This window comes from Taudactylus pleione, unplaced genomic scaffold (genome assembly GCF_031769625.1).
Source record: "Taudactylus pleione unplaced genomic scaffold, aTauple2 ptg000092l, whole genome shotgun sequence".
Lineage (NCBI taxonomy): Eukaryota > Metazoa > Chordata > Amphibia > Anura > Myobatrachidae > Taudactylus > Taudactylus pleione.
The window spans coordinates 3,434,848-4,011,563 of NW_028284494.1; the positions used below are offsets into that span (position 1 = coordinate 3,434,848).

The 576,716-nt window shown below is 44.9% G+C and overlaps 1 protein-coding gene across 2 annotated transcripts; it reads right to left on the reverse strand.

Moving 5' to 3' along the window:
• Positions 1 to 109,606: 109,606 nt before the first annotated feature.
• On the reverse strand, positions 109,607 to 457,849 carry RAB3C (RAB3C, member RAS oncogene family). Of its 2 annotated transcripts, none has more exons than XM_088469460.1 (5): positions 457,684 to 457,849; positions 417,149 to 417,376; positions 190,929 to 191,047; positions 114,523 to 114,647; positions 109,607 to 109,994 (listed from the first exon to the last, which is right to left on the reverse strand). In XM_088469460.1, exons 1-5 carry the CDS (start codon positions 457,699 to 457,701, stop codon positions 109,807 to 109,809), a joined length of 678 nt encoding a protein of 225 aa, XP_088325586.1. In that variant the 5' UTR covers positions 457,702 to 457,849; the 3' UTR covers positions 109,607 to 109,806. The 2 variants fall into 2 exon arrangements, with proteins under 2 accessions (XP_088325586.1, XP_088325585.1); XM_088469459.1 differs by lacking the exon at positions 457,684 to 457,849 and adding an exon at positions 457,192 to 457,317.
• Between the last annotated feature and the right edge of the window lie 118,867 nt (positions 457,850 to 576,716).

Here is a 576,716-nt window from a genome sequence, read left to right on the forward strand (position 1 = left end):
TTTATTTTTGTGTGTATGTATATATCTATATATATCTATATATATATATATATATATATATATGCATACTGTACATACACGGGTAAAGTCTCCCATATCCAAAGTGCTTGGGACCAGGGGTATTTTGGATATTGGAATATTTGCATACCATAATGACATATCTTGGAAATGGGACCCAAATCTAAAAAACCCCCTGAATGCATTTATGTTTTATAAATAACTTATAGACTAGACACAGCCTGAAGGCAATTTTATACAATATTTTCAATAATTTTGTGGCTCAAAAATTAAATTTATTTTTGTTTCATAAAAACATTTTACACACAGCCTGAAGGCAATTTTATACAATACTTTTAATAATTGTGTGTTTTAAACAAAGTTTGTGTACATTGAACCATCAAAAAACAAAGGTTTTATTATTTCAGTCATGCTCAAAAAATTCCATAATTCGGAATATTTGGATCTGGGAGACTCAATCTGTATATGTTTTCTTTTTAGTTTTTATTGTAATACAATCGGTTCTGATGCAAAGTTCAACCTGCGTCTGTTTGTAGAGTGGCTCTTGTACCAATTCACACTGTGCATGCCAGGATCATGCGGGGCAAATCTGTGTCCTGTGCCAGCTCACACCGCCCCCAGGACATGTGATATATCACAAAGAGGGGGCCAGGTAGGGAGCAGCGAGGTAGCTGGGTGCAGGGTTGACCGAGCGCCTCTCCGGGCTGCTGTTGCACAAACCCTACAAGCTGGAGAAGGGTTCTACTGGGGCAGCGACGGTGCTGCCCCTTTGGCTTGGACATGAAGATGCACCTCGGGCAACAGACAGGAGAAATATAGAAGCATCTATATGAATGAAGGGAATGATCCTAAAGTATGAAGTATTAAGGGAGATGTACTCTCATATGGCACTGTCACTCGTTTTGCCATGTGTATTTCCAGTAGGACCTTCAATCTGGCAAATGTGGATGAAGATAGACAATCTTAAACTCCTCACCAGGGTATATGGTTGCGCTACTTTCACCTATTTGCATTTATCATCTGTGTCTGATACACTTGCTCTCTGTTGTGAGCCCTAGGCTTATTGTAGTACACTCCATGTATCTCACTGAGAGGGGCCTATTCATCATTACTTAAAAATCAATGGAGGTAATTAGGTTTAGAACTTGCATGGATTTCTACCTAATTACTGGAGGAATTCATCTTTCCTCCTCCCTATAACTATTCCGAAAAGCTGTCATTTTTGCGATTACAAAAGATAGATACTTTTCCCTCTCTACTCTACCTTACCGCAGCTGTAATCAGTGCTGTGCACGCCCCGTTACGTTGACAAAAGTGGCGCATGCGCAGCACTGATTATGGCTGCGGTAAATCTGTGTTCTTTTGCCACCCCCAAACCCCCCCCTCCACTCCTCTATCCCACCTGCCTGGCCACAGCCGCCGACCCCGACTTCCTGCCTGAAGATTTTTGTATTTTTTGTAAACTTTACTGTCTTCTGCCGGGAGAACACAGTCGGAGCCGGAGGAGGGACTAGGGAGCGACGGAGGGAGCCAAGGAGGACCTGCTCACGCTGACAGCAGGTAAGTGTAACCCGCTATATGCCACCTGAGAGTGCCGTATAGTAACACCATCAAATTCCGAAAATACATAATTTTTGGAATTTGATGAATACCTATAGCCTAATTTCTACATCCCCATATAAATGTACCGAATGGGGAGTGTGTAAATTAACGCAGACACACTTAACCAGGAGATATCAGTGATATCCTCTGTGTTAATGAATACTACAAAACCGGTAAATGTCCTTAAAACCTTTATTTTAGTGTTGATGAATAGGCCCCTGAATGTGGTTCCTACAGTGCTAACACAACCGTACCTCTCATTGCACGCTACACGCTGTCCCTACAGTCAGGGCCGGATTAAGGGCAGGGCGCAAGGGGCGGTCGTCCCGGGGCCCCCACACACTGTACCCGATCCCCGGGCGTTTCTAGTAACTACTACTGCTGCGGTCCTCGGCAGCTCAGCTGTTCCCTTACACAGTGGCTGCCGAGGAGAGAGACTCAATACAGTGACAGTCACAGTCTCGTGAGCTTATGATGTCAAATCTCGTGAGACTTTGACTGGTCTGAGAGAAGAGCCCAGGCTGCCTGCACTGTGTGCGGGGCTTAGCAGCTGCCTCAGTGTTTCCCTGGGTGGCTGCCGTGGAGCAGAAGAGCAGTCAGAGAGCTGGCGGAAAGGTAGCCCGCTGACCCACCACCACGCAATATCAGAAATATATGAGCATTCGCAAGTTTGTATGCTAGTACTGCATATATATATATATATATATATATATATACACACACAGTACAAGTGTATGCATGTGTATGTATATATATATATATATATATATATATAATAAAGTGTACACACACAAAAGGGCACCAACACCAAGGTTTATTAAACACACATATATATAAATATATATATATATATATATGTGGGTGTGTGTACATATATCTGCAGTATATATACTTATATACTGTGTATAATTTTATTGATTGGGGCCCCCACAAGTTTGTTGCCCAGGGGCCCCCACAGACCTTAATCCGGCCCTGCCTACAGTGCCAGCACAGTTGTGTATCTGGTTACATGCTTCATGCTGTCCAAACAGTGCCAAAACCTCTGTATAACCTAGTGCACGCTATGTTCTGTACAAACAGTGCCAACACCTCTGTATAACCTAGTGCATGCAATGTTCTGTACAAACAGTGCCAGCACCTCTGTATAACCTAGTGCACGCTATGTTCTGTACAAACAGTGCCAACACCTCTGTATAACCTAGTACACGCTATGCACTGTACAAACAGTGCCAAAACCTCTGTATAACCTAGTGCACGCTATGCGCTATACAAACAGTGCCAACACCTCTGTATAACCTAGTGTACGCTATTTTCTGTACAAACAGTGCCAACACCTCTGTATAACCTAGTGCACGCTATGCGCTGTACAAACAGTGCCAACACCTCTGTATAACCTAGTGCACACTATGTTCTGTACAAACAGTGCCAGCACCTCTGTATAACCTAGTGCGCACTATGCGCTGTACAAACAGTGCCAACACCTCTGTATAATCTAGTGCGCGCTATGCGCTGTACAAACAGTACCAACACCTCCGTATAACCTAGTGTGCGCTATGCGCTGTACAAACAGTGCCAACACCTCTGTATAACCTAGTACGCGCTATGTTCTGTACAAACAGTGCCAACACCTCTGTATAGCCTAGTGCACGCTATGTTCTGTACAAACAGTGCCAACACCTCTGTATAACCTAGTGCATGCTATGCGCTATACAAACAGTGCCAACACCTCTGTATACCTAGTACACGCTATGCACTGTACAAACAGTGCCAAAACCTCTGTATAACCTAGTGCACGCTATGCGCTATACAAACAGTGCCAACACCTCCGTATAACCTAGTGCACGCTATGTTCTGTACAAACAGTGCCAACACCTCTGTATAACCTAGTGCACGCTATGTTCTGTACAAACAGTGCCAACACCTCTGTATAACCTAGTGCACGCTATGAGCTGTACAAACAGTGCCAACACCTCCGTATAACCTAGTGCACGCTATGTTCTGTACAAACAGTGCCAACACCTCTGTATAATCTAGTGCACGCTATGTTCTGTACAAACAGTGCCAGCACCTCTGTATAACCTAGTGCGCACTATGCGCTGTACAAACAGTGCCAACACATCCATTCTTATTTATTACCAGTTATTTATATAGCGCACACATATTCCGCAGTGCTTTACAGAGAATATTTGGCCATTCACATCAGCACCCTGCCCCAGAAGAGCTTACAATCTATATTTTCTATTGCATGCACACACACATACGCACTAGGGTTATTTTTTTTCTCATAGGGAGCCAATTAACCTACCAGTATATTTTTGGAATATGGGAGGAAACCAGAGCACCCGGAGGAAACCCACACAAGCACAGGGAGAATATACAAACTCCACACAGTTAGAGCCGTAGTGGGAATCGAACCCATGACCTCAGTGCTGTGAGGCAGTAATGCTAACCATTACAACGTCTAGGCACCTTGTGTATGCTATGCACTGCTCAACCAGTACCAACACCTCCATATACTATTATGAATACCTAATGATCTATACACCCTAAATATCGCTATTTAGTGTTGTATGTCGCACAATAAATAATTGCTTTCCATACTTTGATTGTGGTTCCAAAGCACAAAAAGATATTATTCAACAACAAGCATTTAGTTACACGCTGTGATCTAAATACAATTAGCGCAAACAATTTATACAATCACAAGGTACAGTTGATACATACGCATGCGCTCTGGATCCAGGTTTCCCGGCATCAACTATGAAACCTCCGTCAACAGAAAAGAAAGATGACTAACTACCAGATCCAAGGTGCTTGCTTATAAACCCTTGCAGAGATAGGCAATACAATAGAACAAGTTGGCATAATCCCATTAGTTCTTCCTACTTGTTCTTCTGTTACTATGCAGTTCATATGTCAGTTTGTATTGTAATAGTTCAGCCTCCAACAACTGTTTGTGTCCATGTTCCCGCCAAAGAACGAGTCTAAACTGGCTAATAAACATTACATTACAGAGTACATTTCAATGCCTATCTCTCTATGATCCATAATTCACAGACGCATGTTGCTATTTCCTTGCCGATGGAACCGGAAGTCTGCAAATAAACAGTGGTTCAGAATAGCACCAAACACGGTCTGCTTATCATGTACTAAACATTAGGGGTCTCATTCAGACCCGGTCGCAAGCACCGATGTACTCACAACCGGGTCGATAGTTAGCCCTGCGCACGCGAAGCGGCCGCTCTGCGCCTGCGCAAGTCCCGGAGCGAGAGAGAACCTCTCTCGCTCCAGAGCTCTCTATCAAAGGGGCGGCTGTCGATGTTGATCTACAGCTCGCCCCGTTTTGTAGGCGGGCCAGGTGGGTGGTTCCCAAAATGGAGGCGTTCCTTAAGGAACGCCTACCGTTTTGTGGGCGGCCGCACTGACATAATCAGTGATGTCAGTGGGGAGCTTCCTGTTCGATCAGAGCAGAAAGCTCCCTGGGGCTTGCGGTTGCCGATAATGATAACATAATAATGAATATAACCTTGAATATTAACCTTAATGCTAGGGAACCTTTCTATGTATGCATTGTGTAAGTGTAGGGATATTAAGAAAAGATGCTAGTTAGCGTTGTGCGTCTACGCATTTGTGGAGTACACCATGGTACGTGCTTTGCAGGATTGTTCATATTATATGTTGTAATAATTGTATGTACTGTATTTATATAAAGAGGACTTTTAACAGTGTTCTATTGCGTGGGAATCACACAACACTAAATAATAACATCGCCGTATGTACTGATATTGCGAGATTCGATAAAATGGCGTTGGGCGGACATTCGCAAAATGGCGTCTTGTTGCCAGTCGCAAAATGGCGTTGTGCAGATTTTGATTTTAACAGATTCTATCTCAGCCAATCATCCACCTTCGACACTGTACCTTACTGCACACTACATTCTGTACAAACAGTGCCAACACATACATGCATCTTGTTGTATGCTATGCACTGCTCAACCAGTACCAACACCTCCATATACCTTACTACACACTACATGCTGTACAAACAGTGGGCCTGATTCAGAGCCGCTCGTAAGCGGCCGCTCGTTCGTAGTCAGTCGATGTTGTACAACAACGCATGCGTCGGTGTAACAGTGCGCATGTGCGTACGTCTGATTGCGGTCATTTTTCAGTCGAGCATAGACACAGCAAACAGGAAGTGACATGTCAAATGTGATTGACAGAATTGTCCATTTTGGGGTGGTGATGGGGGTGGAGATGGAAAAACGCAGGCGTGTCGAGGCGTTTTTTGGGCGCACATAAATTATCTTATGCGAGCGCCAAATGTGAACGGAACAAGTGATACGTCACTGTCTCATCCAATTTCCATTAAGACTGCTCGGTCAGCTTGTGGTCTGGTATAGTCTACCACAATGACGATGGTCTCTTCGTACTTCCCTGGGCTCATCGATGGTGTAGCGATTTATCAATTGAGGCCACAAAAACAATCATCTTTTAATTGCAAAACTGCTTGTAAGGTGCTCAGCAAATAGACCTTTTTTAGTAGCTAAAAACCAAACGCAGGTGAACTACTCAGCTGCTAATTTCTGGGTCATACAATCAATTAGCTAACAATTTTTTTGGGGGGGGGCTTTTAAAATATTTGTGTTTCTTTTTTAGGGAAACAATATTGTATGCATTTTTTTTATTTTTCTTAATTTTTGGGGGGACAAGAAAGCAATCATCCATTTGTTTTTGGCTAAGTTTAAATTAAAACTCATAAATTGTTTTAAACCCTTTTTTTATGTTTCTATTTCCGTTGTATTGTTTCTAAGTTTGTTTGAGGGATTACCTTTTATCCCATTTTGGAATAAATCAACAATAGAATTTTGCAGATTTTTTTCATAATTTTATTAAATGATTGTGTCCATTTTTTTTTTTTTTGCCATAAACATATTTTGAATAAGGTAAAAAAATGTAAAAATGATTTGGGCCACACACACACAAAATAAGTGGCATTTCAAATAAAAAATAAAAAAATAGTCACAAGAAAGGAGAGGGAGGTTGTTGCCATGAAGGAATATGGGGCAAACACAGAGATGGATTGTGGGGTAATTAGCCAGTGCTGTCATTGCCTTTTAGGCCTTTTGGCCGGGGGTTGGAGGGAGTCGGAACGGGCCCGGGAGCTCCTTCGGCTGGCCTGGCCAGAGGCAGATGTTGTGGCCTCTGGACTAGGCATAGGGCTAGGCACATTTGGAGGGATGGCTGTTGTTGTGCCAGAGGTGGAGGGTCCTGATGTTCCGGCAGGAAGGGAGGTCAGCTCCAACATGTGCTGGCGAACGAGCTGCTCCAGGGCATTTGCAATTCTCACGTTTGCCCCAGTATTTTCCGCCAGGGCATTTGCAATTCTCACGTTGGCCGCAGTATTTTCCTCCAGGGCGTCCGCCACCCGTAGCAGATTGGCGTCCATCCTCAGCAGAATCTCGGTGTGCTGATCCGTTTTAACATTGAGATCAGTGAAGAGGGCCACTGCCTGCGAGGGGGAATGGCCTGGACTGTTTGCCACAGGGTCCCCAGCTGGATCTACTGCTTCCTCCCCTGCAGAGCCAGAAGAAATTCTGCGGCCAAAGCTCACCTCTGGAGCAGACTCATCCGCCTGTGTCTCTGTGAGAAAAAAGAGAAAAGATTAAAATTCTAATCGAGATGTTTTACAAAACACATTTCTGAGTTGTTAACATTACAAAATTTACCTGGGGCAACATGAGGAGCCGCAAAGTCTGGCATGTCGGTATCCATGTTCGACACGGCAAACACCTCCTCATCCTGCACACACCCCTGGGCCAGCTCCTCCAAATCCGTGAGCTCAAGTGACACGGGTGGGACCCCCACCTGTTCCCCCTGCATGCCTAGCCCTATCAGACATTTTTTGTTTAAGCCGATATTTGAAGTCGCTCCATCTGTTTGTTAAAAAGTTGGCATTATTACTGCAGTATTTGGACCTGTAACCACTTTTTAGTCAAATGTAGTTTTTACGTACCGGCGTTTGACCTCCCGGGTTGAACGTTCAAACTCACCCACCCCATTGACAGCACTGGCTATGTCGTCCCACAGTTTCCATCTCTGGGTTGCACCCATATTCCTTGGTGCCTGTGCCAGGTTGTCGTTGCACATTTGCACCAAAACCTCCATCTCCTTCCTTGTGAATTGTGGCTGACTTTTTTTTTGTCCCTAGTTTGCCTACTAGGCCCAGCAGCCTCTTCCATGGCATCCTCCACACCTTTTTTTTAAATGGTATAAACATTTTTAAAGTTAAATGTTTCAAAATGTAATGTTAAACACAAGCATTTTCACATAATTTAACAAATAATTACATGGCGCCTCTTGGCTAGTACTTTGCTGCTCTGTACTCATTGTCTTTTCTCAATGTAACAGACCGATTTTGTCCTTCAGTGACGTTTTTATACATGCGTCAGCATTATTCGGCTGCATCATTCCTTGTGCGCTCCTATTGTCCGTCCTTAATTTGAGCGGGAAAATAAAGACTATTTATGGCTTGGTGTGACTCCATTCGAGGTGGCATTTTTGGATTGTTGGAGGTTTCTCGGTGTAGTGGTTGGTTCTTTGTTTGCTGGTCCATGAAGGAGTAGTTGGTATTTTTTTGAAGGAGCGTTTTTTTTTACTTTCTTTGTTTACGTTAGCATTTTTGCGTTTCATTATTTTTTTTATTTTTTTTTGAGTAAGTATTTCCAAAATTCCCATATATATTTATTATTAAATTGTTTGCAAATTTTTTTATTTTTTTTTATTTTTGTTTAACAGTTATTTTGGCTGTGACCAAGTGACCTTTTCAAACTTTGGGATATTTGTCTGTTTTTGGTTAGATTAATTAACAAATTAGATGTGTTGGTCTTAGCATATGTTTTGCTAAGTAATGTGTGCTTGTTCTGTGTAAAATCATGTCTTAACTCTAAATGTAGCGTACTATTTTGCGAACTAATGTGTGCTTGTTCTGTGTAAAATCATGTCTTAACTCTAAATGTAGCGTACTATTTTGCGAACTAATGTGTGCTCCCTTCTCTAAATTTTCGACAACTATATTTGGCTTAATTCCTAGTTTATTAAATTAATCCTTTAAATATTTTCTACTTTTGAAATGTAGGTGGAATTTCACATGACACGACCCAGGCCTGTAAGAATCTTTGGTTTTCTTTGAAAAGATAAGTATATTTTTCTTCACACATTTGTCTAAAACAATAACTACCTGGCTTAACATTTCAGGTTGATGTTGGTCGTATTATATTGGCCATGGTTCCAGAACCTGACCAACCTCAACTTCGTCCCAGGCATAGGCCTCGTAGGCGTGCAAGGCCCCAGATATATAGAACACGTGTCACCCTTTTTGGAATGCCAGATGATGAGGTGTTAAGGCGCTACCGTTTTCCGCCACAAATCATCATAGATGCTCTCTCATTAATAGAGAGTGATCTTGAACGGCAATACCACCACTTACGTAATTAATGTCGGTGTTACATTTTTGTGCCTCAGGATCCTTTCAAACCACCGTGGGAATAGTGGCAGGAATCTCCCAATCCTCCTTTTCAAGGATCCTGAGGGCAGTGATGAATGCACTTTTTAAATACCTCCATAATTTTATTAAAATGCCATTGGATAGCTCAAGCAAACATAATGGTGTTGCCATTCTAATTAATAATAAACTTCCTTTCACTCAACACTCTGTTTTCACAGACTCGGACGGTAGATTCATTATTCTAACTGGAAAACTGGGGCACTTAGAGGTGACAATAGCTAATGTTTATGCTCCCAACATGGGTCACATCTCGTTTTTTAACTCCTTTTTTTCGGTCTTAAATAAACGTAGAGCGGGATATCTCATAGTGGGTGGAGACTTCAACACTGTTCTTAATCCAGACCTAGATAAATCACATTTTTCAAATAGTACTCATGTAAATCGGCTCGCTAAATCCCTTAACAAACATATTCAGAACTCAGGGCTCTTTGACGCCTGGAGGGCACTCAATCCATCTTCTCGAGACTATACCTTCTTCTCCTCCCCCATCACACATATTCTAGGATCGACTTATTTCTCTGTTGTACTCAAGCTTCCAAACATCTCCTAGACTCAACTATAACACCTAATTCATGGTCGGACCATTCTATCCTCACAACCTCTTATGATCTTCTTGATACGCCTGCATCCAGACCATCTTGGCGATTAAATGAAACCCTCCTGAAGATCCCACAATTTCAGACTAGGATCAGATCCGCATTAGCTGACTATTTCTCTACTAATTTGGCGGAATCCCCTTGCTCACCTTTGGTTTGGGAGTCCCACAAAGCCGTAATCCGCGGACACATTATTAGCTATGCCTCTTTTAGGAATAAGGAGCGTAAACTTAAACTGTCTCTTCTGACTGACGAAGTCAAACAATTAGAAACCTCCCACAAACAAAACCCATCCCCCCATATCTATAAAAAACTCATATCTGCCAGAAATGACCTTAATGCCATTTTATCTGAAAAAACCGAACAATCTCTCCGCTGGCTCAATCAGCGCTTTTACGAAAAAAGTAATAAAGCAGACACATTATTCGCCAATAGATTAAAATCCCGGAAGGCTAGAACAGCCATACAGGCCATACAAGATAGGAATGACGTCCCTCAATATAACCCAGCTACCATAAATGGCATCTTTCAGACATACTATGATCAATTATATAATCTTGCAGATGCAACCAATGCGAATCCTAGCATTAACTCATGAACTACTGAGTACCTTTCCTCCTGTGGTCTTCCTAGTATTGATGCACAAATGGCAGAAAGGCTGGGACTTCCTATTACAGAGGAAGAAACACGCCTTGCTCTTAAAACCCAAAAGCCTTCAAAGGCACCTGGCCCTGATGGCTATCCCATATCCTATTATAAAACATTTCAAGACTCCTTAGTTCCGCACTTGACTATGATGTTTAATAAAATTTTAGACGGTGAAACCTTTCACCCATCTACTACTAAAGCTACCATCACAGTTATCCCCAAACCAAATAAAGATCCTCTCATTGCTTCTAATTACCGGCCCATATCACTACTTAACGCCGACTTAAAAATTTTTGCAAAAATACTAGCAACTAGGCTTAACCCCATATTACCTGACCTTATTCACCCTGATCAGGTGGGCTTTGTCCCGTCCAGGCAAGCACTTGACAATACCAGACGAACTGTGGATATTATTCACTATATTAATGCGCACCAACTTCCCTCTCTTGTGCTTGCCCTGGACGCGGAGAAAGCCTTTGATAGGGTCGCTTGGCCATTTATGATGCACACACTCTCCGCCTTTGGTTTTAGAGGTAAATTCTTACAAGCCATTAAAGCCCTATACTATAACCCTACTGCTTCTGTTCTAGCTGGGGGACTGCTTTCAGACCCATTCACCATAACCAATGGAACACGGCAAGGGTGCCCATTGTCGCCTCTTATTTTTGCACTGATCATAGAGCCACTTGCTAGAAGGATACGTATAAATCCCGATATTACTGGTGTGACTGTTGGGACTTCTCAATACACTCTTTCATTATTTGCGGACGATATCCTTCTTACCTTGACTAAACCACTTATCTCATTACCAAATTTGTTTCATGAACTATCTATTTATGGAGATTTATCAGGCTACAAAATTAACAATAGCAAATCGGAAGCTCTTCCTCTTCATCTCCCGGGAGATCTGAGGCAACTGCTGCAGCTGAATTTTGACTTCAATTGGAGAAAAGACTCCTTGTCATATCTTGGGGTTAATATTACCAAGACATATGATCGTTTGTATCAGGCTAACTATCCTCCACTGTTTAGGTCTATTGAACATGACTTACTACAGTGGAAGACCTACTTTTTATCATGGATTGGCCGTATAAACGCTATTAAAATGAACGTTTTACCTAAGTTGTTGTATTTGTTTCAGACGCTCCCGGTCGCAGTACCGACCAGAGTTCTTTCTCAGCTTCAATCTTTATATTGTAATTTTGCCTGGAAATATAAAAAACCTCGAATAAGAAGGGAAGTCTTAGCTAGACGATCATCGAATGGGGGACTAGGATTACCGATGCTCCTACGGTATTATAATGCCTCTCGTTTGAGCCAAATGGTGGCTTGGCATGCCCCTATTTCCACTAAACGATGGGTAGATCTAGAGGGAGCTCTGGTAGGGGTGGAATCAATTTCATATTTACCCTGGTTACCACGTACACACCGACCTAGGTCCGTACTTTCAACCCCGGCAGTAGCTTTAACACTCTCTACATGGGACACTCTTAATAAAAAATTTGCTCTTTCCAAGTACCCCTCTCTTCAGACCCCCCTGTGGCACAATCCTTAATTTACACCAGGCCTCTCATCTGCTGTGGCATCTATCTGGTCTGCAGCAGGTATCACACGCATCCGTCACATTATAGGACAATTTGCTCCACAAAACTTTGGTGATTTTCAGCAGACATACGACATCCCTGACTCCTCTCACTACCAGTATCTACAACTCCGACACTTTGCTATGTCAACACTTTCTACCCCCCAGTCTCATACACCGTCCCCAATAGATAAACTGTGTATATACCGACCCACTGATAGAGGCACTATATCCTTTCTCTATCATTCTGTTTTGGTATTGGAGTCCCCCTCACTTTCTATACATGAAATCGCATGGGAAGCAGACCTGGGACAACCACTGGGAGACGATACTTGGGAAATAATTCGTCTCGCTATCTCCAAATGCTCTCTTAGTGTAGCTATCAAAGAAAACTCATATAAAGTTTTTACCAGATGGTATCTAGTCCCTGAGCGCCTTCATCAAATGTTTCCTAACACTTCTGACCTATGTTGGAGACAATGCGGCCACATTGGCACATTTTATCATACTTGGTGGACATGTCCAAAAATTACTCCATTCTGGAACACGGTCCGTACCCTTATATCATCAGTAGTTAATGTGCCTTTCTCTCTATCACCTGCCAACCTGTTACTCTGTGCTCCAGTAGACCAGGTTTCTAAAAACTCGAACAAATTGATTGTTCACATCTCATGTGCGGCCAAATATCAGATAGCACGTAACTGGAAAAACCCTGATACTCCAACTCGTCAAGAACTTTTGAATAGGATTTGGTTTATATCTAAAATGGAGTACACTACCAGTCTTTTAAATAACTCAGTGGAGAGGTTTCACTCTATTTGGTCCTCCTGGTACTCCCTCCAAGCGGTTACCCTTCCTGGCATCACATGAAGTATGATTCATACTTTTGATTCGGTCTCATTCTTTTATTTATTTTATTTTCTTTTTCTTCTTTTTTTCTCTCTTTTCTTTTTTCGGTATTATTTTGTCCCCCCGGCTCGCTTATATTTATACTTATATCTATACTTATATATTTTCAACCTTCCCCATATTCTCCCTTTTTTTTCTGCTTCATCTCTTTACCTTTTTCTTTTACTATATCACGGTTATTATATTACAGTTTCATTGCAATTTATGAGGATGTTATCTTCAATTATTATAACATGGAAGATCTTTTCTTTCTGTTGTCTATTATATTTTTTGATATGCACAATTGTTACGTATTAGAGACCAATTGTTTACCTCTATATTCTATTGTCCATCGAGATGTAATACTGTTTTATATATCTAGTCCTATAAAACTAATAAACGATTTAAAAAAAAAAATGCCATTGGATATGGGTTCCCTTAATGTGGTGAAGGCTAATTTTTACCAAATTGCTGGCTTCCCACACATCATAGGGGTTGTGGATGGCACTCACATACCACTTGAGCCTCCAGCAAGTCTGGAGGCTATATTTAGGAACCGCAAGCACTTTCATTCGATGAATGTAATGGTGGTATGTGATGCATCCCTCCAGATCCTGTCCCTGAATGCCAAATTCCCAGGCAGTGCACATGATTCCTTCATCATCCGGCAATCAGGGATTTGGCACAAATTAAACAACCTACAAGCTGGTGATGCATGGCTTCTGGGTAAGTTGACACCTTCTGTTGAAACCAATGCAAAGCTTGGTACACAATGGTCCTGATGTTGTTTTTTATATTTTCACAGGAGACAGTGGTTACCCTTGCACGCCCTGGCTGCTCACTCCTTATTTGGTTCCCACACCAGGCAGGTGGTGGAGCGTTGTATCGGCCTTTTAAAAGGCCGATTCAGATGCCTCCACCACTCTGGTGGCGACCTCATGTATTTGCCGGCTATGGTTTCGAAAATTGTGGTCCTGTGTGGGATATTTCACAACATCGTCATAAGGAGTGGTGTCCCAATGCAGCCAGAGGATGCCTTGCCTGAGGACGGCCCCCCCGAGGTTGGTCGGAGGTCAGTATGTGGGGGGGGCCATACGCGATTAAGTTGTTGCAAGATTTTTTAGGTAAATATTTCCACAAATTAATTTAATTGACACAATGTAGACATGTCATATTTTAATGTACACTTTTAACTTTTTTTTTTTGTTGTTTTATTTTATTCCCTCAAATGAACATAAAAATCCATGCATACTACCTGATCAACACAAATGACTTTATGTGGACACATTGGATATAACTTCGGGAACAATGATTTCTTCTCATTTGTGGATTCATGTTGGCATGCTACTTCTTCAAACAGTTCCTGATTTTTTGTATTTTGGGTGGATTTTGGTGTTGTTTTGAATTTTGTGTGTGTTTTCAATGTGTGAATTTATTGTGTTAATTCACTTGGTGTTTATTATTTGTGCACATTAAATTTATTTTTTACGTTAACCAACCATTTACTTCGTAATTACAACCAAGTGTAACCTGTTCCAAAAAATGAAAACTTGCTTAATGCCTAATACTGTAATTTCTAAATTTGTAAACTTTTGTACCCTGCTTTGTTGCTAAAACCAAACAACAAAGGTATTATGGTGAATCAGTATGTTTTCAATTCTAGGCCTAAGCAGGTAGCTTTAATTTTTACATTACCCCCCACCCAAAAAAAAAAGATTTTTGAGATTAATTCTACAAACCTATTGGTATTGTTATGTGTTTAATGTGCAAGCTTACATACTTACTTGAGCTTTCTACAAACAAATTTACATTACTTAAAAACTCAGGGACAAATAGTAGACTTATGTAAGGTTCAACAATCTAAGATTTACAGACAAGGAATGAGACTTAAATAAATCTAAAGAAACTTTATTTTTGGGTTGGTTTTTTTTGCCTAGAAAAAAACCTAGTGGCGCAGGAGCGCCAAAAGGTGATCCAATGCCACCAGCATGGCAATAACATGTCCCCTGAGATCCAGCAATACGCCAGCAATTGCCTCGTTACGCCTCTGGTCCTCTGTGGGTGAAAAAAATTTGCGGATTACTAAAATGACACCTTCATTTAGATTTAAAAAACCAACAAAAAATTCAGACTAGCCTAAAAAAAAACATCAGTTAGCAAAACATGTCCAAAACAAAAGGAATGCAAAACGAAAAGATTTAAAACAAATAAGGGCCCAAAATGAAGAAATAAAAACGATAAAAAAAAAAAAAAAAAACTTAGCAAAACTACGACATTTGTTGGTACCGTAAACAAGAAAGACACAAGTGTGAGTGTTTGGACATGTGTCATATGTGTAAGGGGAAAACATCCTTGACATTGTTTCCCAAAGATATATATAAAAAACATTTGAACTACTTTACTATTTTGAACTGCACAGGCAAAAGGACAACATGAACCAAAATATAAAAAAAAACATAGTTTAAAATGTAATCATACCGGGCGCACTGCTGACTGGGCCTGGAGCCCCGAATTCCTCCTCATCGGACGTGGGCCAGTAGGTCATGGAAGGAGCAGGGGTCATGTGGGATGAAGTGGAGGGTGAGAAAAAGAGATTTGAGGGGAGGGGGAAGGGTTTGAGGGGAGGGGGAAGTTGGAGGGATGGTAATGTGAGGAGAGGGAGGGGACTGACGGTTGGCAAGGTCTGGGGTGGAGGGGAATTTGTGGAAGAGTGGGCAGAGGATGTTTGGGTGGGAGTGGGGGATAGGGGACGAGCCGCATGTCTGCGACGTCGGAGTCTCCGCTCTGCCCCTAAATGATGGTGAAAATCATTTTTAATTACCAATGACCTTTTTTTTTTATCTGAAATTAAAAAAAAACAACAGGGCTATACTGTAAACATGCACATGCAGGTATGTCCAAAATAAACCAACAGGGATATACTGTAAACATGCACACGCAGGTATGAGCCAAAATAAACCAAGAGGGATATACTGTAAACATGCACACGCAGGTATGTCCAAAATAAACCAACAGGGCTATACTGTAAACATGCACACGCAGGTATGTCCAAAATAAACCAACAGGGATATACTGTAAACATGCACACGCAGTTATGAGCCAAAATAAACTAACAGGGCTATACTGTAAACATGCACACGCAGGTATGTCCAAAATAAACCAACAGGGATATACTGTAAACATGCACACGCAGGTATGTCCAAAATAAACCAACAGGGATATACTGTAAACATGCACACGCAAGTATGAGCCAAAAAAAAAAAAGAAAATTAAAAACATACACAGAAAGACTTACTTTGGGCAATCCGGAGACGCAAAAGGGCCAGCAGGCGTGGTAATCTGCGCCGCAGATCCGACCACCTGCGTTCCAATTGGCCTATATTTCGGCGATAGCCGAGGGAACGCAGGCGGCGGCGCACCTCCGCGTAGGCCCTACTCTTTATGAGGTTGGTGATGGGGGGCGGATGGTCCGTTATTCTCTGGTCTATCACCTCAGTGAGGACCAGTAGCTCACGCCTACAAAAAGCGGTGGCTCTCATCAGTGGCGGACTGGGCCGGAGGGCAGGGTGCCATCTGCCCCCCGGGCCGGTACAATGTTTGCATTCCACGGCCGCCTGACTGTCAGGCAGGCAGTCGCAGTTGATGCTTCAGATCCAAGTCCGACAGTCTGCTGCCCAGCCACGCTGCTAGAGAGATCTGAGACTAGCTACAGAGGCTAATAAAAAATGGCTGCCCCCATACAAAGCTTCAAAGAAATGGCCGCTGTCGACCAATGGGGAGCCAGGTTTCCTTTCCCAGGAACCCTAGAGGCTGGAAAGTGGAAAAAAAGGGGGCGGGGCTTGTCGGGGAATCTGTCAGGGAAGAGGAGCTGAAAAAGAAGTTTGGTCGATGTCACCAAGGAAAGAGAGCGACAGAGAGGGCAGAGGTGAGTAGTGATCCAGAGTGCAGGAGATCCTGTGCTACCTGTCTTCTCTACACTTTTAAAAACCAGGTAAGTGGAGGGTGGAGCTTATATACAGTGTGTGCGTGTCTATCTATCTGTTTATCTATCTAATATCTATCTATCTCATATCTATTTCTCTCTCTCTCATATCTATTTATCTATCTATCTATTTATCTGTTTATCTATCTCTCTCATATCTATCTATCTATCTATCTATCTATCTATCTATCTATCTATCTATCTATCTATCTATCTATCTATCTATCTATCTATCTCATATCTATTTCTCTCTCTCTCTCTCTCATATCTATCTATCTAGGCTCCGGTAGCTATTCAAATCAGTTTGCTGTTAAGTCAGAGAATGCCGGTTCTCATGACTTAACCTGGGTGTTTAGTCGCCAGAACCGGTATTCTCCGACTAAACTGCTGGCCGCGCAGCTATTAGTGTTGCGCTAAGCCGGCAAACAGCCGCACGGGCAGCAATTTTGTTGGATTTCTCCTCGCATCCCCAGGGGGGTGCGAGAAAAAATCTCTTAGCACGACCAAACAGCACGGTGAATTAAATAGCTTTGGGAGCTCCCTCCCGAGGCTATTCAACATCGCTTTGAATTGAATTCCCCTGCATGTGTGTGGACTTAGGGCCTGATTCAGACCTGCTCACTAAATGCGATCGCTCGCTCCCAGCGTATGGAAATTTGGCTAAGTGACGTCGCTCGCAGGGCAAGTCATAAGCACACCCACTATGTATTGGCGAGCGATTACTTTTTGTTTGTAGACGCCCGCCAGCCTGTCTTAATACACCCACTTGCGCACGTCATCTCCAGGAAGTGCAAGAAACCATTGGTACATCGAGCACCATCGGATGCGATCGCAGCGCTTGACGTTGACTATACCCTGCCGCAAGCACTTCAATCACTTCAGTGTAGATTTCAAGCAAGTGACGTGTCCTATGACGCTGGCTGTTAATTATGCACGCCTCTGAAGCGGCGTTGAATTTCTCAGGCACGCCTGCGTTCGCACCTCCACTCCCCTGTTTCCAGTGGCTTGCCCCAGTTACCATCCACAAACAGCTTGACCTGTCACTCATTCAGCTGGGCTGTCTGTGGTTGGCGAGCGAGAGTTTCCCTATCGCTCATACCAGTTTGCGCACACGCAATTCGAAGCGTACGCATGCGCAAATTGAAAAACATTGCTCTCTCCGAGCGAGCAGCCGCTTGCGAGAGGGTCTGAATCAAGCCCTTACACCCGTATTCAATTAGAGGTGAAAAGTCGGAAAGTTCTCGACTGTCCGACTTTCTGCCTCATTCGCCTGTTTCAGAGGCAAATTAATTCCGTGCGCGCTCCCGTTTTTCGCCTAATTAATTTGCAAAACAGGCAATAATGGAAATAGGCGAATGCAGAACACTCTAAAAGTACTGTCAGGATTGGGGAAATCAGTCTGTACCCCAGAAAAAGATTCACTAACATAGGAAATCAATATAGATGTGTACTAATAGCCCTAATGTACTTAAAGTTGTGTAAATTGCTTGCTATTAGCGTCTTTGTAAAAGTGGTGAAGAATAGCATTAAGCAGTATTTTATGGTGAAAATAAGTAGTCCAGTCAAATTTGGGGTACTTGAAAATGGGTGCTAGCATATTTTTATGTCTCTAAAGTGAACCTTTTAAAAACGTGAAAAATCCACCTGCTGCATGCACCTGCAATCCCAGAAACACCTGACCCGTCCGTGCAGCTCCCAAGAAGCCTATTTCACTAGTTTTTATGCTTGTCCCCCCACTTTTTACATTTTCACTCCAAAAATGACATGTCTTTTTGGGGGTGTTCTTAGGTTTTGTTTTTTTTTGCAGATTTGTCCTTGGGGGGCTGTCCCAAGGGTTCTGGGTCCTTTCCCCACATTTGCACCCCAAAATAAAGATTTTGCAGTTCTTTCACCTGCTATTCATTGGAGAAACTTTTTTGCTTAATTCAATGCATCGGGTTTCTGCTTAGGCGAAATCGTCATGGAATTGAATTAGGCAAAATGTTTTTAGGCTATACTGTATTTTCCCCAAAAAACAGGCGAAAAAGGCTTTTTGCCTCTAATTGAATATGTCCCTTAATGTGTCTGTATGTATATACATATTAGTGTTCCCACTAGGTACTTTTAGCAGGGCACTATGGGCCTGATTCAGACCCGAAGGCAAGCGCTGTGCGCCTGCAACTGGGTCGATGGTGGGCCAGTGCGCATGTGCACATACGCGAGACCCAGATAGCGACGGGCACTCTGTCGCTCCGGGTCTCGCAACAAAGGGGGCGAGCTGTCGATGTTGAGTGACAGCTCGCCCCCTTTGGTGGGCGGGCCGGGGGAGTGGCTGCCCAAACTGAGGCGTTCCCATGTGAACGCCTCCGTTTGGGGGCGGCCCCACTGACATCACGAGTGATGTCAGTGGGAGAGATTTCGGCTCTCTTAGAGCCGAAATCTCTCTGGGGCTTGCGGCCACGAGACCCTACCACAAGGGTCTCGTCGCAAGCCCGATGGTCGCTATGGTCTTGACCATCGCGACCATCTTCCTGGCCGCTCGCTATAGCTGTGGGTGGTCACCCACAGCTATGCGAGCGGCCAGAAGGCCGTTCTAAAAAACCAGAAGGCCGGCCCTGATTCAGAGCGAGCGCTCTGTCAGAGCGTCCGGCTCTGAATCAGTGCCTATGTCCTGCCCATTTTGTTAACTGTGAAATGCATTCTGCCCATTTTGTGATTGATGAATTGCGCCCCGCCTTTTCAAAGTTAGACACACACACACACTGTGGGACGGAGCTTTAGGGGAAGGCGGAACAAAGGGCCGGGCGCAGCTACTCAACCCAGCCCCCAGTAGACGCACACAATAGATGGTATTTATTTATAGCTCTTTGTCATAACAATTTTACCCTCATATATTTCATTTGCTATTTAAACCACGCGCACATTACGGAAGCCATGCCAGCATTTTTGTCACGCCCATTTTTACATTGCATTCGCTAGTAGAAAAACTGGGCCACTTGCTTGTGTCTGCCCCCCAGGCTGAAAGTTGCCAGCCAGCCCCTGGCTCTCATGATGGCAATGATTTTTTTTACACAAAACAGTTTTAATAAAGGTCCTAGAATAAATTTGATTGGCTAATGTACTTTGTAAATTAACAGGAACAATTCTATTTGTTATTGTATAAGTCATGTGACCTACACCCTCACAAATATAATGTGAGTTATGATAGGCTTGATGCAGTGACATGCGTAAGCTAATTTAAATATAAAAATTAAAGTATTAAAAACTGCCTAGAAAAAAAAACGCAAAACAATAGTAGCATTCAAAACAAACTTTTAATTTAGAAAAACCTTCCCCTTGGTCAAACCGTACGTATTCTGCGGAACAAATGACACACACTAACAAGAATAAAGTTTATTGACATTGAAAAAAAAACAGGATTGCAAACATGTGAATAACAATTAAGGTAATTAATATAGTGATTGCCAGTAATCGATTCAAGTATGTTTGCAGAATGAAATACAGGCAATCGAAAACTGACAGGGCCACTTCCGGAATTGACTTGTGCGAGAGCTCCATGCAACCAAAGAGGAGACGGACGCTCGCTATTTTGAACGTTCGCTAGCTAGAGCAGGGGTTGGGAGAATATGGGGCGGAAGGTTAGCTACGAGCGAACATGCGAGAGCTTGAATTTAAATTTTTCCGCTCGTACGAATCAGGCCCAGTGCCAACACCTCTGTATAACATAGTGCGTGCTATGCGCTGTACAAACAGTACCAACACCTCTGTATATCTAGTGTGTGCTATGTTCTGTACAAACAGTGCCAACACCTCTGTATAACCTAGTGCATGTTATGCGCTATACAAACAATGCCAACGCATTCATGCAACTTGTTGTACACTACGTACTGCTCAACCGGTACCAACACCTCCATATACCTTTCTGCATACTACATGCTGTCCAAACAGTGCCAACACCTCTGTATAACCTAGTGCACGCTATGCGCTATACAAACAGTGCCAACACCTCTGTATAACCTAGTGCACGCTATGCGCTGTACAACAGTACCAACGCCTCTGTATAACCTAGTGCACGGTATGCACTGTACAAACAGTGCCAACACCTCTGTATAACCTAGTGCACGCTATGTGCTGTACAACAGTGCCAACACCTCTGTATAACCTAGTGCACGCTATGCGCTGTACAAACAGTACCAACACCTCTGTATAACCTAGTGCACGCTATGTGCTGTACAAACAGTGCCAACACCTCTGTATAACCTAGTGCACGCTATGCGCTGTACAAACAGTACCAACACCTCTGTATAACCTAGTGCACGCTATGTGCTGTACAAACAGTGCCAACACCTCCATATACCTAGTGCACGCTATGCACTGTACAAACAGTGCCAACACCTCTGTATAACCTAGTGCACGCTATGCGCTATACAAACAGTGCCAACGCCTCTGTATAACCTAGTGCACGGTATGCACTGTACAAACAGTGCCAACACCTCTGTATAACCTAGTGCACGCTATGTGCTGTACAACAGTACCAACGCCTCTGTATAACCTAGTGCACGGTATGCGCTGTACAACAGTACCAACGCCTCTGTATAACCTAGTGCACGGTATGCACTGTACAAACAGTGCCAACACCTCTGTATAACCTAGTGCACGCTATGGACCTCATTCAGAGGCGGTCGTTAGATGCAAGACGTCGCTCTGAATGAGGGCGGTCGCTTGCATCTTGTAGTGCTGCCTCTTGGTCGATGACTAAGCTGTGGGTTACCACCCACAGCTCTAGCGACCGACCAGGGTGATGGTCGCGATGGTCAAGACCATCGCGACCATCGGGGCTTGCGACGAGACCCTAAGGTTGGGTCTCGGCACTAGCAAGCCCCAGGGAGCTTCCTGCTCTGATCGAGCAGGAAGCTCCCCACTGATATCACTGCTGATGTCAGTGGGGCCGCCACCAAACGGCAGGCGTTCCTTTGGGAACGCCTCCGTTTGGCCGGCCACAGCCCCTGCCCGCATCCCAAACGGGGTGAGCTGTAACTCACCATCGACAGCTCACCCCCTTTGGTGCGAGACCCCTAGCGATGGAGCGCCCGTCGCTAGCCGGGTCTCGCGCATGCACACCTCGGAGCCGGGTCTCTGACGTGCGCATGCCCAGTGGGGGAACATCTACACGGTTGTGAGCTATCAACGCTTGTGACCGGGTCTGAATGACCCCCAGTGTTCTGTACACACAACGCCAATGCATCCATCTATGCACTTTGTTGTACGCTACGCACTGCTCACCAGTACCAACACCTCCATATACCTTACTGCACACTACATGCTGTACAAACAGTGCCAACACCTCTGTATAACCTAGTGCACGCTATGCGCTGTACAAACAGTGCCAACACCTCTGTATAACCTAGTGCACGCTATGCGTTGTACAAACAGTGCCAACACCTCTGTATTACCTAGTGCACGCTATGCGCTATGCAAACAGTACCAACACCTCTGTATAATCTAGTGCGCGCTATGCACTGTACAAACAGTGCCAACGCCTCCGTATAACCTAGTGCACACTATGCACTGTACAAACAGTGCCAACACCTCCATATACCTAGTGCGCGCTATGCGCTGTACAAACAGTGCCAACACCTCCATATACCTAGTGCGCGCTATGCGCTGTACAAACAGTGCCAACACCTCTGTATAACCTAGTGCACGCTATGCGCTGTACAAACAGTGCCAACACCTCTGTATACCTAGTGCCCGCTATGCGCTGTACAAACAGTGCCAACACCTCTGTATAACCTAGAGCACGCTATGCGCTGTACAAACAGTGCCAACACCTCTGTATACCTAGTACCCGCTATGCGCTGTACAAACAGTACCAACACCTCTGTATAACATAGTGCACGCTATGCACTGTACAAACAGTGCCAATACCTCTGTATAACCTAGTGCACGCTATGCGCTGTACAAACAGTGCCAACACCTCTGTATAACCTAGTGCACGGTATGCGCTGTACAACAGTACCAACGCCTCTGTATAACCTAGTGCACGGTATGCACTGTACAAACAGTGCCAACACCTCTGTATAACCTAGTGCACGCTATGGACCTCATTCAGAGGCGGTCGTTAGATGCAAGACGTCGCTCTGAATGAGGGCGGTCGCTTGCATCTTGTAGTGCTGCCTCTTGGTCGATCACTAAGCTGTGGGTTACCACCCACAGCTCTAGCGACCGACCAGGGTGATGGTCGCGATGGTCAAGACCATCGCGACCATCGGGGCTTGCGACGAGACCCTAAGGTTGGGTCTCGGCACTAGCAAGCCCCAGGGAGCTTCCTGCTCTGATCGAGCAGGAAGCTCCCCACTGATGTCACTGCTGATGTCAGCGGGGCCGCCACCAAACGGCAGGCGTTCCTTTGGGAACGCCTCCGTTTGGCCGGCCACAGCCCCTGCCCGCATCCCAAACGGGGTGAGCTGTAACTCACCATCGACAGCTCACCCCCTTTGGTGCGAGACCCCTAGCGATAGAGCGCCCGTCGCTAGCCGGGTCTCGCGCATGCACACCTCGGAGCCGGGTCTCTGACGTGCGCATGCCCAGTGGGGGAACATCGACACGGTTGTGAGCTATCAACGCTTGTGACCGGGTCTGAATGACCCCCAATGTTCTGTACACACAACGCCAATGCATCCATCCATGCACCTTGTTGTACGCTACGCACTGCTCACCAGTACCAACACCTCCATATACCTTACTGCACACTACATGCTGTACAAACAGTGCCAACACCTCTGTATAACCTAGTGCGCGCTATGCACTGTACAAACAGTGCCAACGCCTCCGTATAACCTAGTGCACACTATGCACTGTACAAACAGTGCCAACACCTCCATATACCTAGTGCGCGCTATGCGCTGTACAAACAGTGCCAACACCTCTGTATAACCTAGTGCACGCTATGCGCTGTACAAACAGTGCCAACACCTCTGTATACCTAGTGCCCGCTATGCGCTGTACAAATAGTGCCAACACCACTGTATAACCTATTGTGTGCTATGCGCAGTACAAACAGTGCCAACACCTCTGTATAACCTAGTGCACGCTATGCGCTGTACAAACAGTACCAACACCTCTGTATACCTAGTGCCCGCTATGCGCTGTACAAACAGTACCAACACCTCTGTATACCTAGTGCCCCGCTATGCGCTGTACAAACAGTGCCAACACCTCTGTATAACCTAGTGCACACTACATGCTGTACAAACAGTGCCAACACCTTTGTATAACCTAGTGCACGCTATGGACCTCATTCAGAGGCGGTCGTTAGATGCAAGACGTCGCTCTGAATGAGGGCGGTCGCTTGCATCTTGTAGTGCTGCCTCTTGGTCGATGACTAAGCTGTGGGTTACCACCCACAGCTCTAGCGACCGACCAGGGTGATGGTCGCGATGGTCAAGACCATCGCGACCATCGGGGCTTGCGACGAGACCCTAAGGTTGGGTCTCGGCACTAGCAAGCCCCAGGGAGCTTCCTGCTCTGATCGAGCAGGAAGCTCCCCACTGATATCACTGCTGAGGTCAGTGGGGCCGCCACCAAACGGCAGGCGTTCCTTTGGGAACGCCTCCGTTTGGCCGGCCACAGCCCCTGCCCGCATCCCAAACGGGGTGAGCTGTAACTCACCATCGACAGCTCACCCCCTTTGGTGCCAGACCCCTAGCGATGGAGCGCCCGTCGCTAGCCGGGTCTCGCGCATGCACACCTCGGAGCCGGGTCTCTGACGTGCGCATGCCCAGTGGGGGACCATCGACACGGTTGTGAGCTATCAACGCTTGTGACCGGGTCTGAATGACCCCCAATGTTCTGTACACACAACGCCAATGCATCCATCCATGCACCTTGTTGTACGCTACGCACTGCTCACCAGTACCAACACCTCCATATACCTTACTGCACACTACATGCTGTACAAACAGTGCCAACACCTCTGTATAACCTAGTGCACGCTATGCGCTGTACAAACAGTGCCAACACCTCTGTATAACCTAGTGCACGCTATGCGCTGTACAAACAGTGCCAACACCTCTGTATAACCTAGTGCACGCTATGCGCTGTACAAACAGTGCCAACACCTCTGTATAACCTAGTACACGCTATGCGCTATACAAACAGTGCCAACACCTCTGTATAATCTAGTGCGCGCTATGCGCTGTACAAACAGTGCCAACACCTCTGTATAACTTAGAGCACGCTATGCGCTGTACAAACAGTGCCAACACCTCTGTATACCTAGTACCCGCTATGCGCTGTACAAACAGTACCAACACCTCTGTATACCTAGTGTCCGCTATGCGCTGTACAAACAGTACCAACACCTCTGTATACCTAGTGCCCGCTATGCGCTGTACAAACAGTGCCAACACCTCTGTATAACCTAGTGCGCTATACGCTGTACAAACAGTGCCAACACCTCTGTATAACCTAGTGCCCGCTATGCGCTGTACAAACAGTGCCAACACCTCTGTATACCTAGTGCACGCTATGCGCTGTACAAACAGTGCCAACACCTCTGTATACCTAGTGCTCGCTATGCGCTGTACAAACATTGCCAACACCTCTGTATACCTAGTGCCCGCTATGCGCTGTTCCTTTGGGAACGCCTCCGTTTGGCCGGCCACAGCCCCTGCCCGCATCCCAAACGGGGTGAGCTGTAACTCACCATCGACAGCTCACCCCCTTTGGTGCCAGACCCCTAGCGATGGAGCGCCCGTCGCTAGCCGGGTCTCGCGCATGCACACCTCGGAGCCGGGTCTCTGACGTGCGCATGCCCAGTGGGGGACCATCGACACGGTTGTGAGCTATCAACGCTTGTGACCGGGTCTGAATGACCCCCAATGTTCTGTACACACAACGCCAATGCATCCATCCATGCACCTTGTTGTACGCTACGCACTGCTCACCAGTACCAACACCTCCATATACCTTACTGCACACTACATGCTGTACAAACAGTGCCAACACCTCTGTATAACCTAGTGCACGCTATGCGCTGTACAAACAGTGCCAACACCTCTGTATAACCTAGTGCACGCTATGCGCTGTACAAACAGTGCCAACACCTCTGTATAACCTAGTGCACGCTATGCGCTGTACAAACAGTGCCAACACCTCTGTATAACCTAGTACACCCTATGCGCTATACAAACAGTGCCAACACCTCTGTATAATCTAGTGCGCGCTATGCACTGTACAAACAGTGCCAACACCTCCGTATAACCTAGTGCACGCTATGCACTGTACAAACAGTGCCAACACCTCCATATACCTAGTGCGCGCTATGCGCTGTACAAACAGTGCCAACACCTCTGTATAACCTAGTGCACGCTATGCGCTGTACAAACAGTGCCAACACCTCTGTATACCTAGTGCCCGCTATGCGCTGTACAAACAGTGCCAACACCTCTGTATAACTTAGAGCACGCTATGCGCTGTACAAACAGTGCCAACACCTCTGTATACCTAGTACCCGCTATGCGCTGTACAAACAGTACCAACACCTCTGTATACCTAGTGTCCGCTATGCGCTGTACAAACAGTACCAACACCTCTGTATACCTAGTGCCCGCTATGCGCTGTACAAACAGTGCCAACACCTCTGTATAACCTAGTGCGCTATACGCTGTACAAACAGTGCCAACACCTCTGTATAACCTAGTGCCCGCTATGCGCTGTACAAACAGTGCCAACACCTCTGTATACCTAGTGCACGCTATGCGCTGTACAAACAGTGCCAACACCTCTGTATACCTAGTGCTCGCTATGCGCTGTACAAACATTGCCAACACCTCTGTATACCTAGTGCCCGCTATGCGCTGTACAAACAGTGCCAACACGTCTGTATAACCTATTGTATGCTATGCGCAGTACAAACAGTGCCAACACCTCTGTATAACCTAGTGCACGCTATGCGCTGTACAAACAGTGCCAACACCTCTGTATAACCTAGTGCACGCTATGCGCTGTACAAACAGTGCCAACACCTCTGTATAACCTAGTGCACGCTATGCGCTGTACAAACAGTACCAACACCTCTGTATACCTAGTGCCCGCTATGCGCTGTACAAACAGTGCCAACACCTCTGTATAACCTAGTGCGCGCTATACGCTGTACAAACAGTGCCAACACCTCTGTATAACCTAGTGCCCGCTTTGCGCTGTACAAACAGTGCCAACACCTCTGTATACCTAGTGCACGCTATGCGCTGTACAAACAGTGCCAACACCTCTGTATAACCTATTGCGTGCCATACGCTGCACAAACAGTGCCAAGGCCTTTGTATACCTAGTGCATGCTATGCGCTGTACAAACAGTGCCAACACATCCATGCACCTTGTTGTACGATATGCACTGCTCAACCAGTACCAACACCTCCATATACCTTTCTGCACACTACATGCTGTACAAACAGTGCCAACACATCCGTGTACCTTGTGGCACGCTATAAACATCCCACAGCTGTAACTTCAACATTTGTGCCTACTATGTTAAACTTCTCAGGGTATTCCATGGCTGCAACCTCTTGGAGTAAAAAAGAGGAAAACATGGTTTATGTCACTGATTTCTCTTTGTTTGTATATCAAATATTGTACATATCATTGTTATTATTACATATTTTGTTATTAATATATTTGGAAATCCAAATAATAACAATATAGAAAACAAACATATAGGTCTATTTAGTAAGCCTTGGGTGGAGATAAAGTACCAGCCAACCAGCTCCTGTCATTTTTCACACACAGCCTGTAACATGACAGGAGCTGATTGGCTGGTACTTTATCTCCGTTCACTTTGTCTCCATCCAAGGCTTAGTAAATAGACCCCATAGAAACAGAATTTGATGGCAGATAAGAACCACTTTGACCGTCTAGTCTGCCTATTTTTTTAACCGTATGGTAACCTCAACCCTATGTATCTTCAGTTCTTTGTAAGCATATCCTTATGTCTATCCCAAGCATGTTTAAATTGCTCTACTTTATTAGCCTCTACCACCTCTGATGTGAGGCTATTCCATTTATCTACTACCCTTTCCGTGAAGTCGTTTTTCCTCAAATGTCCCCTGAACTTTGTACGAGCGGCCTGGTGATGGTCGTGATTATCGTGACCATCGGCATTGCGAGGAGACCCTTGTGGTAGGGTCTCAGCACTCGCAATACCAAGTGGACTTCCAGCTCTAATAGAGCCGGAAGTACACTACTGACATCACGAGTGTCACACGTTCCTTCGGGAATGCCTCTGTTTGTCCAGCAACCCCCCCTACCTACCTACAAAATGGGGCGAGCTGCCGATCAACTTCGAAGTTCTCACTCGCTCCGGGGCTCGCGCATACGCGATGCGTGCTAAGGATTCTGTCTTTGAACCTTATAAATACCCTTGCCTATACCTTCTAATATCCTTCCTATAAACCTCTAAGGATGACGCTAATTTGCGTACGCAGTCATACAGTAAATAAAGACTCCAGACCTAGAACCTGTGGTTCCAAAGCACAAAGTATTATGCAAGTAAAAGTACAGCAGTTACATGCTATGATCTTTATATAATCTTAGCGCAAAGAGATTATACAGACCCAAGTACAATTATACATACGCAGCGCTCTCTGGTCCAGATGTAGGCATCAGCAAGAAACCCCTCGTCAATCAGCATTCAGCACGAAGACTAGGAACCCAGGGTCAGAGCACACATATTTATACCCCCCAGGAATAAACAACACAATAGAGAAGTTTCCAGTTCACGACCTGAATCTTTGAGGTGGCTATCCAAAATTAATGGGTGCTTCAAGTGTGGGAGTACACATTGTCTAACATGTGGACACATTAGACATAGAAGCACTTCATTCTCTTCATCACTATCGGCTATTGAATACCCTATTAGGTCTTTCATCAATTGCAAAAGCTCATGTCATTTATATGTTACAATGTCCGTGTAATCTTAGCTATGTAGGGAGGACAACCAGATCTCTTCAAATCAGGTTCCTGGAACATCGTAGGAATGTTTTGAATGGTTTCAGTAATCACAGAGTCTCTAGACACTTTGCATCACAACACTCCAAGGATCCCAGGGCCTTAACAGTAGTGGGTATTGAACATATTCCCCCCACAGTTAGGGGAGGAGATAGGTTCCGCAGGTTGTGTGTACGTGAGGCTTTTTGGATACACACTCAGCGGACGTTAGTCCCGGATGGACTGAATGAAATAGTTGATCTAGATTTCTAGTTATGTTTTATGGGTCATCCTTCCAGAATGTATAGATCACTATCTTTCATCTTTTTCCCTTCCCCTCTTGTATGAAACCTTGCTCTGTGACTGGATTATCGAGTGTGGTATTCATAAGTATGCTGCTTGGTTAACCTATCCCTTTATTGGTAAAGGGGTATTTTCTCCATGTCATTGATTTCTACTGCTCCTAGTAGAAATGTATTAGAAGTATTTTTGTCTTAATAGGTCAATATGTGTGAGTTTAGTTTTTTATTTTGTCTAATAATTTATAGTATGGGGATTCATTTAATCGTGGTCTCCTTTTATTAATTTATTCATTTATTATATTTATATATTTTTATATGTTTTTCTGTTTGTTCTGAATATCTGCTGCCATCAGAAATATATTTATTCATTTATTTTTTGTTTTAATATTATTAATATATTTTTTTAGTTTTTTGGTTTAAAAAACTTATTTATTACCTATAGTTTCATATTTTTTACATATATTCATTAATGCTTTTTATTCTGAGTACCCTTACTGAGTAATTGAACCATTGAACAAACAAACCAGAAAGTATTGATCTATATACTCTATGTTTAGAACATATAAAAAAGTTGTTAATTGATAAATTGTGTTCAGCTTGATTTGAAAGTCTGCTATTGGTTATTGTGCATTTATAATCTCCTCCCAAGAAGGAGAGATTTATCTTGCCTTTTGAAAAAACCTCAGTCAATGAGGAGAAACGCATCAAGGTGTTGACCTTTTATCCTGAATTGTTGCTACATATCCAGACGGACCTTTGCCGCTGTGGGAGATTGAACACACTGGAGTGTGCATCCCGGTCACAAACCATTGCGGACTACGCGGCTTCCATCCACCACCCTGCAGCTTCCCCTGCTGATACTACCTCTCACCTGTTTCAGCTGATCCCGGGTGCCAGACTTTACATCACCGCTCCTTGCCTCCTGTTGTCCGCAGGTGACAGGCATCACCCTCTTCACGGGATCCTTCTTCCGACACTGTGATAACCAGCCTTGAGTCTGGAGACTCTTGTTACGAGTAGGCTGAATTTTGCTGCCGACTGCTGCCCCTGTGGAATGTTCTGTTGGCCGGGCTCCCATTAATAATTATATATGTCCACCAGCTTATTTGGTTCATTCGGGACTTCAATACATCAGCGGTGAGTGGCCTCTCTTGCATAAGGAGATACGGATAATTCTGCCATTGGGTAAAAGTACTTGCTATTTATATTGAATTATTATACCCAGCCATCAGCATCCAGAGGAACTTTGTCATCCACTTAAGGAACTTATTTATTTTATCAGTTTCAATAGCTCTTTGATTCATTTTATTTATATTTAGGTGTAGGAGTGGTTTATTGTATCACTGCATTGTTACATACATTTTATGTCCTGAGGAGCTGCAGTTCTAACAGGTCTATTGATATTGTAATAAATATATTATATGTTACATTTCTGGTTTGTCTTTATGGTCAAGTGATTTTAGGCGCAGACACTAGAGTTTTCTTCATTGTGGTCTTTTTTGGGGGAATTCTAGGCAGATATCCCCTTGTGTCTGCTGCCAATAACTCACTGTTGAATTCCTGTCGTTTTATATCAGCGCTCCACTTTTTCTGAAACAATAGAGAAGTTTGTTGCTAATACCATTGGTCCTAAAGGAGAGGGCATATGTTACAAGGCATTTAACAGGTTGGTTCAAATAGACACAATCCAGCCTCTAACAACTGGTGGTCTCTGGTTTCCCGCCTCATGCAAATCCTAACAGTTGTTCATATAATGTACATTTTGTTGCTTGAAGTCTCTGCTGTCCATAAGTTGAGAATGCATGTTGCGATCTCTCCATCGATATTACCGGAATACTGTTGAGAGAGTACGCATCAGTACAATACCAAACATGGCTTACTTATCACGTATAAAACCTTAGTTACGAAATAACCTTTATTTCCTAGCAATGATAAAAAATGTGCATACTCGAATCTTATACCTTAAAGCTTATGGAACCTTGTATGTGAATATGTAATGTGTGAGTATGTGGGGTTTGATGTAAAGACGCTAGTTAACTTGGGGCAGATGCGGGTGCATGGAGCTAATATTCAGCGTTTTCATACAGGGTCTTATGCATTCGCTAATATGCGACTAGTTAACAGCGCAATTGTGCGTATTAATGTGTGTATGAGAAATGGTGCACTTAAATCTCACTTAAACTCACAGTGATTATGCAATTATAGCATGAGCCTCTACAGGCACGTGAATTCATTAGAGCACAGCGATAACGCTGTTCTGAACTCTTAGAGAATCTGTGTGGAGGGAAACCACCATAGACCAACATGGGGAGCACTTCTTCGCTCTCAGCTATCCCTAGAAGTGAACACCTAGCAGTGTGGAATGCTGAGCATTATAGTTCCATGACTTGCTCATGCCCCAGCAGCCCCCACCTTTTTCAGGCTCCAAAATACTGGTCTTTGTTCTCCCAGGGCCTGTGTAGATGCAAATTAGCACAGCTACAAGACGCAAACCTCAGATAACACTCTTGGCTTTGAAGGTATTTTATTGTAGGAAGCCTGCTAATGTAAGGTGCTACAAACGACCCTCTTGCTGTATTCGAGCAGGGCCACCTGGAGTGAGAACAGACGTTATGTCCATGAAGCTTGTCTTCACAGGCTAGTTGTCACGTGGAATTATAATAATACACACACTTTATCCAGAGCACCTAAACTACGTAAAGTCATAAAATGGGCTTTTGATGAATCGCCATAACTTATGGCGATGGTCACAGATGCAATCGCATGATGCTAATAGTAATATCGCCACATGTACTAAAGTGTGAGTTTATCTAAAATGGCGCTTAGGCGGCCATTCGCAAAATGGCATCTTGCGATCTCATTTCCAAGATGGCATCTTGCGGCCAGTCGGAAGATGGCGTCGCTGCGATCCAATTTTAAACTGATCTTGTCAGCCAATTATCCAGCTTCGACAGTAGGCAATGGCCCACCATCGACCCGCTTGCGAGCGCTGTGCACTCGCGAGGTGGTCTGAATCAGGCCCTCTGTCCTCTGAGTTGACATGGAATGACAAAGCCCTTTAAGTCATCTTATGAGAGGGAATGGCAGACCACATTAAGGATGCCCTAGCAACCAGAGACCTGCTGCAGTCACTAGCATGATTTCCGCTTGGATCAAGTGTGACATTGTATCAATGATGTAACCACAAGATTATTATTATCCTTTATTTATATGGCGCCACAAGTGTTCCGCAGCACCTTACATAGTACATAGAACTAATAGATGAACAAGAAACAAGTAACTTACAGTACATTACTGTGCAGGACAAGGACACCATTTATATACATTGCTGCAACAGCGATTAAAGCAGTCTCAATAAGCAGCAGGGAGTTATCAGTCACGTGTTAGGTGCCCTTATGGGGAGTAAAGAGTAGAAGAAAATGTAAAGAGAAGCACATGAGGGAAGAGGTCCCTGCTGGTGAGAGCTTACATTCCAAAGAGGAGGGGCAGACTCAATTAATCTTGTGGTTACGATGTAGCGGGACCCAGCATAGACTTCAATGGTGAATTGACCGCATTCAGCCAATCAGAGAGCTGCTCCGACGGAGATGCCCGCTGATTGGCTGGTGGCCCCGTTCAATGACGGGGCACACATGTGCCCTGGTCATTTACGTGGAGCAAAGGTATGTGTACACGCACATACCTTTGTTCAGTCCAGCATGGTACGTTTTTTTCCCGGTTTTTTATTTTAACCCCTTGGATGGGAACGAAGCGGACGTGAACTACACATAGGAGAGGTGAGTATGGATTTTTGGAGTGTGCAGGTATGTTTTATTAAAATTTTACTTTCACGGTGTGTGTTTTTTTTTTTTTACGTATTTCTTTAGTTGTGGCTAGCGGGCCCATAATGCCCCGCATGCTGGTATTTGTGGTTCTCCAAATACCTGTTACGACCCTGTGGTCGCCAGAAGAGACAGTCTTGCACAGCCTTGAAGGCTGGAATGCCTTGGCAAGATGCTGCCGGGTGGTTGCCTTGGTGGTTGAGGGAGCTAGCTCCAAATGTGGCTTATAGCCAATTAGTTGTGGTGGGGCCTTTGGGCCGGTAGCAGCCTGTGGGCTGGGTGAGGCCTGTGAGCCTATTAATGGAGATGCAGCCTTTCGGCCAGTAGCAGTCTGTGGGCTAGATGAGACCTGTGGGCCTATTAGTTGAGAAGCAGCCTTTGGGCCAGTAGCAGCCTCTGGGTTGAATGAGGCCTGTGGGCCTATTTGTTGTGATGCGGCCTTTGGGCTGGATGAGGCCTGTGGGCCTATTTGTTGTGATGCAGCCTTTGGGCCGGATGCAGCCTCTGGGCTGGATGCTGCCTTGAGGGCAGGAAACTTGGCAAGAAGACGCTGCGGTGTGCCAGTGCCGCCGGGATGACATCAGAGGTTAGTACGCAGGATTGCGTACTCCAAAACGCACAGGTGCGGTAAATGCTGCCGGGATGACAGAAGCGGTTGTACACAGGATTGCATACTCAGGACTCCGAGTGCGGCCCGTGCCTCCTGGATGACACAAACAGCACGTACTGTATACCCTCCAACATTTTACCAGGTGCATGGGGTGTGGTCACAGATAAAAGGGCGTGGTCACGGGGCTGGAGGCATCAGGCGCTGGCTGGTTTAAAACTTGCAGTATAAGTGTTATACTGCAAGTTCTATATACAGGTGCTAGCGATGGTCAGGGCAAGCTTTAGAGGAGAACGGAGGACTGAGAAGAGCCGGCTGTCACTCAGCAGCGCTGCGGGAGTCCTGTGTCCCAGCAATGCTGCTTAAGAAATCGGGTGATTGTACCAACCCGGTACAAAACGGTACAGCCCCTGTTGCCGGTACAGACCATTAAAAAATGGTACTGTACCAGCTAAAACGGTATAGTTGGAGGGTATGCGTAATGCAGGTGCAGACCGTGCCGCCTAGATGACACAAATGGCAGGTACTGCAGGTGCGGACTGTGCCGCTTGGATGACACAAACGGCAGGAACAATGGAGCTGGCTGGATACTGGAACTCGACTGAAACAGGAGACCAACACAAACCGGAAACACGTGATTCACTCCATGCTGTCACCAGCATGGAGTGAAGGGCTGGCTGGAATTTATCAGAAACAGGGCCCAAACAGAGCCAGCCTCCCTTGAAGACTGGCAAGTTTGCACCTGGGTTGTGAACACACAGGAGAATCAATTAGTGAAACCTGACATTGCACACAGAAAGGCAGTAATTAGTGCAGAGGCTCAGCAGCAACCAAGACTGGAACTTCAAACAATATGCTGCTAAGCACAGATCCAAACAGGAGGAAGGAGGAGATTTCAATGAACACTTGCCCTGCATTCACCCCACACAGCATTGGCAGTGCGGCGGCTTGTGACAATACCAGCATGTGGGGGAGGCTTGCTGGTACGTGTGGTTCTACAACTAAAGACAATATTTAACCCTTTAATTTACACAAAACACTAACACTATCAACCCGGCACCCACCGCCCTAGACTGATAGCACCGGGCTATCAGTCTAGGCCTGGGGTGCCCTGGAGAGGGGGACCCCTTTATTGGGGGGTCCCCAACTTCCCAGGGATCCCCGGCCTGGGCTGACTAGCGGTCAGGGGTAATGCTTTGGCCGGGGATCAAGTTGTATTTTCAAAACAGGAAACCCCTGGGTGAGAGTTTAAATCTTGAGAGTTTTTTGAGTCTGAAAAACATGCAAGTTTGTGTATGTTCTGTGACTTTATTACATTGGCTGAGTTTAAAAATGTGACAGTTTTCTCTCACATATTCTAAACTCTCACCCTATTACATTTGGCCCTATATGCTTGATAAATGACAGTGAGTAGCTGATTGGTTGCTATGCACAATTTTACACGCCTTATCTCTCTCCAAGGTTTGATACATCTCCTCCTTAGAAAAATAGGAGTAATAGCTTATCAAGTGTAGTTTCACTAAATGTTGAAGACCCTACATGTTGTTCTACCCCTGCTTTGGCCGCAGACATTGGTTAAAGGGGAACTTATTGCGGCTGCCTTTGTTGGTGGGGTGACTCTGCTGTCATAATTTGGCAACCATCACAGCCGATTTTTTTGGAACTTTAACATGAGCTGCCATTAATATTGAGCCACTGAGACAGTCAGATATTGGAGATCTAGTCGAGTACTCCAAGACACACCATGAATGGTTACTGTGTTGGCTTATTTTAATGATACTATGTTTCATGCACATGCCACTTTGTGATTTTGGAGGCTGGATTTCACTACAAAGCTGATTCAAAGCAATCATCACCTTATATCAGCTAGATTAGGTGATGGTTTCTTTCTTTTATATTTTTTACATATGTGAATTTGGAAACTTTTTTTCTGCATGCAGAATATGTCTTTTATGGAATTTTTATGATTAATATATTGATTGTAATATTGATACTGTGATACTACAATAAATACACTGTTATTCTTTCAATATTTTTTGTGTCTCACAGGTCCATTACAGGCGTTCTGGCGCTTTCATTTTCTATACTATAAATTCCCCTAATTAGACTGTTGGAAAACAGCTTGAGAAACTGAAGGAGGAGCTGAAACAAAGCAATTCTGCTAAGTATGTTGGACTTGTAGATCAAGTCCTTTATGTGCTTCGCCAGAATCCAAGGGTTGCCAGGATCTTACAATTGGATCAATACATTTTGGCGACAATGCTAGATCTTTGGTTTAAGTCAGGGATGGGGAATCACAGGCCCAGTGGCCGTATAAGGCCCGCAGAATCATTTGGTTTGGCCCTCTGAGCTTTTTTCTGCTTGCCTCATCTGGCTAGCAGGGTGCCTAGAATGGCCCAATCTATACAGCAGTGCTACCTGGAGCGTCCTTAGGACACTTCAGATGATCACACCGCTGCCCTTACAGCTCCCCGTAGCATCCTCAGGATACTCCGGCCATTGCTGTAATCACCATCAATTGTGGCACTGCCCCCATTTGACATCACATGGATGGGTGTGGCCTGCACCGGGCCAGCAAATAATGTTATATATATCAAAATGGCTCTCGGCAAGAAAAAGGTTCCCCACCCCTGATTTAAGTCATACGTCGTGTCTTTCTTCCCAATGGACACAGGTCTGAAGAGATGTAAAGAGCTGTTGGCAAGCAAATTGTCAGCTCAAGTGGCACGTGATGCGGTGATGGCTTCTTCAGTTTCTCTAGCAAGTGCATATGCCGAGAAAAAAATGAAACTTTCCCAAAAGACCCACTGGTGATGCAGATGAGTCAACACAACCAAGTTTTGACATTTGGTTGGGTCTAAAAGAATTGCTCACAATTAATGAGACCTCTACCGTGACTCTGATATGGTCACCATTCAAAGAATGGTTGAGGACTATTTTCAATTTTTGATGTGTCCAAATATGCATGTCAGACAGTCCGTTTGACTACTGGCAGGAAAAAAAAGCAATTTGGAGGCCCTTGAACAAACTGGCTTTGCTTTACTTGAGCTGCCCACCCTCCAGTGTGTACTCAGAAAGAGTTTTCAGCACAGCTGAGAACCTTGTCAGCGATTGGCGTAGGAGGCTACTTCCTCAGAATGTGGAAAAGATGATGTCCATCAAAACGAACTACAAATTCTACGGGGAAGTCCTTTACCGCCAATTAAGTCTAAAAATTACAGAGGCATCTGTAATGGTGGATTCCAGCAGGGACAAATTAGTATTGTGTGAATATGATGTACACACTGATGAGGGTGAGGAATCGGATGATAAAGCCAGTTTGTGCACATAGAGATCATTGACAGCAATGTCAGCTGCCCATTGGTAGCTTGTTTTGTGGCAAACATACCAATCGCTTCATGATTAAGGATGGTGGTGAAGAAGGCAGGTGCTTGGATCTAGCAGAGAGAAGGCAGCTAGCTGATGCTGGACTGCTTGTTACTTTTTTAGCCAAAGTTTCTGAATTTTGCAAAACCTTTTTTGATGAATGCGCTGCAGGTGACGTAACAGGGAGGAGGTTCCTAGATGGTTAAGGTCCCTATCTTTACTTACTCTGGTTTTACAAAGGGTACAGATTACTTGACAATTGTTGTCCGTATTTGGGTAGAAATAATTCCACACATAAAAAGTGGATGTTTTTAGTCTTATGCCTAGGCATGACAATGGGCTTTTCCTTATCATGGGCAACAACTGTTTTTTTTCTACTGGTGCCTGATTTACATAAACTACATCCTCATCAACAACATTCTCGTCATCAACATCCTTATTATTGTCAGCAACACAAATATCATCCTCATCCTGGTGCACTACCACAGAAGCATCCTCGATTTCTATGTCAGCATGTTTACTTGTGCTTACATAATCATAAGAGGAAGAACCACCAGTCATAAATAAAGGCCAAGACCTTAGCCTTTCCTTGACACTTCATGCTGTGAAAGGCATATTGTCAAATGTATGTTTTTCTGCAGTTAACTTTGCCTTTGATGTTTTTTTCTTTACCAATGTAAAGCATTGCTTCTTTGATTTTAGATGCCCTGACTTAAGGCCTGTATACCCTTGGGCATCGGCTTTAGTAGCTGACATAGACGGACTAGTATCGTCATATATGGTGGCACTGGCAGCAGCTCCAGCACTAGTATGTGATTCCTGCTCTCCTCTCAACTGATTGTTCTCCATATCAACAAACACGAACAAAGTAGGGTACAGCACACATGTCAATTTGTACCAATTTTCATAAGAGGAAGAACCACCAGTCATAAATAAAGGCCAAGACCTTAGCCTTTCCTTGACACTTCGTGCTGTGAAAGGCATATTGTCAAATGTATGTTTTTCTGCAGTTAACTTTGCCTTTGATGTTTTTTTCTTTACCAATGTAAAGCATTGCTTCTTTGATTTTAGATGCCCTGACTTAAGGCCTGTTTACCCTTGGGCATCGGCTTTAGTAGCTGACATAGACGGATTAGTATCGTCATATATGGTGGCACTGGCAGCAGCTCCAGCACTAGTATGTGATTCCTGCTCTCCTCTCAACTGATTGTTCTCCATATCAAAAAACACGAACAAAGTAGGGTACAGCACACATGTCAATTTGTACCAATTTTCAATATTACACTGCGGTATTAATGACCTACAGCATCACAATATTTTTAGGAATCTTATACTGAGTCAAAATACTTGAATTAATAATATTACACTGCGCTACCACTTACAGTGCGACAATATTTTTTATGAATTTTACACTGTGCTACCACACAGTGTCACAATACGTGTATAAATATTACACTGCGGTATCAATGACCTACAGCATCACAATATTTTTATGAATCTTACATTGCGGTATTACCAACAGTGTCACAATACTTGTATGAATAATATTACACTGCGCTACCACTTACAGTGTCACAATATTTTTTATGAATATTACACTGTGCTGCCACTTATAGTGTCACAATAAGTGTATGAATATTACGTTTCGGTTCCACTTACAGTGTCACAATATTTTTTATGACTCTTACACTGTGCTACCACTTACAGTGTCACAATACAGGTATGAATATTACACTGTAGTTCCACTTACAGTGTCACATTTTACAAAGGATCAACAGCAGTGCTGGATTACCAAATAGGCAGAGTAGACACCGGTCTATAGGCCCCACACCTTGTAGGGGTCCCGCGACAATGGATGAGAATAATATTGATTTGAGCTTGAAAGAAAATTACAATCAAGCTTTCTTAAATTGTTTCCGAAAGATAGATAAAATTAATCAACTCAAAGAAACGAAAACTTTACATTAGAGACTCTATAGAGAAAATACTGTATAAATGTAATGTACCCATTAACAACATAAAGCACATAAACCATAGACATCAGATTCACATTACAGGTTATCTCCTAAAAGCTCATCTTCTGTCAGCTTGTTAACATTTTTCAGTGTAACCTACATACGGTTTATTAAAATTGTTGGTTGATAAAATTAAAAATGTATTAGGAGATAATTTGAAGAGGGGGGCCTGAGATTTCGTCTGCCTGAGAGGCCACACCCCTTTTTCCCGACAAGCAGCTTTGCCACGTGCACTACAAACCTCTCCGTACCGGGTGTCATCACGAGGAGGGATACACTGGCTTAGGGGCCTCCACAGGGTTTAATATGGCACTGGTCAACAGGGTCAAAAAGGTTGACATGGGAATTATCGGCACAAAAAAATGGTTGACATCTTTTTTTCTAACACTATTCTTCACCTTAACCCTAACTCTCCCTTGGTGCCTAATCCTAACCGTCCCTCCTAGTGCTTATACCTAACCGTCGGGGTAAGTGCCTAACTCTAACCGTCCATCCTATTGCCTATCCCTAACTGTTGGGATAAGTTCCTAACCCTGCCTCTCCTAGTGCCAAATCCTAACCATAAGGGTAAGTGCCTAAGTCTAACCGTCCCTCCTAGTTCCTAACCCTAACTCTCTGGTAGGTGCCTAATGATAACCCTAAATAAACAAACAACCATTTTTTTCTGCCGACCATTCGCATGTCGACCTTTTTACACCTGTCAACCTATTCCCATGTCAAACTTTTTGAGTGTTGACCTTTTGTACCTGTCGACATATTGCCACACTCGACCCAATGTTTGTCGACTTTTTTAATGTCGACCTTTCATCTGGAACCCTTCCCAATATGCACACGTGTGAAATTTTTATTGCATTTTTATCTCATGGAACACAGGTTATTTTTTCTTTGAATGTAATTGAGATTAGCTGAGTTAACATTGCATCGTAATAACTGGTGTATTATGTAATTTTCATGAAGGACCCCAAGCATTGTTACATCCAAGACATCCTTCTAATGCTGGCCATACACTATACAATTATCTGTCAGATATCTGTCCAATCTGGCTGGTTGGAATGAAAACCTGGTAATGTATGGCAGCCAATGACAATCGTCCATTTGCTCACAAACACTGGAGAACAGACAAAAATGGTCGTTCAGACAAATTGGGTAAAACACACGAAATTAACCAATTTGAACAATTTTTTGGGTCCTTTTTTCAGTGTTTAAAACCTTATAATCGACTGTCATTGGCATCCATACATTACCAGGTTTTCATTCCAACCAGCCAGATTGGACAGATATCTGACAGATAATTGTATAGTGTATGGCCAGCATTAGAATCGTACAGTTTCCATGTCCAGGACATCCTCAGCTCCAAGGAAGCTCAGATACATGTGCAGTGCTGATTACATAGATAAATAGCACAGCAGCTCTCCAAGCAACTTTATTGATACATTTACACTAATCAGCGGCTTAAATTAAAGATCTCCCAGGTGTCATGATCTTAAGACATAAACATTTACGGTGCTGGCAGGGACAAGATTCTGGGGAACTGCGGGTTCTAGGACATTTGACAGGAGTATATTCTAAAATAGTATTTTCTAAAACAGCACGTACATTCTAGGAAAACATTTCAAGGCAATACAATGAGCTAAATGAAACAGGAACAGAGTATTAAACAATAACTTTCATTTCGTTAGTTACAAAATGTCTTATACTGTGTTATTTTTGGAAGGGGGTTTTGAGTTTGCTCTGAATATCTCATAGATTTCTCTCAGACAAATTATTTGAATTTACATAAAATAAGAAAAGTCTTCACAATATCTCATATATCAAAGATAATTTCGTACTAAAAGCTCTTGTGAAGAGGAGATGTCATGTATTAGTATTCATCACATCTTTTTCATCAGGGGGAAGTTATTTATAATATCCTTATTTTAGCTCAGTACATATGGGGAGGAAACTGTGTACGCAGACAAATCACTTTGTTTGTGAAAAATAAAATAAAACCGACATCTATAAAGGCATCTGCATATAGAGTCAGGCATAGGATATAGTTAATAGAAATTGTCTTAATGTGAAGAGGTTATTGGCACAATTAAAATAGATGTATTGTCAGGGCCTTAGCATTTCCTTGTTCCTATCATTCTTGACCAGCAGCTGATTATTGACCAGGAGCTGATTATTAGTACATAGACCAGGGGTCTATGTACTAATAATCGCGGCACTGCATATTATGTATCCATCTCATCGGGAATATATTCATTTTTAATGAAAATATCCCGGCTATGTACTACCGGGAACTCCCAGGGACATCGGTTGTGGTAAACGCTGTCCCCGCAAGTTATATCCCTGGTATTTCGGGAGGAAGCTGGGGGACACAGCGTCAGCTTCCGGGGCTGGCCATGGACTGCGGGGGAGACATCGAAAGATCTCTCTCCTGCCCCTCGAGCTCCCATAGGGAAACAGTACTTTGCACCATCTGAAGATGTAAACTCTTGGTACTAAACTCCGAAAAGCTTTGCTTTTTGTAGTTTAGTACATAGGGTTCAGATCATAGTCCCCAGTGATAATAATGGGGACAGCAATCTGAAGTGCTAATCTTTGAAATCTCCTGCATTGTGCTATTAGTACATAGGATTGATACAGAAAATTATGCACAAACTGCAGTTTCTGCATAATTTTATGTAAAAATTGCTTGATACATAGGCCCCTATGGCCTGGGGATAAACGGTGTGTTCGCTCGGCAGTGAGCTTTACGCCTCGCTGACATGTTGTGTTCCATTCTGCTAAATGAAAGTAGCAACTAACATGTAAGGAACAATATGTGGCTCCGAGAGGTTTTAGAAAATGGTTCTGCTCTGTGTGAATACTGCAAGAGCCATTCACATGGCCACAGGGCATCACAGGGGAGTATTATTATTGTAATACTGTACAGTATTGCCACATCTTGCACATATTCCATCTATGGTCCATTCAGCATTCTTTGCTGTGTGAATGGCCCTTGGAAGCAGCCCTAATATGGAGCATTGATGCTAAATAGCAACGGGATATTTACATACATACTTACTCTCCCGGAACGTCCAGAAGACTCTCCAGTGGATTGGCCGGTAACCTGAAAAGTAGCCTAGTATCCCACATCCTGCGTGCAGCTGTCGGGATGTAGTCGGCATCCCGGCGTGCGGGATGCCAAAGGTCGGTATCCTGGCACCAGTATCCCGACTGCTGGCATCCCGAAGGTAAGTATCGGGGTGTCAGGGGGATGTTAGGATTAGGTAGTGAGGTGAGGGTTAGGCATTAGGGGAGGGTAAGGGTAAGGCACTGGGTAGGGAGTGTTAGGATTAGGGTGTGGGGAGGGGGAGGTTAGATTTAGGCACTAGGGGGGGTTAGGGTTAGGCACCGGGTAGGGTGGGTTAGGGTAGTGGCTAGGGTATGGATTAGAATAATACTTACCATTACTTCCTATGGCTGTAGGTATTCAGACTAGCGGCATCCCGACAGCCGGGATTTCATACCAACCCGCAGCTGTCCACCGACGCTTATTTCCTGAGTGAATGAAGTGGGCGACTTGATGGAGCTATTTGTGCTGAATTGCATCATCTGGCACCACCACTTGCTTTGCAATACCGCGGCTTTGTATATCTGAGTGGGGCCACAATGACACATTACAGCACCACACACCCCCTGCGTCTCCTACCTGGCAACCAGAAAGTTAGCACGTAGGGATTTATGAGGTCTTTGATATAGTATCATAAAATATGGTTAATAATGACAATAGTAATTCATCAAGAGAGTAATTTAAAGGACATCAGAATGAATCCTCACATTGCATAAAAAGCATAACTCTGTCCCTGAAGCAAGGAGGACGTTTATCTTCTACAATTCAATCCCTCTCGATGTGCCCCTGACAGCACCACACTGTCTGACTGAGCACTCTACTGTTTATCATGATAGACAATCTTCTCTCTATATGGGGTGCAAGTAAAAATGATGCTGGATACACACTGAGATGACCAGGGGCGTATTAAGAGAGGAGGTGGCCCGTGTGCAGTCTCTGTCTGGCGGCCCCTCCTCTCTCTTCGGCGTCCGGCAGCACACTGAGGGCAGCGCCGCAGCAGTAGACTCTGGGCACTAGTCTGTGCCAAGAGTCTATTGCACATGCGCAGGTCAGCGATTTCCCTATTGCGCATGCGCAAAACGCTGGGTAAATGGCCACAGCAGCCATTATAGATATGCCCATGGAGACGACGTATTGGTCAGCAGACCATTCTGTCGTCAGAGCGGCCGCTTTGTAAGCTTAATACGCTTACCAATCAATATCTCTGGGCTGACATCACTACAGGATGGGCATTTAAATTTGCCCGGTCAATTTAGAAGTCAGTGCGGACGGTTCCTGTAGCCAGTGTACATTGGTCGGAGGGTCGCCCGTACACACATGCAGAAGCTCTAATATCTTTCAGATATATCAGCACTGGCTATGCTGGAGGGCTGACCTGATATGTCTGTGTACCCAGCATAACTGAAGGTACCAGTCAGGAAGTCCCTTTGCCTGATGGTTTTAGAAGAACTTTGTAGGTATAACACTGAATTGATTTTCCCCCTTATTGTTGATATTGTGCCCTGTCCTACTTTTAACACACAACTTTATTTGTCTTTTTCATGGATTTATTTATAAGCATTTATTTTATATAGCCCCAGCAGCAACACAAGACTGGGTATTATCACACAGACAAAGTTAAGAGGACCCTGCTCGCAAGCTTACAGGTTAAAATTTTCAACCCCATAGACCATGGTTTTGTTGTACTGTTTCCATATCCAACTCCTCAATATGACAGAGCTATGTGGCCCAACTACCCCATATACTGTAGATGTGAATACAATCAATGATTTTTTGTAAGTCATATATAAGGAAAAATGGAGACAAAACAAATGGTAACCTTTGTGGCCTGTCCACTTGTCTGGTCCTGTAACAGAGGTGCAGAGTCTAATAACCAGTGAACTCAACAAGCGTCATGCCCTCTGCATCGCTCCTTGTTGTGGCACGCCAGTGTAGGTACAGAATGGTCGTCATGCTGGGTCTGGTAGGGTACACAAGCGGAAGTTACTGAGCAGACAGAATTGGTGTAATTTCAAGCTGAATGTCACAAACAAGCAGGGTATCGGCTCTCTAACATGACTACAGATATTTTTTGGTTCCTTGCCTCTGACTGGTTGGCCACTCCTGCTGTAGAGTAACTGTCAGAATGCGGCCTGGGACCGGCCGCTACTCACCTCCGCGCCACGTCCTTGGGCTTAGCTGTTCAGTCGCTGGCAGTGGAGGTGAGTGGTGACTGAGTATTCTCCCCGGGGTCTGCTAGGGCTTCCGTGCATGCGTTCTGGTTCCCGTGGTAGTGGGCATGGGCGCAGCCATGTTGGTCCATTTCACATGACTAGTCTCTCCCAATGGTAGTCCTGCGGTCACTCAGCTGATCCCCTGATCCAATGACCAACTGCCTAGGGGTATTTAGGTCTGACTCCAGGAACAGGAAGTTGCATGATCAACTTAATTTCTTCATTTATTTCAAGTCTTCAGTGTTCCAGTGACTGAGTACTTTTACTTCACTCCAGGCTCCCTGGTGTTTTCAATTTCCAGGGAATTCCAGTGATTCTCTCTCCAGTGTGCAGTTCAGCTTTTCTTGCTGAATGCCTGTGTATTTGCTCTCATGCAGAATTCAGGTGTGCTGTCCAGCTCTCTCCCTGTGTTACTTGTTTCAGCTGTTAAGCTAGTTATCAGTATTCTGAGTTTCCCTTCTCATGCTGATTTTCTTGTGTTACATGTCCAGCTCTTTTCCTGTGTTTCTCAGAGCAAGTCAGCCTCTACATCTCTAGCAATTCTCAGTACACTCCTGTGTACGCATTTCTCTGTTTCTCAGTGCAAGTCAGCATCTGGATCTCTAGCAATTCTCAGTACACTCCTGTGTCCACAACTCTGTGTTTCATTACAACAAGTCAGTCTCAGGATCTCCCATATCTCCCAGAGTAAGCCTGCATCTGGTTCATTTCCAGTACCACTCCATTTCCAGTGTTTCCCAGTGCCATCCCATTTCTACTAAATCCCAGTTTTGTGTTATTGCTTGTAATATCCAGTGTTACAACAGCTTTTAGTAACTCCCAGTGTTATTCCATTTTCCAATAACTCTCAGTGTTATTTTCTAGTATTATATTCCTGTCTTCTGACACTCCCAGGTACCTGTCCAGAGGGCCCCAAGTAGTAGTGCCCATCTTGCAATGCCCACTGTAGTAGTGCCACTTATGCAATGTCCCCAGTAGCAGTGCCCCTTATGCAGTGCTCCCAGTAGTGTCCCTTATACAGTGCCATCAGTAGTGTACCCTCAGAGCCGGCCCTCGGCATAGGCATTGCATTCAAATGCCTAGGAGCATCCCAATTCCCAAGCCTAGGGCCAGCGTAGCACTGGGACAGCAGCAGCTACCATGATTGGAGCTGAGCTCAGCTCTGATCATGCAGCGGTCAGAATGAGCTTCTGCACATGCGCAGAAGATCATTCTATCCAGGGATGGATCAAGGGTGGGGTGATCGTCTTCCTTGAAATACAGTCACAGCCACGCCTACTTACTTATGCAGCAGTCCCCTGCCGGGCCAGCCAGCTGTCACTATGATTCATCTCCTCCTGCATGTGTCCCGGGAACAGGAAGTAAGTGGACAGCGATTGGCTGAAAGAGTGACATGATCTCCCAGCCAGTGTAAAACAGAGCATGCTGGGAGATGTAGTTTTAGTCTTAACAGCATCCAGTGAGACAAGTGTAGCTGAACTTAACCTGCAATTGTTACTTAGAGACATGCCAAGCATGTCCTAACAATATCCAAGATGGAGATCAGTGGAGTGAGACAGCATGGTCTGGATTGTGTTAGCTGTGCAACTTTTCCAACAAAGGTATAATAGATCTCTCTCCTTTTTTAATATCTATCTCCAAGGTCACAGATAACTTTTCAAATTGTAATGGTGGCTACACACTATACCATACCTCCAAACTTTCTAAGGCAGGGATGCGGGACTCTTTGCGCGCCCGAAAAGGGGTTGGGGCTTCCCAAAAAAGGGCGTGTCATCGAGAAAACAGGGCGGAGCCTCGCGGGAACCCCGTTTACGTCACAATAGGGCACGTGCCCAGCATTCTCAGAGATGCTGGGCAGCCCCCCAGGCTCTCCCTACACTAGTGAATAGATGCCGAGCGCATTGTGCAGACATATCTGTCCATCTACTGTGCAGCACAGCCAATGCGATATGTTGGTGAACGCCGGCGTTCACCGACATATCGCGGGTACACACTGCCCGATGGGCAGCAGATACATTGGCCAATCAATTATGTGCATTTGCGCTGCGCATATTAAGAGTAGTTATGGTAAGAAGTTCTACATTGATTTCTGCTCACACCTCCTTGGGCTGATCCATCCTGAGTATGTCTACAAGTAAAATGGCCGGGGGAGCGTTGCCATGCACGCCCAGCTGTAGCCGCTCCCAAACGCCGGAAAATGGACAAAAACTGTTGTTTGAACAAATTGTTTAGATCAAACATTTAACAAACTTGTCTGACGACCATTTTCATCTGTTTTCTGCCATTTAGGAGCAAATTGCTGATCATCATTTACTCCCATACGTTACCAGATTTTCATTCCAACCAATCAACTAGTTGGCTGCTTGGACAGAAAATCTTTATGTGTGTACCCAGCTTTACATTAGGTGGGAAGTCCAGGAGCAGAGCATTTTGTACCTGGTGGAAGCGGTCATGTTGGTGGGTGGGGGAATACTGTGCTGGATGAGGTGTTGTGCTGTGTTAGGGGTGCTAAACGAGGCCAGGGGTGCTATATTTTATAGGTCGGTAGTATTTATATTGCGGTTTGGTTCCTTTATATTTATACTGTAGTTGTATATTTTGTGAGTTTCACACGTGTTTCTTTAACAATAAAAAATAGGTCATAAACCAACGTGTTAATTTTGGAATCCGTGTATAAACACTAAACTTGGTGGTGGGATTATCTACTAGGGGGCACCAGCCAAATTCTTGCCTAGGGCACCAAATTGGTTAGGGCCGGCTCTGTGTACCCTTATACAGTGCCCCCAGTAGTGTACCCTTATACAGTGCCCCCAGTAGTGTACCCTTATACAGTGCTCCTTATATAGTGGCCCAGTAGTACCACTTATACAGTGCCCCCAGTAGTACCACTTAAACAGTGCCACTAGTAGTGGTCACCCTATGCAGTGCCCCTATACAGTGCCCCCAGTAGGGGTCTCCCTTATGCAGTGCTCCCAGTAGTGATTCCCCCCTATGCAGCACCCCTTATACAGTGCCCCAGTAGTAGTCCCCCCTATGCAGTGCCCCTTATGTAGTGCCCCCAGTAGTAGTCCTCCTTATGTAGTACCCAAAGTAGTGCCCCTTACATATATAAGGACAAAGACACCCCAAAAATACCCACACCTGAATCCCTGCTCCTGCGCCCGCCGCCGTCCACTCCTCTGTCCTCCCCGGCCAGCCAGCGCTGAACTATAGGAGAGACGTCATGATGTCTTTCCCATCAGCCACTGCTGGAGCTCCAGCCTAGCTCTGGCAGTGAGCGCAGCAGCCAATGAGAGTCTGTCTCTCATTGGCTGCCTGGCTGCCAAAAGAAACACACTGCCGCTGGGTAGTACGAGTGTAGTACCCGGCGCCGTCGTGTTTGTTACTATGTAGTATGGACCAAACTACACTGACCAGTGTCCTGGACCACGGCCAGCGACCCCCCCCCCCTCCCCGCGGCTGGCGGCATAGCACTGCCGCCCCACCACCATGCCACTATTACGATGGTGCCCAGGGCACGAGCCCTGCTTAACCCCCCCTTAAATATGCCACTACTCATAATATTTTAAGAAGGTATCAGAGATGTCCTGGGGTTGGGGATCTTTGAAATGTTCAGTTGGGAAAGTTTTAAGACATGCTGGGGCGGTCGGTGAGACCTGACAACATTAGCTAAGAGGGCACTACCTCACTTCTTGGTCCCTCTCTATCCAATAGACAACTTACCACTTTCTCTTTAGTGACGCAACTCACATAAACAGTTTGTACATTTCTGAGTGTTTCTAATCATTTAATGTTTCCTCCTCCTTAATTGGAATTGGATTGCAAATGCATTTCACAGAGCGCGTTTCCCCCTAATTGTGGTGAATCCAAAACTCCAGGGCATTAGCAGGTTGCAAACTAGTGTCACCTATGCTGCAGACCTCAGAGACTTTATTCGCTGACCTGCATAACGCCCACAAACAACCGGTCACATTTCTGTCTGGTTGTGGAGTGAATATTGGGCCTGATTCAGCAAGGAACGCCGATGCTAATACGCACGCAATCGCCCGATTGTTGTGTACTGTGCATGCGTATACATCACAAAGCGCATGCGCGAACTAGCTATCGGGACTGCAATTGCAGTGACTATGCAGACCCATCGCAGAGTGATTGATAGAAAGCACCGTTTGTGGGTGGTAAAGGGGGGGATGGTCAGCCGAACGCAGGTGTGCCAGTGCGTTTGAACACCGTTGCAGGGGAGTGCATAAATTAGCCAATGCGATGCTCTACGCAGCCTGAGGACTCAGAGTGTGTGTGGAAGTTACGAATTTCTGAGTAAGGTCAGGGCTTGATCAAGTGTGCATGAGGCTGCGATGGTACTCGATTGTACCGATGTTTTCCCAGCCTTGCTAAACATTACAGATGTGTGTAAGGTATAGTGGGTGTTCTTATGTAGTGCTGCTGTGTCATTGTGATCGCAATGGATTAGCATACTATCGTAGTTGAACTGCGTGTACTTTATCGCTATTGCATTCTCAGTTGCGTTCCGTAGTGAATCAGGCCCGTTATACAGTAGCTATGCATACCTCTCTGGAAACAGCTGAAGACATGATCTTCCCCTGCACATGGCCAAAAACAGTGAAACACCTTTTCTGGTTCTTGCATCGGCTTAAGGTAACAAGCAATGGCAACATAAAGGCTCAGTTATTTTATTACATGCCTATAACTAGTAATGGTCTTTAATGAATGCGTTTTAGTCACAGCAGATCCCTGCATTGTGAACGATGTAGGTAAAATCATGATTATTGCAGAATATAGTTAATTCACACTAAACCGCAATCAGTAATCAGACAAGTATTCTATCAGGAGTGATGTTCTCTGTATATGTCTGCATTACTGAGTGTGTCTAAAAAATACAATGTTAGCTGACAGAGTTTTAAATTCACAGCACTTAGCAGAGCTGCTAGGGGTGACCTACTTTATCCTTCTGGAGAAAATAAGTGGCAAAGATAGGCTTAGTCACTCAGCCATATTTCAAGCCCAAATGTCAGGTTTTTCAAACAGTAATATAACTTCAAAGTATCCACATACATCTTACCTCCGTGCACTACAAGTCGCGTTAAACATTACGTGTGAGTGCCATGCGAATCAGTAGAGCTATGCCGTCCCGGTACTCGGTTGCGCCAAACGTCTTTCATGTGACTTTTTACCTTCAAATGCGTCTTATTCACGAAGTGATGCGAATAGGAGGCACAAGCCGCTTCTGCTGATTAAAATGATATACGGCTGACGCAGGGCGAGTGATAGGTCCGTCTCCTAGCGCAGCAGATTACAGCTCCCGACGACCATTGGTGGGCTGACTGGTACGGTGGCGACGACCACTGCTGTTCAGTTAGCATCGATCAGCAGGATCACGGGAGCTCAATCCCCCGCACTGAGCCATGTACCGCAAGTGCAGTACGGTAATTGGCCTCAACACTACACTCCCAGCACCGGTAAATGATGGACTCAGGGACCTGTATCCATCATCAGTGAGGTTCAAGAGCAGGACCCGAGCAGGAATGGAAATTGGCCTCAGGATTTACTGTGGCTACTGCGGAGCCGTGAGTAGTCATTAACATTTAATACTGGTACTTTGAATAGGAACAGCAAGACAAAGAGAAGGATTTCATTACCAACTGGGACAGTCACATTGCTATTTTGACCCTGACCCTCTTCCCCCAATGTTGCACCTCTTTCCCTTCTGTGTCTATCCCTCCCCCTATCTTGTTCAGACAACACAAGATGGACGCTAATGCAACTTTCACGCAGATCGAGCGATTGTTTGCCTTTGTGCATGCATCGCACTGGGCGTGAGCAGCGAGCGCATTGCGATCGCACAGAATATCCCATCACAAAGTGACTGAAAGGTTGTCAGCGTTTACGGGTGGTAACGGGGAGTGGTCAGAAAAACGCAGATGTACCTGTCCGTTTAACACCGTTACATGGGCGTGCGTATATTAGCCACTGCGAGTGCATGCCCAGCTCTGCGTGTCAGAAGAGCTCCCTAGGCTGTGACAGGTCAGACCTGCCGCAAGGGTAAGATGGCCGCCAATGTCCTTCGATGTTACCGATATTTACGTGGCTATGTGTCATTGCACGCTGGTAAGAAGGCAGCAGTGGGCGTCTTTATACTCGAGTGATCTTTTCTAACATTAGCATATTTTCACTGCTGCGTCACGTACTGTATGAAATCGTGCCTGCGATCGCATTAGTGTCTGAGTCAGGCCCATAGACAACCGGACAAAGTGGACATTTACAAATGGTGGTATGGAGAATGCAAGCAGATGCAATTTGATAGTTTTACAATTAAAGCCATAGGAGCAGTGGGGGTACGTCACACCAGTGTATTCTCATGTTAATAATATTCCTATTAATACAGAGAACACAGAGAGAGCTGAATAGTAGACGGCGTATCTGAGCAGACTTTGCTAGAATGCCTATTATTAAATAACATGGCAGGACTTGTTCAACACAACTGGGATTCTGGGCTAAAGTATTTCCATCCAGAGGTGTTTTTACTGAGGGGCATCTCATCAAGCAAGTGACGTCTTACCGCTCACCGATAGCCGTGCTCCTCTATATAAATCCAGTCAGTGCCACCAGACTACATTAAAGATATATAGGCAGAAGCACTTGCTGCACTAGTTATATAGGACAATATTAAAAATATGTTCCAAAGGGGGGCGTGGCCTGACTATAGAGCAGAGTGGCAGCATTTTCTGGGAGCTCTGCTCACCCATTCCTATAACCCCCTGTTGTAAGTTATAATAGGGTATTGAAACCCCCTGAACTATACCTCCAGACACTGTGGACATAGCGATCCTGTCTACAGTGGCCGTCGCTATTCCAGGGACAGATCTGGAGACCCACAAACTTTGAGGCCCTCCCTGCATCCACAAGCCCCGGGCTCGATTTCGGTTGCAGCCTGCCGGCCGCATCTCACAGAGGGCCGCAGAGAGAACTGCCCGTGGCCGCTGACCGCTTCACACCGGGGGTTGAGCACTGCCACCGGGGGATTGAGGCCGGTGTCGTATTCAGCAGCCCCGCTCGCGAGTGCGGTGCGCGAACCAGAGCGGCCGCGATCACCGCTGGAGATTGTCGCACATCTCTGCTGCACCCTTTATGCCGGATCACACATTCGGGCTGGTTAGTCCAGGTAGCCCCAGCCTCCTGTAGTCCCCGGGTAAGGCCCGAATCAGAGCACTCGACAGCGGGAGGCCGCCATCTTAGCTCCTCTCTCTCCTCCCTGCTGCTTTACAAAAGCTCCTAACCAGCAGTGCGGTGGAGGATATCAGCAGCGATACCTCTCCCTGGTCTGCCCAGCCCCGCATCATTTCTCCCTGAATACTGCTGGTAGCTAAACAATAGGAGGGCTTGCCTCTGACCAGGACTCCCACTTATTATTAGTATCTGGCCTCTCCTTGCAGCTGTACATTGTTAGACATCACTGTCAGCCTCCAGCTTCACCTGCATCTTGTGAAGTGGGGGCCCTCAATTGCCCAGGAACATTGGCGCACTGCCAATAGCTGAACCAATATTGCCAGAGCCGTGTCTATGATACTGATAGGCCACCTTCCAAGTAATAAATACCACTGGTGCTACGAAGTGCTGGCTCATCTTCAGTAATCCCAATTTAACCCTCCGTCGCCCATCTATAATATTGAGTTACAGTACAGGCACTTGTATCTAATATATAACTGCGTGTCCCCAGTTCTTCAATAATGACGCCTAAATGCCCAAAGTCTTCATCGACTGTTCCACCAGTATCTTTCTTTAAAGCGTCTCCTTCCTCACAAATTGATAAAGCAGGCCTGTCTAATAATAAAAGCAATAAACACCTGTCTGCATTAAGTGCTCAATCTGACGGCCTCCCACAAACTACCTCCAGACAGCTGTAAGTTGCAGATGATGCCCCACTTACAATGGGCTCTATGAGGATGCTCTTGGCTTCCTTTAAAGACGATATTACTTCCGAATTTAAAGCAGCTCTGCAATCCTGCCAACATTCGGTTGACGAATTGGGGTCACGCACAGATCATCTAGAGAACAAGTTGGAAGAAGTAGTGAAATCACATAATGATCTGATCACTCTCCACGAAGAGCTACAGGCATGAGGTCACATCTCTGAGGATCAAGACCACAGACCTGGAAGATAGGTCTAGGCGAAATAATCTCAAGATCCGTGGAATTCCGGACACAATCCCGAATTCAGAGTTGACAGAACATGTTACGGGAATATTTACGAAACTTCTACCGACTACACAGATCTCGGACTTTCTACTGGACCGTGTGCATAGACTGCCTAAAGCCCGTAATGCTCCTACAGATGCTCCTAGGGATGTTCTGATGCGATTGCACTATTTCCATACTAAAGAGGCGATCCTTCGTTCAGCAAGGTCAGCAGACGCTACCATTCTGGGTAAAATCCAAATTTTTGGTGACCTCTCTGTTGCAACGTTAGCATCAAGAAGATCATTTCTGCCAGTGACCAGAGCCCTACAAAAAGCATCCACCAATTATAGATGGGGTCTCCCCACTAAACTGATAATCAATAGAAATGGCTCTACCACGGTAATTTCAGATCCAGCGGCCGGTATCCAGCTTCTTGTGTCTTGGAATTTAGAGGGCATCTTGCAGAAAATTCCAAGCAACCTTCATATAAACCAGGAATGGTCTTAACTGTTCTCAGATGTACCGTATCCTTTCTCACAACAATGTACACACCTAGTGTTATTAGATTTAACTGATTATCTAGTTATAAGATGTTCCTTCTCTGTGAACCTATATATTTAATGTGATTAGCATAGAGGTAGTAAATTATCGACTTACCTTTTAGATCTGCCTTTTCTGTTTAGGTCGCAGAACTGAACATCATGTTATTGTAGTGTTTATTTCACAATCTGGATTACTGGGTGTGTACCTATATATATACATTTGAGATTTTTTTTCGGTCTTTTCTCTTTATATGATAGTTATAGGTCGTTATATATGTTTCTTATTCTCTACAAAGAATACTCAAGTTTAAAGCAGTGTATTCTGACCCCGGACGACGGGGGTTAAATGTTCTTTTGGTCACCTACCCCAATGTATCACCTAAAATGGTGGTCCCTGATAATCCCTTTTAGGAACTATTTACTCTTTATTATTACCCCTTTTTTTCATTTTTTTTTTCATTTCACCAATTTAACAAGTTTTCAGGTACTATACATATCCGATAAACAGTTCTTACCTTCAGTACAATTAGGTTCAGAACAACTAATGCTAAGCAATGTTATACTATTTCCAAATGGTTAAGATACTATCTATTAACGATAAGGGACTCAACTCTCCCAATAAAAGAAGACTCACACTGAGACATTTTGCTAAATGTAAAGCTCACATCATCGCTATTCAAGAAACCCATTTCCAACAATCTGCCCCCCCTCAATTCTCTAACTTGAAATACCCTATCTGCTATACCTTCAACGGCCCTTGTAAAAAAGCAGGAGTGGCGATTTTATTTTCTAATACATGCAAGTTTATCTTGGATAAACAAATAAATGATAAGGAAGGCCGATACCTTATGCTTATCGGGAAGTTAGATAATGCTCCAGTGACCATTGCATCAATTGACAATTGCTCCAAACACGAAACAAGTATCCTTTATCAGGAAATTTTGCACGGCTCTTCAAACGTATAAAAAAGGAATTTTACTATTATTAGGGGATTTTAATATAGTCCCGGATCCGCTATGGGATAAATCCTCAACCAAATCCAAATCCAAAGTGAGTCCTCATCCCTCTCAAGTCCATTCTCAGAGCTTCAGACGAATTCTTAGTGAATATGAGCTTTATGATGTATTGAGGGCGGGGCATCCGGGGGAGAGGGACTACACCTTTTACTCCCAGGTGCACAAATCCTACTCATTGACCTAGCCTTAGCGGATAAATGGTCTTTACCGTATATTAAGCAATCATTAATTCTACCGGTTGCATGGTCAGACCATGCGGCACTGTCTATTGATTGGGATGTTATTAGATTGAGATCCCCCCCAGGCCCCTGGCGTTTGGGAGAATACCTCCTAGTTAATACGGAATCTAAACAACTAATATCAATTGCCCTATCCATGTATCTAGAAACCAACAAACCAGAAGATACTTCTTCATTTACTTTCTGGTGTTCGCTAAAAGCAGTTATTAGGGGTTCAGCTATTCAGGCAGCGGCTCGCCTACATAAGGTGTCTATCCACCAACAAGCAAATATCGAATATAGGCCCTCATTCAGAGCCGTACGCTCTGAGCAGAGCGCACGCTCTGAATGAGGGCCGGGCTCCATTTTCATGGAGCGTCCTCCTGGATGCTCGTATAGCTGTGGGTCACCACCCACAGGCTATACGAGCGTGCTTTTTGATGGCCGCGATGGTCGAGACCATCGCGACCATCGAAATTGCGAGCCGGAGCCTGCGGTTGAGGTTTTCAACCGCAAGCTCCGGAGTGATTTTGGCTCTATCAGAGCCAAAATCACTCCCACTGACATCACTAGTGATGTCAGTGGGCCGGCTTCTGACGGGAGGCGTTCCCGTGGGAACGCCCCCGTCAGGGAGGCACGCCCACCAAAGGGGGCGTGCTGTCAATCAACATTGACAGCACGCCCCCTTTGATCGGACACAACGAGCAAAGGACTTTCCTTCGCTCGTCGCGTCAGGTGCATGCGCACGACGGAGCTCCCTCCGTCGTGCGCATGCTCAGTGCATAACATCGACCCACTTGCGAGCGGACAGCCGCTCGCGAGTGGGTCTGAATCAGGCCCATAGTCTAGCAGACTTAGACGCTAAACATAAACTTAATCCGAATGATGATACAGTATATAGGGAATTACTCAGTGTCAGGGCAGAATGGAACACATTGGCACTTAAAAAAGTCCACCAGACAATGTTCAAACTACGCCAAAAGTTCTATACTCAAGGAGACAGAGCGGGTCGTTTACTAGCACGAAAGTTAAGGTGGAAAAGAGCAAAAGAAAGTATTAGAACAATTTCCAATTTTAAAGGTGTCAAAATTACAGACCCCTATGATATAGCAGAATCCTTTGCGCAGTATTATTCCTCCCTGTATAACTTGAAAGATGACCCCAACCTTCACTAATCCAGATTGATGATTTTCTTAGTACGGTTGATCTACCATCTCTGGACGCTGACGCTTTGGGTACGCTGGCTGATCCCTGGTCCGAGGAAGAAATTTTATCAGTAATCAAATCCCTTCCCTTAGTTAAGGCACCGGGACCAGACGACTATATAAATAAATTCTTTAAATGCTTCCAAGATACCTTGTCTCCTATATTAGCACAAATGTTTAATGATGTTTCGTCAGGGGGCTTATTCCAGGGAGAAATGCTGGAAGCAAGAATAGTAGCCTTTCCCAAACCAGGAAATAACTTGACATCGATGGATAATTATAGGCCAATTGCACTCCTTAATACAGATATAAAAATATTTGCCAAACTCCTAGCAAATAGACTTAATTTATTGCTACCAACTTTAATACATCAAGACCAGGTAGGATTTGTGACGGGGAGGCAGGGACCTGATAATACGAGGAAGGTGATTAATATTATCAAATCATTTTCCAGTTTTGACCAACCTCTGCTACTTCTATCATTAGACGCAGAAAAAGCATTCGATAGATTGAATTGGAAATACTTAAGAGCTGTTTTGGTTAAGTTTGGAATTAAGGGCAGTTTACTAACGTCAATACTTGCCTTATACTCCTCCCCTTCGGCCAGAGTCTTTGTCAATGGTATATTGTCCACCCCATTTCCGATCACATATGGCATGAGACAACACTGGTGTTTGCCCTGGCGATCGAACCATTAGCAGAAGCCATTAGAAAGGACCATAATATCACAGGCCCCATACTTTTTGGTAAAATGTACAAAACTAGCTTGTTTGCCGACGACATTCTGCTGACACTGACAGATCCGACTAATACCTTAGCAGCTCTACATAGTTTGTTAGTATAACTCCACCTCCACACATCATCCATGATCTCCCTAATCTTTTAGTTAATCAACTAAATAAAACTAATAGCAAAGCAGGTATTACATGGTGGTACTCTCAATTAATTACCCCCACAGAAATTAACAAATCTGTAACGATTTTGAAATGGGAAGCAGACCTCTCTTGTGTCTTCTCTGAAGAGGACTGCCGTCTAATATTTAAAACTAGTCATAAGGTATCAAAATGTATATCGCATATGGAACAATATTATCGATTACTTCACCGACAATACTTCACGCCTAAGTTAATGCATATTATCTCACCATCCTACTCCAATTTATGTTGGCGGAATTGTGGCCATGTGGGCTCTTTACTCCACATATTTTGGACTTGCCCCTTTATCATTACGCTATGGAAAAGGGTATTTATCCTAATTTAAAATTTTTTAAAGATTACTATCTTTCCACACCCTGTCATAGCTATCTTTCATATATACAAAGAAGACATGACTTCCGATGACCGTTATTTAATAATCCTATAATCATTATTTTAGTGACTATAATCCTTATAGTCACTAAAATAATGTTAGCCCAATTCTGGAGATCTTCTATAATCCTAACTTTGGAAGATATAGAGAAAAAAGTTAAAATCCACTGTGAGTTTGAAACAGGTGAAGTAAACTACTCCTTATCGTCATCAAATCTTCTGATTCAGTGGTCGAACTGGTCTGATTACTGGACCTCAAAATCCAAACCCTGAGATCCATATATTAAGTTGAGGATAAATAACTGAATTTAAGTAGACCAATAGATTATATAGGGAGAGTTGTTTTGTCCTATCTGGTCCTTTTTTTATTACCATGACCATTCGGAAGAATTTAGCTAGTAGTTCATATTTCTTCAGTTTAGATGTATGCGAATAGTGATTGCTAGATCAAAGTATTATAGTTATATACTGATTAACAAGAACAGCTGTTTGTTCTGGACGGTATTAATATTACCATGTTATATCTGTTATTTTCTAAACAAATAATGTACCTATTTCTTTATTTCTGTCCCCATGCACCCCTTTTCCTTTTTTTATTTCTGTATCCCAGATCCTACCCTTATAATTTTGAAACAATAAAAATCTAATGTTTAAAATATATATATGTTCCAACAACCAATTTATTTGATTAACTGACAACTACAGCAACATTCCAGGGGAGTGGGGAAGGGAGTCAAGACAAAAATTGTCACAAAAAAAACCACATCCCACATTTAAGAAAAGCTGCACCTTCAATAACAAGGGACTATTGGCCAATAAAAATCAGGACTTGCAGATACACTCAAAAATGATCTGCACACTCTAATAATTTATAATAGTTTTCCATGGTCATCTCTCCTGGAAGCAGCCTGCCACCTGCCTGCAGCCGCCCAATACCAGAGTGAAGAGGGCGGTCCGGGCTGCGATCACACAATTCTTGCTGATTTGCATCATCATGGGCTTGCCCCTCCTTCACAATGACTGTAATTGCACCATAACGCCCCCATGTGCTTCCTACATAGCCAATCTAGCTGCCTCCTCCCGAAGAGGGCAGACAGAAATTCAGCAAGTATGATTAGATGTAATGCTAACACTTTCTCCCACCTCTCCCTACTGTCACTCTCTATTACCACCCCTTCACTCTGGGGGAGATGTAAAAAGCTTGGAGAGATATAAAGTGGAGAGAGATAAAGCACAAACTAATCATCTTTTTGTCACTTTACAGGCTGTGTTTGAAAAATGACAGAAGCTGATTGGTTGGTACTTTCTCTGTCTCCAAGCGTTTCAAGTACCCACGCCCCCAGGCATCCTGCTGTGGCTCTATAGATCGTAAGTAAACAGACACATGATGATCTATGGATCTGCAGGAACACACCTGGGGGGAGCAGGTATGTGACAGTGGATTCCAGTTTGATTATATTTATTATGATGACTTTTTATTACGTACTAGCTGGAGCACCCGGCGTTGCCCAGGATTTTAAGAATGTTTGTTTACACATCATCCTCCAACAAACCTCTCCTTAGGCAGGCCTCATGAAAAGTGTGACAAACTTCCCCATCAACAGTCCTAAAGTCTTCGAAGGAAGTAGGACCTGTAACGGTGTGAAGCAAATTTCGGAGATAGAAGCATTCAAAATTTGTCGGATGTACAGTGTAAACACGGCCAAGAGCTTCTGTTGCTCTGATACCAGGATGACCATCTACAGTGACTCCCTGTTTTCTGCACATAAAAACTTTTCGAGAATCATTCCATGTGTAATATTTTGGCAGCTCACAGTACAGCAGGGTCCTTGCAAAGTCATCATTTTGACACAGTTGGAAGAAAGAAGTGAATGTTGTTGTGTAATTTGGTAGCGTAATTTGGTATTCTCAGACAGCTGAGAATGCTGGGAAAGCCTGCTAAAGCTCTCTTCGATAATAAACATTAAAATCATGACAAAACATGACAACACAAAACGCTTGCTCCAAGGCCCTACCCATATGCGTGAGGCCCCACACAAAAATGAACAGTAATTAATTTCCTTTTAATTTTTTTTTAGTTGCCTCCGCCGTGTTTTAATACGCTCGTATGTACAATGTCACGATCTTCGCTTGTAAACTGTGGATTTGTATAGAAAGACAAAAGTACAAAAGGACAAATTATTGCTTTTATATAGTAGAGAAGATAGAAAAGAAAAAATAGTAGATAAGCTAAATCCTTTTCGAATTCCGTACCTGACCTGTAGAGGGCAAATGCTATGCAAAACTTGTGTTTTTTAATTAATTAAAAATTAACAGAAATTTATTTTGATTTAGTAGAGAAGATACAAAAGACAAAAATAGTATATAAGCTAAATCCTTTTGTAATTCCGTACCTGACCTGTAGAGGGTGAATACTATGCAAAAATTGTGGTTTTTCATTATTTAAAAATTAACAGTAATTAATTTTGATTTGAAATTTTTTTAGTTGCCTCCACCGTGTTTTAATATGCTCGTATGTAAAATTTCACGATCATGTCTTGTAAACTGTGGATTTGTATTGAAAGACAGAAGGACCCAATTTTGCTTTTATATACAGGTTGAGTCTCCCATATCCAAAATGCTTGGGACCAAGGGTATTTTGGATATCGGATAATTCCATATTTTGGAATAATTGCATACCATATTGAAATGTCTTAGGAATAGGGCCCAAATCTAAGCATAGAATGCATTTATGAATCATATACACCTTATACACACAGCCTGAAGGTAATTTTATACAATATTTTCAATAATTTTGTGGCTCAAACAAAGTTTGTGTACATACATGAAATTCATTTATGTTTCATATACACCTTATACACACAGCCTATAGGTCATTTTATACTTTATTTTTAATAATTGTGTGCCTTAATAAAGTTTGTGTGCATTGAACCATCAAAAATCAAAAGTTTCACTATCTCAGTCATGCTATATGGTATTTCGGAATATTCCTTATTTTGGAATATTTGGATATGGGAGACTCAACCTGTAGTAGATTGTGTGGATATATTAGAAATTTGGACTTTTTACTAATTGGATAGACCTAGTATAAATACTGGGACATAGAGACACTCCCACATACCTTTGAGTTCGAAATGCGTTGGTGGGGAGTTGTTTGCAGCTTGTTGGTGACTTCCTATGAGGTGGCCTGGTTCCAGTGAATAATGTTTTGTTGTGCAGTTCACATAAACTTCTAGTATGAGTCCCATCTTTCTGTTATGGATTCTATATACGTTTGTGATATGTTTTATGTCCGGACCATTAAAGAAGATTTTACTCTATCAAGCTTTCCCTTATACTTTGGGGTGAATGGATATCGATCAATAACTATTTGATGGCATAATTTTCTTTCTGTGATAAGTGACCGATAAACCCGTGTATCATCAGTGAAGGCTTACCGGCACACTTTATTTACTGTATTTGCTTTAAGTGCTATTATTAGGGGGTGATCCGTACAATTCATCCGGATAAAGTGGCGGTTTATTGTGGCTTTGCTGTTGTCCTCGTTGTACATAAGCACTTCTATTGGGGGTTATTGTAATTACTTAATTACACTATTGTTTTTTTGAAGCATCGTATGCAGTAATAGGTAACAGCATGGCAATATAAACCAATAACAGAGAATAACAATGTAGTAGGACAGACATCAATGTACAAATACAATTATTGTTACATTTTTCTATTCTTTTGAGGTTGAAATTCCCTTGAAATTACCGACCTTGGACATATCCATATTTATCCAAAGAATGTGGTGGGGTATTTATTTATCCTGCTAATATATAAATATTACCGTACATTTTTTTTAAATCTGCAAATGTAAAGCTTTTTATCTTATTGGGAGAAAAAAGGTGTATAAATAACATTATTATCATTGAATAATTTTATATGTTCATATGCAACCAGACTGGCCAGTGATTCTGCAAGTCCAGCCTTACCACTGCTAGCCAGTATTTCCGTATCATACAGCTGTCCCAGCCACACTTTTTAAGTAAATACTAAATTATGGTGATAATCGATATTCTGAAAATCTTTGATACTGAAATGCAATGAAGAGGAGACCTGTATATGTGCATTGTGGTCCTTTTTCAGAGATGCACGCTAACCCGATGGTCAGCGCACATCTCCGATGGTGGGAGGAGTGCGCTTGTGCAGGAGGTGTACTGCGCATGTGCAGCCCTCCGTCTGCGAGTTCGTTTGCAGTGTCTTCCAGACGCAGCCTGATTGACAGGCTGCGTCGTTTGGGAGGCGGAGCCGGGGCCAACCCTGGCAGTGTTCACGGAAATGGGGGAAGGGTCGCCCCCATTTTTCGGGAGGGACGAGGGCAGGGTCTGCGTGGCTGCACGCAGACTTCCTGGCCTCGCCAGCTGCCAGGACCCGACCAGGCCGCAAGAAGCTTTAGTTCCCACAGCCTGGCTGAAGGGACAACAATCACGAGCGATGATAGCGATTGTTCCGATGGTGACCCCAGGCTGCGACCTGGGTCCCAGCGCTGGGATCACGCAGATGCAGCAAGGAGGTGTGTGACATCTCCTTCTGCATTTGCATTTTAAATGGACAGAATGTGCAATTCCGTCCATCTCTTAATCAGGCCCTATATCATCTAACAACTTATTGCAGTATCAGATTTATCAGGGACACAAATGTCCGGACAGTGTATTTCACATTTCCTTCTGAGTTATGACAGCTGTGAATGTAGCAAAGCACAAGAGCAGCATTTTAGTGGGAATTACAATAGCAGCGCTGACGTACGAGGGTAGCGGAAACAGCAAAGCCAGTTGTACTGAATAATTCCTGTTAATGTGACTGAGGTGCTTGTGTGACTGATTTCACACTTAGGTAAATTTTCTCAACTCACAGCCTAGATTATCCACAGCTGACATAAAAACAGCATTTTCTATGATTTGTTTTTATAAAGATTCATACGTAGCTTTACGGCATGTGTTTATTAGTGCTGTGTGTCAGAGGTAAAGGTACAAAACATCCTAGAATGTAATTGTGTACTTTTGTCTTGTCAAATTTTCTAAAGTGCTCAGTAATCCCATCAGCTGGAGAGGCAGAAAATGTAGGGAAACAGCCAGCTAGCCTCAGTACTGGGTGCTCCAGTTTGAAATGGCCAGTAAAGTTCTATCAATGGGATATGTTTGTTCAGAAGTTTCAATTGCCCAACATAATCATAAATACATTTTTAAATAACTCCCCAAACTCTCTAATCTATAATTTTTTTTATTTATTTTAAGTTCAGAATATTTTGCTGAATTTTAGAGCAAAAACACAGCTTTTCCTAATAATTTAAATAGGCAATGCATTTTTAGTGATCACAAAATGTCAATTGAAATGCATTGACCATTAGTAAAGAGAAACAGTTTACCCAATCACAAACAATGACTATACGCTGGCCATTTCTGATTGGCTGAGCTAGTATTAACCTCCAAAGTGTCACAAGCCGCCGCACTGCCAATGCTGTGCGGGGTGAACGCCGGACAAGAATTCGCTGAAGTCCTCCTTCCTCCTGTTAGGTTCATTAAGTCCTTCTCCTCGATTGTGTCACCCATTGTGGCGTTAACGAAGAAAGGAGAAGAGGTTGCGAATTGATCTCCTGAAGCTATTCGGGCCTTTAGTATCTTGAAAGAGGCTTTTTTGTCAGCTCCTGTCCTCCGGCATCCCAATCCTGAGTTTCCCTTCATTGTCGAGGTTGATGCATCAGAAGTTGGAGTAGGTGCTATCCTGTATCCAGTCAGACCTCCACCAGTACTCATCAATGGGCGCCAAGAGTTTGTGGTGGAGAAGATTCTGGACTCTAGATTTTCTCGTGGACATCTTCAGTTCCTGGTCCACTGTAAAGGGTATGGACCAGAGGAGCGTTCTTGGGTTCCAGAAAGAAATCTGCATGCTCCCACCTTGCAGAGAAGATTCTTTGAGAACTTTCCAAACAAACCAGGCTCTAGGGGTTCCTTAACCCCTCGTTAAGGGAGGGGGACTGTCACAAGCCGCTGCGCTGCCAATGCTGTGCGGGGTGAATGCCGGACAAGCATTCGCTGAAGTCCTCCTTCCTCCTGTTAGGATCTGTGGTTAGCAGCATATTGTTTGCAGTTCTAGTCTTGGTTGCTGCTGACACTGTGCACTAATTACTGCCTGCCTGTGTGCACTATCAAATGCACACTGATTGATTCTCCTGTTTTTGAGTCGAGTTCCAGAGCCAGTCTACTCTGTTTATCTACTGCCGTTTGTGCCATCCAGGCGGCGCAGTATGCATTCCACCTGCTCGTGCTGCTTGTGTCATTTAGGTGGCACGGTGCGCTTCCTCCACCTGAAGCGCCAGTCTGTGTCCAGCGCCAGTGTCAACCCAGCGACATTGGCCGCAACTCAGCAGTCCAAGTGCGCAATCCAGCGCACCATCGTCAGTGTCATCCCGGCGACACTGGTAGCAACTCAGCATCCTTCTGCCAAGTTGTTCTGCCCTCAAGGCAACAACCAGCCCAGAGGCTGCTACCGGCCCAAAGGCCGCATCTCAATGCATAGGCCCACAGGCCTCAACCAGCCCAGATGCTGCTACCGGCCAAAAGGCCGTATCACAACTCATAGGCCCACAGGCCCCAACCAGCCCAAAGGCTGCACCACCGATTACCGGCCCTCAAGCCCCAATCAGCCCAGAGGCTGCGACAGGCCCCAAAGGCCGCATCACAATTATACGGCCATATCTTTCCAAGATACTCCAGCCTTCAAGGCTGTGCAGGACTTTTCCCCACTAGTGACTCTGAGCCCTTAATACACAAAGTCATTTAAAATGAATGCATTAGTAGCAATGCAATACTATTATGGCACTATTGCAGCATGCCTTGCCCTTGACTGTCAGGGAATGGGGGTGCTTGCATTTCCAAAAATGCTACCAGTGGTAGTTCCAATACTGTATTCATATTTTTTTTTTTTGCTGTATTGATTTAATGGAGTATTTTAATATTCTGTTACATCGCCAAAGCATTTTGGGCTTTGTCACAAACTAGGGGTTAAGTCTCCACTTACCCCATTTGAACTCCTGCAGTGCTTCGGATGAGTCCCACTCATCCTTAGCAGCAAGACACCAATCTGATTTTTTCAGTATTCTGACCACAAATTTGCTGGATGTAATAAGCGCATAGTTCATAAGTTGCTGCCAACAGTGGCATCACTATAGGTAGTGGCACCCAGTGCGGCACATAGGAACTCCCACGAAGCCACGCCCCCTGATTCATGACATTTTGGGGGCATGAATGTGTGTCATGCCCCCATTCTTGTCAAGCTGGGTACTTGTCTGTAGCACCCAGCTTTTCCCAGGACAGTGGATAACGCTTGTGTAGATTCGTGTCATCTATCACCGCTCCAGCGCTGCTCGGTGCAACCACCCAAGGTGCAATGTGGTGCATAGCAGAGCAGCTCTATGGACCACATTGACACTATCTGTATCCTTGGCTTTATAGCCATCATCATTATCAGTGCCCTATCCTTTGTCCAACTCTGCATAAGCTGCACTGTCATAAAGATGAGGTTAAAGTTAGTAGCATGATGCGATGTGCCGCAAATAATTGTAGAAGAGCAGAACCCAGGTGGTTTATCTACTCTCCTGTGACCCTGGGAGACATGGGTCAGATTCATGGAAACCTGCAGAGGCACTTAGGCATGCTACCTGATGTCCGGGCCTACGCAGAGTCATATTATGTATTTTACTCTACACAAACTGGCGTAGGTCTCACACCGCATCAGCTCCAAAGTGCAGAATGTTTTTTTTACCACAAAGTAGAACAAATTGTAATTTCTTCTCATTTTTACATAAATGTACCGCTCGTTGCCATGAGTAGATTGTATGGGACATCGCTATACTATCCTACCCCCGCAGAATGCCCGGGGGATGCCTGCAAGGGAGGGGGCTTGATGATGCAAATCACGGTGAATCGCATTATGGCTCCCATGCTGCCCGCTGTACAATGCCATGATAACAGAATTGCAGCACCAAGCCCGGGCACCAATGTCATGATGACACAATCGCAGCACCAAGCCCCTGCACCAATGCCATGATAACACAATCGCAGCATCAAGCCCCTGCACCAATGCCATGATGACACAATCGCAGCACCAAGCCCCTGCACCAATGCCATGATAACACAATCGCAGCATCAAGCCCCTGCACCAATGCCATGATGACACAATCGCAGCACCAAGCCCCTGCACCAATGCCGTGATGACACAATCGCAGCACCAATCCCCTGCACCAATGCCATGATAACACAATCGCAGCATCAAGCCCCATGCACCAATGCCATGATGACACATTCACAGCACAATTGCAGCACCAAGCCTGTGCACCAATGCCATGTTGACACAATCGCAGCACCAAGCCTGTGCACCAATGCCATGATGACACAATCGCAGCACCAAGCCCCTGCACCAATGCCATGATGACACATTCGCAGCACAATCACAGCACCAAGCCCGTGCACCAATGCCAGGACACACTCGCAGCACCAAGCCCGTGCACCAATGCCATGATGACACAATCGCAGCACCAAGCCCCTGCACCAATGCCATGATGACACATTCGCAGCACAATCACAGCACCAAGCCCGTGCACCAATGCCATGATGACACAATTGCAGCACCAAGCCTGTGCACCAATGCCGTGATGACACAATCGCAGCACCAAGCCCGTGCACCAATGCCATGATGACACAATCACAGCACCAAACCCCTGCACCAATGCCATGATGACACAATCGCAGCACAATCACAGCACCAAGCCCGTGCACCAATGCCATGACACACTCGCTGTGAGGAGACAAGGGAAAAGGACTTCTAGGACTTGCCTGCATGTTGAAAAGAGTTATGACCCAGTTCTGTGTTCTTAAATTGAAACCCTCAGTCTGCATGTCTCATACAGGAAGTTTGCCAGCAGCAGACAGCAAAGGTGTGTTCCTGTTACAAAACCCTCCTCCTTCCTCTCTGCAAAGACTGACACCTGAGCCCACCAATGAGTGAGAGAGAGGGAAGTAGGGTGGTGCAGCAAGAGGAATTGTGGGATAGTGTGTGAGTACAGTGTGACTCTGGAGGTTGGGGTGTTGTCCCCTCTCAGTGTCTTAAGATATATAAAGCAGCTCTGTGTGCCCTGTTACAGCTGGCCAGGTAGGGAAGAGATATACAGCAGCTGGAAAAGACTTTGCTGAACTCTGAGTGGACTGTAATGATATAACCCTGCTTACTGTTTGCTGAATTTCTGTGTCTCCATGAATAAAGTTCATCATTCCTTCATTATAACCTGCTCCACTATGTGATCCCTGAACCCCAGGATACCCAGGACACCCGGTATCCTCACATTTGGCGGCAGCGGTGGGACGTCACACAGTTCCTGCAGTAATTCCAGGGGAGTGAGTAGAAGCCACGCTAATACCAGAGAATATCAGCATGGAGAGTCAGTCAGCAGTTGCAACCGGCGGCCAAATTGAAAACGTCATGAGAGAGCAGGAGAAGTTTTACCGGACAGCCCGGAAACCGCACCTGCAAGGATTTTGCAGGATGAAGGGAATTGCTTATAATGGGACTGACACCCGGGAGATTCTGGTACTACGGTTGTTGGAGTGGGATCGTGCACACCCAGAGGATCCCGACCACCTGAGTGATGATGAAGAAGGACCGACAGGCAGTGGAAGCACTTCCAGTCGGTTACCCGAGTCAACCACCGCTACTCCCGCCCTACTACAGAGCTGGCTGGGGGCGCTAGGTGAAAGTGCAACTACACAAGAGAGAGCTGGAGTGATCCAAGCAATATTAGGGGTACAAATCCCTACTAGCAGCGGAACTGTGCTGTCGCCCAGAGGGGCTGAACAAGAGAAGCGGCGCTTGGGATTTAAGGATGTTCCCACATTTCGAGAGAATGAAACTGACATTGACACTCACCTGCAGATCTTTGAGAATCTCATGGGAGTGCACGGGATAGAGCCAGCTGAATGGCCCAAGTACTTGGGGCCAAGTCTCACCGGTAGGGCTTTGGAAGCCTACAGGGCTCTAACTTCCCAGGAATGTGGAATCTACACCTGCATAAAGAAGGCATTGCTGGCTAAGTTTCAGATCACTGCAGAATGTTATCGTCTCAAATTCAGGACACTGAGCAAAAGTGGGACTGCTTCCCACCAAGAGTTTGCCAGTCAGCTACGGCAAGCTTGTGGAAAATGGCTCGAGAGTAGACAGGCCTCTACCGTGGAGCAGATCATCAACCTAATTGTGGCAGAACAACTAATGATTAAGATGGCACCAGAGATACGGGAGTGGGTCGCAGACCGGAAGCCCAGCACACCTGAACAAGCTGCAGAATGGGCTGATGAATATATAGCTAACCGTCCCCAATGGAGAGTCTTCAGTGCAACAGGTGGTACAAGAACCCCACGAGCGGAGAAGCTCCCTGACAGAGAACCACGCATAAATGATAGTAGTAAAGGAGGCCCTATCAAAAACATTTCTTATCAACCACCCAGATTCAAAGTGGCTAACCCAGAACCTCGGAAGTGCTACCGCTGCAATCAACCAGGACACTTGTTGAGGGACTGTCCACGCACGCGAGGGCCATTCCCTGGGGCTAGACCGGCCCCAGTCTCTGTGGTATGTTACCCCATGGAGGATTATTGCGAGGAGGTCATCCATTCAGATGCGACCGAGATGATGGATGGGGTGTATATTGTAGACCTGGTTCTGGGGGAGGAGCAGGCAACTCCTCAGAATATGCAGGGGCACTTACAGCCTGTGTTGGTAGAGGACCAGCGGGTACAGGGCCTACGAGATTCTGGGGCCTCACTCACATTGATTGAGCCAGACCTGATTCCCACCTCCCGGGTGATTCCTGGACAGTATGTACGAATTGCCACCGCCGGGGGACAACAGACCGATATCCCCGTCGCCAAGATACATCTCGACTGGGGAGCTGATCAAGGAATCGTGGAGGTCGGAGTACTCAAGGGGCTACCAGCCAAGGTCATCCTCGGGAATGATCTGGGACAGGGACTGGTGACACGCTTCGTTCAAGTGGTGACCCGGAGCCAAACCCAAAGAGCAGTGACCCAGGTGACAGATTCAGAACAGAACCAACCTACCCCGACCACAATGGTGAGTGATTCCAGTTTCTTGTCCAGTACTTCAGAGTTAGACTTGGGGGAGGTGGACCGGAGCGAGTTTCGACAGGCCCAACGGACAGACCCTTCCCTAAGTAAATTAAGGAGTGCAGCCGACCTGGGGTTGGAAACAGCTGATGGGAGCAAGATAGTTTGGGAAGAGGAATTGCTGTACCGAGTGGTCGTTCTTCAGTCTGGACAGGAAACAGTAATGCCTACTAAACAGTTGGTGGTACCTACACCGTACAGAGCACAATTACTAGCCCTTGCTCATGACATTCCAGCGGCCGGGCATTTTGGCACCCGTAAAACACTGGCACGATTGTTGCGGAATTTCTTCTGGCCACGAATCTCTAGAGACGTTAAGCAGTATCGAGACACCTGCAATACCTGCCAAAGGCTCGGGAAGCCCCAGCGAAAAGCTCCTTTGCACCCATTACCTATTATAGGGGAGCCCTTTGCCCGTGTTGCCATAGACCTAATTGGACCATTAGCTATTCCCAGTCATACGGGAAAGAAGTACATCCTAACACTGGTGGACTTTGCTACACGCTATCCTGAGGCTGTGGCCCTATCATCTATTGACACAGAACACGTTGCGCAAGCATTAACAGACATATTCAGTCGGCTTGGATACCCACAGGAAGTCATCACAGATCAAGGGCCCCAATTCCAAGGTGAACTAATGCAAACCCTGTGGGAAAAGTGGGGAGTTCGACCTCTTCGGACCACCTCTTACCATCCACAGACCAACGGACTCTGTGAACGTTTCAATGGAACGCTAAAAAGACTTCTACAAGCTTACGTGCTGTCCGAGGGGAGGGACTGGGAGAGAGCCCTTCAACAGCTTCTCTTCGCTTATCGGGAAGTCCCACAGGCGTCTACTGGATATTCCCCATTTGAACTTTTGTACGGCCGGAAAGTGCGGGGGCCTCTAGATCTGGTCAAAGAGAGCTGGGAGGGAACTTTCCAAGAACACCAGCAGCCCATTTTACAATATGTAGAGAATATGCGGAACCGCATGAGAAGATTGCTACAGTTAACCCAAGAGCATCTCAGGGAATCACAAGAGAGACAAAAGGAATGGTATGACGCCCATGCTCAAGACCGAGAGTTGCATCCAGGGCAAAAAGTAATGGTGCTTATCCCAGTGCGAAGAAACAAACTGCAGGCTACGTGGGAAGGACCGTATACCGTGGTAAGGCGCACCGGGCCGGTCAATTACGTGATTGCCCTGGATAAGGGAGGGAAGTACCTACGCACCTTCCATATAAATCGAATTAAGGCCTATCGTGATCGTCAAGTAGTAACAATGGCGGTATGTTGTCCTCCGATGGAGGCACCAGAAACTGATCCATTGCTTGACCTTTTGGGAGCTGCTAAAGAGAAGAAAGGAGTGGAATCAGTCCAGGTGGGACAACAGTTGAATGCAGCCCAGCAGCAAGAGATGTGGAGGATCTTAGAGGCTGAACAGGCCCAGTTTTCTTGTCTACCTGGTCGAACTCATCTGACCGCCCACCATGTGGACACTGGGAGTGCTAGGCCCATCCGACAAGTCGCTTACCGGATGACTCCAGGTGTTATGAGGCAGGTAAAGGCTGAGATCGAGGAGATGCTAGCTTTGGGGGTCATAGTGCCATCTAAAAGCCCATGGGCTGCTGGGGTTGTGTTGGTTCCCAAGAAAGATGGGACCACACGGTTTTGTGTGGACTATCGCAAATTGAACGAAGTCACCACCACTGATGCTTACCCTATGCCCCGTGTTGATGAGCTACTGGATCAGATTGGAGGGGCTGAGTTTGTCTCAACATTGGATTTGAGCAAAGGCTACTGGCAAATCCCACTTACCAAAGAGGCCCAGGAGCGTTCTGCCTTCATCACACCGGAAGGACTCTTTGAGTGGACTACAATGCCTTTCGGGATGAAGAACGCCCCTGCCACATTCCAGCGAATGGTTAATGACCTCTTGGAGGGGTGTCAAGACTTTTCCCAAGCCTACTTAGATGACATTGCCATCTTCAGCCATACCTGGGAGGAGCATTTAATTCAGGTGACAGAAGTGCTGAAGAGGATTAGACAGGCTGGACTCACCATACGCCCAGATAAGTGTCAAATGGGGATGGCTGAGGTTCAGTACCTAGGACATCGGGTCGGAGGAGGTGCTATCAGACCTGATCCGGCAAAGGTGGAGGCTATTTCCAATTGGCCCCAACCTGTCAACCAAAAACAAGTGCGGGCGTTCCTTGGAGTCGCTGGCTATTACAGGAAATTTATACCACATTACAGCACCGTGGCCAAGGCTCTGACAGACTTGACCAAAAAGAGATATGCTCGGAATATTGAATGGACTGTTGAATGTGAGCAAGCTTTCAACACCTTAAAAGACTTGCTGACTCGAGCCCCAGTGTTGGCTGCCCCTGACTACAACAGAAAGTTTATTGTGCAGACAGACGCATCAGGGGGTGGACTTGGGGCAGTGTTGAGTCAAGTGGGAGCAGATGGTAGGGAACATCCAATTGTGTATCTATCCCGTAAACTAGCTGACCGAGAGATAGCCTACGCCACTATTGAAAAAGAATGTCTAGCCATAGTCTGGGCCTTAAAGAAGCTACAACCATATCTTTATGGGAAAGAATTTACTGTTGTCACTGACCATAACCCGTTGTATTGGCTAAACAGAACCTCGGGGGAAAATGGGAGGTTGTTGAGGTGGAGTCTGGCGTTACAAAGTTTCAACTTTTCCATTTCTCACAAAAAGGGACGAGAACATCACAATGCTGACGGGCTATCCAGATGTGAGGAAACAAATATCAAGCTTCGCAGACCCTCGGGCCGAGTCGACAGTCAGGACTCCAACATTGGGACCATGTCTGTCTCCTCGATTTAAGAAGGGGGAGGTATGTGAGGAGACAAGGGAAAAGGACTTCTAGGACTTGCCTGCATGTTGAAAAGAGTTATGACCCAGTTCTGTGTTCTTAAATTGAAACCCTCAGTCTGCATGTCTCATACAGGAAGTTTGCCAGCAGCAGACAGCAAAGGTGTGTTCCTGTTACAAAACCCTCCTCCTTCCTCTCTGCAAAGACTGACACCTGAGCCCACCAATGAGTGAGAGAGAGGGAAGTAGGGTGGTGCAGCAAGAGGAATTGTGGGATAGTGTGTGAGTACAGTGTGACTCTGGAGGTTGGGGTGTTGTCCCCTCTCAGTGTCTTAAGATATATAAAGCAGCTCTGTGTGCCCTGTTACAGCTGGCCAGGTAGGGAAGAGATATACAGCAGCTGGAAAAGACTTTGCTGAACTCTGAGTGGACTGTAATGATATAACCCTGCTTACTGTTTGCTGAATTTCTGTGTCTCCATGAATAAAGTTCATCATTCCTTCATTATAACCTGCTCCACTGTGTGATCCCTGAACCCCAGGATACCCAGGACACCCGGTATCCTCACACTCGCAGCACCAAGCCCCTGCACCAATGCCATGATGACACATTCACAGCACAAACGCAGCATCAAGTCCGTGCACCAATGCCATGATGACACAATCGCAGCACCAAGCCTGTGCACCAATGCCATGATGACACAATCGCAGCACCAAGCCCGTGCACCAATGCCATGATGACACAATTGCAACACTTAGCTCCTGCACCAGTGCCATGATGACACAATCGCAGCACCAAGCCCCTGCACCAATGCCATGATGACACAATCGCAGCACCAAGTCTGTGCACCAATGCCATGATGACACAATCGCAGCACCAAGCCTGTGCACCAATGCCATGATGACACAATCGCAGCACCAAGCCTGTGCACCAATGCCATAATGACAGAATTCCAAAACTTAGCTCCTGCACCAATGTCATGATGACACATTCGCAGCACAATCGCAGCACCAAGCCTGTGCACCAATGCCATGATGACACAATCGCAGCACCAAGCCTGTGCACCAATGCCATAATGACAGAATTCCAAAACTTGGCTCCTGCACCAATGTCATGATGACACATTCGCAGCACAATCGCAGCACAAAGTCTGTGCACCAATGTCATGATGACACAATCGCAGCACCAAGCCCCTGCACCTCCCGTCTGGACACCCCTCCAGGACTGTCCCGAAGTGTAATGGTAGAATGTCGTCAGACAGAACAACTTTTTAAAACATCCCCAGTGAATGGAACTCCCTTTGGATTTCGTAGCAGATTGTTTTCATTATCATGGCATTTGTTTCATGATGAAAGTACAGTGGTTTGTATTTGATTCATTGTGCACCAATTACCACGTGATTGCATGGTTGCAGAAAAAAGTTTTATGTGAATAATAATAATAATAATTCTAAAAACAATAATGATTTCAGAAATCTTAAACCTTTTATTATTTCTGGGCTCCCTCTAGTGGCTAACTACCAAATTCGACAAAGATAGAACATCAAGAAAACTAATGCTGGCCATACACTAATACGACCAGCATAAGATGGGATTCATCATACGTTTTCCCTTGAACTCCCCGGCAGCTCCCTGGTAGTCCCGGCCATACGATTTGGTGTTTTTTGACACACGATGTACATACGATCTGATGTACGATCACTCGCCCCTATACGACTGGTCGTGATACGATCGATCGTGTGCCTCACCAATAACACGCGATCATAATAGATTTAAACGCTCGAACAGTCGGACGCACGATGCGCAAATACACGGCACAATCTGCATACGATTATGACGGATAATATGGGCTGCACATCTGATCATAAGATACGATAGAACAGTGGCGGGTGCGCGCATCGGATCGTATTCATACCTAAATACTACATGATCTCCATACAATGCATCGTACGATGCATCTAAAATCGTGCAATCGGCCCGAAATCGCGCTAGTGTATGGTCAGCATAAGTTTATATTTTTCTTGGTTCTGTGTTGAGAAGAACATTATGGAAGAGGAACTATCTTAATCTAGCTAAATGGGATGAGCAATAACCATGGTCAACACGTGTATTGTACAGGGGTAGTAAGTAGCACTTTTAGATACAGAAGTGTAGACGCGGATGGCAGTGCTGCTATCTGGAAGGTCCAAATAATTGGAAAAGTATTATTTATTCACAAGTGTCTCTTAATTGCTCCCTGATTTAGTCACTCAGTGATCCTGCAGACGAATCCTGTAGCATAAGCATCCCTACATGGCATGTTTTACCCAGTAGTCACTGCTCTGCGGCCATTTTCCACACACCTTTAGCTATGGATTTAACCTAGACTTAAATAAATTATAATAAAGGTGTTTTCTTTTACATTTATAAATTCAGCCCATGGTAGGTATGGAGTTAATGTTCATTATGTAGCTGTTTCAGCATCAGGGGTGGGCTGAGTAGGGGGAATATGCACCCAGGTCTACCATTCAGTGGTTTGGGCCAACAGGCATCCACCGTGGCTGTGATCCAGTAGGGATCACACTTACATATGCTATAGCCGGTGAGGAAAATGAACAGGCCCCACATGACGCGCTGCAGCAGCTACAGCCAATCACAGTTACAGCAGTGGCCAGCTTGCCAAATCAGAAGTACAGTATACTAGCAGCAGACAGCCTTTGGCACCAGCAGCATATCGACACTGAAGTGAACACATTGCGCTTGCTAGCATATCATGGACATGCATCTGTTTGACAGAGGCTGGTCCGCTCTGATCTTTCTTAATCATTACAATCTGACTTAAAATAGTCAGGATGTTTTTTGTACTGTGATACACATATGTAGTTGTTATTGGCAGATGCCAACAAGTTGGTAGTTGCGTAGTGGGTATGAAGGAGGTTAGTCCGCATGTTGATTCCAAGCCAGAGTAGGTTTTATTGAATATTAAAGGATACACGTGATAAAAGACAAACAGCAGTCAATATAATAAGTTATCAGTCTGTCTTGGGCTAAGTACTGTATAGCCATACAGCACTGTGAGGCTTCAATACACATGAGGACAGGCTTGGGCACATGAAAACCCTCTTATAGAGCCAAGCAAACAAGTATTGCACATGCAGTCTAATCAGCCTGACCTTTAAGTCTTGTGACTCATGCATGTAATGTTATTGTGGCTGATGAGTCATGCACAATAAGACTTAGTTAAGAGACAGCTTGTAGCGTTTAAACATTCTACTGTATGTCAACACTTGTGAGACAAACAAGAGGGAGAGATTTGATGGCTGGAGACACATTTGGGGGAGAGATTTGATGGGTGGTGACACTGACACCCTCTGCCTCCCCAGTCACCCACTGTCATGAGGCCACATCCCCTTTTTGGGTCCCACATTGGGGGGAGGGCAGGGGGCACAAGCCAGAATCTTACCTAGGGCATCTAATTGGTCAGGGCTGGCTCTGCACACTACAAAGGAAAAATTGTGTGCTTTGTGCTAAAGATGGTGGCTTTCATGAAAGCTGGTTATGTGCCATATAAACAATTTGACAACCAATCTCGTACATTCCTTTAAAATACAAGATTGGATAAGAGATGGAGATAGCGGGAAATTATAATAATGGAATTCTGTGCATTACACCATGGCTAGAAGGGGGCCCACTGTTTTCCTATTCAGACTATGAGGCATAATCACAATATAAATTTTTAATGTGCTAAATATTTTATGCCTTAATTTGCAACGTGAAAACGTACATTAAGGGGTCAATCCTATTAGATGCAAATTGCAAGTAGCGAGTTTGTTTCTTGAAACTCTCAGACTTCGCACTACTGTGCGCTCCTGAGAACTCTCCAATCCAATTAAAAATGCCTATTTGCGGTACCCGCAGCGGAGGGGTGCAAATTGACTGCAAAATGAGATGTGAGAGAAGTGCATAAAAAAAGTGGGTAGGCCATCCTGGATCCCTCAAAATTGATAATCTCATTAGCAGGACCATATAGAAAGCTGTTTGTGGGCATCAGAGCCGGCCCTAGGCAAAATTTTGACTGGTGCCCCCTAGCAGATAATCCCACCAGCAATCTAAGTGTTTTTACGATGTAGTTATATATTATATTGCTGTCGGACGGGATGCCGCCGGCCGTCCATATACTGATGCTGGAATCCCGCCGCCTGGCATAATGCTGACGCCGATATACCAAAGGAAATCAGGATACTGGCAACGGCATCCCAAACGCCGGACTCCCGAACGTCCAGACTCGGGTAAGAATGGTAGTTTCCCCGGGATGGGGGGGGGGGGGGGGCCTAGGTTTAGGCACTCCCGGGGGAAGATTAGGGATAGGCACCCCCCGGGGAGGATTAAGGTTAGGCTACGAGGAGGGGGGTTAGGGTTAGGCACCCCAGGGGGGAGGTTATGGTTCGGCACCACTGGGGGGAGGTTAGGGTAAGGCACCACTAAAAGAGGGTTGGGGGGGAGAGGGCGAGGGCTAGGGTAGTTACTAACCCTGTTGGGATCTTCAGTCATCGGGCTTCCGATGCCCCTAGGCATTTGCTTAGAATGCTTATGCCTAGGGCCGGCTCTGGTAGGCATTAGGAAGGTACTGTAGGTTTTTAAAGGGTGTCAAATTGCTGCTTTGTGCTTTTTTTTTTAAATACAAAAAAAATTATAAAAAGCAAACTTTTTTTATTTAATCTAAACGAAAAATGCAAGAAAAAAGGAAAAAAGGTGATTTTGGGGTACTTTGAGTGCACCTAAAAAAATTGTAAAAAAAAAATGATAAAAAACAATTATTGTAATTAAATTTGTGGTGCCTAAACTAATGAAAAAGTTGATTTGGGGTTAATTTGAGGTCATTTTTTTTTTTTTTTAACAAGAATAACATGTAATTATTGGACTAATTAAGCTAATTGGAAACTTCCAATTGCCTAATTAGTCATTAGGGGGGTGTCCAAGGAGTTCAGCACAGTGCTTTGACATTTTAACCTTAAAATAAAGAATTTCCTTTCCATCTCTCACCCTCAGGGAGGTGCGAGTGGAAAGTTGCAAATTCAGTCTGACTGATTCAATGCGAGTTGCTAATTGGATTGCAAAATGAATTCGCTATGCAAATTCGAAGAGAAAATAGCAACTCGCACCTTGCAATTCGCACCTAATAGGATTGACCCCTAAGTGTTCGTCCGTCGGCCACGGAAAAGTGTTGGAAGCAGAGTGATAGCTTACACTACCACTCTGCTTCCTGTTATGTGTTATTGGCACGTACTATGAATGCGCGCCCATTGGTCAGTGCATGTACCAGTGGGGGCTAAGGAAAGGGATACAGTAGCCTATAGACTTCCATAGGCTAACACCATCTTTAGATGGCATTAGCTATCAGGGCCAAGCAGCAGAATGCTTTGCATTCTGTAGCTTGGTATATATAACTGCATAGCAGTCCCAATTTACACACACATACACACAGAGCTGCCAAAAGTGTCCCTACTTAGAGCACTCTGGAGTGAGTACTTCAGAAGATGTGCTAGCTGTTTATTAAAAAATATATATATTTTAGTTACAAACTTTGGCCCTCATTCAGAGCCGTTCGCTATTTGCGTTCGTTCAAAAACAAGGGGTGGCTATTCAAATGATCCGTTCGCACATTGCAGTCTGTTCACACCTCTAAGTCTGAACGAGCGAGCAAAACATACGCTCGTTTATTTGATAAAAACGCCCCCTGGCCGCTCGCACCATACGTCATGTCCGCTATTTATTAGATTAATCGAGTACATCGAACAGGATAAGAACTGCTCGCTATTCTTGTGGTTGGTTTTTTCAACCGCTATTTTGCGAGCAGTTCTGAGTTAAAAAAAACCAAGTGACGTGGTCATTGACGCTGCTGTATTAATTATGCACACCCATAAAACGCCCGTTTTGACCTTTAAGCACGCCTACGAACGGATCTCCACTCCCCGTTTTCAAGCACCTTCCCCTGTTACCACCCACATACGCCTCATTCTGTCACTCAAAATAGCAGGCACTCGCTATATTGCGTACAAATGATTTTCGGCCGCACTGACCGGTTCGCGCATGCGTACTAAAAACCGTACGCATGCGCAGATGTGCGAACATCGCTCGGAACGAGCGTACTGCCACTAGCGAGTGGCTCTGAATGAGGGCCTTTGTCACTAGGCGATGTTGTTGCAATGAAAATCACTTGAGTAGGATTATAATTGTCTAATATGTCCTCCATTGTGGTCAACAACAGTTTTTTAAAGAACAGCATTCTCTATACCAGAATGCAACATGTCAGATGGAATAGCCAGCACATGACGTCTCATGCTGTCTCTCAGAACTGACAGGTTCCTCAAAAAAAAAAAAAAAAAAAATACACAACCAAAAGTCACATGGGATGAAAGTGATCAGGGTTGCCAACATTTCTGTAAGTGGGTCATCAGCTGCAACATTCACACATCTTGGCCACCCCAATCACCGGATGTTACATCGTGCAGCTTTGTTTTTTGTTTTTTTTCAAATAGCAGAGCTCAGATCTTAAAAACAGCATTACACGTCATTAATTCAGTGCAGTTTAATATCATATGGGAAAAAAGCAAGACAAACGGTAGCAGAATATTGTATATGATAAATAATATTATAGGGTACATACAGTAGGTCACAGAATGAATTGTGTAGTCACACAAACACACAGGAACTGCTACACAAACAATTGACTCGGTATTAGAAGGGGTAAAACTGGCAGCAGTTATAGTATTCAACTTGACAGATATTTCTCATTCATAACTCATTAGCTGGCTTAACTTAATTAGTATTCAACTTGACAGATATTTCTCATTCATAACTCATTAGCTGGCTTAACTTAATTTATTGCGGTGAAACCAGCTTGTAGCGCTTACTAGTGATACAGAGAAATCTATGTCAGTCTCAGCTTAACAACAACAACAACAAAATAATAAAACTTTTCTATCAGCTGGTGTATATGGTCATCATTCTTATAATGCTCACCAGTAGTAGGAAATGTAATCTCTTTCTCCCCCTAGTGGAAGTTTGTACATACTGCTCATTATTTTATCTGCTGATTTCTATGTAACAATACAGGATGGGACAGTTTGCAGCACATTGTATGAACTTCAGCCAGACTCGTTTCCTCTGTTGCAGCAGTTACCACTGACTTTCCGTCTGATGTGGGGTACACACTTGAAGGATAAATCATTACATTGGCTGCCTCGTCGACCAATTGGCCACCTTATATGCCTGGCCCGAAGAACCAGCTGTGAGGTCATTATCACTGGTTGCTGTGATCAGCATATGGGTTGGTCGTGTGTACACATAAGCAGATGTGATAGATATATCTTACAGATATTACGCTTCTGCCATGCAGCATGGCCAATGCAGTATATCTCTAAAAGGCGTCTCTCACAGATATATTGTGTGTACACACTGCCAGATGGACTGACCGTACAGCCGGCGAATTATATATCGCCCAGCATAAAGGAACCATATAAATTCATGTGCAGCAAATGAATGAATGAAACAAGCCAGACGTATATCCAATCAGAAGGTCATATTTGGTGGAAATAAGGGAAGGCAATACACAAATGTTTACTCCTTTATTAGTGTCACTTGTAACTTTATACCCCGGTGTCATCTTCAGACGGTGCGGAAGGAGATTTGGTTTGTGAAGAGAGATCCATTCAGATCCTTCCTCCACGCTGTGCTCATGCGTCACCTCAGGTCACACGTGCAGTAACACTTCTGGGTAGAATACGGTGGTGTAAACATTCGCTGTTACTAATTACCTGGAAAGGGGCAGTGCTATGGACTGTGAGACAGATGCTATTTGGAGCAGATATCCCTTCATTGCAGTAATGCTCAATTGCTCAAGTACATTTGCATCTACAAATCGCAAATCATGGCGAGTTAAGCTCGGTATGTATCATACGTTATATCGTTACGACATGGATCGGAACGATATATCATACACATTGTATAGTGTGTACATCCGATACGTCGTTCCCGGTCATCGTTCATCGCATCGTCCCATCTGCTGTGCTCCTGCCGGCTTCTGTGCGTGTGTGCGCCCAGCCCCCGCTCTGTCTGACCCTGCCTTCTGCTCTGTCTGCTGCACCTGTTTCTACCATTCTTCCATCACCACCGCCCCGTCCAGATCCACCCCCGTTCATCTCCGTCACCCCTGTCACCACACCCTAGATCCTATACTTCCCCCTTACTCTGTGTGTGTGTGTATATATATATATATATATATATATATATATATGGGTTCCTGGTGGGTGATGATTTCCGGTGATGGCACCTGACGACCACGCGCGCACAGACAGGTGAGTACAATGTTTATTGATTATCTGTGCTATATTAAGCCTTACCACATAGTGTATTACTAAGGCTGACCCTTGAAAAAGGCTATATGTGCCGAAACGGCCCGTCGGGATGGCCGGTTATTACCTTCAATACACTGTTTGAAGTCTCCAGTTATGGATGAGTACTAATTCCTGTTTACTCATGTTGGCTTTTTATGCTCTTTTTCTACGAAATTAAACATGTTCTATTGAAATATCTATCTATGGTGGTGTGCTGGTTCCTTAAGTTTATCCTGTTTGAAAAACATTTGGCTGTGTTGCTGTATATATATATATATATATATATCAGGGACGTGCAGTCAGGGGAGGCATACTCCCTCCCCTATCATACTCCCTGTCATGCTCCAGAGTTTTGATATATAAACTCCCCAGCCATTGACCTCACCGCACGTCACTGATACATATATGAGGGGCACTACTGGGGGCACTGCATAGGAGGGATGTTATGTTCTGGGTTGTTTGTGGACCTGGGGTGGTAGCAGGAGCGATCACAGAAGCAGATTTGAAAATAAAACTAGGATTTTTAATAAGTGCTTGAGTAGACATATAATGTGGCAGTAAATAAAAGTCCAGGAATATATAAATGTGCACAAGAGTTCTGTGGTGGGAGTAAAAGGGTTAATGTCCAAGTAAAAACAATTAGAGTTGTCCAGGTGTGCATGTAGTGGAACTGAAAATAATCAAACCAGGTATGCAGGTAGTGAACTGAAAATAATCAAGCCAGGTATGCAGGTAGTGAACTGAAGCGCAGGATGTCAGCAGGCTCAGGCACTCAGGTATGGGCAAGGGTGATGGAGGAAGCGGGGTAGTCCAGTGGGAGCTAGGAGCTGACAGGCAGACTGGCAGACAGCGAATTCACAGGAACAGGAAAGCACAGAGGACTCCCTCTCAGCTAGGCTGAGATACACGTTGCACTGGCAAAGAAGGAAGGCACTGACCCTTCCTAAATACCCCATGCCGTGCTGTTACTGGCCAGAGGGAACATGTGACTCACCAGGATTGGCCAGCCGCATCACATGGCCAGAAGGCGCCACCGCCCATGCCAAATGGAATGGAGATGCCGCCAGGCCTTACCAGCGCAGAGTGACAACAGGCCCGCACAACAACGCGCACAGCCAAAGCCCCCCATCAGACACCAGCTCCGCCACCAGACAGCCCGCGCCACAATGACCTCACAGGTAACACTCGCCTAGTGCCATGCTGAAATACCCTGGCCGTGACAAGGGACTACTACTGGGGGCACTATAATAAGCGGCACTGCATAGGGGGGACTACTACTGGGGGCACTTCTGGGGGCCCTGCCTAGGGGGGACTACTACTGGGGGCACAAAATAAGGGGCACAACTGGGGGCACTGCATAGGAGGGTCTATTACTGGGGGCACTATATAAGGGGCACTGCATAGAGGGGACTGCTACTGGTGGGATCAGCTCCCTCCAAGGGAAAGGAAAACAAGACCGGCACATTCTGCACCTACCATAGAAGTTTGGAATTCCGGGTTTTCTGGGCTGCACAGCTCATAGTGGAGATATGGAACTCCTTGTTTTCCAGGTCGCCCAGAGCCAGCAGGAAATCAGCAGCACAGGAAGGGATTAAAACTCTCACACAACTGTTGCTCATTTCTCCTGATGCTGGATAAGCTAGCCAGGCGATAGGCTGGGGCTGGTGGTTAGCATTAGGGTGCCTGTGTGTGTCCAGGCCTATGCTCACGTATGCTAAGGTGCAGTGTTTGCTGCTATTAAAAAGTCACTGCTTTACCAAGTACCTGCCTGTCTGGAGTCCTCATTTCTATACCCTGTGTTATAATTAATATCTATATATAGATACAGTATATATATATATACATATACATATATATATATACAGTTAAAAGCTTACAACAGCTTCATTGCTGTTCAAGTTAAGTTCGTCGGGAGTCAAGTAGCCAGTGAAGTCAAGCTACCGGCCAGAAACAAGTGAGAATCCAGCGTTTGGCAAGCAGAGGATTGGGGCTGTCCCCTGCAGGCTGGCGCAGAGAGTACCCATCTGTGCCTGCCAAGGTCGGCAGAGCAGCTACGGTCCCAGTAGGACAACCCTTCTTCATTACCACCCCAGATCAGGCCTTATTCCCTGGTAAAAGAGTCAGGTGTTAGACTCACGGGCATGGTAAGCGGGTGTTAGGTGGACACTAAGCCAATGGGCAATTAGAATGGACACTAGGCCCATGAGCACAATTAGGACTTTTAAGGAGCAGGAGAGTTCTTACTTCCTTGACTTGATTTTCAATTAGGGAGAGGAGTTGTAGATCTTTAGGTAAAGTTTCTTTATTTGTTTTTTTCAAATGTGCATATATTTGTAAATCAATATATGTATATATAGTACATATATACACACATTATATATATATATATATATATATATAGAAAATAAGAGATGAGCGGATTCGGATTAGTTCGGATTTCCATGCCAAGTTTGGATTTTAACCGGCAAAAAACGGGACTCAGAAAGATGATGTTTGTCCTTGAAAAATGATGTTTTGCCTCTTTCTGAGTCCCGTTTTTTGCCGGGAAAAATCCTAAATATTAAAGTCAATGTACAAGTGCCAGGACCACTTGCTTGCCCCACAGTCTGAAATTTGCCAGCTAGCCCCTGACTACCCCGGCTGGGTGAGTCACTTCTTTGGTATGAGGCCTTACACATACAGTCAGGTGCATAAATATTGGGACATTGACAGAATTTTCATATTTTGGCCTCTATTCACCACCACAATGGCTTTGAAATGAAACAAACAAGATGTGCTTTAACTGCAGACTTTCAGATTTAATTTGATGGTAATTACATCCAAATCAGGTGAACGGTGTAGGAATTACAACAGTTTCTATATGTGCCTCCCACTTTTTAAGGGGCCAAAAGTAATGGGACAAACTAAACAATCCTAAATCTAACTTTCACTTTTTAATACTTTGTTGCAAATCCTTTGCAGGCAATTACAGCCTGAAGTCTGGAATGGATAGATATCACCAGACGCTGGGTTTCATACCTGGTGATGCTCTGCCAGGCCTCTACTGCAAATGTCTTCAGTTCCTGCCTGTTCTTGGGGCATTTTCCCTTCAGATTTGTCTTTATCAAGTGAAATGCATGCTCAATCGGATTCAGGTCAGGGGATTAACTTGGCCATTGCATAACATCCCACTTTTTAGCCTTAAAAAACTCTTTGGTTGCTTTTGCAGTATGCTTCGGGTCATCGTCCATCTGCACTGTGAAGTGCCGTCCAATGAGTTCTGAAGCATTTGACTGATTATGAGCATATAATATTGCCCGAAACACTTCAGAATTCATTCTGCTGCTTTTGTCAGCAGTCACATCATCAATAAATACAAGGGAACCAGTTCCATTGGCAGGCATACATGCCACCACTATGCTTCACTGATGAGGTGTTATGTTTTGGATCATGAGCAGTTCCTTTCCTTCTCCATACTCTTCTCTTTCCATCACTCTGGTACAAATTGATCTTTGTCTCATCTGTCCATAGGATGTTGTTCCAGAACTGGAATGGCTTTTTTAGATGTTGTTTGGCAAACTCTAATCTGGTCTTCCTGTTTTTGTGGCTCACCAATGGTTTACATCTTGTGGTGAACCCTCTATATTCACTCTTGTGAAGTCTTCTCTTGATTGTTGACTTTGACACATATACACCTACCTCCTGGAGAGTGTTCTTGATTTGGCCAACTGTTGTGAAGGGGTTTTTCTTCACCAGGGAAATAATTCTTCCATCATCCACCACAGTTGTTTTCCGTGGTATTCCGGGTCTTTTGGTGTTGCTGAGCTTCTCTGGTGCGTTCTTTCTTTTTAAGAATGTTCCAAACAGTTGATTTGGCCACACCTAATGTTTTTGCTATCTCTCTGATGGGTTTGTTTTGATTTTTCAGCATAATGATGGCTTGCTTCACTGATAGTGACAGCTCTTTGGATCTTATATTGAGAGTCAACAGCAACTGATTCCAAATGCAAATGTCACACCTAGAATCAACTCCAGACCTTTTACCTGCTTAATTGATAATGACATAACGAGGGAATAGCCCACACCTGTCCATGAAATAGCTTTTGAGTTGATAGTCCCATTACTTTTGGCCCCTTAAAAAGTGGGAGGCACATATAGAAACCGTTGTAATTCCTACACCATTCACCTGATTTGGATGTAATTACCCTCAAATGAAATCTGAAAGTCTGCAGTTAAAGCACATCTTGTTTGTTTCATTTCAAAGCCATTGTGGTGGTGAAGAGAGGCCAAAATATGAAAATTCTGTAAATGTCCCAATATTTATGCACCTGACTGAATGTATTATATACACATGGTGACTTCTTACACTATTGGGTGCTACTAGTTATTTATATATTATATATATTCTGTTTTATAATCTCATAAAAATGTAGTTAAAATGATGAATCAAATTAGCACCTGTCTATGTTTAGTTTGCTAAAAATAAATTCACAGTCTTTGGGAGAACTGTTGAGCAAAATTCCTATCTAAGGTGATAACTCATGCTGCAGCCAATTAACAGGGATGGCACCATAATTATTCTATGCTACATGCACTATTTTAGAATATACCATGGATCTTGGCAACACTGTATAATCCCTATATATGGAGATGATTATACCCAGTGTTCGCAGTTCAACCTTCCCCTATTCAGTTACTGTATCCCTAGATCTACCTAAAAAATAGATTTTACGTAATGAATATATATATATATATATATATATATATATATACATACAGGGTAACAGAGGCATAACAGTCAAAGAAATGTGAGGAATGGTAAAATATATAATAATGATTGATAAATGCAGTTTCCTTTTGAAATTGTGCAGTTACTGCTGATGAACAATAGGGGGCTTCCTAAGTCAATATTAAACACAGCAAAACCTAAAATACATTTGTGATAAGTATTGTTCTACAGTACATAACCATGCTTTTTCATTTCTATGTTGTGTTTTTATTTATTTCTGAAAGGTTTGTGGCTTTATGTATTACTGTACAATTCTTTTGTTGCTTGGAATGTATAGAGATGAATGCTAATGCTCATTTTCATGCTGGAAAGGTGTATGAAATGATTGAATCGATTAGAAAAATCTGAAACTTGTCTCCAAATTGTCAACCATGGCCCTGATTCAGAGCCGGATGCTCTGACAGAGCGCTCGCTCTGAATCAGGGCCGTCCTTCTTGATTTTTAGAGCAGCCTCCTGGCCGCTCGTATAGCTGTGGGTGACCACCCACAGCTATAGCGAGTGGCCAGGAAGATGGTTGCGATGGTCAAGACCATCGTGACCATCAGGCTTGCGACGAGACCCTTGCGGTAGGGTTTCGTTGCCGCAAGCCCTAGAGCGCTTTCAGCTCAAACAGAGCCGAAAACACTCCCACTGACATCACTTGTGATGTCAGTGGGGCCTACCCCGAAAATAAGCCCTATGGTGTTTTTTTTAACAAAAAAATAAATAAGACAGTGGGCCTGATTCAGAGCCGCTCGTAAGCGGCCGCTCGTTCGTTCCGAGCGATGTTAGCCCAACTGCGCATGCGTACGGATCGTTATACGCATGCGCTAACCAGTCAGTGCGGCCCAAATTCATGTGCTTGCAAAATAGCGAATGCCTGCTATTTTGAGTGACAGAAAGAGGAGTATGTGGGTGGTAACAGGGGATGGTGCTTGAAAATGGGGAGTGGAAATCAGAACGCAGGCGTGCTTAAAGGTCAAAACGGGCGTTTTATGGGTGAGCATATTTAAAACAGCAGCGTCATTGACCACGTCACTGGGTTATTTTATAGTCAGAACTGCTCGCAAAATTGTGGTAGCAAACACCAACCCCAAGAATAGCGAGCAGTTCATACCCTTGTCGATGTACTCGATTAATTTAATAAATAGCGGACATGACGTAGGATGCGAGCGGCCAGGGGGCGTATTTTTCCAAAAAACGAACGCAAGTTTTGTTCGCTCGTTCAGACATAGAGGCGTGAACAGACCGCAAACAGCGAACGGTTCATTTGAATAGCCACCCCTTGTTTTAGAACGAACGACCGCAAATAGCGAGTGGCTCTGAATGAGGGCCAGTGTCTTATTATCGGGGAAACACGGTAGATCATGCTAAAACTGTGCAAGGCATACTGGAATCTGTAGTTCCAAGGCATCTGAAGTGCCGCAGGTTACCTAGCCCTGGTGCACCCCATTCAGAAGACAAATTTTGCAGTAATTGAGATGCATTGTGCTTACAAGAAATATATATATTTTTTTAATAGATACAGCATGCAACAAGAAAAGTAACCAGTATTCTGCCTCAGGGTAACGACTTAACAAGTTACACATTTGCAACATAATCAGCTACTTCCTATAAATGTATGGATAAATACTGGATACTACATGTGTACTTTATAGGAACTAGGGACTAGAAGCCAGGGCCAAATTTTGTTTCTTTTTCTCTCCCAATAGGCAAAATAGATCACCGCTATTGCACTAATAGCTCCAACGTAACTGTCCTCATAGCGATGCCACTGAATTGATTCTGTGAGCGCTGTGTGCTTTCACATTCAGGGATAAATGTAATAGATTGCGAATTGCAGGCATCGGCGACTGTCCAGCGAATCTGCCCGATGTTTTAAAGAGGCAGTCATTTAAAAAGCAAAACCAACCTGGTTTTGCCTTTTTGGATGCAAAACCTTCATGCAGACTAACCAACAAATCACTGATGTCTGCAATTCGCAAGCTGTTACATGTGTACCCCTCAGTTTGAACAAATAAACTGATCTTGTTTAAGCCCCTGTCAATGTTGGTGGATCACTGCGATAATGAAGGCAGTTAATATTCTCTATAGCTTGTTCAGCTATGATAAGGTGCGATGTCTGTGTTTAGGGCCAACAATAGGTGGAAAGCAGGTACTTAGGTAACTTCAACACACCCGCTGCTCCCAGGCCTGTTCCAGGCGGCACAGCCTGTAAAAAGGGCATTTACAACAGATCGTAGCCATGCCCTCACACCTTGGCCACGCTCACTAGTTGGGACCCGATAGATCACCTGTGTGGTTTCACCCACTGTGCATGCATAACACACTGAAACTTCAGCAGGTGTTATGGTTGTTCCCCCAGATGTTTATATTTCATCAAGTAAAGGCCTTTAGTGGCACTGTACTTATCACAGTAAGCGACATTAAGAAAAACTTGTTCCAAAGCAAATTATCTACCCAAAGTCTACCTTAAGGCACTGCTGTTACTTAGCTGGGTACACACTACACCAGTGTTAGCCAACTTTGGTCCTTAAGCAGGCCACACACTAGACCAGTGTTGGATAACCTTGACACTCCAGCTGTTATGGAACTACATAACCCAGCATGCACTGCTACAGTTTTGCTATTAGGGCATGCTAAAACTGTGGCAGGGCATGCTGGGATATATAGTTCCACAACAGCTGGAGTGTCAAGGTTAGCCAACACTGCACTAGACCAACTTACATTCAACCATCCAACTAGTTGATTGGTTGGAAGAAAATCTGGTAAGGAATGAAAGCAAATGACAATCAGCAACTTGCTCCCAAACACTGGAAAATGGACCAAAACTGTTGTTTGAACAAATTGTTTAGTTCAAACATTGAACAAACTTGCCTGACCGACCATTTTCATCTATTTTCTGCCATTTAGGAGCAAACTGCTGATCATCACTTACTCCCATACGCTACCAGATTTTCATTCCAACCAATCAACTAGTTGGCTGGTTAGATGCAAGTTGTTCTTGTGTGTGGCCAGCTTTAGGAGCTACTAACAGTTCATTTTTTCCAGACCACCTAGCTGGTGCACAGGTGTATTCATTACTCACTAACACATTTGAAAAGATCCACAGGTGGAGCTAAGTAATACACTTGTGATTCTGTGAGGAGACCTGGAAAACATGCACTGTTGGTAGCTTCCGAGGACCAGGGTTGGCTACCCCTGCACTACACAATGGGGTATTTAGAAGTGGCCCATAGCAACCAATCAGATTCTACTTAACACTAATCTAGCACCTTCTACAAGATAATATCTAGAATCTGATTGGTTGCCATGGGCAACATCTCCACTTCTAAAAACCTGCACTTTAGTAAATATACCCCAATGTGTATACTCAGTGACAATATGAGGCGACGCATGAAACATTGCACAGTCAGGGGCGCCGAGTGGGGGGGGGAGCGGGTACAGATTACCGGGTGACTTCCTGAGGGGCCCGGCGGGGGCCCGGGTCCGACGCCGCCCCCCCCTCCCTCACAGCAGCCCAGCACACAGCGTGTGCTGAGCTGCAGTTGGAGACTGCTCGTGTCTGCTGAGCAGCAGCCACAGCAGTCTCCTATGCCTGTGCGGGGGAGCAATCACACTGATCGCGCCCCCCTGGCTTTGCGCCGGGCTGAGGGGGCTCAGAGCGCCCCCCTCCCCGGCACATAGCGCCGCGAAGCAAATCATTTTTATTTCATTTTTTTCGGCAAGGGGGCGTGGCCACGCCTCCCGAGATTAGGTCACGCCCCTATTACCGGAGCCCGCCTTGGCTCTTGACGGCCCTGTGCACAGTGCGTACACATTGTACGATGCAGTGAACGACAGCGTGATGTATGGTTCCATGTTGCATTTAGCAGCATGGCGTCATTCATGGCATCATCCCAGCTGCTGTACTGCGCAGCAGATGGGACGATGTGATGAACCTGCGGGCATGCACGATTGAGCGTACACACTATGTGATCCGCACGATACCTCATTATGATACGCGTTGGAACAATATATCGTGCCATGGATCGCTTAGTGTGTACCCAGCTTTAGTGGGGCACTCTGGCTTTAATTACCGATGTGTCCACATACATCTATCCTCCATGCGTGTGCACGAGCGTAATCTGCACCCGCCGTGCATATTTGGTGTGCGACTTTTCCCATTCAAATGCATCTTATCCACAGCGATGTTACCAGAACACACAAGCATCTTATGGTGATTAAAATGATCTGCTGCATGCCTATGTTCTGTGGGTGACTGCGGGTGTAGCTGCATGCAAAATGCCACGTTACAGTGTCAGCGGCTAAGATTTATATTTTAGTTTGGAAACGCCTGTTGCAAATCTAAATCTCTGCACATTATATATATTTGTGTCCCACCTGCCAGGCAATATGGTTTCACCAAGATGCACGGTCACTTTCCTTTTTTGTTTTGCTCCCAACTCAATGTCGCTAGTCCCATCCTGCTACTCTGTGCTCTGCATTCAGAAGCTAATCAGCCCCTCTGCTGTACATATATCCTGCTCAGTAAGGGCAGGTCAGCCAGACATGGAACAGTGGGCCTGATTCAAGCGAGTCGATGGTGGGGTACCGCGCATGCGCGGTACGCACCGCCGCGGGCATATGTGCAAGCCCCGGAGCGAGAGAGAAATTCTCTCACTCCGGGACTCACTACAAAAGGGGTGGCTGTCGATGTTGATCGACAGCTCGCCCCCGTTTTGTAGGAGGGGAGAGGGGGGTGGCTACACAAACGGAGGTGTTCCTGAAGGAACGCCTGCAGTTTGTGGGAGACACCACTGACATCACCAGTGATGTCAGTGGAGAGCTTCCTGTTCTGTTAGAGCAGGAAGCTCTCTGGGGCTTGTGATGGAGGAGACCCTACCACAAGGGTCTCGTCACAAGCCCCGATGGTCGCAATGGTCGCGACCATCACCTGGCCGCTCGCAAAAGCTGTGGGTGGTCACCCACAGCTCAGCGAGTGGCCAGGAGGCCACAACAAATAAAAATAAAAAACGCCCTGATTCAGAGTGAGCGCTCTTAAAGAGCGTCCGGCTCTGAATCAGGCCCAGTATTTCCATGTGTTACTCTGTTGTGCTCTGTGTGTATGTGGGGGAATGGAGGAGGAGGTCGCTATGATTACAGTGGGCTATGATTAAATTGGTCCATTCCATACATGCTAACTCTCCCGGGAGGTTCCGGGAGAGACCTGAATGTGGGGGGGAGCTTGGGGCTACTGACAGAGTTAGCAAGTTTACCGGTGCCAGCCCATTTCCCGACTGAAGTTGGAGGTCGGGAGGTAAGTTGGATGGCGCAATTTGCATTGATTCACGTCATCCAAGCTCTGCCCCCCCTCCCCCCTGTAAAATACAAGCAGTCATGGTTTTGAACAGCAGGGGGATAGGCCAAAAATGATGTGTAGCCCTGCCCCCCACTGTAAAATGCCACCCAAATCCATGCCACCCACCCAGTGGATAGGGGGAAATAATATCTATGTTTGGGAAATGGGATGGTTATGTGAGGGGAGAGGGAGATAGAGATTGCCATATGTGAGACTAAACGCACAGATTAATATTTTCAGCTGTATAACAACAAGCTCCAATTCCACCTAAAGGGACATATTTACTAAGGCTTCAATAAAGCAGAAGTGGAGGTGTTGTCCATGGTAACCTAACCAATTAGATTCTATCAATTTATTGACTGTATGAGACATGTAATTGCTAGCATCTGAATGCTATGGGCAACATCTCCACTTTTCCTTTTTAGAAGCTTTAGTAAATCTACCCAGTGTTCAACATTAGCCTTCAACACTGGATGGACAATTAGATAAACCGACTCAAACACATCGCTGGGCGGTCGGATATTCTAGCGTATCCTTATAATTTATCTGCACCATGGTTGTGGCGGTCTCTGCTGGCCAGTGACAGCATATGCCCTGCACAACGCTCAGAGACAGCCTGGGCCCCATAGCAGCCCTATTCTCTGTCTGAGATCTGCTGTAAAGTTGGACAGCTGTGTAGGCATATATTGGGTGTTGAATCTGCGTCCAGATATCCAGTAGGATTGTGACAACAGTCTGGTCTGGAGTTGGATCCTCAGAGGATTGGACAAGTGTGTATCCATCTTAAATCATGCAATGTCATATCAGATGAATAATTAGCTTTAGCCATTGTTTCTAAATTAAAAACTGCAGATACAATGGAGGGAGGTGTCTGAAGGGCTAAGGGTAACAGGCCAACATTTGTTTTAAAGTCCTTACCTGAAGATGTTATTCAGATTATTTTTCTGAAGATATTGCTGTTCAGGACCTTATTGGAAGATGTCATCTAAAGTTCATATCAGTAGTCGTTATCCAAATAATATAAAGCAGGAACTACTCAGAGAGTATCCATGTAGGACAAAATGTCACCACAAAATGGCTGCCAGTAGCTGGGCATCATTTATATAGGGCTGTGACCTGCATTGTGACATCACAGTGCATGCAGGCAGCAGCTAGAGATGGCTGTAGCTTGGATCAGCTCTGGGTACAGATGCCCTGTAGCAGTGAGAATAGAAAAGCTGGGGCTCAGGAGATGACAGGGAGTGGATCGGGCCCCAGAGGAGGGTCGGGCCCCAGAGGTGGCCTGGGCCCTGTAGCAGCTGCACGCTCCTCACATGCTATAGCTATGCCCTTAACTGGGATGCTGTTTATGCTGTATGGCAGGCACAAAGATGCTTTCTGTATTGGATGGATGTCAAGTTGTTTGTTTGCTAGCCCCACTTCTATTTGTATAGAAAAAAAGGAAATCTGACTGCGCTACCCTGTATTTTTATTTTATATAGCCCCTCTTATGTTTGTGTTGGGGCACCTACAGTTTAAATTTGAATGAGGCCATTTTTTCCAGGGCCACTCCCAATCCGATACCTGGGGGTATGGGGGTATCCCATGATAGCTGACACACAGAGAAGACCCATTGCCCTGACAAATACCCCCAAACTGCAAGCTACATCAACTGGCATTGGACACCCAGGGCTAATTCAGTAGTAGACGGAATTGTAAAAAGCAAGCAGCTTTGCAATTCCGTCCTTGCAAATATGTATGACACCCCCTGCTGCATTTGTGATCCCAGCACTGCGACCAAGGTCACAGGCTGGGATAACTGGTGGATGATGCTGACCAGCTGAGTAAGCCTCAGCTACTCAAGCTGGCGGCTTGCGAGGCCAGGAAACTGCGTCCGTGGATGCCAGTGACATGCTGTGAGGTCAATGGTTAGGGAGGCACACATGGAGAGGTATGCAGTCGGGATACCGACGGTCTGAATGCCGACCGTTGGCATCCCGACTGTCTAATCCCGGCAAGGGTCTAATGACAGGCGTCGAAATCCCGACGCCTGGCATCCTGATCGAAGGTAAGCCAGGCGCGAACAGCCGCTGGGTGGGGGTGGGGGTTAGGGGCTCCCGGGGGGAACTTAGGGTTAGGCAGCCCCCCCGGGCGGGTTAGGCTAGGGGAAGGGGGGGTTAGGGACCCCCCTGGGATACTTATGGTTAGGCACCCCCGGGAGACTTAGGGTTAGGCTGCGGGGAAGGGGGGTTAGGTTAAGACACTTAGGCCCTCATTCAGAGCCGTTCGCTATTTGCGTTCGTTCATTCAAAAACAAGGGGTGGCTATGCAAATGATCCGTTCGCACATTGCAGTCTGTTCACACCTCTAAGTCTGAACGAGCGAGCAAAACATACGCTCTTTTATTTCTTAAAAACGCCCCCTGGCCGCTCGCACCATACGTCATGTCCGCTATTTATTAGATTAATCGAGTACATCGAACAGGATATGAACTGCTCGCTATTCTTGTGGTTGGTTTTTTCAACCGCTATTTTGCGAGCAGTTCTGAGTTAAAAAAAACCAAGTGACGTGGTCATTGACGCTGCTATATTAATTATGCACACCCATAAAACGCCCGTTTTGACCTTTAAGCACGCCTGCGAACGGATCTCCACTCCCCGTTTTCAAGCACCTTCCCCTGTTACCACCCACATACGCCTCATTCTGTCACTCAAAATAGCAGGCACTCGCTATATTGCGTACAAATGTTTTTCGGCCGCACTGACTGGTTCGCGCATGCGTACTAAAAACCGTACGCATGCGCAGATGTGCGAACATCGCTCGGAACGAGCGTACTGCCGCTAGCGAGTGGCTCTGAATGAGGGCCTTAGAGGGGAGTTAGGGTTAGTCCTTTGAGGGGAGCTTAGGTTTAGGCACTCCTAAGGGAGGGTTAGGGGGGAGGAAGGTTAGCAATACTTACCTTAATTAACGATCAGGATTTTCAACCTTGCCGGCTGCTGCTGTCGGGATTTGAACCGCCGACCATGCTCCGGCGGTAAATCATACTGATTCTCATGGAGATGGGTCTGAGTGCTGGGAGCCTGTCTCACCCCCTACTCACTGTAACTCTCCTCTTACTACACTCAGTGTCCATTGACTCTCCTTGCTGCATGACTATGTCTTCTCTTGCTGCTGCTGACTGAGGTCCTATCTCTAAACACTGCAGTACACTTCCTGGTCACATGACACATCTAAGGTGACCATTAATGCTCAAGGCACACTCCCCATACTCAGAGGCATGCCTCTATTAGCTCTCTTTCTGTGCATCATACTGCTCGTGGTGTTGCTTCGCCCCCAGCGCTGCGAGCAGTGTCTGACTATACATAAGTGATGCTGAGCTTTTGCTGCCTCATCTCTCATCTCTCTGCAGTCCTAGGGAGCTCCACAAAGCTAGTGTTAACTATAAACACAATTACAATAAATAAAGATGTTTATAAGTTGTAAATATCTTTTTTGTACTATTCTAATCATTTTTACATCAAATTTCAGGTCCCTTGTGGACGAAGGTTGTATAGATCCCCTTCAGTAGCTGTGACAACATGGAGTGAGGGCGGAAATGCGGTTCCATGTCCTGGCAGCGCTGTTATTTTGTCTCACCTGTAGTATCTGGCCACCTTAAGTAGAAATTTGTACCCTTGAAGCAGGGGGGTTTCTTCAGAGGAGGGTGCCAGTGTGCACTCTCTGTCCGGGCCCCCTCCTCTCTCTGTGGCGGCGGATGCGCTCTGCGCCACAGCACTTGTAAACTCTGGGCACTAGAGTGTGCCTGGAGTTTACAGCGCATGCGCAGGTCACACTAAGGTTATTTCCCTAGTGTGCATGCGCAAACACCGGAAAAATGGCGGCGGACATTTTTCAGGTGTTTTCTCCGGTGAGACAGCCCGCCATGGGACTTCGGAGGAGTAGTTAAAACATATGGGTGCAGGGTGTGCGGTGTGGGCCGTACCATACCCAGGGGCCCGTGTGCTCCACACACCCTGCACTCATTATAAATACGCCCTGCCTTGCGATGGTAACTGATGACCTCAGGGCACATCTACTTAAGGGGATCTATCCACAACCGTGGACGCAGCCCCTGCCTTGCCACTCCCGGAAAACAGGGCGGGCATACTACCATTTCCAGGAACGCTGCCCATCCCCTCCCCCGCGTCGCTTCCTTAAATGCCTTAGCCTCTCAATCAGGCAGAGGCATAGCAGGGGCTGTGTACGATCGCACAGGACATTCGCAGAACGGGTCCCGCGCACGTGCAGATTCCTGACAATTGGGAATATGTGTTCAGCACTTATGTGCATTGCTGAATCAGCCCCCCACAGTTCTGCTAATTTGGTGGGAAGGAGGAGTGGGGGGGGGGTTGATAAATAAAAATTTACTTTTTGGGTGGAACTATACCCACACATTACCCACACGTTACTTAGCTTTAAGTGCATTTTCCTTACAGTAACCACGAAAAGTGCAAAACAGTCAATATAATCTCTTTATTAGGTATTTCAGATCAAAAACAATTCACATTTTTTTTATATAGTTTTATTTTCTTTCCATAACTCACAAAAAAAAACAAAACAATAATATACAGTCTAATAGATGGCCTGTACAGAAATATGGTCCACAATACTTGTCTATCTGGAGCCAGACCTATAACCATCTGGATCCTGGCCAGAGCATGTAGAGCTGTATATGGGAGGGGGAGAATAGTCACAATTGTTACTTAGGAACATATAATAAAAAAAAACACAACAATGGTAAAAGTATACTGTAGTATTAGTAAAGTTTTCTTATTCATTGGTTCCACGGAAATGCTACAGGCAGGTACAGCACACTTCAATTACAGTTTGACCATCTGTGAGAAGTATCCAGCAGAGACATGTTTATAAAGATGGCATTTTGGTGTTAACAGCTTACTGTGTGCGCAGCATGCATAATGTAGTCTGCAGGGAGGTGACTCAGCCCTCACTAATGGACATAAACACTTAAGTACAATTTCTTGTTGGTATCCTAAAGTATATAATGTGAGCGGACTTGACCGGACCCAGCCCCCCCCCTCTCGGCGCCCCTGACAGGACCAGCTGACATCAAGTGTATTTTTGTTTTTATTTTGTATAGCACTTAAAAGAAATAACATCAGGAGAGTAGATACACATACACAATGTATACTGCGAATTAAAAAAAAAAAAGAAAAAAAAGCGGGTAGTCGAAAATTATATCTGAATTGTTCTCTGTAAACTAATTTACTGAATTGAGGAGCCATGGTGGCTGCTGCAAGTGGTGGAGTGGTTAATACCCAAGGGGGAGATGTATCAAACTTTCTACAGAAACAAGTTTAGAAGTTGCCCACAACAAACCAATCAGCTTCTACTGTAGTTATCATTAGACAAGTACATTCTATAAAATGATAGCTAAAAGCTGATTGATGATAGCTAAAAGCTGATTGGTTGCTATGGTCACCTGTCCTCTTCAGAAGGTTTGATACATCTCCCCCTAAGAGAGGTGATGGGGACAATAGCCGCCATATTCCATCCAACAGTGATAGTTCAGTAATTAGCTCAACTCTCTATTATCTCTGTGTTTGTGCATGGAGGCCAATCATGGCTTCAGGGCACATGCACAGGCCCTAAGCATGCTCAAGAGAGCAGAGAGAGGGCTGTAGGAGGAAGGACTGCATTGCCTCCGCATTTTGCGGTACGAGGCCTGGTAATGTTCTGCCATGCCTATAAACCATCAAGACAAAAAGACTATTGGGAAAGCTGCAGATAACACACTGTAACCAATAGACCATGATGGAGCCCATTTCTTCTACTGCCCATTCATTATACCCTTATATACACAATAGTTTTAGACTATTTTATGGCAAAATGAATATATCCAGACTGTAATGTTAATATGATTACATATATCATGTATAGCTTTCTGTTTCTGACATATGCATGCAATGCAATTGTAATTTCACAGATAACCTTGAAAGAAATGCACTCTAGTGTATGGTTAATGCAACATACAGTATCACTCCTTGGGTTTTATTAGATAAAAGCTTGATATGTACAAACCTTATGTAACATACAGTATAACAACCAATCAGAGACATGCTTTCAGTTTCCTTAAATATAAAAAAAAACAGATAGAATCTGATTGGTTGGTAGAGGTTACATGTGTGCACATATCACCATTTTCTTTCCATCTAAACACCTTTTATCATTTGTATTCAACCTTAACACTTGACATAAATGCTAAGTATCTAATTCTAAATGGTCATCCAACATGGAACCTCTCAGGATAAAAAATTGTCTAGTGGACTGCAGCATATAACCATATAATAATGGAGGATTCCCTGCCCATCTCCTTATTGTAATAGAATAATACAATAATAGAATGTGAAAAATACACTGTCTAGTCCCAAATGTTTTCACTTACAGTAGATACAACATGTACATAGTTATAATGTGCCTGCGGTTGTGCTACTGCACATGTGCAGTAGCACAACCGAAGGGGCAAAGCAGGATCATCTGAAAGCGATCACATTACTGAACAACCAGACATGCTCCTATCGGAGCCCTTGTCCCATTGACAAAGAAATGATACATCCTGATGAATAAAAATTCCTTACTTTTCGGGGGCTGGCTGCAAATGCTAAATATGCCCCTTAGTATCACAGAAAGTCACAAATACTACAGTCTACAATGAATAACCAAGAAATTAGAATTAACATTTTTTTACGCCCTGTGGTTATCATCTGTCATTAATTTGTTGGCACTGCAGGCATTTGGGCTTGCAGCTGTACACACAGGCCTGGCTATGGTGTTCACTGAAATATTAATGGGCACTAAAAAATACAAAGTACTGTAAAATCTTAGATGGTGCTGTCCCTGTAAGTCACCCTGTCCTTGTGGATATTTCCAAGAGAGGTATAGGTCTGTAGATATAATAATGTCTAAGCAGTATTTAAATTATTCTCATGACAAATCATTCTCTAGTAATGCATTAGTGTTGGCTTGCCGAGACGGACCAGGGATTGTCATCACATATAAACTTAAAACAAATATGTGCAAGTGTAGAGTTTTGCAACGGTACCGGGCTGACCCCAAAAATCACAGGCAGCCCTAAAAGCTCCTGTTTTCCCTGCATTCAATCAAAGAGGGAGCAGAATCAGGGAAACTCAGGGACACACAAATAGTAGTGTGTATTTATTGTACATGATATGGGTAGTTCATAAATTAAGTTTTAGGAACCATGTTTATGGGCGAGACCAGAATGCTCCAGTCTGACTCTACTTGATGATTTCATAATTCTACTTCATGAGATGGGTATTATAATGTTTTTATATAAGGAAAGCATCTGTAGGTGTCAGGAAGGTCAGGAATAACCACAAAGCCACATTTATACACACAGCTACGTTGATCAAAATGAAACTAAATGTTATCATTTAAGTGAATTGTGTATAAATGTCAACTCATCATTTCATCTGTTGTTGCAGAATGGACTTCAAGGGTTGGGTTGGATGGCTCAGCAAGGACATAGATAATAACTATCAGATGTCTTCCATTGTTGAGAATGTTTGTAGCTGTGATGTGCTGTGGCATTTTGTGTGCACTGACCTCTGCTCAATTGTATTTTATAATCATAAAAAAACATTACGACAATGATTATCATCAGTCATGTACAGTATCTAGGGGTCTCGGCACCCCTGTCAAAGTGAAGGACTTGCCCAGCTGTGTCGTGATGCCAAGACGTTGCACGCGCTACACTTTTGGACCACAACAACATGGAGGCTCCGTAACAGAGCACAGAGACAGCAGCTTGGTACCAAAATGCTGGACACATCCAGATATAAAGAAGCATATAGTAATGTGGCCCAAGCAAATCTACTTTTATTCAAGAATCCAGCCAATCTGTAAAGAAGGCTGAAAGGATACTTCCAGCCACTACCCCATTCACTATGAGGGGGGGTAAGTAAATTAGTGTGACAGCTGTGAGGTGCTGTCATTTCACTTATTTCAGATATATCTTTTATAAAATGAGGTACGTGATTTGAAATGTGGTAGACTATTATTAATTAATGAGTGTTTTTCATAGGGAAGTGTTACAAATAAATTATTAATGAAAATGGAAAGAGGCAGAAGGGCTCCCATTTTTTTAGTTGAGCAAAATAGGGGCTGTGGACATTCATGAAATAACATGTAGCATGATATGATAATATTTCAAGAAAACATTCAAGAAAAACATTTTGAGCTGACGACTATGAATTTAACCCACAACAACAATTAAAGCAGAGAAGAGGTGATATTTTTTCCATCACTCATTTCATTATCCTATATATTCATAGTTTTTACATTTTAGTTTTTTGAACGTTTAAAAAATAAAATAAAAATTACACGACTTCTTTTGATTATTTTATAAAGATAGGATGAGTGGGCATCAAGACCCTGGAGATCTAGGGCAGCAGGGAGTTTAAATCTAACAGAAAACAAATTTATGCTCATTGACTCATCGATAACTCCATTCCTCTCACATCAAATACTAAATTAAATCCCCCCTTGTAATTAATAAATATATCTTACTAGGAAATTACTAGGCACCTTTCCAAAATTTTACAGTGCTCATATTACTCCAATTTCTACACTCATATTATTGATTAAAAATATAAAAGCAAAAAAAAAACCCCACCACCACAAAAAAAACTATGGACATTATTTAACTAGATGTAGCTTATTAACATTTAATTTAAATAAGTCACCAGTATTGATATGAAGAATTACATTAAGAGAAAAAAAATCTGTAGGTATATGAAATATTTTTCACACATTACGTTTTATACATATAAGTACATTAAGGGGCACATTGTGGGTGTTTGAGGGTATCTACTATTGGAGCACTCAGCTCCCCACCTCCTCTCCACACACACTGATTTCTGCCCATCAGAATATATTCCTGTGAGGATGGTGTAATGTTGGTCATATTATTTCATATCACATGTAATTGGGGGCTCCTGCTACAGAAATGTTCTTGCTACAGTCAATGTGAATGCATCAATATACAAAAGGATTTACCGCTTGGTAAAAAAAAAAGCTAAATGAAAAAAAAAATGTCCAGATTTTTTTTTTTTGGCAAGCATAGACGCAGAATAATTATATTTCATTTGCAGATACTCAGACTTATATAATAAAGCATACATTATTATTATTATTATTATTATTATTATTATTATTATATGTTTTTAATATTCATAACATAGAAATATATTAATATATTTAAACATATTATTTTACATCAAAAACAGCACCTCGTTTCATAAAATACTTCAGCTTAGCCCAAGCAATCGTATGCTGCAAACATTTCTCTAAATGTGTAATATACTATCACTTATAAAGTTTAACAACACACAGCTATAACCACAGACACCTAATATTGCATACAGACAACTATTACACACACTTCCACGCTGACATTATATACACCACAGAGGTCATCAAATATTGCACTTCATGGCCCAAGGACTCTCAGTTGAGAGTTATTTTTCTCAAATAATAAAAAAATATATATGTATATATTTTATATATTTAAACCATTTACTCATGCAACATTAATACAGTGAAGCCCAAAACTTTTTTTTTTAACATACGATGCACACAAAAGTCACAGAGGCACAGATTTATACAGCACAATAAAGTCTTAGATTAGTAAGCACGGGGAAAGCGAATGCAACCACTATTTGGAAACAGTTCAGCCATACACAGTATATTCCTCTCCTATATGTGAACTTTGTCAATGCTACAAGTTAAAAAGCTACAAATTGCTGAATTGGTTAATTTACTTAGGCCAGGTACACACTGGATAATTATCTGTCAGATTAGCCAATAATTTTCTGATCAGCCAGATGATTGAGTTGTATGTACGTAGGAGAGTTAACGTTTCTCAGCTTCAAACGCTCCTGCAACAGTTAGATTGGGAGGACGATATAGCGTTTGCTGCTCCTGCTATATCGTTCCCGACCTCTCGATCCAATTATAGAGATCAAAAGAAGGTAGACTCTGAGCAAGAAATTGCTTAGTGTGTACGGGTGCGCACTGATCTGATAATCGCTTCGTAGGATCGGCGGCATTTCTCGGGTAGTGAATACACAGCTTTAGCTATTGTATGCTATGTCGGATTCAGTATCAACTCCAACTACTCACAAAATAAGAACTAAATTTGGGTGGAATACAAAGAGTTAATAAAAAAAACTTAAGTTGTACTTACCATGAATGCTTTGTCATTAGTGACGTGAGAAATGCACCGTGACTTGTTATAGCCATCGGAAAGCCAGCAGAACATTTTTTTCTTATAAACAAAGTTTTGTATATTATATTAGGGTCTAGGGCAGCCAATGGTAGCAGGGGTGCAGAGAATAATTTCAGGCCCAGGAGCAGCTGGCTCTTTGGTCCCTTGAAAATGAATGCAGAAAAGTCAGTGCGGAGCATAGGTGTGCAGCATAGGAATTGTGTGATGGGCAGAACAATATAAAGCTATTGGTTCATGCAGCCCCATTTTCCCAGCTTGTAATATGGAGTTCCAATCACCTCCGCAATGACTCTTGCCGCCAAGCCCCCAAGAGAGGTCCGCACTTGGGAGCTTTGTACCCTACTGTCCTCTTGTGCTCCTGCCTACAATTTTATAAAGATAACATATAGGCCTTTAATACTTACCTAAAGAAAGTCACTGAAGTTGCTCCTAATTGCACCATTAGGATTCATTACAGTTTAGAAATTTTGTAAATAGATCAGTCATTTTCTAGAAGTGACGTAGAATTTGATTTATCCAGAAAAACACACAGACCTAGACTGGAAATTTGGTGGAATTTGTATATTCCACCTTGTTTCTAAATAGTTGGCTAAACAAAGAGGTGGAATAGTGCATCACCAGGCCTCGTAGCAGAGTTTTGACAGTGGTGTGGTAAGACCATTCTTGAGAGCAGAATGGAGGCCCTCAGATGAGAGCCTCGGATGTGGGGAGATACCTGGCATTGCCTCATCTCTGGGCACTATAGTTGGGGATAGGCAGGTTCCTGTGGCCTGGTGCTCTTTGGTCTGGTGAAATGTGGGCTGCTGCTGACTCCCTTGAAAAAGCATTTTTTCATGGGGCTGCAGTGTACATGTCTGCAGCCCAAAGGCTTTACTGCTGGTGCAAAGCATTGACCAGCCTGATATACCTGCCACAGAGTACTGCAACACTGTATATCAATAGAAAACTCTTTGTGGCTTCTTATTGGTCCGTAGGTCAAAGCTTTACACAATCTTCCCCTGCTCTGAGATTTATGTACATCAGAAACATTAGCACTACAGTATTGGTGACTTCTTATCTTTGTAAACACAATTAATTTATTTTGCCTCTTAATTTACTATTAGTGCGACAACCTTTAAGATACAAGCTGGAAGAGAGCAGTATAATAAGCACTTGGAAAAAAAATTAAAAATAAAAACCCCATCTTCTACAGTATTAATAGTAACAAACAAGAAAACAAAAACTAATTAAAATGGCACTGCCACTGAATAATAAGTGTTACTAGTCTTCCCAGTAGTCTAGCTGGGCCCTGGTAGCACTTGCCATTTTGTCCAAAACTCCTCCGATTCTTCTCACAGCCCTTGCTGAAAACTAGGGGGTGTGAGCATGAGGACCAATCACAGGCCAAAATCACAAGATTGCGACTTGTGATTGGTCCTCTCATTCACACTCCCCTTTTTCTGACTATTTTAAAACGGGAATGAAAATAATTGTCAGTCCTGTGTTACAGAACTGGAGAAGCCAAGGGAAAACAGGCACTGGCTAGGGTAGCGAGTAGTTTAGTAAAACTGATCTATTAGGTGGTGCTGCACCATTAAATAGACACAAAATCAACACCTCAAACAACAAACACATATTTTCCACATGACTGTCTTCTAATATGTCAAGTGCTTCACACAGTTACAAACACATACGCCTATATGTTTACCATAATATATTTAAAATATAATACATTTAAAAAAATATTGTGTTGACTTATATTGATTCATACACTATAAGGATATACCTTGATTTATCCTGCTGCACATATTCAGTTTATACTTGTAAATAAAATTTAAAGTCCATGGGATAAAAAAGTACAAAACTATGTGAAAAAAGGAGTGATGACATTGATTCAATTAAACTCAACAATTAGTTTTGAGTGAAAAATGATTGTACAGCAGCAGTATTTATCTTTATGCATTGAAAAGCATCTTTCTTCATGGGCGAAGTGAAGGCCGACTGCATGGGAAGGCCATGACCCACGGAATATATTGGAAGGTGAGCACCAACCAGAAGCCGACAAATGTGTGGCCTTTGTGTAGAACTCTATGGGGTAAATTTACTAAAGTGAGAGTTTTTAGAAGTGAGTTTTAAAAGTGATGTTGCCCATAGCAACCAATCGGATTCTAGTTAACATTTAACTAGCACCTTCTAGAAGATAATAGCTAGAATCTGATTGGTTGCTATGGGCAACATCACTTTTAAAACTCACTTCTAAATACTCTCACGTTAGTAAATTTACCCCTATGAATTGACTGCAAGCCACACTGATATTATAGAGTGATTCACAATTTAAGGCTACAATCTCTTTCTGCTACATTTCAGTGAAAGTCATTTATGACGTGTGACCTCACATGCTGACAATACATTTACGCCTATACATGTGTGGATACATAGGATTGTATGTGGTACATAGAGAGTATCATTGTCAGGTGGGGGACACCAGAACTGGGCCCATAATTTACATACTCCATTTGTACCTTATTTTCAAAGCATATTTCTACCAATGTACTGTAATAAAGCATTTTAAATGTGTAACAGAAACAGACGCAATAAATTCAGTTCCAATGTCCTCTCACTGACGATTCATTTAAAACATACCTGAGGCTTAACTTAGAATTCATTCATTCTGTTTTTCTCAAAAAATATTTCTAAGTTAGAAATATTTTTGAGAAAGACAGAATGAATTAACGAATGAGCGGCCTGTAGTGATGGTAGTAGTGCAGAGTCATTTTTACATGGTCAGTTCCAAAATTCAGACTGTGCTGTTTATTATGAGCGAGACAGGCACTTACTGTAGGGCAGAGCTGTGCCCAAATAACTTAATATGCCATAAACTATGCTACAGTTGTGGTGAGAGGGGTCGTCTCTCACCTGAATTACCCACATTCTGGTGGAATCAGCTCCCTCCAAGGGAGGCTGGAGTGAAACCTGTCCATTCTGCATTAGCAGTGGAAGTGTGGAATTCCAGGTTTTCACTTTTACACAGACCCAGCTGGGATAATCACTGGAGCATAGGAAGGGTTTAAAACTCCCACACACCTGATGCTCCTGATACTGGATAAGCTAGCCAGGCGATAGGCTGGGGGTTGTGGTTAGCATTAGGGTGCCAGGACCTGGAGGGTCCACAGACATTAGCACAAGGAGTGCTGAGACATTTACTTTTATGTTGTTTGCTTCTTTTCTGTTATGTGCCTGTGTGTGTCCAGGCCTATGCTCACTTACAGTATGCTAAGGAGCAGTGTTTGCTTCTATTAAAAAAGACATTGCTTTACCAAGTACCTGCCTGTCTGGAGTCCTCATTTCTATACCCCATGTTACACAGTACATAAGGTGAAATACTGATTGACAGGGCCATAGCTAGGGTAGTGCAGCTGGTGCCATCGCACAGGGCACCACAGGTCAGGGGGCGCTGTTTGGGCCTGTCAAATTTCTGTTTATTATCATTCAAGCTTGTAGCTTCCTCTTATTTCATCCCCAGCATCTCCTGGCCTCTCCTATCTCTTCTCTGGCCCTTCCCCATGAAGCCATGGCCCTTTTTTGGGTGCATTATGTCCCTTTGAAAAATGAGGGGGGCGCCAATGCTCTTTCTGGCACAGGGCACCAAAAAGTCTAGTTACGGCTCTGCTGATTGATATGTCTCTCTGAAAATTAGCTTATTAGCAATACTGTAGCATTAGATGTAAGAGCCACAGTGGTTTTCTTACAGACTACATAAAACCATTCTTATCGTATGATCGCACGGTCATTATGGCGCCCAGCACCCTTTGCTAAGTTTTATGATTGGCTCTTTGGATTAGAGATCTGTCTCTTTATACGGCATATTGCCTTGCCTTATACTTTTACTAATACTAAATATCTTAATCTGTGCGTTCTACTTTGTTTCTGAGCTGTTACAACGTCTTGTCTGAGCGATCAGCTTCCTAAATTGTTCATGTGTTCCAAGAATCTCTTTAGACCAAGAAACGCACTGTTTATCAATTAATGCTCATTTTCTACATCCATCTTTCTTGGGGCTGCTAATGAGTGATTTCTTTCTCTATTTGTGCTCATTATGGGAGCTTAGCTACTGAATGACTTGGATCCTGTGGTTAAACAGTTCATCATAATACATTACACCCCCCGCACATTCAGCAACTGTGATGTAAATGGAAGAAGAGTCAAGGTCAAAACACTGTATGTTGTTATACAGGGTGGCAGGTATTGCTTTGTCTTACCTTTGTTGTCAGTACAAGTCTCATTGCTATTTTCACAATCATGTACAGTGTTACTCTACGTCACCTGCCTCTACCTGATATGTCACCAAATAGATTCTCATAGCCGATGTTACTCAGTATTAGATATATATAACTGTAACATTACATTTCATTGTTTTTATATTGCATATTACTGCATATGCTGATATTTTGAACTTTGATTCTTGAGCTACATACACACACAACGATTTTGTTACCAACTATTTTATGAACAATTTTCTGTCAGATTATCTGTCAAAGTTTTTGCATATTCCCTTACTGAAAATCGTTGAGTTGACAAGTCTGACTGAACTACAAACTACAAACGTGAACGCCCATGAACGATTATCGTTCATCGTTTGACTCAGAAAATGAACGATTTTTTTAAACGATATCGTTTAATGATAATCGTTCAAAAAATTGTTGTGTGTGTATGCAGCTTTAGGGGTAAATTTACTAAAGTGAGAGTTTTTAGAAGTGGAGATGTTGCCCATAGCAACCAATCAGATTCTACTTAACATTTAAATAGCATCTCCAAGAAGATAACAGCTAGAATCTGATTGGTTGCTATGGGCAACATCTCCACATCTAAAAATTCTCACTTTAGTAAATTTACCCCTTACTGTATACCTTGAAAGATTTTCCGTTTGCTAGCATACAGAAGTACTAACAACAGGCAAAGATATGTGGAAGGGGAACACGAATGCAATTAGGGCCTCATTTACAGATGTACGGTGTTACGATTTTTTATGCAGTTGAGCGATTATCGGTGAGCTGCGCATGCAATGAAATGAGCATGCATCACCAAGCCCCCTCTGCGATCCCGCACGCATATCTTCAAGGATTGCAGTGTGATTGACAGGAAGGCACCATTTGGGGGTGGAAACTGGGGAGTGGTCATCAAAACACAGGCATGTCAGTGCCTCAGCAGGCATCTGCGGTCCCTTACGTACGTACATATGATGGCTCTAGGATCTCAGGCCAGGCGCCCATGCTGTTTGACCATAGGGTTACTCACATGGGTGATTATTGGAGAACCTCTGTATGGGCTGCGAATGTGTACGCAGGTGCGGTGCTGTTTGCAATGGCTCCATTGAGGGTATGTCTCAGTACTGTTAGGGGAGGGGGCTACTTTACAAACAATTGCACCTTAGCAGCTTACGATTTAGCAGGTGCATTTGTAACACTGTACATCTTCGAATCAGTCCCTTATATAAAGCAGGGTAAAGAGTAGAGATTGGTCATGGTAACTCAGGGGAGGACTTAGGTTCCTACTGGGTCTATAGAGGGCAGAGGAGCTATGACCTCATACAGTTTGTAAGTGACACCATCTCCCTGTCTCTCCCCTGCTAAGCTGTGTACACACTATACAATGTGTCTACCTAACCACGGTGCAATGTGATGTAACGATACATTGCCCGCGCCGTACACAGTGCACGCAGTGTACCACAGCGCATTGTGGTGCTGTTACATGCTGCATATAACAGCACCACATAATTCATTGCATCGTCCCATGTACTGTGCAGAAAAGCTGATGGGATGATGCGATGAACGACCATCATTGTGTACGATCGTATAGTGTGGATCAGAGTCAGAACAATATATTGTATGATATACTGCATAGTGTGTACCCAGCTTAAGAGTTAGCTTGATTTATGCAGCTATATGTCACAGCAAGGTTTATGGGTGTCATGGAGCATCTTGGCTTATGGGGTAAACACAACCCCTTTGTTGGTAAGGGTGTTCAGTAGCCTGCAGAATGTACCTCCAAGGGGGAAGTGCATGGGGATAACTGTTAAGGAAAGCTACATCCAAGAGCAAGGTCTGGATGGTGGCGTGATTGACCTCTCGAGCAGACATATAGCAGCTGAGGTAGAGATGACGTTGGTGGTTTAAGACCTCTGTGGTTTTCACATACTGGAGTCAGTAGATGTAAGAGAGGAAAATATTTCACTCTGGTAAAATAGTATTAGTTATCTGTCAGGGAATACATATGGTGTGCCAGCACTCGGGATCCCGATGCTGGCATCCCGATAGGGTTAGAATACCGACACTTTGTTGGTTGGTATCCTAACCCTCCCCCTGTGCCTGAACCTAACCGCCCCCTCCCCGCACCCTAAAGCTAACCTACCCCCATTAGTGCCCAACCCTAACCCTCCCCCTGTCCCTACACTAACCCTCCCCTGTGCCTGTACCTAACTTTCCCCTCCCCGCTCCCTAAAGCTAACCCTCCCTCCTTAGTGCCTAACCCTAACCCTCCCCGTCCCTACACTAACCCTCCCCTGTGCCTGTACCTAACTTTCCCCTCCCCGCTCCATAAAGCTAACCCTCCCTCCTTAGTGCCTAACCCTAACCCTCCCCTTAGTGTCTAACCCCTAACCTTACCCCTAACCCCAGTACTTACCTTAGGGATCCCGGCGGTGGGGATGCCGGCACCGGTATTCTGACTAGTGCCGGGATTCCGGCGTCGGCATTCTGACCGCATCCCATCTGTCAGACCTGTTAGGATACCAGATACAAAATAACACAAAAATTTGTAAAGGAATTAGTTAAGTAAATGGTGACCACAGATTGAGAATGATTACTCTACCGCTATCATCTCAGCTCCCCATACTAAGAGCAGTAGCTCTGGGTTCTCTTGCAGCTGGTTTTGGTATCTTGCAGGGGGCTACCGTTTAAACTCTCATGTCCACTAAAAATCGCCTATTTTCTACAAGTACTCTGAAATACATATGGGCCTCTATAAGTTTAGGTTCACATGCAATCTATGTATATATTTGTGTTTAACTCCTCATAAATATATTTAAATAAAAAAAAGACATGACTTTAAAGATGGTTACAGTTACCAGATACATTAATGTATCCACAGTTCAAAATTACTGCTAGTGGCTTGTCCAGTCAGATGCAAAACATTGTCAATAAATTACAATTTTAGCTAAGGAGTAAGAGCTGCGATAGTTAATAAGTCCTCATGCAGCAAAATATATAACCTGAGACAATTCGGCCTAAGGCTTTATACCCACTGGTGTTTGTTTGCATTGAGATACCCAAGTGAAGTGACATGGACCATGGTGTGCCAAACACAAACATGTGATAGTTAAATTCAATTTTATGTGTGTTTAAGGGTTATTGGAGGTTGCCAGGAGCCCCCAATGTGGTCACTTACACCCAAATGAATGGAGTGTATTCACGCGCTAGTACAATGCACGAAACTGACAGCATCTAATACAGCCTAAGAAAACCTATAGCTCTACAGCTATATGTAAATTAGGTAGAGTTAGTGTTTTTCTGCTCCTTTATTACGTAACCATTATGCATATAGATGTCTTTTATACTGCCCATTACTTGTTATACACATTTAATGTTAACACATGTCCCTGTAGTGTCCTATAATACATAAACATATACTGTAAATAAATCTCCAGCTCACGAAGCAGAGCTTGGTAATTAGATGAAATAGAAAACCCTGTTTAAATGATGCCACTACCTTCAGTTCATTTCCTGTATAATTATGATGTATATTTATATTTTGTGTTTGAGCAACAGCTGGTTTCAACTGGGACTTGAAAACCAAAAGCATACTTGCCTACTTTTGGAAAAGCTTTTCAGGGAGATTGTGAAAGCAACACCTATGAGCGCTGCAGTAAAGTGGACGTGTACTGCTACATCTGAGAGGTGTGCCATAAAATTCATTTACACCATACTTGCCTACCCTCCCGGAAAGGCAGGCAAGCCTCCCGGCAGCCGCCGACCCCTCCTGCCCCCCCCCATGATTGTATGACAATCCCCTGCAACGGGAATCGCATCATTTTAGCCCCGCCCCCTTCTGCACAATACCAGAAATATCGGCATTGTGTAACGGGGGTGGGGCCACACAAACGCCGACCGTGCCCCCGATTTTGCCAATCTGGCTGCCCCCTCCCGGAAGGGGCAGTCAGCATGTCGGCATCTATGATTTACACCCAAATGTAAACAGGCCCCAAAGCAGTTAGTAAGATCTACTTGATGAAAACACACTGATAGGGATCATTGTGCTCTATAACCAATGCAGGTAAATGATACTAATGATCCCATTTGAATGTATATGTCTCTGTCTTTTTTTATATAACAGCTTCATAATGGGGGTAAGGTGCCATCAGGGAGATTGCAGGACTCTTCAGGGAGACAGGGAGATTGCTGCTATTTTAGGGAGTCTCCCTGACAATCAGGGAGAGTTGGCTAGTATGTAGTAGTAATAGTAGTCCTATTAAGCAGCACTGCCTCTAGAAATACAATTTCCTAATGTGCACCTCTCTGTGTTGGGAGCCCCAGAAGCTGCTCCATGATGCTTTTTTGTCCTGAGGCTTCTTTTTCTCACAGCCCTGGATGGAAACCAGGGAGGTACGGGATGGAGGACCAATCACCAGGGAGTTACGGGATGGAGGGACAATCACCAGGGAGGTACGGGATGGAGGGCCAATCACCAGGGAGGTACGGGATGGAGGACCAATCACAAGCTGCAATGAAATGACTAAATTGATTTAATGCTTCTGTAGTACAGCTAGACAGGGGGGTCACACTAGCCATATTTTTGTAGGTAATAGAGCACACAGCAAAATCTGTCCCTTTTGTGGTGAAAATCTCCTATGCGCCCATCCGAAATAACCATTAAAATAATCTTTTCCCACAACATGAAATCTCATTTTTTTTAAACTTTCCTGATAATCTAGGTGTAAAGCCATCAGGAAGCACAAACTCATGGGCATGAAGTCACAAACAGCATTTATCTTGTGGATTTGTCCTTTAGCACGGTGTTACATAAACCTGATAGGCAAGGCAAGGCAGAAAAGGCATTTATTTTGGGTGCTCTGCTAAAAATAAGGCGGTTCCTGTATAAATTTCATATAGAGAGGTGCGGTTTTGAATCTCCAGAAATCCGAATCCACCTGAATTTCATGAATCTGGTTAGATCTGAATCGCGGTTCTAATCTCCTGAGGAGATCCGGATAAATCCGAGTCGCGCTTCTGATCTTTCAGCGGTTTGGAGTTTGGATTTTAAATCTGAATTTCGGGTTTTGGATTGCAAAAGTTACACGATTTTAGCTGTTTTAAAAAACTTTATCATTTTTATTTTTAAAATCCAGATCCAAAACCAAAGCCAAAATGCTTCAGGGTGGTTTTGCAAAACCAAAACACGAAGATAAATCCAGATCCAAAACCAAAACAGCGCACGTCTCTAGTCTCATATTGCTACAAAAGTATATTTAACAGTGGAATAGTTTTATATTTTGCCAAGGTGAAAGTGGGGTAATGGCTGAGTGCCATACATTTTACACAACTGATTATTGATACTAGTATGAGGTGTGGTTTATGTCTGTGCCAATGTCAAATCTGATAGGGCGCCCATATTTTTGGAGGGACACCTATCTTCAACTAATTCATCTGCCAGGTCGGGTCTTGGGCATGGCGGGTCTTGTAGGGTCAGCTGATGAACACTAGGCAACTTTATTTGACCTTCCCCTAAGTTGGAACCACTAATCAGGGTGGGATAAAAGCCCGTGGAATAGAATCTGAATGGTGAATAAGCTTGGAGTTAAAGATACAGTATAGCCGTCCTGACTGCATGACAGGTAGACCTGCGCCCCGTAGGTACTAAGACATACTGACTCTTGAGGAAAAGGAGAAGACTCCAGAGGACAATCAGGAAAAGAAGTCACTCTGTGTAGAACATTCTTAGAAAAGCGCATATACCACATTGTATAAACAGAACAGGGGTAGTCAGGAACATACAAAGTATCAGAGCATACAAAGCCTTTTAACTTGCAAAGAGCGGGAACATTTATTATAAGGTCTCAGCCTCCAGGCCATCATTCCTCAGCTTACCATTACAAAACAGGCGCTATTTCTTTTCTTTTCGAATAGATATTTAGACAGTAGAAATGAAAAGCCTATGGACCATTTTCTGTTTTTTTTTTTTTTGTTTGTTTAAATACTTGTTGGCAACAGAACACATTGAAGATGCCTTAATGAGAACATTAACAGCCGCAGTTGGGCTGTTGGGGTGGGGGCTTGTCTGTCAGTCTTGTGCTCTGCTTTGCAGCTGTGACGGCTGGATCCGTTTCCAAGTTCTCCGACATTTTGTCACAGATGATATCCACCAGTCGCTCAAATGTCTGCTTGACATTGATGTTATCTTTAGCACTTGTTTCGAAAAACTCAAAACCTGAAAGGAGAGAGAGAAGTATTCAGCTCGGTGTCGCGGAGCAGGGCGGGGGGGCGTCTGCAATACTCCCATATATCCGACACACTGAGACGGCTGCAGGTAGAAAACTTGCTGACTCAAAACTCTGCTTCTGGTTGTAGCTGAGACCAAAAGAGTTTTGGATGGGACAGGATGGTAAACTGTGATCTGAGATGTCTGCAGACACTGTATGGCCATGCCTGGTGGACGAGAGGCAGCAGAGGTTGCACAGTGGCTGTACCGCTTCTGTTATATTATAGACACGATCTGAGTGACCAATGAGCATCCACATCCTGTTTCTCGACAGCCAGGCACTTGTGCAGTCGCATAGTTAGTATGTATTATGGATATTGTTTATTAAGATGCTCTCTGTATGGTATGTGGGTCATTAAGGAGCTCATCTTATGATATATTGTAAATTAGAATATTTTCTGAATTATATATTGATTATATATATTGATTATTAGGAGTCTAACTATATTGATCATAAAAACACTGTCAGCATTGCAGATCAGTCACTAGAACTAGAACTCTCTCTGTAATATATATACATTATTAGAATGTTCTCTGTATTGCATATTTATCACTAAAAAGCTATCTGTATTGTCTAGAGCCCACAAGAATGATCTGCGTGTGGTATGCAGGTCACTGTGTGTACTGTATAGAGGTCTTAAGAAAGTTTTAACTATCACAAGTAGGTCATAAGAATAATGTCTGTTATACAGTATAGAGATACATAGAATGCTCTGTGAATTGTATATGGTTTACTAAAACCTGTCAGTATAAATAAGAGATTCTCAAACTATATTGCTCTGGGATTCCCACTGACAATACTAATTCTTACACAACGCCTGATGGCTAGTCCCAGTGTACGTTATACGGTATGTGTACTATGAGGAATGGGGAGATCATTGTCCATAATGTCTGTGATTTAGGAGAGAGGAGCGGTTTGTGTGTCCTAATGTCTGTATTTTATAGGGAAACGGGTTCAGTGTGTCTTCATGACCGTGTATTTTATTGAGATTTTCAACAATTAGCAAGGGAAGTACATAAAGAAAAAGGTGGAAATAGGGGAAGGAATAACAGTTAGGTAACATACAACAATAAACAGTTATCATAGCAAAAAGGAAAACAGCAGGCACATAACAAAGCCAATGTCTGGAGACTAGGTTTACAACAAACACTGAGGGGTCTATGTACTAAGCCGTGGAGAGAGATACAATGGATGGAGATAAAGTACCAACCAATCAGCTCTTAAATGTCACTTTACAGGCTGTGTTTGTAAAAATTACATGAGCTAATTGGTTGGTACTTTATCTCCATCCACATTATCTCTCTCCTAGGTTTAGTACATAGACCCCTTAATCATATCCAAAGGGAGAAGAAAAGGAACAGGAGAAGAAATGGATCACATGGTAGGGAGATGTTAGTAAAGGAGAAGACCAAGGGGAAAACAGAAAGAGGGGATCGGATGAAATGTTGGGTGCACATTCTGGGCACTTGAATAAGAGGGCTGAAAAGTTATCCACATGTCTGGGTTAAAGGTGTCCCCCATGTCCACTTCCCATGGCAACTCATGTGGCTCTATCTAAGACTGATCATGAGCAAGTAATAAACTATATGGACCAAATCAGCCCCTTTGATTTGATCTCTGGAGGCAGAAGGACTCTTAGGTTGAAGACAATGAGACTTTACAGATAAAACCCACCAGAGAATAATAAAAGGTTTCGAATTTTTATTCATGGGGTCCAGGAATCAAAGGTGGCTGGGTCCATACCAGGGAGGAAAATCAGATTATTCAAGATAGGAGCCATGCATGGGTTCTTATTAGACTATAAACCCTGGCACAGGAGTCCCAGACAGGCAGATATATGGAAATATTCTAAGTGTGTCTAAAATTGATAGCTGCAGTGCTGCAGTGTATTTTATGACTATTATGACTTTTCATGTCTCAAAGTCTCCCCTCACATCGGAAAACATGACAAGTCATGCATTCAGTCCTAATTAGAAATTGCTGCAGACTCTACTGCTGGGAAGAAGGATCTGTGGCATTATCCTGTGTGAAAGAGCATTAGGATTCTGAGGAAAGGATATTGGACCTGATCCGCTACGGATCGCAACTGCGATCGCGGCTAGGATTACGCGCGCAGTCTCACTGCAATGATATGCTAATCCATTGCGATCGCTATGCCGTCGCAGCACTACACAGGAACACCCACTTTACCTTACACACATCCGTAATGTTTAGCAAGACTGCGAAATCATCAGTAACATCGAGTATAGCCTCGCGCACACTTGCACAAGCTCTGACCTTACTCAGGAATTGCTCACCTCGTCATACATTGTGAGTACACAAGCTGCATATGGCATTGCAGTGGATAATTTATGCACGCCCATGCAACGGCGTTCGAAGGCCCTGGAACGGCTGCATTTCTCCGACCACCTCCCCATCACCACCCACAAACGACACTTTGTCAATCACTCTGCGTAGTCACTGCGATCGCAGTCCCGATCGCAGTGGCTAGTTCGCGCACACACACTGGGAGGCATACGCAGATCGTAACAATCGGCTGATTGCGTGCGTAGTAGCAGTTGCGATCCTTGCTGAATCAGAACCCATTGTACTATATGAGCTCCTGGGCCAATCACTGGAAGCACAGGGATAGCAGTGAGTTAAAAAAAATCACATAGTGCTTGCAACCCACTTTGTGATCACAACCCACAGTTTGAGAACCACTGGTAGAGGCATTTAGAATGCTTTCTGTTTTGCACAGAGGTCACCAGTTTGTTTTCTGTACTGTGTAGAGGTCACTAGAATGTTGGAAGATTGTAAATCAGTTACTAGAATGCTATGAGTTTTGTGTATAGGTCATTAGAGTAGTCTCTGCATAGAATACACGTGTGCAGTATGAGGACACATCTGTAGGTGTTGCATTGGGACTCCTTGACATGAACAACTGTCATATATTTATTTGGCTATCTATAATCACACCCACATTAGATAAACCACACCTGTACAGTTTTCCACTGCAGGGTGCTGGTAGAAAAGATTAGGGGGTATATTTACTAAAGGCCGATTTTAATCGATTTTAAATCAATTTTAAATCGATCCACATCGATGTTGTGTTTCTGTGGCTAAAATACACATTTATAAACTTATTGATTTTTATTTTAAGTGTTATTAAATGTGTAATTTAGCCTCATGAATACAACATCAATGTTGATTGATTTTGATCTGTTTGAAATCGATTAAAATCGACCTTAAGTAAATTTACCCCATGGGTCAATCAATCTTTGTGTATGCTGTTGCCCAGGGGCGTCTTAAGAAAGGAGGGGGCCCGTGTGCATTCCCTGTGCGTCCGGCAGCTGACTGATGTGGCTGGCCGGCCGATGCAGAAGCAGTGTACTCTGGGCACTAGAGTGTGCCCAGAGTCTACTGCACATGCGCAGAACGCCGGAAAAATGGCTGCGGCGGCCATTTCCCAGTGTTCTCTACGGTGCTGACACCCGACGCGGGGCCACGGACAGGTGAGTTTTAAATAATTTGGGTGCAGGATGTGCGGTGCGGGGGCCGCACATCCTGACATCCACACCCAACGCGTTTCGCCCTGGGACTTCATCAAGGGGATTGAAGTCCCAGGACGAAACGTGTTGGGAGTGGTCGTCCATTACCTCATGAACTTTGCAGAGAAATACTATTTTCCATACATTCAGATAAGCTGCTATTTTTTGTAACATATATCTCTTTTTTTTTAAGTGTACTGTTGATTGCCTCTGGGTTTTCGCTATATGCTTTATTATCTTTTAAAATATATTTTAAAGGAAACCTGTTCATGTTTTAGATGCTTACCTATATACTTGTTTTATTTTTTGTTTCTGAATAAATAGTGAATTATTTATATATAATTCACTATATATATTTATTTATCGCACGTGCACTTTTTTACTCATATGGTTTATATATACCTCCTGACACATTTAGTAGTAAATGTTAATAGATTACACCTCCACTTAGCAAACTAGTCCTAGTCGCTATTTAGTTAATTCATTATATATATATATATATATATTAATATATGTATATATATATATATATATATATATATAAATTCCAGTGGATCGCACACAATACTCAAGCACAATATTGTGGGTGCCAGGCCATATATAAATTGTATATCCTCCATCCACAACTCGTTATGCACAAGGTAGACCAATAAGCCAGCACACCGTTTAGACAAAATAGAAAAATACAGTTTATATCAACAGCCCTGGTGCCACAGTCAACCATGGGTTAAATAAGTAGAAAATGACGCCTTGATAAAAGCATTAAGTTGCTGAAACGTTGACAGCATTTCTGGTTTGACCTAATTTATTTACATCTACTGCATAAGTCCCATTGAGTGCCCTCTCTCTGTTTTCTACATATATATATATATATATATATATATATATATATATACACATATTAGATGCTTAATATGCAACAGTCGTGAAGTATTCTGGGACTCACCCAGTTGCTCCGCTAGGTGTTTTCCTCTCTCGGCTGAGATCACGCGCTCATCTTCCATGTCACATTTGTTGCCGACCAATATAACTTGGGCATTGTCCCAGGAGTATGTTTTGATTTGCGTTGACCTGAAATAACAAATTCCATTTTGATTATTTTTGGTGTTTAATTGAAGTGATTGATAATGTAAAACTTGCCCATTAGACCTTGTTGAAATTGAAATAGATATATTAGAACTGATGCAGAGTTGAACATAGGCCCATTTACAGAGCAAATCTTGTGTGTATTGGCGCCGCCATGCCGCACATGCTCAGAAAACACACTGTATATGCGGCTATGCAGACCTGCATGCATTTCGTGTGTACCAAACCTTTCCATTGGAGAAGAGGGAGGCAGAGGGTATACTCACGTAGGCATAGTTCAGTAAGGGCTTGTTCATGCAATAAATGCCCAAGCAGACCAGCACATAAGTGTATACAGTCAGGTGCATAAATATTGGGACATTGACAGAATTTTCATATTGTGGCCTCTATTCACCACCACAATGGCTTTAAAATGAAACAAACAAGATGTGCTTTAACTGCAGACTTTCAGATTTAATTTGAGGGTAATTACATCCAAATCAGGTGAACGGTGTAGGAATTACAACGGTTTCTATATGTGCCTCCCACTTTTTAAAAACTCACTTCTAAAAACTCTCACTTTAGTAAATTTACCCCGTAGTCTTTTTCATTTTTTGTTTCTGTGCATATATTGATGCCCTCCTACTATGGAACGCAGTAAGATGAGGCAGCTCATGTATCACATTTAAAGTACTGATATAAAGTAGTGGTGTAAAAAGCTAGATGTTTTTGTGGAACCAAATAATTGCCATTTACTACCATAAACACATTAATGGCTATGAATATATCCAGTCAACACCTCTTTACATTCATTACAATATATTGTCCTCTATAATGAAATCTCACTTCTCATATCACACTGGATCTGGCCTTTGTGTGCATGGGTTGGGGTTGATATCCTGGCGGCTGAATAGCCGGGTGAAATACTGACGCCAGAAGCCTGACTCTTCAAGATCCCCTAACCCTCATCCTCTCCCCCCCTAATCCTAACCATCCCTTGGTGGTACCTAACCCTAACCTCCCTGGGGATTGCCTAACCCTAACCCCGGTGGTGCCAATACTGACGCCAGAAGCCTGACTCTTCAAGATCTTCTAACCCTCATCTTCTCCCCCCCAACCCTAACCATCCCTTGGTGGTACCTAACCCTACCCTCCCTGGGGGTTGCCTAACCTTAACCCTCCCTCCCTGCAGCCTAATCCTAACCCTCCCCTGGGGGTGACTAATGCTAAGTCCCCCTGGGGGTGCCTATAACTAACTCCCCCCCACGGTTAAGAGCTAAGACGGGCCAGCTTGTCTTCGTTCGCGGAAGCCATCTGTCGAGATTCCGGCGTCGGGATTTCGATGCCTATGTTTAGTCCCGAGTCGAGATTTTGACACCGGGATTTAGACAGACGGCTTTCCGGCCGTCGGTAATTCAACTACATCCCGTGTACATAAGGAGGTTCATTACTTCAGCGACCTCTTGTTTTGCGTGAATAACCTGGTTCCCTTGTTTATAGAGCAATCCTCCCCTCATAAGAAGCAAAACATGTTCTCCTGCAACTGGCACCAACTTGCAGCGCTGATCTGTGAGCTGGAAATAAAACTAATGTCCAAAAGACCTGCACAGTGTGCATAAAATAACTCCTGCACTTTATCCAACATTAATGTCTTGCTTTTCAATCTGACTTCAGAACTTTATTATTACTAGATGCAGTGAACTGTTTTTGTTTTGTCAACTTCAAGCCAATTCTTAAGAGAAAACAGGGAGGTCTCATTAAGTGAATCATTTCAGATTGCTTAATTATATGTTTGCACTGAATTTCTGCTTTGGCAATAGAGTTGGTGACAGAGGTACTGCAGTGTACAGATTTGTTGATGCTCCTGCAGGGGTTTGTGGAATTGATGTGGAGTTGGAAAATAGCGTAATAGAATATATAAATGCAGAGCCGCTCACTATGAAACAGATGGTGCCTACTGTATATTGCATTTAGTGCTCATTCCCCCCACATTGATTGCCAGCACCGCCCTCAGGGGGGCACGGGTAGGGGAGATGGGGGTACACTTATGTACAGGTCTCGGCTGGACAGGGGTCAACACTGGTTTTGAGCTGCTGCTGATTCACAGACTGTCTGATTCACGGGGTGGGGATTTGGTGGTGAGCAGTAAGTTAATCAGGGCTCAATGACTTGTACACAACAGGTAGGCAGGCAGATAGCATCAGAGCCTCTGGTGGGAGACAGTAGAACGAAGGTGGTCTGATAATAGGGAGGAAAGAGAACGAGGGAAGAGGTTTAGGGGAAATTTACTAAGCAAAGGGGTTTGAAATCCTGTAAATTTTGATGCGTTTTACGGGAGGGATTGCATCCCACAGATTTACTAAGCTCAAACCCGCCGCAAAACAGCACATAATCCACACTGAAGAATAGAATAGTACTATGACATACCATCAACGTTTTTCCAAATAGAAAAATAAAGCTCCCAGATTTACTAAGCTACAAACCTGCTGCTACAGCATTCTGTGTGTGCTATCTGGTCATTCAGAAGGAGAGAAATCACAATACATCTATAGGCCTGATTCAGAGGTGACGCAATTTGACATCAATGCTGTTTTATCAAAATCTATTGAACAGTGGTGTGGAGCTTCAATTTGGTAGCCGATGTGCTGACAACTTTTAGCCTGGGGGGCAAATGCATGCAGACGGCCCTGGCAGAGGAGTAGCGTGTAGCCAGGATCTCCGAAGAACGTTCGTGCTACAGCGCTTCCCCCCCTTAAGTGTTCCAGAGAGGAGGCGGGTCCATATGGGATTAATGTAAAGTAAAAATAAAGATTAGGGGCATCGCCATTTCTTCATGACTGCCTGCCAGTGTGCCAGCTGTAATCAGCTGGCGGGCCAGCGCCAAATCAACACCGCTGACACCCAGCCCCCCTCAGCAGCCTTGAATGTGTGCATGACTGGGTGCATGGGGAGCGGCGGGCCACAGAAGCAGCTCAGGCACCATAGCAGCCGTACCCCTTGCACCCAAGGTAGTTATAACACTGTATCCATGCATCTTAGCAAACAGTGGGGTCATTTTCAGGATCAATGGAATATATAAAGCATCACTGACCGCCATACACTACAGAAAGTATTTTTACTTTCCATACTGTATATTACCAATATCAATCCCTCATCAATAATGAATCCTTCTTCAAAAAGTATTAACTACTACTTCAGCATCATAGTAACAACCCCATTCAATTTAATTAATATAATTAACCCCTTTACCAAAATTACCTACATAATCCTCATTTTAATTAACCCCAACGTCATCAAATAATTCCTTTTATACATATTGTCCCCATAAATACCTCCCCCCGGGCCTAATTTGAGTCTAAACTTGCACCAGCCCCATGCTAAGTACAGACTCTCTGACTGAGTATGGCCTCCAATGTGAGAGATTATACCTCTGAGTTTGGACCACTTCAGTGGCACGCCCATGACACTCACATGACACTCCCATGACACTCACATGACACGCCCATGACACTCCCATAACACTCACATGACATGCCCGTAACACTGACCATGACACGCCCATGACCTGCCCATAACTCACATGACACTCCCATGACATGCCCATAACACTACCATAACACTCACATGACACTCCCATGACATGCCCATGACACTCCCATAACACTCACATGACACTCCCATGACAAGCACATGACATGCCCATAACACGCCCATGACACTCCCATAACACTCACATGACACTCCCATGACATGCCCATAATACTCACATGACACTCCCATGACACGCCCATAACACTCCCAAGACACGCCCATGACACTCCCATAACACTCCCATGACATGCCCATAACACTCCCATGACACGCCTATGACATGCCCATAACACTCCCATGACATGCCCATAACACGCCCATAACAATCCCATGACACTCCCATAACACTCACATGACACTCCCATGACATGCCCATAACACTCCCATGACATGCCCATAACACTCCAATGACACGCCCATGACACCCATAACACTCACATGACACGCCCACAAAACTCCCATAACACGCCCATGGCACTCCCATAACACTCCCACAAAACTCTCATAACACGCAGATGGCTCGCCCATAACAGCCATAACACTCACATGACACTCCCATAACACGCCCATGACACTCCCATGACACTCCCACAAAACTCTCATAACACGCACATGGCTCGCCCATGACACTCCCATGACACCCATAACACTCACATGACACTCCCATTCACGCCCACAAAACTCACATAACACGCAGATGGCTCGCCCATGACACCCATAACACTCACATGACACTCCCATTCACGCCCACAAAACTCACATAACACGCACATGGCTTGCCCATGACACTCCCATAACACTCCCATGACACCCATAACACTCACATGACACTCCCATGACACCCATAACACTCACATGACACTCCCACAAAACTCCCATAACACGTCCATAAGACACCCATGACACTCCCATAACACGTCCATGACACTCCCATAACACACCCATGACACTCCCATAACACGCCCATGACACTCCCATAACACACCAATGACACTCCCATAACACGCCCATGACACTCCCATAACACACCCATGACACTCCCATAACACGCCACTAACGATACTGGATCAGAACCTCTATATACACCTTCCTATACCTTCTAATGTCCTGCCTATACCTTCTAAGGATGATGCTAATTTGCCTACGCAGTCATACCGTAAATAAAGACTTAGGCGTGGAATCTGTGGTTCCAAAGCACAAGTGTTATTCAGGTAAAAGTTCAGACAATTACACGCAATTGATCCATACACAATTTAGGCGCAAAAGGAAATTATACAGACCGAAGTACAGTATACATACGCAGCGCTTCCGGACCCGGAGATAGGCATCAGCAAGAGACCCCTAGTCATACAGCATTCAGCACGAAGACTAAGAACCAGCGTTCGAGCACACATATTTATACCCCCCCAGAATAAACAGGACAATAGGGAAGTTTGTTGCTGATGTCATTGGTTCCCATGGGAGAAGCATCTGTTACAGCACATTTAACAGGTTGATTCAAATAGACTCTCCCTGCCTCTAACAGCTGGGGATCTTCCTCTTCACGCCCCCTGCAACATTCTAACAGTTGTTCATGAAATATACATTTTGTTGCTTGTAGGCTCTGCGATCCATAACTTGAGTTTGCATGATGCGACCTCCCCACCGATAACACCGGAATACTGTAAAAAGGGTACGCATCAGTACAAAACCAAACACGACTTGTTTAGCATGTATAATACCTTAGTTATCAAATACCTTTATTTCTCAGCATTTAAACTAACTGAACCAACTTAAATCATACACTTTAAAGCTTATTGAACCTTATGTGTGAATATGTAATGTGTGGGTATTCAGGGTTTGATATAAGGACGCTAGTTAACTTGGGGCAGATGCATGCGCATAAAGCAGTTTCATACAAAGTCCTATGCATTCACTAATATGCGACTAGTTAACAGTGCAATTGTGCGTATTAATGTGTGTATGAGAAATGGTAAAAAATGCAATCGCATGGTGCTTATAGTATCATCGCCACATGTACTAAGATGTGAGTTTATCTAAAATGGTGCTTAGGCGGCCATTCGCAAAATGGCATCTTGCGATCTCATTTCCAAGATGGCGTCTTGCGGCCAGTCGCAAGATGGCGTCGGCGCGATTAAATTTTAAACTGAACTTGTCTCAGTTTATTCAGCTTCGACAGTCCACCCTTTGATAGCAAACAACATGCTATCACAATCTGCTATTAGAATTTAATTTAGGCTTACATTTACATATTATTTGGTGTTATTATGGGATGGCACAAGGTGGTTCTTAATCCATCAATAATGTGTCTCTGGGTGGGGACATAAAACTACTATTGTACGCACACCGCGGATCTTGGAAGATCATGTGAAACGTGTGGGAATGCACCAGTCTTATAAAAGCAGTCTTGAAGGGGAATTGAGACTTTACATTATCTGTGGTGTTCTATAAATAACATTTCAATAATACATTCTATGCATATCTAAATATAATACATCAAACGATAGTATTTCCTAGTTCAGGGTTGTAATGCAGTTCTGTATTTACCTCGGTATTCATACTGGCCACCATCATGATTTCATTCTTTCGTTTTACTCTATTTTTACATTTTCCACACTTCAACACAATAGGAACACACCGGAAACATATGCCAATTATTATGATGACAATTAGCATAAGGATTAAGAATTTGCCTATGCTGGCGATCACTTCCTGGACCCATTCCCCTAGACCTGAGAACCATTTCACTGGATTCAGCCATGACACCCATCCTTCTATCTTTTCCCCTACTTCAGCCACTGAAGCATTATGGTTCTTACGAAATTCCCATTTTAGCTGCAGAAATTCATCCATCTTCCGGCCTATCACCTCCTTAGGGTCGCTGGTATCATTGGTGACATAGGTGCAACATTTTACTCCAAATTGGGTGGCCAATGTTACGCAATACCCTCCAGTAACAGCAGTTAAATAATTCAACACTAGCCTGTGTTGCACCAGTTCTTTCTTGTACGCTTGCAATTCTCTCCCTGTATACCTGAATGTGTCATCGTACATCTCAGTGATATTATCTATCAATCTGGTAAATTCCTGGATATATCTAAAATTTAATGTACCCCGAGCGATCCTGGTGGGGTCCAAAGCGACCAGAACTTGAAAGCCAGTTGTCTCACTGATTAACTGAGTGGCTTTATGTATATCACCAGGTACCATATTTCTTTTGCCTCTGTGTTCATATTGTGTGTGAAGATATGGTGACGGTGTGTTTTTATGTATACCCAGCATTTCAACATGTGTGAGGGTCATAACTTCTGGGACTATTCTTCCCAGGTAACACAAACCTTCGGAACTTGGGGAGAGCCATTTATACGCTTTTCTTCCACAGATGAAATATACATTATCAGGGAGAACATAAGGAATGGTATGCATCATTATCATTAAGCACATTTCTCTTGCAAACAATCCTATTTCTGGTTCCTCCATCTGGTACATGCAAGTTTCTGGCTGTATTATTTTAGCACAATAACCATTTGGCACCTTACCAATAATTTCTTTGGTGGAACTCAATGTATATCGATACCTAAAATGTTTCCCACCAGACTTAATGGAGCGCAGCAGATCATGGTTTATGGACTCATTATCAGCTCTTTGTGAGAACGTCATCGTCTGATTATTCCCCGTCACTTCCCAACTCCCGGGTTTATTGGGGTTGGTTATGTTTAGACACAAAAGTGATCTATCTACTTGGAATTGATGGAGTTTGAAATGAGGTGGTGTGGATGAGAGGAATTTTCCATCCAATGTTTTCCCTTTTTGCAATTCTAAAATTTCAGTGATATTCAGCGGAAATGGCACCAACCCTACATTATGCTGTCCCTGTGGCACATGTGAACACACCCAGCAATCAGTTTGATTTAACACTTTGCCTACCATGCTATGATAATCCTCTAGACGATACCCACCCCAGTACAGATTATATTTAGGTTGGCACCGTTGGATACAGTTCTCATCAACTAGGGACCCACAAAGCTCACAAATACAGGAATCTTCAGAAGATAAACCTCCACACCTTCCCCGAGTATCTGGAATGACAGCTCTCTTAACAATAACAGTACTAAGATTGGTCAGACACTCCCCTGATTAGCATTGCACTCCTCCTGATTCCACTCCATCAGCACTGCCATCAGCTCCCGTTTCCTCAATCGGTCCCCCATCACAGACACTGGATATCCCCGGACTGACCAGGATGGTGAACACTCTAAAAGAGAATATGAAAATGAACACAGCAGGCCCGTCCATTGTTACAACAAGACCTGCAAATTTCTCTCAGTTCAGGTATCTGAGTGGAATGGACCCAGGTATCTCTCTCGGCCACCTTCAAAGATGTAGTACTTGTCAGCAGCACCTGGTACGGACCTTCCCACCGATCAGTCAAACAACCTGAACGCAAGAAATTTCTGATCATTACATATTCTCCTGGTTCAACATCATGACAGTTCGTTCCAGGCATGGCATTAGACAACAATTTCAGTTTCTGCTGCTGTTGCTTTAACTGCTTACTCATTGATATAAGATACTTCACAGTTACCTCGTTGTTACCCTTTAGATCTTCCTGTGGACTTATAATCAAATGAGGTTGTCTACCGAACAATATTTCAAATGGGGACAGATTCAGAGGAGGTCTAGGAGTGGTCCTTATGCTATGTAGGACCAAAGGTAACGCTTCTGGCCATCCTAGTCCAGTCTCTGTCATGATTTTACTTAGCTTATTTTTAATAGTCCCGCTCATCCTCTCTACCTTGGCACTGGCTTGCGGTCGGTAGGGGGTGTGAAGTCGGCTATTAATACCCATCAGCTTACACATATTTTGAAAAACATCACCTGTGAAATGGGTACCCCTATCACTCTCGATGATTTTTGGGATACCGTACCTGCATACAAATTCCTGAACTATTTTCTTGGCAGTAAACGCAGCAGTATTAGTGGCCGCTGGGTAGGCCACAACCCAGCTAGAAAATACGTCTGTGCACACTAATACATACTTAAGGTTCCTGCAGGGTGGTAATTGGATGAAATCAATTTGTATCACCTGGAAAGGTCCATCAGTCGGTGGAATGTGGGACGGTTCGGTAGGGATCGCTTTCCCTATGTTCTTTCTCAAGCAGGTCAGACAGGACATTGCTATCTTCTCTGCTTGTGAAGAAAAACCTGGTGCGCACCAGTATGCCCTCACCAACTTGCACATACCCTGTTTACCCAGATGAGTCAGACCGTGTGCTGCCTCAGCCAGGCTGGGGTAATATGCCTTGGGGGCTACTGGCTTACCATGTCCGTCCCTCCAGAGCCCAGAGGACTCTTGCCCACATCCCTTGGGCTTCCAAATGGATTTTTCCTGAATTGAACACAAATTCTGCATCTCAATTAATTTCAGCATATCAATAGTTTGTAATGACATAATTGTTTCAGTTGGAGAAAACATTTTTAACCCTGCTGCCCATTTTGCAGCTTCATCAGCTCTGTTGTTGCCCAGTGACACCGGGTCATCCTCACATGTGTGGACTTTGCATTTAATTACTGCCACTGCTTTGGGCAGTTGGATTGCTTCTAAAAGATGCTTTCATAAAATTTCTCAGACGCCATAGAGCCCCAAAATCGTGCACCACCCCGAACGCATACCTCGAGTCAGTGTAAATGTTAGCAGATATGCCTGCTGCCAGTTCACACGCTCTAGTTAGTGCTACTAACTCTGCCACCTGGGCTGAGTGAGGAGGACCGAGAGGTTTAGCTTCTATGATGTCTGTGTCATTTACAACAGCATAACCTGTACATAATTCACCTGTGTCTGTTTGTCTATGACAACTCCCATCCATATAAAAAGTTACATCCACATTCTCTAAAGGTGTGTCATGTATGTCAGGTCTAGCAGTAAAGGTCTGATTCAGATATGTCATACCAACGTGCGTATCATTATGTCTACCAAACTCACCTCCCGCCAGCAACTCCTCTCCTTCCACCCTTTGTACATCATGTTGTACATATGGTAGGTATGTTGCTGGATTCAGCGTACTGCAACGTTTGACAGTAATATTTGCAGGAGCGATTAGAGCTAGTTCCCATTTGGTGAACCTAGCTGAGGAGACGTGTCTGGTTTGAGCTGAGTTCAACAGAGCAGATACAGCATGGGGAGTGTAGACAATCATATCATGGCCCAATACTACGTCCTCACTTTTACTCACCAATAGAGCGGTAGCTGCTACACTTCTCAAACAGGTGGGGAGTGATCTTGCTACCGTGCCCAATTGGGCACTGTAGTATGCTACGGGCCTACTGGCATCACCATGTTTTTGTGTAAGGACACCTGCAGTACAACCATCGGCTTCCGTACAATACAAATCAAAAGATTTTTTATAATCAGGTATTCCCAATGCAGGAGCTCTTGTCAGACTGTCTTTAAGATTAAGGAAAGCCTGTTCTGATTCCTCTGTGTGTATGACACGATCGGGCTTTGAGGAAGAGACTAATTCCTGTAAAGGTAAGGCCAAAATAGAAAAACCTGGTATCCACATTCGACAGTATCCACACATTCCCAAGAAGGTACGAATTTGCTGTTGATTCTGCGGCAGTGTCATATTTTGTATGGCCTGGATTCTATCTGTTGTAAGGTGTCGTAACCCCTGGGTTAGGCAGTGTCCCAAATATTTTACTCTGGATTGGCACGGCTGTAGTTTGTCCTTAGCCACCTTGTGTCCTGTTTGTGAGAGATGAAGTAACAAAAGTTTAGTATCATTCAAACATGACATAAACGAGTCAGAACATAGCAATAAATCATCCACATATTGAATTAGAACAGATCTATTGGCAGGTTGAAAAGATTGTAAACAGTCGTGCAATGCCTGGGAGAAGATACTGGGGCTGTCTATGAAACCTTGGGGTAATCGTGTCCATGTGTATTGTAAACCTCTGTATGTAAATGCGAATAGATACTGAGAGTCAGGATGGAGAAGCACAGAGAAGAAAGCAGAACAGAGGTCAATGACAGTGAAATGGGTTGCATTTGGTGGGATCTGCATCAAAATGACAGCTGGATTTGGCACTACAGGGAATTGGCTCTCTACTACCTTATTAACACCTCTAAGATCTTGTACCAGCCTATAACCCCTCCCACCACTCTTCTTTACCGGGAAGATGGGACTGTTGGCTATACTAGCTGTACAGACTAAAATTCCCTGTTGTAATAATCGCTCAATTATTGGAAAAACCCCTAATTCTACCTCCTGTTTTAGTGGTTACTGGGGAATTTTTGGAGCTTACCTTCCGTTTTTTAAATTTACCATTACTGGGCTTACGATTGCCATTAATCCAGTGTCCTGTCCATCTTTAGTCCAAAGGGAATCTGGAATTAGGGACAACATTTCATCTACCTGTGATGGAGTTTCTTTTAAAACTGTAGTGTGATACATTATCCTTTGAGGAGTGTCTAACATATCCCGCACCTCGTATACCATTCTCTCTGGGATATCTAAAAATACACCATCAGGGGTGCAATATATAACACATCCCATCTTACATAACAAGTCTCTGCTCAGTAGGTTAGTAGGAGCCGCAGCAGCCAGGAGAAAAGAATGCCTGGTATGCAACGGCCCAATAGTAACCTCTGTGGACTTTGTTAAAGGATAATGTTCCACTTTACCTGTTACACCCATTGTTGGTACTGTCTCGTTGGTCACCTGCAAATTAACGGGAGATTTTATCACCGACCTGGTCACCCCTGTGTCTACAAGAAAAGGATATTCAGTACCAGCTACATCAACCATCATGACCGGTTCTTCCCTAGTACTTCTCGTTAACCTGACCATCTGTAGACTACAGGTATGACCTGACCCCTAGCATTGGCTACCATTCTACAATAAAGCATTTACGGCTACAATTGGAGCTGGTGCCTGCTGAACATTTGCTGGCCTCTGTGCATATCCCTTATGGGGATATCTAGGTCTTCTCTGATGTGGGATCCCTACTCCTTTTACTGTAGAGTTTCTACTTAAGTGTCCTGTCTGTTTACAGTTAAAACATGTTTGTGTTTCGGGTGAAGATATGTGGTGTTGTGAGGTTTGCGCAGAGGGTAAAGGTGGTGGATATGGGTAAAGATAAGGAGGGTAAGGGTATTGTGGGGGATAAGAAGTTGGTGGATAGCCTGGGACCTGTGGTTGCATCGGGTTAGTGGAATAGAGTTGTGTTTGTTGTTGAGTGGGGTTAGTGAGAGCACATACTTGTTCAGACGTGAGTGTGTGTGCAAGTGCAAGTGTGTCTGTTGGCTGTGATGTTACCGTCATTCCCTCCAGAGCTTGTATACTGACAGCCATTAGTTTTTTGCTCTGGGCTTCTCTCTTTTTGGAGATGTTTTTTTCATGTTCAATGGCGGTTTCTATGAGGGTATCTATTGTGAGTCCCCGCCAGCCAGGCTGTGAGGTCTGAACCCGAGTTTTTAAACTCTCTCTCAGACCGTCCACAAGTACTGTAACTATCATTCCCCGGTGGTGAGTGCTATCTTTAATATCCTCTATCCCAGTGTACTGGGTGATAGCTTGCAGAGCCCGATCGCAATAATCTTCTGCAGTCTCACTCTCTGCTTGATGGTGAAAATTTTGTTCCAGTTAACAACTACTGGAAAATATATACCCAATTGAGTTACAATGCGGGAAATGTTACCTTGGTTTACTTGGTCTGTTAAGGGAACGTCACCATCCAATACACAATCCGTGATAAAATTTTGTCACGTTGGCAGACAGGCCATTAACACCACACGCCAATCTTTATTAGTGGGTTCATGTGAACTACCCAAATTTCTCAAAAATCTTTGACATTTGGCTAATTCCTTTTTGGGATCGGGGAAATCATTTATGATGGAATTTAGTTCTGCTCTTGTCCAAGGACAATGCATTACTACTTCCCTCGTGGGCACTATACCGTTTGTGTCTGCATTTCCATTTGGAACAGTTATTGTCCGAATGGGATGCAGACCGGTAGCACTGCTACCTTTGACCTGATTACCTGGCTGGGGTTTTAGTCTGCTGCTGCTACGTATGGTATGAACAACTTCCTCTATGGGTGCAGAGGGCATTAACACTTCCCTTGCTGTTACCGATGGAGATGGAGGCAACACTCGTGATTGTGATGATGCAGCATCTATCACCTGCACAGCATGGGAAATGGCAGACATTACAATACGCTCATCATCCGTATCATGAACATTTTCTTTATAGTTGCTTAAGAGAGGGTACAAGTTGCTTGTTACATTTTTATGGGTATTTTTGGTAACTGTATTTGCACCTCCATCCACATAAGGTGGGGGAGGTGAGCGTGAACTGCTGACAATACTCTCCACGACGCTACCTTGCCGCACGTGCGCGCCTTTTCGCGGCTCGCCCGTATTGCAATTCAGCGTCGCGGATGTATTTTCTGGCAATGTGCTCACGACGCTAGTTTGCGTCGTTTGCACATTTTTAAGCCACGCATACCCTTCATGCTGCCACAGTTTTAAATATTTAACCTTTTTCAATCGGGAGCGCATCAAACTGAAGTGATCCCAGACATTGTCTAACACATTTTTATCAAAACTACCAATTCTGGGAAACGGTCTAACACTCTTCCTCGTCATATTAAACCATAAATCACAATACCTTATTGCATAAGTACCGTACTTGGTATGCATGATACCACGGGCCGATCCGATCGGCGCCTCCATTAGCAGCACATCATTGCCTAACATCTCTACTGTTTGCGTGGCTCCCATTCTGAGACAACTCCTACGCTTTTCAATAAAGATTTAAACCGGTGAAAGACAATCAAGATACTTTCACTTACCTGTGGACGATTTAAGTCGGCGGCGCCCACACACCTGGATAAGATTTAGTAAGGCAACTTCCACACCTGGATAAGATTTGAAAAAGGCAACTTCCACACCCGGATAAGATTTAGTAAAGCAACTTCCACACCTATGAGAGTTTATATGTCGGCTACTCTCACGCACCTCTCTACAACAAAGACAACATGTACACCTGCTACTGTGTATAGAACGGTAAAGCTGCTTACCGAGCGGCTAGACTAACCCTTGCACCTAGCCCTTAAGGATCATACGATACCCTTAACTTTCCTCAACAAATATTCACTGTTACACACTTTTTTCCTGCGCAGAAAAGTACACGTTAACCCAGATATTGGTAATAGAAAAAAAATGTAAACCTCAATGGCTTTGTTCAAACACGTGGCAGCACAACCGGAAGTACGTATACGCTATTGTGCGACCAGTCGCATACACAATAATGCGACTACCACACAACCGTATAATGGCTATTTAACTGCGTACGCAAAAGTGCGTCTTTGCTATGCGCAAACCTGCGACTTAGCTGCGTACTCAGTACTGCGACACCCCTTTAAACGTAAGGTTCTATCAACAGATTCTGGATTCTAGTCAGCTTCCTTGATTCACACGGAGACGGATAGCGATCTTTCAGCACAAAGCGGTTGCAGGCAAACCCTGCATGTGGCCACTCCACCCTTTGCTGAAATATCGATAGACGTATGTACCGTGTGAGCAGGTAAGTGACTTCACTATGAGCCCCCAACTAACGATACTGGATCAGAACCTCTAAATAAAGACTTAGACATGGAACCTGTGGTTCCAAAGCACAAGTGTTATTCAGGTAAAAGTTCAGACAGTTACACGCAATTGATCCATACACAATTTAGGCACAAAAGGAAATTATACAGACCCAAGTACAGTATTCATACGCAGCGCTTCCGGACCCGGAGATAGGCATCAGCAAGAGATCCCTAGTCATACAGCATTCAGCACGAAGACTAAGAACCAGCGTTCGAGCACACATATTTATACCCCCCCAGAATAAACAGGACAATAGGGAAGTTTGTTGCTGATGTCATTGGTTCCCAGGGTAGAAGCATCTGTTACAGCACATTTAACAGGCTGGTTCAAATAGACTCTCCCTGCCTCTAACAGCTGGGGATCTTCCTCTTCACGCCCCCTGCAACATTCTAACAGTTGTTCATGAAATATACATTTTGTTGCTTGTAGACTCTGCGATCCATAACTTGAGTTTGCATGATGCGACCTCCCCACCGATAACACCGGAATACTGTAAAAAGAGTACGCATCAGTACAAAACCAAACACGACTTGTTTAGCATGTATAATACCTTAGTTATCAAATACCTTTATTTCTCAGCATTTAAACTAACTGAACCAACTTAAATCATACACTTTAAAGCTTATTGAACCTTATGTGTGAATATGTAATGTGTGGGTATTCAGGGTTTGATATAAGGACGCTAGTTAACTTGGGGCAGATGCGTGCGCATAAAGCTAATAAACCAGCGGTTTCATACAAAGCCCTATGCATTCGCTAATATGCGACTAGTTAACAGCGCAATTGTGCGTATTAATGTGTGTATGAGAAAAGGTGAAAAATGCAATTGCATGGTGCTAATAGTATCATTGCCACATGTACTAAAATGTGAGTTTATCTAAAATGGCGCATAGGCGGCCATTCGCAAAATGGCGTCTTGCGATCTCATTTCCAAGATGGCGTCTTGCGGCCAGTCGCAAGATGGCGTTGTCGCGATTAAATTTTAAACTGAACTTGTCTCAGCCAATTCTGAGACCGTGCCTCAATAACAAATCTGGACGAACGCATGCACATTAGAATAACATTCACTCAACTGCATCCATGTTGACAACATCCCTCAGAATGAAGCCCCGATTTTCATGAAGACAATAATAATCTTAATTAACCCAATGAAAGCAGTAACCCCTTCCCCTTATTCTTACTAGTACCTACCCCTATCTATACACTGCACACCCACCTATACCCTAAGTTTCCTGTTATAGATCTCTTCTATTGCCCACCTGTTGCAGTCACACAGTGTGCAGGCAGCACCATCATGCAGCAGCTGCCTGTCAGGCCGGTCCCGCCAAGGCTACTGCTGTTAGTGAGGAGGGGGCAGGGGCTGTGCAATATAACAATATGTCCATCTGCCTGATCATCACACTCTCCGGGTACCAGCTGGCACCCCCTCCCTTCGTCACCCGGGGCACATGCCTCGTCTGCCCTCCCCCTTACCTGCGCATGATTACACAAATATTAAAATATGTGCAACTCAAAATAAACACATAAATGTACTTTATTTTCGGCACATCTGTAAATATTTGTGCCCAGGGAGCACATAGCATGACATTAAAAACTCAGCTTACTGACATCTATCAGGCAGTAAAAATTACTTTTCTTAAGTTCAGAAAAAGCTCGTCCACCCTCACACAGGAAGCCAGCACCTCCAGCTTGTCAGCTCATTAAGTTCCATTGCTCACACTCCTATTCAATTATATGACTTCAGATTGGAACAGAATGGTCTGTATATTGTGAATGACTGTTTATCAGCAGGGACTTTCATGCAACTGTCTCTGAGGCACTTGCCTACTTTTGAAAAAGCATTTCAGGGAGATTGTGAAAGCAGCACCTATGAGCATGGCGGTAAAGCGGACATGTCCTGCTACATCTGAGTGGCGTGTCATAGACATGACTTACATCCACATGTAAACAAGCCTAAAAGCTGTTACTATGATCTACATGTTGACGAAAACACAGATACTTTTCAGAAAATGCATGTAGCCATAGGGATCATTGGGCCTGATCCAGAGCTGAACGCTCTGACCAGAGCGCTCACTCTGAATCAGGGCCCTCCTATAGCTGTGGGTTACCACCCACCGCTATAGCGAGCGTCCATGATGATGGTCACGATGGTCTTGACCATCGCGACCATCGGGCTTGCGACAGAGATCCTGCGGTAGGGTCTCGCTGCTGCAAGCCCTGGAGTGATTTTGGCTCTATCAGAGCCAAAATCACTCCCACTGACATCACTAGTGATGTCAGTGGGGCCGGCTTGAGACGGTAGAAGTTCCCATGGGAACGCCTCCGTCTGGCAGGCACGCCCCTGGCACGCCCACCAAAGTGGGCATGCTGTCAATCAACATCGACATCACGCCCCCTTTGGTGCGAGACCCGGAGCGATGGTGAGCCCGTCGCTCGCCGGGTCGTGCGCATGCGCAGTGGGGAACATCGACCCGCTTGCGAGCGTCCTGCCGCTCGCGAGCGGGTCTGAATGACCCCCATTGTGCCTTATAACCAATGCAGGGAAATTATACTAATGATCCCATTTGAATATATATATCTCTGTTTTTTTAAATATAACATCTTCATAATAGGGGTAAGGTGCAATCAGGGAGATTGCTGGACTCTTCAGGGAGACAGGGAGATTGCTACTATTTTAGGGAGTCTCCCTGACAATGAGGGAGAGTTGGCAAGTACTGTATGGAATAAAGTCCAGGATCAGTTAAGTTTATTCTCATTTAAATTAAATTCAATTTATGAAATGTGGGCAATCATTCCCCATGTACATTACAGTACCCGTTTGCTCGGGACTTTGTCTAGTTATTTGTTTGTATTTTACGTGATGCGGTGGCCTTGTTTTGGAGGTTTGAAATCTCGCAAATAAGTAGATTGAGTACTTGACAGCGATAACATTGAATTATATATGAGCTAGAAACAAGGTAGATTTTACACAGCAGGTTATTGTAAGAGTGCATTTTACTGTCAACCTATACATCAGCCATAAAATGTACAGCTGCATTTTTGGAGAAAAGTCCTATAAATGTTAATTATTTCCATATAATAGTAATTAAACAGTAGACTTTAACACTACTACTGTAGAATTGGACAATAAAAATGTTAGAATAAAGAAAATTGGTGTTTGTTACAGCTGGTATATTCATCCCCTTTGTGGTTTAATTGCAGGGACCATATGGCCAATGTTTTGCATCTAGTAAAGCCATATAAAGTATAAATGTTGAGCCGTTCCCTGTGTGTATTATATTACCATACAGTATAATAAGGACAATCAACCTAAGGTGTTGATTACTGAAGGGTAAGTGTATGGCACGCTTAGTTGGTTAACAGCAGTATCAATGTTTATTCAGACATAAAATACATTTATTTTAAAACCATACCTCCCGACATTGTATGTGAATGGCTCAGTGCAGGGGGCGTGGCCATTTCATGGAGGAAGCATGTCTGTATAATATAATTGATGGGGAGTGAAAAGCTCTAGGCTGTGCCCTAACTGTAGTCCCAGTCCTATCAACCTTTAACTGCCACCAGAACCAATGTCAGGTGCACAAGTCACCGGTTCACTGCTGCTCTGCTATGCAAACCAGCAGTGAACTGACATCTCACCAGAACTGCTCGGGACACAAAGTGGAAACTGCTGGCTTAAAGTGGGAAAATGGAACAGACATGGAAAATCCTGTGGAGTTCTTCTATAACTACTAGGTCACTAGTGCTTCACCTTTCATTCTGCCTAACAACCTGGGCCAGTAAATGTGTCACAGGGCATTTGAGTGTCTGACATGGTGCATACATTGATGAGTGTACCCATGTCCTACCAGATTGGAAGCTATGATGATTTGAAGAAGCATGAAGCAGTATGGAGGGTGCCTTGCTCCCAAAATGTGTGACCAAGGCTATTACCCAAGGGTGTGATTGTTTATTTAATATAGCTTCCAATTTTGAAAAACTGACACGTTTCAATGTAATAGAATGTGATTAGACAAAAAGAATAAATCAAATATATATATATATATATATAATTATATATATACACACACACACACCCCACCCCCCATACATGCCTACCCTCCTGGAATTAGCGGGAGGCTACCTATTTTTCGGGTAACCCCCGGTAGGCACTTCTCCCACATTCTACCCACTTCCTAGTGAAGTGGGCAGAATGGGGATAAGGTTAGCAGGAATCGACATTCCGAGCGTTGGGGGCGGGGCCTAATGACATGATTCTACGAGAATCACTTCATGTAGCCCCACCCCCTATTTTAAATATGCACAATGTGACTTCTCATGAGGGGCGGGGCTTAATTACGCTAACCGGTCACCCCGCCCCCAACTCCGCCCACCTGCTTCACCTCCCCGGGCTTCACACACTTATAATTAACTTTATAGGTCCTTCATTGAATATTAATTTGTGACAGTAAAACATATGTTTAAATGTTTAATGTGATTGTTTATTATGTTCTGCCAGGACAGACAGCTTTGTCCTTTCAAACCCACCACACAAAGGGGAAGATGTATTAAACCTTGGATAGATATAAAGCAGAAGGAGATAAAGTACCAACCAACAAGCTCCTAACTGTAGGTTACAGGCTGTGTTTGGAATTTACAGTTAAGAGCTGATTGGTTGGTACTTTATCGCTTTCCTCTGTGTCACTCTCCAAGGCTTAGTACATCTCCCCAAGAGTATCCTTGCAGCTGAGTGACTCGGACACCTTTACTTGAGAACCGCTCTAAGTAGAGCTGTTTAAAAATGCTGCCTTAGAGAATCATAGGCTCTTGTGTTGTTATATCTCTCTTACTTTGTATTCATATTTCTTTAACTTGAATGTATGTTATTGGTCTTGCTTGTGTCTTTAGTTTTACCTGAGTCTATGGGGCAGATGTATAAAAGCTTGGAGAGCAATAAAGTGGAGAGAGATAAAGTAGCAACCAATCAGCTCCTAACTGTCACTTTACAGGCTGTGTTTGAAAAATAACAGTTCAATGCTGATTGGTTGGTACTTTGGGCCTGATTCAGAGCCGGACGCTATTTGCGCTCGCTCGTTCTGAAAAAGGGGCCGGCTATTTAAATTGAGCGCTCGCTCTTTGCGGTCTGTTGACGCCTCTATGTCTGAGCGAGCGAACGAAACATGCGCTCGCTATTTTCTAAAGACGCCCCCTGGCTGCTCGAATCCTACGTCATCTCCGCTATTTATTTGATTAATCGAGTACATCGAAAGGCATCTGAACTGCTCGCAGTGCTTGTGGTAGGTTTATCCTACCGCAAACATGCGAACAGTTCAGGCTAAGAAACAACCAAGTGACGTAGTCGATGACGCTGCTTTGTTAATTATGCACACCCTTAAAACGCCCGTTTTGATCGTTTGGCACGCCTGCGTTCGGATTTCCACTCCCCGTTTTCAAGCACCTTCCCCTGTTACCACCCACAAACTCCTCATCCTGTCACTGAAATTAGCAGGCACTCGCTATTTTGCGAGCGCTCGATTTCCGACCACAATGACTGGTTGGCGCATGCGCATTACGACTCATACGCATGCGCAGATGTGCGAATAATCAGTCGGAGCGAACGAGCGGCCGCTTACCAGCGGCTCTGAATCAGGCCCTATATCTCTATCCATTTTATCTCTCTTTACTGACAAGCTGGAGAGCTTGTCAGTAAACCTCAAACTCACGGGTATTTAGAAGGACAGATAAATTGGAGAGAGATAAAGTACCAACCAATCGGCTTCTAACTGTCATATTACAGACACAGGGCTAGATGTTCTACTACTAAGCATTGAATAGAGATAAAGTGGAGAGAGATACACTACCAAGCCCTCAGTCCGATTTGTGGATAGTTATAACTCCCAGCCTAGTACATTGCAGTCATAGGGGGCGGGGGCATGTATTAATCAGTGTAAAGAGTGGACAAGTAGAGAGGTTGCCCATAGCAACCAATCAGCTTTGATGTAGCATTTATCAAGTTCATCTATAAAATAAGTAGAAGCTGATTGGTTTCCATGGGCAACTTCTCCACTCTTTACACTGCTTGATACATCTCCCTCATAGAGTTATGAGAATCTGTGATCCCAGGGAACCTAATTGAGTTACATGTGCCTTAAACTCCACATGGAAAACAAGTGAATGGACATCTCTGGGCACAGCCATGGGGTGGGGGAGTATCGCTGTGCAAATAGCGGTTATTTCTGTGCAAATGTGGGTGCTTATAGCAAAGTTACACCACAGGATATATGGTTTAAATGTGGACTTACAATTTGCAATTATTCTTTTGTGTACTAAGAATTCTGCTTTGCTTTTTGCTAGGTATTATATTTTCCTGTCTGGATTGATGCTCCTCTTTCCCTTTGTCATATGTATCCTTGTATTATATTGCTGTATATAGTACAGTTTTCGGGGTCCATTTTGTCTCCCTTTCCCCAAGGTAGGTGAAACACTCCAAAACAAAGCCGGAGATAGGATGCTGGGTTTGTCTTTAACCAAACATTCACGAAAATCAAATAATAATGGAAACCGCACCTTTCTCCTCTCCCCGTCCATCACCAACGTGTCACCATTACTGGTAATGTAAACAAGCAGAACATTCACATCACACAACGATGACGCCGCCAGGCAAACGTCTGTCATTTATCTGTGTATTGCACCATCCCACTAGGAGGAAACCTTTTTTGTAAGGCTACAGAACATAGTTGCCAAGTCCGTTTATAACAAGCGGAATTGGGCTTGTTTTTTTCCCCAGTTGCTTGTTTTTTTGGATGGTTGCTTGTTGCTTGTTTTTGGGCTTATTTTTTTTTAGGTAGCTTGTTTTTGGGCTTGATAGCCAGGTCCCACTACTAAGGCGAGCAAATGTTATATAGCTCCTTCACCAATCCATTTATGTTTAGCTGTCTGTCTGTATGTATATCTCTCTGTATATGTAGTTATATAGATTTGGTTAACTAGAATGACTCGTTAAAACGATCAATAGAAGTTACATTTTCCCATATGTCAGTTATTTTGTTTTGACGTGTTTGTTTAAATGACTCTTTTTGTCCTGTACTTTACCATGCACAGAGGGCCTGATTCAACAGTGCTCACTAGTTGTTTGGGAATCTGCGCAGGACCCATTCTGTGCATGTGCAGAAGGGGTCCTGCTATATCACACAGGCACCTGTATGCATTTACCTGATTGACAGGCAGAGGAGTTTGCGGGGCGGAGACGGCCTGCATTCCTGGAAACGGGGGCATGTTGCCCCTGTTTTCTGCATTCCTGGAAACGGGGGCATATAGCCCCCGTTTTCCGGGAGTGGCAAGGCTAGGATCTGCATCCATGGACGCAGACTTCCTGGCCTTGCATGATGACAGAACACGGCCAGCTTCAGCTACTGCAGCCTGACCAACGGTGCAACCATTGCGATCGATGGTTGCAATGGTGATCCCAGTCTGCAACCTCGGTCGCAGCCTGGGATCGCAGATGCAGCAAGGAGATTTCAGGCACCTTCTGCTGCATTTGCATTTTAGCAAGGACGGAATTACAAAGCTGCTTGTGTGCGGCTTTGCAATTCCGTCCTATGCCGAATGAGGCCCGAGTGCCCTGCCCTTTACTTCGCACAGTGGAGTCTATTCGTAGAGCAGGGAAAAGCCGTGCTTTGCAAATATTTATATGTATTTTAATAAAATGAACAATAAACAATAACGTTTGTGGTTTTAATTAAATTACCCCTACCCCCGTACAACCATATTACATTGGGCTTATGTTTTAGGCTTTATCGGATTGGGTTGGGCTTGTTTTGGGCTTGTTTTTCACACAAGAGTTGCTTGTTTCTCATTTCAGAGTTGGCAACAGTGCTACAGAAAGAGCGCATTTGTTTGTGATAATCGCAGGCTACAATGATGTGCAATGTGTGGATGACGCACTGGATTGAGTCCAATAAGCCCACCCTATTTATTTTAAGGAACTGACATACTGTGCAATAAGTGCTCCATTGCATCCTTTATGTAAAACACCTGTGCTCCATCTGTACATTGGTGACTTGTCATGTGTCACTGTCATATATTAAGCTATAGAGGAAGTTTTAAAGCTCATATGACCAGGTTAATTGTTGTTATTATTATAATAGCGCCTCCTGGTGGTGCCACCTGCGGCCAGTCCTGTCTGTCAAAAGTCTGTGCTGCTGCTGTCAGACGCATCACCACTGTACAGCCTCCGCGGTGTCCGTTTAGTAATTGCCAGCAGTGCCTGGATCTCATAGTCCAGCTTCAGATATGGGGGTGAGCTGCTCCTGTGGCCAGTCAGCAGCATACAATCAGGCAACGCCACAGCGGCCGGAGGCGGAGCTGGGGCTGGCGACACCCGTGATCACAGGCCAGCTCCGTCTCCCTGCCCGAATCCGGGCACTGATTTGTAGGAGCTGGAGGCCCCTGTACACTGCCCACTGGCGCTGTCACACTTTCAAGTGATTTTGTGGCCACACAGCACTCTGGGAAAAGAACTGGCCAATTGGAAGGAAGTGTCAGGAGAGTGGGAGGAGGAGTTCGGCCACAGAGGCATAGGCCAGGTAAGGGACAGGCACCACCAACTTGCAGTGGAACCAACAGTACTAGCATGTTGGAATATGCTGCATCTCATATAAATAGCAATTTCTATGGAGCTGGCACTAACCCAGCATCACTTCATACTGTGTCCTGAACAGTGTACAGCAGCTGGGATTAAGTGGCACGTGGCCCACACATCAGACTTCATATAGAGCTGTTACAGGGCATTCAGTGCTACAAAAACAGTGGGCGCCAGTCCCTAACTTTGCCAGGGGCGCTCGGACCCTTAGATACATCCCTGATAACAGTTACTTATATATCGCTAGCAAATTCTACTGCGGTTTACAATTGGTAACAAAATGGTAATTGAACAGTAATAACACAAGGGTAGGGATAATAAAAGACAGACAATAAGGTAAAAGGGCCCTCCTGCAAAGCTTACATTTTATAGGGATTACATACATGAGTATGTGCTAATTAAGTAACTGGTTATATTAGAGAACATATGACCAATACAACTGAGTTGCAGGCAGTTGTTATGTACGTTGCAGTACATTATGTTGACATCCACAATGTCGGCATTCATTTGGTCAACATGCGAATGTCAACATGGTTGTAATGTCAACATTGAACATGTCTCTAATTTCGACATTAGCCATGTCAACATTTATCATGTCAACACTGCTGCAGTCGCCATTGCTGAAATATCGACAATGTATTTTTTGTACAATTCTCTCTCTAACCCTACAGTAACCCTAATCTTATCCCTACAGTAACCCTAATCTTATCCCTACAGTGTGTTGTGTGTTTTTTTTAATACATTTCTTTACAGGTAAGCTACAGGTACAAGCAGGGCCTTAATGCCCCGCATGCTGGTACTTGTGGTTCTCCAAGTACCAGCATGCAGGGAAGGCTTGCTGGGACCTGTAGTTCCACTATAAAGACAATGTTGATATTTCTATTTTTTACACACTACATACACTATCAACCCGCCACCCACCACTCTAGGGTGGCGGGGATAGCATCGGGCTATCAGCCTAGGCCAGGGGTGCCCTGGAGAGGGGGACCCTTTTATTGGGGGGTCCCCAACTCCCCAGGGATGTCTGGGCTGACTAGCGGTCAGGACTGATGCTGCAGCTGGGGGGCCCGGTGAAAGGGCTCCCCTGGCTGTGGCATTAGCCCCCACTAGAAAGGGTCCGATGCTGGTTTTAATTATAGGGGGACCCCTACGCAATTTTTTACCCCCCTATAATTAAAACCAAGACTGGCCCTGCAGCCTGGTGCTGGTACCTAATTTACGGTGGAACCCTATACGTTTTGTTCCCCGTAATTTTAGGTACCAGGACAGGCTGGCAAGTCCGAGGCTGGTTAGCCTTTTGGGGGGGGGGGGGGGGGGGGACCTCACCTAATGTTTTTTTAAATGAACCCTTAGAACACACTTGCTATTCAGAAACATACACAAATCACGCTGATTTGTGTATGTTCTATAGCAACTTGCAGCTCTGGAGGTGGTGCATTTAAAACTTCTATTGAATCCCTGATTTGAGTGTAAAATGGGCGACTTTAGCAAAACGAATAATGGTAAATTCCCGATTTGTCTTAAAAAAGTGAAAAGTACTTCCGATTTGAGCCGATGGTGATATCATTTCTATTGTTCAAAATGGCCGAATTTGCGGCATTAAACCACCCGATTTCAACCTGAAAAAATGAAGAAATCACCCGACTTTATTGATATTTAATTCCCGATTTGCAAAAAAGTGATATTATCACCCGAAAATGCAAATCGGGACCAAGACAAATGTTAATAAATTTACCCCTAAGAGAATAGTTGTAGCACATATAACATAGCTAAAAAAACTAACACCAAACACTATTTTTTGTGCCAGACAGCGGCTCCGTCGTGCGCATGCGCACTGGGCCAACATCGACCCGCTTGCGAGCGCTCAGTGCTCGCGAACGGGTCTGAATCAGGCCCAGAGTCCTGGCTCGGATCACTTTGGGGTACTGAGTAGGGCTGAGTTATGACTCAGGTATTCCCGCAAGTTTTGAACTGGGGGGGTCATTCAGACCCACTCGCGAGCGGCAGTATGCTCGCAAGTGGGTCGATGGTTCTCACTGCGCATGCGCACGACGGAGGGAGCTCCGTCGTGCGCATGCGCGAGACCCGGCGAGCGAAGGACTTTCCAGCGCTCCGGGTCTCGCACCAAAGGGGGCGTGCTGTCGATGTTGATTGACAGCACGCCCCCTTTGGTGGGCGTGCCGGGGGCGTGCCTGCCAGACGGAGGCGTTCCCAAGGGAACGCCTACCGTCAGAAGCCGGCCCCACTGACATCACTAGTGATGTCAGTGGGAGTGATTTTGGCTCTGATAGAGCCAAAATCACTCCGGGCCTTGCGGTTGAGAAACTCAACCGCAGGCTTCTGCTCGCAGTGGCGATGGTCGCGATGGTCAAGACCATCGCGACCATCCTCCTGCACGCTCATATATGCTGTGGGTGGTGACCCACAGCTATACGAGCGTCCAGGGGGACGCTCCATATTTATGGAGGTGGGCCCTGATTCAGAGCGAGAATGGGAACGCCTACCGTCTGAAGTGATGTCAGTGGGAGTGATTTTGGCTCTGATAGAGCCAAAATCACTCCAGGGCTTGTGGTTGAGAAACCCGACCACAGGGTTTCACTCGCAAGTCCGATGGTCGCGATGGTCAAGACCATCGCGACCATCTTGTTGGACGCTTGTATATGCTGTGGGTGGTGACCCACAGCTATACGAGCGTCCAGGAGGACGCTCCATTTTAATGGAGGAGGGCCCTGATTCAGAGCGAGCGCTCTGGTCAGAGCGTCCGGCTCTGAATCAGGGCCTGGGATCTAAAATAATTTGGATTGCATGCAAGTCCCTCCCTCGTGATTTCAGGTGCTGTGTGGTGGTTAACTGAAAATGGCTGCAAATTAATGGTATTGACGTTAATAATACTATAGGAACAAAAATGTGTCCAAGTTACATTGGTTTAGCTGTTTTTATAATTTTTTAAAGAAATCCAAAATCAAAACTGAACCAAAACACGACGATGATTTAGAACCAAAACAAAAAAACACATCTCATAAAGTGCTATTATCTGTTCCCCTGACATCACCTTTCTGAAAATGCGCATTTATTATCAATAAAGGGACAGTTCCACTAAAACTATACTATACTATAGTTTCATAGGTGTCTATTCTTCCCTCCCACAAAAAAGCCAATCAGATGTTTGTTTTCATTTTCCAAAGTGTATTACAGAAATAATATGTTCTTATTGTAGTAACCGGTGGCACCTGGCTTATGCTCCACCATCCTCACTAGCTAGCACCTGCAGTCCAGTGCAAACAGGTTCTTGTGTATGTTTGTTAGAAGTGAACTAACCTGCACTTACATACCATTGTTTTTCATAGATACACTATATTCTATTACATTGCCATGTGTTTGTGCCGCTGCTCTGACCTAGTTTAGCCAGCCAGATCACTGCAGCCTTTTGCCAATATTGGAGAACACAATATTGTGAGCTGTGAGGTTGTCAAAAATGACTGTAAATGACTGGGAATTAATGTTATTGATGTTACTAATACAGGTTGAGTCTCCCATAACCAAAATGCTTGGGACCAGGGGTATTTTGGATAACGGAATATTCCGTATTTCGGAATATTTGCATATCATAAGGAAATATCTTGGGAATGGGACCCCAATATACACACAGAATGCATATATGTGTTATATACACCTTATACACACAGTTTGCAGGTAATTTTATACAATATTTTCAATAATTTTGTGGCTCAAGCAAAGTTTGTGTACAGAAATGAAATTCATTTATTTTTCATATACACCTTATACACACAGCCTGAAGGTAATTTTATACAATATTTTTATTAATTTGTACCTTAGACAAAGTTTGTGTACATTGAACTATCAAAAATCAAAGGTTTCATTATCTCAGTCATGCCAAAATTATTACGTATTTCGGAATATTCCGTATTTCTGAATATTTGGATATGGGAGACTCAACCTGTATGTAAGAAAAACGCCCACGTTATGATTTTACCTGTATTTATCAATTTTGAAAGCAATCCAGATCCGAAACCAAAACACTAGAGGGTGTTTTGCTAAAACCAAAATTAAAACACGACTATGATTTAGAACTAAAACACAGGGGTCTACAATACGCACATCTCTAGTTCCTATTGGTAACAGTGTATTTCCCTCTAGGCACGTGAGGCACTTGGGGTCGTACTGTAGGAGGAGCTGGTGGAACAGGTGATCAGGGTGCCGGCAGCTGGTGGTGGTGCCACAGATGGCCATCTGCACTTTCTGGTAACTGCTGTGTATGTGTGACAATGGGTGACTGCTGTGCAGGGCGGAGGACCCCGGGGCAGCACCAACACTGCCCCACGGCTCCTGTACCTGGCTAGCAGGGTGCCTGAAACAGCACCCTGCAGCCTGAAATGTTGCTACAGTGCCGCCCGGAGTCTGTACAGCCGCTCAGAACGCTGCATTTCCCAGTGCTGGCCACCTTGTTACGCTGCTGCTGTTGTTTCTGTGTTTGCGTGTGACAAAAGGTTACTGCTGTGTGTGTATGTGTGTGATAATGTGTGACAGCTGTGTGTATGTGCAGGGGCACCGAGGGGGTGGGGGGCGGGTACTAATTACCTGGGCCTGGGCCTGTTGGAGGAGCACGGTGGGGGCCCGGGCCCGATGCCGCCCCTTACCTGTCAGCAGCCCAGCACACGCTGCTGTGTGCTGGGCTGCAGTGGGATACTGCTCGCTGCAATCTCCTCTGCCTGTGGGGGGGGAGCAATCACACTGATTGCTCCCCCCCCACGATTTGCACTGGGCTGAGGGGTTCACAGCGCCTTCCTCGCCAGGGTGCAGTGTTGCTTTGTGGTGCAGCAAAAATGTTTTTCCCCCGCCCCACCGCAATTAGGCCATGCCCTTTTCCCCCAGGCTGTTGGGGCTTGGCGGTCGCCAGGTGGCGTGGCTAAGCTCCATCAAGAGTAGAAAAAAAAGTAATATTGGGTTCCACTTTGCCATCGATGGCATAACCATCGACAGTAAACCATCAATATATTTAAACTGTCGGTGGCCATCCCTACCTGTAAGTGTGTGACAATGAGTCAGTTGTCAGCTTACAGAATGTTTCTCATTGTCTCCATATCGCTGCTGAATTTATGGATCCGTGGAACAGCCTCTCTCTAATCTTTACATTTTGAGTAGGTGCAGTCAGTCACTTATTGTTACCCTACAGAGTGCTGGCGCCCAATTATTTCTTGAGCAGTAGTGACCCACTAACATCTATTAAAGAGAACACACTCCTTTGCTCACGTACAATTCTCTATCCATTAAGACACTAATGGACAATAAGGCAGAATAATTCCTGAAAGATCATTCTTAGCAGGCTCATTCTCCAGACACACATCTGTCGAACAGCTGATCTCAGTAATTATGAATGAAATCATACATTAGGACGTTGGAGGAGAATCAGGCTCTCTTCCTGAAAGTGTTTTTAGAAATGACAGCTATTTAAGTAGATGTTAGCATTACAAAATGATGGATTATTTGGCAAAAGCTGTTATGCAAATCATTCATTACTGCAGAAGGAAATATCACAGAAAGTAGATATGTTTTTAAATTGTGCCTTTATTTTCTTTCCTATTAGAGACACTTATCTTTTATCTCTGTTTGTCCAATCCCAAAAAGCTAGTCAAAATGCATGAAAAATTCTCCTTGTGCAAAACCGCCTCTATATCTCTCTGTATAATGACCTGACGGGGTTCATTTATCAGACTGCTTTGTCGTCTGTGATATATTGTCCTAGTTTAATCTCCTGTCATTGACTGACTGAATCTTTTCTATTTATTTTATATATACATTCTTTTCATATGCAGCCTACGGCTGAAAGCAGCTGCGAAGAAAGATCCCATTCAGAGATGTACGCAAACCCCATGTTATGGTTTACGTACGTCTCCGATGGTTAGAGATCCGCACATGCGCAGATCTCGTTCTGCTCGCAGTGCCCCTTAAAGCACAGTATTCATGACTGACATGCTGTGGTCTTTGGGCACAGGATGCAGGCGCCGACAGCCAGCCTTGTACAAAATGCATGTCGCCCACATTTTGTAGACGCGCTGAGGCCAGGGTTTGCATTTCCGATGCAGATTTCCTGGCCCCGTAACTGTGAACAGCATGGCCATCCTGAGTCATTTGAGGGTTTTTCAGATGACCGATGTTCATGCAGATGATTTGATGATGCATCCTCGGACGCAGCAGCGGATCACTGAAACCGGCAGGAGGGGTTTATTTACACTATGCATTAGCATATTTGCACTCAGCAGCTGCTGTGTCTCCTGCGACCAACTCTGAACCAGGCCCTTTGTAACTCAGATACAGTGCATCCGGAATGGGATACAGCCTTATTCCAAAATGGGAATTTTTGTCCTCAAAATTCTACACACAATACCCCATAATGACAACGTGTACAAAGTTTTTTTGAGATTTATGCAAATTTAATAAAAAAAAAAAAAACAAAGAAATCATATGTACATAAGTATTCACGGTCTTTGCCATGAAACTCAAAATTGAGCTCAGGTGCATCCTGTTTCCACTGATCATCCTACAGCTTAATTGGAGTCTACCTGTGGTAAATTCAGTTGTTTGGACATGATTTTGAAAGGCATACACCTGTCTATATATAAGGTCCCACACTTGACAGTGCATGTCGTAGCACAAACCAAGCATGAAGTCCAAGGAATTGTCTGTAGACCTCCGTGACAGGATTGTCTCGAGGCACAAATCTGAGGAAGAGTACAGAAAAATATCTGCTGCTTTGAAGGTCCCAATGAGCACAGTGGCCTCCATCATCCGTAAATGGAAGAAGTTCGGAACTACCAGGACTCTTCCTAGAGTTGGCCGGCCGTCTAAGCTGATCGATCAGGGGAGAAGAGCCCTAGCGAGGGAGGTGACCAAAAACCCAATGGTCACTCTGTCAGAGCTACAGCATTCCTCTGTGGAGAGAGGAGAACCTTCCAAAAGGACAACCATCTCTGCAGCAATTCACCAATCAGGCCTGTATGGTAGAGTGGCCAGACAGAAGCCACTCCTTAGTAAAAAGCACATGGCAGCCTGCCTGGAGTTTGCCAAAATGCACCTGAAGGACTCTCAGACCATGAGAAACAAAATTCTCTGGTCTGATGAGACAAAGATTGAACTCTTTGACGTCAATGCCAGGCGTTATGTTTGGAGGAACCCAGGCACCGCTCATCACCAGGCCAATACCATCCCTACAATGAAGTATGGTGGTGGCAGCATCATGCTATGGGGATGTTTTTCAGCAGCAGGAACTGGGAGACTAGTCAGGATAGAGGGAAAGATGAATGCAGCAATGTACAGAGACATCCTGGATGAAAACCTGCTCCAGAGCACTCTTGAACTCAGACTGGGGCGACGGTTCATCTTTCAGCAGGACAACGACCCTAAGCACACAGCCAAGATATCAAAGGAGTGCCTTCAGGACAACTCTGTGAATGTCCTTGAGTGGCCCAGCCAGAGCCCAGACTTGAATACGATTGAACATCTCTGGAGAGATCTGAAAATGGCTGTGCACCGACGCTTCCCATCCATCCTGATGGAACATGAGAGGTGCTGCACAGAGGAATGGGCGAAACTGCCCAAAGATAGGTGTGCCAAGCTTGTGGCATCATATTCAAAAAGACTTGAGGCTGTAATTGCTGCCAAAGGTGCATCAACAAATTATAGAGCAAAGGCTGTGAATACTTATGTACATGTGATTTCTTAAGTTTTTTTTTATAATTAAATTAGCAAAAATCTCAAAAAACCTTTTTACACGTTGTCATTATGGAGTATTGTGTGTAGAATTTTGAGGACAAAAATGAATCTATTCCATGGAATAAGGCTGTAACATAACAAAATGCTTTCCGGATGCACTGTATGTTAGTCTTTCTGGTAAAGTGCTATTTTATGTAGAGATGAGCGGTTTGCTTTTGCTGAAAACTGAACATTGGGATTCCGAGTAGAACCGAGTCCCAGCTTGGGTTTTCTCACAAAGTTCTAAAAATCGGATCTCGCACGTTTTAGGATGTGCTGTGAGGTTGTCAAAATTGTTATTGATGTTAATAACAATATAAGAACAAAAACCAAAGCCAAACGAAAACACTTGAGGATGGTTTTGCCAATACCAAAACAAAAGCACCCCAATGATTTAGAAACAAAACACGGGGCTCTGCGCTCAATATTATATCTGATATCTTATATTACGGTATATACACTGTAATGGGGAAGGTGGGTGAGTGGGTGCCCAGGTTGGGACCTATGCAGCATTACTGGCAGTTGGTTCCGGCAGTGCATGTTCTAGAGACGGGACATTTATTTATTTTTAACGAGTTATGGAAACGGGAAGAAATCAGTTAAATAATTTCAGAAATCAATAAAATAATAATTTTCACAGTTACAGAGTCTCACAGTTGAAACAGCTATAAATATGTTTTATTAACCTGTAACTTTAGGGGAAGACCGGATCTTCTTTTCTGAGTACCATTCATTTTTTTTCATAGAAAAAAATCACTTTGCCCAGGTGAAAGGATACATCTCTTAAGCACTCCACCCTGGACCCTTATTTAAATATTATTTCCAGACCTACCCAAACCCCTGACAAATGAGTGCAAATTCCCACCACATCCCATGTTGGTGCTGGTGTCTTGCACAATCCAGGCCCCAGGTTTGGAGTTCCTGAATCTACTTTACACCTGTTACAGGTAAGCCTTTATGAAAGAGATTCTTAGCTGTCCTGAGTGGCAATTACTTTTTATTTTGTCAAAATCAGTATACCGATGTATCCACATACATCTATCCTCCGTACGCTATAAGTTGCGTTACACATAATGCATGAGCGCCGTGTGACTCGCCAAGAGTTTATTTTTGTGTGACCTTTTACCTTTAAACATTGGGGGCTTACACCACCCATAGGGCTCTATTTACTACAATCCGCATATTGAATGCGGATTGTAGTGTGATATTACCGAGTGAATTCGCATTGCGAATTCAGGCAATATCACAGGGATTTACTATATCCCGTTATTATCACAGGGCTTCCCCCGGTATTTTTTTACAATTTATTTTTAGTAACTGTGGTCGGATCACATTTCCCATTACAATTATGGGAAATGCGATCTGCTTTACTAAAAATAAGTGATACTGGGGGTTGGAGTAGAATTTTACTAATTCTACTCCAATTGCCCTGTAATAACTACAGGTGATACTAAAATAATGTGAAAAGGGTGTGAAAACACCCTTTTTCACTTTATTTTAGTAAAAATAATGTTAATAAATAGAGCCCTTAGGCTCTATGTGAAATGTGATCCGACCAGAGTTACTAAAAATAAATTGTAAAAAAATACCGGGGGAAGCCCTGTGATAATAAAGCCACCTGGAGGTGGCGTTATCCAGGGTCTCCCCCGGTTACCGGGCTCCCACTCTGCTCTAACGGGGAGAGCAGAGGCGGGAGCCGGTACCAGTAATCAGCTATGTGGTCTAAGCAGACCGCAAGCTGATTGCTGTAAAAAAAAGTAAAAAAAAATTAAACATTTTTTTTTTTACTTACCTGAATCCAGGGACCGGTGATCGGGCCTCCGGTGATGGCTCCTCTCCGGTCAGCTGGTCTCCCACAGTGCACTGCTGCCCGGTCATCAGGTGATCGGGTCCCAGTGCAGTATGGGAGATCACCTGACCGGGAAGCCCGGAGAAGATCACCGGAGGCCAGGAGGATGCAGGTAAGTGTAATGAAGGGAGGGGGGGGAGGGGGGCCGCGATCGCGGGGGTGGGGCTTAGCACCGGGGCGGGGCTTAGCGTCGGTGGGGGGGTAGTAGCGGTGGTCGGTCGGCGCATTCGCGGGCTCTTAGTCGCGGGCTTTTAGTAACTGTATTTTTTCCGAAAATACCGCGACTAGAGTGCGGATGGGATCCGCAGGGACAGAGCTTTATCGCAAGCTCTGTCCCTGCAAGGGATTTATAGTAAATCCCTGTGATATTGCCTGAATTCGCAATGCGAATTCACTCGGTAATATCACACTACAATCCGCATTCAATATGCGGATTGTAGTAAACAGAGCCCTTTAAGAGATGAGCCAGCCGGCCCTTTACTTATGGGACACAGGCGCAAGCTTGGCGCTGCTCCTTTGTTGATGCACGTGCAGCCACAGTACACACAATTCACAAACACAGAAAATATATATTTTTTTTGTTTGGAGTGCACTTTGGGGGTTACAGCACCCTTTAAAGGTCAAGCCAGCCGGCCTTTCACTTATGACACAGACGCACGCTTGGCGTTACTTTGTTGACACACGTGCGGCTACTGCGCACACAATTCACAAATACAGAAACATTTATTTATTTTTTATTTTTTTGGATTGCACTTTGGGGGTTACAGCACCCTTTAACGGACAAGCCAGCCGGCCCTTTATTTATGACACAGGCGCACGCTTGGCGCTACTTTGTTGATGCACTTGCGGCTACTGCATACACAATTCACACACAGAAAAAAAAATGTAAAATTTTTTTTTGGAGTGCACTTTGGGGGAGCACCCCCTGGACAACACTACAGCAGCCCTTTAGGACTACAGCCTTTATGGGACACTGCACAACACAGTCCAGCCAGCCTCTATAGATTTTGTAGTGGACACTGGGCCTGATTCAGACCCGCTCGCGAGCGCTGAGCGCTCGCAAGTGGGTCAATGTTGGGCCAGTGCGAATGCACACAATGGACCCGGCTCCGTCGTGCGCATGTGCGAGACCTGGGTCTCGCTATAAAGGGGGAGTGCTGTTGATGGTGAGTGACAGCATGCTCCCTCTGGTGGGCGTGCCAGGGGCGTGGCTGGCCAGGCGGATAGCCAGGAGGCCGCTCTAAAAGTAGGAAGGCCTGTGGCCCTGATTCAGAGCCGGATGCTCTGACAGAGCTCTCGCTCTGAATCAGGGCCGTCCTTCCTAATTTTAGAGCGGGCTCCTGGCTATAGCAAGCGGCCAAAAAGATGGTCGCAATGGTCAAAACCATCGCGACCATCGGGCTTGCGATGAGACCCTTGTGGTAGGGTCTCGTTGCCACAAGCCCTGGTGTGCTTTCGGCTCTATCACTTGTGATGTCAGTGGGGCCGGCCCCAGACGGTAGGCGTTCCCATGGGAATGCCTCCGTCTGGGCTGTAACGCCCCCGCACGCCCACCAAAGGGGGCATGCTGTCACTCACCATCGACAGCACGCCCCCTTTGTAGCAAGACCCATAGCGGCGGCTTGGCCATCGCTATCCGGGTCTCGCACATACGCGCGACGGAGTCGGCTCCCTCGTGCGCATGCGCACTGGGCCGACATCGACCCGCTTGCGAGCGCCCAGCACTCGCGAGTGGGTCTGATTTAGGCCCACAGCTCCTATGGACAAATGACTGCACAACACAGCCCAGCCAGCCCCTATGACAGCACCACAACACAGCCCAGCCAGCCCCTATGGACAACAGCAGCACAACACAGCCCAGTCAGCCCCTATGGACTGAGTGGACACACCCCCTATAGACAACAGCAGCACAACACAGCCTAGCCAGCCCTAGTTCCCACCCTCCCTCTTCACTGTCCACAGCCGGAGTGAGAAATGGCGACAACGCGGGGACCTTTTATAGAATCCAAAACCCGCGAGATCCGGAAGGCGGGATGATGACATTTTGCCTCAATTTCAGTTCCGAGTCAGGCGGGAAAACCATAGCCGGACTCGGTTCTCGGCTTGGATCAGGGGGGGCTCGGGGGGGGGGGGTTCGGATTTCAGAAATCCAAACCCGCTCATCCCTACTTTATACTATGATTTATAACCAACTGTGTGGCCATCTAGGCAGGTGGTCATCATCATTCTGCCATGGTGGTTTGCTTATTTTTATGTGGAGTTCTGGAGCTGGAGCTCCAGCTATTCGCATTGTTCATCTGGCTCTGAGCAAGTGAACAGTCAGTTCTTGAAGTTTATGTATTGGAAGCAAAAAACATGGGCAAGCGTAAGTATCTGTGGTCCCCATTCACCAGCGAAGGCAAATACCAGCAGAATTTTTCGTTTAGTATCACTGTGATACTAACAAAAAATTCACTGGTATTTAGCAATACTTACCCCTCCAGCGAGGTCCCGTGAAGTCCACGTCCTCGGCGCGAAGTCCTCGTCCTCTATACAATTACGATAAACTCTACAATTAACATGCAGTATAAATAAGGTTCTTAGCACACATCTGGCCAAAAATGCCTGTACATCCACCATGCCAAAGTGAGCCCCATCAGATAGGTCCCCAACATCCCTAACATGGCCAAACGTGCTAACAACCTCATTTACACTCCATGTTAATTGTAGAGTTCATCTTAACTGTTTTGATTATCAGTATTCTTAGTGCTTAGAATATGCGCCTGCATTTTCTTTTCTCGAATGAAGAATATGAGGTAAACTAATTACAGTAGATACACAGAAAAAAAAGAATAAATAAAAAAGACACAACAGAAAAAAATCCCACCAGCTAAATTGATTAAATTACAAAGATAATTCTGTCTCTTGAAGCAGTTCATATAGAAAAGCGCCTGAAGTGGATGAAACTGAAATACTATGAAAGAAGTAATAAAGTGGAATATTGGGCTCTATGTAGCCTGGTATTACCTCTACAAACAAAGTATAAATCAAATATAGCTCTAAGCTGCCATCACCTCATAAATGAGCACAACAGTAAAACTCTATAAAATAAAGGTGGTCATGTAAAGTTATACGCAATTTAAGCAAATAACATCAGCTCTATGAAAAACCCACTGAAACCTTAAAACTCCTCGGATTCTCCACTCTTATTTCTAAGGATTTTTTCAAACCCACTAATGTCTCTACCGAAAAATATTTTTGCAGAAAGTCACATTTTCCACAAACACCCAGAAATCACAAGCCATGAGTATCGTGACCCCACTTTACACCCAAAAACATTTGACTACTAACATTTCTTTTTCAAGGACCACTGTGACCTCAAAATACTCGGATATAGTGGTCACTGCCCCTTTCGTACTCTTTATAAAGGTAATTCTTCTTCATTGGCCTGGGTCATCCATCACAAAAAAATACCCAATATCAAATGCTTAGACTTTAGCTGGGCAATCTTTATGGAGTGGATTAGCAGTCCCAAACTTCCTTAAATACTATCAGTTGCTTATATTAACACTTGAGTAACTTAATACTGAGTGATACGAGTTTGGATCTTAAAAACATAATATGGATCCTGAGATCTAAATGTGCTACTGACCTTTGACTTATTCAAATAATAACTCATGCATTTAAAATCTAGGACATTTATCAAAATAATTTACTTACAGTAGTTTCTCTCTGCCATTAGTCCATTACTCCAGCCCACCCAGTTCCAGGTTACTTTCAACAGAGGATCCTGAACAACTTGTTCAGCTCTAACCATGTTCTTATTTGGAATATTCTCCAGTCCAGCTATAACCTTCTAGCTAATGAACATTTCCACTAGCTTCAAACTCGCCACTTCATTCCTTTCTCTAGCAAACAGGGGCAAGCGGCACGGCACACTTTAGCCTGGGTAGCACGAACTTAGCACTGGCCCTTCGTTAGACCGTAGTTTTTGGCATAGTATAAAGGATTGGGGGGCCTATTCATCAACACTAAAGTAATGTTTTTAAGGCCATTTTCTTTAATTACTGTTATTTTCGTATTCATTAACACACTTAACGCAGGAGATATCACTGATATCTCCTGGTTAAGTCCATCTGCATTAATTTCCACACTCCCCATACATTAGTATGGGGATGTAGAAATTAGGCTATTCATCAAATTCTGAAAATAATTTATTTTCAGAATTTGATGGTGTTACTATATGCCACTCTCAGGTGGCGTATAGCGGGTTACACTTGCCTGCTTTCAGCTGGGCAGGTCCTCCTTCGGCTCTCTCCGTCGCTCTGGCTGCTGCGATGTGTGTTCTCCCCGCCGAAATGCTGCTGCTGCTGCCGGGTAGCATCTCCCCTCTATTCCCCGGTGACACTTGTAAGTGCTTCTTCAATTAACTGCACTTACAAGTGCCACCGGGAAAAAGAGGGGAGACGCTACCCGGCAGCAGCAGCAGCATTGCGGCGGGGAGAACATGTTATAGTTTTTTTTTTTAAAAACAAAAAACAATAAAGTTTAAAAAAAAAAAAAATTAAGTCAGTTTTTTTTATAAATCTTCAGACGGGAGGTCCGGGGTCCGCGGGCTGCAGCATGCGTACCAGGCGGCCAGGTAGGTAGGAGAGGGAAGCGGAGGGAGGACACACACACACACAGAATAACCGCAGCTGTAATCAGTGATGCGCATGTGCAGCACTGATTACAGCTGCGGTAAGGTAGGACTAGGCAGGGAAAAGTATCTTTTTTCTGAGAAGCTGTCATTGCAAAAATGACAGCTTTTCGGAATAGATAGTTATGGGGAGGAGGAATGATGAATTCCTCCGGTACTTAGGTAGAACTCCATGCAAGTTCTAAACCTAATTACCTCCATCAATTTTTTAGTAATGACGAATAGGCCCCAGAGGCACTTAAACTTATGACCAGAAAGAAATCCCTTACTGCCACAAAGTGCTAGGTTTAAGGCTATTTATTTACAGCTTTGCCCAGTACAAACAATTACACAAGCCAACAACAGAAAACAATTGTTTAATTGCCAAGGGTAGCTGAACGAATGTGGGGTATTCTGGGGTTGCTGAATTCAAAAATTAAGTATTATTTTTCTTCCGAATTGTCTCTAGTTCTTGAGATAATGGATATAAAGTATATCCTCAAGTAGTAGTGAACTTAGGGGCTGATTCAGACCCTCTCGCAAGCGGGTCGATGGTCCCCCAGCTTGCCCAGTTTTGTAGGCGGGTAGGGGGGGTTGCTGCACAAACGCAGGCATTCCCTTAGGAACGCCTGGCGTTTGTGGGCGGCCCTACTGACCTCACTTGTGATGTCAATAGTGGACTTCCTGCTGTTTTAGAGCAGGGAGTCCACTCAGGCTTGCGAGAGCTGAGAGTCTACTACAGGGTCGCCTCGCAAGCCCGATGGTCGTGATAATCGTGACCATCTCAAGCACGCTCGCACAAGCGCTTAGCGAGTGGGCAGGAGAAAAATAAAAAATCCCTGCCCTGATTCAGAGCGAGCGCCCGTATACAGCGAGCAGGCCTGATTCAGAGTTGGGCGGTAATGCCGCAGCTGCTGCATCTGTGTACGCAGCTGCTGTGCGAAAATATGTAAATGTCGCAGCCGCCGGTATATGTATTTGGACGCCCACCTGCGGCTTTGCCAATGCACGCGTCTGCGTACAAAGATGCAGCAACAGTCGCAGGTTATTCGATGTTAGCAGTCCTCAGTGACTCTATGGTTGCGCAGAATGGCCGCGGGAACCGAGACGCCGTAGCCATATTTTCTTGTGTATGTGTATTGGATCGCAGAAGCAGAATGTGACACTCCCCAGAACAGACGCAGAACAGCCGACACTCCCCATTACCACCCCCAAACGCTCCCTGACTGTCAATCACACTGTGAATAAATACTCGCTGCGTGTGACTCCAGTAATGTACCTTGACGCATGTGCAGTGTGGCTGAGACGCAGGCGCAGAGAGAACTATAATTGCGCAACTGTGAAAAAACATTGGCATACCGTACAACTCTAAATCAGGCCCTTAGCCATAATGCGCGCATGTGGGAATCTACCGGATCATTCTGGAAGGTGAGACAAGCGAATGTTTTAGATGTTCACTCCACGATCATTCTAGGATATTCTCCCTCAGTATATAAGTAAGCGGCCGCCCAATCGGCAGTCAGTGGACAGTAATCTATTGTGTTTTGCTTGTTTCTTACCCATGTATCTCAAATAATAGAGCCAATCTAGCAAAAACGATGTAGTTTTTGGTATCAGCACCACAAAGGTGCCTCAAAATATACATTAAAAAAATCATTTAAACTAGCAATATACGACCAGCAATATAAAATAGAAATATGGAACTGTGGGCCTGATTCAGACCCGCTCGCGAGCGCTGAGCGCTCGCAAGCGGGCCGATGGTGGCCTAGTGCGCATGCGCACGATGAAGGGAGCTCCGTCGTGCGCATGCGCGAGACCCAGATAGCAACAGCCAAGCTGTCGCTCCGGGTCTCGCACCAAAGGGGGCGTGCTGTCGATGTTGAGTGACAGCACGCCCCTTTTGGTGGGCGTGCTGGGGGCGTGGCTGCCAGACGGAGGTGTTCCCATGGGAACGCCTACCGTCTGGGTCCGGCCCCACTGACATCACTAGAGATGTCAGTGGGAGTGATTTTGGCTCTGATAGAGCCAAAATCACTCCAGGGCTTGCGGTCACAGAGACCCTACGGCAGGGTCTCGTCGCAAGCCCGATGGTCGCGATGGTCTTGACCATCGCGACCATCATCATGGACGCTCGCATAAGCTGTGGGTGGTAACCCACAGCTATGCGAGCGTCCAGGAGGACGCTCCAAAAAATTCCAAAATGCCCTGATTCAGAGCGGGCGCTCGTTCAGAGCGTCCGGCTCTGAATCAGGCCCTGTAATCACAGTGATCAGCTTATGGTAACAGAAGTGTTTTTCAAGCAGAAATTAAGGCGCGCAAGCCAGTGTTCCAATCAATACATGAACAGTCAATGAGGAATCCTAGGGATGGTATTATAATAATGTTCTGGACCTGGTGTGCTTATAGTCCAACACAACATTATGATCTCCTGTGCTGGCAATCCATATATAGCTCCAACTGTGATAACACATTTTGAAAACAGCTCTTACCACTCCTCCTCAGAAGTCTGCTATATAATGAGGATTTGTGCAGACACACGTGCAGCTGTAAGCAGACTTGCTACATGGATCATGTTATAGCTCAGTCCTGTATAAGATGCACAGCAACGGTTGGCATGTGTAGGAAGTGATGAATTTACCCGGCATGAGAGAAACAATCCCATAGTTGTAGTCCCGTAGAAGTCCGTCAATTGAAAGTAATTCTGTTTCATCGTGATGAAATTTTTTATTCAGAGGTTAATTTCTATTTTATATTGCTGGTCAGATATTGACAGTTTAATAGTTTTAATAGCTGAATTAACCCCTGAAATCACTCTGCAGACCAACATTGAAGACCATGTCTAACAGGGCTGCCATCAGGGGGGGGGGATGCCGGGACTGGGGTCCCATTCTTGGACAGAAAGGGACACTCCTGCAGTGGCACTGTGTGGCTGAAATCAATCTCCCCTCCATATGCTATGCTTTGCCAGGATCAAAGATTGTGGATTGATTATGCTGTCTGCCACAGTCTGAATGTATCGCGTTCTGAGCTGCTTCTGAACCTGCCAGGCACTCTGCTAAGACCCCTGGGGCGGCTGGTGTAAGCAGGGGTGTAGGGAGGGCCTTAGTTTGCCAGAGGGCACCCTGAAGTTGGACTCCAGAGGAGCTGTCAAGTAGCTGACAGCCTGCCAGGTCTGCAGCAGCTGCCTTCCTGCTGCTCTAGTGAGACTCCGTGGTCAGAGGAGCTTGTGCTGATCCCTGATTGGTGGAGCTCAGCACATGTTCATCTGACCCCAGCAGGGGGCGGGACTACAGCAGCATGTCAACGAGGAAGAAGTTGCAGGGTCCACATTAAGGTGAGAGAGGTACCCCAGTTATGTCTATCACTCTCCCTGCCTGTAAGTGTGTATGTGTAACCCTTCATGCCTGTATGTATGTATGTATGTGACCTTGCCTGTATGTGTGTGTGTGTGTTGTGATTCGGACGGGGTAGGGGTCCCTCTCCTGGGGTAGAAGGACTCCCTCTTTTCCGCACATAGCAGCCGGGAAACAGCACACCAGTCAGAGGTTCTCATGCAATCTGGTCGATACCAGTCTTCAAAGTAAATAAACAAAACATAAAACATAAGTCCTAGCCTGGCTGGGCACTAGCTACACAGCAGATTCCCTCTCTCTCATATTGGTAGGGCCTAATGCCCTCCCATCAACAAAACACGTGCACAATACTTACTAGGGTTAGAACTAAGTGTCTCTGAACAGACTAGTCTGCCTGCTCTCCCAGGTGTGAGACACTCAGCCACAAACAAACACAGCTTATATCAGCCAGTTCCAGGTGTAAGCCCTAATTAGCCTGCTACCAGGCTGAAAGGCCCAAAACCTGGACTGGCCTGTGGATGGAGCCCTCCCTCTCCTCACATCCACACCCCCAGGACCCAAACCGGCTTTTCCAAAAGCCAATATTCTGGTCTGCTTACAAAACAGACTTCTCCTGGTTTTTTTTTAGAACACGTAGGCCAAAAACCTAGAACACACGTACCTGCCATTGACCACTTTACCAGTGCTTCTATCACATATCCCCCCCTTTGTTTCGACCTGTGGGGCGGAACAACTGCAGCCCCCAAACAGTGAACACGTGACAAAGAGTTTGCATTGGCCAGCTGGCTTCCTGACCTATGTTCTCCCGTGAACTTAAAGGTTTGTAATGCCAAGAACCACCTCATTATTCTCGCATTACTGTCTTTGTTCTCTGACATCCACTTCAAAGGGGCATGGTCAGTGATCAACCTGAACTTCCTTCCCGCCAAATAGTACCTGAGAGTTTCTAAGGCCCATTTTATGGCCAACGCTTCCTTCTCAACTGCAGCATAGTTTCTCTCATGTACATTTAATTTCCTGCTTAGGTAAAAAATAGGGTGTTCCTCACCGTCCTTGCTCTGGGACAGGACCGCTCCTATATCTACTTCTGATGCATCAATTTACACCACAAACTCCCTGTCAAAATCAGGAGTCACCAGAATGGGTTGGGAATGGGAATGGGTTGGGTACACAACGCTGCTTTTAAGGCCTGAAAAACCCTCTCTGCTTCAGGACTCCATTCCACCATGACTTTCTGTTTGCCCTTGGCAAGGTCAGTCAGTGGGACTGCAATGGTGGCAAAATTGGGTATAAACCTCCTATAATACCCAGTAATCCCTAAGAAGGCCCTCATCTACTTCTTATTCAGGGGTCTTGCCAGTTTTTTATTGCTTCAATTTTATTAAGCTGTGGCTTTATCAGACCTCTGCCAATGGTGTATCCAAGATACTTTACTTCTTCCATCCCTAGACAACACTTTATTGGGTTGACTGTCAAACTTGCCCTATAAATGGAGTACAACACTGCTTGTACTCTAGGCAAGTGAGCCTGCCAATCAGGGCTATGAATGACTACATCATCCAGATAAGCTGCAGCATACTGTCTATGGGGCCTTAGAATCCTATCCATCATCTTTTGAAAGGTCGCAGGAGCCCCATGTAACCCAAAGGGTAACATCTTGTATTGAAACAACCCTTCTGGTGCTGAAAAAGCTGCCTTTTCTTTGGCATTCTCAGTTAACGGGACTTGCCAATACCCTTTGGTTAAGTCAAGAGTGGTTAAATATCTGGCTTACCCTAGCCTTTCAATTAGTTCATCCACCCTTGGCATTGGGTAGGCATCGAACTTAGACACACTGTTCAATTTTTGGAAGTCATTGCAGAAACGCACACTCCCGTCGGGCTTTGGAATAAGCACAATGGGACTTGACCACTCACTATGCGATTCTTCAAATCCAACTATAAATTTTTTTTAATTTCCTTCGATACTGATTCTCTTTGGGCTTCTGGTAACCTGTAGGGCTTTGGGTTGACCTTAACCCCTGGGTCAGTGATTGTCATGTTTAATGACCATGGTTTTTCCTGGTATGTCAGAAAACAGCACCCTATTTCTGATAAGAAGTTCCTTAACTTCCTGCTGTTGAACTGCTGACAGGGTTTTTGCCACTGTCACTTCAGGAACTAGGGGCCCAGACGGCTGACAGGGCTGCTCTATCCTTCCAGGGTTTTATAAGGTTGACATGGTATATCTGTTCTGGCTTTCTTTTCCCCGGCTGGAAAACTTTATAATTGACCTGCCCCACTTTTTCTAAGATTTCAAAGGGTCCTTGCCATTTAGCCAGAAGTTTACTTTCTACTGTGGGAACCAACACGATCACTCTGTCCCCAGGAGTAAAGTTGCGTAAGCGAGCATTGCGGTTGTACACTCTCTGCTGTGCCTGTTGGGCCTGTTCCAAGTGCTATCTTACTATCGGCACCACAGCAGCAATTCTTTCTTGCATTTGGGAAACATGCTCAATAACTGTTTTATACGGATTGAACTGCCCATCCCATGTCTGTTTGGCAATGTCCAGTAATCCCCTTGGATGTCTCACGTACAATAAATCAAAAGGGGAAAACCCTGTGGAGGATTGGGGAACATCTCTTATGGCCAACAGCAAATAAGGTAACAAGTAATCCCAATCTCTACCATTTCTGTCCACTACTTTCCTTAGCATGTGCTTTAAAGTTTTATTAAACCTCTCCACTAACCCATCGGTCTGGGGATAGTATACAGAGGTTCTTAATTGATCAATTTTAAACAGGCGGCACAACTCTTTCATGACTTTTGACATAAATGGGGTACCTTGGTCAGTCAGGATTTCCTTAGGTATTCCCAACCTGCTAAAGACATGGACTAATTCCCTAGTATTGGTCTTTGTTGACGTATTGTGCAATGGTATCGCTTCCAGGTACCGGGTAGCGTAATTCATTATCACTAGAATATATTGATGGCCCAGGGCAGACTTCATTAATGGTCCAACCAAGTCCATAGCTATTCTTTCGAAGGGGACCTCAATAATAGGCAACAGGACAAGTGGACTTTTAAAATGTGGCCTCGGAGCATGATATTAACATTCAGGACAGGACCCACAATAGTCAGACACCTCTTTATGGACCCCGGGCCAGAAAAACCTTTGCAAGATCCACTCAGTGTTTTTTCTACCCCGTTATATGACCATGAGCCAGGTCTAACATGGTTCTTCTGTATGCCTTGGGAACTATTAATTGTTCCACAATGTCTTTCCCTTTCTTAGTCACTTGATACAAAAATCCTGGCACACTACCATGTGAGGATACGAAAACGGACTATCAGGGTCTAGGGGTTTACCATCAATTACTTTTACATTCTCCCTAGCTTTTACTAGAGCAGGGTCATCCAACTGCTCCACGGCAAAGACCTCTCTCCTGACCTCAAGATCATGGGCTCAACAACACTCCCCACAACAGTGGGAGGCACACCACCTGGTGAGCCACCATCACTCTCAGGTTCGCCAACCATACTAGAAAATGGAAACATCACAGACTCTGAAGAAACTCCCCCTTCTACTGCAACAGTAACCTTCTCAAATGGGTCAGGGTTGTTTGCTTCTGGAACAAATCAGCTTTCCCACAACTTCCAGAAGTGAGCAAAGTCTCTCCCCAATATTGCATCATACATCAGACCATGCACCAAACCCACAGAGACTATCGGGGAACCACATTGTGTTACTATGTTCACTTCTGCAGTAACATAATACAGAGAATCCCCATGTATGCAGGTCACTCCAACAGTTTTTCCCTTATGCTTTAAGGGGTTCACTAGCTCCGCTTTCATAAGTGTAACCAGGCTACCAGAATCTAGCAGAGCCTCTACACGGTTGCCTTCTACAGTGAGTACACACATGTGCTTTTCAGTCTCAGCCTACCGGTCAGCAGTACAGCCTGGCTGTGCAAAGAAAGACCCCCTGCGGTAAACATGAGCAGTATCACATTGCATAGGTTCAGAGGTAAGTGAACAATTAGCTGCAATATGGCTGAAGCCACCACATCGGAAACACTGAATCACATTATAATTTAGTCTTTTACGGGGTATGAACCTTCCTGGCCTGGCGGGCCTATCTCCAGGTTCCAAACCCACAGTCTTAAGTAAATTCCACCGCCCAGCACCCTTCTCCCCGGGAACCGTCTTACCCGTGTCTATCGGAGTTCGCCGTTGTGCCACCGGGGCTCGGTAGGGCACACTCAACAGTTCCTCAGCCGCGACATACCTCTCCACTAATTCAACTAACTGGTCTGCTGTCTTAGGGTCCGCATGGCTCACCCACTTGCGCAGAGTTGCAGGTAGCGAACGCAGATACTGGTCCATGACGACCCTTTCCACAATCTGTGGTGCTGTTAGCATCTCGGGCTGCATTTTGTGGTAAGATGGACGAAGTCATGCATCTGTGAGCGTGGAGGCTTTTCCATTTGGAAGTCCCAAATGGAAAAGCGGTGAACTTGATGGGCGCAAATGAATATGGTAACTCCTAGACGAGTTAGGATCTCTCGTTTCAATTTTTCATAGTCTTTGGCATCAGCTAGGCACAAGTCGTAGTAGGCCTTTTGTGGCTCTCCAGACAGGAAAGGTGCCACCAGACTTGCCCATTGTTCCTTGGGCCAACTCTCCCTCTCTGCTGTTCTCTCAAATGCGGTGAGATACGCCTCCACATCATCGCCCGAAGTCATCTTCTGTAGGAAGTGACTGGCGCGTATGGAGTGAGTAGTGGTGGTGGGAGGACCAGTGGTAGCATCACCAGTCCGGGCTACCAAGTGTTGCACTACCTCTTTTAAGGTCTGGCGGGTTTCTGCGAGGGTGACTTGTTGTTGCCTCCGAGCTGTCTCCAAGGCCAACAGTTGCACATTGTTGGATTCCTGCTGAGCTCTGGTAGCTTCCTGCTGCAGTTTGTTTGTTTCCTGCTGAGCTGCTGTAGCTTGGAGCAAGGCTTTAATAATGCCCTCCATTTTGTCCTGGGGTGTAGGCTGGAAGCAGAATCTGGCTTCCCTAAGCATCTGCGGATGCCACCTATATGGACTTCAAAGGACACAATTTTATATCCACACTGACAAATTGGTTTCTGTCCCTTTAAATTTTAAACGAAAATTTTTCCTTGCTACAATTTTAGTGTGTGGTTGCCCGCATTCTCCACCAAATGCGATATGGTCGGGGTAGGGGTCCCTCTCCTGGGGTAGATGGACTCCCTCTTTTCCACACACAGCAGCCGGGAAACAGCACACCAGTCTGGGGTTCTCGTGCAATCTGGTCAGTACCAGTCTTTATTGTGCCAAAGTACATAAACAAAACATAAACATAAGTCCTCGCCCGACTGGGCACTAGCTACACAGCAGATTCCCTCTCTGGGGGTAATGGACGGACAGCCGGGCATGCATATGAATCATTCTATAATATAGAATGATTCATATGCCTGCCCGGCTGTGCCGCAGGGAGGCTCTAAGCCGGAAGCCTACTGAGATGTTATTACCAGCGGGTGCTCGGCTCCTTAACTGCAGCGCCGCGTTAACCGGAGGCTGGAGTTCTCTTCTGAACTCCAGCTTCCGCCTTTCTCCATGCGTACTATGGGAGAGATGTCATGACGTCTTTCCCATAGTTCCGAGGAGCAGCCGGGCGGACAGGACGGCGGCAGATGCAGGAGCGGGGATTAAGGTGTTTTTTTTGTAAAAGCGGCACTACTACAGGGGCATTATATGGGGGCACTACTACAGGGGCACTATATGGGGGCACTACTACAGGGGCAAAACTATGGGGGTACTACTACAGGGGCATTATATGGGGGCACTACTACAGGGGCACTACTACAGGAGCATTATATGAGGGCACTACTACAGGAGCATTATATGGGGGCACTACTACAGGGGCATAACGATGGGGGCACTACTACAGGGGCATTATATGGGGGCACTACTATATGATTTCCTTCCTTCAAATCAAGGGGGTTACGTCGGCATATCTAAATATATTTTGGGGTAAAAGGTAAAAAAGTTCCCTGACCCCTGCGCTAGTCAGTTAGATTATTTATTGTCAGCATTAAAAATGTTTACATATAAACCCTAAATATAAGGTCAAAACCAGATATAATGCAAATACAGTTGATAATAAATAAAAAAAATAGTAAAAGGTGGCACCTTTGAAAAAGAGTGCTCCCAATTAACACATATTGCTAAGCTCTAAATTTAATCAGACATTTGACTGGGCAGATGTGCTTAAACACTGTTAATAAGCAAAGCAGACAATAGACGCTGTTTTTTTGGGGTAGAAGCAATTGATCTTACAGTACAGTGGATCCTTAAACTTGTATTTCAGTCCTATGATTCTATTGTGTTCTTTTATCATCCATAGAACAGAATTGTATCCCCTCTCAATTGAGTTGCTATCCAAAGCCAAAAAACACATGTAGTTTTATATTGTTGCAAGTTAATTGCTTTTAGCACATTCCATCCAGTAAAGAAAAAAAGTCACAGTAGTGGGTCAATTGTATGCTAGTATTAGTAGGCTAGCATATAAACAATAGTATCTTTATAAAAAGACTTCAAAGGAATCATTTCTGTTGTAACGAGCAGGCTGTAAAGTATGCAGAAATAAGGTAGGAAAGAGGGAGTTTGGGTTTGTGCACCTGAGAATGGCTTATACTGGCTGTGCACGTGCACCTGAGGACAAAAGGGGTTACAGCTGACTTAATTAGCGGCATAACCATATATAAAGTGGTAACCGCTACTAGCAACCACACTTGCTGAGCTCATTTCCTGCTGAGCCGTCGATGCATCTCCAAATCTAGTTCCAGATACAGTTCCATTATACGTACAGTATATCGTCAGGCATATTAAACTAGTTGAAGTGGTAGAACTAATAACATTAAGAACTGCAGTATTTATATTGTCTGTTCTGACTACAGACACCACAGGGCCAGAAACAATATTTATAATTACATGCCATATTAGGGGTATATTTACTAAAGTGAGAGTTTTTTAAAATGGAGATGTTGCCCATAGCAACCAATCAGATTCTATTAACATTTAACTAGCACCTTTTAGAAGATACTTGCTAGAATCTTATTGGTTGCTATGGGCAACATCTCCACTTCTAAAAACTCTCACTTTGGTAAATATACCCCTTAAGGTGTATTACTGTAACAAACATGGCAAGGTGTTCAGCATACTCTGAGGCACTTGGTCTCCACTGGATATCTGGATCGCTCTGTAGATGTAGTGCCTAGGTTGCAGTCCCAGGCATATTGTTAGAAGGTCATGTCTGGTGAATAGGAAAAGGTTCTCAGAGCGATATAATGATGAGATTGTCTGTGTGCTTGATACTACTGCTATCATTTTTTATAATGTGAAAAAAGCCTTTTCTGCATCTCAAATGAATTCCTCCCGGCTGCAGCTAATCCCTTCCCTCCAACCCTGAAGCTTACTTACCTTAGGGGGGCAGATGTACTAAGCCTTGGAGAGTGATAAAGTGGGGAGAACTAAAGTACCAACCAAGTAATTGATCAAACAAGTCTCGTCATCTTTCGGTCCAATATGGCTTATAAAATTAAAAACCAAGGTTAATGAGTCCGCTCACTATTGAGCTTAGTGTAGATTCTTCTGATTTCACTTTTCCCTCTGGTCTAGGGTTATTTCGATATTCACCCAATTACTACATTAAGGACCAAAGACATAGAGTGAAGGAAACAAAAAGCTCCAGATAGTGATATAAAGTTTAATTAAACTTGAAGGTAAAAAAAATACACAGCACCAAAACATACATGTAAGTACAACACAGTATTAAACTAGGCGCTGGGAGGTAGTGATATCTCTGTACACCACCGAAAGCAGCTGCAAATGGGTAGCCAACCCAATATTAAAAAGACAAGGAAAATATAAGCAGCGCTATAGTGGTGTAAATTAATCACAGATACATATAAGTAAAATACCTAATTTATTAAAAAATATATAAAATATTCTATTAATCAACCTATAATCATAAGCATCCTGTACAAAAACGTATTTGTAAACATACAGTGTTCATAAGAATTACATCAACCAGTGTGTATAACATTCTGTGTGCAAATATGTAAAAAAATCTATTCATTGTTAGCTCAATGATTGCTAAGTTCAGTCCAGAGCAATGTAAGAAAAAAGCCATCCACCATATACAGTACAAGCAAGGCAGTGTGCCAGATATTAAGGGTGTAGATTCCACACACCCTAGATAGCATATGCAGTAAATCTACAAGGTCTCCCGGGAAGGACCGAAGGAACTGCTAGGTGATATGGAAATATTTATCCCAGGTGTCATAGTATCCAAACTCCTTGCTGTAATCCACCGACTCGTTTCAACTCACACAGGAGTCTTTCTCAAGGTCTCTTTTTGTTCAGTCTGCTTCTCGTCTCTGACAAGCAGCTACACAACATCATTACATCACTTTCATGGCGGCCAGAAGTTTGGCACTTGTTCAGGGACCTGGGGCACAGGTGGGCAGCCATGAAGGCGCCCCCTTGGTATTGGGCAGTAGTCCCACCACAGTACCCTTAGCTTACAGACCTGCCTTATATGTTGGTCAGTTAATCACATGGCCCGCAGATAGTAGGCCAGCGATTACTTGTGCTGCATCACCTATTGCACGGCCGGCTGTGGGCAGCCCCAAACCACTCAAGAGGGGGGGTACATGCCCTTATGCCCGTCCTTAACATGTGACTTTAGTTATAAAAGATGTATCTAAAAAAATATTTCTTACATACCAAACTTAAATAAACTTGTCACATGACCACTTAACATTCCCATTATGTAAATTATGAAAATGATGAAGAAAATAAAAGCAAGCACAAAAAAGGTTACATACAACAGCTTTATTTTGTGTACATAAATGGCCTACTACTAGTACAAGCCTCTTAGCAGTATGAAATAGGAAATAACATAATAAATAACTGCTTACAGTATCTACCTGTATTAGTCCTTAGTCCACCACCATTTCCATGTACTTACCTATTATACAAGAAGGGGCTCTGCACAGTGCAGCTGAGGGTGGCAGCCTCAGGGTTAATGACGTGAGGGTGGGTGGGTTCCAGGGGCAGGGGTGGATCTTACCCCCCCGTCACCATTTGCTACCAGCAGGAGGGAGCAGCACAAGTACAGAGACACACAGGAGCACACAGTGCAGCCTGTGTAAATGGCAGCGTGCTTCCTCTCTGATGCTATAGGCAGTGTGCAGCCAGACCTGGCTCCCTAGACTACCCTCTTCGCCTCTTGGCGCACCCACTGAAGTCCGGAGACAAACGCAACCATTGCCTCCAGGAGTGACGCCTCTTGCTTTGGGTGACAACTCTCTGTGGGGAAGATCTATCAAAGCTTCTAAAGAGTAGAAAACTGCACAAGTGAAGTTTACTATAGCAACCAATCAGCTCCTAGCTATCATTTATCAATAAATTCTATAAAAATGATGGTAGGAGCTGATTGGTTACTATTGGCAACTTCTCCACTTCTTCAGTCTTTAGAAGCTTTGATACATCTCCCTGGGTGTCTGCTACGCTCCCTGTTGCCAATAGCTGTCCTCAATAAAGGTCAGACCAATCATTTGCAGGTTCTCTCTAAACAGACTGACCAATACTAGGCAGATGGGATGGAAGCACTAGCCAATGAGAAAAGTGGACATCGTCTGTAGCCAATAGCTGAGTGACACAAAAAAGCAGACAGAGGATGATACCTGGACTTTTACCTACCTTTTCGGCACAATAGATTTTTTTTTTTTTTTTAACCAAATGGACTACATGGGATCAAGGAGGTTGGTATTAGAACTACACTACAGAAAATATGGGATCCCATTAACTAATATTATTTTAATGCAGTAAATCTGAATAATATTAATCATTATTATTAACAATACTACGAGGTCAATATCATCTGTATTTATAAAGGGAGCAATATTATTATTTATTATAAGTAGCATGGCCCATTCAGGAAGGGCAGGGTTTTTTATTTTCCTTTTTTTTTGTTTTTACAGGATGACCGGGAAGATACAGTTGCTGCGGTTTCATCTATCTGTATTTTTTTTAATGGATAACATCAGGATGGCGATATATTCGGCTGCACACTCTCCACGGTTTGGCAGTGATTGTTCAGTGGTTTTGCATTAATAAATTCTTTTAAATGAGAACTACTGATGTCACCTCCCACACTTCAACCTCACTCTCTCTCCCCCTTTTTTCCCTATTAGTATTGTTATGTAGCTTTTGTATTTGATACCACTTGCATGTCACAGCACTCCTTCTTTGTAGCGGGTATATGCTTTGTATGCTATTAATTCTATTTCTTTCCTGCTGTATTATGGTATCTTTACTGTACTAGAAATGTGCAAAAGTTCAATACAACAAAACTGATCTGGAAATCTGATAACACCTGATGACGTTTCGAAATAATATATTCCCATTATAATCCAGACCTTCTAAAAATTCTAAGTCTGTAAAAAAAAAAAAATGAAAAAAATAAAATTCAGCAGTAATTTACTTTTTAAAGGTGGTTTGCACGCAATTTTGATATGTGGCTGCGATTTTTTCGCTTACTGCTTATGCGTCCAAGATATATGTGCACCTTTGCAGATGTACAGGCAGTGGCCGTTTTACTGCTGTTGCCTCAATGCAAACCTTCTCATGGGGATATTGGTGTTGTGAGCGTGTAGCCAGAGTTACTCACTGCTCATGGGTATACATTTTGGGCGCCAAATTCAGATGGGTCTCCGGCATCTGGCATGGGGTAGACATAAGTGGCGATGATAATGATGGCGGCTGCACTTGCGTACAACAAAAATAGGTACGTTACGATTGCATAGATATTCACGCTAATTAGCGTTCTGTTTGCAATCCATTCGCATTCAGACTGCGGCTGCGTTCAGACCTGTGTGCTACTCAGAATAAGGCACTAAGGGGTATATTTACTAAATTGAAAGTTTTTAGAAGTGAAGATTTTGCCCATAGCAACCAATCAGATTCTAGATATTATCTTCTAGAAGGTGCTACGTAACTGATAAGTGGAATCTGATTGGTTGCCATGGGCGACATCTCCACTTCTAAAAACTCTCACTTTAGTAAATATACCCCTAAGTGTGTAAGACTTGCAGTGACCAGTATTAAGGCCCCCACACACGGAACGATTTGCAAACGGTCCAATCTCATTTGCTATTTCCCTTGAACTCCTGAACACTCCCCGATAAACTATATTGGGCCTACACATGGAACAACTGTACAAACGACCAAACGATATAGATGGATCGTTAATGACTGCAAATCATTAACGATATATTGTTTGGCAGCAAACAACCTCACAATGCATCTGCTGGAACATTTAAAAATAGTGGAGGGGAGTGGCCAGGATCAGTGACGACAAATCGTCCATCGTCCATTGAATCGTTCATCGTGCACGCACACGAAATGATGTGTGCCAAACCATGAAAGACAGGTCGATAGCTTTCTAAAGGTTCAATTGATCAGCGACCACAATCTGCGACAGCGGGAGCGCGCATCGTTATCATGGCCACACACGGCACTTTTTAAACGATTTGTCGTTCCAATCAGTCGAAAACAGCCAAATCGTTTAAAAAAATCGTAACGTGTGTTGGGACCTTAAGGTGAGTAACATACAGAACTATACAAAGGAGACATTAGGTGTCTTAGAGATTCTGGGACAGACGAGCCATGGTTCCCATGGAAACTGGTTTTCTTCATTTCATCTAGATTGAAATAAGCTGAACATCTTGACCTATGTATTTACTTTGTGTTACAAATACTAGATCTACTGAGCTTTCTTTGGAATGCTCGGAAAATCCCTTTATCTTTACTTGTGTCAGTAATTGCCTAAATTATATCCACACTTTCCATGTATCTGTGTACATTACATTTTCAAGTTCTTATTGGATATAGCAGAGAGTTATCACTAACATACTGTACAAGTTTCACATGTATTTTTCTCTGGGTGCTTAGTTATGAGTATGTTAATAAAAGCTGTCACAAGAATAGGGGAATTAGAGAAAATTTTAATCAAAGTGGGTCAGAGGGAATGGACCGTAAGCTTAACCACTTAACCGACTAATATTTTTTCCACAAACCGCTCGGAAATTGTAGGTTCTCTTTATGATTGAATTAGGTGAAGAACATCTGCTTATAACTTATACAGCATGGTGTTATTAAAAAAAAACAAAAAAACCCCATATTTTTTTACATCTGATTAGCAGCCGGTCTTGTCAGTTTTTAGCAGCAACAAGCAAAATAAAGTATTATAAAATATTGTACAATAGTGATAACAAATTCATATTTAAAATTATTTTTCAATACCCCTGTCCTTATGGGAATTGAACCTCAGTTGAACGCAATGATAAGCATACCACTAACCCACTGCAGCCACCTATTCTGGTGCTGCACATACCCCTTGTGATGCAATTTGCTGTAATAAAGTATTTGTCCCGGCGTTGCCCAGGTTTAAATCTTCAAGTTATTAAGTTTTATTATGTGATGTCGTCCAAATCCATCCAGTGGAAGGCCCGGAACAGGCTCCCTGGGTCAAAGTTCTGCCCAGCGTTTCTGGGTCAAAGTTCTGCCCAGCGTACACTAACGGGAGGTCCAAACGGGACCTCAACTCCCTAGTACAGTCAGGTGCATAAATATTGGGACATTGACAGAATTTTCATATTTTGGCCTCTATTCACCACCACAATGGCTTTGAAATGAAACAAACAAGATGTGCTTTAACTGCAGACTTTCAGATTTGTCGTTTTGTAGGTGGGGAGGGGGGGTGGCTGCACAAACGCAGGCGTTCCCTTAGGAATGCCTGCCGTTTGTGGGCAGCCCTACTGACATCACACGTGATGTCAGTAGTGGAATTCCTGCTCTATTAGAGCAGGAAGTCCACTCCGGCTTGCGGGAGCCGAGACCCTACCACAGGGTCTCGTCACAAGCCTGATGGTCGCGATAATCGTGACAATCACCAGGCCGCTCGCACAAGCTGTGGGTGGTCACCCACAGCTTTGCGAGTGGCCTGGAGGCGGAAAAAAATACACCCTGATTCAGAGCGAGCGCTCGCCAGCAGTGAGAGGCTCTGAATCAGGCCCTAATAGCTTAGTCTTTCGATACTAAATAATAGAGATGAGCGGTTCGGATTCTGTGAAATCCGAACCGCTCCAAACATTGGGGATCCGAATCCACCCAAACGCTGTTCGGGTGTGCCCCGCCTGACTTGGATCTCCGTTCGAGGCCGAGCCGCAGCTCACTGAGGTCGGATTCTCGCGAGAGAACCCGACGTCAGGGCTCCTCTAGTGTAGGGCAGACCGCTGTGATAGCGGTCTGCCCTACACAAACACACAGCCGCCGGCGGCAGCTGTGTGTTTGTAATAGCAGCCAATGAAAGTCAGGCAGACTCTCATTGGCTGCTGTACGGAGGGAGCCGTTTGGAGCTCACTCATGAGCTCCTTCTTCCGGCTCCCTCCTCAGCGCGTGACAGCAGAGCGGGAGGCGGCGGGAGCGGGGATTCAGGTGAGTTTTCTGTTCATTATTTTTAAGCGTGTGTGTAAGGGGGCATTACTGGGGGGCATACTACTACTGGGGGCCTGCTAGTGGGGGGCATATTACTACTGGGGGCCTGCTGAGTGGGGGCCTGCTAATGGGGGTTATAATACTACTGGGGGCCTGCTATGTGGGGGCGCTACTACTACTGGGGCCTGCTGTGGGGGGCATATTACTACTGGGGGCCCGCTAAGGGGACCATATTACTACTGGGGGCCTGCCAAGGGGGGGCAAATTACTACTGGGGGCCTGCCAAGGGGGGGATATTACTACTGGAGGCCTGCCAAGGGGGGGCATATTACTACTGGGGGCCTGCTAAGGGGGGGCATATTACTAATGGAGGCCTGCTAAGGGGGGTGCATATTACTAATGGAGGCCTGCTAAGGGGGGGGGGCATATTACTATTGGGGGCCTGCTAAGGGGGGCCATATTACTACTGGGGGCCTGCTAGTGGAGGGCATATTACTACTGGGGGCCTGCTAAGGGGGGGCATATTACTATTGTGGGGCCTGCTAATGGGGGCCATATTACTACTGGGGGCCTGCTAGTGGAGGGCATATTACTACTGGGGGCCTGCTAAGGGGGGGGGCATATTACTACTGGGGGCCTGCTAATGGGGGCTTATTACTACTGGGGGCCTGCTAATGGGGGCACTACTACTACTGGGGGCCTGCTAAGGGGGGCATACTACTACTGGGGGCCTGCTAAGGGGGGGCATACTACTACTGGGGGCCTGCTAATGGGGGGCATACCACTACTGGGGGCATGTTAATGGGGGCACTACTACTGGGGGCATGTTAATGGGGGCACTACTACTGGGGCACTACTACTGGGGGCACTGCTACTAGGGGGCATACTACTTGGGGCATGCTAATGGGGGCACTACTACTGGGGGCCTGCTAATGGGGGCACTACTACTGGGGGCCTGCTACTGGGGAGCATAGTACTGGGGGGCATGCTAATGGGGGGCATACTACTGGGGAGCATACTACTACTGGGGGAACTGCATAGGGGGCCCTACTACTAAGGGGACTGCATAGGGGGCACCACTACTGGGGCCATTGTGTAAGGGACACCACTGCTGGGGGCACTGTATAAGTGGCACTACTACTGTGGGCATTGTATAAGGGGCATTACTACTGTGGGCTTTGTGTATAAGGATCGCTACTGTGGGCATTGTGTAAAAGGGGCACTACTGTGGGCATTGTGTAAAAGGGTCACTACTGTGGGTATTGTGTAAAAGGGGCACTACTGTGTGTGTAACATAAATAAGAGACACTACTTTATGGTGTAATGTGAATCAGGGCCTATGTGCGATGTAATGTGAATAAGATTGTGCACTGTGACTCCTTGGGCCGTATCCCAATATGTAACAAGTACTGTGATTCTGCTGGCCGTACCCCACTGGGTGGGTGCACTACTTTTCATTCTGCCACTGCTGTGTGGCAATGTGTCATAGATGTGCTTTATACTGTGGTGTCTGTTCCGCTGCGCTGCTGCTTTGTCGCTTAGTAACCAGTCAGCTCACTGCAATCTTTGGCCAATACTGTTGAAAACAATATTATAAGCTGTGGGGTGGTCTAAATTGACTATAAAGGACTGGAAATGAATGTTATTGAGGTTAATGATACTCTAAGAAGAAAAAAAGGACCAATTTATGTGATTTTAGCTTTTTTTGTAAATTTTTGTAAAAAAAATCCAAATCCAAATCCAAAGCCGGTCACCGCAGTTTGGCAAATCCAAATCCAAAGCCGGACGACGAATTAGAACCAAATCCAAATCTGGCAAAAATGGTTCGGCGCACATGCCTACTAAATAACTAGCAGCTTTACCTTGAAAGCTGTGAAAAATATTTCCCAACAAAGAAACAAACTTTTTTTATATATATATATATAGATTCTTTACAAAGAATCGCAAGGATGTTATACTGATGAAGCATAGGAACAGGTCCCAAGTTATTGCATAGGGGCCTGTCCCTATGCTTCATCAGTATAAGATCTTCACGCTTTAAATAAGACCTCTGTCTCTGCGACGTTTACATCTCATTTTATTAAGCCCTGCCATGTGCGAGTCCGTTGTGCAAATTTTTCGCAGGAACAAACACAGTAAAATCCCTGTTCACTGCTGCTCCGATGATTTAAGTCCCTGCGGCCTTGACATTTGCATTCTTTTTTGTGTACAGTTGCTGTGTGCTAAATTGCAGCTAAAAGCATCATTTCATACAGTACATTGCATACAGTACATGCGCAGTGACGTTTATGAAAAGCGACATCTGGTGGATGTAAAGCAGTATTACACTCTTCTATGTCTCAGTACACTACATATGTGTCCACATACAAAAAAAGGACAAAAGGCAACCCCTGAAGACGCAGCATCAGATCACCATCGCGACCATCTGCAAAGCGGCATCGCCCATCTTAGTGAGCCTCTGGCTACTTAGAACGGCTGTTGTAGCTCTGTACCCGAGCCAATAAATCTGCGTTGGAAGATGCAGGCACAGATCTCCAACATAGGGGGTTGTGCCAGAACCATTGGGTTTGGATACAACTCTGAATCAGTCCTAGGTGCAGTGAACAAAGATATATACAGTATTTCTGAGACAAGTCAGCCATACAACAACTCTGTATACAGCAGAAAGGAATATATTACTATGAAAGCGATACAAAATAACAGAACCACAGATAGCTAGAAATATTGCATAGGTCACAGGCAAGGTGAAATAAGCAATTATCAGGGCAGGTGGAAATTGAGCAAAATGGTAAACTAGCAAGGTTCAGGGCTGGCAGCAAGAGAGAGCTGTCAATAGGCAATAAGGGTTTGGGCACAGCAGACAGAGTAATCATACAAGATGAAAGGTCAGGAGAATAACAGGCAAAATCGCCAAAGATGACTGGGGTCAATCAGGAGAATGGCTAGAATAAGAGCAATAACAGTCAACTGGGGAGTGTCACAGATGTGCATATAAAGCACCTGTGGCCAATCACTGCTCCTCTATCAGACTCCAATGACTCCAGTGAGAGACAGACAGCTGCATCAGGAATGAGCACAAGATGATTAAGGGGTCTATTTACTAAGCAGTGTTAGGAGACAGAGTGAAAAGTGATAAGAAAGTCATAAGGTACCAGCCAATCAGCTCCCAACTGTCATTTTTCAAACACAGCCTGTGAGATGGCAGTTGGGAGCTGATTGGCTGGCACCTTATCACTTTTCACTCTGTCTCCTAACACTGCTTAGTAAATAGACCCCTGTGTCTGAGGGGTTATAGTAGCACTGTTGTTGCTGTCTTTAAGTCAAATGGGGTTAATCTAAAAAGTTGTTGTTGTAATGGCATGCAAACGCCGGCAACGACCCTCGAACTCACAGCCCCATCAAATGCTGGGCTTGCGTATTTTTGTGGAAGTGCGGTGGTACCGTTAGTGCGGCATACAGCCATACTTACTCATGCCACAAAGGGGACTCGCAGGTAATTGGATTAAAGTACCAACACTCCTTCAATGACTCTACTTCTGGCACATTGTTCCCTCCACTTCAAGTATCTGATGGGGTCCCACAAATCTCAGCTGACAGGGAGGAGGGAGGCGGTTTTTGGACCCGGGCCCCCGCCGGGCCCCTCCAGCCAGGGCGGGATAAATAATGGGGTGGGTGGAGCTAAAGCTCCAGGCCCACCATGAAAATAGGCCCACAGGATCTGCTGCAGCGTTGATAGGAAAAAAAAAATCCCTGTCAACACTACCTGCACTGCAGTGGATCCGACAAAACACTGTCTGAAGAATCCAAAGCACCGACCATTCATTCACTCCTACCTTACATCAGCTGCCCCGAAGCTCCACCGCTGGCTGGGCCATCATAATAGCTTCAGCTTGTAGTCTGAAGGTCCAACCCCATCCCGTCCGAAGCTCCGCCCCAGTATCACCCGAAGCTCCAGCCCCAGGTTGTGCTAAAGCGCTCCCCTGGGCTGTCCACAATTGTGTCCACCCGAGGTAACCAGAAGCCCACTCATTCACCCCCCACCCGCCCATTTCGGCAACTGAGTTCACAGCTGGGCATAGAAATTATGAGTAGTCAACCCTGCACCTGTAGGGCAGAGGCTGAGCTGCCAAGCACAGGGGTAGGAGAAGCTGTCACCGGCTGAGGAGAAAGCACCATGTATAACCAAACCACAGGTCTGTGTAATGTCTGTCACATAAGTAGATTTGCATTTATGTGTGTCTGTATATGTATAGAAAAATATATGTATGTGTGTGTATGTATGTATGTATGTGTATATATATATATACAGTCAGGTCCATAAATATTAGGACATTGACAGAATTTTCAGATTTTGGCCTCTATTCACCACCACAATGGTTTTGAAATGAAACAAACAAGATGTGCTTTAACTGCAGACTTTCAGATTTAATTTGAGGGTAATTACATCCAAATCGGGTGAACGGTGTAGGAATTACAACAGTTTCAATAAGGGGCCAAAAGTAATGGGACTATCAACTCAAAAGCTATTTCATGGACAGGTGTGGGCTATTCCCTCATTATTTCATTATCAATTAAGCAGGTAAAAGGTCTGGAAGTTGATTCTAGGTGTGACATTTGCATTTGGAATCAGTTGCTGTCAACTCTCAGTATGAGATCCAAAGAGCTGTCACTATCAGTGAAGCAAGCCATCATTAGGCTGAAAAATGAAAACAAACCCATCAGAGAGATTGCAAAAACATTAGGTGTGGCCAAATCAACTCTTTGGAACATTCTTAAAAAGAAAGAACGCACCGGAGAGCTCAGCAACACCAAAAGACCCGGAAGACCACGGAAAACAACTGTGGTGGATGACAAAATAATTATTTCCCTGGTGAAGAAAAACCCCTTCACAACAGTTGGCCAAATCAAGAACACTCTCCAGGAGGTAGATGTATTTGTGTCAAAGTCAACAATCAAGAGAAGACTTCACAAGAGTGACTATAGAGGGTTCACCACAAGATGCAAACCATTGGTGAGCCACAAAAACAGGAAAAGCAGATTAGAGTTTGCCAAACAACATCTAAAAAAGCCATTACAGTTCTGGAACAACATCCTATTGACAGATGAGACAAAGATCAACTTGTACCAGAGTGATGGGAAGAGAAGGAAAGGAACTGCTCATGATCCAAAACATACCACCTCATAAGTGAAGCATGGTGGTGGTAGTGTCATGGCGTGGGCATGTATGGCTGCCAATGGAACTGTTTCCCTTGTATTTATTGATGATGTGACTGCTGACAAAAGCAGCAGAATGAATTCTGTAGTGTTTGGGCAATATTATATGCTCATATTCAGTCAAATGCTTCAGAACTCATTGGACGGCGCTTCACAGTGCAGATGGACAATGACCCGAAGCATACTGCAAAAGCAACCAAAGAGTTTTTTAAGGCTAAAAAGTGGAATGTTATGCAATGGCCAAGTCAATCCCCTGACCTGAATCCGATTGAGCATGCATTTCACTTGATGAAGACAAAACTGAAGGGAAAATGCCCCAAGAACAAGCAGGAACTGAAGACATTTGCAGTAGAGGCCTGGCAGAACATCACCAGGGATGAAACCCAGCGTCTGGTGATGTCTATGCGTTCCAGACTTCAGGCTATAATTGCCTGCAAAGGATTTGCAACAAAGTATTAAAAAGTGAAAGTTAGATTTAGGATTGTTTAGTTTGTCCCATTACTTTTGGCCCCTTAAAAAGTGGGAGGCACATATAGAAACCGTTGTAATTCCTACACCGTTCACCTGATTTGGATGTAATTACGCTCAAATTAAATCTGAAAGTCTGCAGTTAAATCACATCTTGTTTGTTTCATTTCAAAGCCATTGTGGTGGTGAATAGAGGCAAAAATATGAAAATTCTGTCAATGTCCCAATATTTATGCACCTGACTGTATATATATACATATATAAATATATATATATATATATATAAATAATCATGTGCCACCATTAATTAGAGGTGGTGACAGGGGTAGGAAGCTCCTACAACTAGAGGCCTCTTGGATCCACCGGCTTAACACGGTGGCTCCCATGGGCCTTAATGAATATTTGAGCCTTGCTTATTTCTGAATTTGTTTTTTTGTATTTGCATTGACATTGTTTGTGCTTTTGACGTTTTTATATATTTGATATATGTGTTTCCATTTTTTATACTTTATTTTTATTTCTTTGGCATTCGGAATACTTATTATTGTTTCAGCTGTTATATGTATGTATATTCTCTTTAATTGGTTCCTTTATGTGTAACCGTATAGTCAGATCTGAGCTTGTGATATAACACAGTGTCCCCATCTCCAATTAGCCACATGTTGCGCTTCCGAGACACCTCACACACCGTTTCCTGAGTGATAAAAAATGAGTATTTTTCACCACCTTCCGGGGAAAGATATATTCACTGACCACCACATAACCAATATTTTTACCGTGTCTGTAATAAGGTAACAACCTCAAATCTACCAGGTTGATAACTCGTTACAGACGCTGGTTTGGTATTGCCATTGTTTTTTTTAAAAAGGCACTATAAAGTGGTTGAAGATAGGCGCCGGCTATGACCTCCATGGAGATAGCTATACACCCTGTGTTGACCACACCCACACACTGGTCATGCCCCCACATCACTAGTCACTCTACGACAGCGCTTGCGACACACCCCTGCTGTGGCACACAATAGGCCCTTCATAAATTTCAGCTCCAGGCCCATGCAGAACTTAATCTGGCACTGCCTCCAGCAAGCCTGAGCCCGGGTAATTAGTACTCGCTCCCCCCTCTCGGCGCCACTTGCGACTGAGTCTGAATCTGTGCAAAAAGGGCTCTGACGAGAATAGCCGGAGCTTTCCTCACACCAAGTTCTGTTGTGCTTAATTTGCTACTTTGTACGCGTATAAAACAAATTCCTGTGCAGTTGTGTCTCATGTACACCTTTATGCTGTGTCTATCATGTGACTCTCAGGAGGAAATTCAATTAGCCTACCCTCAGCTGCAAAACCCACAAAAACCTCTCCTTTATACCAACTCATCTGGAAATAGACTCTCCCTCACACCCCGTTAGACCTGCCTGGGTCCAGTTCCCCACCTCCTCTCTAATAACCACCTCTCACTACTAACTATAAGACTTCTGTTCTGTTTCCCACCTATGAAATGCGTCACCATGCTTAGAGAAGCTCTATCCCAGCCTTCAAATATTTATTATTATTATAATTATTATTATTTATTTATTATTTATTACCAGTTATTTATATAGCGCACACATACAGTATTCCGCAGCGCTTTACAGAGCATATTTGGCCATTCACATCAGCCCCTGCCCCAGTGGAGCTTACACTCTATGGGTCTCATTCAGACCCGCTCGCGAGCGCAGGACGCTCGCAAGCGGGTCGATGTTACCCCAATGCGCATGCGCACGACGGAGGGAGCTCCATCGTGCACATGCGCGAGACCCGGACAGCGACAGCCAAGCTGTCGCTCCGGGTCTCGCACCAAAGGGGGCATGCTGTCGATGGTGATTGACAGCACGCCCCCTTTGGTGGGTGTGCCGGGAGCGTGGCTGCCAGACGGAGGCATTCCCATGGGAACGCCTACCGCCTGGGTCCGATAGAGCCAAAATCACTCCAGGGCTTGCGGCCACGAGACCCTACTGCAAGTGGTCAAGACCATCGCGACCATCATCATGGACGCTCGCATAAGCTGTGGGTGGTAACCCACAGCTATGCGAGCGTCCAAAAGGCCGCTCCACATTTAATTAGTACGGCCCTGATTCAGAGCGAGCGCTCTGGTCAGAGCGTCCGGCACTGAATCAGGGCCTATATTCCCTACCACATGTACACGCACACACATACAAACTAGGGTTAATTTTTGTTGGGAGCCAATTAACCTACCACTATATTATTGGAGTGTGGGGGGAAACCGGAGTACCCGGAGGAAACCCACGCAAGCACAGGGAGAATATACAAACTCCGCACAATTAGGGCCTTGGTGGGAATCAAACCCACTACCTCAGTGCTGTGAGGCAGTAATGCTAACCATTATACCGTCTGTGATGCCCTCAAATATTTAAACACTGACTGAAAACGCATCCTGTTATTAGAGACCTTCCCTTCTCCATGATATAACACTTACACTGGGACATGTATCTTTACTGCTGTCCCAATCTCCGCTCTGAGGGCCTGATTCTGCATGGATCGCAATTCTGCTTATACGCACGCAACGCAGTTGCTAATATCAGCGGTGATATGTAAATGTTTGCATTCGCAATGCGATCTCAGCCTGACATAAGGACGCCCACTTCCCCTTACTCACATCTGTATACTTGGGCAACGTAGCGAAACAATCGGTAACATCAAGTAACATCAGACCCATACGCAAAGTTAAGGCAGGTCAGACCTCACTCAGGAATTGCTTACTTCAGCGTACGCTATGAGGCCTCAGGCTGCGTATGGTATTGTAGTGACTAATTTATGCACGCCCCTGCAATGTCGTCCCAACGCACTGGCACGCCTGCAATCGGCCGACCACCCCCCATCACCACCCACCACAAACGGCACTTCCTGTCAATCACTCTGCCATGGGTCTGCGTACACACTGCAATCTCATTACCGAAGGCAGTGGCTAGTTCGCGCACTGTGGTGCAAGCGCATTTGCAGTACGCAACAATCGACCGAATACGTGCATCTTAGCACTTGCGATCTTTGCTGAATCAGGCCCTGAGTCACACTCCTTCAAAGGGTTTCCATCAGGGGGGACTGCACAAGCCAATCACAGCTTGCGGAGATGCCCACAAGACAATTACAGCTTGTGGAACAGCAGCCAATCAGGAGCGGCCGGTTCTGATTGGCTACCAGTCCGCAAGCTGTGATTGGCCCATGGCTGGTGCCGTACAGTATATGAAATGCCACCAATCCTCTTTCTCTTTGGCTGCTGGTGCATTCCACACCGCAACGCTGCTGGCTTTTTCTGTGTATTTTATGTGGATCTGGCTATTTCAATGTATTATGTGGATCCGGCTATCTCAATATATTTTATGTGGATCTGGCTATTTCAATGTATTATGTGGATCTGGCTTTTTCAGTGTATTTTATGTGGATGTGGCTTTTTCAGTGTATTTATGTGGATCTGGCTTTTTCAGTGTATTTTATGTGGATCTGGCTTTTTCAGTGTATTTTATGTGGATCTGGCTATTTCAATGTATTATGTGGATCTGGTTATTTCAATGGATTATGTGGATCTGGCTTTTTCAGTGTATTATGTGGATCTGGCTTTTTCAGTGTATTTTATGTGGATCTGGCTTTTTCAGTGTATTTATGTGGATTTGGCTATTTCAATGTATTATGTGGATCTGGCTTTTTCAGTGTATTTTATGTGGATCTGGCTTTTTCAGTGTATTTTATGAGGATCTGGCTATCTCAATATATTTTATGTGGATCTGACTTTTTCAATGTATTTTATTTTGATCTGGCTTTTTCAGTGTATTTTATGTGGATCTGGCTTTTTCAGTGTATTTTATGTGGATCTGGCTATTTCAATGTATTATGTGGATCTGGTTATTTCAATGGATTATGTGGATCTGGCTTTTTCAGTGTATTATGTGGATCTGGCTTTTTCAGTGTATTTTATGTGGATCTGGCTTTTTCAGTGTATTTATGTGGATCTGGCTATTTCAATGTATTATGTGGATCTGGCTTTTTCAGTGTATTTTATGTGGATCTGGCTTTTTCAGTGTATGTTATGTGGATCTGGCTTTTTCAGTGTATGTTATCTGGATCTGGCTTTTTCAGTGTATTTATGTGGATCTGGCTATTTCAATGTATTATGTGGATCTGACTATTTTACTGTATTTTATGTGGATCTGGCTTTTTCTGTGTATTTTATGTGTATCTTGCAAAGTGATACAAATAGAACGCACAAGCAGCTTCTGCTGATGAAAATGATGTGCGGTATGCCTATATTCTTTGTGCAACTGTGGCTGTATCTGCAAGCGAAATGCTATATTACAGTGTCACAGCCGCAGTAACGCACAGAACATAGGCATGCCGCATATCATTTCCATCAGCAGGAGCTGCTTGTGCATCCTATTGACATTGATTTGTGAATAAGACGCATTTGAAAATAAAAAGTTGCACAAATAGACGGTCGGCGCTACCGAGTTGCACAGCGCTCACGCATTGTGTTTAACACAACTTGTAGTGCACGGAGATAAGATGTATGTGGACACATCTGTACAATCAAGTGAATCCATTCCATATAGATAAAAATCGGATAGTAGAGTAATAAAATTACAGGATTATCAAAATATAACTATGCACTTAATTGTATTTCATATTTGTAACTTGCATTAAACCAATGCCAGATTGGCAGCAGAAGGAAAGTCTGCCAGCTGCTAGCCAGGTATAATGGGTGATTGAGGAGCCTGTACGCTGCACGCGCCGAATTTAAAGCGTCTGGTTTTTCCTTTCTTGCTCCTCTCCCTGATGTCACATTGTGATAATACATACCTCAGTTTCTTTCTAGGTGACTAAGATATATAATGTTGAAAATGCAATCCAAATTCATCCCGTAGTTTTTGCGTGATGCCGGAATGAACAGACAAGACAGACAAAAATTATGAAAAAAACGTTTTTTGTCTCCATAGTTCATACACAGGGCCTGATACAGAAAGGATTGCTATTCTGCTTATACACACGCAACGCAGTTGCTAATATCAGCGGTGATATGTAAATGTTTGCATTTGCAATGCGATCTCATAAAGACGCCCACTTCCCTTTACTCACATCCGTATACTAGGGGAACATAGCAAAATAATCGGTAACATCGAGTAACATCAGACCCATACGCACAGGTAAGGCAGGTCAGAGCTCACAGGAATTGCTAATTTCAGTGCACGCTATGAGGCCTCAGGCTGCGTATGGTATTTCAGTGACTAATTTATGCACGCCCCTGCAACGCCGTCCCAACGCATTGACACGCCTGCATTCGCCCGACACCCCCCCCAAGCGATACTTCCTGTCAATCACTCTGCAGTGGGTCTGCGTATACACTGCGCTCTCATTCCCGACTGACTGCGTGCGTCTGAGCACTTGCGATCCTTGCTGATTCAGGCCCACAGTCCCAAGGATTACATTTCTGTACAGACACAACTATTACAACTTTATTATAAGTATAGTTACCCCTTATTATCTACACTTCCAGCCACTTACTGCAGCTGCGATATTTCACAGACCTCAATAGCGAAAATATGCTAATGTCTCCAAAACTTACCCGGATATAGGGACGCCTGACGTGCAGCATTGTGCAGTATGGCTTTCATGTATTCGCCATGGCCAATAATCGCTCAATCTCCGTAAATATCGGCATTGCGGAAATCTCTGAATCAGGCCCAGTGTTTTTGCCCATCTTGTGTACTCACAGTGATGCCACCTCCTGGCATATTCTTGGCGCATTGATACCTATGCATAGTTGGTTGCATCTCAAGTTTGCAGCCAGAACTGCATGGGTACGAAAATGTGTCTTTTATCATGGACGTATTTTATGTTTGCGCTTAGGCGCAAATTGTATCCTACTCTAAAGCCCATAGTGTAGAGCAGGGGTGGCCAACCCGTGACTCTCTAGAAACATGCGGCTCTTTCTTTGTTCTGTTGCAGCTCCCGGCTCTGCTCTCGAGTCCTGACACCTGCAGCCTGCCTCCTCTGACAGACACGCAGCTGTTCAGAGGAGGCTTCACTTGTATACGATGTGACGGCATTATGTCACGTCATGTAATGACAGGCGGAGCTAGCGGCAGCCACATGGAGCGCGCGGTTGCGGACCCCAGAAGATGGGAGACACTGCCTTACTTAACAAGGTAAGAGTTGTGTAGCGGCGGGGGTGCTGCCCGAGAGCCGTGGGGGTGCTGCCTGGGAGCCAGTGGGGGTTGCCTGAGAGCTGGGGGGATGCTGCCTGCTTTCATGCTTATGGGGGCAGAGTGGGGCTGTTGAAAAAAACTCGGGAAGGGGGCTAGGGTGGCTGGAGTGATACATGAGGGGCAGCTGCAGTGGCATGTAGGGGGCTGAAAAGACACATGAGGGAGATTGCTGGAGTGACACATGGAGGAGCTGAAGTGTGGATATGTGGATCTTGCTTTTTTTAATGTATTTTATGTGGATGTGGTTTTTAAAACATATTTTATGTGGCTCTGGCTTTTTTAATGTATTTTATCTGAATGCAGTTTTTAAAAATATGAGATATGGTAAGAACTTACCCTTGTTATCTCTATTTCTACGAAGTCCATAGGGTTCCACAGGATACCTTGGGGTATAGGTGTGACGTCAGTCGCAGGGCACCAAAGAGTTAAGCTTTCAGCCTCCCAGGATGCACTAGGTCCCCCTCCTATACCCCGCCCCCGGGCCAAGGCACCTCAGTTAGTTACCAAGCCATAGGCCGGAGGAGGAGAAGGAAGAGAGAGAACAAAGATCTGGACACATACAAGAATCACATTCTCACCAGAGGGAGACGGAAAACCGGTGACCAGAGCAAAGCCCATCTGCAGCACAGGTGCGACATGGCGGGAGTCCTGTGGAACCCTATGGACTTCGTAGAAATAGAGATAACAAGGGTAAGTTCTTACCATATCTCATATTTTCTACTTCAGGGTCCATAGGGTATCCACAGGATACCTTGGGGATGTCCCAAAGCAGTATCCTTTAAGGGTGGGGACGCTCCTGTGCAGAAAGGAGAATCCGCCGCCCGAAGGAAGCATCCTGAGAGGCGAAGGTGTCAAACCTGTAATACCTCACGAAGGTATGGACAGAAGACCACGTAGCAGCCTTGCAGATCTGAACTGCCGAGGCACCACGTCGAGCTGCCCACGAAGGACCCACAGACCTAGTGGAATGAGCCTTCAGAGAAGGAGGGACCGGTAGGCCTTCATGAAGATAAGCTTCAGAAATAGCCATACGGATCCAGGCTGCCAAAGTTTGCTTTGAAGCAGGCCAACCCTCTTTACAGAAGCCATAGAGGACAACAAAGCGTCCGACTTCCTAAACAAAGAAGTGCGGTCAACATAAGTCCTTAAGGCCCGCACAACATCCAAAGAGGCCTCACCCACGGAAAGACCCGGTGAGTTAAAGGCCGGAACAACTATTTCCTCGTTAACATGAAACTGGGAAACAACTTTGGGAAGAAACTCGGGCCGAGTGCGGAGCACTGCCCTGTTCCCATGAAAAACCAAGAAAGGGGGTCTACAAGAAAGAGCCCCTAACTCAGAAACACGTCTGGCTGAAGCAACGGCCAGAAGGAAAACAGTCTTAGCTGTTAGCCATTTAATATCCACTGAGCCCAGTGGTTCAAACGGCGGTCCTTGGAGAGCCCTCAGGACCACAGCCAAATCCCAAGGCGCCACAGGTGGAACAAAGGGCGGCTGAATACGGAGAACACCTTGCATAAAGGTGCGCACATCCGGGATTGTAGCAATCCTACGGTGAAACCAGACAGATAGGGCCGAAACCTGTACCTTCAAAGAAGCAAGGCGAAGCCCATGATCTAGTCCCGCTTGCAGGAAGGCGAGAATCCGAGACAGACGAAACTCCCGCGGTGCATAACCTCTCGGTCGACACCACTGGAAGAACGTATGCCACACGCGATGGTATATCCTCGCGGAAGACGGTTTCCGAGCTCGTAACATGGTACGCACCACAGAGCTGGAAAACCCCCAGGACCTCAGCATGGCCGTCTCAACAGCCACGCCGCCAAAGACAGCCGAGTCAGGTCCGGGTGAAGACAAGGACCCTGAGACAGAAGGTCCGGTCGTAGCGGCAACCGCAGAGGACTGTCCACGGACAGACCCTGAAGGTCTGAGAACCAGTGCCGTCTGGGCCACGCGGGAGCTATCAACAGGAGCGTCCCTCCTTCCTGTTTGAATTTCCGGATTACCCGTGGAAGAAGGGAGACCGGAGGGAACAGGTATGCGAACCTGAACGTCCACCGGACGGGCAGAGCATCCACCAGAGACGCCCCTTCGTCTCTTGTGCGAGACCCGTACACCGGCAACTTGTTGTTGTGCCGGGACGCCATGAGGTCGATTTCTGGAAGACCCCACCTGTCCACCAGTAGTTGAAAAACGTCCGGGTGCAGGGACCATTCCCCTGGATGAACGTCCTGGCGACTTAGAAAGTCCGCCTCCCAATTTAGCACTCCCGGGATGAAGACCGCTGATATGGCCGGAAGATTGCGCTCCGCCCAAACCAGGATCCGAGAGACCTCTACGAGAGCCGCCCGACTGCGAGTTCCTCCTTGCCTGTTTATGTAGGCCACGGTGGTAGCATTGTCCGACTGGACCTGCACCGGGTGACCCTGGAGAAACCGCTGTGCCTGCAGGAGAGCATTGAAGACCGCACGGAGTTCCAAGATATTTATTGGAAGCTCCGCTTCTGTCGGTGTCCACCTGCCCTGGAACAAGTGTGGACCCGAAACTGCTCCCCAGCCCCGAAGACTGGCGTCCGTTGTCAACAGGACCCAATTTGGAACCCAGAACGGACGTCCCTTGTTGAGGTGGGTCGTCTTTAACCACCACGCAAGGGACAGGCGAACCTCCAGGGTGAGCACAATCGTCTGGAACTTCAGAGACTGAGGCAGCCCGTTCCACTTGGACAGGATCAGGTGCTGCAGAGGTCTGGAGTGAAACTGGGCGTATTCCACCATGTCGAACACCGACACCATGGAGCCCAGTAACCTCATCGCCGAGTGTAAGGACACCCGGCGGCTGTGCAGACAACTGCGCACCCTTGACTGTAAAGCAGAGATCTTGTCCTCCGTCACGAAGATCCTTTGCTGTCCCGAGTCCAATAAGGCTCCAAGATGCAGAATCCTCCGAGACGGGATTAGAGTGGACTTCTGCCAGTTGATTAGCCAGCCGTGCCGTTGCAGCAGTGCAATGGTCAGGTCCAAGTGGTGTAACAGGAGCTCTGGAGATCCTGCCACCAATAACAGGTCATCCAAGTACGGCAACATGCGGACTCCTTGCAGCCGCAGAGAAGCCGCCATGACCGCCATAGCGTCCTGTATGTCCAATGACACCATGTAGTCCCCAGGTTCCAGCGCCAGAATGATGGACCGTAGGGTCTCCATCCGAAACTTCGGGACCCGCAAAGACTTGTTGAGTGCTTTGAGGTTGAGAATCGGACGATATGACCCATTGGGTTTCTGTACCAAAAATAGATTTGAATAGAAACCCTGGCCCCTCTGGGAGAATGGAACAGGCACTATAACTCCAGCCTGGAGCATAGTGTGCAATACCTTCCGCAGCTCCGTAGCCTTGTTCCGGTCTGATGGTAGACCCGTGGTGAAGAATCGAGCCGGGGGTCTGTGCCGGAAGGAGAGGGCGTACCCGTGAGAGACCACCTCCAGAACCCAAGTGTCTGTCGTAGTGAACGACCAACACCGGGAGAACTGCAGCAGGCGGCCTCCCACCCTGGGATCCCCCAAGGGGAGACCCGGACCGTCAGGCCGCAGGCTTGTCATCTGGCTTGGGGGCCGGACGTCTGGTACTCCATGCCTGTTTCCGGGGCTTGACCGATTTCTTAGGGCCAGCCTGTCGAGGAAACGACTGTGGTTTGGGCCTGCCCTGGGCCCTAGATGACCGAAAGGACGATGGTCCAGAACCAGAAGGAGCAGCGGCCGACGGGAGACAAGCAGATTTGGCTGCCGCCAGCGTGGCCACAATCTTATCCAGATCCGGACCGAAGAGAACTTCTCCGGTAAACGGCAACGCTTCCAGACCTTTCTTGGATCTGCGTCCGTCTTCCAGGATCGCAGCCACAAGGTGCGACGAGCAGCTACCGCTGCTGAAGAAATTCTAGACACCAGAGTACTAATGTCTAGAGCCGCCTCGTTGATGTAGGTGGCCGAATCACGGAGATTGCCAATCAACTCCGCCTGTTCGGCCGGACAGTCGGATCCAAAAGAAGCCTCTAATGAATCCGCCCGTGAATCCCCGTGGAGGGGATTCACACTTAGCAAAATAATTATCCGCGAACGGATAAGCCACCGCCAGGCGTCTCTGCGGCTGGTATCTTTTGCCAGGTTGTTTCCACGCCTCCTCTAAATGGTCCACCAACTGACCCGAAAGAGGAAAGACTGTGGCATCGCCCTTCACATCTTTGAAAAAGGCATACTTAGATTTAGCCGCTGGGGGAACTTCGTCCTCAATCACCAAGGCTGTGCGGACCGCCCGAATAAGTCCAGGAATATATACTTTGGACTTAGCATCAGCGTCCTTAGTATGGAAAGGTTCCTGATCGTAAGGATCCAGAATCTCCCCATCATCAGACGTCCCTTCGTCATCCTCATAAGGAGCGGACAGAGACGCCACCGGCCTTTTATGAGGCCGCATCACAGACTCCCCTTGCAACACATCCGACAAGTGCTGTACAGAACTCGTCAGGGAGTTAACCCACGCTGGCTCCTGAGAACCCGGGAGCGGGGAAATAGGGAGACTGTGGGGTACCACCAATTGTCGTGGGAACCCCTGCATGGGTGACGACACCACAGACTGCTGGGACAAACCCATCGGAGTAAACGCGGGCTGCGGAGCTAACTGGCCCACTAAAGCTGTTAACGCCTGAGCGAAACAAGCCCAGGGCGGCTCCTGTACCGGTGCTGTAACCGTAATAGGCCGCGCCATGGACAAACACTGCCGGCAAAGGCCCTCCGCGCTACCCTCTCCCTCCGCTAACGGTACTTTGCACGTGGTACACTGTAGCCGGAGGGGAAAATCACTTTCAGACATGATGGCACCACGTATGTGACCTCTCTCACCAATTAAGTATTAAATAGGCGAGAGACCACCCTGCAGCACCGCACCGCAAGGGCTTTAGCAGAAAGAACAGGGACAGTAATAAAGCTGACAGTTTAGAGAAGAAAAGTTACAGGCAGCGCTAGCACAGTCACATACAATGCAGAGAAATAACAATTCCTGCACTAACAGCGCTGATCACTCAACTACACAGACACAGGGCCTGGTAGGACACAGCGCTGCATACACAGACCTGAGCCACAGCGGAGGAGAGGTATGCGGGGGGACCCAGACCACGATGCTTCCTTCCAGACTTCCAGCAGCGTTCACCATGCGTTGCAGAGAAGATGGCCGCCGAGGAGCAGAGAGAAGCTGGCCTGGGGGAGGAGCGCTGACACAGGACCAGTCAGCACAGTGCAGAGAGGGCTGTGTGCAGCGGGGGAGGCGCCGGCTGTGAGACAGGGAAGGCGCGCTCCCCTGGCATGCATTTAACCCCTGGGACGCCGCAGCGCTACCGCTCTGCTGCGGTCCGCTGTCCCAGGGGGTAGTGGAAGCGCAGGTTGGTCGCCTGGCTCCATGCTGCAGCCAGTCCCCAGGGAGCCCCCTGCCTGGGGACTTAGGACCATGTGATCAGCGGGGACCCACCGCGGGACCCCGCTGCTTACCTCTGTCCCCCTTGAATCCGGCCATGGTCCGGAGCATCTGGGGTCACCGCTAGCTGTGACCCCAGACGCCCACCAGCATCCCCGGATCAGTACCGGCGTTCTGGTACCGGCGGGGTGTAGGGAAGACAGCATGGACGTCAGGACTGACTGTCCATGCTGTTCATCCAGATGTGCAGCCACAGCTGCATGAAGAAAAAGCTTCAGGGGCTCTTCTAGCCCCCACTCCAACAGGTGCACCCGACTCCGGCCGGGCACCAAACTAAACTGAGGTGCCTTGGCCCGGGGGCGGGGTATAGGAGGGGGACCTAGTGCATCCTGGGAGGCTGAAAGCTTAACTCTTTGGTGCCCTGCGACTGACGTCACACCTATACCCCAAGGTATCCTGTGGATACCCTATGGACCCTGAAGTAGAAATGTATTTTATGTGGACCTGACTTGTTTCTGTGTATTTTATGTGGATCGGGCTTGTTTCAGTGTATTTTATGTGGATCTGACTTGTTTCTGTGTATTTTATGTGGATCGGGCTTGTTTCGGTGTATTTTATGTGAACGTGGCTTTTTCAATGTATTCTATATTGCTCTGGTTTTTTCTTTCACTTCAACAGTTACCTGTTGGTAAAAAAAACACTATATTGGAAAGATTATGAAAATTGTGTATTTTCAATGTGTTGGGCTCACCCCCAGCGTGACTAAAAACAATGGTGTGACCCAAGGTCATGCTCCTACAAATGTCATACCAAAGGCGTGCGCACAAAAACGGGGCATGGCCTTGTGACAGCGCATGCTATTGGCTCTTTAACTTGACTACAGATATCTTTTGGCTCTTTTGCCCGTATACAATTTGAGGCGAAATGCCGATGACGTCATTTTCGTCTATTTGAAATATCCCCTATTAAATTACATTAACTTTTCGCTGGTGCGAAAAGTCAATGTAAAAAAATGGGATAATTTTTTGCTAGCCTTTAGCAGGCGAAAAAAAAAGCAGAATTGGAGTTTAGGGGTGCAGGCTTAAAAAAATTGCCTGCACCCTTGGGAATGCCCCTTTAAAACGAAATGTGCAAAAAAAATAAAAATAAATAATCGGGACACCCCAAAAAAATTATTTAAAATTTTGGGGAGAAAAAAAAAATAGGGGAACATTGTTTAAAAACAGCAAAATAGGTTCAGGGGTATTCTGTAAGTATGCGGAAGGTGTTTTCTAGAATAGGCTATTAGCGGCAGGTGCTCTTTTGCAGAATTTTAAAAAAATTAGTTTAGGGACTTAAAAATATGCTAGTACCCATTTTCATGTACTGCAAATTTGATGGGACCACTTTCAAAAACGAAAAAAAAAGCTAAGTGCTCTTCTGTATCACTTCTTCAATGTCGGCAAAAAAACCACCTGCCGCAACTATTTAAAAATGCAGAACACATTCTGCAGGGCTAAATGGGGGTACCCAGACTGAACCCCCATGTCTGGACATCTTTAGGGGTGTCCTAGGAACAAAACCTGAAAATTTACATGACTTTTCGCCAGTTCCCGATTTCGCCTAATTGAATACGAGGAATAGCAGTCAAGCACGAAATACTTTTCCGCCTGGAAAACAGGCGAAGGAGGCGAAAAGTTCAGCAGGCGAAAAGTCTGGACTTTTCGCCTCAGATTGAATACGGGCCTCAGCCTCTGACTGTTTGGCCACCCCTGGTGTAGAGACTGGCCGACGAAATATGAATAGGATTGAGGAGAGTTAAGATTACTAGTTTTTTACTGATGGATGGGGTTGAATGACAGCCTTGTTGCTGGGTAAATGTCTTTCAGTGTGGGTGTGTTCAGCTGCTTGCCAGGGGCCAGTCATATTGTTTGGGGGAGTGGTTAGAACAAGCTATAGAGGGGAACGTAGTCATGTGGTTCAGCCTCTTTTGCAGGATTCTTGTAACCCACCATCCCTCCCGTTATGTATTTTGTTTTGCTTTAACTTTTGTTTCCAATTCAGGTGAGGCACAGCAAGGCGGGAGTACGCTGCAGCTCAGTGGCTTTATGGGGCGCAAGATAATTGTGGGGGCACCAGTGGCGGAACTAGGGTATTTGGAGCCCAGGGCAAATTTGAAAAGGGAGCCCCCCCCCAGATGTGCGCGACAAAAAAATGGGCGTGGTCACTTGAAAATGGGCGTGTCAACATGACACACCCCTTTATTTTCATACTGAACATTCCTATCCATGTGCACCTTAACCTCAGTAGTACCCCTTATATAGTACCCCCAGTATGCAGTTGTGGTCCCTCTTATGCAGGCCCATAGTAGTGCCCCTTATACAGTATCCCCAGTAGTGGTCCCCCTTATACAGCCCCCAATTAGTTCCCCTTACTCAGTACCCCCAGTAGTGGCCCACCCCAAATGCAGTGCCCCATGTAGTGTTCCCCCTTATGCAGTGCCCCCAGTAGCAGTCCCCACAATGCAGTGTGCCCAGTAGCGGTATTCCCTTATGCAGTGCCCTTTATATGGTGCCCCCAGTAGTAGTCCCCCCCCTATGCAGTGCCCTTTATATAGTGCCCCCAGCAGTTGTCCCCCCCATGCAGTTTTCCCAGTAGTGGTCCCCTTATGCAGGCACCCAGTAGTGATCCCCCCTATCCAGTGCCCCCTGTAGTGGCCTTCCTATTATTGCCCCCAGTAGTGGTCCCCCCCAAGTGCAGTGCCTCTAGTAGTAGGCCCCTTTTATAATGCCCCCAGTGGTAGTTCCCCCCCCAAGTAGTAGTCCCCAGTAGAGGTTCCCCCTCCCGATTAAGTGCCCCCCAGTAGTAGCCCCCCCCTCAGTAGAGGTCCTCCCAATAATGGTGCCCCCAGTAGTAGCCACCCCTCCCCCGTTGTGCCCCCACCCCCAGTAGAGGTCCCCCCAGTAGTAGCCACCCCCCTCCCCCGTTGTGCCCCCAGTAGTGCAGATAGGTTAAAAAAAATATATATATAAAAATAAAAATATACTTACCTGAATCCACGCTGCTGCTGCTCCGGTCCGCGCCGCCGCTCCCACCGCCGCCGCCTGCCAGTCCTCCCTGGCTGGCGTGCTCAGCATTATGGGACAGACGTCATGACGTCTGTCCCATTACCCACTGCAGGAGCTGGACGGAAGCCCGACTCTTGCAGTGGGTGCTGCTGCAGTCAATGAGAGTCTATCTGACTCTCATTGGCTGCTGTTTAACACACGCATCGCCGCCAGCGCTGATGCCCACCTCCTAGCGCTATTGGGCAAGCGCTCAGGGGGAGGGAACTGGCTCAGGTGTGCAGCACAGGACCGGCGCTGGAAGCCTAGTGCCGGTCCTGTGTAAATGTGTAGCGCTGACCGCACTCATTGCGGTCGGTGCTACACTGGCTAACTAGTGCGGGCGGGCCGGTACCGTGGCCGACGGCGCCCCCCCCGCGCACCCCGCTCGCTCTGCCCTAGTTACGCCACTGAGGGACACTTGCCCTCGATGTATTTGGCGAATTTGTCCTGCTCCGCATGGGGGGACCCGGGCGTTTTTGCACGAAACGCCTCGGATTGGCCCAGGAGGGAAGTTAGACCCTTGCAGTTTAAGTGCGTCTAGAAGGGGAATCGTCTTAGTCGTCCCCATCAGTTTTAGAGTAAGTTAAAAGCTAGAACTGAGTCTGCAGCGTCTCTTTGCCACCCTGGTTAGGTTGATTGATTCAATTATAAATAAAAGCTGTGACCTTTTTAGCCAAGCTCTGGTGTCTGTGTCTTTATTTGTAGTTAAGTTAAGAAAGCTAATCAAGGTTGGTAAATGGTTTTGGAGGTAATAAACATATGTAATTCTTAACAGCTTTACAGTGTTAGCATGCAGTAACCAAAGTTGCATTACCCTATTTGTAAAGAATATAAATATATGAAGTGTCATATATACAAAATAGAAATTCTTCATTCACATTGTTATTAATAAATGTGAAAGCTGCATTTGCTACATAAAATCTAATGAAAGGCAAATACAAAATACTATTACAAATGAAAATATATTTAAAACTTCTGTCTAAGTAAGTAGTAATTACATGAATACACTTTTCCTATGCATGCTTGCTCCTGGCTGCATCTATTCCACATATCCAGGTGTAAGGAGATGCTTGTCAACGATATGCAAAAAAACAATATACTGATGTATCTATACACATATTTGGTGCAGAAGCACAGTATGGGAATGAGTATCTCACGCAGAAAAGAACAGATATATGATTAAACTCTAAATGAATCCATAAATATGACCAGTATTCGCTAATGGTATATCTTACACCTAAAACTCTTCTAGTTACAATTGTTTCCTAGAAACTCTAACAGAGTGTATCTAACACTTTACTGAAGCTTCTCCATACTAGGGTGTGCGACCGGTGCAGCCGATGTGTATTTGGTTTGGAATGGCACCCAACAGCTTAGAGAGCCACCCCACCCATCTTTAAGACATTGCCCAGGGCTCAGCTACTCCCAGACCCCTCTTCTGTGATGTCATAATGTCACATTTCCTGGGGACGGGGGCCTATCAGTTGATTAGTGACATCACTGAAAGCATGAGATCAAAGGGTCTTATGCCTCAGTGCTGCCATTATTCCCTGGTGACATCACTGAGACATGAGATCAAAGGGTCTTATGCCTGTGATGTAATTATTCCCTAGTGGATTGATAGGTTTCTGGGTCCTAAATTATGACCCATCCCACAATATGACTTCCTACACTGTGTGCAGGTGACAGGCGCACTTACATATATAATCTGCTGATTTTTACTATTGAACACAAGGGAAAAAATTAGGAAACAGGAATCACTTACCAGTCCTGTACAGCGTTGAATGATTCCTCATTGGTGATGTCATACATTAAAATAAAACCCATTGCGCCACGGTAATAAGCTGTGGTAATGGTACGATATCTCTCCTGCCCAGCCGTATCCTAAAAAAACAAGAATAAATAATATTATAATCTTTACTTTATTATTGAAAAATATGTATTTAGAATGTTTGTCTAATCATTTTGTATGAAGTACATGTTGGGTCTCTACAGGTGCACATCCACTAGGCATGTACACATCCACAACATTGTAATCGTACAGTCGATCCCCATCCCCTGTAGGTGCCCACACTGAATGATTAGTCGTTCAGTGTAGGCACCCTCCTTCATCCCTGAACATGGCCAATCTGTCAATATCCACAGATTGACCTACATGTTCAGGCGATGATTGATGTTGGAAACGACCAGCGGTAGCGCGCATTGATGGTCGTTTCTGACATTATAGTGCATGATTTGTGCACGATTAATGAGCGATTGAACGATTACGATGTGGTAATCGTTCAATCGCTCATTAAAATCGCCTAGTGGATGTGACCCTTAAGATTTGTTTGTTATATGTAATAAATAAAATTTAAATAAGCAAGAAAAAAAATCATTCAAAGACACTAAAAGTTTGGTGTTACAATCTAATATTAAGGGGTATATTTACTAAAGTGCAGGTTTTTAAAAGTGGTGTTGTTGCCCATAGCAACCAATCAGATTCTAGCTATTATCTTCTAGAAGGTGCTAGATAAATGATAAGTAGAATCTGATTGGTTACTATGGGCAAGATCACCAGTTTTAAAAAGAGGCACTTTAATAAATATACAGTATATCTCTAAAGATGCAAAGCAATAGGAAAGAAAGCTGCTACGGAATTGTTTTCAAACGCTGATGCCGCCACAGAACTTCTAATACTGTACGTCTGGCGGTCACCTAGGAAAATGTATGCACAAACCAGCATTATTTACTTATTAACAGCTGTTAAAGTGGCGCACACATATTGCACAGCACTTTACAGCACAGATTTAGTCATTCACATCGTTCACAAGCTTTATAGGTTTGCATATTTCTTGGTTCATGGATGACTCTAAGGGGGAGCTCCTGCGGCTAATTAAACCTCAGTATTAATTTTGCAAGTGAGGTTTTATTACCATAAGATCCCGCAGAGTATTACCATTCAAGGATATTGGCAGCTAATTGTATTTGGCCCCTTAGAGAGTGTCAAGTTTTAAGGGAACATGTTCAAGCAGGCAGGAGATGTACTGAGCGAGATCTGGCCAGAATATCAACAGGTTCGGAATGTTGACATTCAGAATGTCGACAGGGACTTTTGGTCAACAAGCAATATGTCGTCATTAAAAAATGCCGACATGGTTAAAATGTTTACATGTTTATAATGTTGACATACAGGTTTTTGGTTAGACTTAGATTTAGGGTTAGGCTAAAATAAGAAAAAAAAATCCGGTATGTCGACATTCTGGTGTCGAGATTTTCAATGTCGATATTATGTACATATTGACATTTTTGAATGTCGACCTATTGCATGTCGGTGTAAAGTTTGTGTCTACATTCTGACTGTCATCATTTAATACCGAACAGCAGGACCATCAGTTGTAACTAGTGGCGACTCCTGAGGTGGGGTTACAGCGCAGTCCATAATTCAAATAGGGGAGCCACACCGACTGCCACCTCAAACACTGACAAACATTGGTGTGGCTCCCCTATTTGAATTTTGGACTGTACTGCAGCCTCACCTCTAGAGCTGCCACTGGTTTGTAATAACACTAATGTAGTTGTGGATTATGTGAAGAAAGGCACAGGACAGCTTGTGGTTTCTGGCAGGCCCGTAACTAGGGGTGTGTTACCGCTGCCGCTGCGCAGGGCTCTGTCGCCGCTCCACATCCCTTGCTTCTGGCTAGCAGGGTGCCTGCAAGCGTAAGCTGAAACCAGTAGCTGCTGGCATGGGTGCATATAATGGGTGTAGGTCGTGGGAGTGGAGTCCAGGGGCAGAGAGCCAGAGGAGGAGGTGTAGAGTGTAGCTGGTGTGCAAGATAAGTAGGTAATGAGAACAGGATGGAGGAGGGCCCTGCTCAGGGAGCTTACAGTCTAAAGGGAAGGTGGAGACAAACAGAAGACTTAAGGAGTGAGCGAGTGTATTTGGAGCTAAGAGCAGAAGCAGGGGTGAGAGAATTGGAGAGTGCAAGAGGGTGAGGTAGGCTACGCGGTGACATAGTTAAGTTGTGTATGGATACACTTTTATGAACGGGTGTTTTTTTTTGAGCCTGCTTGAAGCAAGGCAGGCTGGGAAATTGTCTGATGGAACAATAGAGATCGTTCCAATGGTGGGGGGCAGCTCGGGATAAAACTTGGATTCTGGAGTGAGATGTGGTAACCAGAGAGGAGGTAAGGCAGCGGTCATTGGCCGACCGGAGAGGGCGGGAGGGAGTGTGTAAGGAGATGAGGCTGGAGATATAAGGCGCTTTGGAGTTGGAGAGGACCTTGTATGTGAGGGTTAGGAGAGTGTAGAGGATTCTGAAGATGAAGGGGAGCCAGTAAAGGAATTGGTAGAGAGGGGAGGCAGATGTGGAGTGATGGGAGAGGAAGCGTCTGGATCATTTTCATCATCATCTTCAGTGCATATTTTGCACTAGGGATCGAGCACCCGCATAAGATTCTGACATGCATACAGTATATCCATTTGCATGCCGGACTGTGTCATGCCTTCAGCATAGGGTTTGTTATGTTGCACTAATTCACATTAGCAGTCCCACTTAGTGGTCAGGACAGCAGCAGTTTAAATCTGATCCATTTTGACCTTCTTAGCATGCCTTAGCAGTCTAGCAATGCATTCTGGGCTAAAGGAGCTGTAAGCAGCCATTTTCCTTTTCACATGGTCCCAGACAGTCATCATTACATATGCTCAACCTGGTACTGCATCCGATGGTTTACCGCATCACTTGTCATATCACTTATCATCTCATCTCATTACTTATCATCACATCTCATCACACATGCACACACGTGCACATTTGTTTATATGCATCGATCTGTGTACATCCACGCAAGTTCCTCTATCGAATAATAAACTCAGTTCTTCAGATCACATCTGACTGGATTATTGGAAGATAGAGTATTGGTTATGCTGGCTGCTCCAAATTTGTCAGACACTTAGTGCGGGGCAGTACAGACTGCCTTATTTGCATTTTTTTGTGCACAGAATTGTATATTTGCCTCGATGCCTGTAACCTCTACCCTTATGTAACATTGTCATCTAACATGCTAGAATGTGTGTGCATCTTCATTTTTGTATGCTACCTGTCAATCATGCCAAAAGGCTTCCGGAGATTAAAGACATTGACGTGACATTTAAGCAGTACGGAGGATGAGAACATGAACAAACACAAAGCTGAAGGGCTTTCAGTCTGATATTGAGCTGTTATCCAATCTATTCACATACCCGTTGTGTACTGATCCATCCTATTCAAATATTAACCATTACTTGCAGATCACACAGCAGTTTAGGTGATGCCAGGGTTGCCAAACCTTGGGAATACTTTTGCTGACAGTTTTATGAAAATGTACTGACCAATAGCATTTTGCAACTGATAAAAATGATAGCATACAAAAATATGACCCAAACTACGGCTCAGGAATTGTATGTATGACATTTACAACTATAAAAGACACTTGGGGGTGACTTGCTAAGATCTGATAGTTTTAAAACGACAATAGGAATAAATGCTAAACAAGCCTGGTTTAACATTTATTCCTACTGCCTCTTTAATACTATCAATCAAACCCGTTAATAATTGGTGGCTTTGACAAAGCGCGGCTTAGTAACTCTACCTCTTGGTGTGACATTTCTGTGTGTACTATAGTAGTGTCACTCAGGGGCCAGCCAAGTAGACATATCCACTCCCTCAATTTTGTGTGGCCAAACACCCTGCATAGTCGCAGATTGGCTTAACATAGCATCTCCGTAGTGGCCTGGTATGTACAGTCGGGCATGGTCATACCCTGATTGATTACACCCCTTAAGGTTCGAATACTAGGGTTCAACGGATCTAGTAACATTGTCAACAGATATCCTGTCCACACCACAATGTCAACATGAGAATGTCGATATGGTTCAACATGTGGACAGTCACCATGTCGACATCCTCAGATACTCCTGTTCACAATCTCAACATTTGAAATGTTGACATTCTCAGAAAGCCGACAGTTAGAGATAGACACCAAGCAGGAGGGTTATGGCTAGGCTGTAGGGGGAGGTTAGGGTTATGCTTTTTTATAATCAAAGGAAACATACTGTATGAGGAGCTGATAAAAGGGTATTTGGGGAAGGAGGGGTGGTAGGCTAAAATTCTGCCTAGGGTGCCGAGAAACCTTGCAAAGGCCCTGCTATCACCCTCACATAATGGATGCATCCATTTAGTAAAAATACAGTGTTGTATACTGTTTATGTCTCATTAATATAGGACAGTTGAAAGTATCCAGTTTATGCAATAAACCATAATAATAGTAAGAAAGCGTGTCTGTTTGTCTGTTCGTTTGTCCTTTATGCACGGCCAGAGTTTTGGATTTAGCTCCACCAAGTTTGGCATAGTGGTGTAGTTTGAACAGGATTTGGTTTTTGCCTAAATTTGAACTATGCCAGGGCCACACACTGTCACACAATCCCTGAAAATGGGGACACTCTTAAATTACACAGGTTCCGGGGCTGGCTCAAGTAGAAATTGGCAGTCTGTCAAAAACCTGTGTGAAAGCTACAAAAGTATAATTTTAACCTCACAGTCTGAGCAAGTGTCAAACTTTATGACTCATGCAAGTTCATATTAAATCCAGAGTTAGTTATTTTTAAAGTGACCATATATATTAGTCAGCCTTCTGTGTTTGCATGCAAGGGTGTAACTAGAACTTTGTCGGCCACATAGCAAGATTTTAAAAGGCCGCCCTCCCAAGGTAAAAAACATACATTTGCCCCACGCAGAGGCCATGTTATGCCACACAGTAGTATCCCTTATACATATTATACCATGCAGTTATAGTGCCCTTTATACACATGCCACACAGTAGTAGTACCCCTTATACAGTATGCCACACAGTAATGCTCCTTACACTACACAGTAATGTCCCTTACACATTATACCACACAGTAATGCCCTTTACAGAGCGCTATGCGCTCGCAAGCGGGTCGATGGTGGCCCAATGCGTACGCGTACGACGGAGCCGGCTCCACCGTGCGCATGCGCAAGACCCGGATGGCGACGGGCAAACCGTCGATCCGGGTCTCGTACCAAAGGGGGCGTGCTGTCGATGTTGAGTGACAGCACGCCCCCTTTGGTGGGCGGGCCGGGGGAGTGGCTGCCCAAACGGAGGCATTCCCATGTGAATGCCTCCGTTTGGGGGTGGCCCCACTGACATCACGAGTGATGTCAGTGGGAGAGATTTCGGCTCTGTTGAGCCGAAATCTCTCTTGGGCTTGCGGCAACGAGACTCTACAACAAGGGTCTCGTCGCAAGTCCGATGGTCGCGATGGTCTTGACCATTGCGACCATCATCATGGCCGCTCGCTATAGCTGTGGGTGGCCAGGAGGCCGCTCTAAAAAACAAGAAGGCCGGCCCTGATTCAGAGCGAGCTCTCTGTCAGAGCGTCTGGCTCTGAATCAGGGCCACTGTCTCCTGTGCTATCCCACCCTTAACTAAAATCTGTAATCTCTCTTTCTCTACTGGTATCTTTCCATCACTGTTCAAGCATGCAGTGTTTACTCCTATTTAAAAAAAAAATCTGACCTTAACTCTCTCTCAAATTACTGTCCTATCTCCCAGCTCCCTCCAAGCTACTGGAGAGACTTCCCTACACTCGCCTCACACACTTTCTGAACTTGTACAACTTAATGGACCTACTTCAGTCAGACTTTCGTTCCCAACACTCCACAGAGACAACACTGACTAAGGTACTGTAGTAAAAGATATCTATATCTCTCTGCTGCCTTTGTCACTGTTGACCACTCTCTTCTCATACAAACACTACAATCTCTAGGTCTTCAAGACACAGCAATTTCTTGGTTCTCATCCTACCTATCTAATCGCTCTTTCACTGTTCACTTTTCTGATTCTGCCTCCTCTTCGCTACCTCTATCAGCTGGAGTACCGCAAGGCTCAGTCTTAGGTCCTCATCTTTCCTCAATCTATACCACCTCTCTAGTCAAACTAATCAGCTTGTTTGGTTTTCAGTATCATCTGTACGCAGACGATCCTCAAATCTACCTATCCTCCCAAGATTTGTCACCATCTGTGCTGGTCTGTGTCACTGAATGTCTCTCTGCCACTTCATCTTGGATGGCATCTCGCAATCTCAAACTTAATATATCCAAAACAGAATTAATTATATTTCCACCGGCCAATAGTAGTTACCAACTTGATATCTCTATCACTGTTGACAACTCGCCAATCAACCCCACCCCACCACAAGCCCCCTACCTAGATGTCATCCTTGACTCTGAACTATCCTTTGCTCCCCACATTCAATCTGTCTCAAAATCATGTTACAAACATCTAAAAAACATCCAAATTCGACCTTATCTTACACAAGATAATGCAAAAAAACCTCTAATCTATGCACTCATTATTTCCCACATTTACTATTGCAATAGTCTCCTTACTGGTCTTCCCAAAAACAGACTCTTGTCGCTACAATCCATTTTGAATGCAGCTGCAAGGCTGATTTACCTCGCCAAACGTTCATTGTCTGCTGATCCACTCTGTCAGTCCCTCCATTGGTTACCGGTCTTCTACCGTATTCAATATAAAATACTTACACTCACACATAAAGCTATTAACCAAACCACACCAACATACATCTCTTCACTTATCTCAAAACATCTTCCAACCCCACATCTCCGCTCTGCACAAGATCTGCATCTCTCATCCATATGTATTACTTGTTCCCATGCACGTTTACAAGACTTTTCTCAGGCTGCACCCAGTCTGTGGAATGCCCTCCCACGCAGAATAAGACTTTCCGCTAGTCTCCAAACATTCAAGCGTTCTCTGAAAACTCACCTCTTTAGACAAGCTTATCAGATTCCAGAGCAGCCCACATAACCTTCATACTGTAGCTTCCCTATCTAACTCCCATCTTACAGTGCACACATCTTAACATATTTTCTCTTTCTTCAATTTCACATCCTCCTAACCCTAGGCCAATTTTCCTGTGTGACTGAATCATACAGCTCACCAATAACCCCTGCAATCGGGCTGGACCAATTTGCAATATGTAGCACCTATCCTTGTATATCAACACCTATTTCCCTATAGATTTTAAGCTTGCGAGCAGGTCCCTCTTACCTTTATGTCTGTCTGTTACTGCCTAGTTTTGTTTTATTAATGTTGTTTCCAATTGTAAAGTGCAACAGAATATGCTGCGCTATATAAGAAACTGTTAATAAATAATAAATAAATATCTGACTGGTTGTTATTTTTACCTTGTTATTAAATTAACTCTACTGTTTCGATTACTTTCAAGTCAATTGAATCACAGAATCCTGTATACTTATAATAGACATTAAGTAGTATATTTACCAAATTTCGATTTTGCATTCGATTTTATGTTCGATTTACCTCACCTGAAATCGAATCAAATCGAATGTAGAAATCATTGTCAAAATCCAACATTTACTAAAATTTGATTTTGGAAGCCTTTTCTAAATCGAATTCGATTTGGTTCGATTTGGAATAGTGATTTCTTGTATGATTTTGTATGCCCATGTCCAAATCGAACACAAAATCGAACTTCAATACCCCAAAATAATAGACCTGCTTCATGCTGGCGATTTTAGCATGAGCAGGTGTGAATTACACAGATGCATGCACAGATCAGTGAGATCCGTGCATGCTTCTGTCTGTAAAAAGGTTGTAAAGTGTTAAAATGTAAAAAAAAAAAATGACGTGGGTCCCCCCATTAAAACACAACCAGCACCAGGTTTTGTTCCATTTGTGCCATATGGGGACAAAAGACATAGGGGTCCCCCGTATTTTTCACAACCAGCACTGGACTCAGTGAGCCGGTCCTGGTTTTGGAAATACGGGGGACAAAAGACGTAGGGGTCCCCTGTATTTTCCAAAACCAGCATTGGACTCTTTCTAGCGGGGTGTAATGCCACAGCCAGGGTACCTTTTCACTGGGTCAAGCGGCCAAAGCATTATACCTGACCGCTAGTCAGCCCAGAACGGTGATCCCTGGGGAGGTTGGGACCCCCAATAAAGGGGTTGCCCTTCTCCAGGGCACCCCAGGCCTGGGATGATAGCCCGGGGCTATCCCCGGCACCTCGGCCAGTGGGTGCTGGATTGATTGTGTATAAAATAACATTGTCTTTTACAGAAGAACTAGAGTTCCCAGCAAGCCTCCCCTGCATACTGGTGATTGGAGAACCACAAGTATCAGCATGCGGGGCATTAAGAACCCGCTGGTACCTCTAGTTCATCTGCAAAAGAAATCTCACACATACTCACCTAGAAACCCTGTACACATCCTCTTCTCCATGTAGGCATCCACGTTTTCTTAAAACAAAAAAACGCAAAGTCCCGACTAGTGGCGGATTTTACCTAGGGGCTGCACGGTTGCAGCTCCCCCCAGTAAAATCCGTCAACCACCTATGATCCCCCCCAGATCCCCTGCATGTGAATTAGCAGCCCTCCGTAATAAAAGCAGCAACGCTTCCAATTGGAAGCACTTTCTGCTAATCACACGTCAGACAGGCAGTCCCATGAGAGTTGTCTCCTCCCCCTGGGACTGCCAGTCCGGACTGTCACTAGCAGAGAGCGCTTTAAATAGGAAGCGTTTCTGCTTTTATTACGGAAACGCTATTTAGCTGCTTGGGGCTGCACCAAATGCAGCCCCTAGCCGATACCGTTTTTTGCACATGCACGTGTTATTTTCTCGTACATGCGCATTGAATAAGGAGGACTGCGCACAGCTGCCACTGCACACAGGGGGTGTGAACTGCAGCCCGGGCAGCCCCCCTGTAGAAAAAAGGTAGGAGTCGCCGCTGGTCCCGACGCATGGACATAAGTAGTTTCCTCTAAAGACGGTACAATACTTCCCAAATGACTGCTCAGCCGTGGCATATCACTTAGATATGCATGGACTGAGCGTTCATTTGCTAAGAGAGAGGAGAGCCTCTGCATCTCTCAGCCAATGAACGTTTCCCACTATTGACTTCAATGGTGAGAACCGCTAAGTTAATAAAGGTTTGAGGACGTGTACAGGGATTGTAGGTGAGAATGTGTGAGTGTGATTAAGATTGTAATAAAGTTCTACTTTCATGGTGTATGTGTCTTGTGTTTATTTTAATATTCTTTTGCAGGTGAACTAGAGGTACCAGCGGGCCCTTAATGCCCCACATGCTGGTACTTGTGGTTCTCCAAGTACCAACATGTAGGAGAGTCTTGCTGAGACCTCTAGTTCTCCTATAAAAGACAATGTTATTTTATCTAATTTTATACACAATCAACCCGGCACTCACCGGCCAGTGGTGCCGGGAATAGCCCAGGCCTGGGGTGCCCTGGAGAAGGGGAACCCCTTTATTGGGGGGTCCCCACCTTCCCAGGGATCCCTGGCCTAGGCTGACTAGTGGTCAGGTATAATGCTTTGGCCAGGGGACCCAGTGAAACGGTACCCCACTAGAAAATATTGGGGACCCCTACATCTTTTGTCCCACATATTTCCAAAACCAGGATCAGCTCACTGAGCCCAATGCTGGTTGTGCAAAATACAGGAGACCCCTACCTTTTGTCCCCCGTATTTTCACAACCAGAACCGGCTCAGAAAGGCCCAGTGCTGGTTGTGCTTTTGGGGGGGGGGAAACTGCATTTTTTTTTTACATTTTAACAATTAACTGTACAACCTTTTTACACACAGATGCATGCACAGATCTCACTGATCTGTGCATGCATCTGTGTAATTCACACATGCTCATGCCAAAATTGCCAGCATGAAGCTGGTCTTTTATTTTAGGGATTTTATGTTCGATTTGGAGTTCCATTTTGTGTTTGATTTCAAATCAAATTTAGTAAATCCGGGAGTTATATATTGGTCTATGTAAAAGTACCGATGTTTTGCCAATATTCGATTTTGAGTGGGCTTTGGTTTTATGTTCGATTTGACAGTTGAATTTGCATTTAATCAATCTCCAAAGACAAAATCGAATGAAAAACTAATGCATATCGAATGTGAAATCACACAAAACTCTAAATCGAACATTAGTATATATTTCCCTAAGACAGTTAAACGATAATTATCAGCTTCGGCATTACAAGGAAGCTTAAGATCCTCATATTGCAGGAAATTATGAGAGATCAGAAGACCCAATATATCACTGAAAGTATCAATAGAAACACAGAACATGAACCTGGAACATCGTCGCTGCAATCAGTAATGTATAGTTATGGTACACAGACAGGAATGCGTGTGCAGCGATGGATCTCTAATTGGGCTGGGAACTTGCTGATGAGAGCTATTTTGGTTGATTGTGTGAATTATCTACCTTGTGATTATAACATGCAGGTGATGACGAAGTACATTTAGAATTATTATGGTATTCACAGCAGTCTTCTCAAGCTTGTACAGTTTATATTTTTTAAAATGTGTTATGTACAGAAATGGAGTAGTGTTTTCCAATTTGCTGATTTCTTTCATCCAAGAAGCACATCTACGAAAACCATTGCTGTAAATCATTACATTATTATTAACAGTTTCTTATATAGCGCAGCATATTCCGTTGTGCTTTACAATTGGAACATTAACAGAACAAAACTGGGTAATAACAGACAGATATATAGGTAAGAAGAAAAAACTATAGAGAACCGGGCACTGTGAATTTAACTAAAACGTGCTTCATTCCAAAATGGAGTATCCGTGCGAATAGGACACTTCTTAGGAGCTTACTAATGAGATGGGAGAAACTGTTCATTGGGCCATAACCTGGGCATGTCACAAAGCTGCACTCCATGGGAATAAAAAAAAATACAGTTGAAGAAAACATGCAGGAAATGTAACCTAGAGCTTGGAGAGAGCATTTTGGAAATCATCATACCAAGTGGTGGAAGATTCTCTTGGTCTAAGAGGGGACTTTCTGGCCTCAACACTAGGTGCTATGATTGGTGCAAGCCTAATAGTGCACTAAAGCTGGCCACACACTAGACCAACTTTCATCCAACCATCCAACTTGTTGATTGGTTGGAATGAAAATCTGGTAAGGAATGAAAGCAAATGACAATCAGCAATTTGCTCCCAAACGCCAGAAAATGGACAAAAACTGACGTTTGAACAAATTGTTTAGATCAAACATTTAACAAACTTGTCTGACGACCATTTTCATCTGTTTTCTGGCATTTAGGAGCAAATTGCTGATCATCATTTACTCCCATACGTTACCAGATTTTCATTCCAACCAATCAACAAGTTGGATGGTTGGATGCAAGTTGGTCTAGTGTGTGGCCAGCTTTAGGACCTGATTCAGACACGCTCGCTAAGAAGCATTCGCTCGTAGCTGGCGATGTTTCGCAATGTGCGCATGCATCAAAGTGCGTGTGCGCGAACCAGTCCAAGCGATCGGGAAGCGTACGCTCGCTGCGCAAAGACAGCCCGGTAGATTGAGTGACAGGAGAAGCCGTTTGTGGCTGGTGACAGGGGCTGGCCATTAAAAACGGGGGAGTGGAGGTGCGAACGCAGGCGTGCCTCAGCGTCTCAACTCCGTGTCAGAGGTGTGCATAATTAACAGGCAGCGTCATAGTACACGTCACCTAGTGGAGTTTTACACTGAAGTGCTCACAGTGCTTGCAGTAGGGTATAGTCAACCTCAAGTGCTGCGAATGCATCCCATGGTACAGATGGTTGCATACACTTCCTGGAGATGACGTGCGCAAGTGGGCGTCTTAAGACAGGCTGGTAGGCGTCTGCATACACAGAGCGATCGCACACCAAGACATAGTGGGCGTGCTTATGCAGGTCTGAATCGAGACCTTAATCCCAAGCACAGAAGTCCCACATACCTTACAACCATCCCACTTTTTAATAGGGAGGTGCGCAGACCCCCTTGTTTTGGTTTTGGATTTGTATCTCCTCGTGTTTTGGATCTGGATTTGGTTTTGACAAAACCGCCCCTTGCGTGTTTTGTTTTTGGATCTATATTTTTTGTAGAAAAAAAAAAATCATAAAAACAGCTAAAATCACATAATTTGGGCCTGTTTTTGTTCCTACAGTATTATTAACCTCAATAACATTTATTTCCAGTCATTTTCAGTCAATTTTGACCACTTCACAGCTCACAATATTGATTTCATCTAGTTTTGGGCCAAAAGGTTGCATCCAGCTAGCTGGCTGACTAAGCTAAGCGACAGCAGTGGGCGGCACTAGCATGTGGCAATTCAGCTTACAATATGGCACAGAGTGGCACTGCAGTGGTAGATAGGATGGCAGTTTACTATACGATCCCTAGGAAGTTCAGTTCCTAAAAGACATCTTTGGTCTGGAGGAGGTTTTTTTAATTTTTATACATCTAATAGAAATGAGGTGGCCTTGCCGGTGGAGGTGCTGCTAGAACACCTGTAGAATCACAAATACGTGGACGATTAACTCCGGTCTGTCTGGCAGTGTCACAAACAATAATAGTGCAGCTAAGTTGCTAACGCGCACACACAAAAAATATATATATTTTTTTATTTTTTGTGGATTGATAATATTCATTTTATTTAGCTTTTATTTTTTAAACACTGGGGAAAAGCACCCCTGAATGAGGCAGCAGCCCCTTGATGAACAACACAGACAGTACCCCTTCTTTATGGACAACAAAGCACCCCTGCCAAGTGCGGACAGACCACCTGCAAAGTCACAAATTCATGGACGATAAACTGCAGCAGTGTCACCGAACAATAATAGAGCTGCTAAGTTGCTAATGCACACACACAAAAAATAAGAAAAAGAAAAAAAGTACTTTTATTTTTTTTTTCACTGGGGAAAAGCACCCCTAATTGATAGAGCACCTCCCTCCCGGGCAACAGAGCACCTCTTTATGGACTGCAGCTATAGCCTGATGGACAGGACAACAACACAGCAGCAGCCACAGTTAAATTACAGGACAAGTAACACAGCAGCTTCAGCACCCACTGAAGGAAGCCCCCCTTTATATACTGCAGCCTAAGCTCCTTTATGGAAAACACAGCAGCAGCCTTCAGGCCAAGACCCCGACTGGACACACACACTGAGTGACTGACAGTGACTGACTATGTCTGCTAGCTTCTCTCTCTACAGCCGGAGTGAAAATGGCGCCGATCGTGGGGACCTTTATATAATCCAAAACCAGCGAGAATCCGACAGTGGGAGGATGACGCGTTTTGCCTCGTTTTCGGATCCGAGTCAGGCGGGAAAACCCGAGCCTAGCTTGGTTCTCGCCTCCGATCTGGAAGTTCTCAGAGAACCAGACCCGCTGATCTCTACTTTTTAGCAACAAAGCCACGTCCCCTTTCCACTAGGTCACGCCCCAATTTCAGATACAAATGCAGGGGGACCTGCTTCTGTACTCCCATATGTTGGGAGGTATGGCCCTACCATGAAACATAATGCTATAGAAATGCTTCAAAGACTGGAAAACCTGTCAAAATACAGGACAAAATACATGGAGCAAAAAAACCTGCTGCAAGAGAACTAAGAGTCGTGCGGATCTCTACTTGCAGAGATCTGTCCAACATCAGATGTATCTCTTATGCCACATACACACTGGATGATAACTGTGAACGATATGAACGATAGTGATATCGTTGAACGATGGACGATGCGCGCTACCGCGGGTCATTAACGATATCCCCAGTCACACTGCTCTCCCCAGCCCCGCCATCATTTGTTGTTGCCACCATTGGCAAGTGTGTATGCACTTACAGATGCCGGCACCCCAGCCGGGCTGGCCGCTGCCACTCACTGGACACATCGTCCAGTGTGGATGCGCCATTACACCAAGGATAGCGCTGGTGCAAAAGATTGCTGCTGATGATGATGATGGCTACTTCCACTAGCAAAGGGATGGGGCCCAAAACCAGAGTTGATTCACATACGGCATCACAGTGCCCCAATAAAATATTTTTAAATGTTGGCAACTACAGGCCTGATGCACTGTTGGAAGCAAATGGGGCACATGGTGCTTCCAAACATCGGGCACGAGAAAAATTTGTATTCCCTCCTGTATGCAGAGTTGTACGCATCTTGCAGCGCAATCACCCCCTATATGTTCTCTTGGTCTGCTGCTAGTCATCATCGTCAGGGTGAATCCGGAACGGACAGATCCGATTCGCGGTTTAATCTTCTGAGGTGACTCATCTTCCAGCGGTTCTGAATTCAGATTTTAAATCTGAATTTTGGTTTTGGATTACACAATTTAGCTGTTTTCAAAACTTTTTAGCATTTTTATTTAACAAAAAAAAATCCAGATCCAAAACACAAAGATGAATCCAGTTCCAAAATCAAAACACACGGGGTCAGCGCACATCTCTCTCTCCCTCTCTTTGTCACTTTTAAAACTGGGCCTATGAACACCTTTAGTTTCTCTTCCATCACTGCAGATAAGGAATAGTTGCTCCAAGCTGATGTGATGGAGATCTTGATGCTTTGTAGCTATAATTATTTCTTTTATCTGCCAAAAAGTAATTTAGATATGAGACAGACTAGACTAGCAGCAAGGAAACAATAGTGATAAGAACATGAATGACTGGCACTAAGAGGGCACTAAAGGATCCAAAATGACTATTGTCATCAATCGAGATAATCACGCACAGAATGGGTAGAAAAGACTGGGATAGTGGAGGAAATACAATTACCCAGGAGTGTAACTAGACCTAGGGGGACCCCCTAGGTCCCCAGTCCCCCCCCTTGTTCAGCGCCCCCCCCTCAGCACACTCCTCACTCCCCTATCCTCGACTTACCTGCTCCGTGGTCGCGCTGCGCAGGGTTGGCACACTCCCATTCAGCTCCATCTCTCCTCACTGATTGATGCTGGGAAGAGGCGGCCACACCTCCTCCCAGTATCTGTCAATGAAGAGAGATGGAGCCGATCGGGAGAACTCGACCACAGTGGGGTGGGCCACGACCACGGAGCAGGCAAGTCGAGGAGAGGGGAGTGAGGAGGGTGCGGGAGGTGAGGGGTGCAGCCGGGGAGGGGAGGGAACCAAGGCCTTGGACCTTAGGTGCAGTGCAGGGGTGGGCCGGGCCCCGGGTCGGTCCAGGCCCCATAGCAGCCGTACCCCCTGCACCTACGGTAGTTACGCCACTGCAATTACCTGTAAGAAGAATGTTGTTTATGGATAGATATAAAGGTATGACCTTACAGCTGGCTGGTGCATTCGTTTATTTGTCTGGCCGGTAAATGTTTGTGTTATTAATAAGGCAGACATTTTACAAATCCCTGCCTTCCTATACAAACGTGTCCACATACACCTTACTTCCTTGCGCGTTAGACAGTCTTTTTAGTCGCGTCATGCCGTGGCATAACTCGGTAGCGATGTGCGTCTTTTTGTGGGACTTGTTACTTTCAAATTCGTCTTATTCGCAAAGTGATAAAATGATTTGCGGCATGCCTATATTCTGTGGGCCTGATTCAGTAAGGATTGCTATAAAGACGCCCACTACTGCTTTCTCACATCCGTCCGATGTCGCTCTTCTGCGTGAACATCGGTACCATAGATGCACATCGCAAAGGTACGCAGCATTTACACCAAGGGTCTCATTCAGACCCACTCGCAATCGCCTATGCGCTCGCAAGCGAGTCGATGTTGAGGCCCTGCCCACGCGCAGCGGCCGCACTGTGCGTGCGAAAGCCCTGGACGAGAGAGAAATTCTCTCGCTCCAGGGCTCACTACAAAATGGGCAGCTGTCGATAGTGATCGACAGCTCGCACCGTTTTGTAGGCGAGGGGGGTGGCTGGCCAAACGGGAACGCCTTCCGTTTGGGGGCGGCCCCACTGACATCACTCGTGATGTCAGTGGTGAGCTTCCGGCTCTAATAGAGACCATACCACAAGTGTCTCGTCGCAAGCCCCGATGGTCGTGATGGTCTTGACCATCGCGACCATCAACCTGGCCTCTCGCTAAAGCTGTGGGTGGTCACCCACAGCCTAGCGAGCGGCCAGGAGGCCGGCTCGGAACATAGAAGCGGCCGCCCTCATTCAGAGCAAGCGCTCGCATTTTGCGAGCGGCTCTGAATGAGGTTCCAAGTCTGAGCAGCCGCAGACACTGCAGGTCTCCTCGCATGCAGTGGGCTCTCAAGCTATGCATGCAATTGCTGTGGCTAATTTATGCATGCCCAAGCAACAATGTTCAAACAAACAGGCACGCCTGCATTTTTCCGACCACTGCCCAATCACCACCCCCAAACGCTCCCAGCCTGTAACTCACTCTGTGATCTATTTCTCTGTGTGTGGTAATCGCAGTTGGACCGCAGCGCATGCAGTGTGGCTTATATGCATGCACGACAGCTAACAATCAATTGATCTGTGTACATAGTTGCATTTGCGATCGCTGCAGAATCAGGAACTGTGTGCGACTGCAGGTGTATCTGCACACAAAATGCTACGTAATAGTGTCACATCCGCTAACACTGTCACGTAGCATTTCGCATGCAGATACAACCACAGTCACACAGAGAATATACTGTAGGTATGAATATAGACATCGCTTTGCAAATAAGATGCATTGGAAGATAAAAAGTTGTACCAAAAAGACGCTCGAGTTGCATGCCGCTCGCGCGTTATTTTTAATGCAACTCGAAGCGTACGGAGGTAAGATGTATGTGGACACATCCAGATGTTCGGTAGCCTACTAACTTCATACTTGTCTACCCTCCCTGAATGACTGGGAGGCTCCCGAAAACTGTGTGGCGCTCCTGGCCATCCGAGAAGGTCTCCCGGGGGCTGGGGCCACCCGGCTATGGCTGACCACTTCCCCCGTGAGGTGGGCACCACAGGCAGTCAATGATGCAATTTTTATTGAATCGCTTCATCGTGGCTACACCTCCTGCTCCACAATGCCAGTAATCTTGGCATTGCATAGAGTTAGGTGGGGTTAGGATGACGTGATTGCACGATCATGCCCCCAGACCCGCCCTCCCGAGCCAAGCCCTGACCTCTGCCCCAAAGCCCGCCCACCTACACCCCTTGCAGTGCCGACCTGGCTGACTCACTTCCTTATGCTAATGCAAGAATCCAGCTATGCATATTGAAAATCTGTGCATGTGGAAGCCTATCCTGCCCACTGTTTTTCTGTCTGCTGTCACAGTTGTCAACATCAGTATCTGGCCTTTTACCCACCACATGTTGGATGCAATATATCCATCAGAAACAGGTGTCCCATCTGCTTCCACATGCTATGGTTGAGCAATAAAGTCAGCTTGCACGTCAATGACATTCTCATGACACTCCCTCGAGGCGCAACAGTTCTGTGTGATGGCATGTTCAGCCCCCCCAGTTACCGCATAGAAATGTTGATTTCATGGAAAGTGTGGACTGCTGGCTCTAAAAGGACATTGCAATATAAGAGACTGCCTTGATAAAGCAGCCCGGCGAAACGCGCGTTGGCATTTCTTGTGTACCGCTGGTCAAAGATTATTGGAGATTTAAATGGCCTAACAATATTTGATATTTAAGTACGGACTGCAGTATATGTCTCCCTATGTAAAGGAAGAATCACTGTGTTGATAGATGTTTATGTATGTATGGAGGCGAATAGATTAAAATTCACCTCCAGGCAGGGGCGTATCTACCCATTGGCCAGGATGGCACTCGCCAGGGGCGCTGACCAAAGGGGGGCGCCGCCTGGCAGTGCCACCAGTAGCCAAGGGGTGGACAAGTCCCCCGGCCCCACAAGTGTAGGGCAGACCGCAGTGATAGCGGTCTGCCCTACACAGTTTACAAACACACATCTGCCAGCAGCGGCTGTGTGTTTGTAATAGCAGCCAGCTAATGAGAGTCAGACAGACTCTCATTTGCTGCTGCATCGTCCGCGGAGGGAGCAGACTGAAGCTCACTAATGAGCTCCGTGTGCCGGCTCCCCACGCAGCATGTGATGGGAGAGACGTCATACGTCATGACGTCTCTCCCATCCAGAAGAAGAACGTCCGGGACTCAGAGCGGACAGCGTCGGTCGCGTCAGGAGTGGGAATAAGGTAAGTTGATTTTTTTTTGTTCTTTGTGTGTGTAAGCCTGGCACTACAGGGGGGGGGGCACTGAAATAGGGGGTGGCCGCTACTGGGGGTACTTTATGGGGGGGTGCCCGCTACTGGGGGGCACTGTATAGGAGTGGCCACTACTGGGAGCACTGTATAGGGGTGCCCACTACTGTGGGCAATTTAGGGGGGGTGGCCACTACTGGGTGCACTGTATAGGGGTGGCCAATACTGGGGGCAATTTAGGGGGGTGGCCACTACTGGGGGCACTGTATAGAGGGACTACTACTGGGGGCACTGTATAGGGGGGGACTACTAATGGGGTCTACTACTAGGGGGCACTGTATGGGGGGACTACTACTGGGGGCACTGTATAGGGGGGGCTACTACTGGCGGCACTGTATAGGGGGGGCTACTACTGGCGGCACAGTATAGGGGGGGCTACTACTGGGGGCAATGCAGCATAGGGGGGATTACTACTGGGGGATTACTATTGGGGGCACTGCATAGGGAGGGCACCAGCCCATTACATTGCCAGGGGTGCTTGGATCACTAGATACACCCCTGCCTCCAGGAGGATTCGATCAGACGAAGTAATTGCACTCGCTGATCAATGTAATCACTTGCAGACGCCGTACAGAATAAGGGGCTAGCAGGCACGATTGTAACAGAGTGACAACATTTGTAACAAGACTGATATTAACTGTAACATAATAGACAACCTGTGTGTCAGTACAGACTGCAGCCGCATAAATAACAGCAAGATTATAATAGTCTGCATGTGATAGTTAGTACATACTGCATTTTTACAGCCAGTGATTAAAGGAATATAGCCTGCATATGACAGGCAGCATATACTGCAATAAGTTATAAACGTACCAAATAATATTGTAGCCAATATATAAGAAATACAAAACAACCAGCGGTATAGTAATTTTAAATACACATTTGTATTATTTCTTTTTTTCACACACTAATTTCTTTATTGTTTGTGATACTTGTTAAATATTAATATTTCGCCTATACTATGGGAATCTGGACAATTCATATATTGCAGCAGAAAATAAAGTATAATAATTTTAACAGAAATATTGTTGAATATAGAGACAAGGATTAGTGAATAAAAAGTGCACCATATCACTCACTATCTTTTTCTTCTTCCTTTTGTGGCTTATTACACTAACAGAGTGATTGGTAGCACCCCAGCCAGATGCATCATTGAACAGATTAAGTTGTATGATATTGTAGCTGGGTCATTCATGTATGTATGTATGTATGTATGTGTATATATATATATATATATATATATATATATATATATATATAGAACATATTTAACAAGGAACAAATATATATATAAACAGATCAAAATCAATTAGTATAACATCAGTATCTGGCCTTTTACCCACCACATGTTAGATGCAATATATCCATCAGAAACAGGTGTCCCATCTGCTTCCACATACTATGGTTGAGCAAGAAAGTCAGCTTGCACGTCAACGACATTCTCATGACACTCCCTCGAGGCACAACAGTTCTGTGTGAGGGTGTTCAGCCCCCACCAAACTACTTATAGACAAATATTCTATTCTTCTTGTTATGATACAGGATATCTGAAAACTGTGTAACCACTGTAAGCAAATTTTAATATTTGTATTAAGGATCTTTTTAATAAAAAATTATTGTTATAAGAATTTGGATACCAACTAATATTTGGCCAATTGGCTATTTTTGGATGTATATTTGGTGAAGGGTTTTGTTTTAGATAAATTATGATCTCAGCGGTTTCTATGGAGAAGTGAAGGTTACGAGAGTGCCATTCCTTAAAAAGCAACAAGACTGTCATTATTTATAGAAAAATTATCCATATTACGGACTGAACTCTTTATCCATACAGCTGGATCTCTTCATCTAGTCCGTTTATGGACATTGAAGTGCAATATTGTTTTTGGACATTTTATTAAAAATAATTTTGTTTAACTGGATTTTTTTTTGTGATTGACACTTTGTTTTGGATGGTGTTGCGCCCTCTGGTATCCTTTAAATTGGTATGTGTATATATATATATATATATATGTAGAGCACACACACAGAGACATTACTGCTTACTTCTCCTGGTTTCAGAGGCGCCAGCAGCAGCAGAAGTTGGACCAGCGTGATTCGCGGGTCTTTGAAGAGGGGGAGGAGCCAAATGCTGGGAGGGGTGGGGCTTAATTGCACGGCAGGCGTCTCCGTTAAAAGAAAAAAAAAGTCAGTCTTGTGTGTGTGCTCTGTAGCCGAGCATATGCAGGAACGTGCATACAGGAGAATATCAACATCATTTTTCTCTGTGCAGGCAATGCGGGTGTAAGTACAGCCGACTTACCGTACATTCATTTCTGCATCGCCTTCTCTATAGGCAAACGGTGGCGCCCCCTCTGCCTATGCTATGCATGCTCCCACCAGATTTCGCAGTTACCAGCAGTTACACAGCAGGTTATTTTAAAAGCTTGGAGTGCACAAAGAATTGTGCAAGCCTATGAAATAGCCACTTTTGTGCAAAACTGAGTGACCCACGCATTCACATGATTTGCAGTTGGTAAATTAGGGACTAACCACAGGTGGAACCTACCTTTCAGTCAGACCAGTGTGGGACCCACCTCAGGTAAACAACAAGCCTGGCCAGCCACTAGATCTGTATAGCTCAGTCTCTAGGGAAATACCGATAAATCTTTCATTTAGGGCAGTTGTATGTACATGGGAACGTAACTCACTTCATCAGGGACACAGTTATATTTTTCCATTTTACTTTTGAACTAATTAATCTACACTTATGTTACCGATGTCCCAGGGTAGTTTTAATCATTAATTTACTGAGCCCTGGTTAAAATGGAAAATACCAGACAAGATGATTATTTCCCTGATGTATTGAATCATGTTGTCTGGGTACTGTGCATACAATTTTGTTACAAAAATATATATAGTAACCACACCATACTAAAATGGGTATGCGTGTGACGGGAAAGATAAATATCTCAAGCTATCGATCACATAATGAATTGGGACACAAATCTAATGGAATATTGGCAATAAAGGTCCTTAAGAAAAGTCTATTGGCATGCGGATGGACACAAATCACTCCTGGTGAGCTCTGCTAATTAATTAGAAACCTTATTACAACAACAATTTTCATGAGACATCATCAGATTCAGGAAAAGACCAGCTAAATACTGTTTTTTGGATACTGATTTAGCAAAGTGTACTGGAATAATATTGAAAATTAAGAGTCTAAGCAGGTTATGGTGAGTGTACACATAATGGGGCTAATGCCAAGATGTACGGAAGTGTATATATCTGATGCATTTGTGTATTTTCGAGCTGTGCGTGCTCTGGAGCAGAGCGTATACCGATGAGGGCAGAGCATTGCACAGATACAGTATGTACTAATCTGCTTATTTAGTTCTGTGCACATAATGCGTATGCAATTGTGGCCGACTTGTGTTCAACTCTGTGTTGTCTCAATAAATATGTTGTTCAATGTGTAAATGTGTAACTATTGATTTTCTGTAAATAGTGGATTTAAAAGACATGCCCACTCTTATACACGGCCTTTTCATATTGCATTGCCCATCCACCATGCCAGTAACATGGGAACCCCTGCCAATCTCCATGTGTTGAAATTTACCTTTTTCCCAGTGATGCCCCTGTTCCTCCTCTGCAATCACTATCACGGAGAATACAGAGTGAGAAAGCAACAGTAGGAGTCAGAAGAAGCAGAGAGGCGTCACTAGGGTTGGTGTCACCCGGTGCTGTAATGCACGATGACACCCCCCCCCACCGGAAAAAAAATAAAAAATCGGGACCAAGGTGCACAGCTCCGCGAACTATTCCCCCTTACCAGTCCAGCAGTCACACTGTGCTCCTCCCAGAATGCTGGGGACTGGGTAGTAGTGCTTACAGTGATCCTAGAGATGTGGTGGAACAATCCCCCCCCCCTTCCTCTGCGATTTATCAATAAAAGGACAGCGTGCGCCTGAGGCACATGGCGCAAAAAAGAAAGGGGCATGGTCATACAATACTATCCCCAATTCAAATTACACCACACAGTAGCACAATCTTATTCACATTACACCGCACATAGTGCCCCTGATTCACATTACACCACAAAGTAGTGTCCCTTATTTATGTTACGCCACACAGTGTTTTTACATGGCCAGCTCCATGGGTCGGAGCACCCTGTGCAAATAACGTCAGGCTGGGGGGAGCCTCACTAGCTGGGCTTCCCCCAGCCCCTCTCCCGTCACTGAATGAATTTCGTGCGTATGCGCGCAGCATCCATTCAGAGTCTCTGGGGTCCGGCATTGCCGCTCAGCTGCAGCGGAGAGGGTTCCCAACCTCCTGATGTGACCACCTGCGGGCCACTTTTGCCCGTGAGTGGAACAGCGGGACAGTACAGTCCCGCTGAAATCGGGATGTTGGGGAGGGGTGCGCCCTCTATTTGTGGCGCCCCTGTGCGACCGCACTGGTCGAACACCCCTAGAGCCGGCCCTGCCCTTTTACACAATGACCAGTGCGCCTCTTACACAATGTCCACATTAGTGACCCATTTACACAATGCCCACAGTAGTGCCCCTTATGCAATGCCCCCTGTAGCTGTGCCCATTATGCAGTTCCCCCTTTAGTGGTACCCCTTTATGCAATGCACCCTGTAGTTGTGTCCAATATGCAATGCCCCCTGTATTAGAGCCCATTATGCAATGCCTCCTGTATTAAAGCCCATTGTGCAATGCCTCCTGTATTAGAGCCCCTTACGCTGTGCCCCCAGTAGTGCCCCTTACATAGTGCCCACAGTAGTGCCCTTATACAGTACCTCCAGTAGTGCTCTTATGCAGTGCCCCAGTAGTGCCCCTTAAACAATACACCCAAGAGCTCCCCTTATGTAGGGCCCCAGTAGTGCTCTTATATTGTGCCCCCTATACAGTACCCCCAGTAATGCCCCTTATGCTGTGCCCCTTCCCCTCTAAAGTACTACTTACCTCTCTTCACGATGTCCGGGCGCGTACCTCCTTATTCTTCTCCCTCCTAGAACCACAAGCGGAGAGATGTTCTGTGCCCGTGTGTGGCTCTGGACGCCGGCCGCAGATAATGAACTGACCCCCGGTGGCAGCGTGCAGGGCCAGCCCTTTGGGGTGAGCGGTGGTGGCTGGGAAGGGGGTGTGCGGGCAGCGGACATGTCTGTGGATGGGGTGCAGCCCACAGGTGTGTATGCTGCTTTTTTTGGTGTCACCCTCTTGAAGGGTGACACAGGGTGCAGGCGCAACCCCCTAGTGACGACACTGAGAGGGAGTCCATTTATGCTATTCCTGGGTGGACCCATGAGTAATACTGTGTACGATCTGGCAATGATGGGTTGCTACGAATGTGGAAAGGTGTTGTCCGAAGGTGAGTGGGATCCAGATGCATACCGCTGAGTACTTTATCAGCGTTCTGCATCTATCACCCTGACCAACTCTACCATTTGGAGTTTCGGGCTCTCACCCAAAGGTATGTGTCACCGGTTGCTGAATGTCAAGACTCTGCAGGAGAATTAGATTCACCTTGGATGACATTAGACTTTGACTCCATTGAAATTCTTTATCTTACTTTACCTTCCAGATTATTGTCACTGGGGGCCTGTCAGCTCAAAATGGTTGTGAGACAATGGCTCAAGGGTTGGTACTAAGGACCTGATTCAGACCAAGTCGCTAAGGTGCGCTCGCTCTGAGCAATTTTCACCGTCTGCGCAGGCGTATAATTCGCAGTGCGCATGCCAGTCTTTGAGATCGGACTTTGGTTGCTCGTAATCCAATATCAGGTCACTACTTTGAGTGACAGATAGTGGCGTTTGTGGGTGGTAACAGGGGAAGGTGCTTGTAAACGGGGGGGTGGTGTTGCGGACCCAGATGTGTCAGGCCGAAAAAACAGTTTAATGGGCGTACATAATTAGCAAAGTAGCGTCATTGTACACGTCGCCTGCATGTATTTCAGCTCACACTGATCGCAGTGCTTGCGGCGGGGAAAGGCAACCTCAAGGGCTGCGAGCAGCTTTGATGGCTTTCGATGTTACCGATTAATCAAACAATTCCAGGACACGACATGTGTTGCGAGGGGAAAGGGGGCGTCTTTATACACTAGCGAGCGCTCAGTGCCGTAGCTCGCTAAGACATAGAGGGCGTCCTTACGACATGCAGTGCGATTGAGGAATTTGTATATCCGGCCCCTTTTCGCCAGCGAGCAAACGCATCTTGCGAGCAGGTCTAAATGAGCTCCTAAGTATTGGTATGAAGGTTACAATTTGGCACATGCCAAATATGTTTTCTGCTTAGAATTGTGGTGTGATGCACATCATTATATTATAATTTGAGATGTGCTCGTTTGGTTTTATTTGGTTTTACTCAGTTAAATTTGGATCTCAAAAAAACGACATAATATTGGCTATCTGCTCGCACACGTTTTGGATAGCCAATAAGATAAATCCGAACTAATCCAAACTTGCACTAACTTGGAGAAAAGTACCAAATAAAACTGAACCCGCACTTCTCTAATTATAATGTATAAGATGTTACACAGTCCTTTACTTGATATTGAATTAATTGATGCAACAGGAGAAAGCAATTCTCACAATGACCAATTGGTGTGTTAGCTAGCCCAGACTCTAGCCTGTGGGTAACAATTAACAGACTTAACTTACAGTTACAGTTACAGTTTGTGTGCACCAAATCTTATTTGATTCAATTGTAAGCATTTCAGCTGCCTTATGTATTCAGCTGCCTTATGTATTATTCTTGCAATGCTTTGTTGTACTAGTTCTACTCATATTTAACTATCACCAGTTTTTTATATAGTGCACACATATTCCGCAGCGCTTTACAGAGAATATTTGGCCATTCACATCAGTCCCTGCCCCAGTGGAGCTTACAATATATGGGCCTGATTCAGACCCACTCGCGAGCGGCTGTCCGCTCGCAAGTGGGTCGATGGTCTGCACTGAGCATGCGCACGACGGAGGGAGCTCCGTCGTGCGCATGCGCCAGACGCGACGAGCGAAGGACTTTCCTTCGCTCGTTGTGTCTGATCAAAGGGGGCGTGCTGTCGATGTTGATTGACAGCACGCCCCCTTTGGTGGGCGTGCCGGGGGCGTGCCTCCCTGATGGGGGCGTTCCCAAGGGAACGCCTACCGTCAGAAGCCGGCCCACTGACATCACTAGTGATGTCAGTGGGAGTGATTTTGGCTCTGATAGAGCCAAAATCACTCCGGGCCTTGTGGTTGAAAACCTCAACCGCAGGCTCCGGCTCGCAGTTTCGATGGTCGCGATGGTCACGACCATCGCGGCCATCAAACTGCACGCTCGTATAGGCTGTGGGTGGTGACCCACAGCTATACGAGCGTCCAGGAGGACGCTCCATAATTATGGAGGGCGGCCCTCATTCAGAGCGTGCGCTCTGCTCAGAGCGTACGGCTCTGAATGAGGGCCTATATTCCCAATCACATGCACACACACTTACACACTAGGGTAATTTTTTTTGTTGGGAGCCAATTAACCAACCAGTATATTTTTGGAGTGTGGGAGGAAACCCATGCAAGCACAGGGAGAATATACAAACTCCACACAAGTAGGGTCGTGGTGGGATTCCAACCCATGATCTGAGTGCTGTGAGGCAGTAATGCTAACCCTTACACCGTCTGTACCGCCATACTCATACCACAAGAACACCACAGAGCCCATTTAATAACCTAATTCTACAAAATGTGAATTTGCAAGTACATGTGAAATATAATGTCATGGCATTGTGAAGCAGGAACTCAAAGTCACACATCTGCGAAATTACCTGTTCTGCCGCAAACATCAATTTGTCCAAACTATCGCCACAACTTTACTCATTTGTAATACTGAATATTATTGCAGTTTAACATTCTAACCACTGTTGGCAACATACAGTGGTCTATTTACTAAAGTGAGAGTTTTTAGAAGTGGAGTTGTTGCCCATAGCAACCAATCAGATTCTACTTAACATTTAACTAGCACCTTCTAGAAGATTATACCTAGAATCTGATTGGTTGCTAAGGGTAACACCTGTTTCCAAAAAACTATCACTTTATTACCCCACAATGTTGGAATATTTTGTGTAACTAAAAGCGTTATTGAATTCTCCTATTTACCTAATTACAAATAATAGACATATATATTTGCTCAGGTACACAAATTATTTTATTATCACCTTAATGTCTTAAATGACAATTGGGGGAGAAATCGCAAATTTCTCCTTCAAACCCATTTTGTAGCAAGCAGACTGAATTTCCCATGCTTGTAGTGGGAAATGTGATGTGTTGAAACTTACTAAAATCTAATGGTGACAAAATAACGGGGGAAACCCTGTGATAAAAACGCCACCGGCAGGCAGCGCAAGGCCGGAAGCCAGTGACTGTGAGTAGCCTAGTGTGTCTAAATAAACCTCAGGCTGATCACAGTAAAAAAGAAAGTTAAAGAAAAAAGCCACACTTACCTGCACCCAGGGACCGGTGATCCGGTGAGCTCCTCTGTGATTCCATGCAGCTGATTGCCGGGATCCTGCTCTGTGAACCCGGTCACGGAGGAGCTCACCAGACCACTGATCACTGAGTTAACTGTAAGTTGAAGGGCATGGGTGGGGGGCATAGTGGTAGCTGGCATACCTTGAAAACTGTACAGAGAGGATTCGCAGAGACAGAACTTTCTCGCAAGCTCTGTCCCTGCATGCAAATTTTAGTCGATATTTTCTAAATTCGCAATGTGAATTTAGGCAAAATATCACACCACAACTACATTTTAAATGCGGATTGTGGTAAATATGCCCCTATGAGTGGCATTGTGCTAAAGGTTATCACTTACTTACAGGGACTCCTGTGATACAAGCCCAATAAAAGTTTCAAACTTTATAGATATAGCTGGCACCCAATTCTTCCCCAACATCTGCCCTGAGACACCATAGGAAAATGTATATTGCAATAAATTTCCTAATAGAAGTATCTCTGGACCATGAGATGGTACTGCAAAATCTAGAGTTGCAGTAAACTTTTTCGTTCCATAAATTGTACTTTTTTTTTTAAATATGTGATTTGTATGGATATTTAAATGGTATGATACAGTAATTTGTAGTCATTTATACAATAAACAAATAAAAGGGTATGATCATATGCTTATATAATCATCAAAAACATAATTTAAAGAAAAAAAAAATTGTGTAACATTTTTAATCTGGAAATTAAGAATACATTTTGTGCAAATGTTTTTTTGCAAATAAATTAGGCAATCTAAAGGTCAGTGTAATTGTTTAGTTTTTCTATTCTAGAAACACAACCTGTAATTTCCAGCCAAGTGTTCTGAAGAGACATCAACAACAAAGGGATAAACTCTGAGTCTGACCTTTAACAAGAGGAATGGAAGAGTAACTATGGCAACTACACAAGAAAGTAGCACAAATGGCTCTGCCTATTGCAGCATGGATACAATAATTTCTGCACTATAGCCATTCTCAAAATATATATATATATATATATATGTATGTATGTGTGTGTGTGTGTGTGTGTGTTTGTTATTTCTTATCTTGTGATGATTACAAAATAGTAAAATAAATGTAATTATAAAGTCAAAAGTGCAATATAAGCTGAGACGATAACAGCCTAATTAGATTAATTATGGGAATAATACATTCTTGTGGTTACAAGGGATCAACAGCGGAAGCCCGGCAGAGGTGAAGATCCCGACTGCTAATTTAGGTAAGTACCGGTAATCTAATTCCCTACCGTAATCCTCCTTTAGGTGTGCCTAACCCTAACCCCCCTCTAAGTGCCTAAACCTAACCCACCCTTCCCAGAAGCCTAAACCTAAGTCTCCCGGGGGGTGCCTAACCCTAACCCGGGGGTGCCTAACCCTAACCCCCCCTTCCACTAACATAACCTTAACGGGGGGCTGCCTAACCCTAAGGCCCCTCTGGGTGCCCCTAACCTAACCCTCCCCCCCGTGGCTGTCCGCGCCTGGCTTATCTTCGATCAGGATGCCTGGCGTCAGGCTCCCGGTTTACGCAAAACGACAGGCGTCGGGATTTCGATGCCTGTCATTAGACCCTTGCCGGGATTAGACAGTCGGGATGCCGGCCGTCGGCATCCCAACTGCATACTGGTTACAATCCTAATTCTGAAGTTGATTTAGGTCACATGATCTCCAGGAAATCACTGCGTGTAAGGAAAAAAAGCCTTAACCTATTTTGATCGTTCTTTCCGAGATGCATTCCATATTTAGTGCAATTAATGCCACATCTCGACTATACTCCACATAAAGGGTGTCTTGTTCCTTTCAGTCCCTGAGGATAATGTCTATTTCATGCTGGTGCATGCTGTATCCTTGGTGCCCCAAACTCTAAACCCATAAATTGACTAAATACTTATTGGTGAAAGTTTCCTGACCTCTTACCATACCAATTGCATAACCCAGTGGTTCCCAAACTGTGTGCCGTGGCACCCTGGGGTGCCCCAGGTTGACGGTCCAGGACCAAATCAAATTATTTATGGTGAAAGTGATAGGTAAAACTAGTGCTGGTAGCTGCCATTCATAAAAACTTGGGCAAACAGAAGCACAACCCTGTCCACTACCACATAGCTGCACCTAAGGATGACAGGTAAGCACCATTTACTTAATTTAATATTTTTTTCTTGTATTTCTCAAAACTTTTGGCCAAGTGGTGCTATAAAAAAAATGCTGATACTCTAGGCGCCATGATTCAAGAAAGTTTGGGAACCACTGGCATAACCCAGTAATTAGACCTACATCCTTCATTGTTATCTACTTCCCTTAAACAGTGTGGGAGCAATACAAAACAGAAGAAACCTTATTAAATGCCATATTTGTATCAATACCATTACATAGAGAATAATCATGCATACCCCCAAAAAGGGGCCCACCACCTTATTACCCCAGCCATCATAATGGGGTCTGACAATAGAACTGCAAATTAATAAATTAAATGAAACGCACAAATCCAAAATCAATGACTATAAAATAAAGCCTGGAGCCTTCATGTTTAATGCTGAATATATCCTGCTTGTTTAGCTAAACTGAGATTGATAAGTATGGATTTAGGATGTCTGTAAGATAAATGGTATACTCTCTTCAGTTAAAGGGTGCAAATAATTTACAAAACATACCAGTAATTGACTTTATTTAGCACCACAATGCAATAATACTATGACCTGTACAGCAAAGATAGCGATAACGATAGGAATCACTCTCTATGTCATATATATTACCCTCTGCTGTGCCTGACCTCCTCTGCCCATCCCATACCTCTGCCCATCCCATACCAGTGCAGCTTAATCATATCTTCAGTTTCCCAGGAAATGCCTTACTCCTGGAACTCTCAGCTAATCATTCTCGCTCAGCACCTTGAAGCTGCACCATTCTTTCACAGTAGTATTCTTTCTTCTCTTATACCAAATTAGATTATATGCTCTTCCGCACAGGGCCATCTTCATGTTACACCTATTTATTACTGCATGTTTAGTTATCTCCTGAAAGGTGACCTATTGCCTGTATTTTACCATTGTTAGCTGTGTACTGTACATGCTGCATAGTGTGCAAGTTGTGCTATATGGACAAATGAATACATATACTTACATACAGCTGTTCATCGCATAACATCAAGAGCAATTAGCTCCTGTACCGTAAATTAACTATTCTCTCCCTCAATCAGGTGCCGTTATTACCTATGGGCACATAACACTGCTTATTAGTAGAAATACTGTATACATTCATTCTGGGCAAGGAGAAAATCCATTCTGGAAGTGTTTTGTCACACCCTCGTATAACCATGTTGCACCAGGGGAAGGGGAGTATTTAAAATACACCAAGAGATTTAAAATGTGTGGGCAGAGGGGAGGGGTCTGCGTTCTAGTTTAAACACTAAACTGCATTGCAACAAACAGTTTTGTGCTATATGCAAAAGTGGGAAGTATGTGCCCCCTTGCATCAGAACATTGTGAACTTCATGTAGAGTTACAGTAGGACAAGCAAAAAAAGAAGCAAATTTGCTCCTTGGCAAACCATGTGTAACTGCAGGGAGGCAAACTTAATATGAGCAGACAGATTTACAGTTGGAAAAAGGGGATTTCCTATTGTAGCTCAATTCTAAATTCATTGTAGTATTTGTGCACTATAAGAAAAAAGCAGACAGTTCAGTATTTTCACTGCATGTAAGAAATAAATATGCACCGCTTGTTTGTCCATTTACTCCTTTTTTAAATCATTTGTTTTTTTTGCTTTGCTCCTATCTGTACAAGAATCCATTTATGACAAAGTGTCCATTTGAAGAGTCAGCCTTTGGCTAAATTTGATACTAACTCTAAGAGGGGTATTCAATATGAAACGTTAACTTCACTGTCGAAGTTAACGTTTCATATCGGAGTTTTTACCTGCGTTAAAGTATGGTGCGCGCTCCCGCTTATCCCCGTATTCAATATAAAATTAACGAAAACGGGAAACTCCAAAGTTGGATTTGCGTAAAGTTACAAATTTTTCCTTAAAATAATTGTAAGACCCCCCTAAAGTTGTAAAAACATGGGGGAACACTATGGGTATCCCGTTTTAGCCTTTAATTGAAAGTCGGGGATTTAAATAGCCGCAGCAGGTGTTTTTTTCCGACATTGAAGAAGTGATGCAGAAGAGCACTTAGGTTATTTTATTCGTTTTTTTAAGTGGTCCCATCAAATTTGGGGTACACGAAAATGGGTACTAGCATATTTTGATGTCCCTAAAGTAAGTTTTTAAAAATTCTGCATTTGTGCACCTGCCGCTATAATTCTATTCTTCAAAACACCTGCCGCATACATGCAGAATAGCCCTGAACCTATTTCCCTATTGTTAAACAATTTTTTCCCATTTTTTTTTTTTACCCCAATTGTGAAATTAATTTTTTGGGGTGTCCCTATTTTTTTTTTAAACTTTTTTTGACACAGTTCTTTTTTAAATGTCAGTCCCAGGGGTGCAGGCTATTTTTTTTAAGCCTGCACCCCTAAACCCCAATTCTGCACTTTTTTTCGACACCTATTCAATGGTGAAAAGTTATCCCCGTTTTTTATCAAAGACTTTTCAAAAGTGCGATAAGTCTTTGATATTGAATACAGTGTAAAACTAAAACCTGCGATAATGACGTCATAGCTCCGATATTAACGCAAAAACAATGTTATCGCACCCATATTGAATACCCCTGTAAATGTGAACCAATAAAGCAAAGGAAATGAAGATGTTATGCTGACCGTTCCCAGGGCCAGAGCGAAGACCATATATTTATAGTATTTCCCCTGTGCCATGACAGCATGGTCCTCTACATATTTATGAACACAGTAGCAACAGGAATATGCTGATGATGCAGTATTGCATTCACTGGAACCGCAAGGAAATTTTAGCTATCAATTTTCCTGGGATTAAGTGATCGTGTCCATTACATGGATGAATAAAGTCATATAATGTGTTGCAACTCAACTCTCTTGAAAATTTGAGTCATTATATAAATATAAGCCTCCATATATATATATATATATATATATATATATATATATATATAAATATTGTTACAGTAAATGGGCCTCATTTACATAGGAGTAAATACAGTTTGCATTTTACAGCTTATCAAAAGTATGTAGTGCTACAGGGGGGAAAATTTTAAATGTGAATACAGATTTAGAGGTGGAAGTTGGTTAAGTCATAGGTCAACTCTTAATCACAGTTTAAAAATAAAGCTATTTGTGCACTACCGTTACATGCAGCACTTTCACTGCATATAAAAATAATCCCATTTGCCCTACTTGCAGCGCCAAGTGATGCATCGGTACATAGAGAATATAAATTGCATTTTATAGGAATGCAAAGCTGGCCTACTTTTTGCAGCATTCATAGATATAGAGTAATGTAAACTGTTATTATATCCAGGTTAAACTGCAAGTAATTGTTGGTGACTGTGTGACACCTGATATATTTGGGCTTGTCTGGTAAACTTCTGATTTGAAGGCAAAGGGCCCTATTTATCACATTCTGTATCTCAGATGTGGATGTGATAATTTTACCAGGATTTGCAATGCGATTTTTGAATACATCACAAGGATGTATCAAATATCACATGCATGAACAGAGTTTGCGAGAAAGCTCTGCCGCTGAGAACCCTCTTCGTACACTTTTCAGGGTATTTTTTGAAAAAATATATGGAGAGTGTGACCGTGCATGCGCCACCAGCTCTCACCCCTCCTACGAAGCCCCCCCCACAAATGCAACCCCCCTCTCCCTACCGTTGCCCGCTAAGATTACACTTACCTGCCTGGTGATCTGTGCTCTGGTGAGGTCCTCTGGTCTCTGGGATTGTGCTCTGTGACCCTGGTCAGCTGCTGTTACAGCATAGAGCAGCTGACCAAGGTCAAAGAGCAGGAGACCAGAGTCCCAGAGGATCCCACTGGAGCACCGATCAACGGTCTGGTTGCAGGTAAGTGTTATTTATTTATTTAAACTTTTTTTGACATTGTGATCAGTGCTGCAGACACCTACTCTGGGCTCTGCTGAGTTACAGTAGGGGAAGTGGGGGGTAGGTGGGGCTCCTGCTTAATGCCATCTCCAGGTGGCATTATTATCACAGGGTTCCCCAAAAGGTATGTTTTCACAATTTACTTTGGTATATTTGAAGCAGATTGCATTTCCCATCGCAACCATGGGGCATGGGAAAAACAATCTGCCTACTAAAAATATATAAATAAAAGGGCTTTGTGTAGTTTTTTGTACAAAATGCTCCAATACCCCTTTAACACATTTAAGTGATACTAAAATAATGTGAAAAGGGTGTGAAAACACCCTTTGCACATTTATTTATTAAAAAATATTGATAAATAGGGCCCAAAGTTTGATGTTAAAAATATTTTGCATACTTTTTACAGCAAAGGATTCCCAGGAAGGTATATCAACTTTACCAGCCCTCCCACAAAAATTGCTATGGGGCTGGAAGAGGCCACTCTATCAGCCTCTTCTGCTAGGGGGTCCATACATTTTATTTGCCACTATAATAAATATAAAACTAAACACAGACTATACCTTCCATTATGTAGCGTCAGGGCCGTAGCTAGGGTAGTGCGGCCGGTGCCATCGCACAGGACACCACAGGTGAGGGGGCGCTGTTTGGGCCTGTCAAATTTCTGTTTATTATCATTCTCACTTGTAGCTTCCTCTTATTTCATCTTCAGCATCTCCTGGCCTCCCCTATCTCTTCCCTGGCCCTTCCCCATGAGGCCATTCCCCTTTTTTGGGTGCATTATGTCCCTTTGAAAAATGAGGGGGGCGCCAATGCTCTTTCTGGCACAGGGCACCAAAAAGTCTAGTTACGGCTCTGTTATCGCAATGTAATTATTGTTCTTCTTTGTTCAATAATTGATATCATAAAAATATTGACAATGTGGGACTCTGGCAGATATATTAGACATTTGCTTTATACAATTATTTACTTTCTACATAATTATGTAATTATTTTGTATCTGAAAGATCATCATATGCTTTTGTTGAAAACAATATATTGCTATAATAGATTCAAACTGTTCTTGTACCTTTTTAGCTTATATAACATGAAATACTTTGTATGCCACTACAGGTTGAGTCTCCCTTATCCAAAATGCTTGGGTCCAGGAGTATTTTGGATATCGGAATATTCCGTATTTTGGAATATTTGCATACCATAATGAGATATCTTGGGAATGGGACCCAAATCTAAACACAGAATGCATTTATGTGTATATACACCTTATACACACAGCCTGCAGGTAATTTTATACAATATTTTCAATAATTTTGTGGCTCAAGCAAAGTTAGTGAACATACATGAAATTCATTTATGTTTCATATACACCTTATACACAAAGCCTGAAGGTAATTTTATACAATAATTTAATAATTTTGTGTTTTAAAAACAAAGTTTGTGTACATCGAACCATCAAAAAGCAAAGGTTTCACTATCTCAGTCATGCTAAAAATATTCCGTATTTCGGAATATTTGGATTTGGGAGACTCAACCTGTATCAGAACAGGTTAAACACAATGCAGCATCTTTTGCTTTCTTGAAAATGAAAAGATGATTTAGGCTGGGTACACACGTAAAGATTTTCTGTCCAATCATCCAACTAGTTGATTAGTTGGAATGAAAATCTGGTAAGGTATGGGAGTAACTGATGATCAGCAATTTGCTCCTAAATGCCAGAAAACAGATGAAAATGGCCGTTCAGACAAGTTTGTTAAATGTTTGATCTAAACAATTTGTTCAAACAACAATTTTTGTCCATATTCCGGCGTTTGGGAGCAAATTGCTGATTGTCATTTGCTTTCATATGTTACCATATTTTCATTCCAACCAATCAACTAGTTGGATGGTTGGACAGAAAACTTTACGTGTGTATGCAGCTTAAAACTCTTTAATATGCTGTATAAAATTATCATCACAAATATTCTACCATCAGCATATTATACAATATTTCTTGTGAAAAGTAATAGTTCTGCTTTAAAAATGTCACATTTGTCAAGGTTTTGCAAGTGCAGTGATTTTGTGCAGCGCCTTAGATGGAATGATAACCAACAATACATTTAATATATCTAATTTAACAGTCATCCACTTACTAAGATGTTGGCAGGTACATGTTTCAAACAAAATTGCTACAGTAAGTCTGAATATAAGTAATGCTATCTCCCTCCATATACTGTAGCAGGGACTTGCAGTTAGGGTAGGCAGAGCCTCCCCTGTCATACTCCTGAGATTTGATATAAACATAATTAGAATATAAGAAGATATTTATAACTTATAAACATCTTCTTTGTTTATTGTAATAATTTTTATAGTTAACACTCACCAACTTTGTGGAGCTCCCTGGGACTGCAGGGAGATGAGAGATGAGGCAGCAACAGCTCAGCCTCACTTCTGTATAGTCAGACTCAGCTTGCAGATTTGGGGGCAGGGCAATACCACGGACAGTAAGCTGCACAGAAAGAGAGCTAATAGAGGCATGCTTCTGAGGATGGGGGGGGGGGGGGGGGAATGCCTTCAGCACTTATGGACACCTTGGATGTGTCATGTGACCAGGAAGTGCACTGCAGTGTTTAGAGATTGGAGCTCAGCAGCAAGGGAATACACAGTCATGCAAGTAGGAGAATCAATGGACACTGAAGCTTAGTGTAGTGAGGGGAGAGTTACAATGAGTAGGAGGGGAGAGAGGCTCCCAGCACTCAGACCCATCTCCATGTGTGCCTTGCCAGCCATTGACCTCACTGCATATAGGGAGAGATGTACTAAGCCTTGGAGAGAGACAAAGTGGAGAGAGATAAAGAACCAACCAATCAGCTCATAACTGTCAGTTTACAGGTTTTGTTTGAAAAATGACAGTTAGGAGCAGATTGGTTGGTACTTTATCACTCTCCACTTTATCATTCTCCAAGGCTTAGTACATCTCCCCGATAGTATCCTTGCAGTTGAGTGTTGCGGGCGTGTCACTTAAATCGGTTGTGTACAGAGATGCTCAACCGCTCACATAGGAAGCCATACACAGATGGAGAAACTGCACCTGCCATACAGTAGGTGCAAGTTTTAATAGTGCAACCGGTAACGGTAATTCAGTGCCTGACATTGGGCGCCTCAATCCTTGCACATTCGGACGCACGGATGTAGACCAAGAAAGGGCTTTGTAGCAGCATTTGCATAGTTTCAGATGGGCAACCAGACAGACAACGCAGACACGGCGGTGTCCATCTCAGATGCAGTCCCATTATCTCATGGTGCTAATTCTCATTATCTCTGGTGGTGACAGGGAGGTGCCTTATCGCAGTACAGAGATAGTCCGTCTTATGAGCGTGTTATGGGAGGGTTGTGGGCGTGTCAGTAAAAGTGGTTGCTTTCACAGACGATCGACTGCTCACATACTTGGCCATAGAAACTACGCCTGCCATAGGGCTAGTGCAAGTTTTGAAGTCTAAAGACTCACCAATCGGTATTAATGCGCGTATGGGCGCTGAAAGTGGGCATCTCTATCCTTGCACATTTAAAATTATTTAAAAGATGTAAGCATAGTCTAAGGTAGAATATCATCCTAATTTGCCATATTGGACCCATGCCGCTGGATAGCTTCCCGCAGTCCCCTGATATTTGTAGGTCCAGGATCTTGGGTGCGAATGGTCCTCTCCACGACCTCCCATAAATGCTTAATTGGGTTCATCTCGGGCAAACATAGTGGCCACACCAGAATGCTCCTCGAACCAATTCTGGACAACTTGGGACCGATGACACTGTGACTTATTCTACTGGAATATTCCATCATTGAGGGGTACATGAAGTCCATGAAAATGGTCATCAAGCAATGCAACATAGTGGTCACTGGTCAATAATGTGTTGAGGTAGACCAGTGGACCCAACCCATGCCTCCTGAACACCACCCCACACCATTATGGAATCACCACCATCCTCCACGGTGCCTTGTTTACAACTGGGTTCCATGGCCTCATGGGATCAGCACCACACCTGAACCCTACCATCAGCACAAAACAACTAGAACTGGACCACACCACATGTTGCTAGTCCTCCAGGGTCCAATAGCAACGTCATAAGCCCAGGTGAGGGTTTGTGCCCGTTATCATAACAGGGGCACTTTGGTGGTTTTTTTGCTCCCATATCCCATGGAAGCTAAAGAATGCTACACTGACCTGCTGGATATGCAGCTGGTACCTCCTGCATTGGATGTGGATGAGCTTTGAGCCACTAGTTACTGTCATTAAGAACCCGTGGTCGGCCACTGTGCTGTCCACAGTGCATGGTAATGCCTATCATGAGGTATTCCCAGTACATACGTAACACCGTAGATCGAGGAATGTTGAATGTCTGCACAACTTCGGAAATGGAATGTCCCATCCGTCAGGTACCCATCTGGGCATTTCCAAGATGTCACAGTACCGTGATGCCACATGCCATTACCTTTGGTTGGTATGCACTGGGCATGTTCACATGCTTTTATGAATATGCCCTGAACACAAGTGGTGTGAAACCTATTCCTATTAATTTCAATGTGCCTTGAATTGAGTACAGTGAATGTAGTAATCCATTGAAATGAATGGACTATTGAAATGTAAATATCCCCACCTGGTTTCTCACTGAGTGCCAAGGACAGACAGCCCTTAATGGTTCACACTAAAATAGAGAACTCTATGAGGAAGGATGATCTCCCACCACTACCAATGGCTTTCAACACCAGGAGGTAACATGGAATATTGAACCTCTCGAATGCTCCTCAGTGATCCCCGTATGATTGTAGAGGATTCATAAAACCCTCTTCCATTATACTTAGATAGCATACCAATGCGTATATAAAACACACACACTATTGTTCAAATACATTTTTAATGGAAAAAACTTCCTTAACCTCCATTCACAAAATTAAGAAAAAATTATACATTATTTTATTTGTAATCCAACTTGCTCATGTTTGCTTGTAATCCAAGGTCATATTTTTTCATAATTGATTAATTTGCTGCTCATTTGTAATCGAATGTGATATTATTGTAATCTAATGGGATTTTCTAATTATGATAAAATAGATCAGTTGTAAACCAGTGGGATTCTTGTAATTCAATGGGAAATCATATTTATTTGTAGTCCTTGTAGATTATTTTATAATCAAAGCAAACAATTTTGTAATCTCTGTGAATACTTCTTGTAATTTACAGAAATTCTAAAAAAAAAAAATTACAATAGAGGATACAGCACACTCTGCTAGGACCCTCCCCATAGAAGCACCATAGACTCAATTGGCTGTGACTCCCTGTAGCTGCTCAACCAATAGCAAGTGATCTGCCACACTCGCTGCAATGCTATTGGCTGGTGGTGAGAGAATCTCTGGGACTCACTGCTTTGATGACACATCAATAATGATTGCTGGAATCTCTACTGATGTGGGGAAAAAAATGATTAACAGGCTTTGAGATTTAATTCAAATCATTGTCTATTCATTTCAATCAGTTTCTAGATGTAGTACACAACCCGATTGAAATGAATGTATCATTGGTATAAATAGACAATTGACATGAATGGTAAGATACAGAATAATTTTGGTATAAGCACTCTTGTTAAGCTAGTGGGTATGTACAGTACACAGTGTGCTATTTTATGTGCATAAAATGCTGTGCTGCACATGTGTACCAAAAACACATCCTCATACATTTGTACGTGGACACACCTCACACTAATGGCTGTAATGGCAGAATGGGTAAGGATGAGGCTAGTTAGAGGGTGTTCATGCAATTGCTACTGATGCAGTGCTGAACGCAGATGCATATAAACCGACCAGGGCTGAATTAGGGCTTGTGGGGGCCCCATGGCAACTACATTGTGGGGTGCCCCCATCAAGCCACACGGAGCCTACCTCCCCCCAAGTCACACAGAGCCCCCCCTAAAGCCACACGGAGCCCTGCTGCCTCTAACCCCGCCCCGATTTCTTACCTCGCGATTTTGGCAGAGCTGCTCCCTAGTCCCCTCTTCAGCGTCATGGAAGTGATGTGTCACGTGACACTGATGAGGGGACTTGGGAGCCGCTCTGCACTGACTGTGCTGCTGCATACAGTAGATAGAACAGAGCCATGGAAGCTGAGCTCCCATCCGGGTTCAGGTGCCACTGGACATCTGTTCTCAGCGGGGTCACACCAACCCTGTGTGGGGCCCCCGTCCCTGACACCGACATAGGTAATATGTTTTACGGGTGCTGGAGGGCTGGTGCAACGATATTCAATGATGATTATGGTCGGTAGGACTATCAAACCATTTCTGGTTGTTTGATTGCTTATCTGCCTCTCCAATTGTTAGTACATAATTCATTACTGTTGCTATATTACATGAAGTTGTGTTTATTTGATTTATTTAATAATTAAGCATATTTGTGATTAATGTAATTAATTTAGGTCTTAATTTATATATTAATTTGGCCTGTGTCAAGAAAGAAGATCCCCACTGGAAAGTAAAAGAAGTTTGTGGTTAATTTGAGTTCACTAATATTAATTGAATTTGTATTAGTATTTGTATTTCTTTTTCATTTATTTTTTTATATGGTAATGTGACTTTCACATGTATTAATAACCCCATGAAGACATCATTCTCTATTGTGTATTTGTCACTTAATTACATTATTATGTTCTATACAAATATAGTAATGTGAATTTCACATTTACTGAAGATTATGTAATGTCACATCTCTGCGCCTTCGCTATGCTATAATGGTTTATAATTATATACGCTTGTTACTCTGGAGTATGTACTGTCAGTGCAATTTTTTAGAAGGCCCTCAGTTCCTCCACCTCTCTTTAACTATGACGTAACATCCTGGGCCAAACAGGGCAGGCAAAAGAAATCTCGGGGCACGCTACACTGATGTCTCTGGGGGCCCCACCTTCTCACCACCAGCACTGACCCCGCACCAGGGGCGGATTGGCCGTTGAAGTCAGCGGGAGGATTCCCGGTGGGCTAATGCACTTGAGAGCCGCCTGTCGGCTGCTGACTTTTTTGCATGCACGCACTTCCCATTATAGTGCTGCGTTAAATGACAGGTGGCCAGCTAATATATGAGGCCAGGCAGATATTACCTTTTTTCACCCGGCGGGGCTGAGGCAGGGCCGGGCTAACCAACGAGGTGGGCGGAGTTAAGGGGCTGGGCTGACCGACGAGGTGGGCGGAGCTAAGGTCCGGCGGAGAGTGTCAGTGAAAGTAAGTCAGCCAGCCGGCTGGGATGAGACTGAGGCTGGACTCACTGACTGAGGAGCGGATGACAGATGGAGCTGAACCTGAGTGAGGGTAGTAAGTAAAGGAAGGTACAGGAAGTACCAGTGTGCAGATTTGACAGAGGGGCCACTGGTGCTGATGATTGCAGCTGCAACTGCTTCTCACTCACAGACACATGTCTGCCTGTGAGAAGCAGTTTGGGGCTGGGATCATCAGCACCAGCGGCCCCTCTGTCAGTGTTGCTCATTAGATCCAGCAAGGTTTTAGATAGGACGATTGTACTCCCCTCCCCCACTCCTGCAGGGGACGTCAGTCAGTCTTGTGTCTAGACTAGCAGTTTCACTTTTCTCTATTTGTTACCCCACCCCCTATGTCCCCTTCACCTCCTCCCTTCTCCTCCTCCCCCTGCTTCATTTTCCTGACTGTGCTAGACTGATAGAGGCACTCACTTCCTCCTCAGCTGTACCTCTGTTCCTACCATCCCCTTGTCTGTCTCTAAACCCCCACCAATGGGTTCCTCTGCCACCTTTATCTGCTGTGCCGCTGCCCCCTCTCCCCTCCATGTGTGCCTCTGCCCCTTCTATGCCTCATTCCATTTTTCCATCAATACCTTTGCAATATTCCCAATCTGTTCAGCTCTATCTGTGGCCCTGATACTTACCCCTGCTGTGCCACTGTCTCTGCCCCCTTTGCCATCTGTCCCTCTGCCACCATCTCCATTTGTCCCTCTGCTTGTTTGCCCATCTGTACTATACCTCTGCTACCCCCTCCCCCCTCCCTTCCTCCTACCATGGCTGGTGACTCCCATGAGGAGCTGTGCTGCAGACCACAGAAGCCTGGCAGTGTACAGCACCACATCATTTAGGGCCCCATTTACAAACGAAGGGAAATACCAGCGGGAATTTTCGTTTAGTATCACTGTGATACAAACGAAAATTCCACTGGTATTTAGTAATACTTACCCCTCCGGCGAGGTCCCGCGAAGTCAAAGTCCTCAGCAAGGTCCTCCGCTGGGTTTCTGGCAGCCTAACGCTGCCAGCGACGGGCTCCAGTGTCATGCGCATGTGCGACGGTCCGTCTGCGCATGTGCATGACAGGGAGACCCGGCAGTGCTTGGAATGCTTCGTTGAAGCCAGAAAGGCACCGCCGGGTCTCCATTGCCGGTAATGGGGCGCGCAACGCTCTCACCATCTTTTAGATGGCGAGAGCGATGCTGTACAAACAGCGGTAATCTAAGATTACCGCTGTTTACTAATAAAGGAAGATGATATAACCCCTTCAGCGAGTGCTAAAGGGGTTATGTTTCGATTGTAAATGGGGCCCTTAGTTAAAAAATGTCAGGTAAGCAGAATTTCCTGTTAATAATTTTGTATTTCTATTATATGTATGTATATATATATATATATGTATGTAATTTATTTAATTTTTTTTAGTATGTGTCTATATAGGAGACAGTTGAAATACCCATGTGCGGTATGTCAGCGCTTGGAATGCCAGCACCGGAGTCCCAACACCGGTGCCGGCATTCTGATGCTACGTAGTGGGGTTAGGGGTTAGAGTTAGGCTTTAGGGGGAGGGTTAGGGATGCCGGCATCTGGATTTATCCTGCCCCACAATTTCTGTTACTGTGTATTATGTGGTTGAACCTCGGTTGCATGATGACATTTTCTTTATTCCTATGCTAAAAGGCGGCTTCCAGACCATTTGATCTCCTGCATGAATAAGGAATACCGACTCAAGACACGTCTTGTCCAGGGAGGATCTATATCATCAGAGGTTCCCCGTTGCAGAGAAATCATACAGGTAAGAAAATACTTATTCACATGCTTTATGTGCTTATTCACTAGAGAGAGGAACTGTGGGCATGCCCATGAGCTCCTGGAGCTGTGGGCATGCCCCCAGCATGACGGAAGTGGGGGGAGTGGTTTGCTGACATGACACACCCCTTTTCATGAGACCACACCCACTTTTTTGCACTTAGGGCCTCTTTCAATATTTTTTCCAGGGCCACTTTAAATTCACAATCCGCCCCTACCCCGCACCCACACAGACCTCCCCTGCATGTGTGATATGTGAAGCATGATATGTTTACTGAAAGATATGCCAGCCTTTAAATAGAGTAAAAATACACTATGACTTACCACACTGTCACTGATGATGCAAGCTGTAGTTCTTGTCTGCCGTCTCTTCCAAGGTCTTCTTGATGACAGTGCTGCGGATTCCTCAGGGGTAGGAGGAATGGTGTCTGTAGTCCTCAGCCCCTCATCACCTTCTTCAAATTCATCCTCTCATCACTATCTTCAGCCCAAAAGCCCCTCATCAGACCTTAATCACCATCCTCAGACCACCATCACCTTCCTTAGCCCACAACCCTCTTAACCTTCCTCATCCCTTAATCCCATCACCTTCCCCAGCCCTCTTCACTTTTCCTCAGCACCCAACCTCCTTCATCTTTCTCAGCCCCTAACCCCTTCAACTTCCTCTGCGGCCAGCTCCTTCCTCCACACCCAGTCCCTCACCACCACAGTCCACTGTGTGCCTGATGGGGATGATGTGCGGCATTGTGACCTATGACATCACGCCGCTGCGTTGCTTACTGTAAGGTCATATCCGACCCGGGCCGCGTCTGATCCACCGCCAAGTCAAGCCCAGCGCTGCCTGGCCAGACTACGAGGGAGCTGGGATATGGCTACCAGTGGCCGCACCGGCTGGAGCACTGAGTCCGTCTGGACCTTGGGGTTCCTCTGGACACCGGGCCTGGGGCCAAAATTTATTTTCCATAAGATAAGCTTTATTGCACAGTCCCTTTTGAGTGCCTTCTTTTCTAAATACTAATATATATATATATATATATATATATATATATATAATAAGGGCACATATATTAAGGCTGCATCTAAAAAAATTGATTTCTTCATAGAGAATTCCGGAGGGGGGGGGCAAGGTGTTCAAGGGGCTACACCTCAAAAGCTATTAGAGGTACGGATCTGAAATTTGGCATGGCCAGGTAGAACTGACACTGGGTGCTGCATGCCAAATTTCAGGGCAAAAACATAAAAAATGACATGGGAGTAATCTAAAGCTCCAACTGTCACTTTTCTGACATTTTCAATTAGGAACCCTTTTCTGCTATAGTCTATGGGGGATTTTTGGGAAAGCATAACTCAGGGTAGAGGTGGAATTTAGACTTGGGGTTTGTTTTATTTGGTAGCTATTGTGCCAGGGTACATGCTTTTGGGGTTCAGGTAAGTTAGAATGTTACAGTTTTTAAACTATTACCTCAAGAATGCGCCATTGTAGAGATAGGACTTTTCAACTTGTTGCGCAACCTCAGTAGGAGCCTCCAGCAGGTGTAGTCATAGTGGCTTCACTTGGGTGCAGCAAGATGGTCATCATTTGCGGGCGGTAGCAGGGGCCGGGACCAGGGGGCAGAAAGCCAGCGTTTGCTGCGGCCGGGATGAGGGGAAGAGGGGGTAGGGGCTAGCAGGCATTAGCTGTGGCCGGGAACCAGGGACGGTAGCGGGTGTTAGTGGCGGCAGTGCGGGCGGTGGTGGTGCAGGCGTTAGGACCCGGGGGAGGGAGCAGATACAGGCTCGGATCTGATAATTCTGTGATACCTGCACCTGTGTTTAAAAAAAACAAACACAGAAGAACGGACGGGTCAGTGAGACCAGTGTCAGATTAAGGTCCACATGGGCCTGGAGCTGAAATTTATGAAGGGCCTATTGTGTGCCACCGCAGGGGGTGTGACCAGCCCTGCATAGGTGTTACTAGTTATGTGGATACATGACCAGTGCTGTGGATTTGTGGTCTGTACAGGGTATGTGGCTAGCACCATGGAGGCATAGCAGGATAGCTAGCACCTACCTTTAACTACCTCAATCTCCCTCCCCTCTTCGCTTATATGAAACAAGCACTGCTTGTTATTTTATTGACCATTGCATAAAAAAAAAAAACGACAAACTATAGTGGTTCTCCCCCGCCATATCTGCATGTTAATTCATGTGGGCTCATTCCGTTCTCATTCACTCATGTGCTTCATCCACTCGCCTGAATATCCATTTATGTTCCCCACCTGATCATATGTATGTCCAATCATGTGTTCTCAGCCCTACTCATCTATTTGTAAATTCATGTACCAGTCCTCCTGCTGCTGCCCCCAATGTATTAATGCTCTCCTTGATGGAGAGGATGCACCGACACTTATGGGGGCATTGAGTTTTGGGGTTCCCCTACCTGAATATCATATAGTGGAGGAGGCAGTAGATCAGATGTGTACTGCGTTAGCTGAGCTTTAAGCCAGTTACTTGTTCCCCTACTACCTTTCCCTCCTTCCAAGGGTCTTGCAAGAACAGCCCAAGCAGCACCGCAGCCTCCCTACTGATGAAACAGCTGCCGGTCATTGTCTGACCAGTGTGATTCTGTGGCAGGCAGCTTAGTGTGCAGACAGTGCAGTACAGGATTGCAGACAGTGAACACCGATACTGCCACTGGGCCCTGATACAGACCCTTAACTATACATTTTTATGCCCTGGACCAAAAAGAACACCAGAGACATATACACTGTCAGTGCAGGCTCAAGTGTAATTGTTGCTGCCTATACAACACTTCCTCACCCCTCACCAAATACACCAACCGAAATACCTCTAGCCCATTCATCAATGCTGTATACAGTACTCCCTTCCCATTACTACACTCAGATACCATTACTCAAATACTGAAATAACTATCACTATCACTTCCCAAACCTACACCTCCTACAATTAAATAACCGTCCCTCACTCACAAAGACCTCTAGCGGTCCTCCACTCCAGTCCTCATGTACCACGAACAGGTCATGATTTGTGGATTTCGTTAATCATGCACAGGTGAGGTAATCTATTTTTCTGGGTCAGTAACTATCCCACTTACTTCCGCATATGGAAATCCTCAAAACATGACCTGTTGGGAAAACTTGAGGGTCGAGGTTGAGAACTGCTGTAAACCATTGAAATTATCCACACGAGCACTCTCCACTGAAATAACCCTTACTCGCTATCATGCTGACCCCATAACTGGTACACAAATACCATTTACAAAGTCTGACAAAAAAAACATCAAAAGGTAATTGTACAACATTTTTATTTCTTAAATTGCAGTTTCCTATCTCTAAGGACCCATTGATTGGCTGTATTATTCAAAAGATTCTCCTCATCCTGAGGCTGTTGCTGTATTCCAACACTGGCTGGGGACGCCGTGGTAGACTATTCTATAAAAAGGTTCACAAACAAAAAATGGTGCAAATATATATACACTCACCCACGCACAGACACATACATATAATATATATTGCAATAGTAATGTTAGTATAAGGGCTATCTATCCAATTATACTGTATTAACATTAAAACATTTTATAGATAAGCTAAATATGGTCAAGTTATAATAATTGTCAATTATATCTATTCTGACTACAACCCCAATTCCCCTTCTCTACAAGTTGTTTTTGATGTTAATATATTTAGATATTCTTTATACTAACATTACTACTGCAATCATAATAGATATTATATTTAGAGTATTCTTTCCATCTTACTGTTTTTTTCCCCTTTGTCGTCTTATGGCCTTAATTATATTTGTATGCACCCGTTTGTATGTTCTGTATTATTCTCACCACCCCCAATACTGTATTTGTTGCACTAAGTCCTCCACCCGCCTATATCCCATCATCTGTATGTTCTCTATTGTGCCCCTCCTCACTGCATAACCATTATTGTACTTCTCCCTCCTTCACTGTATATAGATTGTTGTGCCAGAGCCGTCTTCTCTATATACCCTACATTGTCTCCCTGCCTCTCCTAGTCTGTATATACATTATTATGTCCCCCCTCTCTACCTAGTCTGTATATACATTATTGTGTCCCCCCTCTCCACCTAGTCTGTATATACATTATTGTGTCCCCCCTCTCCACCTAGTCTGTATATACATTATTGTGTCCCCCCTCTCCACCTAGTCTGTATATACATTATTGTGTCCCCCCTCTCCACCTAGTCTGTATATACATTATTGTGTCCCCCCTCTCCACCTAGTCTGTATATACATTATTGTGTCCCCCCTCTCTACCTAGTCTGTATATACATTATTGTGTCCCCCCTCTCTACCTAGTCTGTATATACATTATTGTGTCCCCCCTCTCCACCTAGTCTGTATATACATTATTGTGCCCCCCCTCTCCACCTAGTCTGTATATACATTATTGTGTCCCTCCTCTCCACCTAGTCTGTATATACATTATTGTGTCCCCCCTCTCCACCTAGTCTGTATATACATTATTGTGTCCCCCCTCTCCACCTAGACTGTATATACATTATTGTGTCCCCCCTCTCCACCTAGTCTGTATATATATTATTGAGCCCCCCTCCCTTTCTAGCATGTATATACATTATTGTGTCCCCCCTCTCCTCCTAGTATGTATATAAATTATTGTGCCCCCCTCCCCTTCTAGTATGTGTATGCATTATTGTTCTCCCTCCTTTTCTAGCATGTATATACATTATTGTGTCCCCCCTCTCCTCCTAGTATGTATATAAATTATTTTGCCCCCCTCCCCTTCTAGTATGTGTATGCATTATTGTGCCCCCTCCCTTTCTAGTATGTACATACATTATTGTGTCCCCCCTCTCCTCCTAGTCTGTATATACATTATTGTGCCCCCCTCCTAGTTTACATTATTGTGCAATCCCTCCTATTCTATGTATGCATTATTATTTCCCCCTCCCCTCCTAGTCTATAAATACACATTACTGTGCGTCCCCCATACCCCCTGTAAATTTTGTAGTCTGCTCCCATCCCCAGTAGTAAACTTAACCGCTCTGCTTTATTCTCTTGCTCCTCTCGGTAGCTCAGCTCCTCCTCCAGTCTCACACTCTGCAGCTGCTGGCGCCAGATCCCTCTCATGCCTCCAAACACTGACTGATAGGTAGCAGTGACTAGCCACTAGATCCCCCTGGCAGGCATACTTGCAAAGTCGTGATGTCATGACATCACATCCACGACTTTGCTGCTATTAGGTGCCACGTTCGTGAATATTAATGAGCGGCAGTGCACTGCCTCAGAGGGGTTCTAAAGGTGCTGTCTTCCGGCAGACAGGATTCAGGAACAGCTGCCGCCGGGCCGCAGGGCTATAGTGTGTGGCGGGGTCTTAGGTCCCAGGTGACTGTCTCGCGGCCGTAATGTCCCTGGAAGTGTGTCCACAAGACAGGCAGCGGACACCTTCCCCCCTGGTCTCAAATGGTCATAGCGCTGGTCGCTGGTTATGACAGGATTTTTTTTTCCTGTCATCACTGTCCCCAGTGCTTCATGCTGTTGTGGGCCTATTTTCATGGGGGGCCTGGAGCTGCAGCTCCACCCACCCCATTGTTGATCCGGCGCTGAGTGAGACCCATCTGTGCTTCTTTGTTTAAAAGTTAAAACAGTGTAAAAAAGATAAATGGCGTAGCCCCCTGCCCCCAAAAAAACAACCAGCCCCGGGCTATGGAGCCCAAGTACTGGTTGTGCTAAATACAGGGGACAAATGACATAGGGGTCCCCCGTATGAAGCACAGCCAGCACCAGGCTTTTCAGAACCAGTCCCGGTTGCCAAAATACGGGGGACAAATGACGTAGGGGTCCCCCGTAATTAGCGCAACCAGCACTGGGCTCTGAGCCGGTCCCGGTTCTGGAAATACGGGGGAGGGGAATGCATAGGGCCCTCCTGTATGTCCCAGAACCAGCACCGGAACCTTCCTTGACCTTCCGCAACCAGGACTTGTTCTCAAAAGCCTGGTGCTGGTTGTGCTTCATACGGGGAACCCCTTCGTCGTTTGTCCCCTGTATGTAGCACGACCAGTACTGAGGCTCCAAAGGTGGCGGGGCTACGCCTTTTTTTTTTTTACACATTAAATTTTTAACAGATGCGTAGATGGATATCACTGCTGCATTCGTGCATCTGTGATTTAATGATTTGATTTTCTCAGGTGCATACGCACTACCAGTAAGCCCTCTGTCGCTCACTGATGCCCCCTTTGCACTGCACCGCTGCCACTGCTCTGCACCACCGCTGCTGCCGCTACCCCACACACCTACAGCCGTCTCGCACTCTGCACCTCCCAAACCAACCTCCTGTGTGCTGTCCCCTCTTCCTCCTGCATTAGTGTACCATTTTAAAAAAGCTATGAAATTCCACAGACAAAAAGCCTTATGGTTTCACATGTCCCATTAAGGCTGCTTAGACATGATCTGAATATTCACAAAACCTATTGATTTTCTGCCACTCAAACTTCAAAAAGCAATTAAATTACGATCATTAAGGCTGACGCCTTAATGGACGTTTTCCTTGCGGAATACAGACATGGTATGCCATCACACCCTGTGGTTAACTGCGGATTCAGCACTCTTACAGAATGAGATTGCTGTCACTCACAAAATGGTGGAGCTGCTAATTCACAGAATTGTGTTATCATTGGAATACACACATGCAGTCTATGCAACTGAGGTCAAAGCAGAAAATAGAGCTGTGCAGATGAGATAAAAGTGGTGTGGATGGGGGGAGGAGACAGCAGCGTGGATAGGTGAGACACAAAGGCGTGTAGAGGAGGGAAGTTTAAGCAGTACAGGGGGGGTAGCCAAAGTAATGCAGATGGGTGGAAAACAGTGGTGCGGGTGGGGGGGAAACAGAGTGGCACAGTTTGGCAGGACAGCAACATGGATGGGGGTAGAGGGTGGCATGGACATGGGAAGACAGAGCAGTACAGATGGGTAAAGACAGCTTGGTGCGGATAAGGGAATACAGACTAGCACAAATAGGAGAACACAACAGTAGGGATTAAAGAAGACAGATTAGTGTGGATGGGTAGGAAGACAGAGTAGTGCGGGTGGGGGAGGAGACAGAGTTGCACAGTTGGGGGGGACAGAGTGGTGCAGATGGAGGAAGAAAGCATGCCACAGAGGAAAGGTAGACAGCGGAGTGGCTTAGGGGAAGGCAGTGGTGCAGAAGGAAACAGAGTGGCACGGATGCAGGGCAGTGCAGATGGAGAAAGACAGATTGGTGCAGATGAGCGAACACAGACTACCATAGTTCGGAGACCACACAGCAGTAGGGATTGGGGAAGACAGATTGGTGTGGATGGGGAGGAAGACAGATTGGTGTTGGTGGTGCGGGGAGTCAGAGTTGCACGGTTGGAGGACCAGAGTAGTGCAGATGGAGGAAGAAAGAGTGCCACAAATGAGAGAAAGACAACAACGTGGCTGTGGAGAAGGCATGGAGCAGGGCGGTGCGGCGGGGGAAAAACATTGGTGCGGATGAGGGAACACAGACTATCACAGTTGGGAGACCACACAGCAGTAGGGATTGGGGAATATATAGCAGCATGGAGGCATATAGGGGGAGAAAGTGTACATGCATAGACTGAGTATGATATTTATAAAAATAAGGGAGCTGAATGTGTATTCTAAATGAGATAAATGTATGCAGTGAGAAGGACGTTGGAAGCCAGTGAGAATGTTTTGGTGATCAAATGGGAAGATTGTGGGCACTGAGTGGGATGTGGGAGCCACATAACTGCTCAAACCTCAGTTGCATAGCCTGCATGTGTGTATTCCAATCAGCACACAATTCTGTGAATTAGCAGCTCCACCATTTTTTGAGTGAAAGCAATCTCATTCTGTGAGAGTGCTAAATCTGCAGTTAACTACAGGGTGTGATGGCATACCATATATGTATTGCGCAAGGAACACGTCCATTAAGGCATCAGCCTTAATGATCGCAATTACATTGCTTTTTGAATTTTGAGTGGAAGAAAATCAATAGGTTTTGTGAATTTTCAGATCATGTCTAAGCAGCCTTATATAATATAAATATAGTTATTTTCTATAGCTTCACCCACCGAAGCTCCACCCACAGTTCCTTAACCTATTTTTCCAGTAAAATAGCCCTGTGTGTATTACATGCCATGGCTTATCTTTCATTGTAAAATACCACGGTACACCACAGTACAGCCATCATGTAACGTTCCATGGCGGGACACAGGAGGCCTGAGTGGCGCGCTATGAGCAACAAACTAACTGGGCACATCTGTATATGGTTAGTGGTAGAGCAATAGACACTTGGGGTAAATTTACTAAGATGGGAGTTCTATTAAGAAGTGATGTTGCCCATAGCAACCAGTCAGATTCCACGTATTATCTTGTAGAAGGTGCTAGATAAATGAAAAGTAGAATCTGATTGGTTGCTATGGGTAACATCACTTCTTAAATAGGACTCCCATCTTAGTAATTTTACCCCTTAGTGCCGGCAATGGTCTGGTGTTGTATGTTTCTGATGACCGGTGGAGATTACAGCGTCCTGTGATTTCACCTCGGTTCACTGTAGTGACAGTCACTGCTCAGCCATTTTGCTATTCCACACTAAGCCATCGCTCGCTCCAAAGAATGCATAGCTGAATATAAGTCCTATTAGCCTGGATACAAGGTGCTCCCACGGCATGTCTCAGGTGCAGTGAGTTCACCCACAAGCGGCAACAAGCTGGATATTAACCCAGTGTTTCGCTCTGATCCTGAAGCTTTTTGGTCTTGACATATCACAAAATGTGATATTTGGTATGTATATGAAGGGTTGAATGTCCTGCAGTCTTGAAGTACTGTAGTTTAAAAAAACAAATATGAGGTCACTTTTTTGGAAGCACTGATGACCCTGTAGCTGCTGATTTATCCTGCACATTTTTGGGGTACTTTGGGTCATATGTCATCTCAGGGAAATGCTAGCCCTATACGGCAATGAGAGAGGCTTTAACTGGATCCCCTCTGGTCATATCTCTGCCCATGCACAAATTCATTATGTATCGCTTCACAATGCAGTCACTGAGCCACTAATGATAAATAGAGCCCTTAGACTGCAAGAAAATGTGCACTATTTAAATTACTTCCATACATTGTGCTGAGTCCCAAAACCTGCTGATTGAGATTGCTGCTTCAATTTGTTTCATTAAAGAGTCGTCCCTGAGTAGATGAAAACAGCTTGCAGTGCAGCAGTCAGCTGGCGGTGTGCTGGGTTTCAGCCTATGGAGTAGATTTTACATTGGGATTTAGTCCAGTTTTTAGATATTTTGGAATATGCGTATTTAATTTATTACTGAAATGTACATTAATCCAACCTAGTCAGTGCTCTTCTGTCAGTGATTTGTGACTACTGATGAGGGAACTGTCACTTTCAGAGGGCCACTTTCATCAAGTCATCCATGAAACTTTTAAATTTTTCTTTGAAAAAAAACCCAAAAAACTTTCAATGGAAACACTTTTTTATTATCATTTTTTTCTCTAAGGAAAAATGTTCAACTTAGTCTTTAAAAATAAAAGCTAAATGTTTCAAGGATGACGAGATGAAAAAAGAACTTTGATGATGACTTAGGGTCCTTACCGTATGCAGAATTAACACTGCACTCACCTTGCATCTCTAATGCAAAGCAAGCCCAGGTATGTACTATAGAACTACAACCCAATATGTGTCATAACCATGGAAGCTGTCTGCTTATTTTCAGTTTGTTCAAACATGTTACGCACTTGAAGAAAAATCTAGGGTACACATTGCGGGCTCATGTAGATTTGGGCGCAAAAGATATATGCATGAATTCATTTACAGGTCAGATGCATCTTGCAATGTATCCAACACAGTACAGTACACAGGGCTATTTGACTGGAAAATAGGTTAAGGAACTGTGGGTGGAGCTATGGTGGGTGGAGCTATAGAAAATAACTATATTTATATTATACAAGGCTGCTTAGACATGATCTGAAAATTCACAAAAGCTATTGATTTTCTGCCACTCAAACTTCAAAAAGCAAGAAATTGTGATCATTAAGGCTGACACCTTAATGGACGTGTTCCTTGCACAATACATATATGGAATGCCATCACACCCTGTGGTTAACTGCAGATTCAGCACTCTCACAGAATGAGATTGCTGTCACTCACAAAATGGTGGAGCTGCTAATTCACAGAATTGTGTGCTGATTGGCATACACACATGCAGTCTATGCAACTGAGGTTTGAGCAGTTATGTGACTCCCACATCCCACTCAGTGCCCACAATCTTCCCATTTGATCACCAAAACAACCTCACTGGCTTTCAACATTCTTCTCACTGCATACATTTATCTCACTTACAATACACATTCAGCTCCCTAATTTTTAAAAATATCATACTCAGTCTATGCATTTACATTTTCTTCCCCTAGGTGGCGAGTGCTCCACTGATAAAATTTGTACTGTGGTGGGATGTTGAGAGAAATGCTTTTAGTTAAATAGAGTTCTTTAAATTCTTTAAAATAACTGAACTTTAGTTGCTCTGTCATTATGTAATGCTTAGTGTGCGTCTTCTGGTCAATGTTAGCTACTGTACGGCTGCTTTATTGGGAGTCGGTACAGTAATATGCATCTACTGTAGGGTAACTTTTGGGGACAGGTACTTGCAGCACAGTAATAGAGATGTGTCCACATATATCTATCCTCCGTGCGCTACAAGTTGCTCCACACATAGCGCAGGAGTGCTGTGTGACTCGGTAGCACCGAGCGTCTTTTATGCTTCTGTGTACCCTAAAATGAGTCTTATTAGCACAAGCAGCTTCGCAGATACACCCAAACTGGCTCACTGAATATAGGCATGCTGCATATCATTTGAATCAGCAGAAGTTGCTTGTGCTATCAATTTGATTCGCTGTATGATTTCAGATGCATTTGACGGTTAAAAGTTCCATAAAAGTCGCTCGCGCTACCGAGTCACGCCATGACATAACAGAAATCACACACACCACCAAGTGATTTATTTTTAATCTAGTAATGAAGATTCAAAAGAAGAAGAAAAAACCTCCCCTTCCATGATTCGAACCCCAGACCCCAAGGTGCCAGACGCAGACCGTAACCACTAGTCTACAAACTCTAGCCATGTGGAGAGCTGCACCTGTCGTGTATGTGATGTGAAGTGTGCAAATGAAAGCAGGCGATGTGTACAATGTCAATAATGGGCTAATGTGTACAATGTCAATAGTGGGCTCAGCATGCGGCAGCATTGAATAGAAGCGAATGATTGTGGGGGTGGTGGTGAGCCATACAATGAGCTCAATGGAGTTGAATAGTAATTGTGTGATGGTGGGGGGAGGTGGTGAAGGAACTTGGGTTGCCATACAAGGGAGAAGGAAAGTGCAAAGTAGTGTATTTTAAAAGTATTGAACCTGACATGATCTCTCTTTATGAAAAACGTTCCCCCTGTTATGTGTACAATACAATGTCTACTGTATAGCAGAAATGCCAAGTAGTGGGATGTCGAGAGAAATGTTTTGAGTCTAAGGTCACAGGAGTGCTGTGTGACTCGGTAGTGCCGAGCATCTTTTATGCGTCTTTGTACCCTAAAATGCATCTTATTAGCACAAGCAGCTTCTGCTGAATAAAATGATATGCAGCATGCCTATGTTCTGTGAGCTAATATGGGTGTATCTGCAAGCAAATCACTACGTTAAAGTGTTATAGTCGCTATTAGTGTAACGTAACGTTTCGCGTGCAGATACACCTGAACTGGCTCACAGAATATAGGCATGCTGCATATCATTTTAATCAGCAGGAGCTGCTTCTGCTATCAATTCGATTCGCTGTATGACTCAGATGCATTTGAAGATAAAAAGTTGCATAAAAAACGCTTGCGCTACCGAGTCACGCCATGCCATAATAGAATTCACAGGAGTGCTTTTTTTGCATCTTTTTACCTTCAAATGCAATGTAACGTTTCCCGTGCAGATACACCCGAACTGGCTCACAGAATATAGGCATGCTGCAAATAACTTTAATCAGCAAAAGCTGTTTGTGCTATCAATTCGATTTGCTGATTGATTCAGATGCATTTGAAGGTAAAAAGTTGCATAAAAGACGCTCGACCTACCGAGTCATCATGTCTTAGCGAAAGCACACACATACTATTATTTAATACTTTATTACACTTTCTTCAACAGCCCTGATTCCATGACCAAAATGCTATACTATAGTTTACCCAATCACAGCTTCTGTCAGTCAATCATCGGGCGGTGATACAGAAAATGCATTGGAACACTGACGCATGTCCTGTGTAGTTTAGGAAAAGTGACACCTGGTGGACAAAAAGTTGTATTACACGATATGACTTTTTTTCAGTTCTACACTATGGGGGTCATTCAGACCCGCTCGTGAGCGGCAGTACGCTCGCAAGCGGGTCGATGTTCCCCCACTGCGCATGCGCACGACGGAGGGAGCTCCGTCGTGCGCATGCACGAGACCCGGCGAGCGACGGGCTCTCCATCGCTCCGGGTCTCGCACCAAAGGGGGCGTGCTGACGATGTTGATTGACAGCACGCCCCCTTTGGTGGGCGTGCCGGGGGCATGCCTGCCAGACGGAGTCGTTCCCATGGAAACGCCTACCGTCTCAAGCCGGCCCCACTGACATCACTAGTGATGTCAGTGGGAGTGATTTTGGCTCTGATAGAGCCAAAATCACTCCAGGACTGGCGGCAGCCAGACCCTACCGCAGGGTCTCCGTCGCAAGCCCGATGGTTGCGATGGTCATGGACACTCGCTATAGCTGTGGGTGGTAGGAGGGCCCTTATTCAGAGCGAGCGCTCTGGTCAGAGCGTTCAGCTCTGAATCAGGTCCTATGTTCCGTTAAGAAACATTCTGTGTGGCGTGACTCAAGGCTTCTGTGTGGCGCGAGATGCATGATGTGCTACATGGTTGTATGGAGCAACAAACTAGCTGGGCACATCTGTATATACTATGATTATCAGAGTAGAAAATAACTGCACCAAAAAATAGTGATCAGGAAAACAACTTTAATTAGAGAATATTGTTTGGTCTAAAAAAACATAGATTTATACCATTCTAGACTACAGTTCTGGAGGTGCTTTAGGAATACAAATGTAAACTGTAGCCACAAATTTAGGAAAAGATCCAAAATTAAGAAAGGATATTCCATATACAGGGCACACTAAGTTGGTTGAGATACAGTAAGTAAGGGATCCCCCTTAAAATTATAATTGTATTAGGTATACTTTATAACCATGTTATCTGTAAACATACAACACAGCAAAATATATCAGATGTGAGTAACAAATTGCAAAACAGTGAGAAAAAAAACAAAATCACAACATGAACAGACATAAAATCACATATTAGTTGCTCACCATTGTGTTGGTAACTAGTGCACAGCAGCAACTGTGACACTGTAACGTAGCATTACGCATGCAGATACACCCGCAGTTGCACACAGAACATAGGCATGCCGCATATCATTTGAATCAGCAGCAGCTGCTTGTGCATTCTATTAGCACCACTGTTTCATTCCCCCTGAACCCTCCCTTTCTTTCTCCTCCTTTAAAGTCCCCTTTAAAGAAGAGACTATCTGTCTCTTCTACCCCATTCATCTCAGTGTCACAGTCATCCACTGTCCACCTGGCCTCACTTCCCAATTCCTTAACAACTTTGCTGCCTGGCTTCCCCATTACCTCTCCTCTGACCTCCCCTCCCTCATTCCAGATGACTAACATACCCAATGACCCAGCTTCCACCAAACATCTTGCCCTCTCCTACTCTTTTGGCCTTTCTCACTGGACCTCCTCACCCACCAACTGTCTCGGCCACTCCCTTGATCTTGTCTTCTCCCATTCTCTCTGACTTCTCCAACTCCCTTCCCACTCTCTTACAACCATCTTCTCTCCTTCACTCTCTACTTATCTCCTGCACCACTCCTCACGACCAAATCTACTGTCAGCAGACACAATCTTGATGCTCTTGACCCCACTATTCTCTCCTCTTCTCTTGGTATTCTCCTCTCCACTCTATCCACGCTGGTTTGCCCCAAACAGGCAGCCTCTTTCTACAACCTCCCTCTTTCCTGCTTCAAGCCCCAACACAAAATTTACTTGGTTCCTTCAAGAATGCACACTTACCGCCGAACTCCACTGGAAAAACTCTTGCTCTTTAGTAGACTTCCTCGACTGCAAGTTCATACTCTCTTCCTACTGCTCTATTCTTTTCCATGCCAAGCAATCCTTCTTCAAGTCTCTCATTTCTTCTCAGTCTTGCAATCCTCACCGCATCTTTGCCACATTCCTCCTCTCCAACCCTCTATCACTGCCATTGACTTGGCCTAATTTTTCACCTCCAAAGTTGAGGCCATCCATCATGAAATCTCCTTCTCCCATCACTCTTTTGTCACCCCTACCATGCCACCCTTCTCTCCCTCTAGCCACCAACTCTTTTGCCTCCCCACCCCACCCGAGATGAAGTCCATTTTCTTATTTTATTTTCTGCTCCCTCTACCTGCCCCCTGGATTCTATCCCCTCTTGCTTCCTTCATTCCCTATCCCCCACTGCCTGCTCCCACCTTGCTCACCTCTTCAATCTATTCCTCTTCAATGACCACACTGCACTGACTGAATGTGGTGTGCTGACGATCGACATATTAGGAATCTAATCTTTACTCCTAACCATTCAGGGAACTCTCAGGCAGCGTTCAACTACAGTATGGTGGTGCACATGGAAGTCACCATTATGACCACAATATACATGTCAGAGTAGACATAGACCTTCCAGCCATTCGGGAGCAGATAAAACAAGGTATCCACTTTTGGACATTCCCTACTTCAAATCCTACAGACAAATGGAAAACCCCAGAGTGCAGAGAAATTACTCTAAAATTACTGCACCAATTGTTTGAAAGTGCATATGTATCATTGTACCATGAGAAAACAGGACAGTATTGTCCCTGCATCCAAGATAGGTACTAGGTTGTCTCTAGACTTCAGGAGGACTAAGGCGGAAATGTATCAAACCTTCTAAAGAGCATAAGTGGAGAAATTTCTCATAGCAACCAATTATAGCAATCATTTTATAGAATGTACTAGATAAATAATAGAATCTAATTGGTTGCTATGGGCAACTAGGTTAGATACATCTGCCCTAAAACATCTGCTATGATTTTAAGTTAAAAAGATAAATAATGAAAAGTGCTTATTCCAAAGGGGTCACAAAATCTCTCGCACAACTTTATATTTGCTAAGTCTTTCTTATTTTCTGCCAACAATTTCCAGAAGATCTTTATGTACAAGCGTCAAATAACTTGCAGATATATAAATCCCATGCATTCACTCCACACAGCGTGTGCTATGGGTGATAAATTCTAAGTACATTTCAGTTTGTTATCAGACCTGTGCAGCAGGTAACTGAATACTCTGTTGGAAGTAGAGTAAATGGGATTAAAGATTGCTGAACCAATTAGAGATAAGAGAAGATACAATAGTATTAAACTTCAAGGGACACAGACAACCGGACTGGCGAACATTGTAATTATATTGCACAGACAAAATGCTTATCGCACAACACAATAAAACATTGCAGGCTTTAATCAAACTATGTTTTATACAAATGAATGAAAGTTATTAGTCATTTTCTGACTATAAAGTTACTGTAGAATATTGCATATGAAAGACATTAGCATAACTAGGCTAAAATATGAGTGACTTTAGAGTTTATATAACCGAGCAGTGCCGGATTCCCAAATAGGCACCGGCCAATGGGCTCTGCGCCTTTTAGGGTCCCCGCAACAACGAATCAATATAATATTGATTTGGTCTTGAAAGAAAATTACAATCAAGCTTTCTTAAATTGTTTCCAAAAAATACAAAAAATTAATCAACTAAAAGAAATTAAAGCTTTACATTAAATACTCTATAGAGAGAATACTGTATTAATGTAATGTACCCATTAAGAACTTAAAGTACATACACCTAGGACATCAGATTCACATTACAGTTTGTCTCTTAAAAGCTCATCTTCTGTCAGCTGTCAGCAACCTACTGTACATACAGTTTATTACAATTGTTCGTTGGTAAAATTAAAAACGTATTAAAAGATAATTTGCGAGGGGGGTCCTGAGATTTCAACTGCTTAGGGGCCTCCACAGGGTTTAAACCGCCACCGTAAATGAGCCTAGTAGTAACATGCACAAATATATAGTTACTAGTGTATATGCAGGGTCACTAGCTAACATTGCAGGTCACACCTATTCTCTCTCTCTCTCTCTCTCTCTCTCTCTCTCTCTCTCTCTCTCTCTCTCTATCTTCCTCCCCCATTCTCTCTCTCCCTCTCTCTATCTTCCTCCCCCATTCTCTCTCTTCCCCAGCCTCCCAGTTTCCTCTGTCTCTCCCCTTTCTCACTCCAACCCCTCCATTCTCTCTGCCCCTCCACCCACTTTGTCTCTCTGTCTCTTACCCATCCCACCCCGTTTTCTTCTCTCTCTGTGGGAGGTGGTCCCACTGTTCTTGCTTTCTCTTACCCATCGTACTATCTCCCCTCCATTCTCTCACTTTACCTCTTCCTCCCCCTCCCGTATTACAGTATGTATGAGGATATATGCACAATCACATGTATATAATTTTCTTATGGCTGGACTTATGTTCCACCATACACTTTCTATGCAGTGCATCCTTATCCACCTTTCCATGTCTGTCCCACTTTTTCCCCAATTCTCTGTGTCTCTCTCTTCCTGTTCTATCCCTTATGCGACTCTCTCCACCCCTTTCCATATCTCTCTTTGTCTTTACCTGTGTTCCCTGATCTATCTCTTCCCATCTTGTCCCGTCTCTCTCTCCCTCACTCTTTTCTCTCTTCCCTGTTTTTTTCCCTTTCGCCATTGACAGATATATTAGTCCCAGCTAATATATTGGTTCAAACCATTAATCGATATTGCCGTATACAAAAGGAGAAAACAATGTTGGAATTTGGGAATCTGTCAGACAGCCCTAGGAAGGAGGGGGACTGCCCGTTACCTGGGGAGAGGAGAGGCTGCGTTGTCCAGGTAGCAGGGGCACTAGGCTAGGCTGGCAAGTTGGAGAAGCTATGGAGGTGAGATACTGTTACCACTCATCCAGGATTGCTCCAGACTGTCTGGGAACCGAGACATCTGTCCGGAGGGTTAAAAATCCCGTACAGCCTCCAAATTTATTTAGCGAAATTGCTAGTCAGCTTTCTAATGATAAAATCAGTTTGGATAAAATGGAAATTTTGGATCTCCAAGTTCCCCCTGCTGATCTTCGTTTATTGCAATCTACTTTCCCATTTAGATGGTAGAATGATAAACTGAAATACCTGGGAGTTTATCTTACCAAAACATATACTACCCTTCATACAGCCAACTTCCCGAGTTATTATTTTCCCCCATTAAATCAGACCTTTACACCTGGAATAAACTATTCATCTCTTGGACAGGTCGCATGGCTGAGATCAAAATGACTATTTTACCTCGGCTATTATACCTATGGCAGACACTTCCGATTCATATCCCTACTAAGATTCTAAGAAATCTTCAAATAGAGATCTCACATTTCATCTGGGCAGGTTAAGGGCCCAGGGTTAAAATGCATTTATTGCAAAAACATTGCACCTCTGGAGGCTTAGGAGCTCCCGACCTCATCAAGTACTATCGAACAACACAGCTAACACCATGCGTTCTCTGGCAAGCTCCCCCTAATCAAAGAGTTTGGACATCTATCGAAGCTAATACTCTCTCGGTATAATCCCCCTACAGTCTCCTCTGGTGTTCTTCCCGTAACTGCCCAAATACTATCACAACTCTACATGCTTTCTATGTTGGACCTCTGCTCTTGATTATACCATCTCCGTTCCTCCCACCCACTCTTAGCCCCACTATGGAATAATCCAGAATTTGATCCTGATACGAATCATCGTTCATTTCACTACAGGACTAAATCTAATATACTTTTTCCATTAGATGTTGCTTCCCTGCGTACTTTCCCAGAATTCACTGTTCTCCAATCTCAATTCTCCTTTCCTCATAAGATATTTTACCAATTCCTTCAAATCTGTCACTTTTATCAAACTCTTAAAAAATCATCCTCACTTACTAACAAGACACCCAAAGAATCACCAACACCACCATTCTACTATAGGTCTCATATCCACAATATATCAAATACTTCTTTCCTATAACCAACCTCAGAAGGAAGCCCACGAGGTAGCTTGGGGGAGTGATGTGAGACTCTGACCCCCGAGGAGTGGTCCGATATTATAACTGAGATTGCTAAAAGTTCAATCTCAGTACGAATGAAAGAAAATTCCTATAAACGATATTATCGATGGTACTTAGGACCTGATTCAGACCAGCTCGCTAAGTTGCACTCGCTAGCTCTGAGAGATTTTCACCCGTCTGCGCATGCGTATAATTCGCAGTGCGCGTGCACAGTCTTTGCTATCTGATTTTGGTTGCTCGTAAGCCACTATCAGGTTGCTACTTTGAGTGACAGATAGTGCCATTTGTGGGTGGTAACAGGGGAAGGTGCTTGTGAACGTGGGAGTGGATGTGCGAACGCAGGCGTGTCAGGTCGCCAAAACGCCATTTAAAGGGCGTGCGTAATTAGCAAAGTAGCGCCATTGTGCACGTCACCTGCATGAATTTCAGCCCGCACTGATCGCAGTGCTTGCGGCGGGGAAAGGGAACCTCAAGGGCTGCGAGCAGCTCCGATGGCTCTCGATGTTACCGATTAATCCTACAAATCCTGGAGATATCGTGTGTTGCGAGTGGTAAGGGGGCGTCTTTAGACACTAGCGAGCGCTCACTGCCGTAGCTTGCTAAGACATAGAGGGTGTCCTTACGCAACGCAGTGCAAGCGCTTAATTGAAATATCCGGCCCCTTTTTGCCAGCGAGCGACCGCATCTTGTGAGCGAGTCTGAATGAGCTCCTTAGTTCCTACTCGTTTGCATTCAATATATCCTATTTCCTCTGAGTTTTGTTGGAGATGGTGCGGATGGCCGGGAACCCTCCTGCATATTTTGTGGTTGTGCCCTCATGTCCAAAAATATTGGCTAGACATTCACAAGTTAATTATGGATGTGGTTGGTATTCAAATTCCAAACACTCTATATACCCTGCCATATCCCGAGTATTACACGTGCTCCACAAAAGCTTAAACACATTTTGAACGTAGCCAAATGCATGATAGCGGCTCAGTGGAAATCGACTACACCCTCCTCGACTACACCCCCCTCTCTAGTTGCTACTATTAATGCCTTTAAATACCAATACCCCTTTGTCTGGTATTTTCCATATACATTATTTTCATCTATACTGTATTATTTTTTATATGTTTTACTGATGTAATGAAAAACTTTCAATAAAAATTGAGCTCTGATTGACATTTGTTGGGGCATGAGTGTGATCTGACATATGTTGGGGCATACATTATGTCATATAAAGACGCATGAGGGGGTCTGATGCCAAATAAATGGGACATGAGGAGAGGTCTGATGATAATGGCCTGAAATCTGTCAAATAATATGGTAGTAACTCTACTGTAGTTTTGGCCACACCCCTAGCCAGGAATCTAAAAATAAAAGGGTGGTATCCCTGAAGTTGTGTCACAGGAGACCCCCATAATCACACTGCAGGTCTGCTGGATACGGAGAACCTAGAGAGGTGTTGTGTAAACCCAGCCCTCCGACTATCCCTATCCGGCTGTATTGCATCAGCATGGTGCTGGGATTATACATATTGGCAGGATGTAGTCAGCATCCCGGCGTGCAGGATGCCGACGACTGAAATACCGGTGCCGAAATCCCAACAGCATCAGGATCCCGGCACCAGAATCCTGACTGCTGGCATCCCGAAGGTAAGTATCGGGGTTTAGGGTGCAGGGCTGGGAATTAAGGGGAGGTTAGGTTTAGGCACTGGGGAGGGAGGGTTAGGTTTAGGGTGTGGGGAGGGGGAGGTTAGGTTTAGGTACTAGGGGGGAGGTTAGGTTCAGGCTCCAGGGAGGGAGTGTTAGAGTTAGGGGTAAGGGTTAGACTTACCTTGTTCCTTTTGGGTGTCGGGATTCTGACTGTCAGGATGCCACTGTTGGTATTCTGACCAGCAGTATCCCGACCGCCGGGATCTCATATCCAGCCCTATAGTGGCTAGTAATTGGCTCCATTGCACAAGCAAAATATTTCCAAAAACTGCCAGGAGTGCACATGCACGAGGAGCTTCTGTGGAGCCAGCAGCAGGACTTATAAGTAGGGATGTGCAGGCTCGGATAGGTTCGAGTTTGCACGTGGAGTTCGGATTTTTCCCTCCAAAAAAACGGAACTCAGAAACAGGCAAAACGTCATCTTGCATAGACGAACATCATTATTCCTGGACAAAAGTCCAGGAATGATGATGTTCGTCCGTGCAAGATGACGTTTTGCCTCTTTCTGAGTTCCGTTTTTTTGGAGGGAAAAATCCAAACTCCACGTGCAAACTCGAACCTATCCGAGCCTGCACATCCCTACTTATAAGTAAGCTTAATGCCATCCTCAGATGTATTAATAGACAAGCAATGAAGAGCTCTGCTTTGTAAATGTCCAATATGCGTTGCTACCATGGCTGGCTATGGCGGTGGCATTATTAGGAGAAAAGAAAGGCACTTTTGGAGAAATCTCAATGAAAAAAGGGGTTATCACCGCCTAATATATGACCCCCAACCAATGCTTTCTCAAAAGGGAGCCACATATTCAAGAGATCAATATATTGTCCAATCTCTGGGAGATATATCGCTTCACTGCTTGTCTGCATATTACAGCATCAGAGCCATGCACACCAATTAAGGGGAGAGAGGGGAAACCAGATAAGATAAAGAGCATCCTACATTTTTTCAGCACTAGTCATGCCTTCAGGAGGTGTGCATGCCCACTCCATGATGTGGCCATACCCCCGGTCCCTTTCCAGTCATCATGACAACATGTCGACATTCATAAGATCGACACTAAAATGTCGACATGGTTAAAATGATGATATTTAAAATGTTAACATACTGTAGTCAAAATGAGTAGTAGATGTCTCACTCTCTGATTATTGTTACCCAGTCACCTGCATTTTATTTTTTCAAATCACCTTTTTCCCTGTTTCTTTAAGAAATATTTCTAGACTGCACCTCAGTATTTGTGCCCTTGTTATTTCTAGGCGGCACCTCAGTATTTGTGCCCTTGTTATTTCTAGGCGGCACCTCAGTATTTGTGCCCTTGTTATTTCTAGGCGGCACCTCAGTATTTGTGCCCTTGTTATTTCTAGGCTGCACCTCAGTATTTGTGCCCTTGTTATTTCTAGGCTGCACCTCAGTATTTGTGCCCTTGTTATTTCTAGGCGGCACCTCAGTATTTGTGCCCTTGTTATTTCTAGGCGGCACCTCAGTATTTGTGCCCTTGTTATTTCTAGACTGCATCTCAGTATTTGTGCCCTTGTTATTTCTAGGCGGCACCTCAGTATTTGTGCCATTGTTATTTCTAGACTGCATCTCAGTATTTGTGCCCTTGTTATTTCTAGACTGCACCTCAGTATTTGTGCCCTTGTTATTTCTAGGCGGCATCTCAGTATTTGTGCCCTTGTTATTTCTAGGCGGCACCTCAGTATTTGTGCCCTTGTTATTTCTAGACTGCACCTCAGTATTTGTGCCCTTGTTATTTCTAGACTGCATCTCAGTATTTGTGCCCTTGTTATTTCTAGGCGGCACCTCAGTATTTGTGCCCTTGTTATTTCTAGGCGGCACCTCAGTATTTGTGCCCTTGTTATTTCTAGGCGGCACCTCAGTATTTGTGCCCTTGTTATTTCTAGGCGGCACCTCAGTATTTGTGCCCTTGTTATTTCTAAGCTGCAACTCAGAATTTGTGCCCTTGTTATTTCTAGGCGGCACCTCAGTATTTGTGCCCTTGTTATTTCTAGGCGGCACCTCAGTATTTGTGCCCTTGTTATTTCTAGGCTGCACCTCAGTATTTGTGCCCTTGTTATTTCTAGGCTGCACCTCAGTATTTGTGCCCTTGTTATTTCTAGGCTGCACCTCAGTATTTGTGCCCTTGTTATTTCTAGGCGGCACCCCAGTATTTGTGCCCTTGTTATTTCTAGGCTGCACCTCAGTATTTGTGCCCTTGTTATTTCTAGGTGGCACCTCAGTATTTGTGCTCTTGTTATTTCTAGGCGGCACCTCAGTATTTGTGCCCTTGTTATTTCTAGGCGGCACCTCAGTATTTGTGCCCTTCTTATTTCTAGGCTGCACCTCAGTATTTGTGCCCTTCTTATTTCTAGGCGGCACTTCAGTATTTGTGCCCTTGTTATTTCTAGGCTGCACCTCAGTATTTGTGCCCTTGTTATTTCTAGACTGCATCTCAGTATTTGTGCCCTTGTTATTTCTAGGTGGCATCTCAGTATTTGTGCTCTTGTTATTTCTAGGCGGCACCTCAGTATTTGTGCCCTTGTTATTTCTAGACTGCACCTCAGTATTTGTGCCCTTGTTATTTCTAGGCGGCACCTCAGTATTTGTGCCCTTGTTATTTCTAGGCTGCACCTCAGTATTTGTGCCCTTGTTATTTCTAGGCGGCACCTCAGTATTTGTGCCCTTGTTATTTCTAGGCTGCACCTCAGTATTTGTGCCCTTGTTATTTCTAGGCGGCACCTCAGTATTTGTGCCCTTGTTATTTCTAGGCTGCACCTCAGTATTTGTGCCCTTGTTATTTCTAGGCGGCACCTCAGTATTTGTGCCCCTGTTATTTCTAGGCGGCACCTCAGTATTTGTGCCCCTGTTATTTCTAGACTGCACCTCAGTATTTGTGCCCTTGTTATTTCTAGGCGGCACCTCAGTATTTGTGCCCTTGTTATTTCTAGGCGGCACCTCAGTATTTGTGCCCTTGTTATTTGTAGGCGGCACCTCAGTATTTGTGCCCTTGTTATTTCTAGGCTGCATCTCAGTTTTTTTGTGCCCTTGTTATTTCTAGGCGGCACCTCAGTATTTGTGCCCTTGTTATTTCTAGGCTGCACCTCAGTATTTGTGCCCTTGTTATTTCTAGACTGCATCTCAGTATTTGTGCCCTTGTTATTTCTAGGTGGCACCTCAGTATTTGTGCCCTTGTTATTTCTAGGCGGCACCTCAGTATTTGTGCCCTTGTTATTTCTAGGTGGCACCTCAGTATTTGTGCCCTTGTTATTTCTAGGCGGCACCTCAGTATTTGTGCCCTTGTTATTTCTAAGCTGCAACTCAGTATTTGTGTCCTTGTTATTTCTAGGCGGCACCTCAGTATTTGTGCCCTTGTTATTTCTAGGCGGCACCTCAGTATTTGTGCCCTTGTTATTTCTAGGCTGCACCTCAGTATTTGTGCCCTTGTTATTTCTAGGCTGCACCTCAGTATTTGTGCCCTTGTTATTTCTAGGCTGCACCTCAGTATTTGTGCCCTTGTTATTTCTAGGCGGCACCTCAGTATTTGTGCCCTTGTTATTTCTAGGCTGCACCTCAGTATTTGTGCCCTTGTTATTTCTAGGTGGCACCTCAGTATTTGTGCCCTTGTTATTTCTAGGCGGCACCTCAGTATTTGTGCCCTTGTTATTTCTAGGCGGCACTTCAGTATTTGTGCCCTTGTTATTTCTAGGCTGCATCGCAGTATTTGTGCCCTTGTTATTTCTAGGCTGCACCTCAGTATTTGTGCCCTTGTTATTTCTAGGCGGCACCTCAGTATTTGTGCCCTTGTTATTTCTAGGCGGCACCTCAGTATTTGTGCCCTTGTTATTTCTAGGTGGCACCTCAGTATTTGTGCCCTTCTTATTTCTAGACTGCACCTCAGTATTTGTGCCCCTGTTATTTCTAGACTGCATCTCAGTATTTGTGCCCTTGTTATTTCTAGGCGGCACCTCAGTATTTGTGCCCTTGTTATTTCTAGGCTGCACCTCAGTATTTGTGCTCTTGTTATTTCTAGGCGGCACCTCAGTATTTGTGCCCTTGTTATTTCTAGACTGCACCTCAGTATTTGTGCCCTTGTTATTTCTAGGCGGCACCTCAGTATTTGTGCCCTTGTTATTTCTAGGCGGCACCTCAGTATTTGTGCCCTTGTTATTTGTAGGCGGCACCTCAGTATTTGTGCCCTTGTTATTTCTAGGCTGCACCTCAGTATTTGTGCCCTTGTTATTTCTAAGCTGCAACTCAGAATGTGTGCCCTTGTTATTTCTAGGCGGCACCTCAGTATTTGTGCCCTTGTTATTCTAGGCGGCACCTCAGTATTTGTGCCCTTGTTATTTCTAGGCTGCACCTCAGTATTTGTGCCCTTGTTATTTCTAGGCTGCACCTCAGTATTTGTGCCCTTGTTATTTCTAGGCTGCACCTCAGTATTTGTGCCCTTGTTATTTCTAGGCGGCACCTCAGTATTTGTGCCCTTGTTATTTCTAGGCTGCACCTCAGTATTTGTGCCCTTGTTATTTCTAGGTGGCACCTCAGTATTTGTGCTCTTGTTATTTCTAGGCGGCACCTCAGTATTTGTGCCCTTGTTATTTCTAGGCGGCACCTCAGTATTTGTGCCCTTCTTATTTCTAGGCTGCACCTCAGTATTTGTGCCCTTGTTATTTCTAGGCGGCACTTTAGTATTTGTGCCCATGTTATTTCTAGGCTGCACCTCAGTATTTGTGCCCTTGTTATTTCTAGACTGCATCTCAGTATTTGTGCCCTTGTTATTTCTAGGCGGCACCTCAGTATTTGTGCCCTTGTTATTTCTAGGCTGCACCTCAGTATTTGTGCCCTTGTTATTTCTAGGCGGCACCTCAGTATTTGTGCCCTTGTTATTTCTAGGCTGCACCTCAGTATTTGTGCCCTTGTTATTTCTAGGCGGCACCTCAGTATTTGTGCCCTTGTTATTTCTAGGCGGCACCTCAGTATTTGTGCCCTTGTTATTTCTAGGCGGCACCTCAGTATTTGTGCCCCTGTTATTTCTAGGCGGCACCTCAGTATTTGTGCCCCTGTTATTTCTAGACTGCACCTCAGTATTTGTGCCCTTGTTATTTCTAGGCGGCACCTCAGTATTTGTGCCCTTGTTATTTGTAGGCGGCACCTCAGTATTTGTGCCCTTGTTATTTGTAGGCGGCACCTCAGTATTTGTGCCCTTGTTATTTCTAGGCTGCACCTCAGTATTTGTGCCCTTGTTATTTCTAGGCGGCACCTCAGTATTTGTGCCCTTGTTATTTCTAGGCTGCACCTCAGTATTTGTGCCCTTGTTATTTCTAGACTGCATCTCAGTATTTGTGCCCTTGTTATTTCTAGGCGGCACCTCAGTATTTGTGCCCTTGTTATTTCTAGGCGGCACCTCAGTATTTGTGCCCTTGTTATTTCTAGGTGGCACCTCAGTATTTGTGCCCTTGTTATTTCTAGGCGGCACCTCAGTATTTGTGCCCTTGTTATTTCTAAGCTGCAACTCAGTATTTGTGCCCTTGTTATTTCTAGGCGGCACCTCAGTATTTGTGCCCTTGTTATTTCTAGGCGGCACCTCAGTATTTGTGCCCTTGTTATTTCTAGGCTGCACCTCAGTATTTGTGCCCTTGTTATTTCTAGGCTGCACCTCAGTATTTGTGCCCTTGTTATTTCTAGGCTGCACCTCAGTATTTGTGCCCTTGTTATTTCTAGGCTGCACCTCAGTATTTGTGCCCTTGTTATTTCTAGGCGGCACCTCAGTATTTGTGCCCTTGATATTTCTAGGCTGCACCTCAGTATTTGTGCCCTTGTTATTTCTAGGTGGCACCTCAGTATTTGTGCCCTTGTTATTTCTAGGCGGCACCTCAGTATTTGTGCCCTTGTTATTTCTAGGCGGCACTTCAGTATTTGTGCCCTTGTTATTTCTAGGCGGCATCTCAGTATTTGTGCCCTTGTTATTTCTAGGCTGCACCTCAGTATTTGTGCCCTTGTTATTTCTAGGCGGCACCTCAGTATTTGTGCCCTTGTTATTTCTAGGCTGCACCTCAGTATTTGTGCCCTTGTTATTTCTAGGTGGCACCTCAGTATTTGTGCCCTTGTTATTTCTAGACTGCACCTCAGTATTTGTGCCCCTGTTATTTCTAGACTGCATCTCAGTATTTGTGCCCTTGTTATTTCTAGGCGGCACCTCAGTATTTGTGCCCTTGTTATTTCTAGGCGGCACCTCAGTATTTGTGCTCTTGTTATTTCTAGGCGGCACCTCAGTATTTGTGCCCTTGTTATTTCTAGACTGCACCTCAGTATTTGTGCCCTTGTTATTTCTAGGCGGCACCTCAGTATTTGTGCCCTTGTTATTTCTAGGCGGCACCTCAGTATTTGTGCCCTTGTTATTTCTAGGCGGCACCTCAGTATTTGTGCCCTTGTTATTTCTAGGCTGCACCTCAGTATTTGTGCCCTTGTTATTTCTAGGCGGCACCTCAGTATTTGTGCCCTTGTTATTTCTAGGCGGCACCTCAGTATTTGTGCCCTTGATATTTCTAGACTGCACCTCAGTATTTGTGCCCTTGTTATTTTTCTAGACTGCACCTCAGTATTTGTGCCCTTGTTATTTCTAGGCTGCACCTCAGTATTTGTGCCCTTGTTATTTCTAGACTGCACCTCAGTATTTGTGCCCCTGTTATTTCTAGGCGGCACCTCAGTATTTGTGCCCTTGTTATTTCTAGGCGGCACCTCAGTATTTGTGCCCTTGTTATTTCTAGGCTGCACCTCAGTATTTGTACCCTTGTTATTTCTAGGCTGCACCTCAGTATTTGTGCCCCTGTTATTTCTAGGCGGCACCTCAGTATTTGTGCCCTTGTTATTTCTAGGCGGCACCTCAGTATTTGTGCCCTTGTTATTTCTAGGCGGCATCTCAGTTTTTGTGCCCTTGTTATTTCTAGGCTGCACCTCAGTATTTGTGCCCCTATTATTTCTAGGCTGCATCTCAGTATTTGTGCCCTTGTTATTTCTAGGCGGCATCTCAGTATTTGTGCCCCTGTTATTTCTAGACTGCATCTCAGTATTTGTGCCCTTGTTATTTCTAGGCTGCACCTCAGTATTTGTGCCCTTGTTATTTCTAGGCTGCACCTCAGTATTTGTGCCCTTGTTATTTCTAGGCTGCACCTCAGTATTTGTGCCCTTGTTATTTCTAGGCTGCACCTCAGTATTTGTGCCCTTGTTATTTCTAGGCTGCACCTCAGTATTTGTGCCCTTGTTATTTCTAGGCGGCACCTCAGTATTTGTGCCCTTGTTATTTCTAGGCGACACCTCAGTATTTGTGCCCTTGTTATTTCTAGGCTGCACCTCAGTATTTGTGCCCTTGTTATTTCTAGGCTGCACCTCAGTATTTGTGCCCTTGTTATTTCTAGGCTGCACCTCAGTATTTGTGCCCTTGTTATTTCTAGGCGGCACCTCAGTATTTGTGCCCTTGTTATTTCTAGGCGGCACCTCAGTATTTGTGCCCTTGTTATTTCTAGACTGCATCTCAGTATTTGTGCCCTTGTTATTTCTAGGCGGCACCTCAGTATTTGTGCCCTTGTTATTTCTAGACTGCATCTCAGTATTTGTGCCCTTGTTATTTCTAGACTGCACCTCAGTATTTGTGCCCTTGTTATTTCTAGGCGGCATCTCAGTATTTGTGCCCTTGTTATTTCTAGGCTGCACCTCAGTATTTGTGCCCTTGTTATTTCTAGGCGGCACCTCAGTATTTGTGCCCTTGTTATTTCTAGGCTGCACCTCAGTATTTGTGCCCTTGTTATTTCTAGGTGGCACCTCAGTATTTGTGCCCTTCTTATTTCTAGACTGCACCTCAGTATTTGTGCCCCTGTTATTTCTAGACTGCATCTCAGTATTTGTGCCCTTGTTATTTCTAGGCGGCACCTCAGTATTTGTGCCCTTGTTATTTCTAGGCTGCACCTCAGTATTTGTGCTCTTGTTATTTCTAGGCGGCACCTCAGTATTTGTGCCCTTGTTATTTCTAGACTGCACCTCAGTATTTGTGCCCTTGTTATTTCTAGGCGGCACCTCAGTATTTGTGCCCTTGTTATTTCTAGGCGGCACCTCAGTATTTGTGCCCTTGTTATTTGTAGGCGGCACCTCAGTATTTGTGCCCTTGTTATTTCTAGGCTGCACCTCAGTATTTGTGCCCTTGTTATTTCTAAGCTGCAACTCAGAATGTGTGCCCTTGTTATTTCTAGGCGGCACCTCAGTATTTGTGCCCTTGTTATTTCTAGGCGGCACCTCAGTATTTGTGCCCTTCTTATTTCTAGGCTGCACCTCAGTATTTGTGCCCTTGTTATTTCTAGGCTGCACCTCAGTATTTGTGCCCTTGTTATTTCTAGGTGGCACCTCAGTATTTGTGCCCTTGTTATTTCTAGGCGGCACCTCAGTATTTGTGCCCTTGTTATTTCTAGGCGGCACCTCAGTATTTGTGCCCTTCTTATTTCTAGGCTGCACCTCAGTATTTGTGCCCTTGTTATTTCTAGGCGGCACTTTAGTATTTGTGCCCATGTTATTTCTAGGCTGCACCTCAGTATTTGTGCCCTTGTTATTTCAAGACTGCATCTCAGTATTTGTGCCCTTGTTATTTCTAGGCGGCACCTCAGTATTTGTGCCCTTGTTATTTCTAGGCTGCACCTCAGTATTTGTGCCCTTGTTATTTCTAGGCGGCACCTCAGTATTTGTGCCCTTGTTATTTCTAGGCGGCACCTCAGTATTTGTGCCCTTGTTATTTCTAGGCTGCACCTCAGTATTTGTGCCCTTGTTATTTCTAGGCGGCACCTCAGTATTTGTGCCCTTGTTATTTCTAGGCGGCACCTCAGTATTTGTGCCCTTGTGATTTCTAGGCGGCACCTCAGTATTTGTGCCCCTGTTATTTCTAGGCGGCACCTCAGTATTTGTGCCCCTGTTATTTCTAGACTGCACCTCAGTATTTGTGCCCTTGTTATTTCTAGGCGGCACCTCAGTATTTGTGCCCTTGTTATTTCTAGGCGGCACCTCAGTATTTGTGCCCTTGTTATTTGTAGGCGGCACCTCAGTATTTGTGCCCTTGTTATTTCTAGGCTGCACCTCAGTATTTGTGCCCTTGTTATTTCTAGGCGGCACCTCAGTATTTGTGCCCTTGTTATTTCTAGGCTGCACCTCAGTATTTGTGCCCTTGTTATTTCTAGACTGCATCTCAGTATTTGTGCCCTTGTTATTTCTAGGCGGCACCTCAGTATTTGTGCCCTTGTTATTTCTAGGCGGCACCTCAGTATTTGTGCCCTTGTTATTTCTAGGTGGCACCTCAGTATTTGTGCCCTTGTTATTTCTAGGCGGCACCTCAGTATTTGTGCCCTTGTTATTTCTAAGCTGCAACTCAGTATTTGTGCCCTTGTTATTTCTAGGCGGCACCTCAGTATTTGTGCCCTTGTTATTTCTAGGCGGCACCTCAGTATTTGTGCCCTTGTTATTTCTAGGCTGCACCTCAGTATTTGTGCCCTTGTTATTTCTAGGCTGCACCTCAGTATTTGTGCCCTTGTTATTTCTAGGCTGCACCTCAGTATTTGTGCCCTTGTTATTTCTAGGCTGCACCTCAGTATTTGTGCCCTTGTTATTTCTAGGCGGCACCTCAGTATTTGTGCCCTTGATATTTCTAGGCTGCACCTCAGTATTTGTGCCCTTGTTATTTCTAGGTGGCACCTCAGTATTTGTGCCCTTGTTATTTCTAGGCGGCACCTCAGTATCTGTGCCCTTGTTATTTCTAGGCGGCACTTCAGTATTTGTGCCCTTGTTATTTCTAGGCTGCATCTCAGTATTTGTGCCCTTGTTATTTCTAGGCTGCACCTCAGTATTTGTGCCCTTGTTATTTCTAGGCGGCACCTCAGTATTTGTGCCCTTGTTATTTCTAGGCTGCACCTCAGTATTTGTGCCCTTGTTATTTCTAGGTGGCACCTCAGTATTTGTGCCCTTGTTATTTCTAGACTGCACCTCAGTATTTGTGCCCCTGTTATTTCTAGACTGCATCTCAGTATTTGTGCCCTTGTTATTTCTAGGCGGCACCTCAGTATTTGTGCCCTTGTTATTTCTAGGCTGCACCTCAGTATTTGTGCTCTTGTTATTTCTAGGCGGCACCTCAGTATTTGTGCCCTTGTTATTTCTAGACTGCACCTCAGTATTTGTGCCCTTGTTATTTCTAGGCGGCACCTCAGTATTTGTGCCCTTGTTATTTCTAGGCGGCACCTCAGTATTTGTGCCCTTGTTATTTCTAGGCGGCACCTCAGTATTTGTGCCCTTGTTATTTCTAGGCTGCACCTCAGTATTTGTGCCCTTGTTATTTCTAGGCGGCACCTCAGTATTTGTGCCCTTGTTATTTCTAGGCGGCACCTCAGTATTTGTGCCCTTGATATTTCTAGACTGCACCTCAGTATTTGTGCCCTTGTTATTTTTCTAGACTGCACCTCAGTATTTGTGCCCTTGTTATTTCTAGGCTGCACCTCAGTATTTGTGCCCTTGTTATTTCTAGACTGCACCTCAGTATTTGTGCCCCTGTTATTTCTAGGCGGCACCTCAGTATTTGTGCCCTTGTTATTTCTAGGCGGCACCTCAGTATTTGTGCCCTTGTTATTTCTAGGCTGCACCTCAGTATTTGTGCCCTTGTTATTTCTAGGCTGCACCTCAGTATTTGTGCCCCTGTTATTTCTAGGCGGCACCTCAGTATTTGTGCCCTTGTTATTTCTAGGCGGCACCTCAGTATTTGTGCCCTTGTTATTTCTAGGCGGCATCTCAGTTTTTGTGCCCTTGTTATTTCTAGGCTGCACCTCAGTATTTGTGCCCCTATTATTTCTAGGCTGCATCTCAGTATTTGTGCCCTTGTTATTTCTAGGCGGCATCTCAGTATTTGTGCCCCTGTTATTTCTAGACTGCATCTCAGTATTTGTGCCCTTGTTATTTCTAGGCTGCACCTCAGTATTTGTGCCCTTGTTATTTCTAGGCTGCACCTCAGTATTTGTGCCCTTGTTATTTCTAGGCTGCACCTCAGTATTTGTGCCCTTGTTATTTCTAGGCTGCACCTCAGTATTTGTGCCCTTGTTATTTCTAGGCTGCACCTCAGTATTTGTGCCCTTGTTATTTCTAGGCGGCACCTCAGTATTTGTGCCCTTGTTATTTCTAGGCGACACCTCAATATTTGTGCCCTTGTTATTTCTAGGCTGCACCTCAGTATTTGTGCCCTTGTTATTTCTAGGCTGCACCTCAGTATTTGTGCCCTTGTTATTTCTAGGCTGCACCTCAGTATTTGTGCCCTTGTTATTTCTAGGCGGCACCTCAGTATTTGTGCCCTTGTTATTTCTAGGCGGCACCTCAGTATTTGTGCCCTTGTTATTTCTAGGCGGCACCTCAGTATTTGTGCCCTTGTTATTTCTAGACTGCATCTCAGTATTTGTGCCCTTGTTATTTCTAGACTGCACCTCAGTATTTGTGCCCTTGTTATTTCTAGGCGGCATCTCAGTATTTGTGCCCTTGTTATTTCTAGGCGGCACCTCAGTATTTGTGCCCTTGTTATTTCTAGACTGCACCTCAGTATTTGTGCCCTTGTTATTTCTAGACTGCATCTCAGTATTTGTGCCCTTGTTATTTCTAGGCGGCACCTCAGTATTTGTGCCCTTGTTATTTCTAGGCGGCACCTCAGTATTTGTGCCCTTGTTATTTCTAGGCGGCACCTCAGTATTTGTGCCCTTGTTATTTCTAGGCGGCACCTCAGTATTTGTGCCCTTGTTATTTCTAAGCTGCAACTCAGAATTTGTGCCCTTGTTATTTCTAGGCGGCACCTCAGTATTTGTGCCCTTGTTATTTCTAGGCGGCACCTCAGTATTTGTGCCCTTGTTATTTCTAGGCTGCACCTCAGTATTTGTGCCCTTGTTATTTCTAGGCTGCACCTCAGTATTTGTGCCCTTGTTATTTCAAGGCTGCACCTCAGTATTTGTGCCCTTGTTATTTCTAGGCGGCACCTCAGTATTTGTGCCCTTGTTATTTCTAGGCTGCACCTCAGTATTTGTGCCCTTGTTATTTCTAGGCGGCACCTCAGTATTTGTGCTCTTGTTATTTCTAGGCGGCACCTCAGTATTTGTGCCCTTGTTATTTCTAGGCGGCACCTCAGTATTTGTGCCCTTCTTATTTCTAGGCTGCACCTCAGTATTTGTGCCCTTCTTATTTCTAGGCGGCACTTCAGTATTTGTGCCCTTGTTATTTCTAGGCTGCACCTCAGTATTTGTGCCCTTGTTATTTCTAGACTGCATCTCAGTATTTGTGCCCTTGTTATTTCTAGGCGGCATCTCAGTATTTGTGCTCTTGTTATTTCTAGGCGGCACCTCAGTATTTGTGCCCTTGTTATTTCTAGACTGCACCTCAGTATTTGTTGTTATTTCTAGGCGGCACCTCAGTATTTGTGCCCTTGTTATTTCTAGGCTGCACCTCAGTATTTGTGCCCTTGTTATTTCTAGGCGGCACCTCAGTATTTGTGCCCTTGTTATTTCTAGGCTGCACCTCAGTATTTGTGCCCTTGTTATTTCTAGGCGGCACCTCAGTATTTGTGCCCTTGTTATTTCTAGGCTGCACCTCAGTATTTGTGCCCTTGTTATTTCTAGGCGGCACCTCAGTATTTGTGCCCTTGTTATTTCTAGGCTGCACCTCAGTATTTGTGCCCTTGTTATTTCTAGGTGGCACCTCAGTATTTGTGCCCTTGTTATTTCTAGGCGGCACCTCAGTATTTGTGCCCTTGTTATTTCTAGGCGGCACTTCAGTATTTGTGCCCTTGTTATTTCTAGGCTGCATCTCAGTATTTGTGCCCTTGTTATTTCTAGGCTGCACCTCAGTATTTGTGCCCTTGTTATTTCTAGGCGGCACCTCAGTATTTGTGCCCTTGTTATTTCTAGGCTGCACCTCAGTATTTGTGCCCTTGTTATTTCTAGGTGGCACCTCAGTATTTGTGCCCTTCTTATTTCTAGACTGCACCTCAGTATTTGTGCCCCTGTTATTTCTAGACTGCATCTCAGTATTTGTGCCCTTGTTATTTCTAGGCGGCACCTCAGTATTTGTGCCCTTGTTATTTCTAGGCTGCACCTCAGTATTTGTGCTCTTGTTATTTCTAGGCGGCACCTCAGTATTTGTGCCCTTGTTATTTCTAGACTGCACCTCAGTATTTGTGCCCTTGTTATTTCTAGGCGGCACCTCAGTATTTGTGCCCTTGTTATTTCTAGGCGGCACCTCAGTATTTGTGCCCTTGTTATTTGTAGGCGGCACCTCAGTATTTGTGCCCTTGTTATTTCTAGGCTGCACCTCAGTATTTGTGCCCTTGTTATTTCTAAGCTGCAACTCAGAATGTGTGCCCTTGTTATTTCTAGGCGGCACCTCAGTATTTGTGCCCTTGTTATTTCTAGGCGGCACCTCAGTATTTGTGCCCTTGTTATTTCTAGGCTGCACCTCAGTATTTGTGCCCTTGTTATTTCTAGGCTGCACCTCAGTATTTGTGCCCTTGTTATTTCTAGGCTGCACCTCAGTATTTGTGCCCTTGTTATTTCTAGGGGGCACCTCAGTATTTGTGCCCTTGTTATTTCTAGGCTGCACCTCAGTATTTGTGCCCTTGTTATTTCTAGGTGGCACCTCAGTATTTGTGCTCTTGTTATTTCTAGGCGGCACCTCAGTATTTGTGCCCTTGTTATTTCTAGGCGGCACCTCAGTATTTGTGCCCTTGTTATTTCTAGGCGGCACCTCAGTATTTGTGCCCTTGTTATTTCTAGGCGGCACCTCAGTATTTGTGCCCTTGTTATTTCTAGACTGCATCTCAGTATTTGTGCCCTTGTTATTTCTAGACTGCACCTCAGTATTTGTGCCCTTGTTATTTCTAGGCGGCATCTCAGTATTTGTGCCCTTGTTATTTCTAGGCGGCACCTCAGTATTTGTGCCCTTGTTATTTCTAGACTGCACCTCAGTATTTGTGCCCTTGTTATTTCTAGACTGCATCTCAGTATTTGTGCCCTTGTTATTTCTAGGCGGCACCTCAGTATTTGTGCCCTTGTTATTTCTAGGCGGCACCTCAGTATTTGTGCCCTTGTTATTTCTAGGCGGCACCTCAGTATTTGTGCCCTTGTTATTTCTAGGCGGCACCTCAGTATTTGTGCCCTTGTTATTTCTAAGCTGCAACTCAGAATTTGTGCCCTTGTTATTTCTAGGCGGCACCTCAGTATTTGTGCCCTTGTTATTTCTAGGCGGCACCTCAGTATTTGTGCCCTTGTTATTTCTAGGCTGCACCTCAGTATTTGTGCCCTTGTTATTTCTAGGCTGCACCTCAGTATTTGTGCCCTTGTTATTTCAAGGCTGCACCTCAGTATTTGTGCCCTTGTTATTTCTAGGCGGCACCTCAGTATTTGTGCCCTTGTTATTTCTAGGCTGCACCTCAGTATTTGTGCCCTTGTTATTTCTAGGCGGCACCTCAGTATTTGTGCTCTTGTTATTTCTAGGCGGCACCTCAGTATTTGTGCCCTTGTTATTTCTAGGCGGCACCTCAGTATTTGTGCCCTTCTTATTTCTAGGCTGCACCTCAGTATTTGTGCCCTTCTTATTTCTAGGCGGCACTTCAGTATTTGTGCCCTTGTTATTTCTAGGCTGCACCTCAGTATTTGTGCCCTTGTTATTTCTAGACTGCATCTCAGTATTTGTGCCCTTGTTATTTCTAGGCGGCATCTCAGTATTTGTGCTCTTGTTATTTCTAGGCGGCACCTCAGTATTTGTGCCCTTGTTATTTCTAGACTGCACCTCAGTATTTGTTGTTATTTCTAGGCGGCACCTCAGTATTTGTGCCCTTGTTATTTCTAGGCTGCACCTCAGTATTTGTGCCCTTGTTATTTCTAGGCGGCACCTCAGTATTTGTGCCCTTGTTATTTCTAGGCTGCACCTCAGTATTTGTGCCCTTGTTATTTCTAGGCGGCACCTCAGTATTTGTGCCCTTGTTATTTCTAGGCTGCACCTCAGTATTTGTGCCCTTGTTATTTCTAGGCGGCACCTCAGTATTTGTGCCCTTGTTATTTCTAGGCTGCACCTCAGTATTTGTGCCCTTGTTATTTCTAGGTGGCACCTCAGTATTTGTGCCCTTGTTATTTCTAGGCGGCACCTCAGTATTTGTGCCCTTGTTATTTCTAGGCGGCACTTCAGTATTTGTGCCCTTGTTATTTCTAGGCTGCATCTCAGTATTTGTGCCCTTGTTATTTCTAGGCTGCACCTCAGTATTTGTGCCCTTGTTATTTCTAGGCGGCACCTCAGTATTTGTGCCCTTGTTATTTCTAGGCTGCACCTCAGTATTTGTGCCCTTGTTATTTCTAGGTGGCACCTCAGTATTTGTGCCCTTCTTATTTCTAGACTGCACCTCAGTATTTGTGCCCCTGTTATTTCTAGACTGCATCTCAGTATTTGTGCCCTTGTTATTTCTAGGCGGCACCTCAGTATTTGTGCCCTTGTTATTTCTAGGCTGCACCTCAGTATTTGTGCTCTTGTTATTTCTAGGCGGCACCTCAGTATTTGTGCCCTTGTTATTTCTAGACTGCACCTCAGTATTTGTGCCCTTGTTATTTCTAGGCGGCACCTCAGTATTTGTGCCCTTGTTATTTCTAGGCGGCACCTCAGTATTTGTGCCCTTGTTATTTGTAGGCGGCACCTCAGTATTTGTGCCCTTGTTATTTCTAGGCTGCACCTCAGTATTTGTGCCCTTGTTATTTCTAAGCTGCAACTCAGAATGTGTGCCCTTGTTATTTCTAGGCGGCACCTCAGTATTTGTGCCCTTGTTATTTCTAGGCGGCACCTCAGTATTTGTGCCCTTGTTATTTCTAGGCTGCACCTCAGTATTTGTGCCCTTGTTATTTCTAGGCTGCACCTCAGTATTTGTGCCCTTGTTATTTCTAGGCTGCACCTCAGTATTTGTGCCCTTGTTATTTCTAGGGGCACCTCAGTATTTGTGCCCTTGTTATTTCTAGGCTGCACCTCAGTATTTGTGCCCTTGTTATTTCTAGGTGGCACCTCAGTATTTGTGCTCTTGTTATTTCTAGGCGGCACCTCAGTATTTGTGCCCTTGTTATTTCTAGGCGGCACCTCAGTATTTGTGCCCTTGTTATTTCTAGGCTGCACCTCAGTATTTGTGCCCTTGTTATTTCTAGGCGGCACTTTAGTATTTGTGCCCATGTTATTTCTAGGCTGCACCTCAGTATTTGTGCCCTTGTTATTTCTAGACTGCATCTCAGTATTTGTGCCCTTGTTATTTCTAGGCGGCACCTCAGTATTTGTGCCCTTGTTATTTCTAGGCTGCACCTCAGTATTTGTGCCCTTGTTATTTCTAGGCGGCACCTCAGTATTTGTGCCCTTGTTATTTCTAGGCTGCACCTCAGTATTTGTGCCCTTGTTATTTCTAGGCGGCACCTCAGTATTTGTGCCCTTGTTATTTCTAGGCGGCACCTCAGTATTTGTGCCCTTGTTATTTCTAGGCGGCACCTCAGTATTTGTGCCCCTGTTATTTCTAGGCGGCACCTCAGTATTTGTGCCCCTGTTATTTCTAGACTGCACCTCAGTATTTGTGCCCTTGTTATTTCTAGGCGGCATCTCAGTATTTGTGCCCCTGTTATTTCTAGACTGCATCTCAGTATTTGTGCCCTTGTTATTTCTAGGCTGCACCTCAGTATTTGTGCCCTTGTTATTTCTAGGCTGCACCTCAGTATTTGTGCCCTTGTTATTTCTAGGCTGCACCTCAGTATTTGTGCCCTTGTTATTTCTAGGCTGCACCTCAGTATTTGTGCCCTTGTTATTTCTAGGCGGCACCTCAGTATTTGTGCCCTTGTTATTTCTAGGCGGCACCTCAGTATTTGTGCCCTTGTTATTTCTAGGCGGCACCTCAGTATTTGTGCCCTTGTTATTTCTAGGCGGCACCTCAGTATTTGTGCCCTTGTTATTTCTAAGCTGCAACTCAGAATTTGTGCCCTTGTTATTTCTAGGCGGCACCTCAGTATTTGTGCCCTTGTTATTTCTAGGCGGCACCTCAGTATTTGTGCCCTTGTTATTTCTAGGCTGCACCTCAGTATTTGTGCCCTTGTTATTTCTAGGCTGCACCTCAGTATTTGTGCCCTTGTTATTTCAAGGCTGCACCTCAGTATTTGTGCCCTTGTTATTTCTAGGCGGCACCTCAGTATTTGTGCCCTTGTTATTTCTAGGCTGCACCTCAGTATTTGTGCCCTTGTTATTTCTAGGCGGCACCTCAGTATTTGTGCTCTTGTTATTTCTAGGCGGCACCTCAGTATTTGTGCCCTTGTTATTTCTAGGCGGCACCTCAGTATTTGTGCCCTTCTTATTTCTAGGCTGCACCTCAGTATTTGTGCCCTTCTTATTTCTAGGCGGCACTTCAGTATTTGTGCCCTTGTTATTTCTAGGCTGCACCTCAGTATTTGTGCCCTTGTTATTTCTAGACTGCATCTCAGTATTTGTGCCCTTGTTATTTCTAGGCGGCATCTCAGTATTTGTGCTCTTGTTATTTCTAGGCGGCACCTCAGTATTTGTGCCCTTGTTATTTCTAGACTGCACCTCAGTATTTGTGCCCTTGTTATTTCTAGGCGGCACCTCAGTATTTGTGCCCTTGTTATTTCTAGGCTGCACCTCAGTATTTGTGCCCTTGTTATTTCTAGGCGGCACCTCAGTATTTGTGTCCTTGTTATTTCTAGGCGGCACCTCAGTATTTGTGCCCTTGTTATTTCTAGGCGGCACCTCAGTATTTGTGCCCTTGTTATTTCTAGGCTGCACCTCAGTATTTGTGCCCTTGTTATTTCTAGGCGGCACCTCAGTATTTGTGCCCTTGTTATTTCTAGGCTGCACCTCAGTATTTGTGCCCTTGTTATTTCTAGGTGGCACCTCAGTATTTGTGCCCTTGTTATTTCTAGGCGGCACCTCAGTATTTGTGCCCTTGTTATTTCTAGGCGGCACTTCAGTATTTGTGCCCTTGTTATTTCTAGGCTGCATCTCAGTATTTGTGCCCTTGTTATTTCTAGGCTGCTTCTCAGTATTTGTGCCCTTGTTATTTCTAGGCGGCACCTCAGTATTTGTGCCCTTGTTATTTCTAGGCTGCACCTCAGTATTTGTGCCCTTGTTATTTCTAGGTGGCACCTCAGTATTTGTGCCCTTCTTATTTCTAGACTGCACCTCAGTATTTGTGCCCCTGTTATTTCTAGACTGCATCTCAGTATTTGTGCCCTTGTTATTTCTAGGCGGCACCTCAGTATTTGTGCCCTTGTTATTTCTAGGCTGCACCTCAGTATTTGTGCTCTTGTTATTTCTAGGCGGCACCTCAGTATTTGTGCCCTTGTTATTTCTAGACTGCACCTCAGTATTTGTGCCCTTGTTATTTCTAGGCGGCACCTCAGTATTTGTGCCCTTGTTATTTCTAGGCGGCACCTCAGTATTTGTGCCCTTGTTATTTGTAGGCGGCACCTCAGTATTTGTGCCCTTGTTATTTCTAGGCTGCACCTCAGTATTTGTGCCCTTGTTATTTCTAAGCTGCAACTCAGAATGTGTGCCCTTGTTATTTCTAGGCGGCACCTCAGTATTTGTGCCCTTGTTATTTCTAGGCGGCACCTCAGTATTTGTGCCCTTGTTATTTCTAGGCTGCACCTCAGTATTTGTGCCCTTGTTATTTCTAGGCTGCACCTCAGTATTTGTGCCCTTGTTATTTCTAGGCTGCACCTCAGTATTTGTGCCCTTGTTATTTCTAGGCGGCACCTCAGTATTTGTGCCCTTGTTATTTCTAGGCTGCACCTCAGTATTTGTGCCCTTGTTATTTCTAGGTGGCACCTCAGTATTTGTGCTCTTGTTATTTCTAGGCGGCACCTCAGTATTTGTGCCCTTGTTATTTCTAGGCGGCACCTCAGTATTTGTGCCCTTCTTATTTCTAGGCTGCACCTCAGTATTTGTGCCCTTGTTATTTCTAGGCGGCACTTTAGTATTTGTGCCCATGTTATTTCTAGGCTGCACCTCAGTATTTGTGCCCTTGTTATTTCTAGACTGCATCTCAGTATTTGTGCCCTTGTTATTTCTAGGCGGCACCTCAGTATTTGTGCCCTTGTTATTTCTAGGCTGCACCTCAGTATTTGTGCCCTTGTTATTTCTAGGCGGCACCTCAGTATTTGTGCCCTTGTTATTTCTAGGCTGCACCTCAGTATTTGTGCCCTTGTTATTTCTAGGCGGCACCTCAGTATTTGTGCCCTTGTTATTTCTAGGCGGCACCTCAGTATTTGTGCCCTTGTTATTTCTAAGCGGCACCTCAGTATTTGTGCCCCTGTTATTTCTAGGCGGCACCTCAGTATTTGTGCCCCTGTTATTTCTAGACTGCACCTCAGTATTTGTGCCCTTGTTATTTCTAGGCGGCATCTCAGTATTTGTGCCCCTGTTATTTCTAGACTGCATCTCAGTATTTGTGCCCTTGTTATTTCTAGGCTGCACCTCAGTATTTGTGCCCTTGTTATTTCTAGGCTGCACCTCAGTATTTGTGCCCTTGTTATTTCTAGGCTGCACCTCAGTATTTGTGCCCTTGTTATTTCTAGGCTGCACCTCAGTATTTGTGCCCTTGTTATTTCTAGGCTGCACATCAGTATTTGTGCCCTTGTTATTTCTAGGCGGCACCTCAGTATTTGTGCCCTTGTTATTTCTAGGCGACACCTCAGTATTTGTGCCCTTGTTATTTCTAGGCTGCACCTCAGTATTTGTGCCCTTGTTATTTCTAGGCTGCACCTCAGTATTTGTGCCCTTGTTATTTCTAGGCTGCACCTCAGTATTTGTGCCCTTGTTATTTCTAGGCGGCACCTCAGTATTTGTGCCCTTGTTATTTCTAGGCGGCACCTCAGTATTTGTGCCCTTGTTATTTCTAGGCGGCACCTCAGTATTTGTGCCCTTGTTATTTCTAGACTGCATCTCAGTATTTGTGCCCTTGTTATTTCTAGACTGCACCTCAGTATTTGTGCCCTTGTTATTTCTAGGCGGCATCTCAGTATTTGTGCCCTTGTTATTTCTAGGCGGCACCTCAGTATTTGTGCCCTTGTTATTTCTAGACTGCACCTCAGTATTTGTGCCCTTGTTATTTCTAGACTGCATCTCAGTATTTGTGCCCTTGTTATTTCTAGGCGGCACCTCAGTATTTGTGCCCTTGTTATTTCTAGGCGGCACCTCAGTATTTGTGCCCTTGTTATTTCTAGGCGGCACCTCAGTATTTGTGCCCTTGTTATTTCTAGGCGGCACCTCAGTATTTGTGCCCTTGATATTTCTAGGCTGCACCTCAGTATTTGTGCCCTTGTTATTTCTAGGTGGCACCTCAGTATTTGTGCCCTTGTTATTTCTAGGCGGCACCTCAGTATTTGTGCCCTTGTTATTTCTAGGCGGCACTTCAGTATTTGTGCCCTTGTTATTTCTAGGCTGCATCTCAGTATTTGTGCCCTTGTTATTTCTAGGCTGCACCTCAGTATTTGTGCCCTTGTTATTTCTAGGCGGCACTTCAGTATTTGTGCCCTTGTTATTTCTAGGCTGCACCTCAGTATTTGTGCCCTTGTTATTTCTAGGTGGCACCTCAGTATTTGTGCCCTTGTTATTTCTAGACTGCACCTCAGTATTTGTGCCCCTGTTATTTCTAGAGTGCATCTCAGTATTTGTGCCCTTGTTATTTCTAGGCGGCACCTCAGTATTTGTGCCCTTGTTATTTCTAGGCTGCACCTCAGTATTTGTGCTCTTGTTATTTCTAGGCGGCACCTCAGTATTTGTGCCCTTGTTATTTCTAGACTGCACCTCAGTATTTGTGCCCTTGTTATTTCTAGGCGGCACCTCAGTATTTGTGCCCTTGTTATTTCTAGGCGGCACCTCAGTATTTGTGCCCTTGTTATTTCTAGGCGGCACCTCAGTATTTGTGCCCTTGTTATTTCTAGGCTGCACCTCAGTATTTGTGCCCTTGTTATTTCTAGGCGGCACCTCAGTATTTGTGCCCTTGTTATTTCTAGGCGGCACCTCAGTATTTGTGCCCTTGATATTTCTAGACTGCACCTCAGTATTTGTGCCCTTGTTATTTTTCTAGACTGCACCTCAGTATTTGTGCCCTTGTTATTTCTAGGCTGCACCTCAGTATTTGTGCCCTTGTTATTTCTAGACTGCACCTCAGTATTTGTGCCCCTGTTATTTCTAGGCGGCACCTCAGTATTTGTGACCTTGTTATTTCTAGGCGGCACCTCAGTATTTGTGCCCTTGTTATTTCTAGGCTGCACCTCAGTATTTGTGCCCTTGTTATTTCTAGGCTGCACCTCAGTATTTGTGCCCCTGTTATTTCTAGGCGGCACCTCAGTATTTGTGCCCTTGTTATTTCTAGGCGGCACCTCAGTATTTGTGCCCTTGTTATTTCTAGGCGGCATCTCAGTTTTTGTGCCCTTGTTATTTCTAGGCTGCACCTCAGTATTTGTGCCCCTATTATTTCTAGGCTGCATCTCAGTATTTGTGCCCTTGTTATTTCTAGGCGGCATCTCAGTATTTGTGCCCCTGTTATTTCTAGACTGCATCTCAGTATTTGTGCCCTTGTTATTTCTAGGCTGCACCTCAGTATTTGTGCCCTTGTTATTTCTAGGCTGCACCTCAGTATTTGTGCCCTTGTTATTTCTAGGCTGCACCTCAGTATTTGTGCCCTTGTTATTTCTAGGCTGCACCTCAGTATTTGTGCCCTTGTTATTTCTAGGCTGCACCTCAGTATTTGTGCCCTTGTTATTTCTAGGCGGCACCTCAGTATTTGTGCCCTTGTTATTTCTAGGCGACACCTCAGTATTTGTGCCCTTGTTATTTCTAGGCTGCACCTCAGTATTTGTGCCCTTGTTATTTCTAGGCTGCACCTCAGTATTTGTGCCCTTGTTATTTCTAGGCTGCACCTCAGTATTTGTGCCCTTGTTATTTCTAGGCGGCACCTCAGTATTTGTGCCCTTGTTATTTCTAGGCGGCACCTCAGTATTTGTGCCCTTGTTATTTCTAGGCGGCACCTCAGTATTTGTGCCCTTGTTATTTCTAGACTGCATCTCAGTATTTGTGCCCTTGTTATTTCTAGACTGCACCTCAGTATTTGTGCCCTTGTTATTTCTAGGCGGCATCTCAGTATTTGTGCCCTTGTTATTTCTAGGCGGCACCTCAGTATTTGTGCCCTTGTTATTTCTAGACTGCACCTCAGTATTTGTGCCCTTGTTATTTCTAGACTGCATCTCAGTATTTGTGCCCTTGTTATTTCTAGGCGGCACCTCAGTATTTGTGCCCTTGTTATTTCTAGGCGGCACCTCAGTATTTGTGCCCTTGTTATTTCTAGGCGGCACCTCAGTATTTGTGCCCTTGTTATTTCTAGGCGGCACCTCAGTATTTGTGCCCTTGTTATTTCTAAGCTGCAACTCAGAATTTGTGCCCTTGTTATTTCTAGGCGGCACCTCAGTATTTGTGCCCTTGTTATTTCTAGGCGGCACCTCAGTATTTGTGCCCTTGTTATTTCTAGGCTGCACCTCAGTATTTGTGCCCTTGTTATTTCTAGGCTGCACCTCAGTATTTGTGCCCTTGTTATTTCAAGGCTGCACCTCAGTATTTGTGCCCTTGTTATTTCTAGGCGGCACCTCAGTATTTGTGCCCTTGTTATTTCTAGGCTGCACCTCAGTATTTGTGCCCTTGTTATTTCTAGGCGGCACCTCAGTATTTGTGCTCTTGTTATTTCTAGGCGGCACCTCAGTATTTGTGCCCTTGTTATTTCTAGGCGGCACCTCAGTATTTGTGCCCTTCTTATTTCTAGGCTGCACCTCAGTATTTGTGCCCTTCTTATTTCTAGGCGGCACTTCAGTATTTGTGCCCTTGTTATTTCTAGGCTGCACCTCAGTATTTGTGCCCTTGTTATTTCTAGACTGCATCTCAGTATTTGTGCCCTTGTTATTTCTAGGCGGCATCTCAGTATTTGTGCTCTTGTTATTTCTAGGCGGCACCTCAGTATTTGTGCCCTTGTTATTTCTAGACTGCACCTCAGTATTTGTGCCCTTGTTATTTCTAGGCGGCACCTCAGTATTTGTGCCCTTGTTATTTCTAGGCGGCACCTCAGTATTTGTGCCCTTGTTATTTCTAGGCGGCACCTCAGTATTTGTGCCCTTGTTATTTCTAGGCGGCACCTCAGTATTTGTGCCCTTCTTATTTCTAGGCGGCACCTCAGTATTTGTGCCCTTCTTATTTCTAGGCGGCACTTCAGTATTTGTGCCCTTGTTATTTCTAGGCGGCATCTCAGTATTTGTGCTCTTGTTATTTCTAGACTGCACCTCAGTATTTGTGCCCTTGTTATTTCTAGACTGCACCTCAGTATTTGTGCCCTTGTTATTTCTAGGCGGCACCTCAGTATTTGTGCCCTTGTTATTTCTAGGCTGCACCTCAGTATTTGTGCCCTTGTTATTTCTAGGCGGCACCTCAGTATTTGTGCCCTTGTTATTTCTAGGCTGCACCTCAGTATTTGTGCCCTTGTTATTTCTAGGCGGCACCTCAGTATTTGTGCCCTTGTTATTTCTAGGCTGCACCTCAGTATTTGTGCCCTTGTTATTTCTAGGCGGCACCTCAGTATTTGTGCCCTTGTTATTTCTAGGCTGCACCTCAGTATTTGTGCCCTTGTTATTTCTAGGTGGCACCTCAGTATTTGTGCCCTTGTTATTTCTAGGCGGCACCTCAGTATTTGTGCCCTTGTTATTTCTAGGCGGCACTTCAGTATTTGTGCCCTTGTTATTTCTAGGCTGCATCTCAGTATTTGTGCCCTTGTTATTTCTAGGCTGCACCTCAGTATTTGTGCCCTTGTTATTTCTAGGCGGCACCTCAGTATTTGTGCCCTTGTTATTTCTAGGCTGCACCTCAGTATTTGTGCCCTTGTTATTTCTAGGTGGCACCTCAGTATTTGTGCCCTTCTTATTTCTAGACTGCACCTCAGTATTTGTGCCCCTGTTATTTCTAGACTGCATCTCAGTATTTGTGCCCTTGTTATTTCTAGGCGGCACCTCAGTATTTGTGCCCTTGTTATTTCTAGGCTGCACCTCAGTATTTGTGCTCTTGTTATTTCTAGGCGGCACCTCAGTATTTGTGCCCTTGTTATTTCTAGACTGCACCTCAGTATTTGTGCCCTTGTTATTTCTAGGCGGCACCTCAGTATTTGTGCCCTTGTTATTTCTAGGCGGCACCTCAGTATTTGTGCCCTTGTTATTTGTAGGCGGCACCTCAGTATTTGTGCCCTTGTTATTTCTAGGCTGCACCTCAGTATTTGTGCCCTTGTTATTTCTAAGCTGCAACTCAGAATGTGTGCCCTTGTTATTTCTAGGCGGCACCTCAGTATTTGTGCCCTTGTTATTTCTAGGCGGCACCTCAGTATTTGTGCCCTTGTTATTTCTAGGCTGCACCTCAGTATTTGTGCCCTTGTTATTTCTAGGCTGCACCTCAGTATTTGTGCCCTTGTTATTTCTAGGCTGCACCTCAGTATTTGTGCCCTTGTTATTTCTAGGGGGCACCTCAGTATTTGTGCCCTTGTTATTTCTAGGCTGCACCTCAGTATTTGTGCCCTTGTTATTTCTAGGTGGCACCTCAGTATTTGTGCTCTTGTTATTTCTAGGCGGCACCTCAGTATTTGTGCCCTTGTTATTTCTAGGCGGCACCTCAGTATTTGTGCCCTTCTTATTTCTAGGCTGCACCTCAGTATTTGTGCCCTTGTTATTTCTAGGCGGCACTTTAGTATTTGTGCCCATGTTATTTCTAGGCTGCACCTCAGTATTTGTGCCCTTGTTATTTCTAGACTGCATCTCAGTATTTGTGCCCTTGTTATTTCTAGGCGGCACCTCAGTATTTGTGCCCTTGTTATTTCTAGGCTGCACCTCAGTATTTGTGCCCTTGTTATTTCTAGGCGGCACCTCAGTATTTGTGCCCTTGTTATTTCTAGGCGGCACCTCAGTATTTGTGCCCTTGTTATTTCTAGGCGGCACTTCAGTATTTGTGCCCTTGTTATTTCTAGGCTGCATCTCAGTATTTGTGCCCTTGTTATTTCTAGGCTGCACCTCAGTATTTGTGCCCTTGTTATTTCTAGGCGGCACCTCAGTATTTGTGCCCTTGTTATTTCTAGGCTGCACCTCAGTATTTGTGCCCTTGTTATTTCTAGGTGGCACCTCAGTATTTGTGCCCTTCTTATTTCTAGACTGCACCTCAGTATTTGTGCCCCTGTTATTTCTAGACTGCATCTCAGTATTTGTGCCCTTGTTATTTCTAGGCGGCACCTCAGTATTTGTGCCCTTGTTATTTCTAGGCTGCACCTCAGTATTTGTGCTCTTGTTATTTCTAGGCGGCACCTCAGTATTTGTGCCCTTGTTATTTCTAGACTGCACCTCAGTATTTGTGCCCTTGTTATTTCTAGGCGGCACCTCAGTATTTGTGCCCTTGTTATTTCTAGGCGGCACCTCAGTATTTGTGCCCTTGTTATTTCTAGGCGGCACCTCAGTATTTGTGCCCTTGTTATTTCTAGGCTGCACCTCAGTATTTGTGCCCTTGTTATTTCTAAGCTGCAACTCAGAATGTGTGCCCTTGTTATTTCTAGGCGGCACCTCAGTATTTGTGCCCTTGTTATTTCTAGGCGGCACCTCAGTATTTGTGCCCTTGTTATTTCTAGGCTGCACCTCAGTATTTGTGCCCTTGTTATTTCTAGGCTGCACCTCAGTATTTGTGCCCTTGTTATTTCTAGGCTGCACCTCAGTATTTGTGCCCTTGTTATTTCTAGGGGGCACCTCAGTATTTGTGCCCTTGTTATTTCTAGGCTGCACCTCAGTATTTGTGCCCTTGTTATTTCTAGGTGGCACCTCAGTATTTGTGCTCTTGTTATTTCTAGGCGGCACCTCAGTATTTGTGCCCTTGTTATTTCTAGGCGGCACCTCAGTATTTGTGCCCTTCTTATTTCTAGGCTGCACCTCAGTATTTGTGCCCTTGTTATTTCTAGGCGGCACTTTAGTATTTGTGCCCATGTTATTTCTAGGCTGCACCTCAGTATTTGTGCCCTTGTTATTTCTAGACTGCATCTCAGTATTTGTGCCCTTGTTATTTCTAGGCGGCACCTCAGTATTTGTGCCCTTGTTATTTCTAGGCTGCACCTCAGTATTTGTGCCCTTGTTATTTCTAGGCGGCACCTCAGTATTTGTGCCCTTGTTATTTCTAGGCGGCACCTCAGTATTTGTGCCCTTGTTATTTCTAGGCGGCACCTCAGTATTTGTGCCCTTGTTATTTCTAGGCGGCACCTCAGTATTTGTGCCCTTGTTATTTCTAGGCGGCACCTCAGTATTTGTGCCCCTGTTATTTCTAGGCGGCACCTCAGTATTTGTGCCCCTGTTATTTCTAGACTGCACCTCAGTATTTGTGCCCTTGTTATTTCTAGGCGGCATCTCAGTATTTGTGCCCCTGTTATTTCTAGACTGCATCTCAGTATTTGTGCCCTTGTTATTTCTAGGCTGCACCTCAGTATTTGTGCCCTTGTTATTTCTAGGCTGCATCTCAGTATTTGTGCCCTTGTTATTTCTAGGCTGCACCTCAGTATTTGTGCCCTTGTTATTTCTAGGCTGCACCTCAGTATTTGTGCCCTTGTTATTTCTAGGCGGCACCTCAGTATTTGTGCCCTTGTTATTTCTAGGCGGCACCTCAGTATTTGTGCCCTTGTTATTTCTAGGCGGCACCTCAGTATTTGTGCCCTTGTTATTTCTAAGCTGCAACTCAGAATTTGTGCCCTTGTTATTTCTAGGCGGCACCTCAGTATTTGTGCCCTTGTTATTTCTAGGCGGCACCTCAGTATTTGTGCCCTTGTTATTTCTAGGCTGCACCTCAGTATTTGTGCCCTTGTTATTTCTAGGCTGCACCTCAGTATTTGTGCCCTTGTTATTTCAAGGCTGCACCTCAGTATTTGTGCCCTTGTTATTTCTAGGCGGCACCTCAGTATTTGTGCCCTTGTTATTTCTAGGCTGCACCTCAGTATTTGTGCCCTTGTTATTTCTAGGCGGCACCTCAGTATTTGTGCTCTTGTTATTTCTAGGCGGCACCTCAGTATTTGTGCCCTTGTTATTTCTAGGCGGCACCTCAGTATTTGTGCCCTTCTTATTTCTAGGCTGCACCTCAGTATTTGTGCCCTTCTTATTTCTAGGCGGCACTTCAGTATTTGTGCCCTTGTTATTTCTAGGCTGCACCTCAGTATTTGTGCCCTTGTTATTTCTAGACTGCATCTCAGTATTTGTGCCCTTGTTATTTCTAGGCGGCATCTCAGTATTTGTGCTCTTGTTATTTCTAGGCGGCACCTCAGTATTTGTGCCCTTGTTATTTCTAGACTGCACCTCAGTATTTGTGCCCTTGTTATTTCTAGGCGGCACCTCAGTATTTGTGCCCTTGTTATTTCTAGGCTGCACCTCAGTATTTGTGCCCTTGTTATTTCTAGGCGGCACCTCAGTATTTGTGTCCTTGTTATTTCTAGGCTGCACCTCAGTATTTGTGCCCTTGTTATTTCTAGGCGGCACCTCAGTATTTGTGCCCTTGTTATTTCTAGGCTGCACCTCAGTATTTGTGCCCTTGTTATTTCTAGGCGGCACCTCAGTATTTGTGCCCTTGTTATTTCTAGGCTGCACCTCAGTATTTGTGCCCTTGTTATTTCTAGGTGGCACCTCAGTATTTGTGCCCTTGTTATTTCTAGGCGGCACCTCAGTATTTGTGCCCTTGTTATTTCTAGGCGGCACTTCAGTATTTGTGCCCTTGTTATTTCTAGGCTGCATCTCAGTATTTGTGCCCTTGTTATTTCTAGGCTGCTTCTCAGTATTTGTGCCCTTGTTATTTCTAGGCGGCACCTCAGTATTTGTGCCCTTGTTATTTCTAGGCTGCACCTCAGTATTTGTGCCCTTGTTATTTCTAGGTGGCACCTCAGTATTTGTGCCCTTCTTATTTCTAGACTGCACCTCAGTATTTGTGCCCCTGTTATTTCTAGACTGCATCTCAGTATTTGTGCCCTTGTTATTTCTAGGCGGCACCTCAGTATTTGTGCCCTTGTTATTTCTAGGCTGCACCTCAGTATTTGTGCTCTTGTTATTTCTAGGCGGCACCTCAGTATTTGTGCCCTTGTTATTTCTAGACTGCACCTCAGTATTTGTGCCCTTGTTATTTCTAGGCGGCACCTCAGTATTTGTGCCCTTGTTATTTCTAGGCGGCACCTCAGTATTTGTGCCCTTGTTATTTGTAGGCGGCACCTCAGTATTTGTGCCCTTGTTATTTCTAGGCTGCACCTCAGTATTTGTGCCCTTGTTATTTCTAAGCTGCAACTCAGAATGTGTGCCCTTGTTATTTCTAGGCGGCACCTCAGTATTTGTGCCCTTGTTATTTCTAGGCGGCACCTCAGTATTTGTGCCCTTGTTATTTCTAGGCTGCACCTCAGTATTTGTGCCCTTGTTATTTCTAGGCTGCACCTCAGTATTTGTGCCCTTGTTATTTCTAGGCTGCACCTCAGTATTTGTGCCCTTGTTATTTCTAGGCGGCACCTCAGTATTTGTGCCCTTGTTATTTCTAGGCTGCACCTCAGTATTTGTGCCCTTGTTATTTCTAGGTGGCACCTCAGTATTTGTGCTCTTGTTATTTCTAGGCGGCACCTCAGTATTTGTGCCCTTGTTATTTCTAGGCGGCACCTCAGTATTTGTGCCTTTCTTATTTCTAGGCTGCACCTCAGTATTTGTGCCCTTGTTATTTCTAGGCGGCACTTTAGTATTTGTGCCCATGTTATTTCTAGGCTGCACCTCAGTATTTGTGCCCTTGTTATTTCTAGACTGCATCTCAGTATTTGTGCCCTTGTTATTTCTAGGCGGCACCTCAGTATTTGTGCCCTTGTTATTTCTAGGCGGCACCTCAGTATTTGTGCCCTTGTTATTTCTAGGCTGCACCTCAGTATTTGTGCCCTTGTTATTTCTAGGCGGCACCTCAGTATTTGTGCCCTTGTTATTTCTAGGCGGCACCTCAGTATTTGTGCCCTTGTTATTTCTAGGCGGCACCTCAGTATTTGTGCCCCTGTTATTTCTAGGCGGCACCTCAGTATTTGTGCCCCTGTTATTTCTAGACTGCACCTCAGTATTTGTGCCCTTGTTATTTCTAGGCGGCATCTCAGTATTTGTGCCCCTGTTATTTCTAGACTGCATCTCAGTATTTGTGCCCTTGTTATTTCTAGGCTGCACCTCAGTATTTGTGCCCTTGTTATTTCTAGGCTGCACCTCAGTATTTGTGCCCTTGTTATTTCTAGGCTGCACCTCAGTATTTGTGCCCTTGTTATTTCTAGGCTGCACCTCAGTATTTGTGCCCTTGTTATTTCTAGGCTGCACATCAGTATTTGTGCCCTTGTTATTTCTAGGCGGCACCTCAGTATTTGTGCCCTTGTTATTTCTAGGCGACACCTCAGTATTTGTGCCCTTGTTATTTCTAGGCTGCACCTCAGTATTTGTGCCCTTGTTATTTCTAGGCTGCACCTCAGTATTTGTGCCCTTGTTATTTCTAGGCTGCACCTCAGTATTTGTGCCCTTGTTATTTCTAGGCGGCACCTCAGTATTTGTGCCCTTGTTATTTCTAGGCGGCACCTCAGTATTTGTGCCCTTGTTATTTCTAGGCGGCACCTCAGTATTTGTGCCCTTGTTATTTCTAGACTGCATCTCAGTATTTGTGCCCTTGTTATTTCTAGACTGCACCTCAGTATTTGTGCCCTTGTTATTTCTAGGCGGCATCTCAGTATTTGTGCCCTTGTTATTTCTAGGCGGCACCTCAGTATTTGTGCCCTTGTTATTTCTAGACTGCACCTCAGTATTTGTGCCCTTGTTATTTCTAGACTGCATCTCAGTATTTGTGCCCTTGTTATTTCTAGGCGGCACCTCAGTATTTGTGCCCTTGTTATTTCTAGGCGGCACCTCAGTATTTGTGCCCTTGTTATTTCTAGGCGGCACCTCTGTATTTGTGCCCTTGTTATTTCTAGGCGGCACCTCAGTATTTGTGCCCTTGATATTTCTAGGCTGCACCTCAGTATTTGTGCCCTTGTTATTTCTAGGCTGCACCTCAGTATTTGTGCCCTTGTTATTTCTAGGCTGCACCTCAGTATTTGTGCCCTTGTTATTTCTAGGCTGCACCTCAGTATTTGTGCCCTTGTTATTTCTAGGCGGCACCTCAGTATTTGTGCCCTTGTTATTTCTAGGCGGCACCTCAGTATTTGTGCCCTTGTTATTTCTAGGCGGCACCTCAGTATTTGTGCCCTTGTTATTTCTAGACTGCATCTCAGTATTTGTGCCCTTGTTATTTCTAGACTGCACCTCAGTATTTGTGCCCTTGTTATTTCTAGGCGGCATCTCAGTATTTGTGCCCTTGTTATTTCTAGGCGGCACCTCAGTATTTGTGCCCTTGTTATTTCTAGACTGCACCTCAGTATTTGTGCCCTTGTTATTTCTAGACTGCATCTCAGTATTTGTGCCCTTGTTATTTCTAGGCGGCACCTCAGTATTTGTGCCCTTGTTATTTCTAGGCGGCACCTCAGTATTTGTGCCCTTGTTATTTCTAGGCGGCACCTCTGTATTTGTGCCCTTGTTATTTCTAGGCGGCACCTCAGTATTTGTGCCCTTGATATTTCTAGGCTGCACCTCAGTATTTGTGCCCTTGTTATTTCTAGGTGGCACCTCAGTATTTGTGCCCTTGTTATTTCTAGGCGGCACCTCAGTATTTGTGCCCTTGTTATTTCTAGGCGGCACTTCAGTATTTGTGCCCTTGTTATTTCTAGGCTGCATCTCAGTATTTGTGCCCTTGTTATTTCTAGGCTGCACCTCAGTATTTGTGCCCTTGTTATTTCTAGGCGGCACCTCAGTATTTGTGCCCTTGTTATTTCTAGGCTGCACCTCAGTATTTGTGCCCTTGTTATTTCTAGGTGGCACCTCAGTATTTGTGCCCTTGTTATTTCTAGACTGCACCTCAGTATTTGTGCCCCTGTTATTTCTAGAGTGCATCTCAGTATTTGTGCCCTTGTTATTTCTAGGCGGCACCTCAGTATTTGTGCCCTTGTTATTTCTAGGCTGCACCTCAGTATTTGTGCTCTTGTTATTTCTAGGCGGCACCTCAGTATTTGTGCCCTTGTTATTTCTAGGCTGCACCTCAGTATTTGTGCCCTTGTTATTTCTAGACTGCACCTCAGTATTTGTGCCCCTGTTATTTCTAGGCGGCACCTCAGTATTTGTGCCCTTGTTATTTCTAGGCGGCACCTCAGTATTTGTGCCCTTGTTATTTCTAGGCTGCACCTCAGTATTTGTGCCCTTGTTATTTCTAGGCTGCACCTCAGTATTTGTGCCCCTGTTATTTCTAGGCGGCACCTCAGTATTTGTGCCCCTGTTATTTCTAGGCGGCACCTCAGTATTTGTGCCCCTGTTATTTCTAGACTGCACCTCAGTATTTGTGCCCTTGTTATTTCTAGGCGGCATCTCAGTATTTGTGCCCCTGTTATTTCTAGACTGCATCTCAGTATTTGTGCCCTTGTTATTTCTAGGCTGCACCTCAGTATTTGTGCCCTTGTTATTTCTAGGCTGCACCTCAGTATTTGTGCCCTTGTTATTTCTAGGCTGCACCTCAGTATTTGTGCCCTTGTTATTTCTAGGCTGCACCTCAGTATTTGTGCCCTTGTTATTTCTAGGCGGCACCTCAGTATTTGTGCCCTTGTTATTTCTAGGCGGCACCTCAGTATTTGTGCCCTTGTTATTTCTAGGCGGCACCTCAGTATTTGTGCCCTTGTTATTTCTAGGCGGCACCTCAGTATTTGTGCCCTTGTTATTTCTAAGCTGCAACTCAGAATTTGTGCCCTTGTTATTTCTAGGCGGCACCTCAGTATTTGTGCCCTTGTTATTTCTAGGCGGCACCTCAGTATTTGTGCCCTTGTTATTTCTAGGCTGCACCTCAGTATTTGTGCCCTTGTTATTTCTAGGCTGCACCTCAGTATTTGTGCCCTTGTTATTTCAAGGCTGCACCTCAGTATTTGTGCCCTTGTTATTTCTAGGCGGCACCTCAGTATTTGTGCCCTTGTTATTTCTAGGCTGCACCTCAGTATTTGTGCCCTTGTTATTTCTAGGCGGCACCTCAGTATTTGTGCTCTTGTTATTTCTAGGCGGCACCTCAGTATTTGTGCCCTTGTTATTTCTAGGCGGCACCTCAGTATTTGTGCCCTTCTTATTTCTAGGCTGCACCTCAGTATTTGTGCCCTTCTAATTTCTAGGCGGCACTTCAGTATTTGTGCCCTTGTTATTTCTAGGCTGCACCTCAGTATTTGTGCCCTTGTTATTTCTAGACTGCATCTCAGTATTTGTGCCCTTGTTATTTCTAGGCGGCATCTCAGTATTTGTGCTCTTGTTATTTCTAGGCGGCACCTCAGTATTTGTGCCCTTGTTATTTCTAGACTGCACCTCAGTATTTGTGCCCTTGTTATTTCTAGGCGGCACCTCAGTATTTGTGCCCTTGTTATTTCTAGGCTGCACCTCAGTATTTGTGCCCTTGTTATTTCTAGGCGGCACCTCAGTATTTGTGTCCTTGTTATTTCTAGGCTGCACCTCAGTATTTGTGCCCTTGTTATTTCTAGGCGGCACCTCAGTATTTGTGCCCTTGTTATTTCTAGGCTGCACCTCAGTATTTGTGCCCTTGTTATTTCTAGGCGGCACCTCAGTATTTGTGCCCTTGTTATTTCTAGGCTGCACCTCAGTATTTGTGCCCTTGTTATTTCTAGGCGGCACCTCAGTATTTGTGCCCTTGTTATTTCTAGGCGGCACCTCAGTATTTGTGCCCTTGTTATTTCTAGGCGGCACTTCAGTATTTGTGCCCTTGTTATTTCTAGGCGGCATCTCAGTATTTGTGCCCTTGTTATTTCTAGGCTGCTTCTCAGTATTTGTGCCCTTGTTATTTCTAGGCGGCACCTCAGTATTTGTGCCCTTGTTATTTCTAGGCTGCACCTCAGTATTTGTGCCCTTGTTATTTCTAGGTGGCACCTCAGTATTTGTGCCCTTCTTATTTCTAGACTGCACCTCAGTATTTGTGCCCCTGTTATTTCTAGACTGCATCTCAGTATTTGTGCCCTTGTTATTTCTAGGCGGCACCTCAGTATTTGTGCCCTTGTTATTTCTAGGCTGCACCTCAGTATTTGTGCTCTTGTTATTTCTAGGCGGCACCTCAGTATTTGTGCCCTTGTTATTTCTAGACTGCACCTCAGTATTTGTGCCCTTGTTATTTCTAGGCGGCACCTCAGTATTTGTGCCCTTGTTATTTCTAGGCGGCACCTCAGTATTTGTGCCCTTGTTATTTGTAGGCGGCACCTCAGTATTTGTGCCCTTGTTATTTCTAGGCTGCACCTCAGTATTTGTGCCCTTGTTATTTCTAAGCTGCAACTCAGAATGTGTGCCCTTGTTATTTCTAGGCGGCACCTCAGTATTTGTGCCCTTGTTATTTCTAGGCGGCACCTCAGTATTTGTGCCCTTGTTATTTCTAGGCTGCACCTCAGTATTTGTGCCCTTGTTATTTCTAGGCTGCACCTCAGTATTTGTGCCCTTGTTATTTCTAGGCTGCACCTCAGTATTTGTGCCCTTGTTATTTCTAGGCGGCACCTCAGTATTTGTGCCCTTGTTATTTCTAGGCTGCACCTCAGTATTTGTGCCCTTGTTATTTCTAGGTGGCACCTCAGTATTTGTGCTCTTGTTATTTCTAGGCGGCACCTCAGTATTTGTGCCCTTGTTATTTCTAGGCGGCACCTCAGTATTTGTGCCCTTCTTATTTCTAGGCTGCACCTCAGTATTTGTGCCCTTGTTATTTCTAGGCGGCACTTTAGTATTTGTGCCCATGTTATTTCTAGGCTGCACCTCAGTATTTGTGCCCTTGTTATTTCTAGACTGCATCTCAGTATTTGTGCCCTTGTTATTTCTAGGCGGCACCTCAGTATTTGTGCCCTTGTTATATCTAGGCGGCACCTCAGTATTTGTGCCCTTGTTATTTCTAGGCGGCACCTCAGTATTTGTGCCCTTGTTATTTCTAGGCGGCACCTCAGTATTTGTGCCCTTGTTATTTCTAGGCGGCACCTCAGTATTTGTGCCCCTGTTATTTCTAGGCGGCACCTCAGTATTTGTGCCCCTGTTATTTCTAGACTGCACCTCAGTATTTGTGCCCTTGTTATTTCTAGGCGGCATCTCAGTATTTGTGCCCCTGTTATTTCTAGACTGCATCTCAGTATTTGTGCCCTTGTTATTTCTAGGCTGCACCTCAGTATTTGTGCCCTTGTTATTTCTAGGCTGCACCTCAGTATTTGTGCCCTTGTTATTTCTAGGCTGCACCTCAGTATTTGTGCCCTTGTTATTTCTAGGCTGCACCTCAGTATTTGTGCCCTTGTTATTTCTAGGCTGCACCTCAGTATTTGTGCCCTTGTTATTTCTAGGCGGCACCTCAGTATTTGTGCCCTTGTTATTTCTAGGCTGCACCTCAGTATTTGTGCCCTTGTTATTTCTAGACTGCACCTCAGTATTTGTGCCCCTGTTATTTCTAGGCTGCACCTCAGTATTTGTGCCCTTGTTATTTCTAGGCTGCATCTCAGTATTTGTGCCCTTGTTATTTCTAGGCGGCACCTCAGTATTTGTGCCCTTGTTATTTCTAGGCTGCACCTCAGTATTTGTGCTCTTGTTATTTCTAGGCGGCACCTCAGTATTTGTGCCCTTGTTATTTCTAGGCTGCACCTCAGTATTTGTGCCCTTGTTATTTCTAGACTGCACCTCAGTATTTGTGCCCCTGTTATTTCTAGGCGGCACCTCAGTATTTGTGCCCTTGTTATTTCTAGGCGGCACCTCAGTATTTGTGCCCTTGTTATTTCTAGGCTGCACCTCAGTATTTGTGCCCTTGTTATTTCTAGGCTGCACCTCAGTATTTGTGCCCCTGTTATTTCTAGGCGGCACCTCAGTATTTGTGCCCTTGTTATTTCTAGGCGGCACCTCAGTATTTGTGCCCTTGTTATTTCTAGGCGGCATCTCAGTTTTTGTGCCCTTGTTATTTCTAGGCTGCACCTCAGTATTTGTGCCCCTATTATTTCTAGGCTGCATCTCAGTATTTGTGCCCTTGTTATTTCTAGGCGGCATCTCAGTATTTGTGCCCCTGTTATTTCTAGACTGCATCTCAGTATTTGTGCCCTTGTTATTTCTAGGCTGCACCTCAGTATTTGTGCCCTTGTTATTTCTAGGCTGCACCTCAGTATTTGTGCCCTTGTTATTTCTAGGCTGCACCTCAGTATTTGTGCCCTTGTTATTTCTAGGCTGCACCTCAGTATTTGTGCCCTTGTTATTTCTAGGCTGCACCTCAGTATTTGTGCCCTTGTTATTTCTAGGCGGCACCTCAGTATTTGTGCCCTTGTTATTTCTAGGCGACACCTCAGTATTTGTGCCCTTGTTATTTCTAGGCTGCACCTCAGTATTTGTGCCCTTGTTATTTCTAGGCGGCACCTCAGTATTTGTGCCCTTGTTATTTCTAGGCGGCACCTCAGTATTTGTGCCCTTGTTATTTCTAGGCGGCACCTCAGTATTTGTGCCCTTGTTATTTCTAGACTGCATCTCAGTATTTGTGCCCTTGTTATTTCTAGACTGCACCTCAGTATTTGTGCCCTTGTTATTTCTAGGCGGCATCTCAGTATTTGTGCCCTTGTTATTTCTAGGCGGCACCTCAGTATTTGTGCCCTTGTTATTTCTAGACTGCACCTCAGTATTTGTGCCCTTGTTATTTCTAGACTGCATCTCAGTATTTGTGCCCTTGTTATTTCTAGGCGGCACCTCAGTATTTGTGCCCTTGTTATTTCTAGGCGGCACCTCAGTATTTGTGCCCTTGTTATTTCTAGGCGGCACCTCAGTATTTGTGCCCTTGTTATTTCTAGGCGGCACCTCAGTATTTGTGCCCTTGTTATTTCTAGGCGGCACCTCAGTATTTGTGCCCTTGTTATTTCTAAGCTGCAACTCAGAATTTGTGCCCTTGTTATTTCTAGGCGGCACCTCAGTATTTGTGCCCTTGTTATTTCTAGGCGGCACCTCAGTATTTGTGCCCTTGTTATTTCTAGGCGGCACCTCAGTATTTGTGCCCTTCTTATTTCTAGGCTGCACCTCAGTATTTGTGCCCTTGTTATTTCTAGGCGGCACTTTAGTATTTGTGCCCATGTTATTTCTAGGCTGCACCTCAGTATTTGTGCCCTTGTTATTTCTAGACTGCATCTCAGTATTTGTGCCCTTGTTATTTCTAGGCGGCACCTCAGTATTTGTGCCCTTGTTATATCTAGGCGGCACCTCAGTATTTGTGCCCTTGTTATTTCTAGGCTGCACCTCAGTATTTGTGCCCTTGTTATTTCTAGGCGGCACCTCAGTATTTGTGCCCTTGTTATTTCTAGGCGGCACCTCAGTATTTGTGCCCTTGTTATTTCTAGGCGGCACCTCAGTATTTGTGCCCCTGTTATTTCTAGGCGGCACCTCAGTATTTGTGCCCCTGTTATTTCTAGACTGCACCTCAGTATTTGTGCCCTTGTTATTTCTAGGCGGCATCTCAGTATTTGTGCCCCTGTTATTTCTAGACTGCATCTCAGTATTTGTGCCCTTGTTATTTCTAGGCTGCACCTCAGTATTTGTGCCCTTGTTATTTCTAGGCTGCACCTCAGTATTTGTGCCCTTGTTATTTCTAGGCTGCACCTCAGTATTTGTGCCCTTGTTATTTCTAGGCTGCACCTCAGTATTTGTGCCCTTGTTATTTCTAGGCTGCACCTCAGTATTTGTGCCCTTGTTATTTCTAGGCGGCACCTCAGTATTTGTGCCCTTGTTATTTCTAGGCGACACCTCAGTATTTGTGCCCTTGTTATTTCTAGGCTGCACCTCAGTATTTGTGCCCTTGTTATTTCTAGGCTGCACCTCAGTATTTGTGCCCTTGTTATTTCTAGGCTGCACCTCAGTATTTGTGCCCTTGTTATTTCTAGGCGGCACCTCAGTATTTGTGCCCTTGTTATTTCTAGGCGGCACCTCAGTATTTGTGCCCTTGTTATTTCTAGGCGGCACCTCAGTATTTGTGCCCTTGTTATTTCTAGACTGCATCTCAGTATTTGTGCCCTTGTTATTTCTAGACTGCACCTCAGTATTTGTGCCCTTGTTATTTCTAGGCGGCATCTCAGTATTTGTGCCCTTGTTATTTCTAGGCGGCACCTCAGTATTTGTGCCCTTGTTATTTCTAGACTGCACCTCAGTATTTGTGCCCTTGTTATTTCTAGACTGCATCTCAGTATTTGTGCCCTTGTTATTTCTAGGCGGCACCTCAGTATTTGTGCCCTTGTTATTTCTAGGCGGCACCTCAGTATTTGTGCCCTTGTTATTTCTAGGCGGCACCTCAGTATTTGTGCCCTTGTTATTTCTAGGCGGCACCTCAGTATTTGTGCCCTTGATATTTCTAGGCTGCACCTCAGTATTTGTGCCCTTGTTATTTCTAGGCGGCACCTCAGTATTTGTGCCCTTGTTATTTCTAGGCGGCACCTCAGTATTTGTGCCCTTGTTATTTCTAGGCTGCACCTCAGTATTTGTGCCCTTGTTATTTCTAGGCGGCACCTCAGTATTTGTGCCCTTGTTATTTCTAGGCGGCACCTCAGTATTTGTGCCCTTGATATTTCTAGGCTGCACCTCAGTATTTGTGCCCTTGTTATTTCTAGGCGGCACCTCAGTATTTGTGCCCTTGTTATTTCTAGGCGGCACCTCAGTATTTGTGCCCTTGTTATTTCTAGGCTGCACCTCAGTATTTGTGCCCTTGTTATTTCTAGGCTGCACCTCAGTATTTGTGCCCCTGTTATTTCTAGGCGGCACCTCAGTATTTGTGCCCTTGTTATTTCTAGGCGGCACCTCAGTATTTGTGCCCTTGTTATTTCTAGGCGGCATCTCAGTTTTTGTGCCCTTGTTATTTCTAGGCTGCACCTCAGTATTTGTGCCCCTATTATTTCTAGGCGGCACCTCAGTATTTGTGCCCTTGTTATTTCTAGGCGGCATCTCAGTTTTTGTGCCCTTGTTATTTCTAGGCTGCACCTCAGTATTTGTGCCCCTATTATTTCTAGGCTGCATCTCAGTATTTGTGCCCTTGTTATTTCTAGGCGGCATCTCAGTATTTGTGCCCCTGTTATTTCTAGACTGCATCTCAGTATTTGTGCCCTTGTTATTTCTAGGCTGCACCTCAGTATTTGTGCCCTTGTTATTTCTAGGCTGCACCTCAGTATTTGTGCCCTTGTTATTTCTAGGCGGCACCTCAGTATTTGTGCCCTTGTTATTTCTAGGCGACACCTCAGTATTTGTGCCCTTGTTATTTCTAGGCTGCACCTCAGTATTTGTGCCCTTGTTATTTCTAGGCGGCACCTCAGTATTTGTGCCCTTGTTATTTCTAGGCGGCACCTCAGTATTTGTGCCCTTGTTATTTCTAGGCGGCACCTCAGTATTTGTGCCCTTGTTATTTCTAGGCGGCACCTCAGTATTTGTGCCCTTGTTATTTCTAGACTGCATCTCAGTATTTGTGCCCTTGTTATTTCTAGACTGCACCTCAGTATTTGTGCCCTTGTTATTTCTAGGCGGCATCTCAGTATTTGTGCCCTTGTTATTTCTAGGCGGCACCTCAGTATTTGTGCCCTTGTTATTTCTAGGCTGCACCTCAGTATTTGTGCCCTTGTTATTTCTAGACTGCACCTCAGTATTTGTGCCCCTGTTATTTCTAGGCTGCACCTCAGTATTTGTGCCCTTGTTATTTCTAGGCTGCATCTCAGTATTTGTGCCCTTGTTATTTCTAGGCGGCACCTCAGTATTTGTGCCCTTGTTATTTCTAGGCTGCACCTCAGTATTTGTGCTCTTGTTATTTCTAGGCGGCACCTCAGTATTTGTGCCCTTGTTATTTCTAGGCTGCACCTCAGTATTTGTGCCCTTGTTATTTCTAGACTGCACCTCAGTATTTGTGCCCCTGTTATTTCTAGGCGGCACCTCAGTATTTGTGCCCTTGTTATTTCTAGGCGGCACCTCAGTATTTGTGCCCTTGTTATTTCTAGGCTGCACCTCAGTATTTGTGCCCTTGTTATTTCTAGGCTGCACCTCAGTATTTGTGCCCCTGTTATTTCTAGGCGGCACCTCAGTATTTGTGCCCTTGTTATTTCTAGGCGGCACCTCAGTATTTGTGCCCTTGTTATTTCTAGGCGGCATCTCAGTTTTTGTGCCCTTGTTATTTCTAGGCTGCACCTCAGTATTTGTGCCCCTATTATTTCTAGGCTGCATCTCAGTATTTGTGCCCTTGTTATTTCTAGGCGGCATCTCAGTATTTGTGCCCCTGTTATTTCTAGACTGCATCTCAGTATTTGTGCCCTTGTTATTTCTAGGCTGCACCTCAGTATTTGTGCCCTTGTTATTTCTAGGCTGCACCTCAGTATTTGTGCCCTTGTTATTTCTAGGCTGCACCTCAGTATTTGTGCCCTTGTTATTTCTAGGCTGCACCTCAGTATTTGTGCCCTTGTTATTTCTAGGCTGCACCTCAGTATTTGTGCCCTTGTTATTTCTAGGCGGCACCTCAGTATTTGTGCCCTTGTTATTTCTAGGCGACACCTCAGTATTTGTGCCCTTGTTATTTCTAGGCTGCACCTCAGTATTTGTGCCCTTGTTATTTCTAGGCGGCACCTCAGTATTTGTGCCCTTGTTATTTCTAGGCGGCACCTCAGTATTTGTGCCCTTGTTATTTCTAGGCGGCACCTCAGTATTTGTGCCCTTGTTATTTCTAGACTGCATCTCAGTATTTGTGCCCTTGTTATTTCTAGACTGCACCTCAGTATTTGTGCCCTTGTTATTTCTAGGCGGCATCTCAGTATTTGTGCCCTTGTTATTTCTAGGCGGCACCTCAGTATTTGTGCCCTTGTTATTTCTAGACTGCACCTCAGTATTTGTGCCCTTGTTATTTCTAGACTGCATCTCAGTATTTGTGCCCTTGTTATTTCTAGGCGGCACCTCAGTATTTGTGCCCTTGTTATTTCTAGGCGGCACCTCAGTATTTGTGCCCTTGTTATTTCTAGGCGGCACCTCAGTATTTGTGCCCTTGTTATTTCTAGGCGGCACCTCAGTATTTGTGCCCTTGTTATTTCTAGGCGGCACCTCAGTATTTGTGCCCTTGTTATTTCTAAGCTGCAACTCAGAATTTGTGCCCTTGTTATTTCTAGGCGGCACCTCAGTATTTGTGCCCTTGTTATTTCTAGGCGGCACCTCAGTATTTGTGCCCTTGTTATTTCTAGGCGGCACCTCAGTATTTGTGCCCTTCTTATTTCTAGGCTGCACCTCAGTATTTGTGCCCTTGTTATTTCTAGGCGGCACTTTAGTATTTGTGCCCATGTTATTTCTAGGCTGCACCTCAGTATTTGTGCCCTTGTTATTTCTAGACTGCATCTCAGTATTTGTGCCCTTGTTATTTCTAGGCGGCACCTCAGTATTTGTGCCCTTGTTATATCTAGGCGGCACCTCAGTATTTGTGCCCTTGTTATTTCTAGGCTGCACCTCAGTATTTGTGCCCTTGTTATTTCTAGGCGGCACCTCAGTATTTGTGCCCTTGTTATTTCTAGGCGGCACCTCAGTATTTGTGCCCTTGTTATTTCTAGGCGGCACCTCAGTATTTGTGCCCCTGTTATTTCTAGGCGGCACCTCAGTATTTGTGCCCCTGTTATTTCTAGACTGCACCTCAGTATTTGTGCCCTTGTTATTTCTAGGCGGCATCTCAGTATTTGTGCCCCTGTTATTTCTAGACTGCATCTCAGTATTTGTGCCCTTGTTATTTCTAGGCTGCACCTCAGTATTTGTGCCCTTGTTATTTCTAGGCTGCACCTCAGTATTTGTGCCCTTGTTATTTCTAGGCTGCACCTCAGTATTTGTGCCCTTGTTATTTCTAGGCTGCACCTCAGTATTTGTGCCCTTGTTATTTCTAGGCTGCACCTCAGTATTTGTGCCCTTGTTATTTCTAGGCGGCACCTCAGTATTTGTGCCCTTGTTATTTCTAGGCGACACCTCAGTATTTGTGCCCTTGTTATTTCTAGGCTGCACCTCAGTATTTGTGCCCTTGTTATTTCTAGGCTGCACCTCAGTATTTGTGCCCTTGTTATTTCTAGGCTGCACCTCAGTATTTGTGCCCTTGTTATTTCTAGGCGGCACCTCAGTATTTGTGCCCTTGTTATTTCTAGGCGGCACCTCAGTATTTGTGCCCTTGTTATTTCTAGGCGGCACCTCAGTATTTGTGCCCTTGTTATTTCTAGACTGCATCTCAGTATTTGTGCCCTTGTTATTTCTAGACTGCACCTCAGTATTTGTGCCCTTGTTATTTCTAGGCGGCATCTCAGTATTTGTGCCCTTGTTATTTCTAGGCGGCACCTCAGTATTTGTGCCCTTGTTATTTCTAGACTGCACCTCAGTATTTGTGCCCTTGTTATTTCTAGACTGCATCTCAGTATTTGTGCCCTTGTTATTTCTAGGCGGCACCTCAGTATTTGTGCCCTTGTTATTTCTAGGCGGCACCTCAGTATTTGTGCCCTTGTTATTTCTAGGCGGCACCTCAGTATTTGTGCCCTTGTTATTTCTAGGCGGCACCTCAGTATTTGTGCCCTTGATATTTCTAGGCTGCACCTCAGTATTTGTGCCCTTGTTATTTCTAGGCGGCACCTCAGTATTTGTGCCCTTGTTATTTCTAGGCGGCACCTCAGTATTTGTGCCCTTGTTATTTCTAGGCTGCACCTCAGTATTTGTGCCCTTGTTATTTCTAGGCGGCACCTCAGTATTTGTGCCCTTGTTATTTCTAGGCGGCACCTCAGTATTTGTGCCCTTGATATTTCTAGGCTGCACCTCAGTATTTGTGCCCTTGTTATTTCTAGGCGGCACCTCAGTATTTGTGCCCTTGTTATTTCTAGGCGGCACCTCAGTATTTGTGCCCTTGTTATTTCTAGGCTGCACCTCAGTATTTGTGCCCTTGTTATTTCTAGGCTGCACCTCAGTATTTGTGCCCCTGTTATTTCTAGGCGGCACCTCAGTATTTGTGCCCTTGTTATTTCTAGGCGGCACCTCAGTATTTGTGCCCTTGTTATTTCTAGGCGGCATCTCAGTTTTTGTGCCCTTGTTATTTCTAGGCTGCACCTCAGTATTTGTGCCCCTATTATTTCTAGGCGGCACCTCAGTATTTGTGCCCTTGTTATTTCTAGGCGGCATCTCAGTTTTTGTGCCCTTGTTATTTCTAGGCTGCACCTCAGTATTTGTGCCCCTATTATTTCTAGGCTGCATCTCAGTATTTGTGCCCTTGTTATTTCTAGGCGGCATCTCAGTATTTGTGCCCCTGTTATTTCTAGACTGCATCTCAGTATTTGTGCCCTTGTTATTTCTAGGCTGCACCTCAGTATTTGTGCCCTTGTTATTTCTAGGCTGCACCTCAGTATTTGTGCCCTTGTTATTTCTAGGCGGCACCTCAGTATTTGTGCCCTTGTTATTTCTAGGCGACACCTCAGTATTTGTGCCCTTGTTATTTCTAGGCTGCACCTCAGTATTTGTGCCCTTGTTATTTCTAGGCGGCACCTCAGTATTTGTGCCCTTGTTATTTCTAGGCGGCACCTCAGTATTTGTGCCCTTGTTATTTCTAGGCGGCACCTCAGTATTTGTGCCCTTGTTATTTCTAGACTGCATCTCAGTATTTGTGCCCTTGTTATTTCTAGACTGCACCTCAGTATTTGTGCCCTTGTTATTTCTAGGCGGCATCTCAGTATTTGTGCCCTTGTTATTTCTAGGCGGCACCTCAGTATTTGTGCCCTTGTTATTTCTAGACTGCACCTCAGTATTTGTGCCCTTGTTATTTCTAGACTGCATCTCAGTATTTGTGCCCTTGTTATTTCTAGGCGGCACCTCAGTATTTGTGCCCTTGTTATTTCTAGGTGGCACCTCAGTATTTGTGCCCTTGTTATTTCTAGGCGGCACCTCAGTATTTGTGCCCTTGTTATTTCTAGGCGGCACCTCAGTATTTGTGCCCTTGTTATTTCTAGGCGGCACCTCAGTATTTGTGCCCTTGTTATTTCTAAGCTGCAACTCAGAATTTGTGCCCTTGTTATTTCTAGGCGGCACCTCAGTATTTGTGCCCTTGTTATTTCTAGGCGGCACCTCAGTATTTGTGCCCTTGTTATTTCTAGGCGGCACCTCAGTATTTGTGCCCTTCTTATTTCTAGGCTGCACCTCAGTATTTGTGCCCTTGTTATTTCTAGGCGGCACTTTAGTATTTGTGCCCATGTTATTTCTAGGCTGCACCTCAGTATTTGTGCCCTTGTTATTTCTAGACTGCATCTCAGTATTTGTGCCCTTGTTATTTCTAGGCGGCACCTCAGTATTTGTGCCCTTGTTATATCTAGGCGGCACCTCAGTATTTGTGCCCTTGTTATTTCTAGGCTGCACCTCAGTATTTGTGCCCTTGTTATTTCTAGGCGGCACCTCAGTATTTGTGCCCTTGTTATATCTAGGCGGCACCTCAGTATTTGTGCCCTTGTTATTTCTAGGCTGCACCTCAGTATTTGTGCCCTTGTTATTTCTAGGCGGCACCTCAGTATTTGTGCCCTTGTTATTTCTAGGCGGCACCTCAGTATTTGTGCCCTTGTTATTTCTAGGCGGCACCTCAGTATTTGTGCCCCTGTTATTTCTAGGCGGCACCTCAGTATTTGTGCCCCTGTTATTTCTAGACTGCACCTCAGTATTTGTGCCCTTGTTATTTCTAGGCGGCATCTCAGTATTTGTGCCCCTGTTATTTCTAGACTGCATCTCAGTATTTGTGCCCTTGTTATTTCTAGGCTGCACCTCAGTATTTGTGCCCTTGTTATTTCTAGGCTGCACCTCAGTATTTGTGCCCTTGTTATTTCTAGGCTGCACCTCAGTATTTGTGCCCTTGTTATTTCTAGGCTGCACCTCAGTATTTGTGCCCTTGTTATTTCTAGGCTGCACCTCAGTATTTGTGCCCTTGTTATTTCTAGGCGGCACCTCAGTATTTGTGCCCTTGTTATTTCTAGGCGACACCTCAGTATTTGTGCCCTTGTTATTTCTAGGCTGCACCTCAGTATTTGTGCCCTTGTTATTTCTAGGCTGCACCTCAGTATTTGTGCCCTTGTTATTTCTAGGCTGCACCTCAGTATTTGTGCCCTTGTTATTTCTAGGCGGCACCTCAGTATTTGTGCCCTTGTTATTTCTAGGCGGCACCTCAGTATTTGTGCCCTTGTTATTTCTAGGCGGCACCTCAGTATTTGTGCCCTTGTTATTTCTAGACTGCATCTCAGTATTTGTGCCCTTGTTATTTCTAGACTGCACCTCAGTATTTGTGCCCTTGTTATTTCTAGGCGGCATCTCAGTATTTGTGCCCTTGTTATTTCTAGGCGGCACCTCAGTATTTGTGCCCTTGTTATTTCTAGACTGCACCTCAGTATTTGTGCCCTTGTTATTTCTAGACTGCATCTCAGTATTTGTGCCCTTGTTATTTCTAGGCGGCACCTCAGTATTTGTGCCCTTGTTATTTCTAGGCGGCACCTCAGTATTTGTGCCCTTGTTATTTCTAGGCGGCACCTCAGTATTTGTGCCCTTGTTATTTCTAGGCGGCACCTCAGTATTTGTGCCCTTGATATTTCTAGGCTGCACCTCAGTATTTGTGCCCTTGTTATTTCTAGGCGGCACCTCAGTATTTGTGCCCTTGTTATTTCTAGGCGGCACCTCAGTATTTGTGCCCTTGTTATTTCTAGGCGGCACTTCAGTATTTGTGCCCTTGTTATTTCTAGGCTGCATCTCAGTATTTGTGCCCTTGTTATTTCTAGGCTGCACCTCAGTATTTGTGCCCTTGTTATTTCTAGGCGGCACCTCAGTATTTGTGCCCTTGTTATTTCTAGGCTGCACCTCAGTATTTGTGCCCTTGTTATTTCTAGGTGGCACCTCAGTATTTGTGCCCTTGTTATTTCTAGGCTGCACCTCAGTATTTGTGCCCTTGTTATTTCTAGGTGGCACCTCAGTATTTGTGCCCTTGTTATTTCTAGACTGCACCTCAGTATTTGTGCCCCTGTTATTTCTAGAGTGCATCTCAGTATTTGTGCCCTTGTTATTTCTAGGCGGCACCTCAGTATTTGTGCCCTTGTTATTTCTAGGCTGCACCTCAGTATTTGTGCTCTTGTTATTTCTAGGCGGCACCTCAGTATTTGTGCCCTTGTTATTTCTAGGCTGCACCTCAGTATTTGTGCCCTTGTTATTTCTAGACTGCACCTCAGTATTTGTGCCCCTGTTATTTCTAGGCGGCACCTCAGTATTTGTGCCCTTGTTATTTCTAGGCGGCACCTCAGTATTTGTGCCCTTGTTATTTCTAGGCTGCACCTCAGTATTTGTGCCCTTGTTATTTCTAGGCTGCACCTCAGTATTTGTGCCCCTGTTATTTCTAGGCGGCACCTCAGTATTTGTGCCCTTGTTATTTCTAGGCGGCACCTCAGTATTTGTGCCCTTGTTATTTCTAGGCGGCATCTCAGTTTTTGTGCCCTTGTTATTTCTAGGCTGCACCTCAGTATTTGTGCCCCTATTATTTCTAGGCTGCATCTCAGTATTTGTGCCCTTGTTATTTCTAGGCGGCATCTCAGTATTTGTGCCCCTGTTATTTCTAGACTGCATCTCAGTATTTGTGCCCTTGTTATTTCTAGGCTGCACCTCAGTATTTGTGCCCTTGTTATTTCTAGGCTGCACCTCAGTATTTGTGCCCTTGTTATTTCTAGGCTGCACCTCAGTATTTGTGCCCTTGTTATTTCTAGGCTGCACCTCAGTATTTGTGCCCTTGTTATTTCTAGGCTGCACCTCAGTATTTGTGCCCTTGTTATTTCTAGGCGGCACCTCAGTATTTGTGCCCTTGTTATTTCTAGGCGACACCTCAGTATTTGTGCCCTTGTTATTTCTAGGCTGCACCTCAGTATTTGTGCCCTTGTTATTTCTAGGCGGCACCTCAGTATTTGTGCCCTTGTTATTTCTAGGCGGCACCTCAGTATTTGTGCCCTTGTTATTTCTAGGCGGCACCTCAGTATTTGTGCCCTTGTTATTTCTAGACTGCATCTCAGTATTTGTGCCCTTGTTATTTCTAGACTGCACCTCAGTATTTGTGCCCTTGTTATTTCTAGGCGGCATCTCAGTATTTGTGCCCTTGTTATTTCTAGGCGGCACCTCAGTATTTGTGCCCTTGTTATTTCTAGACTGCACCTCAGTATTTGTGCCCTTGTTATTTCTAGACTGCATCTCAGTATTTGTGCCCTTGTTATTTCTAGGCGGCACCTCAGTATTTGTGCCCTTGTTATTTCTAGGCGGCACCTCAGTATTTGTGCCCTTGTTATTTCTAGGCGGCACCTCAGTATTTGTGCCCTTGTTATTTCTAGGCGGCACCTCAGTATTTGTGCCCTTGTTATTTCTAGGCGGCACCTCAGTATTTGTGCCCTTGTTATTTCTAAGCTGCAACTCAGAATTTGTGCCCTTGTTATTTCTAGGCGGCACCTCAGTATTTGTGCCCTTGTTATTTCTAGGCGGCACCTCAGTATTTGTGCCCTTGTTATTTCTAGGCGGCACCTCAGTATTTGTGCCCTTCTTATTTCTAGGCTGCACCTCAGTATTTGTGCCCTTGTTATTTCTAGGCGGCACTTTAGTATTTGTGCCCATGTTATTTCTAGGCTGCACCTCAGTATTTGTGCCCTTGTTATTTCTAGACTGCATCTCAGTATTTGTGCCCTTGTTATTTCTAGGCGGCACCTCAGTATTTGTGCCCTTGTTATATCTAGGCGGCACCTCAGTATTTGTGCCCTTGTTATTTCTAGGCTGCACCTCAGTATTTGTGCCCTTGTTATTTCTAGGCGGCACCTCAGTATTTGTGCCCTTGTTATTTCTAGGCGGCACCTCAGTATTTGTGCCCTTGTTATTTCTAGGCGGCACCTCAGTATTTGTGCCCCTGTTATTTCTAGGCGGCACCTCAGTATTTGTGCCCCTGTTATTTCTAGACTGCACCTCAGTATTTGTGCCCTTGTTATTTCTAGGCGGCATCTCAGTATTTGTGCCCCTGTTATTTCTAGACTGCATCTCAGTATTTGTGCCCTTGTTATTTCTAGGCTGCACCTCAGTATTTGTGCCCTTGTTATTTCTAGGCTGCACCTCAGTATTTGTGCCCTTGTTATTTCTAGGCTGCACCTCAGTATTTGTGCCCTTGTTATTTCTAGGCTGCACCTCAGTATTTGTGCCCTTGTTATTTCTAGGCTGCACCTCAGTATTTGTGCCCTTGTTATTTCTAGGCGGCACCTCAGTATTTGTGCCCTTGTTATTTCTAGGCGACACCTCAGTATTTGTGCCCTTGTTATTTCTAGGCTGCACCTCAGTATTTGTGCCCTTGTTATTTCTAGGCTGCACCTCAGTATTTGTGCCCTTGTTATTTCTAGGCTGCACCTCAGTATTTGTGCCCTTGTTATTTCTAGGCGGCACCTCAGTATTTGTGCCCTTGTTATTTCTAGGCGGCACCTCAGTATTTGTGCCCTTGTTATTTCTAGGCGGCACCTCAGTATTTGTGCCCTTGTTATTTCTAGACTGCATCTCAGTATTTGTGCCCTTGTTATTTCTAGACTGCACCTCAGTATTTGTGCCCTTGTTATTTCTAGGCGGCATCTCAGTATTTGTGCCCTTGTTATTTCTAGGCGGCACCTCAGTATTTGTGCCCTTGTTATTTCTAGACTGCACCTCAGTATTTGTGCCCTTGTTATTTCTAGACTGCATCTCAGTATTTGTGCCCTTGTTATTTCTAGGCGGCACCTCAGTATTTGTGCCCTTGTTATTTCTAGGCGGCACCTCAGTATTTGTGCCCTTGTTATTTCTAGGCGGCACCTCAGTATTTGTGCCCTTGTTATTTCTAGGCGGCACCTCAGTATTTGTGCCCTTGATATTTCTAGGCTGCACCTCAGTATTTGTGCCCTTGTTATTTCTAGGCGGCACCTCAGTATTTGTGCCCTTGTTATTTCTAGGCGGCACCTCAGTATTTGTGCCCTTGTTATTTCTAGGCGGCACTTCAGTATTTGTGCCCTTGTTATTTCTAGGCTGCATCTCAGTATTTGTGCCCTTGTTATTTCTAGGCTGCACCTCAGTATTTGTGCCCTTGTTATTTCTAGGCGGCACCTCAGTATTTGTGCCCTTGTTATTTCTAGGCTGCACCTCAGTATTTGTGCCCTTGTTATTTCTAGGTGGCACCTCAGTATTTGTGCCCTTGTTATTTCTAGACTGCACCTCAGTATTTGTGCCCCTGTTATTTCTAGAGTGCATCTCAGTATTTGTGCCCTTGTTATTTCTAGGCGGCACCTCAGTATTTGTGCCCTTGTTATTTCTAGGCTGCACCTCAGTATTTGTGCTCTTGTTATTTCTAGGCGGCACCTCAGTATTTGTGCCCTTGTTATTTCTAGGCTGCACCTCAGTATTTGTGCCCTTGTTATTTCTAGACTGCACCTCAGTATTTGTGCCCCTGTTATTTCTAGGCGGCACCTCAGTATTTGTGCCCTTGTTATTTCTAGGCGGCACCTCAGTATTTGTGCCCTTGTTATTTCTAGGCTGCACCTCAGTATTTGTGCCCTTGTTATTTCTAGGCTGCACCTCAGTATTTGTGCCCCTGTTATTTCTAGGCGGCACCTCAGTATTTGTGCCCTTGTTATTTCTAGGCGGCACCTCAGTATTTGTGCCCTTGTTATTTCTAGGCGGCATCTCAGTTTTTGTGCCCTTGTTATTTCTAGGCTGCACCTCAGTATTTGTGCCCTTGTTATTTCTAGACTGCACCTCAGTATTTGTGCCCTTGTTATTTCTAAACTGCACCTCAGTATTTGTGCCCTTGTTATTTCTAGGCGGCACCTCAGTATTTGTGCCCTTGTTATTTCTAGGCGGCACTTCAGTATTTGTGCCCTTGTTATTTCTAGGCTGCATCTCAGTATTTGTGCCCTTGTTATTTCTAGGCTGCACCTCAGTATTTGTGCCCTTGTTATTTCTAGGCGGCACCTCAGTATTTGTGCCCTTGTTATTTCTAGGCTGCACCTCAGTATTTGTGCCCTTGTTATTTCTAGGTGGCACCTCAGTATTTGTGCCCTTCTTATTTCTAGACTGCACCTCAGTATTTGTGCCCCTGTTATTTCTAGACTGCATCTCAGTATTTGTGCCCTTGTTATTTCTAGGCGGCACCTCAGTATTTGTGCCCTTGTTATTTCTAGGCTGCACCTCAGTATTTGTGCTCTTGTTATTTCTAGGCGGCACCTCAGTATTTGTGCCCTTGTTATTTCTAGACTGCACCTCAGTATTTGTGCCCTTGTTATTTCTAGGCGGCACCTCAGTATTTGTGCCCTTGTTATTTCTAGGCGGCACCTCAGTATTTGTGCCCTTGTTATTTGTAGGCGGCACCTCAGTATTTGTGCCCTTGTTATTTCTAGGCTGCACCTCAGTATTTGTGCCCTTGTTATTTCTAAGCTGCAACTCAGAATGTGTGCCCTTGTTATTTCTAGGCGGCACCTCAGTATTTGTGCCCTTGTTATTTCTAGGCGGCATCTCAGTATTTGTGCCCTTGTTATTTCTAGGCTGCACCTCAGTATTTGTGCCCTTGTTATTTCTAGGCTGCACCTCAGTATTTGTGCCCTTGTTATTTCTAGGCTGCACCTCAGTATTTGTGCCCTTGTTATTTCTAGGCGGCACCTCAGTATTTGTGCCCTTGTTATTTCTAGGCTGCACCTCAGTATTTGTGCCCTTGTTATTTCTAGGTGGCACCTCAGTATTTGTGCTCTTGTTATTTCTAGGCGGCACCTCAGTATTTGTGCCCTTGTTATTTCTAGGCGGCACCTCAGTATTTGTGCCCTTCTTATTTCTAGGCTGCACCTCAGTATTTGTGCCCTTGTTATTTCTAGGCGGCACTTTAGTATTTGTGCCCATGTTATTTCTAGGCTGCACCTCAGTATTTGTGCCCTTGTTATTTCTAGACTGCATCTCAGTATTTGTGCCCTTGTTATTTCTAGGCGGCACCTCAGTATTTGTGCCCTTGTTATTTCTAGGCTGCACCTCAGTATTTGTGCCCTTGTTATTTCTAGGCGGCACCTCAGTATTTGTGCCCTTGTTATTTCTAGGCTGCACCTCAGTATTTGTGCCCTTGTTATTTCTAGGCGGCACCTCAGTATTTGTGCCCTTGTTATTTCTAGGCGGCACCTCAGTATTTGTGCCCTTGTTATTTCTAGGCGGCACCTCAGTATTTGTGCCCCTGTTATTTCTAGGCGGCACCTCAGTATTTGTGCCCCTGTTATTTCTAGACTGCACCTCAGTATTTGTGCCCTTGTTATTTCTAGGCGGCACCTCTGTATTTGTGCCCTTGTTATTTCTAGGCGGCACCTCAGTATTTGTGCCCTTGTTATTTGTAGGCGGCACCTCAGTATTTGTGCCCTTGTTATTTCTAGGCTGCACCTCAGTATTTGTGCCCTTGTTATTTCTAGGCGGCACCTCAGTATTTGTGCCCTTGTTATTTCTAGGCGGCACCTCAGTATTTGTGCCCTTGTTATTTCTAGACTGCATCTCAGTATTTGTGCCCTTGTTATTTCTAGGCGGCACCTCAGTATTTGTGCCCTTGTTATTTCTAGGCGGCACCTCAGTATTTGTTCCCTTGTTATTTCTAGGCGGCACCTCAGTATTTGTGCCCTTGATATTTCTAGGCTGCACCTCAGTATTTGTGCCCTTGTTATTTCTAGGCGGCACCTCAGTATTTGTGCCCTTGTTATTTCTAGGCGGCACCTCAGTATTTGTGCCCTTGTTATTTCTAGGCGGCACTTCAGTATTTGTGCCCTTGTTATTTCTAGGCTGCATCTCAGTATTTGTGCCCTTGTTATTTCTAGGCTGCACCTCAGTATTTGTGCCCTTGTTATTTCTAGGCGGCACCTCAGTATTTGTGCCCTTGTTATTTCTAGGCGGCACCTCAGTATTTGTGCCCTTGTTATTTCTAGGTGGCACCTCAGTATTTGTGCCCTTGTTATTTCTAGACTGCACCTCAGTATTTGTGCCCCTGTTATTTCTAGACTGCATCTCAGTATTTGTGCCCTTGTTATTTCTAGGCGGCACCTCAGTATTTGTGCCCTTGTTATTTCTAGGCTGCACCTCAGTATTTGTGCTCTTGTTATTTCTAGGCGGCACCTCAGTATTTGTGCCCTTGTTATTTCTAGACTGCACCTCAGTATTTGTGCCCTTGTTATTTCTAGGCGGCACCTCAGTATTTGTGCCCTTGTTATTTCTAGGCGGCACCTCAGTATTTGTGCCCTTGTTATTTCTAGGCGGCACCTCAGTATTTGTGCCCTTGTTATTTCTAGGCTGCACCTCAGTATTTGTGCCCTTGTTATTTCTAGGCGGCACCTCAGTATTTGTGCCCTTGTTATTTCTAGGCGGCACCTCAGTATTTGTGCCCTTGATATTTCTAGACTGCACCTCAGTATTTGTGCCCTTGTTATTTTTCTAGACTGCACCTCAGTATTTGTGCCCTTGTTATTTCTAGGCTGCACCTCAGTATTTGTGACCTTGTTATTTCTAGACTGCACCTCAGTATTTGTGCCCCTGTTATTTCTAGGCGGCACCTCAGTATTTGTGCCCTTGTTATTTCTAGGCGGCACCTCAGTATTTGTGCCCTTGTTATTTCTAGGCTGCACCTCAGTATTTGTGCCCTTGTTATTTCTAGGCTGCACCTCAGTATTTGTGCCCCTGTTATTTCTAGGCGGCACCTCAGTATTTGTGCCCTTGTTATTTCTAGGCGGCACCTCAGTATTTGTGCCCTTGTTATTTCTAGGCGGCATCTCAGTTTTTGTGCCCTTGTTATTTCTAGGCTGCACCTCAGTATTTGTGCCCCTATTATTTCTAGGCTGCATCTCAGTATTTGTGCCCTTGTTATTTCTAGGCGGCATCTCAGTATTTGTGCCCCTGTTATTTCTAGACTGCATCTCAGTATTTGTGCCCTTGTTATTTCTAGGCTGCACCTCAGTATTTGTGCCCTTGTTATTTCTAGGCTGCACCTCAGTATTTGTGCCCTTGTTATTTCTAGGCTGCACCTCAGTATTTGTGCCCTTGTTATTTCTAGGCTGCACCTCAGTATTTGTGCCCTTGTTATTTCTAGGCTGCACCTCAGTATTTGTGCCCTTGTTATTTCTAGGCGGCACCTCAGTATTTGTGCCCTTGTTATTTCTAGGCGACACCTCAGTATTTGTGCCCTTGTTATTTCTAGGCTGCACCTCAGTATTTGTGCCCTTGTTATTTCTAGGCTGCACCTCAGTATTTGTGCCCTTGTTATTTCTAGGCTGCACCTCAGTATTTGTGCCCTTGTTATTTCTAGGCGGCACCTCAGTATTTGTGCCCTTGTTATTTCTAGGCGGCACCTCAGTATTTGTGCCCTTGTTATTTCTAGACTGCATCTCAGTATTTGTGCCCTTGTTATTTCTAGGCGGCACCTCAGTATTTGTGCCCTTGTTATTTCTAGACTGCATCTCAGTATTTGTGCCCTTGTTATTTCTAGACTGCACCTCAGTATTTGTGCCCTTGTTATTTCTAGGCGGCATCTCAGTATTTGTGCCCTTGTTATTTCTAGGCTGCACCTCAGTATTTGTGCCCTTGTTATTTCTAGGCGGCACCTCAGTATTTGTGCCCTTGTTATTTCTAGGCTGCACCTCAGTATTTGTGCCCTTGTTATTTCTAGGTGGCACCTCAGTATTTGTGCCCTTCTTATTTCTAGACTGCACCTCAGTATTTGTGCCCCTGTTATTTCTAGACTGCATCTCAGTATTTGTGCCCTTGTTATTTCTAGGCGGCACCTCAGTATTTGTGCCCTTGTTATTTCTAGGCTGCACCTCAGTATTTGTGCTCTTGTTATTTCTAGGCGGCACCTCAGTATTTGTGCCCTTGTTATTTCTAGACTGCACCTCAGTATTTGTGCCCTTGTTATTTCTAGGCGGCACCTCAGTATTTGTGCCCTTGTTATTTCTAGGCGGCACCTCAGTATTTGTGCCCTTGTTATTTCTAGGCGGCACCTCAGTATTTGTGCCCTTGTTATTTCTAGGCTGCACCTCAGTATTTGTGCCCTTGTTATTTCTAAGCTGCAACTCAGAATGTGTGCCCTTGTTATTTCTAGGCGGCACCTCAGTATTTGTGCCCTTGTTATTTCTAGGCGGCACCTCAGTATTTGTGCCCTTCTTATTTCTAGGCTGCACCTCAGTATTTGTGCCCTTGTTATTTCTAGGCTGCACCTCAGTATTTGTGCCCTTGTTATTTCTAGGCTGCACCTCAGTATTTGTGCCCTTGTTATTTCTAGGCGGCACCTCAGTATTTGTGCCCTTGTTATTTCTAGACTGCACCTCAGTATTTGTGCCCTTGTTATTTCTAGGTGGCACCTCAGTATTTGTGCCCTTGTTATTTCTAGGCGGCACCTCAGTATTTGTGCCCTTGTTATTTCTAGGCGGCACCTCAGTATTTGTGCCCTTCTTATTTCTAGGCTGCACCTCAGTATTTGTGCCCTTGTTATTTCTAGGCGGCACTTTAGTATTTGTGCCCATGTTATTTCTAGGCTGCACCTCAGTATTTGTGCCCTTGTTATTTCTAGACTGCATCTCAGTATTTGTGCCCTTGTTATTTCTAGGCGGCACCTCAGTATTTGTGCCCTTGTTATTTCTAGGCTGCACCTCAGTATTTGTGCCCTTGTTATTTCTAGGCGGCACCTCAGTATTTGTGCCCTTGTTATTTCTAGGCTGCACCTCAGTATTTGTGCCCTTGTTATTTCTAGGCGGCACCTCAGTATTTGTGCCCTTGTTATTTCTAGGCGGCACCTCAGTATTTGTGCCCTTGTTATTTCTAGGCGGCACCTCAGTATTTGTGCCCCTGTTATTTCTAGGCGGCACCTCAGTATTTGTGCCCCTGTTATTTCTAGACTGCACCTCAGTATTTGTGCCCTTGTTATTTCTAGGCGGCACCTCAGTATTTGTGCCCTTGTTATTTCTAGGCGGCACCTCAGTATTTGTGCCCTTGTTATTTGTAGGCGGCACCTCAGTATTTGTGCCCTTGTTATTTCTAGGCTGCACCTCAGTATTTGTGCCCTTGTTATTTCTAGGCGGCACCTCAGTATTTGTGCCCTTGTTATTTCTAGGCTGCACCTCAGTATTTGTGCCCTTGTTATTTCTAGACTGCATCTCAGTATTTGTGCCCTTGTTATTTCTAGGCAGCACCTCAGTATTTGTGCCCTTGTTATTTCTAGGCGGCACCTCAGTATTTGTGCCCTTGTTATTTCTAGGTGGCACCTCAGTATTTGTGCCCTTGTTATTTCTAGGCGGCACCTCAGTATTTGTGCCCTTGTTATTTCTAAGCTGCAACTCAGTATTTGTGCCCTTGTTATTTCTAGGCGGCACCTCAGTATTTGTGCCCTTGTTATTTCTAGGCGGCACCTCAGTATTTGTGCCCTTGTTATTTCTAGGCTGCACCTCAGTATTTGTGCCCTTGTTATTTCTAGGCTGCACCTCAGTATTTGTGCCCTTGTTATTTCTAGGCTGCACCTCAGTATTTGTGCCCTTGTTATTTCTAGGCTGCACCTCAGTATTTGTGCCCTTGTTATTTCTAGGCGGCACCTCAGTATTTGTGCCCTTGATATTTCTAGGCTGCAACTCAGTATTTGTGCCCTTGTTATTTCTAGGTGGCACCTCAGTATTTGTGCCCTTGTTATTTCTAGGCGGCACCTCAGTATTTGTGCCCTTGTTATTTCTAGGCGGCACTTCAGTATTTGTGCCCTTGTTATTTCTAGGCTGCATCTCAGTATAGGCGGCACCTCAGTATTTGTGCCCTTGTTATTTCTAGGCGGCATCTCAGTTTTTGTGCCCTTGTTATTTCTAGGCTGCACCTCAGTATTTGTGCCCCTATTATTTCTAGGCTGCATCTCAGTATTTGTGCCCCTGTTATTTCTAGACTGCATCTCAGTATTTGTGCCCTTGTTATTTCTAGGCTGCACCTCAGTATTTGTGCCCTTGTTATTTCTAGGCTGCACCTCAGTATTTGTGCCCTTGTTATTTCTAGGCTGCACCTCAGTATTTGTGCCCTTGTTATTTCTAGGCTGCACCTCAGTATTTGTGCCCTTGTTATTTCTAGGCTGCACCTCAGTATTTGTGCCCTTGTTATTTCTAGGCGGCACCTCAGTATTTGTGCCCTTGTTATTTCTAGGCGACACCTCAGTATTTGTGCCCTTGTTATTTCTAGGCTGCACCTCAGTATTTGTGCCCTTGTTATTTCTAGGCTGCACCTCAGTATTTGTGCCCTTGTTATTTCTAGGCTGCACCTCAGTATTTGTGCCCTTGTTATTTCTAGGCGGCACCTCAGTATTTGTGCCCTTGTTATTTCTAGGCGGCACCTCAGTATTTGTGCCCTTGTTATTTCTAGACTGCATCTCAGTATTTGTGCCCTTGTTATTTCTAGGCGGCACCTCAGTATTTGTGCCCTTGTTATTTCTAGACTGCATCTCAGTATTTGTGCCCTTGTTATTTCTAGACTGCACCTCAGTATTTGTGCCCTTGTTATTTCTAGGCGGCACCTCAGTATTTGTGCCCTTGTTATTTCTAGGCGGCACCTCAGTATTTGTGCCCTTGTTATTTCTAGACTGCACCTCAGTATTTGTGCCCTTGTTATTTCTAGACTGCATCTCAGTATTTGTGCCCTTGTTATTTCTAGGCGGCACCTCAGTATTTGTGCCCTTGTTATTTCTAGGCGGCACCTCAGTATTTGTGCCCTTGTTATTTCTAGGCGGCACCTCAGTATTTGTGCCCTTGTTATTTCTAGGCGGCACCTCAGTATTTGTGCCCTTGTTATTTCTAAGCTGCAACTCAGAATTTGTGCCCTTGTTATTTCTAGGCGGCACCTCAGTATTTGTGCCCTTGTTATTTCTAGGCGGCACCTCGGTATTTGTGCCCTTGTTATTTCTAGGCGGCACCTCAGTATTTGTGCCCTTGTTATTTCTAGGCTGCACCTCAGTATTTGTGCCCTTGTTATTTCAAGGCTGCACCTCAGTATTTGTGCCCTTGTTATTTCTAGGCGGCACCTCAGTATTTGTGCCCTTGTTATTTCTAGGCTGCACCTCAGTATTTGTGCCCTTGTTATTTCTAGGCGGCACCTCAGTATTTGTGCTCTTGTTATTTCTAGGCGGCACCTCAGTATTTGTGCCCTTGTTATTTCTAGGCGGCACCTCAGTATTTGTGCCCTTCTTATTTCTAGGCTGCACCTCAGTATTTGTGCCCTTCTTATTTCTAGGCGGCACTTCAGTATTTGTGCCCTTGTTATTTCTAGGCTGCACCTCAGTATTTGTGCCCTTGTTATTTCTAGACTGCATCTCAGTATTTGTGCCCTTGTTATTTCTAGGCGGCATCTCAGTATTTGTGCCCTTGTTATTTCTAGGCGGCACCTCAGTATTTGTGCCCTTGTTATTTCTAGACTGCACCTCAGTATTTGTGCCCTTGTTATTTCTAGGCGGCACCTCAGTATTTGTGCCCTTGTTATTTCTAGGCTGCACCTCAGTATTTGTGCCCTTGTTATTTCTAGGTGGCACCTCAGTATTTGTGCCCTTGTTATTTCTAGGCTGCACCTCAGTATTTGTGCCCTTGTTATTTCTAGGCGGCACCTCAGTATTTGTGCCCTTGTTATTTCTAGGCTGCACCTCAGTATTTGTGCCCTTGTTATTTCTAGGCGGCACCTCAGTATTTGTGCCCCTGTTATTTCTAGGCGGCACCTCAGTATTTGTGCCCCTGTTATTTCTAGACTGCACCTCAGTATTTGTGCCCTTGTTATTTCTAGGCGGCACCTCAGTATTTGTGCCCTTGTTATTTCTAGGCGGCACCTCAGTATTTGTGCCCTTGTTATTTCTAGGCGGCACCTCAGTATTTGTGCCCTTGTTATTTCTAGGCTGCACCTCAGTATTTGTGCCCTTGTTATTTCTAGGCGGTACCTCAGTATTTGTGCCCTTGTTATTTCTAGGCTGCACCTCAGTATTTGTGCCCTTGTTATTTCTAGACTGCATCTCAGCATTTGTGCCCTTGTTATTTCTAGGTGGCACCTCAGTATTTGTGCCCTTGTTATTTCTAGGCGGCACCTCAGTATTTGTGCCCTTGTTATTTCTAGGTGGCACCTCAGTATTTGTGCCCTTGCTATTTCTAGGCGGCACCTCAGTATTTGTGCTCTTGTTATTTCGAAGCTGCAACTCAGTATTTGTGCCCTTGTTATTTCTAGGCGGCACCTCAGTATTTGTGCCCTTGTTATTTCTAGGCGGCACCTCAGTATTTGTGCCCTTGTTATTTCTAGGCTGCACCTCAGTATTTGTGCCCTTGTTATTTCTAGGCTGCACCTCAGTATTTGTGCCCTTGTTATTTCTAGGCTGCACCTCAGTATTTGTGCCCTTGTTATTTCTAGGCGGCACCTCAGTATTTGTGCCCTTGTTATTTCTAGGCTGCACCTCAGTATTTGTGCCCTTGTTATTTCTAGGTGGCACCTCAGTATTTGTGCCCTTGTTATTTCTAGGCGGCACCTCAGTATTTGTGCCCTTGTTATTTCTAGGCGGCACTTCAGTATTTGTGCCCTTGTTATTTCTAGGCTGCATCTCAGTATTTGTGCCCTTGTTATTTCTAGGCTGCACCTCAGTATTTGTGCCCTTGTTATTTCTAGGCGGCACCTCAGTATTTGTGCCCTTGTTATTTCTAGGCTGCACCTCAGTATTTGTGCCCTTGTTATTTCTAGGTGGCACCTCAGTATTTGTGCCCTTCTTATTTCTAGACTGCACCTCAGTATTTGTGCCCTTGTTATTTCTAGGCTGCACCTCAGTATTTGTGCCCTTGTTATTTCTAGGTGGCACCTCAGTATTTGTGCCCTTCTTATTTCTAGACTGCACCTCAGTATTTGTGCCCCTGTTATTTCTAGACTGCATCTCAGTATTTGTGCCCTTGTTATTTCTAGGCGGCACCTCAGTATTTGTGCCCTTGTTATTTCTTGGCTGCACCTCAGTATTTGTGCTCTTGTTATTTCTAGGCGGCACCTCAGTATTTGTGCCCTTGTTATTTCTAGACTGCACCTCAGTATTTGTGCCCTTGTTATTTCTAGGCGGCACCTCAGTATTTGTGCCCTTGTTATTTCTAGGCGGCACCTCAGTATTTGTGCCCTTGTTATTTGTAGGCGGCACCTCAGTATTTGTGCCCTTGTTATTTCTAGGCTGCACCTCAGTATTTGTGCCCTTGTTATTTCTAAGCTGCAACTCAGAATTTGTGCCCTTGTTATTTCTAGGCGGCACCTCAGTATTTGTGCCCTTGTTATTTCTAGGCGGCACCTCAGTATTTGTGCCCTTGTTATTTCTAGGCTGCACCTCAGTATTTGTGCCCTTGTTATTTCTAGGCTGCACCTCAGTATTTGTGCCCTTGTTATTTCTAGGCTGCACCTCAGTATTTGTGCCCTTGTTATTTCTAGGCGGCACCTCAGTATTTGTGCCCTTGTTATTTCTAGGCGGCACCTCAGTATTTGTGCCCTTGTTATTTCTAGGTGGCACCTCAGTATTTGTGCCCTTGTTATTTCTAGGCGGCACCTCAGTATTTGTGCCCTTGTTATTTCTAGGCGGCACCTCAGTATTTGTGCCCTTCTTATTTCTAGGCTGCACCTCAGTATTTGTGCCCTTGTTATTTCTAGGCGGCACTTCAGTATTTGTGCCCATGTTATTTCTAGGCTGCACCTCAGTATTTGTGCCCTTGTTATTTCTAGGCTGCATCTCAGTATTTGTGCCCTTGTTATTTCTAGGCTGCACCTCAGTATTTGTGCCCTTGTTATTTCTAGGCTGCACCTCAGTATTTGTGCCCTTGTTATTTCTAGGCTGCACCTCAGTATTTGTGCCCTTGTTATTTCTAGGCGGCACCTCAGTATTTGTGCCCTTGTTATTTCTAGGCGGCACCTCAGTATTTGTGCCCTTGTTATTTCTAGGCGGCACCTCAGTATTTGTGCCCTTGTTATTTCGAAGCTGCAACTCAGTATTTGTGCCCTTGTTATTTCTAGGCGGCACCTCAGTATTTGTGCCCTTGTTATTTCTAGGCGGCACCTCAGTATTTGTGCCCTTGTTATTTCTAGGCTGCACCTCAGTATTTGTGCCCTTGTTATTTCTAGGCTGCACCTCAGTATTTGTGCCCTTGTTATTTCTAGGCGGCACCTCAGTATTTGTGCCCTTGTTATTTCTAGGCTGCACCTCAGTATTTGTGCCCTTGTTATTTCTAGGTGGCACCTCAGTATTTGTGCCCTTGTTATTTCTAGGCGGCACCTCAGTATTTGTGCCCTTGTTATTTCTAGGCGGCACTTCAGTATTTGTGCCCTTGTTATTTCTAGGCTGCATCTCAGTATTTGTGCCCTTGTTATTTCTAGGCTGCACCTCAGTATTTGTGCCCTTGTTATTTCTAGGAGGCACCTCAGTATTTGTGCCCTTGTTATTTCTAGGCGGCACCTCAGTATTTGTGCCCTTGTTATTTCTAGGTGGCACCTCAGTATTTGTGCCCTTCTTATTTCTAGACTGCACCTCAGTATTTGTGCCCCTGTTATTTCTAGACTGCATCTCAGTATTTGTGCCCTTGTTATTTCTAGGCGGCACCTCAGTATTTGTGCCCTTGTTATTTCTAGGCTGCACCTCAGTATTTGTGCTCTTGTTATTTCTAGGCGGCACCTCAGTATTTGTGCCCTTGTTATTTCTAGACTGCACCTCAGTATTTGTGCCCTTGTTATTTCTAGGCGGCACCTCAGTGTTTGTGCCCTTGTTAGTTCTAGGCGGCACCTCAGTATTTGTGCCCTTGTTATTTGTAGGCGGCACCTCAGTATTTGTGCCCTTGTTATTTCTAGGCTGCACCTCAGTATTTGTGCCCTTGTTATTTCTAAGCTGCAACTCAGAATTTGTGCCCTTGTTATTTCTAGGCGGCACCTCAGTATTTGTGCCCTTGTTATTTCTAGGCGGCACCTCAGTATTTGTGCCCTTGTTATTTCTAGGCTGCACCTCAGTATTTGTGCCCTTGTTATTTCTAGGCTGCACCTCAGTATTTGTGCCCTTGTTATTTCTAGGCGGCACCTCAGTATTTGTGCCCTTGTTATTTCTAGGCTGCACCTCAGTATTTGTGCCCTTGTTATTTCTAGGCGGCACCTCAGTATTTGTGCTCTTGTTATTTCTAGGCGGCACCTCAGTATTTGTGCCCTTGTTATTTCTAGGCGGCACCTCAGTATTTGTGCCCTTCTTATTTCTAGGCTGCACCTCAGTATTTGTGCCCTTGTTATTTCTAGGCGGCACTTCAGTATTTGTGCCCATGTTATTTCTAGGCTGCACCTCAGTATTTGTGTCCTTGTTATTTCTAGACTGCATCTCAGTATTTGTGCCCTTGTTATTTCTAGGCGGCATCTCAGTATTTGTGCTCTTGTTATTTCTAGGCGGCACCTCAGTATTTGTGCCCTTGTTATTTCTAGACTGCACCTCAGTATTTGTGCCCTTGTTATTTCTAGGCGGCACCTCAGTATTTGTGCCCTTGTTATTTCTAGGCTGCACCTCAGTATTTGTGCCCTTGTTATTTCTAGGCGGCACCTCAGTATTTGTGCCCTTGTTATTTCTAGGCTGCACCTCAGTATTTGTGCCCTTGTTATTTCTAGGCGGCACCTCAGTATTTGTGCCCTTGTTATTTCTAGGCTGCACCTCAGTATTTGTGCCCTTGTTATTTCTAGGCGGCACCTCAGTATTTGTGCCCCTGTTATTTCTAGGCGGCACCTCAGTATTTGTGCCCCTGTTATTTCTAGACTGCACCTCAGTATTTGTGCCCTTGTTATTTCTAGGCGGCACCTCAGTATTTGTGCCCTTGTTATTTCTAGGCGGCACCTCAGTATTTGTGCCCTTGTTATTTGTAGGCGGCACCTCAGTATTTGTGCCCTTGTTATTTCTAAGCTGCACCTCAGTATTTGTGCCCTTGTTATTTCTAGGCGGCACCTCAGTATTTGTGCCCTTGTTATTTCTAGGCTGCACCTCAGTATTTGTGCCCTTGTTATTTCTAGACTGCATCTCAGTATTTGTGCCCTTGTTATTTCTAGGTGGCACCTCAGTATTTGTGCCCTTGTTATTTCTAGGCGGCACCTCAGTATTTGTGCCCTTGTTATTTCTAGGTGGCACCTCAGTATTTGTGCCCTTGTTATTTCTAGGCGGCACCTCAGTATTTGTGCCCTTGTTATTTCTAAGCTGCAACTCAGTATTTGTGCCCTTGTTATTTCTAGGCGGCACCTCAGTATTTGTGCCCTTGTTATTTCTAGGCGGCACCTCAGTATTTGTGCCCTTGTTATTTCTAGGCTGCACCTCAGTATTTGTGCCCTTGTTATTTCTAGGCTGCACCTCAGTATTTGTGCCCTTGTTATTTCTAGGCTGCACCTCAGTATTTGTGCCCTTGTTATTTCTAGGCGGCACCTCAGTATTTGTGCCCTTGATATTTCTAGGCTGCACCTCAGTATTTGTGCCCTTGTTATTTCTAGGTGGCACCTCAGTATTTGTGCCCTTGTTATTTCTAGGCGGCACCTCAGTATTTGTGCCCTTGTTATTTCTAGGCGGCACTTCAGTATTTGTGCCCTTGTTATTTCTAGGCTGCATCTCAGTATTTGTGCCCTTGTTATTTCTAGGCTGCACCTCAGTATTTGTGCCCTTGTTATTTCTAGGCGGCACCTCAATATTTGTGCCCTTGTTATTTCTAGGCGGCACCTCAGTATTTGTGCCCTTGTTATTTCTAGGTGGCACCTCAGTATTTGTGCCCTTGTTATTTCTAGACTGCACCTCAGTATTTGTGCCCCTGTTATTTCTAGACTGCATCTCAGTATTTGTGCCCTTGTTATTTCTAGGCGGCACCTCAGTATTTGTGCCCTTGTTATTTCTAGGCTGCACCTCAGTATTTGTGCTCTTGTTATTTCTAGGCGGCACCTCAGTATTTGTGCCCTTGTTATTTCTAGACTGCACCTCAGTATTTGTGCCCTTGTTATTTCTAGGCGGCACCTCAGTATTTGTGCCCTTGTTATTTCTAGGCGGCACCTCAGTATTTGTGCCCTTGTTATTTGTAGGCGGCACTTCAGTATTTGTGCCCTTGTTATTTCTAGGCTGCACCTCAGTATTTGTGCCCTTGTTATTTCTAGGCGGCACCTCAGTATTTGTGCCCTTGTTATTTCTAGGCGGCACCTCAGTATTTGTGCCCTTGATATTTCTAGACTGCATCTCAGTATTTGTGCCCTTGTTATTTCTAGACTGCACCTCAGTATTTGTGCCCTTGTTATTTCTAGGCTGCACCTCAGTATTTGTGCCCTTGTTATTTCTAGACTGCACCTCAGTATTTGTGCCCCTGTTATTTCTAGGCGGCACCTCAGTATTTGTGCCCTTGTTATTTCTAGGCGGCACCTCAGTATTTGTGCCCTTGTTATTTCTAGGCTGCACCTCAGTATTTGTGCCCTTGTTATTTCTAGGCTGCACCTCAGTATTTGTGCCCCTGTTATTTCTAGGCGGCACCTCAGTATTTGTGCCCTTGTTATTTCTAGGCGGCACCTCAGTATTTGTGCCCTTGTTATTTCTAGGCGGCATCTCAGTTTTTGTGCCCTTGTTATTTCTAGGCTGCACCTCAGTATTTGTGCCCCTATTATTTCTAGGCTGCATCTCAGTATTTGTGCCCTTGTTATATCTAGGCGGCATCTCAGTATTTGTGCCCCTGTTATTTCTAGACTGCATCTCAGTATTTGTGCCCTTGTTATTTCTAGGCTGCACCTCAGTATTTGTGCCCTTGTTATTTCTAGGCTGCACCTCAGTATTTGTGCCCTTGTTATTTCTAGGCTGCACCTCAGTATTTGTGCCCTTGTTATTTCTAGGCTGCACCTCAGTATTTGTGCCCTTGTTATTTCTAGGCTGCACCTCAGTATTTGTGCCCTTGTTATTTCTAGGCGGCACCTCAGTATTTGTGCCCTTGTTATTTCTAGTCGACACCTCAGTATTTGTGCCCTTGTTATTTGTAGGCTGCACCTCAGTATTTGTGCCCTTGTTATTTCTAGGCTGCACCTCAGTATTTGTGCCCTTGTTATTTCTAGGCTGCACCTCAGTATTTGTGCCCTTGTTATTTCTAGGCTGCACCTCAGTATTTGTGCCCCTGTTATTTCTAGGCGGCACCTCAGTATTTGTGCCCTTGTTATTTCTAGGCGGCACCTCAGTATTTGTGCCCTTGTTATTTCTAGGCGGCATCTCAATATTTGTGCCCTTGTTATTTCTAGGCTGCACCTCAGTATTTGTGCCCCTATTATTTCTAGACTGCATCTCAGTATTTGTGCCCTTGTTATTTCTAGGCGGCATCTCAGTATTTGTGCCCTTGTTATTTCTAGGCGGCATCTCAGTATTTGTGCCCTTGTTATTTCTAGGCGGCACCTCAGTATTTGTGCCCTTGTTATTTCTAGGCTGCACCTCAGTATTTGTGCCCTTGTTATTTCAAGGCTGCACCTCAGTATTTGTGCCCTTGTTATTTCTAGGCTGCACCTCAGTATTTGTGCCCTTGTTATTTCTAGGCTGCACCTCAGTATTTGTGCCCCTGTTATTTCTAGGCTGCACCTCAGTATTTGTGCCCCTGTTATTTCTAGGCGGCACCTCAGTATTTGTGCCCTTGTTATTTCTAGGCGGCACCTCAGTATTTGTGCCCTTGTTATTTCTAGGCGGCACCTCAGTATTTGTGCCCTTGTTATTTCTAGGCGGCACCTCAGTATTTGTGCCATACTTGCCTACTCTCCCGGGACTGTCGGGAGCCTCCCGAAAATCGGGTGCCGCTCCCGACACCCCGCAAGTCTAGGCAAGTCCCCCGGAAAAGATGCCGGCGCCCAACTAACCCCCGCGCCAGCCGCAAAAGTGGGCGGTGCGGGGGTGTGATGACGCGATTCAGCGCGAATCGCGTCATCGTAGCCCCGCCCACTTCCTTATAATGCCAGTAATACTGGCATTATAAAGCGGGGGGCGGGGCCACTATGACGCGATCGCGTCGGCACGCCCCTGCTCCGCTTCTTAGACCCGCCCACATCCTCCCTGCTGGACGGACCTGCCAGCCCCCTCCCGGATTCCGCTGCCGAGATGTCGGCAAGTATGATTTGTGCCCTTGTTATTTCTAGGCGGCTCCTCAGTATTTGTGCCCTTGTTATTTCTAGGCGGCACCTCAGTATTTGTGCCCTTGTTATTTCTAGGCGGCACTTCAGTATCTGTGCCCTTGTTATTTCTAGGCTGCACTTCAGTATTTGTGCCCTTGTTATTTCTAGGCTGCACCTCAGTATTTGTGCCCCTGTTATTATTAGGCGGCACCTCAGTATTTGTGCCCTTGTTATTTCTAGGCGGCACCTCAGTATTTGTGCCCTTGTTATTTCTAGGCGGCATCTCAGTTTTTGTGCCCTTGTTATTTCTAGGCTGCACCTCAGTATTTGTGCCCCTATTATTTCTAGGCTGCATCTCAGTATTTGTGCCCTTGTTATTTCTAGGCGACACCTCAGTATTTGTGCCCTTGTTATTTCTAGGCGGCACCTCAGTATTTGTGCCCTTGTTATTTCTAGGCGGCATCTCAGTTTCTGTGCCCTTGTTATTTCTAGGCTGCACCTCAGTATTTGTGCCCCTATTATTTCTAGGCTGCATCTCAGTATTTGTGCCCTTGTTATTTCTAGGCGGCATCTCAGTATTTGTGCCCTTGTTATTTCTAGGCTGCACCTCAGTATTTGTGCCCTTGTTATTTCTAGGCTGCACCTCAGTATTTGTGCCCTTGTTATTTCTAGGCGGCACCTCAGTATTTGTGCCGTTGTTATTTCTAGGCTGCACCTCAGTATTTGTGCCCTTGTTATTTCTAGGCGGCACCTCAGTATTTGTGCCCTTGTTATTTCTAGGCGGCACCTCAGTATTTGTGCCCTTGTTATTTCTAGGCGGCACCTCAGTATTTGTGCCCTTGTTATTTCTAGACTGCATCTCAGTATTTGTGCCCTTGTTATTTCTAGGCGGCACCTCAGTATTTGTGCCCTTGTTATTTCTAGACTGCATCTCAGTATTTGTGCCCTTGTTATTTCTAGACTGCACCTCAGTATTTGTGCCCTTGTTATTTCTAGGCGGCATCTCAGTATTTGTGCCCTTGTTATTTCTAGGCGGCACCTCAGTATTTGTGCCCTTGTTATTTCTAGACTGCACCTCAGTATTTGTGCCCTTGTTATTTCTAGACTGCACCTCAGTATTTGTGCCCTTGTTATTTCTAGGCGGCATCTCAGTATTTGTGCCCTTGTTATTTCTAGGCGGCACCTCAGTATTTGTGCCCTTGTTATTTCTAGGCGGCACCTCAGTATTTGTGCCCTTGTTATTTCTAGGCGGCACCTCAGTATTTGTGCCCTTGTTATTTCTAGGCGGCACCTCAGTATTTGTGCCCTTGTTATTTCTAAGCTGCAACTCAGAATTTGTGCCCTTGTTATTTCTAGGCGGCACCTCAGTATTTGTGCCCTTGTTATTTCTAGGCGGCACCTCAGTATTTGTGCCCTTGTTATTTCTATGCTGCAGCTCAGTATTTGTGCCCTTGTTATTTCTAGGCTGCACCTCAGTATTTGTGCCCTTGTTATTTCAAGGCTGCACCTCAGTATTTGTGCCCTTGTTATTTCTAGGCGGCACCTCAGTATTTGTGCCCTTGTTATTTCTAGGCTGCACCTCAGTATTTGTGCCCTTGTTATTTCTAGGCGGCACCTCAGTATTTGTGCTCTTGTTATTTCTAGGCGGCACCTCAGTATTTGTGCCCTTGTTATTTCTAGGCGGCACCTCAGTATTTGTGCCCTTCTTATTTCTAGGCTGCACCTCAGTATTTGTGCCCTTCTTATTTCTAGGCGGCACCTCAGTATTTGTGCCCTTGTTATTTCTAGGCTGCACCTCAGTATTTGTGCCCTTGTTATTTCTAGGCGGCACCTCAGTATTTGTGCCCTTGTTATTTCTAGGGTGCACCTCAGTATTTGTGCCCTTGTTATTTCTAGGCGGCACCTCAGTATTTGTGCCCCTGTTATTTCTAGGCGGCACCTCAGTATTTGTGCCCCTGTTATTTCTAGACTGCACCTCAGTATTTGTGCCCTTGTTATTTCTAGGCGGCACCTCAGTATTTGTGCCCTTGTTATTTCTAGGCGGCACCTCAGTATTTGTGCCCTTGTTATTTGTAGGCGGCACCTCAGTATTTGTGCCCTTGTTATTTCTAGGCTGCACCTCAGTATTTGTGCCCTTGTTATTTCTAGGCGGTACCTCAGTATTTGTGCCCTTGTTATTTCTAGGCTGCACCTCAGTATTTGTGCCCTTGTTATTTCTAGACTGCATCTCAGTATTTGTGCCCTTGTTATTTCTAGGTGGCACCTCAGTATTTGTGCCCTTGTTATTTCTAGGCGGCACCTCAGTATTTGTGCCCTTGTTATTTCTAGGTGGCACCTCAGTCTTTGTGCCCTTGCTATTTCTAGGCGGCACCTCAGTATTTGTGCCCTTGTTATTTCGAAGCTGCAACTCAGTATTTGTGCCCTTGTTATTTCTAGGCGGCACCTCAGTATTTGTGCCCTTGTTATTTCTAGGCGGCACCTCAGTATTTGTGCCCTTGTTATTTCTAGGCTGCACCTCAGTATTTGTGCCCTTGTTATTTCTAGGCTGCACCTCAGTATTTGTGCCCTTGTTATTTCTAGGCTGCACCTCAGTATTTGTGCCCTTGTTATTTCTAGGCGGCACCTCAGTATTTGTGCCCTTGTTATTTCTAGGCTGCACCTCAGTATTTGTGCCCTTGTTATTTCTAGGTGGCACCTCAGTATTTGTGCCCTTGTTATTTCTAGGCGGTACCTCAGTATTTGTGCCCTTGTTATTTCTAGGCGGCACTTCAGTATTTGTGCCCTTGTTATTTCTAGGCTGCATCTCAGTATTTGTGCCCTTGTTATTTCTAGGCTGCACCTCAGTATTTGTGCCCTTGTTATTTCTAGGCGGCACCTCAGTATTTGTGCCCTTGTTATTTCTAGGCTGCACCTCAGTATTTGTGCCCTTGTTATTTCTAGGTGGCACCTCAGTATTTGTGCCCTTCTTATTTCTAGACTGCACCTCAGTATTTGTGCCCCTGTTATTTCTAGACTGCATCTCAGTATTTGTGCCCTTGTTATTTCTAGGCGGCACCTCAGTATTTGTGCCCTTGTTATTTCTAGGCTGCACCTCAGTATTTGTGCTCTTGTTATTTCTAGGCGGCACCTCAGTATTTGTGCCCTTGTTATTTCTAGACTGCACCTCAGTATTTGTGCCCTTGTTATTTCTAGGCGGCACCTCAGTATTTGTGCCCTTGTTATTTCTAGGCGGCACCTCAGTATTTGTGCCCTTGTTATTTGTAGGCGGCACCTCAGTATTTGTGCCCTTGTTATTTCTAGGCTGCACCTCAGTATTTGTGCCCTTGTTATTTCTAAGCTGCAACTCAGAATTTGTGCCCTTGTTATTTCTAGGCGGCACCTCAGTATTTGTGCCCTTGTTATTTCTAGGCGGCACCTCAGTATTTGTGCCCTTGTTATTTCTAGGCTGCACCTCAGTATTTGTGCCCTTGTTATTTCTAGGCTGCACCTCAGTATTTGTGCCCTTGTTATTTCTAGGCTGCACCTCAGTATTTGTGCCCTTGTTATTTCTAGGCGGCACCTCAGTATTTGTGCCCTTGTTATTTCTAGGCTGCACCTCAGTATTTGTGCCCTTGTTATTTCTAGGTGGCACCTCAGTATTTGTGCCCTTGTTATTTCTAGGCGGCACCTCAGTATTTGTGCCCTTGTTATTTCTAGGCGGCACCTCAGTATTTGTGCCCTTCTTATTTCTAGGCTGCACCTCAGTATTTGTGCCCTTGTTATTTCTAGGCGGCACCTCAGTATTTGTGCCCTTGTTATTTCTAGGCGGCACCTCAGTATTTGTGCCCTTGTTATTTCTAGGCGGCACTTCAGTATTTGTGCCCTTGTTATTTCTAGGCTGCATCTCAGTATTTGTGCCCTTGTTATTTCTAGGCTGCACCTCAGTATTTGTGCCCTTGTTATTTCTAGGCGGCACCTCAGTATTTGTGCCCTTGTTATTTCTAGGCGGCACCTCAGTATTTGTGCCCTTGTTATTTCTAGGTGGCACCTCAGTATTTGTGCCCTTCTTATTTCTAGACTGCACCTCAGTATTTGTGCCCCTGTTATTTCTAGACTGCATCTCAGTATTTGTGCCCTTGTTATTTCTAGGCGGCACCTCAGTATTTGTGACCTTGTTATTTCTAGGCTGCACCTCAGTATTTGTGCTCTTGTTATTTCTAGGCGGCACCTCAGTATTTGTGCCCTTGTTATTTCTAGACTGCACCTCAGTATTTGTGCCCTTGTTATTTCTAGGCGGCACCTCAGTATTTGTGCCCTTGTTATTTCTAGGCGGCACCTCAGTATTTGTGCCCTTGTTATTTGTAGGCGGCACCTCAGTATTTGTGCCCTTGTTATTTCTAGGCTGCACCTCAGTATTTGTGCCCTTGTTATTTCTAAGCTGCAACTCAGAATTTGTGCCCTTGTTATTTCTAGGCGGCACCTCAGCATTTGTGCCCTTGTTATTTCTAGGCGGCACCTCAGTATTTGTGCCCTTGTTATTTCTAGGCTGCACCTCAGTATTTGTGCCCTTGTTATTTCTAGGCTGCACCTCAGTATTTGTGCCCTTGTTATTTCTAGGCGGCACCTCAGTATTTGTGCCCTTGTTATTTCTAGGCTGCACCTCAGTATTTGTGCCCTTGTTATTTCTAGGCGGCACCTCAGTATTTGTGCTCTTGTTATTTCTAGGCGGCACCTCAGTATTTGTGCCCTTGTTATTTCTAGGCGGCACCTCAGTATTTGTGCCCTTCTTATTTCTAGGCTGCACCTCAGTATTTGTGCCCTTGTTATTTCTAGGCGGCACTTCAGTATTTGTGCCCATGTTATTTCTAGGCTGCACCTCAGTATTTGTGTCCTTGTTATTTCTAGACTGCATCTCAGTATTTGTGCCCTTGTTATTTCTAGGCGGCATCTCAGTATTTGTGCTCTTGTTATTTCTAGGCGGCACCTCAGTATTTGTGCACTTGTTATTTCTAGACTGCACCTCAGTATTTGTGCCCTTGTTATTTCTAGGCGGCACCTCAGTATTTGTGCCCTTGTTATTTCTAGGCGGCACCTCAGTATTTGTGCCCTTGTTATTTCTAAGCGGCACCTCAGTATTTGTGCCCTTGTTATTTCTAGGCTGCACCTCAGTATTTGTGCCCTTGTTATTTCTAGGCGGCACCTCAGTATTTGTGCCCTTGTTATTTCTAGGCTGCACCTCAGTATTTGTGCCCTTGTTATTTCTAGGCGGCACCTCAGTATTTGTGCCCCTGTTATTTCTAGGCGGCACCTCAGTATTTGTGCCCCTGTTATTTCTAGACTGCACCTCAGTATTTGTGCCCTTGTTATTTCTAGGCGGCACCTCAGTATTTGTGCCCTTGTTATTTCTAGGCGGCACCTCAGTATTTGTGCCCTTGTTATTTGTAGGCGGCACCTCAGTATTTGTGCCCTTGTTATTTCTAAGCTGCACCTCAGTATTTGTGCCCTTGTTATTTCTAGGCGGCACCTCAGTATTTGTGCCCTTGTTATTTCTAGGCTGCACCTCAGTATTTGTGCCCTTGTTATTTCTAGACTGCATCTCAGTATTTGTGCCCTTGTTATTTCTAGGTGGCACCTCAGTATTTGTGCCCTTGTTATTTCTAGGCGGCACCTCAGTATTTGTGCCCTTGTTATTTCTAGGTGGCACCTCAGTATTTGTGCCCTTGTTATTTCTAGGCGGCACCTCAGTATTTGTGCCCTTGTTATTTCTAAGCTGCAACTCAGTATTTGTGCCCTTGTTATTTCTAGGCGGCACCTCAGTATTTGTGCCCTTGTTATTTCTAGGCGGCACCTCAGTATTTGTGCCCTTGTTATTTCTAGGCTGCACCTCAGTATTTGTGCCCTTGTTATTTCTAGGCTGCACCTCAGTATTTGTGCCCTTGTTATTTCTAGGCTGCACCTCAGTATTTGTGCCCTTGTTATTTCTAGGCGGCACCTCAGTATTTGTGCCCTTGATATTTCTAGGCTGCACCTCAGTATTTGTGCCCTTGTTATTTCTAGGTGGCACCTCAGTATTTGTGCCCTTGTTATTTCTAGGCGGCACCTCAGTATTTGTGCCCTTGTTATTTCTAGGCGGCACTTCAGTATTTGTGCCCTTGTTATTTCTAGGCTGCATCTCAGTATTTGTGCCCTTGTTATTTCTAGGCTGCACCTCAGTATTTGTGCCCTTGTTATTTCTAGGCGGCACCTCAGTATTTGTGCCCTTGTTATTTCTAGGCTGCACCTCAGTATTTGTGCCCTTGTTATTTCTAGGTGGCACCTCAGTATTTGTGCCCTTGTTATTTCTAGACTGCACCTCAGTATTTGTGCCCCTGTTATTTCTAGACTGCATCTCAGTATTTGTGCCCTTGTTATTTCTAGGCGGCACCTCAGTATTTGTGCCCTTGTTATTTCTAGGCTGCACCTCAGTATTTGTGCTCTTGTTATTTCTAGGCGGCACCTCAGTATTTGTGCCCTTGTTATTTCTAGACTGCACCTCAGTATTTGTGCCCTTGTTATTTCTAGGCGGCACCTCAGTATTTGTGCCCTTGTTATTTCTAGGCGGCACCTCAGTATTTGTGCCCTTGTTATTTGTAGGCGGCACTTCAGTATTTGTGCCCTTGTTATTTCTAGGCTGCACCTCAGTATTTGTGCCCTTGTTATTTCTAGGCGGCACCTCAGTATTTGTGCCCTTGTTATTTCTAGGCGGCACCTCAGTATTTGTGCCCTTGATATTTCTAGACTGCATCTCAGTATTTGTGCCCTTGTTATTTCTAGACTGCACCTCAGTATTTGTGCCCTTGTTATTTCTAGGCTGCACCTCAGTATTTGTGCCCTTGTTATTTCTAGACTGCACCTCAGTATTTGTGCCCCTGTTATTTCTAGGCGGCACCTCAGTATTTGTGCCCTTGTTATTTCTAGGCGGCACCTCAGTATTTGTGCCCTTGTTATTTCTAGGCTGCACCTCAGTATTTGTGCCCTTGTTATTTCTAGGCTGCACCTCAGTATTTGTGCCCCTGTTATTTCTAGGCGGCACCTCAGTATTTGTGCCCTTGTTATTTCTAGGCGGCACCTCAGTATTTGTGCCCTTGTTATTTCTAGGCGGCATCTCAGTTTTTGTGCCCTTGTTATTTCTAGGCTGCACCTCAGTATTTGTGCCCCTATTATTTCTAGGCTGCATCTCAGTATTTGTGCCCTTGTTATATCTAGGCGGCATCTCAGTATTTGTGCCCCTGTTATTTCTAGACTGCATCTCAGTATTTGTGCCCTTGTTATTTCTAGGCTGCACCTCAGTATTTGTGCCCTTGTTATTTCTAGGCTGCACCTCAGTATTTGTGCCCTTGTTATTTCTAGGCTGCACCTCAGTATTTGTGCCCTTGTTATTTCTAGGCTGCACCTCAGTATTTGTGCCCTTGTTATTTCTAGGCTGCACCTCAGTATTTGTGCCCTTGTTATTTCTAGGCGGCACCTCAGTATTTGTGCCCTTGTTATTTCTAGTCGACACCTCAGTATTTGTGCCCTTGTTATTTCTAGGCTGCACCTCAGTATTTGTGCCCTTGTTATTTCTAGGCTGCACCTCAGTATTTGTGCCCTTGTTATTTCTAGGCTGCACCTCAGTATTTGTGCCCTTGTTATTTCTAGGCTGCACCTCAGTATTTGTGCCCCTGTTATTTCTAGGCGGCACCTCAGTATTTGTGCCCTTGTTATTTCTAGGCGGCACCTCAGTATTTGTGCCCTTGTTATTTCTAGGCGGCATCTCAGTATTTGTGCCCTTGTTATTTCTAGGCTGCACCTCAGTATTTGTGCCCCTATTATTTCTAGACTGCATCTCAGTATTTGTGCCCTTGTTATTTCTAGGCGGCATCTCAGTATTTGTGCCCTTGTTATTTCTAGGCGGCACCTCAGTATTTGTGCCCTTGTTATTTCTAGGCGGCACCTCAGTATTTGTGCCCTTGTTATTTCTAGGCTGCACCTCAGTATTTGTGCCCTTGTTATTTCAAGGCTGCACCTCAGTATTTGTGCCCTTGTTATTTCTAGGCTGCACCTCAGTATTTGTGCCCTTGTTATTTCTAGGCTGCACCTCAGTATTTGTGCCCTTGTTATTTCTGGGCGGCACCTCAGTATTTGTGCCCTTGTTATTTCTAGGCGGCACCTCAGTATTTGTGCCCTTGTTATTTCTAGGCGGCACCTCAGTATTTGTGCCCTTGTTATTTCTAGGCGGCACCTCAGTATTTGTGCCATACTTGCCTACTCTCCCGGGACTGTCGGGAGCCTCCCGAAAATCGGGTGCCGCTCCCGACACCCCGCAAGTCTAGGCAAGTCCCCCGGAAAAGATGCCGGCGCCCAACTAACCCCCGCGCCAGCCGCAAAAGTGGGCGGTGCGGGGGTGTGATGACGCGATTCAGCGCGAATCGCGTCATCGTAGCCCCGCCCACTTCCTTATAATGCCAGTAATACTGGCATTATAAAGCGGGGGGCGGGGCCACTATGACGCGATCGCGTCGGCACGCCCCTGCTCCGCTTCTTAGACCCGCCCACATCCTCCCTGCTGGACGGACCTGCCAGCCCCCTCCCGGATTCCGCTGCCGAGATGTCGGCAAGTATGATTTGTGCCCTTGTTATTCTAGGCGGCACCTCAGTATTTGTGCCCTTGTTATTTCTAGGCGGCACCTCAGTATTTGTGCCCTTGTTATTTCTAGGCGGCACTTCAGTATCTGTGCCCTTGTTATTTCTAGGCTGCACTTCAGTATTTGTGCCCTTGTTATTTCTAGGCTGCACCTCAGTATTTGTGCCCCTGTTATTTTTAGGCGGCACCTCAGTATTTGTGCCCTTGTTATTTCTAGGCGGCACCTCAGTATTTGTGCCCTTGTTATTTCTAGGCGGCATCTCAGTTTTTGTGCCCTTGTTATTTCTAGGCTGCACCTCAGTATTTGTGCCCCTATTATTTCTAGGCTGCATCTCAGTATTTGTGCCCTTGTTATTTCTAGGCGACACCTCAGTATTTGTGCCCTTGTTATTTCTAGGCGGCACCTCAGTATTTGTGCCCTTGTTATTTCTAGGCGGCATCTCAGTTTTTGTGCCCTTGTTATTTCTAGGCTGCACCTCAGTATTTGTGCCCCTATTATTTCTAGGCTGCATCTCAGTATTTGTGCCCTTGTTATTTCTAGGCGGCATCTCAGTATTTGTGCCCTTGTTATTTCTAGGCTGCACCTCAGTATTTGTGCCCTTGTTATTTCTAGGCTGCACCTCAGTATTTGTGCCCTTGTTATTTCTAGGCTGCACCTCAGTATTTGTGCCGTTGTTATTTCTAGGCTGCACCTCAGTATTTGTGCCCTTGTTATTTCTAGGCGGCACCTCAGTATTTGTGCTCTTGTTATTTCTAGGCGACACCTCAGTATTTGTGCCCTTGTTATTTCTAGGCGGCACCTCAGTATTTGTGCTCTTGTTATTTCTAGGCTGCATCTCAGTATTTGTGCCCTTGTTATTTCTAGGCTGCACCTCAGTATTTGTGCCCTTGTTATTTCTAGGCTGCACCTCAGTATTTGTGCCCTTGTTATTTCTAGGCTGCACCTCAGTATTTGTGCCCCTGTTATTTCTAGGCGGCACCTCAGTATTTGTGCCCTTGTTATTTCTAGGCGGCAACTCAGTATTTGTGCCCTTGTTATTTCTAGGCGGCATCTCAGTATTTGTGCCCTTGTTATTTCTAGGCTGCACCTCAGTATTTGTGCCCCTATTATTTCTAGACTGCACCTCAGTATTTGTGCCCTTGTTATTTCTAGGCGGCATCTCAGTATTTGTGCCCTTGTTATTTCTAGGCGGCACCTCAGTATTTGTGCCCTTGTTATTTCTAGGCGGCACCTCAGTATTTGTGCCCTTGTTATTTCTAGGCTGCACCTCAGTATTTGTGCCCTTGTTATTTCTAGGCTGCACCTCAGTATTTGTGCCCTTGTTATTTCTAGGCTGCACCTCAGTATTTGTGCCCTTGTTATTTCTAGGCTGCACCTCAGTATTTGTGCCCTTGTTATTTCTGGGCGGCACCTCAGTATTTGTGCCCTTGTTATTTCTAGGCGGCACCTCAGTATTTGTGTCCTTGTTATTTCAAGGCGGCACCTCAGTATTTGTGCCCTTGTTATTTCTAGGCGGCACCTCAGTATTTGTGCCATACTTGCCTACTCTCCCGGGACTGTCGGGAGCCTCCCGAAAATCGGGTGCCGCTCCCGACACACCGCAAGACTAGGCAAGTCCCCCGGAAAAGATGCCGGCGCCCAACTAACCCCCGCGCCAGCCGCAAAAGTGGGCGGTGCGGGGGTGTGATGACGCGATTCAGCGCGAATCGCGTCATCGTAGCCCCGCCCACTTCCTTATAATGCCAGTAATACTGGCATTATAAAGCGGGGGGCGGGGCCACTATGACGCGATCGCGTCGGCACGCCCCCGCTCCGCTTCTTTGACCCGCCCACATCCTCCCTGCTGGACGGACCTGCCAGCCCCCTCCCAGATTCCGCTGCCGAGATGTCGGCAAGTATGATTTGTGCCCTTGTTATTTCTAGGCGGCACCTCAGTATTTCTGCCCTTGTTATTTCTAGGCGGCACCTCAGTATCTGTGCCCTTGTTATTTCTAGGCGGCACCTCAGTATCTGTGCCCTTGTTATTTCTAGGCTGCATCTCAGTATTTGTGCCCTTGTTATTTCTAGGCGGCACCTCAGTATTTGTGCCCTTGTTATATCTAGGCTGCACCTCAGTATTTGTGCCCTTGTTATTTCTAGGCTGCACCTCAGTATCTGTGCCCTTGTTATTTCTAGGCGGCACCTCAGTATCTGTGCCCTTGTTATTTCTAGGCTGCACCTCAGTATTTGTGCCCTTGTTATTTCTAGGCGGCACCTCAGTATTTGTGCCCCTGTTATTTCTAGACTGCACCTCAGTATTTGTGCCCTTGTTATTTCTAGGCGGCACCTCAGTATTTGTGCCCTTGTTATTTGTAGGCGGCACCTCAGTATTTGTGCCCTTGTTATTTCTAGGCGGCACCTCAGTATTTGTGCCCTTGTTATTTCTAGGCTGCACCTCAGTATTTGTGCCCTTGTTATTTCTAGGCTGCACCTCAGTATTTGTGCCCTTGTTATTTCTAGGCGGCACCTCAGTATTTGTGCCCTTGTTATTTCTAGGCGGCACCTCAGTATTTGTGCCATTGATATTTCTAGACTGCATCTCAGTATTTGTGCCCTTGTTATTTCTAGGCTGTACTTCAGTATTTGTGCCCTTGTTATTTCTAGACTGCACCTCAGTATTTGTGCCCCTGTTATTTCTAGACTGCATCTCAGTATTTGTGCCCTTGTTATTTCTAGGCGACACCTCAGTATTTGTGCCCTTGTTATTTCTAGGCTGCACCTCAGTATTTGTGCCCTTGTTATTTCTAGACAGCATCTCAGTATTTGTGCCCTTGTTATTTCTAAGCTGCAACTCAGTATTTGTGCCCTTGTTATTTCTAGGCGGCACCTCAGTATTTGTGCCCTTGTTATTTCTAGGCGGCACCTCAGTATTTGTGCCCTTGTTATTTCTAGGCTGCACCTCAGTATTTGTGCCCTTGTTATTTCTAGGCTGCACCTCAGTATTTGTGCCCTTGTTATTTCTAGGCTGCACCTCAGTATTTGTGCCCTTGTTATTTCTAGGCGGCACCTCAGTATTTGTGCCCTTGTTATTTCTAGGCTGCACCTCAGTATTTGTGCCCTTGTTATTTCTAGGTGGCACCTCAGTATTTGTGCCCTTGTTATTTCTAGACTGCACCTCAGTATTTGTGCCCCTGTTATTTCTAGACTGCATCTCAGTATTTGTGCCCTTGTTATTTCTAGGCGGCACCTCAGTATTTGTGCCCTTGTTATTTCTAGGCTGCACCTCAGTATTTGTGCTCTTGTTATTTCTAGGCGGCACCTCAGTATTTGTGCCCTTGTTATTTCTAGACTGCACCTCAGTATTTGTGCCCTTGTTATTTCTAGGCGGCACCTCAGTATTTGTGCCCTTGTTATTTCTAGGCGGCACCTCAGTATTTGTGCCCTTGTTATTTGTAGGCGGCACTTCAGTATTTGTGCCCTTGTTATTTCTAGGCTGCACCTCAGTATTTGTGCCCTTGTTATTTCTAGGCGGCACCTCAGTATTTGTGCCCTTGTTATTTCTAGGCGGCACCTCAGTATTTGTGCCCTTGATATTTCTAGACTGCATCTCAGTATTTGTGCCCTTGTTATTTCTAGACTGCACCTCAGTATTTGTGCCCTTGTTATTTCTAGGCTGCACCTCAGTATTTGTGCCCTTGTTATTTCTAGACTGCACCTCAGTATTTGTGCCCCTGTTATTTCTAGGCGGCACCTCAGTATTTGTGCCCTTGTTATTTCTAGGCGGCACCTCAGTATTTGTGCCCTTGTTATTTCTAGGCTGCACCTCAGTATTTGTGCCCTTGTTATTTCTAGGCTGCACCTCAGTATTTGTGCCCCTGTTATTTCTAGGCGGCACCTCAGTATTTGTGCCCTTGTTATTTCTAGGCGGCACCTCAGTATTTGTGCCCTTGTTATTTCTAGGCGGCATCTCAGTTTTTGTGCCCTTGTTATTTCTAGGCTGCACCTCAGTATTTGTGCCCCTATTATTTCTAGGCTGCATCTCAGTATTTGTGCCCTTGTTATATCTAGGCGGCATCTCAGTATTTGTGCCCCTGTTATTTCTAGACTGCATCTCAGTATTTGTGCCCTTGTTATTTCTAGGCTGCACCTCAGTATTTGTGCCCTTGTTATTTCTAGGCTGCACCTCAGTATTTGTGCCCTTGTTATTTCTAGGCTGCACCTCAGTATTTGTGCCCTTGTTATTTCTAGGCTGCACCTCAGTATTTGTGCCCTTGTTATTTCTAGGCTGCACCTCAGTATTTGTGCCCTTGTTATTTCTAGGCGGCACCTCAGTATTTGTGCCCTTGTTATTTCTAGTCGACACCTCAGTATTTGTGCCCTTGTTATTTCTAGGCTGCACCTCAGTATTTGTGCCCTTGTTATTTCTAGGCTGCACCTCAGTATTTGTGCCCTTGTTATTTCTAGGCTGCACCTCAGTATTTGTGCCCTTGTTATTTCTAGGCTGCACCTCAGTATTTGTGCCCCTGTTATTTCTAGGCGGCACCTCAGTATTTGTGCCCTTGTTATTTCTAGGCGGCACCTCAGTATTTGTGCCCTTGTTATTTCTAGGCGGCATCTCAATATTTGTGCCCTTGTTATTTCTAGGCTGCACCTCAGTATTTGTGCCCCTATTATTTCTAGGCGGCATCTCAGTTTTTGTGCCCTTGTTATTTCTAGGCTGCACCTCAGTATTTGTGCCCCTATTATTTCTAGGCTGCATCTCAGTATTTGTGCCCTTGTTATTTCTAGGCGGCATCTCAGTATTTGTGCCCTTGTTATTTCTAGGCTGCACCTCAGTATTTGTGCCCTTGTTATTTCTAGGCTGCACCTCAGTATTTGTGCCCTTGTTATTTCTAGGTTGCACCTCAGTATTTGTGCCGTTGTTATTTCTAGGCTGCACCTCAGTATTTGTGCCCTTGTTATTTCTAGGCGGCACCTCAGTATTTGTGCTCTTGTTATTTCTAGGCGACACCTCAGTATTTGTGCCCTTGTTATTTCTAGGCGGCACCTCAGTATTTGTGCTCTTGTTATTTCTAGGCTGCATCTCAGTATTTGTGCCCTTGTTATTTCTAGGCTGCACCTCAGTATTTGTGCCCTTGTTATTTCTAGGCTGCACCTCAGTATTTGTGCCCTTGTTATTTCTAGGCTGCACCTCAGTATTTGTGCCCCTGTTATTTCTAGGCGGCACCTCAGTATTTGTGCCCTTGTTATTTCTAGGCGGCAACTCAGTATTTGTGCCCTTGTTATTTCTAGGCGGCATCTCAGTATTTGTGCCCTTGTTATTTCTAGGCTGCACCTCAGTATTTGTGCCCCTATTATTTCTAGACTGCACCTCAGTATTTGTGCCCTTGTTATTTCTAGGCGGCATCTCAGTATTTGTGCCCTTGTTATTTCTAGGCGGCACCTCAGTATTTGTGCCCTTGTTATTTCTAGGCGGCACCTCAGTATTTGTGCCCTTGTTATTTCTAGGCTGCACCTCAGTATTTGTGCCCTTGTTATTTCTAGGCTGCACCTCAGTATTTGTGCCCTTGTTATTTCTAGGCTGCACCTCAGTATTTGTGCCCTTGTTATTTCTAGGCTGCACCTCAGTATTTGTGCCCTTGTTATTTCTGGGCGGCACCTCAGTATTTGTGCCCTTGTTATTTCTAGGCGGCACCTCAGTATTTGTGTCCTTGTTATTTCAAGGCGGCACCTCAGTATTTGTGCCCTTGTTATTTCTAGGCGGCACCTCAGTATTTGTGCCATACTTGCCTACTCTCCCGGGACTGTCGGGAGCCTCCCGAAAATCGGGTGCCGCTCCCGACACACCGCAAGACTAGGCAAGTCCCCCGGAAAAGATGCCGGCGCCCAACTAACCCCCGCGCCAGCCGCAAAAGTGGGCGGTGCGGGGGTGTGATGACGCGATTCAGCGTGAATCGCGTCATCGTAGCCCCGCCCACTTCCTTATAATGCCAGTAATACTGGCATTATAAAGCGGGGGGCGGGGCCACTATGACGCGATCGCGTCGGCACGCCCCCGCTCCGCTTCTTTGACCCGCCCACATCCTCCCTGCTGGACGGACCTGCCAGCCCCCTCCCGGATTCCGCTGCCGAGATGTCGGCAAGTATGATTTGTGCCCTTGTTATTTCTAGGTGACACCTCAGTATTTCTGCCCTTGTTATTTCTAGGCGGCACCTCAGTATCTGTGCCCTTGTTATTTCTAGGCGGCACCTCAGTATCTGTGCCCTTGTTATTTCTAGGCTGCATCTCAGTATTTGTGCCCTTGTTATTTCTAGGCGGCACCTCAGTATTTGTGCCCTTGTTATATCTAGGCTGCACCTCAGTATTTGTGCCCTTGTTATTTCTAGGCTGCACCTCAGTATCTGTGCCCTTGTTATTTCTAGGCGGCACCTCAGTATCTGTGCCCTTGTTATTTCTAGGCTGCACCTCAGTATTTGTGCCCTTGTTATTTCTAGGCGGCACCTCAGTATTTGTGCCCCTGTTATTTCTAGACTTCACCTCAGTATTTGTGCCCTTGTTATTTCTAGGCGGCACCTCAGTATTTGTGCCCTTGTTATTTGTAGGCGGCACCTCAGTATTTGTGCCCTTGTTATTTCTAGGCGGCACCTCAGTATTTGTGCCCTTGTTATTTCTAGGCTGCACCTCAGTATTTGTGCCCTTGTTATTTCTAGGCTGCACCTCAGTATTTGTGCCCTTGTTATTTCTAGGCGGCACCTCAGTATTTGTGCCCTTGTTATTTCTAGGCGGCACCTCAGTATTTGTGCCATTGATATTTCTAGACTGCATCTCAGTATTTGTGCCCTTGTTATTTCTAGGCTGTACTTCAGTATTTGTGCCCTTGTTATTTCTAGACTGCACCTCAGTATTTGTGCCCCTGTTATTTCTAGACTGCATCTCAGTATTTGTGCCCTTGTTATTTCTAGGCGACACCTCAGTATTTGTGCCCTTGTTATTTCTAGGCTGCACCTCAGTATTTGTGCCCTTGTTATTTCTAGACAGCATCTCAGTATTTGTGCCCTTGTTATTTCTAAGCTGCAACTCAGTATTTGTGCCCTTGTTATTTCTAGGCTGCACCTCAGTATTTGTGCCCTTGTTATTTCTAGGCGGCACCTCAGTATTTGTGCCCTTGTTATTTCTAGGCGGCACCTCAGTATTTGTGCCCTTGTTATTTCTAGGCTGCACCTCAGTATTTGTGCCCTTGTTATTTCTAGGCGGCACCTCAGTATTTGTGCCCTTGTTATTTCAAGGCGGCACCTCAGTATTTGTGCCCTTGTTATTTCTAGGCTGCACCTCAGTATTTGTGCCCTTGTTATTTCTAGGCGGCACCTCAGTATTTGTGCCCTTGTTATTTCTAGGCGGCACCTCAGTATTTGTGCCCTTGTTATTTCTAGGCTGCACCTCAGTATTTGTGCCCTTGTTTTTTCTAGGCGGCACCTCAGTATTTGTGCCCTTGTTATTTCTAGGCGGCACCTCAGTATTTGTGCCCTTGTTATTTCTAGACTGCACCTCAGTATTTGTGCCGCTGTTATTTCTAGACTGCACCTCAGTATTTGTGCCCTTGTTATTTCTAGGCGGCACCTCAGTATTTGTGCCCTTGTTATTTCTAGGCGGCACCTCAGTATTTGTGCCCTTGTTATTTCAAGGCTGCACCTCAGTATTTGTGCCCTTGTTATTTCTAGGCTGCACCTCAGTATTTGTGCCCTTGTTATTTCTAGGCGGCACCTCAGTATTTGTGCCCTTGTTATTTCTAGGCGGCACCTCAGTATTTGTGCCCTTGTTATTTCTAGGCGGCACCTCAGAATTTGTGCCCTTGTTATTTCTAGGCTGCACCTCAGTATTTGTGCCCTTGTTATTTCTAGGCTGCACCTCAGTATTTGTGCCCTTGTTATTTCTAGGCGGCACCTCAGTATCTGTGCCCTTGTTATTTCTAGGCGGCACCTCAGTATCTGTGCCCTTGTTATTTCTAGGTGGCACCTCAGTATCTGTGCCCTTGTTATTTCTAGGCTGCATCTCAGTATTTGTGCCCTTGTTATTTCTAGGCGGCACCTCAGTATTTGTGCCCTTGTTATTTCTAGGCTGCACCTCAGTATTTGTGCCCTTGTTATTTCTAGGCTGCACCTCAGTATCTGTGCCCTTGTTATTTCTAGGCGGCACCTCAGTATCTGTGCCCTTGTTATTTCTAGGCTGTACCTCAGTATCTGTGCCCTTGTTATTTCTAGGCGGCACCTCAGTATTTGTGCCCTTGTTATTTCTAGGCTGCACCTCAGTATTTGTGCCCTTGTTATTTCTAGGCGGCACCTCAGTATTTGTGCCCTTGTTATTTCTAGGCGGCACCTCAGTATTTGTGCCCTTGTTATTTCTAGGCGGCACCTCAGTATTTGTGCCCTTGTTATTTCTAGGCGGCACCTCAGTATTTGTGCCCTTGTTATTTCTAGGCGGCACCTCAGTATTTGTGCCCTTGTTATTTCTAGGCTGCACCTCAGTATTTGTGCCCTTGTTATTTCTAGGCTGCACCTCAGTATTTGTGCCCTTGTTATTTCTAGGCGGGACCTCAGTATTTGTGCCCTTGTTATTTCTAGGCGGCACCTCAGTATTTGTGCCCTTGTTATTTCTAGGCGGCACCTCAGTATTTCTGCCCCTGTTATTTCTAGGCGGCACCTCAGTATTTGTGCCCTTGTTATTTCTAGGCGACACCTCAGTATTTGTGCCCTTGTTATTTCTAGGCTGCACCTCAGTATTTGTGCCCTTGTTATTTCTAGGCGGCACCTCAGAATTTGTGCCCTTGTTATTTCTAGGCTGCACCTCAGTATTTGTGCCCTTGTTATTTCTAGGCTGCACCTCAGTATTTGTGCCCTTGTTATTTCTAGGCGGCACCTCAGTATTTGTGCCCTTGTTATTTCTAGGCGGCACCTCAGTATTTGTGCCCCTGTTATTTCTAGACTGCACCTCAGTATTTGTGCCCCTGTTATTTCTAGACTGCATCTCAGTATTTGTGCCCTTGTTATTTCTAGGCGGCACCTCAGTATTTGTGACCTTGTTATTTCTAGGCGGCACCTCAGTATTTGTGCCCTTGTTATTTGTAGGCGGCACCTCAGTATTTGTGCCCTTGTTATTTCTAGGCTGCACCTCAGTATTTGTGCCCTTGTTATTTCTAGGCGGCACCTCAGTATTTGTGCCCTTGTTATTTCTAGGCGGCACCTCAGTATTTGTGCCCTTGATATTTCTAGACTGCATCTCAGAATTTGTGCCCTTGTTATTTCTAGACTGCACCTCAGTAGTTGTGCCCTTGTTATTTCTAGGCTGCACCTCAGTATTTGTGCCCTTGTTATTTCTAGACTGCACCTCAGTATTTGTGCCCCTGTTATTTCTAGGCGGCATCTCAGTATTTGTGCCCTTGTTATTTCTAGGCGGCACCTCAGTATTTGTGCCCTTGTTATTTCTAGGCTGCACCTCAGTATTTGTGCCCTTGTTAGTTCTAAGCGGCACCTCAGTATGTGTGCCCTTGTTATTTCTAGGCGGCACCTCAGTATTTGTGCCCTTGTTATTTCTAGGCTGCACCTCAGTATTTGTGCCCTTGTTATTTCTAGGCGGCACCTCAGTATTTGTGCCCTTGTTATTTGTAGGCGGCACCTCAGTATTTGTGCCCTTGTTATTTCTAGGCGGCACCTCAGTATTTGTGCCCTTGTTATTTCTAGGCGGCACCTCAGTATTTGTGCCCTTGTTATTTCTAGGCGGCACCTCAGTATTTGTGCCCTTGTTATTTCTAGGCTGCACCTCAGTATTTGTGCCCTTGTTATTTCTAGGCGGCACCTCAGTATTTGTGCCCTTGTTATTTCTAGGCGGCACCTCAGTATTTGTGCCCTTGTTATTTCTAGGCGGCACCTCAGTATTTGTGCCCCTGTTATTTCTAGACTGCACCTCAGTATTTGTGCCCCTGTTATTTCTAGACTGCATCTCAGTATTTGTGCCCTTGTTATATCTAGGCGGCACCTCAGTATTTGTGACCTTGTTATTTCTAGGCGGCACCTCAGTATTTGTGCCCTTGTTATTTGTAGGCGGCACCTCAGTATTTGTGCCCTTGTTATTTCTAGGCGGCACCTCAGTATTTGTGCCCTTGTTATTTGTAGGCGGCACCTCAGTATTTGTGCCCTTGTTATTTCTAGGCGGCACCTCAGTATTTGTGCCCTTGTTATTTCTAGGCGGCACCTCAGTATTTGTGCCCTTGTTATTTCTAGGCGGCACCTCAGTATTTGTGCCCTTGTTATTTCTAGGCGGCACCTCAGTATTTGTGCCCTTGTTATTTCTAGGCTGCACCTCAGTATTTGTGCCCTTGTTATTTCTAGGCTGCACCTCAGTATTTGTGCCCTTGTTATTTCTAGGCGGGACCTCAGTATTTGTGCCCTTGTTATTTCTAGGCGGCACCTCAGTATTTGTGCCCTTGTTATTTCTAGGCGGCACCTCAGTATTTCTGCCCCTGTTATTTCTAGGCGGCACCTCAGTATTTGTGCCCTTGTTATTTCTAGGCGACACCTCAGTATTTGTGCCCTTGTTATTTCTAGGCTGCACCTCAGTATTTGTGCCCTTGTTATTTCTAGGCGGCACCTCAGAATTTGTGCCCTTGTTATTTCTAGGCTGCACCTCAGTATTTGTGCCCTTGTTATTTCTAGGCTGCACCTCAGTATTTGTGCCCTTGTTATTTCTAGGCGGCACCTCAGTATTTGTGCCCTTGTTATTTCTAGGCGGCACCTCAGTATTTGTGCCCCTGTTATTTCTAGACTGCACCTCAGTATTTGTGCCCCTGTTATTTCTAGACTGCATCTCAGTATTTGTGCCCTTGTTATTTCTAGGCGGCACCTCAGTATTTGTGACCTTGTTATTTCTAGGCGGCACCTCAGTATTTGTGCCCTTGTTATTTGTAGGCGGCACCTCAGTATTTGTGCCCTTGTTATTTCTAGGCTGCACCTCAGTATTTGTGCCCTTGTTATTTCTAGGCGGCACCTCAGTATTTGTGCCCTTGTTATTTCTAGGCGGCACCTCAGTATTTGTGCCCTTGATATTTCTAGACTGCATCTCAGAATTTGTGCCCTTGTTATTTCTAGACTGCACCTCAGTAGTTGTGCCCTTGTTATTTCTAGGCTGCACCTCAGTATTTGTGCCCTTGTTATTTCTAGACTGCACCTCAGTATTTGTGCCCCTGTTATTTCTAGGCGGCATCTCAGTATTTGTGCCCTTGTTATTTCTAGGCGGCACCTCAGTATTTGTGCCCTTGTTATTTCTAGGCTGCACCTCAGTATTTGTGCCCTTGTTAGTTCTAAGCGGCACCTCAGTATGTGTGCCCTTGTTATTTCTAGGCGGCACCTCAGTATTTGTGCCCTTGTTATTTCTAGGCTGCACCTCAGTATTTGTGCCCTTGTTATTTCTAGGCGGCACCTCAGTATTTGTGCCCTTGTTATTTGTAGGCGGCACCTCAGTATTTGTGCCCTTGTTATTTCTAGGCGGCACCTCAGTATTTGTGCCCTTGTTATTTCTAGGCGGCACCTCAGTATTTGTGCCCTTGTTATTTCTAGGCGGCACCTCAGTATTTGTGCCCTTGTTATTTCTAGGCTGCACCTCAGTATTTGTGCCCTTGTTATTTCTAGGCGGCACCTCAGTATTTGTGCCCTTGTTATTTCTAGGCGGCACCTCAGTATTTGTGCCCTTGTTATTTCTAGGCGGCACCTCAGTATTTGTGCCCCTGTTATTTCTAGACTGCACCTCAGTATTTGTGCCCCTGTTATTTCTAGACTGCATCTCAGTATTTGTGCCCTTGTTATATCTAGGCGGCACCTCAGTATTTGTGACCTTGTTATTTCTAGGCGGCACCTCAGTATTTGTGCCCTTGTTATTTGTAGGCGGCACCTCAGTATTTGTGCCCTTGTTATTTCTAGGCGGCACCTCAGTATTTGTGCCCTTGTTATTTGTAGGCGGCACCTCAGTATTTGTGCCCTTGTTATTTCTAGGCGGCACCTCAGTATTTGTGCCCTTGTTATTTCTAGGCGGCACCTCAGTATTTGTGCCCTTGTTATTTCTAGGCGGCACCTCAGTATTTGTGCCCTTGTTATTTCTAGGCTGCACCTCAGTATTTGTGCCCTTGTTATTTCTAGGCGGCACCTCAGTATTTGTGCCCTTGTTATTTCTAGGCGGCACCTCAGTATTTGTGCCCTTGTTATTTCTAGACTGCATCTCAGTATTTGTGCCCCTGTTATTTCTAGACTGCACCTCAGTATTTGTGCCCCTGTTATTTCTAGACTGCACCTCAGTATTTGTGCCCTTGTTATTTCTAGGCGGCACCTCAGTATTTGTGCCCTTGTTATTTCAAGGCGGCACCTCAGTATTTGTGCCCTTGTTATTTCAAGGCGGCACCTCAGTATTTGTGCCCTTGTTATTTCTAGGCTGCACCTCTGTATTTGTGCCCTTGTTATTTCTAGGCGGCACCTCAGTATTTGTGCCCTTGTTATTTCTAGGCGGCACCTCAGTATTTGTGCCCTTGTTATTTCTAGGCGGCACCTCAGAATTTGTGCCCTTGTTATTTCTAGGCTGCACCTCAGTATTTGTGCCCTTGTTATTTCTAGGCTGCACCTCAGTATTTGTGCCCTTGTTATTTCTAGGCGGCATCTCAGTATTTGTGATCTTGTTATTTCTAGGCGGCACCTCAGTATTTGTGCCCTTGTTATTTCTAGGCGGCACCTCAGTATTTGTGCCCTTGTTATTTCTAGGCGGCACCTCAGTATTTGTGCCCTTGTTATTTCTAGGCGGCACCTCAGTATTTGTGCCCTTGTTATTTCTCGGCGGCACCTCAGTATTTGTGCCCTTGTTATTTCTAGGCTGCACCTCAGTATTTGTGCCCTTGTTATTTCTAGGCGGCACCTCAGTATTTGTGCCCTTGTTATTTCTAGGCGGCACCTCAGTATTTGTGCCCTTGTTATTTCTAGGCGGCACCTCAGTATTTGTGCCCTTGTTATTTCTAGGCGGCACCTCAGTATTTGTGCCCTTGTTATTTCTAGGCGGCACCTCAGTATTTGTGCCCTTGTTATTTCTAGGCTGCACCTCAGTATTTGTGCCCTTGTTATTTCTAGGCTGCACCTCAGTATTTGTGCCCTTGTTATTTCTAGACGGCACCTCAGTATTTGTGCCCTTGTTATTTCTAGGCTGCACCTCAGTATTTGTGCCCTTGTTATTTCTAGGCTGCACCTCAGTATTTGTGCCCTTGTTATTTCTAGGCTGCACCTCAGTATTTGTGCCCTTGTTATTTCTAGGCGGCACCTCAGTATTTGTGATCTTGTTATTTCTAGGCGGCACCTCAGTATTTGTGCCCTTGTTATTTCTAGGCGGCACCTCAGTATTTGTGCCCTTGTTATTTCTAGGCGGCACCTCAGTATTTGTGCCCTTGTTATTTCTAGGCGGCACCTCAGTATTTGTGCCCTTGTTATTTCTCGGCGGCACCTCAGTATTTGTGCCCTTGTTATTTCTAGGCGGCACCTCAGTATTTGTGCCCTTGTTATTTCTAGGCGGCACCTCAGTATTTGTGCCCTTGTTATTTCTAGGCGGCACCTCAGTATTTGTGCCCTTGTTATTTCTAGGCGGCACCTCAGTATTTGTGCCCTTGTTATTTCTAGGCGGCACCTCAGTATTTGTGCCCTTGTTATTTCTAGGCGGCACCTCAGTATTTGTGCCCTTGTTATTTCTAGGCGGCACCTCAGTATTTGTGCCCTTGTTATTTCTAGGCGGCACCTCAGTATTTGTGCCCTTGTTATTTCTAGGCTGCACCTCAGTATTTGAGCCCTTGTTATTTCTAGGCGGCACCTCAGTATTTGTGCCCCTGTTATTTCTAGACTGCATCTCAGTATTTGTGCCCTTGTTATATCTAGGCGGCACCTCAGTATTTGTGACCTTGTTATTTCTAGGCGGCACCTCAGTATTTGTGCCCTTGTTATTTGTAGGCGGCACCTCAGTATTTGTGCCCTTGTTATTTCTAGGCGGCACCTCAGTATTTGTGCCCTTGTTATTTCTAGGCGGCACCTCAGTATTTGTGCCCTTGTTATTTCTAGGCGGCACCTCAGTATTTGTGCCCTTGTTATTTCTAGGCGGCACCTCAGTATTTGTGCCCTTGTTATTTCTAGGCGGCACCTCAGTATTTGTGCCCTTGTTATTTCTAGGCTGCACCTCAGTATTTGTGCCCTTGTTATTTCTAGGCGGCACCTCAGTATTTGTGCCCTTGTTATTTCTAGGCGGCACCTCAGTATTTGTGCCCTTGTTATTTCTAGACTGCATCTCAGTATTTGTGCCCCTGTTATTTCTAGACTGCACCTCAGTATTTGTGCCCCTGTTATTTCTAGACTGCACCTCAGTATTTGTGCCCTTGTTATTTCTAGGCGGCACCTCAGTATTTGTGCCCTTGTTATTTCAAGGCGGCACCTCAGTATTTGTGCCCTTGTTATTTCAAGGCGGCACCTCAGTATTTGTGCCCTTGTTATTTCTAGGCTGCACCTCTGTATTTGTGCCCTTGTTATTTCTAGGCGGCACCTCAGTATTTGTGCCCTTGTTATTTCTAGGCGGCACCTCAGTATTTGTGCCCTTGTTATTTCTAGGCGGCACCTCAGAATTTGTGCCCTTGTTATTTCTAGGCTGCACCTCAGTATTTGTGCCCTTGTTATTTCTAGGCTGCACCTCAGTATTTGTGCCCTTGTTATTTCTAGGCGGCACCTCAGTATTTGTGATCTTGTTATTTCTAGGCGGCACCTCAGTATTTGTGCCCTTGTTATTTCTAGGCGGCACCTCAGTATTTGTGCCCTTGTTATTTCTAGGCGGCACCTCAGTATTTGTGCCCTTGTTATTTCTAGGCGGCACCTCAGTATTTGTGCCCTTGTTATTTCTCGGCGGCACCTCAGTATTTGTGCCCTTGTTATTTCTAGGCTGCACCTCAGTATTTGTGCCCTTGTTATTTCTAGGCGGCACCTCAGTATTTGTGCCCTTGTTATTTCTAGGCGGCACCTCAGTATTTGTGCCCTTGTTATTTCTAGGCGGCACCTCAGTATTTGTGCCCTTGTTATTTCTAGGCGGCACCTCAGTATTTGTGCCCTTGTTATTTCTAGGCGGCACCTCAGTATTTGTGCCCTTGTTATTTCTAGGCTGCACCTCAGTATTTGTGCCCTTGTTATTTCTAGGCTGCACCTCAGTATTTGTGCCCTTGTTATTTCTAGACGGCACCTCAGTATTTGTGCCCTTGTTATTTCTAGGCTGCACCTCAGTATTTGTGCCCTTGTTATTTCTAGGCTGCACCTCAGTATTTGTGCCCTTGTTATTTCTAGGCTGCACCTCAGTATTTGTGCCCTTGTTATTTCTAGGCGGCACCTCAGTATTTGTGATCTTGTTATTTCTAGGCGGCACCTCAGTATTTGTGCCCTTGTTATTTCTAGGCGGCACCTCAGTATTTGTGCCCTTGTTATTTCTAGGCGGCACCTCAGTATTTGTGCCCTTGTTATTTCTAGGCGGCACCTCAGTATTTGTGCCCTTGTTATTTCTCGGCGGCACCTCAGTATTTGTGCCCTTGTTATTTCTAGGCGGCACCTCAGTATTTGTGCCCTTGTTATTTCTAGGCGGCACCTCAGTATTTGTGCCCTTGTTATTTCTAGGCGGCACCTCAGTATTTGTGCCCTTGTTATTTCTAGGCGGCACCTCAGTATTTGTGCCCTTGTTATTTCTAGGCGGCACCTCAGTATTTGTGCCCTTGTTATTTCTAGGCGGCACCTCAGTATTTGTGCCCTTGTTATTTCTAGGCGGCACCTCAGTATTTGTGCCCTTGTTATTTCTAGGCGGCACCTCAGTATTTGTGCCCTTGTTATTTCTAGGCGGCACCTCAGTATTTGTGCCCTTGTTATTTCTAGGCTGCACCTCAGTATTTGAGCCCTTGTTATTTCTAGGCGGCACCTCAGTATTTGTGCCCTTGTTATTTCTAGGCGGCATCTCAGTATTTGTGCCCTTGTTATTTCTAGGCGGCATCTCAGTATTTGTGCTCTTGTTATTTCTAGGCGGCACCTCAGTATTTGTGCCCTTGTTATTTCTAGACTGCACCTCAGTATTTGTGCCCTTGTTATTTCTAGGCGGCACCTCAGTATTTGTGCCCTTGTTATTTGTAGGCGGCACCTCAGTATTTGTGCCCTTGTTATTTGTAGGCGGCACTTCAGTATTTGTGCCCTTGTTATTTCTAGGCTGCACCTCAGTATTTGTGCCCTTGTTATTTCTAGGCGGCACCTCAGTATTTGTGCCCTTGTTATTTCTAGACTGCACCTCAGTATTTGTGCCCTTGTTATTTCTAGGCGGCACCTCAGTATTTGTGCCCTTGTTATTTCTAGGCGGCACCTCAGTATTTGTGCCCTTGTTATTTCTAGGCTGCACCTCAGTATTTGTGCCCTTGTTATTTCTAGGCGGCACCTCAGTATTTGTGCCCTTGATATTTCTAGACTGCATCTCAGTATTTGTGCCCTTGTTATTTCTAGACTGCATCTCAGTATTTGTGCCCTTGTTATTTCTAGGCTGCACCTCAGTATTTGTGCCCTTGTTATTTCTAGACTGCACCTCAGTATTTGTGCCCCTGTTATTTCTAGGCGGCACCTCAGTATTTGTGCCCTTGTTATTTCTAGGCTGCACCTCAGTATTTGTGCCCTTGTTATTTCTAGGCGGCACCTCAGTATTTGTGCCCTTGATATTTCTAGGCTGCATCTCAGTATTTGTGCCCTTGTTATTTCTAGGCTGCACCTCAGTATTTGTGCCCTTGTTATTTCTAGACTGCACCTCAGTATTTGTGCCCTTGTTATTTCTAGGCGGCACCTCAGTATTTGTGCCCTTGTTATTTCTAGGCGGCACCTCAGTATTTGTGCCCTTGTTATTTCTAGGCGGCACCTCAGTATTTGTGCCCTTGTTATTTCTAGGCTGCACCTCAGTATTTGTGCCCTTGTTATTTCTAGGCGGCACCTCAGTATTTGTGCCCTTGATATTTCTAGACTGCATCTCAGTATTTGTGCCCTTGTTATTTCTAGGCTGCACCTCAGTATTTGTGCCCTTGTTATTTCTAGACTGCACCTCAGTATTTGTGCCCCTGTTATTTCTAGGCGGCACCTCAGTATTTGTGCCCTTGTTATTTCTAGGCGACACCTCAGTATTTGTGCCCTTGTTATTTCTAGGCTGCACCTCAGTATTTGTGCCCTTGTTATTTCTAGGCTGCACCTCAGTATTTGTGCCTTTGTTATTTCTAGGCGGCACCTCAGTATTTGTGCCCTTGTTATTTCTAGGCTGCACCTCAGTATTTGTGCCCTTGTTATTTCTAGGCGGCACCTCAGTATTTGTGCCCTTGTTATTTCTAGGCTGCACCTCAGTATTTGTGCCCTTGTTATTTCTAGGCGGCACCTCAGTATTTGTGCTCTTGTTAATTCTAGGCGACACCTCAGTATTTGTGCCCTTGTTATTTCTAGGCGGCACCTCAGTATTTGTGCCCTTGTTATTTCTAGGCGGCACCTCAGTATTTGTGCCCTTGTTATTTCTAGGCTGCACCTCAGTATTTGTGCCCTTGTTATTTCTAGGCTGCACCTCAGTATTTGTGCCCCTGTTATTTCTAGGCGGCACCTCAGTATTTGTGCCCTTGTTATTTCTAGGCGGCACCTCAGTATTTGTGCCCTTGTTATTTCTAGGCGGCATCTCAGTATTTGTGCCCTTGTTATTTCTAGGCTGCACCTCAGTATTTGTGCCCCTATTATTTCTAGACTGCATCTCAGTATTTGTGCCCTTGTTATTTCTAGGCGGCATCTCAGTATTTGTGCCCTTGTTATTTCTAGGCTGCACCTCAGTATTTGTGCACCTGTTATTTCTAGACTGCATCTCAGTATTTGTGCCCTTGTTATTTCTAGGCGGCACCTCAGTATTTGTGCCCTTGTTATTTCTAGGCTGCACCTCAGTATTTGTGCCCTTTTTATTTCTAGGCTGCACCTCAGTATTTGTGCCCTTGTTATTTCTAGGCTGCACCTCAGTATTTGTGCCCTTGTTATTTCTAGGCTGCACCTCAGTATTTGTGCCCCTGTTATTTCTAGACTGCATCTCAGTATTTGTGCCCGTGTTATTTCTAGGCGGCATCTCAGTATTTGTGCTCTTGTTATTTCTAGGCGGCACCTCAGTATTTGTGCCCTTGTTATTTCTAGGCGGCACCTCAGTATTTGTGCCCTTATTATTTCTAGGCTGCACCTCAGTATTTGTGCCCTTGTTATTTCTAGGCTGCACCTCAGTATTTGTGCCCTTGTTATTTCTAGGCTGCACCTCAGTATTTGTGCCCCTATTATTTCTAGGCTGCACCTCAGTATTTGTGCCCTTGTTATTTCTAGGCTGCACCTCAGTATTTGTGCCCTTGTTATTTCTAGGCTGCACCTCAGTATTTGTGCCCTTGTTATTTCTAGGCTGCACCTCAGTATTTGTGCCCTTGTTATTTCTAGGCTGCACCTCAGTATTTGTGCCCTTGTTATTTCTAGGCGGCACCTCAGTATTTGTGCCCTTGTTATTTCTAGGCTGCACCTCAGTATTTGTGCCCTTGTTATTTCTAGGCTGCACCTCAGTATTTGTGCCCTTGTTATTTCTAGGCTGCACCTCAGTATTTGTGCCCTTGTTATTTCTGGGCGGCACCTCAGTATTTGTGCCCTTGTTATTTCTAGGCGGCACCTCAGTATTTGTGTCCTTGTTATTTCTAGGCGGCACCTCAGTATTTGTGCCCTTGTTATTTCTAGGCGGCACCTCAGTATTTGTGCCATACTTGCCTACTCTCCCGGGACTGTCGGGAGCCTCCCGAAAATCGGGTGCCGCTCCCGACACCCCGCAAGACTAGGCAAGTCCCCCGGAATAGATGCCGGCGCCCAACTAACCCCCGCGCCATCCGCAAAAGTGGGAGGTGCGGGGGTGTGATGATGCGATTCAGCGCGAATCGCGTCATCATAGCCCCGCCCACTGCCATATAATGCCAGTAATACTGGGCTTATAAAGCGGGGGGCGGGGCCACTATGACGCGATCGCGTCAGCACGCCCCCGCTCCGCCTCTTTGACCCGCCTACATCCTCCCTGCTGGACGGACCTGCCAGCCCCCCTCCCGGATTCCGCTGCCGAGATGTCGGCAAGTATGATTTGTGCCCTTGTTATTTCTAGGCGGCACCTCAGTATTTGTGCCCTTGTTATTTCTAGGCGGCACCTCAGTATTTGTGCCCTTGTTATTTCTAGGCGGCACCTCAGTATCTGTGCCCTTGTTATTTCTAGGCTGCATCTCAGTATTTGTGCCCTTGTTATTTCTAGGCGGCACCTCAGTATTTGTGCCCTTGTTATTTCTAGGCTGCACCTCAGTATTTGTGCCCTTGTTATTTCTAGGCTGCACCTCAGTATCTGTGCCCTTGTTATTTCTAGGCTGCACCTCAGTATCTGTGCCCTTGTTATTTCTAGGCGGCACCTCAGTATTTGTGCCCTTGTTATTTCTAGGCGGCACCTCAGTATCTGTGCCCTTGTTATTTCTAGGCGGCACCTCAGTATTTGTGCCCCTGTTATTTCTAGGCTGCACCTCAGTATTTGTGCCCTTGTTATTTCTAGGCGGCACCTCAGTATTTGTGCCCTTGTTATTTCTAGGCGGCACCTCAGTATTTGTGCCCTTGTTATTTCTAGTCGGCACCTCAGTATTTGTGCCTTTGTTATTTCTAGGCTGCACCTCAGTATTTGTGCTCTTGTTATTTCTAGGCGGCACCTCAGTATTTGTGCCCTTGTTATTTCTAGGCGGCACCTCAGTATTTGTGCCCTTGTTATTTCTAGGCGGCACCTCAGTATTTGTGCCCTTGTTATTTCTAGGCGGCACCTCAGTATTTGTGCCCTTGTTATTTCTAGGCTGCACCTCAGTATTTGTGCCCTTGTTATTTCTAGGCTGCACCTCAGTATTTGTGCCCTTGTTATTTCTAGGCTGCACCTCAGTATTTGTGCTCCTGTTATTTCTAGGCGGCACCTCAGTATTTGTGCCCTTGTTATTTCTAGGCGGCGCCTCAGTATTTGTGCCCTTGTTATTTCTAGGCTGCACCTCAGTATTTGTGCCCCTGTTATTTCTAGACTGCATCTCTATATTTGTGCCCTTGTTATTTCTAGGCGGCCTCTCAGTATTTGTGCTCTTGTTATTTCTAGGCGACACCTCAGTATTTGTGCCCTTGTTATTTCTAGACTGCATCTCAGTATTTGTGCCCGTGTTATTTCTAGGCGGCATCTCAGTATTTGTGCTCTTGTTATTTCTAGGCGGCACCTCAGTATTTGTGCCCTTGTTATTTCTAGGCGGCACCTCAGTATTTGTGCCCTTGTTATTTCTAGGCTGCACCTCAGTATTTGTGCCCTTGTTATTTCTAGGCTGCACCTCCGTATTTGTGCCCTTGTTATTTCTAGGCGGCACCTCAGTATTTGTGCCCTTGTTATTTCTAGGCTGCACCTCAGTATTTGTGCCCTTGTTATTTCTAGGCTGCACCTCAGTATTTGTGCCCTTGTTATTTCTAGGCTGCACCTCAGTATTTGTGCCCTTGTTATTTCTAGGCTGCACCTCAGTATTTGTGCCCTTGTTATTTCTAGGCTGCACCTCAGTATTTGTGCCCTTGTTATTTCTAGGCTGCACCTCAGTATTTGTGCCCTTGTTATTTCTAGGCGGCACCTCAGTATTTGTGCCCTTGTTATTTCTAGGCTGCACCTCAGTATTTGTGCCCTTGTTATTTCTAGGCTGCACCTCAGTATTTGTGCCCTTGTTATTTCTAGGCTGCACCTCAGTATTTGTGCCCTTGTTATTTCTAGGCTGCACCTCAGTATTTGTGCCCTTGTTATTTCTGGGCGGCACCTCAGTATTTGTGCCCTTGTTATTTCTAGGCGGCACCTCAGTATTTGTGTCCTTGTTATTTCTAGGCGGCACCTCAGTATTTGTGCCTTTGTTATTTCTAGGCGGCACCTCAGTATTTGTGCCATACTTGCCTACTCTCCCGGGACTGTCGGGAGCCTCCCGAAAATCGGGTGCCGCTCCCGACACCCCGCAAGACTAGGCAAGTCCCCCGGAATAGATGCCGGCGCCCAACTAACCCCCGCGCCAGCCGCAAAAGTGGGCGGTGCGGGGGTGTGATGATGCGATTCAGCGCGAATCGCGTCATCGTAGCTCCGCCCACTCCCTTATAATGCCAGTAATACTGGCATTATAAAGCGGGGGGCGGGGCCACTATGACGCGATCGCGTCAGCACGCCCCCGCTCCGCCTCTTTGACCCGCCTACATCCTCCCTGCTGGACGGACCTGCCAGCCCCCTCCCGGATTCCGCTGCCGAGATGTCGGCAAGTATGATTTGTGCCCTTGTTATTTCTAGGCGGCACCTCAGTATTTGTGCCCTTGTTATTTCTAGGCGGCACCTCAGTATTTGTGCCCTTGTTATTTCTAGGCGGCACCTCAGTATCTGTGCCCTTGTTATTTCTAGGCTGCATCTCAGTATTTGTGCCCTTGTTATTTCTAGGCGGCACCTCAGTATTTGTGCCCTTGTTATTTCTAGGCTGCACCTCAGTATTTGTGCCCTTGTTATTTCTAGGCTGCACCTCAGTATCTGTGCCCTTGTTATTTCTAGGCTGCACCTCAGTATCTGTGCCCTTGTTATTTCTAGGCGGCACCTCAGTATTTGTGCCCTTGTTATTTCTAGGCGGCACCTCAGTATCTGTGCCCTTGTTATTTCTAGGCGGCACCTCAGTATTTGTGCCCCTGTTATTTCTAGGCTGCACCTCAGTATTTGTGCCCTTGTTATTTCTAGGCGGCACCTCAGTATTTGTGCCCTTGTTATTTCTAGGCTGCACCTCAGTATTTGTGCCCTTGTTATTTCTAGGCGGCACCTCAGTATTTGTGCCCTTGTTATTTCTAGGCGGCACCTCAGTATTGTGCCCTTGTTATTTCTAGGCGGCACCTCAGTATTTGTGCCCTTGTTATTTCTAGTCGGCACCTCAGTATTTGTGCCCTTGTTATTTCTAGGCTGCACCTCAGTATTTGTGCCCTTGTTATTTCTAGTCGGCACCTCAGTATTTGTGCCCTTGTTATTTCTAGGCTGCACCACAGTATTTGTGCCCTTGTTATTTCTAGGCGGCACCTCAGTATTTGTGCCCTTGTTATTTCTAGGCGGCACCTCAGTATTTGTGCCCTTGTTATTTCTAGGCGGCACCTCAGTATTTGTGCCCTTGTTATTTCTAGGCTGCACCTCAGTATTTGTGCCCTTGTTATTTCTAGGCGGCACCTCAGTATTTGTGCCCTTGTTATTTCTAGGTGGCACCTCAGTATTTGTGCCCTTGTTATTTCTAGGCTGCACCTCAGTATTTGTGCCCTTGTTATTTCTAGGCGGCACCTCAGTATTTGTGCCCTTGTTATTTCTAGGCTGCACCTCAGTATTTGTGCCCTTGTTATTTCTAGGCTGCACCTCAGTATTTGTGCCCTTGTTATTTCTAGGCTGCACCTCAGTATTTGTGCCCCTGTTATTTCTAGGCGGCACCTCAGTATTTGTGCCCTTGTTATTTCTAGGTGGCGCCTCAGTATTTGTGCCCTTGTTATTTCTAGGCTGCACCTCAGTATTTGTGCCCCTGTTATTTCTAGACTGCATCTCTATATTTGTGCCCTTGTTATTTCTAGGCGGCATCTCAGTATTTGTGCTCTTGTTATTTCTAGGCGGCACCTCAGTATTTGTGCCCTTGTTATCTCTAGGCGGCACCTCAGTATTTGTGCCCTTGTTCGTGGTGCCTGAATTGAAAACTAGCAAATTTCAAACACAGCTGAATCTACTCACTCATCTGTGCATGTCGGGCTGGCGTTTCACTGTAGGAGATAAGAATAACCGGTCATTTCATATAATGGATAGTTTTCTGATGTACAGTAATACCTGCTCTATTCCTAAGAGCTACCCATTTAACTTAATTTATATGTAGAGTGTTATTTCTCCCGGACACAAAGCCCAGGAGCAATAATGTTTCGAAGATTTATGAAACATGTATCTACAGTATGTCACAAATAATGGTACGACACTTCTCAAGCTTCCTGCTTTGACCTACACAAGATACTCAGTTGTCAGAATGTCATATTGTAAATAAAGCTTTGTACACATACATTAAATGTCCCCTGACAACACTTCTTTCTACTATGTGATTTCATCCTTTATCCACAGGTGGAAGTTTTTAACTTGATGATTAAATGTTATGTTTTACCTGTGGCTCCTCAGGTTATCATCGCCATTCTTTATTTATTAACTGCTAACATATTACATAGCACTTACATTGAAGCAGGTGGGTGGCGATGGGGGGGAGCTGACATTTTGTGTCATTACGCCCTGTCCCCTCAGGGCAGCGAGTAGCGCATATTTAAATATGGGGCGAGGGCCAAATGACGCAAATCTTGTAGAATTGCGCCATTAAGCCCTGGCCCCTACTCGGGGACCCCTGATGTCTGTGAAACTTCTCCCCATTCTGCCCACTTCACTAGGAAGTGGGTAGGAATGCGGGAGAAGCGCCTACTCTACCGGGGGTGCGGGGGGGTTAACCGGAAAATAGGGAGCCTCCTGCAACTTCCAGGAGAGTAGGCATGTATGCATTGAAGGGATCATGATGCAAACAAATTATGTACATGCAGAGTACAGAATGTAAATATGGTCCTGCCTTAAAGCGCTTACAAAATAGGAGGTTTGGGGAACATGAGTGGTAGCATTTCTAGGATACAGTGGGGAAAGGGTGGCCTGCCGTAAAGATGTGTCTACATCTTACCTCTGTGCGTTACAAGTCGTGCTAAACATAACACATGAGCGCTGTGCAACTCGGAAGGACGCACAAGCAGCTTCTGCTGACTAAAATGATATGCGGCATTCCTATATTCTGTGTGCGACTGTGGGTGTATCTGGATGCGAAATGCTACGTTACAGTGTCAGCGGATGTGATACTGTAACGCAGCATTTCGCGAGCAAATATAGCCGCAGTTGCACACAGAATATAGGCATGCAGAAGCTGCTGGTGCATCCTATTTGCATCACTTTGCAAAAAAGATGCATTTGAAGGTAAAAATATGCACGAAAAGACACTCGGCCCTACCGAGTCACGCCACAGCAATGCACAACTAGAAGGTCTGTTTAACGCACAATATAGTAATATAGTAATATGGACACATCTGTACGATCAATCATTATAGAGAGAGACTTATGTGAAATTAGTCCTCAGGAATTTGAAGATTTTGAAAGTTGAGGAGGTTTTGTTATGATGGACTATAACTTTTTATAGAGGAGATGCATCAAACCTTCGACAGAGATAAAGTAGAGAACTTGCCCATAGCAACTAATCAGCTTCTAGCTCTAATTTATCTAGCACAGTCTATAAAATGACATAAGCTGATTGGTTGCTATGTTGTTTCTCCACTTTATCTCTCTCAAAGGTTTTTATACATCTCCCCGAAGCGCATGGTAGGAGGTTATGAGGTGGAAAGATCTCCTCCAATGATGTTAAAGGGTCATTGGAGGAGTAAAACTGCGGCTGGGAGAGTATTAATGTGGGCAGGTCGGAAACATAGGTGGGACAGGAGTTATGGATAGACCTTTAGGTGTTGCGTAATACAAATCTTATTATACAGTTTGTGGATCAGAAGTAGCAGGGCAGATAGAGAGAGGAAGCAGGGAAGGAGAGGGGAAAAGTCTTTTGGAAACTACATGTCCCAGCCTGTGATCAGTGTATGTTTTCCGACAATACTAACCTTTTATGGCCGGGAGTCTATACAAATATACATACAGTAGTATACACCAGATCAAGGAATCAACCAGACTAAACCTGCAACTTGACAAACAGTAGTTCCGTTACTTTACACTCTGCCCAAGATCCATAAATCCTTAGAATCACCTCCAGGCAGGCCCATCATTTTCGCCAGGGGCTCTCTATATAGCACCATTTCAAAATATTTGGATTACTTTATCCAACTGCTCATGATGCGACAAAGCACGTACCTTAAGGACACCAATACTATTTTAGAAAAAGTTATGATCTGAAAAATCAAACTGACAATCTCATCATGTGCACCATTGATGTAGTTTCACTATAAACCAGCATTCCGCACAGGGCCTGCAATGTATGGAAGACTTCTTACATTCCAATCAGGACTACAAATAGACCTGACATTGCACTGTACATGAACCTTCTTTGACAATAAGTTCTTCCTACAACTGAAAGGTTGTGCCATGGGCTCTCACATGGCACCGTCCTTTGCCAGCATTTACATGTTCGTTATTGAGAAGATGCTGTTCTTTGATAATCTTGCCTTCAGCAAAAGCACTATCTTCTTTACGAGATATATTGATGACATTCTGGTCCTTTGGTCCAGTACAGAGGAGGATCTCATCTTACACATGCAAAACATCAACCAGTCACATGAGCATATCAAATTCACATACGAGTACAACACACAACAAGTACATTACCTCGGTGTCCTCATTGAATGGGACGGGAAGGATTTGACTACCAGCATTTATCAGAAACCTACAGACTGCAATAACCTTTTACATGCACAGAGCCATCACCCTGTCTCCTTAAAGAAGGGACTTCCCCACACTCAGTTCCTCAGAATCAGGAGGATAACCAAGGAAGATGTAAAAGACCTGGAAATGTCCAGCATACGGTTCTTTACATGACCTACTCTGAATGTACCAACCCTCAAAGGAAATCTAAAAACATGGCAAACACCATGTTGTTTGTCATTAAACACAAATTGACAACTCATTAAAATATCAAAGAAATGATGGCCTGTAATACCGACTGCAATATTAGGGCCCTGTAGGTCTCTAGAATTATGTTGGGCTATAAAAGAGGTCTAAAGGACTGGTTAGTTCATAATGACGTCTCTAAATCCCCTGTGGATCCTGATCCACATTTTCTGACCAAAAGCCTGGCTACTATAAGTGCTCGGCCTGCACAACCTGCAGATACATGGAGATAGGGAGCTATATTGTTCACCCTCACTCTGGTGTGTATCCCAATTAAACACATTTTGAGTTGTAACAGCAAGTTTGTAGTATACATCATCCAATGCCCCTGCAGCCTTGTATATGTGGGCAAAACCACATGCCATTTCAAAGAAAGAATGGCACAACACAGATCTGCAATCAGACAGGCGCTCAACGACAAGGACATCAACCAACCCATGGCACGGCATTTCAAGGATTAAAGGCATTCTCTGGCATCGCTCACATATAAGATCATTGATCGCTTCCCTTGGAGCAAAAGAGGGGGAGACCATGACAAGAAGCTACTGCAACTGGAGGCGTTGGGGATTTTCAATTTACATACCGTGGCACCTCATGGGCTTAATGAGACTTTATTATTATCAAGTTTTCTATAGGAGGTCCTGTGTTTTTTGGCAGTACTGTTATATTAATTCTGACCCTGTTACAGTGCACGTTTTGGTCCTTTCTCCTGTTTTGTTAACACACTAGTTAGGCCAGGTGACCTGCTCTTCCAGACAAGGGTTAAAATGTTCTACGGTCTTACCACAGTGGATATGCCCAATCTCGGCTGTGCGTAGGTGGGGGGGGGGGGCACAGAAGTTTGCATATGGGCTCCATCCTGTTTTAAAACACACTTTGAGTATATTTATTTATCATAGGGAGGTAAGTCCTAGACCCGCACTGCCAAAAATAAGACTTTTCACTATTATAGAAGACTCCTTGGCCAGCGATAGCATTCACAAAGCTGGTGGAAGCCTAGAAAGAAGAATCATGGAGGTACAAGTCCAGTTACCGCTATTGCCATCTCAAGATGACGACTGCAGGGCCGGCAAAGAAATAACGGAGGCATGGTCTTGTCTCGCATGCACATTTGCCTCCATATTAGCCCTGGTGAATAGGCAAATTCAGCCATTCCATGGCCGGCCAGCATCACCGGGGGTTGCCCTGGTGGCATTTAATTGGTAAATTGTATCACTCCAATAAGCAGCAAAAAAAGATTATTGCTATTCCCACATTAAATAGTCCCCTGAGAATTAACAAACGGGTATGAGTGCGCTTTCTATCTCTTTAGAAATATATAAGTAACTACCAATTACTCTGGGCCGGGTGAATTTATAGCAGTGGATGCAAATCAGTGCATCTGTGTGATTTACACGTGAATACAGATGACCTTTTCCTCGGTGCACTGACCTTTATCTATGCTGCCCACACAGATCTTCTCATGTACCAGAAATGATTGAAAACAATTAATTATTTGAGACTATATGACATGGTACATGGCAGCCATATAATGAGGAATCAACAGGATTATATTGATTTGTGCATTTGGTCCCTTTGTTCTAGTAGAAAAGTTATGTTACATTGTATGGCTTGTGGGGGTAACCATGTGGGCACATAGATTTTATTTGTTACATCTCATGTACTATCCAGAACCTGATACATAGTGTAAATATCTGTTTTGCTTCTTGCACTAATTACAATATGTGAAGACTGCAGAACATCTCATAATGACCTATTCATTACCAAGCCCATATGCACCCACCCCATCAGTCTATTCGTTGTGAGTTGTGGTGGAGGGTACCAAACAAGAGAAGCTGTGCCATGATAACGTCCCCAACTGGTATGGAGTCGGGAAACCGGCTGCCTTAATACCGACAGCCGGCTTCCCGGCTGCATTATCCCGGCGTGGGATAAATGACCGGTGTCTATTTCTAGACGCCTGTCATTTACCCGACGCCGGGAGACTGCGAGCGGACAGCCGCGGGGGGGGGTTAGGTTTAGGGCACCTGGGGGGACTTAGGGTTAGGCACCCCCCGGGGAGGGTTAGGCTAGGAGAAGGGGGGGTTAGGGTTAGGCACCCCCCCCGGGGGACTTAGGTTAGGCTAGGGGAAGGGGGGGTTAGGGTTAGGCACTTAGAGGGGGGATTAGGGTTAGGCACTTGGGGGGGAGGTTAGGGTTAGGCACCCCTAAGGAGGGTTAGTGTTAGGGGTTAGGTTAGATTAGTTTATACTTACCTTAGGGACGATTGGGATTTCCAGCGCTGTTGGGCTTCTGCTGCCGTGCTCTGCTGATCTGTCGAGCTGCGGCAGCCGGGATTCCATACCGATTCCCTACAAATGCCACTTCCGGCGCTAAAAAGTAGGTACTGTAAAATGTGCATGCATGAACAGAATGGTTCTCTCTTTGCACTCTGGAAGGTGCGGGGCTCCTCGGGAAACTAACACCATCTGAAGATGGCCTCAGTTATCACAGTCAAAGTCCAAATACATTTTCAGCTTTCAGAGCTTGACAAATATCCAGCGGCCACATCAAGCCACTAATGGTGAATAGGCTTGTTACTTAAAAACACGTGGAAACTACTCTTTCTGAATGTGTAACGGGACCATTCACCTTACTGAATAGGCCCCCATAGTGACAAACCAGAGATATAAACAATACCAGCTGTATGTGACTCCACAATTGCTGAATAAGTGCAGAAACTTAATTCCTGCAAATAATTATCATGGGTGCTATGTTGTTGCCCACTCCTCCCCTGCAGGGTAACAATGGCATAGACTAGTGGTCCAATTTCACGAATGAGCAATTGTCTTAGCTCTGGAAATATAAAAATATTTAAGGCGTAGTCGGTAGGAATTTGTATGAAAACACAAAATACTTAACTCACTTTAGCATCTGCCTATGTATATATCTTCATTTCCAAGGAATGTTCATTGTTGAAATAACAAGCTCTCAAGAAAATCTGGGCCCTTAGGGGTATTTCTAATGCTGAAAGAAAGTGACAGCTTTACTGCTTATTTAGTTATGTTAACTGTACTACTGTCGTCTGTTATCTTCCCTTCCAGACTAATGCCAGGCTACATCAGTATGTTTGCAGTATGAGGTGTTTTTTTTCAAACCAGCAATACATCCTTTAATAAGCTATAAAGTTAATCATTCTCTAAAATTATATAAAATTATTAAATTCATATGCCTTTATAACAATTTTTTATTTTTCTTCAATTTTTTTATCTTTTTTCTTCAATTTAGTTTTTTTTTTGCTGCTCTATGGCTGATATAAGGAGATGAATGCATGCACTATGTATTAAAACATACATGCTCGCATGTATGTATGTATAGGAAATAGGGATACTTATTTGTGTGGCGGCTCAAGGCGCTGGACTATTCGGTCCATTCATAATCTTTCAATGAAGATCGGTTGCACAGCGATGAGCGGCCTGTAAAAGTGACTTACTGAGGGCAAGGGGGAACTAAGGGTTTCCCAGATAGGGCAACCTCTCATTCCTTGAGCGACCAGGTTTGATTAAAAAAGGTTCTTCCCACAGGGGACAACCTCATGAACATATCTACTTGTCAGTATCTAATCATTATCAAGTGGATTTGTCACAGATTTCGCAGCCTCCTTCTAGCTCATTCTAGCAATTGTAATGAATGCCCCCAGTTTCATTGTAAACCTCTAGATATCACACCCTTTCTTCATCTATAGCAGCTTCCGTTGTGAAAGAGCAGAGTATGCTCGTCAGTACTCAGTTGCCCCCAGGTGTTAATGTTTGGTAGTATTGGTTTACTTGAAGTTTGTAAACAAAACATATAGCAGATGGAACCCTAGCAAATAGTATTCACATAATACTAAATAAGATGGGTAGCAAACAGAATATTAATAAAAAATACAAAGGTTGGGGCAGGCAGCAGACAATATTAACAGGCAAAAGTTGAGGCAGGTGGCAGACAAAAATAACCATCTAATCTAGCGGAGGCAGTGTTGTCCCTCCCCGCAGTGTCACCCAGTGCGGAGAGGGACGATGAGCGCGTGGCGCACTGCCAAAAAGGGGGCATGGTTATGCGAGAAGGGGCATGGCCACGTGAGAGGGGGAATGGCCTCGCGGCCCGAACCCCCGTGCCTATTACTTGGGGAAGAAGGGGGGTGCAGGAGGTCCCTGTGCGGAGTGTCGTTCGGCTCCCTCAGTGACAGGAGCCGAGTGCTGCACTTAATGTTACAGTGCAGCACCCAGCTCCTGTCAGTGAGGGGGAGTTTGCACCTTGGCGTCACCCCTTGGCGTGACACCTGGGTGCGGACCGCAACCCCCTTGTGATGCCACTGAGCAGAGGTCCAGGCGGATGGAAGGCAGAATAGTCAAACAATCAGTGTCAACAACAAGCAGGAAAATAATGAATGAACAAGCCAGTCGCACTAATGAAATGTATGTTAGCAGCTGGAGGTAACACAGTGCAGCAAGGTGAGTAAAGCAACCTATAGCATGACTGCAATGCAATGGATTAAGTGAGGCTGTTGTTGTTTTTGTTCTGGGTTCTGGCAATTCTCTTGACAGCTACTGATAGTGCTCTAGTTGCTCCTCCAGTAGTCAGAGGCTGATGGAGCTGAACAGCTGGAGAAATACTAGGCAGACAGTCAGCAAAAACAGGTGAACTCTTTCCTCAGTGTGATGATTAGCTCTTGTTTCTCCCAATTTTTCCACAATTGCAATGAGCTAGTCTGACATTAGATGTAAGTTCCAAAAACATATTAACACCAATTAATGAATTCAGACTATTGCAATGGGAAAATTAGTAATATTAGGAAAACACCAATTATCACCCTGTGGAAACTGGTCTTTTTGTCAGCTCTGCATCCATATGACTGGAGGTAAAGGTTTGTGTGTCTCTGGATATCGGCTGTCCATGGATTACCTGCTGACATTGCTCTGGTATTTTGAGATCAAATTAACCAGGTAGTTGGTGAAACTACAAATACCATGGATATACCAGGATATCATTTATTATACATATAGTAATAGAAGTCTCAGGGACCCCAATAGGCAAAGAAGTCTTCTTTATTATCCTGCTGCACAGGGTAATTAAAAGGTGAACATACCCCAATAGGTACCCCTGATTTGACTCAGACTAAGTCAGAGCCAATAACTGTATCACCCTGACTGGTACTACACTAGCATCAGGTCTGCGATCGTGCAAATCCCCAAGTCCTGAATGAGGACCAAGAGTGGCTCCTACCCTCTTCCATGAGGAGGCCTGCAGCTACTGGTGCGGCTGGCCAGGTCTCGATGCCTGCACAATGGTTCTGGCAGGCGCCAGGTCCGATGCATGTGCAGAAGCAGCGGTGGTGGCACACATGCACATAGCACCGACTTCTAGGAACTGCATCAGCTGCAGCCCCTAGAAGCCGTGTAGTGCTGCTGAAAGGAAGAGCAGCGGCTGTCATTGGAAGCCACTCTCTGTTCATCGCAGCCTGGACTGGCAGTCCCAGGGGGAGAAAACACTTCCACCTGGGGCTGCCTTTCCTGTGCATCACTGGCAGGTAGCTCTTCCAATGGTAAGCCGCTGCCAGACACAGTGTAGCCAGTGCAGCCACAGACTGCACTGACTCACTGAGGTGGTGGATTTTACTGGGGGGGCTGCAGCCACTGGTGAGGACAGAGTCATAGAACTCACAATAAATATTCTATCACTCTGTCCATATGTCTTTTTACTGCCACCACTAACGGAAAATGAAAGGGCCACAGGCAGTGGTGTAGCTAGGGGAGGTTGAGCGGGACACGTGCCCTAGGTACCGTGGCAGGCCCAGCAGAGGGGAGTGCTGCCAGCCAGGGCATCATACCCACACTGTCCGCCCCTGCCACCATTGCGCCTGGTCCCGGACCGAAGCCTTATCTAATAATGTAATGAGCACTGGCAAGCAACTGTGCCTGCTGGTGCTGACTGTAGGGGGAGTTGCAGCAGAAGCACGCAGCCCCTCCCAGGCAGTCATTCCCATTCTCGGAGCTGCTGGGTGATCACTCTTCCTTCCCTGATGCTCATTCAGCTCCCACGTCTGTCATAGTTTTTTTGCCGGGGGGGTGCAGTTGTGTGAAAGAGGTGTGTATCTGTGTCAGTATGTATGTCTGTGTCAGTGTGTGCGTGTGTGTCAGTGTGTGTATATGTGTCAGTGTGTGTGCGTCTGTGATGGTGTGGCTGAGAGACGACACAGGGGGGAGGCAATAGTGTGGCTAAGAGACGATGTAGGTGGGGAGGCAATGGTGTGCTGAGAGATGACGTAGGGGGGAGGCAATGGTGTGCTGAGAGATGATGCAGGGGGGAGGCAATGGTGTGGCTGAGAGACAACACAGGGAGGGAGGTGATGGTGTGGCTGAGAGAAGACATGGGGGGAGGCGATGGTGTGGCTGAGAGGCGATGCAGGGGGGAGGCAATGGTGTGCTGAGAGACGACACAGGGGGGAAGCGATGGTGTGGCTGAGACATAATGCAGGGAGGTGGTGATGTGTGCTGAGAGATGATGCAGCTGGGAGGCAATGGTGTGCTGAAAGACGATGCAAGGGGAAGTGATGTGTGTGCTAAGAGACGATGCAGGGGAGGAAGTGATGGTGTGCTGAGAGATGATGCAGGGGAGAGGTGATGGTGTGGCTGAGAGCCGACGCAGGGGGGAGGCAATGGTGTGCTAAGAAATGACGCAGGGTGGGAAGCAATGGTATGGCTGAGAGATGACGCAGGGGGAGAGGTGATGGTGTGCTGAGAGATGACACAGGGGGAGATTGTGTGGCTGAGAGATGCAGGGGGAAGTTACACAGGGGGAACGAATCTGGTTGAACCGTTGTTGTATGATGATGACCTTCTTAAACTTGCCCTGGGCTCCAAAGACCTTAGTTATGCCACTGGCTACAAATCCCCTAAACCTCTCTATCACAATGGTCTCCGAATGCTTTTAGCATAACCTTAGCGATCTAATAGCTTCTTCAAAAACTGGGTTATGGAGCATATATGAAAATAAACTAATAAAGGATAACTTTATTTACAAAAGGAACTACAATGCTTAGTTACAGAAATTATATAAATAAAAAGGGTTATGGAATACATAGACAAACGTGTATTGCAATGTCATGATAAAAAGGGAAAACTAACACAGAATTATACTCTGGGCCAAGGGCAACGACTTAAAATACTGGTCCAGGCTTCTACTTAGAATTGATCCCCCAAGTCTGACTTAGAACAAAATGCTCCCATACCATTTATCAGCCCCCCCCAATAGTGATGTCATGAACCAGCCCCAGGCTTGCTGGTTAATAACCCAGGATCTATGACAGGTCTTCTCATTTAACTTTTGACCTAAGTACAAATAACTGTAAATAATTTCCCATATGAAGAAGACACATGATTAATCTCTATTATCTCTATATATAAAATAAAGTCCCAGGTTTAGAGGGTCTGCCTTTTCGTTCAGGCTAATCTCTTGAACCACTGGACCAGTGGCGTATCCATAATGGGTCCAGGGGGGCCCTGCACCGCACACCCTACACTCATATTAGTTTAAACCTACCTGTCCGTGGTCCCACGTCAGGTATCAGTGCTGCTCAGAATAAGGAAAATGGCTGCTGCGGCCATTTTTCCGGTGTTCTGCGCATGTGCAGTAGACTCTGGGCACTAGAGTTTGCCCAAAGTCTATTGCGCATGCATAGAACTCCGGAAAATGGCCGCCGCGGCCATGTTTCTGGCGTTCTGCGCATGCGCATTAGACTCCGGGTACACTCTAGTGCCCGGAGTCTACTAATGCTCCGGTGGCTAGCCAGCCACGTCAGTCGGCTGCCGGCCACCGGGGAGAGAGGAGGGGGCCTGCATGGAGAGTGCACATGGGCCCCCTCCTCTCTTAAGAAGCCCCTGCACTGGACGAATTTCGATGGGGTTCTCACTATTCTATACAGCATTGGTCGAGGAAGGTTAGGTGTATGAACCATTCACCTTTGATAAAAGGGGGCTGAGCAGTCACGATTTTAGTGAAGCAAGTCAAAGAAATAAATCTTGCAGCAAGCTTATGTATAGGAGCTGACCAGGGTGCTGAAACAACAAGAGACAGTGAGAGCCAATCAGAGAAAGCAATGTGTCCTGTTGTTTAGCAGCAACCTAAAGAGGGGAAAGAGTAAAGGACTGAGCAGGGTTACGTCTGAGGCAGACAGAGCGAGAGACAGCCTCCAGCGAACCCATGAAGATGCCCTGATGCAGACACAGTAGCCAGGAAGGAGCCAGGGGAGGCATAGCTATCAGAATTGTAAGAAGCCAACAACAACCAACTATCAGAACTCCATCTAATGATTTCTATCTGATGGTGACAAGCATCGGCATGCCACCATCAAATGGTAAAAGCACTACCATCGGAAAAAAACATTGATGGTTAGTAACCATTGGATTCTGATGTCCATCCCAAAGCAGGCAGACTCCGGCCACCGCTCCTCAACCGTGAAGTGCTCCCTGTCCAGTATGATGTTCACGCTCAGCCTCACGCCCTCAGTAAGCAAGAGGCACCTCCAATAGATGTCAGCGCTGCTCTCGAACAGGGGCACCATGGTGAGGAAGCCCAGGAAAAGCAAGGAACACTGGGCCTGATTCAGAGCCGGACGCTATTCGCTCGTTCAGAAAAAGGGGCCGGATATTTAAATTGAGCGCTCGCTCTTTGCAGTCTGTTGACACCTCTATGTCTGAGCGAGCAAACGAAACATGCGCTCGCTATTTTGTAAAGACGCCCCCTGGCCGCTCGCATCCTACGTCATCTCCACTATTTATTAGATTAATCGAGTACATCGAAAGGCGTCTGAACTGCTCGCAGTGCTTGTGGTTGGATTTTCCTATCGGAATCATGCGAACAGTTCAGGCTAAGAAACAACCAAGTGACGCGGTCGATGACGCTGCTTTGTTAATTATGCACACCCTTAAAACGCCCGTTTTGACCTTTTGGCACGCCTGCGTTCGGATCACCACCTTCCCCTGTTACCACCCACAAACGCCTCATCCTGTCACTCAAATTAGCAGGCACTCGCTATTTTGCGAGCGCTCGATTTCCGACCACAATGACTGGTTGGTGCATGCGCATTACGACCCATACACATGCGCAGTTGTGCGAACATCGCTCGGAGCGAACGAGCGGCCGCTTACGAGCGGCTCTGAATCAGGCCGTCTGTGCAAAGATTACATTGCTCATCGCCATGTTCAGCAGCTGGGGAGGGTTGCCATTGAGGGTACGGAAATATGTACAGGTGCCCCAGCCCTGGAGGTATGCTGCTGCTGATGCTTACGGTAGCTGCAATACAAATCTCTCATTCATGGCCAGTGCCAGGCAGGGGCAGGAGTGAGAAGCAGGGAGTTGTGGTGAGATGCAGAAGACTGTGGTGACATGGCAGGGGGGCTTTGGCAAGATAAAATTGCTCTTGTGCAAAGTTGGGGCAAGTCTTTCACTATTCTATACAGCATTGGAAGGTTTAGGTGTATGAACCATTCATTTGTAGCAAAAGAGAGCCGAGCAGTGATGATTTTAGCGAATCAAAGTCATAGAAAAAAATCTTGCACCAAACTGCTATATAGGAGCTGACCAGGGTGCTGAAACAACAAGAGACAGTGAGAGTCAATCAGAGATAGTAATGTGCCCTGTTGCTTAGGGGTGGGAGTCAGGGACTGAGCAGGGTCACATCTGATGCAAACAGAGTGAAAGACAGCCTCCAACAAACCCATGAAGACACCCTGATGCAGACACAATAGCCAGGAAGAAGCCAGGGGAGGCACAGCTATAAGGAATTAATAAAAACAACAACAACCATCAGAACCTCATCAAATACTTTCCATTCGATGGTGTCAAACATTAGACCGCCACCATCAAATGCTAAAAACGCTACCATCGGAAAAAAACATTGATGGTTAGTAACCATAGGATTCCGATGTCCATCCCTACGCTGAGCCTGCAGGCGAACTCCGGGCCACCACTCCTCCACCATGAAAAGTTCCCTTTCCAGCGGGATGTTTAGGTTCTTTTGAGATGCAGGGGGCTTTGGCGAGATGAAATTGATCCTGTACGAAGCCGGGAGTTTAAGCTATAAAATGATTGTAAACAAGACTGCTCTGGGATGTGTGATTGGTTATATACTTCATATCTCCCAATCCATATGTCCCAGGGACTTCTACATCACATCACAGGTGTACATTAAGATAAGCAATGATTGTATCAAACAGTAAGGTGCGCATCCAACTATCGCATTGATGTATGACGCCACATTGCTCAGAAATTACCATGTGTCTAAAAGTACGCTGACCCATAATTTCCTTGCTAGAAAGAGTTAATATAATAAAACAATATATAGAAAAAGTATGCTCCTACCCCCCCACAGTCATGAATTTCAATAGTTATCACTTTAGAACTGGCAAGAGCCAATTAATTAAATTGCACAAAGTGTAAACAGGCATTGTATGTTCATCAATTTAGGTTTTTACACAATGAAGCTTCGTTCCTAAATAGTTTAATGGCAGCCTATACAGCTTCCCTCTGACGACTCAGCAATTAAAAACGACCGACAGATGAAAAAATGAAATTTTGCCATTATAAAAGCATCTTGAGTACTGAAACTATAAAATGTCTTGGTACCTTCCCACTTGTGAAATCAATTAGTGATTAACTCATTATCGCTGGGTATAACACAAATAGATTTTCAAATGTGCATACACAAACACACAAACACACACACGATTTAGTAAATGAACGATTTTAGTAAACGATTTTTTTCAAGGGAAAAATTAACGAAAATAGTTTACTAAAATCGTTCATTTACTAAATGTAATGAACGATTTTTTGAACTACCAACGATTTTTGCATATTCCCTTACTGAAAATCGTTGAGTTGGTCAGTCTGACTGAACTACAAACGTGAACGCGCATGAACGATAATCGTTCATCGTTTAAACTCAGAAAGTGAATGATTTTTTCAACGATTGAACGATAAACGATATCGTTATTGATAATCGTTCAAAAAATCCTTTTGTGTGTACCTTTACTCGTATATTTGAAATATAAAATGCAGGTGTGCTTTCAGTCTAGTGTGATTTGGTACAAAATGGGCTGCAGACTAGAATGTATATCATGTTAAGCAGCCAACACATGCTGCCATATCCTTTGTAATATCAATCATCTGTAGCACGTGCAGATATTTGCTGATATTACAAATAGTGCCATGGTCAAACTAAAACTGGAGGATAGCACAGGTTTAGGGAACATCTGCAAAGTAATCGTTTTAAAAATTGGTTAGACATGTATAACAACCTTCCAATTCACTGGTGTTAGCAAGCCCTGAAAAAAAAAGAGCCATGATAAATGTAACAGTATGAGGACCATTTTATTAGGCATGATCTTGCCTCTTAAAAAAGGGCTTAATAAGCCCTTTTTCAGCCATTTTAGTTTTCTCACTTTTAGTCAGTCACAGTCGGCCTCAGCGCATCAGAATCCCAAAGCTCTGTGACTAAACCGGTTAAAAATCCAATTTAGATTCCTAAACCAAAATTTTTATTTAATCTTGTGACAAATGATAACCAACAGCAAAACGTCCAGTGTTATCTATGATCTTAACAGATGATAGAAAAAAATGAGGATCTGAATTATTTTACAGTTGGAATTAAACCTATATTTGTCAAGTAGGCTACTTTGAATCTTTACTTATTAATACATATACAGTATAATGATATTGAAAATGAGTAATAAAATACTTAAACCTCCTGGGGGTCACTTACAGTATTTCTAAAGGGGGTTTCCAAGTGCTTGATATAAGAACAAAGAAAAAAAAACTCCACAATATTACAGGTTGAGTCTCCCATATCCAAATATTCCGAAATACGGAATTTTTTTGGCATGACTGAGATAATGAAATCTTTGATTTTTGATGGTCCAATGTACACAAACTTTGTCCAAGGCACAAATTATTACAAGTATTGTATAAAATTACCTTCAGGGTGTGTGTATAAGGTGTATATGAAACATACATGAATTTCATGTATGTACACAAACTTAGCTTGAGCCACAAAATTATTGAAAATATTGTATAAAATTACATGCAGGCTGTGTGTATAACGTGTATATAACACATAAATGCATTCTGTGTGTATATTGGGGTCCCATTCCCAAGATATTTTATTATGATATGCAATTATTCCAAAATACGGAATATTCTGTTATCCAACCTGTATTAGAATTTGAAAGTATAATGTATATAAATGATGTATGTTAAATAAAAAAAGCATGAGACAATAAAAGAAGCTGTACATTACTGACCATTCTACCAAATGAATATAATAACTTGTAAATTAATACAACGCTACAAAATTAATACCAATCTCCACTCGCATCCAATTATATAAAAATTACAATTAGTGTGCTTCACATCATTCTCAGCAGCCGAGAAACTGCAGAGGAGCAAAGGTAATTAATGTTTACTGCCTTTTTATTTTCCTAAAGTCACTGAAAAACACTAGAGCCAAAACATGAGAACAATAATCTGGAACCAAAAAATAATTATCGACAATAATGGTGGGGACATTTTGTTAAAGCCAATGGGCCTGATTCAGTTTGGACATACCCCTCACAAATCTAAATGTGCCCCACATGCAGTGCAGCATGGTTTTACCAAGATGCACAGTTACAGTACTAGCTCTTTATTACTCTATTCCCAATTCCTAACCAGGCCCAATGTTCATTAAAACACAGGAAGATGCCAATTAAAATGAGTCTTAAGCCAGGTGCACACTATACAATACATCTTACGATATATGTTGTTCCGGCGTAGATAGGAACAATATATAGCGTGGATTGTATGGTGTATACGTCCGATAGCGCGTGCATGGCGATCGTTTATCAAATCGTCCTATCTGCTGTGCTGCACAGGCGATAGAGCGCAGTCGCACACAGATAGAAGTGTCATATATCAAAATAATCAGTGGTGTTTCCTGGTGTGCCTTAGTTACATCCCATTGCGACTAATGCTGCGTGCACACGGGACGACTTTTGTCAATGATATGAACAATAACGATACCGTTTATTGTTAGATCATTCATATCGTTGACTTTATTTGCACTAAACGACCAACGATGCGCGTGGCTGTATGGACGATAACGATGTCTGAGGTCAACCGTCCAGACTGGCCAACTTGCTCGATATCTATGAATCTTTCAGTATTTAAATACTGTCAGAAATCGTTCATCATTCATCGTTCATAAAATCGTTCATAATCACTGATGAAATCGTTCAACAAAATCGTTCAATTTTAAATAGAAAAAAATCGTTCAACGATATCGATGATCGAGCAAGTTGTCCCATGTGTACGCACCGTAAGACACATTTTCAGGTGAAAATGATGGTAGGCACAAGCATAGTCGCACAGGACCTTGCGGCACACTCACGCCAGGCGTCTTGCGCCACCTGGCGTATTGAGGCTAGGTGTATGAGGACACATCTGTAAGTGATTTATAAATGCTGGCTTATTATAACCACCTGCTATACCGTATAATCATACTCTATATTACTGCATATTAGGACCACCTCCCTTTTTACAATACCTTTAGATTGATGTTGATCTTTAACTGGAATACTTGATGGAACTGAGGGCCTAATTCAGACCCTCTCGCAAGCGGCCGCTTGCTCGGAGCGAGCAATGTTTTTCTTTTTTTTAAATTCAGTATTTTTTATTGATTTTAAGAAAATAGAAACAAACATAACAAAAATGTCCCCAGAAAATGTGGCAGACAATGAGAAATTAAAAAATACAGAAATGCAGCACTGATAATAGCATATATCGTAATCAACATGTTGAAGAATATATATGAGCAAATAGGATATAAATACAATCCCCAGAAAATAATTGAATAGAACAGGTACCCAAAGGCGCCATCCGGATACTTGCAACTTGAACCAGCGTAACAAAAGTGGGACATGGAGAATAACTGTACACTATATTATACAAAATATATAAAAAAAAAAATAAACCCCATCTACCAAAATAAATGATAAACCCAAAACAAACCACCCAATTACCCCCCACCCTGTATGACCAAACCCCAATCCAGGCAAACTTGGATCCCCAAAACAGCCCACCCCCCAAATCTGCACTAGCTACCTAAGAAACTAACCCCTCCCCCTCCCTCCATCCCTAATACAGAACAATGTAAATAACCAGGGCTATAAATTAATGACCTTAAGCTAGGTCAACTCAGCTCTCCTGCTTTACAAAAATAATTATGGAGCTCCCTCCATACAAATTACTTGAAACCGCACATTCAAATGTACAACAATCAGGATTATATAAACTATAATATTAGTCTGGCCAGACCCCAACCTCTTGCAAAAATAAAAACAGAAAAATTGACCTATCCCATCCTACTCGGAAACAAATAAAAAAACAAGTAAAATATTTGAATTTAAATCTTGGAATCTCAGCACATCTAAAAGAAATAGAAACAGAATTTTGTTGCAAACCATTGTAAGCCCAACATCCCAGCCTCAAAATAGTTGACATATACAGGCAGGTCCACAGCCATTGGAGAAAATAAGTCCAGAATATCCTCTTTTGGAGGGGATATGAGAACAGCAGGAACAAGAGATTTAGGGCTGATTCAGAGCCGGACGCTATTTGCGCTCGCTTGTTCAGAAAAAGGGGCCGGATATTTAAATAGAGCGCTTGCTTTTTGCGGTCTGTTGACGCCTCTATGTCTGAACGAGCGAACGAAACATGCGCTCGCTTTTTTTAAAAAAACGCCCCCTGGCCGCTGGCATCCTACGTCATCTCCGCTATTTATTAGATTAATCGAGTACATCGAAAGGCGTATGAATTGCTCGCAGTGCTTGTGGTAGCATTTTCCTAACGCAATCATGCAAGCAGTTCAGGCTAAAAGACAACAAAGTGACGTGGTCGATGCTTTGTTAATTATGCACACCCTTAAAATGCCCGTTTTGACCGTTTGGCACTCCTGCGTTCGGATCTACACTCCCCGTTTTCAAGCACCTTCCCCTGTTACCACCCACAAACGCCTCATTCTGTCACTCAAATTAGCAGGCATTCGCTATTTTGCGAGCACACAATTTCCAACCGCAATGACTGGTTCGCGCATGCGTATTACAACCCATACGCATGCGCAGTTGTGCGAACATCGCTCGGAGCGAACGAGCGGCCGCTTACGAGCGGCTCTGAATCAGGCCCTTAGGCACAGCCATCTCAGCCCCATCAGATATCAACCAAGGAGCAGAACAGGGAGTCATGGTGTCCGTCTATAACTTGCCTAATTTACTGAGAATATTCTAAGTAGATATTTCAATTGCCCGAAGGATCTGATACAAAGAACTGTCCATCCTTGAAGTGAGTGAGCACGGATATATCCAAAATATATATATATATATATATATATATATATATATGTGTGGAGCATAAATCAATAAGTCCAGGATATCAAATAGCAGAATATTTGGAAAACAATTAGCTGATCACAACTGAGGTGATGGGTGGGGAATTCTTGCACAAAATGTACCAAACCAACAGGTTTAAGTCCAGGAAAGTAAATATCAGGAGATAGGAGACGTTAGGCAGGAAGTTACCAGTGTGAAGAGAGACAAGTGTGATGATCCTCCAGTCTGTATACTAAGAAGTGTCAGCACCACAAGGATACTGAGAAGGCAGCCAGAAGGATCCCAGCAACAAAATGGTGACGGACCCCGTCTCAGGCGCCCCAAACACCGGAGCTAGCAATTTGCGACCACGGAGAAGTCAGCAGCAGGATGTGGCAGCAGCACTTCAGGAGACGCTGCCGGAGGGAAGTATAAATCCAGTAAGCTATACCCACTCCAGTAGGTAGTTGCGGGAGTCAGAACAGAATCACCAGGACAGGGTGTAAAGGAAGGCCCGGCTCCACCGATAATTGAGGATAATTATCGTAATATAACCAGCAGAGAGTCTCCCACGAAGCACAAAGCAGGCAGGAGAGATTACCCCACAGTAGGAGGCAATCTGGAGCGAAGACAACCAAATACAGGATATGTTATCAGGATTTCAGATGGACAGCAGAGGAGATGCTGCCTACTCCTAGCTACTCCAGGCCACGCTCCGCGAGCGATGTTCAATCTGCGCATGCGTAAAGACATTATATCTACACCATCTTGTATATACACAAATTTGAAATATTTGAGAAATACTACACATGTTGTATTCTTTATTATTCTTTTACATACATGGATGAATAACATGAATACGGTGGATACAAAAAGAAAAATACATTGAACAATACTGACAGATAAGTATTTAAATTCCTTTTGACTCCACATAGGGTGGAACATTTTCCATCTTTTCCTTCGCCATCTTTCTCTATTCTGGTATTGCAGGCAGCGTTATACCCTCTCTTCTCATGTTTTAAAATAAAATATATATAATATTGTTTATGTTTAGTTATTTATGTATATTATTCTGCTCAGTAATACACTACCTTTGATCTATATAATGGGAGTAATTAAAACAATAATTGAAATTTTTTTAGCTCTTTCCACTTTAAAGAGATATCTAGATACCTGGAGCCTACATTTATGCTGTATATCAAACTACAGTATTGCCTTTTCCTTATCCATCAATTTTCTAATTAATTTAAAGCATCACGCTCTTAATTAGCCTAGTGATTTAAAGGAAATGTGAGAAATTTAATTCCACAAACAAGTTCAATACAGCTGGAAGACGTTGTGTACAGATCTCTGCAAGACAAATATACTGTCCGTTAGCTCAACAAATGATGGAGAATACATTGTGTCTGCATGACATCACCTCATGCCTCTATAATCACAGCGGCTTGTGCTGTAACCTAGAAAAGTGGCTCGGGGAAGATCGTAAAATATTGATGCCACACAAAGCAGTAATTTGAATCTTGAGCAGTAACTGGATGAAGAGATTTGACATTTCAAAGCAAGTCATTACCAGACAGAGTAAGCCTAAAAAATCATGTAAACGTTCCTTTGTATCAATAATGTTTTAAAATACATCCGATAAAACAACCAGAGTTACAGTTTCCTAATTGAGATTCAAAATGTTGCCATAAACCTAATATGTCTCCAAGAATAGAGGCCAATGCTGTGTTTTACAGAAACATAATACAGTGGGCTTATTAACAAATGATGTAAAGGTGTCAGTGACTGGTAGTGGATTTTATTTTGTTGGGGGGGGGCTCGTATGACACATTCTCCTTCGGGCAGCCCCAACCTCCATCTCCTCCCTGGGGCTGTGGGAGGTGTGTATGTTATGGGGGGAGATCACCCTGATCATCCCCCCCCCCCCACACACACACACACTCACCTGAATCTACCACTGGGTGTGACCTAGCTCCTCAATGGTCACACCAGTTTTTGTTCTGCATGCAATTGCGGCACCTGCCTCCACTGTGTTTGTGAGAGTGAGGAATATTGGGACAATAGGATCGAAATGTCATGCTGACGTCTGACAGGTTGGGAAGTATGATATATTATGTGCCCCTACCTTAGTGGAGAATAGAAGAAAAGCAGAGAAGACTAGTATTGTGTAACATTTTCTGATTGCAGACCACTAACACCTATAAATGTAAAGTCAGTTTTCAGTTAACATACTCTTAGACCACTGTGTGGTGGGTACAGCATCAAGCAACCTTTTACAGCATAAGGCATGTTTGATTTCCATGCTGCAAACAATCCAATTCTAGGCAACAATACTACCACTAGTTAACCAAGGTGGTTAATTAGGACACTAAGAGGTCTTTCTTCTGGAGAGAGATAAAGTGTATGGTGATATAGTACCAACCAATCAGCTCCTAACTGTCATTTTTCAAACACAACCTGTAAAGTGCAGATAGGAGCTGATTGGTATGTACTTTATCCCCGTCTACTTTATCTTAGTACATAGACCAAGGTTTAGCGGGTGCATAAATGTCACTCATTCATTATTTTCCCGGTTGTGTGTTTAAGTTAACAAAATATGTTTAACAAAAAAAAATAATTTCTGCCACTCCTGTCCACCCTTACCCTGCTGTATTGTACCCTACAGGGTAGGCAGGCAGAGAAGTAAGATGACACATCACGCTGGAGACCCAATCACTGGGGCTCCAGGTCCAAAGAATTACACCCCAAGTCGGTCAGCGCAAGCCGGTGATCTAGGGGGAGTCGGGGACCCCCCAAAAAAGGGTCCCCCCTCTCCCGAGCACCACAGGCTTACGCTGAAGCCTGGGGCTCATCCCCATACCCCTGGAGCGGTGGGTATGGGGGTAATAGGGGGCCAAATAATGTAACACTATTGTACTTTACAGTGGAACTACAAGTGCCAGCATGCCTGCCATTTTGCACTTGTGGAACTACAAGTGCCAGCAGACATGCGGCACCTGTAATTTCACTGTAAAATAAATAGTTAAAAAAAGACAAAACACACACACCGTGACAGTATAACTTTATTACACACACCTACCCATTCACACATACTTACCTATACCAGATGTTCGGTCCTCTTCTCCACGTAGAATATCCCAAAAACATGGCCCTGCAAATAAGAAATCATACTCTCCTATATCCTGGCGCTGGTCTCCGCAGTAATCCGCGTACTTGACAAAAAAAAAACGACTACACGACCCACGAACGAGCTATGAGTATGTGTGTTGCCACACATACTCATAGCTCCCGAATGCCAACTGCCGGCACATCCACGGAGCTGGCAGTCCCGAGAGCCAATCAGCGGCCGCGCTGAATGTAGAGCGGCCGCTGATTGGCTCCGGCTACTGACAGTTCCCACTCTGCTGGAGGTGCTCAGTGTAGTGTCCTCAGTTCACATTATGCCACAAAGAAAACCCAGTTTGCATGCCACAGTGTCCCCCAGACTGGTGATGTAGCTATATGTGCGGGCATCCCAATGTGTGGGGGCCCCGGGGTGACCACCCCAGCTGTCCTGTTGTTAATCTGGCTCTGTTTACACTTAACTCAAAGGATATATAGTTAAACAATGCAGTGGGATAAATTGTACATTATATGTAAAAATAGGTGTTAAAAGAATATTTATTTTTTATGAGTAACATTTCCCACAATTTCAACTAATTATTCACTGTAACCTGTGAACGAGAAGCCAATCTTACAGCTTTTGGCAGATTCCTGGCGTTAAGACAAAAGGTGTTAATTAAAAAAGAGGCAACGATGGGTTTCTTGACCTATTTTTCCTCAGAATATTTTAGCTTGGATTAACAACACATATCTGGGTGCAATTATAAAAGAGCTCTGCTCAGAAAATTGGGTTTATGAAGAAAGAATATTGTTCAGCCTGGCTGTTTCCTGTCTCACAGAGAATTTCCATACACTACATATAACTGAATTGGAATTAGATTCCAAAACACAAAGAAATTTTCTATAGGGCGCTCATGGATAAAATGTATTAAAATATGTCAAAAGGTACATGCTTTAGTAAGCATGCTTTAAAATACTACACTCCCTTACTGACATAGAAAAACTATACAAACAATAAGCAAAATATAAAAGATCAAAAGAACCACCCGCTAACCGTCTCAGGTATATCCGGCCTGCTAACCATCTTAAGTATATCCAGCCCGCTAACCGTCTCAGGTATATCTGGCCTGCTAACCATCTCAGGTACTCTATATCCGGCCCGCTTACTGTCTCAGGAATATCTGACCCGCTAACCATCTCAGGTATATTCTGGCCCGCTGATCATCTGAGGTATATCCGGCCCTCTAACCGTCTCAGGTATATCCGGCCCTCTGACCGACTCAGGTATATCAGGCCCGCTAACTGTCTCAGGTATATCGGGGCTTCTAAACGTCTCAGGTATATCTAGCTTGCTAACCATCTCAGGTATATCCGGCCCTCTAACCGTCTCAGGTATTTCCGGCCCGCTAATCATCTCAGGTATATCCTGCCTTTTAGACCTCTCAGGTATATCCGGCCCACTAACTGTCTCAGGTATATCCGGCCTTCTAACCGTCTCAGGTATATCCAGCCCACTAACCGTCTCAGGTATATCCAGCTTGCTAACCATCTCAGGTATATCCGGCCCTCTAACCATCTCAAGTATTTCCGGCCCGTTAATCGTCTCAGGTATATCCTGCCTTTTAGACCTCTCAGGTATATCCCGCTAACTGTCTCATGAATATCCGGCCCTCTAACCGTCTCAGGTATATCCAGGCACTAACCGTCTCAGGTATACCCAGCTTGCTAACCATTTCAGGTACATCCGGCCCTCTAATCGTCTCAGGTATATCTGGCCCGCTAATCGTCTCAGGTAAATCCGGCCTTTTAGACCTCTCAGGTATATCCGGCCCACTAACTGTCTTAGGTATATCCGGCCCGCTAACCGTCTCAGGTATATCCGGCCCGCTAACCGTCTCAGGTATATCCGGCCCGCTAACTGTCCCAGGTATATCCAGCCCTCTAACCGTCTCAAGTATATCTAGCTTGCTAACCATCATAGTTATATCCAGCTCTCTAACCATCTCAGGTATTTCCGGCCCGCTAACCGTCTCAGGTATATCCGACCCTCTAACCGTCTCAGGTATATCCGGCTTGCTAACTATCTCAGGTATATCCGGCCCTCTAATCGTCTCAGGTATATCCGGCTTGCTAACCATCTCAGGTATATCCGGCCCTCTAACCGTCTCAGGTATATCCGGCTTGCTAACCATCTCAGGTATATCCGGCTTGCTAACCATCTCAGGTATATCCGGCCCTCTAACCGTCTATGGTATATCCGGCCCTCTAACTGTCTCAGGTATATCCGGCCAGCTAACCGTCTCGGGTATATTAGTCCTGTTGGAGAACTCTGGGCCTAATTCAGACCCGCTCGCGAGCGCTGAGCGCTCGCAAGCGTGTCGATGTTGGCCCAGTGTGCCTGCGCACGAGGGAGCCGGCTCCGTCGTGCTCATGCGCGAGACCTGGATAGCGAAGGCCAAGCCATCGCTCTGGGTCTCGCTACAAAGGGGGCGTGCTGTTGATGGTGAGTGGGGGCGTGGCTGGCCAGACTGGGGCACAAGTGATGTCAGTGGGAGTGCTCTCGGCTCTGACAGAGCCGAAAGCACTCCAGGGCTTGCGGCAGACGAGACCCTACCACAAGGGTCTCGTCGCAATCCCGTTGGTCGATATAGCGAGCAGCCAAAAAAAACAGAGGGACAGCCCTGATTCAGAGCACGCACTCTGTCAGAGCGTCCGGCTCTGAATCAGGGTCTCTGTTCTGTGTTTCAGGAGAGGAAGAGTTTGCATCAGAAGTTTGAGATATGTGCCAGTGTAATAGCGAGTACATCATAAAGCTAGATGGCAATCACCCGCCAGAACATTATTCCCTATTCTGCCTTTTAATGTGGTTATCGAACAAGTGTCAGGCAACAGTTGTGCTCATTGCATTAACATGTCATCTCTCACAGCGGCTTGCAGGTAAGGCAGGAGACAAAATGTAATTAAATATGCTGAGATTTCACAGATGCATTTAATTAGATTTCAAACAGCACTTACAACAGATACAGATTTAGTTATGTTGTTTGTCAGACTAATTATCTAAAGTAAAGCAAACCAGTGCCAAAAAAAAACAAAACCCTCAGCCATTACCACTGTTTAGTCACAAGCTATAGGAGTCTATATATGAAGCAGTGATATCCCCGATTTATGGCATTTTTGATGGAGAAAGTTGTTATTATTGCTTCCTTATAAGGGATAATGCAGATAAATCACTGATTTCTCTTGCGGTCCCTGTATTTTGTCATTTACAGCATCCCCATAGCAGAGATAGTGCTCTTTGGTTCTCACTCTTGGGGCGGTGTACTTGGGGAGAGATAAAGTGGAGAAAGATAATGTATCAACCAATCAGCTTTTCTCATTTTTAAACACAGCCTGTAAAATGACAGTAAGAAGCTGATTGGTTGGTATTTTATATTTTTCCAAGATTTGATACATATCTGTTCGGGACCTGTTTTACACTGCACTGCTTGTAATGTAATGTTATATATATATATATATATATATATATATATATATATATATAATTTGCTTAGTCCCTTTGTACGGAACGCTCATTGAATTTGAATATCTCAAAGACTAATTAAGATATCAATGTGATTCTTTTGCGATGGATTTCAATCAGCAATAAATGACAGAATGTGGAATAAAACTGTATAAAATTGAATGAAAAAAAAATTGACAAAAACCAGAATAAATGCTTTAGTATAGCTCATCTCAAAATGTCAAGAAAATTACCAAAAAACAGAGCCGGCACAGTGACCCGGGGGAAGTGGGATAGGGGTGACCACTGCTGACTGCTCACACACTACTGGTGGTCTGTGCTCTCACATGGACCTGGCGCCCTAGCTATGTGCGGACACTGTTTATGTTCTGCCCAGTTTGGCTCCTGATTGGCCATCTGGCTGCGTGACGTAGCTCTTACATAATGAGGGAGGGCGCAGAGGCGGCACAACACGTGAGGTTGCTACCATAGGGGGCGTTTTTCCCTCACCTACTTTCTCCAACACGTCGATTCCAGGCTCGCAACTCCCAGCCAATCAGCACCGGGTTTGCGCCTCGAAAGCAACGCCTCTTTTCTCTGCTTTCCATGAGAGCTGCAGGCAGCCGCTGAAGCTGGTAATACCCCCTGGAAATGGTCCATTTTGCTTCAGAGTCCATGGCCAAAGATATCATCCCACTTACAAATTGGAAAAACGTTACAATAAAAAAAAATCCCCCAAAACCATAAAAGAGCGTGGCTTAACTGGTTATGTATCACACACATCTTTTATTACCCGACTCAGTCGTATTAACATTATCTAGTGAAGCATTTTACGTACGTATGTTCTGGGTTCAAATTGACGAAATGTTCGCCACGGGGATACTTGTACTAAGTTAAATGGACACACAATTGCCACATTTAATACAGACAATGTCCCCTCACTCTTATGATTCATGTTATACATAATTGAGGATAAATGCTTCCTGTATGTTTTTTGTTTGTAAGAAGGCGTGGCTACACCTTCTTACATTAGACCACTCCCCCCAAAAAGGCCGGGCACAGCTCTCTGCGTCCCTGTATACAGTATTTATCTTGGGATTGCATTTGATACAAAAATCCAATAGAAGGTAACAGTAGCGTGCCACCCCTGGGCGGCACCCAGTGTGGGCAGGAGAGTAGTGCATGCAGCAAAGCCACGCGCCAGTAAAAAGGGGACATGGCCTCGCGTGTAGGGGGCATGGCCACACGGCCTGAACCCCCGTTTTAGTCACTCCATTGGATGCCAGAGATGCGGACTGCCCCCCTGGGACCAATCTATTTGCAGTACCGGCTCTGTCACTGTGTCAGAAGCCGAGCGCTACAGTGCACCACCCAGCTCCTATCACTGAGGAGGAGTCTGCACTTTTGTGTCGTGACACCCGGGTGCGGCCCGCATCCTCCTTGTGATCCCACTGCATCCTTGCACCACAGGTCCTGTTATAACAGCCAATATTAATTGCTATCTGTGTTCCTGGTTGGAGTAGCTTATATAGTCTCTTCAGCATATCCCAATGGCTACAATGATCGTCTGCACTTTAGTTAACCAGTTTATGCAGGCAGGGTTAAAGACTTAGTGCTGGTTTTGGTGTGAGCTCTATGTCAGTCAGCAGTGTACATTTGAGACTTCCTTTTCTGGGGGTATATCCTACAGTGGGTTCGCAATGTCCCTCCGCAGTGACTGTGTGCTAAGTGTGTGACAGACAGTGGCGGCTATAGAGGTGTGGCTGAAGCCACACCAACTGCCACCCCAAACGCTGCTAAACTCACTGGCAGTTGGTGTGGCTCCCCTATTTCAATTTAGGAATGTCACACAGCACACGGTCACTGCAGAGGGACTTTCCGAACTCCCTGTATTATTGAAACTGCTTGATAGTCAATATGACTGTATTACATTTAATTCAACAGTTACTATTACATAACATCAAGAAGGACAAAATTTGCTGTGACACATAAAGTCTCAGTTGGAGAGGAATTTAAGAAAACGTATATACATATAAGACTATGGGGTCAATTTACTAAGTAGTGTTAGGAGAGAGAGTGAAAAGTGATAAGAATGTGATAAGGTGCCAGCCAATCAGCTCCCAACTGTCATCTCACAGGCTGTGTTTGAAAAATGACAGTTGGGAACTGATTGGCTGGCACCTTATCACTTTTCACTCTGTCTCCTAACACTGCTTAGTAACTAGACCCCTATGCCTCTTTATGAAATGATGTATGTAAATGTTCCTGGTAACTTACTGTATGATTGCACTGTAATTCTACAGACCTCTCCTGATGACTTTTGTTCCTTCTAATGCACCCTTTGTGAGCGCTCCTGGAGCTCCCCTCTACTCCTTTAAGATAACAGTCACCAGCAATCTCTACTCCTTCTCCCCTCAGCTAAGCTTTCTCTGCCTCTCTCTCTTCCCTCTCTCTCTCTGCTAAAAGGGGGCAGAAATCTGCTCAGATCCCCCTACTCAATTGCCAGCCATCTCCCATGTAACAACTCCCCACTGTCAGCTGCCAGACCCCTCCACTCTCGAAAGCACGGGCTATGTCTCTCTAAATCAGGAAGTCGGCTGGGCAGGTCATAGATGAGTGAGAAGAGATAGTTGGTGGGACTGATGGGTAGGATGAGATGGGGATTATATGATATACTGTATAACAATATTACTAGACGTTACCCATAGCTGGTGCTAGACACACTAACCATGGGGTTATTTTTACAATCTGCATTTTTTTAATCTAACATAAATACTCGTCTTAGCCTGTTTTAAAAATATATTATAAATAGTATAGGATGAGAGAATATTTATCACTTGATATTGTGCTTAATGCATCAATTAAAAAAGCTTTTAACTTAAATCAGATATAGAATTCTATACCAGGAAACTGCAATGGTTGCCAAACTTTGCAGAGGTTATAGAAAGGTTTAACATAATCATATAAAGTTTCCTATTAAAATCAATCCGTTGGGATAATACAAGTAAAACTGGTAAGACTTGCAGAATATATTGTGAGTCTAAAAATAAATGTATCAGGGGAAATAAAATGTTTTGTGACCTTGAGCCCGATTTCCACTTAATCAGTCAATTGTCGAGGCTTATTTATTAAATAATATTTGCGGGATACTCACTGAAAAGAGAGGTTTATTGGGGGATACCCGCAAATATTAAGTATCCCCCAGATGTACTATAGAACTATTGCAGCAGATATATTCTGCGGTCCTTCCATTTTTCGACAGCAGCCGCAGCCCCCTTAGCCCCCCTGCAAAGCTGTCAGACTTACCAAGCATCTGATGCCGTTACCCTATAGTAGCCTACGAAAATGTTTTGGAGACACATGTACCGACCGAATCCGTACCAGGAAGAACTGTGATAGCTTTGCATACGCGACTTCAGAGTCTGCGCCTTTTTTTGAGGGGGAACCATCAGCAATATTTAAATTGACATTAATACAGCTTTTACACCTAACTTCCGGGTCCAATCCAGATCAGACCCGGAATTTAGCCGGCGCCAACCCAGGATATTCCCAAGTCGGCGCCGTTCACACCGGAGCCAGAGTCCACAGAGACCCGGCTTTTCCGGCGTTGAAGGGGACGCTTGGAGATGACGTAATCTCCAAGTGCCACTGTAGCCGGCCAATCGGCAGGCAAGCAGCACCGGCACGATCCAGGTCACCCGGATCGCGTCGTTTACACTGCAGGGTTTCACGGGTCATTCCTGTGTAAAACCCTGCAAGCTACCTGGGTTGGTTTGCCGGGTCACTCGACCCGGCAATCCAACCCAGTCCCCTTTTACACCAAGGAGCTACCCGGGTTAACCCTGCAATAACCCGGGTTTAGCTCTGGTGTAAAAGGGGTATTACTAAGAAAGAATGGTGAATGTGGTGGGTAGAGCGATATAAGCAGGATGGTACATAATGTAACTACCTTGTGAGTTTCATACGGGTGCTCCAGTTTTCTCTAACAATCCAAAAATAGGTAGGTAGTTTTAAGAGACTGATGTGAATGATTATATATATTATTTGTAAAGCTCTGTATAATATGTGAGCACTAAGTAACAAACACTGTTAATAAATAAAGCACAAAATTGCAATGTTTTCTGTATCTCCAACATTTTTCCCACTTCCTTTATGGCAAGCATGTGTCTCAGTAGAAACGGTTTTAATAATGCTGATTTTAATAACTGCTTAGCCGGCACAATCAACATAATGAGTTCCCTTAGCACTGTCAGTAGTTTTACAGAGCCCGTCACACACGCTGGCAGATTTCTAGCCGTGCAGATGTTGAGCAGACAGAAAGCTATACAAGAAATAATTCCATTGTAGACCCGTGACTTTAAACTGAGACAAAATACAGATGCAAAAGCCATCTGCACCTGTTTATATGCAAATGCTCCAGATTATATGCAAAGTGCTTACTCTCCCCACATGATAATGCGTCTATAGGGGTAGAGCATTTTTCATGTTATGACGGTTTGTGGGACGAAACCAGAGTATCACAAGAAAATAAATGTAAACATGAGGAGAGATTACAAACTCTGCAGGTGAGTATGTGTGAGTGTGTATGGATGTAATACATCTTTATTTTCATGGTGTGTGTGTCTTTATTTACACATTTCTTTACAGGTGAACTACATGTACCAGTAGGCCCTTAATGCCCTGCATGCTGGTACTTGTGGTTCTCCAAGTACCAGCATGCGGGGGAGGCTTGCTGGGACCTGCAGTTCTACTGTAAAGACAATGTTGTTAATTCTATTATTCACACTACGCCTACACTATCAACCCGCCACCCACCGTCCAGGGGTGGCAAGGACAGCCCCGGGCTATCAGCCTAAGACAGGGGTGCCCTGGAGAGGGGGAACCCTTTATTGGGGGCTCCCCAACTCTTCAGGGATCCCTGGCCTGGGCTGACTAGCGGTCAGGGCTGATGCTGCGGCTGGGGGGCCCGGTGAAAGGGCACCCCTGGATGTGGCATCAGTCCCCCGCTAGAAAGAGTCCAGAGCTGGTTTTAAACATAAGGGGAACCTCACGCAAATTTTTTCTCCCTATATTTAAAATAAGGTCTGGCCCTGCTGCCTGGTGCTGGTTCTTAAACTACTGTGGAACCCTACACATTTTGTTCCCTGTAATTTTAAGAACCAGGTCTGGTTGGCAAGTCCAGGGCTGGTTAGTCTTTTGGGGGGAGGGACCTATGTCATTTTTATTTTTAACTTTTAAACTTTTTTTTCTATTTACAGGCAGTAAAATACATGGATCACAGTGATCTGTGTATGTTTCTGCCAAACTCGCAGATCACAGGCAGGTGTATTTATTTCACAAGTTTTTGCAGGAGAGTTTGCCCATCTCATGAGAATTTAGAAACTCTCTGCTTGGTAAATTCCAGAATCCTATCTTCACCAGTGAAAAGGCTCTCGAGTTTTGCCGATGGTGAATTGAAGAGACTTTGCCAACTCTCCAGTATTTTCCTGTAGCAAAGGAGATCTCTCTCCGGAGTTTGACATTAGTAAATTTGAGAGTGGGAAAAAATGCTCAAACTCTCCAGAGTTTGCAAACTCTCCCTAATCTTTAGCCCTAATGGTGCATACACACGGTCAGATTTGTCAGATGAACGATTGAATGATTTTACCAACGATTTGAACAATTTCAGACAGTATTAAAATGAATGGAATCGTCCAAATCTGACTGCAAACACATCAGATGTCAGATATCGTTATCTGACAAACGGGAACGCACATCGTTCATCGTTGCAGTCACACATGTCAGATTTTATTTCAGATATGAATGATTGAACGATTTTTAACATCGTTATCGTTCAGATCTGACAGAAAATCTGACCGTGTGCGTGCACCATGTCTGACATACAGCACTTGATTTTTTTTAACCGAAGATCAACAGATCCTCATTGGTGCTAATTTATCAATGTCACCTAGAAACCTGACTAATCAGTCAGCCAGTAACAAGTTTAGTACTCATATTTAGGGGTATATTTACTAAAGTGAGAGTATTTAGAAGTGGAGATGTTGCCTATAGCAACCAATCAGCTTCTACTTAACATTTAACTAACACCTTCTAGAAGATCATAGCTAGAATCTGATTGGTTGCTATAGGCAACATCTCAACTTCCATATATTCTCACTTTAGTACATTTACCCCTTAGTATTAGTATTCATTAGCATATTCCTAATTTTATACTTATATCTATATCGAAAAATGTCATTTTGCGCTAAGGGGTCATATTCTTGCTGTTTGCTGCAATTTTCTGAATTGGTATTTATAAAAGAATAAATATCCTGAATTGTCACTTGACTTTCCTCTGACTTTACTACAAATAGCATCAGAGAACATGGACAGGTGTTTGTAGATAGAGCAGACACCTACAAGCAACCTTTGGTATATCTCCAGAGACCGCTAAAGACCTTTGCTGCACAGCTTTGCCTCTAACACAAGCCTAGAGAAATCCAAGGACTCAAACAATGTTGCAGAAAAAAAACCACTTATTTGAAGCACTTGGTAATTTTAAATGAATATTAATTAGGAAAATCTCGTTAGCAATACAGAGACTAAAGGTGCGATGCACCGTGTAGGGCGACTGCCGATCCATCGGCAGATGGATCGAGCTGTCACTGCCAGCGATCGTGCGGTCCCCGCAGACCGCACGATATGCCGGCTCCCCCCTCCTTCATCTGAATGGGATCGTAGATCACATCCCAGATCAGATGAACTTGCAGGAAGACCTGGGGATGCGATTTACGATCCCGCAGGAGCACGCAGCACGATATCAGGTACGATATTGTGCCCATACACGGCATGATATAGCACCTATATCGTGCCGATTCGTCAGATCGAATGTGTATAGATTGTATAGATTGAACTGGCTGTCATATATGAATTGGAACCCCCCTCCCCAGTGGCATAGCTATGAGTGCACCTTTTAATTTCCGTGGTCAGTACAAATCTGCTGGTGTACTCAAACACTCCACCCAGGGGCGTATCTATAAAGGATGCAGGGTGTGCCCTGCACACGGGCCCCTCAGTCCAGAGGGGCCCACACCGCATACCCTGCACCCATTTACTCTTTATACTTACCTGTCCGTTGGCTCCAGAGTGCTGCTCTGCAGCATAAATCACTGGGAAAATGGCGGCGGCCATTTTTTCAGTGACTTGCACATGCGCAGAACTGCTGTCCACTGGAAAATGATGCTGGCATCATTTTCTTGGAGACCCGTGCATGCGCAGTCGATTCTGGCACTAAGCCAGAATCTACTGTTGCACCTGCCGACCACGGCGGCAGTGGCAACGCGAAAGAGAGGAGGGGACCCGCACTGAGTCTGCACATGGGCCCCCTCCTCTCTTAAAACGCCCGACTCCACCATCAGCGCATCACCGAAACCTATGCCTTTGCCTGGCAAAGTCTCTCCTTCTAAACTTTCTCTACACATGGCCTCTGCCTGAGTATGAGAACACAGCCATGCTCGCTGACACGCCCATGAGTAGGCCTTTTTTGCGATCATTTCAAGCTGCCTCCCACTCACCTCCCAGGAAAGCTCGTGGCTTTCCACCGCCAGCTCAAATAGGAGCGATTCTATACGCAGCCGCGGTCTCTGCATACATTGGTACGCAGGCGCCGAAGGGGTTTTCAGGACTTTTGTAGTAGCAAATATCGCCAAACATTGGCACTGCGTCCACCTCTGAGTCAGCCAGGGGCGCCGAGAGGGAGGTGATAGGGTACTAATTACCCTGGTCCCGGCTTGCTGGAGGGTCCCCCCACTCTTACTTCACAGCAGCCCAGCACACGTTGCTTTGTGCTGGGCTGCACTGGGAGACTGCTCGCAGCTGCTAAACAGTCTCCTATCACACTGATTGCGCCCCCCACTGGCTATGCACTGGGATAAGGGGTTCAAAGCACCCCCCTCCCCTGTGTGCAGCGCCGCTCTGAGTCGCTGAAAAAATCTCCTCCCCCTCTCATGATTAGACCACGCCCCCTTCTACAGGGCCCGGCGCGCCTGGAGTCAGCTCCTATGTTACAAATCTATCAGAGACATCAATAGCATCTGGCGCCACAAATATAAGGCAACTCAACCCACACAGGTAGTCACCGATGACCAAAGAAAACAGAAATGGCGGGATGTACTATGGGTAAAAATGCGATCAAACCCCCAAAAATTCAGTTTTCGGGAATATGACCGCATTTCTCATATTTACCAAGCTCCAGAATGCTATACATTCCAAAGCTTTAACCTAGTGGGAAACGCCATCTTTAGATGGCATTACCCAACAGAAGCCTATGGGGATCTTTCCAAAACTCATCTGGGGGGGGATCCAATCCCCCGTGATGGCATAAGACGTTTTACACATGCACAGAGGGACTTCTGGGTATTAAACCAGCGTAATTAACGCCAGTATGTACCTAAATAGTGGCGTAATGCACAGCATCGCGGATGATAGAGATTTGTCTTTCTAGAGACAGGATCCCAGAATCACTAAAAAAAAAAAAAAGAAACATTTTGCAAGTGACGCTCATCTATAAGTTTTCAAATGAGAAAGTGGAGTCTTCCTATTATTGAAAACACTTTGCTTATCAGCCCGTAAATAAATACCAATTTCCAATTAATCCCCATGTCTGTGCATTTATCATTGCAGGCATATGCAAAGGGTATTAAATGATTCATATGACATAATTTTCTCTGTATAAAATCACATTACACAGCACTGAAAGATACCTAATGACGGTTAAAAGCAGTAAAGCAAAATGTTTTGACACATTACATTAGATGTCGGCTTACAATGGATAATGCTGTCTCTCACTGTCATCTGCAGTGACAAGTTCTGGATTACGGTGAAATGAAAACAGCCGTTACATAATGGCACATGAAAGACAGCCATCACAATAAAGATACACTGTACGCTCTTTAAATAAACCCAAATTCTCCTTTGCAGCTTTTTTTTCATGCACTTAGATGCTTGCAGTAGTTGTTACTTTTCAAGGATAAGGAATTTGTGGTTTAATATTTTATTAGTTTTCTTCAGGCGATAATACCCTTCCCCACTGCAATAAAGGAGAGCAGTATGAGAATATAGTCACGATTTCCCGTGTTGCCTGTAAGGGATTGCTTAATGAAAAAAAAAACCAAACAACTCCCAAATAAAAAAAAAACAAGGAGGGTGACTTGATTATTATCCATTTTCTTTGATTTGGGGATTGGCAATTACAGTACTGTAACACAGGAAAGTTAAAGTCTAACTGCGAATGCAGGGAAAGCAGTCTGGTGAGTCATTGTTTTCCCAGCATGGTATCTTCCATTATGTTTTGTATTTTTCTGACTCTGAGACTTATTATATAGTCAAAGAAAAACTAATTGCTGTCTTTTTCATTTGAAGTGATCAAGTTTCCTTTACGTCCTCTGGCAGCACCACGCTGGCGTGCTCAGGGCCACCAAGAGCCGCGCCGGGCCCGGGTGACAGGGGGCGTGGATTAACCACGAGATGCGTGGCCACGCCCCCTTAGGGGAAAAAACACCCCCCAAAAAAAAACATTTTTAGCAGCGCCACTTTGGGAGGGGGGCGCTGTGAGCCCCTCAGCCTGGAACACAGCCAAAGGGGACGCGATCAGCGTGATCGCTCCCCCCATAGGAGTAGGAGACTGCTCCGGCTGCTGCTTAGCACCTGCGAGCAGTCTACCACTGCAACCCAGCACACAGCAGCGTGTGCTGGGCTACTGTAATGTAGGAGGGAAGGGGGGCGGTGCCAGACCTGGGCCTCTGCCGGGCCCCTCCAGCAAGCCCGGGCCCAGGTAATTTGTACCTGCTCCCCCTCCCTCTCGGCGCCCCTGGGCGTTCTTAAGGCTACTGTGCTAAGGAAGTTATTTACTGGGCCCAATCTAGAGGATGCAGTCAGGAAGCCAACAGTCGAAATGTCAACCGCCGGCGTGCCGACTGTCTAATCCTGGCAGGGGTCTAATTACAGGCGTCGACATCCCGACGCCTGTCATTTTGCCTACGCCGGGAGCCCGACGCCTGGCATACCGAACGAAGGTAAGCCGTGCGGTGGGCACGGACAGCCGGGTGGGGTCGGGTTAGGGGCCCCCGGGGGGAACTTAGGGTTAGGCTAGGGGAAGGGGGGGTTAGGGTTAGGCACGCTCGAGGGGGAGGTTAGTGTTAGGCTCCCACCGGGGAGACTTAGGTTTAGGCTCTGCGGGGAAGGGAGGGTTAGGCACCCCCGATGGGGAGGTTAGTGTTAGGCGCCTCCCCGAGGAGACTTAGGTTTAGGCTGCGGGGAAGGGGGGGTTAGGTTTAGGCACTTACAAGGGGGGTTAGGTTTAGGCATTTACAGGGAAGATGAGGGTTAGGGGAAGGGTAAGGTTAGTTATAGTTAAAATACTTACCTGTCGGGATCTTCACTGACGGTCTTCCAGTGTCGGGATATGCATGTGTCCGGCGGTATTTCATACCGATCACCAATCTAGTAACGTATCTATAATGGGTGCAGGGTGTTCTATGTACAAGGGGCCCTGAGTCAATGGGGGCCGTGTACAAAGAACAAGGTCTGATGGGGCATCTGTTGGCATCATAACTCCGGCAATTTCTTTGAAACTGTGGCGCAGTCCCACACTTGCGAACAAACCAATAGCAATATAGCGCATGCGCGGAAGATAGCAAAACCTTGGCACTCTGCCAGAGTCTTTGTCTGTCTTCTGTGCAGACATTGGTGCCATATACCATGAGGGAGGGGAACAGCACAAAATATTTGCACCCATGCCCCCTAATTCTTTAATACCCCTCTGGTATAATTCTTCTGCACATGTCGGAAGCGGTACCCCAGATTCTGGTAACAGTGGCGTAAGTTCATCCCAGACACCCGGAGGCAAGTTATAATTTAGTGCCCCCCATCACCGCCGATGACACTGTAATGTAGAATTTGCATGCAGACAGGCTATAGATAGACAAATGCAGCAGCTGGTGGTCTGACTTGGAGCTCTCCACTAGTGTATGGTGGCTTCTCAGGTGCTAGGAAGGGGAGCCATGTATTGGGCGGCCGGGACAGTACACTTCGGGTACGTAGTTACAGCCTTAAGTGGGGTGAATATGTTGTGGATAATGGAGGAGGTGCCCCTTCAGAGCTGGAGCCCGGTGGAAGGCGCCTCCATTGTCTCCCATAGTTCTGCTCCTGCCTGGTACGATAAGTTGCAGGTGTGAATGTACACAGATGTTCTAGGTCAGGTGGTTACAGTGTTCTAGACCATATTTCAGTGTATTATGGAAGTCTGCTAAGTGTTACTTTCATTCACTTGTTATTGAGCGGTGGTAAATCCAGCTGCTGTTTGTCCAGTGGTTTGCCCAAGTACTTTAATTAATGTAACTGCATTTCTGCCACTCAGTATATAGTGGCCTTTACATATATGTGTGTGTCAGTGGTATTTCATGTGATGCTGCTGATTGCCTATCTTATTTAAATGTGCTATATTATTTGTGTAACATACAGTAAATTACTGGTTGCTTAAGGGTGTGATTAAAGCTGCTATCAATTATTCACAATTTGCTAAATGCTATTTGGTAACCACGGGAACCACAGTCGCAAGAAATATAACATACCTCTTAACATATGTTATTTAAAATTTATGATAGATTGAGATGGTGTGCTTGCAAGAAGAGGTCATTCCACGTCACATTGGGGCCTGCCATGCCCCTCCAAGGGTATGTCCAGTGATTCAGAAGCGCTGAGACACCTCTGGCCTCACCTAAAAAAAACCCCTTTAAATATTGTGAACACCTGTAACTGGTATGAGCAGCATTGAAGGGGCATCGCCCAGTGGGACATATCTGCCAACTGTGCCGAATTGGGACAAAAGTCCTAATAACCAGGAAGATGGGATAGTCCCAACTGAAGACTGGACAGATAAGCGGTATGGTATGATACAGTTAAAGAGGCTCGTTGTAAGTTTATAGCATAAAACCCTACCCACCTCCTGAGGTGTTTGGCTCAGGATAGAAACAGATAGAGATAAAAAAAAGTAATTTTGCAAAGGGAAGCACTGAGTTGGAAGAAAAGTAGTACACACAATATGCTGTTTTATCAAAATGAAAAAAAAAATCTACGTGCGTTGCACTTTTAAACTTTCTTTGCTTGCCTTGCTATGTGCTGTCTGCAGCAGCGTGTGGTTACAGAGCCTAGCAATGAGAATCTAATGTGCTATATTTGTATTGTCCCAGATATAGGATGCACAAATCTATATTTATATAGGTACAGTATATGGATTTAAAAATAATGAGAGAGAGAGAGAGAGAGGTAGATGTACTAAGCCTTGGAGAGAGATAACCTACCAAACAATCAGCTCCTAACTGTCACGTTACTGGCTGTGTTTGAACAATGACATTTAAGAGCTGATTGGTTGGTACTTTAGGGTCTATTCATGTACAAGTGCGCTGTCTTGGTTTTACTTATCACTAAACACCGCATTCTATTACTATGTATTTTTTTTTTTTTTTTTTTACGGTGGTATTCATGAAGATTTACTTTATCCCCGTTGCGATCCGGTATCCGGCTCTTTGCTGATCCTATTTTTTTTTCTCCTTGCCGCGGCTTCTGTGTGATTTTATTTCTGCGCATGCGCAGTCTGTTTGCCTGATGTCTGCCTGAAGTACTATGAGAACGAGCACAAGCCGCAGCAGGGGCACCTGGGAAATAAAGGAGTGGATCTAGTTCCGGGAGAGTGACAAAAACACAGGGAAGTAATCAACTGCCCTTTCTCTTTCATCACGGTGTTCCGACTACGCCATCCTGAGATGGCGAATTTTAACACACAGGAGAAGCGGAAAGCTGAGCTTTCTGTCTTTTAATGAATCGCACTCACCATACTACAGTATTAGTGATGCGATTCAGCCACGAAGTGGGAGAGAGATGGAAAAATTATTTGTAAAAGGTTTATAAATATTACATATATTTTTCTATATACACATAACATGTACCACCCGTCTAGTTCTAGGAAGAGAACTCCTGCGGGAGGTGGAATAAATGGTGGTGAAAGAATAGGACAGACCAGACACAGCTATGGGCCTGATATCTGTCCTGTTCCTCTAATTGTGTGTTATCGTCTTATCAGGCTAATGGATTTCTTAACTGGTTTCCAAATAAGCTAGACCAGACCTTCTAAGGGTGGGTACAGACTTGCACGATACCAGATCTTCTAAGGGTGGGTACAGACTTGCACGATACCTGACCTTCTAAGGGTGGGTACAGACTTGCACGATACCAGACCTTCTAAGGGTGGGTACAGACTTGCACGATACCAGACCTTCTAAGGGTGGGTACAGACTTGCACGATACCAGACCTTCTAAGGGTGGGTACAGACTTGCACGATACCAGACCTTCTAAGGGTGGGTACAGACTTGCACGATACCAGACCTTCTAAGGGTGGGTACAGACTTGCACGATACCAGACCTTCTAAGGGTGGGTACAGACTTGCACGATACCAGACCTTCTAAGGGTGGGTACAGACTTGCACGATACCAGACCTTCTAAGGGTGGGTACAGACTTGCACGATACCAGACCTTCTAAGGGTGGGTATAGACTTGAACGATATCGGCCCAATTTGGGCAAATCAGAATGTCAAAATCGGGCATATCGTGCAGTGTATGCCCGACTGCATTCACATTTAAAAAAACACATATTAAAATTTAAAACAATAATGGATAAATAAAGCATTTTTATGTTTTTATTCTAAGCATGCACAGTCCAGGCCTGACTAAGATATAAATCTGCCCCTAAGAAAGAGAAGCGGCACTGTTGGAAGAATAACAGCGAGACAATAAAACAGTAAAATGCAGGCAAATAGTATCCCTTTATGTGACAATGTTCTGTCTCCATGCCAGCAACGATAGGGTTAATGTCGCCGCTGACATTACACAATGTATCAGAGAGTCAGGGTACTGCATTTTTCGTGTGGAATTGACAATGTACTTACCAGGGGATTTTCCTACATTTTGTTTTTGAAGTGAATTAAGGATAAGCTGCTTAGTTCCTGCAGTTCAGGATTCATCGCGCTTAGGAGCTGCCGTGTGGGCAGCGCTATGGATCACTCAGTGTCGCATGTCTGCAGGGATTCGCCAAACTTGTACATTGTGGTGGCTCCTAACTGGCCATGTCCATAAGCAATTTGTTATAGATTATTCATCATTACATTAGAGTCACTGTTCCCGTAGGAGCTTATACTGAATTAGGGGCAAAGCGTAAAAAGCAAGCAACTCTGCGCCAGGAAAAAACCATGGGCGAGATTCAGAAATGGACGCTACTTGCATCGTTGCTTCATCTTTGGACGCAGCAAGTGAAAATCTGGTAATGCTGCATGAGATCACATGACGCCCCCTGCCGGGCATTGCAGATCCGAGTGCATAGCATCGGATCACCATTGCGAGCATCGGTCGCGGCACTGGCTATCTGAGTAAGTATAAGCTACTCAGAATGGTCGTCTCATCTCCGTAACCGAGGCCAGTAAATCTGCGTTGGAAGATGCAGACACGCCTCTGTTTGGGGAAACGGTCGCTGCCCCCTCCCCACACCCCAAACGGACACAGCATGTACATGCGCAGTACAGATCCTGTGCAGATCAAAAACCATTGGAGATGTACACAAACCGTATGACATCATGTACACAGTGCTGCAAAAGCGTAATACATTGTGACGTTGCCAGGAGCCAGCCAGGGAGGGTGCAGATTGGAGGCGGGGCAATGTTTGTGGCAGTGTTAGGGCCTCAATGTGAGGGGGCCCCTGGGCATCTGCCCCACCTATATTCCGGTCCTGATGATGACGGTGACGGGTGTAAAACTAAGGGTACATCGCTGCATACAGACAAACCCATTTAGTCCTGTGCAGGCCATGTGAAAGTACTGTATATGCGGCTGATTTGCGTCCAACTCAGCATTAGGCAATGTACAAAGTGTACAATGCAGACCATAGCGTTCATATGCATATACTGTAGTTTACAACCAGTAATATTTTCCATAACTCTAAATTGTACAGATGTGTCCACATATTGTACATCTTACTTCCTTGCGCGTTAAACAGCCCTTCTAGTAGCGACATGCCATGGTGTGACTCTGTAGCGCTGAGCGTCTTTTCGTGCGACATTTTACCTTCAAATGCGTCTTATTCACAAAGCAATGCGAATCAGACGCACAAGCGGCTTTTGCTGCGCAGTGCGTCTGCGAGTGTATCTGCATGCAAAACTCTACGTTATGATGTCATAGCCGCTGACACTGTAACGTAGCATTTCGCATGCCGATACACCCGCAGTCGCACACAGAATATAGGCATGCCGCATATCAATCAGTAGAAGCTGCTTGTGCGTCCTATTGGCATTGCTTTGCAAATAAGATGCATTCGAAGGTAAAAAAAAGACGCAAGAAAAAGACGCTTGGCGCTACCAAGTCGCACAATGCTCACGCTTTATGTTTATCGCGACTTGTTGTGCATGGAGGTAAGATGCATGTGGACACATATGTAGTATGTGCTTGTTCACACGTCTTACGTTTTGGTCTAGGTACTGTTTCTCACTGCTGCCTGTATAAACAGAAGTTGTCTGTTGCTATAGGGATGAAAGGTCCCAAGGGCTGTTTCATTTTCCCTGCAGCTTCCCTCTTCCTGTACTTCACGTACAACACAATGGTGGAAAATCTGAAAAGTAGCTGCCTCATCGTATTACAAAACTCGCTCTGTAAATTAGAGATTGCGCTTTAGTACAAAAGGATGCGTGTAAGAATCGGTGCTATTCCTGATAACATTACCGTAAGTGTTATGTCATGGTTGATATACCCAGATGCTGGTGTGGATGTAACTGATACAAATACATAACTATCCTTATTATGGAGATGTCTTCCTTTGCATTCAATAATTGTTAAATACAGCAGGAAACTTTACTGTATTATATATTGTGGGGTAAATGTAATAGGGTGGGGAGTTCGGACATCGGCGAGAGCCGTGCGAGACTGCCCGATGTTATAAAGTAGTAGTCGTTTAACATGCAAAACCAGGTTGATTTTGCCTATTAAATAACTGCAACTTTAAATCATTCGCATACCTCCCAACATGACACTCTCCAGGAGGGACACAGGGGGTCATTCAGACCCGCTCGCGAGCGCAGGACGCTCGCAAGCGGGTCGATGTCACCACAATGCGCATGCGCACGACGGAGGGAGCTCCGTCGTGCGCATGCTCGAGACCCGGACAGCTACAGCCAAGCTGTTGCTCCGGGTCTCGCACCAAAGGGGGCGTGCTGTTGATGGTGACTGACAGCACGCCCCCTTTGGTGGGTGTGCCGGGGGCATGGCTGCCAGACGGAGGCGTTCCAATGGGAACGCCTACCGTCTGGGTCCGGCCCCACTGATAGAGCCAAAATCACTCCAGGGCTTGCGGTCACCGAGACCCTACCGCAGGTCGCGATGGTCTTGACCATCTTTTTGGCCGCTCGCATATGCTGTGGGTGGTCACCCACAGCTAGCGAGCGGCCAGGAGGCTGCTATATTTTTAGGTAGGAGAGCCCTGATTCAGAGCGAGCGCTCTTGTCAGAGCGTCCGGCTCTGAATCAGGCCCACAATGCTCTGGTCCTGGACTTCCCTGGTAATTTATGACTGGTGGTGCTCCAGAGGTGGGGCTGCAGAACTGATTAAATTCAAATAGGTGAGTCACACCAACTGCCAGTGAGTCCCAGCCAGTGAGGTTTGGCAGTGTGTGAAATGACAGTTGGTGTGACTCCCCTATTTGAATTTTGAACAGCGCTGCAGCCCCACCTCTTACCAGGGAAGTCCAGGACCAGAGCATTGTGTCCCTCCTGGAGAGGGTCATGTTGGGAGGTATGCATTCGGGCAGCCTTGCAGGGGACTCACCGATGTCAGAATTCCCCCCACCCTATTACATTTAACCCTGTATGTTAAGTGTTTATGGCTAATTTCGCCCTTTCTCTATTAGTTTATTTAAGTATCCCTCAGACATATTATAATTGCAATTAATTAGCTAATCACTAATGTTTTTATTTTAAAGCATGTGTATCTGGTAGTGAAACACTAAACATGGTGTTAAATGAGATAATATAAAAAAAATAAAATTGTACATCCTATAGATTCAATGGATCTGATGGAGTCCCAGATGGCGGTGGCGGTCCCATGCTGTGCTCCTCTCTTTCCTTACTGCGTGTTCTGATGCCGGCCCCTGGGGAATGTCCCATGGAAGAGGGGGATGGAATGTGCCGTGGGACCATTACAGCCATAAGAACATTAAGAAGGGACGCTTGGAGTGTGAGAAGCGATAATGTGCAGTGCCGTCTTACAGTGAGGATAGATAATGATAACGGGAGAAGTGATTATTTTCACTGCTGCCTAAAAGTAAGAATAGATCAGGATAATTGCACCTTGAACATGAGACGTGATAATGGGCACAGCTACCATATACAGTGAGAATAGATAATGGTAACGGCACACGGAACATGAGAACAATTCCATACATACAGTAATGCTGTCCATACACTGCAAACAATCCAAGTAAAGAATAACGAGGGGCAGAGCCATGTAATACTATAGCCCCCAGTGCCTCATTAAGGTCTTTGGAGGCCCCAGGCCAACTAACGTGGGGGCCTCTACCAATAAAAATGTCAAAAAAATATGCTGGCAATGTAATTAAAAAGTCACTTATATAATAAAAGTGGACGGTCCGCGGGCAGCCGATGACGCGATGCGCACTGGATTGCATCATCATGGCCCCGCCCCCTGCTGCACAATGCCGGTAATCTCAGCACTGTGTGGTGGGGGCGGGGCTGTGATGATGCAATTGCGCAGTCATGCCCTGCTCCGTCTCCAAACTCACGCTACGTCCCTCGCCACGCCCCCCCCCCGCTGTGCCGACCACCAAATTGTCAGAAAGTAGGGTTTAAATACTACCAGCACACTCTAGTGCGGCCATACACTGAACGATATATGGGCATGATGTACAGTTCACTGCATGAAATCTGCAGAACAGACAATCTGGACGATCAAACACGTTTGATAATCAAATCAGATGATCACAAACATTTCTCAAGCGCTAAAGGATTATTAGTGCTGATGTACATATACTGAACAATAATTGTACACAGATGTCGTGCATCGGCCTGATCTGAGCAATTATCACTCAGTGTGTGGCCAGCTTAAGAATATATAATGAGATCTGCACACTGAACATGACAAAAAGAGCCCAATGTCCAGCCTTTTCCTGTCGAGTATGGTCTATTTCCCAGAGCCGTAACTAGACTTTTTGGTGCCCTGTGCCAGAAAGAGCATTGGCGTCCCCCCCAAACAAGGGGCATGGCCTCATTGGGAAGGGCCAGGGAAGAGATAGGGGAGGCCCTGGAAGACATAGGGGAGGCCAGAAGAGATAGGGGATGCCAGGGAACAGATAGGGGAGGCCAGGGAAGAGTTAGGGGAGGCCATGGAAGACATAGGGGAGGCCAGAAGAAATAGGGGAGGCCAGGGAACAGATAGGGGAGGCCAGAAGAGATAGGAGAGGCCAGGGAAGAGATAGGGGAGGCCAGGGAAGAGATAAGGGAGGGCAGAAGAGATAGGAGAGGCCAGGGAAGAGATAGGGGAGGCCAGAAGAGATAGGAGAGGCCAAGAAAGAGATAGGGGAGGCCAGGGAACAGATAGGAGAGGCCAGAAGATGCTGGGGATAAAATAAGAGGAAGCAACAAGTGAGAATGATAATAAATAGAAACCTGACAGACCCAAACAGCGCCCCCTGCCGTGTGGTGCCCTGTGCCGTGGCACAGGTCGCACCACCCTAGTTACGGCCTGCTATTTCCACATTGTGCTGGACGCGGTTCACAAAAATATGAACACGCTCCGCACACAGGGCATGATTCAGAGCTGTACGGTATGTCGATGTTTTTGCAGTCGAGCGATTACTGGCCGTCTGTGAATGCGTCTGAGTCGCACTGCGCATACGTCAAGGTACATTACCGTATTCGCTCGCAGCGAGAATTTATCCGCAGTGTGATTGATATTCTGCATGACCACAAAGTTACAGTACTCAGGACTAGTAACATGGAATGGTCTGCGACCGATGCTGCGTCCTTGTATGCAGATGCTTAGATTTACAAAGATGTCAGTGGGAGTCTCCATACATACAGTATCCCAGAGACTGCGATAGTTGCATATTTTCGTACAGCAGCTACGGTGGTGACGGCTTACAACTCTGAATCAGGCCTATAGACACAATGACGCAATGTCACTCATGAAGCACCGAGGCTCAGCCCTGTAGTATAAATCAGCATTCATGACACAAATACTGACAGAGACAGGGGGTTATTTGATAAGCACCTCTGTTGGATGTGTGCACTGATGTCATACAATTTAGCATTGCATAAGTCACTATGGGGCCTATTCATCAACACTAAAATAATGTTTTTAAGGACATTATCCTTATTTACTGTTTTTTTTAGTGTTAATGATGACACTTACCACAGGAGATATCACTGATATCTCCTGGTTAAGTCCGCCTGCGTTAATTGCCACACTCCTCATACATTAGTATGGGGATATGGAAATTATGCTATTCATCAAATTCTGAAAATTATGTTATTCATCAAATTCCGAAAATTATGTATTTTCGGAATTTGATGGTGGACAGCTGGACAGGTCCTACTCAGCTCCCTCCGGCGCTCCCTGGTCCCTCCTCTGGCTCCGGTGGCTGCTCTGACACTGTGTTCTCTCGGCAGAACACAGTAAAGTTTAGAAGAAAAAAATATATACATTGTTTTTTTCTAAACTTTACTGTGTTCTGCCAGGAGAACACAGTGTCAGAGCATCAGCCAGAGACGGAGGTGACTGCAGCGGCCAGTTAAGTGGGGGACGGGGGAGGTGAGCGGAGGTGTCGAGGGGAGGGGCTTGGGGGACACACACAATTACCGCAGCTGTAGGCAGTGCTGTGCATGTGCTGCTTTTACGGATGTAACGGCTCATGCACAGCACTGATTACAGCTGCGGTAAGTTAGAGCAGGCAGGGAAAAGTATCTATTTCCCGAAAAGCTGTCATCGCAGAAATGACAGATTTTCGGAATAGATAGTTATAGGGAGGAGGAATGATGAATACCTCCGGTAATTAGGTAGAACTCCATCTAATTTTTAGTAATGATGAATAGGCCCCTAAATTAGCAGTAGCACTGTCAGTCTTTCATGGAAAAGGGGATGTAGTCATGGTCTCGGCTGCCGGCGCTCAGAATACCGATGCCAGTCAGAATCTTGGAGCCGGCATCCCGACAGTAAGTAAAGGGGTGAGGGTTAGGCAATAGGGGGAGGGTTAAGGATAGGTTGCGAGGGTGAGGGTTAGGTTTAGGCTACGGGGAAGGGGGGAGAGTATGCTGCACCCATAGCATACTTACCTCTCCGTAGTCCCACGTCGGAGCAGAGGTCCGGCGCTCTAAAAACGACTGGAAAATGGCCGCCGTGGCCTTTTTCCCGTTGTTTGCGCATGTGCAGGTCAGGTAAAATGGCCACCGTGGCCATTTTCACGGTGATCTGTGCATACTGTATAGACTCTGGGCGCACTCTAGTACCCAGAGTCTATAACTCTGGCGCTGGTCGTGCACAGCTCAGTGCCAGCTGGGCGCCGGACAGAGAGGAGACTGCACATGGGGCCCCTCCTCTCTAGAAACCACGGGCCCCCTCCTCTCTAGAAACGCCCCTGGTAGGGTTAGTATACTCACCTGCTTGTGTCGGGAATTTAACCCCATCCCGTACCCAACCGTGGAAAAGATGTATGTACTGTAGGAAATGGAATCAGTACTAGACCTTTTTCCATGCTGTAAGTTTCACTATAACTGCCATGCCTGAAATATCTCCTGGAAACATAGGCCAGATGTTTCTGTGAACTAAACACTAGTACAAATCCATAATTATGCTCTGTGCTTCTTCCCATTACATTCAGTGTTGTTAAATATGAATGAGGCTTCCAACAAGTCTGACTCACGCACATCAGTTACTAAGGCTCTAATGGGTTCCACTGACACATGTCTAACTAAACCAAGGGAAATCCTCTATGTTGGATCTGGCCTTAATGAGAAACAGAAGTAACAGGCTTAATAATTCAAAGCCATTTGAACAACTTCCCTTGAATAATTTTGCATATTAATATGTTTTTGTTTTGAAAATACAGAATGTCCCCGTTTGGGACAGAAAACATTTAATGTTGTCACTGGTGTCCTCTTGTAACAACTGTTGAGGATACAGTATTATTCACTTACACAGGCTACGAAATTACACGTATAAATAATGTATGTATAGCAATGTACAAGAAAATGGAAACACCTGAGTAAATGAGGAACACCAAGCATATTGAAAGTAACGGCTCCCCAAAGGTGCGGCTCATTTGTTAATTAAGCAAATACAGTGTAACATTTCATTGGAGTCGGGGGGAGATGTATTAAGGGACAGGCAACGGGCGTTATTTGTCAGGATATGTTTTGCCCATTTTGCGTGGCGAAGCAAGTCCCTTTCTTCGGCGGCATGTATTATTAACTGAGTTGTTGAAGAGGAAAGTGTTAACTCACCTCTTCGGAGAATGGCACTCTTAACAACTTAATTGTTATTTCACTGTACAATCCCCGGGTGTCGGAACCGACATTCAAGGACAGTGGTATGTACTGTATCAGGCACCGACAGCGAAATCGATAGCTGCAGCTGTCGTAATGGTCAGTGCCATTGCCTGGCACATCGGTGCTGCTATCTTGTAGATAGCAGGGCCGATAATGACAGGGACGCCCCTGTAATTTACCACCCAGACCCACATGTGTACATGGGGGACAAGCTGTATCAGCACACATAACGTGCACTGATACAACCAAACCACCATAACGACGGATCACACATCTACCCCACTGTCTTATATAACAATGCTAGACTGGCTGCTAGAGGAGACCTCAGTGACTTGGACAGAGGTGTGGTTGCTGGGACATGTTTGGCAAGAGCTTCAGTGTCAAAAACAGATCAGCCTGCTAATGTTTCATAAGTAATGGTGTCTAAGGAGTGATTGGGTTTGGGATCCCGGGGGTTGCGATGCTGGCGGTCAGAATATCGACATGATTAGGTAAGTATCCTAACCCTCCCCCTAACCCACCTTTCCCGCAGCCTAATTCTAACCCTCCCTCCCCACAGCCCAACCCTAACCCTCCTCCCCCGCAGCCTAACCCTGCCCCTGCAGCCTAACCCTAACCCTCCTCCCCCGCAGCCTAACCCTCCCCCTGCAGCCTAACCATACCCCCCCGCAGCCTAACCTTAATAATCCCACCCTGCAGCCTAAGCCCCCCCCGCAACCTAACCCTCCTCCCCCGCAGCCTAAACCTCCCCCCGCAGCCTAACCCTCCCCTCCTGCAGCCGAACCCTCCCCCCTTCAGCCTACCCTTATTCCTCCCCCCTGCAGCCTAAAATTAACTCTCCCCCCCGCAACCTTACCCTCTCCCCTGCAGCCTAACCCTCCCCCCCCGAAGCCTAAACCTAATCCTCCCCCCCAGCAGCCTAAACCTAATCCTCCCCCCCTGCAGCCTAACACTAACCCTCCCCCTCTGCAGCCTGCTCCTTCTCGCACAGTCTAACCCTCCCCCTAGTGCCTAACCCTAACCCCTAACACTAAACCTAACCCTAGTACTTACCGTCGGGATGTCATCCGTCTGGATTCTGGCGCCGGTATTATGACCGCTGGGATGACGACTATATCCCCTAAGGAGATGTCATCAAATGGCAACAGTGGTCAAAGTGCACATTTGCAAAACAGGTGAGCAACTGTCGATCAATTGTCTGCACATTTTTTACTTTTTAACACAAGCAGCCCGTTTAATAAACGGCAGTCTGCTGAAAACCCTATATAGCAGGATGTTCTAGTAGGGTTGCAGTGCATAAACTGCTGATTATACCTAGAAATTTATACTTACCTACTCACCAGGAAGTTGTGGGAGGCTCACGATTTTTGGGGGAGTCCCCTGCACTCCTTCAAGATTGGGTGGATCCCCTGCATCCCGCCCACCTCCTAGTGAAGTGATCAGGAAGGGGAGATACTGTAATTACCAGGAACTTGTATGAAGGGGGCAGGATGAATCACTGCATTTTTTACACAATGGAGCAGAGCCTAATGACGTAAGAGCCCAGCCCCTAGAGCAGTCAGCTGTATCTCCACCCCAGGCCTCTCACGGAGAGGAACACTTCAAAGTCGGCAAGAATCCTGGTAATGCATGTCCATGAGTTCATTGTTGCACATTTAATGGATTACCAGGCAGTGGAGGAAGGTGATAGGAGCATCCAAAACCAGGATCTTTACATGGAATGATTATATGTATTGTACCAACCTAGACCACTCTACATCCCTATTTCCAACAGTGAAGGGTTCCAGTGGATTTATAATGTTATGGGGGCACACTTTTTGATCATGGTTTGGGAGCAGTCATTCCATTAGAGGGCAAGGTTATTGCCAAAAGGTTCTTGGTACTGAGTGATAATATACACCCCAGTTTTCAGCATTTCTCTCCAGATAGGATGACGATGTCCCCATCTACAGAGCACATATGGTTTCACGAGCATGTCACTGATGTTATCCATATGCCATAGTCTTCTCAGACACCAGGGGGTATATTTACTAAAGGTCGATTTTGGCTTTTTTGTTTATTTATAGGTGATTTTCAGTTGATTTTGCAAATCAGGGATTTACTAAAGGCAAAATAAATGATAAAATCAACTATAAAACCAAATCCCTAACAAAATCGACCAAACATTGTCCATATTCCTGGGTGGCCCTGAGAGCCACCCGGTTTTTCAGGAGCCTCCCAGCCATTTCGGGAGAGTAGGCTAGTATGATCTGAGCCTCTTGAGCATCAAAGCAGCTGTCTATTACTTTTAGCGAAGAAAAGAAAAAAATTACATCATACTTTTTTGGAAAACCATAAAATCCATAGTAATCAGTTGGACAGATCAGTGATAAAGTGGTCAACACAATAAAACTTTTCCACAGAGAGGGATCATCTATTATGATTATGATTACTAACCAGTTTCGTCTTCTTTTTTCACAAAGGAAAAGGGGCAACTGAGCACCATGCATTGCCTAAGGCCCATGGCATAGTGGGATCATCCATTGGTACTCTTGGGTTCCTGGCTAAGGCGCAGTGGGCATTGGGGGGGCCAGCCTACCCTATTTTTAGATTTTGTGTTTTTAGACAGATAGATGTTGGAAGTGGGCCCAAATCAGACTGTTGTGTACATCTAGAAACGCACTGGATGAAATTTAACATGGAAATACAAAATGGGTCTCATTTAACAGAACAGGATGAGAACCGATCTCTGCCAGTTCCAAGCTGGTTCAGAATTCAAGTACTTTTCCAGAAGGAAAATTGCCCAGAACATCATTGAACGCTTTATAATAAAACTCACTTTTGTGTAAGCTTCATGCCAAGTTCCATTGTGCTTCACATACAGTCTCACTCAGATATACAAGTGTTGCATATTAAAATTGCGTCCTAGTACATCAAATTGCGACTAAGGCCCGTATTCAATTAGATTCGCACCCGTGATACTTTTTCGCCTGCCAGACTTTTCACCTATATCGCGTGTTTTGGGTGTGAAAACTTTTCGCGCGATTCCCCGTATTCAATTTGAAAGTACGTGAAAATGGCACCCGGCGAGACTTGAACAGGCGGAAAGTCCTCTCCAAAATGGGGTAATCAGCCTGACACCCCCCAAAAGATGCACTGACATGGGGGGATCACTACGGATACTCCCAAAATGGCTTGTTGAAGGTATTTGGGGAATTTAAATGGTCTCAATAGGTGCTGTTTTGCGTATTTGCATAAGGGGTGAAGAATAGCATTTAGAATTTTTTTGGGGGGAAAACAAGTAGTCCCAGCAAATTTGGGGTACCTGAAAATGGGGGGTAGCATATTTTAAAGTTGCTAAAGTGAAGATTTAAAAATCGTAAAAATTCCACCTGCCGCAAGCACCTGCAAACTTAAAAACACCTTGGCGATACTTGGGGAACCCCCCTGGAGTCTATTTCGCTAGTTTTTAAGTGTGTCCCCCAACTTTGGTCTTTTTCGACCCCCCGGGTGTTCTGACGTTTTTTAAAACTTTTTTTGATACAGTTTATCTTTGGGGGACTGACTTAAGCCTGCAGAGGGGTTCCCGCAATGTTGCACCCCAGAACCCCATTTCTGCACTTTTTTCCGCCTGCTATTCATTGGCAAAACTTTTTTGCCGGATATACTGCATTGACTTTCCGTATCGGTGAAAAGTATTTGAAATTGAATATGGCGAAACTTTTCCGCCTGGCGAAGTGACGTCATCGGCGATACTTTTTCCACAAAACTGACTTTTCGCTCCAAATCGAATATGGGCCTAAGACGCAATTTTGGCAAAAAAAGATGCAAAATAGACGCCCTATGCTAGCAGAGTCGCACCGGACCTGACAGCTCACTCGCACCAGGCATATTGCGCCACGTGGCGTATTAAGTTGTATGAGGACACATTTGAATAGCGAGGTATAATGTAACAGTTAAATTGCCCATAGATGTTTTAAAATTAAACTCAAGCTGGGTACACACTATATGATCCATCGTCCAATATATTGTTCCGTGGCAGAACGGAATGATATATCGTACACATTGTATAGTGTGTATGCCCCCGATCTGTCATTCCCAGCCGTCGTTTATCGCATTGCCCCATCTGCTGTGCTGCTCATCATATGGGACGATGTAATGAACAATGTGGTGAACAACATGTAGTGTGTACACACAATCACACATTGTGTACAGGAGAAACGATGAACTGGTTACAATCCCCCAACATGATATAGTGTGTCATCGTTCGGAGGATAGCATCGTGTGTATGCTCTATAGTGTGTGTTCTGGGATCGTATAGTATGCACCGAGCTTTATTTGTACTACTCAGACATGTTATGCTTACATATAAATAAATACGCTTACAGTATGGAGATGATAGACTACTGACAGAACTGCTAAAATTGCTATAATAAAACCCAACAACAAATAAAACAAAATTCAAGCAGAATCTAGAAAAGATAACAATTACATTTAGAAGCTCTTATAGGATTGCTCTTGCTATGTTCTGAAAGTTGAGAGTCAGAATGTCGGCATGAACTTTAGATCATCAAGCATATTATTGACATTCAAAAATATTGACACGGTTAAAATGTCGACCAGTTCATAATGTCGACATTTAACATGTCGACACCAGAATGTCATAATTTAGCTTATTTCCTTAAACCTAACCCCTAACCCTAAAAATAAACGAAAAAACTGTATGTCGACATTCATGTTAAATGTCGACATTATGAACATGTAGGAGTTTTAACCATATCGCCATTTTTGAATGTCGACATACTGCTTGTCTCTGCCCATAGGCTGAGTAACATCTCATTAGAAGCTAAATAAAGCACTGTCACGTACATTTTTGATACATTTATCTCTTAAATATTTATATCTTACTTCACACTAGTTTGACTTGAAAGAGTGATATTATAGGGAGGTCATCTGTATATTATCCTGCTCATATATTTTTATATGTTTTACTGGATGTTGATATAAAAATAGAGTCAGAATAAGCAATGCTAAATACTAGTGTCCCTTCAGTTTCTATGACCATTTACACTGGGGTGGAGATAATAAAACATTAGCGTGGACATGTAATACCTATCAGGATATGTCATTATGTTTCTCTCTTGCATATACTGGTTGGGAATCCATTATTTAAACTGGTATGCAATGTATTTATTTTAAAATATACAACTTGTTGTTATTTATTGCTGTCGTGCTAATGATAAACAGTAAACAGAAAATACATTATTAAAATGAATAATCAATGTTCAGCTGCCACACCATCCCATCACAATCAGCAAAGATTTGAATGGTAAAAGTCCTACTGAAAGCTCTGATAATAGTCATTAAGCAGTCAAATGCCAAAGTGCCTATTACACTGTCCAATCACGCAGACTGAGAGTCAATGTCACTGTCCAATCACGCAGACTGAGGGTCAATGTCACTGTCCAATCACGCAGACTGAGGGTCAATGTCACTGTCCAATAACGTACACTGAGGATCAATGTCACTGTCCAATCACGCAGACTGAGGGGCAATGTCACTGACCAATCACACAGACTGAGGGGCAATGTCACTGTCCATTCACGCAGACTGAGGGGCAATATCACTGTCCATTCACGTAGACTGAGGGCCAATGTCACTGTCCAATCACTCAGACTGAGGGGCAATGTCACTGTCCAATCACACTGACTGAGGGGCAATATCACTGTCCATTCACGTAGACTGAGGGCCAATGTCACTGTCCAATCACTCAGACTGAGGGGCAATGTCACTGTCCAATCACACTGACTGAGGGGCAATATCACTGTCCATTCACGTAGACTGAGGGCTAATGTCACTGTTCAATCACGCAGACTGAGGGTCAATGTCACTGTCCAATCACTCAGACTGAGGGGCAATGTCACTGTCCAATCATGCAGGCTGAGGGGCAATGTTGGGCCAATTTGTTCCACATACAGTAACATAACCTGACTACAGTAACGGAAATATACCCAACCTGTACAGCACACTTAAGTGTTATCATGAAACAAGCATTATCATTACTCCAAGTGTAAGAGAACGGTCTCCGAGGTCACTCCTGGGGATCGATAAATCAAACAAGTTATTTTAGGCAACACAATATATTCTCCCTCGCTGAATGAGACAGCAGGGCATGATACAACCTCATCTGAGACAATGTCATCTATAGATCAGTATGTCCTTTTTTTCAGTACATCTAACACAGGAGTCACCACATAACAGGTATATCCCATTCTTCCCTCATACACCTAAAAGAAACAAAGGTGCACTTGTGTATGGGACTGACCTCTGTGTATAACCACCATCAATCTCCTCATATTATGTTGTATTCACATTTATTAAGTAGATTGTTTGTCACTGTGTAATTGAATCTTGGTCTTACAGCAAGCCTGGAACCTGTCCCAAACACTTTACTCTGATTGTACTTATTGAGCTTGCCTTTCTCTCAAGGAGTTTATTTGTCCTGTCAGATTCTTCTACATAATTTCATAACACTTTTAAGCTTCTCTTGTACCCAGCTCACTTTAGCTGTGGAAATACACGATGACGTGGTACTAAGTAACCATGGGAACAAAAACAAACCAAAAAAGTCATCATAGATTGTGTTTAGTAGAGTGGACCACACATAGAAATTCATATAATGCAATTGCAGCATACCACTTAGGTAATGAGTTTGACTACTGTATGTGTGGAGTTTGTATGTTCTCCCTGTGTTTGCGTGGAGTTCCTCCGGGTACTCTGGTTTCTTTGTACACTCCAAAAATATACTGGTCGGTTTATTGGCTTCTGAAAAAAATGAACCCTACTGTGGTGTGTATGTGCGCCTATGTTGTACAGAATAAAGTTTGTAAGCTCCACTCCACCGCTATATAAATAACCTAATAAAGAATAAATATCAATCTGTCCATGGACTATGTATTCAAATACTAAACTTTTGTTTTCATCCTTACGCCAATGGTATACAAGATCCTCTTTTCCAGGGCTAAATAATTGTCTGACGTCAGGTAATTATCTATAATTGCTAACAGTTTGGATTACCCGATGTCAGTGTAATGACACGTCCTTTTCATTGGTAGTTTGAATCCGTTAATGTCTGTGGATAATGGGGAGGTATTTATAGACCTCTAAAGTATATAAGCTTGTTTGGGTGTCTGGGACAACCATCTACAAGTTTTAAAATAGGTTAGGCCAGTAGTTCCTAAACTGGGAACTGGACACTTGCAGACGTGTCATGGATTGGTGGTCCAGTATCAAATCAAATTATTTATGGTCAATGTGAAAACACAAAAACCATTGCCGGTGGCTGTCAATCATAAAATATGTGGATAATCAGAAGTGCAACCATGTCCAACATGGTAAGCACAATTTACTTAATTATATATTTGAATATTGTTGCTGAGGTTCTCAATGCGTAAGTTTTGGCCTAGGGATGTCGTAGAAAAAAAACATGCTACTCTAGGGTGCCATGATTCCAAAAAGTTGGGGAACCACTGGGTTAGGCTACTAAAAGTACAGATTTTTACCTGTAACTTACTAAGTAAAACATTATGCTGTTGGGTTGTGAAAGTGTATGTTAGGTTAGGGAGCATGTTATATACTTACATTATTAATTACATTATTACATAAGGTGGCGTTAGATTTATATATACTATAGTTACCTTTCATGGAACTACTGTATAGATATTAATTCGCAATAGATGCCAAGGAACTCATATGACATGGAGCTAGCGCAGTACATGAATATCGTTGGAAACTAGTTGAGTCTTGCAGTTACATACATTCTGGTAAGAGGGGACAAGGAGCAGACTAAACAATGAGATAACATGGAACCAGGATTGTTTAGTACTGTCTACAGGCCACAAACGTTAAACTGCCCATCATTACGCCTTGGTCAAACTCAACTCCACCCTAGTATGCCTTCCACTTATCCCATATACAGTAGTTCTAATTACGTATATAGAACTGGTAGTGGGACTGTGGGAGAGTAATAGCTCAGGAAATGTTGGACAAACATCCTCTCTATTGTGACCTGAAATCATTCCTGAATAAGGTTTACAGTCAGGGCTGGATTAAGGCTTGTGGGGGCCCCGGGGCAACTAAGTTGTGGGGGCCCTATCAATAAAATTACCATGGGCCAATGCAGCAGCTACTGTGCCCCTTACCTTGTCTCCGGACTCTCCACTGACCGGCAAGGTGGTAGCATACTACATCATGTCCGTGACACTGCTGGGAACTGACTCCTGGCAGCATAGTGGTCATGATCTAGTATATTGCCCGGCAAATGCAGGGGAGGGAGAGGAGAGAGAGAGAGAGAGAGAGAGAGAGAGAGAGAGAGAGAGAGAGAGAGAGAGAGAGAGAGAGAGGGAGAGGTTGGGAGTGAGACAGGGAGGGATAGAAAAATTGAGGGAGAGAAAGAGAAACAGAGAGAGTGAGGGGACGGGGGGAGAGAGGCAGGGATGGAGGGAGCGGTGAGAAATAGAGAGAGAGAGAGAGAGAGAGAGAGAGATAGAGAGGGAAGTGGAAAGAGATAAAGCATAAAGTTACTTAGTAGACAGGACAAGTGTGGATATAGTTCAGGCAATGGAAGTAAATATCAGTGTCCCACGTTGCAGAGATGTTATAGCAGAATATAATTATAGAACTGTGTACCGTCAGGTGTGCTCAGTGCCCATCACTAGCTCACAGTCCCCCTGCATTGGGCTTTATACATATCATTTCCTCTGGGGTATGATGCTAAGATTCTGTGGATACAAAAAACTATTGTGTCATTGACTAGCGCCGACTAGTCCCCCCTCCTTTTCCCTGCACTCTTCTTCTCATTTCTTTCTTTTATCTTTTCTCACTTCTACCAGTTGTTTTCCTCTTCTCTACTTTCCTATACCACTATTTTAATTTTAATAAGGGAAAACATGCCCAGTTAATTACCTTTGTCATGTTGAAGTTTTTATTATAAAGCTTTGTATTGATTTTTCTGTAACTACTATATGACATTTTCTTTAAATTTCAATAAAAAAAGAAAAAAAGAAAAGAAAATGATAGTGTCCATCTTAGAGAGAGAAAGGGAGGGAGTTAGAGAGATAGAAGTCATAAGGGAGATATAGAGAAAGAGAGAGAGGGAGGGAACAGAGAAAGGGACAGAGAGGTAGAGGGAGGGAGACAGATGGAGCTAGGGACAGAGAGCGCGCACTGACACACATACTTACTGTTGAAGACTGCTGCAGCATGATTCGGCTTCTGAAGGGGGCGGGCAATTCACGGCAATAGGCTCCCCGCGAATCGCGGCGTCAGTCACGGACCGGCCCATCAGTGACTGCTCAGAGTGTGCTGTCTGTCACTACTGTCGGGAGGTGGCCAGAGAAGGTATAAGTGGCAGGTTAAGTTTGTGGCAATGTGGGGGCCCCTAATGTGTGGGGGACCCTGGACGACCGCCCCATCCGCCCCGCCTATAATCCGGCCCTGTTTACAGTTAAAATCACTATAATTATTAATAATAAATGAATTCTAATGTGCAATTTTAATTGTCTGTGGAGCTACAATCTACACTAGATTATTCAATGAAATTGAGGGTCTGGACTTGTTACATTGACTGCCATCTTCAAGTGTATTAAAATAGCAACACAGCACTCACATCCGTAAACAGCACTTATGACCTTAGACAGGAACAGTTTCCGGCTCTCTGACACTAAGCACCCTAATCATTCACCCAGTAATAGACACAATACCAAGCAGTGCAGAGAACATGGCCACAGTCTTTAATGATGGATTAAGAACATATTCCAAGGGTCACATTACCATTACTCAGTCCAAAATGGCCACCTGACTCACATTCTGGTAATATTTTTAAACTAAGGTATAATTACCCAACCAAAGGCCCAAAACCCCTAAATTGACTGCTGTCCCCCAAAATAAAACCATATAGCATCATTATACCTAAGGGAACAATTAATAAGCCCCCTGCCCACCCAAGCAGGCCATTATCCCTGCTCTGGTCATGAACCCCCAGTTTAGTCCGTGCAAGGGCTTTGTACACAATTATCATCATAAATGAAAACAGCATAACATTGTGTACAAAAGGACAGGTTATTAGTGTAAACTGTTCTAGTACAGGTCAGACGCAAAGTACTGATTGGTTGTTATGGGCAACCAAGCATGAAAAATTATGCAATTACATTAAATTTTTTGCAGAGTCAATATGGTAGGTTAAATATTACATTGATTGAAGCACTGTCTGTGTATAGTTTCCTGCACAGGTTCAATAGTATGAGATGAAACCAGAATAGCAAGGTTAGAATTTGCTATTTCTCTGAAAAGAGAAATTCTCAGATAGCAGCACAGCTATAATTATATATCAGGATATTTCAGTTGACTGATTTATTATTTGACAAACGTAGAGTCTGTGTTCAGTCATAATAACAGCATTGGCAATTGATTATACTACCTATGGTATCTATGAACTAAGGGTCTGATTCAGAGCCGCTCACTGCTGGCGAGCGCTCACTCTGAATCAGGGCGGAGATTTTTTATTTTTATTTTTTTTTACCAGGCCGCTCGCTGTGACCACCCACAGCTTTTGTGACTGGCCTGGAGCCCGACGCAATTATCGCGACCATCGGGCTTGCGAGGAGACCCTGTGGTAGGCCCTGTGGTAAGCCCGAGTGGACTCCCTGCTCTAATAGAGCAGGAAGTACACTACTGACATCACGAATGATGTCAGTAGGGCCGCCCACAAACGCCAGGCGTTCCTAAGGGAATGCCTACGTTTGCCTAACTACCCCCCTCCCCGCCTACAAAACGGGGCGAGCTGTCAGTCAACATCGACAGCCTCCCCGTCTTGTAGCGAGCCCTGAAATTACTGAACTTCAGTCGCTCGTTGGGGCTCACGCATGCGCACGCCGGAGGCGGCGAATGCCCAGGGGACAAACATCGACTTGCTTGCGAGCGCTGTGTGCTTGCGAGCGGGTCTGAATCAGTCTCTAAGCCTTGGAGAGAGATAAAGTGGATGGAGTTAAAGTGCCTACCAATCAGCTCCTAACTGTCAATTTACAGGCTGTGGGGTCTCTGGGCCTGATTCAGACCCGCTCGCGAGTGCAGGACGCTCGCATGCGGGTCGATGGTGCCCTAAGCTCGCAAACTCCGTCGTGCGCATGTGCGAGACCCGGCTAGCAACGGGGTAGCCGTCGCTTCGGGTCTCGCACCAAAGGGGGCGTGCTGTCGATGTTGATTGACATCACACCCCCTTTGGAGGGCCCTGATTCAGAGCGAGCGCTCTGGTCAGAGCGTCCGGCTCTGAATCAGGCCCTCTGTACTAAGCCTTGGAGAGAGATAAAATAGACAAGCGATAAAGTACCAACCAATCACATTCTAAAGGTGAGTGAACTTCTGACCGATATATCTGCAGACTGTGCAGAACATATGTTCTGCATACAGACTGCCTGATTCATCGTGACTGACATCACATCTGGGCGGGTGTTTACAGTCGCCCGCCCAGGTGAGCTGTCAATCACCGCTGGCCCGTACACACAGCGAAATGCAGCAATATATCTGCAGATAAATTAGGCATTGGCTGTGCAGCCCAGCCGATGCGATATGTCTGTGAACGACGTTATTCATAGACATATCGCTGGTACACACTGGCTGAAGCACAGATGATATATCGGCTGTTCAATTGAACGGCCGATATGTCGGCCAGTGTGTACCCAGCATAACTGTCATTTTTAAAATGACAGCCTGTAAAGTGACAGTTAGGAGATGATTGGTTGGTACTTTATCTCTGTCCACTTTATCTCTCTCCGAGGCTTAGTACATGGAACCTTCATTTTGAAAAATGACAGTTAGGAACTGATTGGTTGGTACTTTATCTCCCTCTAAGGTTTAGTACATAGACCCCTATGTTTGATATAATTTGGCCATCTGACATGGAATGGAATGATACCAACAAATGTCAATGATTATTCAGTGCTTACATGCTTATGTGTGCCAACAGTGATAATTGCGTGATTAGTCACTTGTTATATTCCTAGATAACGAGTGCTTTGAAGATATATGTTTGTTTTTTTATTTTATTGTGACAAAAGTAAAATTTACATTTTAACTGTGAAAGTAAAGAGTGCCCCCACAAAAAGAGTTTATTTTTCTCTGTTGTATATTGAATAAAGCACATAATACTTATAACAAAGCATTTAAGGGTATATTTACTAAAATGCTGGTTTTCAGAAGTGGAGATGTTGCCCATAGTAACCAATCAGATTCTACATAACATTTATCTAGCACCTTCTGGAAGATAATAGCTAGAATCTGATTGGTTGCTATGGGCAACATCTCCACTTGTAAAAACCCAATTTAAGTGTATACAAAACCTATCTATAACCATTAATAATATTAAGATTTATCTGAGGTAGAATAAAATAAGTCAGTTGTCACTTGTAACTAATACAATATTCCTGAAACAAAGTCATTAAAATAAAATAGCAATTCAATTGTACCCAACCATTATACTTGCTAGACTTTAAGATGGATTATGGGCCAAATGTAATAGGGTGAGAGTTAGAAAATGGCAGAGTTTTCTCACACTTTTAAACTTGGCCAATGTAATAGAGTCCGAGAACAAAGCAACAGAGCAAACTTGCATGTTTTTCAGACTTAAAAAAACTCTCACGATATAAAATCTCATCCAGATTTTTTCCCATTTTGAAGATAAAACTCGACCAATGTGAGAGCTTACTGCTAAACTCTCACATGTTCTAAACTCTCACCCTATTACATTTGGCCCTGTACGTTTGAAGTTACAATAATTGCAAACCAGAATAAATGAAATGTGTATCAGTAGCTGCTCATTTGCACAGCGATTGTTTAAGATAAAAAAGGAATACAGAGAATGATTAATGAATACAGTATATTGTAGCGCTCTCAATGTGCATTAATAGTCCATTTGTAAATAAGTAAAATTCCAGTCTATAATAGATACAGATGTATCCTCATACACTGAGGCTTCGGTCGCGTACCCTGGATGCACCAGGTTCTGTGCGCACTGAGCGACTTTCTTGCTCAAAACGTGTCATCCTATTCACATAAATAAAGCAAATGGAAGCAACAAACTAATTTGCGAGACTGTATTGATTAATTTTATGTGAAGCTTTTGTACATCTGTATACGAAGTGCTACGATGCAGAGGCCGCAGCTTTTTCTTGCGTCAAATTCCAATCTGCTTCAGTTGCGACTTTGTACATGTTTAAAATAAATTCTTGTGCCGTTAATGTAGCGGCCCAGTGTCTGTAGTGCACTGTGAGTGGTGTTTTTCTGTGTTTGTGATGGGAGTAATGCTGGCCATACACGGTAAGATTTCTGTCCAACCATCCAACTAGTTGATTGGTTGGAATTAAAATCTGGTAAGGTATGAAAACAAATGACAATCAGAAATTTGCTCCCAAACGCAGGAAAATGGACAAAAACTGTTGTTTGAACAAATTGTTTAGAGCAAACATTTAACAAACTTGTCTGAACGACCATTTTAATCTATTTTAAAACATTTAGGAGCAAATTGCTGATCATCATTTACTCCCATACATTACCAGATTTTCATTCCAACCAACCAACTAGTTGGATGGTTGGACAGAAAATCTTACCGTGTATGGCCAGCATTAGACGCAACATGTAAAGAAAATGATGGTACACTACCCCTATCTGAGCGGCTCAGTCGTGACGGGCTTCTTGCGCTGTATGGCATATTGACGCTAGGTGTATGAGGACTGTAGTTAGTAGGAAGAACTCACACTCGGCAAGTCTTTGCAAGAAAAAGGAAAATTGCTACCAAGATGACAACATATAAATGGTAAAGTTTGTTATTACCCTGAAGCAGGGTACACACTGGAGCGATGTGGGGCCGACTTGCCGTTTCAAAACAACAAACGTAACGATAATGCTAGCTACCTGTGATATGCTCATGAAAGATGGAACAGTGGCCCTGATTCAGAGCCGGACGCTCTGACAAAGCGTCTTTTTTTTTTTTTTTATGGAGCGGCCTCCTGGACACTCGCATTGATGTGGGTTGCCACCCACAGCTAATGCGAGCGGCCAGGATGATGGTCACGATGGTCTTGACCATCGCGACCATCGGGCTTGCGACGAGACCCTTGTGGTAGAGACGAAAGCACTCCGACTGACATCACTTGTGATGTCAGTGGGGCCGCCCCCAGACGGTAGGCGTTCTCATGGGAACGCCTCCGTCTGGGCAGCCACCCCCCGGCCCGCCGAACCAAAGGGGGCGTGCTGTCACTCAACATCGACAGCATGCCCCCTTTGGTGCGAGACCCGGAGCGACGGATTGCCCGTTGCTATCCGGGTCTCGCGCATGCACACGACGGAGTCGGCTCCGTCGTGCCCATGCACTCTGGGCCACCATCGACCCGGTTGCGAGCGCTCATCTCTTGCGACTGGGTCTGAATCAGGCCCAGTGATCATTCTGTCCTTCATTTAATTGTTGGAACGAACGCCCATCACTCCAGTGTGCACTCACCATTAGGGACAAAACAGGTTCTGAAACACATTGTGTTTGATTCAGCATTGGTCTCCTCCTAATCTTAAAGGCCCCCATACACAGTGCGATATAGCAGCCGATCCGACGGATTGGTACGATATCGCTGCTATATCGTACCGTGTGTGGGTATGATATCGGCTAGTGCACGCTTCCGTGGGGGCGTACATCACACCTCCAGATCTTACTGCATGTTCACTTGATCTGGGGATATGATGTACGATTCCATGCAGATCTATGCGGGTGGGGGAGCGGGTGCCGGCATATCGGGCAGTCGGCCACCCAATCACTCCGTGTGTGGGGACCACCAAATACGTAGGCCGTCAGATCGCAAGTCGCATCACAAGGTGCATATCACACTGTGTACGGGGGCCTCTCATATCACGAAAATAATTAACCAGCCACCTTTACAATTTACAGTATATATGTTAATTAAGGAATGTTAATAGCTATGCATCGTATACATTTAAGTGTGTGGTCCTACCTTGATTTTATATTAAAAGCTTTGTTATAATTTATGTCTGGTGATTTGTTTTATTTCATGTAATTGTTCTTGCATATTGGATCTATAAATAAATAATTGCAATTACATATTTTTCAAATGTTTGTTAAATTAAATTGAATATTTATTATTGTGTTTATAGTTTTCATAAATGTCCCACTCTGCATTTTCTAGAATAGCTGTAGTTTAGGGAGGGATATACAAGACTTCAGGCTCCCATACATCAGAGATTTATTGCAGCAATCGTGCAATTTGCAATCGATTGTGTATAAAAATCTTTCCCTTTTTCAATCGATTGCAGATTGCAGAATTGCCACAATCGATTGAAAAATAGAAAGATTTTTATACACAATCGATTGCAATTTGCACGATTGCTGCAATCAATCTCTGATGTATGGGGGCCTTTCCTCCTAGTGATAATATTGCCTTTATTCATTTACATTATGTAAAGATGAAGACTGAAATCAGTGACATCTGTGTTGCGCTCAGTAGGAGATATATTAATTACAGCGGCACTCTGAGTACAATCTCTAGATCAGAGAACAGAGGTAGAGATCACATAGGAAATGCAAACATTAACAAAGGTCAACAACTGTCAATTAAACATTTAAGACATAAGGAAACAACTTGTTTATCTTACATTAATAAGAGTAATAAAATATGTTGATTTTTTTATAATATTGATTTTTCTTTTACAATGTCTCTTATTAATAAATAGTACAAATATTTAATGAAAAGGAATTGAAACCACAAATATGGCTTACAGTGAACCAAAAATGTCTTTCTATCTATAGTGTAGTAAACAAATAAAACACTAAAACAAAAAGTAGAATGAAACAATAAAGTGCCACTATGCATATGAGGGTGCTACGGGATTTCTGGCCAAAGTTGTCTCTGCTTTATAAATAATAAACAAATGCATACAACTATTTTCCCCAGTTAAGCTGTACTCACTGCCTATACACAGCGGAGGCAGACATTTTGTGGGATGAATCTATACACAGCGGAGGCAGCCATTTTGTGGGATGAATCAATGGCTATGAGAACAAGTGACGTCAATAGTTCCAAGTGAAGATCATGGCTGCCTCTACAGAGTGTTGTGACAAGCAGGGCCACATAATCCACAAGGCGGTGTAGGTGGACGCCTAAGGCCTGGTGAGTCTTAGGGCCCACCTGACACCCACCACCGGCATTAGCATCATGCAAGCAGTCTGAACTGGGGGAGGGGCCCATGTGCCGCCGCTCGGATCAACAAAGTGATCAGTGGTCTGGCTCGCTACAAACTCACGTTATGCTGGTGCCAGGCTGTATGAAACACTGTGCAAGCCCTATGTGACGCACCATCCCCGGCCGGCAGCGCAATGATTTTTTTTTCCAACAAACTTTATTTACAAATGGCCAAACTGACGCAGCTCAAGTCCTGCTTCTCCAGTGAGGAGAAGCAGATACCGGCAGCTACAGGAGGCGGTATAAGCACTGGAGAAGACACCTGACGGTAAGTGCCCAATCCCCTTAGTAATACCTGGGACACTTATCGCTGCCATAGATGTCTATGGCAGCGCTAAGTGCCCCAGGTGCAGTGTGATATTGTAGCCTGCACTTAGCCTTGGCAGGCTGCAGGCAGAGAACATCCCTTTAGTACATACTGAGAAGCGGTATGTACAGGGATTTTCTCTGCCTTTAGCGTTTTACCCCCTTTTCTCCCCTTAGTAAATAGACCCCTGTATTGGGATAGCAAAATGGCTACTGACAGCCATTTCTATTCATGGTTCTTATGTGTGTATCAGACATGAAGTGGTGTATCAGGCATGAAATGGTACAGGAATGTGGAAAGCAGACAGGCCATAAATCCACAAGGAGCTGTCTACTGCGATGTACGCTTGCGTTAAGTTTTAGAAAGTCCTTATCAGTAGTTAACCAATAAAGTAGTTTGAAGTAGGTTTATGCCCATATTAGTAAGAGTTAGATGGATATGCAAGTAGGATACTATATAAACAAAGAACAAAGAAGCTTCCAGTGGCCTGCCCTATGCCTGGACCAGAGCCTGCAGCTGGTGGCCAGGATATTGTTCGTTCCAGCTCTATTCTGAGAGGAGGCTCCTGGATCGTGTAACCATCTTATATTCCGAAGCTAAGTAACTATTATTCTTCCATATCTTGTTATCTGTTGTAATAAATTATATCTTTTTTCAAGATACTGGTTTGTGTGGCTTAATTAACCTTCTGTATCCAAGAACCTTATCTCGTTCCACTGGGAACATTAAAGTGGTGTCAGAAGTGGGATACAGAGAGTTAATAGTCATAAATCTGCTTGGAATGTGTAGTCGATTGTCTTAGCATTGCTGTGCAAACATAGTGTTGTGCAAACCCATGTAAAAAATCCTCTGTCTCATAAGTGAATGAGGGAGGTTGACCTGATCAGTCACAAAGTGTATACTGTACGTCACAGTATATCTGTATGTTGTCTGTTTACTGTATTTGTGTTTGTGTTGTTGAAACAAACAAGAACAATGCATTTTAAGATTTTCAAGAAATTTGCAAATATGTTGAAAAATGAATTGGGATTTCAGCTGGCTGATTTCCAGAAAAAGCATAATGTTGGTTTTTCACTGCCTGGTATTGATAAGAGTAAAAATAGTGACATTTTGCGTAGACCAATATATGCTGAAAGAAGTGTAAAATCTGTTGAGAAGAATGCAGTGATAAGAAAGCCTGTCTCACAGACAGAGTAAGCCTGAATTCACATTGTCCCAGAAATTCCATAGGGAGGGGGAGTGAATCCTCGCAAGTAATAGCTGAGATGTCAGCTAGCGCAGAAATAAGTGCTGATTTATTACACACAGAAAGTGTAGAAATTAGAGAGTTTGAGACACACTGCGAAGTGTGTCAGAAAGAACTTGAAACAGAAATTGTGTTTGATCAGAGGAGTTGTGTGATGGAAATGTCTCATGATTTGACAACATGTGAACAAAATGTTGAAACCCATGAATGCAAAGAATATGTCCAGAAATCGGAGTCAAAATTGAATGCAGATGAGGTTTCTGATAACATGCCATTGATTTCTGGTACTGTTGAGGTGAATGATGGTATACATGTATTGCCTAAGACTGTCCAGCTTGCCATTCACTGTGAACTGATTGAAAAAAAATATGAGTTTGCATGGCCATTGAAAGGGCTGTTGCTAAGTGAAGGGGTGGTGATGATGCCTTTTGCCTTGCCTAATGAGACAAAATGCAAGGGGTGGGGATTAGGCAGGATTACAGTTATAGACCATACCCCTGAGACTGAAGACTCCCCCTGTGACAACATTACTTTTACATGGCATGATCAACGAGTCATTGTTGAGTTTAAAACTGCAAAAAGTGAACAAGATGTGTTTTCTGATAAAACATCTATTGCCAATGATGTTCATGGTTTACTTGCTCACTGTGAAGGAGGGGTTGGTGGGTACACACTGACCAACCACAAGGGGCATACATGCATCACACACACTGACTGCGGGTTTGTGTAGTGACAAAGTTGCAGATTTTGTGTTTGGTTATGAAATTTGTATCCCAGTGTATTTCCTTACAAAGCCTTACCGGCCAAAGGTTTTGAAGCAGCTGAAAGACACACAGTTGCTAATGACAACGGCAGAAATTCTGATGCTGATTGAGGAGATCAAAGCACTACTTGCTGGACGAGTAAAATTGAAACCAATGTTTGAACTGTCCATACTGGATTTCTTTATGATCACAGCTCCACCGTGGTGGGAAGATTTCCAAGACAGAAAGCATTATTGGTTCATGGACTATGGTGCTCTCTGCACCCACACAGGACTGTTGTGGACAATTGCTGAAGCAAAACAGCTATCTTTACAAGCTGACAGCCAACAGACAGAAGAAGGGGCTAGCGAACTTGTTGCATTTATGACTGTTTTCCAAGTCACTGACAAGACTGGATGCCCTGTAAGTCTTCACACTGAGAAATGGACATTTGACACAAAGTCTATATCTGCTGCTGTCCAAAGCTGGAAGATCGACGTGGGACATGCTGATACACACAACTGCAGCTTCAATGGTGTGTGCACAAGTGATCTGAGCACAGAACATGGTGTGCAATTCACCGCAAAGACAGCACTGATGGTGCTAGAACTGTTAAGCCATTACGGAGCTGACGCTGCATTCGAACAAGCTCAAATCAAAGGGATTCCTTATATCCAAATCATTGTCAGAGACATTGCAAAAACCTGTTGTGTTTGCCAACAGCTGGGAATGTGGCCTACCTTGCTTGCTACTGAAGGCCTCATATACTGTGAAATAATGACTGTATAAGTCTGGCAATTTGAAATCATCATTTGCCACCAAGAAGATGGAGGACGAGTGCTGTACTGAACAGCTACAAAACACTGTCATACAGGAGTGAAGTTGTCTCAAGCAGAGTGATACAAGATAAGAGACTTTCCTGAAGATGTGACAGACTGATTTGTTGATATTATGGGATGTCCGAGAGGATTCAATCAGACAAAGACACCCATTTTACAGAAACAACATGGAGTATATTGGGATTTCTATGCTTCATACCATTCACAAAACTGACATCAGTATGACTGAATGAATGGATGTGTTGTTTAGGAAACAGGAATGTTCATATATATATACAATGTTGGGTGCTTAGAGCAGGCTGTATACAGTATATATATATTTTGATAACCGGAGGGTGGTAAAAGGTTGAACTTTTTAAGTAAGATATCTGGTGCACAGACACAAACACTTATGATAAGGTTGTTGTGAAGAAATGTTTAGTAGGAAGAGAATATAGACAGGTGTAAGAGATATTTGCAGCAGGATAAGTAAATGTTTATTTTGTGTTGTTGTTATGGTTTATCTCACACTGTCTCTTTGTTTAAGCCAACAGGTTGCTGGTTGGAGCAGGAGATAAGAGAACGTCGCTGGAGATGTGACTGAGATGACGATGGCCAGAAAGTGATTTCCTATACAGGAGAGAGAGTCCAGGAGGACAACAGAGTTAAAAGATCTGACAGCACAACCATTACATACATCTATGTGCATTGTGCAAGACTGAACTTGTGCCTTATATTGGTTGGATCCACACTCACCAATATTCTCAAGACTTTTTCAAGATTTAATTGAACTGAGTTTACTTTACTGATATTAATTTTCTTATAAGTAACTGATATATTTGATATAATCATATGTATTATTATTCACATATAAAAGGGGATTGTTGATGTCTGAGTGTATGGTGGGTAGGAAGATATTTCAAATATGGGATGTAGGAGCTCAATTAGTTAATACTGCCAGGGAATGGTGGGCTCTGTTAAACATTACACGTAATTATAATGATACCCCAGACATGATGCAATTAACACTTGATCCAGATAAGAGCAGAGATCTTTTGGCCATTGTATACACTGTGGTGGCTAATATTCCATATATTCTTCCAGATAATGTGTATTACCTCTGTGGGAGAAAGGCCCACAAATGGTTGCCCTATGGGGGATTTGGTAATTGTACATTGGGACGTTTGATACCTACCACATTTTTTACAGATGGGAATCAAGTTAATACCAAGCAGATTCTGCATCATTTGTTAACCATGAGAGCAGTGCGGCTTTTAAAACAGTATTATGAGGAAAGTTGGTTACGGTGGTTCAACCCTGTTCAGAAATAGGGGGTTGGTTCACTGGCTTACTGCACATGCTCATCTATGGAATCATGATTATAATGTATGCATCTTGGGACCAAGGTATTATTTCTTTGTGTAGGGAAATGTTGTAACACGCTGGATTCTGTTAAACTGATGCCGATTAGGAGGAAAGATTCCTATGAGAACTTGATATACATGTCTTCCACACCATAAGCCCAAGGGTGGATTGTATTGGGATAGCAAAATGGCTACTGACAGCCATTTCTATTCATGGTTCTTATGTGTGTATCAGACATGAAGTGGTGTATCAGGCATGAAATGGTACAGGAATGTGGAAAGCAGACAGGCCATAAATCCACAAGGAGCTGTCTACTGCGATGTACGCTTGCGTTAAGTTTTAGAAAGTCCTTATCAGTAGTTAACCAATAAAGTAGTTTGAAGTAGGTTTATGCCCATATTAGTAAGAGTTAGATGGGTATGCAAGTAGGATACTATATAAACGAAGAACAAAGAAGCTTCCAGTGGCCTGCCCTATGCCTGGACCAGAGACTGCAACTGGTGGCCAGGATATTGTTCGTTCCAGCTCTATTCTGAGAGGAGGCTCCTGGATCGTGTAACCATCTTATATTCCGAAGCTAAGTAACTATTATTCTTCCATATCTTGTTATCTGTTGTAATAAATTATATCTTTTTTCAAGATACTGGTTTGTGTGGCTTACTTAACCTTCTGTATCCAAGAACCTTATCTCATTCCACCGGGAACAACCTTAAGACTGTCCTCTGAAGCCTTCCTTGTGCTTCAGCTACATATCATAAATACAGACACCACGACTAAACATGCAATTTAAAATAGACACACTGAAACAGCTGAATGCTTTTATAGCTCTTTGTTAGTTCACAAAATAGATCAGTCTAAGAGCGTAGTGAATGGTAATTGTGACTGCCATCTTTCTACCGCTGTATGAGACCTGCACTACTTGATGAAATATGAGGAACACCAGCATGCATTATTTATTGAGTTTTCAAAGGCACCGTTAAATCTAATCTCAAAGATGATTTATGTGTTAGTGCTTTGTTTAATAATGAACGTTTATGTTTATTTGTTTCTATCTTTTTATTAGTTTTTTTTTTGGGGATTCATGGCCTCAAGATAGAACGACAAAAGTTTTATGAGTAAAAAAAAGTCACGTAACTCACCCAGATTTGCAGCTTAATTCTTTTTTCATTTTTGAAGACGGTCTTAACCTTGAAATCAATCCCAACCGTGCTCACAAAAGCTGACGTGAATGAGTCATCGGCGTAACGAAACAAGAACGAAGTTTTGCCGACACTGCTGTTTCCGATGATAAGCAGTTTGAACATGTAATCAAAGTTCTGATCGGATGTGTCTTTCTGTCCATATCTGGCGTCCTGTACAGATGCCATCTGGAATAGATGAAGTCATACAGATTACTTGGGGTTCTTTTTATTGAACGCTCAACAATTAGATCTAATAAACAACACAATTGTGCAATCTCCCTTTATACTTACAGTATGTATAAACGTTTGACGTATTTTTAAAGGAAACAGATTAAATAGAAATATTTTAACATGATACATACTAGATATATTCTGTTTGTTTTATTAAATAAAGTTGTACAGTTTTGATTATATTTAGTGTGTTTCAATGTGCATACTCTTATTTCTTTCCACCTTTGGAGAGTCTCTATGTCAGCTAAACCTCCTGGGGCTATAATAGTGACACACCATATAGATTCCAAATAGAAAACTTTATGCCAAACATTGATACACCCTGATTGCAGCAGCAATTTACTCAACTACATACTGTATTGGACAATGGCCCAATCACAGATTGATTGGCTCCATGCCCAAGATCGTCCATTTCTTAGGGGTCGATGTCTGCGATATGATGTAGCTGCCACATTGGAAAGCTGACAATGGTACCCTAAATGGCTGATAACACTCCTAAGTGAATAGATCCTGTCGAAGCTGAATAATTGAGTGAGACAAGTTCAGTTTAAAATTTAATCGCAGCGACGCCATCTTGCGAATGGCCGCAAGACTTCATGTTGGAATTGAGATCGCAAGACACCATTTTGTGTGGTCAGCATTAATTCAAGTTATAACCCAGGAGCTAAGAACAGATGGCAATGTTTTTGTTTACCTACCAAGGGCAACGGGAAAAACCAGCTGTCTGAGTAGAAGTAAATAAGAAGAGACAATGGGTATTTTTACATACAAATTGGGAATCCCTGGATGCAGATAAAGTATAGTTGTGGCAATTGTAATATAATATCTACACAATTGGATTTGCCTGAATATGGCTCCAAATCCCACAGTTTGAGGTGATAATACATTTGCACTTCACACAAGAGTCTGTGAGAACAAAAGAGATTTTGTTTTCCTTTGAACACAGCAGGTGGGGGCCTGCTGACAGAGGGCATGTAGAATTACAACCCTCAGCCATCCACACTGCTGGATGTTCACTTCGTGTATGAGAGATTATGCACTTAAATCTCACCCATTAATAACTAGCGTCCTTACCAAACCCCGAATACCCACACACTACATATTCGCACATAAAGTTCCATTAGCATCAAATTGTAAGATTCAAGTTGGTTAAGTTAGTTTAAATGCTAAGAAATAGAGGTTTTTGATATCTAAGGTATTATACATGATAAGCAAGGTATGTTTGGTCTCGTTCTGATGCGTACGCTTTTTACAGAATCCCGGTGTTATCGGTGGAGAGATCGCATCATGCAAACTCAAGTTACGGATCGAAGAACTTATAAGCAACAAAATGTTTTAGTTGATGGAATGTTACAGGAGGCGTTACCAGAAAGACCCCGGCTGTTAGAGGCAGGGAAAGTCTATTTGAAACAACCTGTTAAATGTGTCGTTACATATGCTCCTCCTCTGGGAACCAATGAGATCAGCAGGAAGTTTCCCCTTTGTCCTGTTTCAGTCTGGGGGGGAATAAATACACGTGTCCAAACACTGGTTTGCCAGTTGATGCTGAATTTTGGGTGAACTGAGGATATCTAGTCAGAAGTCTATCTCTGGGTCCAGAGGCGCAGCGTATGTATAACCGTACTTGGTCTGTATTATTTCCTTTTACGCCTAAATTATGTATGTATAGATTGCGTGTAACTGACTGTACTTTTACCTGAATAATACTTGTGCGTTGGAACCACAAGATTCCACTCCTGTCTTTATTTGTGGTCATACTGCGTACGCAATTAGCGTTGTGTTTAGAGGTTTATAGGCAGGTTTTGTCTTAGAGGTTTTTAGGCAGGGTTTTGTCTTAGAGGTTCTAGGCAGGTGAATCTTAGAGGTTTATAGGAAGGAATATATTAAAAGGTTTATTTGCAAATTTAACAGTGGGGGCTCATCGGTTTATCACACTATCTGATACACGATAACACTCCGTCAGTTCTCTCTCAGCAAAAGGGTGGAGGCGCCTTTTGAAAGATGCATTAGTCTTTCATTACCACAGTGTTGCTGAGAGCGTACTGCCGGTTATTGTGTAGAGGAAGCGCTGATCAGAATTCAGGGACAAGAGAGGAAAAAAAAAGTTTTTTTTCTCTGTTGATAGAACCTTACGTTTAGAGGGGTGCCACAGTATTGAGTATGCAGCTGAGATGCATTTTTGCATACGCAGTTAAAAAGTCATTATACGCTTGTGTGGTAGTCGCATAATTGTGTATGCGGCCGGTCGCACAATAAGCGTATACGCACTTCCGGTTCTGCTGCCACATGTTTGAACAAAGCCATTGAGGTTTACATTTTTTTTCTATCTACCAATATCTGGGTAAACGTTTATTTTCTGCGCAGAGAAAAAGTGTGTAACAGTGAGTATGTGTTGGACAGTTAAGGGTATCGTATGATCCTTAAGGGCTAGGTGCAAGGATTAGCCTAGCCGCTCGGTAAGCAGCTTACCGTTCAGTACACAGAGCAGGTGTATGGTTTGTTATTTTTGTTAGGGACCGGCTCTCAGTGTGACTGCAGTGTTCAATAAAATTTGAGCATTGTAGTTGAGCCGCACTAGGTGTGATTGTGAGCTGAGAGATAATAGGTGAGCGTGGCGCATCTAGAAATTTCGTCCGTAGGTGAGCGTGGCGCATCTAGAAATTTCATCCGTAGGTGAGCTGGCGCATCTAGAAATAACGTCTGTAGGTGAGCTGGCGCATCTAGAAATAACGTCCGTAGGTAAGTGAAAGTATCTTGATTGTCTTTCACCAGTTTAAATTTTAATTGAAAAGCGTAGGAGTTGTCTCAGAATGGGAGCCACGCAAACAGTAGAAATGTTAGACAATGATGTGCTGCTAATGGAGGTGGATCAGCCCGTCGTATTATGCATACTATATATGGTTTAATATGACGAGAAAGAGTGTTAGACCGTTTCCCAGAACTGGTAGTTTTGATAAAAATGTGTTAGATAATGTCCAGGATCACATCAGTATGGTGCGATCCCGAGAGAAAAAGATTAAGTATTTTGAATGTTTAAAAAATATGGCAGCATGAAGGGGATGCTTGGCTTAAAAATGTGCAAACGACGCAAACTAGCGTTGCGAACGCATTGCCAGAAAATACATCCACGACGCTGAGATGCAATACGGGCGAGCCGCAAATTGGCGTGCACGTGCGGCAAAGTAGCGTCGTAGAGAGTATTGCCAGCAGTTCACGCTCACCTCCCCCACCTTATGTGGATGGAGGTGCAAGTACGGTTACCAAAAATACCAATAAAAATGTAACAAGCAACTTGTACCCTCTCTTAAGCAACCATAAAGAAAGTGTTTATGATATGGATGATGAGCCTATTGTAATGTCTGCCATTTCCCATGCTGTGCAAATGATAGATGCTGCATCACCACAATCATGGGTGGCGCCGCCATCTCCATCGGTAACAGCAAGGGAAGTGTTAACACACTCTGCACCCATAGAGGAAGTTGTTAATACCATACGTAGCAGCAGCAGATTAAACCCCCAGTCAGGTAACCAGGTCAGAGGTAGCAACGCTGCCTGTCTGCATCCCATTCGGACAATAACTGTTCCGAATGGAAATGCAGATGCAAACGGTGTAATGCACACGAGGGAAGTAGTAATGCATTGTCCATGGACAAGAGCAGAACTGAATTCCATCATAAATGATTTCCCCAATCCCAAAAAGGAACTAGCCAAATGTCAAAGATTTTTGAGAAATTTGGGTAGTTCTCATGAGCCCACTAATAAAGATTGGCGTGTAGTGTTAAGGGCCTGCCTGCCACACAATACCGACGTGACAAAATTTATCATGGACTATGTATTGGATGGAGACATTCCCTTAACAGACCAAGTAAACCAAGGTAACATTTCCCACATTGTGACTCAATTGGGTGTATATTTTCCAGTAGTAGTTAACTGGAACAAAATCTTCACAATTAAGCAAAAGGAGAGTGAAACTGCAGAAGACTATTGCGACCGGGCTCTGCAGGCTATCACCCAGTACACTGGGATAGAAGATATTAAAGATAGCACTCACCACAGGGGAATGATAGTCACGGTACTCATGGACGGTCTGAAAGACGATTTAAAGATTCGGGTTCAGACCTCACAACCTGGCTGAAGGGGACTTACAATAGATAACCTCATAGAGTCTGCCATAGAACATGATAAAAACATCTCCAAAAAGAGAGAGACCCAGAGCGAAAAACTAATGGCTGTCAGTATACAAGCTCTGGAAGGAATGACAATAACATCACAGCCAACCGACACACTTGCACCCACACACACACCTGCACCTGAACAATTACACGTCCTCACCAATCCCACACCACAGCAAACACATCCTTACCCCACATATCATACACAACCACAGGTCCCATACTCATATCCCCCGCAATATCCTTACCCATACCCACAACCTTTCCCTCTTGCTCAAATCCCACAACAATCTTTTCATCCACCCCGTTCAAAATTATGTTTTAACTGTCACCAAGTGGGACACATAAGTACTGCAAAGCAAAGAACACCACACAGGAACACGAGTTTCCCATGAGTTCATAGGTAACCCCAGTATCTTCTCCCAGGCCTTATATGACTGTTTATAATTTTTTCAACCTATCAATGGATCTGTTCTAATGTAAAATGTGGATGATTTATTGTTGTATTTTGGGTCATGTTTAAATGATATTAAACTGTTGTGCTATATCTCCCACTCATAGGACACAAGGTTGCTAAGGATAAACGGCAGCCATGCCAGGCTGAGGTCGACTACTCGGAAAACTATCCAACCCAGCGGCACAGGCATTATTTAGAGCAGTAGCTATTAATAACAAGATTTAATTGCAAGAACCTGTATGCAGATACTATATCCCTAGAATTATTAAAAGTGATAGGGGGACTTATTTTACAGGTGACGTTTTCAAGAACATGCGTAAGATGATGGGTAACAACACTAAAGACTGTCTTTTCCTTTATTTGCCCCCCCTTTGAGATACTGTCCAAACAGGCAGCCTCATGTGAAAAATTGATAATGAGGTTACTGTGCAGGGTCTCACGAAGATGAATGAGAATAACCGAAATTGGAAGTGTTATTAACTAACATGTCTAATGCAACCTGTCATGATGTCAAATCTGGAAGAATTTGTTATGATCCAAATTTTTTTTAGCTCAGGTTGTTTGACTGATCGGTGGAAAGGTCCGTATATGACGATACAGCATCCTCAAAGGGTGGCCAGGGAAGATACGTGGATCCATTCCGCTCACTATAGGGAGGTTAACCAACCGGTGGAAATACAAGGCAGAGACAAGGCCGATAACGTGGACCTGTCGATTGCGAGCTTGTGCCGGAAGGATTAAAAAGGTGACGGTAAGATATCTGAGCTAAAGAAATGTGTAGATCAGTGCTTCAAGCAATGGAGTGGTCTGCTGTGGTCATCCTAGTTCTTTTTTTTTCCAGAGTTTTATTTTTTTTGTCATGATGATCTGTTTGGGGATGCTCGGTGTCTGTGATGGGGGACCAATAAAGGAGATGTGAGCTGATGGAGTGGAGTCAGGAGGAGGAGTGCTATACCAAATCAGGGGAGTGCCGGTCCAATTTCAGTACAGTAAATTGTTGTGAAAATGTGAATAACAATAATAAGGAAGAACTGTAATTCAATCCTGAGTTATGACGTAGTGTATAACAATGTAGCCTGAGTTTGAGTGGTCGTGCATGGATATAACGTTTATGTTGTTTTAAGTCATCTTAGGTAATGCAGTCCCAACCCCTTCCAAGGCTCTCCTTATAGGATAGGTGCATCCCCACATCTTTCCCATGATCCCTTAAGGATCCGCGGTGTGCGTATAAGGGCAGTTTTATGTCCCTCCCGAAGACGCATTATCTGAATGGTTCAAATGACCATACTGTGTCATACCATAATAACATTGAACGGTATATTCTCATGCATGGCTAAACAGATTCAAATTAGGATGTGATAGCATGTTGTTTGCTATCAAAGGGTGGACTGTCGAAGCTGAATAATTGAGTGAGACAAGTTCAGTTTAAAATTGAATCGCAGTGACGCCATCTTGCGAATGGCCGCAAGACTTCATGTTGGAAATGAGATCGCAAGACACCATTTTGTGTGGTCAGTATTAATTCAAGTTATAACCCAGGAGCTAAGAACAGATGGCAATGTTTTTGTTTACCTACCAAGGGCAACGGGAAAAACCAGCTGTCTGAGTAGAAGTAAATAAGAAGAGACAATGGGTATTTTTACATACAAATTGGGAATCCCTGGATGCAGATAGAGTATAGTTGTGGCAATTGTAATATAATATCTACACAATTGGATTTGCCTGAATATGGCTCCAAATCCCACAGTTTGAGGTGATAATACATTTGCACTTCACACAAGAGTCTGTGAGAACAAAAGAGATTTTGTTTTCCTTTGAACACAGCAGGTGGGGGCCTGCTGACAGAGGGCATGTAGAATTACAACTCTCAGCCATCCACACTGCTGGATGTTCACTTCGTGTATGAGAGATTATGCACTTAAATCTCACCCATTAATAACTAGCGTCCTTACCAAACCCCGAATACCCACACACTACATATTCGCACATAAAGTTCCATTAGCATCAAATTGTATGATTCAAGTTGGTTAAGTTAGTTTAAATGCTAAGAAATAGAGGTTTTTGATATCTAAGGTATTATACATGATAAGCAAGGTATGTTTGGTCTCGTTCTGATGCGTATGCTTTTTACAGAATCCCGGTGTTATCGGTGGAGAGATCGCATCATGCAAACTCAAGTTACGGATCGAAGAACTTATAAGCAACAAAATGTTTTAGTTGATGGAATGTTACAGGAGGCGTTACCAGAAAGACCCCGGCTGTTAGAGGCAGGGAAAGTCTATTTGAAACAACCTGTTAAATGTGTCGTTACATATGCTCCTCCTCTGGGAACCAATGAGATCAGCAGGAAGTTTCCCCTTTGTCCTGTTTCAGTCTGGGGGGGAATACATACACGTGTCCAAACACTGGTTTGCCAGTTGATGCTGAATTTTGGGTGAACTGAGGATATCTAGTCAGAAGTCTATCTCTGGGTCCAGAGGCGCAGCGTATGTATAACCGTACTTGGTCTGTATTATTTCCTTTTACGCCTAAATTATGTATGTATAGATTGCGTGTAACTGACTGTACTTTTACCTGAATAATACTTGTGCGTTGAAACCACAAGATTCCACTCCTGTCTTTATTTGCGATCATACTGCGTACGCAATTAGCGTTGTGTTTAGAGGTTTATAGGCAGGTTTTGTTTTAGAGTTTTTAGGCAGGGTTTTGTCTTAGAGGTTCTAGGCAGGTGAATCTTAGAGGTTTATAGGAAGGAATATATTAAAAGGTTTATTTACAAATTTAACAATCCCTTAGTGTTCCACTTACAGTTAAAGATGGTCATACACTAGCAGCTTTTTCATCAGAACAGCCTACTGAACGATTAACTGTCCAAGTGAACATCAATGAAGTTGGCTCCATACACTAGAAACTTTTTCTTCAGATATGCCCGATATTCTCTCTCTAGCAATCACATGTCACAAATGGTTTTTCCCATAAACTCAGATTGTAGTTGACTCCTAGCCAAATGTAAATAAAGGTGCTAGGCAGCAGGAGTTTGTTAAGCTTCTGTGTGTCTAAAAAAAAAATCTCCAGAAAATAAATAATTTAAAAGGCACATACGTTGGGTCCACCCAAATTTTACCCAGCTGTAGGCTGAAACTCTAGACCTCAGGAACCATGAGAAAGCTCCAGGTAAAGAATATGAACGTAGCTCCGTTTGGTCCAGTCAGACTATTTTCATTATTTCAGGGACTCCAAAGGCTGTGTTTTTTTGGGAGGGGGAATTTTTCTCAGGACCCATGGGAAGGTAAGAGTGCAATAAATGGCTTTATATGGGGTGTGTCTTTATTTGTGTCTTATTTACGTTTTCCCTAAATTTGTGTCCAGTCTTTATTCGCATTTTTCACTGGTGCACTATAGGTGCCAGATTGCCTTGGCAAGATGGCACTTGTGGCTACTGAACAATGCATGATGGAAATTATGGGTGTAAAAATTGACAGACCATATACATCATTGACATACAGCACACCATTTCTACGCTCATAATTATAACTCCTGACAACAGGACATTTCAGCTTCAGTCTTCCGTATCCTGTACTTGTCAGTGTGTCCTAATTACTAGGACATTCAAACATTAACTGCTGTCTGCATTACCATTTCAAGAGTATGCTTTATTATTCTGTTTATACTGTATGTCTATGAAATAATATTAAGTCGTCTTTATATTGGGTGAGTTTTTTTGTAGTAAGCTTTCCAGTCTATCTACCTTGTACAGTATATCATAATTAGGGGTTCAGGGCCTGACTCAGAGCCGCTCGTTCTCTCTGAGCGATGTTCGCACAACTGCGCATGCATATGGGTCGTAATGCGCATGCGCAAACCAGTCATTGTGGTCGGAAATCGTGCACTCGCAAAACAGCGAAGGGCTGCTAATTTGATTGACAGAATGTACCGTTTGTGGGTGGTAACGGGAAGGTGCTTGAAAACGGGGGAGTGGAGATCTGAACGCAGGCGTGCCAAACGGTAAAAAGGGCGTTTAATGGGAGTGCATAATTAGTAAAGGAGCGACATCGACCACGTCACTTGGTTGTCTTTTAGCCTGAACTGCTCGCAGTGATTGCAGTAGGAAAAACCTACCACAAGCACTGCGAACAGTTCAGATGCCTTTCGATGTACCCGATTAATCTAATAAATACCGGAGATGACGTGTGTTGCGAACGGCAAAGGGGCGTCTTTACAAAATAGCGAGCGCATTTTTCGTTCCTCGCTCAGACATAGAGGCGTCAACAAGCCGCAAAGAGTGAGCGCTCAATTTAAATAGCCGGCCCCCTTTTTGGAACAACCGGCCGCAAATAGCGTCCGGCTCTGAATCAGGCCCTCAGGCTGTAAAGATCGAGGGGGAGTGGGGAGTATTATTATCCCACCCTATCCTGCTTGCCAATATACATATCCACATATTTACTGTATAACTTTTATTAAAGATGCGTGCAGTCCCCATGTTTCCGTTTCGGTTCTGTTTTGTTGCTAAAACCATCTTAGTGCATACTTACAGAATTTTTAGCTTGCCCCCTCCGGGAAGGGGGCAGCCAGGTCGGCTCTATCTCCGCAGGTGGGCAGTATGGGGGCGTGTTGGCTCATTCGCGTCATCATGGCCCCGCCCCTGCTGTACAGAGCTGATATTACAGGCACTCTAAAGCGGGGGGCGGAGCTACAATGACGAGTTGCGTCATCGCCCTTCCCGGACTGCCCACTTTTGCTCAGTAAGTGGACGGCCACGGGAGGTGTGGGCGGCCATGGTGGGGGAGCGGGTCGGAGGCAGCCGGTTCCGGGAGACTTGACAAGTCTTCCAGGTGGTCGGGAGTGACACCCGATTTTCGGGAGGCCATTTCGGGAGAGTAATTGTGTATCTTAGTGTTCTGATTTTGGCAAAACCACCCTCATGTGTTTTGGTTTTGAATCTGTGTGGTGATAAACAGGTAAAATTCTGTTTTTACCCCTATATTAGTATTTATATAATTAACATTCATTAACAGTGGTCCGACCACCCGGAAATGTAGACAAGTCTCCCGCGGACTGGGGAAGTGGGCGGCAGAGACGGCCAATGACCATGCTTGGCAACACTCTGGGAGGGGGCAGCCAGGTCGGCATAGCGGGGGGCATGGCATGGCATAGGAGGCGTGGTCAGGATATTACCTGGCATTAGGGCGGAGCGGGGGCCGTGACCACGCGTTCGCATCATTTTGTCCCTGCCCCCACTACGCTGTGCCAATATTACCGGCATTGTGAAGCAGGGGGCGGGGCCATGATGAGGCGATTCAGCGCAATTAGAGTAATCTGTGGGGGTTTGTGTGGAAGCTGCGGGAGGGTCCGGCGCGGGTGAACAGCCGGCAGGGAGACTTGCCTGCTTTATCGGGAGGCTCCCGGCCATTTCAGGAGAGTAGGCAAGTATGCCAATGACGGTATTCGCAGAGATGCACGGGGCCTAGCGTCTCACTCACACCAGGCATATCGTGCTGCATGGAGTACGGATTGAGGCTACATAAGCTGGGACACATCTGTACACCTGTGTTAAAATCGCATCAAATAGCTCCATTTGATGCTCCATTGACTTTTAATGTGGAGGGGGGAGTATTTGACACCCACAGCAGTACCCCTAATTTTTGAGCTTGCTGTGATACTAGACCGCACACAATAGAAATATATATATATAAACAGTATATATATACCATTATACAATTGTATTTTTCGGAACCTATATGTAATGCGGATCAAATACCGACAGTGGCAGCCCGGCGGGTCGAAATCCCGACAGCTGAAGGTAAGTACCCTATCCCTCCCCTCTGTTAGTGCCTAAACCTAACCCCCCTACCCGCACCCTAAACCAAACCCTCCAGGGGGGTGCCTAACCTTAACCCCCCTAGTGGTGCCTAAGCCTAACCACCTCCCAACCCTAAGTCCCCCCAGGGCGTCCCTAAACCTAACCCACCCCGCGCAGCTAGACGCTAAGACACCCACCATACCTTCATTCAATTCCGTAGTGGAGCTAATGATAGGCATTGGGATTTCGACGCCTATGTTTAGTCCCATGTCAGGATGTAGGTGTCGGGATATCGGTGGGCGGGATAACTCCCACCGATATCCTGACTGCATCCCGTATTTTTCAGTGTAAAAGCCTTTAATTTTTGGGGGGTTTAGAAAAAATGCAGTCACATATACACAGTCAGTAGCATTTTTACACTGGGGGGGGGTCTGTAGTAGATATCTATGGGCCCCCTCCCACCAGAAAATGTAGTCACACAGAGGTCAGATACAAGTAATTGTGGGCTATTCAGAGGGGCTGATTTTAGATGGATTTTATGCATGGTGGATAATAAAGATGGCTGCCTTCAGAAGCAGACGTATAGGGGCGAGGCAGCAGCACAGATGATTATAGATGGAGACCTGCGTCTATTTTCAAGCAAGTTATGTGATTGCTTCATGGGTGGGCAAAAAGGAGGAGATGAAGAATACCCACATCATTTTGGCTTGAATGTTAAGAGGTATCTTTGGTCCATATCAAACAATGCACACCATTGATGATACCATCCCCACTGTGAAATATGGTGGTGGTAGCATCATGTCGGTGGGTTGTTTTTTAAATATAGGGAATGATAATCCTGACAGGAAAGTGAATGTTGCACGTTACAGATAAATCCAGTACAGAGATGTACTAAGCCTTGGAGAGAGATAAAGTATCAACCAAATAGCTCCTGTCACTTTTAAAGGTTGTGTTTGAAAAATGACAGTTAGGAGCTGTTTGGTTTGTACTTTATGTATCCCTGGTACTTTATGTCTCTCTTTTCAAGGCTTAGTACATCTACCCCAAAAACCTTCAACCCTCAGCCAAAAGTTAAAAAAGTTTTCATCAGAACATTGATCCAAAGCGTGCTGCAAGAGCAGCAGCTGACTGGCCGTTACATGAAGACACGAGATGCCCATTAGTGGACCAATTAAAGCCCTGACCTTAATGCCATTGAAAATCTAGGGCAGCTGTCCATGGGTGCTCCACAATTAACAGGACTGAGCTTCATGAAATGTCAGTGTGCAAAAATAATAGGTAATTAAATATAGACAAACACAAACGGCAGTGCACACAGGCTGCATTGGGGACGTATGCTGGCATCTCACCCTGTGTTAGCTATATCCTGCATGGTAAACTTATTACAATTCTTATGAATCGAAACTCATTCTGTGTGCTGCCTCTTGTTATTCTTTCTGTGTTTCTGTATTTTTGCTGCGGGTTTGGAACAAGCACGGGTCCTTTTGGATTCAACCCCAGAATTTTATTGCAGGATTCTATATATGAGAGGATACTTACCTACATTACAAAAATGATTTCAGGGAGATATACTGTAGCAAAAATAATGCTGAGACGTTGCTCCACCGAGGGGCATCTAGCTCCACCCACTGGCCGTAACTAATGTCTCTCTCCTCATTCTAGCCATATTAATGGTATATGTAGCCCACCCAAACCCGCAATACTCCCATAATATGCCCAGACAACAGATTTTTTTGCGCTCACTTCATGCCAACTCTGATGCCAGCGTTCCCGTACACAACAGCTCATTTGTGCGTACACACAGGGCGCCATCAAAATAGGTTACGCATGTGCCGTAGCAAATAACCGCTCAACTACGTACACATCAACATTGCGTGCACTTATCGCTCGCCTCTGAATCATGCCCACTGTGCTTCAATGTGATGCTCCTCAATTGCTGGCTTTTATGAGCTCGATCGCGTTGTGACGTCACCCTGCCGTGTATGCACATTCCTGCATTTCATCAGAAACTTGTGACCTCTGTCTACACATTCGAGGTAGCAGAAAGTCTCCCTAGGGATGGCCATCGACCATCGATGATTTGTAATCATCGATGGTTTATGGCTGATGTCTAATGTTTTTCCCATCGATGGGGGAGAACCAGATGGTTTCCCTCCATCGATGGAAAAACATAACCGAATAGTTTTTTTTTTTACAAGGTGACGGGACACCGAGCATAGGCGCTATGCCCCCCGACACCTATGAAACCACGCCCCCCGGTTCTGATTGGCCAACAGGTCAGTCAGTAATAGAACAAAGAAGACCATTTAAAATTAATGAATTCATTAATTAATATTTAAAACTGTGGCTATATTAAAGTGGCTGAACTAAATGATTGACTAGCTTATTAAATTTTGACATTTCTGGTTTCATTCTCATTTCCTTATTTGTTACTTATTTCTCCTGTTTTGATGGGACTCTGTGGTGAAGATAAATGTGTGACAAAGAAATACATATCCCCATTATAACAATATATATATGTATATATATATAATTCTAAATATATATATATATATATATATACACATAATACTCCACCAGACCGGCACTCGTCCACAAATAGAAATAAAGAGCTTGTCCAGGTGCCCTCCCCGGGTAAGAGATCTCACTCCGTATACATGTATCACAGGACTTCAAATACGAAGACACTAGATCATGGCAATTCCATGATCTAGTGTCTTCGTATTTGAAATCCTGTGAGTCTCGCCGTCTTTGGATACATATACTGTATATATACATATATATGCCTGTATGTGTGATGTGTGTGTATGTATATATATATATATATATATATTACTTGAAAAAAAGAATGCACTCACCAGGGCTTCTCTTCGGGTTACAAAGGTTAAAAAGCAACCTACTTTAATGTTCACATCATAAAGTTGTCAAAAGGTGGACGTTTTGACCGCATAAACATGGTCTTCATCGCTTACTGAGCCACCTAGTAGACCGATAATTTCCGCCCGGGGGTCAGTTTTACAGCCCCTGGCGGAATTGTTGGATCACCATCTACAACAATGTGTAATCATTTCCAAGACCTACACCAGAGATACTGGTCACTTTTTGGAGGGTATTGGTGTATTGTCTAATATTCCTGATGAATGTTATTTGGCTACCATGGATGTGTGCTTCCTCTACACCATCATCCCACATGATGGTGGTGTAGAGGCAGGTCGACAAAGTTTGACACGTGGCCCGTATACTGGGCCACCAATTGAATTTCTCCTCACATTATTGAGGACAGTATTGGAAAGTAATCATTTCATGTATGAAAATAATTTTTATATGCAAAGATCAGGGACGGCTATGGGTTCGAGCATGGCGCCTGCCTATGCGAACCTTTACATGGATCAATATGAAAGCCAACAACATTTTATCTAATTACCACAATAGTATTATTTATTAAAGACGCTACATTGACGATATTTTTGTTGCATGGTGGGGTAATGTTGAATCCTTTAATATGATGCTGGAAACTTTAAACTCACTGGACAGTCCTGTGCGCTTTGTGGGTGCCATTGATGACAAGCAGATGAGTTTTCTTGATGTATTGATCTTCAAAAAACAAGGTCGTTTGAAGATACAGTTGACAGAGATCAGTCAGAGATTTCTCTTACAAGGTTATACTAAACCAACAATTGAAAGATGCCTCACCAGGGCACGAAAATTAGCCTTGGCAGGTGGAAGTGCAAGATCTAAGGACTCCAGCACAACCCAAGGAGACAGACTGATTCTGGGCACTCGTTGTGACACCGGTCTGAGAGCTGTGCAGAGATTTGTGAAGAAACATTGGCCCCTCCTACAAATTGACCCTAATCTAAAGGGCATAGGGCATAAATTACCCTTATTAAGTGTACGGAGGGGGGCTAATTTAAAGGATCTCCTTTACAGAACTAATAAGTCGACTGTGAACAAACAACAAGAAAATTGGCTCTCTAAGAAAAATGGTTGTTACCGTTGCCTCGGCTGCACCACCTGCAGAGCACTATAGATGGGACATCCTTCCGCACAGTGGGAAACGGGTCAACAGGTGAGTGGAACGCAGGGCTTCCGGGTGGAACGCAAATCGGAAGTGCGCGGCTCGTGCTAGTGCTTGATGTGTGTTTACAACTGTTTTGGCCCTGGAGATGTTGCGCTTAGTACAATGGGATGTCTTTTAGATTGGGGGTATACTTGGTGACTGGATATCGGCTGTTATTCACTCACAAAAGCTGCTCCTGTCCCGCGAGTGTCACTTCTGGTCCCAGATGGATGTTGAGGGTGGAGCCAAAACCAACTTTAACTGCTAAGGGTATATAAGATGTCTAAGGTGGTGGGTATTTGTACGTCATGTGTCTTTCCTGTTTGTCCTGATGAAGACCACATTTATGCGGTCGAAACGTCGACCTTTTGACAACTTTATGATGTGAACATTAAAGTAGGTTGCTTTTTAACCTTTGTAACCTGAAGAGAAGCCCTGGTGAGTGCGTTCTTTTTTTCAAGTATTCTTTGTATTATGTTACCTCATGGATACCAATGAATGGACACCCTAGGCAATATTTTTATTTTCAAGTGAGTGCTGACCCTCGCTGGATATATATACATATATATATATATATATATATATATATACATAAATATATATATATATATATACAGAGAGAGAGAGAGAGAGAGAGAGAGAAATGAGTGTATATATATATATATATATATATTCCACAATATTTTGTGGATTTAGGCACCAGTACAGAATAATCAAACCAAGTGATCAATACCCACTTTGGTATAACATGTGGATATGTCCATAGGTTAGCAGATGGGCGTCAGCTCCCTGTCAAAATAAAGTAGTATTGGTGGCATACTACCTAGTACATAAACACAGATAGGGAAATTGACCATGAGCGACAAATCCGCTAATCGGTGCAAAAAATGCAATAAGTGCAATGTAGTATATAAAGTGCTAATATTAAAGTGCAATAGTGCTAAATATTGTGACATATAAGGTAGTACAAAAAATATACCAATAAAATACAGTTAAAAAGTGATATACAATTTATTTCAGAGAATTAAAACAAGGGGAAAATGGATAACATAAAAAGTGGGGATAATCAATTGAGAGATTAAAACATAGCCATTACAATTTAAATAGAAATTTTTTTCAAATTGCATAAAGGTAATAGCTTATCATGTCATGAGTCATGAACAACGGAAAAACACTTTTCCTAGGACAAGAGATGTGGTACCCAACGCGTTTCGTCTTATGGACTTCTTCATGGGGATCAGACCACCTCAAGTGTAGACGGCTTAAAACATTAAGTCTCCGAGTGAAGCAGCTTGTAGCTGCGGTAAACTTGTTGCACAAATTAGATCACGCTAGGCCACGCCCCTACGTGTTTCGTCACTTGGTCTTCGTCAGAGGGCTGGCCTAGCATTTCCAGTACTCCCCTTAAAAACACATTGTAACCAATCACTTGTTCCACATATCAATTAATACCGTTAACATGCGGTAAATTAAAAATATACAAAATTCTAATTTCAACACAAACATGTACAATCTCAATGCAATAAAATTTCAATAAATTTTTTTTAAAAACTGATGTACAGTACCACAGATGTATCCAAAAAGTGCCTTTTGCAAAATATCTGACATACAATAATAACATTTCAATATAAGCTACACTGCCATAAAAACAAAAATCATTGTAAATTGAAACGATATAAAAGTATTTTAAATATTCCAAATACTTTTGCATTAAAAGTGCTGTATGTTACAGATAAAGTGACATTGCTGATACTGATATAAAATCATTTATATATAAAATCATTCCTAGCACATATAACTTACAATAGCAAACAGAGAAAAAGGTTTTAAACAGATAAAATAATCTTAAAAAGACATAAATATATCATTTAGAACTAAAATGGAGTAATCTCAAACCCTTCGTTCAAACCCATAGGATATAATGTATTTAATATTACAATCCAATATGTCTCCTGTTTAGATAGTGTGTTTAGTCTATATCCCCCTCTTTGATCTAATATTACATGTTCAAGACCAAGGAATCGTAGATTATGTCATTATTATCTTGGCACACTTTAAAATGCCGTGGAACACTGTGATTGTCAATCAGGTTCTTTATATTCCTGGTGTGTTCCAGGATTCAAATTTTTAAAGATCGCTTGGTCTTCACTATGTATTTTTTCCCACAACCACTGATTAACATATAAATAATATATGTGGTGTTACAGTTTATCAGGGCCGGCTCTAGGGGTGTTGGACCAGTGCGGTCGCACAGGGGCGCCACCCGTAGAGGGACAGCACCCCTCCCCAGCATTCCGATTTTAGCGGGACAGTACTGTCCCGTTGTTCCACCCGCGGGCCGAAGTGGCCCGTGGGTGGTCAAATCGGGAGGTTGGGGAACCCCACCGACGCAGCTGTGCGGCGGTGCCGGACCCCTGGAGTGTGAATGGAATCTGCGCGCAACCATTCACTGACGGGAGAGGGCTGGGGGAAGCCCAGCCAGTGACGGAGTGCTGGGCTTTACCCCCACCCTGACGTTATTTGGATGCGTGCCATGTGGGCACGCCTCAAAATAACGTCACACAGGGGGCGTGGCCTTTGGTAATTAGGCCACACCCCCAAATTCGGTTAGGGCGCCTTCTGAAGGGCTGGCACAGGGTGCTCAGAACCCTGGAGCCGGCCCTGCAGTTTATCACATCCTTTATTTTATATTCTTTTATACTATCATTTCCAGCAAAGGTCTTTTGGCCTCTCAGGCCATACTGGCACACTTTGCAAGAATTACACGTGAAAAAAACTTTTGTTTTACTAAGAAATTATATTGGTTTTATTTGATCTTTCCAGTTAGGTAATAAACTGGGTGATACAAAATTCTTTAATGTTCTTGCTCTCCTGAAGACAAGTTCAGCTCTGTCGGAAACAAATGGAGATAACACCGGATCCATCTTGATCAAATGCCAATGTCTATAGAGGATTCTTCTAATATCCTCACTCTGGCTGGTGTATTGAGTAACAAAGGGGCATTTTAATTCTAAACCTCTATCAATATTTTCTCGCTTTTTCTTATAATTTAATGTCAGTCCTTCCAAGATTCCTAGCCCTCACAATAGCAGCATTAATTAGATCAGGTGGATAACCTTTATCAAAAAATCTTGTGACATAGATTTTAGACCGTTCTTCAAACACATGTATACTTGTGCAGTTCTGTCTTAAACTCACTAGTTGGGAGAAAGGAAGCTTTATCTTCCACTTACTGTAGTGACAGCTTTTATAATCTAAATAATTATTGCTGGTGACGGTTTTAAAATGGGTTAAGGTATGGAATGATTTTATATCAGTATCAGCAATGTCACTTTATCTGTAACATACAGCACTTTTAATGCAAAAGTATTTGGAAATGCTAGGCCAGCCCTATGACGAAGTCCAACTGACGAAACACGTAGGGAGTGGCCTAGCATGACCTAATTTGTGCAACAAGTTTACCGGAGCTACAAGATGCTTCACCCGGAGACTTAGGGCTCTATTTACTACAATCCGCATTTGTAATGCAGATTGTAGTGTGATATTATAGACTGAATTCACATGGCGAATTCAGGCAATATCACAAGGATTTACTACAAATCCCTTGCAGGGACAGAGCTTGCAATAAAGCTCTGTACCTGCGAATCCCCTCCACACACTAGTCATGGTTTTTTCGCAAAAAATACCGTGAAAAAGTGCCCGAGCATGCGCCAACCTGGGAGAATGTCATGTGGTCAGATGAGACCAAAATAGAACTTTTCGGTATAAATGCCACACGCCGTATTTGGAGGGAGAAGAATGATGAGTGGCATCCCAAAAACACCATACCCTCTGTGAAGCATGGGGGTGGAAACATCATGCTTTGGGGTTGCTTTTCTGCAAAGGGCACAGGACGACTGATCCGTATTACGGAGAGGATGAATGGAGCCATGTGTCTTGACATTTTGGGGAAAAACCTCCTTCCGTCAGTAAGAGCATTGAGGATGCAACATGGCTGGGTCTTCCAGCATGACAATGACCCCAAACACACCATCCGGGCAACTAAGGAGTGGCTCCGTAAGAAGCATTTCAAGGTCCTGGATTGGCCTAGCCAGTCTCAACCATATAGAAAATCTGTGCAGGGAGTTGAAAGTCTATGTTGCCCGGCGACAGCCCCAAAACATGACACATCTAGAGAAGATCTGCATTGAAGAGTGGGCAAACATACCTGCTTTTGACCTCTGTAATTGCCAACGGAGGTTACTTTACGTTGTATTGAGTTAAACTTTTGATTGTCCAAATATTTATTTTCCGCAAGAATATACAAATAAATTGTTTAAAAATCATACAATGTGATTTCCGGAATTTTTAGTTCTGATTCTGTCTCTCACAGTTAAAGTGTACCTATGATGGAAATTACAGACTTCTCTCATCTTGTAAAGTGCAACAACTTGCACAATCGGTGGCTGTCCAAATACTTTTTTTCCCCACTGGTGTATATATATATGTATATATATATATATATATACATACATATATATATATATATATATATATATATATATGCAGCATATTCCACAGTCCACAGAGGTGGCACTTAGAGACTTAGACATAAGGTAAAAAAAAAAGACCCACTGCAGGGTAACTTCTAATATGACATACAGATGTGTATGTCATATTAGAAGTTACCCCGCAGTGGGTCTTTTTTCACCTTATGTTGAAGTCTCTGAGTGCCGCCTCTGTAGACTGTGGATTATATGTGGGGGAGCAATACCCTGGAGCCCAGTTACTTTCATGGACTGGTGAGTGCCGGGTTTCGCTGGACATTATATATATATATATATATATATATATATAGTCATGTCTGGTGTTCCCCAGAACCAGCCACAAATAAATATAGCAATGCCCTGCTCCAGGCCACCAATGTCTCTCCATTCCGGCAGTAGTACAGTCAGCACCCAGCTATTCCAGCAACACAGCACCCCTGACCAGGCTGGCTGTGGTCTCTATGCATGGTGCTAAAAATCATCTCAGATTGATGCTATAAAGACATGCACGAAACACACAGAAAAAAGTACATGTTATTTAATAAATTGTTATCAGCAGGTGGTAGCCCCCTGTAACTGGTAAAAGATCTTAAAAATACAACAAATGTATTTTATCGTTTATGTTGTAAATAAATATATACTGCATACTTGTCTACTCTCCCGTAAAGACTGGGTGGCTCCCGAAAATCGGATGGTGCTCCCTCCTCCGCCAACTACTAAGCAAAAGTGGGCGATTGGGGGAAGGCTATGACGTGATTTGTGTCATCATAGCCCTGTCCACTTTACAATGCCTGTGATCTCGGCACTGTATAGCAGAGGGCGGGGCCACAATGACGTGATTGCACCACCACGCTCCCCGCACTGCCCACCTATGCCACTGCCACGCCCCCTGCTGTGCCTGAGGGGGCAGCCAGAAAGTCAGCAAGTACTTCTCTCTGTATGTCTCTCTCAATAACGAAAACAAAATCACAAACTTCCTATAGCTATAACATAGCACATATTGGGGCATGATCCCTGCATACGTTCACCTCATAATAGGCCGCAATTACATCTACAGATGGGTCCTCACTCGTCTTTGCTGCCCCGCTCGGCGAGCCTGCTCCCATGAGTCTCTGCTACCGTCGGGTGTCTTTTTTGCATCTTTTTTTTTTTTCTACGAAAATGTGTCTAAGGCCCGTATTCAATTTGAAGCGTTAAGTCCGGATCCGCGTTAAGTTTCCGCCGATGACATCATTATCGCCTGTTTTGGTTTTACCCCATATTCAATTTGAAAGACTTTCCGCCTAGGCGGAAAGTCAATCCAATGTAATAGGCGGTAAAGTATTGCCTATGAATGGCAGGCGGAAAAAAGTGCAGAATTGGGGTTTTGGGGTGCAGCATTGCGGGAACCCCCCTGCAGCCTTCAGACAGTCCCCCAAAGGTAATCTGTGTAAAAAAAAACAAAAAAAAAAACTTAAGGACACCCAAAAATTGACTTTGAAAAAGAAGGCGAAAAAAAAAATGTTGGGGTACAAACTTAAAAACTAGGGAACTTGACTCTGGGGGGGTCCCCAAGTATGCCCCAAATGTTTTTTTGATTACAGGTGTTTGCGGCAGGTGGATTTTTCATGATTTTTTCAACTTCACATTTTCAGGCACCCCAAATTTGCTGGGATAAGTTATTTTCTGGAAAAAATACTCCTAAATACTATTCTGCATCAGGTATAGAAAAACACTATTTAGCAGCTATTGAGCCCATTTAAAAACACCAAATACCTTCAGCAAGCCAAATCGGGTGGTACTATAGTGAACCCCCATGTCAAAGCATCATTTGGGGGGTGACAGGCTGATTTCTCCAAAAATGACAGTACTTGCCGCTTGTTACAGTATCGCCGGGTGCCGTTTACGCCTACTTTGAAATTGAATACGGGGTAAAGCGTGGACACGCGCGATACTTTAACGCCTACAAAACAGGCGAAGTCGGCATTAAGTCCGGGCCGCGTTAACTTAACGCTCAGCTCAAATTCAATACGGCTCTAAGTGTCTAAGGGATCTATTTACTAAGCAGTGTTAGGAGACAGAGTGAAAAGTGATAAGGTGCCAGCCAATCAGCTCCCAACTGTCATTTTTCAAACACAGCCTCTGAGATGGCATTTAGGAGCTGACTGGCCGGCACCTTATCACTTTTCACTCTGTCTCCTAACACTGCTTAGTAAATAGACCCCTAAGTGACTAGGACGCACCAGGAGATTGCACTGATTAATATGATATGTGACACTTGTATATCTGTGTGGGACTGAGTGATGCAAAATGCAATGATGCAGTGGCCACAGCTTTTTTCCACACCAACTTCCATTTACAGACTCAGTCGCGCACAGATATACTGTACATGTAACAGATATCAGATTAATCTGCACAGTCTCCTGGTGCATCCTAGTCGCATTATAACATTGCGACTTATAACCCTTTTGCACTGCTGCAATCACCCAGGTTATTGCTAGATCTTCCTGGGTAGCAGCCCAGTGGAAAAGGGTACCTGAAAAATAACCTGGGTCAAGTGACCTGGGAATCCAAACCGGGTAGCTACCAGGGTTGGACCCGGGATGGACCTGGGTGATGGCGCAGTCTAAATGGTGCGACCCTGGTTATCCAGCCCGGGTCATGCCTAAAATGAGCTGGTTGGTGGCTGTGGAGCAGTCACCTTCCACTTTTTATGAGTTTCACAAGTTTAGCAGGGCAGACCCAGGTTCAGTGTGAACGAGGCTGACCCAGGAATAACCCGGATCGAAGGTGCAGTGTAAACGGGGTCTGACCTGGGTTGGAACCATGGGCCTGATTCAGACCCACTCGCGAGCGCTATGCGGGTCGATGGTGGCCCAGTGCGCATGCGCACGACGGAGCCGGCTCCGTGGTGCACATGCGCGAGACCCGGATAGCGACGGGCAAACCATCGCTGCGGGTCTCGTACCAAAGGGGGCGTGCTGTTGATGTTGAGTGACAGCACGCCCCCTTTGGTGGGCGGGCCAGGGGCGTGGCTGCCCAGACGGAGGCGTTCCCATGGGAACGCCTACCGTCTTTGGCCGGCCCCACTGACATCACAAGTGATGTCAGTGGGAGTGCTTTCGGCTCTGTTAGAAAGTACACAACTGTAGAAAGTACACAACTGTACATGCCCACTGCTCACTTATCCAACATATGAACACCCAGGAGATGCCACACAGTTACACCCAGTCACACGGTCATAAGTGGAGATGTGGCTGAGATGCATACAGCTCTGGATTGCTCCTCAGTTGCTCAAATTTGTGTATTCAGGCTCTGACACAAACGCAGTTGCGAAAAATTGTGAGATCCGTTCACACAGCAGACCTGCGTTCAGGGCCGTTATCTTACCATAAAAGTGAAGGTCACTAAAATGTCCCCATAAGATATACATGATCTCAATTCCCTGAAAGGTCCAGAAAAAGACTACCAAGGGCATTAGTCATCCATCCTCGACCTCCATTAGGATTGGTTTCTTCACCGAGGGAAAATCTGCTGAGGACTAAAGGCGGGTATCCACTTGCCGATTAAAATGAGCGATATCATTATCGTTCAACCGCTCATTAATCGTGAACAAATCGGGCATGAAAATGTCAGAAACGACCAGCCATGCCCGCTCCTGCTGGTCGTTTCCGACATCAATCATCGCCTGAACATGCTGGTCAATCTGCCAATAACGTCAGATAGACCATGTTCAGGGATGAGGGAGGCAGTAGGGGGGAGGCTAGGTTTAAGCTGCGGGGGAGGTTAGGTTTAGGCTGCAGGGGGGGGGTGGTAGGTTTAGGCTGGGGGGGGGTTGTTAGGTTTAGGCAGCTAGGAGGGTTAGGTTTAGGGGTAGAGGGATGGGGTCAGGATACTTACTGACAGATGTCGGTATTCTAACCATGTCGGGATGCGGGAGTTGGGATTCTAACCGACAAATTACCGAGCGCCGGGATCATGTACCGGACCTGTACAAACAAGCTAACAGTGTCACATATACGTAAATACATACTGTAATTATAGTGTGCAGGTAGCATAATTAAGCAGTAAAGAGATGGGCAAAGGTCCTGCTTGAATTAACTTACACTCTACGTCACCCCACTATCTAAAGCAAATGGTTGGGTTTGGGATTTTGGTTGGGCATATGGAGGTTAAATCGTCTACTTCTGAGGGATGTTCTTTTTGGTCTCTTTATTGCTAAAGAAATGAAACTTGATTTCTTGATAAATGATACTATATATATACTGTACAAACTCCTATAAAATGACTATTGTAGATGGTATTATATCCAAAGATACTTTCCCTAAAAAAGGAACAGAATAAGCAGATTGATTTGTGGCTGCAGAACGTGCAATTCCCCACCGTGACTCGCTCTGTACAGATACCGAAAGACGTAGTTAATGTAATCTTAAATTGGAAAGTATAAGAAAGAATCACTGGAGGTTTCAAAAATACGGGGAACAAACTTGAATTCCATTTACCAACATAATCGAAAGATATTATTGCAGTAATATAGTGTGATTAGATGTCTCGTATTTTGATTTCTCTGTATTTAGTGTGATATCTTGGGGGTAATTAGCTCGGCAGAGGGTGGATTGGTGCAGTGTTTAGGTGCTTAATGAGGGACCACACACGGCTTTCAAGTAAAATAAAGGAGATGGTGTTTTACTTCCAGCAGGGAAAAACAGGTACAACACAAAGGAACAGAAAATAATAAATAACCTAGCCCCTGTTTAGGGCGTCTAACTCACTTCTTGAGGCTCTCTAATGTGGTGCAGCTAGTCTGCTAACAAAGTCTCTGCCTGCTTCTTGCAGGTCTATCGCTGGCTCCAGCCTGGCTTGACTTGGCTGCCACAGCTACAAAAATAGTCAGTCCTGGTGGCCTTCCCTGTATCATACAGATATAGGCCCTGACTTCCTCAGCCTGCAGCATCACTGCTTTAATGTCACACAGTCTGAGAGTTTGTGGTTCCCCCCTTGCCTCCTGCAAGGTCCAGACACAGGTCTCCTGACCCCCAATGGCTCGCTCAGCTTCACTGGGTTCTCTGGCTGCCACAATCCCACATAGACTGTTTCGCACGGCAGCCTGACTGGTCTGCCTTCTCATCAGCCCACACCTGAGCTCTATCCACAAGGCAGCAATTAGGCATCTTCCCACAATGCTTTTCTAGTTTTTGTGGGCGGATCTCCCCTGCCCCACACAGAATCTGCTGCTCACCAGTGCCACCTCTGGTGATACTGCCACATATCCCCCTCCCCAGCTTGAAACCCCTGGGTGCAGCTACATGGGACGAGGCATTCTCATTGCGAAGTCCCTCTTCACTCTCCTCATGAGGAAAATCCACTGTATCCACGGTCATACAGACTGTTGTGATCTCTGGGGGTCTCATCCTCCAGATTCCAGAATTTATTTCCCTCCGAACTTTTTCCTCACTTTATGGTAGCAATGGTACTTCTTGCTTTCTTTATGCAGTACTTGAGGGTCATCCCCGGGTACCACGTCAGGCATCAAGAACTTGAAGTTACTTTTCCCAAAGCGACATACTTCATCTTTACTCTTGCCACTTAAACCTATTAAAGGCACATCTTTTTGCAAACTTCTACTTGTCCCATCTTTAACCTGCAGCCTTGAAGCCCTGTATTGGCTACTGGCATATTATACGAGACGAGGAGCTAACATTATCCTGAGAGTCAAGAGCATCACAACTTCTGGACCTTGGCTTTATGTCAATAGACAACATACTGGCACTCTCACCCACAGATTCCAGACTCCCGTGTCCACACAGGATACTTGAATATTTACTCCATTGAACCACATAATTTATCTCACGGCTTTGATGGCTATCTGTCACTTCATTAAGGCATAGATCTCTTGGATTTTCTTGTGCTCCCGATTTTTAAGCCTTGAAAATCTGATGAACAATTTCAACATGTTCCACCAGCCCAGGTTGAAGTTCATTTTCCACAGAGGTCTTTATTTTCCAATTCACTTTAGCTGGACATTTTGCTTCAAGCTTTGTAATTTGAGACCACTTCACTTCCTCACAGATAAATTCAGCAGTACTGCAAATTCCATCCTGCTTGCATGAAGGCATTGCGTTACATACATGAGTATTATTTTTCACAAGACTCTCAGAATTAACTTTCTCTAAGCTTCTGCTTTGCCTTGCAAAACTTTGTAATTGAGTCACATTCTCATCACTCTGAAAACCTGGCAACAAGAGTTTCATCCTTGGAAGCCATCACTATCTTCGTAGAATTTTGTACATCCTGTACCTTTATTTCACAGGTCATGCGATCACCATCTGTATACGTCTTCTTTATTATCAACTTCGGACACAGTTTTACAGTCTGGACCTGTGTCCCTTTTGGAGAACTTCATACCCTCAGCTATTACTGTAAGCTGAAAGTCACTGCAAGGAATCTCATCCACTTTTCCAAGACGGACCTTTAGGGAATTTCCCAACTCCGATACTTCTGTCCCTTCCTATACACTGGTATTGTTAATGAGGACATCTCTGAGGACATCTCTATGGTCCCATTGCTGCTGAAAGACATAACTCTGGAACATCTTACTTAGATCCCGCAATTCACTGTTTGTCCGCTGCTCATCACACAAGACACTCTGTACTGGTAGCATATCACTCTGCATGCCAGCCTTTTCAGGATCAATCTGTAACAATTGCTGCTTGTGCACCATGGTACTTCTGCCACACTGGGTTCAGCGAAGACATTGGACGCCATTTTAGGTTGAGAATTCAACTTCAGAATGTTATTTAACTTCTTTCCTCTTGTGATTTTCCCACTACCGTGTGGAACTTTTTCTGAGCCAACTGTCAAAGCTGGATAATTGGCTGAGACAAGCTCAGTTTAAAATTGAAACGTGCGCGACGCCATCTTGCGAATGGCAGCTAGACTCCATTTTAGAAACAAGAATCTGCAAGACGCCATTTTGTGACCAGCGTCACTTTAAGTTACAACTCACAAGCTAAGAACAGATGGCAATGTTTTTGATAATCTACCAATGGCAACTAGAAGAACAGCCTCATGCGAAAAAGTAAATAGAATAGACAATGCACCAGAAACTGTGAGTGCTTTACATACAAATTGGGAATCCCTGTATGCAGACAAGTATAGTTGTGGCAATTGTAATATAATCCAGGCATTGATCTACACAATTGAATGTGTCTGAATCCTAAACAGGTTTTAGCCCCATACCCAGACAGAATGGCCCCAGCTTCACAGCTGGAGGTAACACATTTGCATTGCAGTCTGAAACTGTGAGTGAGGAATGATATGTGTGTGTGTATGTATGTACATGTATATATATATATATATATATATATATATATATATATGATCCAGTAATCCCGGCACTCCGGAACCCCTTAGGGGTAACTTGCTCTGGTGCCTTCCTTTCAGGTGCCAAATAGCACCAGAGCAAGTTACCCCTAAGGGGTTCCGGAGTGCCGGGATTACTGGATCATATATGTATCTACACTGGAATTATCCCCAGTGTGGTCTTCCAGGGCACCCGGACTGTTGGTTCACTTTAAGTCTCTTCAGGATTTCTTGATTTTAATTTTTTTTTTTTTACATATTTTGTTATCTTGTTCATATTGGTGATTGTAGCACAGTGGGTACGTGTGCACACTATGGCATCAGAGGGTGACCTACCGAATGCTGTTTCATATATGCTGCAATGTGATAACAGTGAGACTTTCAGCTTTTCCGATGTGGAGGCTGAGCAAATTCTACATAAGGACCCTGCTTTTGGAGAACAAAGTGAGCTTTCCAATAATGATCTATTTCGAGAGTATTTCAAATTAAAGAAGAGAGAAGTAGATTTTCTATATCATGGACGCAAGCTATTGGATTACTTTAGAAGGAAGCAAATCCCTAGGGGGTTTAGGGTGCACAACATGCCGAAGATTGGCCGATATAGCATCCCATTTTGTAAACGGTGGATCAGCGTCCTAAATAAGTGCTCAATGGACTTGATGTTACTTGTTATTGAGGAGGCCACTAGGGAAATGCATCTTACTCAAGAACAAATAAAGCAGTTTGAGGATACCCATTTGGCCAAACTCCAAACTGACTCGTCTGAATCGTGGTTGGATAAATTAAAATCACAGGTGGATTCATATCGAACAGAGTTAGTGAAATAAAAAAAACAGAAATTTACCAAAGTGCAGCAGGACTATGAACAACATAGAGTTTATTCCTGGTTAGGCCAGTCCAACCCGTCCCAATTTAGGTTCCGGAATTCTAACTTCAAAGGGCGCAGACAGAACCTCAGGTTCTCTAGTACTTCAGCCAGTGAAACTGAGGATGGCATTGTACATGATCATACCACTACTCCATCTCAGTTCCCTTTAGGGGTCAAGACCCGGTCAGGAGGGTCCGTCCGGGGACGAGACCCACAAGGAGGGGCGGGCAGACGTGGCGCCAGAGGCAAAGAAAACCCCCCCAGGAAATAAACCAAGTGCTGAATTTGTCATCCACAACATTATCAGCAGACGAATTAAAAGTATTGAATAAGGGGTTGTCTTTTATTCCCACTAATTTTCCAGATGATTTTGGTTGGAAGATTGACACATATAAGTTCTATAGAAGTTTGAAGCTGAAAGAACATTTTGGGAAACAACTACCCATTAATCAGAAGAGTGATTTACCTGTGGCCTTGCGACACATAGGTCCGAAATCCCAATTTGACCCTGTGTCCAGTAATGCTTCTTTAAAGACTTTTTATCGCATGTTGGATACGGCCCAAAATAAGGAGGAACGTAGCTTGACACATAACCTTAACCTTAATGAACGTATAGCCTTAAAATCTCTCGCCAAGAGAGAAGACATTATTATCAGAAAGGCAGATAAGGGTGGGGCTACTGTCATTGTTGACCCCACTGATTATTGTAATGAATGTAACCGGCTGTTAAATGATTCTGACACGTATAGCCTACTTGAAGGTGATCCTACTATTCAGTATAAACATGAATTAGATAGTATTTTGCGGCAAGCAGAGGAAGATGGCTTAATTTCTAGTTCTATTTGTAATAAATTATCTTGTGATTTTCCCATAGCTCCTATTTTTTACACCATACCAAAGGTGCACAAAGATGCAAGTCGGCCCCCAGGTAGGCCGATTATTTCGGCAAGAGGGTCGCTTTGCGAACCTGTTGCTCAATATTTGGATGCATATTTGCAACCTTGTATCCAGCATATTTTCAGTTACCTTAAAGATTCTAATGAGCTGTTGAGAAAATTTTTGTTGATTAAAGTGGTCCCAGAGAATGCTTGGCTTGCTACCTTAGATGTAGCGAGCCTTTACACGTGCATCCCGCATAAGGAAGGATTGGAGGCTGTCCGTCGTTTAATAACCAATAATGCGCATTATGAAGGTCCTGACATCTCTTTCTTTATATCTTTATTAGAATTTACTTTGACCCACAATTTTTTTATCTATGATAGCAAGTTCTATCGGCAAAGGACGGGTTGCGCGATGGGTTCTGCTGTCGCACCGTCCTTTGCCAATGCCTATATGTGGGAAGTTGAACGGAATTTATTTTTTGAGGATAGACAGATTGCGTCTAAAGTTATCGTTTATTATAGATATATAGACGATTTGTTACTCATTTGGGGAGGTTCCGATAAGGATTTGGAGGATGTGGTTAGTAAGCAGAACAATACAACCCATACGATCAAATTAACATTAACTATTGATCAGAAATCTATACATTTTTTAGACATTAACATTAAAATTGAGAATTTGATGATTTCTACATCCCTTTATACAAAGCCAACAGACCGCAATTCCATTTTAAAGTACGAGAGTTTTCACCCCAGGTCCACCACAAAAGGGTTACCGTACTCACAGTTTTTGAGGGTATGCCGTATTACCAGCGACCCTCGTGAAACTGAAGCTACCTTGGAAGCTATGGTTCAAAAATTTGAGGATAGAGGATATCCCAGGAAGTTGTTGTTGGAAGCTAAGCATCGAGCGCTTTCAAAGAACCGGTTAGATCTATTAAAACCTAGACCTAAAAATTTTTTAGATAATAAGATTCCTTGGGTTAACCAATTTAATACACAGAGCTATAATACCAACAAAACGGCTAAAGCGTTATGGCCAATGGTTACCTCAGATATGGATTTACCCCTATTGCGTAATACACGCATTATGCCTAGCTACAAGAGAGGGAGAAGTATAGGAGACCTGGTTTTGAAACGTGATGTTTCTAAATTTAAAAAATCAAGTGTGAATTTTCTAAGTAGAAAAAATGGTTGTTTCAAGTGCCTGGGGTGCACTACTTGCACGTATTTAGTGCCATGTAAAGAAATACGGCACCCATATTCAGGCAAGAAGTTTGATATTAAGTGGTCCTTGACCTGTACGTCTAAATTTGTTATTTATGTGCTGAGCTGTCCCTGTGGCCTCAACTATGTTGGGAAGACGGAACATCAATTTAAATAGCGGATGGCCCAACATAGAAGTGCCATTCGAGCAGCTCTTCAAACTGGTTGCAGTGAACAGCCGGTGGCACGGCATTTTGCCACTCTTAGGCATAGCATGGCGACATTGAGATATAAAATAGTAGATCATGTCCCTTGTTGCTTGAGGGGTGGCAATAGGTCTAGGGAACTTCTCCAATTGGAATCGAGGTGGATTCACCGCCTGGGTACGTTACACCCTAGGGGTCTCAATGACTCCCTAGGTTTGTATAATTTTCTATAGATTGACCCCATTGTTACTCAACTGCTCTTCCTCCATATGTTATAAGAGAATAAGTTGTTCCATCATTGAGGTATAATATAAATGTAGCTGATATTGTGCATTATGGACACAGTTATTATGGTATTGGTGAAGATTGAATGGCTCTGATGAGGGATAAATTTTGCGTGGCTATGTTAAAGGCCTCTGACATATCCTGTTGTCACAATATTTTTTATATTTTTATATATAGTTGATTGAGGTGGTGTAATAGATATTTTTTACACAAGCTTTTGAATAGTCTGTTTAGTTATGTTTGTACAGATTTTCACTGCCATATTCATACTTATTATTGCATATTCTATATTTCTTTATTAGATCATTCAATTTTTTGTCACACATAAATGTGTATATTTATATATTTTGCTTATAGTAATGTTATTATGTGTAAAGATAGTGAGCACGCAACCTATTTACTTTTTTATATATTTTTTACTTTTTTATGTATTCAGTAGATCACTTTATCCAGCGGCATTATGTTTGTTTTGGCTTCTGGTCTTCATTCTTGCACAATCACGTATGTTTTTATTCTTTTTTAGTTTGTGTACAGTGCTGCCTTGGCAACCAGCCGAGCGACGCTGGGCGTCACTTCCGGTGCACCTCTGGTCCCTCGTGGATGGAGATACACGCCGGAAGATCAGGCTGAGTGGTCGGGGCAGACACATCACTTCAAGATAGGTAAGCCTATTTAAGAGCATGTTTTTGTTTGTTTTATTCACTGCATTTTGTTCCTGACGACGAGGTTACGGACCTCGAAACGTTGAAATGGTGATTTCTTACTAAAGTTCTGTTTGGTACTAAGTCTCTGAGTGACGCCTCATTTTTCTGTATATATGTTAAGTCCATCATAGATGGAATCTCATGCATAAACACCGCACATTACGCACAATTGAGCTGCTAACATTAGCGAATGCTTAAGATCCTGTATGAAAATGCTGTTTGTTAGCTTCATGCGCACGCATCTGCCCCAAGTTAACTAGAGTCTTTACATCACACCCCGCATACTCACACATTACATATCCACATAAAAGGTTTAATGAGCTTTACAGTATAAGATTTAAGTTGGTTCAGTTAGTTAAAATGCTGTGAAATAAAGATATTTGATAACTAAGGTTTTATGCATGCTAAGAGAGCACTGTTTGGTTTCGTACTGATGCGTACTCTTTCCACAGTATTCCGGTGATATCGGTGGGGAGATCACATCATGCATTCTCAACTTATGGACCGCAGAGACTATAAGCAACAAAATGTATATTTTATGAACAACTGTTAGGATGACTGTTAGGGGGGCGGGAGGGCAGAGACCCCCAGTTGTTGGAGGCTGGGTTGAGTCTATTTGAACCAGCCTGTTAAACACTCTGTAATAGATGGTTCCCCCATGGGAACCAATGGCATAAGCAAGAAACTTCTCTATTGTCCTGTCTATTCTGGGGGGGTATAAACATGTGTGCTCATACACTGGGTTTTTTAGTCTTCTTGCTGAATGCTGACTGAGGGGTTTCTTGCTGATGCCTAACATCTGGTACCGGAAGCGCTGCGTATGTATACTGTACTTAGGGTCTGTATAATTCCTTTGCGTCTAATTGTGTCTGGATCAATAGCGTGTAATTGACTGTACTTTTTACTTGAATAATACTTTGTGCTTCGGAACCACACGTTCCAAGTCTGGAGTCTTTTATTTACTGTATGACTGCGTACGCAAATTGGCGTCATCCTTAGAGGTTTATAGGTAGGATATTAGAAGGTATAGGCAGGGGTATATAGAGGTTCAATTTTAATATCGTCACATAGACAGCTGCTCTTCCAGCTGGGCAATTTCCACCATGGCACTTTTCAACTTGCTCTCAGATTGCAGCAGATTGCGCTCCACAACTTCATGTTCAGCAAGTGTCAACTTTTGTACATTTATTTCAGACTCTGCCATGTTTAATTCACTTTTGCAACTCCCAAGTCCTGCCATGGGCAAGGTTAAGCTCTCTCTCCAAAGATTCACTTTGCTTGGCGGCTTTATGCAGACTTTCCTCCAGGAATACATTTCTTTCTGTCAGACATTCTGAAACTGCCCTAGCTGCAGCTAAATTGGATTGGAGAGTTTGTACTTGCTCCTTACAGCTGATGCTCCTTACAGCTGACTTTAAGACGGACCATCTCCATCTCTTTTCCTTCACGGTCAGTTTCCCACTGAGCGTGAGTCTGCAGCATCTGGAGATACTTCTCTTTTACTTCACAAAAACTTTTAGCCAGAGAACTTTTCTCCAGTTCATAATCTTTAAGCTTTACTTGAGTGGACACAATTAAAGAGTCTTTTCCTTTAAACACCAGAGTCAGATCCGCCACTTTCACTTGAGTGCTCTCTGCATCACTCCGATGTCTCTGTACACCTTCTTTCAATTCCTCCAATTCCTGCTGAAGTACCACACACTTTTGCTGCAACTCAACAACATCTAATAAGTCATTATTTGCTAGGAGCACATCATTCTCATACTTTGTAACACATTTGAAAAGTTTAGCTTCCTCAAGGCATTCAGACATAGCTGCCAATTTGAGGTCTGTCTCTTTAAGAACTTCACATTTTTTTGTTTCTTCCTGCTCAAATGCCATTTTCAAAGAGGACAATTCACTCCGTAATTTCTTTTCAGCTTGCTCATGAAAATTTCTCTCATCAGCCAATTGTTGCATTAAGTAATCAACCTTCCCAGCATAATACATATTACTTTCATTCAAAACTTTACGCATACTGTCAAATTCTTCCAGTCTTATAGTCCTTTCTGGACGGACCTTGCACCATACACTGACCACACAAACTGACATCTTTATTCTGCTTCGTAATGGAATAACACTGTTTACCCCATCAATTTGAAAGGATTAACCACAGAGGATTTCAAACAGCTTTAAATCAATTCCATGTAACTGACTTTCTTCACATTCAGACTGTAAACTCCAGCCCGGGTTTTCCATTTCTCTAGACTGAGAATGAAACTTTGTAACAAGAAATCTGCCTTTGTTTCTCCCATTTTTTATTTTTATTTCCCATGATTCTTGGCACAAAATACACAGAAACAACTTGTTTTTGTTTTCACTGTATCACACTTTGCCTTCAAAAGTATTTTCAACACAGCAAAACATTTTTCTTCATGTGCCACTACAATTACCAGCATGTATCAAGCAGTCTCAATAGTCTTTCAATAGGAATCTCTGCTCTCTCAGTACCACACCTTGATTTAACGAGCATGAGCAATTCACCAGGATAAACCACACAATTTCTTTTAACCCTTCCAATGCTGAAGTAGTGCACATTTCTCTTCACAGACACAGTATATACTGAACTTTTCACTTTTGCAAAATACTTGAATACTGTACTTCTGTTTCTGGCAAACTTTGCCTCTCCCATAAGCAAACAATTCTCCAGCAACTTTTGTAACACTTATTTCTCTTCCTTTCCAAGGAAAAGATGTACACTGCAGCAATAGTGCACATTTGCAGAATTTTTTTTGTTTAAACAACACTTCATACAAGACTTATCTTCACTCACCAGCCTGATGAGCATTGCACTGTTGAGTCCACTATGCAGGTGTAGTAAACATCCATATTTCCATTAGCTGCTGTAATCCACTTTCTGCGCAGATCTTGTTGCGTAGACCTGTGTGCGTATAATCTTTATACTCGCATTCTCCACCAAATGTGATATCTTGGGGGTAATTAGCTCAACAGAGGGTGGATTGGTGCAGTGTTTAGGTGCTTAATGAATGTATCATACAGATATAGGCCCTGGCTTCCTCAGCCTGCAGCTTCACTGCTTTAATGTCACACAGTCTGAGAGTTTGTGGTCCCCCCTTGCCTCCTGCAAGGTCCAGACACAGGCCTCCTGGCCCCAATGGCTTGCTCAGCTTCACTGGGCTCTCTGGCTGCCACAATCCCACATACTGTTTCGCACGGCAGCCTGACTGGTCTGCCTTCTCATCAGCCCACACCTGAGCTCTGTCCCACAATGCTTTTCTAGTCTGTGTGGGTGGATCTCCCCTGCCCCACACAGAATCTGCTGCTCACCAGTGTCACCTCTGGCGATACTGCCACATTAGTTACATGAAAAGTGCAGAGAAATCACTGATTTCGCCACCTTTTAATTTCTCTTCTCTTATCCTGCAGCCCCCATTGGATTTAATGGGGGCTCTGCAGGATCAGGAACATGCAGTCAGGGTAGGCAGAGCCATCCCTGTCGTACTCCTAAGATTTGATATAAAATTATTAGAATAATACAAAGAAGATATTTATAAATTATAAACATTTTCTTTGTTTATTGTAATCATTTTTATAGTTAACACTCACCAGCTTTGTGGAGCTCCCTGGGACTGCAGGGAGACGAGAGATGAGCTCAGTCTCGCTTCTGTATAGTCAGACACTGCTTGCAGAGTCTGCAGACGGGGCTACACTATGTGAAGTAAGCTGAACAGAAAGTGAGCTAATAGAGGCATGCCTCTGAGAGTGGGGGCATACCTTGAGCACTGATAGACACCTTGGATGTGTCATGTGACCAGGAAGTTCACTGCAGTGTTTAGAGATGGAGCTCAGTCAGCATCAGAAGCAAGAGAAGACACAGCATATATCCCAACTTTTCTTCTTCATGAAGAGGGACACTTTGACTGCCAGAGGCGCGGGCATCTGAAAAGGGTTTGGGGCTTCGCTTGAAGGAGGTATGGCCTCTTGGAAATGGGGCGGAGCCTCACAACAAAGTCTGTTAATGTCACTAAGGGGCATGCCCAGCACTCTCAGAGATGCTGGGCAGCCCCCAGGCTCTCCCTACACAGGTGAACAGATGCTGTGCACATGCGCATTCCATCTGTTCTCCTACTGCACACCCGCTGCTCTGCTATGCAGAGCAGCGGTATGTGCTCTCCCCAACTTCCCTCCCACCACGGCACAATGTGGCCCGTGGGTGGGACAGCGGGACAGTCCCAGAAAAATGGGAGGTATGACACAGTGATACAGGTAGGAGAATCAATGGACATTGAAGCTTAGTGTAGTGAGGGGAGAGGTACAGTGAGTAGGGGGTGAGACAGGCTCCCAGCACTCAGACCCATCTCCATGTGTGCCTCCCCAGCCATTGACCTCACCGCACGTCACTGCGCAGGATCAATATTTATATAGATGAAAGAAGCAAAAGTTCTCTAATCTTTTTTGAGAAACATAACGCCATCTCTAGATGATTCATTTGTTCTAATAATCTCACAACAAGCATTAAACAAGTAACCCAATAGTTCTTCCTCTTTCACATGTCATGAATAAGTAGTATAAGATAAAACAGCTATGATTTTTGCCATGAGATGATAGTAGGGTCATATCTAACAAATACTTTTAATTGGGAAAAATATAGTTTCACCTATGTAGTCATAGGTCACCCAGATAATGAAAAAGAAAGCACCAATTAAACATTAGAACATAAGAGAAGTGTGTATCAGCCAATTAAAGTAAGCCACCTGCACCTTTACTTGCTGATTGTGAAATTCAATAGATGTATATATGTATTTGATGAAAAGTACGTCATTCATTACTTCATTTTATATGAAGTAGCAGCCTTCTATTCACATTAATTAATTGATATTTCCATTTGGAAAGAAGATTTATTTAATTTACAAAGTAGTGAACAACGCATGTGGATGTGTTTATATTCCATTAAATATTAAAAATGCACATTTAGCATTAATTAAAAAGGTGAAGACATGCTTTTCTCTTCTGTATATAGGATTTTATTATATTTCTATATTGTGAACAAATAGGGTAATGTGACTTTGGCATTTTCTATTAACATTGTCAAGCCACTTCTCTACTTCTCTACACAATGTTGGGGCAGAAGTATACATACATCTGACATACATTAGCTGCAAATAGTAATCTTGAGATGTATCCAACTCAAAATAACAGAGAAAGAGATATTGTTAGAGCAGGGTAAGGTGGGTTGAGTAGAGTCGACCTAGAAGGGACAAAAGGCAATGAGTTTAATGTTAGAGACATTAAGCTTCAATAATTGTTGGAACATCCAGGATTAGATGGGAGGCAGACAGTTGGAGATGCAGGAGAGGCTGAAAGGTCAGCACACAGGTTATATTGGAGCCCAAAGGAGCTGACCAGGTCTCCAAGAGAAGAGGTATAGAGAGAGAAAGGAAAAGTAGGACCAAAAACAGCTCCTTGGGGAATGCTCGCAGGGAGGGGACAGTTTAGGTGGATGTAGAGACAGTGAAGTGATTGGACAGTAACAGCTGAACGACAAGAGTGCTGTGTCACGGAGGCCGATAAAGTAGAAGATTTGCAAGAGGACAGGGTGGTCAACAGTGTTGAAAACATCTGTGAGGTAGAGGAGGATGAAAATAGAACTGTGGCCCTTGGATTTAGCAGTGAGGAGGTTGTTGGTGACCTTGTTGAGAGCAGGTTCCCTGGGGTAGAAATATCAGAAACCATAGGGTCAAAGAAGGAATGGGAAGAGAGGAAGAATGGGTTATAGAGTTACCCTTTATAGAGTATGGAAGGATAGAGAGGAGAGAGATTGTAAATTAATTTTCAAGAGTGCATCAAGGTCAAGGAAGGGTATTTTTGAAAACCTCTTCAAACTGGCCATGTCCACTGTCACTTTCTCTTTTGACTTCAAACATGTCCTCATCTCTCCCATTTTCAAAATAACTTTTTTGAGTCTTTCTCTCTCTCCCGAGCTACCACCCATTTCTTTGCTCTCTTTTGCATCAAAACTCCTCGAACGGCTGGTAAATCATTGCCTGGCCCACTTAGTCTCCACTCTCTATCTTCTCGACCGTCTGTAATTATAGGTCCATACCCTATACACATCATAGAATCTGAAAGTGGCCAATGATTTACTTATAGCTAATTTAAAAGATCACTTTTCCATACTCAGGTTTCTTTACTTCTCCGCCATCTTTGACACAGTTGACGCCCTCTTTTCCCTGACATCCTTCACTCCCTTGGACTCTGCAACACTATTTTCTCCAAGTTCTCCTCCTACCTTTCCGGTTACTCCTTCAGTTTCTTTTACTTCTGACTCAAGCAGCAATGTATGGCAAAAATCACACACCAACAATGTGCATTAGGACTGTTACACCGGTATCCGGATAGCAGCACTACAGTGTCTAGATAGACACTGCATAGGTTGACATAAGATAGTTGACAGGCAATAGGTTGACAGGGTGAAAAGGTCTAGAGGGTCAAATGGTCGACAGTTAAAATGTCGACATGATCAAAAAGTCGACATATAAATGGCATTCAGGTGGAAGATATACAGTGTCTAAATAGACAGGCAATAGGTCAACAGGCCTTAACTGGGTGGCATTGTCGCCCCACACCCTGAAAACATGACGTTGCGCCAAGGGGACGGGGCCACTAGCTCTATGAAGTACAGCACTGCCCGCAGCATCCACAGGACTGCAGGGTGCATGTCTGGAATGTCCAAAGGATACTCAACGTGGCACTGCAGTAATGATACTGGCTGCAGGGTGGCATTCCAGGCACACTACTAGCCAGATGCCGGGGCCCTGATCTCTGTGGTCTGTGTGACACCCCTGCTCGCAAACCCCTAGTTATGACCTTGATGACACATAGGGGAGATGTACCAAACATTCTAAAGTGGACAAATGCAGTAGTTTCCATATCTACCATATCTACCAATCAGCTTCTATAATTTATCTAGTACATTTTATCAAATAATTAGCTATAATTTGATTGGTTGCTATGGGGAGCTTTTCCACTTGTCCTCTTCAGGAGATTTGATACAACTCCCCCTTAATTCGGTACTTTATAAATACAAGTGATGACTTGAGATCTGGGAGGAACATTTCTTAGAAGCAAATCATGGTCCAGTTAAATACTGCGGTTTATCCAAGAATAGGAAATACAATTATATGTATACAATTAATACGTATCTAAAAAAAACAATAGTTCTTAGTTTCCTCTTTAGTGAACATAAGTAATTTTTTTCAGAAGGTGACCCCAAAATGTCCTATTGCACCTTTCCTTACTTTGCGTGTACCCATCCAGCATGTAGCATGTGGTAAGCCGAGCACAAAGAAAAAGGGTAATGCTAAATAAGTCTGAAATCAAATATGATCTGCAGCTGTATCTACCCAGTGATAATAACACAACACATCTCAGTTAATAACACAGCCTCCCATAGGGCTGGATGACTTTGGCAGTGGACAATACAAGAACAGCAAAAAGACAGAAGCTGAGTTACCATTAAAGGGAACGACTGATGGGATTTCTATTAAATTATTCTATCGCAGAACAGAATACCACAAATCTGTTGACATGACATTGATGGTTACAATACCCAGGTTTAGATATACAGGATGGATGGAGTCACAAATATTCATAAAATGGTGGATTAAGTGAGTTGACTGTCAGTTTAAATTTATTTGATAAAATCAGTATATAAGATATTTCCATATACAATGTATATACTGTAGGGTACTATTAGAGAAATGTGACCTGTGGCTGGCGATTTAATCAATTAGTAGGTTACATTAGCTGGTACATAAAGGCATACTTACATAAATACATATGCATATAATAAAATCTTTAGCATGATAATAAATGTTTTGCTTTATATTTTGCATTACATAGAGAAACTCATGCTGTAATATATATGGGCAACAGAAGATGCTTAATGTATTACATTAGAGCGGTTCCATGGAATAAATTGCAATCTAGATTTCCATGTAATGTAAAGGCACATGACGACCTAACTCTTGCAGTGCATGTCTGCTCATTATAATGATACAGATTCTATATGGTATTTATCTGATAGTGTGCTTATCTCATAGTATCTGATAGTGTGCTTATCTCATAGTATCTGATAGTGTGCTTATCTCATAGTATCTGATAGTGTGCTTATCTCATAGTATCTGATAGTGTGCTTATCTCATAGTATCTGATAGTGTGCTTATCTCATAGTATCTGATAGTGTGCTTATCTCATAGTATCTGATAGTGTGCTTATCTCATAGTATCTGATAGTGTGCTTATCTCATAGTATCTGATAGTGTGCTTATCTGATCTCATAGTGTGCTTAAAATATTCTGTATATCTGAAGAAAAATGTGAAAGATAAGCACTTGTGAACAGTTGATCTCCAGCAGTAAACCAGTTCCACATATCTATGCCAATTGTTCAGATCAATGTTTACAAATAGGGAGATGTATGAATCAAAATCAGGTACAGTATTCAAATACATTCATGTTGCATCTCTATGTATAGACTTATTTCTTGGTCGTCCCTATGTCCAGGAGGATTTAAAAGCTTAAACAAGGTTCACAAATACACTAAAAATGAAATTAACTATATTATTATTATTATCATTTATTTATATGGCGCCACAAGTGTTCCGCAGCGCCTTACAATGCACATAATCAAATTGTAGACAAGCGACTTACAGAACAATACACTATATGTAACTATATACAGTATATCATATATATATATATATATATAATTTATTCTGTACATATATACTAGAAATTGTGGTGTAGCAGAAGTCACCCAAGCATTACAGACAGTATATCAATTTTAGGAGCACTAAGCAGCTGGGTCTTTCATTTGCTACAAAAGAGCTGTCTTTGGAGATTGCTGAGCCTTGATCTGTCTATATCTAATATATCCTAGGCACCAATGGTTAAATGCAATATTTCCAATCCCTTTTGCATTGTAATTGCATTTTGCAACCCTCAACCAAAATTTACATGATATAATATAATAATGTACAATAGACTGTTGCATTGTTGAATAGGCTAATATCTATCTATCTATCTATCTATCTATCTATCTATCTATCTATCTATCTATCTATCTATCTATCTATCGTATCCAGCTGTGTACCAATCCCCTGTAGTAGACAGCAAGAGTTGATTATTAATTCTCCCCTCATGCACTATTAGCACCATGTATGTTATAAATGAGCTCTAGGCTGCTGTGAGCATTGTCTCACTGACCTGCACAGGTGCTTCGTGCCTCATCCCTGGCTGGCTCTTTGTCTCCCTATAGGGCTGGACAGCACCGAGAGAAATGTGCTGCTGCTCTGCTCCACCAGCTCAGCCACACACCAAGCTCAGTGCTCTGCTTCCTGACCGGCTCCCAGATCAGCACCGGAGCTGTCCCCTGCTCTCCTGCACTGCCTGCCCGCCTCCCCTGGTACTTGTAGTCTTTGCACTGTGCAGATACACAGAGACAGGGCTGCTGGAAAACTACATCTCCCACAATGCAGCAGTTGCATTTATTCCATCTGGCAGCCTTTTCTACAATAGTGTTACCCCACTACACAGGGAAAGTGAAAGGCACCCTTAAGGTGCTATTGATTATTTTGTAATAGCAAGCAACAGCTTGCTGGTCATGCACCACTAACAGCAGCCACTTAGTTTATTTTTATTATGTAGTTCTGCTTGCCTGTTGAAATGCATTCATATTGATAAACAAAGATCACCTACCTTTCCGTATAACTCCATGCAAAGGTGCTGGGCTCCACTGTAAAACTGGCTGCTGTCTGCACTGCCTGGGCTGGATCTTGCCTGCTGTGAGTTGTATCCTCAGACTATAAATGGAAAGGTGGCGTCTGCTTAGTAGCAATGCATCCAGCAGCTGGAGAGGAGAGGAGAGCAGGGTACAATGTACAGCAAGCAGATCAGGGCAGGGAGGACAAAGGCAGCAGCAGGGCTCTCATCAGCCACAGGAAGTGTCTACTCACAATGCAAACACACTACTAGTTCATTGCACTCACTGTGCTGTATGAATCCTTGTGCGGGGAAGTATATGCTGGCTGTGAGCTAACAAGTGAGATTTTATATTACAAGCGGTTGGTTGATACATTTTCATTTCATTACTTTAAGAGAACGCTGTCATTGTCTTTCAGAGGATGTTCCTCAGTGTGTGTTCCCCTAGGTTTCACTGAGGTACTGGTGATGTGTGACTTCCTGTGAATAGACATTTATCGCTTATCCAGTCGCTGTGTCGGAGACATCTAGGTAATGAGCAGGTGGAGTATTCCCTTCAGAAGGTGGTGGTTGGGGTGGGGTATATGAAAAGTGTAGTGCTAGGTGCTACATTAGGCCAGGGGATGGCAACCTTTGCTAATTGTGTGCTTCCTCCCAGGCTGCACCCAACCTCTGGAATGCCCTCCCTTGTTCCATTAGACTTTCAACCAGTCTTCAAGCGTGCCCTTAAAACTCATTTATTCTAGCTTACTGCCCCTCCTCCTAACTCTGTAGTCACTGCCTTCCGCTACCCTCGTCTCCCTGTTGTGTCCACCCACATCCCCTATAGTTTGTTCGAGCAGGGCCCTCTCCGGTTTGTCTTCTCTAAATAATTATGCTACTTTAATTATGCATCAATATGAATATACAGTTAGGCCTATATATATTTGGACACTGACACCATTTTTATCATTTTAACTTATTACCAAAACATATTCAAGTTACAGTGATATTATCAATATGGTTTTAAAGTGCAAAATATCAGCTTTATTTTGAGGGTATTCACATCCGAATTGGTGAAAGGGTTTAGGATGTACAGCTGTGTAATATGTTGCCTCCTCTTCTTCAAGGGACCAAAACTAATTGGAGAATTGACTCGAAAGCTGTCTCGGACAGGTGTGGGCTATTCCTTCCTTTATTCACGTATCAATTAAATAGGCAAAAAGTATTTGGAAGCTGTTGCTGTGAACCCACAACATGCGGTCAAAGAAGCTGTCAATGCAAGTGACACCGGCCATGCTTAGGCTGCAAAAACCCATCAGAGAATGGCCCTTAGTAAGCTGGGCAACACAAAAATTCCTGGATGTCCATGGAAGACAACAGTGGTGGATGACAGCAGGATCCTTTCCATGGTAAAGAAAAACCCCTTCACAACATCCAGCCAAGTGAAGAACACGCTGCAGGAGGTAGCGATATCATTATCCAAGTCTACCAAAAAGTGAAGACTTCATGTGATCAAATACAAAGGGTTCGCCAAAAGGTGCAAACCATTCATAAGACACAAGAATAGAAAGGCCAGATTAGACTTTGCCAAAAAAAAAAAAAATCTAAAAAAGTCAGCCCAGTTCTGGAACAGCCTTCTCTGGATAGATGAAACTAAGATCAACTTGTATCAGAATGACGGGAAGAAAAAAGTATGGAAAAGGCTTGGACTGGTTCATGATATGAAGCATACCACATCATCTCTAATACACGGTGAAGGCAATGTAATGGCATGGGCATGCATGGCTTCTGGTGGCACTGGGTCACTGGTGTTTATTAATGATGCGATGCGACAGAAGCAGCCGGGTGAATTCTGAAGTATATAGGGATAAACTGCTCAGATTCAGCAAAATTCAGCAGAGTTTGGACGGCGCTTCACAATACAGATTTACAATGACCCCAAAAAATACTGCAAAAGAAAGCTGGGAGATTTCTTAAGGCAAAGAAGTGGAATATTCAATGGCCAAGTTACTCATCTGATCAAGCATGCATTTCACTTGCTGAAGACAAAACTAAAGGCAGAAATACTCGCGAACAAACAACAAATGATGACAGCTGCAGTAAAGGTCTGGCAGATACAAAGGAGGAAACCCAGCATTTGGTGATGTCCATGGGTTCCTGACCTCAGTCAGCCATTGCCTGCAAAGAATTCTCTACAAAGTATTCAAAATGAACATTTCATTTATAATTATGTTCATTTGTCCAATTACATTTGAGCCCATGAGAATAGAGGACTGTGTATAAAAAATGGTTCCAATTCCTAAATGTTTTATACAATATATTTGTTCAACCCCTTGAATTAAAGCTGAAAGTCTGCACTTCAATTACATCTCCATTGTTTAATTTCAGTCTCATTGTGGTGGTGTACAGCGCCAGAAATATGACAGTTGTGTCAGTGTCAAAATATATATGGACCTAACTGTATATACCCACCATATATCTCTTGCTGAGATATAAGTGTCAGTGTGAGGAATGGGGGTTATATTCGGTATCCTGGTAATTGCTGGTTCTGAGCAAGTTCTGCAGGTCTACTGAGTCTGTGATAGTGAATGTTTGGTGTGCCACTGAAAACGCATACATATGCATGTTCTATACATCTCCATGAGCCTCATTTGCATGAACACACCCTTACTATACTTCTATACTCTATGTCAGACCTCCCCTTCCCATCCACCTCCTGCCTCTTCAGTAGTAAGGTGTCACAAGTGCTAGATACGCCCAGGTCTGCAATAGAGCTTATGTGTGCGTTCACTATGTGAGCATGACATGCACATAATCATTATATTGTGATGTAGCACTCATTCTGCATCAGACTCATTGTGTATTGAGCAATAAAAGTAATAAAACCAGTAGCAATTTTGTAAATAAAGGTGGCTATGACTATTCAGCAAGGCTTGCTCACAGTTGCTCATGTTATTGATGATGTCTTCTTTGTACGTCCATTATACGGCGGTGTTAAACCTATCTTGACTAAACCATCGGCGTCAAAGCACAGCATCTCCCAGGCAGAGAGTAAAACGGCGGATGTCAGCAACAGAGATACAGCATTAGTGATACAATTCATGTTGGATTTATTATCCATCAATGGTGTACTTAAATCAAGGCTCCAGTCGTCATGGCAAGTATTAATCAAGGAAAAGACATTGTAAGGGCTGATTACCCATCTAAATAAATTACCTTAGCTACATTATAAATCTTCTGCATGAATTATTGTATGAGGTCTAACTATAGGCTAATTTATTTTAATGACTTTGTAGGAAAGATCAGAGTAAATGTATCCTTCATTTTAACAAAAGTCTGATATGATTTGCCAATAATGTATGACGGAACCTGACAATGGGCAATGGATACAGTTTATTACTTTTAAATTGCAGAGATTCCACACAAATCCTCTTTGGTGACTCCGCGCTGGTCCACGGTGATTTCTGCCTGAGTGCATGGACTTAAGGAACAGAATGAGGTGAGGCGTTCAGTAGAATGAAGCATAACCTGCACAGTACAGATTAAGCATGTGGGTGCACCTAGATTTGAGAGGCAATACAAAGATTTAGGGTCTCAATTATTAACGAGTGATATTCTTGTGATCACACGTTACTATTTTTAAATGGTGCTCCAACCAATCAGCTCCTGTCATTTTTCAAACACATGATAGGAGCTGATTGGTTGGAGCACTATTTAAGATTAGTAACGAGTGATAACAAGAATATCATTAGTTGGTAAATGAGTTTTGAAGTGCAATGGGTGCATTATTAGGCGTCGTGGTCAGCGCCTGGTCTATAGAGACGCAGTTGCAGTGACAGAGGTCCATGTTCAGGCAGATAATCTGCAACTCCATAGTACTGGTGCAATGTTCAATGGTGCGATCGATGATGCTTCTTAACACACACAGCGGCAGATTAGCGTCGCAGCCAGTGGGCGACTCTGTATGAATACCATCGAGCACAGCATTAGCATAAAGTTGCAGTGGCAATGCAGCAAAAGTCGCAGCCTCTGCTGCAATAGTGTGCACCTATGAATCAGTCCCTGTGGGTGCGATTGCTCAGCCTCTATTGCCCATAGCAACCAATCAGATTATAGCTATCATTTATCTGGTGCATTCCAGAAAATGATATGCAGAATTTGATATTATGTGCAATACCTCCACTTTTGTAAACCCGTATTTTAGTAAATTTAACATTGTGGGGTATATTTACTAAAGTACAGATTTTTAAAAGTGGAGTTGTTGCTCATAGCAACCAATCAGATTCCAGCTATTCTGGAAGGTGCTAGATAAATGATAAGTGGAATCTGATTGGTTGCTATGGGCCACTCCTCTTCTATAAACCCACACTTATAAATATACCCCTATGCGTCTCATTTCCAATACAAACAATCCACAACCTATCCAGTTGGATTCTGTATGTGCCTGCAAAGTCAATGTTCTGGATAATAAAGTCACTATTTTCATAAGCAAAGACAGGAGCACAGTTGAAGGGAAGATACAATCAAGTCATAAAAATCTAAGATGAGTTTTCGCATTCTCGGTATTCCCAAATAATGGTCTGGAGATATACTTATAATATACACTATGGGGCTGATACAGAGTTGTGAGAAAAGCAAAAAAAACAGCAGCAAATTTGCACCTTGGCAAAACTGCTAGGGGGGGGGGGCAGAATGAAAAAGTGCAGCAAGATTTAGGGTTGGGAAGGGCGTGTTCTAGCTCTAAACTGCACTGTAAAATATAAAACAGTCCAGTGGGCTACATGAAAAATCAGCAAGTATTAACCCTGCATGCAAAAAATTAATAAGTAAATAAATATATTTGCACCCCTTGCATTGTAACATGGTTTGTCCAGGTACAAACTTGCTTCCTTTTTTGTTTTGATCCCAACACTGAATAAGCTCTTATAACCGCAATAAGATCATTATAAGGCACTAAGCAAACAACAATGCTTACGTGGAATGGAGAATTAATTGGATTTCACTGATAAGTACCCTGAAATTGGTCCAGTACATCATGTAATGCATCATGGTAAGTATTCGGAAGAACGGCGCTGTTGTTTGTCATTTAAGGATTACTGCTCTTTGAAAGCACTGCAGCGATAGTTTCAAGAATTTGAGAGGACAGCTGGTTCTAGAACAGATAATGAAATGTACAAAAAATATAAAAAAATGTTTTTATCCTACAGACTCTAATCTTTTGTTACACTGAAACGCTTCAACACAATGGTATTTGTGTGAAGGTGTGTGTGTGGTAAGTGATGCACATTATGTGACAAGTGAGGTGCAGAGCGATCTGTAATAAGTGAGTAAGGACAGGGGCGCTGAGAGGGAGTGGAGCAGGTACTATTTACCTGGGCCCGGCGGGCTCCCTGTGGGGCCCGGCAGGGGCCCAAGTCCGGCGCCGCCCCCCCTCCCTTCTCCCTCCCTCACAGCAGCCTGAGCAACAGCCACAGCAGTCTCCTATGCCTGTGGGGGAGAGCGATCACACTGATCGTGCCCTCCCTGACTTTGCGCCAGGCTGAGGGGCTCACAGCGCCCCCTCCCCAGCGTGCGCTGCAGAAGTGTGTTTTTAGGGGGTTTTTTGCTCAAGGGTGTGTGGCCACGCCTCCTGCGATTAGGCCACGCCCCATCTTCACATAGGCCCTGCAGGACTCTCTACGCCCCTGAGTAAGGAAGGTGATGATGTTTTACCCCCATTATATTTCACTGGTCAATATTTTTTTTTTTCAAAAGCAGCAAACCAGCCAATAGAGGGCGCTGCTACTGTACAGTATAGGTTACACATTGAAAAACCTTATTTGTTAATAAATGGAGCTGCTACAAGTAATGGGCCTGTGAATTACTTTTTCTTTGTCATCAATAGTTTTTAATTAATTTATTTCAGGAAAAAAATTAGATAATAAAGAGGAATAATAAATGTGGGGTGGGAACCAGATGAAAATGACAATATGTAAATAGCCAATATACATAATGCAAACATGACATCAGTAAGCAGCACGAACTACAACACAGTAGGGTATACTGCATGTAATACAGAAAAAAGACATTACCCTGTGAATTACTTTTTAGAAAATAAAATGTTCAGCAAAAAAATGATGTCAACTGACTACATAATTTTTCACCTATCATTTTGCTTTTACACAGGCAAGGGCGTAGCTATAGTAGGTGTAGAGAGTGTGGTTGCTATGGTGCCCAGGCTGTCTCTGTGGCCTGGCCCTCTCCCTACACTGAGTTACACTGCCATCTAATGAGCCCCAGCTTTCTTATTCTCACTAGAGTGCTGGGTCCAGAGCTGATCAAAGCTGCAGCCATCTCTAGCTGCTACCTGCATGCACTGTGATGTCACAATGCAGGTCACAGCCCTATATAAAGAATGCCCAGCTACTGGCAGCCATTTTGTGGTGACATTTTATCCTAAATTGATACTCTTTGAGTAGTTCCTGCTTTATTTAGGCGACTTTGGATAATGACTACTGATATGAACTTTGGATTATATCTTCCAATAAGGTCCTGAACAGCAATATCTTCAGAAATATAATCTGAATAACATCTTCAGGTAAGGACTATAATACAAATTTTGGCCTGTCACCCTTATCCCTTGAGACACTTCCCTTCATATTACCTGCAGTTGTTAATGTAGAAACAATGGATAAAGCAAATAATTCATCTAATATGACGCTGCATATTATGATATGATATGTGTGTATCCATCTTAAATCATATGATGCATGATTTAAGATGGATACACACTTGTCCAATCCTCTAAGGATCCAACCCCAGACCAGACTGATGACACAATCCTACTGGAGACCTGGACACAGATTCAACACCCAATATATGCCTACACAGCTGTCCAACTTTACAGCAGATTTCAGACAGTAGGGGGTAAATTTACTAAGTTGGAAGTTCTAATAAGTGATGTTGCCCATAGCAACCAATCAGATTCCAGGTACTATCTTCTAGAAGGTGCTTGATAAATGAGAAGTAGAATCTGATTGGTTGCTATGGTCAACATCACTTCTTTACCCCTAGGTGCAGAGAATGGGACTACAACAGGGCCAAGGACCAGGCCGCCTCTGAGTGCTGCTGCAGGGTATCTGCTGTTACTGGTCCAGCCTCCTCCACCTGCCCTCACTGACTAATTTATTAGTGAATCATAGCCTTCTTATATACCATGTTATATCATAAACATTTAGGATTAGGGAGACTGTATAATTGTTTTGAAAATATATTTTTTCATTTATAATACTACATGCTAATCACCATTCATTTAATTAATCATGTCAGCTAAGTAGGCAGATATACTGTATGCAAATATTAGATCGTTTACAATCAAAATGGATAAACTGCAAAATAATTTGCACAGGGGAGGCCCTGTGGAAATTTTCCTATGGGGCCCCCGTAGGTCAAAAGAGGTGTCTCATTACCCATAACCTGCAAAATTACCCTCTTTCTGTATTTCCATCACTTTTTTTTTTATTAAAATCAGTAAATTGTGGTATGGTGAAATCAAATGATGGATACATGATGTGGTGATTTCACGGACCAGGCAAGGTCAATACTTGCTGCTGATATACACACTTGTACAATTACTTGCATTGTAGCAGCACTTTCTCCCAATCAATGGTGAGGAACAGATGAACAATGGGGCGGATGGGACTACAGCTCCAGCCCTACACATAGAAATAGGCCCATAATTATTACAGCATGATGATGACCAGCAACCTACAGACGTGTTCTTATACACATAGCGTCTATACGCCATATGGCACGAGACATCCGGTGCGACTGAGACACTCCGAAAAGGTGTAGCGTACCATACATTACTTTACATTTTGTGTCTTATTCCGATCGCTGACGCAGCGTAACACCACTAAAAGTGTACTAGAGACACCGGGCTGTGACTTTAATCTCGCAGGATTCGTTTTTAATACGCACAAATTCGCAGATAAGTCACAATGGTACTTGGCGTGAGAAAAAGCTGCGGCCGCTGCATTGCAGCGCTTCTTACAAAGATTCAGACTCATGCCCGTATTCAATTTGAGGCGAAAAGCCGGAATACGCGGAAATGTTTTGCCAATGACGTAATTTCGCCAGGCGGAAAAGTATTGCCGTATTCAATTTGAAAGATTTTCCGCCTAGGCGGAAAGTCAATGCAATGTAATAGGCGGAAAAGTTTCGCCTGTGAATAGCAGGCGGAAAAAAGTGCAGAATTGGGGTTTTGGGGTGCAACGTTGCGGGAACCCCCGTGCAGCCTTCAGACAGTCCCCCAAAGGTAAACTGTGGCAAACAATAAAAAAAAAAGAACACCCCAAAAAATCACTTTGAATTTGGGGGTGAAAAAAAAAAAGTTGGGGGACAAAGTTAAAAACTAGCGAACTTGACTCTGGGGGGGTCCCCAAGTATGCCCCAAGTGTTTTTTTCATTGCAGCTGCTTGTGGCAGGTGTTTTTTTCCCGATTTTTTAAACTTCACTTTAGCAACTTTAAAATATGCTGTCCCCCATTTTCAAGTACCTAAAAAAATTTGCTGGGATAAGTTATTTTCTGCAGAATAAACTCCTGAATACTATTCTGCACCACTTATACAAAAACGCTAGCAGCTATTGAGCCCGTTTAAAAACACCAAATACCTTCAGCAAGTCAAATCGGGGGGGTACCATAGCTAACCCCCATGTCAGAGCATCTTTTGGGGGGTGTCAGGCTGATTTCCGCTTGCTTAAGTTTCGCCAGGTCCCGTTTTCGCGTACTTTCAAATTGAATACGGGGATACGCTGGCATGCGCGCAATACTTTTTTTCCGCCTACAAAACACGCGATGTAGGTGAAAAGTCCGGGAGGCGGAAAGTATCGCGGCTCCGCTCAAATTGAATAGATCTCTATGTCGTACACAGATGTACAAATGTGACATCAAATTGATCAGTGTAATCTAGCAAATAATTTTTGTTGCTTCCAGCGGTTTTATTGATGCGAATAAGACCCTCATTTTGAGTGAGAATTACGCCGAGTCGCCAGAGTGGGGCTATTTGCCACGACTTGAGCAACAGTGTATGAGGACACATCTGAAGCAAGCCACATCGTCGGCCATAAATCATAAGTATTAAAATTGTATTTCTATTTTCCTCACAAACTTATAAAATTTTTCTATTTTTAAGTGTTGAGGCTGATAGTGTATAGGATGTACATCAGTGGTTCTCAAGCTCGGTCCTCAGTACCCCAAACAGTTCATGTTTTCCAGGTCACCTGTGGATCTTAAGAAAGTGACAGTTGGTGATACCCCTGTGCCCAGCTAGGTGGTCAGGAAGATGTGATCTGTTAGGGGTGAGGACCGGGGTTGAGTCCCAGGCCCAAGTGGCCCTTATTGCAGCCTTGCCAATGGGCGCTAAAAATGAACTGATGTCGATCTTGTCACACATCAGGTTTGCAGGCTCCGTTACCTGACCCTTTTGGTCCATTGTTACTCCTGCTGGATGCCTGAGACATCCCTGGGTTCCATGTCTGCTGGTCAACCGAGGTGTTTAGCGTCCCTCTGGTCTCATCACCCACATTGGTGGAGTATGGGTGCCAGCATCTTGACTGCTGTCACCTGTCTGCCTAACTTCCAACCAGGTGCCACTACCTGTTTACCTGACCTGCACAGCCTATCTGGGACGTGGACACCCTATTTAAACCTACTCTGGCAATGACCTCTTTATGGCTCCTAGCTCAGAGTGCTTGCATATGTTACAGCCTGTTCCTGGTGGTGCGCTATCTCCCGCTGACTCTGTCACCACTCCATACTGTTCGCTACACATAGCAAGTGCCAGCATCCGCTCAAGACTGTGCGCTACATAAGGCAAGTCCCAGCATCCATTTCAGGCTGTGCGCTACACACAGCAAGTGCCAGCATCCATTCCAGGATGTCCGTTATACACAGCAAGCTACTGCATCAGTTCCAGGTTGTGCACTATACACAGCAAGCTACTACATCAGCCCTAGGCTGTGCGCTATATACACAGCTACTACTACTGTACATCTCTTTCAGGCAGTGCACTATATACACCACAGCTACTACATCCGTTCCAAGCTGTGCGCTATACACAGTAAGCTACTTCATTAGTCCCAAGGCTTTACGCTATACACATCAAGCTACTACATCAGTTCCAGTCTGTGTGCTATACACATCAAGCTACTACATCAGTTCCAGGCTGTGCGCTATATACACAGTAACTACTACATCAGTTCCAGTCTGTGTGCTATACACAGCAAGCTACTACATCAGTTCCAGGCTGTGCGCTATACACATCAAGCTACTACATCAGTTCCAGGCTGTGCGCTATACACATCAAGCTACTACATCAGTTCCAGGCTGTGCGCTATACACATCAAGCTACTACATCAGTTCCAGTCTGTGCGCTATACACAGCAAGCTACTACATCAGTTCCAGGCTGTGCGCTATACACAGCAAGCTACTACATCAGTTCCAGGCTGTGCGCTATACACATCAAGCTACTACATCAGTTCCAGTCTGTGTGCTATACACATCAAGCTACTACATCAGTTCCAGGCTGTGCGCTATATACACAGTAACTACTACATCAGTTCCAGGCTGTGCGCTATACACATCAAACTACTACATCAGTTCCAGGCTGTGCGCTATACACATCAAGCTACTACATTAGTTCCAGGCTGTGCGCTATACACATCAAGCTACTACATCAGTTCCAGGCTGTGCGCTATACACATCAAGCTACTACATCAGTTCCAGGCTGTGCGCTATATACACAGTAACTACTAGATCCATTGCAGGCTGTGCGCTATATATACAGTAACTACTACATCCATTGCAGACTGTGCATTATAAACAGCAACTTCTAAATCAGTTCCAGGCTGTGCACTATATACAGCAGCTACTACACCAGTTACTGTGTATAGCGCTGAATAAGTTCCAGGCTGTAAGCTATGTACAGCAACTACTTCATCAGTACCAGGCTGTGCGCTATACACAGCAACTACGTCAGTTCCAGGCTGTGTGCTATACACATCAACTACTACATCAGTACCAGGCTGTGTGCTATACACAGCAACTACTACATCAGTACCAGGCTGTGTGCTATATACAGCAACTACTCCATCAGTACCAGGCTGTGCGCTATACACAGCAACTACGTCAGTTCCAGGCTGTGCGCTATACACAGCAACTACTCCATCAGTACCAGGCTGTGCGCTATACACAGCAACTACGTCAGTTCCAGGCTGTGCGCTATACACAGCAACTACTCCATTAGTTCCAGGTGCATCACATAGCAGACTTCAACATTCAATCCAGACTGTACTCCTCCATACGGCTGACCTCATTATTCATTTCTGGGAACGTAGCACACTCCATAATCCAGTTGTGCCCTGCTTCCAATGGGAGCTTATCACCAGTACCAAGTGATGTGTTCTATCTAACTAATGCTGTCAAACTTCAGCAGATCCTACCATCTACTTCAGACTGGGCACAAGATCCAAATACAGTATATCTCTCATCTCTCACAGCTGTGTATTATTTAAGCTAAAACTCATCTACAAATAGACAATGGCCTGGAGAATAAACAGTACTTCTAGAAGAAGCATTAGTACAGGAGATAGATGCTTGTACTGGAAAGCTGGTAAGTGCTAGACGCTCCAGTATGACAAGGAAGGCACTTGACTTATTCGCCGGAAAGGGTCCTTGATGCAATACTGCTTCGAGATATTGTACTGAACACACAAAGGTAAGATGTTGGACACACTGATGCACAAAAAGCTGGCACTTATATCGCACACAGGCTAGATGTTTGGACGTACTGTTGCTCAAAGATTTGGCACTTGTATCACAAGGAATCACGGAGGAACCTGGAACGATGTAACAGCAAGAATACACTCAGTAGCAACAACATTGCACAGGCAGCTTCCTGCTATCCGGAGGCCGGCTAAATACCCTGCAGTAGCAGATCACTGGTGGACCGTGTCAGCTGACCACCACCATGCTACCATTGGGTACAGGGTAGTCAGGTGATGTAAACTGTCATGGCTGCGTCCATGACGGTGACCACAGTAACCAAGACACACAGCTCAAGTAAGTCTACATGGCTCTAAGAATAATACTCAGTGCGTCACCCTCCGCCACACCTGACCACACAAGAGCTCAGGGGAAGCCGGCGCTGGGGTGAGTAACGGCCAATTCTAGGCCGCAACCTGACATATCCCAAGTAAAAGGTATTCAATATATTTATTTTCACTTTAAAATTTTATTTAAAACATAACAAGAAATATACCTAGACCTTGTAAGGTAATTTATTGCGTTCTGTACTGCAGAACGCAATAAATTATTGATAACTATTAATCTTAACTTTCACGATGAACGTACACAGCATAACAGTCACAGATGCTGGTCGGGGAAAGGGTGGTAAGCTGCACATGGATGGATGCTAAGCCCTAGTCCATGAGCAGTCAGCAAATTGCCATCAATCCTTAGACAACGCTCTGATACCTCTCTGGAAACAAAGGAATTCCAGTCATGTTGCCATACAGAGCCATCTTGAATCTTTTCCAGGAACCCATGCATCCTGACCTCACTTTGTATGAGCAGCTGACAAGTACCCTGCAGCCCTTTCATTTGAGAATTCCCTGTAAAGAGAATTAAGGGGCCTGATTCCAAGTCGCGCAAGCACTGCAGACATCGGGCGCAGTGGATCATTTGTTTCTCTTTTTGCGCATGTGTCCGGATAGCATGAACAGTCAGAGTTGCGACTGAGATGCACAAAAATGGCTGAAAATGTATTGGGCACTCCTGGGCGGGGACACGGAAGTGGCTTAGTGTACGCACGGAGATGGCCCGCCTTGTGGGTGTGCTATGGCAGTGTTGCAGGCATGCCGCTAAAAGCCGTCGACTACAGAGATGTCCAACCTCTCACATAGGAGGCCATATGAGGACGGAGAAACTGCACCTGACATGGGACTGGTGCAAGTTTTGATGGTGCGACTGATGGTGCATCTAAGACATAACTATCAGTATTTCAGGGTGTATGGACGCTGATAGTGGGTATCTCAGTCCTGGCACATTTGGACACACGGATGTGCACCAGGGAAGGGCTTTGTAGTGGCATTAGCATAAAGACACAGATGTGCGTCTGGCAAAAGACGCCGCCACAGGTTGTGATTCAAAGATGGATGCTAATAGCATTGCTGCTGCAACTTTGGATGCAGCAGCGATGCTAAAATATGCAAATGCAGCAGGAGGCATCTGAGGACAAAGACACCTCCTGCCAGCATCGCAGATCCGACTGCCACATATGAAGATGCAGCATGGGGTCACCGTCCTGGCCGTCCGCTATCTTAGTAAGCCTAAATGTACTCGGACTGGCCGCCGAATCTGCTCAGCCCACAAATGGCCACTGCCTGTCAATCATGCTGTGGCCTAGGGGGCAATGCGTGCGATCTTGCCGGACCTGTATGCGCAATCCTCCCGCCATTGGAGATGTACGCAAGCCATTGGTTTTGCCTACATCTCTGAATCAGCCACTTAGAATCAGCCCCATAGTCTCTGGACAACAGAAAAGGTGAGGGACTAGTGATGCCTGCACTACTGCTTCCAGCATGCCCTTAAAACACAAAGCCAATGCAGTTATTCTAAACATTACAGAGTATTAAACAGTTCAATTAGTTTCACAGATTATCAGAAACAGCACAGCTAGTAATATAACCAGGGTAACATCTGGGGTTAACATTCGGCGACCCAGGGTTTGAGAAACTAAGGATTCCCTATTTTATCACATTGACTTTGCCAGATTTATTCAAGGGGAAGATTCGATTTCGTATCTGCACATGAGGGATCAATTGTCTTGCTGTGTTTTCCCGGAACCAGTATGATTTACCCCCGACCGCATGGCCGGCGGTTCAAATAACGACAGCGCCTGCCCAACACAGGAGGAAATCCCGATCGTCCTAAGGTAAGTACTAACATAATTCTACCCCCTAACCCTAACCCCCCTCTAAGTACCTAACCCTAACCCCCCCCAAGTGCCTAACCCTAACCCCCCTCTAAGTGCCTAACCCTAACCCCCCTCTAAATGCCTATACCTAACCCCCCCAAGTGCCTAACCCTAACCCCCCTCTAAGTGCCTAACCCTAACCCCCCTCCAAGTGCCTAACCCTAACCCCCCCAAGTGCCTAACCCTAACCCCCCTCTAAGTGCCTAACCCTAACCCCCCTCTAAGTGCCTAACCCTAACCCCCCTCTAAGTGCCTAAACCTAACCCCCCCCTGCCCGCAGCCTAAACCTAAGTCCCCCGGGGGGTGCCTAACCCTAACCTCCCCCCGGTTGTGCCTAACACTAACCCTCCCTTCCCCTAGCCCAGGGTTGTCTTAACAGCAGTGTGGGCCCTGGGCAAAGCAATGCACTGGGGCCCCTACCCCCCCATTCACGGGAAAAAATTTAAATGGTCAATAAAATTAAACCCTCCTGCATGCCCATCGGACCTCCCACACATGCAGAGAGACTCTGTCTGACTAGTCTGAATCGAAACTGGTATTGAGGTGAGTACTCGTCATGGTGGGGGGGAGGTTATATCAGAATACAGTGCACCGGCGGCCGGTTTATAATAATATCACAAATTTAACAACTAGCCGCGGCTGCAGGGAGGTGGGTTGGCGGGCCCTTACAAGCTTCGGGCCCTTACAAGCTTCGGGCCCTTGAGCAACGGCCCAACAAGCTCAATGGAAGAGATGGCCCTGCCCTAACCTAAACCTAACCTCCCGGGGGGGTGCCTAACCCTAAGTCCCCCCCCCCCCGGGAGCCCTAAACCTAACCCTCCCCCCTCCCACGGCTGTCCGCGCCCGGCGCCCAGCTTACCTTCGATCGGTAAGCTGGGTGTCGGGCTCCCGGCGTAGGTCTAGTGACAGGCATCAGGATTTCGACGTCTGTCATTAGTACCTTGCCGGGATTAAGCAGTCGGGAAGCCGGCTGTCGGGATTAGGTCTGCCGGCTTCCCGACTGCATACCGTTCTCCCCCCTCTTATTGTGGTAAAGCTGAAGACAACTGTTAGGCATATATGTAGCTGCAGCATTTGATCATTATTGCTGTAGCTATTAACAGTCAATACAATGCTGAGAGCAGCATAAGAGAGTCTAGGAAACAAGGAATATATTTCATGTGCTGGAGGTGCCCTCAGTCTGGCTGCTTGTAGACCTATTAAGTTGATTGCCGGATTTGTTCACCACAGAGGATAATAGCGATGTGCTGTGTATATTATTCAGACAAACGTGTCAGATTGGTAACTGCTGTTACACATTGGTTTGGCATGGCCGGAATCTCAGTGACAGCTATGACTCTGGAGATGGAGCAGAAGAGGGACAGGCCTGTGTGGAGATCATTTCTAGTTAAACAACTGTCAGTGAACTAAAATCCACAATGTTGGCCTTCTTTATGTCAGTACATGGTGTGCAAATGAACTGGGACAGTAAATTTTTATGTTGTCTTTCAGGACAGAGTGTGGGGTGTGTACTTACTGGGGATGGAGTGGTGATGATGGTAGTATTCACAGTGCCTGTCGCTACTAGTTATTGGATGGTTTAGTGTTGGCGGAATACTGTCATCAATATGCTCAACCTGAGGGAAAAAAAAGGCTAATTGGTCAGAAAACTCTTTAGCTAGTGCATACCCCCCCAACAATTTAATGTTGTGGAGATGGGGCATGAGCTGGTGCCACGTCCCCTGGTGTGACGTCTTAGTGTGTACCCTGCGCTTGTTCCCAGTCTCTCCCAGCACTAAATGGATGCTGTGTGCATGTGACCAGCATCCATTCCCCCCTGACAGAGCCCCCACCCTCCAATCTCCATCGGGACACTGCGGTCCATGGGTGGGAAAGAATTACGGTGTCTGAAAAGCGGGACTGTCCTGCTGAAATTGAGACGGTTGGGAGGTATGCTACTGTCTCAATCATAAAGGTTGCTGGTGCTTCTCCATTGTCTCTTAGATTTAGTTCTGCCAATAAGGTTTCTCTTTCCGCCTGTTACCAATTATGTGCCAGAATCAGTGGCGCACACACGGGGGATTCCCAGTATCTTGGACATGCTCTCTCCAGGCTAATATTTTTTCTTTTGTAGACAGACACAACTTCGTCTGCATCTCATTACTCTTCGTGATCAGAGTAGCTCCTTTGACAGAGAGCTTTCATCGGCAGTGCGCATACCACAAGATGGCAGTCCAAGTCGCTTCTCCCATGGGCCTGACTTTGTGGAGCTGTGCTCAGGTCAAGAAACTTAGACACGGAGGATGTAAATATTGCATCAGTGGAAACAGAACATATATGGCACACAAGGACTTCAGCTAGGCACAGAACTGCCAAAACACTACTTCATCTTTGCTGATGGCTTCAATCTTATCTACAGCATTTACAGCCTGGAATCATTTGAAAGACTGAGCAGTGTAAAAGTGATGTGGACGGGTTCAGGGATAAAAAACTATGATCAATGGGCCTGATTCAGACCCACTCGCAAGCGGCTGTCCGCTCGCAAGTGGGCCGATAGTGTGCACTGCGCATGCGCACGACGGCGGGAGCTCCGTCGTGCGCATGCGCCAGACGCGACGAGCGAAGGACTTTCCTTCGCTCGTTGTGTCTGATCAAAGGGGGCGTGCTGTCGATGTTGATTGACAGCACGCCCCCTTTGGTGGGCGTGCCGGGGGCGTGCCTCCCAGACGGGGGCGTTCCCAAGGGAACGCCTACCGTCAGAAGCCGGCCCACTGACATCACTAGTGATGTCAGTGGGAGTGATTTTGGCTCTGATAGAGCCAAAATCACTCCGGGCCTTGCGGTTGAGAAACTCAACCGCAGGCTCCGGCTCGCAGTGGCGATGGTCGCGATGGTCAAGACCATCGCGGCCATCAACCTGCACGCTCGTATAGGCTGTGGGTGGTGACCCACAGCTATACGAGCGTCCAGGAGGACGCTCCATAATTATGGAGGACGGCCCTCATTCAGAGCGTGTGCTCTGCTCAGAGCGTCCGGCTCTGAATGAGGGCCTATGTTCACTATATAGGGGTTTATAGCTTAGGTTCTCTGGTCAGATGCTTGACTATACCACAATTCTTCAAATATCATAGAACAATTCCAAACCCTAGCTCCCATGTGTACCTCTACATCCGCATGCACATCTCTTTCCACCATATGGGGTAAATTTACTAAAGTGAGAGTTTTTAGAAGTGAGTTTTAAAAGAGAAGTTGCCCATAGCAACCAGATTCTACTTAACATTTAACTAGCACCTTCTAGAAGATAATAGCTAGAATCTGATTGGTTGCTATGGGCAACATAACTTCTAAAACTCACTTCTAAAAACTCTCACTTTAGTAAATTTACCCCAATGTCTTTTTACCTCTCTCGCACACCTATCTTTCCCTCTCTCCCCTTCTGTTTTTCTGTCCCACTCTTCTCTTACTCCCTCTTTTTGTGTGTGTCTGCCTTCTTTCCTCCTCTAAGCCCACCAGTATGTTGGGGCATATAAGAAGCAGCTTCCAGTTCCCAAGAAGTTATCCCCTGCACTACAGTAACAGACTGAATTAATTTAAAAACATAACAAATATTTATTTATTTTTTAAATAATATTTGTCAAAAGACTAAAGCTGCCCATCTACTAGGCGATTAAACCTAGCAATGGAGAGAACGACGGTCGTTATCGCTCCATCGCTTGGTAATCGCCCACAAATCTGGCAGCAAAAGGTTAAAAACAAAAAGTGATGTGCACGCCTGCTGGTCGTTTTTAACATCAATCATTGCCCGAACATGACGGTCAACCTGATGACCGCCGTCAGATTGCCATGTGCGGGGATGATTGATCTGCATACACTGATTGTCTGAACATTCAGTGTATGTAGTTCACCCAGCAGGAGACAACGGCAATGTAATCGTGCCGTCGTCCCCCACATCGTTAAGTGGATGGGCGGCATTAAACATACTTTTAGTTAGATTGGCCTGTTGCTACCATCCTGAGATGGTGGTTACAGGACAGGTATTGTGATGGTAGAAATAACATTGGCAATACTTGTTAAATAGACTTCCTCATGCAAGCATTTGTGGACCCCCCCTCCCCCCATCCCTGGAAATCTGGATTTTGCTCCTGAGAGTATCTAGTCATTTGTCTTTCGTGTTACTCCCTCTCTGACACTTGAGCCTTGGCTTGTCTTATTACCTGTTCCATTTTTGGTCCTTAGATTGTCTGGTGACCGACTTGGTCCTTGACATGTCTTACTACCATTGGCTTGTCTGACTACATTTTAATTAACTACTCCCTTGTTTTCTTTTTGACTACCTGCTGCAGCTCTTAACAAACCGTATATGACCACCAATTTTGTGTGTGACCCTTCACCTGCCAACCAAGGGCAGTGCTCTGTTTGTTTCTTATTTGTTGCCTATCACTTTTTCCTTTGACTATTCTCCTTCCTGTCAATCTGTTCTCTCCCTGATGTTTTTGTCTATACTTACAGTATTGACTTGTCATTACCTGCTGTGGCTCTTTACTCTTAGGGGGCCTATCCATTACACGACTTTTTGAACAATCCGACCAAAACCAGGAGTTTGGTCGGATTGTTCACAAAGTCGTGTAATAGATAGCCGGCAAGAACCAGCGATGCGCTTGCACTCTGGGTCCTTGCTGACCCCGATTATCTACGGAACATGCTGGTCAACCTGATGACGCTCGTCAGGTTCCCCATGTTCTGAGATAGGAGATCGGGATCCTGCACTGAAAGACGTTCAGTGAACGCTGTTCAGTGCGGGCACCGCACCCGGCGACCTGAAGGTCTGAACGCTAGACGTTCAGTCTTTCAGGTCGCCTAATGTATAGGCACCTTTAGATTGTCTGACAAGTTGTCCTGGTTTTTGGCCACTGGCTTGTCTGACTACCTCATCCAGTGCTTAATTTTTACATTGTCTTACTATCTGTTCCAGTGGTTAGACATTGGCTTGTCTTATTGTCTGCACTGGTTCTTAACCTCTGGCATATCTAGCTATGTCTTCCTGTGCTTGGCTCTTGGCTTGTGCCACAATCGGTACTTATGCTGGGTACACACTGGGAGATATATCGGCCGTTAACTTGAACGCCCGATATATCACTTGTGCATCGGCCAGTGTGTACAGACGATATGTCTGTGAATGACGTTGTTCATAGCCACATCGTTTCGGCTGTATTAAAACATATGGGTGCAGGGTGTGCGATGTGGACTCCCCCGGACCCAGTGGCACCCATTATAAATACGCCCCTGGATAGGACAGTAGAATGGCCGTATGGTCGATCTATCCTCCTAGTGTGTACCCAGCTTTTCTCTTGATCCTTGGTTTATTTGACCACCTGCTGTCATGCTTGACCCCTGACTTCTCTCTTTAGTTGCCCATGGTTCCTCTACTGGTTTATCTCAATCCTCTATTATATATGTCTAACCCTGTTCTTATACAGGGATTCCAGTCCCCATTCAATCACATCTTATTTCCCTGAGGGCATTACATTGTAACTTTCAACAAATCGTTCTATCTTACAGTGCTACAGGGACCTAAATCTAAATTGTTAGACAGGGAAAGAATATAGAGCAAATATATATAAATAATGTTTCCTATTCACAGTTTTTGTTTAGAATTGGCTGCGATGTGAATGTTCCCTGAATACCTAACGTACTAATGCAAGGCAACAGAACAAATTGCCTCGATTGAATCTGATTTTGCGATTCGCTGCTAAAGTAAGGATACTTTTAGTTGCTGGTCCTGCTAGCTCAGAATTCACTGCATTAGTTAAGATAAGGAATTCTCATTCCACTAAGTGAATACATACGAGCCAATTTTCTGAATTATTGCTAATCCGATGCCTTGCTCAGATTTTCAACTATGGCTCCCAAGACATGCAAGAGCCAAGCACAAAGGAGACTTTGCTGATTAAGATCAGATAACAGCAGAATAGGGTGTTGTAGCGCTAGTAGACAATAAAAATTATCAGTATAAATATTTTATTAAAACATATAAATAAAAATAGATGCTGTACCTAAACCCCATACAATATAACAAAAGCAAAGAAAACAAATAATGTTATTAATATAGTATTCTGTGCAGTGGCGTATTTATAATGGGTGCAAGGTGTGCGGGGCACACAGGCCCCTCTGTCCAGGAGGGCCCGCACCGCACATCGTACACCCATATTATACTTACCTCTCTGGAGTCCCATGTCGGTGCCGGTGTCTGCACTTTAAAAAACAGCTGGAAAATGGCCGCCGCAACCATTTTCCCGGTGACCTGTGCATGCGCTATAGACTCTGGGAACATTCTAGTGCCCAGAGTCTATAAGTGAGGCGCTGGTCGCGCACCGCTCAGTGGGCTGCCGGCAGCCGGATGGAGAGGAGGGGGCCCATGAAGGAGGGGGGCCTGTGACGCTGGCCGCGCACCGCTCAGTGCGCTGCCGGCTGCCGGACGGAGAGGCCCCCTCCTCTCTAGAAACACCCCTGATTCTGTATGTGCCACAGTTGTTACCAAAAAGTATTGCAATGTGCATAAAGGTGAAATATTTAGGGAATAATTTTTCTAGGACAAAGCCAAGTGTATTCCGGGACAATAGGACCCTCCAATGTAAATCCACAATATGGGTTAATTCCCAAGACTGGTCTGTCTCACCTTATGATCCGGAAAAGTAGGGTGTTATTCTTTTAAACTTTAATATCAAAGGGCCTGACTTACCAGCGTCCGCTAGTGCACTGCTGATCGCAGACACCCAATTATCAGAAACCTGTGCATGCACAGGACCCCTTCTATACATGTACAGAACGGGTACTGTAAAATCGCATCCAGGTCCCCGTTGGCCTCTGCCTGATTGACAGAGGCAGAGGCATTTGCGGTGCGGGAATGACCTGCGTTCCTGAGAATGGGGGGGGGGGTGTCAGCCCGTTTTCTGGGAATGGCAAGGCCAGGATCTGGGTCCATAGGAGAAGACTTCCTGGCCTCAAAGCCTGACAGGACCCGGCCAGGGGCAACCACTGAGGGCAATAAGCGGAGTACGAGGTACAGTTGAAGGGGGCAGGCAAGAGGGAGAGGTAAAATTGATGAAGGAAGTGAGGCAGGTACATGGGGGGGGTAAAACTACTGAGGCTGTTAAAGAGAGGGGATAATGGGATTAGACAGGTGACAGGAATGAGGGAGGAAAAGAAGAGGGGCGAGCGGAATGGATGGGAGACGTAGAGTCAGGTAACGGAAGACTGGCAAGGGAATGAGGTATGAAAAGAGGGAGGAGGTAAAAATATGGAGGCTGATATATGAGGAGGAGAAAAGCAATATAGGCAGATAGTGAGAGTGGTGAGGGAAATGAGGGCGGGTATGAGGCAGATAGCCGGGCAATGAGGCGGCTATATGTATCTTTTAGCCATGGAAATTAAGCAGGCACCTACAGATGTGTCCACATGCACCTTTCCTGGTATCTAGCCATATGGCCCAATCTGACATGCCATGGACTCTGCAATTTAGCCACACCTTGTGATTTTACTTCAAATTTGCTACTTTTCTCTGCTACTATATACAAATTTTTTTGCAGCAAAAACAATTTGCGAATTTATCCTGATGCTACTCGTGGTGGAGCGTATCGTTCCATATGAGGCAAGAAAGGAAGTGTGTGAAGTGAAGACACATTTGTATGTATGAATATTCCACGGCAGTCTGTAACATGAAAGGGGAGAATAGCAGCAACAAAGTGGCACAAGGCGGTGGTGCCTTAATGTGCTGCTTCAGGTATTGGGCTCTCAGTTTCTTCAGAAAGAGGGCTCAGACTTTCAACTATGGCTCCCTTGCCCGCATTTCTTTCTTTTTGCAATTGGCAGGGCGTAAGGATTTCACTAAGGGTTTTTTTATTCAAAAAGCCCTTAGAGGTTTGTTGCACCGCAGCGGCCGGTGGCAGATGATCGACGACGTCCCATTGGTCCTGACCTATTATTACGTTTACTGGATTGTTCGCAAATTGTTTGTTTGTCCCCCTTTGAAACGTCGCTCTTCTGGCTCGCTTTTGCGATGGCCTTCCATGGGGAATTTCACATCAGCGAGTTTGTTGCGCCTTCGCGTTACGCTCCTCCCCTGCTGCTGTGCTCTCATATTGTCATTCGTGACTCCATGCTCTACCGGATTCGACGATCAAAGACCGATCAGATGGGCAGGGGTCGCTGGGTGTCCCTGGGATCCTATCCGGACAGGATTTGTCCGGTATGCCTAGCTTCCCAGTATGTTAGTTGCCCCCCACGCTTGAGGGGGCATGGCTTATACATTTGGATGGTTCCCCTCTAACTAAGTTTCAATTTTGGTCGGTTTTCGATTGTTGTATCCGGCATATAGGGCTTTCCACCTCGGAGTTCGGCACTCATTCCTTTAGAATTGGCGCAGCAACTTTTGCAGCTTCTTCATGTTTTTCCTCACCTCAACAGCATATACTTACACACGTGCGCTCTGGTTCGGGTAAGTTGTTTTTTTATTTTGCAAAGACCCTAGATGCTACGGAGACCAGTGCCAGGATGAAGGTGAGTATACGATCTTTTTTTCAGCTCCTACCGTGGATTCTACTTGGAGAAGTGGACAGACACATCTGGAAAAGTATGTGTGAGTGGGTAGGTGTATGGAATAAAGTTTTACAAGGCAAGGTTTGTGTGTCATGTCATTTTTTAACTATTTATTTTACAGTGGGGGTATGGGTGCCGGCCGCCTGCTGGCACTTGTAGTTCCACAAGTGCCAAAGGGCAGGCATGCTGGCACCTGTAGTCCCACTGTAAAATACAATAGTTTCAGTCTATTTTTCACTTTAATACCCCCGTACCCAATGCTCCAGGGGTGCGAGGAAGAGCCCCGGGCTTCAGACCAAGCCTTGGGTTTCAGGGGGCCCTTCTTGGGGTGGTCCCAACTTCCCCTGAGATCCCCGGCTTGGCCTGACTGGCTTGGGCTGATAATGCTTTGGCCACAGAGCCCCGATAATAGGGTCTCCAGATTGTGGCATTACAGCCCGGGTGTTGTGGGTCCGGTGCTGGTTTTAATTATAGGGGGACCCCCTATAATTAAAACCAGGACTGGCCCTGCAGCCTGGTGCTGGTACATAAATTATGGTGGAACCCTACTCGTTTTGTTCCCCATAATTTTAGGTACCAGGACAGGCTGGCAAGTCTGGGGCTGGTTAGCCTTTTTGGGGTGGGGACCTCACATCATTTTATTTTTATAAATATACCCTATTTAAAATATTTACAGGCAGAAACACATAAATCACAATGATTTGTGTATGTTTCAGCCAAACTCGCAGCTCTGGAGGTGAGTTTTCAAAACTTCAACTTGGCAGAGAGTTTGCAGGCATCTCACCCGAGATTGTCATCTCGATTCTTGGTAAATTTGCGAGCTTTATCTTTTAGGTGAAAAGTACTTCTGACCGAGTTTGCCCGATGGTGATAAGATTTGAGTTTGCTATCTCACCCGAGTTTTACGAGTGAGAAGAGCCCTGTCTCTAAGGGCTCTATTTACTATCATTATTTTTACTAAAATAAAGTGAAAAAGGGTGTTTTCACACCCTTTTCACATTATTTTAGTTTCACAGAAAGTTACTAAAGGGCAATTGGAGTAGAATTCATAAAATTCTTCTCCAACCCCTAATTATCACTTATTTTTAGTAATCAGATCGCATTTCCCATCATTGTAATGGGAAATGCGATCTGCCTGGTAGTTACTAAAAATAAATTGTGAAAAAAAATACCAGGGGAAGCCCTGTGATAATAATACCACCTGGAGGTGGCGTTATCCAGGGTCTCCCCCGGTTACCGGAATCCTGCTCCGCTCTAACAGGCAGAGCAGAGCCTGGAGCTGACCCCAGTGATCAGCTGTGTGGTCTAAACAGACCACACGCTGATACACTGCAAAAAAAATAAATAACTTACCTGAGTCCAAGGACCGAAGATCGGTGCTCCAGTGATGTCCTCCCCCCGGTCAGCTGGTCTCCCATCCTGCACTGGGACTCGGTCATCAGCTGACTGGAGCCATGGAGGACATCACTGGAGCCTGATCACCAAAGGTAAGTCCAATTAAGTGAATGGGTGGGTCGCGCGGGGTAGCGATAATGGGGGCGGGGCTTAGGTGTGGTGGCGGGGCATATCGGCGGGAAGTCGGCACATGCGCGGGCACTTGTCACGGTATTTTTTGCTAAAATACCGTGATAAGTGTGCAGAGGGGATTCGCATGGACAGAGCTTTATCGCAAGTAAATCCCTGTGATATCTCACTACAATCTGCATTCAAAATGCGGATTGTAGTAAATAGAGCCCTAACTCACCCGACTTTGCCTTTAGTCAATTTGCGAGTTGAAAATCATGCCTAAACTCTCCTGAGATTGGCATCTCGACCAATCTCGATTCCTAGTAAATTTACCCCCTAGTCTATCTTCTCCACTTTTGTTTTCCTCTTTTCTGCATCTCCTGTTTGTACTGTTTCTTTATTTCTTCTTATGTTGTTTATACTTGACAGTACTTTTATCTTAAAAATCCAATAAACATTTATTGTTAGAAGCAAAAAGATGCGTCATTTTTTTCTATTATAAAAAGGAAAAGAAAAACAAGGCAAAAAAGTATAAATAACCATGTAACAATAAATAGACTATAGAGTAACATATTTTTCATAAAAAAAATTTATGCTAGACCTACAGTGCTGTAAGTCTGTGTGCTGCCATGGAGTTATTCTGCGTGTTATAGAAAGCAACATTATTCATTAGTTCCATTATTAGAAAACACGTACCATCTGTAGTTTACAGTGCACGGGTAAAACAAAACAGCCTCGCAGCTTAAAAAAAGAAGCTGGCGCCAGATTTTTTAATCTCACACAGGCTGCTGAGACTCAGCACAAAATTATTATTCACTATTTCCAACGTACAGGGCATCACCACTTCAATTTCTCGCCATCTATTTCTGATGCGGCCACATTTGCTCCTAGTGCGGCGTGACTAAATATTCAGCATCAACCATCAAGTCATACTGTGTTCGGTCAAAATAAATGACTACTTTATATCACCCCATTTGTATGGTGATTCAGTTAATGGTATGGCTAAAATGGGATTAGAAAAATCTATATCTCTGCAAAAGCAAAATATTCCTTTTCCTCTTTGTACATGTTCAGAATTACTAGGGCCAGTGAAAACACAATACTGCATGCTATTACTTATGCCTATTTTTACACTATGTTGTTGTATTAACTCGTCAAGATGGTCTTTACGTGCTTCACGTGCTTCAGGTTAACAACTTTTCCTACGGCGCGAAGAATCTGGCTGGTCAGTATGAATGGACTGGCAAATCCCTGAGATGCGTCAGTTTCTTATCCGTATGTCATTAATCTTAGCTTGTTCCCTGAATTGACGAATATTCATTGAGACATCATGCAATGTAGTTCTAGCAATTCAACTAAATGACTTTCAAACACAAAAGCAAAACCCTTTAGTGATGCCAAACTATCCGATTCCAAACTTATGTGCGGTGCGACAGAAGGTACTGACGTAGGCCCTCAGTCCATCTCTCTTGCTTTTGACAAGGCTTATCTGGCTCCCAGCTGCATGAGGTCATCGTGGCAATTATTTGTACCGGATACTTATGCTATCACCAGGGCCGAAACTAGGATTTTTGTCACCCGGGGCAAGGCCATAATTTGGCGTTCCCCCCAAAAAATACAACATAGAGGACGAAATGTGTGTGTGGTTTCGTGACACAGTAATGCCCCTTACAATACATTATGCCACACATTAATGACCCTTATAACACATTATGCCACAGTAATGCCCCTTACAACACATTATGCCACACAGTAATGCCCCTTATAACACATTATGCCACAGTAATGTCCCTTATACATTATGCCAAATTCCCCATATACAGTATGCCACAGTAATGCCCCTTACACATTATGCCACAGTAAGGCCCCGTTTACATTATGCCACAGTAAGGCCCCTTACACATTATGCCACAGTAAGGCCTCTTTTACGTTAAGCCACAGTAAAGCCCCATCTCCATTCTCTTACCTGCCAGGGCCGTGCGGTGGGTGAGCTCGGGGTGGCGCGGGATGGGGCTGCCAAACATGCTGGGGAACTGTCAGTACTGCCATCATTGTCATGTGGCGCCGCTCGCGAACCAATTGGAGCTCACAGACCGGCAGCCTCTGCTGATTGGCTGCCGGTCCACGAGCACTGATTGGCTTCGGCCGGCACCACATTAGATTTACGGTGTCTCTTTGCCTCTCAAGGCCAGATGCGGCTCCAAACCCACAAGAGCAGCAACCTAGCCTTCCGGCAGCCTCTCCCCGGCACCTCCTCAAGTCCGGCACCCGGGTCACGTGCCCCCTTAGCCCCCCCCCTAGTTGCGGCCCTGCTATCACCATTGACTGAGTTAAGTGCTCATGGTCTATTCATTAATTGACAAATTAATTAATCAAATGCACTACTAGCACATAACAATATTGGTAAATGTTTTGTTGAGTCTTTAATTCCTACCCCGGAATTAGTTATTTATGACAATGTTCCTAAATGGAATACATTCAATGTCTAGCTTGGTGGTGAATGATTATATATCTACAGCCACATCTAGAAACTTGTAGTCATAACTATAGAACCATGCCAAAGGATCAATATTCCTGATTTTTAGTCTCACAAATCCAGATTCAACCCAGGGGTGCCTCAGGACACTTGCAGGGGTGCCTCAGGTTGGTGGTCCAGCACCAAATCAAATTCTTTATGGTCAATGTAATGTAAATATGTGCACAAACAGAAGCGCAAACCTGTCCACCACTAAGTAACCAAACCTATGGATGACAGGTAAGCACAATTTAGTTCAATGTACTTCTTCACTAAATTTTTTTCTGAATTTCTCAATAACAAACTGTTGGCTTAGGGGTGCCGTGAAATCAATGCTGATGCACTAGGGCGCCATGATTCAAAAAAGTTTGGGAACCACTGCTATAGTCATTGGTGGCACAGCACATAGAATGCTGTATTCAGTTCTGGGGCCATGGACCTAAATCTTGCGTGAGTGTTGGTGCTCCGGCACTGTCTCCTCTCTGTTATACACTTTGGGCACTAGGACCTGGGGTCTGCAGGAGGTGCAACCTCAGACCCAGGGCATGGGCGGCCTGAAGCGCTCTACTGTGTCCAGTGTCACAGTAGCGTCAAGACACAAAGTACTTAGCTCCTCTCAGGTGTTGCCCTGCATATGTTACCCTGTGTGATTACCGCTGTTACCCTGAGTCAGAGCCGGATTTAGATCTCATGGGGCCCTAGGCAAGATATCAGTTTGGGGCCCACCAACCTCATACAATCCTGTGCATATATTACAGTAGGTTTCCCTGGAGCAAGATACACATATCAAATTATATACTAAACACACATCATCGTTTTATATAAATATAAATACATATATAAATATAATTGACCGGAATTCAGAACAAAAGAAAACAGCCTGCTCTGGTGCCAGTCCCACAAAGTGTAAACTGCAAAATAATGGACGGTACTCCAAGTCTGAGCAACCCCAACAATAATGTAGGTCAATAAGACTGTGTCTATTTATTATTGTTGGGGTTACTCAGACTCGGAGTGCCGTCCATTAATTTATATATATATATATATATACACACACACATACATACATATACATATGTTTAACTTGCTCCGTTGGCATTAATGTAATACATGCAGTTCTTACAGTAGGTGTAATCAAATACACACTGGAAACACTAATTTAAAAAACATGTGAGCAAGGCAAAACATCAAATATGACACAAATTTATTATTGTTGGGGTTACTCAGACTCGGAGTGCCGTCCATTAATTTATATATATATATATATATATATATATACACACACACATACATACATATACATATGTTTAACTTGCTCCGTTGGCATTACTGTAATACATGCAGTTCTTACAGTAGGTGTAATCAAATACACACTGGAAACACTAATTTAAAAAACATGTGAGCAAGGCAAAACATCAAATATGACACCAATTAATACTACTAATGGTGCATACACACAGGACGATCGTCAGCGATAATGATATCGCTGAACAATCTCCTGCACCTTCGCGGTGTGCTGGATTATTGCTATCGATCATCCAGCACACCACCAACCCACCAACAACGGGCCAGCGACCCGCGGGTCCCTACAGTAACCTGGTCGATATCGACCATGTTGGACATGCTGCACGGGCAATGGTCGTTATCGTATGTGCAACAGGGACAAACAGAGGTAGACGGGAGGAATGGAGGGCATACAAGAAGAAGGGAGGAAAGAGGAAGAACATGGAGAAGGAAAGGGGGACAAACAGAGGTAGATTCAGCGATTATATATAAAATAAATATATATATCTATATATACATACATAGCCAGTATAATACAAACAAGGTTGCACTCACATCAAACATAGTACAAAGCAGCTGCAAGAGTGTCCACCACACAGATAGAGTCCAAAAACTCACCAGGCTTAAAAGGAGAAATTAATCCACCTGTATTCAAGTGACAACATATAAAGGTACATAGCCAATATATATATATATATATATATATATATATATATATATACAGTCAGGTCCATAAATATTGGGACATTGACAGAATTTTCATATTTTGGCCTCTATTCACCCCCACAATGGCTTTGAAATGAAACAAACAAGATGTGCTTTAACTGCAGACTTTCAGATTTAATTTGAGGGTAATTACATCCAAATCAAGTGAATGGTGTAGGAATTACAACGGTTTCTATATGTGCCTCCCACTTTTTAAGGGGCCAAAAGTAATGGGACAAACCAAACAATTATAAATAAAACTTTCACTTTTTAATACTTTGTTGCAAATCCTTTGCAGGCAATTACAGCCTGAAGTCTGGAACGCATAGACATCACCAGACGCTGGGTTTCATCCCTGGTGATGCTCTGCCAGGCCTCTACTGCAAATGTCTTCAGTTCCTGCTTGTTCTTGGGGCATTTTCCCTTCAGTTTTGTCTTCATCAAGTGAAATGCATGCTCAATCAGATTCAGGTCAGGGGATTGACTTGGCCATTGCACAACATTCCACTTTTTAGCCTTAAAATACTCTTTAGTTGCTTTTGCGGTATGCTTCGGGTCATTGTCCATCTGCACTATGAAGCGCCGTCCAATGAGTTCTGAAGCATTTGACTGAATATGAGCATATAATATTGCCCGAAAACACTTCAGAATTCATTCTGCTGCTTTTGTCAGCAGTCGCATCATCAATAAATACAAGGGAACCAATTGCATTGGCAGCCATACATGCCCATGCCATGACACTACCACCACCATGCTTCACTGATGAGGTGGTATGTTTTGGATCATGAGCAGTTCCTTTCCTTCTCCATACTCTTCTCTTCCCATTACTCTGGTACAAGTTGATCTTTGTCTCATCTGTCCATAGGATGTTGTTCCAGAACTGTAATGGCTTTTTTAGATGTTTTCCTGTTTTTGAGGCTCACCAATGGTTTACATCTTGTGGTGAACCCTCTATATTCACTCTTGTGAAGTCTTCTCTTGATTGTTGTTGACTTTGACACATATACACCTACTTCCTGGAAAGTGTTCTTGATTTGGCCAACTGTTGTGAAGGGGTTTTTCTTCACCAGGGAAATAATTCTTCTGTCATCCACCTCAGTTGTTTTCCGTGGTCTTCCGGGTCTTTTGGTGTTGCTGAGCTCTCCGGTGCGTTCTTTCTTTTTAAGAATGTTCCAAACAGTTGATTTGGCCACACCTAATGTTTTTGCTATCTCTCTGATGGGTTTGTTTTGATTTTTCAGCCTAATGATGGCTTGCTTCACTGATAGTGACAGCTCTTTGGATCTCATATTGAGAGTCGACAGCAACTGATTCCAAATGCAAATGTCACACCTAGAATCAACTCCAGATCTTTTACCTGCTTAATTGATAATGAAATAACGAGGGAATAGCCCACACTTGTCCATGAAATAGCTTTTGAGTTGATAGTCCCATTACTTTTGGCCCCTTAAAAAGTGGGAGGCACATATAGAAATCGTTGTAATTCCTACACCGTTCACCTGATTTGGATGTAATTACCCTCAAATTAAATCTGAAAGTCTGCAGTTAAAACATATCTTGTTTGTTTCATCTCAAAGCCATTGTGGTGGTGAATAGAGGCCAAAATATGAAAATTCTGTCAATGTCCCAATATTTATGCACCTGACTGTATATATATATATATATACACACATACAGTATATATATGGAGAGGGGGAGGTGGCCGGATGCTCGGAGGAGAAGGAGGCTGCTTGCCATACTGTGGAGGGGGGGTAATGGAGGAGGAAGATAGCTGCACTCAGCGTGTGACAGACTGTGACTGCAGAAAGGGGGGGCTGGCTTATGGGGATTGGTTGGAAGGGGTGGGGACGCTGACTACGCTACACAGTGTGGGTGGGGGGCGCGCGGAGGAGACTGCAGAGGAGAGAGGTGTGAATACTGACTGACTTTAGGAGCTGGCTCTTCCACCCCCCACACAGTAAGGGCAGGGCCCCATTCCGTACTGCTGCTGTGTGTGTCCCCTCTCCGGCCTGGTGCCAGCAGCAGCAGTTCACTTCAGGGCCGGGTTTTGAGAGGCGGTGGCCCTGCCACGGGCCCCTTGAAACCTGACGGGCCCTAGGCGGGCGCCTAGGTTGCCTTATGGTAAATCCGGCCCTGATTACCACAGTATACTGCTGTTACCAATAAACCAGCTTAAATACATCTGTGTGGCCTAACATGCACTTTCTCATTCCGCTTGACACCTATTGTGACCACCCAGGTACCACCCAATAGGTTATATCAATAAATCTGAGTCTCACATAATGAGAACATAACTCTGCATATACTCAGGGCCGGATTAAGGGCCACATGGTCCTGGGGCTGAAAAAAAGTCCTATACTGAGAAGGGGGAGAGTTGTGACCAGTGCTGTGAGGGTGTAACCAGTGCTGTGTGGGTGTGACCAGTGCTGTGAAGGTGTAACCAGTGCTGTGAAGGTGTGACCAGTGCTGTGAGGGTGTAACCAGTGCTGTGAGGGTGTAACCAGTGCTGTGTGGGTGTGACCAGTGCTGTGAAGGTGTAACCAGTGCTGTGTGGGTGTGACCAGTGCTGTGAGGGTGTAACCAGTGCTGTGTGGGTGTGACCAGTGCTGTGTGGGTGTAACCAGTGCTGTGTGGGTGTGACCAGTGCTGTGTGGGTGTGACCAGAGCCAAGTGTGTGTGAACACTCCCTACACTATCAGCCCCACTGTCTCCCTAAATACATAAAAATAGAAAATGTATATGTTTGTGAGGAAACTAGAAAAACTATTTTAATACACATTTATGGCTGACTGTGTGACAAGCTAGGCAGCTGGTCATCATCATGCAGATGATGGGCCCTTTTTATGTAGCGGCCTGGATCTGTGGCTCCATCCACCCCATTGTTAATCTGGCCCTGCTTGTAGTGTAAGCTTATTTGACCTAAATGATAAATAGATAGATTATAAATTGATAGATAGCAATGGCAAAATGCATGCAGGATGTGATTTTTCACCTCAGTATACTGACCATGTGTCTTGTTACATCATACACAGCCTTTGTGATGTCACTCAGCTTTGGTAGAAAGGTCACCATTTTGTAAATAACTGCCAGTTATCAACTGTATCTGCTGATATGACATGTCATCATGTAAGGTATGCTTACTTTAACCTAAATATCATGTATGAAAATAATGTTAAATACTGTAGATAGGTAGGTAGATAGCATTGGTGAAATGAAGGTAGTACACTGTATGTGATTTATAACCTCAATAGACTGATTATGTGACTTGCTATAGAACTGTCAGTTATCAACTTTCTGTTAATACTGTATGTCTACTGTAAATGATAGATTATAAATAGTACATTATAAATGTATACAGTAGATAGCAGTGGCAGAATGCATGCAGGATGTGATTTATCACCTAGACTGATTATATGACTTGCTATAAAACTGTTAGTTATCAACTGTATCTGTTAATATATCTATTAGTAACTGTGTAGGGTAAGCTTGTTTTAACCTAAAAGATAGACAGATAGATTATAAATTCATTATAAAAAGATAGCAATGGCAAAATGCATGCAGGATGTGAGTTTTCACCTCAGTTACATCATAAATGGCCTTTGTGATGTCACTCAGCTTTGGTATAAAGGTCATCATTTTCAGTGCTGTATTAAGGGCCACATGGGCTTGGGGCTGAAAATGTTCAAGGACCTATACTGAGAAGAGGAAGAGCTAAAAACCAGTGCTGTGTGGGTATGACCAGAGCCAAGTGTGTGTGTACACCCATTACACTATCAGCCCCACTGTCTTTCTAAATATATAAAAATAGAAACAATTTTATGAGAACACTAGAATAACAATTGTAATACTTTTTAGGTAGAGGCCTGGAGACGTAGCTTCATCTACCCCATTGTTAATCTGGCCCTGCATATACTCACTGCGAGCATAATGCTAATGTGACTGTGAGTTACAGTATATGCAACTATGTGACTGCACCACCCCACACGTCTGTCCATGAGCGCAGCTGTCATCCCTATCATCAGCACTGACTCCTACTCCATGCAGGTGCAAAAGATCAATCTGCATTTGGCATCATCTTTGCATACGTATGACCCAGAATAGCTAGCAAACCACCCAGTGGCGGGCTGGGCCAGGGGGCAGAGTGCCATGTGCCCCCCGGGCCGCAGCGTCATGCGGGCCGCGGGCAGTCTGTGTCACTGTGACACAGACTGCACTGCGTGTGTAGCGCTGACCGGACGGAGTTCGGTCAGCGCTACACAGCATCGGCTGCTGCTCCCACTGCCAGAGCCGGACATCTTCCGGCTCCCGCAGTGGGTAATGGGAGTGACGCGTCACTCCCATAATGCGTCACTCCCATAATGCAAAGCGGTGGACGGAGGAGCTGATCTCGCCGGCGGGACCAGGAGTAGGAGCGGGTGTCAGGTAAGTGTTTTTTTTTTTTATTATGTGTGTCTACTGCGGGGGGTCTGGCACTATAAGGAGGAGACCACTACTGGGGGCGCTACAAGGGAGGGGGGACTACTACTACTGGGGGCACTACAAGGGGGGGACTACTACTACTGGGGGCACTACAAGGGTGGGGACTACTACTACTGGGGGCACTACAAGGGGGGACTACTACTACTGGGGGCACTACAAGGGGGGGACTACTATTACTGGGGGCACTACAAGGGCGGGACTACTACTACTGGGTACTGGGGGCACTACAAGGGGGGGACTACTAGGGGCACTACAAAGGGAGGGGACTACTACTAGGGGCATTGCATAGGGGGAGGGGACTACTACTAGGGGCACTACATAGGGGGAAGGGGACTACCACTGGGGGCACTGCATCGAGGGACCAATGCTGGGGGCTCTATATAAAGGGCAATAGTGACGGTACTGCATAGGGGGAGGACTACAACTGGGGCCACTATTTAAGGGGCACTGCATAAGGGTTACCACTACTGGGGGCACTATATAAGGGGCTTACTACTGGGGGCACAAGGGGCACTGCATAGGGGGATCACTACTGGGGGCACTACTCGATGCCTACATAAGGGTGTCCTCTCCTGTGGCACAGGGTGGCACTGCATATGGGCACTACGACAGGGGGCTGCCCCTAATCTTTATTTTTACCTTACATTAATCCCATGTGGACCCGCCTCCTCCCTAGAACACTTGAGGGGGGTGGGGCGCCGTAGCACGCACGTTCTTTCGGGCACCCTGGCTATACGCTACTCTGCCAGGGCCGTCTGGATGCATTTGCCCCCCCAGGCTAAAAGTTGCCAGCCAGCCCATGAACTTACCCAAGACACACACCGCATGCCCACAAAACTGTTCTCCTGCCTGTGTTTGCATTATTGCTGCCCAGCTGTGGCCGCATTCGGTCTTGGGCGTGATTCAGACTCAGGCCCAATATGTCCAGGAAGGCTACTAATAGGGTGCAGTATCTCCATCACACAATTTACCAGACAAGAATAAAGGATCTCAGTATCTTGGAGAAGAGCAAGGAGAAAAGAGCTATAAAATGATTATTATTATTATTAATAATAATAATAATAATAACAATAATAACAACAGTTATTATTATATAGCTTCAACATATTCCACTGCGCTTTACAATTGGAAATATGATATAAATTAGGGATGTGCAGGCTCGGATTAGTTCGGTTTTGCACGCCAGGTTAGTTTTTTTTCCCTCCAAAAAACGGGACTCAGAAAGAGGCAAAACGTCATCTTTCATGGACGAACATCATCATTCCTGGACTTTTGTGGCAGCCAGGGCCGGCTCCAAGGCTAGTAGCGCCCTGTGCCGGCTGGGTGTACGGCGCCTCTTTTCACGAGCGGCGTCAGAAAATGGGGGCATGGCCTAATTTACATAGACCATGCCCTCTTGAGTGACGTTACTTGGGGACATGCCCACATGGCACGCCTCCCGTGTACCGTCAGACCGGGGGGAGCTCAGCACTCGTCACTAGCTGGGCTTCCCCCAACCCTCTCCTGGCACTGAATGGATGCCGCGTGCATGCGTGCAGCATCCATTCAGCCTCTAGGGTCCGGTACCACCACACAGCTGCAGCGGTGGGGGAACCCAACCTCCAGACCAGACCACCCATTGGCCACTTCGGGTCACGGGTGGAACAGCGGGACAGTGCTGTCCCGCTGAAATCGGGATATTGGGGAGGGGTGGGCCCTCTATGGGGTGGTGCCCTTGTTCGACTACAGCTGGGCAAACACCCCAAGAGCGAGCCCCGGTGGCAGCTGTGTGCAATGGAGGCTGATCTGCAGCCAGGTGCATTTGTACGGTTATACTGGAATTTGTGGTTCACCAGAGTAGTATAGACTGTATGTGATGCATATAGTTAGATTACATGCGGCAGTAGGGTCTGTAATATATGCTGCGATGGTGATATAGTGGAACATGTGCATAATGGAGGATGCTGAGGAAGAAAAACCCGCGATGGAGCTGCACATGCACAGAAGGTGTAGGCTGAAGGTCGCGCCTCCTTAGAGATCCATTCTGGGTCCTAGTGCCCAGCATCTGGCTTCTGTAATAGGCAGTGCAGAGCGCTCCTCACTAACATTGGGCTTGATTCAGAGACGTTAGCTAGTGCTGCCGCAGCTGCAAATTTGTATGCAGCGACTGTGAGAATATATATGGAAATGTCACCATCGCTGGGATTTGTATTGAGGCGCCCACCAGCAAATCCAAATGACTGCGTACAAGTCGGCCTTCTAAGTAACTCTAAGGTCGCACAGAATGGCCGCGGGACTGATAGGCCAGATAAGGGATCGCAGTCACAAGCTGAGGCACATCCCAATACCGGGGGAGACACGCCTGCATTTGAGTCGCCTCAACCTCCCCTTCCCCAGTTGCCAATCACAAACGGTCCCTGCTTGTCAATCACTTTGCAAATAAATCCTCATTGCAAACGACAACTAAAAAGAAACTTGATGTATGCGCAGTGCGATTCATATGCATGCGCAGGTTACCGATAAACGCTCATCTGCGTGAACATTGTCACTATGTCCAACTCCGAATCAGGCGCAATGTTGCCTATTTAATACCCATCAACAGTGTCTCTAGAGCCAAGATAAATAATATTGTGACAGTAGCACGGAGTCCTGAGTGGCCTTCTCAGCTTTCCCAGCGGCGCAGACAAACAAGGAAAGCCAATGGCACAGGTATAGTCAGGAGGGGGTGGCAGTCGGGAAGCCGACAGACGTAATCCCGACCGCCGGCTTCCCGACTCTCTAATCCCGGCAAGTGTCTAATGACAGGCATCGAAATCCCGACGCCTGTCATTAGACCTACGCCGGAAGACCGACACCCGGCTTACCGATCGAAGGTAAGCCGGCGCTGGGCGCGGACAGCCGCACGGGGGGGTGGGTGGGTTAGGTTTAGGCTAGGGGAAGGGAGGGTTAGGGTTAGGCACCACCGGGGGGAGGTTAGGGTTAGGCACCCCCCAGGGGATATAGGTTTAGGCGGCGGGGAAGGGAGGGTTAGGTTTTGGCACTTAGAGGGGGGATTAGGGTTAGGCACTTGGGGGGGAGGTTAGGGTTAGGCACCCCTAAGGGAGGATTAGGGGTTAGTGGGTAGAATAGGGTTAGCAAATACTTACCTTAGACGATCAGGTTTTTCACCCCTACCGGGCAGCCGCTGACGGGATTTGAACCGACGGCCATGCGGCCGGCGGTAAATCATACTGATTCCGTCAGGAGGCCGTAGTGCACACTTACTGTAAATAAATCACTGGTCAAGGGGAGAAATACAGTTTTTTTTTCTTTTTTAGCATTTACTAGAAATAAAAATAACAAATACAGATAAAAAATATATTTTACTATACATTGAAAATTTCTCAATTACTGTACTAAAGGTAAAAAGCGGTAAAATCCCAGAAAATACAGTTTTCGGGGGTTTTACTGCATTACCCGTATGAACTAAGCACCTCGAATGCGATGGGTAACGCCACCTTCAGGTGGCATTACCCAATAGAAGCCGATTGGATCCCTCCCATGAGCCGACGCGGCCCATTTTCTACTGCACATGCGCAGAAGGACAGCAGGGGACTTCTGGGTGTTAAACCTGGAAGTCTCTCTGCCCGGCAGCATCGCAAAGGACAGCTCTTATCGGGAGCATACCGCGGCAATGAAGTGCGGTATGTACCTGTAACCCCCCTTTTATCACTAAAGGGTCACCAGGTTACTACCCCCTTTGTTTACTCCTAATGTACCCACCCTTACCCTCTATTGGTGGTGTACGGTACCTTTCCATTGTCAGTGCCTCCACCCAAGCTTATATTATGATGAATTATGCTATTGTGTAGGTAGGCTTGCTTGGGAAAGCCTAAACTTAAGGTGCCAACACACATAGCGATATTTTACACGATCTGGCCGATTCCGACGAATCGTGACGACAGATCGTGTAAAATATGGCCAAATCGTGAGGAAATCGTGAGTCCTAACTCACGATGACGATGCGATGCGCGTCCTCGCTGGTCGCACATCGCATCGTCAGATCTGCCGTGCAGTAGGGCAGATCTCACAATCTGGGACAAAATGCACTGGGGAAAAAAAAAAAAAAAAGTTAAGAAGCGCGATAGATCTTATGCTTTTTACTCCAAATCGTGTGTAGGAGCAGCCGGGGAGCTGCCGGGGGAGAGTTCAGGGGAAATTGCACACATCGTGGGATCGTGTGCAGATCGGTATGTGTGTGGGCACTTTTAGTGCGGTTTCTAAAATAGGTGGTATGTATGATTCAATTGTTTTACAACTCAACTTCCAATGCATACATATCTACTATACACCTTATAATGGTATACCAACTTTCCTCCTCTCCACAGGTCCGGTCAGCTCAGGATTTCTAATGACACTCCTCCTGATAAGTAAAGTCACATACACATATATTTTCTTATTTTATCCTGCAAAGTTGCAGTTAAATTACATACATAACACTTACAGATCACATAATACAATGCATTACATACGTGTACATGAAATAATGCAATTAACTGGTATAACCTCTTCTTATATATGCTACTATATATCACCTACTGAAAGTAGTATGTCCTAAGATGAAATGTCCAAGTTCCTATGGAACTTTATGATATAAAGTTTATTAGTTGCTGTCCAGTGGTGATCTCCAGTTTGTATTATAATCATACTTGCCTACCTACCCGATTTGGTCGGGAGCCTCCCAAAAATCGGGTGCTGCTCTCGACCTCCCGGGATGGCAGGCAAGTCTCCCGGCTGCCGCGGCAGCAAAGGGGGGCGGTAACGTGATTCGCATCATTGTGGCACCGCCCCCTGCTTCACACTGCCTGTAATATCGGCAGTGTGTAGCAGGGGCGGGGCCAAAATGACGTGCTCACGTGGCTCCGCCCCCGCCCGCAAAAACTTGTCACCTGGCCGGCCCCGCCCCTGTTTGCTGGCCACGCCCCCCAGTAATGCCGATCCGGCTGCTCCCTCCCGGAAGGGGCAGCCAGATAGTCGGCATCTATGATTATAATTAGAGTCGTATACCACTTTTTAGAAGTATCTCCTGGTCTGATGTTTATTACCAATAAATAGATAGTAGGATATCAAAGATAACTTTTAGCCCAGAATTTGCCAAGGCAATATCATTTATAACAAAACTTGCTTGTAAGCTGTCACTTTAAATACTGCACGGGTTAATATTTTACAGCCAATTCACACAGCAGAAGCCAGAGTAGGACTTGGTATATGCTGTTTTAGCTACTTTTTATTCCAGACACAAGTTTATGTAGAGGGACACAGTATGCATCCCTGGGTAATACAAGGTACAGCTACTCTCTCTTTCAATTACTTCTGATTCCTCCTAAAGTGATGTCTTGCTGTTGTAAATACACTCCCCAGCTCCTTCCTCCACTTATATCAAGTTAACACTGGCCTGCCTATCAGCTGTCCTGCATCCTGTAAGTGCACAAGTTATGTTTACTCACAGGGGGATAGACGGCTTTATGACCACATGTCAGCGTTCAGTGCCTGCCCCAGCAGGACACTAGTCTGCTTCACTGACAGGGGCTGTGTGTACACAGGCTCTCCAGCTGCTTGTGCAGGGATGACTGCTGATAGCCTCACCCCCGACGCTGCAGTGTCTCCCTCTCCCTCGGCTCTGTCATAGCCTGCCACCAAGCTGGCAGCCCTCCTGTCACTGGACAGTAGCCAGAACTTCCGGAGCTGCCTCCCCGCTGATGTGGCGGCTGACGCCGCGACTTCTAGCCACTTCCACTCACGCTGCCAGGTCCACCTCCTGCGACGCCGCCTCTCTGGCATCATCAGGTAGACAGGGTGGGTGCATACATGCCTACCCTCCCGGTTTTCGCGGGAGGCTCCCGTTTTTTCGGGTAACCCCCCGCACCCCCGGAAGGGTAGGCATTTCTCCCGCATTCTGCCCACTTCCTTCCTTCCGCGAGGGGGCGGGGCTTAATGACGCGAATCGTCAAGCCCCTCCCCCGTCGGCCCCCTGCTGCTTCTCTTACCCGGGCTTCTCCCGGGAAGAGAATATTAAAGGTAGGCAACCCTGGGTGGGTGCCGCTGTCCCACCTTCTTCCCCAGCTCTGGCTGGGCTCCATCTCCGGCTCTGCCCTCCTGCGCCCGGCAGCATATAGCCGCTCACTGGCTGCCCGGGTCACAGGAGGGCAGGCACTGGAGGGAGGGACCTGCAGACTCCCCCTCAGCTGCTGCTAACAGCTGTTATATATCCTCCCTCTCACCGGATCCTATTTTCCTGACAGGAACCGATTCACTCCCATCTATATTACTCCGCCCCCTACTGCAACTATCACCAATGTCTGTGAAATGTATATTTGCAGCATGAAGCACTAAAGTCCAATGGCATCATAGATATCTAACATGCACAAGCTACATACATTTCCACATATTTACTTATATTTACATCACATCACATCACATATATCCCTACAGTATATTTAACATTTACCTCATAAATGGCATTTTGCTGTAAATAGATGAATAAAAATATATACCTGTTTCAATTGTATATATGAATTATCTCTGTAACCCTAACCAGGGTTACACACCCAAAGTAAGAGGGGATTTACCGTATCACTAATGAGGTGTTTTGTATATCCCGCCCATGATGATCTTTTTCGCCATTGATTCCCCATAGAACAGTGATTCCGAACCTCAATCCTCAAGACACACTAGCAGTCCTGGTTTAGTGATATCCATGCTTAAGCACAGATGGTGAATTCAAAATAACTGAGGTACTAATTAAGTCACCTGTGCTCAAGTATGGCTATCCTTAAAACCTGGACTGTTAGTGTGCCTTGAGGATCGTAGTTGGGAAACCCTGCCATAGAAAGTAATGGATAACGCCTGTTCTGAGCAGTAAAGTGGTAACAAAAAGTGGTATTCAAGGTAATGTCCGATCACAGGGCCTGATTCAGCAAGGATCGCAGGTTCTAATACGCACGCAATTGGCCGATTGATGTATTCTGTGCATACGTATGGATTGCAATGTGTGTGCGCGAGCCGGCCACTGCGATCGGGACTGCAATCACAGTGACTATGCAGACCTATCGCAGAGTGATTGACAGGAAGTGCCATTTGGGGGTGGTGACAGGGGGTCGGGGTCGGTAAAACACAGGGGTGTCAGTGTGTTTGAACGCCATTGCATGGGCGTGCATAAATCCACTGTGATACCATATGCAGCCTGAGGCCTTATAGCGTGCACTGAAGTTGTCAATTCCTTAGTACGGACTGACCTTGTGCAAGTGTACCGATGTTTTCACAGTCTTGCTAAACATTACAGATATGTGTAAGGCATACTTGCCGACATTCAGCTCCCTCTTTCCGGGATGGAGCTGAATGCCTGTATACAGCGAGGGGCGTGGCCGGGCAATGACTAAGTATTGGGGGCGGGGCCAGAATGTGACCGCGTGATCGTGGCCCCGCTCTCTCTTCACAATTAAATGAAAGGCATTGTGAAGCAGGGGGTGGGGCCACGATGACATAATTCAGCGTAAATCGCGTCAACGCCGCCTCGCCCCCCCTGCGGGGGTTTCTATAATTACTGCGGGGGGGCCGGACGGGAAGCTTTCCTGCCTTTCTGGGGGGCCAGGAATGGCACCCGATATTCGGGAGGCTCCCATCCAAATTGGTAGGGTAGGCAAGCCTGGTGTAAGGTAAATTGGGTATCCTTATGTTGTGCTGCGATGGTATAGCGATCTCAGTGTATAAGCATACTATTGCATTGAGACTGCGTGCGTAATCGCTATCGCAGTTGCGATCCATAATGAATCAGGCACACAGGAAGGTAAAACTGCCATATACAGTGCTTGACTAATGCTTTCAAAATACACAACAACAAGATTTATAAATAGGCAAATAACAGCGAACTGTGCTGCAAAACCAATCTGTCACAAATGTACTAAGAACATAGGACTGAGAGAGGTAGATGAGAATCACTGCTTCTAGCAGCTGGCTTTTATTAGACGTATGATTGCACAGTAATGCTTAGATTTAGAACGCAAGTATTGTGTTTAAATAACATTTTTCTAATCCTAAAAAGTGTGTTCTGTCTGCGCTTGTACAATATGAATATTAAAAAAAAAAATGTAGGTCACAGCGGCTGCCTCTGGACATCTGACATTGCACATGCGTGTTATTCAAATGTGGCGTGTTAAATGGAAGTGACAGTGCTGCCTATATCTCTTAGCTGGAAGGTAAACTCCAGTATACAAAGCATCTTCTTAGCTGTATGCTGGGAGAAAAAGTTGTGATAAATCCAATATTGAAGTTCTGTAAATGAGAAAGAGGATCTTAGAAAAGCTTTAATCGTGTTTCTAGAAATACGGATGTCTAAAGATCTATTGTGTGCAGTTACTGATACTATAATAACTTATTATTTTACAAAGAGTAGAAATAAGGAGCGCTAGATGTGTACTCTTGTATGCAGTGGCGTATCTATAATGGGTGCAGTGTGCCCCGCACCGCACACCCTGCACCCAGGTTAGTTTAAACCTACCTGTCCGTGGTTCCACGCCGGGTGTCAGCGCTGCTCAGAACACTGGAAAATGGCCACTGTGGCCATTTTTCCGGTGTTCTGCGCATGCGCAGTAGACTCCAGGCACACTCTAGTACCCAGGACCTCATTCAGAGTCAGTCGAAGCGGCCGCATGGTCGTACGCCACCGATGTTCACTATACTGCGCATGCGTAAAGTTGGCAATGCGCGTGCACAAACTAGCTGATACGATCAGAAATTTCTCTCTCCTTGAACACAGCCAGGTCGGTAGTTTGAGTGACAGAATGAGGCGTTTGTGGGTGGTAACAGGGGAAGGTGCTTGAAAACGGGGGAGTGGAGATCCGAACGCAGGCGTGCCTAATTATGCGAACGGCGTTTTATGGGAGTGCATACGGATTATGGGAGTGCATACGGATTATGGGAGTGCATACGGTTTATGGGAGTGCATACGGTTTATGGGAGTGCATAATTAACAAAGTAGTGTCATGGCACATGTGACATGGGAGGTTTTTACACTGACATGATCGTAGAGCTTAAGAGAGGGTATGGTCAGCCTTAAGCTCTATGACCAGTTCCGATGGTTCCCGATGGTCTCGATTAATCCTTATATGCCCGGAGGTGACGTGTAATGCGTACAAGAAGGGGGCGTATTTTTTTGTCTTCCGGCCGCTTCCTCCCCTTGGTCGGCCAACTACCGATCCGAACTTAGGGACGCAACTTGCGAGGGAATCATTTGCATATCTGGCTCCTTTTCCCGTATGACCGTGCGGCCACTTCGACCGACTCTGAATGAGGTCCCCAGAGTCTACAGAATGCGGGAAAATGGCCGCTGTGGTGTTTTCTGGTGTTCTGCGCATGCACAGTAGACTCCGGGCACGCTCTTTTGCCCAGAGTCTACTAATGTTCCGGGGGCTGGTCGGCTTCCGGCCATCGGGGAGAGAGGAGGGGGACCTGCACGGGGAGTGCACATGGACCCCCTCCCCTCTTAAGACGCCCCTGCTTGTATGTTTATACCAAAATGGAAATGCATGTAAAACAACAACAATCAAATATACTGTATAATGTATTAATACATTCTAGGTTTCTATGGAGGCGGCTATACTTTGAGATTTACAGTACCGAGCTCCGAATTGCAAACATTCTGGAGCTTGGCCCCAGAAGCTAACACCATCTTCGGAAGCCGTCTGCCATTTTATCCTCCCTATGGGGCATATACAATTGTGCACGAGGTTTAGCGAGGAAAAAACCTTGCGCCCCTCACTCCCAATTTAGGAATACCACGGGCATGCGCGCTCCCGATAGCGCAGTATTCAATTCAAAAAATAGTGGTCACGGGGTTTTCCATTTCTGACAACCCTGCGCCGCGTAAAAAAAAAGAAAACCTCACCTACCTGGCAGGGGCTCTCCACGGCTCCCGGTGGCTTCCCCTCTCTCTTCTTACCAGAGAGGGGGCTGCTGGGAGTCCCGGGGCTCCTGGGAGGCTCCAGGGGCTGGTGGGAGGGGCAAGGTCTGCTGGGAGATGTAGTTCTCCCAGCACCGTTTCCGGGGGCCACACGGCAGTGGGTGTCACACGCACACACTCATACACACACACACACACTCACTCATACACACTTACATACAGCACACACACTGACATACTCACCCTGCTGCAGAAGAGCCGGCTCCCGACGCTGGATGCAGAAGAAGATGCAGAATACAGCGCTGCAGTAGGTGAGTATTTAAGGGCTAATTAAGCTAATTGGAAAATTCCAATTGCTTAATTAGTCCTAAGATGGGTGTGGCCGGGGTGCCAGAGCAAGTCCCACAGATTTTTCCTAAAATTAACATTAGCACAGCCGGCCCCAGAAACCAGAAAGTAAAGTAATCGTATTAGTGATCACTTTGCTCTTACACATCGCCAGGACAGACTGCCATCGGAGGGACACATCACAGGGACAGGCTGCCATCGGAGGGACACATCACAGGGACAGGCTGCCATCGGAGGGACACATCACAGGGACAGGCTGCCATCGGAGGGACACATCGCCGGGACAGGCTGCCATCGGAGGGACACATCACAGGGACAGGCTGCCATCGGAGGGACACATCACAGGGACAGGCTGTCATCGGAGGGACACATCACAGGGACAGGCTGCCATCGGAGGGACACATCGCAGGGACAGGCTGTCATCGGAACCCATGTCCCTGTGTGTGTTTTTAATACATCCAGACAAACTATAATTTTTTATTGTCACGATAAGCGGTGATAATAAATTATAATTATTGGGTCTAAAACCTGATAATAAATAGGGCCCTAAGGGGCCTTTGTATCATTTTTCACCCATAAAAATATTATGTACAACTACGTCCTCGCTAGGACAGACTTTGCGAAACGAGCTGCCCTGGTAAAGTTTTCTGGGTTAGGATGAACAGTGCATCAGTCATTTGCAATTGTCACAATACTTCTGCATACTGTATGTACTGTACATAATCCCAATCTGGTTCAATAAGCGCAGTGTATGTTTTGGAGGAGTTTGTGTTTTTTACAAGCTCCGTGGACCTTGGGGGAATGGCTAGTGAAAGTAAGTAACTAACTTTAATACTCCATTTTATTTTTTACTTTTCATTTGTTTATTTTGTCTTCTATTTATTATCTGTTTACATGGCCCTGCTGTTCCTCTGAGGAGTAGCTGCACACACAGTGGGGAGGGATATTCTCATGCATTCTCTTCCATCTGAAGATGGCATAATCTATAGCATTAAAGCTCCATTTCTGAGCTCGATACAGTTCAAAACACCGCCGGACGTTCCCATCATGTTCAGCGACATCATGCTGTGATGTCCCGACTCTTTAATAATAATACATATGGGAGATACCTAAGTTACCTGAAAATATGCAGAAAGTGACGCTTAACTGAAAAAATAACCTGTGTGATACATTGGACCATAAGCCATCAAAAATCGGAAAAACCTCATCGAAAACACAGAACGGTCACACTCATTACTGAGCCCTCTGTATGGATTGGGTACGGGATACCGGCGCTCAGGATCCCGACTGGGTGGCAATGCCGACACCTACTGGTAAGTAGGCTAAACCTTCCTCCCTGCAGCCTAAATCTAAACTATCTCTCCCGCAACCTAGCCCTCCCCTCCACAGCCTAGTCATAACCCCTAACACTCCCCTAACCCCAATACTTACTTTCAGGATGTCAGTGGTTGGATTGGTGGCGCCGGGATTCTGACTGGTGTATTCTGGGTATTCTGAGCGCCATAATAACTACATCCACTCTGTATTTCGCAAGTATCATTTTATTATAGATCCGGGTGGTTATAGTTACTGGAATCAATAATTGTCAGAACTCCTGGGTTATTGCCTTAGCTACAAAGGTAAATCAAATATCCTTACATGTTTTTTACGCTTTGTATTCTACTTTGATACAAGTTACCACATATGAGTTTTGTGTGGCTATAGTAATATGGGCCCACTGATAATCTGTGTCCTCAGCTCACTGATGTCTTATTGCAGTCTTACATTATTTATGTGTCTGTTGCCTTATGGAGCGTACACACGGTCAGATTTGTCAGACTTGTCAGATTTGTCAGATGAACGACTGAACGATTAAACGATTTGAACGATTTGGACGATTTGACCAAAGTTTTGAACGATTTGAACGATTGAACGATTTTTAACTGCATTAAAATGAATGGAATCGTCCAAGTCTGACTGCAAACCCATCAGATGTCAGATATCGTTATCTGACAAACGGGAACGCGCATCGTTGATCGTCCATCGTTCAGGCATGTCAGATATGAACGATTTTTCATCAGATATGAACGACTGAACGATTTTTAAATCGTTATCGTCCATATCTGAAGAAAAAATCTGATCGTGTGTATGCACCATTAGGGTTGGGAAACAACAACTTTTATTGTAGTGAATAGCAGGGGGTTTTAGATATCTGACCCCAACTGTTTTAACTCAATTGATACATGTTTGGCTAAGGTCTCCAACACACAATTAGATTAGGTTATAAACTATTTTAAAAATATTGTATTATTCTCTAGGTACAACTAATAAATATTGATAAAAATGTGGAGATGCCCAATAACTACAGTTATCTTTTATTTTCCTTCTCACGACGGGCCACATATATATTCAGGGGCGTATCTATAATAGGTGCAGGATGTGCGGGGCACACGGGCCCCTGGATCCAGGAGGGCCCCGCACAGCACACCCTGCACCCATAGTATTATTTACCTCTCTGGAGTCCCATGTCGGCGCGGGGGTCCGGCACTGTAAAAACGACTGGAAAATGGCCACCGCTGCCATTTTCCCCTCATTAGCGCATGTGCAGTACAGGGAAAATGGCCGCCGCGGCCATTTTCTCGGTGACCTGCACATACTCTATAGACTCTGGGCGCACTCTAGTGCCCAGAGTCTATAACTCCGGCGCTGGCCGCGCACAGCTCAGTGCGCCGCCGGCCAGAGAGGAGGGGGCCCGTGTCAGAGACAGCACATGGGCCCCCTCCTCTCTAGAAATACCCCTGTGTATATAATATATATATATATATATATATATATATATATATATAGTGACAGTTAGGTTAGGGGGTCCCTCTCCTAGGTAGAGGACTCCTTCCTTACACACACACACAGCAGCAGGGAAGCAGCACACCAGTCTGGATGCAAATACAAGCTGGTCGGCGCCAGTCTTTATTGTACAATGTCAGAAATAACATAAAGAAAACATAAACATAAATCCTAGCCCTGTCGGGGCACTAACTTCACAGGTAGTTCCCTCACTACCAGAACCTGGCAGGGCCTAATGCCCTCACCAGCAACAAAGGTACAGCACAGCACTCACAGATAGGTTTTCCAAGTGTCTCTGAGCAAACTCCCTGTCTGCTCTCCCAGGTGAGACAATCAGCCCTCAACACACTAGGCTTATATTGGCCACTCTCAGGTGGAAACCCTAACAAGCCTGTTACCAGGCTAAGAGAACCAAAACCTGGAGTGGCCGTGGGTGGAGCCCTCCCTCTCCTCTCACCCACAACCCCCAGGTCCCAAACCGGCTTTTCAAAAAGCCGAAACTCAAGCCTGCTACACTGCAGACTTTCTCCTGGGGATTTAAAACACATAAGACAGGAATCTGGGATAAATGTCCCTGTCACAGACCACTTTACCAATGATCCTATCACAATATATATATATATATATATATATATATAACTGATGACAGACCCAGCAGTGGAATTAGATGTTGGATGAGGCGCGCTCTGGAGCTGCCTCCATCCATGCTGCAGACAGATCACTGAGCCAGCGATCTCTAGGATCTGCCGGAGCTCAGCAAAAAGTCTGACCTCTGGCACCCGCTACTGCACATGCATGGCGTCTCCGTACATCTTTCTCCCTGGGGCTCCTCATGGACAGAAGCAGCCCTGAGACTCTCCAACTGTTTGCTGTGTGCAGAGCCTGAAAATCTTCCGCAAGTACCCTACACCACCACCACTATAGTGAGAGGGGCATAGTGCTAACATACGCCCAGCTATCCCCAAAAGCTCCAGGCTGCTTCTACACTTCTGTTATACCTGTCATGTCCCTGTGTCTTATGCTGCTTGTTGTTAACTACCTGGTTCAATAAAGCTAAGAACTGGTTAAGCTGTACCACGTGTGGACTAACCACCACCGGCACCAAACCACTACACAAACACATGTAACATCACATATACTCTGAGCAAAGTGTATTTCATCCTGGTTGGTAATCTGTCTGGATAATAAATATATCTAGCACCATTCCATTGCACCCCACATTGCCAGGCTACTCTGCCAATAGGCTATAGGACTAGAACAAAGCCCAGGTGCCTTTTGTTTATTTTTTTTTTTAAATAGAGTGTATTTATTGATTTACGTTTTTACCTAGAAAGATAAAAAGGATACAAATAATCATGGAAAAAAACTGTTGCAGGACGTTGGGTGGAAATACTTTATACATGGCAAAATAGTGGGAGCATGACAAGATCTGACAGGGAAAAAAAATCAGCGGCTGCATTTAAATTATTCAATAATAAACAAAAAGACGAGGGCAACTGAAGAAGAAGTGACCATTAATAAAAAAACAAACAAAACACAACAGTAGATATAAACAGAAGTAATTTAAAGAACCGGAATATGCAGTGGGCATTATTAGAGGACCAACGCGGGTCCGGGCTCACAGGCGTAGTATCTGCAGGTACAGCAGAGCTATAGCGGGAGTCCAATCAAACCTATCAATGGCACCAGACACGCTCAAAGTTCAATGGGGTATTGTGACTAGTATATACAAATTTGTTGTGAGCGACAGTATTATTTACCAGTATAACCCAGTTGCCAAAGTCAGGACCCAGAGGGCCCATCCAAGCCCTTGCAATGCACACCTTTGCAAAGTTAGTGCATTAAGCACAAATCATTTGGGAGACTTATTAAGTTAATGGTTGTCTAGGATACCTAAAAGGCACACTGTGGGATCCATAAGGGGGAGAGACACACCTGTGGAGGAGATCGCCCGGGTTATTCTATCCCAGAAATCAGAAACCTGTCGGCAGGATCAGAGGAGATGCCAAAACGTACACTCCTTGACAGAACATTCGGGACAGATAGAGGAAACTCTCTCCCCAAATTTACATAATCGAACTGGAGTAAGATAAGTCCGATGTAATATGAATAATTGTATCTATTGGAAACATATAGACATTGTGGCCTCTCGGGGACTACCTAGCGCCAACGCCCAATCATTATCACTTAAATGGCCATATCCGCCTCCCACCAATCCCGGAGCGCAGACAAGGTGTCAGAGTGCAGGGAATCTAATAGAAACCAGTATAAGAAAGAAACCAGTCGCTCTGGGTCCAGGGTACATTCAAATTTCCTTATGGGAGACTATTTGGTGCCCTGTGCCAGAGAGAGCATTGGCGCCTCCCCTCCCCCATTTTTTAAATAGGGACATAAGATAGTGCACCTGAAAAAGGGCCATGGCCTCATGGGGAAGGGACAGGGAAGAGATACGGGAGGCCAGGAGATGCTGGGGACAAAAGAAGGGGAAGCTTCAAGTGTGCATGATAATAAACAGGAAAATTGACAGGCCCAAACAGCGCCCCCTGCCCTGCGGTGCCCTGTACCAAGGCACTGGTCGCACTACCCTAGTTACGGCCCTGGGAGACTCCAACAAAGCAGACACCCCCCCCCCCCCAGGAAGCCGGGCTTGTAAGGCGTGTCATAGCTGTAAATAACGTAAAAAATGACCCCATGGTAATGGAAATTCCAAGCTTAGGCAAGAAAAGAATGAAGGGCCACCCTCCATCCTCATATACTTACCCTATGGGAACCATTCTCCATTGTCCCAATCCTAAATCCATCTGTAGCTTCCACAGTTCCCTCAATTTGGCTGTTCCCCATAATGGAGTATCAGGTCCAAATCTAAAGCCGAGTAGCCCAGAGGTGTACTAACCATGCACCATTCCGCACAGTCTGTGAGACAAGAGGCAAATTCGAATTTGCAACAAGTCACCCAAAAGGATAAGGGATAATGGGCCTGATTCAGCAAGGAACGCAGTTGCTTATACGCACGCAATTGGCCGATTGTTGCATTCTTCACATGTGTATGCATCGCATTGCGTGTGCGCGAACTAGCTATTGCGATCGGGACTGCGATCGCAGAGGCTACAAAGACCCATCGCAGAGTCATTAACAGGAAGTGCCGTTTGTAAGTGGCGACGGGGGGGGAGGGTAGAAGGGGGGGATGGCATGCCCGAACGCCGGTATGCCAGTGCGTTTAAATAGCAGTGCAGGAGTGTGCATATTAGCCATTGTGATACCATACACGGCCTGAAGCCTCACGCCTTAACTGTGCGTGAGGCTTGGATGGTACTCGATTGTACTGATGTTTTCGCAGTCTTGCTAACCATTATGGATGTGCATGTAGGTGAAGTGGGCGTCCTTATGCAGTGGTGCAGTGGCATTACGTTTGCTATGGAATAGCATACTATCGCAGTTGAACTGCGTGTATACGCTACATTGCTATCCGTAGTGAAGCAGACCCAATGGCCCAAGCCAGACTGGGCAACCAATTGTGAGGGTAGATCATTGGCTCCCAACTCGCACCCAGTCCTGGAGATGTGATAACTGTGATGCAAAATAGTATAATGTAAAATTAGGTCGGGCTAAACCTCCAGAAGTACGGAGCCTTGTAAGAATATGTCATTTGATAAGAGGGCAAAGGTCCATCTAGATCAGAGAGGACATATAGCTGTCAATTTGACAGAATGTACCAAGAGGGAGGAAAACTGGAGAGTTGTGGAAGACATACAACAACTTAGGTTGTATACCCATTGTAATAAGGATGACTATTCCTGTTAAAGTCAGCGGCAGCCGGTGCCAGGCATGTAATCTAGACTTAAGATGCTGTAATTGTAGGGAAATGTTCAGAGTCACATAGTGATGTCTTATTTGAGACCCAGATTCCAAAATATTTGAAACTAGTAAACCACTGGAGGGGTATAGAGGGGTGAAGAAGAGTGGGGCAATCCCTCCTCAGAGGAAGAACATGGGACTTACTTGGTTGATGTAGAACGGAGAGCAAAGAGGGAGAGTCAGTGAGTAAGAGCTGGAGGTCGTCAGCATATATAACGCAACCCGACCTCTTTACCACCCGGACAAAGCCTTTTAATGGAAGTATGAGTGCAAAGCTTACAAGATAAAGGCTCTATCGCCAGGGAGATAATGGGCAAACCCTGTAGCTGAGCAGCTTTAAGTGAATACATTATGGTCCCCATACACCGACTCTGCTAACATTAGGAAGGGGGTGGGGCAGGGAGGGGTTGGGGGGCTCCAAGCAAAGAGAAGGAAGTAATATGTTTATCAGTCACATGAAGAAAAGAATGGCAAATAAAATACAGATGTGTTTAAAAGTGCTATTAAATCACAAAATGTTAATTTGTGGTGAAAGAACCGCTTAAAGTGTTTGAGCTTACTCCAGACAAAGGTGAGACTTATACCCCAAATAATATTTATAGAGTAAGTGGAGCTAAATAATTCAGACTCTCAGTTTAAAGCATTAATGCGAACTAGAGGTTTCCTACCTAAATATGTTCAGATGTAAATAAGCTAAATCGTATTTCTCTCCATTGAGTTTTGTGAGGCTGTGACAGACCTGATTTATTATTTATTCCTAGCTAATAATACAATGGGTTGTTCACAGCAATCCATTAATTATTTAAGTGTTTATTGTAGGTACATCAGTAATTACTCCATCTGCTTCAGCTTAAACTTAGTTGGATACTGTACATAAACGGTGGTGTTACAGTCTGGAGGCATCAGGACTTGTTCTGGGGTTAGATGAAACATCCCACTTTAGGGCTATTTTTATTATGAGGGTGTGACGCACTTTGATGTATTATGATTTGAGTGGTCACATGAAACCTTACTGACATTTACAGGAAACTCAGCAGGTCGCACCATCCAAATGATTAGACCCGCTGAATGAAACATAAAAAGCACACTAAACAAACGTGTTTGACTTTGATGTTTATTTTAGGAAGACACAAATATAAAAGAAACACACTAGAGGCTATATAGATACACTAGAGGCTATACAGATGATTGGAAAGCTTTCCTCAGGTATTATGTAGCTAAATGGAATTTTTAAGACATTCTGGAGCCTAGGCTGTTTACATGGGCTATTCTGGGGTTTGGATCCTGACACACATGTGCAATGCAAAGTACAGTAGTTGCGATGGGCTTTGCGTTCAGCTATAGCCCACCATGGATGGATCAGATCTGATGGATCAGATCATCTCTCTCTGGCAATGCTTTGCCCACAGGGCAAAGTGGGCTAACACCATCTTCAGATGGCATTAGATATGACTTTCAAGCTGCAATAACTTTTGGTTTACACAACTGCAACATCCCCTTACAGGAGATATCTGCGGTGACGCTTGTTAAATAGCTATGTGACTTAAATGGCTATTAGCCTCTGAAGAAATCACTAGCATTGTGAAGAAACGCGTCAGCGACTATTTTGCTTGGATTTTTGTGTATTCAAGTTCAGTCATTTCTTATCCTCACAATACTGAAACAGCCGATCATGGGCCACAGTGACCAGGAAATACTAGGAATCATAGACTATAGACTTTTACACATCATCTGTTTATAAGTGTCATCAGCAGCCCTGAAGCCTTACTGACACAGTGGAGACATCGGGCACAGAGTTTTTGCAAAAGTCAGTTCCTTATTAAGCAGACCCAGCAGTGCCCATCTGACTATACTATGGCTCAAATAAAGTTTTGATACCAAGTATACCAGCTGCAAACAATCACTGGAAGACTCTCTTAACCACTTGCCTGGTGTGGTCGCATCAGATGTGACAACTTTAGGCTGGGTTTTTCCTGACATGGCTGCATCTGATATGACCAGACAGAAACCCTACTGGCTGCCAATCTCAGAGGGACCTCCCAGCCTTGTATCCTTCTCCTGTGTCTGCCGTGTAGCTGATCACTGCTGAAATATAAAGTTGTGAACCACGAGCCCTGATCACCAATTCCCTGATATAGTGTCAAATTGATATCTATAAAAATCAATATTAATATAATTCTTGATTCCATGTGTTCTTTTGATGACTGCGATCTTGTATCGATCAACAATATTGATTCCAGATAGATGGAAAGGGATGGTTAAATAGATTAAAAGTGTTTAAAGTTCTAGTTCATGCACAGCATACCATAAATATTGCTGATCCTTGCTGACATTTTTAAGTGCCACATTATTCTTGCTGCCATTTTTAAGTGCCATATTGTACATGATTGATACGTTGATTTTTCTCTGTCTAGAGTTGGCCTCTTAAATACAGTCCGAAGGGGACTGATCCTACAATTATCAGCAGACCGTGCATGCACAGAAGAAAGCATTGCAGACTGTGCGTGTGCCGCACCATGTGTACGCACCTTGGCAGAGGATAGCAGAGCAGACGGTTTGCTCGTGTGTGGCCGCTTCTCTTTGTCCATAAAATGGGTGTTTCTGATGCACAGAACAGATCCATCTCATGGAAGTTTTGTGGGCTTTCAGCCCGACTTCCATGCTTGTGGCCCATGTGCAGATGGAGATGGGGCGCCTGTTGCAGATGGATCTTTTGCATCCAGCATGGGGTGGGTGCAAGTGCCGATACTAATCATGATGGCTGTGGCCGGAACAGCAGTAACCCGCAGAGATACTTGCATAGACGACGGATACAGGAATAACATAAGGCAGTAAATCTGGCAGTCGTATACATCATACACTTGCACATTGCTTCCCACTCAGAATCAGGTCCACAGTTTATGTATGATTTGAATTCATGTTCTGTCTGTGTGATTATTGCATTACTTGATTATTAGGGGCAGATGTACTAAGCTCTGAAAAGTGATAAATTGGAGAGTGATAAACCACCAGCCAATCAGCTCCTGTAATTTTTTCAAACACAGACTGTAACATGGTAGTTAGGAGCTGAATGGCTTGTAGTAAATCACTCTCCAATTTATCACTTTTCAGAGCTTAGTACATCTCCCCCTTAGTCTTTATTAAGATTTAATGTAACTCTTTTATGTCACTTGTTTTATATGGGATGTAGTGAGCAGACCTGAATGAGGTAAGCTGGGGGCGTCTTAGATGTTAGCTGGCGGGGGGGCGGTGTTAGGTTTAGGCACAAAGGGGGAGGGTTAAGGCGCGGGGTGGGGAGGGTTAGTGTTAGGCTACAAGAAGGGAGGGTTAGAAAGGGGGAGGGTTAGAAAGGGTTGGCATACTTCCCCGATCCCTGTCGAGATACTGACCATCGGGATGCCGCTGACGGTATTTTGACAGGAGGCATCCCGACTGCCGGTATTTCATACCCATTCTGTTCTATACATTTGACTCACCTTTTAAACCAAACCATTGTTAATATAATTTATATTATTTTAACTTTTTCATGCTTAACATGATAGCGTTGACCTCTTTTTGTTACCATGTACCAATTGTCTGGTATCGCACATTGGGCTGATCCAGAATTGTACGCAAATGCCATCACAGCGGCGGTCTCTCACCGATCACAATAGGAAAAATATGCAAATGTCTCCAAAGCTTACCAGAGCATAGGGACGCCCACTGCTGCCTTCTCACATCCGTCCAACGACGCGCAACAGCGTGGCCATCGGGAACATCGATGCAGATCTGGCAGCCACGCAGCGTCAGAGTAGGAACATGGGAATATAGAGCGGTGGCCATGGGTGGACACTGACTGGACAGAGAACGTTACCCAACATCCACCAAAAAATGATGGCATCGCTTCCAGCCATGTCGTTTTTCTGTGCCTGATCACATAGCGGGGAGTAATTCAGAGGTGGACGCTATTGCAGTAGTGGCCTATGGGCAACCTATTGAGCCGCCCTCCGGTTGCATTGCGAATCCACTGATGTGCTTACAAAGACGCACTATCGGCGCACCATTGGCCACACCATGAGACATTGCACCTGCCCTATGTAAGGCGCTGAATATCTGACTGAACATGGCCACCGGTGTCAGTGCAACTATGTCATTAAACACAGTCGCTGACACCAACATGCCTGCGTCTGTAACCACCCCCGCTCAGTTATTACTCGGGAACACCCATCAGGATTGCAATGGATCTGTATGCAGTTTTGATCCTTTGCGCTGTGCAATAACCACCTGGGCGCATGAGCCGTGTGGCTCGGACGCATGGTGAAATGAACAGCCACTTGCGTCCAATGTCCTCCCCGCGTCCACCTCTGAATCACCCCCATTATGTTGTTTGCCATAAGACAATGCAGAGAAAATTGCTCTGCTTGAATGAATCCCTTACACTTTTATTAAGAAATCCATTCTTTATTCACAATTAACAACACAAGCAAGAGGCTAATGGCAGTTCAAAATCTGGATGCGCTGATGCAGTATAAAGCGAGAGGGTACACAAAGGCCTCCTGTCCGTCTCCAGGCAGCAGCGTACATGCAGTAAGTAAGGCAACACTAAAAATCCCTATCCTGTTAGGTATCTGACTTCTAATCAATTACCGCATGAGCAGTAACATGATTAAAAAGGGTGAGTTAATTAATTGCTGACAGTGATGCAAACAGCAGCACCGGATGGGAATCTGTAGCGGTAATCAGAAAATGAACAGATGACGGGGGTCGGTAAGGTCAGAGTTTGCAGAGCATAAATAAATCAGCACTGAGGTACCCAATGGTGCAAAAGAAGTGAGTCAGTAAGAATGAGTCCATCACAGTCATTTAAAATAATAACAAACACAAGCAATGAAGTAGATTGTGATGCTGGGGCTCAGATGAGAGGTTGCCAGTGAATGAGTGACTAGGCAGCGAGGCTTTGTACTGACACTGCATCCTGCACCACTGATTACAGACTGTATGCAGCTGTTAGGACACAAAAGTGAAGGAAATAGTTCATCAGTACAGCAGCAGCTATTCTACGACTCTACAGCGGTTGGGCTTTTACTGACAGTGATGTCCCCAGTGTATCACTCACCTGCAAATTGGGATATTTCAGCCATATGTCCATTAGTTTGTTTAATAAGATCACAAAGAGGTGTTATTGGCATAAGACGCTTGCCTAACTTCCCATCTTCCCATTTTTAGGGGTATATTTACTAAAGTGAGAGTTTTTAGTAGTGGAGATGTTGCCCATAGGTCTCATAGCGTGCGTGGTTGTTAGCAATTTCTGAGTAAGGTCAGGGCTTGTGCAAGTGTGCGTGAGGCTGCGATGGTACTCGATAGTACCGATGGTTTCGCTATTCTGCTAAGTATTACGGATGTGTGCGATGTAAAGTGGGCGTCCTTATGTAGTGCTGAGTTTGCATTGTGATTGCAATGGATTAGCATACTATCGCAGTTGAACTGCATGCACATGCAATATTGCGTTCCATAGTGAATCAGGCCCAAATATCTGTATTCACTTATTCACTGGATGTAGACCTGCATTACCAGGTCGTGGAACTGCGGCCTGATTCAAAGATGTATGCAATGGCAATTATTACGCAGAACGAGCGATTGCTTTCTATTGTGCATACATCAACGTCATACGGGCAGGGCCGGATTGAGGGCCACATAGGCCTGGAGCTGAAAATGATCAAGGGCCTATTATGAGAAGCAGATAAGGTGTGACCAGTGTTGTGTGGTGTGGCCAGAGCTACAAGGACATATATGCCCTCTATAATCTCAACATCAATGTCTACATTAATATGTAAAATAACACAATGCCTTATTCTGTGAGGTAAATAGAAATACAATTTGACTACTTATGATTTATGGCTGACCGTGTGGACAGAAGATGGCCAGTCAACATCATGCTGTCATGATGATTTGCCTAATTTTATTTGGGTGCCTGGAGCTGTAGCTCCATCCGGCCCATTGTTAATCTGGCCCTGCATACGGGGCGCACGCAGCGATTATCTTGCTGTCGCAAAGTGAGTGTTTGGGGGAGGTACCAGGGGGGAAGGTGTTTGTTAGAAAAACGCTGGAGTGTCTGACCGTTTAAACGCTGTGACATGGATGTGCATAAATAAGCCATTGTGATCTCATATACAGCATGAGAGCTCTCTGCATGTCAGGGGAAGTCACTGTATTTCAGACAGGTTAGACCTGGCACAAGGGCTGCATGGATGGTCAATGTGCGTCGATGTTACCAAAATATACGCTGGTACAAGATGCCGTACACAGATGAGGAGGAAGCCATGGGTGTCCCGGTAAACTTTGGTGCTATTACCATATTTTCGCAGCTGCAATCGCATTTGCGTCTATCTCTGAATCAGGCCCTGTATTACTACGTACATTGGTCAGGGAGCTCTGTTATTAAACTAGTTTAGGGGTGATATTATACTGTGCATGGTTTAGTTTGTTTATAGCTTCTAATATCCTGCATACATGGCTTCCTAGAGAAGTGGGCAGAATGGGGAGATTTAATGGGGAATTTGTGGGTCCGCGAGGAAGGGGCGTAATTTAGCCCCCTCCTCACGGGTCCGCGAAACGCAGACTTTTCCAGGAAAGGGGCTGGGCCTAATTGCATCATCAGTCCGCACCCGCCCCCCGAACTGGCCTCTAGCGGCAGCTCTCGAGGCTGCTCCCGGAAAGGATCTCTATAAAGAGAGGAGGGTGTCATTAGAGCCGTGCAGTAGGGGGTCCAGGGCAGGCTCAGGGGAAGCAGGGGGAGTCAGGGCGCTCGTTTGCAGTACCAGAGAGCTGCACAGACACACTCTGTCTGTATTTTTCCAAAATATACAGTGAGAAGTGTTTGGAAGGGATTCGCAGGGACAGAGCTTAATCTTAATACATTCTTGTGATATTTCCTAAGTTCGCAATGCATATTTAGATGAAAATATCACACTACAGTAGCATTTGAAATGCAAATTGTAGCAAATTGGTGTCTCTTTATCAACGAGTTTTATCATACGCAACAAGTGATAAAACTTGTTGCATATGATAAATCTTGCTCCTGCCAATCAGCTCACTGTCATTTGTTGGAAAAATGACAGTAGGGAGGTGATTAGGTGATTGGCTGGAGCACCATTACCATACACAACGAGTGTTATCACTCATTGCGTACGATAAAACTATGATATGCTGGTCATTGCAGGCAATAATATGCTGATATTGTATTGCTGGGTATAACATTATGGTCATTTAGGTATCTAGAGTCGACCCTGTACAACTGCTTTTCTATAGACAGTAGTTGCAACAGGGATAAAAACATGTGAGGGTTTTATTTTTAAGGAAAAAAATTATATTCAATAAATCTGAATTTTATCAAAATTAAAAATCCTATTTTGATATCACTCATTTAAATTTGTACATTACTTATTATAATATTGAACATTTAACAAGATAACAAGCGTACATATATTTTTATTAATGTGCTCTTATATTGAAATTAGTATTTTTGTGTTAATGCTATCTAAGGCTATGTATACGGCATGCCACCATAACATTCTGCTTCAGATGTGTTGTACCAATATTCTCTGATTCATTATCTCATATCCATTGATTGACCTTCTGTACTAGGGAAAGATTTATCTAATAAAAACATATTTATTAGACAGCTGTAGAGCAGTAACTAAGAAACAGATTGTTCCTTTAGGGAATCAGTATTTTTTATTAAACAAAAAAACAAAACTGACCTCATTCTAATAACGAATGCTTCATGACGTTCATTTACATTTGATTCTCACCGTAAATGTACAGTAAAATGATAAGATGTAATAGAATCATAAGATGTACTAAGCCTTGGTGAGAGATGAAGTGGAGAGAGATAAAGTACCAACCAATCAGCCCCTAACACCCCTTTTACACCGACATAAAAATCCCGGGTTGATGTGCATCAACCCGGAATTTTTATCAGTGTAAATGGATCCACCCGGGTCCAGGGACCTGGAGATCTTGCAGGGTTGGCCATGGGTCGTTACCATGGCACCCTGCAGTGTAAACGGCGCGTTGCTGGCCACGATGACCCGGATCGTGCCACTTGCCGCCTGATTGGCTGGCTTCAGTGGCGCTTGGAGATGACATCATCTCCAAGTGTCCACTGCAATGCCAGAAGAGCCGGGTCACTGCAGACCTGTGTGGCTACCGTGTGATCTGCCGGATCTCTCCCTGTCTGCCTCTGATAATACATGTGCTGGCTGATGGCTGTGCATTCACATTGTCTGTGTGGGATCCAAAGCAGGAAGTAGAGTGATAGAGTAAGCTATTAATCTGCTTCCGGCTCTTTGCCAGGACGCTCTCTTACATATTTCCCAACTGACCCGATTTCAGCAGGACAGTCCCATTGTTTGGGCACTGTTCCGATGTCCCACCCGTGGGCCATAGTATCCTGCGGTGGTCGAGAGGTTGGGAACTCTCAGGCTCCGCTGTAGCTCCGCTAAACAGAGAGCAGCAGTGCCGTGCAGCTGAGTGGATGCCGCACACATGCGTGAGGCATCCATTTACTGCAGGGAGAGGAATAGGGGCAGCTCAGCAGCTGATGGAGTGCTGGGCTTGCCCCCAGCATGATGTAAAATGCGAGGGTGACTAGCGGCCACACAACGCATCACCCAGGGACATGACCTAGTGGGAATGAGGCCACGGCCCTTTCCGGGGGGTCCCGACTTCAGGATCCCAGATGTTGTGAGGTATGCTCTTATTGGTGCCTGTGATACATGGTAAATTCGCATGAGAATATTCATTTTCACAATGAGCATTTAGGTGGAAAAAAAAATGCGGATTGGGAAAAATATGCCCCTTAGGCACATAACCCAAAGGGTAACTGTTTTCATATGAATAAACATAGCTTTGGTGGCAGAACCCACTCTCCTGGTTGAGGAAGATACAGCTTGTATGCCAGTAACAAAATAATTTTCCCAACTTGTCTGCAAAAAGCAAATGAAGCAGCAATCAGCTATTTTAGTCCCTATTATTAACTCAGAAAGCTAGAAGAGCCTGGAAGGAAGATTTCCAAAACGTTGTACTTTTCCACTCTCATTTCCAATTTCATTGCAAAGTTTGGGCACTGCACTATGTAATGAAATCAATACATTACAGGTGCACTATAATTACAGTATCTCCGCAAAGGATGGGAAATAATTATACCTGCGTCTTCTCTGTAATCTTCATCCATTTTCGCTGCTCATTCTCCTAGGTGGTTTTCCGCTTTAAGCTGGCTCGCCCACTCACCTGTCCATTGTGTGAAAGGTTTCCAACTCAATACATGTGATAATGAGCACAGATGAAGAGCGATGCTACGTACTGTAATGTTCTTGTGTATTAGAAATCTCATTACACTTCCCACAGCGCAAGAGTCATTATTTGCAATCTATCAAAGTGCACAACAGTATAACCCATTAATGGGCAATGCATAACAGTGGTTTTACTTTTACTACACTTTAAAAGAGGTTAAAACTTCTATTTTGACATCACTGTAAAATTACACAAACAATTGGAATAGAGAGCTCGATTCAGAGCCGCTCGCTAGATGCTTACGCTCTTTCTCAGAGTATGCAAATTCGGCTAAGTGACGGCAAGGCAGGCAAATGCACGGCAAGGCATAAGCATGCCCACTATGTCTGGCTGTGCGATCGCTTCGTACATGCAGACGCCCACCAGCCTGTCCTTAAGACGCCCACTTGCACAAGTCATCTCCAGGAAGTGTATGCAACCATCGGTACATCGGGCACCATCGGGAGCATTTGCAGCGCTTGAAGTTGACTATACCCTACCGCAAGCATTTCAGTGTAAAAAACAGCCAGGTGACGTGTACTATGACGCTGCCTGTTAATTAGGCACGCCTCTGAAACGGCGTTAAGACATTCAGGCACGCCTACGTTCGCACCTCCACTCCCCCATTTCTAGTGGCCAGCCGATGTTACCACCCACAAACGGCTTCTCCTGTGACTCATTCAGCTGGGCTGTCTATGCTGGGTGAGCAAACGCTTCCCGATCTTTCGCAGTGGTTTGCGAATGAGCACTGCGATGCATGCGCAGAATGCGAACCATTGGCACCTACGAGCGAAAGCTTCTTAGCGTCCGGGTCTGAATCGGGCCGAGAATTTAATACAGCAATTGTGCTAATGTTATGTTTATTGTATTTCCCTCCTTTTTAAAGGCTTCATTTATAAAATTAAAGGTCAGACTGCTATAGTGTACATTGCACATAGTAAGTTGAAAATGTTGGCTTAAATTTTTGTTTTACAAATGATTGTCTCCTTCCACAATGAGCAGAATTCAATATCTGATGCCCTGGGTAAGTTAAATAAATTCAGGTCAATATGTCGATAACACTTTCTGCCTGGTAGAAGATGGTTGGCAACTTTTGGCCTTGGGTACAAACACAAGCAAGTGACGCATTTCTACCAGCATGTTGCAACAAAATAAGAAAAAACTCATCTGGTTACAATTCAATGCCTGTTCTAGTGACATCTATATAATACAGAGAGCATTCTAGTGACTAAAAGGTTCTATTAATCATCGGGTGCCCTCGCCACAGGGGATACTTGGTGCGGGCACAGCTGCTCCAAAAAGCAGCTGTCCCCATGATTAGCAATACTGCTACAGAAGTAGCAACATTACTTACCTCCCCTGTGGCCGGCTTCTGCGCAGGTGTGACAAGAGGTTACACATGCGCAAAGCTGCCGTGGAGCCAGTGAGGAGGCGGCAAAAGGATCCGCTCAGATCCCTCTTCGCATCCCCGGAATTCCCTCCTATAGGAAGACGCAGAGCTCCACCAGCATCATCTGAAGTTGCTGTTTGTTCTCGCAGGCAAACTCCGAAAACGTTAAGTTTATAGATTTTGATGAATATCAGGTGGTCCTATCAGACCCCCACTGATGAATGGCCCGTTACCATGCATACAGATCATACAGTCATGTTTTCTGCATATGAGTATTCACATGGGTTGGGTACGCAATCCCAGCGCTGATAATGCCAGCGGTGGGAATGATGGCAGTGTAATCCCGATGGTGGATATCCCAACGCATGCAGGTATGCATTCTAACCCTTGCCCTAACCTAACCATTAACCCACCTTTTCCATAGCCTACCCCTAATCCCCCCCTCCCGCAGCCTAACCCTAACTGCCACCCCCCTCTCAAATACCCACCATCGGTATCGCAGCCTTTGCGATTCTGGAGCTGGGTTTCTAACTGCTGTCGGGATTCCGGCGCCAGGATTTTGTCCGCCAGAATTGTCTGCACCGGGATGGAGACTACAACCCATTCACATTGCAGCTAAGTTATTTTGAGTTAGAATTTCAATCACTGCTGCAAGTAAAAGATAAGTTGATTTTGGCCTCAGTGCAGTGCACAGAAGGAGCAAATTTGCTTTAGACAAACAGTGCAACACAACACGTTGGCCCAGAGAGAATGGGTATTATAAACCGGCAGTCGGGATGCCTCCTGTCAAAATAATGACAACGGGAACCCCATGGTGGGTATACCGACAGGGGCCGGGTAAGTATACTAACCCTACCCCCCTCTCCTCCTTACCCTCCCTTCTTGTAGCCTAACCCTGACCCTCCCCACCACGCACCCTATCCCGCCTAAACCTAAGTCTCCCCCCTTCGTGCCTAAACTTAACCCTCCCCCCTTAGTACCTAACCCTATCCCCTCCCCCCAGTGGTGCCTAACCCTAACTCCCCGTAGGGGTGCCTAGCCCCAACCTCCCCCTCCCAAAAACCTAACCCCACTATGCTGCCTAAACCTATCACTCCACCCAGGCTTACCTCGTCCGGAATGGCGTCTGTCTAGATTCTGGCAGCGGGATTAAGATAGGCGCCTATTTTTAGTCCCGTGTCAGGCTTGCAATGTCGGGATTTCGACTTCTGGCATCCTGTCCACCGGTCTCCCAACTACGGAGAATGCACACGTTAACCAGTATTGGCTCCACCCATTTTATACAGCGTACATGTGAGTGCAGCATGTCTGCCTACTGCCATATGTATAAAATAAACCTGGTCCATATGTAGGGCTGCAAGCAACAGATAGAGGGCCTGATTCAGAGCCGCTCGCTCTGACAGAGGGCTCGCTCTGAATCAGGGCCGGGTTTTTTTTTTTTTTAGAACGGCCTCTTGGCCACTCCCATAGCTGTGGGTGGCCACCCACAGCTATTGCGAGCGGTCATGATGATGGTCGCAATGGTGAAGACCATCGCGACCATCGGGCTTGCGACGAGACCCTTGTGGTAGGGTCTCGTGGCCGCAAGCCCCAGAGAGATTTCAGCTCTAACAGAGCCGGAATCCCTCCACTGACATCACTCGTGATGTCAGTGGGGCTGCCCCCAAACGGTAGGTGTTCTTATGGGAACGCTTCCGTTTGGGCAGCCACCCCCCCAGCCCGCCCACCAAAGGGGGCGAGCTGTCACTCAACATCGACAGCTCGCCCCCTTTGGTGCGAGACCCGGAGCGACAGATTGCCCGCCGCTAGCCAGGTCTCACGCATGTGCACGGCGGAGCCGGCTCCGTCATGCGCATGCGCTGTGGGCCACCATCGACCCGGTTGCGAGTGCTCAGCGCTTGCGACCGGGTCTGAATCAGGCCCAGAGAGCGCTATACATCAACAAAAGGAAATATCTAATTGCACTGCTAAACTGACTCATTAACTGATATCCAAATAGTTCTTATTCCTAATCATTAGCCAGAAGGATGGCAGTCTACACAAAGTAACTTATAGGTAAAACATTTAGAGGTCTATTTACTAAGCAGTGTTAGGAGACAGAGTGAAAAGTGATAAAGTGCCAGCCAATCAGCTCCCAACTGTCATTTTTCAAACACAGCCTGTGAGATGACAGTTAGGAGCTGATTGGCTGGCACCTTATCACTTTTCACTCTGTCTCCTAACACTGCTTAGTAAATAGACCCCATGGAGGCCTACACACTTCCATAAAACAGTCAAAATAATAACACTTGTTTTCGGGGGGGGGGGGGGGGGGTGTCTCACCTGCAAATATTAAGTATCACCCGAATGCATGAATTGGGTCCCTACATTTCTGAGAGCAGCTGTTTCTATGGGGGATGCAAGGCCGTCAGATTTACCAAACTCGGAAAGCGAAGCAATCCAGCCCCGGCAGCTGGCGCCATCTAATGGCGTCAGGCGCTGTATCCTACGGGCTACATTCCGCAGTAGAGCAGAGGGGTCCTGATATAAAAGTGATGTGATCACTTTACTTCTAACACATCACTGCAAGTGTTTTTATACATTCCTGCAAATGTTAATACCTTATTGCTATAAAATAAATAAGTACCATAAGAAATTACAATTATTGGTCTAAAACCTGATAATTGGTACATATGCCCCATAGGCTCTTAAAGGCCTATTCATTATCCCTTATGGGTCCGTAACACATGCAGAAACATTTTTTTCTGCATGTACTAAGTAATGGGACCATTTATTATTACAGGCTTAATTTGCCCGCCCCACCTACCCCCTGCCCCAGTCCGTAATCGAAAAACTCTGAGTTTGCTTGCGGGAACTGACGCCATCTTCAGAATTTAGGAGGAACTGACGCCATCTTCAGATGTTAGAAGGAGTTCCAGAGTGCAAAGCGGGATCCAAATGCAAACTAGTAATTAGCGGTGAAAGTGTAGGCGATAGGACGCGCAGTGCAACTGCTTTTCAGAGCAGCTGGCTTTTGGAGCAATGCTGAATTGCTACGGTGCTTAAATATCCACCATTGCAAGTTGAATACTTAATTATCGAGGGCCTATATCTCTATATGTAGAAAATAAAGTCTGCCATTGGTGGTTAATAGCTATCGGATTCCGATGTCCATCCCTACGCTAAACCTGCAGGCGGACTCCGGCCACCACTTCTCCACCATGAAGTGCTCCCTCTCCAGCATAATATTCCCACTCATCCACATGCCCTCGGTGAACAGGAGGCAGCGCTGTTCTTGGACAGGGGCACCATGGCAAGGAAGCTCAACAGGAAGCCCAGGAAATACAGGGTACATAGTGCAAAGAGGACATTGCTCATCCCCATGTTGGTAGCTGGGAAGGGGTGCACGTGGAGGCTGTGGAAATATGCACAGGTGCTCCAGCCCTGGGGACATGCTGCTGATAATGCTTACTGTAGCTGCAATACAAATCTTTCATCCGTGACCCACCTGTCGTTCCCAGCACATCCCTGTAGCCAGGCCCCAGCCAGCTGCAGGGCAGCAGTTGTGGGGGTTCAGATGACACTGGTGAGATGCAGGGGACTGTGGTCACATGGAGTAGGTTGTTATGAGATGCAGGGGACTGTGGTCACATGGAGTAGGTTGTTATGAGATGCAGGGGACTGTGGTCACATGGAGTAGGTTGTTATGAGATGCAGGGGACTGTGGTCACATGGAGTAGGTTGTTATGAGATGCAGGGGACTGTGGTCACATGGAGTAGGTTGTTAGAGATGCAGGGGGCTTTGGCGAGATGAAATTGCTCCCTTGCATGTCGCTAGTAATTCATATAATGAATAGGCCCCTAAACTGAGAGTTGCTGGTGGATATTTGTGACCATCAGCAGCGTCTCCTACCGTCTTAGATGAGGGTAGGAATGGAGGAGAGGAGGAGACACTATAGTCCCAGGCCGGACGGCTGGGTCCTTGTGCCTGCACAATGGATCTGGCAGACGGCCGAATCGGCGCATGAGCATAACACCGGCCTCTAGGGACTGCACCGGCTGCAGCCCCTAGAAGCTGGGTAGGGCTGCCCGATAGGCAGAGGAACGGCTTTCCAACTAGAGGCACACTGTCTGCTAATCACAGGCTGAACTGATCCTCTTCTACCCTAGGGATGAATTTTAAAAATGTATTTGTTAGCTAGGGCAGAGAGCCTATATGAATAGAGAACAAATGCATACCTCCCAACATGTGTGCACGGAGAGTCGGGACTTCCACGCGGCAAAGGCGTGTGCGCCTGAAAAGGGGGCGTGACTCGATAGTAAAGGGCCTGATGGCACGCCCCCCTTTTACATCACTAAGGGACGTGCCCAGCATCTCTGAGCTGCTGGGCTGCCCCCCGTACTGTGAATAGATGCTGTGCGCACGCGCACTGCATCTATTTTCGCTCTGCATGTCCGCTGCTCTGCTATGCAGAGCTGCGGTGTACGCTTCCCCCCCACCGTGGGATTCTGCGGCCCGCGGGTGGGATAACGGGACAGTCCCAGAAAAACAGGACTGTCCCACTGAATGCGGGACAGTTGGGAGGGATGCAAATGTATATTTTAATTTTACTATACAAGAGTAATAAATGGAATAAACCCAATTGTCCGTTAAAGCCCAGTAACCATCTGAGCTTAATGGGAGCCAGCTATAGTAAAAAGTTGGGTGAAAGGGGCCAACACCTGAATTAACAACTCTGCTAAAAATAAATCTGCAGAGTGGATCTAGCACCTACATTTTTAGTTGTTGGAACAAGTAGAACATGGCTGGTTTATATCTAAACAAAAGCCCCAGGTGCTAAGAATGAGTTAGCAAAATCCACGCAGGGAGTGTTTGTGATGTGATAAATGTAACTCATTGAAATTGGCATACGTCTGAAAGATATCTCTCCCGACAGATGTCTTGATGCACATATTGTCAATTTGCAGGAGGTAAATAAAATGTTTCTTTGCTCAAGTGTAATATAAAATCATCATTCAGTAGAATAAAATCTGTCAGGGGAGAGTTTGTAAACCTGGACTGAAAAGTGTCTTGGCTGTGAGCAAACACAGGGCGAGATATGGGATTTATGGGGAGCTAATCTGTGCTCAATGCAGAATCCTACATCTCAAAAAAACTATAAAAAAACACATGTGCTATGTTTGTGGCTGGACACATAACCCTTTACACTTACTATACCCTGAACCTGTCTGTAATAGAATTCTGCTAAGAAGTAGTTAATTATTCTGCTTGAGGCACAATGGGAAGAAAGTTTTTAAAGGACTAGTTTGCAATCTATTTGGTACGGGAGCTAGAGGATACACATACTGTACCTCCCATCATTAGCCCAGACAAAAAAGGAACAGAATAATGCTTGGTACACACTGGCCGACATATCGACCGTACAACTGAACAGCTGATATCTCATGTGTGCGTCGGCCAATGTGTACCAGCGATATGTCTGTGAACGATGTCTGCAGATATATTGGTGCAACATGCTGTGTGTACGGGCGGTCAGCTGACACTTGCAGCACGGGCCTGCGGTGATTGACAGCTGAACTGGGAGGTCGCAGGTAAATGCCCGCAGAGTTGTGACGTCAGTCACGCGAATTGGGCAGTCTGTATGCAGAACATATCTTCTGCACAGTCTGCAGATATATCTGTCTACATATACCTCCAGACCACACCTCCAGTGGCATATCTATAATAGGTGCAGGTTGCGTGATGGACCCATGGGTCCAGGAGTGTCCTTTCGGTGGACCCACCAATTTCTCAAGGTGTCGTCATCTTTCCTCCAATTTCTTTTGAATGATTACGCTGACATATCAGATAGCAAAGTCTGTTTTATCTCTCCTGCGTATGTGCCACACTGCCAGGATACAGTACATGTAGAGGGGGAAAGGGGAGCACGGATAACCACCCTGCCAGCCAGGGTTAGAGGGGGTGGGCACTGCTCAGTGAGGGAGCCCACTTCACATGGGCCCCCTCATCTCTTTACCACCTCTGCCCACCCACATACAGTCAGGGCCGGATTAAGAGGGGGGCGACAGGGGCGGTCGTCCCTGGGCCCCCACACACGGAGGGGCCCCCACTAGCAGCGGTGTGCTGTCTGCACCCGCCGCTAGTGTCCCCTCCGCTAGTGTAGTGTAGACCGCGCAGTGAGCGCAGTCCACACTACACAGTGACATACACACAGCCGGCGGCGGCAGCTGTGTCTATGTTACAGCAGCCGATGAGAGTCACACAGACACTCATTGGCTGATGCACAATGGATGGAGCCGGCCGGAGCTCACTCATGAGCTCCGCCTTCCGGCTCCCCGGCAGCGTGTGATGGGAGAGACGTCATGATGCTGATGTCTCTCCCATACTGAACTGAAGAAGAGATGGGACCCGGAGTTGACTGCGGCGGTCACATCAGGAGCGGCGATTCAGGTAATTTGTGATTTTTTTGTGTGTGTGTGTGTGTGTGTGTAAGTGGGCTGCTACAGAGGGCACTGCATGGGGGGGGCGCGCTACTAGGGTCAGTGCATAGGGAGACTACTGCTGGGGGCATTACTACTGGGGGCAGTGCATAGGGGGGGACTACTACTGGGGGCACTATATAAGGGGCACTATATTGGGGGGGACCACTACTGGGTCTGGGGGCACTATATATGGGACACTACTGGGGGACTCTATAAGGGGACCACTACTGGGGGCATTATATAAGGGGCACTGCATAGGGGGGACCACTACTGGGGGTCCCCCCTATGCAGGTCTGGGGCACTATATAAGGACCACTACTGGGGGCATTATATAAGGGGCACTGCATAGGGGGACCACTACTGGCTGCACTGCATAAGGGGCATTACTACAGGTGGCACTGCATAGGGGGGACTACTACAGTGGGCACTGCATATGGGGGACCATTACTGGGGGCACTGCATAAGGGCCACTGCTACTGGGGACATTGCATAAGGGGCACTACTACAGTAGGCATTGCAAGAGGGGCATTACTACTGAGGTGAATTAAAAAGAAAATACAAATGTTCCTAGGGTGACGAGAAATTGTGGTATATAGGGACCCCCACAAGTTTGTTGCCCAGGGGCCCCCACAGATCTTAATCCGGCCCTGCATACAGTACCAGTCAAAAGTTTGGACACACCTTCTCATTCAATGGTTTTTGTTTATTTAAATTATTTTCAACATAGTAGATTAATACTGAAGACATCAAAACTATGAAAGAACACATATGGAATTATGTTGTAAACAAAAAAGTGTTAAACAAATCAAAATATGTTTTATATTTTAGATTCCTCAAAGTAGCCCCCTTTTGCTTGGATGACAGCTTTGCACACTCTTGACATTCTCTCAATCAGCTTCATGAGGTAGTCTCCTGGAAGGGTTTTCCAACAGTCTTGAAGGAGTTCCCAGAGGTGCTGAGCACTTGTTGGCTGCTTTTCCTTCACTCTGCGGTCCAACTAATCCCAATCCAGCTCAATTGGGTTTAGGTCGGGTGATTGTGGAGGCCAGGTCATCTGACGCAGCACTCCATCACTTTCCTTCTTGGTCAAGTAGCCCTTACATAGCCTGGAGGTGTGTTTGGGTCATTGTCTTGTTGAAAAACAAATGATGGTCCCAGTAAGCGCAAACCAGATGGGATGGCATGGCGCTGCAGAATGCTGTGGTAGACATGCTTTTTAAGTGTGCCTTGAATTTTGAATAAATCACCAACAGCGTCACCAGCAAAGCACCCCCACACCATCACACCTCCTCATCCATGCTTCACAGTGGGAACCACACATGCAGAAACCATCCACTCACCTTCTCTGTGTCTCACAGCCACGGCAATTGGAACCAAAAATCTAAAATTTGGACTCATCAGACCAAAGTACAGATTTCCACTGGTCTAATGTCCATTCCTTGTGTTTCTTGGCCCAAACAATTCTCTTCTTCTTGTTCATCCTCAGTAGTGGCTTCTTCGCAGCAATATGACCATGAAGGTCTGATTCACACAGTCTCCTTTGAACGTCTTGTGATGTCAGTCCAAATCTTCACTACCTGCAGCAGCTTTTGACACACCCATTGGCTTTACCATTCTGTCAGGAGAGCTACCCGCCGACCGGCCCTCTCAGGTCTGGCAGACATAGTGTTCCCCAGCTTCACTCACCGCGGACACCTTTCATCCAGGAACCGGGACACTGACAAGGAGCCAGTTCGGTGGGACTCTCTCACGCCCAGCTCACCACGTACGTGTGACGTCATGATGTCATGTGCGCTGCAAAGAACAGGGAGCAGGAAGCTGAGCACATCTTTTATGGAAGCAGCTAGATCCCCTTCTGTAGATTGACCCTGACGTCATCAGCCAGTTTCCAACGTCATTCCCTACCATCCAAGTGGGCATAGAGGGGGAATATAATCATGTGGCGAGTGCCCCCCGCGAGGGGCCAACTTTCTTTTTTCGGTGGACTGTGTGGGCAGGAAACCGCACTTCCGCCCTCAGTGCATGTCACTTCCAGGTACAGTATCTGAAGGGGAACTAGTCTTTTCCCATCTTTTATTGCTCAAGGCGTCTCTCCATGTAACCCAAGAGCTGGGCAAAGGACTCGCTGCTTCTGCAGAGACAACTCTCTCTGCAGTGCACCACTCAGGTGGGCTTGCCTACTGATGGCTGTGTCATGGACTCTGGCTGCAAGTGACAAAATGTTATTTAAAAACTGCAATCTGTTAAATTTAAATATGTGCTATTATATATTAAATGTACACTGTTGTAAATGAAATTAAGTAAATATGCAACAGTAGTGCCCCCAAGTCATAATATGCCCCACAGTAGTGTCCCCATGTCACAATATACTCCACAGTAGGGCCCACAGGTAATAATATACCACACTATAGTGTCCTAGTTATCTTTATGCTTAGAGTACTGTCCCCGTGACATAATATGTCCCAAAGTAGTTCCGCCAGGTCATAAAATTAACCACAGTATTGGCCACATGTCAAAATACAGTATGCCACACTGTAGTGCCATGAATTCATAGTATGCCCCACTTATACTCTATAGTAGTGCCCTAATTTATTTCATGCCACATGGTATTGCCTTACTTAATTTAATGCTCTTAGCTGTGCATGGTTCATTTTATGCATCCATAGTAATGGTCCATGTTTAAAGTATGCCCACCAGCAGTGCTTAAAGTGGTCCTAGAGAAGTGGTGGAACTTTTAATGCCCCCAATAGTAATGCCTCCAGTAGTAATGCCCCTTGTAATAATGCCCCAGTAGTAAAGTCATGACGTCTCTCCCATGGTGCACACTGCAGGAACTGGAAGCCGGAGCTCAGGAGTGAACTCCAGCCTCTGACAACCGCTGGCGCTGTGGGGAACCCGCTGGTAACAAAATCTCAGCGGGTGCCCTGCAAAAGGAGCCTCCCTGTGGTGCCGGGCTGAGGTGGACCGTAGGAGGCGGAACTGGTTCCGTCTTCAAATTGAAGTGACGGAACACAGTTCTGCCCCATTCCGGCCCACTTTAACCCCTGCCCACCAGTAATGGGATGCTTGGAGTGTCTCTCTGTAGAGAGACACTAATGGATACAGAACAGGATAAGGCAGAGGTTCCCAAACTCAGTCCTCTAGGTACCCTAACAGTCCAGGTTTTAAGGCTATCCATGCTTGACCACAGGTGACTTAGGGCCTGATTCAGAGATGCACATCTCCAATGTTGAAGGGTTTGCGTTTGCGCAGGGCCCGTTCTGTGCATGTTCAGAACGGGTCCTGTGATCTTGCTTGCAGAGTGTTTGGGGGGTGGAGCGGGGGCGTACCTGAGTGCCATTCCGGAAACTGAGCCGGGTCGCCTCCGTTTTCCGGAAAAGACAATGCCAGGGTCTGATTCCTAGCCTCTTATGTGACCAGGCACTGGCCAGGCTGCTGGAGGCTTCAGCTCCCGGGTCATGTTTTCAAACCCAGGATTCCCAGGATTGAGCTGAGCAATCAAAATATTATTATTAAAATAAATGTTCATGGCGCCCCATTTTATTTTATTCCTGTGGTGTAGGGGGCTTGGAAAGTAATTTTTTTTTCCTGTGGGCCTGTGCTTCTGGCCCAAAAGCAGTTTCACAGGAAAAAAAGAAAACTTTCCAGGCCCCCACAGAAATAAAATAACTTTATGGCCCCCCCTAGCCAGCCAAACAGCACCACACTAAGAAAAAAAAAACCATTAATTGACTTTCAGGCAGCGCAGCATCCAGCAGTGCAGCACACAGGACAGCCTCCGTCCTGCTCCTCAGCCTTCCCTTCAGCCTCTTCGTACAGCAGCACTGTGCGGCAGCATGTACCCACCCAGCGGCGGCAGCGACAGTCCAGTGTCCACTCACAACGACCCCTGAGAGTGACATTCTCTCCTCCAATACAGCTAGACAGCAGCCAGGCAGCAAGGGGTGCTCCAGCAGGCACAGACACTCTTCAGCCAGTCAGTCACTGCTGGTTGTGGGGGTGCAGCAGCAGAGCTCTTTCCCTCCGAGTCCCGTCCCTCAGAGACTCAAGATCCGCAGCACTGTATGTTTTCTAATTGAAGACAGCCTGAGGGCTGCCTGACTTCCACGGCCACGCAGGTCCTCTCCGGCCTCCTCCACGCAGCTGAAGGAGGACAGGCAGTGCGGGGCTGCACGGCGCTGTGTAACCTCTGATATCACGCGGCGTGCAGCTGCCCGGACGGGCAGCGTCTGGGCCGAGTTCTCAAGGCTCAGAGCTGCCCAGCAGAAAGCAAAGGTATTCTGCATGCGCCGGTAATTTTGGGCCTAAATCCCGGGATCCCACCAATCCCAGGATTGGCCTTCCTAATTAGTACCTCAGTCAATTTGATTTAACCACCTGTGCTCAGCCATAGAAATCTCTAACCTGAGCTGTTGGGGAGCCTTGAGGATTGCATTTGGGAACCTCTGGGATAAGGTAAGCAGGAAAGCTGCAGATCTCCGCTCATCAGCTTCTGTGGAGAAGTTGCAGACATGCATGGCCGCAGTGGTACTTCAGCAGGAGCATCTGGGAAAGGCACTGGAGGATTGAGGGAGAACAGCAGCGTGTGCCCTGGATGAGGCCAAAAGCGGGTGAATCAATATGAGCTGGGTGTACAGAAGGCAGGCCCCAATGGCGGGCCCCCAAAGTCTCTCTGACCCATAGCAGCAGCACCCCCTATAATTACGCCCTTGCTGAGATGTATCACTCTCTTTCTTATTTAAAAATAACAATGAAGTAATGATAATGTGTAAAATGATGGAGCTGATATAAGGAGAATATTGAAGGTACAGGGGACTGATTCCAATTCAGACGGATCTCTGTGCACGGATGCAAACGGCGAGTCTTTGCCAACAGTGCATGCACATATATCATCCGCGAATCAGTCAGTCTGTCTTTCCGCGAAATTGGCTGATTCGGGGCAGCCACTGGGTAGCAACAATGTAAGCGCACAGAACCGCCCTGACTCCTGGGAGTGTCGTGAGAGTGTATGTAATGTTCCGCGCAATGTATGGGGCAGTTGAGGCCTGTTTCTGACAGAACTCTTGCACCGAGCATGGGGCTGGTGTAAGCGCTGATATAAATGATGACGGTTTCGGCGGGTGGTGTAAAATCAATTAGCGGCACCGGTTTTCAGTTGCAGATGTAGGAATCCCCACATTAGTCCTACGGGTTCTCAAGTAGCCTAAGGTAGTAAATCAGATCACAGCTACAGCCACTGCACAGAATCAGCCCCACTCTACAATATACAACTGAATAAAACACAAAGCATCCAATATTCTGGGAGGGAGGGAGCTCAGCTGAATTCCAGCCTACGTCTGGTATAAGTGTGATTAACAGAGCGCAAACAGATATTGAATTATTGATCATTACTTCCTGCCAAGAAGGTATATAGCCTATTACCCATCAGCATTAGGGACATTAGGGACAATGTGGAGCTTCAACAATTCCATGTGCCACGCTCTCAGACACACACTGGCACATGGGTATAAGCACAGCTCACAGAGTGACCAAACAGCACATAGTATCACTATCTGTGTATAAGCCATGTCATCACCAAGCAATGTTTATTTACAGGAAATGATACTGTTTTGTATAAAATAACATCACATAATATCACATTGGGCTCTATTTATCAACATTATTTTTACTAAAATAATGTGAAAAAGGGTGTTTTCACACCCTTTTCACATTATTTTAGTATCACCTATAGTTATTACAGGGCAATTGGAGTAGAATTCGTAAAATTCTACTCCAACCCCTATGTATCACTTATTTTTAGTAAGCAGATCGCATTTCCCATAACTGTAATGGGAAATGTGATCCGACCATAGTTACTAAAATTAAATGTGAAAAAATATCGGGGAAAGCCCTGTGATAATAACGCCACCTGCAGGTGGCGTTATCCAGGATCTCCTCCTGTTACCTTACGGGGAGAGCAGAGCCGGGAGTCGGTCCCTGTAATCAGCTGTGTGGTCTAAACAGACCGCAAGCTGATTACTGTAAAAAAAAGAAATTAAAAAAAATAAAAAATAAATAACTTACCTGACTGCAGGGACCGGTGATCAGGCCTCCGGTGATGACTCCCCTCCGGTCAGCTGGTCTCCCACAGTGCACTGCTGCCCGGTCATCAGGTGATCGGGCCCCAGTGCAGTATGGGAGATCACCTGACCGGAGGAATGGAGAACATCACCGGAGGCCTGGAGCATGCAGGTAAGTGTAAGTAAGGGGGGGGTCGCGGTTGGGGTCGCAGGGGGTCCGCGATTGCGGGGGGCAGGGCTTAGCACCGGAGGGGGGGTAGCTGCGGCGAAAGTTCGGCGCATGCGCGGGCACTTAATCACGGTATTTTTTGCGAAAATACCGTCATAAGGCTCCGAAGGGGATTAGCAGGGACAGAGCTTTATCGCAAGCTCTGTCCCTGCAAGGGATTTGTAGTAAATCCCTGTGATATTGCCCGAATTCGCAATGCGAATTCACTCGGTAATATCACACTACAATCTGCATTACCAATGCGGATTGTAGTGAATAGAGCCCATTATGCCTTCAGGATATTAAAGTTTGGATTTCGGGAAAGGCCACATAATATAAATAATGTATACTGTATGTAATTAATTGTACAGTGTATTTTTTAGACAGATAAGAATTGTTAAAAGTTAGGTCTATAGAGCTGTAAAGAGACCAGAGGCTGAAGTCTGGCTGTAACGGGTAAGTGGACAGTGGGGGCCAACAATTTTAATCCAAACAAGTGGTGTTGTACGCTGCAAGGGGTGCGGATTTGTCGCCCTTGACCAGGGGGCAGATCCAGGGAGGCGGGCAAACAGTACGATCAGCCACCTCTCTGTAACACTTGCAGGGAGAGAGAGGAGAGAGCTACTGCTCAGCGGCAGCAGCCTTGCTGGACCTTCCATAGTGCAGCACACAGTAGTAGAGTCAACTTATGTGACTTGGGCTTAATGCCCAGGGTCTTTTACAGGGGATGCAGTCAGGAAGCCGACGGTCGAAATGCCGACCGCCAGTTTCCGACTGTGTAATATCGACAGGGGACTAATAATAGGCGTCGAAATCCTGACACCTATCATTATCCCTACGCTGGGAGCCGGACGCCCGGCATACCGAACGAAGGTAAGCCGGGTGGCAGACAGCCGCGAGGGGGGGGGGGGAGGTTTAGGTTAGGAGCTCCCGTGGGAGGGGACTTAGGGCTAGGCACCCCCCCGGGAGGGTTAGGTTAGGGCAAGGGAGGGTTAGGCACCCCCGGGAGGGTTAGGTTTAGGCTGCAGGGACAGGGGGGCGGTTAGGCACTGGGGGGGAGGTTAGGCACCCCTAAGGGAGGGTTAATGTTAGGGGGGAAGAGGGTTAGGTTATACTTACCGATCGGGATCTTCACTCCTGCCGGTCTTCTGGTGTCGGGATTTGAACCGCTGGGCATAGGACTGGCGGGCATTCATACCGATTCTTTTTACAGGAGCATGGGCCTATTGTCTGTATATCAGTACCACAGGCCTAAGGACCGATTACCACAACAAACTGGTGGTCTAGGTGCGGGTTAACAAATACCTGTGGCCCAAGGTCACCTCCTGGTAAGCTGGGAGAAGCTGCAGTGGGGAGCTTCGTTAGCTCTTTTATTTCCCACCACTGCAGCACTATGTGGTCTTCAACTGTTTTCTTCTGCCGATGACTTGGCCTAGCCAGTGGTGCCGCCTCTTCTTTTCTGCATCCAGTCAGCATTTGGCATCTACTTTAAGAGTGTCGTCTTCTGACCTCTTCCGTGGCCACCGGAGCTCTTTAGGGCACGTCCTCTTCTTTGTCCCTTTGCCAACGAAATCCCTCAGCCGCTGCAGCATCTGACATCAGACGCTGCGAGCCTTAATTGCTTCGCTGTGCCTGCCAGTCTGCTGCAATCAGCTCGCACCCCAGCACCAAGTTTTTACCTGCCGCTGCTGCTTGACCGGTGCTGGGAGCAGACACCTAGTCCCAGTGCTAGCTGCCACCGTTGCTGCACTTCCGGTGCTGGGATCTGACATTTAATCCCAATGCCGGCTGCTGCCATGGAACACATCTGTACTGCTCTGGTCAGTGGTGCCCCCCTCTGTTGGGCCTGCCACGTCATCCAGGGCACATGCCCCACTCGCATCCCCCCTAGTTACGCCACTGGAATATACTTGACATGTTGATATGTTTCACTGTTTGTTTATTGATGCATAACCCTTATGTTTTCGGTTACAGAGATTTTACCAGTTCATATGTGTACAAGTAAAGGACACTGAAGCAGCCCAATGTCCATTACCAAGATGGCCGGCAAGGGTGTTACTGCACATGCACGGTATTTACTGTGCTGAGTGTCACAGTGCTACACGAATGTGTAGCACTTAGCTCTGTGTGTACCTGTTATACTGCTGTATTATATGACCAGATGCTCTGCCACTTACCTCTGCCTATACTGTTTGTACTGCTGTATTCCTACAACAAACCTGCAAGCCTGGTTCAAGGAACACTGTTGTGGCCTAAACTCCATATTCACATTCCCCTGGTGCCTACTGTTAACCTCCTATGGCTTCATACCAATAGCACATATCTACAAGGACAAGTTAAGGCTACATATATGTTCCTCGTGCTTGATAGACTATATCCTACTATTGGTAATGTTCAAACATGGTAATAGCCTTTACTAGATAGTTACCATGTAGCTCTCCTTTATACTGAAGATTCTATCGCTGTTCAATAATCTCCTACTGAACTGATTGGCCTCTGGTGATAAAGAGACCTCTGCTGGTGATCGGGTCTATCTGCAATACATCTAATTCTTATGCAGATTGTTCAGGATAAGAGACTTAGGGCTCTATTTACTACAATCCGCATATTGAATGCGGATTGTAGTGTGATATTACCGAGTGAATTCGCATTGCGAATTCAGGCAATATCACAGGGATTTACTATAAATCCCTTGCAGGGACAGAGCTTGCGATAAAGCTCTGTCCCTGCGGATCCCATCCGCACTGTAGTCGCGGTATTTTCGGAAAAAATACCGCGACTAAGAGCCCGCGCATGCGCCGACCCACCGCCGCTACTACCCCCCCACCGATGCTAAGCCCCGCCCCCGGCACTAAGCCCCGCCCCCTCCCTTCATTACACTTACCTGCATCCTCCTGGCCTCCGGTAGTCTTCTCCGGGCTTCCCGATCAGGTGATCTCCCATACTGCACTGGGGCCCGATCACCTGATGACCAGCTGACCGGAGAGGAGCCATCACCGGAGGCCCGATCACCGGTCCCTGGATTCAGGTAAGTAAAAAAAAAATATTTAATTTTTTTTTTCCTTTTTTTACAGCAATCAGCTTGCGGTCTGATTAGACCACATAGCTGATTACTGGTACCGGCTCCCGCCTCTGCTCTCCACGTTAGAGCAGAGTGGGAGCCCGGTAACCGGGGGAGACCCTGGATAACGCCACCTCCAGGTGGCGTTATTATCACAGGGCTTCCCCCGGTATTTTTTTACAATTTATTTTTAGTAACTTGCACACAGATCACATTTCCCATTACAATTATGGGAAATGCGAACTGCTTTACTAAAAATAAGTGATACTGGGGGTTGGAGTAGAATTTTACTAATTCTACTCCAATTGCCCTGTAATAACTACAGGTGAAAGTAAAATAATGTGAAATGGGTGTGAAAACACCCTTTTTCACTTTATTTTAGTAAAAATAATGTTAATAAATAGAGCCCTTAGGGGCTCTATTTATTAACATTATTTTTACTAAAATAAAGTGAAAAAGGGTGTTTTCACACCATTTTCACATTATTTTAGTTTCACCTAAATGTACTAAAATTCTACTCCAGGCCCTAATTATCACATATTTTTAGTAAGCAGATACCATTTCCCATAATTGTAATGGGAAATGCGATCTGCCTGGCATTTACTAAAAATAAATTGTGAAAAAATACCAGGGGAAGCCTTGTGATAATAATGCCACCTGGAGGTGGCGTTATCCAGACTTTCCCGCAGTTACTGTACTCATAATCTGCTCTAGCAGGTAGAGCAGAGCCCAGAGCCGGCCCCAGTGATCAGCTGCGTGGTCTAAACAGACCACAATCTGATCACTGCAAAAAAAAAAAATACTTACCTGAGTCCAGGGACCGGAGATTGGTGCTCTGGTAATGTCCTCCCTCTGGTCAGCTGGTCTCCCGGCTCCTGCACTGTGACCCTGGTCAGCTGCTGCATTAAACAGATGACCGGGTCACAGTGCAGGATGGGAGACCAGCTGATCGGAGCCCTGGAGGGAGGACATCACCGAAGCAGCGATGACCTGACTGCATACTTGCCTACACTCCCGATTTGGCCAGAAGCCTCCCAAAAATCGGGTGCTGCTTCCGGCCCCACGGAAAGGCAGGCAGGACTCCCAGCAGCCGCCAATCCATCCTGTCCAGGGGGCGGGGCTAAAATGATGCGATTCATCGTGAATCGTGTCATGGCCCCCCCCGCTGCGGGGATTCTCATACAGTCGCAGGGGCGCCGAATCGCGTCATTTTAGCCGTCCCCTGCAGCATAATGCCTGATATCTTGGCATTGTGTAGTGGGGGCCGGGCCACACACCCCGTCAGCCTACAAATGCCGGCCACACCCCCCATTTTGAGATCTGGCTGCCTGCTCCTGGAAGGGGCAGCCAGAATGTCGGCATCTATGCCTGACCGGAGGTAAGTAAAAGTAATGGGGGGGTCACAGGAGGGGTGGCCACGAGGTGGGGTAGCGGCGGCCGGTCTGCGCATGGGGGGAGCCATGTTACTGTATTTTTTCCAAAAAATACAGTGATAAGGCTGCAGAGGGGATTCGCAGGGACAGATTTCAAGCTCTGTCCCTGCAAGAGATTTTTAATAAGTCCCTGTGATATTCCCTGAATTCGGTAATATCACACTACAATCTGCATTTTAAAGCGAATTGTAGTAAATAGAGCCCTTAGGGGTATATTCACTAAAGTGAGAGTTATTAGAAGTGGAAATGTTACCTATAACAACCAATCAGATTCTAGCTATTATCTTTTAAGGTGCATACACACACAACGATTTTTTGAACGATTAACGATATCGTTTATCATTCAATCGTTGATAAAAATTGCTCACTTTCTGAGTTAAAACGATGAACGATTATCGTTCATGCACTTTCACGTTTGTTGTTTGTAGTTCAGTCAGACTGACCAACTCAACGGTTTTCAGTAAGGGAATATGCAAAAATCGTTTGTAGTTCAAAAAAATTGTTCATTACATTTAGTAAATTAACTATTTTAGTAAACGATTTTCGTTCATTTTTCCTTTGAAAAAAATTAACAAAAATAATTTACTAAAATCATTTATTTACTATATCGTTGTGTGTGTATGCAGTTTTAGAAGGTGCTAGATACATTTAAGTAGAATCTGATTGGTTGCTACAGTCAGGTCCATAAATATTGGGACATTGACAGAATTTTCATATTTTGGCCTCTATTCACCACCACAATGGCTTTGAAATGAAACAAACAAGATGTGCGTTAACTGCAGACTTTCATGTCTTCAGTTCCTGCTTGTTCTTGGGCCATTTTCCCTTCAGTTTTGTCTTCATCAAGTGAAATGCATGCTCAGTCGGATTCAGGTCAGGGGATTGACTTGGCCATTGCATAACATTCCACTTTTTAGCATTAAAAACTCTTTAGTTGCTTTTGCAGTATGCTTCGGTTCATTGTCCATCTGCACTGTGAAGCGCCGTCCAATGAGTTCTGAAGCATTTGACTGAATATGAGCATATAATATTGCCCAAAACACTTCAGAATTCATTCTGCTGCTTTTGTCAGCAGTCACATCATCAATAAATACAAGGGAACCAGTTCCATTGGCAACCACATGCCCACGCCATGACACTACCACCACCATGCTTCACTGATGAGGTGGTATGTTTTGGATCATGAGCAGTTCCTTTCCTTCTCCATACTCTTCTCTTCCCATCACTGTGGTACAAGTTGATCTTTGTCTCATCTGTCCATAGGATGTTGTTCCAGAATTGTAATGGCTTTTTTAGATGTTGTTTGGCAAACTCTAATCTGGTCTTTCTGCTTTTGTGGCTCACCAATGGTTTAAATCTTGTGGTGAACCCTCTATATTCACTCTTGTGAAGTCTTCTCTTGATTGTTGACTTTGACACATATACACCTACCTCCTGGAGAGTGTTCTTGATTTGGCCAACTGTTGTGAAGGGGTTTTTCTTCACCATGGAAATAATTCTTCTGTCAACCACAACAGTTGTTTTCCGTGGTCTTCCGGGTCTTTTGGTGTTGCTGAGCTCTCCGGTGCGTTCTTTCTTTTTAAGAATGTTCCAAACAGTTAATTTGGCCACACCTAATGTTTTTGCTATCTCTCTGATGGGTTTGTTTGGATTTTTCAGCCTAATGATGGCTTGCTTCAGTGATAGTGACAGCTCTTTGGATCTCATATTGAGAGTCGACAGCGACTGATTCCAAATGCAAATGTCACACCTAGAATCAAGTCCAGACCTTTTACCTGCTTAATTGATAATGAAATAACGAGGGAATAGCCCACACCTTTCCATGAAATAGCTTTTGAGTTGATAGTCCCATTACTTTTGGCCCCTTAAAAAGTGGGAGGCACATATAGAAACCGTTGTAATTCCTACACCGTTCACCTGATTTGGATGTAATTACCCCAAATTAAATCTGAAAGTCTGCAGTTAAAGCACATCTTGTTTGTTTCATTTCAAAGCCATTGTGGTGGTGAATAGAGGCCAAAATATGAAAATTCTGTCAATGTCCCAATATTTATGGACCTGACTGTATGGGTAACATCTCCACTTCTAAAAACCTGCACTTTAGTAAATATACACCTATGGGGCAGATTAGTTTATGTGGTCTGCCCCCAAAACTATTCACCTGAATGTATTATTCCTCAGTCGCTGGAACAGGGACTCAGATGGACGCGTGCACAGTACATAAATAATTGTTCAACTGCGTCCAACATCGACATTGGGTCCAACCCAGAATCGACTCTAAAGGCTCATACACACTAGACGATGAGCTGCATGAACGATAATGGTGAACGATTTCCCTTGAACTTTCTGTAGTGCAGGACAAATGATATTGGGTGTACACACAGAAATCTCTCTTAAAAGATATATTTCAGTGTAGTCATCCTACCACATCTCTGAACAGGTAATTCTTGACAATATCGCCAGATTGGCCTGCATGTACGAAAGACAAAAGATATTGTTAACGACATGCGGGAGTGCGCATCATTGGTCGTTCACTGCATACACACTGAACGATATCAACGATATATCGTTGAACGATATCGTTATCATCCATATCGTTCATAAAAATCGTCTAGTGTGTATGCGGCTTAAGGGCCTGATTCAGAGCCGGACGCTCTGACCAGAGCACTCGCTCTGAATCAGGGCCCTCCTCCATTAAAATGGAGCGTCCTCCTGGACGCTCGTATAGCTGTGGGCCACCACCCACAGCATATACGAGCATCCAAAAAGATGGTCGCGATGGTCTTGACCATCGGACTTGCGACGGAGACCCTGTGGTAGGGTCTCCCAGCCACAAGCCCTGGAGTGATTTTGGCTCTATCAGAGCCAAAATCACTCCCACTGACATCACTAGTGATGTCAGTGGGGCCGGCCCCAGACGGTAGGCGTTCCCATGGGAACGCCTCCGTCTGGCAGGCATGCCCCCGGCACGCCCACCAAAGGGGGCGTGCTGTCAGTCACCATCGACAGCACGCCCCCTTTGGTGCGAGACCCGGAGCGACAGCTTGGCTGTCGCAGTCCGGGTCTCGCGCATGCGTACGACGGAGCTCCTTCCGTCGTGCGCATGCGCAGTGGGGAACATCGACCCACTTGCGAGCGTACTGCCGCTTGCGAGTGGGTCTGAATGACCCCCCAAGTTTTGATACCAATCGTTGCTGTCCACAACTGGTTTAGTATTAGAACAATTAACAAATAAAGGTTTAATAGACCTAAACCCTTTTATTTTCTGCATTTGATTGTCTAGTAACGACATGAAAAAAATGTTGTAGTTCTTTTTAATTTTCTTTTTCCATGCCTTTCATGAAGGATTAATAACACTGGAGTATGTTGTGTACTGCCCGTCTCCATTGTTACAGTAATGGTCATTTGTTTTCCCTTTGTGCTCTTATTTTTCTTCTGCATTTTTGTTAAATCCAGATAATATTCCCACATACTGTATACCATGTTGACATTCATAATGTGACACCACAATGTCAATATCCTCAGAATATCGACATGTTCACAATGTCGACATCTGAACTGTCACCATGTGACATGTTAACAGTCTGAGGATGCCAACAGTAGGCGCCACCTGGAGGGTTAGGGTTAGGCGGTGGGTAGGTTAGAGTTAGGCTGCGGGGAATTGGGGGGATGTTAGGGTTAGGCACAAGGGGGAGGGTTAGAGTTAAGCTTGGTTCATTCACACTAGACGAGTTTATGAATGATTTGGCCGATTCCAACGCATCGGAAAGACAAATCGTTTATATCATCCAGTATGTACGCACTATTTCACTGATGATGCGCGCTACTGGGCATCATCAGCGGCATCGTCTGTTGAACCTGACAGGCAATATTGTTAGTAGGGGCCATGGTGCCAAATGCAGCATGTCCCCCGCTGGGTCCCGTCGCTAGCGATATCGCGCATCGTTTTAGTGATTAGGATTGGATAGTAGGAAAAATACTCACTTTATCACTAAAACATTGCCCCATGTCACGAATCTGGGTCTTAGCATTTTCTGACAAGCTCAGACACTCCTCCATTGCTGTATCCAGGCATATGCAGGAATATTCCATTCAGTTACCTGATGCACCTGAGCAGCTCAGCTGTGTACTCACCTGGTCAGCTAGACCAATGACTATTCACCACCTCCTACTTATACCAGTTCCTGTGAGCAACCCATGGCCTGAACAATGTGTTCCTTCCCAGGATAGTTCTAGGCTCCAGGGTTACTCCTTGTATCCTGTGGTTGTGTTCTCTGTGACTCTATCTGCTACTTTGTGGACTCTCACTATTTACCATCTGCCGCTTTGTTCCGTTACCTGTCAGTGCCGTAGCTCCCACGCTGCATACAGACCGGCTTTCCATCTGCCACTTTGTTCCATTACCTATCGATGCTGCAGCTGCCACGCTGCATACAGACCGGCTTTCCATCTGCCACTTTGTTCCATTACCTATCAGTGCTGCAGCTACCACTCTACATACAGACCGGCTTTCCATCTGCCGCTTTGATCTGTTACCTGTCAGTGCTGCAGCTGCCACGCTGCATACAGACCTACTTTCCATCTGCTGCTTTGTTCCGTTACCTATCAATGCTGCAGCTGCCACGCTACATACAGACCGGCTTTCCATCTGCCGCTTTGTTCCGTTACCTGTCAGTGCTGCAGCTTCCACGCTGCATAAAGACCGGCTTTCCATCTGCCACTTTGTTCCATTACCTATCAGTGCTGCAGCTGCCACACTACATACAGACCGGCTTTCCATCTGCCACTTTGTTCCATTACCTATCAGTGCTGCAGCTGCCACGCTACATACAGACCGGCTTTCCATCTGCTGCTTTGTTCCGTTACCTGTCAGTGTTGCAGCTGCCATGCTACATACAGACCGGCGTTCCATCTGCCGCTTTGTTCCATTACCTATCAATGCTACAGCTGCCACACTACATACAGACCGGCTTTCCATCTGCCGCTTTGTTCCGTTACCTGTCAGTGCTGTGTACTGTCACCTAGAAGTGTGGCAGCTTCCATGCTGCATACCAAGTAACTACTCCTCCGTGCAGAGCCGGCCAGTGCAGCCATGGTCTTCATTCCATCATAGCTCTCGGTCAGTGCATGCAAGTTACCTATTCTGTTTTACTCTGTGCTTGGTGGTTGCCCAGGTAATTGGGTTTTACTCAATGCTATTTATGTAGAGAAATAGGTTCAGGAATTCATAGGGGGGGGAGCAGAGGTAGGCAGAGCTGTGGATAAGGTGAGTGCAGCTACAGCTTAGCCCGGCGCAAAGCCGGGGGGGAGGGCTGCGATCACTGTGATCGCTCCCCCCCCCCACAGGAATAGGAGACCTGTATCCGCTCCCCGTCCCCTCTAGGTGCCCCTGCCAGTGTGTCACTCCCCAGCCAGCTAGCCCCAGTGTGTCAATCTCCAGCCAGCCAGCCCCAGTGTGTCACTTCCCAGCCAGCCCCAGTGTGTCACTCCCCAGCCAGCCAGCCCCAGTGTGTCACTCCCCAGCCAGCCCCAGTATGTCACTCCCCTGTCAGCCCCAGCATGTCATTCCCCAGCCAGCCCCAGTGTGTCACTCCCCAGCCAGCCCCAGCGTGTCACTCCCCAGCCAGCCCCAGTGTGTCACTCCACAGCCAGCCCTAGCGTGTCATGCCCCAGCCAGCACCAGCATGTCACTCCCCAGCCAGCCTGTGTCAGTCCCCAGCCAGCCAGCCCATGTGTCACTCCCCAGCCAGCCCCAGCGTGTCACTCCCAGGCAGCTTCAGTGTCACTCCCCAGCTGGCCAGTCCCAGTGTGTCACTCCCTAGCTGGCCAGTCCCAGTGTGCCACTCCCAGCCAGCCCCAAGCTGGCCAGTCCCAGTATGTCACTCCCCAGCAGGCCCACGATGACTTACCTTATCCTTGCTCTTTCTCCTCCTCTTCGCGTCATGGCTCCTCGGCTCGAATGCTCTCTACCCCTCTGGAGCGCGTGGCAAGTTAAAAAAAATAAATAAATAACTTTATTGCACAACGACCAAGAGAGCATTGAGTGACAGGCTGATTGGTATGGAGGTTGGCTGCTGGTCTGTTTGTGGCCAGGTGCCAAATCCATAATGCTGAGCCTGCAACCAAATGCTCCCTGCTGACAGGCAGCTCAGGAACGCCGTTCCAGATTACGTAATTTATCAAAAGAGCTTCAGGAACGGCGTTCCGGTCCATTCTGGCAGAAAAATAGCCCTGATTATACTGTTGTGCTGACCTTGTACTGGTTTCCCTGTGCTGTGTGCTATAGTCTTGGTCTGGTTCAGAGAAGGGTGCTGGTTCCAGGGCTAGGGTTCAGTGGGCAGTCTGTGCAGCAGCTGCGTTACCAATCCTGGCTCCAGGGGCGTCTTGAGAGGAGGGGGCCCGTGTGCACTCCCTGTGCGGGGCCCCCTCCTCTCTCCCCGGTGGGCCGGCAGCCGACTGACGTGGTTGGCCAGCCACCGGAGCATTAGTAGACTTCGGGCACTAGAGTGTGCCCGAGTCTACTGCGCATGCGCAGAACACCAGGAAAAGGGCTGCGGCGGATGTCCCGGTCAGCCTTCCTCAAATGTTGGGAGGTATGTTACTATGTGTTTAATTTATGTTATATGTAGGGATTAATGTGTGTGATGTGACATATGGGGATTTATGAGATGTTATGTGCTATATGGGGTGTATCCGATTACTCTGTGTGATGTGTTTATACAGAGAATATGAGAGTGTGTGTGAGATATTTTATGAAGGGGTTGAGATTACTGTGTGTGAGGTGTTATATGGGGGATGTGAGATTACTGTGTGTGAGGTGTTATATAGGGGATGTGAGATTACTGTGTGTGAGGTGTTATATAGGGGATGTGAGATTACTGTGTGTGAGGTTATATAGTGGATATGAGATTACTGTGTGTGAGGTGTTACAGGGGATGTGAGATTACTGTGTGTGAGGTTATATAGCGGATATAAGATTACTGTGTGTGAGGTGTTATATAGGGGATGTGATATTACTGTATGTGAGGTGTTATATAGGGGATGTGAGATAGCTGTGAGGTGTTATATAGGGGATATGAGATTACTGTGCATAAATTGTTATATAGAGGATGTGATATTACTGTGTGTGAGGTTATATAGGGGATATGAGATTACTCTGTGTGACGTGTTATATAGAGAATATGAGAGTGTGTATGAGGTATTATATGAAGGGGTTGAGATTACTCTGTGTGATGTGTTATATAGAGAATATGAGAGTGTGTGTGAGGTATTATATGAAGGGGTTGAGATTACTGTGTGTGAGGTGTTATATAGGGGATGTAAGATTACTGTGTGTGAGGTTATATAGGGGATATGAGATTACGGTGTGTGAGGTTATATAAGGGATATGAGATTACTGTGTGTGAGGTTATATAGGGGATATGAGATTACTGTGTGTGAGGTGTTACAGTATATAGGGGATATGAGTTTACTGTGGGCCTGATTCAGACCCACTCGTGAGCGCTATGCGCTCGCAAGCGGGTCGATGATGGCCCAGTGCGCATGCGCACGACGAAGCCGGCTCCGTCGTGCGCATGCGCGTGACCCGGATAGCGACGGGCAAACTGTCGCTCCGGGTCTCGTACCAAAGGGGGCGTGCTGTCGATGTTGAGTGACAGCACGCCACCTTTGGTGGCCGGGGGCGTGGCTGCCCAGACGGAGGCGTTCCCATGGGAACGCCTACCGTCTGGGCCCGGCCCCACTGACATCACAAGTGATGTCAGTGGGAGTGCTTTCGGCTCTGTTTGAGCCGAAAGCACTCTTGGGCTTGCGACAACGAGACCCTACCACAAGGGTCTCGTCGCAAGCCCAATGGTCGCGATGGTCTTGACCACTCTTGGTTACCCACAGCGATGCAAGCGGCCAGGAGGCCGTTCTGCAAAACCAGAGGGCCGGCCCTGATTCAGAGCGAGCGCTCTGTCAGAGCGTCCGGCTTTGAATCAGGCCCTGTGTGTGATGTGGTGTTATATGGGAGAGTGAGATTCATCTGTGTGAGGTGTTATATGGGGGGTTGATATTACTGTGTGTGAGATGTTATATAGGGGATATGAGATTACTGTGTGTGAGGTGTTATATGGGGGGTGAGATTATTCTGTGTGAGATGTTATATGGGGGGAGTGAGATTACTGTATGTGGTGTGTTATATGGTGGAATATGAAATTACTGTGTGTCAAATGTTATATGGGGGTATGAGATTTCTGTGTGCAAAGTGTTTATTGGAGATATCAGATTACTGTGTGCGGTGTTATATGAGGGTTACATTATGAGATTACTGTGTGTAAAATGTTTTTTTGGGGGGGCTATGGGATTACTGTTATATGGTAGGAGTATTAAATTACTGTGCATGATGTATTATATGGTAGGGGTATTAAATTACTGTGCATTTTGTATTATATGGTAGGGGTTTAAGATTGCTGTGCATGATATATTATATGGTAGGGGTATGAGGTTACTGAGCGTGATGTATAATATGGTAAGGGTATGAGGTTACTGTGCGTGAAGTATATGGTAGGGGTATGCGGTTACTGTGCATGATGTATTCTATAGTAGGGGTATGAGATTATTGTGCGTGATGTATTATATGGTACGGGTATGAGGTTACTATGCATGATGTATTATATGGTAGGGGTATGAGATTATTGTGTGTTATGTATTATATGGTAGGGGTATTAAGTAACTGTGCGTGATGCATTATATGGTAGGGGTATGAGGTAACTGCGTGATGTATTATATAGTAGTGGTATGAGGTAACTGTGCATGATGTATTATATGGTAGGAGTATGAGATTACTGTGCGTGATGTATTATATAGGCAGGGTATGAGATTATTGTGCGTGATGTATTATATCGTAGGGGTATGAGGTAACTGTGCATGATGTATTATATGGTAGGGGTATGAGATAACTGTGCGTGATGTATTATATGGTAGGGGTATGAGGTAACTGTGCGTGATGTATTACATGGTAGGTGTATGAGGTAACTGCGTGATTTATTATATGGTAGGGGTATGAGGTAACTGTGCGTGATGTATTATACGGTAGGGCATGAGGTAACTGTGCTTGATGTATTATACGGTAGGGGTATGAGGTTACTGTGTATGATGTGTTATATATTAGGGGTATGAAATTATTGTGCGTGATGCATTATATGGAATGGGTATGAGGTAACTGTGCTTGATGTATTATATGGCAGGGGTTTGAGGTAACTGCGCGTGATTTATAATATGGTATGGGTATGAGGTAACTGTGCGTGATGTATTATACGGTAGGGGTATTAGGTTACTGTGTATGATGTATTATATAGTAGGGGTATGAGATTATTGTGCGTGATGTATTATATGGTAGGGGTTTGAGGTAACTGTGCGTGATTTATTATATGGTAGGTGTATGAAGTAACTGTGTGTGTGATGTACAGTATTATATTTAGGGTTAGGCACCCCCCGGGGGGGTTAGGCTAGGGGGTGTTATCGTCAGGCACCACTGGGGGGAGGTTAGATTTAGGCACCCCCTCGGGAGGGTTAGGTTTAGGGAGCGGGGAAGGGGGTTAGGTTTAGACACCCCTGGGGGAGGTTAGGGTTAGGCACCCATAAGGGAGGTTTAGGGTAAGGGAGGGGGAGAGGGGAGGGTTAGGGGTCTTACTCACCTCAGTCGGGAACTTCATGTGCTGGCCTTCCGGAGTCGGTATTTCATCCGCCGGGCTTAGGTCAGGCGGTAATTCATACCGATTCCATATTATATGGTAGGAGTATAAGATTACTGTGCGTGGTGGTAGGAGTACCGGTTTTACTATACAGTGATACTAAATGACAGAGAATGGGTATTTTGATTTCTATATTGTTTTCAATAGTCTTATAAAAGTGTATGTTTTGTTGTTATTTTGATGTGTTTGTTATTATATAACATGAACATGTCTGTTTATTGTTTTATTATTTTTAAATATAAGAGCTTTATTCAGTCACATGTAAATAAAATGTACAGGTTTTTCCAGCCGCAACTTGCATTTTCTTTAGTGCATATGCGTGTCTTTTTGCAGCCGCAAGTCTGTCTTGGGACTGTGGGCCCGATTCAAACCCGTTCGTTAGGCTGCGTTCGCACGCAGCCAGATGATTTTTGCAATCTGCGCATGCATACGCATCGCAATGTGCGTGCGTGAACTAGTCCATGAGATCGGGAAGCATTCGCTCGCTGCGCATAGACAGCTCACTAGCTAGAGTGACAGGACAAGCCATGTGTGGGTGGTGATGGGATGGTCCATGAAACCGGGGGAGTGGTGGTGTGAATGCAGGCATGCCTGAGCGTCTTAACGCCGTTTCAGAGGCGAGCATAATTAAGACGCAGAATCACAGTACCCGTCACATGGTTGAAAATCACACTGATTCGCTCGCAGTGCTTGCGGTAGGGTATGATTAGCCACAAGTGCTGCGATCGCTTCCGATGGTACTCGATGTTAATACACTTCCTGGAGATGACGTGGGAAAGTGGGCGTCTTAAGACAGGCTGGTGGGAGTCTGCATACACAGAGCGATCACACGCTAAGACATAGAGGGCATGCTATTGCCTTGCCGTGCGATTGCGGATTTGCATACTTCCGCTATGTGCGAACGCATCTAGTGAGCGGGTCTGAATCGAGCCCTGTGTACGAATAGGGGGCCGGGATAAGTGCTGGAGTGGGAGTGGAGACGAGGCATGGGGGCAAGTAGACTCAGGAAAAGTGTTAATGTTTATTGCTATTTTTGTTATGGTCTTATAACGGTTATAATTTAAGTTGCTAAAAAAAACATGCACACTATTTAAAACATACAGTAACTTCCCAGGGCCCCTCTGGAGGGTCTGTGGCCACAGAATGTGAGGGGCAGGGCTGCACATCTTTGGGGGCATGCCTAGCATGTGAGAAGCACCCATCCACAGGAGCATGACATAGCTACCAGTAGCTGGGAGTAAGTATTCGCAATTAAGGTGATAGCATAGTTCCATAAACGATGCCTTTTTAGCTGGATGTATTTAGATATTACAATAAAACACTAAAAATATGCCTTGTGCAGTATCAGATTCCCCGGAGGAGTCTTTGTGAAAGACTCCTCAGATATGCCGTGGATGTAATTCGCAGTTATCGCTATAGTTGTCCCACACTTAGTACATAGCGGGGATATTTTCACTCAAAATTAAAATATCCTTCGCATATAGACTGTTAATAATCACTGCAGTGGTGCAATATATTATTACTACTAGTTATTTATATAGCGCACACATATTCTGCAGTATAAATATATATATTGTGACACAGTTAGGTTAGGGGGTCCCTCTCCTGGGTAGAGACTTCCTTACACACACACACACAGCAGCAGGGAAGCAGCACACCAGTCTGGATGCAAGTACAAGCTGGTCGGCGCCAGTCTTTATTGTACAATGTCAGAAACATAAAGAAAACATAAATATAAATCCTAGCCCTGTCGGGGCACTAACTTCACAGGTAGTTCCCTCACTACCAGAACCTGGCAGGGCCTAATGCCCTCGCCAGCAACAAAAGCACAGCACAACACTCACAGTTAGGTATCCAAGTGTCTCTGAGCAAACTCCCTGTCTGCTCTCCCAGGTGAGACAATCCGCCCTCAACACACTAGGCTTATATTGGCCACTCTCAGGTGGAAACCCAATAAAGCCTGTTACCAGGCTGCGAGAACCAAAACCTGGAGTGGCCGTGGGTGGAGCCCTCCCTCTCCTCTCACCCACAACCCCCAGGTTCAAAAAGCCGAAACTCAAGCCTGCTACACTGCAGACTTTCTCCTGGGGGTTTAAAACACAAAAGACAGGAATCTGGGACAAATGTACCTGCCACAGACCACTTTACCAATGATCCTATCACATATCCCCCCCCTTTTGTTTCGACCTGTGGGGCGGAACAACTGAAGCCCCCAAACAATGAACGCGTGACAACGCGTCAGCATTGGCCAGCTGGCTTCCTGGCCTGTGTTCCACTGAAAATTTAAAAGTTTGTAACGCCAAGAACCATCTCGTAATTCTCGCATTACTGTCCTTATTTTCAGACATCCACTTCAGAGGGGCATGGTCAGTGATCAATTTGAACTTTCTTCCGACCAAGTAGTACCTGAGAGCCTCTAACGCCCACTTTATGGCCAACGCCTCCTTCTCCACTGTGGCATAGTTTCATGTACATTCAACTTTCTGCTAAGATAGAAAATAGGGTGTTCCTCACCCTCCTTGTTCTGGGACAGGACCGCTCCTATACCTACTTCTGATGCATCGGTTTGTACTATGAATTCCCTGTCAAAATTAGGAGTCATCAGGACTGGTTGGGAGCACAACGCTACTTTCAACTCCTGAAAAGCTTTCTCTGCATCAGGACTCCATTCTACCATGACTTTTTGTTTGCCTTTGGTCAGGTCAGTCAGTGGGACTGCCATGGTGGCAAAGTTGGGTATAAACCTCCTGTAGTACCCCGTAATTCCCAAGAAGGCTCTCACCTGCTTCTTATTCAGAGGCCGTGGCCAGTTTTGTATGGCATCAACTTTATTGAGCTGAGGCTTTATCAGGCCTCTGCCAATGGTGTATCCCAGATATTTTACTTCCACAATGCCTAGACAACACTTTTTTGGGTTGGCTGTCAAACCTGCCTTATAGATGGAGTCCAACACTGCTTGTACCCTGGGTAAGTGAGACTGCCAATCAGGACTATGAATGACCACGTCTTCCAGATAAGCAGCCGCATACCGTCTATGGGGCCTTAGAATCCTGTCCATCATTCTTTGGAAGGTAGCAGGTGCCCCATGTAGCCCGAAGGGCAACATCTTGTACTGAAACAAGCCCTCTGGCGCTGAAAAAGCTGTCTTTTGTTTGGCGCTCTCGGTTAACGGTACTTGCCAATACCCTTTGGTTAGGTCAAGAGTGGTTAAATACCTTGCCGTCCCTAGTCTCTCAATCAGTTCATTCACTCTTGGCATCGGGTAGGCATCGAATTTTGAAACACTGTTCAACTTTCGGATGTCATTGCAGAAACGCACACTCCCGTCGGGCTTTGGAATCAACACAATGGGACTTGACCATTCACTATGTGATTCTTCAATAACCCCTAACTCTAGCATATTTTTAATTTCTTTCGACACCGATTCTCTTTGTGCTTCTGGTAACCTATAGGGCTTTAGATTAACTTTAACCCCTGGGTCAGTGATGATGTCATGTTTAATGACCGAGGTTTTCCCAGGTATGTCAGAGAACAGCACCCTATTTCTAATCAGAAACTCCTTGACCTCTTGTTGTTGAATTGCCGACAGGGTTTTTGCCACTGTCACTTCTGGAACTAAGGGCCCTGGACTTACTGGAGGGTCTCGGACGGCCGACAGTACCGTTCTATCTTTCCAGGGCTTTAACAGATTTATATGGTATATCTGTTCCGGCTTTCTTTTCCCCGGCTGGTAAACTTTGTAATTGACCTGCCCCACTCTTTCTAAGATTTCAAAGGGCCCTTGCCATTTAGCCAAAAGTTTATTTTCCACAGTGGGAACCAATACTAACACTCTGTCCCCAGGAGCAAAGCTGCGTAACCGAGCATTGCGGTTGTATACCCTCTGCTGTGCCTGTTGAGCCTGTTCCAGGTGCTCTCTCACTATCGGCACTACCGCAGCAATTCTCTCCTGCATTTGAGAAACATACTCAATCACTCAATTTGTAAGGACTAGACTGCCCCTCCCATGTCTCTTTGGCAATGTCTAGTAACCCCCTTGGATGTCTCCCATACAACAAGTCGAAGGGTGAAAACCTGGTGGAGGACTGGGGAACTTCTCTTATGGCCAACAATAAATACGGCAATAAGTAGTCCCAATCCCTACCATCCTTGTCGACCACTTTCCTAAGCATGTGTTTTAACGTCTTGTTAAACCTCTCGACCAGCCCATCGGTTTGGGGGTGATAAACCGAAGTTCTTAACTGTTCGATTTTGAACAGGCGGCATAACTCTTTCATGACTTTTGACATAAACGGTGTACCCTGGTCAGTTAGTATCTCCTTAGGTATACCCAGCCTGCTAAAGACATGAACTAGCTCTCTGGCAATGGTCTTGGTTGACGTATTGCGCAACGGGATCGCTTCCGGGTACCTGGTAGCGTAATCCATTATGACCAGAATATACTGGTGTCCCCTGGCAGACTTCATTAAGGGTCCAACCAAATCAATCGCTATTCTTTCAAACGGCACCTCTATGATAGGCAATGGAACTAGTGGACCCTTAAAATGTGGCCTGGGAGCATGATACTGACACTCAGGGCAGGATGCACAAAAGTCAGATACCTCTTTATGAAGCCCGGGCCAGAAAAACCTCTGCATTATTCGCTCAGTGGTTTTCTCTACCCCTAGATGGCCTGCCGTTATATGACCATGGGCCAGATCCAACACTGTTCTTCTGTAGGCTTTGGGAACTATTAGTTGTTCCACAACATCTTCCCCCTTCTTAGTCACCTGATATAACAAATCCTGCCACATTGCCATGTGGGGATAGGACAATGAACTATCAGGGTCTACGGGTTTACCATCAACTACTTTTACATTCTCCCTGGCTTTTACCAAAGTAGGGTCATTCAACTGCTCCACGGCAAAGACCTCTCTTCTGACCTCTAAATCAGGCAGACGATCACCTGGCCCAACAACACTTCCCACCTCAATGGGAGGCACATCAGTTGGCGGGCCACCGTCACGCTCCGCATTCTCTAGTTCGCCAATCATAGTAGAAAAAGGGAATACCTCTGACTCAGAAGAAACTCCCTCCTCCACTACATCGACAACCTTCTCAAATGGATCGGGGTTGTTCACCTCTGGAACAAAACGGCTTTCCCACAACTTCCAGAAGTGAGCAAAGTCTCTCCCCAATATTGCATCGTACATCAGACCATGTACCAAACCTACAGAAACTATAGCAGAACCACATGGTGTCTCGATGTTCACCTCGGCAGTAACATAATATCGAGTATCCCCATGTATGCAGGTTACACCAACAGTTTTCCCCTCACGCCGCAAGGGGTTCACCAGCTCAGCTTTTATAAGTGTCACCAAGCTACCAGAGTCTAACAGTGCCTCTACTCGGTTGCCATCTACAGTTTGTACACACATGTGCTTATCAGTCACAGCCTGCCGGTCAGCCGCACAGGCTATCTGTGCAAAGAAAGACCCCCTGCGGTAGACATGAGCAGTATGACATTGCATAGGTTCAGTTGTAAGTGCACAATTAGCGGCAATATGGCCGAAGCCACCACATCGGAAACACTGAGTCATATTAATGTCTAGGCGTTTACGGGGCAAGAACCTTCCCGGCCGGGCAGGCCTGTCTCCAGGTTCTACACCCTCAGTCTTAGGTACATTCCACCGCCCAGCACCCTTCTCCCCTGGAACAGTCTTACCAGTGTCTGTGGGAGTTCGCCGGTGCGCCATCGGGGCTCGGTGGGGCATACTCATCAGCTCCTCAGCCGCCACGTACCTCTCCACCAGCTCAACCAACTGGTCCGTGGACTTAGGGTCTGCATGGCTCACCCACTTGCGCAGAGTCGCAGGTAATGATCGCAGGTACCGGTCCATCACGACCCTTTCCACGATCTGTGGTCCCGTCAGCGTCTCGGGCTGTAGCCATTTTGAGGACAGATGGACGAGGTCATGCATCTGTGAACGTGGAGGCTTGTCCATATGGAACTCCCAGCGGTGGACCCGTTGGGCACGAACAAAGGTGGTGACTCCCAAGCGAGTTAGGATCTCCTGTTTTAGTTTTTTATAGTCCTTGGCATCAGCCAGGCATAAGTCAAAATAGGCCTTTTGTGGCTCCCCAGACAAAAAAGGTGCCACCAGACTTGCCCACTGCTCCTTGGGCCAACTCTCCCTTTCGGCCGTTCTTTCAAATGCGGTGAGATAGGCCTCCACATCATCGCCCGAAGTCATCTTCTGGAGGAAGTGACTGGCTCGTACGGAGTGAGTGGTGGTGGGAGGACCAGTACCAACATCTCTGGGCCGGGCGATCAGGTGCTGTACCACCTATTTTATGGCCTGGCTGTTTTCCGCTAAGGCCCGGCGGGTTTCCTCGATGGCAACCTGTTGTTGCCCCTGGGCTGTCTCCAAGGCCGACAGTTGCACCCTGGTGGATTCCTGCAGAGCCCTGGTAGATTCCTGCTGAGCTCTGGTAGATTCCTGCTGAGCTGCTGTAGCTTGGAGCAGGGCTTTAATAATGTCCTCCATTTTGTCCTGGGGTGTAGGTTGGAAGCTAAACCTTGCCTCTCTGAGCATGGGCTGACGCCTCCTCTATGGGACTCCAAGGACACAGCGTTATTTCCACACTCACAAATTGGGTGTCTGTCCCTTTAATTTTTAAACGGAAAGTTTTCCTCTTGCTGCAACTTCAGTGTGTGTGGGTGCCCGCATTCTCCACCATATTGTGACACAGTTAGGTTAGGGGGTCCCTCTCCTGGGTAGAGGACTCCTTCCTTACACACACACACAGCAGCAGGGAAGCAGCACACCAGTCTGGATGCAAGTACAAGCTGGTCGGCGCCAGTCTTTATTGTACAATGTCAGAAACATAAAGAAAACATAAATATAAATCCTAGCCCTGTCGGGGCACTAACTTCACAGGTAGTTCCCTCACTACCAGAACCTGGCAGGGCCTAATGCCCTCGCCAGCAACAAAAGCACAGCACAACACTCACAGTTAGGTATCCAAGTGTCTCTGAGCAAACTCCCTGTCTGCTCTCCCATGTGAGACAATCAGCCCTCAACACACTAGGCTTATATTGGCCACTCTCAGGTGGGAACCCAATCAAGCCTGTTACCAGGCTGCGAGAACCAAAACCTGGAGTGGCCGTGGGTGGAGCCCTCCCTCTCCTCTCACCCACAACCCCCAGGTCCCAAACTGGCTTTTCAAAAAGCTGAAACTCAAGCCTGCTACACTGCAGACTTTCTCCTGGGGGTTTAAAACACAAAAGACAGGAATCTGGGACAAATGTACCTGCCACAGACCACTTTACCAGTGATCCTATCACAATATATTATAAACACCTACATATATATTATATGATATCAGAATTTTAACATTGCTCTCTAGGGTGTATATGGTCGCTTCCTTCTGCAAAGTTAGATTTTCATGTGTACACTGGGACACACATACAAAGGCGGCAGCAGCAGCACACTACACAAAGAGGCAGCCATTGACCCAGCATGGGGAAACATAGGAGGCTGCTGGGAGCATGCAGCTATTTGGGGGGCTTGCTTTGTTTCTCCTTTTTCTTAGATCAACAGTTTCTGGCTGCAGTTTTGTAGTGGCTGATCCTACTGTGTGTCGATTCTCCGGCAGTCATATGAGCGCATTACATTTTTGCTGTCTTTTGGAGAAGGAGATAGGAGAGGAATTATTTGCCCGCAGTGCATAGCAGCTGTCATTGGCCGCAATTGGCTTTATTATTAATATGCGGCTCAGTGGTTACTATGGCTACCGCCTTTGTGGTGTCCGGGTTACCGCCACGTCATCTCCGATCATGTGATCGGGTTGGTCACGTGGATCGGTTACATGCTGTTCTCCACGTGTGCGTTCAGTCACTTCCTGGAACCGGCATGTTCAGTGAAGGGGACGCGCACACCTGTAGGTGAGTTTACTAATGTGTGTGGCTATTTATATGGTTCATTGTGCTCTAGTCTTTTCTGCTCTTGATAAAGGCGCATGCTGCACCGAAACAGCTGTCGAGATTAGACTACTATCCTAGGGTCTGGTGAGAAGCATACTGACAGTTTGGTGACCTCCCTGGTTTTTTGCTAAGTATACCATTATGAAGTTATGCTTCACCTTTGTTGGACTCTACCAGTGACTGATACGATTCATGCTGCTGCTCTTTGCTGCTATTGTGTATTTGTATTCCTTTAAATACAGACTTTTTTGCATTTATTTATTGGATGTGCTGGTTCTTTGAATTTACTGTTTACCATTATTTTATGTACCGTGCACTCCTCCGCTGATTCATCTAAGAGTGCTACTGGGACGTGAACTCATATATATATATATATATATATATATATATATATATAAATACATACATATTTATACACACACACATATATATATATATATATATATATATATATATATATTGTGATAGGATCATTGGTAAAGTGGTCTGTGGCAGGTACATTTGTCCCAGATTCCTGTCTTATGTGTTTTAAACCCCCAGGAGAAAGTCTGCAGTGTAGCAGGCTTGAGTCTCGGCTTTTTGAAAAGCCGGTTTGGGACCTGGGGGTTGTGGGTGAGAGGAGAGGGAGGGCTCCACCCACGGCCACTCCAGGTTTTGGTTCCCTTAGCCTGGTAACAGGCTTGTTAGGGTTTCCACCTGAGAGTGGCCAATATAAGCCTAGTGTGTTGAGGGCTGATTGTCTCACCTGGGAGAGCAGACAGGGAGTTTGCTCAGAGACACTTGAAAACCTAACTGTAAGTGTTGTGCTGTGCCCTTGTTGCTGGCGAGGGCATTAGGCCCTGCCAGGTTCTGGTAGTGAGGGAACTACCTGTGAAGTTAGTGCCCCGACAGGGCTAGGATTTATGTTTGTTTTCTTTATGTTTGTTTCTGACATTGTACAATAAAGACTGGCGCCGACCAGCTTGTACTTGCATCCAGACTGGTGTGCTGCTTCCCTGCTGCTGTGTGTGTGTGTAAGGAAGGAGTCCTCTACCCAGGAGAGGGACCCCCTAACCTAACTGTGTCACAATATGGTGGAGAATGCGGGCAACCACACACACTGAAGTTGCAGCAAGAGGAAAACTTTCCGTTTAAAAATTAAAGGGACAGACACCCAATTTGTGAGTGTGGAAATAACACTGTGTCCTTGGAGTCCCATAGAGGAGGCGTCAGCCAATGCTCAGAGAGGCAAGGTTCAGCTTCCAACCTGCACCCCAGGACAAAATGGAGGACATGATTAAGGCCTTGCTCCAAGCTACAGCAGCTCAGCAGGAATCTACCAGAGCCCAGCAGGAATCTACCAGAGCTCAGCAGGAGACTAACAGACTTCAACAGGTCGCCATTGAGGAAACCCGCCAGGCCTTAGCGGAAAACAGCCAGGCCATAAGAGAGGTGGTACAGCACCTGGTCGCCCGGCCCAGAGATGTTAATACTGGTCCTCCCACCACCACTCACTCCGTACGAGCCAGTCACTTCCTCCAAAAGATGACTTCGGGCGATGATGTGGAGGCCTATCTCGCCGCATTTGAAAGAACGGCCGAAAGGGAGAGTTGGCCCCAGGAGCAGTGGGCAAGTCTGGTGGCACCTTTTTTGTCTGGGGAGCCACAAAAAGCATATTTCGACTTATGCCTGGCTGATGCCAAGGACTATAAAAAACTAAAACAGGAGATCCTAACTCGCTTGGGAGTCACCACCTTTGTTCGTGCCCAACGGGTCTACCGCTGGGAGTTCCATAAGGACAAGCCTCCACGTTCACAGATGCATGACCTCGTCCATCTGTCCTCAAAATGGCTACAGCCCGAGACGCTGACGGGACCACAGAGCGTGGAAAGGGTCGTGATGGACCGGTACCTGCGATCATTACCTGTGACTCTGCGCAAGTGGGTGAGCCATGCAGACCCTAAGTCCGCGGACCAGATGGTCGAGCTGGTGGAGAGGTACGTGGCGGCTGAGGAGCTGATGAGTATGCCCTACCGAGCCCCGATGGCGCACCGGCGAACTCCCACAGACACTGGTAAGACTGTTCCAGGGGAGAAGGGTGCTGGGCGGTGGAATGTACCTAAGACTGAGGGTGTAGAACCTGGAGTCAGGCCTGCCAGGCCAGGAAGGTTCTTGCCCCGTAAACGACTAGACATTAATATGACTCAGTGTTTCCGATGTGGTGGCTTCGGCCATATTGCCGCTAATTGTTCACTTACAACTGAACCTATGCAATGTGATACTGCTCATGTCTACCGCAGGGGGTCTTTCTTTGCACAGACAGCCTGTGCGGCTGACCGGCAGGCTGAGACTGATAAGCACATGTGTGTACTCACTGTAGATGGCAACCGAGTAGAGGCACTGTTAGACTCTGGTAGCTTGGTGACACTTATAAAAGCTGAGCTGGTGAACCCCTTGAGGCATACAGGGAAAACTGTTGGTGTGACCTGCATACATGGGGATACTCGATATTATGTTACAGCCGAGGTGAACATCGAGACACCATGTGGCTCTGCTATAGTTTCTGTGGGTTTGGTGCATGGTCTGGTGTACGATGCAATATTGGGGAGAGACTTTGCTCACTTCTGGAAGTTGTGGGAAAGCCGTTTTGTTCCAGAGGTGAACAACCCCGATCCATTTGAGAAGGTTGTCGATGTAGTGGAAGAGGGAGTTTCTTCTGAGTCAGAGGTATTCCCTTTTTCTACTATGGTTGGCGAACTAGAGAATGCGGAACGTGACGGTGGCCCGCCAACTGATGTGCCTCCCATTGAGGTGGGAAGTGTTGTTGGGCCAGTGATCGTCTGCCTGATTTAGAGGTCAGAAGAGAGGTCTTTGCCGTGGAGCAGTTGAATGACCCTACTTTGGTAAAAGCCAGGGAGAATGTAAAAGTAGTTGATGGTAAACCCGTAGACCCTGATAGTCCTTTGTCCTATCCCCACATGGCAATGTGTCAGGATTTGTTATATCGGGTGACTAAGAAGGGGGAAGATATTGTGGAACAACTAATAGTTCCCAAAGCCTACAGAAGAACAGTGTTGGATCTGGCCCATGGTCATATAACGGCAGGCCATCTAGGGGTAGAGAAAACCACTGAGCGAATAATGCAGAGGTTTTTCTGGCCCGGGCTTCATAAAGAGGTGTCTGACTTTTGCGCATCCTGCCCTGAGTGTCAGTATCATGCTCCCAGGCCACATTTTAAGGGTCCACTAGTTCCATTGCCTATTATAGAGGTGCCGTTTGAAAGAATAGCGATGGATTTGGTTGGACCCTTAATGAAGTCTGCCAGGGGACACCAGTATATTCTGGTCATAATGGATTATGCTACCAGGTACCCGGAAGCGATCCCGTTGCGCAATACGTCAACCAAGACCATTGCCAGAGAGCTAGTTCATGTCTTTAGCAGGCTGGGTATACCCAAGGAGATACTAACTGACCAGGGTACACCGTTTATGTCAAAAGTCATGAAAGAGTTATGTCGCCTGTTCAAAATTTAACAGTTAAGAACTTCGGTTTATCACCCCCAAACCGATGGGCTGGTCGAGAGGTTTAACAAGACGTTAAAACACATGCTTAGGAAAGTGGTCGACAAGGATGGTAGGGATTGGGATTACTTATTGCCGTATTTATTGTTGGCCATAAGAGAGGTTCCCCAGTCCTCCACCGGGTTTTCACCCTTCGACTTGTTGTATGGGAGACACCCAAGGGGGTTACTAGACATTGCCAAAGAGACATGGGAGGGGCAGTCTAGTCCTTACAAAACGGTGATTGAGTATGTTTCTCAAATGCAGGAGAGAATTGCTGTGGTAGTGCCGATAGTGAGAGAGCACCTGGAACAGGCTCAACAGGCACAGCAGAGGGTATACAACCGCATGCCCGGTTACGCAGCTTTGCTCCTGGGGACAGAGTGTTAGTGTTGGTTCCCACTGTGGAAAATAAACTTTTGGCTAAATGGCAAGGGCCCTTTGAAATCTTAGAAAGAGTGGGGCAGGTCAATTACAAAGTTTACCAGCCGGGGAAAAGAAAGCCGGAACAGATATACCATATAAATCTGTTAAAGCCCTGGAAAGATAGAACGGTACTGTCGGCCGTCCGAGCCCCTCCAGTAAATCCAGGGCCCTTAGTTCCCGAAGTGACAGTGGCAAAAACCCTGTCGGCAATTCAACAACAAGAGGTCAAGGAGTTTCTGATCAGAAATAGGGTGCTGTTCTCTGACGTACCTGGGAAAACCTCGGTCATTAAACATGACATCATCACTGACCCAGGGGTTAAAGTTAATCTAAAGCCCTATAGGTTACCAGAAGCACAAAGAGAATCGGTGTCGAAAGAAATTAAAAATATGCTAGAGTTAGGGGTTATTGAAGAATCACATAGTGAATGGTCAAGTCCCATTGTGTTGATTCCAAAGCCCGACGGGAGTGTGCGTTTCTGCAATGACTTCCGAAAGTTGAACAGTGTTTCAAAATTCGATGCCTACCCGATGCCAAGAGCAAGGTATTTAACCACTCTTGACCTAACCAAAGGGTATTGGCAAGTACCGTTAACCGAGAGCGCCAAACAAAAGACAGCTTTTTCAGCGCCAGAGGGCTTGTTTCAGTACAAGATGTTGCCCTTCGGGCTACATGGGGCACCTGCTACCTTCCAAAGAATAATGGACAGGATTCTAAGGCCCCATAGACGGTATGCGGCTGCTTATCTGGATGACGTGGTCATTCATAGTCCTGATTGGCAGTCTCACTTACCCAGGGTACAAGCAGTGTTGGACTCCATCTATAAGGCAGGTTTGACAGCCAACCCAAAAAAGTGTTGTCTAGGCATGGTGGAAGTAAAATATCTGGGATACACCATTGGCAGAGGCCTGATAAAGCCTCAGCTCAATAAAGTTGATGCCATACAAAACTGGCCACGGCCTCTGAATAAGAAGCAGGTGAGAGCCTTCTTGGGAATAACGGGGTACTACAGGAGGTTTATACCCAACTTTGCCACCATGGCAGTCCCACTGACTGACCTGACCAAAGGCAAACAAAAAGTCATGGTAGAATGGAGTACTGAAGCGGAGAAAGCTTTTCAGGAGTTGAAAGTAGCGTTGTGTTCCCAACCAGTCCTGATGACTCCTAATTTTGACAGGGAATTCATAGTACAAACCGATGCATCAGAAGTAGGTATAGGAGCGGTCCTGTCCCAGAACAAGGAGGGTGAGGAACACCCTATTTTCTATCTTAGCAGAAAGTTGAATGTACATGAGAGAAACTATGCCACAGTGGAGAAGGAGGCGTTGGCCATAAAGTGGGCGTTAGAGGCTCTCAGGTACTACTTGGTTGGAAGAAAGTTCAAATTGATCACTGACCATGCCCCTTTAAAGTGGATGTCCGAAAATAAGGACAGTAATGCGAGAATTACGAGATGGTTCTTGGCATTACAAACTTTTAAATTTTCAGTGGAACACAGGCCAGGAAGCCAGCTGGCCAATGCTGATGCGTTGTCACGCGTTCATTGTTTGGGGGCTTCAGTTGTTCCGCCCCACAGGTCGAAACAAAAGGGGGGGGATATGTGATAGGATCATTGGTAAAGTGGTCTGTGGCAGGTACATTTGTCCCAGATTCCTGTCTTATGTGTTTTAAACCCCCAGGAGAAAGTCTGCAGTGTAGCAGGCTTGAGTCTCGGCTTTTTGAAAAGCCGGTTTGGGACCTGGGGGTTGTGGGTGAGAGGAGAGGGAGGGCTCCACCCACGGCCACTCCAGGTTTTGGTTCTCTTAGCCTGGTAACAGGCTTGTTAGGGTTTCCACCTGAGAGTGGCCAATATAAGCCTAGTGTGTTGAGGGCTGATTGTCTCACCTGGGAGAGCAGACAGGGAGTTTGCTCAGAGACACTTGAAAACCTAACTGTAAGTGTTGTGCTGTGCCCTTGTTGCTGGTGAGGGCATTAGGCCCTGCCAGGTTCTGGTAGTGAGGGAACTACCTGTGAAGTTAGTGCCCTGACAGGGCTAGGATTTATGTTTATGTTTTCTTTATGTTTGTTTCTGACATTGTACAATAAAGACTGGCGCTGACCAGCTTGTACTTGCATCCAGACTGGTGTGCTGCTTCCCTGCTGCTGTGTGTGTGTGTAAGGAAGGAGTCCTCTACCCAGGAGAGGGACCCCCTAAGCTAACTGTGTCACAATATATATTTATATATTTTACCCATATATAATAAATTACACATTTATATATATATATACCGTATATACTCGAGTATAAGTCGACCCGAATATAAGCGGAGGTACCTACTTTTACCACAAAAAACTGGGAAAACTTATTGACTCGAGTATAAGCCTAGGGTGGGAAATGCAGCAGCTGGTAGTGCCCCCAGTAGTAATTCCCCCTGGTTGTGCCCCCAGTAGTAATCCCCCCTGGTAATGCCCCCAGTGGTAATCCCCACTTTCAGTGCCCCCAGTAGTATTCCCCCCCTGGTAGTGCCCCCAGTGGTAATCCCCCCTTTTAGTGCCCCTTGTAGTAATCCCCCCCTGGTAGTGCCCCCTGTAGTAATCGCCCCCTGGTAGTGCCCCCAGTAGTAGTCCCCCGAGTAGAGAGACATAATAAAAATAAAAAAAATAAACACTTACCTGAAACCCCGCTCCTGGTCCCGCCGCTAACAGCTCCTCCGGCCGCTTTGCATGGGAGAGACGTCATTATTCATGATGTCTCTCCCATTACCCACTGCGGGAGCCGGAAGATGGCTCCCGCAGTGGGAGCAGCAGCAGCCGCTGAGAGTTTGACAGACTCTCAGCGGCTGCTGATTACAACAAACACACAGCTGCTGGCTCCGGCGGCTGTGTGTTTGTGCTGTGCAGCGCCGACCGAACTCCGTCCGGTCAGCGCTACACACTTCACTGAGTATAAGACGAGGGGGTACTTTTTCAGCATCAAAAATATGGTGAAAAACTCGGCTTATACTCGAGTATATACGGTACTTATTACATAAATATGTTATTTATCTATATGTGATTATATATATATATATATATTCGACACATATTACATAAATTTAGATATATACTAATTATATAAATATATTATATATCATTTAAATAATAAGTATATATCTAAACGTATGTAATATATGTGTAAAATATAATATATATATACATATATATATATATATATATCACAGCCTCATATACTTACCGTGGGAAGGGCACCTGCTCTGGTGCCCTTCCCATGGTAAGTATATGAGGCTGTGATATATATATATATAATACATATGATATCATATATCTAATAATATGTACTTGATGAGTCAGTCAGTGTCAGGCTTAGGCTCTTCTCTTCAGTGCAGCCAGTCTCCCCCTTGCCTGCTGAGTTCTGCCACACAGAAACAACACGGAGGACGCCCGCGCAGCGGTGAGCACTGCAGTCACCTGTCTGCTTCTATCGGCGTAGTCTGGTCTCAGTCCCCACCCGTAGCCTGGTAATGGTGCCGCACTGCCTCGCGAGATGATGACGTTATCAGCGGCGCGGCTGCAAGCAAGTGACACTGTCTGTGTGACAGACACAGACAGTGTGATGTGGTGACAGGGACGTAACCCCCCCACCAACTGCCACCTGCCGCTGCCGTCGGTGGTTTGGAAAACAGTGGTTAGGTAAAAAAAAAAGTTGAAAAAAAAAATGTCAGTGTGCTTCCCGACGGCCCGGGCCCCCTGCTATGTCCCGGGCCCGGGTAATCTGTACCCGCTCCCCCTCCCTCTCTGCGCCCCTGTGTGAGAGGCTGGGTGGAGGGTATTGGAGGGGGGGGGGTCGCTGAGGTATTAGCCTGGCCTAGGGCACCTAGAAACCTTGCACCGGCCCTGGGCGTATCAATTACTCTGTGTTCTCTCAAATTTAGGAGTTATATTCTCTCACATTTGTTAGAGGACTATTAAATTTAAAATATATATATGAGATGAGCGGGTCCAGTTCACAGAGAACTGAACCCGCCCGAACTTCGCGATCCGGGCCGAGATCAGAGTCTGGCTCGGGTTTTCCCACCTGACTCGGATCCCAAAATGAGGCAAAACAGCATCTTCCCGCTGCCGGATTCCCGCGGGATTTGGATACTATAAAGGTACCCGGTCACCGGCACCAGGGGCTGCTGTGTCCATTCATGGGCAGGGGTCGCTGTGTCCATTCAGGAGCAGGGGCTGCTGTGTCCATTCAGGGGCAGGGGCTGCTGTGTCCATTCAGGGGCAGGGGCTGCTGTGTCCATCCAGGGGTTGCTGTGTCCATCCAGGGGCAGGGGCTGCTGTGTCCATCAGGGGGTTGCTGTGTCTATCCAGGGGCAGGGGCTGCTGTGTCCATCCAGGGGCTGCTGTGTCCATCCAGGGGCTGCTGTGTCCATCCAGGGGTAGGGGCTACTGTATCCATCCAGGGGTGCTCTGTCCATCCAGAGCAGGGGCTGCTGTGTCCATCCAGGGCAGGGACTGCTGAGTCCATCCAGGGGTTTCTGTGTCCACCCAGGGGTAGGGGCTGCTGTGTCCATCCAGGGGTGCTCTGTCCGTTCAGAGCAGGGGCTGCTGTGTCCATCCAGGGGTTGATGTGTTCATCCAGGGGCAGGGGCTGCTGTGTTCATCCAGGGGCTGCTGTGTCCATCCAGGGGTTCTCTGTCCGTCCAAGGGTGCCCAGTGTAAAAAAAAATAAAAGCTAATAATATAATTTAAAAAAATATTTTTTTTGTGCTGTACTCCAGTGTACTATATTATTATTATTATTTTTTTTTTTTACTGTGACGCTGGTCAGACCGCAGTGTAATATTCATACACGTATTATGACACTGTAAGTGGAAACGCAGTGTAATATTCATACATGTATTGTGACACTATAAGTCATAGAGCAGTGTAATGTTCAACACATATTGTGACACTATGTGGTAGTGCAGTGTATTCATAAAAAATATTGTGACACTGTAAGTGGTAGCGCAGTGTATTATTCATAAAAAATATTGGGACACTATAGGTCATTGATACCCCAGTGTAATATTTAAAATTGGTACAAATTGACGTGTGTGTGCTGTACCCCACTTCGTTTGTGTTTGTTGATATGGAGAATGATCAGTTGAGAGGAGAGCAGGAACCACATACCAGTGCCACCAGTCAAGACGATACTAGTCTGTCTATGTCATCTTCTATAGCCGATGCCCAAGGGCGTACAGGGCTAAAATTAGGGCATCTAAAAGCAATCTTTTACAGTGGTAAAGAAAAAAACATCAAAGGGAAAGTTAGCTTCAGAAAGACATAAAATTGGCAATATGCCTTTCACACGAAGTAGCAAGGAAAGGCTAAGGCCTTGGCCTTTATTTATGACTGGTGGTTCTGCATCTTATGATGATGTAGGCCCTTATCCCTGTAGACGTTGATGATGAGGATGCTGTTGATGAGGATGTTGTTTGTGTAAATCAGGCCCCAGTGGAAACAGTTGTTGCCCATGATAAGGAAAAGGCCATTGTCATGCCTGGGCATAAAACAAAAAAAATACTTCTTATGTGTGGAATCATTTTTACCCAAATACGGACTACATTTGTTAAGCCATCTGTACCCATTGTCATGCCAGAGTAAGTAGAGGTAGGGACCTTAACAAACTAGGAACCTCCTCCCTGTTGCATCATCTATAGAGCATCCATCAAAACTGTTTGCAAAATTCAGAAACTTTGGCTAAAAAAGTAACAACAAGCAGTCCAGCGTCAGCTAGCTTCCTTCTCTCTGCTAGATCCAAGCACCTGGCATCTTCACCACCAACACCTTCATCAACAATATCCTCAGTCATGATCGGAACTAGTCCTTCATCCAATTTGATAACTCAGTCCTCCCCTATACTGGATTTCTCAGAAGAATCCTTGAGCAACCTGCTGCTGCTGGGAGTGGATCTTCCTGCCAGAGGGGGACCAGGAAGACTACTAGTAGTAGTTCAACAAAACAATTGACTGTTAAACAATCCTTTGCAAGGGGGAGCAAGTATGACAGCAGTCATCCAGTTGCACAGCGGATCACTGACGCCGTAATATCTATGCTGGTATTAGATGTGCGTCCGATATCTGCCTTTAGTGCATTGGGTTTTAAGTTAATTGAGGTCCTGTGTCCCCGCTACCAAATCCCATCTAGATTCCACTTCACTAGAAAAGCAATTCCCAGCCTGTATGTACAGGAACGTTAAAAAAACTTAATTAGTGTCCTCCAAAATGCTGTTGTACCCACTGTCCACTTAACCACAGATATGTGGACAAGTGAAACAGGGCAAACGTAAGATTACATGACTGTAACAGCCCACTGGGTGGGTGTATTGCCTTCAGCACCACCAACAGCAGCATCTAAGAAACAGCAGCTCATTCAAAGGCAGGCTACTCTGTATCACCGGTTTCACTAAGAGGCATACCACTGACAACCTCTTAGAAATACTCAGGGAAGTCATTGCAAAAGGGCTTACCCCGCTTGGACTATCCTCGGGATATGGGATTTCTGAAAACGCCACCAATATTGTGAGACCATTACAGCAGGGTTAATTCCACAATCAACTTGGTGGTGCAATTTTTTTTTTTAAATGACAGGGCCATCCAGAAGATGCTCTCTGTGGCCTGCAAAATTTCTGGACATTTTCGCCATTTTCAGCAGGTGCATGTAGAAGATTGAAGCATCTGCAAGAAATGTTAAAGCTGCCCTGTCACCAGCTGAAGCAAGATGTAGTTACAAGGTGGAACGCCACCCTTTATATGCTTCAGTGGATGGAGGAACAGCAAAAAGCCATCCAAAGCTACACAACAAACTATGAATTAGGAAGAGGAGGGGGAATGTACCTTACTCAAGCTCGGTGGAAAATACTTTCCGTGTTGTGCAAAGTGCTGAAAACCTCGAAGTAGTCACTTGTGAAGAGAGTTCAGATACTGCCAGCTTGAGTCAGGTAATTCCTCTAATTAGACTGTTGGAAAAGCAGCTTGAGACACTGAAGGACTCCATCTGATACGGTAACCATTGAAAGAATGGTTGAGAACTATTTTAATGACAGCGTCCAAATAGGTATGTCACATAGTCCGTTTCACTACTGCAGGAATAAAAGGCAATTTGGAGGCCCTTGCACAAACTGGCTTTGCTTTACTTGAGCTGCCCACCCTCCAGTGTGTACTCAGAAAGAGTTTTCAGCACAGCCAGGAACCTTGTCAGCGATCGGCATAGGAGGCTACTTCCTCAAAATGTGGAAAAGGTGATTTTCACCAAAATGAACTACAAATTTCATGAGGAAGACTTTTACCACCAATTACATCCAAAAATAAAAAAAAGAGGCACCTGCAGCTGTAATGGTGGATTCCAGCGGGGACAAATTAATAATATTAATGTCAGTGAAATCAACCAAACCTCCTAAAACCTGCAGAAATATTAATGCGATTAACTTTCAACTATCTACCTCTCTACAATGACTCTCACCAATTTCTACATTCACTTCTCCTAAGACTGCTGCATCACACCTAAACCAGATTCTAGTAAAAGCCCTCGATTAAGTAGCTCCAGCTACCCATCACACTCCGTGTAGACTTAGACGTCAACCGTGGCATTCTAACTTAACAAGGCATCTACAAAAACTCTCATGTAAAGTAGAATGTCAGTGGCGAAAATCTCGTACTCCATGCGACTTCCTCACATATAGGACTATCTACAACTCTTATCGTACTGCTCTGGACACTGCCAAACAAACATATTTCCAATCTCTTATCTCTGCTCAAGCCTCTAACCCCAAGCAACTTTTTAGTACATTTAAACTGCTTCTTACCCCTCCCTCACCCACGCCAACTGCTACTATCTGTGCACAAGATCTTGCTTCCTATTTCAAGGACAAGATTGATAATATCCGAAATGAAATGGTATGTTCTTCCTCAGCTAGTGACCTACTCAATTCCCTGCCTGAACTTTCTGGCATATTCTCTTCATTTGACCCCACAAATGAAGATGAAGTATCTACACTCTTCTCATCCTCCTACTCTATTACCTCTCCTCAATATCCTATACCCTCACAAATCAGTAAAGCTCTGTCTCCTGTGCTCATCCCAACCCTAACTAAAATCTGTGATCTCTCTCTCTCTACTGGCATCTTTCCATCACTGTTCAGGCATGCAGTGATTACTCCCATTCTGAAAAAAAAATAAATTCTGACCCTAACACTCTCTCAAATTACTGTCCTATCTCCCAGCTCCTATGCCCCTCCAAGCTACTGGAGAGACTTGTCTACATCCACCTCACACACTTTTTTAACACCCACAACTTATTGGACCCACTTCAGTCTGGCTTTCGTTCCCAGCACACCACAGAGACAGCACTGACTAAGGTAGTAAATGATCTGGTCACTGCCAAGGCTAAAGACCATTACTCACTCCTAATTCTCCTAGATCTCTCTGCTGCTTTTGACACTGTTGACCACTCTCTTCTCGTACAAACATTACAATCCCTAGGTCTTAAGGACACAGCTCTTTCTTGGTTCTCTTCCTACCTATCTGATCACTCTTTTTCTGTTAGTTTTTCTGATTCTGCCTCCTCTTCGCACCTCTATCAGTTGGAGTACCGCAAGGCTCTGTCTTAGTGCCTTTGCTATTCTCAATCTATACCACCTCTCTTGGCAAACTAATCCGCTCTTTTGGATTTCAGTACCATCTGTATGCGGATGATACTCAAATCTACCTATCCTTTCCAGATTTATCACCATCTGTATTGGTCCGTGTCACTGAATGTAATTCTGCCATTTCATCTTGGATGTCATCTCGCCACCTGAAACTTAATATTTCTAAAACAGAATTAATTGTATTTCCACCGGCCAATAACAGTTACCAATCTGATCTCTTTATCACTGTTGATAACTCAACAATCCACCCCGACCCACAAGCTCGCTGCTGTGTCATCCTTGATTCTGAACTGTCCTTTGTTCCCCACATTCAATCTGTCTCAAAATCATGTTACATACATCTAAAAAACATATCCAAAATTCGACCATATCTCACACAAGACACTGCAAAAACTCTAATCCATTGACTATTGCAATAGTCTCCTTACTGGTCTTCCCAAATACAGGCCATCGCCATTACAATCCATTATAAATGCAGCTGCGAGGCTTATCGTCCTTGCCAAATGTTCATCATCTGCTGCCTCGCTCTGTCAGTCCGTCCATTGGTTGCCTGTTTTCTACCGTATTCAATACAAAATACTGTTACTTACACATAAGGCCATTAACTGAATTACACCAACATACATCTCTTCACTCATCTCAAAATATCTCCCAACCCGACCTCTCTGCTCAGCACAAGATCTGCGTCTCTCATCCCCGCGCATTACTTGCTCCCATTTACGGTTACAGGACTTTCTTCAGGCTGCACACACTCTATGGAATGCCTTACTGCGCACAATAAGACTTACCTCGAGTCTTCAATCCTTCAAGCGTACCCTAAAAACTCACCTCTTCAGACAAGCTTATCGGATTCCAGAACTGACCACATAACCTTCATAGCTTCCATGTCTTATTACATCCCCTCTCACAGTCCACACATAACCTCACATATTGTCTTTCTTTCACATACTCCTGACATTTGGCCAACATTCCTGTGTGACTAGATCATGCAACCCACCAAGAAACTCTGCATCCTGGCCAGACCAAATTGCATATATAGCACCTATCCTTGTGTATCAATGCCTATTTCCCTAAAGATTGTAAGCTTGCAAGCAGGGCCCTCTTACCTCTATGTCTGTCTGTTATTACCCTGTTTTCTTCTAGAAATGTTTCCAATTGTAAAGTGCAACGGAATATGCTGCGCTATATAAGAAACTGTTAATAAATAAAAAAATAAATAATATTGTGTGAAGATGATGTACACACTGATGAGGGTGAGGAATCGGATGATGATGGCGACAACATCTTGCCTCTGTAAAGCCAGTTTGTGCATGGAGAGATCATTGCCAGCAATGTCAGCTACCCGTTGGTAGCTTGTTTTATGGGGGCCCAAACAAACCATTCTCTTCAGCTACAATTCACAATCCCTGTCACTGAAGTGATTGGTTTGTTAAACTGTGCATGTCCTGTTTATAATATATAATATAAGGGTGGGTGGAAAGGTCCAAGGGCAATTCCATCTTGCACCTCTTTTCTTTGCATTATGTGCTGTTTGTGGCATTGCTGCCTGACATTTTTAATTTGATAGTTCATTAAACCGCCATCCTGTCTGCCACTGCAGTGCCATGTTGGAAACTGAACTGCCACATGTTAGTGCCGCTCACTGCTGTCACTTAGCTTAGTCAGCCAGCTAGCTCGATGCAACCTTTTGGCCTAAACTGGATTAAATCAATATTGTGAGCTGGTCAAAATTGCCTGAAAATGACTGGAATTAAATGTTATTGTGCTTAATAATACTGTAGGAACTAAAACAGGCCAAAATTATGTGATTTCAGCTGTTTTTATGATTTTTTTGAAAAAAATACAGATACAAGTGGTTTTGTAAAACTAAATCCAGATCCAAAACCTTGAAGGAGATACAGATCCAATACCAAAACACGAGGGGTCGGTGCACATTCCTAATAAATAAATATATATATACAAGGTAAGTGTGATGCCACACACGGTGGCAGACACAATGCGTCACTCCAGGGCTTGAAAATATGAAATCTTTAATACGATGTTTCGGGACACAATCAGTCCGTCTTCAGGAAATTACATATATGAACATAAAAAGAAACAAGGCTCACCTTTATACCCAACCAAGCGTGTAGTGTGTCAGGCTGCTCCGGAGCCGCGTTCACGTGACCGGAGAACGTGGGCGCCTGGAAATGACGTCACGCGCTGTGTCTCCGGAGGTTGCTATGGCAACCTGTAACGCTCCTGCAGCTCCACGCTGCCTGTGAAAAAAACATACGATGTGACTAAACTATTGGGACTACAGAAATACGTGCAGAAAATTAAATAGAAAAATACATAAAATAAAAAAATAGAAAGTGGATGAAGCTGTGAAAACATATATACTACAACCAATTAAAGATGACTAATTGATATTACTGAGGAATTTTGTAAATTTTATACTAATTTATATAACCTCTCCTCTTCTTCAGGCAGTTCTTTGCCTGCTGTGGACTCAGTACAAAACTTTCTAGCCAGCTGTCCTTTACCTAAATTATCCTCTTCAGTCCTTGAATCTTTAAACGTTGCAATTGAGTCGCAGGAGATCTCAGAGGTGATAGGGAACCTTAAAGCAAATAAGGCCCCTGGCCCTGACGGCTTTACAGCTACCTACTATAAATCCTTTGCCCCCCTGCTCTCCCCCCATCTTGCCACGGTGTTCAATGGTGTGATGTCTGGTGGTTCTTTCTCCAAAGAGGCCCTTGAGGCCAGGATTATTGTTATTCCCAAAGAAGGTAAGGACCACTCCAATTGTGCCCATTACAGGCCCATGTCGCTGTTGAACACAGATGTCAAGATTTATGCAAAGATACTTGCCAACCACCTGAATTCAGTGCTGCCTGACTTGGTCCATAACGATCAGGTTGGCTTTATACTAGGGAGGCAAGTAAGAGACAACACTAGGCGAGTTGTTAGTCTCATTCACTCTATCAATTCTACTCGAACCCCAGCCCTGGTGCTCTCCCTGGACGCTGAGAAGGCCTTACACCGGATCGGTTGGCCCTTCATGTTTCAAACATTGAGGGCCTTCGGCTTGGGCGGTAATTTTCTCCAGGGCATCCTGGCCCTATACTCTACCCCTTCAGCTAGGGTCTCCGTCAACGGTCTTCTCTCGCCCCCTTTTCGTATAACTAATGGCACTAGACAGGGGTGCCCTTTGTCGCCTCTGATCTTTGCCCTTGTCATTGAACCCCTTGCAGCACAAATACGCCTTGACTCGGATATTAGGGGTGCGTCACTTGGAAAGTCTGAATACAAAATATCTCTTTTCGCTGATGACGTACTCCTAACCCTAACCTCTCCTTATACATCTCTCCCGAAACTTTTTCAAGTTTTGACTGACTACGGCTCACTTTCAGGTTATAAGGTAAATTTTTCTAAAACTGAGTCTCTTGCACTTAATATGACACATAGGGCCCTGGACCTCCTGTGTCACAATTATAACTTCTCCTAGCACCCCTCTAAAATTAAATATTTAGGAGTCTACATAACAAACAGTTACGACACTTTATACTCTGCAAATTTCCCCCCTATGATTAAAAAAATTAAACTGGGCCTTCTTCGATGGCGTGATCTAATAATTTCCTGGTTAGGCAGGATAGCAGCAATCAAGATGAACCTTATGCCTAGATTACTCTACCTTTTCCAGACCCTCCCTGTTGCTGTTCCAAAATCAACTTTATTGCAAATACACAATTCATATGGAAATCCAAACTTCCCCGCATTGGTTTCCTGACTCTTTGTCGTCCCACCACTAATGGGGGAATTGGATTTCCCGATATTAACCTTTATTACTATGCTACCCATTTAAGTCAGGCAATAGCCTGGTTTACATTATCTCAAATACCCCGCTGGGTGGAAATTGAAACTAAGTTGTGTAATGTTTCCTCCATATCTACAATCATAGGCTTGGCTTCACCTGATAGACCCCAAACTGCTCGCTCACACCCGGTTATCTCCTTTACATGCTCTATATGGGATTACTGTAAATCACATTTTAACACCACCACCTACCCATCCCCCATTACCCCTATATGGTCGAACCCAGCATTCACCCCAGGCTTCAACCTTGCCCGTTTTTCTCCATGGATTAAAGGTGGGGTCAGGGTGGTATCTGATCTCTGTGAGTTGGATAGATGCGCCCCTCTGGATTCCCTACAGAATAAATTTAATATATCTTCTGTTAATACTTTTACTTATATTCAAACTCTTTTCCCATTAATTCAATTGTTAGATCTTTAACACCTTATGAGTCTTTATGTCTCCGTAATCCTCTTATGAAAGGAATTATATCTGTCATCTATAATCTTTTTTTGAATGTTAATATATCAGATGCACCTGGCCAAGAACTTCAATGGGAAAAGGATTTGGGGAGCCCACCAGATGAGGGCACGTGGTCTGTGGTGCGAGAGAGGATATCCAAATCTTCTATTTCCACCTTAATAAAGGAAAATGCCTATAAGATATACTACAGATGGTACCTGGTGCCTGCCCGCCTGCATAGAATGTATCACCTAGCATCTGATCGTTGCTGGAGATATTGCGGTGAGGTAGGCACCTGCATTCACATATGGTGGTCATGTCCTAAAATAGCCACATTTTGGGATGAGGTTGCTGTCCTCCTCTCAGAAAAACTAAAAATACCACTGACTAAATCTCCCTGGTCTTTTCTCCTTGGCTGTCCACTTGAGGGCCTCAACCCACATGCTGATAAGCTTTCTTCACATAAGCTTTCTTCACAGCTCGATGTTTAGTTGCAAGGCACTGGAAAGATATCAACCCTCCTCCTCGCCAACAACTCATAAATAAAATCTGGCATGTGGCGGCCATGGAGAAAATTTCAGCTTACCTCCATAACACCTCCCATAAGTTTCTTATAGTTTGGGGTGACTGGTTTCTTTACAATAACACCACACCATATGGATCCCTACCCTCAGGCTTTTCGAACCTTCTACTTTAATGATCATAATCCACCTATTATCTGTTGAAGTCTGGACTCGGTCTCCTCTCTAACGCCCATATCCCCCTCAACATATTTTTCCCCTCTTTTCTCTTCTTTCCTTCTCTTTCTTTTTCTTTTTCATCTCTCTACCCCCTACGTAGTTCTGCTTTCCATGTACATTTTTCCAATATTTTGTATTGCTCTATATGATCTATTCTAATTAGATTGGATTGTTGATATATGTGCTAACATGATATCATATTGTTTTGTCGATCTGAATATTTCATATACCTCTTTATTGGATTATGTATAGTTGTATTATTTCACTTCTGTAGAATCTACAAATAAACTTGTTAAAAAAAAAAAAGATGACTAATTGATACGGTTAGTGTCAAATTAATAAAAACCGTATACAATAGTATATATATATATATTTTTTTTTTTTAATGTTGCTGGAAAAAAGTAGTCCATTGCCAGGCTGTACTAACTGCAATTTATAGTGAAAAGTGTTAGCAAAATGCAGAGTCAGAGCATACACCTACTGTATGTATTGTATGTACTGTATATAACGTACTGTATATATGGTATGTGCACAGCAGCCAAATAGATATATTTGTGCAAACATGCTGCATTGTTTGCCGTTAGTAAATAAGTTATGTTAAGCATAAAAACATTTACACATATATTTGTGAATCTTACAATATGTCTGTTTTTGTTGATCAAAACTTATTTAAGTTTTAATAATGGGAACAATAACATGGTTAACCTCACAAAAACAAGGATTTTAAGAATGAATCACCAAAACAAGTTCATTTGTTTTTTCAGTGTTTGAAGCTACTGAACCAGACAAAGGGGTATATTTACTAAGCAGTGGATTTTCAAAACCCACGATTTTTGCGGATTCCGGCTGCCATAATTAAAATAGCAAAAACAGTAAATGCAAAATCAGGCTTGTTTTGCATTAACTATTATTGCTCTTTTAAATCTGGCAGGCAAGATCTGCAAAAATCGAGGGTTTTGAAAATCCACAGAAAATAATATATTCCACAGATTTAAAACATAATCAAGTCATTCCCAAAAAACGTGTGTAACATCTAATCAGGAGTTGCTTAATTCTTACCTGAAAGCAACAGGCACATTCTGTCCAATATTAAGTGGTTACTGACTGCAGCTGCACAGGACTTGGCTTAATTGTTTACATCAAGACGACTATTAGACCATGGATTATTAACAAGCCACATTACAGTCGTGTTTACAAACAGCAGCTTGTCACTGCCCATAGCAATTCGCATTTTAATGCTACTCTCATAATAGGCACAATTATAGACCTTAGGGCTCGTACACACAGGTTTCTTGGCAGAATTTTATCATGCTGCAATCGCTAAGGAACATGAACCTGGCAAACCGCACTGAAAATGCTGCAGGCATTAGGCTCTCGGTACCTACATTATATACCAGTCTTTCACATGAGCGGTCAAGGTGATTGTCAAGCAGGATATTTCAGTGTTTTTTTGGGGTCTGTGGTTTATGTTGTTATCAATCACCAGGACCAAAGATCCCAATGTCTGCAGTAGTTTCAGAGCTCCAAGTCTGCCTTAATAGATGACTGATTGCCCTTTCAGACCGACGGCCTGGGAAATACACGGATCTATCAAGCTGTAAATTTCCCAGGACTCAGTTTCCGACCCTGGTACAGAGCAGGGTTATGGACTCTGACCTGGGTAGGCCCCTTTCACATAAAGGCCCGTATTCAATTTGGAGTGAAAAGCCGTAATCGGCGGAAAAGTTTCGCCGATGACGTCATTTCGCCAGGTGGAAAAGTATCGCCGTATTCCATTTGAAAGACTTTCCGCCTAGGTGGAAAGTTAATGCAATGTAATAGGCGAAAACGTGAGGTGGGGGCCCCCTAGATGCCACACTTCCAGCACCCATTACAGGTACTCCACTAACTACCTCTAACTATTCTAAGCTGTTTTCATGTACATAAGCATTAAATTGATGCATTTAAGATGCACTACAATAAATCAAGTGGGAATGGGCTTACTGCTGTGCAATTTCTGCATCACAAGGCACCAGGATTTTCTGCTTGTCTCAGTGAGGCTGATGTAAAGTGATTACTACACCACACTGCATGGTCTAACTTACATGTCCTAACTCTGCGCATGTGCACAAAACAATGGCGTGCAAAATGTGCCCATGTAGCCTTCGGCACATCTTACGACTCCCGGGAAAGCATAATGGGGCACGGCTCATGGGCACCAGCACGATTGCACCTGCTACAGAGCAGGTGTAAATCCAAGATGATGAGGAGGATTATGATGAATGGCAACATTATCTAGTCACTTTTGATTGGATGACTGCACCTAGTCGGTGATTCAGCATTGGACGGAATTGCAAAGCTGCACGTAGGCTATAGATATATGATGTATGCACGTAGGCAGCTTTGCAATTCCGTCCTTGCAAAATATGCAAATGCAGCAGGAGGTGTATGGCACCCCTTACTGCATTTGCGATCCCAGCACTGCGACCGAGGTCGCAGGCTAGAATCATCATCGCGACCATCGGTGGTCAATGGTCACGATGGTGGACGCTGCCGGGCCTCTGCTTACTCAGGCTGGCCTGCTTGCACAGTCCCTGGCCTTGCCACTCCTGGAAAACAGGGTGGACATGCCCTGTTTCCGGGAACGCCGGCCGCCCCCCGCGCCGCCCCTTAAATGCCTCTGCCTGTCAATCAGATAGAGGCATTGAAGGGATTGCGTGGGATTACGCAGGACCCATTCTGCACTCTCGCAGAGTGGGTCCTGCGAATGCACAGATTCCCGATGATCGGGAATCTGCTTCCAGCATTGCACTTGTGGGCAATGTTTTACATTTGAACTTTGTAGTGTGAACACGAGGCTAAGTACCTGTGTAGTCCCATAGTGGGGGCGAGCCGGATGACGGGTGGGAGGCTGTGCTGACAAGTGGTGAGGGAGTGGGGGTTGGTCCCTGTCTTAAGTGCCTCGGGCCCCCCAAAGGCTTAATCCTGCCCTGCCCCTGTTTCTCACCAGCCCCATCCCTAAATGTTCTATCCAGCCTCAAATCTTCATGTGTGTCTCAAGCCCCAAGTGGGGAGGTACACAGATGAAAGATAAACAGATGGGTTTGTGGGGTGGGGGTGACAGGGTCTCACTACAGCTCTCTGCTATGTCTGCTCTAGACAGACAATAGCAGAATTAGCCAAGCTTCTATCTGCTGCATTTATTCTTTGCATTCACTACCACAAGTAAAGCATTCAGTGTTCATGTAAAGAGTTGCTATGAGATAATTGTTATTAGGAAGTAGTGTTTAGTCACCGTGGTATTTGCTTTCTGGCTTGGCTAACATCCAAATACATGGTGCAATAACGTCTAATACAGAGACGGGGAGCTCTGCACATGGCTGTAAATGTGCTATTCTTGACTTTACCATAAATATGGCGCATATGTTGCCCATGCATCACGTGTGTTCTGCTTTGCTTTTGAGTGAAGATACTCCATTGTTTTATACAGAAAGTGCGCTTATTTTGTGTCCATCTTTGCTACAGGACTGGTGATGCTCACGTGTATTGTAATAGAGCAGCATGGCACTGGCATCTATGTATTAAGCCTTGGAGAGAGATAAAGTGGATGTAGATACAGTACCAAACTATTCAGCTTCTAAATTACATTTTTCAAACACAGCCTGTAACATGACATTTAAGAGCCGTTTGGTTGGTGCTTTATCTCTGTACATTTTCTCTCTCTACAAGGCTTAGTACATCTCCCCCTTTGTCACTTTCCCAAATTTGCTGAAATGTGCAGTTAGTCAGGAGTGAATGTAAGCTTCCATCTAGAGGGACTGAGTAGTGACAGGTCCATGCTTAGAGACCAGTGTAAAGGAGAAGGGTATGTGAAGGCTGAAGGCACCCTTAGGTCTCGTACACACGGTCACCAGTAATTCGGCTGGAGTGTGTCAAGCGGATGGCTCTTGTATTGCAAATGTTCAGAAAACTAGAGCACATGGAAATCTCCACCAATATCTCCTATTTGTACCCATGTAAACTTGCTGTGACTGTGGGAGAGAGACACAATTATGAGAGAAAGTACTAACCAATCAGATTTACATTTTGCAGGCTGTGTTTATAAAATGATAGTTAGGAGCTGACTGGTTGGTAATTTGCTACAATTTTGTCTCTCTCCCAGCTTTTATAAATACCCCCCTAAATGTTTTGCCACGTAATGACTGTGGGGCATCCGTTGAAATATTGTCTATGAATTCATTCCTATCTTGAGAAAATGGGAAAAAGCTCATATGCGTCGGAGAGGGATTCCTCAGAGCTGGACAGCTTTTCTCAGGCAAGCTTTGTTGGCATGAGGCAAAGCTTTTTGACATTTGTGTGTCAGAATTAGACACCATGGGCCAAAAGCAGAGTGGCATGTATACTAATTAGCATTGCATACAGTATATTGCCTGAAACGCCCAGAAAGTGGGTGCACACCTATGCAGACTTACGCAGTTCTGCCACTTACGCCCACCTACAGATGCAGCTTGGGGGAGGGAGGAGGCATAGTGGCATAGGCTGAGTGCAATAAAGACGAGACTCATACAGACCTGCCGAAACACAAAGTAACGCTTCTATCTTATGCACCTGGTACAGGGCAGATGTAAATACACTCTGATAATGATGCCTTGTTGTAGCCTGGCGCATTGCTATCCATAAGGACAGCAACTCTGCCTTAGCCCCTGTGCCCACAATACCACAGTCTATTCACCATTACACTATTCTGTTTAGACACAGTACAATAAAATGACGGTGTTTCTGGCACACATTGTGGTGAGCCCTCTGTTTTAAATAACAGGAAATAAGTGTGTGGCCTTAATGAACCCCGTGTAGAGAGATATTACACATTAGGTGCCAGTGGGGAGCATGTGAACATAGCCTATACAGACTACTAATAATGTGCTCATTAGCGGAGTCGCTGGCTCAGATCTGGGACATGAGCAGATTATTTTTTCACCATTAGCTCTCCAATTTTTACATACGGATTTGTACAAAAGAACTTGTTTGCGAAGTTCATTTCTGCACTCCATTAATTTTATGTCCTGTGTGAAATAATCTAATTGCGCTTTTAGTGCACATAACAGGTCATTTACAAGCACAAAATTAAAACTCCGGTTAAGTTTGCAAGTGCAATTACAGGGGGGATGGAAAAAGTGGCAAGCCGGCTGTTCTTGCTCTAGATATCTGGAAGTACATTTAGCAAGGGAATTGAAGTTACAGCATTTACTACAACATGTTATATTAAAGTCCTGCAGTGCTGAAATAATTTAGAAGAATATGCGTTCCCTATTGGCATCTACAAATCCCAGGTTATACTGTGGGTGTGGTCTATTTAACAATATACAGTATATGTGACTCATGATGATGAATGCAAAGCTGGGTACACACGATATATAGTATACATCATATAGTGTGTACGCCCCATGTGTCGTTCCCAGCAGTTGTTCATTGCATTGTCCCATCTGCTGTCCCGTACGACAGATGGGACAATGAAATGAAAGATGCGGTGCTGTTACATTATTATTATTATCATTTATTTATATGGAGACTAGGGGTGAGCGGGTTCGGATTTCTGAAATCCGAACCCCCCCGAGCCCCCCCGATCCGAGTCCGATCCGAGTCAGGCTCGACTTTTCCCGCCTGACTCGGATCTGACATCGAGGCAAAACGTCATCATCCCGCCTTCCGAGTCTCGCGGGTTTTGGATCCTATATAAGGTACCCGCGTCGGCGCCAT

Coding starts and splice junctions, on each gene's coding strand:
- RAB3C (XM_088469459.1), bottom strand. CDS start 457,215: ATGAGGCACGAAGCACCTGTGCAG. Junction 114,648..190,928: donor TTCAACGCTGTACAGGACTG/GTAAGTGATTCC, acceptor TTGTTATTTCAG/GTCAACGCAAATCAAAACAT. Junction 109,995..114,522: donor ACACCTAGCGGAGCAACTGG/GTGAGTCCCAGA, acceptor CTCTCCTTTCAG/GTTTTGAGTTTTTCGAAACA.